Below are 562,997 nucleotides of genomic sequence, written 5' to 3' on the forward strand. Positions count from 1 at the left end.
ATGTTTAGATCTAAAGGTTTTTAACCACTTAGACTCAGTTGCTTACTTGTCTATTCCCTCTGCCCAGTCAGATTTGCAGAATCTGACAACTAGATTTGACCTTGTCTCTAAAAGTGCATCTCCAAATTAACCCTTAACTAGACGATGTTCTATTTCATTGATTTATAATGGTTAAATGCACAGAATATAATTGCAATTAGCTCAGACACAGTCCGGGATATACACACCCTTCAAATCCCGCACAATCCAGGCAGCATGAGTTGTCATGCAGGGGAGTTTTCAAACTGCAAGGGCGTGTGGAACAAAACCACATGAAACATCTATCCCAATGCAAACCCTGTGCAAGCCCAGAGCTCCAGGAGGGTTGTACTAGGTCTACATCAAGCAGAATTTGCCCCCATACAATTTTATCTCATCTTTGCTAAACAGCAAAAGGAAGATAGAAATTCGGTGGCCGCACAGGACTAGTGCTGGGGCTGCAGGCAGCGTGACAAATGACAGATCACTTTTCTGTAGGATGGCGACTACCAACAACAGGCCCCAAAATGCAGGGCAAGATGCTCAATGGGCATACCATGAAATTGCTTCTTTTGTGACGGTACTGCCTGGTACGCAGTACTGGCACCTCCAGACGCAGTACCAGCACCCCCAGTCAGAGTGCAACAACTTTTCCCCTGGAGTACCGGCACCTTTTTTTAAAATAACGAAAAAGAGCACTGAATGGAGGTATGTCATTGACACCAGCTGAAGAGCTGGCTTGGGGAGCTTTAACCATCACACAGCCAGCACTTACGTATGGACTTAAATATGGAGTGAGCAGCTGATCGATCCGCAGAAGTTCAGATTTGTGGAGTGGGTTGTGGCTCCCAATAGAGAGAGCTGCCAGTGCACTGCATTGAGGAATGGGTGCACTGCATTGAGGGTCTAGCAAAGTGCAGATGTCACATCATCTGCCTATCTCCTCTGAAAGGCAGCAGCTAGTATAGAGAGGTTGGGAGGAGGGGGCTTCAAATGAAGGACTGCACTAATGTAACCCTCTCATATCATTCTAACGGCTGCTGACATGGGGAGGTGCTTGCTGTGTGCAGCATCCATGCGCTAGCGCAGTTTATGAAAGTGAAGGGAAATGGCAGGGATGAGGCAGATCAGTGACTTCACTGGATTAATACTTAGTGCTATTGCTATTGGAAAGCAGCACAACCGAGGCTGAGAGAATGCTGCATGCTCCCAAGTGACTGTTCGTGCTAGCAGCCGCCTTTCAATGTATTTCTTCTTAAATGAGTACAGACTCAGGACAGTGAGTTATATACATGCATATGGAAAACGGAATCCCAGCTCTGGCTGCCTTGGCATTGATAACGAGGAGTTCTGTGGCACCCAAAAAACTAACAGATTTATTTGGGCATAAGCGTCCATGGGCAAAGACCCCCTTTGTCAGATGCAGCTATGTGGGGTTTTGCCCATGGAAGCTTATGCCCAAATAAATGTTAGTCTTTCAGGTGCCACAGGACTCCTTGGTTTTGGGGCTACAGACTAACACGGCTCCCCCTCTGAGACTTGGCATTGAAAATGGAGGCCAGATCTTAAGCGGATGATCTCAGCGTCGTGCCAGTGAAGTCAATGGGACGGTGCCAATTTATGCCCGCTGGGGAGTTGGTCTTGCAATTGCTGATTAATTCGTGACAGAGCCTATCAGGATCATGAAGGTTAGCCAGAAACCTGGAGACTAAGGGGTTAACTATACCTAACTCAGGTAGAGTTAGCCAATAGGAATGTAGGAAGGAATCTCAAACTAGGACAAAGGAATTTTTGGATTTTTCCCTCCTTGTCTCTGGGGCCATTTCTCTCCAGATATTGAAGGGGACAGGATGTCTCCCTCTAAGGCTATGTCTAGACTGCAGGCTTCTTTGGAAAGAGCCTCTTTCAAAGAAAGAGCCTCTTTCGAAAGATCGCGTCTAAACTGCGGGCGGATCTTTCGAAAGAGAAATCCGCTTTTTCGAAAGAGAGCACCCAGCGAGTCTGGATGCTCTCTTTCGAAGACGGCCTCTTTACATTGAAGAACGCCTTCTTTCGAAAGAGGAACTTTCGAAAGAAGGCGTTCTTCCTCGTAAATTGAGGTTTACCGCCATCGAAAGAAAAGCCGCGTTCTTTCGAAATAATTTCGAAAGAACGTGGCTTGAGTCTGGACGCAGGGGAAGTTTTTTCGGGAAAAGACTACTTTTCCCGAAAAAACCCCTGAGTCTGGACACGGCCTATGAAAATACTCTTCGCAGTCCGTGGGAACAAAAATGGAGGGGGTGGAATATCTAACCCTAACCTGGTCCTAATGAGGAAATTAGGTAGGAGCTAGCCCCCTGGTTCGCTTAGTCCCTACTCATGCACTTTGTGGTTTCCTGTGCCTTTCTGTGATGCATCTGGGACCAGTCCCAGTTCAAGACAGGCTATTGGAATGATCCGGCAAGGCAGTGCTGATGCTGGGGTATAGAAGTGTTAAGCAGAATCACAGCGTTTTCTCAAGCCTAGTGACTGATCCCACTCCCACAAAAGTCAATGAGAGGCGGTCTCGGCGCCAGTCTCCCTAGATCGCAAGCTCTATACCAGGGATGTTAAAATGTGTTTAACCGTGTAACCTCTGAAAATTTCAGTGGTTACACGCGAGGTGCAAGACTGTACTGGGGGTGGGGACAGTGCGTGAAGCCTCCCCCTGCCCCAAGCTCGCAACACTCACAGAAGCACATGGGCCTCACAGCTGGATCCTCTTAGCAGCGTGTGGGGGTGGGGCAAGCAGGCTCTGGCTAGGCAACGCGCCCCACGTGAGCGGGGAGGCAGGGTGGCCGGAAGTGACGTCGGAAGGCAGGGAGGAGTGACGTCAGACGCCCAGGGAAGGAGCGACGGGGGAGGTATAAACCCCCCCTTCCGGAGCGTGAGGGGGGGCGGTTAGGGAGAGAGGTGGAAGGAAAACTGGATAAGGGGTTTAGGGGAGGGAGGCAGGTAGGGTGGAAGTAGCCCAGGGCAGGGCACGGAGCCGGCGCACCGGGCGGTTAAGGGGATAAACCCCCTCCGGTGGGACAGGTCCGAGCGACCCTTTCCTTAGGGCCCTGGGCTGGGGTCTAGGAGTGAGGGTGGGCCCAGACCCCCCACCCTGCGCACCCTAGCTGCAACAAAACAGAAAAACGGCTATTGACTATAGTCCCACGATTGGGGGAAGACTATAAAAAGAAGGGGGGGGGGGACTCCCACACACAGTTTGCTGCTCCCTGTTAAGCCAGAGACCAAATCTTACAGTGACACTGTGGAAATCCTGGGGTCACATTATGCTCCAAAACCACTGGTAATTGCAGAAAGGTACAGGTTCCATAGCAGAGACCAAAAAGAAAGTGAAACCATTGTACAATTTGTAGCCAATTTGAAAGAGCTTGCTGAACACTGTGAATTTAAAGAGATGTTAAATGATGCCCTACGTGACAGGTTAGTGTGTGGCCTGCACTGGGAAGCTATACGGAGGCGTCTGTTGACAGAAGCTCAGCTCACCCTACAGAAGGCCATTGATATTGCATTCTCCATGGAACTGGCCTCACAGGAGGCACAATACCTTAGTGCACCCCCTGGGGTGCATAAAATGTCCCAAGAACCTACTCACAAAACAGTGGGGAGCCAGGAATGTTACCGCTGTGGTAAGACAGGTCACCATGCATCAGAATGCTGGTGTAAGAACCTAGTGTGTCGACAGTGTGGAAAAAAAAGGACACATTGAGCGTGCCTGCAAACAAAAGAAAAAGAGGCCTGTGGTCTGGCAGAACAAAAAGGAAAATCTGCATCCCATCGAGCAGATGCCTGATGATCAAAGTGACACCCTGTCTGAAGAAGAAGTGCCATGCTAAGTTTTGTCTTTGGAAGGGGGCTCCCATGAATACTGGGTAACCCCCAATTGGATGGCAAACCGGTACGCATGGAAGTGGACACTGGTGCAGCAGTTTCATTGGTCTCAGACATGGTGTATAAGGAAAAGTTGAAGCATCTTCCACTTAAGACAACAAAGATCATTCTGAAGACATATACGGGACAAGCAGTACCCCTATTGGGCACTACTGATGTTAAGGTGGAACTAAATGGACAGACTGCAGAATTACCACTGTTTGTGGTAATAGGCCATTACCCAGCCTTAATGGGGAGATCATGGCTTAGGAAGATCCCACTGGACTGGGCAGAAGTGCACCGGATGACTAAAGAAGAAACAGGTCTGACTGGTATATTAAAGAAACATGCTGCTGTTTTTGGAGAGGATCTGGGAAGTATGAGGGGAATCACCGTGAAACTGAACATTAAACCTGGTATCCAACCAAAATATCTGAAGGCCAGAACTGTGCCATATGCTATCAGGCCAAAAGTTGAAGCAGACCTGAAGTGCCTAGTCAAAAATGGAGTCCTAATACCAGTTACCCATAGTCCATGGGCAACTCCAATAGTTCCAATATTGAGAAAGATGGTTCTATTCGGATTTGTGGGGATTTTAAGGTCACTGTTAACCTGTTTTATGTGCAGAGCAATACCCCTTCCTTGCATCGATGACATCTTTGCGGGCCTGGCTGGGGGACAAAAGTTCAGCAAGATTGATCTGAGTCCAGCATATTTACAGATGCAAGTTGATGAGGAATTCCAAGAGCTGTTGACTATTGTGACTCATAAAGGGCTTTATCGTTACTGTTGCTTACCCTTAGAATAACTTCTGCCCCAGCCTTGTTCCAGAGAGCTATGGACCAGATCTTGTGTGGCTTGCGAGGAGTTCAGTGCTATCTTTTTGACATCCTGGTCACGGGCGGGAACGAGAAGGATCACCCTAAGAACTTAGAGGCTACCCTACAAAGACTGGAAGAGTATGGCTTATGAGTCCGTAAAGATGTGTGCATTCTTTCAGCCCTCTGTTGAATATTTGGGACACATCATTGATGCTACTGGTCTTCATAAGTCCCCTTCAAAAGTTAAGGCTATTGTGGAAGCTCCACCCCCTCAAAATGTTAGTCAACTTCTCTCATTTCTAGGACTATTGAACTATTATGGAAGGTTTATTTCACAGCTAGCCACACTATTAAAACCACTTCACGAGCTCCTTGGCCAGAACAAGGTCTGGAAGTGGACTGACGCCTGTGATGTTGCATTTAACAAGGCTAAATGTGCATTGCTAAATGCAGAGGTCCTGACGCATTTTGATCCATCCTTACCTTTACAGTTGGCTTGTGATGCCTCCCCATATGGAGTGGGAGTGGTCTTGTCACATGTTATGCCCTCGGGAGAGGAGAAACCAATTGCTTTTGCTTCACGCACCTTAAGCACAGCTTAAACTAACTATGAGCAAATTGAATGTGAAGCATTGGGAATCGTTTTTGGAATTCGGAAATTTCACCAGTACCTGTTTGGACGGAAGTTTACACTTCTCACTGACCATCGACCTCTGATGGCAATTTTTGGTCCACACTCAGGTATTCCACCAATGGCTGCTAGTCGTATGCAACAATGAGCATTGTGGCTTTCAGGACACACATATGAGATCAGATATCGGAAAGCCACTCTACATGGCAATGCAGATGGTCTCTCTAGGCTGCCTTTGCCAGTCAATCATCAAGATTGACTGATGCTGGTGCTGGTGCTGGCCACTGTTGGTAGACAGGATACTGGGCTAGATGGACCTTTGGTCTGACCCAGTATGGCCGTTCTTATGTTCTAAGATAGTGGCCAGAAGGAAATCTTTTACTTTGACCAGGTAGAGAACATTCCCATCACTGCTGCACAAGTTAAGAGAGTAACTCATGTTGACCCAGTACTCTCCCAAGTAATGGAACTAGTGATGCGTGGAACATCTCTACGGAACTCTCAGGTCTCATCTGACCTTGTCCCTTACATGCCCAGGAGAATGGAGGTATCAACCCAATCGGGGTGCTTGTTGTGGGGAATGCGTGTCATTATTCCAAAAATACTGAGACAACAGATGTTAGAGCAACTGCATTCAGGTCACTGTGGAATGGTGCGCATGAAAGAAATTGCACGAAGCTATTTTTGGTGGCCTGGTTTGGACAGTGACATTGAAGAGAAGGCAAGAGCTTGTATTTCTTGCCAGAGTGTGAGGAATGCTCCTCAATTGGCACCTCTACACCCATGGGACTGGCCTGAAAAACCATGGCAACGTATTCATGTTGATTTTGCTGGTCCATTTGAAGGTAGCATGTTATTGGTGGTGGTAGATGTTCATTCCAAATGGACAGAAGTCTGTATAATGCCTTCCACTACTGCAGAGAGTACTATCCAAAAATTAAGTGGAATCTTCTGTCATTTGGATATTCCTGAACAACTTGTGAGTGACAACGGTCTACAGTTTGTCTCTCGGGAGTTTGGAAATTTTATGAAAGCAAGATCCATCACATCACTTCAGCACCGTATCACCCAGCCACAAATGGATTGGCTGAAAGGTTTGTCCAAACAATGAAACAAGCTTTGAAATCGGTTAGAGGACATTCACTCGTACAGAAGAGTCTGGACACCTTCTTACTATCCTACAGAGACACTCCTCACGCTACAGCCAAAGTGTCCCCAGCTTTTCTAATGATGGGACGTCAGCTACGCACGTGCTTTGATTTGCTGAAACCTTCAGAACTGCGACAAATTGTGCAACATCAGCAGCAAGGTCAAGTCATCAGGTGTGCATCCAGAGCAAAAGACCAAACCTTTAGTCCTGGACAGATAGTTTTGGCACTATTATTGCTCAAACAGGACCTGTTTCCTATACTGTCCAGACTGCGAAGGATCTCATCTGGCAGCGGCATATAGATCAGTTATTGACAGGTTATTCCTGCCCCCAAGGCACATCTCCAGCTGAGTTGCCCGTCCTTCCCACTGCTGGTGAGCCACCGTGTCAAGAATCACCTGCTCCCGACTCTCCTCCTCCATCATCACCAGCGGCGAACAATAACCCCCTCCCTAAGCAGGCTGATCCAACAGCCTCACCAGTTCACACTTCAAGTTCCCAGCCCCTTGTCAGGACTGCACCCATAACATCTTCGGGTGCGAGAACGCTAGACGTCCGCCGTAATCCACCTAGAGAAAAGAGGCCTCCTCCTCAACAGCTGGACCTTTAGTTGAGATTAACTCACAGATGGGGAAAAATAATCCCCAGGGTTAGCTGGGAACTTGAGGCAGTCTACCGTCATTTCATAGTTAGTTTTTGTTTTCTTAAAGGGACATTTTATTAAGGGGGGAGGAATATGTTGTATATTGGGTTGTAGATCTAGATCTTGTTGTTATGGTAACTGGTTGGTCACTGGGGTCAGCCCAGCTAGTCTGGGCTTGTGCTAGTGAGTTCTGTGCTATGTAATAAAATGGACACTTGCACCCACTCAGGCTCTCTGCCTTTCCACTGAATTCTTCCTATGCTGTGAAACTCCCCACTACATAACAGCTGAGGCGTTTGGAGGCGGGGGGCACCGATCGCACATTTCGCCTGGGGCGCCAGTTGCTGGCAGCTCGTCTAGGGCCGCTCCTGGGTTCCCAGCCATTCAGTCCTGGACAAGCCCTGTAGCCCCCACCATCTTGACCAACATGCCCAGGAATTAACAAGAGACCTCCTGAGCTAACAGTATAAGCTGCTTGAGCTGACAGCCCAAGGGGACTGCAGCAACTCACATCTTTTGTGGCTTGGGCATAAAGGAAGACATGTAACTCACACTCACTGCGGGCTTAACATGATCAGATCTCCTGCAATCATTAGTCTGGGAACTAAGCCAGAGCATTAAACTGCACTGAGATTCTAGGATTTCTCCTTGGCTTTTATCTCCTTGCTAAGGAACTTGAGTAATTCATCAGAGGAGTCAGCGGTTTGACACACAAAAATAAGAGCATGCCGCGTCTGTCATTTTTTGTTTACATTACCTGGGGGCTGTAATGCTAAGAAGTCATTTAGCTTCCAAGCATATTACACCTAGTGGAGAAGATTAAGCGTCATCTCTTAGACTAAATTAGACATTAAACACAATCATATTTGCCATCACAAGTAAACATGTATCTTAGATAAAATACTGTCCCCTAGCTCATAGATTTAGGCAGCAAAATACTGTCCCCCAGCTCATAGATTTAGGCAGCAAAATTGGCGAGTGTTTTAGAAAGAAACAGCTGATCTTCCGTTACACAAATCTCTCCTCCCTGATAACAAAGGCTCAAGCAAACTGGCATATTGCCATGGGGGGAAAAAGAAGAGACTTTGCCACGCAGCTAGTTTGCATACACAGTTTTTCAGATCGAAACGCTACCGCCTTGTTTCACTGCACTCGTTGCTTTAGAGAATCTGTCACGCTTCATGGGACAGGCATTTCCAGCCAGACCAGGCTGGTCAGCAGCATCGGAGGGTGTAGAGTCATTTCTCTAACTCACTCCTCAGCAAAGTGTGGCTTTTTGCTTCATAAGAATAGGATCATCTTCAATAAAAGGATTGCAAAACAATTCGGGCTGAGGTTTGTCAATGCTGCAGAAGGGATCTGGATGACTAATTCCAACTAAAAAGAAATCTGAGCCTAAATGGGTAGATTAGACACAAATCTTTATAGAACGCCCAACACTTATTCATTTGGGGTATGTCTACACTACAGCGCTAGTTCGAACTAACTTAGTTCGAATTAGTTAATTCGAACTAAGCTAGTTCGAACTAACGCATCTAGAACTAAAAACTAGTTCGAACTAGCGTTTTGCTAGTTCGAACTAGCAAGTCCACATTGAGTGGACTCTGAACAGGGCTTAAGGATGGCCGGAAGCAGTGCCGGCAGGGCATAAAAGGAGGACTTAGAGCATGGAGATGCTGTCTCAGGCTAGCCGAGGGCTGCGCTTAAAGGGTCCCGACCCCCACCCCGGACATACAGTTCTAAGGGGTGCCCCACTTGCAACGAAGTTCTGGCTTGGAGTGCCCTGAGTGCCCACACTGGGCACATCACACCACTCGGCCATCAGCCCGGCTGCACTTGCCGCAGGCTGCCATCTGGGGAGAGGGAGTAATTGGGGGGCTGCAGGAGAGCTTCCACCCCCAGAAGCCCGCAGAGCCAGCCCAGTCCTCCCCATCGGGGGCTCGTACCCCATTCCTCCCTCACCTCCTTCCACTTACCCTTCCTTAGCCCCCCTTCTTATTGATGTACAAAATAAAGATAACGTTTCTTCCAACATTGACTGTCTTTATTGAAAAAAAACTGGGGGAGACTGGGAAAAGGAGGTGGGAGAGGGGAATAGAAAGGCTGGGAGAAGGGAGGGCAACTAACATGATCAGGGGTTGGGAACAGGTCCCAGATGAAGAAAGGCTACAGAGACTGGGACTGTTCAGCTTAGAAAAGAGGAGACGGAGGGGGGACAGGATAGAGGTCTCTAAAAGCAGGGGTTGGGTGGAGAGGGTGCATTCAGAAAAGTTCTTCCTGAGTTCCCATAAAGAAGGACTAGAGGACACCAAAGGAAAGGAATGGGTAGCAGGCTTGAAACTAGTAAGAGAAAGTTGTTCTTCTTGACAAAGCAAATAGTTAACCTGTGGAACTCCTTGCTGCAGGAGGCTGTGAAGGCTACAACTAGAACAGAGTTTAAAGGGAAGTGAGATCAAGTCATGGAGGTTGGGTCCATGGAGTCCTATTAGCCAGAGGGTAGGAGTGGTGTCCCTGCCCAAAGTTTGTGGAAGGCTGGAGAGGGATGGCACGAGACAAATGGCTTGGTCATTGTCTTCGGTCCATCCCCTCCAGGGTCCCTAGGGTTGGCCGCTGTTGGCAGACAGGCTACTGGGCTAGATGGACCTTTGGTCTGACCCAGGATGGCCATTGTAAGCTCAGGGCTCAGTGTCGGGGGTCTCAGTGGACCCCCTTGATTTTCATGCACACCTGGTCCTGGGTGGCCAGGCTGGCAGCTCTCCTGCCCTAGACGGCCACTTTCCTGTGCCTAGTGCGGAGATCGTGGACGAGGTCCACGATGTCCGCACTAGCCCAGGAAGGTGCCCGCCTCTTGCGGTCCAGGGCAAGCTCCCGGGAGCCGCCAGCCTGGTCCCGGCAAGAGGGGGTGGGCTGGGGGGCATCGGGTGGGTGGCTCTGTGCCATGCCAGGTGCAGGGTCTGCTAGCTGGGTGCTGACAGGCTTGCACCTGGCACGGGCACCGTAGCCAGCCCGTGCCCCTTTAAGGGGTCTGGGGCCGGGAGGGGGGCATAGAGTTTCCCTGGTGTTGGCCAGAGTGGCCACCAGGGAAACCTGGGGAGGGCTAGCCTCCCACTAGTTCGAACTAAAGGGCTACACAGCCCTTAGTTCGAACTAGCTAGTTCGAACTAGGCGTTAGTCCTCGTAAAATGAGGTTTACCTAGTTCGAACTAAGCGCTCCGCTAGTTCGATTCAAATTCGAACTAGCGGAGCGCTAGTGTAGCACCTATTAAAGTTAGTTCGAACTAACGTCCGTTAGTTCGAACTAACTTTGTAGTGTAGACATACCCTTAGTTAGTAATCACAGATGGGCCTGGCCCTGGAGCCACTGCTAGACAAGGTGGTGCCCTGGGGAAGTTCAGAGCTTTGCAGCTGGGCTTGCCAGGGAGCTGCTGAACCACAGAGCTGCTCTGCCCATGCTGTCAGCATCCTTCTGTGGCAATCAGATTCATATCACATAGAGGCAATGTGGAGAGCTGTGGACAGCCAAGAAGAAGATGAATCTCAGGAGCAGCTGCCACGTGTATCTGATGCGACTGCTGCTATCTCTGCCTGCAGCGATATCGTTTTGGCTGCGACTGGTCAGACAGCTGCAAATGCCACAGAAGTTTGTGTCACCACGAGGCTTCCGCACTTCTCTGTGCCGAGGGGTGCAGTACGGCCACGTGGTTCTTTGAGGGCACAGGCAGCCACTCAGGAGGAAAGATTGGCAGGGTGGCAGCTGGAGTAGGGGAACTGGCCAAATCGTTTCACCTTTTCTGTCTCCATGAGCCTATGCAGTGCTAACAAAATGCTGTCCCGGCTGTGGAAGCTGTTCGGCATATTTTGGGGAAAGGTGAAGGTGTTTTAGGGGAGCGGGGGCTTCCCTTCCCTTCTAAGCGGGCAGAGGGAGACCAGGGTTTCATCTCTGTATGTGAAATGATGGCCACCATCTCAGGAGCTATGTTGGTACCATACGTGGCCAGGCTAGATTCTCCATTACAAGATGGCTGCTTTACCTCAGGACCCTGACCTGTCATGACCAGGTCTCCTTTCCCAACAGCCTCAGGCGGGCATGGTGTGGGAACCACCACGACAACAGCCTTTGGGCTGCTTCGTGCAATTGTGCGGGGGTTCTCAAATGACTGGGTCATGGAATGTCGGACCCTGGGTCTCGTTGCTGCAGGGGGTCAGGTGACCAGCGGGGGTGCTAAGGCAGCTCCCTGCCTGTCCTGGTGCCACAGACTGTGCTGTACCCCAGAAACGGCTGGCACAAGGCCCAACTCCTAGTTGGGAGGCGGGGGGGAACAGCACACAGGGCTCTGCACATTGCCCCTGCCCCGAGCACTAGCTCCGCACTCCCATTGGCTGGGACTTGCTGCCGGCTGCTTCCAGGGCACATCCTGGTGTGTGGTACTAGGACGGGCAGGAAGCCTGCTTTTGCTGACCGGGACCCTCTCGAGGAAAGCAGGCCTAGTGTGAGCGGGCACATTGAGGCAAGACTGAAGGATCTTTTGCTTGGCCTCTGTCACTCTGCTCTCAGCCTTGCAGGCATCAGAAGCTGGGATGGCAAAATGCTGTTCCCAGCAAGGTAGCGGTGTGATGCAACCCACTCACTGTGCCAACACATCTCAGGTACAGACACAGTCAGGATCTGGAAGCATCATTCCTTCAGCTCTGGTTTTAAGCACCAAATTCAGGCCAGATGCTATTCCACCCAGCAAAACCCAACTCTGTCTCAAGCAGAGCATTTCACTTTGCCAGTGAATCATTTTCCTTCCCCTGCATTGAGATTCAGGGGCAGCAGGTCAGATGTGCTGACTGCAGACGGACAGCTGAGATACCCGCAGTATGAATCAATCCGTGCAAAGCAGCAGGTGGTAAAACTGGCTCCTATTGATGCAGAGAAAAGACTGAAGCCCTGCCAAACTCAGATTCCGTTTGACAGGACGGAGGTTTTTGTTTTGGGTCTGGTTTTGTTTTTTTACTTACATATCCTGACAAGAGCGTCCTGGCGGCTGCTCTCTCCTCGCAGCAGCAAAGCTTTATTCTCATCAAGCCAAAAAAAAAAAAACCCCAAAAAACCTTAAAATATATTTCTCATCTCTGGGCTGTTTCAGTGTGAGAAAAATGAACCTTCTGACAGCCTGACTCTGCAGGGAAAAGCGTCGCCCTGGGGACACAAAATTGAATCTGGAAGGAGCGATTTAGACTCACTGAGATTTTCTGTAACAGACTTTTTGTGCCTTTGCAGGGAGCTGGATGCTGACAGGTTTATCTTATGGGTAAAAATGGCTAGGGAGTGCCACAAATGAATGTTTGGCCCTCATAGAAGAGTCTGTTACACAACTTCCCTCTTAAAGTGAATGGCAATGTAAATGTATGTGAGGGCCAGGCAAATTAACTCTGTGCGCTGGGTGATTTTGACTGGTAGGGCCTCTCGTCATCCTCCTCCCCAGAATGGGTCCAGCGAGGTCTGCTTCTCAAGGCACCAGTCATGAGCAGCAGTGGATATAGGGCAGGGCGAGCGGAGCGGCTGCCCTGGGCCCCACACTTCAATAGGCCCAACGCTTCAATAGGCCCCACACGTACGCGCTACTACCTGTTGGCTGTGGCCATGGTGCATGCGGAAAATTGTGCTGCCCCGGGCCCCGCACTTCAATAGGCCCCGTGTCCTGGGCCCCGCAAAACTTTCATCCCCCCCGGTCATGAGAAAAGAGTCACAAGGGGCTGCAGAAGGAGAACTTCATTGCTATCTTCATTCACTTCTTCCTTCTACTGTACAGTTTGCAAATTCTATGGGAGTCGGGCCCCTAATTCCATTAGGCTCCTTTGGCAATCCCGGCTCATGTCTTTAGAAAGAGAAAAGAGGCCATGTCTACACTGCAGAGTTTTTCCGGGAGAGATATCCCAGATAAACTCTGCCACATCCAGGGAACGCGTCTGCTCTTCCAAAATTCTTTTCAGAAGAGCAGACACACTTTTTCAGCATCCCTGTAAACCTCGTTTTATGAGGAAAGAAGGGATGCTCCAAAAAAGAGGGTTTTTCCGACATTTGGCCCAGTGCAGATGGGCCAAATGTCAGAAAAGCCTCTTCCATAAAAATAAGTTGAAAAAGCTACGCAAATTGCAGTTCACAATTTGCATAGCTTTTTCCGGAAGAACGGTGCAATGTAGACGTAGTCTGAGTGGCACTGGACATAGGACCTGAGGCAATGACCCAGACAATCCTTCAGGAGGCTGGTTTGAATCCAGCACTGACCAACGCTTCTTTCAGTCCGGTTTTGTTACCTTCTGTCAAATGAGTAGTCTTGCTCCACATCACACAGCGAGCCCCGATTTTTGTAACACAAACAAACCCACAAACATCGTCCCGGGATGTATTAGCAGGAGTGCTGTGAGCAAGACTCAAATAGTAATTCTTTTACTCTGCTCCACGCTGATTAGGCCTCAACTGGAAAATTGTTGCCAGTTCTGGAAGCCACATTTCAGGAAAGTTGTGGACAAATTGCAGAAAGCCCCCCTTAACTGGTCAACCAGTTATACTTAAACGTGAAGTTTACTTCAACCAGTTAACCAATGACATCGGATTTTACATCCCTAGATATAAGTAACATAGGATTCTAAGATACGCAAGATATTACCGGAGTGGAGACATACTTGATGAGGTTGCTAAAGAAGTCTTTTGAGCAAGTCCATTACACCACTCCATCTGTAGTGATGAAATGAACAGCTCTGTCACTTTGGAAGTTCTCCTCAGCCTGACCTTAACGACTAATCTCACTACAGCAAAAGCTACAATTCGTCTTAACTTCCCTAGGAGTCTAGACAGCAAAACTCTTACATGACCAATTTGTTCGTTGACATTTATAAGCATAATAAAGGCCAGCACTGATGAATCCAGTTTGAATGACAGCGTAAGCCTGCAATGCAAAATGAGAATGCAGCAGAATTGATTTCAGTAAGTTAATAGACTTATTGTTTTCATGGTTCCGGACCAAAAATTAACTCGTTATTGATTTGCGTCGGTTATCCCAAGCAAGTGCTCAAGGATAGATCTCCCCTCTTTTCCAATAACATCCACTTTATTAGAGCAGCAAGACTCTAGCCACAACAGTTGAGGAGGCATTATTGCCCTTGTCAGCTGAAAAACACATTAATTTCTATCTTCACTCCTCATAACACATCCAGCTGTTGCAACAATTTTGCAGAAAACATTGCTAAGGTCTTTTGTTTAAATACCCAAACTGAGGATAGGTTTACACTGCCATTTCAGTTGATTCAGTTGGCTTGGGGTGTGAAAAAGACACCCCTCGAACGACACAAGTTACAGCCTTTAGCTGGCTCTCCACAGTGGCATGATGTCAATGGAAGGCGTTCTCCCACCGCCTTTCGTGGAGATAGAGTAAATGGAGAGCACACTCCCATCAGTCCAGAGCATCTTCACCAGACGTGCTTTCTAGTGTAGACCTGCCTGGAGATTCTGAAAGCGACTGGTGAGAGAGAGAGAGAGAGAGAGACAGAGAGAGAGAGAGAGAGAATTTTTTTTTTTAAGAGTCAATTTTTTTCCAGTCTCACAGAGATTGGGCCCAGCTAGTGGTTACTTTTCCTAATGTCTCCCTGTCACTAGCTGGGCTCTCAGGATGAGCCATGTTCCACTCGGACTTACCATACCAATACTTTTCACTTTGGCAGCCCCTTTAATGGGAGGCTCTCAGCGCACTTTGTCAACATACATTAAGCCCCTCAGCAGGCCTCTGAGGTAAGTGACGATCCATTTGCTCCTCGGTAAATGAAAGAAATAGGGTTTAAGTGGCTTTTCTCTGACTACTTATCAAGTCACACCTTGACTTTATTTCACCATAGAGAAGGAAAGAGGAGCCAGGTATCCTGAACACTTCACTCTAACCCAGGGGTGGCCTACCCATTAAAGGCAAAGAGCCATAGTAGTTGGGGATATAACACAAAGAGCCAGGGGAAAAAAAGTTGTCAGGCAAAAAAAAAAAAAAAAAAAAAAAAAAAAGGATGCTGCCCCTTTAAAAACAACTCTGGGTGGCTTTTTGGCCACATCAGGCTCCCTTCGGCCGGCACCATCTTGCCAGCACCATTTTGCTTTGCCGTACTGGACGGTGAGCACAGGGAAACGGGGGCAGGGAGCCGTTTTTAGGGGCGCAGGGGTGGCTTCGCGAGCCCCAGGGAGGCTTTGTGAGCTGCACTTGAAGGGGCAGGGGGAGAGCGGCATATGGCTCGCGAGCCACGGGTTGACCAGCCCTGCTCTAGCCACTAGACCATACTCCCTCCCACCTCCAGACTTGAATGCTGTAGAAATCACTCCCTTTTGGTTTTCCTGTGTAACTTTGTGAAAGGGGCAGGTGCCACCAGAAGCCAGCTGCCTAGACTACAAGGAGTGTAGCTGAGAGCAGGGGTTGGGGAGAGGGACCCAGGCAGGCCCTTTTAAAGGAAGCAGGAGGAAGCATGACAGAACCATGGCTCAGTGACATGCTCAGGGCAGCTGTCGTGCTATGTGCTAGTATAATGGCTCCGAGATATGGATCTTGCAAGTATCATGTCAGTCCCACCGCTCCCTCCTTTCCCTCCTGCCCTCCCATGTACCCTGGGAGAATTAGGGAAGCATTCATCTTTAAACACATCTCTGCAGCCAAAGGGGTCACCCTTGTTTCTGCAGTCGTGTTACTGGTATTGGTCTTGCAGTAACAGGGATGACCCCCCCGTCTCAGCTGAATACGTGTCACCACAGAGGGCCCCTGGCCCAAGGAGGTTAGAATCTAAGTTGGACTGTACAAAGGGGAAGGGAGAGCAGAAAACGAGGCACAGAGAGGTAAAGCAACAACCTAGTTCACATAGCAGTTCAGTGGCAGGCTACGTGTACACTGCAGCGCTATTTCAGGGTACTGGAGTATCCCAAAAGAGCAATCCCACGTCCTCACAGCAAGCCTGTTATTTCTAACTATAATGAGCTCGCTATTCCAATGTCTCTGAAAACCTCATCCCCCGAGTAAGGGACGTTTCAGAATAGTGGGTTATTTTGAAGGGACATATAAGCAGGTGGCACCAGCCCACCCATTTAAGGCTCGTTTAGCAATAGGTCTTCACTCACTCCGTAGTTTGCAACATGCAGTACAGGCAACTGGGTTCCCAGTCATAAGTGCAAATTAGTGAGGTTCTAACATGCTACAGGAGAGGCTACCTACAGAAGCCCTGAGACCCTATGCACTCCCAGTTTGCATGCCCAGCTTCCCGTCTGTTCCTTCCACCTCCCCCAGGTGTGTTTGTGAGCAACAACCTGTGAGGGTCTATTTTTGTGTGTGGTCGCGTAGGAACAATTAGTCTTAAATCACTGCAACGTAAAATGCTATGAATTATTCTCAGCCATCAAACAGCCAAGTCTGACACAAATCATTTTGCTAAAAGGCTTAATTTCACTGCACAGGGTCAACTCCCCTTGGGATTAAGAGGCAAGGCTCTTACCTTCGCACCCTTCCGCATGCTGGCCATGACAGGAGAGGGAAGCATTGCCAATGGGGGTTTCACACAGAACTCTGCCTACCATTTGTCCCACAGCGACTTCCAGGGAACGCACACCAGAGTCATAATGCCCCAACTTTTGCAGTGTGTGTAAACGTGTATTGTTTCTTTAAATCCACCCTCAGGAGGTAATTGACATTGGCCAGCTGAAAATCTTGGCCTTTTCTCTCACCGCAGAAGTCCCGTTTTCTCAAAGCAATTGGCTCTTCTACAATCCATCACCCCATGGGAAGATACAGGGGGTGCCGCTTCCCACTTCTCTCCAGAGAAACTGCATGAGATTCAGGGGAATCTGACCCCCAGGAACATTAGAGAGACTGGGCCAGATTCAGCTCTGATAGAGCCCGCCACACCGGTGCTTCCTCCTGCTAGCATGCCCCATGTGAGGGACACTACCACATGTGTCAGCTTTGCCTGGGGTGTTTGCTACTTGGATATCCGCAGAGCAACTCGAGAGAAAGGGAAGGGTGGTTGTGCTTTCAACCCTACCCAAATGACCCATACGTGTGTCTACTCACCACCACCACAGCGCCCCCTGGCATGACCACATGGCATTGCAGGACTTCTTCACTCTGGCCATCAATAGGTGCTGCTAATCTGGTTCTTCCACCATCCTCTTCCAGGTGACTCAGTCCCCTCACCTGCTTACTCTTAAGAGTTCAGTCCCCTTCCCATCTGGAATAAAGTCCAGTTTGAACAGTAAACCAAACCTCCTGCCAGCCAAATTTCTGCCCCTCACGGGGCTGACAAGTTTCCCACCGCCTCCCCAGTCCTGGGACTCAGGGGCTTTTCTCTTAGGGTGTGTCTAGACTACATGCCTCCTTCGACGGAGGCATGTAGATTAGCCAGATCGGAAGAGGGAAATGAAGCCGCGATTAAAATAATCGCGGCTTCATTTAAATTTAAATGGCTGCCCCGATCTGCCGATCAGCTGTTTGTCGGCAGATCGGGGGAGTCTGGACACGATGCCCCGACAAAGAAGCCTTTCTTCATCGACACAGGTAAGCCTCGTGAAACCAGGTTTACCTGTGTCGATGAAGAAAGGCTTCTTTGTCGGGGCATCGCGTCCAGACTCCCCCGATCTGCCGACAAACAGCTGATCGGCAGATCGGGGCTTCATTTCCCTCTTCCGATCTGGCTAATCTACATGCCTCCGTCGAAGGAGGCATGTAGTCTAGACACACCCTTAGGGCCCTCCCTGTTTCTCACAGGTCTTCCCACACTGTGACTCTTACCCCAGATTCCTCCTGACTGCATTCTTGTCAAGTGTTTATTATGTAGGTCCAGGTGTTCACCATACTATCACCGGCCCACCAACGCTCTGTCCCTTCCAGCCGGGCTGCAGTTAATTACAGCACAGGTGGGGCTGATGGATCAGGGCTGAGATAGCTACAGGCCAGCCTGGTATGGAACCCTGCTACTAAACAGCAGCAGGAGAGCAGGCAAGCTTGGATATCTTTTTTTACAGATACATTCAGCAGTTACAATTTACAGAGCGCGGTCTCCCAACACACTGAGGCTATATCTACATGGGTAGGTTCCTGCACAAGAACTCTTGCACAAGAACACGTCTACACGGCCATGTGCTTTTGCGCAAGGGTATCCATGGCAGCGTAGATGCTCTCTTGTGCAAGAAAGCTCTGATGGCCATTTTAGCCATAGGGCTTTCCTGCGCAAGAAACCCCGGCCACGCGTCCCCACTGGCCTTTTGCACAAGAGCTCTTGCACAAGAGGGCTTACACTTGTTAGGAAAGAGCGCGGCTTTTTCGCAAGAAGCCCTCTCTTCCCACGCTTCACTGTAAATCTTCTTGCACAAGAGCGGACGGGCTGTGCGGACGCTCTGAAGATTCTTGTGCAAGAATGGCCATTCTTTCACAAGAACCCGCCAGTGTAGACGTAGCTCTGAGTGTGGGCACTTTGCAACAGTCAGGTGAACAGACACCTTTGAACATTTCCTTTCAGATTCAGTAAAATAAATAGGAACAGGAAGGAATTCTTCAGACAAGGAATTGACTGTTCAGCCACCCTCACTGGGAAGGGAGAGCAAACGCATTGCACTGCTACAGACTGTGCTCTCTCATTTCTTGAGTCCCTCACCTATATAGAGAGCCTAGAAAACAACTAGCTACGTATTCATAGGTTCCAAGGTCAGGAGCCATTTTGAGTACCTAGTCTGAGCTCCTGTATCATGCAGGCTAGAGCACTCTCCAAAGTAATTCCTAGAGCAGATCTTTTAGGAGAAACCTCCACGCTTGTTTTCAAAATGGTCAGTGATGGAGAATCTTGTGATACATTGCACCAGTGGTTAGTTACTCTCACTGGTGAAAATTTGCAGCTTATTTCCCATCTAACTTTGCCTCACTTCAAGATCGAGCCATTGGATTGTGTTGGACCTTTCACTGCTGGATTGGAGAGCCCATTCGTAAAGCTTTGTTCTCCGTTTTAACAGGACGCGGGAGGTAACTGTTTCACTCTGCACAGCTCTGGGGAGGCCTCCGCTGTAGTGATGTGTTCAGTTCTGGGCACCACACATTAGGAACGGTATGGACAAATTGGAGCGAGTCCAGAGGACAGCAACCAAAATGGCAAAAGGCTTAGAAAACCTGACTTAGAAGGAAAGGTTTAAAAAGCTGGTCAAGTTTCGCCTTGAGAATAGAAGACTAAGGAGGGACTTGATAATCTCCCAATGCATGCGCACAGAGCCTACGTGGGTGCACACTCCAGCAGCATAGACCCAGCTGCGTGATTGTGGCCTCAGATAGTAAATCTTTGAAAACTATGCTTTATTGTCTCTATTTTCTATTTTACATTCTCTGTCCAGTGCCATTAGATTTTTAGAAGTCCGCTGTCTGTCAGAGACGGGTGCCGTTGTGTGTTTGGTTCAGCGGCAGCCTGTTGCCAAGTGGACAGCCACACTGGGCCTCTCTCCTGCCAACTTTCCTTTTTTATCCTCATTTATTCTCGAACAAAGATTCAGTCAGCTGGAAAGATAACGGGAAACAATGGAACCGTTGCCGGAGTTTTTTGTTTTCATCAACTGCAGAGGTCTGGAAAAATCCATGTTAGAAGTTCAGCAATCTTGTCTCTCCTTCTTCCTGCCCCCATGCTTTTATTATTTGTAAAACTTGCAAAAGCGGCGGGAGTCCTTCATGGAACAGAAGCTGAAGTCTGTGTCCTGAAGAGTTTGCAATCCAACTATAAATGCAACATAGCAAGAGGAACTGCAACAACACTGTCATATAGCAATACAGTACAGCTGGCCAGCACTGAAGGAGAATTGCTGCTCACCCCACCTCCTCCTCCCCCAGGCTGACATTTTTTTGTTTGTTTTATTGTTGCTGTTTTAAACAGTTTTGAAGAAGCTCAAAATCACTTACACTCACTCCCATAACACATGATCATTTCATCCACCCCAGAGATGAACTGTGGCAGCTGTTTAATGGGGCACAGCAGCACTGCATAACAATTTAAAATCCATGGCAGGAAGATAAATACTGTATCCACTTGAAAACTGCAGGGGAAATATATGTAAGCAGAAAGCAATTAACTGATATAGAAGCTGGCTAGGGCACTGGGGTTTAAATCCCTATTGCTAGAAGTACCCGGGAACCTGTAAAGCAATATTTTGAAGAAGAGAAGCCAAGTACGAACACATCTGTGAAACTGGTCATCTACATTTCTGTGTACAGTACTTCAGTTTCACACACAAATCAGATGACTGTGCATGCTCATAGATGGTTAGATGCGTACATAGATCTCTGCCCCTATAATAAGTTGATTTGACAATGCAGCTGGAAAAATTGCATACACAAATACAGGCAGTCCCCGGGTTATGTACAAGATAGGGACTGTAGGTTTGTTCTTAAGTTGAATTTCTATGTAAGTCGGAACTGGCATCCAGATTCAGCCGCTGCTGCTGAAACTGACCAGGGGCTGACTACAGGAAGCTGGAGGCAGAATTGCTCTGCCCCCAGCTTCCTGGAATCAGCCACAGATCAGTTTCAACAGCGGATGAATCTCGAGCCTGGGACAGAACAGCTGGGCTGCCAGGTAGGTCCCTGCAGGACCAACCGGGCAGCACCCCAGCTGTTCTACCCCAGGGTCCACAACAAAAGCCTGGTATGCTGGGGGGAGGGGCGCACTAGCTGCGCCCCCCCCCCCCCCAGCAGACCAGGGACACGGAGAGCAAAGCCGCAGCGGCAGCAAGGTGCCGCGCCTCCCCGGCTTTGCCACAGCAAAGCCTCAGAGGCGCGGGACCCCTCCGCCTCCCCGGCTTTGCTCCGGGTGTCCCTGGCCTGCTGGAGACGGTCCCCAGCAGACCAGGGGCACCCGGAGCAGCTTTTCTCGCCCCGGAGGTCGAGGTGGTGGGACCGCTGCGCTCTGGGCAGTCCCGCTGCCTGCGAGCTCCGGGGCGAGAAAGCCCCGTTCATAAGTGCGTAACTCGGCGACTGCCTGTAATGAATATGGAATTTCCCATAAATATTCTTTATAATAAAACTGGGCCTAATGACCAGACATTTAATGTTATGTCTGAAAAGTAGCAGAGGGCGGGGGTCTTACTTCAATACTGCCTTGAAAAGAAGAGTGCTACCTACCGAATCACCATTAATTCTTCTAAACAGTGGGATTTCCTATGGGTTTCCTGTACAAGTGTAGAGCCAGGCCCCATCCTGCTTAACATAAAATACAAAATCTCATACCTTTACCTCTCCTGCTTCCCATTGGAATTTGTATTTGGCCCCAATCCTGCAGTACGTGCTAATCACACCACAGCTGATGAATGGCCTTTTTTGAATCCTGTTAAAGTTTTGAGATGGGCTGGCGGCTTTCACAGCTGTTTTTAAGGTAAGCTTCTTTTAACTTGAACAGGGCTAGAGAGCGCATGTAGACTGCTCAAAGGGCATCAGTGTTAAAGGAACAAATTCAAAGAAGGTGCTACAAACAATAATATAACTCATCTTACCATAACTGGCCTCTGGAAGTCTCCAGCGTTCAGATGCCAAGAAGCATTTCTTTACCACCATCAGTTCCAGCAGACAGGACAGCAGTTTTCTGTTTCTTTAGTCAACGTTGCATTTGATCCCATTTCCTATTTAAACAAAACTCAAAAATATTCACAACTACGGGAAGTGATTCTGAGATTGTAACAGTAAACTGTGGTTTTCCTTTGAGGACTCTTTCCTGCTGATCCGTGGAAGCATGTTTCTTCAGAGATGTGGCTGAGACTGCAGCCTGCTTGTTTTATTCCCAAGAAGCTTTTGAGCTGCTTTAATTAGAAATCTGGACTAATGTTCACTCTGGCTTCCCCATTTCTGTTCCAGCGTATTGCTGCGGGCACTATGCCCTGCACGAGCGACAGAGAACAAAGTCACTAGGAATTAGGCCAAGAGCTTTCAGTGAAACAGTGTTAAAAAACAAACAAACCCTGCAGCTTGATGAGGACATGCAATAGATTTTGTTTAAGTAGAACCACATGGTTTAGTATCTGTACCTTCAACTGCAGCAGGTATCCCACACCCTCACATACATACCCTATAGACATACCAACTGTGATGCCAGTGCATCATGTCACGGGGTTGGCCAAGGCCGATTCAGGTCCTGTTGGAGTCACTGAAAACCTCTATTGACTGCACCAGTGAAGGATAAGGCAGGGCTGTTCTAAGAGGCATGGGGACCCAAGACAACTTGTTCCCTGCCCTAGGTCACACCCCCACCCGGCCTCATCCCACCTCTGCTCTGCTCCACCCCCTCCCTGCCCAGCCTACATCCCACACTCCACCTCCCTCTCAGAGTCTGCACTCCATGCTTCCTCTCACACCCCAACTCCTGGTGAAAGTGAATGAACATGGGGGAGAGCGAGCAACAGAGGTGGGGGGATGGAGTAGAGGCAGGGCCTCAGAGAAGGGGCAGGACATGGGCAAGGTGAGGACCTCTAGGTTTGCACGGTGAGATAGCTGGCAATCCTATCCTCAGCCCCGGTGTGGCAGCAACCCCATCCCCTTCCTGAACCCTGACCTCTTTTTCCAGTCCCGCTGGTCATACGCGTCGTTATCCCCATTTTACAGGTGGAGAGGCCAAGGCAGAGATTCCAAAGTGTGGGCTCTTTCCCTCCACCCAGGAAGGAGGAGTTACACCATGCCCAGAGCCTGAGACAACCCCTTTTCTCAGCGTTTTGGCTTTATATCTTCTCCATAAAACTAGCACAGCACGTCAAGAAGCCCTTCCCCTAGCCTCCAGTCTCCTGCAGGTCCCCTACAGGTTTCCACTGTAGAAGCCATTTGCCCAATTGTCACCCTACTCTGGGGCCTCCCATAGGAGTCAATTTCTGTGGTTAGTTTGCTTGCCTGACCCATTCCTCCTGGTCCAAGGGCTTCCTGCCTTTACCCTCCTAGTAGCATTCTCCCCATCTCCAACTATGCTATTTGATGGCTTTTATTCGATGATTCTGGGCATGGTATAACTCCTCCTTTCTGGGCGGAGCAGAAAGACTAGCAGCCCATACCTTTAAATCTCTGCCTTGGTTTCCCCACCTGTAAAATGGGGATAACAATTCCTAGCTGTTCAGTCCAGCAGAGGCTGGTTCCAACCCCCTTAAAGGGCCAACCACTCTGGAACAAAGAGACTTGAACAAAACCAAAAGGGGGAACTCAGAAATGCCTTGTTCCCAAGCCAGTAACAAAGACATGAGGATACCTATCAAAAAAGAGATTCAGAATTAGGGGGGAGGGGATTCTCACTGAAGTTTAGCAAAAGCTGGAAAAAAAACCTCTACACAATTTCATGTTTTCATCAGAACAAAAACCATGAGAATGGAAAACGTTTCAATTTTCTGCTTCTGAAAACTAAAAAATATTGGCAAGGTGGATCAAAAAAAATGGTTTTCCTGAAAAAAACTGAATTTTTTTGTTGACATGGACCATTCTAAGGAACTGGCTTTTTGCGGGGTGGTGGTGCAGAAACATCAGATGTAATTGTTAATAAAATCCTGCAGAGGGCCAATGTAGGTGCCACACAGTGATTTTTAGCCATTATAATTTAAGACTTTAAGCAATGTTGACCATTTTTGCATATGCAACTCATGGGATACACTCAGACATTAGGGTAGTTTACAAACAAAGACATATGTATACTCCAGCCTTTGACCTGCGCTTGCAATATTGCATGCCCAATAGCATACATGTTTGAAAAATATGGTCAACGTTTTTTACTTTAAAATGCTTTCCATTCCTCTATCATTTGCACAATGTGAAGTTTTAATCTAAGAACCATCTGCACACCTTTTTTTCTTTGTTTTCTTTATGAAATATTTGTAGAACCTATGTCTGGATCTTCTGGAAAACAGCACCAATATCACAATCCAGTCCCAGAGAGAATTCTGTAGGGGCCCCTAAAAGATGCAAACAAATCAGTCAAGAAAGAAGAGAAAAACTAGGACCTTAAAAACGATGTAACTATTAATGTGAACGCCAATGAAAGAGACAAACCATAAATCAAGGATGCAAGTCAAATAAAGTTAGTTATGATGGACAGCTTTTATTTTCTGATATTTTAATTTAACAAAGTGCTACATTCCATTGTTACAGTAAGAGTAGTAAGTCTTGTTCAGAATAGAAAACCACAATAAAACACCAGGGACTGCTGCTAGCATTTTATGGAAGCCGTGCAGTCCAAAAAAAAATATTCTAATAGAAGGTGAACATCCGGCATGAGAGACATTTTAAAATGAGCAGCTGTACAGTGAAGGTACATTTTGTCATGACAAAAACTGCACATCAAGCAGGCCTGTTCCTCCCCTTTGAGACAAAACATTAACCAGAGACACTCTTTTGTGATGCCGACAATATATTGTGGCTTGTGCTAGAATGAAATTCCTAACCAGGCATCCTCTGATTAACAGAGGCAAACTACGTGCCTTGTGCCAAGCAAAGGGATTATTATAGCTGCTGCACAGGAGCCATTGCACAGTAGTTACAAGTGGGCCAGTGGTTTTTCAGGATATACCAGTTTTCAGAAGCTGATGGTCCACTGCTGCAGACCAGAAACAAATGCAGTTGTTAAATTTGTTTTAAAGAAGTGGCTTGTTTTAATCCATAAGTACAAAAAAAAATCAAGAAAGCCTCAAGAGATGGGAGACCTCCGCTCTTCCAGAGAGTGGCCAGATGTCCTGATAGCCAAGGCTTTGTCTTATAGACAGGCCTGCCGACAGGGGGGAAAGAGGTCAGTTGCACTGGGGCCTCGTGGTTGAATGGGGCCAGGTGGTAGCGGTGGTACTTGGAGCCCCGAGCCCTTTCAGTCATCACAGGAGCACTGCGTGGCATGCTCTGGGTGGCTTTAGGAAGAGGAGACACCATGCAGCACACTACAGGCAGCATTGGGGGAAGGGGCCCCACGTTCCAGGCAGCATCAAGGGTCGGCTGCCCTCAGCCCTGGCTCATCCGTCTGAGGCCCCGCCCCTTCCAGGAGTGTGGAGCTGCCCCATCCCCCCGATCTTGCCCCTAGGCCTAGTAAGGCTGTCGACTCGCCTGTTAACCTGCAGCCCCTGCCTTGATTGTTCACACTTGCTATCTGGTCACCCTACTCTGGCAGGACATGATTCCCACTTAGCCTGCGTCTCCATTATTGCAAGTGGACTTGTTGCACTCTGGGAAGTAATTTTAAAGGGCCTGATGCAAAGTCCTCTGAAGTCTGTCTGCCTTTGGGTCAGGCCCCGAAGCAGGGGTCTCAAACTTGTGGCCCATGGGCCATCTATGGGCTGGAACATATTCTCAATCCAGCCAGGGAGACTCAGCAGCTGGGAGGGGTGGGGTGCGCCAATACCTGTCCCCCAAGCCTTTCCCCTTCCTGCCACCACCTTGCCCTCCCCCTGCATTGCACCCTATGCCCTGAGGCATGCAGCCGTGGGGATTCTTCCACTCCACAGGCAGCCTTTATTTTAATTTCTTGTGAACTAAGCTGCAATAGAGAAAGAAAAGACGTTGCTGAGTGTCCATCAGTAGCGTTTCCCAAACTATGGCTTTATTAGCATAGGGAAAGGCCGGGGTGGCTCACTCAGCTTTTCCAAACTGGCAAGCTTTCGCCCCATCCGAGGAGCCCGGACTGTGCTTCCAGCAGCGTTATTTACATGCCTAGCACCAGTCCCGCCCCTCACTTCCTCCTCTCCTGCCAAAAATCATTACAGGCTACAAAAGGGGGTGTGTGTGGAAATTGCATTTCTTTTTATCTCGGTCAGTTACTGCACAGAGCTCACACGGCCGTTTCCCCTCACAACCGGTCACTAGCAGCCGCACAGTGCAGAGACTGTCATTGCAGAAAGTCCTGCTGACTCCCTGCCTTTTGGGTCCCACCGAGCCATCCAGAATGTCATTACTCTCACCGCCCCCAGCAGCTCACATTCCCAATACCACCATCACTCTGGCAAAAAGACTGCAGCAGGAAAGGCACCTGAATCATAAGCCCTTGTAGCAAAGGCCTGGTACGAGGCAGGACCAGCTCACAGAATGTGACGAGAACAGGGCTGATATTGCAGAGACACACTTTCTTCAGGGCTAGTTATGGAGTATTTCCGCAAACACAGCCCACTATCAAGTGTATCCCGATATTAAGGATGGTACAAAACATTCCCCAAGGAGAACAGAAACACCTAAAAGATATGGTCAGAAAATGACAGTATATTAAGATGTTTTAATCAAACCCACAAGTACAAGGGATATGTCTACACTACAGGGCTCTGTCTAGACTGGCCAGTTTTTCCGGAAAATCAGCCGCTTTTCCGGAAAAACTTGCCAGCTGTCTAGACTGGCTCCTTGAATTTCCGCAAAAGCATTGACTTCCTACTGTAAGAAATCAGTGCTTTTTGCGGAAATACTATGCTGCTCCCATTCAGGCAAAAGTCCTTTTGCGCAAAACTTTTGTGCAAAAGGGCCAGTGTAGACAGCTCAGATTTGTTTTCCTCAAAAAAGCCCTGATGGCAAAAATGGCGATCGGGGCTTTTTTGCACAAAAGCGCGTCTAGATTGGAACGGACGCTTTTCTGCAAAAAGTGCTTTTGCAGAAAAGCGTCTGTGCCAATCTAGACGCTCTGTTCTGAAAATGCTTTTAACGGAAAACTTTTCCGTTAAAAACATTTCCGGAAAATCATGCCAATCTAGACGTAGCCCAGAGTTTTTTCAGAAAGCGTCCATTTTTCCGAAAAAAACTCATGGAGCATCCACACCTCAACCACTTTTTTGCACACAAAAATTGAAAGAACGGAGGGGTTTTCCCGGCATAGGTATACCTCATTCTACGACGAAGAATGCCTTTTTGCGAAAGAGCTTTTTTGCAAAAAGGTGTGTGTGGATGGGGAAGAGGGGTTTTTTGCGCAAAAAGAGGAAAGAGGAAAAAGCACAGCTGCCCCGGTGGCCATTCTGTCCATAGCAATCAGAGCTTACTTTCGAGAGAGCGTCCATGCAATCTGGATGCTCTCTTTCGCAAAAGCGCATCGCTTTTTCGATGCGCTTTTGCAGTGTGGACACACTCTTGTGCAAGACATTTTTGTGGAAGATCTCTTTCAATAAAAGCTTCTTGCACGAGAAGCCTTCAGTCTAGACATAGCCAAGGTGATGAGTGATAACTAATCATTTCAGAAAGCAGTAGCTATGTCAGAGGGACAGTACTGACTTGTTTGTCTCAGAACAGAAATGTGTCTCAAGCTACATCTAGACTGCAGGCTTCTTTCAAAAGAATCTTTTCCGGAAGAGATTTTCCGGAAAAACTTCTTCCGAAAGAGAAGAAGCGTATCGAAAAAGCGATCTGCTTTTTCAAAAGAGAGCATCCAATCAATATGGACACTATCTCACATTTAAGTTGTGATTACTGTGGACGGAGTGGCCACCAGGGCACCTGTGCTTTTTTCCATGAGGCTTCTTCTTTCGAAAGAACCCCTCTTCCCCGTCCACACACGCCTTATTCCGAAAGAGCTCTTTTGGAAAAAAGGCTTCTTCCTCACTGAAAAAGGTTTACCGCTGTCAGAAAAAAACCCTCATTCTTTTGACTTTCTGTTGAAAGAACGCAATTACAGTGTGGACATAAGTGTAGTTTTCCCGGAAAAACCGCCGTTTATCTGGAAAAACTCTGCAGTATAGACATACCCTCAGGGGAAATATCGGTATTTGTCTGGTCTAGGGGTGACAAATTTGAGCTGGTCCAGTGTTATGGACATACATCTATTAGTGATCTGATAGTCTTCAGAATATTGATGCCATGATCATCAACACTCAACATGGCCAGGTGCCTTCATCCCATCATGGATCTTGTGGTCATTGGCCGGTTTACTTACGGTCTGCCATGCCAGCTGTCTGTGCAGGGCTTGGGCAGAACACAGAGGGAACACACATACAGCCCAACAGCTATCAACCTCGAACTGAGCCTCGTTACTAACCTTGCTGCTCCTAAGTCAGTGACACTCACTCCTCCAGAATGGCTCATGCCCTGAGCCCACACATACTTCTTGCACCTCCCCCTTTAAGGCAGAAGAAGAGTTTCCACCAATATCTTGCCATTGCCTGTGTACTCTCTTGCTCCGAGCCTGCTAGAAGCTGATTCTGGAGAAGAAAACATTAAGTTGAGCTGGGGTGAAAGCCACTCTGCTGAAGGCTTTGCTTCCACCATAACTTGACCATCAGCCCTGGCATCTCCTCCAACGGCCCAAAGGAAGAGACCGCCACATAACCAGAAGCCCCCCAGGTTGAGGCAGGTAGCTATCCAGCAAAGCGCCTCATTTTGTTAATGGAGCCACAGCCCCCAAATCATCGCCCACCCTCCAAACCACTTCAGAGAGCGAAGAAAAGAGCAGCGCATTGCTGCCAGGGGAGATGCTTTTCCTAGCTAGGACTAATCCCTAGTTCTGAGGGAAAGAGGCTTTCCCCATGTGTTGTGAGGAGAGCCAACTTTGCATTTAAATCACTGTGATATGTTTCCAGGAGCAGGATCCTTGAGATCCAGATCGCAAGGACAGAGGCACCTGGGAGCAGCAGCCAGAGGCAGAGCAGGCAACATAAACAGCTGCCAGGGGATCTGAGACTGCCTTGTAAGGCAGGAGGACCAAAGACTCAGGGGTGGAAGACAAGAGTCCACCAGGAGGTGTGGGAAAGTCTGTCCCCGTAGGGTGCTGGGTGAAAGTCACTCTGCAGGGGGACACCAACATTTATCTGGAACTGACTCCGTTTTGCCGTCGTCCATCCCAATTTTCCATGTGATCACCGAGAATCCCTGACTGACCAGACGGAGTTGCCAGGTTGGACGACTCATCAACAGGCCCATTTCAAACACTGCTGGCCCCTTCTTGCACTCTCAAGAGACACCACCCTCATGGGAAGGCCATACTGCAATGTACCTCGGGTTAGGCGCGCAAACCCCACTGCTTCTTGTCACTAAACACCTCAGCTCTGCAGGACCCGACCTGTCTTTTCCAGGGGGAGCGCTGGCGCTGTCCCAGAGAACGAATCCCATGGGCGGTGGGTGACCCCCTGGCTTGGGGGGGCAAGCCCTCCCAGCCGCCCCAACAGAGACCATGCTCCCCCCACCCGGCCTGCTGTCCCTTGTCCAGACTCCTATTGCTCCCATGCTTCCCCCCCAGGCTGCTGACCCTTGCCCCCTCCCTGCCCCAGAGTCACACCCCCAACCTACCCCAGCCCTGAAGCTCCAGAGATACAGTGGGCAGCGTGGCCGTAGCCTCCCCCAGCCCCAGAGCTCCTGGGAGCCAGTGGGTGGCATGGCCCCAGCTTCGGTGCTCCAGCACCCGGTGTGGCCTCAGTCGGCCCCAGGGCATGGAGCTCCGGAGAGCTGGCCGGCAGGTATTGCACAGGGCTGAGCATGGACGGGGCCTGGTGAGGCAATTTGGGAAGGTGGTGCCTTCCCCTGCCTGGGATACCCACCGCCCATGTGGGTGAGCTGTTTCCTGCCGTCAGCAGCCAGTCAGATTCTCATGTGCCCAGGCAGAGTCTGATCAACGACAGAATCTACACTCAAATGCGACTGCCCACCCCCCAGCCTGGGGCGGAAGGTACAGGCAGGGGGATAGGGCAAGAGAGGGGGTTTCCCGCATCTCTGGCTGCTGCATCATCCACTCTAGCCACTGCAAGGCTATGTCTACACTGACGTGAGCTTGTGCCAGAAGTATGCAAATAAGGCTAAGCGTGGAATATTGCCGAGCCTCATTTGCATATTTAATGAGCCGCCATTTTGCGGAAGAGGATCTTGCGCTAGGAGCGTCTACATTGCCCCTTTTTGCACAAGAAAAACCCTCTTGCGCAATGCCGTTATTCCTGAAAATAATCAGCGTCGCGACATTGTGCAAGAGGGGTTTTTTAGCACAAGAAGGGGCAGTGTAGATGCTCCTTCTAGCGCAAGAGTCTCTTCTGCAAAAACGGCGGCTCTTTAGGTATGCAAATAAGGCTCGGCAATATTCCACGCTTAGCCTCATTTGCATACTTCTGGGGCAACAACCCACCGGTGAAGACATAGCCCAAGGCTGCAACTTACACTAGGGAATGCCCACAGCAAGCCTAGGAGCAAGAGAGTGGAAAGGCAGCTTAAGTCCCCTTAGCCGAGCCTTCTCCTGAGGCACACGACTAAGCAGAATCCCCGCTGTCCTGCCACAGCGCTTTGCTGTGTTGCATCTTGGCAAAGAGCCAGCCCTTGTCACCTTTACAAAGAATTCACTCCTGGCCTGTCCATTCCTCACACATGTCTCTGGTACTTCCTCCAGCAACTCAGAGGGACTGAGCTAGGGAAAAGCACAGTCTGACCTTACTTGACTCGTCTTGTCTCCTCCGCAGCTGTAGTCAAGGTTCCCTGTAATAGGAGCGGTTTCCAACTGGAGGACAAGGATTTTTGCATAAGTGTAAGATGGAGGCAGGATGGACCCAGCACTTCACAACATGCCAGAGCACGGGAAATAAGGAGCCTTAAACAAACAAACAAACAAACAAACAAACAAACAACAAAACATGCCCCATGTACTCCAGGATGAAATAACCAACCAATCAACCAACTCAGCAGTAAAGCTCCTTCTTTCCTGTTCTGTTCCAGACTCGGGCTTTGCTAATTCACTGTGTTTCTTTGAGATCAGCTGTATGTGTCCATGCTGCTCACACCTGCTGATGGAATAGCCAGTAATGGCCCTTTCCCGCTGCCTCTGACCACACGTACTACAGCCTCGATTGCCTTTCACTTATGGCCCAACACACCCGCCTCGCAATTCTCTAACCCCGCGTTTCTCAAAATGGTGGGTCCTGACCCCCGCGGGGGGTCGCGAGCAACTTAGAAGGGGGTCGCAGTATCACAAAGTTTGAGAACCCCAGCTCTAACCTATCTCTGCCTTCATTCCAGCCTCCGCTGCCTTCCAGCCTGTGACCACGTTCCCAAGCCAATCCCATCCCACTCACGACCACACACGCTGCCGCCCTGGCGGCCTTTCCTGTTTGGCCATATGTATCCCAGCCTCAACTTCCTTCCCGGGGCCTTTGCTCTCTATGACTACATGTACCCCAGCCATGGCTGCCTAACCACCGACAGTCGCATGCACGGTAGCCTCCTGCTCAGGGCTGGCCTTACCATGAGGCGAACTGAGGCAGCTGCCTCAGGTGCCAGACTGTGGGGAGGGGCGCCAGTAGGACCCAGAGTGTAGAAAATTGTCTGCTGCGGGTGCGTGTGTATTCTCTCTGCTCTAGATGCACAGAGATGGGGGAGTGCTGTGCTGGAGGAAGGAGGGCACAGGAGACATAACAGGCAGGCAGGAGAAAAGGTGGCATGGGGACATCATTTGAGCTCTCCACCTCAGGTGCCAAAATGTTGTGGGCCAGCCCTGCTCCTGCTGGCACAGCTTCTAGACCTGATCTGAATCAGGTCCAAAAACAAGCAGCCACAAGCGAGCTTCTCTTCAGCACTCAAGAGGAAGAGAGCTCTTTTTGCTCCCTGTCCTGCATCTCACACACACAGTCTGTTTTCCTGATCCATCAGGTGCCAGGACACAGCGACATTACACACCTTCCACGGGCCACAGATGTCTGCAACGTTACAACGGTTAGTTACCAATTGAGAAAAGAGAGAGACAAATTATTATTTCTCCAACTCCGCTAAGCAGGCAGAGCCCTGCACCCTAAGTATGTCACGCCAAGCAAACAAACAAACAAGGCCCTTATGGTGAAAACTCTCTAGCCTGTCTTTTCTCGTTCTTTTGCCTGCTTGATATTCAAATGGCACACTGAATAAAAGCTAAGAGATTCGTGCAAAGAGCACCTTAGCATTTGTCAGTGTGCATGTGGTGGCATTTGTTGTGCTGTTATAATGCTGGTGAAGACGGCTCTGAATATTTAGGCAGTGAATCATGCTTTGTTGCCATTTCCATATGTTTTCCCTAAACATGAAACACAGTTGAAGGGTGGGATTTTAAAGGACAAGGGAAATTGGGGCAAGCAATATACAAATGAGTCTATTATTATGTCTATAATTGGACTGTACTTTGGCATCTCCCTGTTGGCGAGGGAGGTGGTTCAAGGGTGTAGTTTGTTAATTAAGCAGAACAGCTAATTTTAGCACTGACAAACTAGCTCCAGTAATGTAACATTTACAGTTAACTACTTGGACAAAAGTCATTCTTGGTGAAGGTTTCCATCCTGAAATCAGGTGACAGCAATAATTATGATTAGTTACCATCAGCTGGAACAAAAATATTACACTGTGATAAAAACAAAGCAATCATCCGTAAGTATCAGCACCAGCTGTAACGATACGTATTCTGCATTTCAATGAGGTGCCCTGTGTGAATGTGCAATCTCACTACAGTATAAAAACAAACATCATTGCGCATTACATTTAGAATACAACATGCCTGTTTTGCCAGGGTGTCAAAACCACTACACAGTGGTGTGCGGTGGCTGATAGCAGAGATGCAGCACAAACGCCTCCTTTTTTGCTCCCCTCTTTTTCCCCTGCCCCCAAAAGTCACTGGATGTCACAACAGCTCTGAGGTCCGACTCAAAATTCATCTTCAGAGCTATCGGCTAAGAGCATTACTCGATCCTGCATGCTGTTAAATTCCCTCTGCTAAAGAAGAAAAAAAGAAACGTTACACAGATTCCGTTACATGGGCAAAAAGTTTGAATTCCTCCTTCACCTGCCCTTCCCCACTTTAATTAATATAATCTAAGTGCATCTTTTCCATTTCAACCCAAACACAAAGGTGCTCCATAATTTGCTTGTAGTCACTGACTGAACCAGACATGGGAATAGGAGGGTGGTCAGGAGAGCAGAGCTTGGTTTTCTTTACAGTGGCTGTACCTTTCTTTTATGCCTCTTGGAGCCGTTTCTCCTTCGGCGATTCATGATCTTAATGCTGTAGAGCGCTCCCAGGATAAACAGAGCTCCAGCTATACCGACCCCCACAGGAACCAGCATCCCAGACATGTATCCTGCCTACACAAAAAGGAGAGCATCACAGCCAGAGACAACCAGCGCAGGGTGGTTCCTTTCCCATTAACCTATGACTGCTGTGTATTTCTACACTGTATTATACGATATGTCCCAAAGCACAACAAAACACCCTTGAAAAAAGTGGGAAGGGATCATCGCTATTTATTACACCACCTCACTCTTGTATCAGTCCCCTCATCTGTAACTCTCCAAGGGTATGTCTACACCACAGCACTAATTCGAACTAACTTAATTTGAATTAGTTAATTCGAACTAAGCTAATTCGAACTAGTGCATCTAGACCTAAAAACTAGTTCAAACTAGCATTTTGCTAATTCGAACTAGCATGTCCACATTGAGTGGACCCTGAAGCGGGGTTAAGGATGGCCGGAAGCAGTGCCGGCAGGGCATCAGATTAGGACTTAGAGTGTGGAGCTGCTGTCTCAGGCTAGCCGAGGGCTGTGCATAAAGGGACCCAACCCCCACCCCGAACAGACAGTTCTCAGGGGTTCCCCACTTGTCAAACTCGATGAGGGACAGCAAAGCAGTCCTGGCTTGGAGTGCCCTGAATGCCCACACTCGGCACATCACAGCACTCGGCCATCAGCCCGGCTGCACTTGCCGCAGGCTGCCATCCGGGAGGGGGCCAATCAGGGGGCTGCAGGAGAGCTTCCACCCCGAGGAGCCCACAGAGCCACCCCAGTCCTCCCCATCGGGGGCTCGTACCCCATTCCTCCCTCACCTCCTTCCACTTACCTTTCCCTAGCCCCCCTTCCTGATGTACAAAATAAAGATAACGTGTGTTCAAAAATAGAAACTCTCTTTATTGAACAAAACTCGGGGAGACTGGGAAAAGGAGGTGGGAGAGGGGAAGAGAGAGGGTGAGAGAGGAGAGGGCAACTAAAATGATCAGGGGTTGGGAACAGGTCCCATATGAAGAGAGGCTAAAGAGACTAGGACTTTTCAGCTTAGAAAAGAGGAGACTGAGGGGGGGATATGATAGAGAACTATAAAAGCATGAGTGGTGTGGAGAGGGTGCATAAAGAAAAGTTCTTCATTAGTTCCCATAATAGAAGGACTAGAGGACACCAAATGAAATGAATGGGTAGCAGGCTTCAAACTAGTAACAGAAAGTTGTTCTTCACAAAGCAAATAGTCAACCTGTAGAACTCCTTGCTGCAGGAGGCTGTGAAGGCTAGAACTATAACAGAGTTTAAAGAGAAGTTAGATAAATTCATGGAGGTTGGGTCCATGGAGTGGTATTAGCCAGGGGGTAGAAATGGTGTCCCTGGCCTCTGTTTGTGGAAGGCTGGAGATGGATGGCACGAGACAAATGACTTGGTCATTGTCTTTGGTCCATCCCCTCCAGGGTACCTACTGGCCACTGTCGGCAGACAGGCTACTGGGCTAGATGGACCTTTGGTCTGACCCAGTATGGCCATTCTTATGTTTTTATGTTCTAAGCTCAGGGCTCAGGGTCGGGGTGTCACTCAACCACCTTGATTTTCATGCAAACCTGCTCCTGGGTGGCCAGGCTGGCGGCTATCCTGCCCTAGACGGCCACTTTCCTGTGCCTAGTGCGGAGGTCGTGGACGTTGAAGGCTTCGCCCGAAACCTCGATGAGGTCCACGATGTCCGCACTAGACCAGGCGGGTGCCCGCCTCTTGCAGCCCCAGGCAGGCTCCCGGGAGCTGCCAGCCTGGTCCCGGGAAGAGGGGGAGGGCTGGGTGGAAGCGGGTGGCTGGCTCGTGCCGTGCCAGGTGCAGGGTCTGCTGGCTGGGTGCTGGCAGGCTTGCACTTGACACGGGCACCGTAGCCAGACTGTGCCCCTTTAGGGGCTCCGGGGCCTGGAGGGGGGCAGACAAGTTTCCCTGGTGGTGCCCAGAGTGGCCACCAGGGCAAACTGGGGAGGACTAGCCTCCCACTAGTTCGAATTAAGTGGCTACACAGCCCTTAATTCGGACTACTTAATTTGAACTAGGCGTTAGTCCTCGTAGAATGAGGTTTACCTAGTTCGAATTAAGCGCTCCGCTAGTTCGAATTAAGTTCGAACTAGCGGTTTGTATGTGTAGCGCCTATTAAAGTTAATTCGAACTAACGTCTGTTAGTTCGAATTAACTTTGTAGTGTAGACATACCCCAAGTGCTTTATAGGAGAGGTATCAATAACCCTTTAAAAATGTATGGAAACACAGTGAAATAAATGGGCAGATCTGAAGGCTAGACAATTTATCAGCATCCATTTTTTGCATAAGAACATAAAAGCTTCCAGACAGGATCAGACCCAAGATTCATCTATTCAGTGTCCTGGCACCAGAGCTTCCGAGGAGGGTGTAAGAATGCTGCAGCTGAGACGCAATGTGTAACTCAGCCAAGAAGAAAACACCCACTGTGAGAAATGCAGCTAGGGTTCCCTGATTTAAATTCACTATTGATTATAAGCAAATTTGCACTGCCTGGGAATTTATAATGCAGGAAGTGGCCAGTAATGAAACAAAAAAAATGAATATTTTGGAAATAACTGCTAGATTAAAAAAATGCTTTTTACAAACTGCTTAAAATGCTGCTTGTTTTATATTTTACTGTTTTAAATGAAAATTAACCCACATTTTTAGTGCTCCTCAGGCTGAGTGCATGAAAAATTTGCATGTGCAAATTGTTCTGGCATTGCACATACAACTTAAGTCAGGGGCGGGCAAGCGTGACCCTTGACCACTGAAGAAAACCTAAGAGTGCCCCCCCCCCCAATCAAAAATGATCACCTACCCTTGACTTTGGTAATCAGGTCCTTACCCTTCCCAATATGTACACACAAATGCAAGGGCATGATTTTGACACATGCAGATGGATGCATGCACAATCCAGAGGTCTGCTGAGAATTGCACTTTTGTGCAATCATATACATTCCGCTGAGGGAGTCTCAAGGTAAAATATCCTTACGTGCTTCTTAACCATAATTGCTTTTCTGCCATAACCCACTCAGTGTAAAAGGCTTTTCGGCAAGCATTGCCTTTGTATTTTAATCTGGAGAAGGAAAATAAAATGCTTTCCCCTAAGAAAGAAGTTGTTAGTGAGAGTTGATTTGTACACTGCTCACATCATAAATTCCTCTTAATATCATGACTCTACATGAATCATGGGTGTTAGTCCCAGGATATCAGAGACAAAGTGGATGAGGGTTCAATAAAAGATACCGCCTCACCCACCTTCTCTGTCTGTTACAAGAATGGCTTTTCCCATAGGAACAACTCCGTCTCTACATCCTACAGCCTGAGGAATGTCTTTTCTGTTTGTTGGCACCCGCTGCTGTTTGTTTAATGACACATTACTATGTGCTGCACACACATTCTCTGAAAACAGCCCCACTCAAAAGGAAAGACAGCTGCCTGCCTTCAAGTTACTGCAAAAGGAGGTTTGGAAAAGCTCCGTTGAATGGCTAAATTTCAGTGGGCTAATTAAGGTGCCTTAATTGTGTGACCTAATTACAACAGAATGGGCATTTCTATTCCCGGAACATTGCTGTGAGTGCAAACAGTGAGGGGAGGTTAAAACGCTTGCTGTTAGCATTAGCCCAGGCGTGGCTTCCAGGTTCATTGTGTATCAGAATTCTGTGGCCTGCCAGGATCATAGCAAATCTGTGCTCTTTCTAGTGCTTTCTCGTGCAACTGCGTCAGGGCTCTCCAACCGCCTGCTGTATGGGCAAAATCTTAGCTCCATTCCCTCCTTGCTGTTGCATACCCAAGCCTGTGGAGCGCTGCATGTACACACAGTGAGAAAACGCCACTCCTGTGCTCCCAGCCCTGGGGAAGGCATCTGACTGCTCCCATGTTGGCTGCCAAGGGGGATGTTTGCCAAGTTCTGCACATGTGCCTCCCTGACTCCACAGGGCTTTGAAGGGTCAACAACACAGGAACTGAAAGAGGTTGTTGCATAAAAAAGCCTGCGCCTGAGCTTACTTGATTTTACACATGCATTTTCTGAAACGACGCTAAACTGTAAGGTCTAAGGTTTTAAACTGCAACTCACTGTGATCTTTGTCAAACCTTGCAAATTGCTGTCATCTTTGTAAAACTTTGTAACTCTCAAATTTACTGTAAGCTGCAACTTTGTAACCTTTGTAATTCTCAGTCACTTTGTAACTTGCTCTAAACTTCATTCTCCCCATATGTGTGTGTGTGTGTGCGTGTTTTGTTTGAAGTTGCAATGCTAATGTAACCCCCAAGGAGATTGCTTGGATTCCCGGGGCTTTGTCTGCTGGCAGCTCAGGGAGAGGCACTCTGAGTTTGCCTTGGCTCCCCCTCCCTACCAGGGCCAGAGTCTGCCCGGCAACCCACAGGGAGTGAGATGCCCCTCCCAGGGGGAAGGAGAGACCATTGTTGAGGGGAGTCTGGAGCCAGCCAGGAAAAGGGGAGGACTGAGTGTGTGGGAGCTAGTAAGCCCCAGGCCTGCATGCAGGGTTCCCCCTGAGAGCTAGCCTCTAGGGACCTGAAGGCAGGATCCCTCAGCTGGGTTTATGTCTCCACTGTTGATTCCCAGTTGTGGAGTTTGCTGGGAGGCTTCCCCAGCCAGGCGGAGTTGGCTCTCCAGCTCCCTGGGTGAGAGAGTCACTGCATGGTCAGCTGGGCTCTAGCAGCAAGTTCAGGGCTGCTGCCTGCTGTGTGGGTCTGGAGGCTGGCCTGGGAGGCTATAGTTTTGAATTTTGGTGCAGTTGTGTGGTCTGCATCTTGAGCCCTGCACCCCTTCACGGTAAGGGGAAATTCTGGGACTGAAGCAGCCTGGTTCCTGCTTGAAGAGGACCCCTGTGAGAAGAGAGCAGCCCTTTGCAGAGACTGAGTCATCTCTCAACCTGAGGCTCATTCATGGAGTGTGTGAGTGCACCAATTTTTAGTTAGTCAGGCAGGGAATTTGTTTGGGGATTTTATTACCTGCAGCGTATTAAACAGTGGAGGGATTTACTGCCTTCTCCCATTTGTGAGTCCCTTGGGCTGTACTGGACCTAGTCAGCTCCACTGCTAAACCACTGCAGAGAAGGATTGTGTGGTCAACAGTCATCAAGGGCCCCAACAAAGTACGCGTACCAACGGGACACTAACCTCACAGTTGCAGGGCACCGGTGACCCTAAAAATAATGTTTTACCCTGTTCTGTTATAATTGTCTCCTGTTTAATATAATTGTGTTTATTATAGTGTATGTGTTTGTGTTATTTTCTGGGAGTCTCCAACTATCTGGCGAATACGTGGGGATTATCCTGGGCTAGAATTTTCCTCCCAAGCTGCCCTGGCAACCCTGCTAGGAAGGAGTGAGGGGGGTGGAGGCACCGCCAAGTACATCAATCAGAAAGAATAAAATTGAGTAGGTGGCGGGATCCAGAAGAACCCAGACCTATCCATCCGAACCTGAAAGGAGATTGGCTCTAAAAGAAGGTAACCAGGTGGAGAGGGGGCGCTACATTGGAGACACCTACATAGTGGTTGATAAGCTACCAGACTTGCCTGTATATCGCCTTAGGATGGAAAATGGAAAAAATGTTTGTAAGACTATTCACCGAAACCACCTCTTGCCAGTGGGGCAGTTAATAGGTGAAGAGAAAAATAGTGAATGTGGTTCCTCCCGGCGACCCATTACTCGTTCAAGACTAAGGAAGAAAGTTCCTGCAGAAAGAACCCTTACTGCACAACTTGAATCTGCTGAGGAGGCAGACAGTGAGTCTTTAACCTCCTCTGGAGAAATTGATCCTCATTCACAGAGTAGCAGTGAAGAGGAATTCTTCCCCTATTATCCAATATCTCCTATGCTTCATGAGCAGCTATGTGAGGTAGAAACTGTTAGAGAGGGAGAATCTGAGCCTCCTCTAGCTCAAATACTTAACCCTGAAGCTGCACCCTTTGTACCCCCTCAGTCAACAATACAGCATGAAGAGGCAAGTGGTTTACCAGCTAGGATGGTTCCACCTGTAGAGGATGTGGGAGAAGCCATGCAACCTGCAGAGAGGGAAATCATTGATTGTCCTGCAGTCATTACTGCTGAGAACCCTGAGAATGAAGAAGCTCCTGTACTTCGACGTTCAGAACGAGAGCGAAAACCTGTACAGAAACTCACCTATGATGTCCCAGGGTCCTCCACCTCTGTCCCTCTGCATTTAGTAAATAGATGGGTGCGGGTGGCCTATTATTGTTTGTGTCTGATAGTTAACAATGGAGACTCCAAGGTTAAGTCATTTATTTAAATATAGTAAGAATGTTATTAATGTAAATTGAATAACAATTTAATGTTTAAATTAATATTGTATGTGGACACAGCAATACTTACTTATTGGCTAATGATATTTATTGTCAACTAAACAATGTATACTATTACCTGATGGAAAGGACTTTGCATGTTTGTGTTGTGGTTAAATGACCCTTGCCGAGGACGGCAAGAACTTTCGCACAGGGAGAGTGTAACCCCCAAGGAGATTGCTTGGATTCCCGGGGCTTTGTCTGCTGGCAGCTCAGGGAGAGGCACTCTGAGTTTGCCTTGGCTCCCCCTCCCTACCAGGGCCAGAGTCTGCCCGGCAACCCACAGGGAGTGAGATGCCCCTCCCAGGGGGAAGGAGAGACCATTGTTGAGGGGAGTCTGGAGCCAGCCAGGAAAAGGGGAGGACTGAGTGTGTGGGAGCTAGTAAGCCCCAGGCCTGCATGCAGGGTTCCCCCTGAGAGCTAGCCTCTAGGGACCTGAAGGCAGGATCCCTCAGCTGGGTTTATGTCTCCACTGTTGATTCCCAGTTGTGGAGTTTGCTGGGAGGCTTCCCCAGCCAGGCGGAGTTGGCTCTCCAGCTCCCTGGGTGAGAGAGTCACTGCATGGTCAGCTGGGCTCTAGCAGCAAGTTCAGGGCTGCTGCCTGCTGTGTGGGTCTGGAGGCTGGCCTGGGAGGCTATAGTTTTGAATTTTGGTGCAGTTGTGTGGTCTGCATCTTGAGCCCTGCACCCCTTCACGGTAAGGGGAAATTCTGGGACTGAAGCAGCCTGGTTCCTGCTTGAAGAGGACCCCTGTGAGAAGAGAGCAGCCCTTTGCAGAGACTGAGTCATCTCTCAACCTGAGGCTCATTCATGGAGTGTGTGAGTGCACCAATTTTTAGTTAGTCAGGCAGGGAATTTGTTTGGGGATTTTATTACCTGCAGCGTATTAAACAGTGGAGGGATTTACTGCCTTCTCCCATTTGTGAGTCCCTTGGGCTGTACTGGACCTAGTCAGCTCCACTGCTAAACCACTGCAGAGAAGGATTGTGTGGTCAACAGTCATCAAGGGCCCCAACAAAGTACGCGTACCAACGGGACACTAACCTCACAGTTGCAGGGCACCGGTGACCCTAAAAATAATGTTTTACCCTGTTCTGTTATAATTGTCTCCTGTTTAATATAATTGTGTTTATTATAGTGTATGTGTTTGTGTTATTTTCTGGGAGTCTCCAACTATCTGGCGAATACGTGGGGATTATCCTGGGCTAGAATTTTCCTCCCAAGCTGCCCTGGCAACCCTGCTAGGAAGGAGTGAGGGGGGTGGAGGCACCGCCAAGTACATCAATCAGAAAGAATAAAATTGAGTAGGTGGCGGGATCCAGAAGAACCCAGACCTATCCATCCGAACCTGAAAGGAGATTGGCTCTAAAAGAAGGTAACCAGGTGGAGAGGGGGCGCTACATTGGAGACACCTACATAGTGGTTGATAAGCTACCAGACTTGCCTGTATATCGCCTTAGGATGGAAAATGGAAAAAATGTTTGTAAGACTATTCACCGAAACCACCTCTTGCCAGTGGGGCAGTTAATAGGTGAAGAGAAAAATAGTGAATGTGGTTCCTCCCGGCGACCCATTACTCGTTCAAGACTAAGGAAGAAAGTTCCTGCAGAAAGAACCCTTACTGCACAACTTGAATCTGCTGAGGAGGCAGACAGTGAGTCTTTAACCTCCTCTGGAGAAATTGATCCTCATTCACAGAGTAGCAGTGAAGAGGAATTCTTCCCCTATTATCCAATATCTCCTATGCTTCATGAGCAGCTATGTGAGGTAGAAACTGTTAGAGAGGGAGAATCTGAGCCTCCTCTAGCTCAAATACTTAACCCTGAAGCTGCACCCTTTGTACCCCCTCAGTCAACAATACAGCATGAAGAGGCAAGTGGTTTACCAGCTAGGATGGTTCCACCTGTAGAGGATGTGGGAGAAGCCATGCAACCTGCAGAGAGGGAAATCATTGATTGTCCTGCAGTCATTACTGCTGAGAACCCTGAGAATGAAGAAGCTCCTGTACTTCGACGTTCAGAACGAGAGCGAAAACCTGTACAGAAACTCACCTATGATGTCCCAGGGTCCTCCACCTCTGTCCCTCTGCATTTAGTAAATAGATGGGTGCGGGTGGCCTATTATTGTTTGTGTCTGATAGTTAACAATGGAGACTCCAAGGTTAAGTCATTTATTTAAATATAGTAAGAATGTTATTAATGTAAATTGAATAACAATTTAATGTTTAAATTAATATTGTATGTGGACACAGCAATACTTACTTATTGGCTAATGATATTTATTGTCAACTAAACAATGTATACTATTACCTGATGGAAAGGACTTTGCATGTTTGTGTTGTGGTTAAATGACCCTTGCCGAGGACGGCAAGAACTTTCGCACAGGGAGAGTGTAACCCCCAAGGAGATTGCTTGGATTCCCGGGGCTTTGTCTGCTGGCAGCTCAGGGAGAGGCACTCTGAGTTTGCCTTGGCTCCCCCTCCCTACCAGGGCCAGAGTCTGCCCGGCAACCCACAGGGAGTGAGATGCCCCTCCCAGGGGGAAGGAGAGACCATTGTTGAGGGGAGTCTGGAGCCAGCCAGGAAAAGGGGAGGACTGAGTGTGTGGGAGCTAGTAAGCCCCAGGCCTGCATGCAGGGTTCCCCCTGAGAGCTAGCCTCTAGGGACCTGAAGGCAGGATCCCTCAGCTGGGTTTATGTCTCCACTGTTGATTCCCAGTTGTGGAGTTTGCTGGGAGGCTTCCCCAGCCAGGCGGAGTTGGCTCTCCAGCTCCCTGGGTGAGAGAGTCACTGCATGGTCAGCTGGGCTCTAGCAGCAAGTTCAGGGCTGCTGCCTGCTGTGTGGGTCTGGAGGCTGGCCTGGGAGGCTATAGTTTTGAATTTTGGTGCAGTTGTGTGGTCTGCATCTTGAGCCCTGCACCCCTTCACGGTAAGGGGAAATTCTGGGACTGAAGCAGCCTGGTTCCTGCTTGAAGAGGACCCCTGTGAGAAGAGAGCAGCCCTTTGCAGAGACTGAGTCATCTCTCAACCTGAGGCTCATTCATGGAGTGTGTGAGTGCACCAATTTTTAGTTAGTCAGGCAGGGAATTTGTTTGGGGATTTTATTACCTGCAGCGTATTAAACAGTGGAGGGATTTACTGCCTTCTCCCATTTGTGAGTCCCTTGGGCTGTACTGGACCTAGTCAGCTCCACTGCTAAACCACTGCAGAGAAGGATTGTGTGGTCAACAGTCATCAAGGGCCCCAACAAAGTACGCGTACCAACGGGACACTAACCTCACAGTTGCAGGGCACCGGTGACCCTAAAAATAATGTTTTACCCTGTTCTGTTATAATTGTCTCCTGTTTAATATAATTGTGTTTATTATAGTGTATGTGTTTGTGTTATTTTCTGGGAGTCTCCAACTATCTGGCGAATACGTGGGGATTATCCTGGGCTAGAATTTTCCTCCCAAGCTGCCCTGGCAACCCTGCTAGGAAGGAGTGAGGGGGGTGGAGGCACCGCCAAGTACATCAATCAGAAAGAATAAAATTGAGTAGGTGGCGGGATCCAGAAGAACCCAGACCTATCCATCCGAACCTGAAAGGAGATTGGCTCTAAAAGAAGGTAACCAGGTGGAGAGGGGGCGCTACATTGGAGACACCTACATAGTGGTTGATAAGCTACCAGACTTGCCTGTATATCGCCTTAGGATGGAAAATGGAAAAAATGTTTGTAAGACTATTCACCGAAACCACCTCTTGCCAGTGGGGCAGTTAATAGGTGAAGAGAAAAATAGTGAATGTGGTTCCTCCCGGCGACCCATTACTCGTTCAAGACTAAGGAAGAAAGTTCCTGCAGAAAGAACCCTTACTGCACAACTTGAATCTGCTGAGGAGGCAGACAGTGAGTCTTTAACCTCCTCTGGAGAAATTGATCCTCATTCACAGAGTAGCAGTGAAGAGGAATTCTTCCCCTATTATCCAATATCTCCTATGCTTCATGAGCAGCTATGTGAGGTAGAAACTGTTAGAGAGGGAGAATCTGAGCCTCCTCTAGCTCAAATACTTAACCCTGAAGCTGCACCCTTTGTACCCCCTCAGTCAACAATACAGCATGAAGAGGCAAGTGGTTTACCAGCTAGGATGGTTCCACCTGTAGAGGATGTGGGAGAAGCCATGCAACCTGCAGAGAGGGAAATCATTGATTGTCCTGCAGTCATTACTGCTGAGAACCCTGAGAATGAAGAAGCTCCTGTACTTCGACGTTCAGAACGAGAGCGAAAACCTGTACAGAAACTCACCTATGATGTCCCAGGGTCCTCCACCTCTGTCCCTCTGCATTTAGTAAATAGATGGGTGCGGGTGGCCTATTATTGTTTGTGTCTGATAGTTAACAATGGAGACTCCAAGGTTAAGTCATTTATTTAAATATAGTAAGAATGTTATTAATGTAAATTGAATAACAATTTAATGTTTAAATTAATATTGTATGTGGACACAGCAATACTTACTTATTGGCTAATGATATTTATTGTCAACTAAACAATGTATACTATTACCTGATGGAAAGGACTTTGCATGTTTGTGTTGTGGTTAAATGACCCTTGCCGAGGACGGCAAGAACTTTCGCACAGGGAGAGTGTAACCCCCAAGGAGATTGCTTGGATTCCCGGGGCTTTGTCTGCTGGCAGCTCAGGGAGAGGCACTCTGAGTTTGCCTTGGCTCCCCCTCCCTACCAGGGCCAGAGTCTGCCCGGCAACCCACAGGGAGTGAGATGCCCCTCCCAGGGGGAAGGAGAGACCATTGTTGAGGGGAGTCTGGAGCCAGCCAGGAAAAGGGGAGGACTGAGTGTGTGGGAGCTAGTAAGCCCCAGGCCTGCATGCAGGGTTCCCCCTGAGAGCTAGCCTCTAGGGACCTGAAGGCAGGATCCCTCAGCTGGGTTTATGTCTCCACTGTTGATTCCCAGTTGTGGAGTTTGCTGGGAGGCTTCCCCAGCCAGGCGGAGTTGGCTCTCCAGCTCCCTGGGTGAGAGAGTCACTGCATGGTCAGCTGGGCTCTAGCAGCAAGTTCAGGGCTGCTGCCTGCTGTGTGGGTCTGGAGGCTGGCCTGGGAGGCTATAGTTTTGAATTTTGGTGCAGTTGTGGGGTCTGCATCTTGAGCCCTGCACCCCTTCACGGTAAGGGGAAATTCTGGGACTGAAGCAGCCTGGTTCCTGCTTGAAGAGGACCCCTGTGAGAAGAGAGCAGCCCTTTGCAGAGACTGAGTCATCTCTCAACCTGAGGCTCATTCATGGAGTGTGTGAGTGCACCAATTTTTAGTTAGTCAGGCAGGGAATTTGTTTGGGGATTTTATTACCTGCAGCGTATTAAACAGTGGAGGGATTTACTGCCTTCTCCCATTTGTGAGTCCCTTGGGCTGTACTGGACCTAGTCAGCTCCACTGCTAAACCACTGCAGAGAAGGATTGTGTGGTCAACAGTCATCAAGGGCCCCAACAAAGTACGCGTACCAACGGGACACTAACCTCACAGTTGCAGGGCACCGGTGACCCTAAAAATAATGTTTTACCCTGTTCTGTTATAATTGTCTCCTGTTTAATATAATTGTGTTTATTATAGTGTATGTGTTTGTGTTATTTTCTGGGAGTCTCCAACTATCTGGCGAATACGTGGGGATTATCCTGGGCTAGAATTTTCCTCCCAAGCTGCCCTGGCAACCCTGCTAGGAAGGAGTGAGGGGGGTGGAGGCACCGCCAAGTACATCAATCAGAAAGAATAAAATTGAGTAGGTGGCGGGATCCAGAAGAACCCAGACCTATCCATCCGAACCTGAAAGGAGATTGGCTCTAAAAGAAGGTAACCAGGTGGAGAGGGGGCGCTACACTAAGACTGGAGCACATGGTGATGAGTCATCATAGACTGCTGCTTTTGCTGGATAAAGGGAAGTCTGGGCATGCTCCTTGATGACAACGCGGATGAGTCACAGGAGCCATTCAGACACTATATAACAGCCGTGGCCAAACAGTGAAAAGGGCTCATAGCTCTGGCGCCTCTAGAGCATTGCTAGGGAGCCGGAGACATGTGAGCCCTTTCAACTGCTTCTATTTAAAGGGCCCATGCCTTCCCAAGGCTGCTAGGCAAGGCACAGGGAAGATGTGAGCTCTTTAAACAGAAGCAGTTAAAAGGGCTCGGGTGTCTCCAGCTCCCAGGCAACATGCTAGGGGGTGGGACCTGGAACTGCCTTGTGGGCCAGATGCCCTTTGAGAGGCTTTTGCCCACCCCTGCCCTACACCAAGGCATTTCCCAGCTGGCTTTGCACTGCTGCAGTGGTATATCGTAGGCTGAATGGGGTCCAAGTACACTCAGAATAACTGGGTATAATGAGGTCCTGATATTGTGCGTGTGTGTGTGAGAGAGAGCAACATTAATAGACAATGACCTTAGATCAGGTTCTGCTCTCGGCTATACCAGCAGGTTTCTGTGAACCGACTCCAGATTTACACTAGTGTAAATAGCAGCAGAATCTGGTTGTGGTGTTTTAATGACTGAACATCAACCGGGACCAAAACACATCAATTCGCAATACAGTGTCAAGGGGTTAGTCTACAGCTTTGTGCTTCTTTGCCATGCTGTTCAATGACAACGTCGCTTTGTTGGGTTCAATGATACGGCGATAGACCCTTATTTGCACTTTCCATAGAAGAATTCTGCTTTCTTTTCCCATTGTTGACTATCTAGAGAAAGCCTTTCCTTAAATGTTCTTGACAAAGATAACGACCATCACTTCCTAGATACTGAAGCAACAAGGAACCACTGTGGTCACCTAATTTAGGCTAACCTCCTGCATAACAGAACTTCTCCTGCCATAGAACTTCTCCAAAATAACTTTGCCAGTCTAGACTTCTTTTTTTTACTGAAAATCCATATTTAATTGTCTTTAAAATAAATCAAGGAAATAAAGAGCTTCCTACCTTATCTTTTAGCTTTTCCATCCAGCTTCTTACTAAAAAAAGGAAAAGAAAAATGTAAGGATTGCAGCCATAATTTGTGTCTAATTAATATCATAGAAGTAACGAGGCTGTCTACAAATAGACACAATAAACTTGACAGATGGATAGCACTTTCATTAGGTTTCACATTGTCTCAGTTATTAAGTAGACAGAATGCAGCCAATCACCCAGAGAAGTTGCAAAATTCCGGTTGGTGGGAGATGAATTAACATTGTTCTGCATGATCCGGGCCTGGCTGGACTCCAGCGGGGAAAAGAAAAGATAAAGCTGAATGTTCCCTCTCCTCCCGGACTAATATGTATAGCGTTTGCAGTGGGGAAATCCAGATAATGAGAGTCAATTGTAGACCCTCCAGGGAGTGTGGCTGTCTGCATCTGTTGAACTCTCTGTAAAAGGATACGTTTAAGACCAAAACCTGAAAACTCCTTTTCCCATTGGGTTGACAGAGAGCTCTTATGCAGAGGGCGACATTCTGCACTAGGATGGGAAAGCATTCCAAAGCTTTTCTTACTCCAGCTCTATGTGATCAAGGCAGATTGGTGACCTACCACCCTTGAGCATCACAGTCCAGCTCTGCATCACTGCTGCACACCTGCTGGCCTCTGGTGCTGGAAGAGACATACGTTTGCACCTTTCAGCAGTATCCTCCATGAGCACAATTCAGCAGTCCCTGAGGTAGTCTGCCAGCATCAGCCCTCAAGGCAGCAGGCCTTGGAGAGATCTGCTCAGTCCCTTCAACTCTGCACAAATCCACAAAAGGAAAAGGGAACAATCTGTCCCTTAGAGTAGACAGGCTACAGAACAGGAAATGTGTCTTCCACTGGAACATTTTGAAAAGTGTCGTGTATGTTTGCAGTGCTACACAAGTCATAATAAATAACAAAGAGTCATTCTAAAACAGAGGCACGTCAGAGTCACATGGCCCTGTCTTTTGACAGAGGGGAATCCATGTTTGAAAGCATACACTGAAAACAACCTCTCTGAAAGATTTATTATTGCTGCTGTCCAATAACTTTATCCTTTAAGACGCTCAGATCTGCTAGTTTCTACTTCAGGTCCCCACTGCAACAAAAGAAATCCCCTTTTATAAAGGGACATCTGAGAAACTCATCGGCACAGCGTGATTGCTCTTAAAGGAAAGTGTGAAATGCACAAGGAGTGCTGCTCCTCACTAATTCTCTGACTACTGGTTTGTCTCTGTGACTGGCTTCATTCACGGCACGATAGCGAAGTCCCTTTAGATTTCTACTGGACTGAAATGGTGCTCCCAGCATGGAAATTGGTCACACGCGGAGGTTGCCATGCTTTCATGTGACAAGAAACCTGCATAGCAGAATGGGATGCAGTTGCCAGTGACATGAGTTAGTCGGCCTCCTTTGGCTGAAATGGCCGAGCTACTGATTTCAGATTCTTGTGCCTCCAATTCCAACTGCAGCCCCGGGAAAGTTGGATTCCCCAGAGATCCACCTGTCACACTAAAGGGACTTATGCCTGAAACTCTTTCCTGAGCCAGTCAGCTGCTCATCTTTACAGATGAAAACCCTGTGTAGAAGCACAAATAATTCCGTTTCTACATACAGTTACAGGAAGTGGGACTATCTGATGCACATAGTTCTTAAAAGGTGACCCATTAGGGATGGTGCCTTGTTTAGTATCCTTCCCCATCTCCAGCGTTTCCCTCTATTGTACCCACTAGTTCAATTCTATTGAGCACAGCAGAATAGGGACCAGCTACTTGTAAATTCACACCATCTATTTACCACTGCTCAGAGTGAGCCTAAAAGACATGGCAATTAAGACACTGGTGGCCACTGGTGAACAATCTATACTAGACAGTCGGCTATTGCTACCACTGAAGATACCATGACAAAGTTATAGAAGGAAGGCTGCACGCTGATAAAAGGACTCAAGGAACTTTGCAGGCTTAGGTTTTATCTACACCAGTGTATCTCGACCTTTTTTTATAACGTACCCCTTTTTCAAAAAAAATTATAAGTACCCCTAGTACCTACAGTTTTCAGACAAATTTTTTTCTACCATTGCACCACATTTGTTTAAACAACTTAATTGTAGCCAAGCAGGCAATGAAATTTTTGGGTGTAAAAAGCACCAAAATAATAAAATGCTATAAAACTTAGAACAAAAATTCAGTTTTCTCCAAATTTCAGTTGTGTTGACGTACCCCCCAGACTTCTCTCAACTACTCCTAAGGGTACTCGTACCACTAGTTGAGAAACACTGGTCTACGTTATGCAGCTTTTAGCAACACGGCAGTGTCGTAAAAACCGGGTAGTGTACCTGCTGTCTGTCGGCTCTTTCACAGAAAAAAAGTACTTCCCCCTCAACGAGGTGCACTAGCTTTGTAGACAAGAGAGAGCCCCTGCCAACAAAGAGTTGCTCACACCAGCATGTGTTGTTTCATGGGGGTGTCATGTGTAGGTTTTGTGATTCAGCAGTCAGTGGAGACATAGCTTTATTCAGATGTGTGGCAGAGGGAAATCTAAGGAGCTCTCCATGGTGCTGCAACAGAACTGGTCTGCGGACTCAAATGAGCTGTCCCCTTGCATGTTCATTGCTAGTGGCCAGAGTTGTGACTTTTGTGACCCTTTCCTTTGGGATGGAGCAATACACCAGTCTGAGGCTTCACTAGGTCAGTCAGGGACTTTACTGGAATTATGTTTCCTTGAGTTTTGATAACTCACGCCCATGCCAGCTGACAGGGGGTGCAAAGAGGACAAAAGCCCCCAGACCCGGCAATTCTAAAGGGCCTGGAATCTTGGGACCTTTAATCACCACTGGAGTGCCACAAAGAGTGGCATACTCCAAGTGGCACTAAAGGCTGGCTATGCTGGCCCCACCCATTCCAGAAGCACAGAGCCGCCTCCCCCCAACCTTGCCCAGGAACCCAGTGTGGCTGTCGGCTCCTCTGCTCATGCCAGATCAAAGAACTAAACCCTGTTTAATGCCAAGCACTATGGAGTTAAACATCAAGCAAATTGCAAAGAACTGAAAACAATCAACAGTGGGAGCACCATTTATTAACTCTACTGGCAGTGCTAGATTCATCTACAAGGCATGAAAGACAAAATGTTTCACCTTTGGGACATCTGCCATCATTTTAAATGACTGTCTCAAAGGAAAGAGGCAGTGGGTAGTGAAAAAAAACAATTGTTTTTATCAAAGTACAATGATAACGTTTTAAACAGCATTTGAGGGTCCACTTTTTCACTGAGGAAGAGATTAGACAAGTTCATCATTTTGGATGTCTGGGTGTTTTCAGGTAATGCTTTCCCCAAGCTACATTAAATCCTAAATGTCATCTGGCACATTCCCTGTATGGAGAGACACCTGATTTATAAAGGATACCTCACTACAGGTCTTCACTTAAAGATTTCCTTTGCAGTGTTAGAGTCTGCCTGTTGGCATATTAAAAGAGCACCAATGAAAGCACTTTTACAAGACACTCTAATGAGGTTTCGAGCATCAGAGTGTTACAGGTTATAGGTCTCGCATGACCAAAGAAAACAGAAGTAATGAAAGAGGTTAACAATGGATAAAGCATGAATTCACAAGTGACCTTGTAAATAAAGTGCAGGTAGTAGATAAAGAAATATTAAGAGTAACCTGTGATAACTTTGCAGCTGCAGCCTTGTTTGCTCACATTTACTAGCATACGAATTCATTCTTTGCCCAGTTTTAACATCTGATTTCTTTCACTGTTTGTGTCAAGGCCTATGCAGGTGAGAGGAGAGGGATATAGCAATGGGGCAGGAGTGAATGTCCTTTAAGTCTGTCAGATAAAAACAAGGATAGACAAACTGGAGGGAAGAAATGAAATCCAGCCCACACCTTACTATGGTTATTAAACTAAATTAAGCCATTTTTTAAAGTTTTGGATCAATTTTGATAGTGACCCTTTAATAATCAGTATCTTATGTTAACATAGCACCTTCTTTACCAAAACAACTGTGTAGAGTGTACAAAACACAACAAAGAGTCCTGTGGAATCCTAAAGACTAACATTTATTTGGGAATAAACTTTTATAGGCTGGAACCCACTTCGTCAGATGCATGAAATAGAAACTTCCATTTGGCTGACACATAAATACATACACAGATGGGTATGTTGCATTACTGTGAGAGGACCAGTGCTAACGAGGTTAATTCAATAAGGGTGGATGAGGCCCACTCCCAACAACTGATAAGATATGAATAAGAAAAGAGGGAAAACTATTTTGTTTTGGGAGCTAACCACTCCCAGTCTCTATTCAGAGCCATTCTGACAGGGCACGTCTAGACTACATGGCTCCATCGACGGAGCCATGTAGATTTGTTTACTTGGCAAAGGGAGATGAAGTGGTGATTTAAATAATCGCTGCTTCATTTAAATTAAAATGGCTGCCACGCTGTGCCAATCAGCTGTTTGGCGGCACAGCGCTGTAGTCTGGACACTCCACAGTCAACATCAAAGGCATTTGTCGACCTCCCCGGTAAGCCTCATCCCACAAGGCATAATGGGGAGGTCGACAAGTGCCTTTGATGTCGACCGCGGAGTGTCCAGACTACAGCGCTGTGCCGCCAAACAGCTGATCGGCACAGCGCAGCAGCCATTTTAATTTACATGAAGCGGCGATTATTTAAATCGCTGCTTCATTTCCCTTTGCCTACAACCCTAATCTACATGGCTCCGTCGACGGAGCCATGTAGTCTAGACGTGCCCACAGTGTCAAGTTTGCACAGGAGTTCCAGCTTTGCAGTTTCTTGCTGAAGGCTGTTTTGATGTTGATGAGCCAGAATGGAATTTAGTTCATTCACTTAGAGCATGGCAGAGCCAGTCCAGCAAACCTGGAGCTCCCTTTTAGTGGCACTGACCCTAGAGAGGGAACAGGACAGGTATAAAGTCTCTCTCTCTCTCTCTCTCTCTCTCTCTCTCTCTGAAATGTAGCCACATAAGCAATGTGGAAATTATCGGCAAGTACATAGATCTGGAAGAGGCAGATACCGTATCTGACTGAACTGTTTTAACTTATGCCAGTGGAATAGAGCAGATGCAGATACACCCTGTGACTGAGGAAACTGTAATTTACACCCACAGCTGCCTCCCTTCCCAGCCCCTTTTGTGGGTTTTAAAACCAGCATTTAAGAAGTGCTTGGGCAACCCATGTACCTCATAGGGAGCTATCTCTTTAAGAGACCCCAGGGGTGGGGAGGTAGGAGTGAGGTGTGTCTCGGTCATTGTTGCTAGGCTGATTTAGCACTGCATACCCAGAAGCTTCTGGATCTGGGTGTGGTAGTTTAAGGTCTGCTTCAATAGGTTCTGTCTCTGTTGCTGGGTTCAGACTCCATGAGCAAGAAGGCAGGCACAGCAATGTGCTCTGGATGAGCTGGGAGAAACTGAGCCAGGAGCAGAAATCAGGCTTGCTCTGAAGCACTTTGCAGCAGGCAGTATTGATGTTAACTCTCTACCTGGGAACATGGGCATGTTAATTATAGCAAGGGGAAACTAGGAGGGGAAAAAAACTTCTTCTGTGTTAACTGTATGCTTTGAATGCTGTTTTAATTTTAGCCAAACTGTTCTAATTAGCTCTCTCAGCAAGTGTGCTTCTTCAGCTCCTCTTTAAAAGCAGTAATCGGGAAAGAGTCATTTCTATTTTGTTATTCTCGGTTTTGTATTTTCTTGTAACAGGGTTTTCTGTAAGTCTGTTCACTTGTGAGTTAACTGACTGGTTAATTAATGAGCTGCCTGTCTAGCCGTGATCCACACCAGAGGAAGCGGCAACCTGGACTCCAACTGAGGATCCCTACAAGCAAGTGGAGAGATGGTTCAACCCTCAAACTGGGACAATTCCTCAGATTTGTCACCTAAAAAGAATGGTTCAGGTTTGGGAATCTCCCTGACATCCACAGCCGTGAAGACTGAAGCAAAGAATTAATTTAGTTTCTCTGCAATGAATGACCTTATCGTCTTTGAGTGCTCCTCTGGCATCTCACTCGTCCAGGGGGCCCACTGTTTGTTTAGCAGGCTTCCTGCTTCTGATGTACTTAAACATTTTGCTATTACTTTTTGAGTTTTTGGCTAGCTGTTCTTTTTGGCTTTTCTTATTGTATTTTTACACTTAGGCTATGTCTAGACTGCAAGCCTCTTTCGAAAGAGCCTCTTTCGAAAGAGAGCGTCTAGACTGCACGCGGAACTTTCGAAAGAGCAAGCCGCTTTTTCGAAAGAAAGCACCCAGTGAGTCTGGATGCTCTCTTTCGAAGAAGCCCTATTTACATTCAAGAACGGCTTCTTTCGAAAGAAGCACTTTCGAAAGAAGGCGTTCTTCCTCGTGAAATGAGGTTTACCGCCGTCGAAAGAAAAGCCGCGTTCTTTCGATTTAATTTCGAAAGAACGCGGCTGCAGTCTAGACGCAGGTGAAGTTTTTTCGGAAAAAGGCTACTTTTCCCGAAAAAACCCCTGAGTCTGGACACAGCCTTAATTTGACAGTATTTATGCTCCTTTCTATTATCCTCACTAGGATTTAACTTTTTTTAAATGATACCTTTTTATCTCTCACTGCTTCTTTTACTTGGTGGTTAAGCCACAGTTGCACTTTTTTCTCTGTGCCTTGATTTTCCATCTGTATAATGGGGATAATAGCACTGCCCTAAGGGTGGATGTGGCTCACAGGGATGCTGTGGATAAATACATTCTGAATTGCAACATGCTCAGACACTATGGAGATAGGGGCCAGATAAGAACTACAGATTAAAAGGCTTGTTCTGTTGATCTGAATAAAAATTTAACAAGCTTTGGGAAAGATCAGAACCATAGATAAATCCACTGAAACAGACTTCGCTCTGATAAAGCCTTCATTGATCTCACATCAAGGATATTTTGATTGCCACTCTTTATAGACAGGAAAGACTAGATGTGATTTGCAACACAGCAGAGAAAAGGAGCTTTGGAAGCTACCTCTGAGTTCATTTTTTAAAAGACTCTCACACATGAATTATTCAGTGGAAGATGCCAATACTGAAGGCTCTGTGCAAGAAAAATAAATGTTTAAACTACTGACCACATTTGCAGACAATCTAACCTACAGCTCTATCACCTTTCTTCCTAAGCTAGAGTACAAACTGCAGCGGGTACCCTACACCATTCAACCGTGCTAATGATCCAGGACTACTGATGTGATCCTACTCAATCAGGGTCAGCTTTAAACTTTGTTCTGTGACTGAAGAAATACAGTTAATTCTATACCAGGGAACTGAGGCCGTACTGTCTACTCTTTCATTCTAAAATGGATGTTTTAAAGATCATGGAGCATGTTCAGAAGTGATGTGTTAGGGGAGAGATGTTGGCTCCCCTCACACCCCTCCATGGATGTAACTGCAGTGGCTTGACTCCGTAGGTGCACTTGCAAACCAAGCAGCCTGAAGTTCTAAGTTCTAGTTCCATGCTATGCAAGTGTCACAGTTAGACATCAGTAGAGCCAAAGTCCGCATGGGTACGTCTACACTAGCTCGTTAGTTCGAGCTAGGTAGTAGGGTAATTAGGGCAAGCGGAGTTGCAAATGAAGTCTGGGATTTAAATATCCTGGGTTTCATTTGCATGTTCCCGGGCGCCGCCATTTTTAAATCCCCGTTAGTCCGAACTCCGTGCCCGCGACTACACGCGGCATGGGGTAGGTAGTTCGAATTAAAGATCCTAATTCGAACTACTGTTACTCCTCATTCCACGACACGAGGAGTAACAGTAGTTCGAATTAGAATCTTTAATTCGAACTACCTACTCCGTGCCGTGTGTAGCCGCGGGCACGGAGTTCGGACTAAGGGGGATTTTAAAATGGCAGCACCCGGGAACATGCAAATGAAGCCCAGGATATTTAAATCCCGGGTCTCATTTGCAACTCCGCTTGCCCTAATTACCGTACCTAGCTCAAACTAATGAGCGAGTGTAGACGTACGCTATGGCTTAGAGTATCTAATGGCCTGATCCAAAGCCCATTGAAATTAATGAAAGTTTTTCTATTGATCTCAATAAATTGTTTGGATCAGATTTAGTTAGGATTAGTCCTGCTTTTAGCAGGGGGTTGGACTTGATGACCTCCTGAGATCTCTTCCAACCTGAGATTCTATAACTAGAGTCCACGTTACCATACAGGGAGTTAACTGAGGCAAATGCTTTTGTACTGTATAAAAAGGAGGCAGAATTTACAAATCATTTCTCGATTCTTCCCCCAGGTCCCAATTTGCCTCTTTCGTTCACTGGAACTACCCTAGTGACTTCTGTGAAACTGCTCCTGGTTCACAGTGGGATAAGTGAAAGGAGCATCGAGCTCTGACTACTCCTTACATAAAGCAACAAATGGTGACCCGCTATTAAGCCTTTGTAATCCCTTCAAACGTTGTATGACAACACACTCTGGATCACACCATCTTCAGTCTCTGTGGGGCTCTTGATAATTTGGGGAAGCGAAATGTGGAACAGTTCTCCAATTTTAAGTACATGCATCTAAACTGGGCAGGTGGCGTGACTATAAATACCACCTGTAAGAATGAAAGCGGATAAATATCGTTCCTCACAAAGTGACCGAATACACTCCCGTATTCACACTCAACACTACTGTAATAACCTTTGTATCAATATGCCTGACGATGAGGTATCATTTAAAAATAACTCAATGGTCAATAATGATGACATGTGTAGCAATATTATATACAAGTTATCAATTCCTGCTAAATGATGATGGTAACATATGTTCAAACCCCCTAGCCCAGGGGTGAGCAATAATTTTTGATGGGGGGGGCACTCCCAAGATTTTGGAAAGTGGTCAACGGCCGCATGCTTCCATGGTATTAATGGAGGAGTGCAGTCTGGGATGGAGGTTGAGTGCAGAAGGGAGACTGGGGTAAAGGATTGGGGCGCAGCAGGGAGAATGGAGTCAGGGAGGGAGTTTGGGAGAAGGTAGTTGTGACCTAAGGAAGGGAACTGGGGTGCAGGGTTTTGGGATGTGACCTAGGGTAGGAGGGATTTGTGATCTCGTGTAGGAGAATGGGGTGCCAGATCTGGGAGGGGGTATGAGTGCATGTGGAGTAGTGGGGCAAGAGTGTGAGGCAGAGGGTTGGGGAAGGGAGGGGCTGAGGTGCCAGAGGCAGGTTCTCACCAGGAGACATATCAGCCTGCCCATCTGCAGAGCTAAAGGCTTGCAGAGCTTAAAATGTTTCTGCCTGCTTGGCCACATGCTTGAGTGTGTGAGCAGGAGGGTTGTGCCTTGTGACTGCCTGTTATTCAAATAAGCAGCTCCCATTGGCCAGTGTCTGTCCACAAACCGGCCAATGGGATTGTGCTGGGGGCAGGAGCAGCATCTAAATCTTCCCCCCTCCACTCTGGACTCAAAGAGAAAGCACTCTGCAACTGTGTGTCTGAGCAGTGTGTAGTGCCTTGGGCTCCCCACTGCCTCCACAGGCCAGATCTGGTGGCTTGGCGGGCCGGATCCAGCCCACAGGCCGTATTATGCCCAGGCCTGCCCTAGCCCCATTAGGCAGATCCGGTCAAGCAGATCTTAAACAAAGCAACATGTGTAATATAAATTGTAGACAAAATATTCAGAGAGAGGGGGAAAACAGGAGGCCAGAGAAATCTGCATTTCAGCAAATAGAAATAAGAAACATTATGGAACAACTTTTACCAACAGATGTCACGTTGCCTCCTTTATTGTTTGAAAAAACTTTGCTTTGAGGGGCAACCTTGAAGAAAATGCATCTCAAAGGGAGCCTGGATTATAAAAGTGAGACAAAAGCACCCCGACTTCTCTCTCCCTCTCCAACTCTCTTTTCCACTTAAGGCAAAAGAAACAGCATCTGGACTTTGGGAACAGGTCAGCCCTGGAATTTGGTCAGCCCTGTTTCTGGAAGTGTGTAGTTAGAACTGCTCCTTGAACCAAGTCTAACATGTTAAGTTCAGAAAATGTTTTTATGTTTATTTTTCTTGTAGCCATTTCTGACTTGAATGCTTCATCATTGATATGCATGTAAAAAATCTCTATGGTTAAATACGCGTGTTTATTCTTTACCCAAAACCAATCCAGTGTTCTGCACAGTGTGAGTAACTCCATTTTAAATGGCAAATTGTTATAGCTTCATCCTTTTGGAGGAACAAAAAAGATTTAATATATTTGGATTTGTCCAGGAGAGGGCTAGACAGTGCAGAACACATGTGGGGGGGGGAGGGGGAGAGAAACAAGAACTGAAACTATGTTGGGGTCACTCTGTGTGTAGTAACCAAGGCTGCTAGAAGCCAATGTGTGGCCAGTGTGTTTGCTGACAGGCTGCTGGGGTTAGAGTTGCTGGCCTGTGGCTGAATGTACACAGACACTCAGTGTGACCTACATGTTGTCTGGCTATTTGTGAAGCGCTCAAGTTGGGATCTACAGCAGCAAGGCACCGTGAGGCATCCCAGGTTGCAGGTCAAGTGGTGACAGAGCCCCATACTAGTCTGGACTGCACCCCCAAACTGTGGGTTAAACAGACAAAATGAAAGGATTGCTCATTCCAGGTCAAAACAGATGGATCTAAGGGCATGTCTACACATCAGGGCAAAAGATGAATTAAGCTACGTAACTTCAGCTGACGTTGCAATAGCTTAACTTGGCCTTTGGCGCTGTCTATGCAGCAGAAAGTCGAAGGAAGAACACTCTTCCTTTGACTTCCCTTACTCCTCCTGAAATGAGGGTTACAGGAGTCGGAGTCAGAAGTCCTCCAGCATGTCATTATTTTGAAATAACGGCTTGCTCTTTGTTATTCCAAAATAATGCTGCTGAGTAAACACAACCTAGGGCTACGTCTACACTGGCATGATTTTCCGGAAATGCTTTTAACAGAAAAGTTTTCTGTTAAAAGCACTTTCGGAAAAATCGCGTCTAGATTGGCAGGACGCTTTTCCGCAAAAGCACTTTTTGCGGAAAAGCGTCCGTGGCCAATCTAGACGCAGTTTTCCGCAAAAAAGCACCGATCGCCATTTTCACGATTGAGGCTTTTTTGCGGAAAACAGTACTGTGCTGTTTACACTGGCCTTCTTGCGCAAATGATTTGCGCAAGAGGGCTTTTGCCCGAACGGGAGCAGCACAGTATTTCCGCAAGAACACTGACGATCTTACATGAGATCGTCAGTGCTCTTGCGGAAATTCAAGCAGCCAGTGTAGACAGCTGGCAAGTTTTTCCGCAAAATCATTTGATTTTGCGGAAAAACTTGCCAGTCTAGACACAGCCTAAGTGTTTTCTTACTATTACTGTAAGTCACCTCTGCTGTAGCTTCAACTTCAATCAGAGTTACACCAGGGATAGATGTAACCCAGAAAGTCTACATTTCTGCCAAAGAATCAGTGTGATTTGCAGTCTGCTCCCACTGCCTTATCAGCATGTCTCTTCCCCTTCCTTTAAGTTTTCGCTGGTCAGATATAAACAAAACACTGAAAACAAGCACAGTCCTCCTCCTGCTCCTTTTCAGCAGCCTCCTGGGTTCCAATTTTTATGTTAATGATCCTCCTTCTGCACGGTATAGAGTGTCCCCTACTCCATTCACGCCGCAAGCCCTTTGTCTGCTGCACATTCTGAATAGGTTGCAATGCACACAAGCGCTGGGAAAAGGGCACTTTACATTAGGCAAAGTCTATCACCAATTGTGAAGAACAACAGTCTGAAAAGTCTAATCCAGCCTCATTTTGCCAGAAAAGACAATGACTACAGTATATAGTCTTCAGGGTAAGGGTTTACTGGGGGTAAAGTAAGGCTCACATAGGGATCCTCCCAAGAAAAAGAAAAATAACCTAAGCACATTCATTATAATTTCCTTCCCTGAATCCTCATAGGTGACCCTTAATCAAATTTCTCATTGTTCCCTATACTTTTCCACTCCAAGTGAACTCAGATTCCCTGGCCTAGTTTCTTGAGCCTGCCTCTGTTCTCCCAAATTTGAGCTGCAGTACAGGAGATACAACCCAGACTTCCAGTATTAATTCCATCCACAGTGAGCTGTCAAATCGCTTTGCCAAAGGCTTTTTCCAGCTTCCCTCGCTGCTCCCTTCAGTATTCTGGAACGTAATTCCTCTGAGCTGCCCGCTTTGTCAACTTTTCATAATTGTAAAAACCATAATTGCCTAATTACCCACTCCAATGCAGTGATAAAAAGACTAATCTTGCTGTTCACTTTCCCTTCCTTCTCTCCCCTCCTAAGCTAAGCAAATGTTTTTCCCATCCTAAGACGTTACCTTCGGGTGAAGATTAATAAGTAATTGATTCAGGCTCACAGCAGCCGACATCTTCTCCATCATTCACATTCCTCTGATGCTTTACATAGCGCAGTAACAATCCGCTGGTTTTATCGTTTAGTTTTTTACATCTGGCAGCACCAAACAGCTATATTTTCCAGTCCCAGGACAGACAAGTTATATCCTTGATTGTACATGGCCACAATTTCAAAACCAACATCTGAAAAGCGTCTCATGAGCTTTTCATTGACAATTCAAAGGGCATGCAACTCCCACACTTCAGTAACACTCGGCCATAATCTTAAAGGCCAGTTTTGAAAGTCTAGCCCCAAAACTTCAGGTATAGACCTCAAAGCCATAGTAGCAGATAGGGATGTAAAGTAGTGGTTAAACATTTAACCAGCTAAACGAAATGTTTAACCGGTTAATGGTGACACCGTGGAGAGGGCTGCCTGGCCTGGAGCCCACCTGTCCGTGCCTAGGGCGTGGGGCTGCGGCTACCGGTGCCATAGCTGGTGCTCCATGCAAGGAGGCTGGGTCCCACCCAGGGTGCGGGGAAGGGGAAGGGCAAGGCTACTGCTGCAGTGCAGCTGGCCAGGGTTCCACATGCCCCCACCTAGGGCCTGCCCCAACCCAAGGCATGGGGGGGGGGGGGGTGGAGCTGCCACACGGCCGGGCCAGGATCCAGCCTGCCCCCACTCAGAGCTGCCATCGGGGCCACTGCTGCCCTTCCTGCTTCCCTGTCTGGGTTCTTGCCACCCTGCCCGGTTAACCGGTACCTTTCTGTTTACATCCCTAGTAGCAGACAGTGTCAAAACCAAAAGTTCTGAGACTCCATACAGCGCATCAGTAAAGGTCATTTGGGGTTCGACCGTGGAGCCCTTACTCCACCATCACTCAAACGAATAAAGATTTCTGCCTGGCATAGGACTGCAGGACGAAGTCCTCTGTGGATTCCAGCATTAAATTACAGAAAACCCCTTTTTCTTCCTGAAGTAGATGAAACAAAGTGGAAAAGGCATCCCCTCAGGCACGGAGACAGTCACAGCTCATTCGTTTTCCCAGCTGAAGATCAGCACTCAAAAGAATCCAAAGATTTTGTTCAAGTATGACAGAGCTCCTGCATGTCCTGGCAGTTAGCACTTGCCTCAGCATGGCCCCTCTCCCTTTACTGGAGACAAGGGGTCACAGTTTCCTAAGCCACCTTCATCATAGGCCAGTCAATAGATTTGGGGTAAAACCCCTCCTTAGTCCCAACCTCCCCTTTCAGGGGTAGTCCCCAAGCCCACCCTCTACAGCAGTTTCCCGTCCAGGGACTGTAATGGCAGTGGCAACAGGTCTTGTTTCCTCCACCTCTAGATCTGCCACCCTTTCCTAAGCCACTCCTCAAATAACGCCTCCCAGGCTGTGTCTACACTACATGCCTCTGTCGGCAGAGGCATGTAGATTAGGATTGTAGGCAAAGGTAAATGAAGCCGCGATTTAAATGATCGCGGCTTCATTTACATTTACATGGCTGCCGCGCTGAGCCGACAAACAGCTGATCAGCTATTTGTCGGCTCGCTGCTAGTCTGGACGATCCCCCTGTCGACATCAAAGCCCTTTGTCGGCAGCCCCGTTATTCCTCGTGGAATGAGGTTTACCGGGGCTGCCGACAAAGGGCTTTGATGTCGACAGGGGGAACGTCCAGACTAGCGGCGAGCCGACAAACAGCTGATCAGCTGTTTGTCGGCTCAGCGCGGCAGCCATGTAAATTTAAATGAAGCCGCGATCATTTAAATCGCGGCTTCATTTACCTTTGCTGAATAAACAAATCTACATGCCTCTGCCGACAGAGGCATGTAGTGTAGATGTACCCCCAGTGTCTGACCATGTTCTTCCCGTTCTCCCACAGCACACCTTGTCCTTGGCCTCCTGCCCTTCCTGAAGGGAAGCCTTTTAAACTAGCCGCAGTAGGCCCTTCATGGGCTGCAGGTGTTCTGATTAGCCTGGCTCTCTCTTGCTTCTGGCAAGCTCTTTAGGATCCTCCTGATTGCTCTGCAGCAGCCCCAGCCCATGTCAGTCAGGGAACACAAAAACTATTCACCCAGTGGCCAGTATATTTCCTTTCTATCCAACTACTGTAGCCAGCTGGTCTGGGTCTGTCACACAAGTTAAAAACACCCGGGTTCTGGTGAATTAGAGCATCAGGCAAAAACCTAGAAATGGAGCTAAGGCAGGAAGTACAGAGGCTGCAGTATTACGAGCCTTACAATACAAAATACTGCCAGTGTCTCCTGGTGACAACTCTGAGCCGCAGCTAGTTATTTCACAGGCAGGCATGTCACACTTCACTTCCCTACTCACGCACTGACCAGTGGACTCCTAAGTGCTGAAGGCTGTCTCTGATACCAACTCCTTCTGCAGCCCTATGGAATTCCTTAACCCTGGCTCCTTGAGTCGAGGGGAAGCCTTGTAGCACATAGCAGGTAGAGGCAGTGTTAGGGTTTGAAGAGGAGTATTAGGGACCCACCCAGGGACTCTCCATGTTGCTTTTAAGCCTAGGAGCACTCCGCTAGCAACTCAGAAACTCAGTGGGAACCTACTGACCTAAGCTCTGGCTGATACTAGGCTGGCGTGTCTCCCCTCAGAAAGCTATAAAGCCCACAAGCTGGACCCTATGGTTTCATGGGGTCTGACCGAACCAGACTTTTGCCTTGAGCTTTTTTTCTATCATTCCTTTTTATGACCACTGATACTGCACCCCCTCTGCACAAGTCCCCAGAAGACTTTGACTAGGGAAATCCGCCAAGCTTCAGCCAGAACCTGGACTGATCTTAATATGGAATTAGAAAATATTTGTACAGAGCTGCAAGCCGCACTACACTTTCCTGAAGGGTGAAATTGCTCAGTGTATTCTGGGATAATCATCCGCCTCAAAGAAAACACTTGGCTGCCTGCAAATGCGGGAGCAGAAGGTTAGCATGCAATGCAGCGAGCCTTCTCCAGGAGTAGGGGTGAGAGACGCCTCCAAGCCCATCCTAGGGTTGCCAGTCCTCCAGGATTGCCCTGGAGTCTCCAGGAATTGAAGATTAATCTTTAATTAAAGGCGGTCGAGCAATGAAGCCTCCAGGAATACGTCCAACCAAAACTGGCAACCCTAGCCCATTCACACGATTGGCCTCTCTGCAGGGACTGCCAGCTAAGGTGCCAAATAGCAGCAGTCGTGATGCAGGAGGGGGTTCTTAGATGTAGACGTCCATCTGGTCGGAACTGAATTGAAACAAGACTCATTTCAAACCACAGCCATCAAAAAGCTATGAGATAATGGCTCTGGGATTTTACACAGGGCCTAGATGGGAAAGGCCTCATGCTACTTTGACAGTCCCCCCATCTATGAACACCGGCCCAAAGGAACTATCGCAATTCTTCATTTGTCCTCCCTTTAGGCAGACTTTCAGGCCTCTGGGCTGTACAACACTTTGCTCTCAAGCTGCATCGCTCTGATCTTTATCAGGTTCACTTTCCAGCCTGGCTCCTCCCAGGAAAAGGCTAGACCACACAAAGCTTGTCATTCAACCAGAGCTACGTAATCTTCTTGATGCCAATGAGCATAAACACAACGGCTTTGGGGATAGACGAGTGAAGCAATGGAATGGGACTCAGACAGCCTGATTGCCACAGACGCCCTATGGAATCAGGGCGAGTCGCTTACTCGCTGTGTGCCTCAGTCCCCTATCAGTAAAATACATCCTTTGTCTCTCATCTATTTAGCGCGGACATTCTTTTCGGGCAGTGACTGACTTGACTACAAGGTTGCTCTTTCTGGAAGGGTGCTGAATGCTGACAATGCACACCCAGCTAGTAGAGGTATAAAAAGTCGTGCCTGACTGTTACGGCGAATTGAGTGTCCTAAATGCCTGAATCTCCGAAGTACAGGCAGTCCCCGGGTTACGTACAAGATAGGGACTGTAGGTTTGTTCTTAAGTTGAATTTGTATGTAAGTCGGAACTGGTACATATTGTAGGGGAAACTCTAGCCAAACATTTCTCCAGAGCTCAGTTTTATTCTCCCACACCTCACTTCCCTCAGTCCTTTATTCTCAAGATGAGGTGTCTGCTGAGAAAAGCCGCTCTGCGTCTCCCTGGTCTGCTGGGGAGGGGCGCTAGCTTCGCGTCTCCCTGGTCTGCTGGGGGGAAGCAGCTAGTGCGGGGTTGCCTCACCCCATTTGTAAGTAGGGATCTGATGTAAGTCGGATCCATGTAACCCGGGTACTGCCTGTATATGCACTACATGGTTCTTTACACACCTCAGCAGCACCTCCCACCTCTACCCTGCTATTTTTAGCAATCATAGAATCCTAGAACTGAAAGGGACCTCAAGAGGTCATCAAGTCCAGTCCCCTGCCCTCATGGCAGGACCCAGTACCATCTAGAGATTCTAGACCATCCCTGATAGGTGTCTATCCAACTTGTTTTTAAATATCTCCAGTGATGGAGATTCCACAACCTCCGTAGGCAATTTATTCCAGTGTTTAACCATCCTGACAATTAGGAAGATTTTCCTAATGTCCAACCTAAACCTCCCTTGCTGCAATTTTAGCCCATTGCTTTTTGTCCTATCCTAGGAGGATACAGAGAACAATTCCCCCCCCCCCCCTCCTCCCTTTTAGATACTTGAAAACCACTATCATATCCCTTCTCAGTCTTCTCTTTTCTAACCTAAACAAGCAGAATTCTTTCAATCTTCCCTCATAGATCATTTTTCTAGACCTTTAATCATTTTTCTTGCTCTTCTCTGGACCTTCTCCAGTGTCTCCATATCTTTCTTGAAATGTGGTGCCCAGAACTGGATACAATACACCAATTGAGGCCTGTCACTGCTACGCATAGCTACACACTGCCGTGCCAAGAGTGGATGCAGCCTGCTTTTCATTACAGTGTGTAGTGCCTGTGTTCTACATGCCATCATAAGTGTAGACATCACCAGAGTGTGTACAAAGCACCTAGTACAGACACACACCCCTGTCTTGGGCTGGAACCTCTGGAAAGATTTTTTTTTTGTACCCAGAATATTTGCAACATGCAATGAAGCAATTGTACTAATAGTTGTAAGTTCATGACGTAGGGAAAAGTGCACCATTCAGTACATAGTTACTGTTCTCAGAATTCAGTAAACTGCTGGGTAAGAATATACTTTAAATATACTTATACTTTATATGCATCTGACAAAGTGGGTCTTTGCCCACGAAAGCTTATGCTCCTACACTTCAGTTAGTCTATAAGGTGCCACAAGACTCCTCGCCGAATATACTTTAAGGAGATCAGACCACTTTGTTCTAACAGTTATAATTCACTGCAATTCACATCAACATGACTTTGGGCGGGATACAACCCTACCACACAGAAATGAAGTTGCAACTCTGACAACCACTTAATTCATTTTTATTATTACTTGTATTACCATAGTGTCTAGGAGCCCTGTTTATGGTCCTGTACCGCATTGTGCTTGACACTGTACAGACAGAATAAGAAGATAGAGTGTAAGCTCTGTGGAGCAGGAATGAGACTGAGGCTTCATCTACACGGTGGCTTTTGCCACAAATTCATATGCAAATGAAGCATGGATTAGCATATCACCATGCTTTGTTTGCATAATTTATGCACGCCATTTTATGCACAAGGGGTTTTTGCGCAAAAACAAGCAGTGTGGACGAGGGGTTTTTGCGCAAAATTTGGGGCATGGAAGTGGACTCAACCAAGAAGGGATCGTGAGTAAATAAGGGGGAAAAATTTGTATTTAGTCATGATCAAGGTATTTTTCTTTGTTTTGGTTGTTTGGTTAAACTTCGCAGTGTGAATCTTTGTCTTCCCTCCCCCATTCACTAAGAGCTGTACCCAGAGGTGTTTTAATTTGTTTTACTCAGTTGCTCTGTATCACCTAGCAACCAAGCATGCTTTATCAAGTATATCTTTTGGTTTTGGTAATAAAATCACCTTTTTTAAGGCAAAGATTTGATTCTTGTGTCCTGGAAGAAAACAGGAAGTCTCTGTGTGTGTGCATATGTGTAACCCACATACCTAGGCTATGTCTATACTGCTTCCTTCTTGCGCAAAAGCCAATGCAAATGAAGCACAGATTAGCATATTGCTGTGCTTCCTTTGCATAATTAATTAGGGGCCATTTTTGTGCAAAAGGCTTTTGCCGAAAAACAGCTTCTCATTAATTATGCAGCTGAAGCCTGGTGATATTCCACGCCAAGCTTCATTTGCATAAGACTTTCTGCAAGAAGGCTACAGTGTAGACATAGCCCTGATGTGGTCCACTGTCCCATGTAGTGGCACTTAGACCACTTACAGCGAGAGATACCAACAAGGGAGTGCTACAGCCTCAGCTGAGAGCCAGCTGGCTTTATAGCTCAAGCTACAGAGGCTCCGTCCCTGAGGTCCCAGGTTCAAATCTTCCTGATGTTTAATTACATATACCAGAGACTGCAGTTTATTCTCTCTTGTTTTTCTCAATCTCTCTTGTGGTAAAGGAGCTTGGGGGTTACCCCTCTGGAAGAAGTCCAAGTGCTTTCTTTCTGGGTTCAAGAAGAAAGAGGTTTCTTGTGTTTCACTTGATGGTAGCAGCTACTCCCCAAAGTCCGTGAATCTCTGACTCTGGGGAGTTTTTGTAAGCAGAGCCTATACGTGCAAGGTTTTTAAGGTCTCTTGTGGGCCCCCATCTTTTGCACTCGGAGTTCCAGAGTGGGGACAAGGCCTGACTGTCTGCAGTTAGAGAACTAGTTGTTGAGGTTCTTTAAGGCGTCTCTTAAATCTCTGTTACAAACACAAAACTGTGTAATTTACTAGAGTTGTTTCTTTCACTGCCCCTCCTCCCCCCATGCACTTGTATACACAGAGCTATACACAACTCTCAAAGTATGTTATTTGCTTCCTCAAAAGAGGAATATTTAAAGGATGAAAACTAAAAAAAAAAAGATTATTTTAAACTAATCCAGAGACACAAAAGAGTCTGTCCTATTACATTACAGATATCACCACTGTCCCTGAGGCAAATGACTTGTTTTTATGAGACCACAGAGGACAATTTTATAAAAATGCTCCTCTCTTCATCTGCTCAGTTCTGACAAGTTAATGGCAAGATGCAGTGTCAAATCAATTTCCTTCAAAAATAAAAATGTATTTAATCACACAAATAAATATCAGAGAAAATGGTATTTTGCTAGGAGGCAGCATTTTTTAAAAAATCCACCCAGAAATATATTTTCATTTGATGATAATTATAATTTTATTTCCCTCCATATCCAATTAAACCAGAGCTGAATGGTTGGATGAACAAAACAATGTCAAGTTGATGGTTATTGTTTAAGTTTTCAAACAAATGTCTGTAGTGTGAGCTTCTGATTAACCAAACTAATATTTACAGACATCTGGATAATATTACTGTTACTAATTGGTAGAGAGGCAAACTTTCTTCTGACCACTCACTAGAATTCTTATCCAAGCCTATATCACCCATCAGGAGTACTACAACTCTCCAGAGACTGTGTGGTCCAATGGTTAGTGTGCACTAGCCAGAGACCTGGGATCTATTCCAGGACTGCTGACAGGGAACAATGGGGGGCCGGGTCCTTTAAATTGTCACCAGAGCCCCAAGTGATTTGAGGGCTGGTTGGTGAAGGTTCATCATGGTCTGGATGGCCAAGCCCTCCATTCCCCCCCCCCCACACACACACACACCGCTCAAGGCCCAGCAAAATCTGTTGCCAGCCCTGGTCTATTCCCTATTCCACCACAGGCTTCTTGAAGGACCTGGGCATGTCATCAAGTCTGTTTCTGCCTCACTGCCCAATGGGGCTAACAACACTGCCCTGCCGCACAAGGTCGTCAGAGGGATAAAGAAGACAGTGGCATGTTCACATTCTGTGGTGACGGGGGCCATATATTCTATAAGGACTCATCTTGACATACAGCACCGCAGCTGTGCCACCGTAGTGCATTAGTCAAGACCAATAGCGGGCACTCACAGTCCATGCTGTGTGCATTCAGCACGCACCTCACCTTGCTTTGCGTGTGTGTCACTTTAGAATACCGGTAGGAAAAAAACTACCCTAGGGAAACCAGTGGAATCTGGCAACCCCGTGCATGGGCAGCAGTAAATAAAATGTCTTGCGGCCCCCAATGGGCCGCAGATTGCCCACCACTGTTATAGGAGGAGGTATTATAATTAAGGTTGAAACAAGCTAATTGTTTAACATGCCATTTTTCTAAGTGCTCTAATGTAAGTCCAGATCTGCAGCTGGTATAATCAGGGGAGGACTTTGAGGGCAAGGACCAGGTCTTCTTTTGTGATTGTACAGTCCCTAAGTCTTTGTGGGAGTTACTGGAAACAAACTAAATAATAATCACAGTAATAAAGGCAGTTAGCAACTAACTTTGGTATTTAGGAATGCCACATGCTCTATTGCTGCCACACCGTGAACCTTTATGCTGCAAATACACTCAAATGTATTAGTAATATTATAGAAATCTGTTGCCATCGTGAAGCCAAACTCCAACTGACATCACTACAGGTTTTACCTTAGTAAAGTCTGAAGGATTTGGCCCTACTGTAGAAGAGAAGAGCATGCCACAGATACCAGTTTTCGAACCATCTTTAAATGCTCATGTTCCCAATAAGCTTGTTTTCTGCTCCGTAACCCAGCACCATCTCTCTTCACCTGGGGAAGGCAGATGAAAACGAACGTCACGGAGCTGCTTTGGGGGAGTGGAAAATGAGAGCAGCAGCAGCTGGAATGTACATGACGCATTTTCCCTCTGCTCTGACAGCATCTCATTTCTGCTGCAGGTTAGCCGCAGAGCAATGGCTCCTCTTATTTGACTAAATTAATATCGGCAAAATCTCCAGCTGAGACCATGTGATCCTATCTTCCACAGAGAGAAGAGGCAATTTCTCCATGCGCATGTTTTGATGTTTCTATACAGCTCCTGTACGCACTCATTTCAGCCTTTTTGACATGCAATCTGTTTAAGCTTCCAGCAATTTCTGAAAGTCAACACCTTTATGTGTTCTAAAGGATCTGCAGCCAAACTGTGAAATTCCTTCCTATAATTCAACTTACGTTATAATAAACCATGCTCTGAAAACATGTTCAGGGTTTTTCCTTACCGAAAGAGGAATTGCATTTGTCAAAATTATTTTTTTCTTGGGAACACTGTATAAATGTCCATGTGCAAATACAAAAGGTATACTTAATGAGGGTTTGTAACTGGGATGCTTTTCAGGCTGTTCTTTTAATGTAATTTCCTATTTGAAGTTCAACTTCTACTGCCTTTATTTTCATTGGGAAGATCAAATAGTTGTGAAATGCCATAAAGATCAAGAAAGTCCTAAACGCTTGGAAATAATGATGAAGGAGGTTAATTTTTAGAGGGAGAGAGATAGAGAGAGTGAACTGTTTTCAGCAAACACTTCTTCTAGTAATTAAATCCCCAAACCCTAAGCATCAATTAGGAAATAAAGTCTGATTATCCAGAGACTCGTTTCCATGCAAATACTTATGAGCATCAGCAAATCGAACCTAGTCTGGAATTAGCTGCACATGAAAATGTATTTGTTCATACTTGCTAACCAAACAAGAGCCTGCATTCCTTGAGCATCTAAAACTACACATGGATTTCACTGCAGAGAGAAGGAGGAATAGTCTTGTGATTAAAATAATGGACTGGGACACGGGAGATACAGCGTCAGTTCCCAGCTCTGCAACAGGCTAAGGGACTTGCCTATGGACACAATCTCTCTGCACTTGCTTAAGTGCACACTTAATGCTTAAATAGACAAAGGATGGGAGAAGCTTTTTGATACTGTCTCTTCCTCTGCATTTCCACAGCACTTAGCACAATGGTTGCTGCACTGAGGTGCCACTGTATTTCAAATAACTGAGTCCCATTATTAATCTGAAAACTTTTAGTAGATTTTTACACTGAAACAATGCTCAGACATCAGTGCCTATACTGCTTATGAAACAACATATGTAGTTTCCATAATTACACAAAGGCAGCCACATATCATCTATTTTCAGACAATGTGCAGAAAAACATGTGCCTAACGCTTGGAATAAAACTGTCAACATGAGACAGCAGGGAGGGAAATGGCTGCTATACAGTTCTCTTTGATCTGAACAGAGCTACTCAGAAATTCAGCCATGGCACTGACCAGTAGAGAAACTCGCTGGGAACCAATCTTGCTTCCACGGAAGTGAACTGGAGTAATAATTAAACACCAGTTCAATGGGCCAAATGCAAACTTCTTATAAGCAGATGAAGCTCCACCGATTTAATCAGGTTGCATCTGCCTCCACACAGTCTGAATATCTGGCCAAGGATCAGACTTGTTCTGACATGGGGAAATCTACTAGTCCCCATTGATATTTACAGTGAGCAAAACACACACAGGCAAATGGCTCTCTATGTCCAGAACAGCCGCCCAGCTTCGGGGAGAGAAGGGAAAGACATTTGATTTTCCATGTCAACCTGCCTGAATTCCACACATATGGCAGAAGATAGGTCTATAAAGAAGGATACATTTCCTTACTTCCCCAATGCCCAATAAAGTCAATGGAAATTCTTGCACTGATTTCAATGGGGCTCTGACTCAAACCCAAGTTTATACATTTCTCCACACATAGGAAAACACCCAGGGACACAGATTAATGGTCCCTTAAGCAGAGCCTCTTTCCCCAGGGAGGGGAGAAAAGCAAAAAAGCCCACTAGCAGTTTCCCTAGGCTGATTTAATTAGTCAGGGAAGCGAGGCCTTCCTCCAATGTCTGCTGAAGTCAATGGAAAGGCTGCTATTCACATCAGTAGAGATCAGAGCAGATTCCACAGTTACGGATACTCTGGGAAGCCGAAAGACAGACTAGGGATGTAAGTAACTAGTTGATTAGTGACTCTACTAGTCGCTTTCTCCCCCCCCTTGCTGCCTCTATCAGAGAGAGGCCGCAAGGGGGAGGGGGAACAGGAGTCCGTGCTGGGGGGAGCCGACTTAAAAGCCAGTTCTGCCCAGCACCATCTCCGTAGGGAGGGCAAGGGTGCAGCTGTGGACTGGTGGCCTTTCTGCCTTTGAAATGTAGGAAAGGCTCTTGCTACATTTCAAAAGCAGAAGCGCCACATGAGCACCGGGCGAGTGGGGGACTTGAGCAGTCCCCCGCTGGCCCCACGCTCCCTGCTTTTGAAATGTACAAAGCAGGGAGCGCAGGGCCAGCGGGGGACCGCATGAGTCCCCCGCTGGCCCCATGCTCCTTACGGTGCTTCCACCCTTGAAATGTAGCAAGAGCCAGGAGGGCTCTTGCTACATTTCAAAGGCAGAGATGTCCTTATCAACTAATTGAGTAGTCAATGCAAATTGCATTGACTGTTGATTAGTTGATTAATCTAAATTTAACGTCCCTAAGACAGCGTTGTGTGAAGTGAACAGCAGAAATAGATCACTCTTTAAAAGCACAAGATACAGACTAGGGTTCTGTAACATCTAGCTCTACTTCTCGTATATATATTAATCAGGTGAGTCTCCTACTTCCAGCAGGAGATAGATAAAGAAATGTTCTGTGTTACTGGGCTCAGGCCCCCTACAAACTAGCAAGGAAAGGAAAGGCTGCTGTTTACAACCTCTTTTTGGAATCAGGGGGTGGGAGGGGAGAAGTGAAGAAAATGCAAGTAATTTAGCACCGTAGAGCACATCTGTTTGGTAATAATTACAATGCTCCTAATCCAAATCACAAACCCATAAGAGAAACAAAATAAGGACTGAGCAATTTGTTATTTGTATGTTTCCTTTTCTGCCTAGGAGGTGTGGAATAGTTTTCCAGACTTCTTGATGTTCCCAATCAAGCACTCACATTAGTTGGCCACATGGTCCTAAATCTCTTTTCTGGATCCAAAGAACCCAATAATATCGATCCCTTGCCTCCTGCCACTGAGATGAAATCTCTAGCCATTCTGCATGTGAGTCATATGGATCAAACAGCTTCACCGAAGGATGACAGAGATACAAATGAAACTTTGACAGCAAAAATCACAGCCTAAGATGATAACGAATTATGTAAACTGTCCCTTCCCCAGTCAGGAAAGCAAATCACATTCCTACATAGCTTCAGGCACTCCAGAAGAGACCAGGCTAGAGAAGAGACCCTGCAGGGTTTGAGAGGTTAACTAGTAGTGTGACATCACCGTAATTCTGTGGCGCTGCTCTCCAGGGATGCAGCTGCAACAAAAAAGAGACAGCGCAGGCTGACTAGCCAGGGCCATACAGTGAATGCCCATTCAACACTCAAACAGCAGTGGCCGATTGCAGTTCTTGACCGTGATAAGCTCTGCTGGATACATGGAAGCTCAGAACTGTACTGCTGCCACCGGGGGAGGAAGCGGAAGGGGGCAGCAAGCAGCAGGAAGGGGCACTGCTTTGTATTAAAGCAAGACTGGAACCGTTTCCGTCCCGATGTGCTAACCCAAGAATTCCAATTCTGAGTATTTAGTCCACTGAGTATTTAGCCCATTCATGCCAATGCGGGAGTGAGCCTTACAATAGAGTGAAACAAAATGAGACACGCACGCACTGGATGAGAGCAAAGTCCTGGCCCAAAAGGCGTCATATTGCGGAACGCCACTGAACTCAGACCCAGGCCAAAGGCACAGACTGTTTTACAGGGGATCCAGCTCAGGGTTAGGACTCCCCTGAGAGGTTATTCGCTACCCTCATAGGTGGTGTGTTCTGCATCAGCACCCTTGGGTGCAGGTGTGTGGGTGGCTCTGCTGCCAGCCCCGGTGCTGTGTGCCCCGAAGGACCAGGCACGTGGGATAAGGAGCCCCCTCCACTGCTGCTGGAGGGCTGCTGGAGGGCTGGAGAAGGGCCCTCGGGACATGGGGACGATCCAAAGCCCAAGTCAATGTCAGACTTTCCAGTAACTGGCAGCGCTTTAGGCGGGAGCCTCAATACTGGATGAGTAATGGAGCCAAAGGTGTGATTGCCCCAGACCCACACTGGCCCCACCCGCCCGGCCAGCCCCGCTCTCTCCCCTTCTGCTGCAGCCCAGCAGACACAGTGCTGGCTCTCCTCTCTGGCCCCGCCCCCTCATGCCTGGCTGGCTGACCCAGGGCTTCTCCCCCCAACAATTTTGCTCCTTTCTCAGCTGGTGCCTGGCTGAAGGCTCCCCCACCCCCAACAGCATGCAAGCAGCCTGTGGGACAGAGGAGGGGGCCTGCAGGGGAGGAGGCCTCATCCACTGCCAATCCAGTCCCAAGGGAGAGTCCACAGCCGCTTCCTGCTCCCCGAGGCCTCCGAGCAGCCCACAGCAGAGAGATGGAGTCCCAGCTCGGAGGCAGCAGCAGGGTGGGGGACTGGGGCTACTCTCACTCTGTTGGCATCAGGTGTGAGTCCAGGAGGATGGGGGAGCACTGTTTTCAGGGTCCCCCCCACCAGGCCATGAGCTAGAAACGGGGATCCCTGGGCTGCCATCTGTGAGCTGGGAACAGGTAGCTGGTCCGTTGCCAAGCTACCCTCAGTGGGATGGGATCCGCTGACAGGGTCCCTTCCTGGGCAGCACAGCAGACATGGCTCTACCCACTAGCTCCTCTCCTCCACCTCCTGGCCTCCCTCCCATCTAGGGCTGCCAGATGGTTTCACCAAGAACACCGGGCACACTTGACATTCCATCACCATCTACAGTTCATCGTATTTAGAAAACACCCGACATTTCTATAGCCTCATTTATCTTCTCTCAATTTGTTTCCCGAACAGGAAGCTCAAATACTAGACTGTTCGGTTCAAAACCAGACACCCGGCAACCCTACTCCCATCACGTGTCCCTCCCCGCCCCCCCTTCCTTACGGCTTAGCCCTTAATGACTCCTTCCCCTGGCTTGTCTGGCCCCCCTGGGTTCAGTTTTCTTCAGTCATAAGCTCTTGCAGAAAAGTGGACCTGGTGGTATCTGGCCTAGTTTCCAGTCAGCATCGCCAACTCACCATCCAGTTACAGCAGTGGCTCCCAAACCTTTTGACATCACGCCCTCTTTTTGATTTTTGAGAAACCCTCCCGCCCCTCCCCCCCAAAATAGCAGCAAAACTTGGGGTGGGATTGATGGGGGGGTAGCTGGGTCGCCTCACGCCCCCCCTGGAATTTCTTCATGCCCCACAGTTTGGGAACCCATGAGTTACAGGAATAAACTGCAGTCAGCCCACCCTGCCTCTGAAGGCAGGAAGCTGCTGCTGGAGGAGGGGCGGCTCAGAGAGAGGCGAAGAACTGGCTAGGATGGGTGAGAAAGGTGGGTATCCGCTCCGGGTGGGTGGGGGGATCCCATCTGCCCTCTGCTCAGCCCTGCTGTGCTTACCCCCGGGGCCCTCCCTCACTCCAGAGACTGACCCTAGCCCCCACTTGCCTCCAGCCCCTGCCTCACTCCAGCTGGGGACCAATCCTCCTCCCGCACTAGCTTGCCCTTTTGTGTTGATTCCTGTTTTTTACAATCATTCCCCGGGGGGCCCACAAATACATTCAGCGCCAGGCCTGCAAACCGTTAATCTGGCCCTGAGGAGCCTTCCTTCGGGATGGTGGGGAAGGACGCGCTGAAGGAGGAGAAATCGAACGCTTCCCGAAGACCTGCAGCTAGTGAGACGGTTCTCCAGTGCCAGGATATTTAAACACCGAAGCCGGAAGGAGCAGACAGAGACGCTTGCTCGGCAGATATTGCAGCATTGGGGAGGGGGGCTCGGTACTGTGCAAAGGTGATCCTCCCCCCCCATTCATCAGCACTAGGGCCCATGCAAGACCCACTGTCTCCTGCCTGAGAGCTTGGGGGAAACATTCCAGGCAGGAACCAGCCCCAAGGGGCAAAGACACGCAGTAGCCTGGGCAAACTCTGCAGCTGGGACTGATGGACCCTGGTGTGGTTGCCAGAGTGTTTCTTGCTGGTGTGACTCTGCCTAGATCTCTGAGCCCAATGGGGCCCTTTTTTCAGTCAGTCCCCGAGTGCTGAGTGCCACTGCAAAAGTTAATCAGGAAATCGCTCGCTCGCCTCCAGGCTCCGCTGGCCACGGGGAGGCTTCCTTCTGCAATCAAGTCCACGCAGAGTTAACAAGCTGTGGTCTGATTCCAAAGCTAGATTAAGTGGACCTAAGGAGAGGTCAGCACACACAGTCATTACAAGGAGCCACAGATGAGAGACAGGCATCAGGAACAATGTTTGCTCTGGCATGTGGCGGTGCAAGGCAACTGTTAATCAGGCCTCTTCTGTGTGGGGGCTTCATGACTGCGAACCAATTAATGTTGACAGTTGTAATGCATGAGGCGGCAACAGACAAAGAAAACGGGGGGAGCTGTATGTATATAGATGTTTTCCTACAAGCACAATGGGTGAGAACTGGCTGTCTGTTCTATTGTTCTCTTCAATTCACCTTTGAAAGCTCAAGCCAAACAGTTTAGAGACCACTGAATAGTCAGCACGCTCCCCTTCACCACCTCTCTCTGCCCCATCATTCAACTGTCAAGGAACTAAGCCCCACAACATACCATGAAGCAGAGTGTTCCTGTCATCCTCGTTTTTCGGGTGAGAAAACTGACACGGCGTTAAATGACTAGCCCCAGGGCACAACACAAGACAGTGGCAGAGCTGGGCACAAACCCCGGTCTCCTTATGCCCAGTCGAGGAGTTTGCTTGCCGTGCCGTGCAATCTCTGCATCAATACCTCATTTGCAAAATGGAGGCTTTTGTCTTTGCTTCAGTGTGTTGTCCTGAGCCCTGGGTTCATATCCTGTGTGTCAATCCAACCCTAGAATTCTAGCTGTAAGGAAGTGTTTTTCTTGTCAGAATGGAAGGGCTGACTGGACTTTCCATTCAAAACAAAGAGCTTACGGATACATAGGTTTTGTAAGAGCTGAAGTGGACCTAAGTATCAATTTCAGGACCTGCTCAAATACTCCCTTCTATAGTATGCCATGGAAATCACACCGGGTCCATCTCCTTCGACTCCCTCTTTGCTGAAACACTCTGACCCCAAAAATCACAGAAGTTGGAGTTGCCAGTAATAGCACAGGCAGGATTTCAGTTTACTGCACATGCTGCACTGATGCCTGTCAGTCGGTTAGTGCTAAGGCCTTGCATAGGCGGCGAGTTATATGGGCTTGTGGTGTTCATGCTCCAGAAATATTCAGAGCCGGGGGCCCTGCTCCACCAGTATGGAGCGGGGTCTCTTCCCCGGCCCTGCCTGGAGTGGGCCCCGGCCCCCACTGCTCAGGAGGCTGTGACGAGTGGGGCCAGCTGGCCCCAGCGCTGCGAGGAGGCTCCTTTGCCTCCTGGGGGCGGGGGGTCGAGCCACCCTGCGTGTGAGCCGCTCGCAGCAGGTCCGCCCCGAGCCACGTACCTGCATACCTGCGGGGGAGCGTGGTGCTGGAGCAGACTGACCACTCGCCACTGCTGTGACCCCAACGATTTCCCAGCCGCTCCGGGTTATCTGTCGCCTCTCATCTCCTGAAGACTATCTGTTCCCAGTCCTTTCTCCCCGAGAGAGATTAGTCCCCCCGCCAGTGCTGCTTCCTTTCGCCCCCATCTGATCCCCCGCGCGGCTCCTCAGGGATTATCGTTCCTCCCTGCAGGATTATTCCCGAGCTGCCTCTGCTCAGCGTTCTTCCTTCCCCGTGGAATTATCTCCCCTCCCTGTTGCAATCCGCACTGAGATGGGAGGGGGGTGTTGGTGCAAGAGGGTGGGTTGTCATAGCCATAGGGCTGTCACCCCACTAGCTTTTGTATTCGTACTACAGGCAGAGGGAAATCTGGGCGTGGGGGGGAGTAGGGGAATATGTGGCAGAGGTAGGGCTGCAGTGTGTGTGCCAGGAGGAACTATCTAGCATCACCAAAACCTTAATGCTCTTGGTGCTGCTGATGAGAGAGAAGCCAGCTGTCAGGCATTATGCTCCATATATGCACACACATACCTTCTTTCTGGGGAGTCTCCTTTTTCATCCTTTATTTTTGGTCAGTGTCTCTAGAGAAAATACCTAGTCTTCAGTTCATAAAAATACCTATCAAACCGTAACATGAACAAGAAGCTACATCAACAATGACATTGCTCTCGTGCAGGGTGACATCTGAACAGAATACTTGTTTAAGGCAGTTGATGACTGGGGAAGGGGCTAAACTTCTTGCACTGACCCCAGTGTACGTGTATGGACGGATGCTGCAGTAACACGATTAAAACAAGTTTGTTTAATAATGTAGGAATAAGGGCAATCCTGTATGTGTGGCTTCCACTTGAGTCTGAGCACACCTCTCTATGCCCAGTGGCTGCTGTACATGGTGATCTTTGGACGGGAATTCCAGTTTCCTCTCAGTCGTGCAGTTTAGGGCCCAGGATTACATCTGTTAAACTTCCCTTGACTTTCCTCTGGGGGGGGGGGGATGGAATTGGAGAGGGGCTGATTGGCTATAAATAGATGTCTAGAGTAGGCTTTGAACAAATCTTGGTGGGTTAGTTATGAACACACAGTGTCAAACTGCTTGGTTGTCAGTAGTGTAATAACGTTTCTTTTTATTTCCACTGTAGTGATTGGCTTTTAACACTTGTCACCAAGCTCTGTTTAGGAATGCCATAGAGGAACTTGATAGTTTTTGGGTACCTTGTTTATGAATACTGTGTGTGTGCCTCAGTTTCCCCTATGCATTTCTTAAGTATCGGGGGCGGGGGGGGGGGATCAGGGTGTGTGATTGTTGAAGAGCCCTAGAGGGCCAGTGTGATGCTGTCTGCACAGAGAATGGCCGACACTCTGTCTCTTTGGCAACTGATGGCCGGAGCCCCTCTCCTGCAAGGTGCCAACTGAAGGTGTTGGAGAACAAAGAGTTCAGGTGGCCTCCTTGTCCAGAAAAGAGACAAAGGCCAGAGGAGGAGCGGGAGACAGTGCTAGTTTGGAGCTGGCTGGGGAAACAGGGAGAGGCCCAGAACTTGTGTCTGGGCTCCCCACCCCCAAAGATGGACCTGACTGCGGGGTCCTGTTTTCTGTACCTGCAACAAGCTCTGGTTTAGACCGTGTTCCTTCTGTTTTACCCGCCGGCTGAGAGTCACATCTGACTGCGGAGTTGGGGTGGAAGGCCCTCTGGCTTCCCCAGGAGCTCCCTCCCCCGGGGCGGTCTTACTGTGGGAAGCACACGGTGTGGCAGACAGCATCACAGTGGCCCTCTAGGGCTCTACAGCAATCACACACCCTTATCCCACCACCTGGATCCTTAAGAAATGCATATTAAAGAAACACTCCAGTGTTATGGAGCATGCATTTATTGTGGCTCTTATGTAATCTCCCTACAATAGTAGAATCAGCTGCATACACCCAGATGCTGGGTGGGAGCGTGTGCTTTATCCGGTGGGTGCCTCTGCCCAGAAGCCAGGGTAGCAAACGTACAGCTGTGTTTTGTCACATAGGTAGTTCTCAGATCAAATACTTCTTGCATCAGCCGGACAGTTTGGGCAAGCACATCACACTCATCGTTGCAGGGGAAAGGGGGGTGCCAATCATATTGCAATGCCTCTTTTTGAAACAGAAGGAAGCCCTGGGCCCATTTCCAGGAGCTGTCAACAGTGATGGGGGAGTCTAGCCTCTCACAGCTGACCTAACACACAACTTATTCCATCCAGACCTATCTGACTCCCATTCAATTGACGGAAGCCTCCCATTACCTTCAGTAGGATTTGAATCTGGCCATAAGCAATTTATCCTGAACCTCCCAACCTATAGTGCACATGGGAGATGAGCTCTTAGATTCTCTTGGACCACACATGGCCCTCTTGTCTTCCCATAGGCCATTGCAAATTGGGCAGGCCAGCACTGGCTACATTTGTAACCCAGCTAATAGGTTGGATGTTTCCACTGTTCCTTGTAAAATGAGCGCTTGGGCAGCTAACCAGGAGAGATTCAAATGCCACACAGCTGATCAGCTGAGCAACCACAGCTGGCAGCAGCCAGCAACATGCATTTCTGTTGGTGGTGCACATCCACACATGTTTCAGTGCATATGACAAAATTTATTCTGCGCATGGATGGAAAAAATTAGGAGGGAACATTGATTGTGACTCTGTTAGGGTATGTCTACACTACCCCCCTAGTTCCAACTAGGGGGGGGAATGTAGTCATACGGAGTTGCAAATGAAACCCGGGATTTGAATTTCCCGGGCTTCATTTGCACAAAGCCGGCCGGCGCCATTTTTAAATGCCAGCTAGTTCGGACCCCGTGCCGCGCGGCTACACGCGGCACGGACTAGCTAGTTCGGATTAGGCTTCCTAATCCGAACTAGCTGTACGCCTCGTGGAATGATAATGATACTGATGCCCTTTGTAAAGCATTTTGATATCCATGGATGAAAAGCTCTACAGCAGAGCTGGGTATTAGCTCTACTCTTTTACACTGCTGTGCGATAGTGCTCGTTATTCAGCTTTTATATTTATAGAAAGCCTGCACTTTGCAAACACTAGGAAATGCTAATGCGTCATTTTCCATCACTGCAGTAATTAGAACTAGACAGTTCATTAGCATTCAAATTACAAATAATGAACCAGAATTAAGTGTATACAATTAAACTAAAAAACAACATCAACTCATCATCTCTTGCAGGACTCCGTGCTTCAAGCTAGCTACTATGAACTGATGCTCATTACTTAAGACTCAGAACCTCCATTATTTTTCAGCACTGTAGAAACATTAATGGGCTTCACAATATTCATGCAAGTTAGGTAATCCATGCCATTTCCATGTTACAGATTAGGAAATAAACAAAAGGGGGCTAATTGATTTCCTCATGAGCAAACGGTATTAATCGGAGTCAGGTTTAGAAAGTTGAAGGTAGGACTTTAAAAGTTTTCGGCTGATTTCAAGGGGATCAGAGCTAGGCAAGTGCTGAGTGGGTTTGCAAGTCTCTCCCAGAGTTCCAGCCAAACTGTCCCAACCTGTGATAGAAATGTAGCCGTGTTAGTCTGGGGTAGCTGAAGCAAAATGCAGGACAATGTAGCACTTTAAAGACTAACAAGATGGTTTATTAGATGATGAGCTAATACCAACCCTGGTACCTTCCCTTGCAACAAACCCCGTTGCCAGCTTTGTCCACATATTCATTCTGCTGATACCATTATTGGACCTAACCAAGTGAGTTATAAGATCAAGAACACATATTCCTGCGCATCCAGAAATATAATTTATGCTATCATGTGCCAAAAGTGTCCGTCTGCTATGTACATTGGACAAACATCCCAGACACTTCGCCAAAGGATTAATGCCCACAAAACAGATATCAGACAAGATCACAAAGAAAAAACAGTTTCTTGCCATTTTGAACCATTTTAACTAGAAAGGACACTCTCTCAATGACTTAACCACCTGCATTCTGCTACAAAGACCTTTTACATCTGCACTTGAAAGGGAATCCTCTGAACTGTCATTCATGTTAAAATTCGACACTCTCCAAGAAGGAATGAACAAACACTCAAACTATCTTACCCATTACCAAGATAGCTTCCCCAATTATCACCTCTAATACCATTAGCTCACAAACATCCCACTCTCCCCACCTCTAACATCATCAATTCACAGACACTTACCTACCTTCCTTCCTTCCCCCCCCCCCCCCCCGCATGTCCCTCCTGTTCTGAAATGTGATTCGTCCTTTTCATATGTGTTCATTTTTTTTAATTGTATCCTTTGGTATATATGGTTGTGACTATTTTCTTCCACTATTTGATCTGAGGAAGTGGGTCTGGCCCACGAAAGCTCATCATCTAATAAACCATCTTGTTAGTCTTTAAAGTGCTCACAGGTAGGTTTATTTTTTCTCCTGATGCAGCACATTGGCATATGCCTAAGTGCACATAAAATGTATTCCGCACATAGATGGAAAAGATTAGAGGGAACACTAGCCAGAACTCAGACTTCCTGTACCTTTGAGATTTTAAGTTAGAGCCTCATTATAACAGTGGCCATATAGGAGTGACATCAGTTGCAACAACACCTGTGAGACTCTAGGGATAGACAGACAAGTTCTAAAACTCGCTGAAGTTCAAGACAGCAAACCCACACAATTCTCACTCTCTGCATCCACCCTGTGTGGGCCACACACTCACTGGCATTCCAGGGGTTAATTTATACCAGGATTATACCCATCACCTAAATTTTCTTGTTATTCCACAAAAGGCACAGAACGTGCTGCTCCCGGAGAAGTGAGACAACTGGATTAATGTCTGTGATTTCAACTCAATGGCTGTTGCAGATGCTCCCGACCAGCAGCAACGTCCCATGCCAGATTGTGCTACTGCATATATTAATGGGATTCCCTCAGCACCAAGGCAGGAAAGGAAAACTGAAGCTCCAGGAAGTGAGGGGATAAGATGTTCGGCTTGTGACCCAATGTGCTAGCAAAGCAGCTTCTACCTAGAGCATTCTTGTGAAGAATGCAGCTAACAGCATTATTTCTGGTCCGGATTAATGAGAAACCAATAGTGGTTACCATCCTGGTCTGCCTGATTTATAGCTTTAAATACTTTGCATTCTTAGGAGAGGCATTTTAAAGAGCAACTACATCTGTTCCTGAACTTGCCAACTTCCCTCTCCTCCCCTTATGACACAAGCAAGGGAAACTGAACAGGAGACAGAAATTTACCCTTCACCCACTTGTTTGAAAGATGCAGTGGAACAATGTCTTCAGTCTCCAAGTGCCCTGACAGAAACTCCAAACAAATCAAGCCATCCTGCCCTGCCATTTAACTCTTCACATACCAGTGCTGCAGCTGTTCAAGGTGCAGGAAGCAACTTTTGCACTGTTATCCACAACAGCAATTCCTCTGCTTGAAAGAATTCGTGGGGGAAGAGAGGTGTGTAGTTTTTTAAAACCTAAAGATTGATTAAATTAATCTTACAATATACTCAGACTGAAGGGCCATTAAAGTGAGTGGAACCAATCAAGGGCCACTCTCGGATTGGGATGGGGATTGGATGTTGCTCCGGTACACTGCTTTAGAGTAGAAGGGCATCCAGGGATGGACTAAGGAGTGGGCTAGCCAGGCAGCTGCCCAGGGTGCCAACCTACGTGGGGCGCCCGGCTCCTGGCGGGCTGCAACGGCTGCCCGGGCGGGATCGTGTTAACCCCCGCAGCACCAGCCAGTAGCGTCCTTCCCCCCGCAGCCGCATGGCCCTGCACAGCCAGGCACAGCCCGCCCTGGGCAATCCCGGCCTGTGCACCATCGGCAGTGGCCGAGCCGACTGGGCAGTGCATGCGCCATGCGTCCGCCCACGTGCCCCGGGGGCGGGCCTGCGCATGCACCATGCATCCCGGGGGCGGGCCCGCATATGTGTCGTGCGCCCGGAGGCGGGGCCGTGCGCCCTGGGGGTGAAGCCGCACACCTGGGGCTCGGGGCACCAAAGTGGCTCAGGCCAGCCCTGAGGGTGTCTGAATGGGTTCCTGGCTTCAAAATGTCTGTGCAAAACAGAAACAAACTACCACTGAGAAACGCGTCCAAAATACATTAACAAGCTTTGCTGTTTGATCTGTCTTCAAATCACCGTCTTTATTGCAGTGATCCAGGGAGACAACACCCGCACCCCCAGTCAGGGTGTTTAAGCAAACACACTAAGTTGTGCTCTTGTTTGACTGTTATGTTGTATTTGATCAAGAGTCTGGTAGACGTTTTAGTCCTGCCTGTGTGTTGGAATTCTCCACTGCAATGTCCCAATAGACCCTTGGATTTCTATAAGCAAATATTACACTATTGTTTGTCCAGGTCTGACAATCACAGTGTATTCAGTATGTCCCAGAAAGCACCCGAGCTAGTGCCCACGGAGGGAATGGAAGGACTCTCATGGATTCTACTGAGCCGTGGCTGCGAATAACATGAAGACAAACCCTTCCATGAAAAGCTTTCAGTGCACACAGGGCCATGCCAACTCTGGGTATGTTTGGCGACACATATTGACAGCGCTTTCAAAAGCCGCCAAAAGTGAAAACCAGTCAAACCAGTTTTTCTACCTCCCATTGTTGACACTGTGCCTACGTCTACACTACGAGTTTTTGCGGCAGAAACTCATTAGCATAAGTCGCAATCTCATTTGCATATTTTCTGCCTATTCATTTTTGCTATGAGTTTTGGCACAAAAGCAAACAGTATGGGAGTTTCCTTTTTGCGCAAAAGCCCCTTTTTGTGCAAGATTGGCATACCTCCTTTTTTTGAGGTCTAAGGAACTTGCGCAAAAAGGGGGTTTGCGCAAAAAGGAAACGTCCGCACTGCTTGTTTTTGCGCAGAAACCCCAGCGCAAAAACGGATTGGCAGAAAATATGCAAATGAGATCACAACTTATGCTAATGAGTCCCTCCTTAGCATATTTTCTGCCAGAAGAACTCTCTGTGAAGACGAAGCCTGCCTGGCCACATTGCTAACAATCTATTGACAGAGAGAGCAAGACAATGTGGGTGAGCATCCCACAGTGCAGTGTTGTGGGAAGGCAGAGCTGATCCCTGTGCTTCTTGGGATTTCCTCTGAGTTTTCCCACAGGGAGCAGTATCATGCGTAGCTCTGTGAGCTCTCCATGCTGAGGAATGTCAAAGCAGCACAGCATCTGTCCCCCTTCCCCTGCAGCAGCAGTCTGCCTGCTCCTGTGTTCCTAGTGCAGGGCAGAACAGGAGCATCCCAGCGATTTGTTCTTTGTTTGTTGCCTAAAGGGAGCAGCTCTCTCAGCTGTCAGACACTTCCTGCAGCTTTGAAAGGCGAGAAGCACACGCATGTAGGGCAGAAGAGATCAAAACAGAGCAGAGCCATCAGGGCAGACATTGTGGGATACTGACAGAAGCCAGCTCTGTGGAAAAAAACAAACAGCAGAGTCCACACTGGCTCTTTGTCGACAATAATGGGAAGAGAAAAGAAAAACAGTTTCTCCTGGGGTGGCAGTTTTTTATCTCCAAAACTGTGTTTTTCCTCAACAAAGGTCACATTATAGTGTAAACGTTTTCACTGTTTTGTTGACAAAAGGTGGCTTTTGGCGACAAAACTTGGTAGTGTAGACTAGTGGTGCTCAACCTTTTTTAATTCACGACACCCAGGTCTGGGAAAATTTCAGTTGAGCAAACAAACAAACAAAAAAGGCACTGGGAACATTTGGTTGCAGCCCCTTTAATTTAAAGCACCGCTCTGCTCCCCTGCCACTCCCCTGTCCCCACTGCACATACAATGGGCGCCGAACCAGGAAAACAAAATGGCAACCAGCCCAGCACTGCGACCCCCAGGAAGACAAAGGGTTGCACACCATTGGTGTAGACAAAGCTTACAGGGAACAATGGACACCACGACTTTAAAATTTCATAAGTATTAGCACCAAATGAAGATTGGTCTGAGAAATTGAATAAGATGAAGAAATGAAGTTCTTTCAGGATTTCCATTTTAAAAGTCAGATGGTTGAGAGCTGGCTGGGGTGTAACACAAAATAATCACCACTGCACAGAAAGGACTTGAGCCAGTGACAGAACATTGGGAAGGTCAGCTTACCGGCAAAATCTATAAGCAAGACAACAATCGGTTCAAAACTCCACTCTACCCATCCCTCACCACAGAGCCTAAGGCCATATCTTCACTAAACGGAAGATCAATGCTGCTACAATCCACCTTCCAGAGTTTGATTTAGTGGGTCTAGTTAAGACTCGCTAAATCAAACTCAGAGAGTGCCCCTGCCAGCTGCCAGAGCTCCTGCTTCTGAGAGAAGGGAAGCCGATGGGAGTGTTTGCTCCTGTCGGCCTCCCGCTGTGGGGACTGCGGGGAAACGCAAAACAAGGTACATTGACTCCAGCTACCTAATTAACATGTCTGGAGTTGTGTATCTTGATTCAACCTTCCTGTGACGGGGCGAAGCAGCCCCGTCCCTTATCAGCGCCGCAAGCCGCGGACGCCGGTGAAGCAACTGCCGCCACGGCTAGGGTTGCCCCGGCACGGCAGGGAGCCGGAGAACCGGCGCATCATCAGGGCGTGCCCGGGGGAAGCGATGATGTCATAGGCGCGCCCGGGCGGAATAGGGAGGGGCGCCCGGAAGTGAGGGGGGGAAAAAGGGAGCCGGCATGGGACCAGGAGATAAAAAGGACGAGCCAGGGGAAGAAAAGGGGATGGAGGAGGGGAAAGGAGAACAAGGTACGGAGGAGGGGGACCTGCTTGCGCGTGCGGGCTGGTAATTGACCGGCGGAGTGGAAGCGACCCAGGGCGGGCCACGGAACTCAAGAGCAGGTGTGTTTGGGGGTAGACACCCTGCCTGCTACCGTCAGGAGGCACGCTCCTGACGTTAGGGCCCTGGGTCGGGGTCCGGAGAGAGGGTGGGCCCGGACCCCCCACTCCGCCCCGGTGGGCGTTAATCACTGGAAAAACAACCACGAAGGGGAACAAGGGGGGGGGCGCATCATGACACTTCTCTTTTAGTGAAGACCTGGCCTCAGACTCTGATAGTTACCCCAGCACTATATAAAGTCCTGACCGGATTTTTAAACTGCCCAGCCTTAGGGTGAATCACTCAGTCCTGGCACATCTGCACTCCTTACCAATCCTGGAACGCAAACAACATGGAAGTGAACCTGGCCTCCCATGTGGAAGGCCTATTGGATGTGAGGTTACCATCAAGAGGAGGAGATGTAACAACAGTCAAGAGAGACAAGATGCAGCAGCAGCATCAGAGAGTGCTATGAAATACTGAGACAGCTATTGCAGTATTTTACAACACTCCAGGTGCAGATAAATCTGAAAGTTCTGCACAAAACAAGCGGGCAGGAGGCCTGTACAGAGACACTTATGTCAGACTGCAAGCAGAGCAGGCTGATTATTTTACTGCTGGATTTTGTGAGCACTCTTAACAATCAGCAAATGAGCTCTAATCTCAAAGTCAATTTTAATAGCTTCCCCAAGTAGGGAACAGTTTTCCAATAGCAGGTTCCAATAATAAACAAACAAACCACAAAGAACTAGAGGTCACCAAATGAAATGCATAGGTAGCAGGTTTAAAACAAACAAAAGGAAGTTTTTCTTCACACCGCGCAGTGGAACTCCTTGCCAGAGGATGTTGTGAAGACCAGGACTTTAACAGAGTTCAAAAAAGACCTAAATAAATTCATAGACATTAGGTCCATCAATACTTATTAGCCAGGATGGGTAGGATTGGTGCCCCTAGCCTCTGTTTGCAGAGGCTGGAAATGGGTGACAGGAAAGGGATCACTTGATGATTGCCTGTTCTCTTCACTCCCTCTGGGGGTCCCGGCATTGGCCACGGTTGGCAGACAGGATGCTGGGCTAGATGGACCTTTGCTCCTACCCAGTATGGCCATTCTTATCTTCTAAACAAATCTGGGAGTCACAAGTTTCTCTCTCCTGGTTCAAGTGAATCACATGCCTCAATTCAGGAAAGCAGCTCGTTTCAGGACAGCATTTAAGTATGTGCTTAATTTTAGGAATGTGCCATGTCCCAGGTACAGCCAGTGTGACTTACATATATTCCTAAAGTTAAGTTCATAACTAAGGGTATGTCTACACTTGCACCCTCTTTCGAGAGAGGGATGCAAATGCAGCTGAGCAAAATTGCAAATGAAGCGCAGGTTTGAATTTCCTGCGATTCATTTGCATAATCGCGGACCGCCACTATTTTGAAATACTCTATTTCAAAATAACAAACGCTGTGTAGACGCAGTTATTTCAGGAGAAAACCCTTCTTCCGAAATAACCCTTATTCCTCATACAACGAGGTTTACCGGTTATTTCGGAAGAAGGGTTTCCCCCCAAAATAACCGTGTCTACACAGCGTTTGTTATTTCGAAATAGAGTATTTCAAAATAGCGGCGGTCCGTGATTATGCAAATGAAATGCGGGAAATTCAAACCCGCCCTTCATTTGCAATTTCGCTCAGCTGCATTTGCATCCCTCTCTCGAAAGAGGGTGCAAGTGTAGACATACCCTTAGCTATGAACTTAACTTTAGGAATATATGTAAGTCACACTGGCTGTACCTGGGACATGGCACATTCCTAAAATTAAGCACATACTTAAACGCTGTCCTGAAACGAGCTGCTTTCCTGAATGGGGTTCTGAGAGATGGTGTCTAGTCGGTTAAGTCTCTAGAAACGCATTCTACCCAGAACCAAACCACCTGTTGACAAAAATCCATATGCCTAAAAAAGCATCATTTTCACTTTACGACAGCAATGACTCCCTCTACAGCAGGCATTCCTTAGGGCAACGTTCTCAATTTTTCACAGCATGGACCACATCTCGGTAGAGAGACTGTCTCAGTGACCACCTCCTGCTCCTCATATCCTGGTGGTTTCCACAGTGGTTGCTTACATGGAACAGTAACATTAGGAAAGTATTCCTTGCTTTATTCATGTAATGTAGCCACTGAAAGCCAGAAAACCAGCAACTGGCTGGTCACAAGTCCTCATGGACCACATGTGCACCAGGAATTAACAACCGGCTGGCAGTCACGGCTGCCAGCTGTGCCTTTAATGGCTGTCACCCACCAAATTCCTCCCACCTAGCCATTAACCCTTAGGAAATTACCTGTGCTCCCGTCATTCTTGGTTCGTTGTGAAGCCATGGTACTTCTCACTATGTACAGTGCCCTGATAGCTGTATGAGCTATTGTGACGCTGCATGTGCCAGCTTTTAAGCAGGCAGAAGGATTCATTAAAAGGGCTGTCTGGTTAATCTCCTTAATCTACAACAATCACAGTTACTGAGGTTTGGGGGAAGCATATTTCCAGCCTGGTCACACCAGAGGCTTAAACAAAACAATGGTTTGGTATAACGAAAGCTCACCAGTATGTCTCTGCCAAACCTCTTCCTCGGTCACGCATCTCAGGCTGGACACAGTCCTACTCGGGGGCATGGTGCTTCAGTGCCCCTGGCCAGAGCAACCCTAACCCGAAAGGATCCTCTTGTGGTGTGAGCAGCCAACTACAGCTGCGGGCAGAGTGGCCTGACCAAGGCATCTCTCTGTTCCAGCAGCTGGCTGCCTTTTAGCCAGCATACAATACTACAGCCAGGTTCCACACATTTATGCCGGGGACCAGGCTGGTGCTGTGATGGTCCCAGGATTGGGGTCTGCTGGGAGAGGGGGGCAAAGGGATCAACTGTGCCAGGACAGGAGATTGTAAAGAGTCCTTTAAACTGCCACTGAAGCACTGCACAGCACGCTCCAGGCAGCGCAAAGGGCTGGCGGGGGGGGTGGGGGTGGCAGCGTGGTGCACTCCAGCTGGTGCAGAGGGCTGGCTGCCCCCCCCCCCCGCCACCTTCTCCCTAAAGCCTCATTCCTTTTGGGAATGCAGATCCAGCTCCCGCCCCCCATGTTGCCCAGGGACCTACTGTGGCTGTTGGCTCCCCTGGGGATGCAAATGTCACTCACTAGCCAGTGATATGTGGCATCCCTTGCTGTGCCTGACCCACAGAGACTGTAACTAGCAACTACATGTAAGTCTGATTATAAGAGAGGTATGAAAAAAGATAGTAGCTGGGGGAGGAGGGGAAGGAAGGTAAGTGTCTGTGAGTTAATGGTATTAGAGGTCTATTCAAGTGCAAGATGATGGACATCATACCCAAAGGACTGAAAGTGAACACCTCTAATACCATTAGCTCACAGACACTTACCTTCCTTCTCCCCCCCCTCCCCCGGCATCCCCCTTCTGTTCTGAAATGTGATTTGTCCTTTTCATATGTGTTCATTTTTTTTAATTGTATCCTTTGGTATATATGGTTGTGACTATTTTCTTCCACTATTTGATCTGAGGAAGTGGGTCTGGCCCACGAAAGCTCATCATCTAATAAACCATCTTGGTAGTCTTTAAAGTGCTACATAGTCCTGTATTTTGCTTCAGCTACACCAGACTAACATGGCTACATTTCTATTACTATAAGAACAATTAGTACCTTCTCTATCAGCTTCATGTAGCATTGATACGCTAATGAACTATTTTTCACCCTTTTTTCCCCTCTCTCCCTTCCTCCCCACCCCATCCCTTATTTATTTAGAAACTGGATCTTTAATAATTCCATTCATCTGAAGAAGTGGGTTGTGCCCCTGAAAGTTCATGATACCATCTACATGTTTCGTTAGCCTCTAAGGTGCTGCAAGACTATTCACTGTTTTTTAAGTTTTTCCAGTTGCAGACTAACTTGGCTAGTCCTCAAGTACATTTAAACAGTGAGAAATAGAGAAGCAAATGGTAAATAAATTAGCGCCTGTGCAGGTGACTGAGAAACCATCGGGGGATTCCTTTGTTTGACTCCTGGTGTCTCCCCTCCCCGCTCGTGCTTGGCACATTGGATAGGTTATGTATTCCTCTATCACACCACAGTGTGAGGTCAAGGAGATTTTCTCTCTGGCTGCATTACCTAAGATACATCCAACAGAACACATTTCACAAGCAGTTCTTAGTTGGACTCTGAACCCAGACCAAAGTATCTAGATTCTCTTTTGTTCAGTATTTCCTTCAGCAGACGCACATAAGGCTGAAGTAATTTTTTTTAAAAAATGAAGTGCCATTATGCCCATTTAACAGAGAGAAAAACTGAGGCAGAGAGCCGTGCCATGACTTGCCCAAGGTCACACAACAAGCCAGTAGCAGAGCTAGGAATAGATCTGACTCAGCATAGTGCCTTCTCCAGTGAAGCATACTGTGTTACGGATAACTAATCATTTCTGAGGCACGTTGGGAGGCCTATGGAGGATCATGTCTTTTAAATCACTTCTTCTATGTGATCTTGAGGCAAGTCAGGTAGACTTGCTGTAAAAATGGGCATAACTGCAGTGCCCTGCTTCCTTCGGTATATATGGTTGTGACAGTTTTCTTCCACTATTCGATCTGAGGAAGTGGGTCTGGTCCATGAAAGCTCATCACCTATTAAACCATCTTGTTAGTCTTTAAAGTGCTACACAGTGCTGTTTTTTGTTTCAGCTGCACCACACTAACATGGCTACATTTCTACCACTGCTTCACAGGTGTGTTGAGGATAAATACAATAAAGATTGAGAAGTGCTTTGACATCTAATGAAAGGCACTGTATAAGCGTTAGGTATTATTTTCACTATCAGTGCTAAAAGTCCCTTCATAATACATAGACATGCAATAAGTGTTCTCAGGGGAATACTAATCACTATTTTAACTGTAGTAGATGCTTCTGAATAGACTCAAAATGTACATACTACTTTTATTCTGTCCCTTCAAAACTCACTGCTCCTTATCCTGTTATTGGGGTTTGTTTTCAGAGCCCTCCTATTAGGGTCGGATCATCACCAAAGAATGAACTGGTTCATTAGTACTTCGTAATACTTACGGTTGCACAATACATTTACACATTTCCTGTTGAAGATGAGCCCGATATGAGAATCCAAGTACCGTTTTTAAAGAGGTGGTACTGCAGTTGCAATTTTTCTAGCCTCTGTGTAAAACCTTCCCTAACAGTTCTAGTTGACAGTGGCGACACCTACTGTTGAGAATAAAATGGGATCATCTGCAGTTCCCCAGTAACTGAATTCAGTCTGCTTGTCACTCAGGCCTCCAGATGTTACTACACTTTGTGCCAAACCAGAGTTAAATTCTTAGTTTGTGTAAACAGATGCAACTCCAAATAGAGCCATGTCAGTTTACACCTGCTGATGATTTGGCTTCAGAACTTCATGTTCCTCCCTCCTTTCAGATGTAAAAGCCTTTTCTTTTTACTTAAAACAAAGGTACAGTATAGAAGAGGGATGCGGGCTAGTAAGAATATCACCTCTGCTCACAGATAGCCCAGGCAAGTTTCCCACAGCACAATCCAGCAACTCAAAACTTGGGCCAACTCTGCAAAAAAGTTTCACTAAATCTGAGCCAAGTTTTGCATGAGCTTGGGCAGGTTTGTGCCATCAGGCAGAAACTTGGTGGCTTTGCATAGCTGGGATAGTAAATCCAGCAAAAGGAGCCTGTTCTAACTGGGTTTTGCTTTGAAGTTTGTGAGTGTGACCCAGAGGTGGAGGGTGTTAAAACAGATACACACATCAAGACCCCAGACTAGATTCTGAGTGACTTCATCAACTGGAGGTATGCCAGTTTATACTAGCTGAGGATCTGGCTCCAGCTATTCAATTAACACAGCTTCATGCATCAAATCAAATCAAGTGAAAGTAAAGTAAAGTAAAATAAAAATTTCTGAAGCTGCCCCAGGGCTGAAGCAGGAGAGGAAACACCTCCCTGAGGTTGCCCCACCCCACCACCTTCCCTTGTGCACTTACACAGGAGCAGTTGTCTTAAGCTAATGTGGAAGTTATCAAGCCATAAGCTAACAGGAGATCATTCCAACACCATTGCAGCAGTCAGGAACTCTATTCCTATGAAGTTGCAATACCAGATACAGAACTGCGTCCCAAGAGTTGCCCTTGGGATGGTCTGGCAGTGGATAACTCCAACAGGCAAAACTGAACCTGTGACTTCTGGAGCTTCGTGCATGAGCCTCGACCCTGCTAAAAAGCCAGCTGGCGCTCAGCTCATGCTGCAGAGCAAATTCATTCCCTAAGTGGTCTAAATGCCACTACATGGGACAGTGAACCACACCCCGAGTGACATCCTTATGCCAACATACACGCAAACGTGCACAGTGCTATGTCAGCAGGAGAGCTCCTCCTGACAACATAGCTTCTTCCACTTGGAGGCGTACGGGGGTTTATGCCAATGGAAGAGCGCTTTCCCCTTGGCACAGAGTATCTTCACCACGTGTGCTGTACTGGTGCAGCCGTGCCAGGCTGTACTATAACTTTAGACATATCCACAAGAGAAAAAGCAGCAATTTGGCTGATAGGCCCCATGAAAGTCAGCCCACGAGTCACTGTCATGAGCCTCAGCTGCACGACAAGCACGGGGCAAGGCTTAATGTCCACTCTCGAGAAATGACCCTGGACGCAATGGTTTGTTAGCTGCTCCACTGACAGGTAGCAGGAGTCTGAGCCGAACCCCTCTGGCACAATGGAAGGACACTTGTTGACTTTGGATCAGGCCCTAGGTGCTTTAAAAAGAAACGGAAACTCACTGTACTTGGCCCAACCGTAAACATCAACCCAAAGGCAACATTATTTTGATCACATAAAAATCAGGGTTAAGATTCCAACAGGGATCATAGAACACTAGAACTGGAAGGGACCTTGAGAGATCATCAAGTCCAGTACCGGGCCCTCACAGCAGAACCAACCACCATGTAGATCATCCCTGAAAGATGTCTCTCCAACCAGCTCTTAAACACCATTCCCTCCATCACACAATACATTTGATACAAAATGGTACAATTGTACAAATGGTTGCAATATGCAACGCAACACACTGTGAGGTATTGGTTGCTGAACAGCATGACCGCTGTGTGAGCATGCAACAAAATTTGGTTCAATTCCTGCTCAGGCTGTTGTCAGCAGCTGTGAAATGAGCTGGTGGGTTCACTCAGATTTCCAAGTGTCCTTACAAACAAACATCACAGTTGGTACTAGATGGCATGTACCCCACCTGATTGATGGGGAAAATATTTCTCTTACAAGGACTGTTTCTCTTCTTCCAATAGGAGTGAATTAACTACATGTGTATTACCTCAAACTCGGTTCTCTCATATTTTCATCGACTATGCAATGTCAGCTCTGGCTAACATTTGGATGAGCCACCTCCAGGTGGAACCTAGGTTCAACCTAGTGGTGTTAGTGGTTCAATAGTGGGAGCCTGGAATTACTGGTTCCGTGCATTAGATCACACTGCATCTCAGATTTTTTTTAAACTAAAGAGAGGAATACCATATCCAATTGACTCTGCAAGTGAATAAGAGGAAGGGTCAATGGAATTATATAATTGGAATTTAGCCCGGGAAATGTACATTGGGACAGCATTGTTAACCCCAGCACTTGTAAAAAGTAGGGTGTTTTTCTTAACCACTGTAAAACAAATAGAATTAGAAAAAAATTGATAGAGTTGCAGGACTCACTTTAGATACAGGAAGCTTCAAGCACAGGTGGCACTGCCAATACATTAAAAGAAATAATGCTTTACTGAAATTCTTTATTTTCTTGCCAGGTTTATGGGAGGCTATTGGATTTCTTCAAAGACAAAGCAAAAGAAAAAAAATCAGAGAGATCTGGGGCAATATTCACCCTATCAGTCACTCTCCCTGACTAATGGGGATTCCAACATTGTTGTCAACAACATTTGCCTGAGGTTTGAAGGAATTATTTTATCATTGGTAACCCAAACTTATTTCCAATGGGTGTTCCTGTCTAGCCCTCAGAGAAGGTAGGGTTTGTATGTTTATCAAAAAGGAGTCATTCCAGAAGAGAGGGAGACAAAGGATGGGCGAGAAAGGGAGGCTATTTTTAATTTTAGTCAATTCTGGCTCTTATGTTCTGAGTGGGATACTCCTCATTCCACGAGGAGTAACAGTTAATTCGAACTAAGGGGTTTATCTTGGAATCCCGCTTCTCTGCTGCATGTAGACGCGGGCAGTTACTTCGGGCTAGTCAGTTTCCAAAATGGCAACCGGCCGGGAATATGCTAATCAAGCACAGGATATTTAAATCCCGCGCTTCATTAGCAATTTTGGTTGCCCTCATTAGCATCCTTAGTTCGAACTAGGGGGCTAGTGTAGACATAACCTATCAGTACATGGTTCTAGCCACAACTAATCTCTCTTCCCCCATTTTTCCTTTAATCACCATGCAATCGAAAACAACACTTTCAGGTTCCAGATTAGTATCAGAAGTGAACTCCCCTTTATAAGGAATCAAATCAAGGCTGATGCACACTTACATCCTACTTTTCTGGAGGGCTTACTTGGGATGTAAATGGTACCGAGGCAGGTCTTCTGCCCAGGAGCATATTTCATCCCCAGAATAAGTATTATCCTCTGATACAACAGCTCTACACTCACATCTATGCAGAAGACCTCATATCAAAGCAGAAGTCTAGGAGCCATGAGGATCTTCTAATCCTGGAAGAATCACTGGGACCTGGGGAAAGTTACTGGACCTCCTGGAAATTCCGAGGAGACCAGTTGTGGAAGCAGGATATCACTGACTACTAAATGTGACTTCTCAGAGAAGCTAAGCTGTCTGGGGGAATATATTACAGGATAGAAGGAGACATGAATATAGCTTGTACTATGAGACACAAGAAAAGGTCTTTAAATTGCTGAGTTTAAAAAAAGCACCATAATTATACTGCAGTAACACCCACAAACAGAACAGAGAGCTTCAGTCTACGTCTAATCCAAGCAAAAGCAGGTGTGTATACAGATGGGTGACAGAAGGAAACTGTCTCAAAAAGTAGAGACAGGCGGGGTTAAAGCAGAGTCAGGTTCTAACCTCTCAACACTACTCAGCAGTGCTGGATTAGTCTAGTGTGCCCAGATCACGATCTGGCATCTGCTCCCAGAGACATTGCACCTAGGGAGGCCATTCATTTGGTTTGAACAGCACAGTCCTGCTTTATTCTGGTTAATCACCATCCAGAACTGAAATAAAACCAGCCTGAGGTATCACGCACAGAAGACACCGCTTGGCCCTCACCTGGGGTGGGGCAGGTGTGTAACCCCCATAATCTAGGGCACGCTCTCTGAAATGAGGTGTGAGTTTGCAAAGTGACACGGACATGGGGCAGGCCTACGCCATTCTAAAAATACTCCAAGTTCTAGTATTTTGGGGATGTGTTAATGGACACTTGAACTGCCTGGCCTCAGGCACATCCCTCCATCAGCTACTGCTAATCCAACCACTCCCCACCAACAGCATGGACGGAGAGCTCACCAACTTGAATACCAGGGAGAGTATATTTGCATGGAGTTAGGGGTTTTCTCTTCCATAGCCCAAGCCTCTCTCGCATGAAATGGCTTACAAAGCAAAAATTTCCACATCAGGAACAGTTGAGAAGGACAGCAAACCTAGACAGCAAAATCCTTCCAGCACTAACCCCTTCGCATCCTACCCTACCCCCACACAAAAGGCTCTTATTGGCTTAAGCAAGATCCAGCTAAACCACCTTAGATTTTCAAATTTCTGCCCCCCCCGCCATCCCTCAGTAACCAGCGTCAGAAACCATGATGGGAATGGACAGGCTTCGAGGGCAACGTGAGACTCTGGAGTCCAACTAGGGTTGCCAGGTGTCCGGCTCTGAACTGGACAGTCCAATATTTGAGCTTTCTGTTCAGGAAACAAATTGAGAAAATAGAAATGTCCGGGGTTTTCTAAATAAGATGTAATGTAGATTGTGATGCAATGTCAAGTGTGTCCGGTATTCTTGTTGAAACCATCTGGCAACCCTAGGTCCAACATGGTGTTAGAACAAGAGCAAGGATAGAGCAGAACTGGAGCAGACAAACACTTACACAGTCTGCTATCACTACCAGAAAGAAGCTAATTCTAAGCCATGAGGCAGCACATCACAGCAGTCAGCTAGGAGTGCACTACTGGGAGACTTAAATACCACCCCTGTGAGTCACCAGACCAGCTCCTGGCTTCTGGATTGGCTGGAGCCTCCCACAGGCATGACTCATCAAGTCATGTGACCTAATCAGGCTCTGTTGGGGGCATGAGTCATTGACTTTGCAGCTGGAGAGAGACTGCAAATGCCTATATCAAACTGACCAAGAAGAAAGAGGGAGAGAAGGATTGTAGCAGGCATGTAGCTCCATTGATTTGCCTGGCTTTATCCTTGGATTCTTTACCAGCTGCCAGGCAGGGGAGCTACACAGAAAAGGAGCTTAGCTGTGAGCTGATACTGCTTTCTTCACAGCCTAGCAAGGAGTAACCCAGGCCTATCTGGAAACAAATTTGCAGTGCTGTGAGCCAAACTAGTTTTTAAACTGCAGGATGTTTGCAGGCTGGGTAGTTGGCATCGGCAGGCTGCCTTGCTTTGCCCCACCATCTGCAACAAACCCTGGCAGGCGGCAAGAGTCCCCTCAGCCGGGCTCTCACAAACTTTTACAGGTGGAAGCCACCCCAGGTACCTCTGGCCTGATGTTCAGGTATTCTATGCTTCAGCCTGTTCTGCTGCTGAGGCTGCTTTCTCACAGGAGGGCTACATAAAGTATGTTATGCTAATCTGAACACACAAGCCACTCTTATTATTTGGGGCCTTATTATTTACTGTGTGGACTAATGCAAAAGCCCTTGAGAGTTGAAGAAAAGGCATGCATTGACTCGAAAGAGCTTTGCATCAGGCCATACAGTAAATTCAAGAAAAATGTAAAGTAATAGTTGCAAACCTACATTTACATTTCTTGCTGAGGAATTACTTTCGTGAGTTAAAGATTCATGGACACCTCTCATCTGATGAAGTGGGATTTACCCACAAAAGCTCATGATATAATACATGTGTTAGTTTCTAAGCCCTAGTCTACACTAGGGAAGAATTTTGAAATAAGGGGCAGGTTATTTCAAAATAATAACTCCTGCTTTCCACGAGGAATAACGCTTATTTCGAAATAGCGGTAGCATGGATGCTCCACTGCTGCTATTTTGAAATAACGAGTCCCCAGAGTCATTCAAACTAATTACTCCCCAGTGCTTCCTGGGGTTCTAAGTCAAGGAAGCACGTCCACATAAAGGGAGCCTGACTTGGACTAATTTTGAGGCTTCCCTGTAGTGGGCACAGGCTATTTCAAAACAGTTGTTTTGGGAGTTATTTCAAAATAAGTTATTTTGAAATAATTTCCTTGTGCAGTCATGCCCTAAGGTGCTACAGGACTACTCATGGTTTCACGAGGCTTACCTGTGTCGATGAAGAAAGGCTTCTTTGTCGGGGCATCGCGTCCAGACTCCCCCGATCTGCCGACAAACAGCTGATCGGCAGATCGGGGCAGCCATTTAAATTTAAATGAAGCCGCGATTATTTTAATCGCGGCTTCATTTCCCTCTTCCGATCTGGCTAATCTACATGCCTCCGTCGAAGGAGGCATGTAGTCTAGACACACCCTACGTGAGTAATCTCATTGGTGGAACTGGGCTGGTCAAGCCAGCCCAAAAGGAGCAGAAGCACAATGCTGGATCTGGACTAGTCTCTTTTTCTCCCCAAACTTCATAAAACTAACACAACAAAGGAAAAGCTTCCTGAGGCTCTTCTATCACAGTCTTTCCCTTCCAAACCTTGCAGTTTATTCCTCTAAAATCCAGTGCTTTAAAATTAACTAGGAAGGAATTCACAAATCAGAATTATACACTTCACACTGCCTGGCCAGTTTAACGGGCTAATAAGATCCATGCAACAGATTTTATACGTGAAACATGAAACGTCCTTTCCCAGCAAGATTTAGTCTCCCAGGGCGATAGCAGATCAGATTCAAACTCCACCTGCCCTCATCAGGGAAACAGCAGGTTGGCAGTTGACTATCTCGAAAATGCTTCAAGGAAACGAACACCACCAGAATGGTTGGAAACATGGGATTACTGGGAAATGAACTGCCAGCAGAAGTGTGAGTTATCAGCACATAATACATGATAAAAGCTGAGGATAAAAGAACTTGAAAATCGTTTGCTTGAAAGACCCCATCAGGACGGTCACAAGCCAGGGTGTTCTGTCTCCCATCCATGACACTGGAAAGATTCCAACTGATTTTGATAGGAGTTGGTTTGGGCCCCACAACGTGCACAAGATGACACTGGTGCAATTGCTGCTTCTCCAAGCTCCGTCATTTCTCTTGTTCTGCAATCTTCCACTGGCCCACCTCAGGTCTGGCTCAACTCAGATGGCTGCCAGTACCCATTTCAATGCTTAAGATGTTGAGCGTAAGCATAGACAAATGGGAAATTCAAGTTTTATTGATAAGGCGGCAGACTACTGAAGCTGTACACAAGGCAGTTTGGAGAACATATTGGAACAGTACTCAAAGCTCCCTGCTTTGCCTTGTGCAACAGACGTTGCCAAGCAGCTGGTGACTTTGCAGACTGTGCAAGCTGCAAGGGTTAAGCCCTGGAGACTGATCTGTAGCATGGGGGTTTTCCCTGATGGGGATGTCTGGTCATGCAATCCAGGCTCGTAAACTTGGCGTAAACTGACTATAGCTTCATGTGGGCCTTGATTTGTAACCTTCATCAGTGCCACCATGAACTAATTGCCTCCAACGCTGACCCATGCACCAGTAGAACTTTTTCATAAAATGCCAGGAAACTGGCACTGAAAAGAATGCAGCAGCAGATGAAAGGAGCAGTAGCAAAATGCTAGATTAACCACCCATCGTACCTATCCTTGAAGGTCTTACGTTGCTGCACCTTACGTTGCCGCACCCCTAGCAGAGGGTGCCCAACTTTCCCTTTGAAGTTCATGACTTGTCTGCACTTACCAGGAGATAGATGCTACAGGGTCGATTTAACAGGTCTAGTAAGGACATGCTAAATCAAGCGCTGAGCTTGCTCCCATTGACGGTGGAACTCCAACGGGTCGTGAGGAGTAAGGGAAGTTGACGGGATAGTTTCTCCCACTGACTCTCCTCACCCCCACACAGGTAAGTCAAACTAAGGTAAATCGACTCCAGCTATACCAGTGTTTCTCAACTAGTGGTACAAGTACCCTTAGGGGTACCTGAGAGAAGTCTGGGGGGTACGTCAACACAACTGAAATTTGGAGAAAACTGAATTTTTGTTTTAAGTTTTACTGCGTTCTATTATTTTTGTACTTTTTACACCCAAAAATTTCATCGCCCACCCAGCTACAATTAAGTTGTTTAAACAAATGTGTTGGAATGGTAGAAATGGGGTACTTACAATTTTTGTAAAGGGGGTACTTTATAAAAAAAAGGTTGAGAAACACTGAGCTATACTATTGATACAGCTGGAGTTGTGTATCTTAGTTGGACTTTGTCCCTTAGTGTAGACCTGGCCTCAGTTTGCAGGGCTTACCATTAGCCAGCGAGGCTGTGTCTAGACTGGCCAGTTTTTCCAGAAAATCAGCCGCTTTTCCGGAAAAACGTGCCAGTTGTCTACACTGGCCACTTGAATTTCCGCAAAAGCATTGACTTCCTACTGTAAGACATCAGTGCTTCTTGCGGAAATACTATGCTGCTCCCATTCAGGCAAAAGTCCTTTTGCGCAAAACTTTTGCACAAAAGGGCCAGTGTAAACAGCTCAGATTTGTTTTCTGCAAAAAAGCCCCGATCGCGAAAATGGCAATCAGGGCTTTTTTGTGGAAAAGCGCGCCTAGATTGGCACGGACGCTTTTCCGCAAAAAGTGCTTTTGCAGAAAAGCGTCCGTGCCAATCTAGATGCTCTTTTCCGAAAATGCTTTTAACGGAAAACCTTAGTGTGTCAGCAGAGTAATCCATAGCTAAGCTCTGGAAACAAAGGGGTAGGACCAGTACAACGAGTGGGTTCTCCATTAAATGGGAGATTATTTGATTGGGCACCCAGAGCCAGATTCTGAAATACAGGTAGTCCTTAACTTTATGGTGTTTGACTTAGGACAATGTCACAGCTTTCTGAATGGACACCCTGCTTCAACTTACAAGGTTGTTTTCGACTTTACAACACTTGGTCCCGCAATGGAGTGGATTGTGGTTCTTAATTACACTGTTTGGACTTACGACACAATTTTCAGGAGCCAATTGTCTGAGGACTGCCTGTACTTATGTAACCCACACGTGCAGGCTATGTCTACACTGGCGGGTTGTTGTGCCAGAAGTATTCAAATGAGGCTAAGCGTGGAATATCGCTGAGCCTCATTTGCATACCGAATGAGACGCCATTTTTGCGGACGAGGCTCTTGCGCTAGAAGGAGTTGTTTACACTGCCCCTTCTTGCACAAGAAAAACCCTCTTGCGCATTGCCATTGTTCCTGAAAATAATCATCGTAGCGGCATTGCGCAAGAGGGCTTTTCTTGCATAAGAAGGAGCAGTGTCGACAGCTCCTTCTAGCGCAAGAGCCTCTTCCGCAAAAACGGTGGCTCATTAGGTATGCAAATGAGGCTCGGTGATATTCCACACTTAGCCTCATTTGCATACTTCTGGCGCAACAACCCGCCAGTGTAGACATAGCCCTAGTGTGGCTCACCATCCCATGTAGTGGCACCTAGACCACAGCAACAGTGAGGATCAAGAGACCTCTACAGCATGAATTGGGAGCTAGCTGGCTTTTAGCTCAGAGAGTAGAGGCTCCTATAACAGGCTTCAGAGGTCCTAGGTTCAAATCCACCTGGTGGCAGTTACGCTTGCATTAACTACAGTGAAGGATTTAGTGAATGAGGTTAAGTATACAGCCCAGCAGGGTTCTGAGCAAAACAAAGTGCACACGCTCTGAAAGAAAGAAGAGTTGCTCTTACCAAGGCCCTGGTTTTGCTGTTCCCATTCAATAGTGTCTGGAACTTGGTATGACACCCCGGCCAGCTGTGCTGCAGAGTCTCCTATGCCCGCTATGGGCTCCTGAGACGTTTCACCAGGGAGAGTGAAACCTGGCAGCTCCGTATCACCCTCCAGGCTTTCCTCCATTGAGTCTGTATCTCTGTCTTCCTCCTCTTCCTCTTCTTCCTCTTCCTCTTCCTCCTCCTCCTCCTCGCCCTCTGGTCAAACCGAAACCAAGATAAAAACAAACATGGAGAAAGATCCTGCAAAACTGAAGATTTACACTCTACTAACTAGGTTTGCTACCTGAACAGGTTTTATGTCTTTCATTCTGGTAGACAAATTATTTGAACGAGGTTGTATCAGCGTTATAGGGTATGTGACGCTGAGGAACGGGTTAATTTGGAAAAGCTCTCAGCTTTGTGAAGGTGCTAAATAACTATGTTCCATTTTTTTTCAGCCAATGAGATTTGTTCTAACAGCATCTGGTGTCAGTGGTGGAGTAGATTGTCATTCAGCGTCCTGAGTGTGTATGTGTGTATTTGCGTGAATGTGTGTATGTGTGCCCAATAAACATGGGCCTGTCCTGACCATTTTCTATTACAAAGAAAAAATATGTTGCCCGGTTTCTAAGCTTTAAAGCAGCAACAATTTGCTTCTGGTTTTTATTATTAATATGTTCACACCCCCAAATATATGGACGATTTACCTGGTATTACTCGGGTCCTTAACTAATTTTTGTTTTTCTTCATTTAAATCATTGTTCTGGGGTGAGGCTGGGGAGGAGGGGTTCAGTATGTAGGCTGCCTCATTGTAGGGGGACAAACCCAATCCACTCTCACCACAGCTGCTTGGGGCCAAGTTGGAAGTGCTTCTTCATACCCACTGCAGCTCCACACTGGGGCTGGTCCCCTACCTGGGGCAAGTCCAGTTTCATCTGCCCCCTGTGATCCCCAGCCAGATTAAGGAATGGAGCAAACTGTGCACTTTGCCCTCGCTCCCTGATGAAGGGGAACAGCCAGCAATGTTCTTGTTTGAATCGGGGGACGGGAGGGAACTGCAGTCCCCCCACCCTCTCTAAAGGGCACCTGGAGGTGGAAGGTTAATTTCCAGATGGGGGTTGGCGCACCTCCAGCCAGCCCTTTTCACCTGCCTGGTCTCTTTTCTGAATGGTTTTATGTGTCCCCATATCAATCGGAGTGTGGGGGGAGGAAGAGCTGAGGCATAACCAAACCCTGACCTTGCTTTAAGTTAGGATAAGAGGAACCTGCCTACCAAATTTGGTGGCCCTAGCTAGGGTTGCCAGGTGTCCGATATTCTGCCGGACAGTCCGGTTTTTGGGTTCTCTGTCCGGTAAAAAAATCCAGAAAATACCGGACATGTGCAATGTCTGGTGTTTCCTGGGTTTCTGGCTGGGTGCCGGACGGAAGCCTGGCAGGGCTCGGGGAGTGGCTGGGAGGTGGGACGCGATCAGTGCTGGGAGCCCTGGCGGCATCTGACGCCTTGGGGAGGAGGAGAAGCCCTGTCCCTGCTTCTGAGCGCGTGATGGAGCCGCAGCCGGACTCCCTCGCGCTTCTCTGGACCGTGCACGGGACTGACAGCACCCCGGGATCTGCACATGCCCGGGTCAGTCCCGCCTCCCCCTCCCACCTTCCCCCAACCAGCTCCGCTGCCCCCGACCCCCTCCCAGCCACCCCTGCTTCCTGCCGGCCGGTTCTTCTTCTCCCGATCTCCCCTGGCCAGCTGCACTGCCCCTGACCCCTCCCCCATCTCCCCAGGCCAGCTTCGTTGTCCCCGCCCCCCCCCCCAGCTGCCAGCCCCGCCCCCAGCCCCACCCATCTCCTGCAGCCAGCCGCACTGCCCCCGCCCCCTCTCCCGGCCAGCCCCACCCTCCTCCCGGCCGTTCCCCCTCCCCCATCAAGTGTTTCCAGTATTTTTTCCAAACCTAGCTCGTAACCCTAGCCCTAGCTCTTATCACTTAGGAAGAGTTCTTGAACAAACATACAGACGGACAGACAGACAGGCTTGCTCACAGACAGACAAACTCTCTCACGTCTATAGTAGATTTCCCAGCACACTCAGACACAGACCTGGCTCACAAGAGCTTAGGCTACGTCTACACTGTAGCATTTTGTTGGCAGAATTAGCATTAGCATTTCTCGTGCTCTCATTCGCATAGTCTCTTTCGATCCGTTTTGCGGAAGAGGTTTTTGCAGAAAAAAACGCAGTGTAGAAAAAAAATCTTTTTAGTGCAAAAAAAATCCTTTTGTGCAAGATCCCTTATCCTTCGAAAAAGGAGGCATACAGGATCTTGCACAAAAGGGTTTTTTGCATTAAATGGCCCCGTCTACACTGCGTTTTTTTCAAAACGGATCAGAAGAGACTATGCAAATGAGGGTGCAAGAAATGCTAATGAGAGCGTCATTTGCATTTCCTCTGCTGACAAAATGCTACGGTGTAGACGTAGCCTTACAGTCTGAAGCCTCGGTCCTGCGATCGGATCTGCTAAAGCCGATGCATGGGCCCGGGAGGAGCCCAATGGATTTGTGCTGGCACATCAATTTGCTGGATGGAAGTCCTCTTTTAGACACTGCAGATCAGAGCATGGGTAGGATGGGGGAAGGATGGGCAAGCAGTGTCACATGGTTACCCAGTTTAGGGAAGTGTGCTTCTAGGTGGCTCCCGTTAAAAAAAAAAAAAAGAAAAAAAGAAAAAAAAAAGGGAGACTACTGCAAAAATATCAGCCACATCCTCAGCTGATATAAATTGTCATAGCTCCGTCAGCTACACTGATTCATCCCTGCTGAAAATCTGACCCACTCTGTCTTCAGTTATCTGGTGAGACAAGGCAATGTGTAAGAGTAAGAGTGGCGCTTCTTACTTGGCCCCAACGCTGAGAGCCAGGCCTTATTTAACACAGCTTTGCGTTACCCTGCTACAGGATGCAATTAGACTTTTTTACCCTGTCAGATCCTGGAGTGAACTAGTAAACAAGCTGGAAAAACTTTCAAGAAAGGACGTTGCTCCGTGGGGGGGGGGGGGGGGGGGAACACCCAAGTTTTGAATTCATTGATTTATGAGTTCCTCCCTCAACTGCATGCTTCAGAAAAGAGAAGGACATTACAATTTACAAGCCTTCAGCCTGCTGTGCTGCATTGGTATCAAAGACCGGTGTGTGATCCAAAGATTGTGATCATCAGGGATTTGCTTTAAAAAGCTACATGGCTTTTTCAGATCTTCAGATGAGACAATTTCACTTTGGTGAGGTTTATTCAATTCCAGAATTTTATGCAAGTGAGATGCTATTTGGGTTTAGCGTAAAGCTCATTCCGAAGACCAATGATGCCACGCAGACTACTGAATAAAACTTCAGAGGCACCACCAGCCCTTTCAATTCTCTTTACCTTTGATAGGAGTATTCCATCCCCCAGGGGGTTGTCCTCCTGCTTTTCTTGTCTTTTCAAATCAACGACAAGACCTTTGGCTGCCATATTGAATGAGCTCACACGAAAACACTCAGTCTCAGAGCTGGAACTTATCCCTGGTGGGTCACTAGAATAGTTGCAAGAGAGTTGCAAAGACAAATTCATGTCGGTGTTTTGTTTTTTGCTGTGAGACAAATTCATGTCGGTGTTTTGTTTTTTGCTGTGAGAAACGCTGCCATAAAGAAGGTAGCAGCTTTGGATATCTAAGCTTTAATGATAAAACACAGAAGGGGGGTTGGAACCCAGCAGAAACTTGAACGTTAGCATAACTCCCCCCAGCTCTGAAGGAGGGTGGGGAGAGGTGGGCAGTAGGAGACAAGTTATGGGTCAGGGGTCAAGATTTAGGGCCAAGATTTTTCACACAGACTAGTGATGTTTGGGAGTATAACCTGAGACATCTTTCAAAAGGGCACGTAACCCAACACTTCTGAAAAATCACACCCTGGTAAGGCATCCAAAGTGGCCGGAATCACAAGTCACTTCTGAAAACCTTGGTTTAGACTTCTTACAAAGAGGGGTCTGGCTACAAAGTGGTGACCACCACATTGTGGTCTCACCACAAAGACCCAGGAGATACAATCCTTCTGGTAAAAATCCCCATTGGACAGATGGCGCTTGAACGCCACACCCTCTTTCTCTACCCTCTCCCACAATTTCACAGTCTGAAAGGCAGTCAAAATCTCCTCCTGTTCCTTAGTGAAACCATCAGCACCAGTGAGAGTAGTGAAGGGCGCCCTCTGCCAGTCACTATGAGGAAGCGCTTCCTGCAAACTCGCACATTTCACAAACGCTGGGATGGAAGAAGGCAAAAGGAAGCAGGAGGAGACCGACAGACAGACAATCCACACAGCAGCCCTAATGCTCCTGCATTCAGGGGCAAATGCCACACAGAGTAACCGGAGAATAGTCCCATGAGTGAACCCCGCCATGACAGCCTTCACAGAATGATGCTTCCCTGCGCTTATGTACATCATTGGTCAGCCCAGGGCTCTGACAGCAAAAGAAAAGAAACAAAAATCATGTGCCGAGGATGGAAGCCACAATGATCAATCCGTCACACAGGCTAACGGAGGATACTGGATTTGCCTGTATGGCAGTGGCTCATGATGAATTTTATTGTGCACGGATATATGTAAAAGCAGTGACTCTGGCCCCAGATTTGTTCAGATTCTGCCTGCAACACAGAAGAATTAGCTCTGAAGGGAAGGATTTCCCAATGGTTAGGACACTAGCTTAGCTCTTCAGAGATAGGGGTTCAAGTCCCTGCTCCACCACAAATGACATGTGTGACCCTGGCCAAGTTATTTTGCCTCTGTGTATCTCAGTTCCCTGTTTCTAACAGAGGATACTAGTCCTGCCTCACTGGCGTGTTGTGAGGATAAATGCATTAGAGACTGTGGGGTACCTAGGTATTATAGTAATGGGAGTCATATATAACCTCTTTCTTGCTAAGAGAGATGCCCAGACTACATTTTTGCTTATATCTACCCTTGACTGCTATATGTTCATGCCATTTATACACTAGATTTCAAAGTCAGTGCTATGTTTTTACACTCTGAGTCAAATCCTGCCTCTCAATTCATTGGTTTGTTATTATTTGCATTGTGGTGGCATCTACGAGCCCCAATCAAGGATCCCCTCCCACCCCATTTGCCTTGTCACTGTACACATACGTAATACAAAGATGATCTCTACCTCTAAGGCATTTACAATCCGAGTCTGCATTCCCAGCCTCCTCTGAAATAAAGAGAAGCAATGCATACGTGGCGGAGGACAGAAACTGCCCTTGTGTGCATTTATATCACGCTGGGAAAATAAAATCTCTTCCTTTCTCCAATGTCAGTAGAAGTTCTGCCTTTCAGGAGGTGCCTGGCTCGGGGAAGAACAGAAGGAGTTGATGCTAAAAGTGTGTTTATTTTTAGAAGAAGGTTTAAAATAGACAGAAAAAACACTATGGAGATCAATTGGCTGTTGAGAATTCCTAGTTGGAACAGCGACTCAGGAGTGTTGAGAGCAGGAGGATGTGATACATCATGGCTCATGGCCCAGTGGACTTTTAAGCACCCAGCTTCTAGAACGTTTTCAAAATTTGAGATTAGAATCAGTGATGGAAGAATGTCTGGACGTGGAGAGGTTTGAGCATCAAAACATTTGTCTGAGCACCAAGGATCCCCGGTTTCATTACCAACCGCAATAAATTTTAATTATCAGCTGCTTGCGGTAACTTTCAGAGGCACTTTTCTATTCCAAGTGGCAAGAAGGCTTTATGGTACAGTTCACAACACAACTTAAAGATAACTTAAAGATTACAACGGTACCCAACAGCTCACACCATTATGTAGCACAGAAAAAGGTGTGAGCACTTCTCCTCTCCTTCCTAAATAATTTTCTGTGGTACATGCAAAGGACGCAGCTCTGCAGTCAACCATTAGTGCAATAGCCACCACATATAGATAAAAAAATCTCAGTTGTGTTTGTGCCAGACAACCAAAAGAAGCATCACAGGTACAGTGCTGGGAATACACAGGGGCTATGGCCACTCCATCCATAGTAATCACAGCTGAAGTGTGAGATAGAGTGTCTACACTGCAAAAGCGCATCTGAATGGACGCTATCTTTCGAAAAAGCAGATCCCTTTTTCGTTGCGCTTTTGCAGTGTAGACACTCTCTTTCAGAAGTTTTTTCCGGAAGATCTCTTCTAGTAAAGCTTCTTCTGAAAGAAGCCTGCAGTCTGGACATAGCCTTTGTGAATAGCGTAGCTGGACTCCACCTATCAAGATCAAGTTATCGTGGCATCTCCACTGCGGGGGAGAAATTCTCCAGTCAACTCCCCTTACATTTCTCGATCCAGTGGAGTACCAGAGTAGACGAAAGCACAATCTGCGGTCAATTTAGCAGTTTTTTACTAGACCCCTGCATCGATCCTTGGGGGACTGATCCCCACAGTGCTGATCTCCCAGTAAGCATAGGCAAGGCCTTAAGGCCCAGAGCTGGAAAGGACTATGGCTGCTGGTGAGCACAGCATTTTCTCAGGTACCTTTCAGCACCTCACAGCTTCCAGCTCATAATAGTGAGCAACAGCATAAAATGGAAAATAGAGTGCAGGTCAGTGATTTGGGACAAAATTATGTGGTCATTATTTTAAATGTCCTCAGAGACACAATGTCAACAAACCTCATATGACTGAGAAGGGGGTTGAACTAGATGACCTCCTGAGATCTCTTCCAACCCTAAACTTCTGATTGGTATAAAGCAAGGGGGATTAGGCGACTGTGGAAAAGAACTCAGAAGCTCCTGGAGATAGAGGATTCGCTACCAGGATTTGTTACAATATAAACAGGAGTTGCTAGAGCACAAGGCTTTTCTACAGAAGAAAGTTCATCTATGGGGGAGTTTAACCTTCAAGATACACCACTCTAGAGTTCAACTTTAAGCAACTTCTAGAATCAAATAAAGGGGGGAAAAAATCAGCTGATGAGTTTTAGGAAGTCTTCAGACTGTGTTTACCAAGAACAAACTTCAATTCATATAGTATAGACCAGTGTGGGGAACCTGGATCTGGCCTGCGAGGCTCAAGGCTTCCCCCCCCCCCCATGAGTCTGCACTGGCATGCCAGCCTCTGCACCGCCCCACTGGAAGGCTGGAGCACACAAAATCTGGGCCCCCCCAAGGCTCTGGTGTGCAAGTGGCATGTGGGAAGTGTCTTTCTCCTTGTCAGTCGAGGATCACATTAGGGATGTTAAATCTCGAGTCACTGACTAATCGAATAGTTGAAGCGTTTTGCATTCACCTAGTCAATAGGGCGCCTCCACCTTTGAAGTGTAGCAACAGCTCCAGGAGTTTGCTACACTTCAATGGTGAAAGCACCGTGTGGAGCCCGGGGTCAGCAGGTGACTCCCCCGCTGACCCCGAGCTCCATGTGGCACTGCTACTTTGAAACTCCGCGGAGAGCCTGGTGTCAGGCTCCTCATGGCATTTCAGAGCAGCTGCACCCCATGAAGCCCAGGGTCAGCGGGGGAGTCCCCAGCTGAGCCCAGGCTCCACGCGGCGCTGCCGCTTTGAAGTACCACGTCCTCTTCCCCCCACCTTGCTGCCTCTTTGATAGAGGCAGCGGGGGGGGAAGGGGTGAAGCAACTAGTCGATTAGCCTGTCGACTATCTGATAAGCATTTGCTTATCGGATAGTCGACTAGTCATTCACATCCCTAGGCCACATCAGTTAGGGGTTTGGGTGTTTTTCTTTCTCACTTGTATGTGGCCCGTGACTGATTTTTCTGTGCGTCAGGGGCCTCCCAACCCAAAAAAGGTTCTCTGCCCCGACACAGAATTTTAAAGTTCATGACTATATAAAGGATGAACCTAGACATAACTCTCCAGCAGAGGGCTCTAACGGTTTGTCTACACAGCAGAGATATTTCGGGATACCTTGGCATCCCGAAATAGCTACCCCACCTCTTAGTAATGCGCCTGTTATTTTGAAATATTTTTCGAAATAACGAGCACGCTATTTCACCATCCCTGTAAACCTTGTTGCATGAGGGTTAAGGGATGGCTCAAAATAGCATGTCATTTTGAAATCTGGCGCTGTGTAGGCAGCGCCATATTTCAAAATAGCCTATTTCGAAATAGACTTGAAATAAGTTACGCAATCTGCCTAGCACAAATTGGGTGTCTTATTTCAAGTGTCAGGTTGACGCTGGCTAGATGCACCCTTAGGGTATGTCTACACTAGCCCCCTAGTTCGATCTAGGGAGGCTAATGAGGGCGACTGAAATTGCAAATGAAGTGTGGGATTTAAATATCCTGTATTTCATTAACATGTTCCCGGCCGGTTGCCATTTTAGAAATTGACTAGCCTGAAGTAACTGCCTGCGTCTACATGTGGCAGTGAAACGGGATTCCAAATTAAAGCCTTAAATCGAATTAGCTGTTAAACCTCATTCCAGGAGGAATAAGAAGCTAATTCGATTTAGGGCTTTAATTCGGAATCCCGTTTCACTGCCACGTGTAGACGCGGGCAGTTACTTCGGGCTAGTCAATTTCTAAAATGGCCACTGGTCGGGAACATGTTAATGAGGTACGGGATATTTAAATCCTGTGCTTCATTTGCAATTTCGGTAGCCCTCATTAGCCTCCCTAGATAGAACTAGGGGGCTAGTGCAGACATACCCTTAGAGATCAACAATACAGATATACTGAAAGTAGATACTTGGATTCTAATCCCAACCCACATCCCAAAAGTCTGAACGGATGCAGGCAGCAGTGTGTTTTGATTCTTGCTCATTTCCAGTCAGAAGAGACCTGATGCAATAAAGATCTTTTGAAACAGCTGCCACAACATGAGAGCGACACAAATTATTCAGGAAAGCAGGGGTTTGCTTTGTATTATGATCTGAAATGTAATCTCAGGAAGAGCTGTGTAAGCTCAAAAGTTTCTCTCTCTCTCCCGCCAACAGCAGCTGGTCCAATAAGCGAATATTACCTCACCACCTTGTCATTGAGCTGCATTTCCAGCAGCGTTATCCAAGCTGCTTGCATCTGGAGCAGGGCCAAGGAGAGACAGTGTGTGAAGGTAACAACTTCAATTGCCCCAGCTTTTGTTTGAGAGAGACAAGCTTTCTAGTTTACACAAAGCTCTTCTTCAGGTTTGGGCAGTGCCAGTGTATTGAGAGTGTCGCAGCTCAATACAAAGAGGAAGAGGAACAGATTGTTTAAGATAAGTAGTTAGAATATATTTCAAGGGGCCATTCAAGGTGGAAGAGTTTATAGAAAAGACGCTAACAGAACGTTAAATCCCCCCGCACGCCTAGACCAAGCTTTTGGCTGAGCCAAAAGAGAGATCTGGGAATGTGCGGGACACTCTGCAAAGAAAGAGAGAGCGCCTTTTTACTATTGCACAGCAAGGGCGCCATTTTGGGAGAGCGGGGAGTGGGGGGGCATAGTTGCTGGGAGTGGGGGAGCATAGCATACCCAGATGCTGCTTGCTTTTCTTCCTGTTCCCCTGACTATCAGGGAGCGAGGGGAAAGTGCACAGCTTATGTGAATGCCTCTCACTCCTGGCTGGTGAGGGGATGGCGCAGAGGAGTAATTCATAAAATCTGTGTCGTTTCCACTCGCTCCCTGATAGGGGACCAGGAAGAAAAGCAAGCAACATTCTGGTACACATGCCTGCTGCCCTTCATCCTTCCCCCCTGTTCTCCCAAAATGTCACCCTTTCTGCACAGAGTAAATGAAAAGGAAGGGGGAAGGGACATGAGAAATGTTTCCCGGAGGTGGAGGAAACAACCTCTGAGATGCAGGAACAGGTGAGAACAGGAAATCAATAAGTCACCGAAGTAGGTAAATGATGCGGTAACAGAAGAGTGACAAGATGCTGTCCTACCTGCTCCCCATGACTGAGGCTGGATGTCAAAACACCAGCTCTCAGACAGGAAAATAGACTAGGCAAAAGTGGAAACAGAGCAAGAACAGACAGCTGGATCATATGAGCTAAATCCAATGAGACAGTTGGACTTGTTAAAAAAATATGACCGGGAAGAAGCTATTTAAAAAAAAATAAAAAACAAACAAACAATGAAATGACTATTCTTTACTGCTGTAAGGAATTAGCTCTTTGTAACAGGGAGAGAATAAAAAGTTTAATTTTTCCCTTCTGAAAATAGGACATGTCTAAAATGAAGACTCATCACCCCAGAGGTCTTAACACTCAGTCTTAGTAAAAGGAAGTGTGAATTGGCCCAGTCAACTCTGGGATGTCATTTTGTAATATATTAGACCAAGGTATCTTGCTTTTCCTCTCCTAAGAGGAAAGGAGTGCGGACAGTTCTGATACTGATACAGAGTTAAAGCTGCACGTGCCAATGAGATTGTGGTCTTCATCACCTGAAGTGCCAATGTAAAGCAATCTGTGTTGGGATCCCTATTTCCCCATGTAAACCAAGTACCCATGGGCCTTCGAGGTTCATAGGAGGACCTCTTCCTTCTCCTAGCACACTGATTTTTATCTCTTGATAAGAGATTGGCAATACTGTGATTGGCAAGTTAACAAGGTCAGCCTGCTAGAATTGACCCTCTGAGACTGTGTCTAGACTACAAAGAAAAGTCGGAAAAAGATACGCAAATTGCAAACCACAATTTGTGTACCTTTTTCCACTTTTCTTCCAAAAGAAGCTTTTCTCACATTTGGCCTTCTACACTGTGCCAAATGTCAGGAGAAAAGCCTCTTTCAGATCATCCCTTCTTCCTCGTAGAATGAGGTTTACAGGGATGTCAAAAAAACGCATCTGCTTTTCCAATTTTTTTTTAAAAAGCAGACGCATTCCTTGGATGCGGCAGAGCTTTTCCAGGATTCCAGAAAAGCTCTGCAATCTAGGGCTGTGTCTAGACCTGCTTTTGCGGAAGAACTTGCCAGCTGTCTACACTGGCCACTTGAATTTCCGGAAAAGCACTGACGATCTCATGTAAAATCATCAGTGCTTTTCCGGAAAAACTATGCTGCTCCTGTTCGGGCAAAAATCTTTTTCCGAAAGACTTTTGCCCAAAAGGGCCAGTGTAGGTAGCATAGTACTGTTTTCCGCAAAAAAGCCCCGATCGTGAAAATGGCAATCGGGGCTTTTTTGCGGAAAAGCGCTTCTCGATTGGCCACGGACACTTTTCCACAAAAAGTGCTTTTCCGGAAAAGCATCCTGCCAATCTAGATGTGCTTTTCCGAAAATGCTTTTAACGGAAAACTTTTCCGTTAAAAGCATTTCCGGAAAATCATGCCAGTGTAGACGTAGCCTAGATGTATCCTTAGTCTTGGATAGCCACCCTGAGTAGAAGTTTCCTCTAAAAACTGGAAGTCAAATCCAACTGAGGAAAACAGAAAGAGCAAGTCAAGTGTGAAGGTGCTAATGGAGCACTCAAAGAAGAGTCTGAAAAATAACGAATAGTCTAGCAACACCTTAAAGACTAACAAAACATGTAGATGGTATCAAGAGCTTTCGTGGATACAACCCACTTCTTCAGATGAATATTTAATATGTCTGTTACAGATGAGATGGATAGACTGAGGTGTTAACAACGAATAGCTCAGTTAAGAGCCAGGTACTAACATTTTAAACACTTTGTGCTAGAGGTTCACCTAGAAAAGGCCAATCTTTAATTGCTAGATCATCTTCCAGATCTTTTGAGATATCTAGACAGGCTTATGTGCAATTCTGGGAAGGAGCTGATGATCATGGTACAGGTAGGTACTAATGACATAGGGAAAGGCAGGAGAGAGATCCTGAAGGCCAAATTTAGGCTGCAAGCTCAGAGACCCAAGTCCAGAATCTCCTTGATAACGTTCTGTGACATGATATGTAAGGAGGAAAGGTTTAGAAGGAACTGGGGGAACAATTTAGGAAAGGAGGTTCTTATACAGGAAAGACAGATTCCACAAAACTGAAACAGAACCAGATTGCTGGCATGTTAAATTAAAAATGTTGTAGAAGAGTTTTAAAACTAAGGGCTAAGGTGAAAGCCAACAGATAAGGAGGAGCACACAGTTCGCACAGAGACATCTTATAGCAGAGGCTCTATTAATAAGGATTGTCTATTGTCCTAGTCAAGAGAAGAGGATAGAAGTTGATAAAATACAGGCATACACTAAAGAGAAAGTCACATGAAAAAGTCCCATTGAATCACATCACATAATACAAAATACAGGACTATGTAGCACTTTAAAGACTAACAATATGGTTTATTAGTCTTGTTAGTCTTTAAAGTGCTACATAGTCCTGTATTTTGTTTCAGCTACACCAGACTAACACGGCTACATTTCTATCACTATAACACATAATACCAGAGAGCTAAAAAGTGACAGATTTCATAAGCAGTAGTATACAAATGCTAGAAATCTAAACACTAGGGCTACATCTAGTCTGGCATGATCTTCCGCAAATGCTTTTAACGGAAAAGTTTTTCCGTTAAAAGCATTTGTGGAAAAGAGCGTCTAGATTGGCACGGACGCTTTTGCACAAAAGCACTTTTTGTGGAAATGCGTCCGTGCCAATCTAGACGCGGTTTTGCGCAAGAAAGCCCCGATCGCCATTTTCGCCATTGGGGCTTTTTTGCGCAAAACGGTTCTCAGTTGTCTACACTGGCCTTCTTGTGCAAAAGCATTTGCGCAAGAGGGCTTTTTCCCGAATGGGAGTGTCATTGTATTTGCAGAAGAACACTGACAATCTTACATTAGATCATCAGTGTTCTTGCGCATATTCAAAGCGGCCAGTGTAGACAGCTGGTAAGTTTTTCCACAAAAGCAGCTGCTTTTGCGGAAGAACTTGCCAGTGTAGACGCATCCTAAGGGTGTGTCTAAACTACACCCCTGGGCCGACAGAAGGATGTAGATTAGGCACATCGCTATTGAAAATGAAGTGGGGATTTAAATATCCCGTGCTTCATTTGAATAGAAATGGCTGCCGCTTTTGGCTGATGTGGCACTTTGCCGGCAAAAAGCGGCAGTCTAGACAGGGATCGATCAACAAGGAAAGCCTTTTCTGACCGATTCTGTAAACCTCATTGCACGAGGCATAAGGGATCGGTTGGAAAAGGCTTTCCTTGTCGACTGATCTCTGCCTAGACTGCCGCTTTTTGCTGGCAAAGTGCCATGTTGGCAAAAAGCGGCGGCCATTTCTATTAAAATGAAGCGTGGGGTATTTAAATCCCTGTTTCATTTGCAATAGCGATGTGCCTAATCTACATCCCTCTGTCGGCAGAGGGGTGTAGTTTAGACACACCCTAAGGGTATGTCTACACAGCAAAGTTGTTTCGGAATAACGGCCATTATTCCAAAATAACTATGCAAGCGTTTATACAGCCATTCCGTTATTTCGAAATAATCTCAAAATAACAAGCGACATATTCCGAAATCTGTAAACCTTATTCTACGAAGAATAACGCCTGTTCCAAAATAGCTATTTTGAAATAAGGCATGTGTAGACACTCCACTTACAGGGGCCATTCTAAGTTATTCCTCCCCAGTGCCTCCTGGGGCTCAAAATCAAGGTAGCACATCCACATTAGGGAAGCCTGCATCGGACTAATTTTGAGGCTTCCCTGCAGTGTAGACATGCTATTTCAAAATAAGCTATTTTGGAATAACTATTCCAGAATAGCTTATTTCAAAATTGATGTGCAACGTAGACGTAAGATGGGTACATTTCAATGCCTGGTATTAAATGAAGATATTAATATAATAGGCATCACAGAAACTTGATGGAATGAGGATAATCAATTGGATATGGTGATACCAGGATACAAAATATGCAGGAATAACAAAGTAGATCCTTTTAAAATTGGAAGTCACAGCTTATTGAGGGAAACAAAAAGGAGCATAAACTCTGGCAAGTCAAGTGCAAATGTATAATTAAGCAGGCCAAAAAAGAATAAGTACATCAGAAGCAGGAAGCAAACTAGCAGTGGGGCCACTGAATGATCAAGATGCTAAAAGGAGCACTAGAGACACAAGGCCATTCCAGAGAAGCTACATGAATTCTTTGCATCTGTCTTCACCTCAGTGATTGTGAGGGAGATTCCCATGTCAGTGCCATTCTTCTTAGGTGAAGAATTTGAGTAACTCTCCCAGACTGAGGTGTCAGTAGAGGAGGTTGTGGAATAAATTAGTAAATTAAACAGTAATAAGTCACTGTGGCATGTAACCGATTATCTAAATCGGCTTTTGTACCAGATATCTGGAGGATAGCTAACATGATGCCAATTTTTTAAAAAGGCTCCAGAGGCAAACCTTGCATTTACAGGCTGGTAAGCCTTATTGATTGAAACTATAATAAAGAACAGAATTATCAGACATGTACATAAACAGGATTTGTTGGGAACGAGTCAATGCAGCTTTTGTAAAGGGAAGTCACACCTCACGAATCTATTAGAATTTTCTAAGGGGATCAATAAATATGTGAGTAAGGGTGATCCAGGAGTTAAAGTTTATTCTGACTTTCAGAAAGCCTTTGACAAGATCACTCACCAAAGGCCCATAAGCAAAGTAAGCTGCCATGGGATAAGAGGGTAAGTCCTCTCATGAATCAGTAACTCATTAAAAGTCAGGAAACAAGAGACAGGAATAAATTATCTATTTTCAGAACTGAGAGGCAAAAAGCAGTGTCCTCCAAGGACACTATACTTGAACCAGTGCTGTCCAACATTCATAAATGGTCTGGAAAAAGGGGTAAATGGTGAGGTGGCAAAGTTTGCAAAATAACTATCTTGAATAATTGTATGTAAGTCCAAAGCGGACTGTGAACAATTACAAAGGGATCTCACAAAACTGGATGATTGTGCAAGAAAATGACTGATGAAATTCAATGATAATAAATACAAAGTAATGCACAGTGGAAAACACAATCCCGACTGTACATACAAAATGTTGGCGTCAAAATTAACTGTTACCACTCTCAAGAAAGTTCTTGGAGTCATTGTGAACAGTTTTTTGAAAACCTCTGTTCAATGTGCAGAAGTGGTCAAAAAGGTTAACATAACATTAGGAACTATTAAGAAATGGATACATAATAAGGCAGAAAGTATTATAATGCCATTACAGAAATCCATGGTACACTCACACCTTGAATACTGTGTGCAGTTCTGGTTTCGCCACCTCAAAAAAGATATTTTATAATTGGAAAAGGTACAAATAAATGTAAAATGATTCAGGATATAGACCAATGGTCCCTGTAAGTGGTGCCTACAGCTAGGTTTTTTGTTTCTACTGGTGGTGCACATTTGCACATGCCTGGGTGCACATAGAAAAATTTATTCTGCAAACAGATGGGGAAAAATGCACACATGGATGGAAAATATTAGAGGGAACATTGCTATGGAATAGTATCCATTTGAGGAGAGATTTAAAAGGGTGGGACTTTTCAGCTTGGAAAAGAGATGACCAAAGGGAGAGGTGATATAGGTCTGTAAAATCATCAATGCTGTGGAGAAATGAATAAGGAAGTATTAGTTATGCCTTCACATGAATGCAAGAACCAAGGATCACTCAATTAAATTAATAGGCAGCTGTTTTAAAACAAACAAAGGAAATATTTCTTCACACAATGCATGGCCAACCTGAGGAACTCCTTGTCAGAGGATGTTGTGACAACCAAAGGTGTAATTGGGTTCAAAAAAGAATTAGGTAAGTTCACAAAGGACAGGTCCATCAATGGTTTCAACCCTATGCTCAGGGTCTTCCTAAGCCTCTGAATGGCAGCAGCTGAGAGTAGATGAAGAGAATGGATCACTCAATGATTGCCCTCTGTTCATTCCCTCTAAAGCACCTGGCATTGGCTACTGTCGGGAGACAGGATGCTAGGCTGAATGGATGATTGGTCTGATCCAGTATGGCCGTTCTTATGTTCTTAAGTAACTGAACACTGGGCATTCCCTCAAATTCTGCACAGCTTACTAAGAAAAATGAAGCATGGTTGGGTTTACCCCTGGCAGAGATATTGAAATAAGGAATTTAAAAAAAAAACCCAATACTCTGGTTTGGGGAAAAATACAAACTTTTGTTCTGATGCAACATTCTATTAAACCATTGTTCTCATTTTCAATTGCAAGATCTTGAAACGTGATACAGCAAGAGAGCAGAAAAATCTGAGAGGTATTGCCATCTGCTGATAAATGCTGAAAAGGGTCCAGAGGATCCAGAGGCTAAGCATGTACCAAAAAGACTGCAGTTCCCACTTCTAAGTAGCATTAATAAATAGGAAGCAATGAAAAATCCATAACTACAGCCTTTTAATAATGAATCCATTTGTCTGTTTTGATTTAAGTCATTTGGATCTTGCCAATTTTCTCTGACTTCTAAATAGCTCAGTGGCACTAGTTAGCCACACTGGGCCAAATTCCCTTCCTATTTACGTCCCTGGAACCTCATTTAAATGTATAATGAGCTTGCAGGGCTGTGAGGGAACAGATTTTAGTCCATGATAGCCAGGTCTGAGCCTCTGTTTTTTGTTAATTTATACTCTTCTCTCTCAAATTAAATGATCTTATGGGGAGAAATGTCTTGTGCTTAGTCACAGCTCAGAGACCAATTATTTGGGGGGAAATTTAAAGAAGGCTCAGCCATTTGAATTACCAGCATGTAAAATAAAAGGGGTTTGAAGAGGGGTTAAGGAAGGCTGGGATGGAGGTGGGGGGGTTTAAACAGAAATTTTAAGCAAATGGAGAATTAAATCAGACTAAATTTAAAACATCATACATGGCACGAGTGTAGTTTTCACTGACAAAGCCTCATTAGCACTTGTCCTAAAATTGACAGGTTTTGGGGGGGGGGGTTTACTGGTATATCTCTCTTGGTTTCTGTTATTTTCATGCCAGCTCATGAGATTAAATGGTTTTACCTGCAAAAGCTCATGATGGTATATATTTTTGGTAGTCTCTACGGTGCCACAGGACTCCTCATTGTTTTTAAATGTACACTTTGTTAGACCTGAAAAATACCAACTAAAGAACACAGACATTACAAACAAGTGAAACAGAACAGCATGCACTAATATACAGGTGTATTCCATTATCATCCTGCACTGTAGCGCATAACCCTGCATACTGCCCTGCTCCAGGGGGCACAGGTAGGAGTCTGGGATGAAATACTTGCCTTCTCTGTCTATAGACAGCCACTCTGCACACAAAAACAGTGAGGAGTCCTGTGTCATTTTAGAGACTAACAGATGTCTTAGGGTATAAGCTTTCATGGGTAAAACCCACTTCATCAGATGAATTGGAGTGGAAGTTATAGAACAGGGGTGTATATACAAGGAAGAAGTTGCTTGTGTGAATCAGGCTAATCAAGACGGACTGGAAGTGGCTCATTCACAGCCTTTGATGTGGAGATGTGAATATCCAAAGAGGGAAAATTGCTTTTGTAACACGTTAACCAGTTGACATCCTTATTCAAACCTAAATGGATAGTGTTGAATTTGCAAATGAATTCCTCTTCAGCTGTCTCCCTTTGTAATCTGGCTTTGAAGTTCTCTTGCAGAAGGAGGGCTACTTTAAAATCCATTACTGAATGTCCAGGGAGGTTAAAGTGTTCTCCTACAGCAGTTGTCCCCAACGCGGTGGCCACGGGCGCCATGGTGCCCACCAGGGCATTTACGTGCACCCACCAAGTGATCAGGGCCGGCTTTGCCCCTGGGCACACAGCACATGGGCAGCCCTGCCCCTGGGCGCATGGCACATGGGTGGTCCCGCCCCCGGGCACCCAGCAGCCCCAAAAGGTTGGGGACCACTGCCCTACAGGTTTATGTATGTTACCATTCCTGAGGTCTGATTTGTGTCCATTTATCCTTTGGCAGAGACTGTCCAGTTTAGCCAATATTCATGGCAGAGGGGCATTGCTGGCATCTGATGGGAAATATCATGTTAATATATGCCACCAAGTGCTAGCAATGCCCCTCTGGAAAAGATGAGGGAGCGGCTCTGCACTCCCAGAAGGAGCAGGGCCTTGGGTGGAAGCAGCAGGGCTGGGTTAGTCAGCCCTCAGAGACACTCAGGCTATGGCTACACTGCTGGTTTTTTCCCCGGAAGATATGCAAGTCGCACTCACATTTGCATATCTTCTTCCGATTCTTTTTGTGAAAGAGGTTTTGCTGATGTTTGGCCCAGTGTAGATGGGGCCAAATGTCGGGGAAAAAACCCTGTAAACCTCGATTTATGAGGAATACGGGGTCTTGCGAAAGAGGGGTTCTTTCCGACACTTGGTCCCGTCTACACGGGGCCAAATATCGACAAAACCTCTTCCGCAAAAAGAACCGGAAGAGGATATGCAAATGCAAGCGCGATTTGCATATCTTCTTCCGAAAAAAAAGCAGCGTGGCCGCAGTGTGCCACGCCACCCCCCCCACGTGCCACGCGGCACTCTAGCAGTGATTTAAAGGGTTTAGGGCTCCAACCACTCCTATAGCTGCAGTAACAGTGGCAGCAGCAGCTGGGAGACCCAAGTCCTTTTGAATCACCGGGCCTCTAGCCAACTGCCCCGTTTGCCCCCTCCCATCGGTAAGAGGGAAAACAAAAACGTAACTGAAATCTGGGGTCTGGGGGAGGAGGTCATGGGGACCCTGACAGCAGGGAACCTGGGAAGGAAAAAGGGCTGAAGCAGATGAAAGGAGGGAGATGTGGGAGACTAGAATGAAGGAAAACAGGCTGCTCGGTGGTTTCAGCCAAGTCTTTCAATTAACAAGGAAAGATCCTGGATTGGGAATGACACAAAGAGAAGGTTTCAGGTCCTGAGGCTTAATCAGAGCTGAAGGGACCCCAATGGTACAGTCACAATGTTTCACTGGGCAGCACAGCAGGTGCTGAGATAGCAAAGGGGAGGAGAGATGCAGGCCTGGGTTGTGTGAGGCAGTCCGAAGAGTGGGAGAGGGGAGCCAAGCGTGTGAGGGCAGCAGCAGGGCCAACAGCCACCGTGGCCATGGGGACAAGGTGTGGAGGGGCCCAGCTCCCCTGGAAAGGGTGGGACCTTGGGTGGAAGGGACAGGGCCAAGGGCAATCAGCCTTTTGCACCTGAGACGATGCTCCAGGGGCAATTCAAAAGGGCCCAAGGCTCCGGCTGCCATCACAGCCAGAGTAGCAGTGGCCAGGCGCTTTGGGCCTCTTTGAAACACCAGGCCCCAGAGCAAATGCCCCCTTTACTGCCCCCCCCCCCACCCCACCTATTAGTGGGCCTGAGAGGATGATCGAGGCAGAGATCAAGAAATCAAAAAGGGAGGACGGAGAGTAGCAGAGGAGCGGGAGTGGCTGGGAGAACGGGAGCCAGGGAAGGGGTTAGGAGTGAGCAATGCAGGCGGTGATCACAAACGGTAGACCCAGAGGAAGGGCAGCAGTGCTAGGGACTGTGAGGGGGGAAAGCCAGCACTTGTTGGCTTGGCAGTTCTCAGTCCCCACACCTCTGGCCTTGCTACGTCAGTTATGAAAGTAAAAACATGGTCTGAGCCCTGTCACCTCTTTCATTACAAATTAGACATCGCAGGGCAGCATTTGCTCTGCAAGATGTAACTACTTGCTCCTTGCACAAATATGGATCTTTAACCACCTCCCTCCCACCCCAAACAATGGTCTGTTCCGGAGCGTGAACCGTATCGCTTTGCGGCAGACACGGGCTTTCAATATGGAGGGGTTTCCAATTGCTTGGAAATAGCTTTAAATACATTTTTATGGCCATTGTGTTACTTGTGTGGGAGAGAGGCATCAAAATGGGCCTTTATACCAGGGCCACTCAACACGGGGCGTGCGGGGCCACCTGCGACCCCTTTGTGTGCGGCCCACGGCGCAGTTTGGGTTTACTCGGGGCTCAACACGCAGCTGGGAGCCAAAACAAAAAAGTAGTCTTTTGTTGATACATGTTTTAGGAGTTAAATTCCTGGACTGTCATTGCTCATTAGAAGTGCTGTCATCTGGGTGGACATCAGGTAAATATTGTATTTTATTAATATCTGCAGAACTGACTTAAATGGGGCCTGCATGTTGTATAGTCCTGCCTTCATTTTTTTATTCATGCCCGTCAGCGTGAAAGAAGCTATTTGCATATATCTGCATATATATTTGTAGGTCTATGCAATCACACTTAAGTTGTGGCCCTCGGCATGTGAGTATCACTGTGACCCCCAGAGCTTCTAAAGTTGAGTAGCTCTGCTTTATGCCATTGGCGCCCATTACCAATAGCAAGGACTTCCAAAGGGATGTTGTGGAATGTGCCTCCTCCTTCACACCTCACCTATTTCCAGCACGTGGTTCTATCAAAAATCAGTAATTATGCCCCAGGGCACGGTGCACAGTGTTAACTGTCCACTGTGTCCCTGTGAAAGGGGGTCACATGTTCCTGTTTCTCTTTATTCGCACCAGTAAAATTACAAATGTTAAGAAAAATCAAATAGCACATCCTAACCCATGCACATCCCCTCATACCACACCAGCCTGCCTGCTAGCCTTCACAGCATGTGTACCTTCCGACTCCAGCCGGTCCAACCCGTAGGTGACGGCCATGTTAATCCGCCTCACAGAGGGAACAACAGTTCTCCTAACGGAAGATGCCATCAAAGCTGGAGTTGCCAGGGTTGCAGCTTTGCTGCTCAGCTCCTCCACCTGCATTCTCATTCCAGCGAGGGTCTCTGAGGATTCGGGAAGAGCAGTGGCTGCTTCCTCATCTGAGACAGCGACCAGGTCCACTAAAATGACCGAAAACAGGAAGCATAAATACTCACCACAATAATTACTGCAGACCAACCTTACAGCATTAATACCAGTAATTATTCGAGAATTCATTTTTAAAGGGAGGCTTAACTTTAAACAAAAGGGAGTTTAAATTTTGTTATCATTTATGCACAAAGTGCTCTCTGTGAGAAGGTGCCATGAATGAAACTAGCCTTCTCTCCCTGTAGCCTTCTTGCAGAAAAGCTTATGCAAATGAATATCGCCACACTTCATTTGCATAATTAATGAGCAGACTTTTTGCGCAAGAGGCTTTTGTGCAAAAAGGAGCTGTGTAGACGGCTCCTTTTTGCACAAAGCCCCCATCTTGAGCAAGAGCCGTTCTTCCTGAAAAAAATATCGCCACGCTTCATTTGCATAAGCTTTTCCACAAGAAGGCTACAGTGTAGCCGTAGCCTAAGTGTAGGAAATCTACTATGGAAAGCTTTCTGTTAGCTTTAGTTTATGTTGTGTCTGGGTCACTACGCGGAAGCAGATCACAGCACTTCAGTGACATGAATCAAGAGACAGATATAATTGTGTACTGCACAGCTAAAATAGTAGGGATGATGAATTTATATTTAAACTCTAGCAGCAAATTCATGTCAGTGGGTTCTTAGAAAAACAGAGTCACTTTTTCCCCCATCAAACAACTTCATTCTAAAACAAAAAACAGGACTATGTAGCACTTTAAAGACTAACAAGATGGTTTATTAGTCTTGTTAGTCTTTAAAGTGCTACATAGTCCTGTTTTTTGTTTCAGCAACACCAGACTAACACGGCTACATTTCTATCACTAACCTCATTCTAAGTAATCCAATCCAAAGGGCAGTTTTCACACTGGAGCACACCAAAGCAAAAGGAAATTCCCTGGCTATATTTGCCATCGGTGGAGTTTCATTAGAAGTGGTTTCTGTAGCAATGCCTTAGCTGGATTGTTAGTTTTGCAACACTAGCTGGGTGTGAAGGGTGCCGGAGTTTCTGCTACAGTGGGTATGCGCTTCCTGAGTGAGGCCAGGAGGAATTCTGGCTAAGGTGACAAGAATTTCTGCAGCACTAACCCATTGCTGGGGTGTGCTTTGGGGGCAGAGGGGGGACCAGAACCCAGCCCTAAAGGCTTTTGAAGGTCTATCAGGAAGCCAAGTAGCTATAGTAAAGCAAATCCATCAACTACCTGACCGAGAAAATATTCTTCACAGCAAAGGGCCGGTAATTAATCTCACAGCACTTTGGGCTCAGTCGCCAGGAAGGAAAGATGTGTGGTACACTGCCCTCAGGAAGAGCTCCCAGCTGTGCAAGGGCAGGTAGGAGGAGCCTCCCTGCTCACTCTTCATCCTTCCTTACCCATTAGTTTGTGGGTGAGACTCTCAGGAGTATAGTCCTTACTCTTCCCCCTGCATGCAGAGCCACTACGGAGGCAGCACTACTACAGAAGGCATTGGCCGTTCTTACATCCCTCTGCGCCCCTGCCTGGCTGCATGAGAGGTAGGGATTATCTGCCACTTCAGACTCCAATGAACTCCAACATCGCTGCCTTTGATCTCCTTGCACTGATAAGAGGAATGATGGCTTAGAGACGCAAAGGCACAACCCAATTAGGAACTGAAGACAAAACTCTCATGCAGCCAGGCAGGGGCGCAGAGGGATGTAAGAACGGCCAATGCCTTCTGTAGTAGTGCTGCCTCCGTAGTGGCTCTGGATGCAGGGGGAAGAGCAAGGACTCTACTCCTGAGAGTCTCACCCACAAACTAATGGGTAAGGAACTGGCAACCAAGGCAAAACACAAGGATCGGATCAGGTGCGTCCTGAACTCTCACTCACTAAAGCCAGCAGCCACATTCTGCTCCAGCTGACGCTACTGGTGTCACTCTGCCTCTCCCAGATTACTGTGTTCAATCATGGCCATGGCTAAAGTATGTTACTCGATTGTCAGGGCTGGTCCACAACATTTTGGCACCTGAGGTGGGGAGCTCAAATGATGCCCCCATGCTTCCTCGCTTGGGCCAGAACTTTGAAAGGTCTCAATTCTGCCTTCTTTGGCTACGTCTACACTGGCCCCTTTTCCGAAAGGGGCATGCTAATTTTAAACTTCAGAATAGGGAAATCCGCGGGGGATTTAAATATCCCCCGCGGGATTTAAATAAAGATGTCCGCCGCTTTTTTCCGGCTTGTAGATAAGCCAGAAAAAAGCGTCTAGACTGGCCCTTTGAAGTAGGAATAAGAGATCCTCCGGAATAGGGCTTTATTCCGGAGGATCGGGCCAGTCTAGACGCTTTTTTCCGGCTTATCTACAAGCTGGAAAAAAGCGGCAGACATCTTTATTTAAATCCCGCGGGGGATATTTAAATCCCCCGCGGATTTCCCTATTCTGAAGTTTAAAATTAGCATGCCCCTTTCGGAAAAGGGGCCAGTGTAGACGTAGCCTCCCTGTTCTACTCCTCTCATGGTACTGCTCTGCTACCTACATATGCACCAGCAGCAGACACAATTTTCTACACTCTGGGTCCTAGTGGCACCCCCCCACCATGGTCTGCACCTGAGGCGGCCGCCTCAGTTTGCCTCATGATAAGGCCAGCCCTGTCGATGGTTGATTCTTGCTTGTGAGAAGAATCAAAAGTGATGTTAGAGAACTGAGTTTTATCTATCAAGATTGAAACCAAGTTCTCTAAGACAATTCGGAACAGATTTCTCTGCACCCCTTCACTCCCCCCCCCCCCCCCATCACCATGGGAAGACAACACAGTTTGGCCATAGCCAAGTTACACAGGGACTTTGGTTTTGTAATGTAAACTAGACCCCAGAAGAACAGAACCAATCCATAGAGAGGAGGACAATACGCTACAAATATTCAACACGGCAAGCATGTTTTGCAATGAAATTAATCAGCCGATAATGTGCATCAGGAGGCATCTCAATTAAAGTTGTTTCTGGCTCAGGGACAAGACCAGTAACATTGTATTTATCCTAAAGAAAAAAAGGAAAGTTTGTAGAGAAATGAAAGCACAAAATCCTACCTTCAGCATCTGGGGTTTTTGCAATAGACAAATAGGTAGCAGTAAAGGAGCTGGTAGCGTCAGAGTGTTCTGACTTTTTCAACAGCTGGGCCACACTAGAAACAGTCGGTATCAGGGTTCCTCCCTTTCTTTCTTCCTCGGTCACACTTGTTTCTCTTGTGGTTTCCTGTATAGCAAAGCATGGTGGGGTCATGACTGGCAAGGTGGCATCAGTTTCTTGACTGGCTGTCATCATCTCTTGAGGAACACCTGTGGCAGTAATGTTTTGCAGCTTTGATTAAGCAAATTACCAACATACTTCAATATGTTTATGAGCACTAGCATGCAAAAGTAGGGATGGATATTTGAAGCAATAGGATAACTCAGGATATTAGCATCTCTGAAGCCTGGATATCAAGTGTGGAGATTCTACTTAAAAAAAAAAAGTTATAAGAAATGTAAAGCCAAAAGAAAGATGAAAAGGAAATGGGAATGGGAACAGTTAAGGGTTTTTTTTTTTTTCTATCTGATAAGGATCCAATTCTGCTATCTTTACTCCAAGAACTCTCTTTAGATAAATGGGCTTTGAGCCTACAATGAACTCTGAGAAGAGATCAGAGCAGAACTGGAACCTAAAACTCTCTTCAGTGTGAATGAGGTCGGCAGAATCAGGACCTAAGTGATTAGTGAAAGATCAGTGATCAGCTGTCAAAAAGTTTGTTTATAGCCACCAGTCCTGGCTCTCAATGTTCTGTGCTGTTTAGCTCTAATTTATCTCCAAATGTCTTCTAAGAGCCTAGTAAGCAATGGAAATATTGGCAATGCTGCTACACAATATTGAACTTATGAGCTACGTCTAGACTGGCCACATAAGACGGAATAGGCATGCAAAGCAGGCAAGTCAGAATAGGGAATTCCTTGCAAGTAGGAATAAGAGATCCTCCGGAAAAGGGCTTTATTCCGGAGGATCGCGCCAGTCTAGACGCTCTTTTCCGGCTTTTCCCCAAGCCGGAAAAAAAGTGGTGGCCATGTTTATTTAAATCCCGCAGGGGATATTTAAATCCCCCGCGGTTTTCCCTATTCTGACTTGCCTGCTTTGCATGCCTCTTCCGTCTTATGTGGCCAGTCTAGACGTAGCCATGTGGTGCAGAAAATTCTCTGGTTCAGAACTGGTCAGGTCCCAAGGATTCTGGACTAGAGAGGTTCAACCTGTACCTTAAAACAAAACAAAACACACCACCCCAGGGACTAATTTTACCCATGACTTGCTCTAGTATTTGAGATCATTCACAGAGCAATAAGCAAAGGGAAGCAGTTGAGGATGCACAATCCGTGGTGGCTACAGAATTTAATTGATTAACAAACTTGTGTAAATGCAGAATCGAAACACAAGACTTTTCTGTCTTTTGTATTTCTAAGGGCAGAGGTGGGGTGTAGAGGTTTTTTTGTACATCTTAGGATAAGGAGGCTGAGTTTGTATGTGACTTAGAACAATGTGGTTCTGGCCCATGACTAGGGCTCCTAGATGCTACAGTAATACTAATAAATAACAGCAGATAATGAATAGCAGCACCATACACTGGTCACTGTGTGAAAAAGCATCATTGTGCTATCCCACGGAAGGAATCGGTTTTCTCTCTCATTTTTGTCCCATTGAATATTCTGTCTAGTTCAGGGGTGTGCAAATACCGGCCCACAGACTGGATCTAGACCACCAGGGGTAGTCCCTGGCGAGTCCCCACTGCTATAGTTACCATAGTTCCCATAGGTGACCGCAACTCCCATTGGCCACGGGTTGCCAGTCCCAGTCTGCACCACTTCCTGCCTCTCCCATTGGCCAGGAATACCGATCTGTGGCCAATGGGAGCTGCAATTACTGGTACTAGCTGAGGCGCAAGTAAACATAGCGGCAGCCCTCCAGGGATTAACCCTGACGAACTGCTGCCATTGTATTGCACACCCCAGGCTACTTCCTCTCGGCAGTGTCTAGACTGGCAAGTTTTCTGCAAAATCAGCTGCTTTGCAGAAAAACTTGCCAGCTGTCTACACTGGCTCCTTGAATTTCTGCAAGAACACTGACTTCCTACTGTCTGAAATCAGTGCTTCTTGCGGAAATACTATGCTGCTCCCGTTTGGGCAAAAGCCCTCTTGCGCAAATCATTTGCACAAAAGGGCCAGTGTAGACAGCACAGTATTGTTTTGCGCAAAAAAGCCCTGATGGCTAAAATGGAGATCGGGGCTTTTTTGCACAAAAACGCGTCTAGATTGGCACGGACGCTTTTCCGCAAAAAGTGCTTTTTGCCAGTCTAGACGTAGCCCTAAGTATAAATACTGGAGCTGTGAGGGACTGCTATGCACAAAGCCAGGGAAGGCAAGACTACCTCTGTGCAATCCTTGCTCATGCAGTTTTCCCAATGAGACCCAATACTAGCCTATAGCCAGAGCCTGGAGCGCTCTGCAATCTCACAAAAATTGCCAAAGAATCTGAGCCAGACCACAGAATTTTGAGTTGTCTGCAAACATCCTGAGCAGCAGCAATTGCTCCAGGATAAAGAGGTCAATAACCCTTCTGTTCCCACATCAACAAAGACAGCACAATGGTCTCTAGGCCATCGGTTACCTGCTCTTCTCCTCCAGTGGAATCACTGTCCTGATCCTTCAGATTCTCCAATGTCACTGGCTACTGAGAAAATTCACTCTAGAAACAGTTGTACCTGGCTTGATGATGGTTCACTGAGTTCACACGCACAGCACTTGAGTTTAAGTTTACAGCCATCTCACAATGTAAAGAAAACTACGACCCCAGAACCCAACTGGAATTCCACCTGCTTATGCCATGGCTGAATCTGGCCCATAGACGGACTTGCCTCTATAGGAGCTTTGAAGTTCCTACCTTTTGGAACAGTGAACGCAGGAATACACACACACATTTTTAATTAAAGAAACCCCCACGTTTGAGAATATATAAATGGCACTCTCTGACCAGAAAATTTTAAAAATCTCCTTAAAACAGGTTTTATATTTCTTCTTTCTTTCTCTTCCCCTGCTGATGGTCAAATTCATCAGGCATTTGTACACGACGCTCATCCCTATGTGCCCCTATTGACTATTGCCTTTTCAGTTTCAGCTTTGCTGCTTCTGTTACCGATAAACATTCTCTCTTTAGGGCATGAAGTAGAGCATACATATTAGCTCAGTGCATGAGTGTGATTTCACCTCATCACTCTCATCATCAACAAAAGAGTGAAACTGGTTAGACATTAGAAAAAACTTCCTAATTGTCAGCGTGGTTAAGCATTGGAATAAATTGCCTGGGGTGTTTGTGGAATCTCCGTCATTGGACACTTTTAAGAGCAGATCAGCCAAACACATGTCAGGGATGGTCTAGATACTTAGCCCTGCCATGACTGCAGGGGACTGGATTAGATGACCTCTCGAGGTCCCTTTCAAGTTCTAAAATTCTATGATACTAAGACTATGTATGAGGTGCTGTCAACAGCTCAAAATGCACAAAAATGTATATTTAGCCATTTCATTCATTTCTACTGTTACTCATAGCTATAGCATGTAGCAGCCTCTTTAAATATTTATACTGCAGAGGCAGATTAGCCTTGAGCTATAAATCAAAGCCATCTTTGTTCACTTTTGTTCTTCGATTTTAAGGAGACAAATCAATAACAAAGGTGGCTCTCTCAATACCATGTTGGAAAGGAAGCAGAGGTTTTATTTTTGATGTGGGTAGGCAAGTTACCTTGTAACGTATTTCCCGGGGTAAGGAAGACATTGGATTTTGTGTCCATCATAGTAACCGTCTCTGGCAATAACAAGGAGACACTTTTCCTATCCTCCATTGTGATTGGTTCTGTATTTTTCATGGTGTCTATAGCAGCCACTTCAGCTTCTGCCAAGGGACTTGTGAAATAAACAGAAGTTTGGACAGCGGAAAATGTTGGCATCACCTCTCCCTGCACCGGCACCTGTGCTGGCTCTGGGAACATGTTTTTTTCTAATTTCATGGTAGCTGCATCTGCAGAAGCTGTAAACGGCATGGCTCTTTTCACGTCATCCTCCTCATCTCCTCCTGTTGTCCATGGCGGTTCCGCTCCCACATAGTTCTGTTTTATCTCCTCATGCTTTGAGCCTCTTACCTGACTTATAGCTCCTAATTTTGTATCATCCCAATCATCACTCAGCACAGAGACAGCAGGAGCCACTGTGACAGCACTAGCTTCCACGCGCAAACTTCCTTGCCTGCTGTCGGTTTCTGCTTCCAAATTTAGGGAGGCATCAGTGGATACAAATGTCTGTTCCGCAGTGAGGGCATCTGCAGCTGTTAGCTGCAACAGGCTCCCTCCTTTGGGAGTTCCGTGCTCTGAATCAGCTGTTTGATCGGCCAAAATTACGGGGCTTGTGGGGTAGTCACTCACCACCTCTGAGTTTTGGGCTCTGGGGTGCAGAGTGGGTCGTTCTTCATAGCTCAGCTGGGGTGTAGCTGAGAGGTCGGAACCATCATCTGCCTTCTTCTTTCCTTCTATAGCATCCGTCCTAAAAAAGTAGTTATCCAGGTCACTAATAAAACTATGCCCTGCCTCTGTGCTACCTCCTACTGTTGTCTTGATCACCGTACTACTGAGCACATCAGCCTCAATGTCCGGGTTGAGAGTTGTCAATGCTGTTGTTAGCATGGCCTTCAATAGCCCGTTTTCACTCAGTTCTTTGTTTGGCCCAGTGGGACTCAACTCACTTTCGTCTGTTGCAACCATTGACTCCACAGGGGTATAAACATCAAGGCTCTTGCTGCCTATGAAAAGATTATCGCTAAGACTCGGGTGTTGCGTTTCTCCTTTAGCAGTGAAGATCTTGTTTAATGAAGTCCCAGATGGCTCTGCTGATACCCCAGATGGCTCTTCTGTGACAGCAACGTGGGCTGTTTGCTCAGAAGGGCGTAGGTTATTTTCCAGGCTTTGCATGCTCATGCTCTTGTCTTCCAGCCCATTCCCTGCCAATGCAGTTTGTTGGACCCACCCTGTGTCTTTCTTCAGTGTCTGAAAGCTTAGGCATTGCAGGCTGGTGGAGTAGAGCAGGATGCTGCATATGACCATGCAAATGTGAAATCCTATTGATCTGCTCATATTGGAAGAAAGATGTGCACGGAACCTTGCGGACTTGACAATTCCAGGAAGTGAGCCCTAGGAAAAGAAAAACACAGTGAACAAATTAGTCACTTGTAAACGCTTCAAATTAACACTTTAAGATAAATGCAGGTAAATGGGTCACCTTGACAATGGGACAGGTTAATAGTCTCTAAGGTAATTTGTGGTCAGGAATTGACACTATTCTTTTTCCATCCCTGCTATCTATTCTGGTCATTCCTGCTGCATTTTGGGTTTCATTTTATTTCTGTGTGTTCTAGTGCCTAGTAGAAACATATCCTCACTCCTGAGTTCTCAACCAGCTTTGACATTGACACGCTTAAGATACAAGAGATACCAATCTCATGGGGTGAAATGAAAATTAATCAGTTTGGCCCTGTTCCAGTAAAGGACGCAAATATGTGTGTAATATGACGCAAGTCAGTAGGCCTGCTAACTTCAGTGGAACTGTTCCCCTGCTTAAAATTATGCACATACTTGTGAGCTTTGCTTGATCAGGCCTTAATGTGTCCCAGCCACTTTCAAGATATAAAACGTTACCTTGGTGCTAAGTATCATTGTTCTCCCAGAAACAGGACACGGTGGTAAAATATACTCTGAATATCTGATTGCAAAAATTCCTGTAGACTATCTAGCTAGCTATCTACATATCTACATATATACACACACATACATGCTCACCAGGTTGCATGACAGCAGAAAAATCCTAACATGGGGGGGGACGGGACGCGGAGGTATAAAACTAGCCTCCCAGCTATTTTAATCTGGCCCTCGAGCTTCTGCTGGGGAGTGGGGTCTGGGATTCCCCCTGCTCCACGTGACTCCCAGAAGCAGCAGAATGTCCCCCTTTTGGCTGGCTCCTATGTGTAAGGGAAGGAGAGGGCTTCATGTGCTGCTCCCACCCCAAGCACCATGCCCACAGCTCTCATTGGCTGGGAACTGTGGCCAATGGGAGCTGCAGGGTCAGAGCCTGCAGACGTGGAAGCAGCGCACAGAGCTGCCTGGCTGCATGTCCATGTAAGAGCTGTGGGGATGTTTCACTGTTTCTGGGAGCCGCCTGAGGAGGAAAGTGCAGCCCAGAGCCTGCACCCCTGAATCCCCTTCCCCCATACCCGAAACTCCTGCCCCAGCTCTGATCCCCTTCTCAACGCCCGAACCCTCAGTCCCAACCCAGAGCACCCTCTTGTACCCCAAGCCCCTCATCCCCAATCTCACTCAGAGTCCACACCCCAGCCAGTGCCTTCACACCTTCTTGCACCCCAACTTCCTACCTAGCCCTTATTCCCCTTTTGTCCTCTGGACCCTTTGATACTAGCCTGGAATCTCCCCATCCAACCCCAAACTCCTCATTCCTGGCCCCACCCCACAGCCTGCAACCCTAGCAAGAGCCCTCACACATACACATACCCCAACCCCCTGCCCAAGCCCGCATCTCACTCCTGCCCACTGACCTCCTTGGTCCCAGCTCGAAACTCCTTCGTGGACCCCAAACTACTCATCCCTGGCCCAACCCTAGAACCTGCACCCCCCCCCCCCCTACAGCCCAACCTTAATTTCATGAGCATTCATCATGGCCCTCCATACAATTACCATACCCTCAGGCCAAAACGTTTGCCCACCCCTCTCCTAACATGACCTATTAAAATTAGGGATGTTAGATAGTGGGTAATAGAATAGTCAACTAACCGCATGAATTCTTAGCAGTTAATTGACTATTTTATAGTCCTCAGGGGCGGGGTCAGCAGCCAGTGCGCTCTGGTCTCACTTCTCAGGAGCCCCCGACACCCTGCGCTGCTACCTCTGTATCACCCTGTGGGGCTTCTGCTTTTCAAAAACCAGAAGCATGGTAGCAATGGCATGAGTGGGGACTGAAGCATTCCTCGCTCGCACCATTTCCCACTGAGCCTCTACTTCTTCTGCCCCCCAAGGAGATGGTGCTGGGGGGAACCGGCTTTTAAGAAGGCTCCCCCCAGCACTGGCTCCTGCTCCCCACACCTTGCTGCCTCTCTCTAATAGAGGCAGCATGGGGGAGGAAGCAATTAGTTGCATCAATAGTCGACTATCCAATGAGCTTATGCTTATAGGATAGTCAACTAGGGTACGTCTAGACTACATGGCTCCGCCGACGGAGCCATGTAGATTTTTTTTTTTTGGCAAAGGCAAATGAAGCCGCGATTTAAATGATCGCGGCTTCATTTACATTTACATGGCTGCCGCGCTGAGCCGACAAACAGCTGATCAGCTGTTTGTCGGCTCACGCGCTAGTCTGGACGTTCCCCCTGTCGACATCAAAGCCCTTTGTCGGCAGCCCCGGTAAACCTCATTCCACGAGGAATAACGGGGCTGCCGACAAAGGGCTTTGATGTTGGCAGGGGAGCGTCCAGACTATCGCGCGAGCCGACAAACAGCTGATCAGCTGTTTGTCGGCTCAGCGCGGTAGCCATGTAAATGTAAATGAAGCCGCGATCATTTAAATCGCGGCTTCATTTGCCTATGTGTCTAATCTACATGCCTCTGCCGACAGAGGCATATAGTCTAGACACAGCCCTAGTTACTAGTTGCTTACATCCCTATTCGGAATAATGTCAGCTACTCTGAAATAACAAAGTGCACCTCCACACTACAAGCCTTTATTTCAAAATAATGTCGAGCTGGAGGACTTCTTATCCGACTCCTATAACCCTAATTTCCCAAGGAGTAAGGGAAGTCAAAAGAATAGTGTTCTTCCTTTGACTTCCTGCTGTGTAGACAGCGCCAAACGCCGAAACAAGGTATTTCAACTTCAGCTATACAACTGACATAGCTGAAGTTGCGTAGCTTATTTCAACTTTAGCCCTGCTGTGTAGACGTACGTTTAGCGCTTTCCAATGACTAAATTATTATATTATATAATTTTTTTTAAAATCAATAATGCCCAATGGCAGGTGTCTGCCTTTCTGTATGAATACAAATTATTTTCACCTCATGATGGCTTGCCAGTTAAAGTTACTTGGAGATTGAAGAACAGTCTTAAATTCGACACTTGCCAACAAGGACTTAACAAGAATTTGAACTTTCTCACCCATTACCAAGACAGTTTCCCCAATTATCACCTGTAATACCATTAACTCACAAACATCCCACTCTCCCTACCTTTAATATCAGCAATTCACAGACACTTACCTTCCTTCCTCCCCCTTCCCACCCCCCCGCATCCCCCTTCTGTTCTGCAATGTGATTTGTCCTTTTCATATTTGTTCATTTTTTTTAATTGTATCCTTTGGTATATATGGTTGTGACTACTTTCTTCCACTATTTGATCTGAGGAAGTGGGTCTGGCCCACGAAAGCTCATCATCTTATAAACCATCTTGTTAGTCTTTAAAGTGCTACATTGTCCTGCATTTTGCTTCAGTCTTTTAAAGGATTTTTAATAGGAAATTTGACTCCAAATGTTTCTAAATAAACATATAATTAAGATATAGAAATATATCTACAGAATATAGAAGAGTTCTCAAAGGAAATAATTTTAGAAGAAAAAAAATCAAATCTACTTTTCCCTACAATGCTTGAAACTCAAGCATTGTAGCTTTTCATTAATGTAAGAGAACCCAGAGATAAAACTGACTAGAAAACAATGTGTTTTCAGTGTGTTCCCTGCAAGCAATTCAGAAAGCAAACATACTCCAGAAATAGCTGATACTAAGATTTGTAATTTTGTTTTCAAATTTAACACTCTAGCCCTATGTCTGCATTATGAGCTGGGGCGGGGGGTGGTTCTCTGCTGGGGTACACACACTCAGACTAGCTCTCATCACGTTAGTGTGAGTATAAATAGCAATGTAGCCATGGCAGCACCGGTAGCCAGGCGGAAACCAGCATGAGCTGTGCTGAGTACAAACCTGCAGAGAGTATGTAGTGGGCATGGCTCAGCTACGTCTCTGCTGCTGCTACCCATGCTTCCACAGCTACATTGCTATTTGTACTCATCCTAACTTCACAAATAAGTGTCTGTAAGCAGGAGAATCACACCTCTAGCTTGTAATGTAGATATAGCCTAAGGCACTGTTTGTAAAACAGGTAAGGGAAGGGGTTTTTTGGGTTTGGGGGGGGGTAGATATATGTCTTTTAATCTATGTCTGTCAAGTTAATTATATCATTTTACACTATTTTAAAAAATTCTTAAAGTGTTTATTTACTTAAGAACAGCTGTACTGGGTCACACCAATTGTCCATCTTAGCCCAGTATCCTGTCTTCCAACAGTGGCCAATGCCAGGCGCTTCAGAAGGAATTAAGGCAATGTCTACACTACCAGGTTATTTTGAAATAGTTATTTTGAGAATTGTTATTTTGAAATAACTTATTTCAAATCACACTTATTCCTCTTCACAAGCAGGAATTATTATTTCAAAATAACAGACTTGATCGTGTGGATGCTCACCTTGTTATTTTGAAATATGCCAGTGTAGATATGCCCTAACAGACCAGGCAATCATTGAGGGTACGTCTACACTATAGGACAAAGTCGAACTAAGATATGCAACTTCAGCTATGTTAATTGTGTGGCTGAAGTCAAAGTAGCTTAACTCAGCTTTTGGTGATGTCTACACTGTAGGAAGTCAAAGGAAGAACATTCTTCCTTCGACTTCCCTTACTTGTTGTGAAAGCAGGGTTACCGGCATCGACCGGAGTGCTTCACTAGACTGCTAATTCGAACCCTGGAAGAATGACAGTGACCCATCATCTGTCATACATTCCCAGCAAGTGGGAGTATTGAAGTGGGTTTTTTTCTGCTCTTCTTTTCCACCCCCACCACAACTAGAGTTCCCTATAAACTGAACACTTGTGCGGCAATTCAGGAGAGAGCCAAACGCTGCCCAGTTAATTAGCAGGTGCCCACAATTAATTTTTTTGTTTCTATTAGTGGTGCACATTCACACGTGCCTTGGCACACAAAAAAATTATTCTGCACATGGAATGGAAAAAAAAATCAGAGGGAACACTGACCACCATTAATAGCACATAACTGGTTGATATGCAGTGCTGGCCTAGTATTATCATAATTTGCATTACTGTAGTACATAGAGATACCAACTGAGATCAGAGGCTTGTTGTGCTAGATACTGTGCATACATAGTGAGGGTGTAGTTATACAGAAGGGCTGAACACAAAATAAGCTACACAAATTGAGCTACGTCAATTGTATAGCTTATTTCGAAATACCTTATTTCGAAAAAAGGAGCGTCTACACAGCACTTATTTCAAAATAGAGCCCTTTTCCTCCGCCTTCCCTTACTCCTCGTACAACGAGGATTATAGGAGTCAGAGTAAAAAGTCCTCCAGCTTGACAGTATTTCGACAATATTTCAAAATAATTGCCTGCTGTGTAGATGCAGACTATGTTATTTCAAAATAACACGTTATTTCGAAATACTGTTGCTGTGTAGACGTACCCTGACAGACAGTGCCCCTTGCCTGAAAAAAGCTTATCATCTCAACAGACAAGGCAGAAAAACAGTAGAAGACGAGAAGTATTATGATCACCATTTTACAAAAGGGAACAGAGACACAGAGGCTACGTCTACACTGGCATGATTTTCCGGAAATGCTTTTAACGGAAAAGATTTCCGTTAAAAGCATTTTCGGAAAAGAGCGTCTAGATTGGCAGGACGCTTTTCTGGAAAAGCACTTTTTGTGGAAAAGTGTCCGTGGCCAATCTAGATGCGCTTTTCCGCAAAAAAGCCCCGATCGCCATTTTTGCAATCGGGGCTTTTTTGCGGAAAAGAAATCTCTGCTGTCTACACTGGCCCTTTTGCGCAAAAGTCTTTTGGAAAAAGACTTTTGCCCGAACAGGAGCAGCATAGTTTTTCCGCAAAAGCACTGACAATCTTACATGAGATCGTCGGTGCTTTTCCGGAAATTCAAGTGGCCAGTGTAGACAGCTGGCAAGTTTTTCGGCAAAAGCAGATGATTTTGTGGAAAAACTTGCCAGTCTAGACACAGCCAGAGAGTTTAACTCACATTCCAAGTCTGTGTCAGGAATTCAACTTAGATCTCTTGACTTGAACAGGGCTCTGTTGCAGGCACAGAAGTCTTTGCAGGATTGGGGCCTAAGAATTTATTAATGACAGCAAGGACCCGTTTCAAAGAAGAGTTAGCAAAGCTTAAGGCCAGATTTAGCTTTAAAAAAAAAAGCTGGATTGGATTTTGCATCTAAGAAGCATCACAAGTATCCCCCCCATCCTCTTAAATAAAATAATATAGCATATTAAACAAATTAACAGTAGAAAGCTTAAAGCAAAGCCGATTTAGGTTTTAATTAGTAATCAACTAGCCAGGGGTCTATTTGCACATCTCTGTTCTCTTTTCTGGCTGTTGTAGGATTTGTCTATCCTACAAACATGAGTCAGGGGACCCATGTACAACTTAATTAAACTTTGCAATTGTGATTAGGACCTAACCATGTCCCCAGAACTGGGCTAAAGTCAAGGGTTTTTGTTCACAGGGTAGGATACATTAGATAGTTTTTTCCACGTATCAAACATTTTGAGCACCTCAGGTCTTGCCAAAAACATCCGCTTCAAGCTAACCCCTTCCAGGAGAAAGGAATTTAGAGGGGGAGTCAAAATCAGGCTGGTTGTGGGAAGCTAGTGACAGCTTTGACTCTGGAGTCACTGCTGCCATTTTCTGTGCCCTACAGGAATCTAGGGGTTAAAACAACCCCAACTCTTCTCCAGCATTGCTGAGCAATACAAGTAGACTGGAGGGAAAGCCCAGCTCTTCCCTCTGAAGAGGCACCGGTGGCCCATCATAACACTCTTGGGCTATGTCTACACTGGCGGCTTCTTGCGCAAGGGTTCTTGTGCAAGAAGTCTGGCACAAGAACACGTCCACACTGCCATGTGCGAGCTGTGCTTTTGCGCAAGCGCGCCCATGGCAGCATGGATGCTCTCTTGCGCAAGAAAGCTCTGATGCCCATTTTAGCCATAGGGCTTTCTTGCGCAAGAAACCCCTGCCGAGCGTCTACACTGTCCTCTTGCGCAAGAGCTCTTGTGCAAGAAGCACTCTCTTACCACGCCGTACTGTAAATTTCCTTGTACAAGAGCAGGCGGGCAGTGTGGATGCTCTGCAGGTTCTTGCGCAAGAACGGCTGTACTTGCGCAAGAAGCTGCGAGTGTGGACATAGCCTTGGAGTAAGCTGGACAGCTTTAAACTTTTACAGTGTAAAATTAAAGGTATAAATCCATTAGGTCAGAAGAGAGAGGTAAGGAGGCAGAAAGGCGGGGGGCTGATCATAACAAGGGATATGAGCTAACAGAGGGGTGCCCTCCAGTGGTCTGGGAATACAACTTCTGAGATCTGATCCTGACACTGACTTTATTTCCTGCCTTCGGTGAGTCAGTTGAACAAGCAGAAGTCCCGTGAGGAGCCTCAGTGTAAATAGGCCACCAGCTGAGGCACTGTTTTAAGAACAGTGTTGATTAGGTTTTCTCTGAGCCAAGTTACAGCCCCAATGCTGTGGTGTAACAGCAATTATCACAGCTGATAGAATGGTTTTTTTTTTCTGATAAAGGATTCTCAATCCATGAAAAGTCAATTGTTTGGTTTAAGAGTGACTGCAGGCTCGGAGTTGCCCTTCTTGGGAAAGTCTTATTTTATATTGAGAATCAGCTTTGAGAAAGTCCCATCTCTCAAATCCTATAATTGCTTTCACACAGCCAGGCATGGGATGGCAGATTGGGAGTGAAGATCACAAGTAAATTTCCCATTCAGGAAAGTCATCTGCTGCATAGCCAAGGAGCTGGTGGATGTGTGGGACAAAGAGCAAACAGCTAGCAGAGAATCACAAAAGCTAACAACAGAAAAATCAATTAGCAGATCAAATCTTATCCCCATGCTACTGCATAATTGTTCCCTACAATATACTTGATAGCACTTTCTTCAGTCCAATTTTAAACAGCTCAACCAATGGGGTTTCCATGGAAAATTAGCCTCTCCACTATTTTCTGGTTTTTGGTAAGTTCTAATCATATTTTCCAATTGCAAACCCTCTGACGGGATGAGCATCAAGCTTTAGACACACAAATAAATACAATTGCCCTGATGGTCCATCTTCCATGTCTCAAGCTTACGCTTGGGCTTTGAAGTTACTGAAATGACTGCATGTATCCTGTAGAAAAAGCATAGAGGATTTCACAGCGCCAGACAAATCACCAGATGACCTTTGTGGTAGCTGTCTCTCCACATCTTTGAGCGCAAGCTTGAGGATACCAGCTTTGCCCAGCTGAATGGTTCCAGGCGTGTTCAGCAAAGCGATTCATTTGCTGATTTATTAAAAACAATATGGTATGACAAACTCTGGAACTTTTCAAAATAAATATGAAAATATGTGCAAAACATACAATAGTAATTGCCAACAATCAAATTCCATAACACTGGCGTGCACTGCTAATGCATACCAATCCAAAGGCTTTATCCATTATGATGGACACAAAAGCCAGGGGATTGTACACAACAGTGGCCTGACATTGCAGAACTCTAATTATTTGTCATAATTTATGGACAAATGCCTGTATTTCTCCTCATGCTATACTATTGCCCATTCAGTCTTCCAATACAGCAGACATCTGAACACCATTCATTCCCAGTTAGTTCAAATAAACAAACCTCAATTCGCTAGAAGTATCTGGCCAGCTCTCCCAGCTAACAGCTTCCAGCCACAAGGAGTAAAATGACTTCATAAAAAGAAGCCAATAACAAACATGTCCGTCAGATTCAAGAAAAGGCTGACACAAGACTATTATTTTGCCACTCCATAAACAACCTATTGCTTCTTTGTTTGGACAAGTTCACTATAGTATATCACATGTATCACTATGAAGCCAAAAGATGCTTTATTTTCGAAGAAACAAACTATTGTATTCACCAGTTCTATGGAGGCATCTACCCTAAAAGGGATAAAAGACCAAACAAAACAAAACCTCTGGATCATTCACCTTTCTGCACTACTATGGTCCAGGCTGGAGACATTGCAACACTCTCTTCTGATCTTTCCTACAGTCATTTGTGATTTTAAAATGTATATTTTACTGCAGTTTTTGTCTTTCTTTCTTAAAAAATGGAAAAATAAAAGGAAAACCTCATAGTATGTCTCATGTGGTATTCTCAAACAGTATATTGTTTTGTCAGTGACTACATATGGTGTTTGGATATTTATCTAAATAAATCCCTAGTTATCCCTGTATATCTACAGATAGACAGATATGCAGTGTAACTTCCACAACTCTTCTTGAAGCTTCACTCGATAAGGGTTACTGTGTGTTCACTGCTTCAGTTCCATTGTTGCATTACTGGTAATGCAGGATCACATCTATGTTTGACCATGCTACTAAAAAGCTCAACATATCCATTTGCTTTCCACACCTTTCATGTTGATGTTCACACCACACCACAAGTGAACAGACTGGAGTGTTCTTGAATTGTCATGCTCTAATAATCCAACTGGGGAAAAGAGCATATGGGGAAAGCATGAGCATAGAGGTGTTAAATTACTGCTGAGTTAGAGGTGGACTGGCTGGCTTGCTGGACATGGCTGGCAAAATATCGGTTGTTTCATACTGAGGAAATCTGTCATTATAAAAGCCATCATAAGAACTCACCTGCCACATAAAACATAAATCCGTTTCCTTGGCACATTTTTTCATTGTTTTCCTTACTAATGAGCAGTAAAAACTGAAACCTTTTATCCAACAAAACCATCCTGGACCACTACAAATTCAAACAACATAGAATCTGGATCCAAATCACCTCTGGCTTTACAAAAACAAAGTCTTTTTTCCCCTCAACTCAGCACTGCAAATTACTGAAGCCATCTGTGTTGAAACAAATAGTTTCCTCATTGCAGTTTATATTATTATCTTTATCTCACTTGACCCTGTAGTGGTTTTAGAGACAAAGCAGATTCAGGAAGCAGTACCTGGTATCAGATTAGTAATACATATCACTTTCAGAGCATTTTGCATTTTCAATGTATTGTATAAATACTAGTTCATTTTCAGAACATGCTGTAAATTAGGTGAATATTATTATCCCATTTAACAGTCAGAGAAACTGCATAAACACAGAGGTTAAGTACCATCCCCAAGGACACACAGTGAGTTGGTCACTGAGCCAGAACTAATACTTTTGGTCCCTTTTAAAAATGATTTTGCAGCATTAATCTGTGCTCTTCATGGTTTTCTACCCAAACAATCAAGTTTCAAAACGTGTCCCATAATAATGCTTGGGTGACCCCCCAGTTATTTCCAGAGCATCAGACTGTGTTGCCATCCACAACGGGCTGTGATTTCGGTTTCCATCAGGCTAAAGAAGAATCATGGCTATGAGGGGAAAGCCTTTCCAGGCACACTAACACCTCCCGCCTCCTAGCCATGAAGGGAACAAAGGAAAAGACCAGCCATGTCCATTTCTTTTCCCAGCATTCTCTTCCCCCTAGGTCTGCTGCTGTGCAAAATCCCTCCTGTGCAGCATAACATCTCACTGAGATGGCCATGCCCTGTAACCCAACAGCTGCGTAAAAGGTGAGTGGCAGGCCTGGCATGCGGGGACAGGGGACAATCTGCACTGACAAGGGTAGCCCCAAGGTGGGCAAGAAGAAGGCAAAAATAAAAACTATCCTGACAGTCTCCAAGGGCCAACCCCTTTCCCCTCTCCTGCTCATCTCGGGCACAAGGCAGAACCCTTCAGCCCGCATCTACATCCACTCGGGAAGAAGCAGGACGGCTACCCGGCTCCCTCCCCAGGCCAGGTCACGACGCAAGTGAGCGCCCCGCACAATAGCCTTGTTTTCCTGGGCAGCGGCAGAGGGAAGGCGGCACCAGCAGCCAGCCACTCCGAGCAGCCTGGACTCCGAAAGTCGCACGCTCAGATCCCTGCCAGACGCCCATTCCGTGGGCAGAGGACGGCTCTCTCACGACATGCCACGGGCTCGGGGACCCAGCGGGGGAGGCAGCCAAGCCAGGCCGGGCTCGGAGAACTTGCTGGGCCCGGGAGAAGCAGCGGGGGGGGAGCGGCGCCCCGCACAAAAGGAGGCCAAAGGCAGCGGCATCCACGGAGCACAAAGGAGGTCCCGCCGCGGTGCCCAGCGCATCCCCCGGCCAGCCCGGCTTCCTTGCACGGGGCCACGCGGGGACCCCCCGCTCGGGAGCCGCGCCCGCATCGCCCCTCGGGGCAGAGCCCTCACCTGAGCCTCGCCGGTCCCCTCAGCCGGGCAGCAGAGCCAAGGCGCATCGGGAGCCAGCCGGGCCAGCGCTCAGCATCCCGCCGCCGGCTGCCTTCCCCGGCCAGTGGGGAGGGGAGAGCGAGCCCGGGCCGCTTTCTTATTCATGAGCCGCTCGTCCCCGCTCCGGGATTGGGCAGGAGGCAGCGGCCGGACACGCCCCCGTGCCGCCTGCTGGCTGAGCGGCCGCCCCCAGGAGACCTGCGGCATCAGCGCAGCGAGGGGGGCCCCGCAGAGCAGGGTCGCACTCGCCCGCGGGGTCTTGAGTCTGATGGGGGCGGTAGAGAGAGGGGGGGGGTGAACGTGGAGAAGGCGGGGGTTGCTTAGGGGTGCAGGTGTGGGGCAAGCTACCCAGAGAGCCCCTGGCCTGCTGTCCTGGGGCGCAGGCCCTCCTCAGCCTGCTGGCAAAGTCTGAAGCTCTTGGGAACCGAAGGGGTGGATTGTCCCTGTTGCTTCAGTCTCTTGCCCTGGGGAGGGTACAGGTACTTGGGGGTCACTGTGTTCATGAGGAAGTCAATTACTTTTTGGTCACGGTCCAGATTTCTCAGTCCTGGTAAAGTCAAAGTCCAGATGCCCGAGAAAATAATCATAGAATCCTAGGACTGGAAGGGACCTCGAGAGGTCATCAAGTCCAGTCCCCTGTCCTCATGGCAGGACCAAATACTGTCTAGACCATCCCTGATAGACATTTATCTAACCTACTCTTAAATATCTCCACAGATGGGGATTCCACAACCTCCCTGGGCAATTTATTCCAGTATTTGACTACCCTGACAGTTAGGAACTTTTTCCTAATGTCCAACCTAAACCTCCCCTGCTGCAGTTTAAGCCCATTGCTTCTTGTTCTATCCTCAGAGGCCAAGATGAACAAGTTTTCTCCCTCCTCTTTATGACACCCTTTTAGATACCTGAAAACTGCTATCATGTCCCCCCCCCCCCCCCATCTACTCTTTTCTAAACTAAACAAACCCAATTCTTTCATAGGTCATGTTCTCTAGACCTTTCATCATTCTTGTTGCTCTTCTCTGGACCCTCTCCAATTTCTCCACATCTTTCTTGAAATGCGGTGCCCAGAACTGGACACAATACTCCAACTGAGGCCTATAATAACAAATAGCAATGGTAATAAGTAAATAAAAAGATGTAAGGGGCCCTGCAAAAGCATCTGGCAGCCTGGATTTTCCTCATGAAGTAGGTTGTAGAAGGGAAGAGGGGCTCTCATGTCACAAGAGGAGAGCTGTGGGGAAGGGGAGAGCTTTAAACCCAAGCCAGGGAAAGGAGGAGTAGTGCTTCCCCCAATTTTAGAGCTTGTATTTTAACCCCATGCTTCTTCCTTTGTGACATCAAAGAATCATAGAAGATTTGGGCTGAAAGAAACCTCAGAAGATCATCTAGTCCAACCTCTACTCAAAGCAGGACCAACCCCAACTAAATCATCCCAGTCAAGGCTTTGTCAAGCCTAACCTTGAGACATTTAAGGATAAAGATTCCACCACCTCCCTAGGCAAAGTATTCCTCTTAGGATGCGTCTACACAGCACTAGCGACGAGCAGTCCTGTGGCACCTTATAGACTAACTGAAGTGTAGGAGCATAAGCTTTCGTGGGCAAAGACCCACTTCGTCAGATGCAGCCTTCTCCTCGTCGCTTTTGCAGATTCAGACTAACACGGCTACCCCTCTGATACTACACAGCACAGTATCTCAAAGTAAGATAAGCAATTTGAGCTACGCAAATTGCGTATCTTATTTCAATACTATTTCAAAATAGCTTATTTTGTCACCGCTCCAAATTTCAAAATAAAGTGCTATTCTAAAATGTCCCTTACTCCTCATAGAATAAGGTTTACAGGGATGTCAGAATAGTGAGCCCGAAATAACGGGCTTGCTGTGAAGATGCGGGATAGCTATTTTGGGATACTCCGGTATCCTGAAATAGCGTTACAGTGTATACATAGCCTTAGTGAAGTAGTTGTTCCTAATATCCAGTCTAGACCTCCCACACTGCTACTTGAGACCATTGCTTCTTGTCCTGTCATCTGCCACCAGTGAGAACAGCCTGGCTCCATCTTTAGAACCCCCTTCAGGTAGTTGAAGGCTGCTATCAAATCTCCCCACCCCCTACTCTTCTGCAGACTAAATAAGCCCAGTTCCCTCTGCCTTTCCTCAGAAGTCATATGTTCCAACCCCCTAATCATTTTCCTTACCCTCCACTGGACTGTCTCCAATTTGTCCATGTCCTTTCTGTAATGTGGGTCCCAAAACTGGACACATTACTCTAGATGTGGCTTTACCAGTGCCGAAGAGAGGGAAATAATAATTTCCTTCGATCTGCTGGCAGTGTTCCTAACAAATGCAGCCCAATATACCATTAACCTGTTTGGCTACAAGAGCATACTGTTGAATCATATCCAGCTTCTCTTACACTGTAACCCCCAGGTCTTTTTCTGCACAACTGCCTCTTAACCAGTCAGTCCCCATCCTGTAGCAGTGCAGGGATTCTTCCATCCTAAGTGCAGGACTCTGCACTTGTCCTTGTTGAATCTCATCAGATTTCTTTTGGCCCAATCTTCCAATTTGTCTGGCCACTCTGGACCCTATCCCTACCCTCAAGTGTATCAACCTCTCCCCTGCCCCCTCCGGATTAGTGTCATTGACGGGCTTTAGATCAGAACATTGCTAAACAATTCCTTAAGCATGTAATTCACTGACAGTCAGTTTCTTTTGGTCACAGTGCCGTTTCTTTACATTTTCATTAGCATTCAAGTCATTGTTAACAGGAAAATATTTTTGAATGTACTGCAGGCAAGTTAATATCACATAATAGGGTTGTGTCCTCAGCAATTGACAATGAGGGATCAAAGTGATGCTGGTGGTTTGAGGCAGCATCCAAAGAACTAGCCTGAGATGCTGAGGAAATGCTTTTCATAAGGAGAATTATGCTTATGTTCAAGCCTTGGAATATGACAGCTTTTGTTAGAGTGAAAAAGCATGGTGCAATTGTGAGCAATGAAAAATAATTTGACAGTGTAAATATTCTGGGCCCAAACCATAAAAATGAATCCAACATTAAATTTGTTTTGCTCAGCTAAATGTAAACTACAATTTAATACAGCTATTCCCTGTAATATAGCAATGCTAGTTGTAAACTGTACAGTCACCGCATTTTGAACTACTCCCATGCACAGTTGAATGGTAAACATCTTATTAGTCCTTTTCTGGTCATAAAATGAATAGTCATCCCTCTGAGTCCACACATGGCATGGTTTCCAGTTTTGTTATATTCTTGTTTTTAAGCCTTCTTAATCCTAGTATACAGGACAACTGAGTCATCTCACCATTTTCCACACAAAAATGTCCATGTGCATAGCCCATGAGCAGGACAGGTGGTTGTTTAATGCCCTTTTGTAGCTCCCAGAACTCTTGGAATAATTTTCCAGCTCACTCCCAGTTCAGGGACTAAAGGAAAAATATACAAGGCCCAATTCTCATTTCTAGCCACACAACTGGAGAAAGAAGCCCAGTAGAACTGCCACTAGTTGGGGTTCCTCAAGTGGTAAGTTTGTCCTATATCATATTATATGAATTTATTTCCCCATGATTTGGATATCCCCAAAGCAATCTCAGCTCATAGCCCTTTTGCTCATAACTCTTCTAAAAGATTGCCTTCCCCAAAGCTATCTGGGCTCATGGCCCTGTTGCTCAGAACTCTTGTAAGAGATTCTTGTAAGAGATTGCCTTTCTTGATGTAAAAAATGTAAAGATAGCCCACTATCAAAACATTAATTTATCCTGATTTATAGTCATACAATCACATGACAAAAGACAAAGCCTCGGCCTTTTAGCCTATTGGTGTATTTGCACAACCATGCCAGAAACATCTATTCAGTCTTGGAGTCACACACATTCAGCCAGCAAGAAATGGGAGTGCTGGAAAGACAGGCTATAGTGCCCAGTAAGAGGCTAATACATTTGAGTGGCTCAGTAGCCACTAATAGCAAAATTGTCAAGCTTTCATAGGGGTCCCATCCAATCCTCCTTGGCATAGTGAGGATGGCGAGTAAGAATGTGGCTATACTGCACTGTTATTTTGAGATAACTAGTGTTATTTCGAGATAACGTGAGCGTCTACACAGCCATTCTGTTATTTCAAAATAATTTTGAAATAATGAGCGGCTTATTCCGAAATCTGTAAACCTCATTCTACGAAGAATAATTCCCATTCCAAAATAGCTATTTTGAAATAAGGCGTGTGTAGACACTCCACTGCTGCTCTTTTGAAATAGCCCCTCACCAGGGCCATTCTAAGTTATTCCTCCCCAGTGTCGTCTGGGGCTCTAAATTGAGATAGCACGTCTACATTAGGGAAGCCTGCCTCGGACTAATTTTGCGGCTTCCCTGCAGTGTAGACGTGCTATTTTGAAATAAGCTATTTCAGAATAACTATTCCGGAATACCTTATTTCGAAATAAGCGTGCACTGTAGACGTACACGTCAGGTGTGTCTACACTGCAGGGCTTAACTGGAAATAAGCTACGCAAATTGAGCTACGTCAATTGAGTATCCTATTTCAAAATAGCTTATTTCGAAATAAGGTGCATCTACATATCACTTATTTAAAAATAGAGCACTCTTCCTCCGACTTCCCTTACTCCTCGTACAATGAGGGTTATAGGAGTTGGAGTAAGAAGTCCTCCAGCTTGACAGTATTTTGACACTATTTCGAAATAACTGCCTGCTGTGTAGATGCGAACTAAGTTATTTCAGAATAGCGCTAATTATTTCGAAATAGTGTTGCAGTGTAGACATACCCTTTTATGAGGCCCAAAGATGGGATGTGAAATACTCCCACCAAAAGGTTTTTAAATATTCTTTTTTTAATAAAGGCTAGTGGGAACCATGTACAGTACACTTTTTGGGCTGCTTTTATTTATGTTTCTATGGATTGAAGTATATTTAAGGCACTATGTTTTTAAATATTGGAGGTAAGATTTCAAGCTCTCTATGTGGGTTCAACAGTACAATTGCATTTAACATTAACTGGAGACCTACAGCTAAACCCTAAGGCACCCCTTATATGCCAATTAAGGTTAACTTGCTTTGGCATGGTGTGTCATTTTCCTTTTCATGCTGTATTGTTAGTCTTTTGAAGCTTGATATGTAGGATTGGGATAGGGGGAGATATCTAAGCACTACAGGGAATTGATAGGTGGCTTGTTTCCATCTGAGTTTAGTTTGGGGTTTTTTTTAGCACTTTATTTCTGAAAAAGTATCAATATGAAATGTGGGGGTGTTAGTATTCACTGCATTGATTTGTTGCCTTTTAATAGATATATGAAAGGGAGCGAGTATTACACAGAACTTAGAGTGAGGCCCTAGGATTCAGAATCCCTGAGCTCTGTTCCTGGCTCTGCAACTGATATGTGCAACCTTGGGCAAACCTGTTAAAGTGTAGTTCTGTTCTATAAAGTGACTATGTAAAAATGGCACCTTTTTACTCAGCAGATCTGCTCTCTGTGTATTCCAAAGTCATAGCTGCTGACTTTAGTGACAAAAATTGGTTTTTACTGCTTTCTCACTCCTGTGAGCATTGCAGAGACAAATGAACTGAGAAAGTGTAAGATGAAGTCTATTTCTGCTTGTGGGATTAATTACTAAATTGCAGTCATCAGCAGGGATACCCAAGCATAAACTAGCCTGGATGCCTTTTTAATTATTGGTGGCACTTTAAAAACTAACAAAACATGTAGATGGTATCATGAGCTTTCGCAGGCATCTGAAGAAGTGGGCTGTGCCCACAAAAGCTCATGATACCATCTACAACTACATGTTTTGTTAGTCTTTAACGTGCTCCCAGACTATTTGTTCGTTTTAAAGTTTATCCTGTACAGACTAACTTGGCTACCCCCTGAAGCTTTTAAATTATTGTTAGGGATGACAAACAAGAAAGAAAGAACCCCAGATAGACTTTCTTGACTGAGCTTGATAGCAGATTGAATTTACAGGGCTGGCTGTTAGACAAAACCTCCATATTTACTTGTAACATGAGCACGTATGAAATAGAGTATGAACTCCATGATACTGTGTGGGCCCGCTCTTTGAACTCTCTCTTCCTATCTGTAAAATGGGGAAAACACTCTCTTTTCCAGAGAACCAATGTAAACTTGGTGTTATTTAATAGCAATGACAGCCGCTTACTGGGAAGAATAATTCCACTTTGTGGAAATGTTTCCAGGTGATTTTAAGGTGAATTGCAAACCAAAAATCCAAATTGAGTTGTGCTGAACTTTCTATGTTTAATATCACCAGTAACTGATGTCAGTCATTCAGCACGGAAATAAACATTAACTATTTAAATGTTTTCTTTACCTTCTGTGAGCTCTTGTTGGTATTTCTGACTCACTTAAGATATCTGAGCTTATTACATCACGGATACCAGAAGCTTCATTGTAACATATATGTGATGTCAGATAATGGTGAATGTTTATTCAGTAGAACATTTTATTTCATTTTAACTATTTCCAGAATTTTCTTTAAGTGAACAGTTCTCTTTATCGGCATCAATTTTTAATCTATGCATCACTTTTTAATCTAGGCTGATAACTGTAGTGTTCCACTTAAATAATTCTACCTACATTATTGTGCTTATCATTTCATAGGCTATCATTAACCACTGTAACAAAAGACAGGACTATGCAGCACTGTAAAGACTAACATGCTGCATAGTCCTGTCTTTTGTTTCAGCAGGACCAGACTAACACGGCTACATCTCTATTACCGTTAACCACTGTGGAAGAGTGAAACAAGCCGTGTCCTTTTTGGGTTTGCTAGGGGGCTGTGGTAAACCTTGGAACTGTAAGATGTGCGGGGGAGGCTGAGAAGCTAAGAAAATGGAGATTTCTTATAAACTGCAGTAGGGTTGAATGGCAGATCTCTGATAGGAAGCTATAAGTACATAGCCCCAGGTGCTCTGTAGCAAGCTGAACCTAAATAATACAGTAGCTCAAATAAATTAAAAAACGGACATTTCATAATTAATTAATTATGAACATGAATAACAGTCTGCATTGTGGCCCCACTGAATTGAATTTGATTGACTTGACCTTATCTCCCCACTGTCAATTTTTACTAACTTGCAGATTTTGGTCTTGATAAGACAGAAGCAAAGGAATGTGACACTTTATCTTTTACACTCCCCCTCTCCTTCCCAGCTGGACTATCAAATGACAGACTAATCAAGTCCCTCCTTTTTAATGTTTCTAAAGGAATTGTGTTGCAACATCAGAAACGCTAATTCATGAATTGTTAATAGACTTTGTGATTCATAGATTTTTAAGGCCAGAAAGGAGCAGTCTGATTATCTAGTCTGACCTCTTCTCAATACAGCGCATCAATCTTAACTCTGAAGATATTTTTGGAGTCTGATATTGCAGTGACTATTTTTGTGCTGATATACACATTTTTTATGTATTTATTTTCAGGTTATGCAGGAGGTACCAGTATTACTTTGAACACACATGGGTATAGTTGAGTTTCAGTAGGAAATAATCCTTCCTGCATTTAGAGGACAGGTTTTTTATATACATATAATTTGTTGTACAAGTTCCATTTTCAATCTGCTACTATAATAAACAGTGAGGTGAAAATATAATGAAATTTTGCTTGATGAGATACGTCTCATTTGTTTTTAGGCTCTTCTATGGTTTTCATCACCGAAGGATTTGAGTGCCTCACATGAATTAAGCCTCATAATCTATGAGGGAAGGATGGGTTATCCTCATTTACAGATGATTATAACTGAAGGCATAGAGAGATTACGTGATTTGCCCAATGTGTTCAGAGTAAAACCATGGGAGAGGCAAGATTTTGGTATCCCACCCTCCCCAAATCACTGCTTCCTCTTAGTACCCCCCGATCTATCCTCTCAAAGATATATCTAGACTATAGAGTTTTATCGGAAAAACAGCCATTTTTCCAACAAAACTTGAGTTACATCCACACAGTAAATCGAAAGAACAGAGGGCTTTTTGTGCAATTGGTAATCCTCATTCTACGAGGAAGAAGCCTTTTTGTGAAAGAGCTCTTCCACAAAAAGTCGTGTGTGAATGGGGAAGAGGGAGCTTTTTCGGAAAAAGAGGAAAGAGGAAAAAGCACAGATGTCCTCGTGGCTATTCTGTCCATAGCAATCACTGCTTACATGCGAGATAGCGTCCATTCAGTGTGGACGCTATCTTTCGAAAAAGTGCATCACTTTTTTGATGCACTTTTGCAGTGTGGACACTCTCTTGCTCAAGAAGTTTTTTCAGAAGATCTCTTCCAGAAAAAACTTCTTGCACAAGAAACCTAGTCTAGACAGGTGTCATTTCCTTCCTTCAAAGAGAGTCTTTGTATCTGCTCATCTATGGTGTCCCCCCAACCCCTGGACTTATTCCAAAATGTACCCTAGAATCCTTTGTACCAGCTGTAGCAGTGATTCAAAAGAAAAACCACCAGAAAAATCATCAGCTGCACCCTAACAGTACCAAAGCTTCTGAGGTACAGCCAAGATCCAAAGATACCTGCTATGCATGGCTGAAAAGAATGGTAACATCTTTTTAGAATGGGATAAAGGATGGGTATCCAGTGCCAATTGTGGGGAAGGGGATTTTAATGATGATTGTTAGTCATTATGCCAAACTGGGCTGAAATATAACTCCTAGGCAAAAAGTTGTAAAATCCCATTACCAATCTCTTGAAATAGCTATTTTCCTACCAGAGCAAGGAGAGGCCTCACTGGAAAGACATAAGAGGGAAAAGAAAAGAAAATGAGGGTATGTCTAGACTGTGAGGTGGTGGGTTTGAGTTCTGTCCTTCCCCCCCCCCCTCAGGGAGACACTGTGGGGCCAACACCTGTTCCCGACAAATGGAGCAGGTTCTGGCATTATGAAGATAGGATAAGGGATGTCCTGGAAGTGGGGTGGATTCTGGAGTGGCCTACTGGATAGGGCCTTCACCTGGGGAGCATAGGATGGTGTTCTTTAGTCCTGCATGCCCCCTTCCCCTCTCTGCCACGTCCAGGGAATGTGTTCGCTCTTCCACTTTTTTTTTTTTTGCGGAAAAGCAAAAGCGCTCTTTCGGAAGCCCTGTCTTCCTCATTCTATGAGGAAGAAGGGATCTTCCGAAAGAGGGGGATTTTCTTAAATTTGGCCCAGTGTAGACGGGCCAAATTTCAGAAAAGCCTCTTCAGAAAAAAAATCCAAAAAACCTAGCCTGAGTGAGAGGAAGAAAACGGAAAGTCATGAAGACAGAGGAGGGAGAGGAATTTTTCCAAGTGAATGAGGAAAAAGCCCATGAAGAAAAAGGAGAGAGAAATGAAATGAAAGAGGAAAGATTCTAAAAATTAAAGTATTAAAAGCCTCAGGGAAAAATCAGTAATGGGGAAAACCAACCAGTAACAATTGCACTGCAGGCTGTGCATTCATCAAAGGATTTTACACTTAGAATCTACACATATGGCAACCTCACAAAGTATAAACTCAGCCACTAGTTATCTCCAGAAAACTTAGAATTAACCATTCGCCAAAGAACTTCTCTAAACACATCCTATATTTCATCCACATACCACAGCCTTTTCCATGAAGTATTCAAAGGCAGTGTCAAAGAGATACTAAACTGCTCAAGATAATTAAGACAAAGCAGACTGTGAAGAGCTTCAAAAGGATCTCACAAGAGTAGGTGACCGGGCAACAAAATGGCAAATGAATTTTAATGTTCATAAATGCAAAGTAATACACACTGGAAAAAAGTAATCCCAACTATATATACAAAATGATGGGGACTAATTTAGCAATAACCACTCAAGAAAGAGATCTTGGAGTCATTGAGGATAGTTTTCTGAAAACATCCACTGAGCGTGCAGCAGCAGTCAAAAAAGCAAACAGAATGTTTGGAATCATTACAAAAGGGATAGAGAATAAGACAAAGGATTATATAAATAAATCTATATAAATCCATGGTATGCCCACATCTTGAATACTGCATACAGATGTGGTTGCCTCATCTCAAAAAAGATATATTGGCATTGGAAAAGGTTCAGAAAAGGGCAACAAAAATGATTAGGATTTTGGAACAGGACTCATATGAAGAGAGATTAAAAAGACTGGAACTTTTCATCTCAGAAAAGAGGAGATGGGGGATATGATAGAGGTCTATAAAATCATGACAGGTATGGAGAAAGTGAATAACATAAGAACTACAACATAGTACTATGAGTCACCAAATTAAATTAATAGGTAGCATGTTTAAAACAAACAAAAGGACATTTTCTTCATGCAGCGCACAGTCAATCTGTGGAACTCCTTGCCAGAGGATGTCGTGAAGACCAAGACTTTAATGGGGTTCATAAAAGAACTAAATAAATTCATGGATGTTAGGTCCATCAATTATTAGCCAATATGGGTAGGAATGGTGTCCCTAGCCTCTGTTTGTCAAGAGAGGGATCACTTGATGATTACCTGTTCTGTTCCCGCCCTCTGGGGCATCTGCAATTGGCCACTGTTGGAAGACAAGATGCTGGGCTAAATGGACCCTTGGTCTGACCCAGGAGGGGTGTTCTTATGTTTCTATGAGATAACTGTTAGCAAGGAATGGCCCGTATTGCTAAGCCTCCGTAGAGTAGTACTGACATGTTTATCATGGGAAATTATTATAGCCAAGAGCTGGCAAGTTGAGGTCAAAGCAACGGTCAGAGTTCAGAGAGCATTCATTAGAGGAGTTAAACAGAGCAAGATTTTTAAATCTCTAAATTCTTGTTATCATCTAATTTCATAGTCCTCTCTTCTGAGACTGTGAATAATTATCTTCATATATATTGTCATCCTGAAGGTATTTATAGTCTGAATCTTATGGTTCAGCACAGCCATCTGTTTCTCGATCAGTTACATATCTGGGAAAACAGGACTACATTTCACATTTTAAGAGCAGATTCCTTGATTAAACCAGCATGCTCTAGATAGAATGTTATGAAACACTGGCACTGGTCTCTATTATCAATAATTCCTATAACCACTGAAGATCATCAATTACAAGCATACTTTTAGCTGTAGCTTGCATTTCAGATCTCACATTATTTGTGATTGATTAACATTGGGCAACCAGGGCAGTAATATGATCGCATATAAACCCAGATCTCTTGTAAACCCTAGTGTCAGAGACCATTTTTCAAAAGACACACAATATATTTCAAGTATGGCTTGTGATTTGTTTCAAAAAGCATATCTAGTAACCATTTTTCATTATTAATGATCTAAATCAAGCCAAGGAATCATAAATAAGAGGATTTTGGAAGAAGCAAGTAATAAGAATTCAGATTTAGACATTACAGTCTTTTAATTGCATATTAGCCGAGTAATTCCTAAGTCCAGGTTTTAAATGTCTAAATAATTATTTCAGCAGCCACGAAATCAAATATATCACCTCAAGTATTTATAAGGTATCTCTGTGGTTGCTAGGAATGCATTACACAAATTAGGATAAGATCAGACATCTTCAAACTATATAGGAAGCATATACTCCATAATCAGTAACATCAACCAACTGCCTTGAAATGACCAAAGATGGCAGATAGCAGCTAAAATCAGGTGATTTTAGAAATTACTATTGATAGAAAGCCTGGACAAAGAAAAGATCTTGGCTCTAGTTCCCAACATGGCCAGGCATGGGATTAGATATATTTCAAGATGGATCAAATCCAGACTTCAGAACTTGACAGCATAAACAACCATTTTTCAGACTTTGAGGTTCAAATCAGCACACAGGTTTCCATCAGCCATAAAAACCTCTCCAAACCAATGGAATACATTTTTCCTCTCCTTAAAGGGGTATGTCTACACAGCACCATTTTTTCAAAATAACTATCATTATTTTGAAATAATTTAGTCTGCATCTACACAGCAGACAGTTATTTCTAAATAATGTTGAAATAGTGACAAGCAGGAGGACTTCTTACTCCGACTCCTGTAACCCTCATCGTATGAGAACTAAGGGAAGCCAGAGGAAGAGTACTCTATTTCGAAATAAGTGCTGAGTAGGGCCGTGTCTAAACTACACCCTTCTTTCGGTAGAGGGATGTAAATTAGATGTTTTGAAAGTGCAAACGAAGCGGGGATTTAAACATCCCACGCTTCCTTTGCATAATCGTGTCATGGCGCTGTTTTGAATAAGCTCCATGTCGAAAGTGAAACTGCGGTTTAGACGCGTTTTTTTTGACAATGGGGCACTTTTTTTGACAACGCAGGTCTAAACCGCGGTTTCACTTTCGACATGGCGCTTGTTCAAAACAGCATCATGACACGATTATGCAAATGAAGCGTGGGATGTTTAAATCCCCGCTTCATTTTCACTTTTGAAACGTCTAATTTACATCCTTCTGCTGACAGAGGGGTGTAGTTTAGACATAGCCTAGATGCTCCCAGTTTCTAAATACAGGCAGTCCCTGAGTTACGCGGATCCGACTTACGTCGGATCCACAGTTACAAACGGGGCCGTTCCTCTCCCTGGTCTCCAGCAGACCAGGGAGAGGAAGCAAAGCGGCGGAACACGTGGGCAGCGGACAGGGCTGTCCGCTCCCCACGCGCTCCGAGGCTTGGCTCTGCTTGGCTCTGCTTTGCCCCCCCCCCCCCGTCCCCCTGGTCTGCAGACCAGGGGGACGCGGGGGAGGGGGCAAAGCAGAGCCAAGCAGAGCCAAGCCGCGGAGCGCCACTCTGGGCGCTACTGGACCAACCGGGCAGCACCCCAGCTGTTCTGCCCCAGGCATCCTGATTCAGCCACTGCTGGTCAGATTCAGCAGCGGCTGAATCAGGACGCCTGGGGCAGAGCAGCTTGGGTGCTGCTGGGTTGGTCCAGTAGCGCCGAGGAGCGGCGGCGCTACTGGACCAACCCAGCAGCACCCCAGCTGCTCTGCCCCAGGCGTCCCCAAGTCAGCCGCTGCTGAAACTGACCAGTGGCTGACTACAGGAAGCCCCTGCCCCGGGCTTCCTGGAATCAGCCGCTGATCAGTTTCAGCAGCAGCTGACTTGGGGATGCCTGGGGTTCTTAAGTTGAATCTATATGTAAGTCAGAACTGGCGTCCAGATTCAGCTGCTGTTGAAACTGATCAGTTTCAGCAGTGTCTGAATCTGGACGCCAGTTCCGACTTACATACAGATTCAACTTAAGAACAAACCTACAGTCCCTATCTTGTACGTAACCCGGGGACTGCCTGTAAGCTATTTTGAAATAAGCTATGCAATTGACGTAGCTCAATTTGCATAGCTTATTGCGAGTTAAGCCCTGTTGTGTAGATGTACCCCTTGTGAACAGAAATAACAAGAAAAATGCCCCTGAAATGTACTCCTTTAGGCAGAGGGTAACCATTAGGTGGACCATGGGCCGAATCTGGACTGCCAGATGGCAGATGCGAGATGCTGTAAGCGTAGAATCAGGAAACTCAGATTTAAGCTCCTCGGCAACTAAAATGTTAAAGCAAAACAACCTTAATTGTGCTAAGGTACATCTAGACAGTGGTGCTGTTTCGGGATACTATTCCGAAATAGCTATTCTGTGTTTTTAAGCAAGCCCGTTATTTCAAAATATAGCGGGCTCACTATTCCAATATCCCTGTGAACCTTGTTCCACAAGGATTAAGAAACATTTCAGAATATCGGTTTAGTTTTAAATTTAATTTTGAAATATGCTATTTCAAAATTAACTTGAAATAAGCAATGCAATTCGCGTAGCTCAAATAGCGTAGCTTATTTTGAGCTAAGGGTGCAGTATAGACACACCCCTACTGTGCATACACATTCTAATAGCAATTTTCACCACAAGTCAGCACTTCACTCAATATTGCAACCATTCTGTACATATTGCCCTATAGAAAAAAATTCCATTTTCTTCTATACGGCTTCTCCAGAGAGACTGATGACAAGTACTGTCTTTCATTTACATTGCACCATTTGTATCAACTTTCTAGTGGGCTTTGTTCAACCATATTGTGCCTATGCTTAGGAATGTATGTGCTTTATGCAAAGGATAATTTAGTAGGTACACACATGTAGAGAAGCCTGCCACACTCACTCCTCCTCCTTCTCCCCCATAGTTAATCAGTTTCTAGATCATCTTCTCTTTGTTCTCGGAGAGTGTCCGAGGGGAGGGTGAGCAGGTAGAGGGTCAAGGAACAGTTTTATCTAAAGGGTCACAGGTATGTGGTAAATAGGTTTATCTATGGGAATGTTAAACATGATCTGTTATGCTGAGTGTATAGAATGTGACGAGCCTGGACAAAGGTTCGTGTGGAGCAACTGCTCTATGCTATAAAATACTGAGGAAGGGACTTGCCTCTCCAAGAAAGCCTGGCTGGTTTTGTACCGGGGTGCTCTCCCTTTGTGCTCATCGAATAAAGCATTAAATTGAACAGGGTGTCGAAGACTCTTGATTCTGCCAAACACCTGACTCATATAGTTGCTATTGGGTATCACAAAAATCCCAACAAATCCACCAACTTCTTGCCATTTCAATACCTCTTAAATACACTGTTCTTTCAAGATACTTACAAGTAGCAAGTTAACAACAGTCAATTTTTAAAAGCAGCAAATTGTAGTTTTTCTGTTCTCTGGGCTGCTTGTTGGATCCTGTCTAATCTATATCAAACTTGTCTAGATTGTAAATTCTTTGGAGCTATAGCAATATCTGACTTTGTGTCTTGCATTTTGCCAAGCCTACTGTCAGTGCTTAAGCAAATAATACAAGTATTACTATATATATGTATAGTATGATAAAATACCTCACTTTAGTGCATATTAAAGCCCAAACTTTTCACATTAATTCGTCTGAAAAAGTTAAAAATAGCTCACGTTAGAGGTTGACCAAACAGCCTGGCAACTTGCTTTCTCTGATCACAATCAATCCATCATTCTGGAAACACAACTACATTATCCTGTATATCATCTTCCCCCTAATTTCTTTGACAAAACTTTTGAAGTAAAATCAGAGTCTACATGGAGCTTTTAAAACACTTTATTAAATCTTCCAAACCAGACATTTTGGAATTATGGAAAGCTTCCAAAAGGAATGCTGAAAAATGCAAAGAATATGCACATAGGGTTGACCAGATAGCAAGTGTGAAAAATCCGGATACTTTTTGGAGGGCAATGGGGGGGGGGGGGCATAGTTGCATATATAAGACTAATCTCTTAACACAGGGACGGTCCCAATAATATCCGGGTGTCTGGTCTGCCTATGTGCACAAGACACAATCTCAGAAAATTGCCATGAACTCTCAGTGCATGGGCACAGCTCAGGTGCAGTAGTCATTGGATGTCACTTTGAGCCACCCAGTTAGAGTAACAACAGCTTGCCTGGAAACCCTCTTCTTTGGAAGATGCCTAGTCTTTCTTCCTATGGATACCTGAGGGTATGTCTATACCTGCACCCTCTTTCAAGAGAGGGATGCAAATGAAGACATTCGAAATTGCAAATGAAGCCAGGATTTAAATATCCTGTGCTTCATTTGAATATTTGCCTTATGGCGCTATTTTGAAATAGCGCTATTCTGAAATAACAGACATTGCTAAGACACGGTTATTCCGAGAGAAAATCCTTCTCTTGAAATAACTGGTAAACCTCATTGTATGAGGAATAAGGGTTATTTCAAGAGAAGGGTTTTCTCTAGAAATAAACGTTCCTTAACAGCGTCTGTTATTTCAAAATAGCGCCATAACGTGAATATGCAAATGAAGCACAGGATATTTAAATCCCGGCTTCATTTGCAATTTCGAATGTCTTCATTTGCATCCCTCTCTCGAAAGAGGGTGCAAGTGTAGACATATCCTCAGTCTCTTTGGTGCCCATTGGGCATAAGCCAAACTTGAAGGTTAATATTGCTTCTCTAAACAGCCAGTGAATGCCATGTGTAACCAACACCAGACAGATTTGAAGCTGGGTCCTCTGGAACTTAGTGTAGGAGCCTCTACAGCTTGAGCTATAAAATCAGCTGGCTCTCAGCTCAGGCTGTAGAGCTCCCTTGGTCTTATCTCTCGCTGTAAATGGTCTAAGTGCCACTACATGAGACAGTGAACCACACGGGCACTACGTCTACACTGCCTCTTTTTTGCGGAAGAAGCAATGCAAATGAAGCGCTCATTAGCAACTTCTTGTGCTTCATTTGCATATTCTCTTCCGATGCTTTTTGCAGAAGAGGCTTTTGCACAAAAAAAAGCAGTGTAGATGGGTCCATTTTGCACAAAAAAATCCTTTTGCGCAAGAACCCTTATTCCTCAAAAAATGAGGTTTATAGGATCTTGTGCAAAAGGGGGTTTTGTGCAAAACGGACCCGTTTACACTGCTTTTTTTTGCGCAAAAAACTCTTCCGCAAAAAGCATCTGAAGAGAATATGCAAATGAAGTGCGAGAAGTTGCTAATGAGTGCTTCATTTGCATTGTCTCTTCCGCAAAAAAGAGGCAGTGTAGACGAGCCATAGATGTGTGGGTTACACATGCACAAGCTAAGATAAATGTCAAGTGACTCAGATCATTTGGGGAATGATCAGAGCCATAATTTGAGCTCTTGACATTCACAAAACCACTTAGAAGAATTAACTGATTCTTAACAATGCTGTTTTCACAGGGGCTGTATCTTGAGAACCTCTTGCTCAAATGTCTTCAAATATGGAAAATTAATATAACCCAGCAAACCCATAAGTCATAGCAAATGTCAAGACAATCTAAGAAAGCACGCAGATTTTAAAGCCCTTAATAGTCCACCTTTATAAAGAACGTAGTGCTCAACTTGGCACTCTGCTATCATGTGAAGGAGAACGAATGAAGGCTGCTGCAGGACACTGAACTCTGAATTTTCTTTTATGCAATTAAAATCTTAACCTCAAAGTCTTACAGTCTTTTTTATGCTGCATATACACACACACAGTTTTGTTTACCTTAACTGTTAAATAAGATTTCAATAGCTCCTGATTTCGCAAGGGTCTGACAATTCAGTCTATTTGTAAGCTCTGGGAGGGTTGATGGCTCCGTGATAAACCAATGTACTAGGAGGAATGTCTGGCCTCCAATGGAAAGTAAGTAACTCTGCTAAGAGATAAAACCAAATCTCAACAACTATTTCTGTGAAGATAGAACACAGCACTTGTACCACTGATCTTCCTAGCACTCATACTCTTCTACTACCAAATGCCAGGATACTTCACCTCCCAAACTTGACCCACCAAATACAAATCACAGCCTGTCCTACGTGGGCTGTTAGAAGATCTGAGAGTGCCTGTCTTTCTCTATCAATCTGCTTGAATTTTTTGAGAATAAGTGGAAGAAGAATGATTCTTTGGCTTGAGGAGATATATTATTTCTGTTCTGGTTGAGGGAATGAATTTGTCACCTAAAGAGAGTCCACATACATTTAGAGCAAAACTATTTTTGGTTCTTCCCAGAGTCACCTATACACAGAGAGATCTCTTGATTTGGGAAAAGTTATTTGTCTATCTGTGATAATTATCTGATCCTTTATACCATAGTGCCTGAGCACCTCATAATCTTTAATGTATGCATCCTCACAACTTTGTTGTGATGTAGGGCAGTGCTTTCAATGCCATTTAAACAAATCAGGAATAGTGGTCCAGAGACAGTCATAATCCCAAGAATATATGCAAAATTTTCAGCAGAACAGGAACTTGAATTCAAATATCCCATTTCCTCAACAAGGACTCTTCCCATTGTTCCATCTTCCTTTCTGTAGGACAGTCTACTATTTGTAAATATTGAGCAGGGCTGAATTACACTCAACGCCCATAAGACCTATGGTGCTATTACATGTGTGCCAAAAAGGGTCTAGTCACCAAACAGAATAAGGAGCTGTTTCTGAAGCTGCAATAACCAGAAAATTTGGGGCATTCCTTAGATTAGCTGCTACATTTTGTATTGCCAGCGTATTTTTCTATACAGTAATACTAAATTACATAATCAATGGAAAAATAATTTACTATAAAGGCTATCACACTGACAAATTCTAGCAAATGCATATAAATCTCTTCTCTAACATTGCTAGCATAATATATTGATGATATTAATCACAATAACATGAAACAATATTCTAGCATTGCCAAACCCAAACTTTCAAAAATTATTGTTAGAGCCTAAAAATTATGAGATTGCCCTGATAATCATGAGACCTTAAAAATAATATATATTTTTTCCATTTGTTTTCTGAGTTTTGAACATTTAAGGTTTACGTTTTAATGCTTTTCTCTGCAATTGTGAGGGATAGAAATCTTTTAAAAACACTTTTTAAAAAATGAAAGCTGAACGTTTCATATAATTACATGATCACAGGAGTTGGAAAATACCAAACAGCACAAGACTTGTGATAAAACTTTATGAGCAGGCAACGATATTTATATTTTCACTGCATAAGACTAAAATGGGAGTCATATTTGCAAATACACATTTATTTGTATGTATATAGGCTTATAGCACATTTCACTTGACATTTCAAAACATAGGCTGTGTCTAGACTGGTAAGTTTTTCCACAAAAGCAGCTGCTTTTGCGGAAAAACTTGCCAGCTGTCTACACTGGCTGCTTGAATTTCCACAAGAACACTGACAATCTCATGTAAGAAATCAGTGCTTCTTGTGGAAATACTATGCTGCTCACATTCGGGCAAAAGTCCTTTTGCACAAAAGGGCCAGCGTAGACAGCTCAGATTTGTTTTGCGCAAAAAAGCCCCGATCGCGAAAATGGCGATCGGGGCTTTTTTGTGCAAAAGCGCGTCTAGATTGGCATGGACGCTTTTCCGCAAAAAGTGCTTTTTCAGAAAAGCGTCCATGCCAATCTAGATGCTCTTTTCCACAAATGCTTTTAATGGAAAACTTTTCCATTAAAAGCATTTGCGGAAAATCATGCCAGTCTAGACGTAGCCATATAGCATAAACTCAACAACTCCTCTGAGTGCTCAGTAAGCATTGTTATTGTGGGAAAGTGAAACATCAGATCACAGACTGGGGCCAGAAATAACAGCTCTCAGGAGTCCTGAGTTCCAAACCTATGCTCTGACCACTAGTACACTGACTCCCCCACCCCTTTATTACTATCAAATTAAATCAAATCCTCTTCAACCTGGATCACCCTCTGTCTTCCCTCTACCCTACCTTGGGAGGGAAGGACAAAGGGGGCTAACAGTACCGTGTGGTCCACTCACCAAACACAAACGGTCCTGTGGCACCTTATAGAGTAAGGGTATGTCTACACTAGCCCCCTAGTTCGAACTAGGAAGGCTAATGTAGGCATTCGAAATTGCAAATGAAGCCCGGGATTTAAATGCTATTCAGGTCCCCCATCCAGTTAAAAAAGAAAAAAGAAAACACCGGACATTTGAAATGTCCGGTACTTCCTATTTCCCTCAGACAGAAGCCTGGTGGGGACAATTTTCCCCTGCCGCATCTGGCGGAGGAGAGAGGGGGAGTGAGGAGTGTGGGGCCATTTAAAGTCTCAGCACCCCCTTTTTTTTTCTTAACAACTTTGGTCAGCACCCCCCCCTTTTTTTTGGCTCAACAACATTGGTCTCCCCCTTTTTTTTTCTCAACAGAATTTTTTCACTTTTGGGGGGGAAGGGGTTGAGTATTTTTTGTTAAACCATCTTGCAACCCTAGCAAAGACCCACTTTGTCAGATGCATGTGAACTGGGTCTTTGCCCACGAAAGCTTATGCTCCAATAAATCTGTTAATTTATAAGGTACCACAGAACTTCTCGTTGTTTATGCAGATTCAGACTAACATGGCTACCCCTTTGATTCTTGTCACCAAACACAATCTCTCACCCCCATAAATCACCACTGCCACCACACCCACTCTTTCTCCTGCTTGGGCCACGGTGTGTAAAACAACAGCCCTCCATCACTTCCCCCAGGGCCCTCTCTCTCTCTTTTACCCCCAGTATCCTCCTTCCCTCCCACCCCCAAGAGCCTCTCCTGCTCTCCCTGTCTGCCTATCCCCAGCCCTAAACAGAGTCCCTCTTAAGGTGTCTACTGCGTGCCTGAAAACAGGTAGGGCCAGAGCCGAATAGTTTCTAGAGCAGGGAAGGAGGAAGGGGACGAGTACAATCTCCTCCGCTCCCGCTGAAAGTGTAACCCTCCGAGAGAGGACTTAAACAACCGAGGACAGGCACGATCAAGGACACCTTTGAACGGCGCCGGCTGTGTAGAAGGACCCTTCCCCTTGGCCGCGCGGGCCTGCGCCGTACGGCGAGGAAGGCCCCCGTTGTTGTGAGGGAAGCCGGGCGCTGGGCTCCGCAGCCGGTGGCGATGCCGCTGTACGAGGGCCTGGGGAGCGGCGGGGAGAAGACGGCGGTGGTGATGGACCTGGGGGAATCCTTCACCAAGTGAGTGGGCCGGCAGGCTCCGGCGACACCCCCCGGCCTCTCGCCACGCCCATGGGGAGGGGGCGGCGGGGGAGCGGCCGCTGCATCCGCGACAGCGCCGCCCTGTCGCGACATGCCGGGCCTTGGTGCGCGGCCAGGATGCCCGGCTGGTCTGTCGCTGTCGGGACGGCTCAGCGGCGCTGCCCCGCGGCATGAGGAGGCCTGGCCCTCGGTGGGCAGCCGGACTCTCGTGAGGGCTGGATGCCTCTGGGGGGCTGGATGCCGAGACTGACGGGAGGGGGTTGCTTGGCCTGTCGGCGTCAGACTAGATGCTCCTAATGGTTCTTTCAGGCCTTTACATGACTGAGTCAGGGAATGGGACCTGAAAGAGCTTTCTGCAGATTTGAAAGCTTGTCTTTTTTACCAACATAGCTCCGACCAACAAAAGATATTACCTGAGGGCTGCCAACCCTCCTGGACTGGCTGGAAGGCTCCCAGTATTGGCTTCAATCTCCTGTTTGCTAGGGAAAGTAGGGGTGTTAGATAGCGTGTAATTGAATAGTCGTGTAACTGTGTGAAATCTTAGTGGTTACAGGACGATTCGATAATCCCTAGAGGCAGGGCCAGCAGCCGGTGCACTCCTGGCCTCGCTCCTGGGGAGCTGGTGCTGGGGGGAACCAGCTTTTAAGCACTGGCTCCTGCCTGCCCCTCCATCCCATTGGAGGCAGTAAGGTGGAGTTGGAAGGTCATGGGGAGCTGATAAGCAAGGGGAGCCTACCCCCCTCACCGTCTGCACTACTGCCTCTATATCAGAGGTGGGGAGAGGAACAGATCCAATGTTCATGGGGAGCCAGATTTAAGCCAGCTCCTCACTAGCATTGGCTCCTGCTCTCCTCCCCCCTTGCTGCTTCTGATACAGCAAGGAGTAGGGTAATGTGTGTAATCAACTAGATAATCAATAAGCCCAAGCCTATCAGTTAATTATGTAGTCATAGAATCATGGGGCTGGAAGAGACCTTAGGAGGTCATTGAGTCCAGCCCACTGCCCAAAGCAGGACCAACCCCAACTAAATCACCCCAGCCAGGACTTTGTCAAGCTGGGTCTCAAAAAAAAACCTCTAGAAATGGAGATTCCACCATCTCCCTAGGTAACCATTCCAGTACTTCACTACCCTCCTAGTGAAATAGTTTTTCCTGATACAGTAATTCCTCATTTAACACGGAAGATACGTTTCAGAAAATGATCATGCTAAGTGAAAACGTGTTATGCGGGGTCAATTTTCCCATTGAAAAGATAGGGGAGGGGGCTTGCAGTCGGCGGCTGGGTTTCCCCAGCTGGCTGGTCACCGGCAGCTGCGCGGGGCTTCCTCTGCCTCCTTACAAAGCGGCGGAGGTTTGCCGCTCACCGCGCAGTTCCCTGGTGACCCCCTCTGGCTGGATGCAAGGCATCTGTCCAGAGAGGGTCACCGGGGAACGGTGTTGTGAGCAGCAAACCTCTGCTGCTTTGCAGGGAGGCAGGGGAAGCCTTGTGCAGCTGCCGGCCACCGGCCGGCCCTAAGGAAAATCATGTTATTGCGGGGACGGGGTTGTGTTTGAAAAATATTCCCTAAAAAAAAAATCGTGCCATCGCAAAAACATGTTAAGTGGGCATGTGTTAAGTGAGGAATTACTGTATCCAACCTAGACCTCTGCCTCTGTAACTTGAGACCATTGCTTCTTGTTCTGCCATCCCTTACTACTGAGAACAGCCTCTCTCCATCCTCTTTGGAACCTCCCTTCTGGAAATTGAAGGCTGCTGTCAAATCCCCCTTCACTCTTCTCTTCTGCAGACTAACTAAGCCCAAATCCCTCAGCCTTTCCTTGTAGGTCATGTACTCTAGCCCCCTAATCATTTTGGTTGCCCTCTCCTGGACCTTCTCCAGTGTGTCCACATGCTTTCTATGGGGGAGGGGGGGCCCAGAACTGGACACAATACTCCAGATGTGGCCTCATCAATGCCGAATAAAGGGGAATAATCACTTCTTTAGATCTGCTGGAAATGCTCCTTCCAATGCACCCTAATATGCCATTGGTTAACTGGTTACCTGTTTACATCCCTAGTTTTTATACAGCAGATCTCAAAGCACTTTACAAAGGAGACTAATATTATCACCATACTTTATCCTCTTCCTGCAGAAGTCAATGGCAAAATTTCCACTGGCTTCACAGGGAGCAAAGTTGTGTCTATAGTCAGTAGCTTGGACCCTAAAGTGGATTCAGTTGTTTCAACCACTGCTGTTCTAAATAGTGAATAGTTCAATAGAAAATGGTCATTATTCAATTAATTTAGCTTTCCAATATGTCTGATTTATTTTGGAATTAACATATTGACAAACTTCATAAATTTACAGTTTTGTATTTGACACCTATACTCTAGGTCAGTGATTCCCGACCTTTTCGATCGTGGGAACTGGCAAACCCAATCATAAACTTTTGGCTAAATGCAGGACAATGTAGCACTTTAAAGACTAACAAGATGGTTTATTAGATGATGAGCTTTCGTGGGCCAGACCCACTTCCTCAGATCAAATAGTGGAAGAAAGTAGTCACAACCATATATACCAAAGGATACAATTTAAAAAAATGAACAAATATGAAAAGGACAAATCACATTGCAGAACAGAAGGAGGATGCGGGGGGGTGGGAAGGGGGAGGAAGGAAGGTAAGTGTCTGTGAATTGCTGATATTAAAGGTAGGGAGAGTGGGATGTTTGTGAGTTAATGGTATTACAGGTGATAATTGGGGAAACTGTCTTGATAATGGGTGAGAAAGTTCAAAGACTTGTTAAGTCCTTGTCGGTAAGTGTCGAATTTTAACATGAATGACAGTTCAGAGGATTCCCTTTCAAGTGCAGATGTAAAAGGTCTTTGTAGCAGAATGCAGGTGGCTAAGTCATTTAGAGAGTGTCCTTTCTGGTTAAAGTGGCAAGAAACTGTTTTCTCTTTGTGATCTTGTCTAATATCTGTTTTGTGGGCATTAATCCTTTGGCGAAGTGTCTGAGATGTTTGTCCAATGTACATAGCAGACGGACACTTTCGGCACATGATAGCGTAGATTATATTTCTGGATGCGCAGGAATATGTGTTCTTGATCTTATAACTCACTTGGTTAGGTCCAATAATGGTATCAGCAGAATGAATATGTGGACAAAGCTGGCAACGGGGTTTGTTGCAAGGGAAGGTACCAGGGTTGGTATTAGTGTGGTATGTCCTGTGGTGGTTGGTAAGAATCATCTTGAGGTTAGGTGGTTGTCTATAGGAGACTATGGGTCTGTCTCCCAGAGCCTCTTTGAGTATGGTATCCTGTTCCAATATAGGCTGTAGTTTCTTGATAATGTGTTGGACAGGTTTAAGTTGGGGGTTGTAGGTGATGACAAGTGGTGTTCTATTGTTGGTTTTCTTGGGTCTGTCTTGAAGTAGATGGTTTCTAGGTATTCGTCTGGCTCTTTCAATTTGCTTTTTTGTTTCTCTGGGTGGGTAGTTGAGATTTATAAATGCTTGGTAGAGATCCTGAAGCTTCTGGTCTCTGTCAGTGGGGTTAGAGCAGATGCGGTTGTATCGAAGGGCTTGGCTATAGACGATGGATCGTGTGGTGTGTTCTGGATGGGAGCTGGATGCATGTAGGTAACTGTATGAGTCAGTGGGTTTTCTGTAGAGAGTGGTGTCTAATTTTCCATTGTTGATTTGTACGGTGGTGTCCAGGAAGTGGATCTCTCGTGTAGAATGGTCCAGGCTGAGGTTGATGGTGGGGTGTAGGTTGTTGAAATCTCTGTGGAATATCTCCAGTGTTTCTTGGCCATGTGTCCAGATCATAAAGATGTCATCGATGTACCGTAGGTAGAGGAGGGGTGAAAGGGGACGGGAGTTGAGGAAACGTTGTTCTAGGTCAGCCATAAAGATGTTAGCATACTGTGGGGCCATGCGTGTACCCATGGCTGTGCCGCTGATCTGGAGGTATAAGTTGTTCTCAAACCGGAAATAATTGTGGGTGAGAACAAAGTTACATAGGTCTGCTATCAGGTTGGCAGTAGTGTCCTCTGGGATAGTGTTTCTAATTGCTTGTAATCCGTCTTCATGTGGGATGTTGGTATATAGAGCTTCTACATCCATGGTGGCAAGGATGGTATTATTGGGGAGGTTATCGATGTTTTGTAATTTCCTTAGGAAGTCAGTAGTGTCTCGGAGATAGCTGGGGGTATTGGTTACGAAGGGTTTGAGAAGAGTGTCTACATAGCTGGATAGACCAGTAGTGAGCGTGCCAATACCAGAGATGATGGGACGTCCGGGGTGCCCAGGTTTATGGATCTTGGGAAGTAGATAGAACAATCCTGGTCGGGGGTCAGAAGGTGATTCTGTGAGGATTTGTTCCCGAGTAGCCAATACCCCCAGCTATCTCCGAGACACTACTGACTTCCTAAGGAAATTACAAAACATCGATAACCTCCCCAATAATACCATCCTTGCCACCATGGATGTAGAAGCTCTATATACCAACATCCCACATGAAGACGGATTACAAGCAATTAGAAACACTATCCCAGAGGACACTACTGCCAACCTGATAGCAGACCTATGTAACTTTGTTCTCACCCACAATTATTTCCGGTTTGAGAACAACTTATACCTCCAGATCAGCGGCACAGCCATGGGTACACGCATGGCCCCACAGTATGCTAACATCTTTATGGCTGACCTAGAACAACGTTTCCTCAACTCCCGTCCCCTTTCACCCCTCCTCTACCTACGGTACATCGATGACATCTTTATGATCTGGACACATGGCCAAGAAACACTGGAGATATTCCACAGAGATTTCAACAACCTACACCCCACCATCAACCTCAGCCTGGACCATTCTACACGAGAGATCCACTTCCTGGACACCACCGTACAAATCAACAATGGAAAATTAGACACCACTCTCTACAGAAAACCCACTGACTCATACAGTTACCTACATGCATCCAGCTCCCATCCAGAACACACCACACGATCCATCGTCTATAGCCAAGCCCTTCGATACAACCGCATCTGCTCTAACCCCACTGACAGAGACCAGAAGCTTCAGGATCTCTACCAAGCATTTATAAATCTCAACTACCCACCCAGAGAAACAAAAAAGCAAATTGAAAGAGCCAGACGAATACCTAGAAACCATCTACTTCAAGACAGACCCAAGAAAACCAACAATAGAACACCACTTGTCATCACCTACAACCCCCAACTTAAACCTGTCCAACACATTATCAAGAAACTACAGCCTATATTGGAACAGGATACCATACTCAAAGAGGCTCTGGGAGACAGACCCATAGTCTCCTATAGACAACCACCTAACCTCAAGATGATTCTTACCAACCACCACAGGACATACCACACTAATACCAACCCTGGTACCTTCCCTTGCAACAAACCCCGTTGCCAGCTTTGTCCACATATTCATTCTGCTGATACCATTATTGGACCTAACCAAGTGAGTTATAAGATCAAGAACACATATTCCTGCGCATCCAGAAATATAATCTACGCTATCATGTGCCGAAAGTGTCCGTCTGCTATGTACATTGGACAAACATCTCAGACACTTCGCCAAAGGATTAATGCCCACAAAACAGATATTAGACAAGATCACAAAGAGAAAACAGTTTCTTGCCACTTTAACCAGAAAGGACACTCTCTAAATGACTTAGCCACCTGCATTCTGCTACAAAGACCTTTTACATCTGCACTTGAAAGGGAATCCTCTGAACTGTCATTCATGTTAAAATTCGACACTTACCGACAAGGACTTAACAAGTCTTTGAACTTTCTCACCCATTATCAAGACAGTTTCCCCAATTATCACCTGTAATACCATTAACTCACAAACATCCCACTCTCCCTACCTTTAATATCAGCAATTCACAGACACTTACCTTCCTTCCTCCCCCTTCCCACCCCCCCGCATCCTCCTTCTGTTCTGCAATGTGATTTGTCCTTTTCATATTTGTTCATTTTTTTAAATTGTATCCTTTGGTATATATGGTTGTGACTACTTTCTTCCACTATTTGATCTGAGGAAGTGGGTCTGGCCCACGAAAGCTCATCATCTAATAAACCATCTTGTTAGTCTTTAAAGTGCTACATTGTCCTGCATTTTGCTTCAACTACCCCAGACTAACACGGCTACATTTCTATCACTAAACTTTTGGCTGACTGGTAACATGCTATTTGCATATGTCCATATTAATTATGCAAACAAAGAATGTGCAAATATGCAAATAAAACATTACTGGTTCGCCAGAAGACCAGCCCCCAGAGCTCTCAGTGCCAGCCATAACCCCTAGAATCCCCCACCCCTCCAGTGCCAGCCACTGACCCCAGAGTCCCCTGCACCCCCCCCAGTGTCAGCCTCCTGCCCTCAGACCCCCAGTGCCAGCCCTCAGACCCTCAGTGCCAGCCCCCAATATTAGCCTGCCCTCCCCAGTGCCAGCCCTGCCCCCATGTCCCCCCACTACTAGCTTACCTTCCAGAGGGGCCTCCCCAGCACTAGCCCTGCCCTGCCCCCCTCACCTAGCTCTGTGCTGCTGTCCATATCGCAGTGGTTCTGGGGATGGGGAACACCGCCCAGTGCTTCTCATTCCACCACAGTTGTAGGGACTGTCTAGTTTGACAAATATATATTGAAGTGTGGCATTGCTGACATTTGGTGGCATAGCTCACATTAATGGATGTGCAGTTAAATGAGCTTCTGATTTGGTGACTGATGTGGTTGGGTCCAGTGATGAAATCTCTGGATTTTGTAATTCCCATTCCAACTCATCTGATTAAATGGGTTTTACTCACAAAAACGTATAACCTAATATATTTGTCCCTGTGTTACAATAGGGCTGCTCATTGTTTATATATGTGATTAGTTAACTTGATTTTTTTTTCTTTAGATGTGGTTTTGCAGGAGAAACAGGACCAAGATGCATTATTCCTAGTGAAATAAAGAAACCTGACATTCCTAAGGTAACACTTTTAAAAATATACTATTGAGAAAGATTAACTGATTCAGGTTATTTGTGTTACATTTTTACTTGTAAGAAGTACTTTAAATATGTATGTTCAGGCATCACAGAAATTGTATAATTATTTCCTCTATCACAGCAGACCATGAATTATATCTTAGTTGTTCCTATTAAGAGGCCATAATCAGTTGCTATAAAAATTGACCTCATATTGAGGACAATTATGGTTCTGTTGTATAAAAAAACATAAAGTTAACTGGCTTGTTCAAATGAAAGGTAAAGTGGACACATCCCTTAATTGGAAACTTGGTGCCATATGGTAAGTTAGTAGGGCAATAATGATCTTGTTTTCTGGGTATTAATATTCTATCTGTTGTGCTTTGGACTATAAATTCCTCACAGTAAATTGTTAATCCTCAGAAACTTTCTTTCTCTCCATTAATATTACTTACAAATGAAAGCTGCTGAAAATTCCAGTGGTTACATGTTTACAAAAAAAAATCCTCCAGGTACTGTCCAGGGGAGATGCCGCACTGGCCACTAAAGAAGCCCTGGAAGCGGCAGGGATGGCGCCATTGCACGGCGCGGCTGGGAAGCATACAGAGGAGCCCAGAGGCCTTTTCCCCATGGGACCTGCCCATCCTGCCTTCTGCCTGCACTGCTGAGCGGCTGCATTTCTGAGGCAGGGAGGCTGCTCTGTAGGGCAGCTGTGGAGAGCAGGGCTCCTCTAGAAGCCAGGGAAGGGGGCTGCCTGTCTCCCCTGGAGGTCAGGGGGGTACAGCCAGAAGGAGTAGGATTACTAGGGGACTCTGTCCCCCACCTTCTCCCCTCACCAAAGAGCTGGTGTAAATTGAGAAATGTTTCTGTATTGCATTGTGCCCAATGCACCCCACCTCCTGGCTTGCTCTATACCACTGCAAAAAACTATCTGGAATCTCAGGATTTCCTATGCTGACAAGGTGCTATTGGGGTTGCCATAAACACAAAGTCAGTACAGAGGATAACAGAAGAGCCCCCCAGCACTGAAAACAGGTAGCAAGTCTAAATATTTGGTTTTCTGTTTAGAAACAAAAGACTATAGGATTATGCTACTTCTGGTAGCAATATATTATAGGAGCAGCTCCTGCTACCAGTAGTGCAGTCTTACAAGGGAGCAGCTCTCTACAAACCACCTGCCAATGGGAGCAACAGGGGCATGAAGCCAAATAAGCATCACGCCTCATGTACAGACCCCTGTATCCCAACCCCCCTCACTCACCCTCCTCCCCCGGTAAGACCTCAAGCTTGCTCCTACACCTTCCCTTGCTCCTACACCCTCCCTCCTGGCCACACTCTGCACCCTCCCTTTCTCCTGCACATTCCTTGCTGGCCAGACACCCTACCCGAAGCTCCCTCCTGCACCCTTCTTTGCTTCTGCACATCCCCCCTTGGCCAGACACCTACCCCCACCCTGCTCCTGCATCAACCATTGCTCCTGCACCTTCTTTCTTGGCCACACGCTGCACCCTCCCTTGCTCTTGCTCCTTCCCCCCTGACCAGACACCCTATTCCCAACCTGCTTCTGCACCCTACCTCCCACCAGACCTTGCAACCTCATCTCCTCCTGCATCCCACTTCCCACCCAGATCCTACACCCCCATCCCTATCCCACTTGCTGGTAGCCCTGCCCCGCACATTGAACCCCTCATTTTTGTCCCCACCCCAGAGTCTAAGGGAGGCCACAAAATCCACTAATTCCAGAACCCCAGAAAAGTAAATCTGGCCTATGGGAAGCCCTTAACCTCAGTCCTCCCTGTCCCTGTCCCTTTCCCTTGCCTCATGAGGCTGGAGCACCAGAGTAGTGATGTGTCTCAGTTTGGGGTGACGTCAGTGGGGATGGGGGTTTTTGGAGGAGTTTTTTTGCTTCTCACTTGTGTGGTCCCCAACTGATTTTTCCTGTGGGTCAGTGGCCCCCAACCCAGAAAAGGTTCCCCACCCCTACCATAAATATAGAAAACATGGGAACCTTTTGTGTTTGACATAAATTAATATTTTACTTTATTTAAAATGAAGTTTGATTAGCATGAGAAAGTTAATACGCTTAATCAGTTTAATAATTTAAATTAAACCGTTCTCCCTAGCTGTAGCATTAGCAAAATGGCTCAGCAAAAATGATGTAATTAACAGTGAGTTTCCATTAGCAACTAGTGGTCTGCAGAAAGATTTGCAGTGAACCAGGTGGTCCATGGGCCAAAAACTTTGAGAACCAGTGGGGTAGACAAATGGCATGAAGCCTGGCTCTGGGACTTTGCAAAGGGGAGTCCCTGAGCCTAAGCTCCAGCCTAAGTTCCAGCATGTTCACAGCAGTGTTATAGCCCAATGTTTCTCAACCTTTTTTTTTATATAAAGTACCCCTTAAAAAAAAAAAAGTACCCCCCATACCTACAGTTTTCAGATACACAATTTTTTTTTCTACCATTGCAACACATTTGTTTAAACAACTTAATCGTAGCTGGGTGGGTGACGAAATTTTTGGGTGTAAAAAGTACAAAAATAATAAAGCGTTGTAAAATTTAAAACAGAAATTCAGTTTTCTCCAAATTTTAGTTGTGTTGACGTACCCCCCAGACTTCTCTCGAAGAGTACTTGTACCGTTGGTTGAGAAACACTGTTAGAGCCCACAGCCCAAATCACATGACACTGCTTCATCTGACATGGATGAGCCTCAGCTGTTTAATTGGAGTATAGACATAACCACATGGTCAGCTTTGAGGCACATTGCCTCTGCCTGTGCTATGCTTTTTCTCTTAGTAGAGAATATAAGTTTCCAGAATTGTCAATTTGACACCTTTCCTTGGCATTAAAATTGAGACACGTTTTTAAAGAAAAAAAAATCAATATTGATTCACATTGAATAATTTGTGGGGTAATTTTGTGATGTACATTAATAAATAAAAAATTGGAAAAGTGTTTCTTAAAATCAATAAAAATATATTTTGAATTGTATACGGGCTGTGGATAATATTTTTTAATAGAAATTTTTACTTCTGCAGCCTATCAAAGTCGTTCAGTATAATATTAACACAGAAGAGCTGTATTCATATCTGAAGGAATTTATTCACATGCTGTATTTCAGGTAAGAAACACTCGGATATTTTTTTCTGGTGAACTGCTTTTGTCTGAGCACGCTTCAGAAGAAGTTTGTTTTGATACAGGGGTTTTGGAGAAGACTGAGGTTAGGTTTCCTAAATAGTAAAAGGTTGGGAAGGTGATAGCTAGGAGGCTGGGCTCTTACTAAAACAATTGTTTGATGCTACTGAAATGTAATTGTGTTGTTAATGTGTGATAAGCACTTAGAGCTTTGGGTATGCATTTTATTGTTTAAAAACACTTCAATAAACAAAACGACTGTTAACTGTGACATGGTGAAAAATAGCTTGAACCCATTAATTAATTGTTCTTGAGTGAAATTGCAGTGATTTCAGTTGGGCTTCTCATAGGACAGATCCAAAGTTGGTTGAAGTAAAAGGAAACAACAGGCCCGATATGAACAAGCATTTGGAAGCATGGATCCAAATGTTCAAAGTCTGAGATTTATAATGTGCCTGTTAGGATCCCTGAATTCTGTAGGTTTATCTTTTTTTTTTACTGGAATAAAACATACTGTCAGGTTAATATAAATAAACTTTAAATGTTTTTTTTTCTCTTGATGTAACTGTCTTCCTGAACTTAGATTTGGTACTTTTATGCCTCACTCATATCCACATGCAGAATTACTTGACACCTCTTGTGGACAAATGTTACTTTTGTTACTGGACTTCACTGCTTTACTCTCTCCAGCATCATTGAGTTTTCTTTCTGTCCTCTCCCAGGGTATGTCTACACAGCAGAGTTATTTTGGAGTAACGTCCGTTATTCCAAAATAACTATGCGAGTGTCTACACAGTTAGCCCGTTATTTTGAAATAAGGGGCAGCTTATTTTGGCGTTTGTTAACCTCATTCTATGAGGAATAACACCTCTTCTGAAGTAGCTATTTCAGAATAGCAGTAGTGTGGACACTCCACTGCAGCTATTTCAAAATAACTCCTTTCCCAGGCCATTCACAGTATTTACTCCCCACTGCTTCCTGGGGCTCTAAATTGAGGTAGTGCGTCCACATTAGGGGAGCCTGTCTTGGATTAATTTCCAGGCTTCCCTGTAGCGTAGATGCTCTATTTTGAAATAAGCAATTGCGGAGTATTTCTTCTGGAATAGCTTATTCCAAAATAATTATGCAGTGTAGACATAGCCCCAGTGCTGTTCTGTTTCAGACCCAAAGACTCTGACATGCTGGGGATACTTCCTAGAAGATGTTTTAGCATTGTTTTGAAAAAATGCAAATTATTCCCCTTTTACTTTTAATCTTGTCAGGGATGATGGGCTAGAGGTTAAAGCACAGGATTGTGGGATAGGAGATCTGGGTCATATTTTTAGGTCTTCCATGAATACACTGTGGCATTGGACAAGTCATCATGGGTTTGCCTGCACACAGACCAATATACTTAGATAAGACTGTACCGCCGTTCCTGATCTGTAAATCTGGGATAATGCCGTTCCTGATCTGTAAATCTGGGATAATCCCTATCTCCCTGAATGTTGTGAAGCTTCACTGTAAGATGCATTGAAATATGGGCTGGAAGAGGCTAAGTGCACGTTTTTTATTTATTATTATTTTATTTATTATGATTTTGACTGAATTAGATTTCAAAATAAGTACAGGTTGAAAGTCTCTTAACTGGGATTCTCTTGTCTGGCAAAACTCTGTGGTCCGGCAGGGCTGCGGATGTTCCAGGACCAGAGCGTCATGGTGGAGAGCAGTACCTGCGAGGCCTGCAGGCTGGCACAACAGCGGAAACCTGACGCACGCCAGCAGGGCTTCCCAGTATGGCAGTGGGAGCCCCAAGCATGATAGTGGGGCTGCCCAGTAGGGCAGCGGGAGCTGGGTGTGCAGAGGCTGCAGAGCTGCCCAGCACGACAGCAGGAGCCAGGCACTGCAGTGAGAGCCTGGTGTGGCAGCAAGAGCCTGGTGCGCATGGAGGCGGTGGGGCTGCTGGGTGCTGCAGCAAAAGCCTGGCGAGCAGAGGCAATGGGGCTGCCCAGTAGGCATGTTACATTTCAATTAATTGACTCATTGAATAGTCGATGCAGTTTGCATCGACTATTTGATTAGTTGATAAGGGCGGCTCCGCCTTTAAAGTTAGGAACCACCCCAGGGCTGTTGCTACACTTCAAAGGCGAAAGCACTGCAGGGAGCACAGGGCCAGTGGGGCTGTTCCCTACGATCCCCATGCTCCCCGTGGCATTTCAGAGCAGCAGCCCTTCATAGAGCCCAAGGTCAGCTGGGGACTCCCCCACTGGCCCCGGGCTTCATGCGGCACTGCTGCTTTGAAATGCCACGTGCAGCCTGGAGACTCCCCAGTTTGTACATGTTGTTTCAAACCGGCAGCACGGTCTGGCCCCGGGCTCCACATGGCACTACTGCTTTGAAGTTCCCACTTCTCTCCTCCCCTCCCCCACTGCCTCTTTCTGATAGACACAGCAAGGTGGGGGGGAACGACTAGTCAACTAGTATGTTGACTACTCGACTAGTTGTTTACATCTCTACTGCCCAGTAAGGCAGCAGGGACTGTCAGAGCAGCAGGGACCAGTGAGAGGGGGGGAGGTCAGGGCTGGAGGGAGCTGCTGGCAAGGGAGGTCAGAAATGACCTCCCCTGGTCCAGCAAAATCCCTCATCCGGGAACAGTCATATCCCAATGGTGCTGGACCAGGGAGGTCCAATCTGTAGTTACAAAACGCGAAAGACAGTATCAGGTCTATAAGAAACACTTACATTTATCATACTACAGGCTGATCCTCTCTGTTCTGGCAACATCCGTGGTCTAGCTTGATTTTGGTTAGCCACATGTGCACTTTCATGGGTATGGCCGAGTTTTCTGTGGTCCCATAAAGTTTGTTTACAGCCACCAGTCCTGGCTCTCAGTGTTCTTTGCTGTTATTTAGCTTTAATTTACCCCTAATCTTCTTCTATGAGCTGAGTAAGCAGTGGAAGTGTTGGTAATGTTGCTAGACAATATTGACCTCCCTTGGTTCAGCAAACTCTGCTTTGGCATCGGTCAGGTCCTGAGGGCACCAGACTAGAGAGGTTCAACCTGTAGTCTCCGTTTATGCTTCTTCATCAATATATGTGCTGTTTTCCAGACATCTACTGGTGAATCCCAGAGACCGCCGTGTTGTAATAGTGGAATCTGTACTATGCCCCTCACATTTCCGAGAGACACTCACTAGAGTTCTTTTCAAGTATTTTGAGGTATGTGTATTACATAACTATTAGCATTCATTTTCTTCATTGGGTGCATAGTAACGGGTATATGGTGTCAGACCAGTCGTTCATCTAGCCCAGGAGTCCATCCAGTCTTCTGACGGTGGCTGGTACCAGATCTTTGGGAATAAAGAGAATAGGCGAAGTTGTCAAATGATTGATCCCCAGTCATCCAAGCCCAGCTTCTGGCAGTCTGCGGTTTAAGGACACCATGAGCAGAATATGCAGTTGCATAATTTCATTGGGTGATCGCTGGTTCTTGTATTGTGTGAATAACATTTTCTTCTTCACCTTCTCCACACCATTCATGGTTTTATAGCTTTCTATCATATCTCCCCTTTGTCATCTCTTTCCAAACTGAACAACAGCAGTCTTTTTTCCTCAGAAAGAAGCTACTCTATGTCCCTAATTATTTTTGTTGCCTTTCTCTGTACTTTTTCAAGGTCTAATATATCTTTATATTAGATGGGGTGACCAAAACTGTACCAATATTTAGGTTTGAGCATACCACAGATTAATATAATGGCATTCTGATATGTTCTTTCTTATTATCTATCTCTTTCCTAATGATTCCAACATATTCTGTTTGATTTTGTGACTGCTACTGCAGTGAGTAGATGTTTTCAGAGAACTATCCAAAATTACTCTGAGATCTTTCTTGAGTGGTAACTGCTAATTTAGATCCCATTGCTTTTGAGTGGTAACAGCTAATTTAGATCCCATTGGGGTTATGCTGTCCAATGTGCATTACTTGGCATTTATCAGCATTAAATTTAATCTTCCATTTTGTTGCCCATTCTGTTTTGTGAGATACTTTTGTAACTCTTTGCAGTCTGCTTTGGAGTTAATTATCTTGAATATTCTTGTATCATCTGCAAACTTTGACACATCACTGTTTACTACCTTTTTCAGATCACTTATGAATATATTGAGCAACACTGGCCTCAGTACAAGCTTTAGGGGACCCCACTATTTACTTCTCTCAGCTGTAAAAATACTTATTCCTACCTTTTTGCTTCCTGTCTTTAAACCAGTTACTGGTTCAGGAGATAGGAGGGAAGGTCCTCCTAACTGCCTACTTTGCTTTAGAGCCTTTGGTGAGGGACCTTATCAATGCTTTCTGAAAGTGCAACTACAGGCAGTCCCCGGGTTACATACAATATAGGGACTGTAGGTTTGTTCTTAAGTTGAATTTGTATGTAAGTCGGAACTGGTACATATTGTAGGGTAAACTCTAGCCAAACATTTTTTTTAGTTTTGGATAGCATAGGGAAAGGTTAACTCCCCTCTAATGTTTGTTTTGCTGTCTGTTCCCCTGCTCAGAAGATTTCACATCTATTTCTGTCCCTGTGACAAACTCAGGACTAAAGGAGTAACTCATCAAATACCAAACAGCTCTGCACCATGCTTTGAGCTAATAGCTTTATTTCCACACACCACCCAGGGTTCTAGGAGGAGGGTCCTTTTTTTGCTAACACAATGAGGCCAGCACTTTGTTTGTTTTGGTGGAGTCTTTGTTTGCCCAGGGAGCCCAGCATGTATAGGGGGAGGAGGGGCGGAGAGGCTGCTTTTGTCTGCTGTTCGGCAGCCTGTTGCTGGCAGGGGGAAGGGGGGAGGGGTGCAGGATGCGAGGCCGCGGGGGGGGGGGGGGGGGGGGGGGGGGGGACAGCGGGCGTGGGGAGGCACTTCTCCTCTGCCCGGCAGCTCTGCGGGATCCCTGTCCCTGTGGCCAGCTGCTGCAGGCAGAGGCCAGTTGGAGCCGGCCGAAGAGGAGGAGGAGGTGGATTCTAGGACCCAGGTGAGCGAGCCCCGGGGACGCTGCTGCGCTCCGGGAGCCCGGCATGTATAGAGGGGAGGAGGGGCAGAGAGGCTGCTTTTGTCTGTTCGGCAGCCTGTTGCTCAGGGGAGGGGGCAGCCTGTTGCTGGCAGGGGGAGGCACTTTTCCTCTGCCCGGCAGCTCTCCGGGACCCCAGTCGGAGCCGGCCGGAGGAGGAGGAGGATCCTAGGACCCAGGTGAGCGAGCCCCGGGAATGCTGCTGCGCATGTGCGGGAGTTGCCTCACCCCGTTCGTATCTAGGGATCCGACGTAAGTCGGATCCACGTAAGTCGGGGACTGCCTGTACACTGTATCGACTGGATCATCCTTGTGCACATGTTTGTTGACCCCATCAACAAATTCTAATAGATTTGTGAGCCATGATTTCGCTGCACAAAAAGCTATGTTGACTCTTCCCCAACATATTGTGTTCATCTATGCATCTGATAATTCTGTTCTTTACTATGGTTTCAGCCAGTTTGCCTGATATGAAGTTAGGCTTACTGGCCTACATTTGCCAGGATCACTTCTGGAGCCTTTTTTTAAAAAAATCAGTGTTTATATCCTGCAGTCATCTGGTACAGAGGCTGATTTAAGTGGTAGGTTACATACCACCATTAGTAGTAGTGCAGTTTCATATTTGAGTTGCTTCAGAACTCCTGGGTGAATACCATCTGTCATGTATGATATGTAGAATAATCAAGTTGGCTCTTAGCAACAGTACTAGTGGCCATTGCTATAGTTCGCACATGTGAGAATGAACAATGGAGTGGGGATAAAGGGGAAAGGAATGAAAGTCAGAAGAAAATGACAGAGAAGTGTAGAGATCAATGGGATTTTTTTCTTGACTCCTTTAAATAGCAGTTATCTAAATACCATATATTAGCAAGAATTACATACAGGTTTTTTTTTTGCTCGTGCTTGGCAAAAAATAGCTCACATCTAATTTTTAATAGGACCAATAATCCCCACCAAGCACTGCCAGAAACTTGAATCTATATTTAAACATTTCTAAATGCGCGCTCTCAGCACAAATCTTAATTTTTCTTTTTACCATAAGCCAGTATCTTTGCCTGGCACGTGACCTCAGCTCTCTCTGTATTCACTTAGATAAGAACCTTATCTGATATGTATGCCCTTCACATGATCAGTCTTTTCATTAGATTGGACTTATCCTTAAAACTAATTCTTAGCCAAGTGTCAATGGAAAACACCTTGCAAGGTGATTCTATAAACTTTCAGTTCAGATAGATCTGATAGTTATGATTTTTTATTAAAGGCTATGCAAATAAGTAGTTTGCCTCCCCAGCCTAATTTTATAACTAATCTTAAACTGTCATAGATTAATTGTCTGTATAATTCCTTCCTGGTTATGCTTAATCTTTTTTCCACCTTAAATTTGATGAACAGTGTGAGTGGATTTTCTAATTTCTTTCCAGAAAGTTAAGAAAGAGGAGAGAGAAATGCCTTTTATTTTGATTACTTTGCAAGCTGAGGATGATAGATAATGAACTTAGCATAGAACTGCTTTAAACATTATCCAAAATGACTGGTGATGGGGAGTTGTTCATACTTCAGTTTTGAGGCCAGGTTCTATGCTAACAAACCTGTTGATAGCCAGCCAAAGTGAGTCTCACATTTAGAGCCACGGTTTTTGGTGTTCCAAATAATGTGATATTTGATACAAGGTCAACATTGTTATCTTTAATCTAATGACACCATAGTGTTGCCAGTAAGTACTGTAAAGGCTTTATGGAACTACTTTTAATTTCTCCCAAAGTTCAGAGGAGAGTATTTGCTAATGAGGCTTTCACCAGCCTAACTGTATGATTTCTAGAACAAGGCTAGGGCTGTTATCTAGCTATATGGCATGAACTGCTCCTTTTCATTTAGAGTTTCCTCTTCCTTACCTATATTGCAGTGTGATCCTTGTGGCCAAGAGAGTTGTTGATTTGCTCTGAGACTGTAACACTTCCTATATTGGCTTTTAATCATTGTACAGCAGAAAGTGTGATCCCACTGGCCATACATCTAAACTTGTTTTTCTCTCCTTTGTTCACCGCTTCATGTCTTTGCAGCATGTTCATAGAATCATAGAATACTAGGACTGGAAGGGACCTCGAGTGGTCATCGAGTCCAGTCCCCTGCCCTCATGGCAGGACCAAATACTGTCTAGACCATCCCTGATAGACATTTATCTAACCTACTTTTAAATATGTCCAGAGATGGGGATTCCGCAGCCTCCCTGGGCAATTTATTCCAGTGTTTGACTACCGTGACAGTTAGGAACTTTTTCCTAATGTCCAACCTAAACCTCCCTTGCTGTAGTTTAAGCCCATTGCTTCTTGTTCTATCCTCAGAGGCCAAGATGAACAAGTTCTGAAGGCCTAACATATCTCTTCAATAGTCAACTATGATGTGACCGAAGCTATATTCCATACATAATACTTGTTTTTCTTAACAACCCTCTGTTACTGTTCAGTGTTATTAAGCATATATGTGGACCTAGTGTCGTGATTAACATATTGGGAATGAATTTGAGTATGCTGCTTTATTTAGTTGGCCATCATCATATTAGATTAAATCCTGAATTAAAACTAGGCAACTAAGTACCTGATTGTTCAGTCTTCATTATGAAATTGGTAGGCAATTAACATTATAAACCTTCATATTTTCTTCCACAGAATTTATTTAATTGTTTTGGTCTCATTACAGGTTCCTTCCGTGTTGTTTGCCCCAAGTCACCTGATGTCTCTTTTGACACTTGGAATTAATTCTGCCATGGTTTTAGACTGTGGCTATGCAGAAAGTCTGGTGCTGCCTGTATCCTTGAATAATATCCAGAAATCAAATCTTTATCGACTTCTGGTTACAGTTTTTGGCTGATTTTATTATAGACTTGACATATAGTAGACAAGAATAGGGATAGACCAGCACTTCAGTTTTGATCATAGTATTTTTGTTTGCTATTTTAGAGTGGGGAATATTGCAATATCCTGGTTTGCTGCATGAGAATCCCTAAACCTATGCTCTTTGAAAAGGATGGGAGAGGAACAGATGTAATCTGTGCTCTAATGCTTGACAGTTCTGTGTTCCTCACTTTCTACACAGTAGTAAGAGTTCTGGACAGAATTAATTATTGGGAATATTTATAAGTGATGCTGGGAAAGGAAGAAGAATAATGCCTTCAGTCTCTGAGTCTTTAGATGGAAAATACTTTATCATATAGTGTGATTTCCTAAGATGCTTGTAGATATATGAGGGGATCCCAATTTTGAGTTGCTGGGGTGCTCTTCCCCTAGGAGGAAAGGCAATTCACAAGTAAGTTTACAATTATGCATCCAAGATGATTCAGTAAATTTATGATGTCATTTGATTGTGAAAATTAATTTTTAGTCAATATAGTTAAATTGGATTATAACCTCTGTTGTGTGACCACCCCAAAGTTGTAAATGTGTTGTGGCCATGGAGATTTTATGGGAATTGTGGAAATAAGTTTAGAAATTTGATTTATTTCAGTCTTTATCTAAGAGAAAGTGTGACTGAAGGAGGTAAAAACTAGTGCCAGCATGGTGCAAATACATAGGATTGGAACCTATTCCTTGTCATAAACTTTTTAAATTTACAACATTTCAGAGAGTTGGCGAATCAGTTGTTGGAGCAATGCGCTGTTGACACAGGAGTAGCTAAAGGACAAAGACTCCCATCAGTTATGGGTAAGATATAATTCTGATGTAACATAATTGTGTTCCGTCTTAGTAATTATACTGTGTAAGTTGGGTTAGTTAACCCCTCTTACTTTTGTGCTTCTAAACACCAGAAATAATAAATTAATTTTTCTCTCCCTGGTTTAACATGATCCTTCTTCCACATTTCCTCCCACCCACACATAAAATTAATTAGTATGTTACTGTCATGACACGCTACTCTTAACCATTAGCTAGTTTGAAATAAAGTTAGTGCTGTATTCATTGTCCATTACATTTTGGATGTGAGAGGAGCACGTTACGTTGTTTCCAAATATAAGACTAGCTCTCTTTTTCATGAGGATTTCTTACTTGAGAGTATAGTTGCTTATTTCTAGAAAATCTTCTGAAGTTATTGTTCAATTTCTGTACAGAATTCACATTTCTTCAATTATTGGTTGGATTCTGCAAGTTCTGTTTTTACATAATGAAGATCTGTACTAAACTATTAACTGTTTTTAGGTTCAGTTCCAGAAGACATTGTAGAGGATATAAAAGGTAAAACTTTTTACTTCAAGAAATCCTTTTTTTCTGCTTATGTACTGGACATATTGGAGGTGCTCTGCATTTCATATTGCATTCGTCTTTGGAAGTTTGACTTGAGACGTTGGTCCAGATATAGCTAAATGTTGTTGTGTTTTGCATATAAACACAACATAAAGGTTTTGGGTGGTTTTGTTTATCCATCCAGCAGCAGTTTAGGTTAATTTGGTGTTAAATTTTTAAATACTCCTGTTTTTTTTACTGATGACTATTTATAGAAACATGCAGTCTGTATCCTACCTGGGTTTAATAGATGTTTTCATTTCCACAGATTGTGGATGTTGCTTCTGGTCAAAAAGAAAACTGTTGCTGAGAAATTCTGACTTAAATCATTAGTTTGTTTTTGCTTAAATGATTTAACCAAACATGTTCTGTGTTTGCCACATAATATGGTATCGTCACCAAAATTGAAAATGGCATGTAAAAGGTATTTTGGATATTTCATCCAGTATGAAACATTACTCAACTTAATAAATTTATACTTCAAAAATTGGGCATTCTTCACTATACAGTTTTCTAACTCCTCTATAGTACTTCATATGCAGTTCATTCCCAAAGCACTTTACAACTCAATTAATAGAAAATAAAAATAGTTGATGAATTTAAGAAATGTTTTCCATTGCTTATTATCAACCAGTCTTAACAGAAATGGCATCTACCTGTTGGGTCAAACTAGGATGGAAGATCCACATGTCCAGGGCAAACCACCTTGTTAGCTTAAGATACCACATACCTTTTAAACACTGCTAATATTTTATCAAATGTAACCAATTTATGGAAATGGCTTTTTAAAATTATGGACACAAATGCAGCATACTGGTTGGATGCATTTTTTTCCCACCCAATTGTTTTTAACAAGAAATAAGATGTTATTTAGTGGAATGATGATTTTTGTTATATTAAATTTACAAATGGAATTTTGCTCATACATGCCTTCTGTAGTTTTGGAGGACAGGAGATAAAGGCCACCACGTAATGGCAGACCATTTACAAAACAGCAATATCCAATTTGAGATGGTGGGATGCAAGACTGGAATTGTAAATTCAAAGGCAGTACACTATTTCTTGCTACCTCCTGGTAACAAAAAGGCAGGTTGATAACACTCCATTGACTTTAGATCTATTTAGTTCCTGAAGAAGAAAATCCTCCCTATTGCAGCATAGTTGTGGTATGAATGCTACTTCTTTTAGAGTTCTGCATTCCAACCAGAATCTAAGCTCTGATCATGACCGTGTCAGAGCATTTCACAGCAAGTAGCAATATCAAGCACACACAAAAATTTAAAATCTGGTCCCAGGTATGTTAAGTAAATGGATAAAAGTCACAAGCTGTGTTGAGGCTTCTTATAGGCAATGGTAAGTTAAGACATCTAAAACGAAGCCCTTATATTTTTTTTCTTTTATAAAGTCCGCACTTGTTTTGTGAGTGATCTCCAACGTGGGCTGAAAATCCAGGCAGCAAAGTTCAACGTGGATGGCAGTGCCGAGGTAGGTAGAGAGTAAATGTTTCCCCTCTTCTTTGAAGTGGAAAGAAAGCTTTTTTGCCTTTTAGATGATATGTGTGTGATGTTTTGTTTTTTTTAGCGTCCTTCACCACCTCCAGATGTAGACTATCCTCTAGATGGAGAGAAGATTCTGCATGTGGTTGGATCCATCAGGTTAGAAATACTGTAACTAAAATGATTTATTATTTTATAGTTTTGTTAAAGTAATGTGTTAGGGGCATGAATGCACTTTGATTTTGTAATCTCAGGTCCCTAAAATGTTGCAATAGAATAATAGCCTGGGGTACCACCAGGAGGCCATAATCATTCACCAGGACCTCATTGTGCTAAGTGCTGAACTGACATGTAACCAAAGAAAATCCCTAGAAAACAAAATCCCCACACCTGTCCCTGGTCCAAAGAGTTTAAAGACTTTAGTGTAATATGAGAGACAATATGTGTAAACAAACAGTTGGGGGAACACAAGGAAACAGTGACCCCCATGCTGGTATATTGTTGTTTGTTACTAATGCTCTCTGTTTGTTTTGTCTCGTCAACAGAGATTCGGTTGTTGAAATACTGTTTGAGCAAGATAATGAAGAGAAATCAGTTGCCACTTTAATCCTGGATGCACTTATTCAGGTATCTCTACCATTATAAATAGTTGAGTGAATTGCTGCAGCCTTGCATAGTGTTTGGTTTTATAAACTGTCATTCCCTGAGGTAGTTCCACTGATTGTAAGTATGGACGAAACGTGTGGTAAGAGTTCTCGGAATCAGGCTCATGATTGGCTTAAAGAAGATGAGAAATAACAGTATATTGCGGCCTCTTGAAAATTATATGTTATTATTCAAGTGGTGTTTGCATTTTTATTGCTCCTCCTTGTTTAAGGTCTTTTATTTGGGCTTGGAAATTCTCTTGAGGTGTAATATCCAATCACAAGAATAAATGTCTTTGCTCAGATAGGGAAATATGAGTTTGACCAGTATAAATGTAAACTACATTTTATTTGATGTATACTTTAAAGATGCATTTCTGGAGTTACAAATACATTGTCTGAACCAAAGTTTGCAGATTAGGGATGTAAGCGATTAGTCGACTCTCCGATAAGAATAAGCAAGGGGGAAGGAGGCAGCAAGGCGGGGGGAGCAGGAGCCGGTGCTGGGAGGCATGGGAGGCAGAGGCACAGGAGGGAAATGGTGCGAGGGGGACTAAAACAATCCCTACTTGTGCTGGTTCCCACTGCGGTGCTTCAGCCTTTGAACCCTATGGGGCTCTTGCTACATTTCAAAGACTGAAGCACTGCAGTGGGAACACGGGGCAAGCAGGACTGCTCGAGTCCCCGCGTGCCCTGTGCTCTCTGTGGTGCCACCCCCCTTGCTGCCTCTGCTTCCCTCCCCTTGCCTCTTCTCCAACCCTTGCTTACGGCCAGCCCTGGCCACCGTGAACAGAGGCTGCTCCAGCACCAACCCAGGGTTGTCTGCTGCGAACAGGGGCTGCTGGACTCAGCATGAGCCAAGACCAAGCAGTCCTGGCTTGTGTGGATGCTGCGCCTCTGCATTTTAAATGTAGTAAGGCTCTTACTACATTGAAAATACAGAGCTGGAGTGTAGGTGGCTCTCAAAGCTATCCTTGCTTCGACTCTGCATAGTAATTCTATTGACTAATCTTATAGTCAGTACAAATTGTATCAACTATATGATACATTGCAGTTACTGAGCTAAACATCCCTATTGCAGAGGAGTAATTCTTTGCTAGGGCAATTAACTTAGATATTTTAAGATAATTATTTCAAGTTAGGGCTCACCTTGTTATAAAAACTGATCCCATTAAATAATTCCCAGTGGTTTGGGTTCTTTGTTTCTTGGTTTAGAGGGACAGAGAGAGATCAAATTACATTGTTCTGAAGTGATTCCCTCTAACCTAAGCAAGAAATGATTTTGGAAGGGTAAGTCATTCAGTTTTCTACTAGAGAAGAAAGTCACTACAGCGTGGGACACCTTGTGAGGGGTAGCAGCCCCATAAAAATAGTGTGCATTGTCCTATGCTTATGTTAACAGAAATATGTACCAGTGTTACTTGATAAAGGGAGAGGAGCTAAATTTCTGACATGTTTTGAATGCTGTGTATGTAATTTCATTTAAACATTTTCAATTTTCTTTTGTACCAGTGCCCCATAGACACCAGGAAGCAGCTGGCTGAAAACTTAGTAGTTATTGGCGGCACTGCTATGTTGCCAGGATTCCTACACAGATTAATGGCTGAAATTAGGTATCTGGTCGATAAACCAAAATACAAAGAAGTTCTTGCCACTAAGACCTTCAGGATTCACACTCCACCTGCCAAACCCAATTGTGTGGCTTGGCTGGGAGGTAAGAATGACTTGGACATTAGAGGTAGGAAATGAAAAGCAGATTCTGCAATGAGATTTGAAAGGAGCAAATAACAATAGTTCTCCCGACAGTTGCTAAATGTAAACTGCATCTGAGCTCTTTGTGCCTCTTGTCAAAGCCCATGGAGCAAAGCTGCCTCATGGATTTTTGGTAGGCAAGAGATTTGCCCCACTCATGACATAGAGTAGCAGATCATTGAAAAGCATCAGTATCAAATTTGAAGTGGTGTGTAAGACAGAAATTGTTGCTTCAGGTGGCAGTTCACCATTCCTGCCATGTGGTGGTAGCAGCAAAGTAACTAACATCCAAAGCACAGACTTGCTGAACAGGGCTGTCATTTGCTGTGGGTCAGACTCTTTCTGGCTCCTCTCCAGGTGGCAGTGAGGTGTCAACACTGGGCCTGTGGAACCACAGTGGGCTAGGGCTTCTAATTGCTATATTGGTAGCTCCGGCCACTTCTTCCCATCAGCCAGCCAGGAAGCGGTTATGCCCTTGGTCAGAGCTGAGTGCAAATGAAGAAGACTCTGATCCCCCTAAAAAGAAGTGGGGGACAGTTATTGACTGAGCAGCTGCCAATCATGAGCTGGGCAAGGACTGCTAACTCCATTGCACAACCCAGATATCTGCTGTAGACACAGAATATTCAGGCTCTGTGTTGGATTTTGGATGCGGTGTTGTGAATCTGGGAAAGAGAAGGGTTAAGAGAAGTGCTTCATGGTGATTCTGTGAGGCTAAAAGGATTTCTTCTGCCAATTTTTGAATGTATAATCTCTTTCAGATAATAAACAAAGCCTTGTGCATAACTAGAGTAGAATGTAAGAGAAATAAATTTTTAACACTGGTTGAAATAGAGTGCCATAGAACTGCCAATGTTTGATATTGTGTGTTTTATCAGCCCGTCTGCAGCTCCGTATCAGGAATGTAGACTTGCTTTTCCACACGCCTGCGCAAACATAACTCTTGTGCATGTTTTGCCATGCTAGCAGATTCCCATAGCTCTTAGTTTCTGGGGGAATTTCATTTAACAATGGAATTAGTGGCATCTGTTTGAAGCACTTGGAGTTATAGCTTCAGGGGAAGGCCTGTGCAAGTAACTATTGGCAATAAAGCCCATGAGAGTCTTTTATTCAGTCACTTATGAAGGGTGTGAAATGAAGCAATAAAATAAGAGGGAAAGTGCGTAGACCTAGTATCTTCAGTTTTTTGTTTCTGCCTTGGTTGAAAATTGGTAGGGAGAAAGAAATTTAGTGTGATGAGAACTAAGGTGCCATTTAATTTTGTTTTACAATGTAGGAGCCATTTTTGGAGCTCTTCAGGACATTCTTGGAAGCCGTTCAGTTTCCAAGGAATATTACAGTCAGACAGGTCGTATACCTGACTGGTGCTGTCTCAATAACCCTCCTTTGGAAATGATGTTTGATGTTGGCAAAGCACCACCGCCACTCATGAAGAGGGCTTTTTCCACCGAGAAATAAGTATCTCAATACATTGCAGCTACACAAGGATTGTCTTCACCTGCTTCAAGCACACCTGTACAAGTTGCTTCTTGTGTATTTAGTGAATCAGGTGTAGCGCTGTTTAAAATGAATGATATAGGTGTCGTTTGGGGGCATCTTGTTGGCTGGAACTATATTGCAGTTGGATACAATTCTACATTTAGATTAAACCCCTCTCTCCCAAAACACCAGTTTTGACAAATGTGATTATGTGCTTTTTTTTTTCTTTTTATGGAAATAATGTAATTGGCACAAGTTGTTACTGAGTTGTTTGCGCTTTCTATATATGTACAGTAGATACAAAATTAAGAGGCTTAGTTTTAGATGTTTTTGTTTTGTTTTTTGTTTTAACCTCTTAGAAGAATAAAGAAGGTTCCTTGTGAAACCTTGTGGGGAAGTTTCTCTGCCACACTCACCATAAAACATTGCACATATTAATATAACCTGTTGGTTCATACATTAAAATGTCTCCTGGAAACGCAAGTGTTTTGTTGTGTGTCCATAGAGGTTGTTATAGAGACCGAGATTCCTGTATTCAGAAGCTGAACAGGGACTTGCTCCAGGATGAAGTTGTCAAAGTGTCAATTTACCTTGCCTGCTAACAACTTTTACCCCCCAAAATCTGACCACTTAGGAATTATACATGGAAAAACTTAAAATAATTAGTATGTGCTTGTTATTAGCATTAACTTTCTTTGGAATGGAGATGGAAATTAGCAGCAAAGCAAGATAGGTATTAAAAAAAAATAATTCGAAAGCAATAAATATGAAATAAAAATACAAAATTGAACTATAAGGTAAATGAGGTACAAAAATTGATACACAAACCAAAAGTAATAAAATACTTCCAATTCCTATCAGAGAATCAAATGAAAAAGTTTTTAGTCCTGTTGATGCAAATACTGTTAGCAACTGCAGAGTATAGAATTCCACCCTCCACTTTAATTATTTCAAAGGTCGGTTGAGTCAACAATTCACCCTTTTAAAAAAAGAATAATCGATATTTGGATGCACACAGCATGCTATTATCACATTAATTAATAGGATTTTATAAATTTGTTACTGCATACTGCAAGATTCTCTTACTCAGGAAAGTATCTGTAAAGTTTGAGAGTCTCGTGCACACACGTTTTTGTCAATTCTTATTATTTCCACCAGTATTTATAATATTGTTTTCTGTAGTATTTTGTGCACTCATGGTATATTGCCTTCTATTTGAGAATTATGAACACAAAGTGCACTTTAGTGACAAAGATTTGACTTACTTTTGACATTCCTCACTTAAAATTAAGGATCAGACTGCCATTAATTTATACCAATATGCCTGCCTCATAGCTATCTCCTGCTAAATGGTGATTTTCACCTACACTGTACTAACTACTGAAATACATGGATTCTTGTGCTTTTAAATCCTTAATATGAATGTGTAGATCACTGTTTAGATTTTTGTTTTAAGAATCTTTCATTACCACTAATAGGATTTTCATGGTTGATTCCTCCCTTGGCCCTTGCAGACTATTGATCAGTTTCTGGAGGTTACTAAAATGTAGTTTTAGAAATAAAATGTGCTTATATAGAAACAAAAATTACTGATTTTGAAACTAAACATAGTGTGGCGTGCAGTGGTATTTTTTTAATAGGTGTGTCCAAGAATCACTGTGTGAAGTTTTCTGGCTTGTATTACACATGAACTCAGACTTAATGATTATAGTAGCCTCTTCTTGCCTTAAATTGTTTTCTTTGCCAGCGTTATTGAGGAATACGTTTGAGCTAAGCAGATCTAGGCAGAATATCTCTAACATTAGCTACACTAATTTTTGTGTCCACACCTGGCATCTAGGCAGAATTTATCTGCGATAGTTTGTAATAGAAATCTTTGAACAATCACTGATAATGGCAAGTATTTAGCGCACTCCCCTATTTTTTTCTTTCTTACTATATATTTTAGAAATGTGTGTCTGTCTATCCATCCGTCTGTGAGCCCATTTGTTGAAAAACTCCTCTATATGGTAAAAGTGAGGACCACTAAATTTGGCATGCAGCTTTCTATTGTCATAACTTAAAGCAGGGTCATTGTGTGTCCATGCCAGGACAATGGGATGTACATGGAATGTGACTGTTTCACATCAAATGGAAAGGGAGAACTGTGGGAGCAGGGACGGTTTTACTCATGAATGACCAAGGGGGGGACAGCAAGTGCCCCAGCCCCAGAGAACAGCTGTTGGCTGGCAGCACAGCCGCCTGCCACATCTGCCTGCCTTGGGGAGCAACTGCTGGTTACTATGCAGCTCCCACCACCCCCAAGGAGCAGCCACTGACAGTGCCATGCAGCCACCATTGCCCCTGGCTGGCCCTACTGAATGCCAGAGAATGACCTGCATGGCACCTCTGCCCTGGGCCAGTCTCAGGGAGGGCTGGTGGGCAGCCTGCACAGCCCCTTCCAACTCCTAGGCTGGCCCAGGGGAGAAGCCTTGAAGAAGACAGCCCTTTGAGTGAAGTTTGCATGAGGCATGATGCTGTTGTCCCTGCCCCCACCTCTCCACACACACACACACACTGGTGTGAGACAGTCTTGAACCTTGTTATATCTGTTCTGGAAAAGTAAAAATGATTATCATCTGACTTCTGCCTAGTGTTAATCTGGAACATAGTAAGGCAGAGTTTCCTAAAACACTTGCATTTGGCTTGCCTTAACATTATAGAATAGCAACAACTATGAAAGCAGCCTGGTTAAACAATCCCCTCAGATAACCTTTTTAAAAATAAAGAATTAGTTTTCTTGTGCCACAGGGCCCAAAACTATTCCAAAAGCTAAAGGCACCTGCCAGTTTGTAGGATTGGGCCCCTGAACAAATACACCCTCACATGGGGCTCTCAGATATCACTCCTGGAGAAATTACGCACCACTGCAGAATTTGCGTTCCCTGCAGAAAATACATTTTGCCAGCGATACACTGCAATTACTTCTGCCCACCAGGGAGCAGTATCATGCTGGAACAGAGGGCAGCTGGAGCATGTGCAGGAGCAGCCAGTTACAGAGGGGGAGGAGAGGCTTCTTTCTTTACCCTGGCCGCACTGAGGAGACAGTTATGGGAATATGGGGGGAAGGAGGAGAGAAATCAGGGCACACGGGGTCGTTGGGGGAGTCACTTAAGCTGGAGTTCAGAAGGGCTAGCAGAGAACCAGGCTGGAGTAGAAGCATTGCATGGGGGGTGCAGGCACACATGGAGGGGGAGGAGGTGGTGGAGTGGGGGTGCAGGCACAAGGAGGGGGGGCAGGCACAAGGAGGAGATAGTGGAGTGGGGGAGCAGCTGGTGGAGAGTGGGGGCAGGCATAAGGAGGAGATGGAGTGGGGGTACAGGCACATGGGGGGGAGGTGGTGGAGTGGGGGTACAGGCACACGGGAGGAGGTGGTGGAGTGGGGGTACAGGCACACGGGGGAGGAGGTGGTGGAGTGGGGGTACAGGCACACGGGGGGAGGAGGTGGTGGAGTGGGGGTACAGGCACACAGGGGGGGAGGAGGTGGTGGAGTGGGGGTACAGGCACATGGGGGGAGGAGGTGGTGGAGTGGGGGTGCAGACACATGGAGGGGAAGTGGTGGAGTGGAGGTGCAGGCACATGGAGGGGGAGGAGGTGGTGGAGTGGGGGTACAGGCACACGGGGAGGAGGTGGTGGAGTGGGGCTACAGGCACACGGAGGGGTCGGAGGTGGTGGAGTGGGGGTGCAGACATGGAGGGGAGGTGCAGGCACACGGAGGGGGAGGAGGTGGTGGAGTGGGGGTACAGGCACACGGGGGGAGGTGGTGGAGTGGGGGTGCAGACACATGGAGGGGTCGGAGGTGGTGGAGTGGGGGTGCAGGCGCACATGGAGGGGGAGGAGGTGGAGGAGTGGGGGTGCAGGCGCACATGGAGGGGTCGGAGGTGGTGGAGTGGGGGTGCAGGCGCACATGGAGGGGTCGGAGGTGGTGGAGTGGGGGTGCAGGCGCACATGGAGGGGGAGGAGGGGGGGTGCAGGCGCACATGGAGGGGGAGGAGGTGGAGGAGTGGGGGTGCAGGCGCACATGGAGGGGGAGGAGGGGGGGTGCAGGAGGGGGAAGAGGCGGGGTGCAGGGACATATGCTGATAGGAGGAAGGGGGCTGAATGGGGTGCAGGAACACAAGGGGATTGGTGAATGCAGGACCTTACGAAGACAGGGGAAGGCAGGGGCTGAGTGGGGGTTCCCCACCCTTGGAGAGGGGCCCGGCTAGAGAGGCCCCTGCAGCGCTGCACGGTACTTCCTCCACCCCCCAGGTTCACCCTGCGGGGTTGTGTCTCGCTTTGCAAAGCGTATGGCCGAACCTGGCTCCTTCGCACGCAAACTGAGCTGTTGCCATCGCTGTTGGGGTAAAATTACAAGAACCAAGACAAGCCATCCATACTCACTAACAGTCGAAGAACAAAATCATCGCCCAACGTGGGGCTCGAACCCACGACCCTGGGATTAAGAGTCCCATGCTCTACCGACTGAGCTAGCCGGGCGTTGCACAATAGCTTCCTCCAGGGGCTATTCGAAATGTAGCCTGGAGCATGCGTAGAACTGATTATCTCGAGGCGCACTTACGAGACTCCTCCCCTCTCGAGTCACAGTCTCTGGCCGGCCGCGCCCTCGCGTCAGTGCCCCGTTGACGTTCACAAAGGAACCTTCTGTGGAAGCTGATTGGCTGTTGTGCGGACCAATGGGAACGCGCGCTGGCGCGCGCACAGCCCCGTGAACTCAGCGCAGCGTGTTGTGGGTCTGTCCGGCGTTCGTTCTCCGCACGGCTCCGCCGCCATGAGCTCCATCGGCACCGGGGTGAGTGCGCGTGCTCGCCGGGCCCGCCGCTGACAGAGTTTGCGGGGAGGGGGAGTCTGCGCGCGAGCCTTCCTCCCCCCCGCCCCCGCCCCCGCGGGGCGCGAGGCAGAGCGGCCGTTGTGCGCCGGGCCGCTCTGCTGAGTCACCTGGGCCCGCGCGACTGGGAAAGCGAAAGTGTAAGCGCGAGGCGGGGGCGGGGCACTAGGGGCCAAGGAAAGAGGAGGGGGTTTGGGGGAGGGGCACTAGGGGCCAAGGGGGGAGGGGCACCGGGGCCATGGAGAAAGGGGGGCTGGGGGAAGGGGCACTAGGGGCCAAGGGGGGAGGGGCACCGGGGCCAAGGAGAAATGGGGGGCTGGGGGAAGGGGCACTAGGAGGAAAGGGGGGCTGGGGAAAGGGGCACTAGAGGGAAAGGGGGGCTGGGGGAAGGGGCACTAGAGGGAAAGGGGGGCTGGGGGAAGGGGCACTAGGGGCCAAGGGGAAAGGGGGGGTTGGGTGGGAGGTGCCCTAGGGGCCATGGGGAAAGGGGCACTAGGGGCCAAGGAGAAAGGAGGGGCTGGGGTAGGGTTGCCAGATGGTTTCAACAAAAATACTGGACACACTTGACATTACATCACAATCTACATTACATCTTATTTAGAAAATACCAGACACTTATATTTTCTCGTTTCTATTTTCTCAATTTGTTTCCTGAACGGAAAGCTCTAGGGGCACTAGACCAATAGGCTCTCAGTTTTTTGGTTGTTGTCTTTTAAGGTTCCCAAAATATGTTATACGACAATTCAACATTTCTCCTGGAGTTAGAGGGTGCTGGAGCTCAGGGCTTCAGCCCCACCAGGTTTGTGGATCTCCTGAAACGATTCATGGACCCCCCCCAGTTGAAAACTGAGGAGCTGGGGGGCTATAGGAAGTGAAGTGAATGGGTATGTGGGAAGGATTTGGGGCTCTAGGAAGAGGGAATGGGGTTCTCTGTCCAGCCGCAGACCACTGATGTACTCTTCTCAGCGTATGGATGTTCTCTGCCCCATGACACCTACTCCCCCAATCTCTGCTGTGTTTTTTAAAAGGGGCATCTCATCTGCAGGGAGAGATTCAGGATGCCCTTCTCTGAGTTCAGGTGCATGTTGTCAGTGACCTGGGGATGAATTCTCTGCAGTGGCTGGGCACTTGCCATTCAACTTAGGGATATGCATGGTTAACTAGTTACCTAGTAAACATTCACCTTACCGGTATACTTACTGGGGTAACCAGTTAACTGGGGCCCAATCAGAGCTGGCTGACCCCCAGTCTGAAGCACAGAGCAGCCTGGCTGGGTTCACTGTGCTACATGGCAAGTGAGGGCCTAGCCTGGCTTAGCTGAGCTGGTAACAACTGCGCCTTCTGCACCACTGGCTGATTAACCCATTAAACACAGTTTAACCAGTTAACATTTTAAATGGGAGTTTACATCCCTAATTTATAGAGCAAGGATGGGCAATAATTTTCGATGGGGGGCCACTCTGAGAATTTGGTAAGTGGTCAGGGGCTGCACTTTTCTATGATCTTAACAGGGAAGTGCAGGGTCTGGGATGGAGTTTGGCTACAGGAAGAAGTTCTGGGTAGTAGGAGATTGTGACCTGGGGCTAGGGTGCAGAGAGCTTGGGTGCAGGAGGGAGCTGTGACCTGGGGTTGGGGTACAGGAAGGGGTGTCAGGTGCAGGCTCTGTCCGGAAGATGCTCACCATAGGCGGCTCCCAGCTGGTGGCCCAGCTCAAGTGACTGGCTGCTGGGGCCAGTGGATGTGTCTCCGTAACCTGCCCCTGCCCCATCACCATCCTTGCAGCCTCCCATTTGTCAGAAACTCGCCAGTGGCAGTGCTTGTGGGCACATGTAGTACACAGATCTGCTGCTCTCTTTCCCCTGCTGGCTGCTTTTGCCCACAACTGTTATAAAGGATGCTATTTTCTATAGACATGCACACTGAGCAAGTGCTTGGCAAGGATCTCTGCCATTCTGACCTGGGATAATGCAGTACGTAAGACTATGGGGCTGCGTCTACACTGGCAAGATTTTGCGCAAGAACACTGACGTTGTAATGTACAAAATCAGTGCTTCTTGCGCAAATACTTTGAAACTCCTGCTCAGAGATAAGTCCTTTTGCGCAAGAGGCCGGTGTAGACAGGTAACATCAAGTTCTTGTGCAAGAAAGCCCGATGGCTAAAATGGCCATTGAAGCTTTCTTGCGCAAGAGAGCATCTATACTGGCATGTGCCTTTGCGCAAAAGATTTGCTTTTGCGCAAAAGCATCCAATCTTTTGCGAAAGGCACATGCCAGTATAGACGCTCTCTTGCGCAAATACTTTTAGCGGGAAAAACTTTTCCATTAAAAGTATTTGTGCAAAATCATGCCAGTGTAGACGCAGCCTGGTTGTGTCTGCACTACAGATGTTACAGTAGCACAACTATAACCAATATATGCTGAGACACATCATTTTTGCACTGGGATAATTAAACCACATGAGCAGAGGTAGCTATGTCAACTTAGCTTTGTCTGTGAACTTATGTTGGTCAAGATGTATTTTTAACACTCCTGATTGACAAAATTTTACTGACAAAAGTGCTAGTGTAGATATAGCCTTTGGCTCGGTAAGAAATAATAAAAAGATAATCTGATTAAGAATGAATCAGACCTGAAAACTGTTTTTTGGGAACATTGGATGGTCTGGATTAAACTTACATATTCATAATGGATGCTTTCATGAAATAGCCTCTCCAACATATTCATAAATGATCTGAAAAAAAGGAGCAAACAGGGAGGTGGCAAAATTTGCAGATGGTACAGACCAGGCCCATGGCTGGAAGGGAGGTGCTCCAGCCCATACATGTTAACTGCAACCAGTAAGCATCACTTGTTAAGGGTACTTATTGATTAACCTTTCATGTCCCTATCATCAAGTGATCCATCCTTTGTCATCCCATTACAGACAACAGGAACAGCCCCTGCCTATGATGTGCCTAGGCCTGCGGTAGACCAGTCTGCCTGTGGCCTTTTTGCCTGCCTCCTCACCCTCCCCCCATAATTGGCTAACTGGTTAAACATCACATCGAACCCGTCAAACATCATGTCAAACCGGTTAATCAGTTGAACAGGATTTTACATAACCTGTTCTGTTAATTTCCTCTGGGGCACCTGGCATTGGCCACTGTCAGAAGAGAATGCTGGGCTAGATGGACCTGGAGTCTGACCTAGTATGGCCGTTCTTGTACAGATTTTCTCCAGAGACTCACTTTAAGACTTTTCATAGAAAAATAGCTTGGTACTACCGCTGTGTGAGCTGTATTTGTAAATGTATGCTGAGCAATATGTTTGTTTTTCTTCCTTTACAGTATGACCTGTCAGCTTCCACATTCTCTCCAGATGGCAGAGTATTTCAGGTTGAATATGCTATGAAAGCTGTGGAGAATAGCAGGTAAGATGAATGTCTTTGTTTTTTGTTTCACTTGTTTATTTAAAAATGACAAGAGAAATGTGATTAGGGCAGACAGTTAAAATGATATTGCAAAAAAAAAAAAAAATTGCACTCCTGAAATAAGTGATAAGTAATTGTATGACTGTATTAATCTCAGGAAGTTCTTCAGATTAAATATAAAGGGAGTATAGTTGCCCTTATTTGTTCTTTAGTTTGGTCAAAAACCGATTGCATATGTTCTTAGTATATATGGTACATACATATTATAGTAATAGACTATATTAATAGCAAAAGTCCATATAAGTGATGGTGAACTGAGGCACTGAGAAATAAGGTAGCAGCTGTAGAAATGTAAATATTGTGCTGTAGCACAATCTGGATATGTTGACTATTAAATGCAGATAAAATGCTTTGAGGTATGGATCAAATCGTCCTATATTTGTACAGCATCCATGTCTCTGGATACAGTTGTAATAGAAAAAACATAGTTCAAAATACATCTGTGGTACACCAGCTAGTATGAATATCTAATATCTTTGGAGTATATCACCATTTTAATGACGTCATCAAAGGATAAAGATCTCTTACTTCTATAATACCTAAATCTCTGGAATATCCCATAAGTCTTAAATATGTGTCCAGAACTATTTTGCAGTAATTCTCACTATGGTATGGACCAATTGGTAAGAACTATTTAATTTCACTGTAGTGCTTGTTCTAGTAATTTTTCTTCTTTATTCACTTGGTCAGTGAGTTTTTTTATGTGTCTAGATACTTTCATGTTAGGCTCTAGGAGTGTGTGCTTTAGACCCATGGAAGGAGGAGGGAACGTCAGTGTCGCACCTAATGGCAGTGGTTCTCAAATTTATTAGATTGAGGCCTCTTTCCTCCCGGTGTCTGACAAGCTGGAGGTGTAAATTACTACAAACAAGTACATATATGGCTGCCCAATTCTGAAGGCAGAGTGGAGAGCGGCAGCTGCTGGTTGGGCACACAGCTTGGAAGAGAGCGCTTCCCCCAGCAGCAGTGGAGAATTAAGGGGATGGTATGGCATTGCTACCCTTATTTCTCCAATGCTGCTAATGGCCATGCTGCCTTCAGAGCCAGACACCTGGCACTCCAAAGCTGCTGCCCTCTGAAGGCGGAGAAGTTTCTCATACTACTCCAGAATTCATTTTGCTCTCCCCAGTTTGAGAACCTTTGCCTTATCGAGTAGGTAGTGGCCTTGGCCCTCCTAATTTACTGATGACACGAGATTTGTGAGATATTTGTGCCACTAGGAGCTGTGTTCCTATTTATGACTCTGTGCTTATTAGGAGAGAGGGATTGAAGTAAAATAACACATCCATATAAATGCTCCCACTTCAAAACTACAGAAAACATACAGGTTTAAAGGGAGATCTGCCCCCCATCCACCATGTCCCTCAAACTTTATTTAGTTCTAGATATACAGGCTGGAAAACTTCCTTGTGTAGGGAGGGAAATGCATCGCTTTCTTATATAAATACAGGGTAACTTCAGTGGGTCTTACTCTTTTCCTCCTTATCCTCAAAGTAGCAGTGAAATCATGGAGCAGATCTACCTCACTTTAAGCGGTTGTATACGTCAGTCCTGCACCCATTTTAATTTTGATAAAGGAATGCTAAAATAACTTTCCAACCCCACTTTTAATTTGTGTGTTTTGTTTTTATTTAAAAAAACTTTGCTTATTTGACTTGTCTTTCAGTACAGCAATTGGTATAAGATGTAAAGATGGAGTTGTCTTTGGAGTAGAAAAACTAGTCCTGTCCAAGCTGTATGAAGAAGGTTCCAATAAACGTCTGTTTAATGTTGATCGACATGTAGGAATGGTGAGGTGTTGCAACACTTTATGCTTTTCTCTTAAGAATTAGGAAAACTTACGTCAAGGGACATTCAAACAACTGATTCTCAATTCTGTGTATGCATTTCTAGTCCTGTTTGTGGGTATTTTGTATAAACTAGGGATGTAAATTTCTGGTTAATCAGTTAACTGGTTAAACATTAGGCTAACCTAATGTTTAACTGGTTAACAGACTAAGCGGGATGTGGGCTGAGGTTGGTACCAGCCTAATTGGAGCAGCCCCTAGGCCTAGGACTCCTGCCCCCAGCCTGGGGCTGCTGCTAGCTCCCAGACCCCACCAAAGCAACCCCTGTTTGTGGCAGGCCTGGGTTCCCCACGGACAGAGGCTGCTCTGGACACTGGAGCCAGAGCAGTGGCCAGAGCAGTGGCCCGTCATTCCAGAGTTACCCAGTTAAACCTAGCATTTAACTGGTTAACATTTTAAACCTGAATTGATGTCCCTATTTCACAGTCTAGGATTTTAAAAATTGTAAATTTAATTATTTCCAGAATCTAAATCTGAAATTTCATGGTGTTGTAACTCTACGAGTCCTGACCTAACTGAAGACAGCAGCACAGAAGTAAGAGTAGCATGATACAGTATTGCCACTTTTACTACTTCTGTGCTGCTGCTGGAGGAATGTTGTTTTTGGAGCTGGATGCCTTGCTAGCAGCCACTGCTCTCTGGCCACCCAGCTCTGAAGGCAGAACAGAAGTAAGGATGGCAAAACCACAACCCCACACAATAGCCTGATGAATCCCCTCCACCTCCAAACAACCTTTTTTGGATTGGAACCCTTCAGTTTAAGAAATGCTGGTCTCCCCCATGAATTCTGTATAACATAGGGTAAAAGTATACACAAGACCAGATTTTGTAGCTGTGAATTTATTAGTGCCCTATAAATCAGGTGGGAGCCATGCTAGTTAAACTGCTTGAAGCTGCACCATTCGTCATGGGGAGTCAGAATATTTCTCCTGTAACCATAATGCTGACTGCAAAAGGGTGGGTTGCTGCAGTTCAAGAAGTCTTAAAATCCAGGGGAATAAATATATATAGACACACACACACACACAAATACTGTTAGGGGTGCTTGTCTGTTTCTCCCTGTTTTCATGCTTCTTGTTTATATTACATTAATCTTGCAGCATATACATAGAAATTGAATCTTAAGATATATCTTTGTGTTTTACAATAATACATCAATTATGTGTTTATGAAATAATTAAAAAAGGTTTGATGCATCTTTGGTGTTTTTTCAGCTTGTTGACGGGTATAAAGTCTAGCTTTGTCAGTTTTGAAAGGGCATATGTATGGTGCGGTAGAAACCTGTTTAAGTCACAGTAACAGAAATAGACATTGTTTATGGTTTGTCTATTCAATTATTTATATTGCTTGTGAAGTATCTGAGTGACTTTAGCTGGTGATACTCTTCATTTCAGGCAGTAGCGGGACTCCTGGCAGATGCTCGTTCTTTGGCAGATATAGCTAGAGAAGAAGCTTCTAACTTTAGATCCAACTATGGATATAATATTCCACTGAAGGTAAGTAACTAACTAGTGCTTTTAGCACAAATTTAGTCTTCAGGTTTCATTAGATTCTGAGACACAGATAGTTCTGAATTTTTTTTTACTTGAGGCATGTTTATTTCATTCAATTAAATATTCTAAAACACCTCCTTTTTTTCCCCACAGCATCTTGCTGACAGAGTGGCCATGTATGTACATGCCTACACACTATACAGTGCTGTGAGACCTTTTGGCTGCAGGTATAAATGTTTTAAATACTTGTGCTTGATTGTGCACTGAATAAAGATTCTCACAATAGATGACTTATCTTGAGTGTTTACACAGTGATTTTTTTTCACCGGAGGGGGGGGGGGAGGGAGGACAGGCAATCTAAAATTAAGTGCAATTATATTGGTAATATTGAGGAGGACTTTAGGTAAGGCGCTCACATGTCCATGTAAAGATGATTACTAGCCAAAATTTTTGATTATTCCTAAACTTTAAAATTGAGGCACTTGTGCTGGTAACTTACACAGGAATGACAAAAACAAAGCTATCATTGAAAATTTGCTTTTCTGGTCCTTTAGCTAAGGGAGGCATTATACATTCAGTGATGCCTATTGTAAATGACAATTCAAAGGACCAGTAAATTAGACTTTACAAAGATGGTCTTTAACTATATGTTGAGCAAAATTGTACTGAGAGCTTTGGGGTGAGGATACCCAAAAGTTTAAGATAAGTTTCTTATTGGAAGGTGGTATGTAATGGAGGTTGCACTGCAAGAGCAGTGATATGAGCTTGTTGTCTATTGTGTGCCGAAAAACCAAGTCAGTATAATTAATCCTTGTAATTTTATATAGTGGGTTTTTTTAGCAACGTTCAACCTGTCTTCTAATACCTCATTTTCTGTATTCAGTTTCATGTTAGGGTCTTATGACGAGGATGATGGTGCTCAGCTTTACATGATTGACCCATCTGGTGTTTCATATGTGAGTATTTTGAAATAGACTCATTATCTTCTGATTTAATGTTCTTAATAGGGGTCATGAAAAATGGGATTTTCGCTTTGGATAGCGGTCACTACTGCTGGATGACAATTGAACTGGCAGTGTTGTATGACGTTGTGGCTTGTCTGTTTGCAAGCTATGTACTCTTGAGAGAGACTGCTTCAAAATTACTGTCAGTTATAATTGACAGTATTTCTCACACCTGGTTTCCTTTATTTGTTAAAGATGAGTGCCAATAACTTTTTTGGAAAAGTAACTTGTATGTGGAACCCCTCTATTAAATATGCAAGATTGATACCCAGCCCATTACTTTATTCTATCTTCTGAAGTCAGGTATAATTAGTGGATGGGACTCTGACACAAAGTGCATTCTACTGTAGAGTCCCAACTACTAATACCTACCTCCAAATAGACTCCTTTAAGTCGCTAAGCTTTAATAATGTCAGATCAAGGCAAATGTATCTCTTGTAAATCATAACACTTGACAGGGCTATCTCTGAATAGTCAGCTAAAGAAAAACCAAAACTGTACACACAAGCAGGAAATGTAGTACTGCTGTAACAGCAAAGCCCTGCGTACTTTATATTCCTAAGGACATGCTTAGTAAGATCATTGGTCAGGCAAGGAAGTCTTTCCAAGTGTGGATAGCTAAGGAAGCCTTGGTGTGGATTTCCTGACTTAGTTTTCAGTTGCCACCTAGATATATATTGTGTACAAACTATATTAAAAGAACAATAAGGTTGCAAAGACCCAAAAGTTAAATGTTACAATTAAAGTTGCATCTACTTTAAAAAGCTTATGGTTACCTGGGTCCTCCCATTTACCTTTTTAAAATGTTGACACCCTAATTTTTTTCAGTCTTGTGCAACTCTTCCAGTACACCAGGATTTCTTTAAATATCAGTGAATCAGAGGGGTTAAACCTCCTGAATGCAAGATACTATTTAACACTCTCTCACTGCAGTTTTCAGTTGAAAATATTTCACGATCAGTGTAAGATGTGCATACATCATCTAGCTTCCTCTCCAAATGCAGAACAGAAATATATGGACTGTCTGCCTTTTCTATATCAACACTTTTCCCATCCCTATGGAATAGTAGACCTATACCATTAAAAGGTTTTCTTTTGTCCCTGATAGTTAAAAAAATTACTACTTTTATTAACCCTCCTGGTGGTAGCTTTTTTTCATTGATAGCTTTAGCTTTTCCTATTAATTGTCTGTATTTAATAGCTGCTCACTTTGGATCTTTCCTTCCAAAGATTGACTTCCCCTATTTTTTTTTTAATTTTATTTTATTGCTGCTTCATTTCTCTTTCTTAATTAGGATTTTTAACCAAAGAATCATTGCTTATTTGACACTGGAATTGTAGAGTTGGGAGGTGGGTGTGGTATCTGGTAATGTTTTCTTAATCTACTCAATATAATTCATATTTGTATGGTTAAAAATTTTCCTCAACTCAACCATGACCATAATTGTGTTAAACTTTGAGAAATTGGCCCTAAATAGAATGTGCGTGTGTCCTGTGGTATATACATATTACTTGTCAGTGTTACATTACTTCATTGAACGATTACTGAAAAATTTAAACTTTGCAGCACAACAGTTTCACTTTGGAAATTTCAGCTAATATATTTTCATAGTCTTTTTTGAATATTTAAATACTTATGTTGGACATGACAGTTGGGCTTGTTGAATACAATATTCACACAGAATCTCACACTTTGAGCACATCTGAGTAAAGAGATTTTACTATAGAAAGTGTTTAATAGATTGTAATCATACTAAAGTTTAACCTGTACGTAGGGAGCAGCTCCCCCTGGTCCGCTGCAGGTGGAGGGGCTGCTTCAGCTCCGTAGAGCCCTGGTTCCCAGCTCATGTGGGCTGGGAGCTGGCAGCCCTGCGTGGAAGCAGCCCTAGAAGCACTACTGGAAGCTGGCAGCCCTGCACAGGCCCAGAAGCAGCCAGGCTGGAGCAGACACTGCCCCTGTTTAATCAGTTAACTGGTTAAACTTAAGTTTTAACTGATTAACTAATTAAACAGGGTTTTACATCCCTGTTATATAAATATTCTCAGTGCATAGATATCTAAGGATAACATCTTTTCTTTAATAAAATAACAAAAAAAGAGAGAGAGAAACCCTTTGTGTCAGGTCATAACCTCATTCATTTTAGGTATCAAGAAACTGCCTTTCTGGAGAGATTATTCCATAATTGTCCACTATACAACTTCTTCCTCTGAGGCATCTGGTACTAGCCACTGTCAAGAGACAGATTGGACTAGATGGACCCATAGGCATTTGAACCTTGTGTTCAGTAGTTTGTGCATTACATTGACTTCTATGCTGAGAGTTATATAAAGATGGGTCACTGTTGTATCTCTCCTTCATCAAATGGTATACATGGTTAAACTCCACTGTAATTACCACTGTGCTTGTAGTGCAAAAGTTGGGAGATTCATGCTGTGACTAAACAAATGTTTGATTACCATCTCTCTCACCTAAGCAAGAGGAATACAAAAATGTGAAGACATTCCAGAGTGTATGAAACTTTCAAAGCTGCAGTTTTGGGGGTCCAATAAAAAGCAATAAGAACAGCTAGGCTTTCATAAGATGCTTCAAGGCTAATCTCACATCAGTGAGTCCTGCAAAGGATAATGATGGGAAGGGACAGATGTTGGGAAAACACTAGTGAAAAGGGGAAGTGTAGAATAGTATGGTAATTGTACAACCAAAATGACTCTGTGTGTGTGGTGGAAGTGATGAGACCATTTAAATGGAATGCCTGTTGAGTTTTGCATATAGTGTTGTAGCTGTGTTGATCCTAGTATATTAGAGAGGATAAGGTATCTTTTAGGCCTTGTTTACACTACAGGGTTTTGTTGGCAGAAGTTATGCTGTTTTCATTAAAGCCACTGCTGCATGTCCACACAAGTTCCTTGTGTTGGCAGAGTGCATTCGCACTCACAGCTCTTCAGAGAGCAGTGCACTGTGATAGCTATCACATTGCAACTGATGGGAGGATGCTTTGGGAAAGGTTTCCAATGCCTCATGAAGCAGGTACAGTTGTCATATGATGCAGGTTTCCCATCATTCAAGGGGCATCCTGGTAGCTTGTCAACCACTTTTTCAACTAAAGTGTGTGTGATGGAAGGGAGATGAGTGGTGTGTCTAGGGCCAGGGAGACAGCAGGCTGACGGACCTATCCTGATGCAGGGGGAAGATGACATCCCAGCTTTGCAGTCTGGTCAGAAGCGGCCCGTGCTCTGCTTGCTTGTGGTTCTGAGAGTCCCTTCTCAGCTGCTAGGAAGCAGGCATCCTGAACAGCTCTGTGAGCTCTCCCTGCTGAAGAATGTCAGAGCAGCACAGCAGTATCCCTCCACCACCCTCCTGCAGCAGCCTGCCCGTTGCTGTGTTTCTAGCAGGGCAGAACAGGAGCATTCCATGTTAATGACTTGCTGTTTGTTCCTCAAAGGAGCATTACTGAGCTCTCAGGTACTTCCCTGAGCTTTGAAAGAGGAGGGGCATATGCCTGCAGGAGAGTAGAGATCAAAACAGTGAGCAGAGTGGTATTGTGGGATATTGGTGGAAGCCAGCTATGTTGACAAAAACCAACAGCATGTACATCAGTGTTTCTCAAAGTGGGCTCTGTGCCCAGCTTGAGAGCTGCTAACAAGCCACTCCAGTTTGTTTACTTAATGGCTCTGCTCATGGCTCTCTTTTCAGATAGTGAACCATAGCCAGCCAAGGAGAGTGGTGGGAAGCAGTGTGGCCTGGGGCCCGCTTTGGGAAACACTGTCTACACTGATGCTTTGTCACTTGAACTGTGCTGCAAAAGCCTCTTGTTGAAGTGCTTTTATTTTGTTGGAAAAACAGCAGAGTTTTACCATCAAAAGTAGCTTTGTTGTGTGTACACCTTGCCTGTTTGGTTGGCAACAGGCAGCTTTTGCTGACAACTTTATAGTGTATACAAGCCTTATTGGACCAACTTCTCTTGGTGAGAGAGATTGCTTTCTACAGTGATTGCTTTGTGAAAAGCGTTCATTCGCAGGTGATGGGGTATCTTTTTATTTTTGCCTTTTGTCATTCGAGAGTGTAGTGATTGGTTTCACTCTCATAGTTGCTATCAAGGCCTTTAGTACGCTGGATAAGGTACACCACATGTTGACGGGCATGTCAGACCCATTGATATTGGTGGGTATTGAGAGGTATATTGTGGGGAGCACTGATGATTGTAGCAGTGAAAGGGTGCTCTCCAGTAGAGAAATAGACTACATGGGCCATCCAAATACCGTGAGAGAACCTGCTCCAACACAGAATTTAAATCTCTTGCACACCTCCAGGTGACACCTGCTACTACACACTGGAATACATATAGGGTACCAACAAACAGCTAGAGCCCATAGTTGATGAGGACCCCATCCTGAAGGAAATCTTTCCTGAATTCCATTGTCTGGTCTTCACATAAGCCCCTGACTTTCTCAAGGTCATCTGAGGCAAACTCATCACAGATCAGGACACAGTTAGGGTCTGCCTAAGGTAGGGATATTGGATATCGCATAATTGAATAGTCACGTAATTGCATGACATCTTAGTGGTTACATGACTATTCAGTAGTCTTTGGGGGCAGGGCCAGCAGCCAATGCACTCCTGGCCCCACTTTCTGGAGCCCCCTCCCACTCTACATTGCTGCCTCTGTATCAGAGGCAATAGCAGGGGGAAGCCAGTTTAAAAACCAGCTCCCTGCTCAGACTGGCTGCCTGTTGCCCTGCGCTGCTGCCTCTGATGCAGAAGCAGCAGTGCAGGGTAGCAGTAGCCTCCATCTGAGGGGAGCTTTGCGGCAGCTTCCCCCTCCCCTATTCTGTTACCTTCTAAGCCATCTTCCCCCAGCACTAACTCCTGTTTGCCCTTCTTTCGCTGCCTCTTCCACAGGTCCGCGGAGTTGGCATGTGCAGGGAGCTGGTTCCCCATGTGTATTGGCTGCAGCCTGCCCCCATCAGCCTCAGTGCTGCTGCCTTTCTATCACAGACAGCAGTGTAGGTGTGAAAGGGGGCAGGCAGATCCAGTGCTTGTGGGGAGCATGCTTAAAGCCAGTTTCTCTTGGGCACTGGCTCCCACTTCCTCCTCCTACAGAGACAGCAAGGGTGGGGCGGAGGGGTGTAGTCAACAGGACTAACAGATAAGCCAAGGCAGTGTAGTGGATTACACATTGACATCTCTAGTCTAGGATCTGTGTTGACACAGTTCTGTCACTAAAAGTCAGCATGTGTATGTGCTATTTGTTGGCCTGCTGACAAAGCAGCAGTCACATGTGCACTTGTTGTGGCAAAACCTTTTTCACGAGTGAGAGGAGTTAAGCACACATGAATGACAAAAGTTTTGTCAAGCAAGTAGAAGTGTAGCCACAGCCTAACTCAGTGGCACCGGACTGTCAGATTCACAGATGCAAAACGTGCACATACCTCCATTGCTACAATGATGAACACTCCCCTCAATATACCTTTTAAGATCCATGGGTCTTACGCATACATGCCTGTTGCTACACATGGTGTACCTCATCCAGCACATTAAATTCCTCAGTGGCAACTATGTGGATGAAACCAAATCATGGTTGTCAAGTGAGTGTAGGAAAATGAAGAAATGCAAAAAGACCATATCATCCGTGGAACAGTTTTCACAGAGCGATCATTCTGTATCTTTCCTCAAAGGAAACCTGCTTTCAAAAGGCAAGCTAAAAATCATGGACTGAATACACACTCTATTTATGGCTTATTACAACTATCCGCAACCCACTTACGACCCCATACCCTGTTTCCACCTTAGTGGTTACTCCTACCCTGTTCCCTTCCTCCCTATGACTGCAGAGGTCACTTTGAATGGTCCCTTAAAATGTGTTAACTAACTACTTATGCTAAGCAGACTGTTCAAACCTTGGATTTAGCAGTGATACTTTAATTTTCCAGTCCTAAAGAAAAAAACCCTGTATTTAAAGCTTGAAAGCTCATCTCTTACCACCTGAGGCTGGTCCAATAAAAGACATTACCATATCCAATTTATCTATTTAGTTTTTGTGAGTTTTCACTTACTCTGTTAAAAAATTAGTATAAATAGGATTCTGCTCTGCGGAATTTACTGAAAAGATATTTGGAGGTTTCTGTAACATTACCTACAGGTATGCTCATAGTTCAGTATTGTAAACTACAACAGTTTACTGAGTTCTTACAACTAAAGAAACCTGCCCTGCAAGAAAGATTAATTAAACTTTAACTTCTCCTTTTGTTGCTTTTATAGGGTTATTGGGGATGTGCCATTGGTAAAGCCAGACAAGCTGCAAAGACAGAAATTGAAAAACTTCAGGTAGGATGGTATTTACAATATACAGTATATCCAGTTGTTCTGTACTAATTCATTTCAAGACAGGTATTCTGAGCTACCACTGTTGTGCTATAAGGGTTTTTTAAGGTAAGGTTTAGGGGGCACCAGGGAAGTTAGCAAGTAAAGGAAGCTACTTTCTCTGCACAGGAACATTTTCCTATAACCCACTGTGATAGTACCATCCCCATCTTTCCCATTATGGATAACCAAAGAAATACTCTGAATTGTAATAAAATATTCTCAGAGGGGTGATTGGGTTAGTAACTAAAAAAAAAAAAAAAAAGTGAGTTGTCCTGTAGCACCTTAGCGACTAACTGAAAATATAGATAGTAGCACAACCCACTTCAGATGAAAATATAGTGTCATGGAGAAGAATAGGATCAGTGATGTTTGTTCTCATCAAGGGAAGCACTAGCCAGTCATCTTGCCCCCTTTCATTGTACTTGTTGAATAGCAAGTTGATACCATTTTTCTAAGATTTTCTTAAAACAGTATAGAGAGATGTAGCAATAAAAACTTACTGACATGAGCTTGGATGGCTATATTAATGATAGGCAAAGTAACTTGTGAGTTTAACAGTACCAGTTAAACTTACATACCCACTTACACCATCAAATGCAGTATATGAAGAACATAAACCCACTTTTTGAACTGTTTTTGTTAAAACTTTTTCTGCTCTCTATGAAGTTTGGCTCACGTATTATGGTTGTCCTGGACTCCAAGGGAGAATTTTTAAATACTCTAAATTAGTGATGGGCAGCCTGTTTTTTCTACTGGTATTACAAAAGTTATACGCATGTCAACTGAGGTGCATGCCAATTGCCCGTAACATTGACTGTGAGAGTCATATGCTCCCTCTGCATCCGGTCAAAGTGCTGCTACAGTTCAGTTGGCACACCCTGCAAATACTAGTTACACAAGAGCAGTTAGTGAAACTACCTGACCCCGGAAAAACATCTTGGTTACAACAATCTTGTGGCCCATTGAGATGGCCCCACTTGCCTGGGTTGCGTATCACTGTTCTAAAAGCTGCCTAAAATAAATGTAAGTCCTGAGAAGTCAGATTTTTTAGATGCTCCAAGGCTAACAAAGGGCTCCATTGGAAAGCTGTGTAAAGCTCCCGTTTCTATACTTCAAGACACACAGATGATGGATTTGAAATGTTACTAATCAAATACTGGAACATTGCCCAACTTTCCCCACAAGCCTGTGTAATTGTGGGTGGGGGAGGGGCAGTAAAAGGTGATGTCTTCTAGAAAATCTCTTCTTTTGCAAGGAAAAGTGGGGAGGGGAGAGAGGAGAAGCAGCACTTTGAAGTTCCTCAAAGGTTTGAACAGTTCAAATTCAGCTCAGAATAAATGGTTTACTATACAGAGCATAGGGTGAAGTAATCAAAGCATCTGGTGTAAACTGAATTTATTAAATGGCTATTGAGTCACTTATGAAGGACTTGTTATAGCTACTTAAATTGCTTCAGGTTTGGAGAGACACTTGCAAAGCCGTATGTTAATTTATTACTGTTAAAAGGTGAGGCTCCCCATGGCACATCTACACTGCAGGCCAAAAGTCAAATTAAGATATGCAACTTCAGCTACGTCAGTTGCGTAGCTGAAGTCCAAATAGTTTAATTTGGCTTTTGGTGCTGTCTACACAGCAGGAAGTCGAAGGAAGAATACTCTTCCTTTGACTTCCCTTACTTCTTGTAAAATGAGGGTTATAGGAGTCGGAGTAAGAAGTCCTCCAGCTCAACATTATTTCAAAATAATGGCTTGCTGTGTAGATGTGCATTGTTGTTTCAGAATAACTAACGTTATTCCAAAATAACGCTGCTGTGTAGACATATCCCCAGAGAGTTCAGTTAACCTGCAATTATCAATCATTCACACCTTTCTTTGTAGAACTCCTGAAAATCAGTTAATTGTGTGTAACCCCCAAGGAGATTGCTTGGATTCCCGGGGCTTTGTCTGCTGGCAGCTCAGGGAGAGGCACTCTGAGTTTGCCTTGGCTCCCCCTCCCTACCAGGGCCAGAGTCTGCCTGGCAACCCACAGGGAGTGAGATGCCCCTCCCAGGGGGAAGGAGAGACCATTGTTGAGGGGAGTCTGGAGCCAGCCAGGAAAAGGGGAGGACTGAGTGTGTGGGAGCTAGTAAGCCCCAGGCCTGCATGCAGGGTTCCCCCTGAGAACTAGCCTCTAGGGACCTGAAGGCAGGATCCCTCAGCTGGGTTTATGTCTCCACTGTTGATTCCCAGTTGTGGAGTTTGCTGGGAGGCTTCCCCAGCCAGGCGGAGTTGGCTCTCCAGCTCCCTGGGTGAGAGAGTGCACTGCATGGTCAGCTGGGCTCTAGCAGCAAGTTCAGGGCTGCTGCCTGCTGTGTGGGTCTGGAGGCTGGCCTGGGAGGCTATAGTTTTGAATTTTGGTGCAGTTGTGTGGTCTGCATCTTGAGCCCTGCACCCCTTCACGGTGAGGGGAAATTCTGGGACCGAAGCAGCCTGGTTCCTGCTTGAAGAGGACCCCTGTGAGAAGAGAGCAGCCCCTTTGCAGAGACTGAGTCATCTCTCAACCTGAGGCTCATTCATGGAGTGTGTGAGTGCACCAATTTTTAGTTAGTAAGTCAGGGAATTTGTTTGGGGATTTTATTACCTGCAGCCTATTAAACTGTGGAGGGATTTGCTGCCTTCTCCCATTTGTGAGTCCTTTGGGCTGTACTGGACCTAGTCAGCCCCACTGCTAAACCACTGCAGAGAAGGTAACCAGGTGGAGAGGGGGCGCTACATTGGAGGCACCGCTGGGATCCCGTCTTTTAAACTCATACCTTATATACACTCCTGCTGTCTTCCTGGGATATTAAGTAAATTCCCAGTATGGATTATCAGAAAAGGCTTATAGCTTGGTGTGAGCTGGAGGGAGCTGACCCTGAACGCCACTTTCTGCTCACTAATGTACCCACTGAATGGGAAATTAGACAAATTGAAGATGAGATTGCTAATGTCAGAGAATGGGGAACCTGTGTGGTTCGGAGTCAGATGAAAGCACAAGGGGAAGCTACTTTATCTCTTCTTGTAGAGAGCAAGATTATACTGTCTACTGTAGTGACTCCCCATGTAATTCTGCCAGATGGAGAGAAGGACGGATGGAAGGTGACCATTCAAACACAATCACGTTTTCCCTCCCCATCTGCCCCACCATCTGAAACTAATGGTTTTCAGTCCAAATTGGGGAACTTCCTTATGCAGGAAGGGAAGACCATGACTGAATTAAGGACTCTTTTGGGAAGTAGTCCTGTGCCTCCTTCCAGTTCTACAGACCAAATAATTTTTGCTATGGGAAAAGCAATAGGGGAGTCCATAAAGACAGCATATGAATCAGGCCCTTACAGAAAACTGAAGTTCTTTTCAGGCATTAAACCTGTGCCTGTAGGGGAAGATGACTATGACACTTGGAGGCATCAACTAAATCAGGTGATGCAGGAATGGCAATGTAGTGAGGCTGAAAAGAGGAAACGTGTGGCAGAAAGCCTGCGAGGACCTGCAGGGAATGTAATCTGTGCATTAAAAGCCAGCAAGCCTGCTGCCACTGTTGATGACTATCTCTCGGCGATGGAGGATGCCTTTGGGAGCCTAGAGACTGGGGAAGACCTCTACTTTCAGTTTCGATCCTGTTACCAACATTCAGGTGAAAAACTATCTTCCTATCTTCACAGATTGGAACCATCCCTTCAACTGTGCATCCGCCATAAAGGCACTGAAAGGAGCAAGGAACACCGAGTACGACTAGAACAGGTCATACGAGGTGCCATTTATGATGATTTTCTAATTATGAAATTGAAACTTGCAGACCGATTGGACAGTCCTCCAGAATTCCACCAACTGCTGCGAGAAGTCCGGGAGGAGGAGGAAAAGAGAACGGTTAGAGAGAGGAATAAGATCTCAGTGAGCCAGACCGTTGGTCCTCAGAAACTGAAGGATGACCTTTGTCTGACTACCACTGAGGACCTCCATCAACAGCTCAAAACCCTGACAGCACAGCTCACTGAATTTATGACGAGTAAGATGCCTCAGGGGTCACCTAGCGATATTCTTCCACCAACTTTGACAGAAAGGAAGTACCCTCCTTTTCACCCAGGGAGAAGGGACCCCAACAGAGAACCTGTAAAGAAAACCTTGGTGACCCTCCCAAGGAACAAGAGATTCTGCTACCGATGTGGCGAGGATGGGCACATTTCCACCCAGTGTGACAACCCAAGGAATGAAGAGAAGGTAGCGCAACGAAAAAAGAAGCTACAGGGAAACTCCCAAGGATCCCAGTAATGGAGCATACTGGGAGCCATTACAGTCAGAGCTCCACTAAGTTGTGTTATGAACAGCCTTCCTGGAGCCCATTCCCAGAAGGATTGATAGGCCCAGCAGCGGTAGTTAATGTGATGGTAGAAGGGATTCCCTGTAGGGCCCTGCTGGACAGTGGATCTCAGGTCACCATCATTACTAGAGAATTCCATCGGCAATTCCTCCCTCAAGTGAAGATCCATCCTCTAGAAGGATTGGCAATATGGGGCCTTAGCAATGCTAGTTACCCATACGATGGATATGTACTAGTGACTTTACGTTTTCCTGCAGAACTGGCTGGATGTCTCCAGGATTGTGATACTCTGGCTTTGATTTGTCCTGAGACACAAAATTCTGATGGCATTCCCATATTGATTGGAACCAACAGCAACATGTTCCAATCTTTGGCCACACTTTGTGGTCGTTTGGGCCAGAAGACCCCAGATGTGGTTCGCCCTCCATGGAGAGAACTGACCCTGGGCTCATCCACAATGCCTTCTGACCATGATAGCTCTGACGATGAATCTCTAGGGAAAGTAGTAAGAGTATCCAAAGCTGTTCTGTCCATACCCCCACATGGTGAGATTGACTTGAGGGGAAAACTTGAGAAGCACAGTAGCAGCCTTCCTCATACAGTAATGATGGAGTCCTCTGATGGAGATAACCTCCCTAGTGGTCTGATGGTTCTGAGAGGTTTATTGTCCTTACCACAGCTGGAAGAAGCTGGCATTATGGTCAGAATACGAAATGAAACCAACCATCCCATAGCCATCAGGAGAGGAATGGTATTGGCACGATTGTATAGAGTAGAGAGTGTTATGAGCCCTGCAGCTGCAGCCAGAAAGCCCTGTAAGGCATTGGATCCTGATCTTTTTAATTTTGGTGATTCTCCTGTATCTCCCAGTTGGAAAGACCGGTTAAAAAAGCAGTTAAGCGAGAGACCTAATGTGTTCTCCACTGAAGAATGGGATGTGGGGTGTGCCCTTAACGTGGAACACACCATTCGTTTGGCAGATGACAGGCCTTTCAGGGAGAGGTCCCGAAGACTGGCACCTGCAGACATTGAGGATGTGAGAAAGCATATCCAAGAACTATTGGAAGCAGGAATAATTTCTGAATCCCGTAGCCCCTATGCATCCCCCATTGTGGTGGTGCGGAAGAAAAATGGGACTGTGCGCATGTGTGTGGACTATCGCACACTGAATAAAAGGACCATCCCAGATCAATACACTGTACCTAGGGTAGATGATGCCTTAGCTTGCCTAGCAGGAAGCAGATGGTTCTCTGTCTTAGATTTACGAAGCGGCTACTACCAGATCCCGATGAGCTCTGAAGACAAAGAGAAAACAGCTTTCATTTGTCCCTTGGGATTCTACCAGTTTGAGAGGATGCCCCAAGGTATCTCAGGAGCTCCTGCTACATTCCAGCGTTTGATGGAGAAGACAGTGGGGGATATGAATTTGTTAGAAGTGCTGGTGTATTTGGATGACTTAATTGTTTTTGGGAAAACTCTGGAAGAGCATGAAGCTCGACTAATGAAAGTGTTAGACCGCCTGGACGCTAGTGGGTTGAAACTGTCACTTGATAAATGTCAATTTTGTCAGACCCGAGTAAAATATGTAGGCCATATTGTGTCAGCAGAAGGTGTGGCGACTGATCCCGAGAAGATTGAGGCATTAACCACCTGGCCTGTACCCAAAGACCTGAAAGCTTTACAATCTTTCCTAGGCTTCTGTGGATATTACCGCCGATTTGTAAAAAATTACTCCTCCATTGTGAGACCGCTCACCAATTTGACAAGGGGATACCCCCCAACGTGGAAGAGATCACCCCAACATAAGCTTGCAAGTCCTAATGAGAGGTATTTCAAGGTGAATGAACCATTTGGAGACCGTTGGACAGAGGAATGCAACAGCGCTTTCCATGCCCTTATTGAGAAACTCACCACTGCACCAGTGTTAACCTTTGCAGACCCTACCAAGCCCTATGAACTACACGTAGATGCCAGTCTTGATGGATTAGGAGCAGTTCTCTATCAGAATTATGAGAATAAATGGAAACCTGTGGCGTTTGTCAGTCGAGGGTTGACTGCCTCTGAAAGACACTATCCCGTGCACAAACTTGAGTTTTTAGCTCTCAAATGGGCTGTTGTGGACAAACTTCATGATTATCTATACGGAGCGACCTTTGTAGTAAAAACAGATAATAACCCACTTACTTATGTGCAGACCACGGCTAAACTAGATGCTACTGGTCAGCGATGGATGGCTGCCTTGGCTGCTTATGACTTTAAGCTGCAGTACCGTTCGGGTCAAACCAATGCAGACGCAGATGCATTGTCCCGTCGCCCTCATAACCCACTCGAGGAAGAGTCTGAGTGGATGGAGATACCATCTCCTGCTATTCGTGCCACCTGCAAGGCTGTAATAGGAAAAGTGCAGTCCCCTTATGTAAATGAGGAAAGATATGCTGACACACTGGGGTTGTCTGAGAAGGCTATACCTACCATTTATGCAAACCTCGTTGGGCTAAAGACTTTTGAATTGCCCCAGTTAACTCCGACTGAATTGAGAAGAGCTCAGTGGAAAGATTCAAATATTGGACCTGTGCTGGAAGCTGTAGAAAAGGGTGAAAAACCCGTCTCTAAGGCTAACTTTTCCCCCGGCACAATTCTTCTCTTAAAAGAGTGGGATCGTTTAGTGATTAACAAAGGTTTGTTATTCCGGACCACCCAGACTGTAAGGGGCCATGTGCGGAAACAACTGGTCTTACCCCAAGAATACCAGGAGATGGTGTTGAAGTCTCTGCACGATGATCATGGTCACTTGGGGGTAGATAAGACTTTGGAACTGGTCAGAGATCGGTTTTATTGGCCCAAAATGACAGCATCTGTGGAAGACCACTGCAAATGGTGCTCTCGGTGTGTTAAGCGGAAGACTCTGCCAAAAAAGGCAGCGACTATGGTGAACATCGCTACAGATGCACCCATGCAATTGGTGTGCATTGACTTTTTGTCATTGGAGCCTGATAGAAAGAACCACTCCAGTATACTTGTAGTTACTGACCATTTTACAAGGTATTCCCAAGCATATCCCACAAAAGACCAAAAAGCCAGTACAGTGGCCAAAATTTTATGGGACAAATTCTTTGTACATTATGGTTTCCCGGCCCGAATCCATTCTGACCAGGGAAGAGATTTTGAAAGCAGACTAATTCGTGAACTTACAAAAACCCTGGGAATAAGGAAGTCCAGAACCACTCCTTACCATCCCCAGGGAGATCCACAACCGGAGAGATTCAACCGGACTTTGCTAAACATGTTGGGAACACTACATCCATCCCAAAAGACCAGATGGAGTGAGCATGTCAGTTACCTTGTGCATGCTTATAACTGCACTAAAAATGAGTCCACTGGGTTTTCGCCTTATTATTTAATGTTTGGCAGAGAAGCCAGGCTACCAATTGACTTATGTTTTGGGATATCCTCTGATGAAGCTAGCGAAACAACTTATCTCCAGTACATTCAGAGTCTCAGGCGTGACTTGCGGGAAGCTTACAGACTGGCCTCCCAAGCAGCCACAAAAAGCAACCTTGCTAACAAGCAGAGATATGATAGTCGGGTCCGTGAACAGGATCTGCAGGTAGGAGACAGAGTCTTAATCCGAAATCTAGGTCTCACTGGAAAACATAAATTAGCTGACCGGTGGAATGCAGACACCTACATAGTGGTTGATAAGCTACCAGACTTGCCTGTATATCGCCTTAGGATGGAAAATGGAAAAAATGTTTGTAAGACTATTCACCGAAACCACCTCTTGCCAGTGGGGCAGTTAATAGGTGAAGAGAAAAATAGTGAATGTGGTTCCTCCCGGCGACCCATTACTCGTTCAAGACTAAGGAAGAAAGTTCCTGCAGAAAGAACCCTTACTGCACAACTTGAATCTGCTGAGGAGGCAGACAGTGAGTCTTTAACCTCCTCTGGAGAAAATGATCCTCATTCACAGAGTAGCAGTGAAGAGGAATTCTTCCCCTATTATCCAATACCTCCTATGCTTCATGAGCAGCTATGTGAGGTAGAAACTGTTAGAGAGGGAGAATCTGAGCCTCCTCTAGCTCAAATACTTAACCCTGAAGCTGCACCCTTTGTACCCCCTCAGTCAACAATACAGCATGAAGAGGCAAGTGGTTTACCAGCTAGGATGGTTCCACCTGTAGAGGATGTGGGAGAAGCCATGCAACCTGCAGAGAGGGAAATCATTGATTGTCCTGCAGTCATTACTGCTGAGAACCCTGAGAATGAAGAAGCTCCTGTACTTCGACGTTCAGAACGAGAGCGAAAACCTGTACAGAAACTCACCTATGATGTCCCAGGGTCCTCCACCTCTGTCCCTCTGCATTTAGTAAATAGATGGGTGCGGGTGGCCTATTATTGTTTGTGTCTGATAGTTAACAATGGAGACTCCAAGGTTAAGTCATTTATTTAAATATAGTAAGAATGTTATTAATGTAAATTGAATAACAATTTAATGTTTAAATTAATATTGTATGTGGACACAGCAATACTTACTTATTGGCTAATGATATTTATTGTCAACTAAACAATGTATACTATTACCTGATGGAAAGGACCTTGCATGTTTGTGTTGTGGTTAAATGACCCTTGCCGAGGACGGCAAGAACTTTCGCACAGGGAGAGTGTAACCCCCAAGGAGATTGCTTGGATTCCCGGGGCTTTGTCTGCTGGCAGCTCAGGGAGAGGCACTCTGAGTTTGCCTTGGCTCCCCCTCCCTACCAGGGCCAGAGTCTGCCTGGCAACCCACAGGGAGTGAGATGCCCCTCCCAGGGGGAAGGAGAGACCATTGTTGAGGGGAGTCTGGAGCCAGCCAGGAAAAGGGGAGGACTGAGTGTGTGGGAGCTAGTAAGCCCCAGGCCTGCATGCAGGGTTCCCCCTGAGAGCTAGCCTCTAGGGACCTGAAGGCAGGATCCCTCAGCTGGGTTTATGTCTCCACTGTTGATTCCCAGTTGTGGAGTTTGCTGGGAGGCTTCCCCAGCCAGGCGGAGTTGGCTCTCCAGCTCCCTGGGTGAGAGAGTGCACTGCATGGTCAGCTGGGCTCTAGCAGCAAGTTCAGGGCTGCTGCCTGCTGTGTGGGTCTGGAGGCTGGCCTGGGAGGCTATAGTTTTGAATTTTGGTGCAGTTGTGTGGTCTGCATCTTGAGCCCTGCACCCCTTCACGGTGAGGGGAAATTCTGGGACCGAAGCAGCCTGGTTCCTGCTTGAAGAGGACCCCTGTGAGAAGAGAGCAGCCCCTTTGCAGAGACTGAGTCATCTCTCAACCTGAGGCTCATTCATGGAGTGTGTGAGTGCACCAATTTTTAGTTAGTAAGTCAGGGAATTTGTTTGGGGATTTTATTACCTGCAGCCTATTAAACTGTGGAGGGATTTGCTGCCTTCTCCCATTTGTGAGTCCTTTGGGCTGTACTGGACCTAGTCAGCCCCACTGCTAAACCACTGCAGAGAAGGTAACCAGGTGAAGAGGGGGCGCTACATGTGTAACATACAAATTATTCATCTAATAACTTGGAAGATATTACACAGCCTTTTAGTTCAGCAGTGCAAAAATATATTCCTTAACTTGTACTAGAGATTATGTAGGTAATCTGTGGTAAAGTGGTTTCTAGCAAATGGGGAAAAATCAAATTGCATTTAGGGACTACTTTCTTCGTTAGTGTGAAATGCTCTGATACCTGTAAGTTGTCATGAAAATATTTATTTAAACTGAAAGCCCGACACCTAAAGCATGATAGTGTTGCTATATGTGAGGCCTAATTTACACTATTGCATGCCATCAATCTAAGTTACGCAACTTCAGCTATGTGAATAAAGTAACTGAAGTGGACATACTTAGGTCTACTTATTGCAGTGAGTCAATGGCAGATGCTTTCCTGTTGATTCAGCCTACACTTTTCATTTTGGTGGAATACCTGAGTCAATGGGAGACCACTCTTCAATTGATTTATCACATCTAGTACTGGCAGTCCCCGAGTTACGCGGATCCGACTTATGTTGGATCCGCAGTTACGAATGGGGATTTTCTCGCCCCGGAGGACTGGAGCGGCGGGACGCCTGGTCCCGCCGCCCGCCTCCTCCGGGGCGAGAAAAGCTGCTCCCCGTCTCCCTGGTCTGCTGGGGGGGATGCAGCTAGTGCCCCTCCCCCCCCCCCAGTGGACCAGGGAGATGTGGAGCAAAGCCCGGGGCCTGTGGTAGAGCAGGTGGGGCGCTGCTGGTTGGTCCCGCAGCACCACTCCTTGGCGCTACTGGACCAACCCGGCAGCACCCCAGCTGCTCTGCCCCAGGCATCCCCAAGTCAGCCGCTGCTGAAACTGACCAGCGGCTGACTACAGGAAGCCCGAGGCAGAGTTGCTCTGCCCCGGGCTTCCTGGAATCAGCTGCAGTTTCAGCAGCAGCTGACTTGGGGACGCCTGGGGTTCTTAAGTTGAATCTGTATGTAAGTCGGAACTGGCATCCAGATTCAGCCGCTGTTGAAACTGATCAGTTTCAGCAGCGGCTGAATCTGGATGCCAGTTCCGACTTACATACAGATTCAACTTAAGAACAAACCTACAGTCCCTACCTTGTACGTAACCCGGGGACTGCCTGTATATATGATGGATTGATTCCTGCCCATTGATCCAGTAGTGTAGACATGCCCTGAATTACATCAAATGACTGGAGGAATATAATTGCACTCATTCTATTTTGGTGTAAAAAATTAGATTGAGGCTGTGATGGGATATTTGGGGTGCAGGCTGAGACTGTGGATCTGCTGTGCCCCCCTAACTCTCCAACCTGTGCTCTCAATGCTTTGCTAGTGACAAGCAGCAAACGCCTCCAAGTGCTGCGATCACTCCACACAGCAGCATATAGTACCCCTCCTCCCCCAAACACACAGCTAGACTGCATGAATGCTCCCAAAGCCACACATGAACCAGAGAAAGGCACCAGCCAAATAACCCCGGCTCCCAGCCTTGTACCTCAGGAATATATGGTCTTGTACTGATGATGAGCAGTGCAAAATTTATTAATTGGTTTACCACTTCATCTGTGGAAAATAGATACACCAGCCTTTGTGAAACCTGAGCAAATAAACAGACGCTTCAGACAAACTCACTGGTAAAGATAAACAGTAAAGCATGTTTGAGTACAACAGACAGATTTTAAGTGACTATAAGTGATTAGGAAAAAAGTCAGAGTTAGTTACCAAAAGAAATAAAATATAAACACTTCGTCTAAACTCTCAACCCTGTTAGACTGGGCAGCAACTAGATTAAGCAACTTAACCACTGGATATTGCAGTCCTTAATATATAGTTTTGTCTCTAAATCTGGGCTCTATTAGAGCCTTTAGTCTTCAGTGCCTTTGTTGTTTGCAGCGTAGGTGGGGTGAAGCATGGGGCTCCTGTGGTCTCTTATACTCACTCCGATGTGCCTGAAGAACACAAGTCCCTGTGTGTCAGGTGGGCATTGCTGAATTTTCAGGCAAGGTTGAGCAATTCTCCTGGTGTGGTCGCATGCAGGTGATTCACTGAGTTGTTGCTTCCTTGCTGGAGGATGGCTGTTGGATACGTGACCCTAGCATTGGTTAGTCTCCTTGCTGTTGTGTCTGGAGAGCTCATTCCTCAACTTACTGTGTTTTAGTGACCACCATACAAAGAATAGTGGCTTTTAGCAGTTCATAATCTTTCTCTGATACTTCACATGACATGCTTTATAGGCAATATCCTAATGATATACAAATGAGAAATATAGACGTTACAAGATACTCCCCAAAAGTAAATTGTCACACTAAAATACTGGTGGTAGTCAGCCATGCCTTTGTCCAGAAGGCACATGGGCCAAATCAAGGTGGTGGTACGAGACAATTGAGCACAAAGTTCTTATGTAGCTTTTTGTTGAATTCCTGAAACCTATCACGCCCTTAAATACTAATGAGACTGGAGAAACTATGGTATATCAGTTCAACATGTTTTCTTCAATAATACTGCAGTTTAATCTTTCTAAAATACTGTAAAGCATTTTGGTTTTAGGAGAAAACCACTTATAAGATAGGATTGTTGAGACTTCATAGAAGTCAAACTACAAATGCAACAATGATGATATGGGGAAAATAATCTGTCCTTGTCCTTCCTCTTAGTTCTGCCCTAATTAAACACTGTACAGTATTAGTCTTCTGTTAATGCAATAAATGTAAGTTCTTATACAAAAATGGCATCTGATTTTATGAAAGAGCTCCAAATTGTGGGACTTATAGTACTGCAAAATACAGATGGATTGCTTATCTTGAGACTTAAATCATATAGTTTCATATCAAAGCATTTATATTTATCAACTATGCATTCAGATGATTATGTAAAGTAATCCTTGTTTTGGGTGACTGCTGAAATGTATTTAAACATGCCTCCTAATAACTTCTGCAGTATTGTTTTAGGATCTTAAATTTAATTTGATTTTGCCATTTCTCTTATGTAACTTATGTTTTATTTAACTATAAAAAAAAAACCATATACACAAACACATAGTACATCTGAGAATATGAACCTTGTAAAACTAGTAAGTCCTTTAAAAGAGCAGGAAAAAACTGATTCATCACAATCTGATGAATTCACCTCCCCCCTGCATCTTTTTTTTTTTGACAATCTGAAAGTTTACCTAACAGCTGTTAAAATTTAGAGATTTGTAGTTTATTCTAGTCCTGGCTTGTACTAAATTTTTTGAATTGCCATTAAAATGTAGCCCGTTTTCTGTATCTTTTTGTATCTTAGATTTAAAAACATTTCTTAATTTTTTATTAAATTTAATCTACATATGTCAGGCTGGATTCCATCAGAGATCGGTCTTAAGTTCAGTGTACTGTTCATACATTGAGTTAAACAGAGACAATGGTGACACTAATCTTGGCATCTGAGAAACAATGCTGTGTCAATTTCGGTATACACAGATTGGCAGAATAGCACTTGCTGCATTTGAGTGACACAAACTCGTGAGGGTGTTTATTAATAATGCTTTTGCGGTATGCAGTGGTAGGAGTGCTGTTGTCTTCCTCATGTCTCCAAATATCTTCTCTAGGAAAGAGGAGTGATAAGGAAGTAGCTATGCCTCTACTAAAACAAGTCTTTTCCTCCTTTAGTAGTATTTGCTTTTCAGACAGCCATGCAGGATAGGGGAACAGCTAAGTATTCTGCAGTAAAAATATATAGAATCTGGGAGAGGAGATGGCTAGTGAAATACTTTCCATCGTAAGTGGTCTACAGTATGGAGAGCCACTGTATTAATCACTTCTAGTTGTAGCTGTAGACACTTAATACTTTAAAGTGAAAATCAGTATTTGCACAGGGGAAAGGGATTTTTTAGTATCTCTGAAATTCAGCTTCTTCTGTGACAATACATGCACCATCTAATGTTTAAATTTCCCTCGTATTACTTTGGATATGAACACTAAATTATATAGTAACCCATTCAGTGTCAAACTTTTGATTTTTTTGGGCTGCAGGATTAACATACCTGAAATGAAAAAGGAGGCCAGGCATAATATCTAGACAAACATGTCACCTGCAAAACTTTGTAAATTAATAGACTAATAGAGTTCATACTCTTTCACAGGTAACTTTTGTGCATAAATGCAAAAATCCATTTTGTGGTGCATGCATTAGTTATATAAAGATACTGGTGTGTGATAACTTAGGGTTTGTCAACACGAGCACTTAGTTCCTGGCAAGACAAGATGTAAATCTACTCCATACTTGCCTGCTGTACATGAGATGTCTGGGCCCTGCTGTTACCCATTTCAAGTTCCCTGGTGAGCTTTGATCTACGTTGCTTTGAAATGAGTACATTAATGAATGAGGGAATTTTTTGTGTACAGCAGCATGTAGCACAAGACATGCTAGACCACTGTAAACTTTATATTCCTCTTATCTAGACAAACACTTACCAGACATGATCCCATGTCTCCGTTAAGAATCAGTTATTGGGGAAAGGGAACAAGGATCAGCATTAAATCAGTGGCAGGTTGTATTATTTTTTCCATTATCCTAAAAGGCAGAAGGTGTACGAGATCTGGCACGTGTATGAATGTTATTACTTGAGTTTGTGCCATGTCATGAATACTGGAATTTAATTTTGTAAATGTTACCATTATCAAATATGAAACTTTAGGTTGGTCAGCTGCCAGTGGACTGCCTCAGGACTGGGCAGTAAGTAGATGCCCTCAAGACTCCAGAAGAATGATTGTTAGAACGTGCTAAAATAGAGATGCATTTGTTGGTATAGCAGTCTCATGAGTTACATTCTGTCAGAAGGTATCAAGAGCTAATCAACCAAATAAAGGTATGCGCGCTGAGATTTATAAAAAAATGTTCCACTATTAAGCTTTGTTGAAAGGAACACTTAAACTGAAAATGTGCGCTGAGAGTCTGTCATCTGTAACTGAACAAATACGGGGAAGAATAACTCTTGGAGCTCATACAAAAATTGCGGTCTGAACAAAAACTGAAAACAAATTATTACATGTTAACTTAATTTGGTTCTACTTGCGACTGACCCTCTGTTCGTTGGTATTGTTGAGCAGATGCTTGTTCCTGCATAAGTGATACACTTTGGTATATCAGCCACCAATATTGTGGTTTTCCCTTAATGGATAACTTATTTTTAGAAAACAATGTTAAATACTCAACTAAATTTCACATTCCTTACAAACAGATGAAAGAAATGACCTGCCGTGATGTTGTTAAAGAAGTTGCAAAAATGTAAGTTTCCTTTCTTCTGGCCTTTTATCCCCAGGGCTCTTCTTTCTCTCATCCCTCCTTATGAAAAACAAACATATCTTCGTAGACCCTAGTCAGTTTAAAAAAAAAAAACACACTGGAAACTTCATGTACTACTCCTATTCCTAGGGCTGTCACATTAACTTTGGTAGTTTTACAATCTTCTTTCCTTATTTTAAACTTGTGGTTTTTCCTCCCTCCATATGATATGAAAGCTCTACACAGCATGGGAAAACTGACTATACAGAGGAAACAGTGAAACAAGTGAACTCAGACTGCCAATACAAGTTTTCCCTTGGTTTTCTTTGTGTATCTTTATTTTTTCCATTAGTTGCTATGGGTGTTTCTTGTAACAGTATGTTAAGTGTAGATAAATGTTAACTTTTTAAATGGAAACACTTGAGAGAGAGGGAAGTTGGTGATGGGGTTCATAATTAGGTGGAAAGCAGTAAAAGATAAATGCAGAGGCATATGGAAATAGGTCTCAGTATGCAAACTGAACAATGAATTATGGTCTCAGGTACTTCCCATCTCCTCCTCTGACAGAGGCAGCAGTGCTTTGGGGGGTAGAGGGAGAGGTGCCTTGTGTGTAACTGTTTAAACATGTACACTATTACATCCCTACTATAAACCACACAGACACTGGCAGGGGAGAAAATACACTTGGGATGCAGAATTGAGAATACTGGAAAAATAGGAATGTTTGAGTGCAGCCTTGGGGTATAGCAGGCTTCAGTGCCATCCTGTCCATAGGGTAATTCTGGGGGGCTGCCTCAACTGTCCTATGGATAGGACCAGTGGGGGCCCAGGGTAGCCTGGGAGATTACCTTGGGCACCTGGTGCAGGGGGAAAGGGGTTGAGCATCTCGGTACCTACTCTGGCGGTAGCAGCCTGCTGTGCTCTGCTTCATGGTGGCAAGCCGAGTGACCTGGCCTGCTCTATTCCCCTGAGTGGTGTAAGGCTAGGAGAAGCAGAGGGGAGCAGGCTGAGGCCTGAGGCTCACTGCCATGGTGAAGCAGAGCACAGCAGGCTGGGAGATGGGTGGTGCAGTGGAGCAGGGTTGCTCCAGCTCCTCTGCTGTGATAAGTGCATGAGGGAGACCCTGCTGCTGCTTCACACCAGGTGCCCTAATAATCCCTTGGATCCTGTAGCTCAGGGAAGGCAGGCACAGAGCAGGGATGGGAAGGACTTGCAAGGGTGCTGTTTTAACTTTGTGGTGTTCTGCCTTCATTCCTCTGAGGCTGCTCTTGTCTAATTTTACAGTTGCTCACTCTTGTGTCTCCTCCCTTTGTATTTTCATGGTAGTTCATAGCAGTAGCTCTTTGACCTTTTTCTTTTCCAGACATTTTTCCTTAGCGATAAAGGCTTTAGTTTCCATTTCTGGCACTGAGCTGATCTAAACTGCTGACTACGTATTTATAAAATACCACCTTCACTAGGATTCTGTCCTTGATCCTTTGTATGAATTAAATGGTAGTTTGCAAATACTTTTGAGTTAGGGTTAGTGTTTTCCCCTTCAAACATTTGCAGTTGTAAGAATTACACTGCGTGTACATCTAGTGTACTTAAGTTGAGATTCCAGTATTTTTGAAGCAAAATGTTAAAGGCCCTGAAAAAATACTCTAGTACGAGTCCTTGTATTAGGGCATATGCATGCTCCATATGGCAGATTTCTCAGGTTGCCATGAGATAAGCTGAACCAGAGAACTTAGCTAGGATCTCTGACTGTGGTACTTATTTCAAGCCTTGTGAGAAGGGGGCTCAAACTCTTTCAAGCTGAATGAACTGGGGGCATGGTTGGCCTATGCAATTAGAATACAAAAAGTACTGGAGGCTTCAACATTTGCATAGTGACAGCTCTGTCCAGATATTAGAATAGGTTCAGAAAAGGGTAACAAACAGGAGTATGGAACAGCTTCTAGCTGAGAGAAATAAAATTTGGAATTTTCATCTTGGAAATGGATGATTAATGGGGATATAATCTCTATCACTAGAAGTTTTTAAGTCTTGTCTTGACAAAGCCCTGGCTGGGATGATTTAGTTGGGATTGGTCCCGCTTTGGGCAGGGGGCTGGCCTCTGACAATGTAAGGTCTCTTCCAGCCCTATGATAAAGGTCTTTAAAATCATGACTCCTGCAAGCAGTTGACAAAGCAGCTGGCAGCCAAACACTTAAGTGAATATTGCACAACTTTAAACAAGTGTGTTCTTAAGTAGTCAGTAATGTAACAAAACGTTAACCAGGATGACATTGAGATGTTGCTATAGATTAAGGATATAAAGGTGCTTATGTTCTTAATTCCTTAATCAGGCACACCCAGTTTCTCAGGGTTGTGAGATTAAGAGGTTCACATGTATATACAACAGTGTAAATGAACAACTTAACCCTTCTAGGTTCCATGCAAACCATGGCAACACATGACTGGTTCCATGTCAATAAGGACTTGTTCACAAGCTAATTACAGGTGTGCATGCACATGTGTACTGTTAATGTTGTTTAAGTTAAAGCTGTATGTCTTGCAGGAAACATTTTTGAAGACTTATTTGCTGGCTTTATTTCACCAATGGTTGTGGCAATAGGACAATGGCAATGCCATGGGGTCACTTAAGTGCTATACTGTCTGAATCTGAGCAGGATACTTTACTGGTTAGTGGTATTAGGCTGAAAATGTTACTATTAGTGAATGCTAGTGTAAGTGATTAAGGCAATGTTAATTTCAGCATTTACTTCAAACATTGATGGAAGAAAACTACATACAGGATTGTGTGCGGGTCATACAGGAGATTTTAAAATCAGGAAAATGGTGATATTGAAAACTAGCGGGAGTTTTGTAACATACTTGTTCATTTCACATTAATCCTTAGCTTTTGGAAAGGAAAATGTCTAACTTCAGAAACCTGTTTCTTTATTCTTTCTAGAATCTACATAGTTCATGATGAAGTGAAGGATAAAGCTTTTGAACTTGAACTCAGCTGGGTTGGAGAAAGTAATGTATTTTGTTTTCTTTGTTAGCTTTAGCTATTCCATCCTTGATTATAGAAGTGAATAAGTTATACTGATGTAAATTCTATGGGAGTACAGCAAACTAAAGAAATTCTAATTCCACCTATACTACAGGGAAAGTAAAATATCTTAGTCAGTGGAAACTACAAACAGGCTTAACTTACTTTGAGGCTTAAATGTTGTATTTATACCAGTAATTTCTGAAGTCTTTAAATGTATTATTCATTCACAGTAACAAAAGGAAAACACGAAATTGTTCCAAAAGACATCAGAGAAGAAGCAGAAAAATATGCCAAGGTAAGCAACAATTTTATTTAGCAGGTTCAAAACTCAAGTCCAGAATAGAATTAACTGCACAAAGTTCATCTTGTCCAATATTTTGGCAACTAGAACTGCATTAAGTTAAGCTTTTGGACATACTTCAGAGGGGTAGCTAAGTTAGTCTAACAGGAAAAACTTAGTCTTTAAGGTGCTACTAGTCTATTAACATGTAGATGGTATCATGGGCTTTCATGGGTGCAACCTACTTCTTCAGATGACAGTCAGTATTTTGTGAGGCAAAGCTCAGACAGTTTTTAAAGAGATTCAGAATCAGTTACCTGAAAGTTTAGAAAAAGTAATCCCATGGCATCTTCAGCTGATTAAATGTGCATTCAGCAATGTATGGTTCACATTTGGTACAGCAGTCATGCTTCTCCTTGCCTAAATAAGACAGTAAATCAAATGCTGATTAGTTTTTTTAATTGAACTGACATTAGTAATCACCTACACCCAGCACAGTAGCCCTTTAAAATAGGAATTGATCAGGAAAAACATAAGTATTGTGTGCATGTAGCAGTTCCACATTAGTATGCAAGAAATGTCATTGAAGTGCAGCCATCATTTTCAAAACCAGAGGATTTGACACTTTTCCCATGCAACCTTGTTAACTGCCACTGGGAGCTATGCAGGCTGCGTGGATACAGGGCTTTGTTTACTACTGTGGTATGGTAATTGTTGCATCCAATTTGTACAGGTAAGACTAAAATTTCTCACTTGCTTACAGTGAATTACTGTAAATAAGTCAAGTGTTAGCTTTAGAGAGTCAAATCCTTTGTAGGCGGATACTAGGACTTGTTCAGGAGCAACTGTACAAGACATAGTAGTTGATTATACTTTTTTTTTTAAAAACAGGAGTCTTTGAAAGAGGAGGATGAATCAGATGACGACAATATGTAACACATTGTTACTACAATACAAGTTTCGGTTTTCTTAACTTGGAGTAGGAGTTTAATGTATTAACCTTGCATTATGTACTGGAAAGATGTTAACTTGCACTAAAGTATGCCATTTACTGTCAGATCAAGGTTCATACTTCATTTGAAAGTTGGAGATAGCTTTGTTGACCTATTGAAAAAAAGATATTGCCTCTCAGATAAGAATGAATGTTAGTAAACTTGTGCCAAAGACCATAGTGTCAAGAATGGAAGATGACATTTGGCAACCTGGGGGCATTTCTGCTGAGTACACCAGCATATTTAAACACAACCTCTGTATAAACTAAGCTATCCCTTTTCATTTTTCAGTTGAGTAGACAACTAGTGCTATTAACTTCAAATTACAGATTCCATGTATAGCTTTACCAGTCAACTCAAGACTGCTTTCAGATTTTTTGTAGACACTGCAATTCTATCCTGAATTTAATAGTTTACAGGGGTGTGACTTTTACAGTACTCTATTGCACTCCTCTGCCTTATGTAAACCATACTGGCACAAAGTAATAACTAGTGCATGTTAACGTACATCAGTATGTTGTACCAACAGCATCTACTGCAGGGCATTTAGAACACTAGTATTGATAAGTCTTAAGATGTGTCTTAAGTGAGCTTCTAATATAGCTGCTCTATCCTAAAGCCATTTCAAATTGATTTTATACTCTCCCATTTATTCCTATAACCATTAAATTATGTAAGCAAGGGTAAAATAGTCTTAGTTATGGCAGTGGATCATACCTGGAGAGCTGGTTTGTGACTTAGGTAAACCACTTCAACTCTTTAAAACACTTGCCTCTCAGGGCTACTGAGGCTCCATTTATTTGTATTGCTCTGAGATCCTTCAGAGGGAAGGTGCATTGTCCGTCTTTGACTTGGTAAGCAAGCCCCTGTGACAGTTTGTACAATAGCCCTGTTATCAGAATTTAGCACATCACAGAAGATAATTAGGAATAAAGTCAGCCCTACCTGGATTACTGCTAGTTTGGTCTGCATCAAGGAGACAACTTATTCCCTGACAAGGCCCCCTCCACCTCAAATCAGGCTAGGCCTAATGGAGAACTTCCAATCTGTAATAACTTTGTCACTAATTGACCAAAGAGTTAAGTCTCCCTCTCTGAAGTGACATGATTTGAAGCAGCTAGTGCAAGTGCTAGTTACCAAAGATTGCTAAGCAATCCCCTTCTGGGGTGGGGGGGTATATGGTACCATACTTCATTATGCTGATACACAACAGTACTTAAATCTACAGCACTCAAGACTTGACAGTACCTAACATTAATGCTTGTAGTAGACCATATCAAAACACTGCAGGGCTGTGTTTTTGCTTGGATTGCATGGTCTGCATTTATTGAAAGATAAGTGTCCCTCATCTTTGCATTAGTTTTATAATGTAATATCTAGAAAATATAAATTCAAACTGAAACTATCAAGGATAGACATCCAACCTTAATGCAGTAACAGCTAAACTTGTGCATATCAGCACCATTCTAATACTACATAAGATTAACATCTAATGCATTTCCTTTGTCAGTACAACAGGAAATTTAGGAAAGAAATACTGCATATTGTGAAAGTGCTATATCTAAACTAACGTACACATTGGTCTGCTATGCTTGCAATAGGGGGAAGCTACCTGCGCATGAAATAAGCTTGGCTCTTGAAAACAGGGGCAAGAGTTAAATGAGGCTCTGGCCTTACCTCTACAGTGTGATTCAGGAGTTAAGTTACTAGGGCCTCAGCACCACAATTCAATTCCCATGTCTGCCAGAAGTTTCCATTTAAGAGGCATATCTATTCACCATTGTAAAATGGGGATAAGAATACCTCACCAGGAGTAGGTATGACAGACAGGTGCTCTCATTTGGGTAACAGGGGGACACAGCCTCATCTTAACTGAAATTCTTCTCTCTTCTACTTCATCCCATTTGGTTACTGGAAGGATACTGCCCTATTTTTTAAAAAACAAACATTTGAGGGAAGAAGTGGCTAAATTGGTTTTGCAAATTAAGATGAGTTCTTATGTCCTAATCTTAGCTATTGATTACACTTTTTCAGCTACATATGAAGAGACTGGCTCAAGGCAAGAATTAGGAACATACCAGAAAAGTGCAGTTAAGTGGCAGCGAAACTACCACTTTTAGATCCAGTATTAAAAACCACAGGTGCCAAGGCTACTTTACTAGTTGTCAGCAGAAAAGTAGGAATATTAGTAACTTAAATTTTAATACACCAGGAGAGGAGTCTTTTAAACTTCCTATTGTGCAAGGAAGTGGTACCAAACTATTGTCAGAGGAAGTTGAGACTTCATAGGATCCAAGGGTTCCTCCTAGCCTGTTTATTGCTCCAGATTGTCTTCCCCCCTTCCAATACAATATCATTTGATCTTAGATACCTTGAGGAAGATTACTTATTACCAGCCTTTGATAACCACCTTTAAAAGCTTTAACTGTTCATTTCAGTTAATGGTCCCAGCCTGACAGGCATTTTCATTAAGACAAGGTCTATGCTTACAGCCACAGTGAAAAAACAGTCATGTAGGCTTGTTATACCAAAGGCAGAGAGTTCTCCCCTCAAAATAAAACCAGCTCAACTAGCAGCAGTAGGCAAGAAAGGGATGGGAAGCTTTGAGCATTCATGGTATATTATTTATATACTGGCTGAATTTCTGGAATGGGCACCTACTGGAGGTTTTTAAAAGATTCAGATAAAATCAGATTCTCTCAGCTCAACTGGCAGGGGTTCAAAACCTGAATAAGTTTTAGTCCAGAACAGATGAGGAAGTTGACCATAAAACGTGTTAGACTTCAGTGTGGGAGGTCAGCAGAAACATAACTGACTACCTAGAGCTTAATTCTCATGCTAAAGTACAGTAAACTTCCAATAATCCAGCACCTTTAGGACCCGGGGGTGCCGGATTATCAGATATGCTGGACTATCAGAAGGGGGGGCTATGAGGGGTCTGGAGTGGGGTGGGAGGGGATGCCACCCCAGACCCCTCATAGCCCCCCCTTACAATAGTCTGGCTCTGCCCCAGGCATCCCTGATTCAGCCACTGCTGGTCAGTTTCAGCAACAGCTGAATCAGGGAAGCCTACAATAGAGCAGCTGGGGTGCTGCTGGGTTGGTCCCGCAGCGCCGTCCTTTGGCGCTGCGGGACCAACCTGGCAGCACTCGAGCTGCTCTGCCCTAGGCATCCCCAAGAGCAGCTGGGGTGCTGCTGGATTGGTCCCGCAACCCCGAGGGGCAGCGCTACGAGACCAACCTGGCAGCACCCCAGCTGCTCTGCTCCCGGCTTCCGATTCAGCTGCTGGTTTAGTTTCAGCAGCAGCTGAATGGGGGAAGCCTGTCCCGCTGCCCCAGCACTTCCGGGTTCCTGATGGTGCCGGACCATCAGGAATCCCGGAGCATTGGATGCCAGACTAATGGAGTTTTGCTGTACCAACTTCTAAGCTGCAGTAGTCCCTTGCTCTGCTCTACTAAAAATATTTGCAATCAAAAGTGTGTCCAAGTTATTTTCAGAAGGAATATTAGTTGCTAAAATCCTTGAACAGGAAGCCCAGCCTTTGCTTGATTGCATATATTCATAGAACACACTTCATATGAACCTTAGATAGCCTGAAGTATTGGTAGTTTACCCATTTAATCATGAAAAAATAATTTGAACTCATTTAAATAGCTTCCTAATTTAATACTGGGGAATGACTTGTCATGAAAATTCACATATACAGATAACTGAAGTTGGAAGACTCCATATTTCAGAAAGTAATCAGCTTGGATGGACATAAGGTGAAATGTCCCCTCTCCCCCTCCAAACTATACAAACAAGATGATCAGAAGATGCACAAGAACTGGGGGAAAAAACCTATGAATTAAGAAGTTTGCTGATTTGAGGCTTTAACATCTTCTGTGAGACAAAAGCAAGATTCCCATAGCTGCTTGTTATAGGTTGTTACATACTAGCAAGGGGATGCATTTCAGAAAAATTCAAAAGGTTCTGAGATCGCAGAGTTTGTGTAGCACTAAGTGACAATGAGGTTCAGCATTGCTATTTAAAGACTTAGTGATAAGTCTTAACAGTGAGAAGGAGTATGAAACTCTTGCAATGTCATTGTTTTCCTTCTCAGACTCATGGTTAAGTTACCAGAAGAATGTTTGGTCACATGCGCGATGTGCTGCTACATATTAGAAATGAAGATTGTTTAGGGTTCTGCTAAGGGAGAGTAGCCTCAGTTCTTTGGAAAAGCCTGTTTAACATTCATTCTAGTGCAGGAGTTCAACAGAAGTATTTTAAAAATTGCTGAGCTATTTAAGTGCAAAGATTTCCTCTAGATTTAAGTACTCAACTCCTTGCTTTCTATACAAGAAAATTGTGGAAGTACTGGCATTTAAGTAAATGACAATCTTAAAAATTAAGAGCTAGTGAAGAGTTTAGACATATGAAATGGGCACACAATGAATAATTTTCTGAATGCTTTCTAATTTTAACTGGGCACTTCTTGCCAAGATTAGGAGTTGGCTAACCATAATTCATTAACACATGCATTAAATATACCACACATCATATTACCACCTAATACTTCTGACAGTAAACGATCTGATCACTAATTCAAGACCAGTGCTTTGAATAGCAGGTTGCTCTGAATTCACTCATTGCACCAGTCATTTTAACAATATTTTCATGATTGACTAGTTAGAAATTAATGCCTTCCATGATCTGACAGTTTGCATTTTAAGCTTCAGTTATAAAACGGGGGGTTATCCTCCTCCCTCCCCCCAGTAGCTACGGAAGAAACAAAAGGGGGGAAAAAAAACGCAAAAATAGAGTTTTACAAGCCATGCCATTTGTTAGGAGAACTGCCGGGGATATAAACAATTGCTTTCAAACCACTGAAAGCCATAGCCACTTTGGGAATTTTAACAAACACTATAGATTTCTATCACCAGCAATAGCTGATGTTAGAGAACTCATTCCTCACTTTCAGTGGTTTGACATAGGGCCTAGGTAAGTACTTTTGTCAACGTGGAAGTCTTTGGTTTTATCCCTTAAAAATGCTGTTGCCAATTGTCCACCTCTCTCCTAGTGTAGTTCAGCAGCTTTGAAACAGTTGCTTTATCTTTTCTTCTTGTGGTCTACATAGTGCTAACAATTTCTCTGCATATACACTATTATAAGTTGCACAGTTAATGGAGTCTCAAATTAAACTACTTGCTTATTCAAATGTATAGCCCTAGAGAAATTGCATCATCAGTATCCAATGCTACCTGTACACCTATTAATGACAGCTATCTTAATTGTAGCTATCTGAAAGAAAATCTTCCCTATTCAGATAGTTTTAACTTAGCACACACCATGCTGGTTTGATCAGTTGTCCAGTCCAGTATTGCCTTGTGCATGTGGTCTTTGAGCTGTGAATGTCTACCAGAATCCCTTTAAGAGGTCTATAAATCTTTTGTAAACTAAATTAAAAGCAGGCAGAAAGTTTGATAAAATGCTGGTATAGGTTGGACTTCCCTGGTTCAGCTCCCTATGGGTCTGACTGGTCCTGGAAGAGGGAGTTTTCCAGACAGGGAAGGTTGAGGGAGGAGGATGGGATGAGACCAGCCTCTCCCCAGGACTCCACTATCTAGCCCTGCCAGCATTTGTGCCCCTCCCCCACCCCCTGCTTTTCAGGCCACAGATGTTGCCAGGCCAGAGTGTCCTGGACCAGAGGTTCAACTTGTACTGCATTCTGCTTGTAGCAGGGCTAGCACGTAATCCCCTATGATGATAGGACTCAGAGGCTACTAGTTTAAAGTTTCAGGGAAAAACAAACTATAAAAAGTAAATAGTAAAAATTAAGATAATCAAATCCTAAATCTGACACTTGTGCTAGAGTGAGAAGTTCACCTAATTCTCAGCAGCCTACTTGAGCAAGCAGGCAGTACTTTGTCTGGACTAGGGATGTAAAATCCTGTGCACTGGTTAACCAGTTAAATGAGGTTTCTCATGTTTAGCCAATTAAGGGGGGGCTGCTCCAGATGCCCAGAGCAATCCTTCCACAGCAGACCCCACAGGGCTGATTCAGCCCCCAACAGTTAATCAGAACTAGTAAGCATCACCCAGTAGGTTAACTGGTTAATGTTACACATCCCTAGTTTGGTCCATTTTATTCGGATAATCCCTACACAATACTAAAGTAGCATAATTAGGTTCACCAGGCAGCTTCATCTTTTTTCTTTAGGCATGATAATCCGGTTCTAGCTCTCTCTCTCTCTATATATATATAGTAATACTGACAGAGCAGCATCAAATGCTTAACTGTCCACTTGGAGCCCATGTAGTGGCTTTTGCTATTCCAAAATGCTTCAGGATTTCATAGGCAGTTTAACATTTCATGCACTGCTACTTCTGACTAAAAATAGAGGCCTTAGGAGAGCACCCAATGTGCTAGTGCTGTTTAGTCCAGATGCCAAGATTCTGACACTTTCATTTTGATGTTGCCAAGTCCTTCTCTATTAAATGGTTGAGACAGAACAGCCAACTACTGTTAAAACTGACAGTTCTTCCCATATGTTTCCTCTTGATCAGCAGGATAGTCTGGAACATTTTGACAACAGTTTTATGGCATAAACCTATCATCTTACTTGTCCCTTGGTACTCTCTCCACAGTCTGTGGCACAGTTATTCGAAGAGTTTAAAAAGATCCTTGTTCCTTTTACCTGTTAGTACTCCCCTTTACAACTTCTTGGAGGTAGAAACAGGCAGACTGGTATCATCCAGTGCTGTATCTAAACTACAAAAGGATTAGGTTTCAGGAAGCCATTTGCATTAGTTTCAGGTTTGTGCCCATGATGACGACTTGACTGTCAAGCTTATACCATGCAGACTGTTCCCAGACAGGTAAATATTTAAAATATGTAAAACTGTCAATGTTGAAATACCAGATCCTCCAGTGTTTACTGTTTATATAAAATACATACTTCCTGTGGGAAATTAAGCCTCTACAGACCAGCCACAATGTATATAAAACCAAAACAATAGCTACAGTTTGTGTGAAAAACAGACTTGGGGGAGGGCTGGAGCTTCCCATTTCGGTTTAGCAGTTTCATTATAGCCCATCTACCCTAAAAATCAGTTTCTTCTCACCCAAATCTACCCGCCACAGATTCAAAAACAGACACCACACACCCTGAGAGTGAAAGTCCATTGACTTGCTCGGGACAAAACCAAAACCGATTCCCACTTTTACCATAAAGAGCAGCTAGATCTGCATCCTCAGAGCCAATCTTGCACACACTGATTGGGCTGTATAAACATTTTCTGTCAATCTTACTGCACTCCTAAAGTATGCGTTCTTATTCTGTATTTGAGTCACTATTCTGGTATTTAGTGGAACTGGAATTGTCTCATTCCCAATTACAGTACTCATGTATGTTATGGAAGTGAGTCAATATGCAGAAGCCTTGTTTTGATAAGAGTATGAAGCAAACTATAGCCAGCATATTTTCTTGAGTCAGGTCAGAACAGCATTAGAGACCAGAAGAACTTGAAAAATTTACTAGACACCTACTAGCTAAACTCATAAGAGGAGAGGTCAGTAGCCTTCCCCCAATCAGCAGAGTCCACTAACAAGCTCGTAAGAATGCCACTCAACCGCTGAGAAGTGCCAGCATGATGTTACTAAAGCATTCGCGGTGTCTATCCATCTGTAACCAATGCGAAAGACAGGAAGCTTCTCTCCCACAAGTGCACCTCCATTCACGTAAGAATTTGTCACTCTGCAGATCCTCCCCTTAGGACTCTGAGCTGTTAATGTTTCCACTTCATCCTTTCTTGTTTTGGGGGTGTCTTCCATAGAGACCCTTTATTGCTCCTCAGCCTGAGCATTAGTAGGAAAAGATTTCACAGATACAAGATTCTCAACTGTAGTGAAACCTGTCCTGTTAATTTTGTTCAGCTTTACCAGGCAGCAGCAACTATGAGTCTCATTTGTTCCTTCCACACGAGTTCAAAATAGGAAGAACTTTGCAATCATAGCAAAATTATTAAACACATGTGTCTTGGTCCCACTTAGTCAGCAGGAAAAGCTTTCCATTCTCTGTAGCAAGCGTGGAGAACCTTTTTTCTATCAGAGGCCCGTAGCCCACAGAAAAAATCATGGGCCACACAAAACCCCATGGGGGGGTGGAAGCATGGTGCCTTCCTCCTATAGCAAAGTGAGCCAGCATGCAAGGCTCCAACCCAAAAGGGGAGATTTTCACAGAGAATCCAAAATGAGGGATCCAGGATGCAGACAGGGGTGAGGGCTCCAGTTTGGGATGCAGGAGTTCTGGAGAGGAGCTAGGGTATGGGAGGGCATTGTGATCTAGGCCTGGGGATTTGGGAGTACTGGCTCCAGGCAGGTAGTGCTCACCCTTGGCAGCTCCCAGGCAATGGTGCGTGGCTAATGCATGCTGCCTACTTGCCCTGGCTCCACACTGCTCCTGGAAGCAGCCACTGTGCCTAGTCCAGGGGCTCCACACTGCTCCTGGAAGCAGCCACTCTGCATAGGCCCTAGGCAGAGGTGGTTCTTCCTAGTGGATGCGGTCCGGACAGTGTCCACAATTCCTGCCTAAAGGGAGCTGGTGCTGGAGGCAACACATGGAGCTTCCCTTATTAACCCTGTGCCTAAAGGCTGCTGGGACATAACTCTTCTTGCCTGTAGCCCAGAAATTTTCCATAGGCCTGATGAAATTAAGCTGTGTGTTGGAGGTTCCCTGTCCCTAAGGCTATGGCATTTGGACTTTTCTGCTGAGATTTTTGAAGAAGTTTGATTTTCAATGGGATTTGGATACAGAAAACCCTTCCTTGGGCACCTCTGAAAATCCAAGCTTTAAACCATGGAGACCAAGAATAACATTAACATGCAAGTGATCTATGCCTTGGAGTTTTGACCTCGAGAGCTTCAACTGAAACACACACACTTACAAGCAAACTTGAGCTGAAATTGTCTGATGTAATTTTAACAGCCAGCTAAGAAAATGGGCTTGTTAAACAATTTACAAAACTAAAAAGTTCCTTTCCCTCTTAATGTTTACTACTGTCTCTTGTGATACTATTTCACTAGCTTCCCCAGGCTTTCATCCTCAGTAAGGCCTTATCCTTTAATGGATGAAAACAAGCAGAAAGCTATTGTAAGATTTCTTAAAATGACTATACATTTAAAAAAAAAAAAAAGTTTGTAGCCTTATTCTTTAATCCTGAACTAAAATACTTACAACTAATACATATCCGGAGCGTAAACAGACTTAGAAATATCAAGTGTCAAGTCTGATCTTCCCTGCTTTTGCTGGGAGGCTTGCTTTACCTCTAAGGGTACATCTACACAACAGCGTTATTTTGGAGTAACTGGCATTATTTCAAAATAACATAGTCCATGCCTACACAACAAGCAGTTATTTCAACACTGTTGAGCTGGAGGACTTCTTAGACTCCTGTAATGCTGCTGTGTAAACATACCCTTACTGAATACAGCATGCTAAACTAAATCAAGTGCAGAATATTTCCTCTTAGAAACAAACTGATCTTGAGTACAAATAGTAAGATTGTTTCACCGATTTTTGACACTGGTACAACCAGTGCTGGAATACTGTGTCCAGTCTTAGTGCCCACAACTCAAGAAGGATGTTGATAAATTGGGGGATGATCAGAGAAGAACCATGACACTGATTCAAGGATTAGAAAAACCTGATAGTGATAGACTCAAGAAGCTCATCTGTGTAGCTTAAAAAAAGAAAAGATTAAAAAGTTCCCTTTAGGGAATCAAGTCATAATAGATTCTTTAATAATGGGCTCTTCAATCTAAAAGAGAAAGGTATAACAATTCAGTGGCTGAAAGCTGAAGCTAGACAAATTTAGACTGGAAATAAGGCATATACTTTAAACAGTGGGAATAGTTAGCCATTGTAAGTTACAAAGATTCATGGTGGCTTCATCACTAGCAATTAAATCAAAATGAGATGTGCTCTAGGAATTTGGGGAAGTTCCATGGCCAAAGGTCAGACTACATGATCATAGTGGTCCTTTCTGGCCATGGAATCTATGAATTTTCATTAAGTTGCTTGTCAACATGAACAATCAGATCTAAAAACATTGTCTTTGGATGCTGTATTGTCACTTATACTACAATTAATGTGAAGTACAATTCTGAATTTAGTGGTTTGCACTGGTGTAAATAACTACACAAGGTGAATGGCAAAGAAGAATCAGCCCCAAGCATACACATGGGGAGGGGGATTGGGGAACTCTCCTGTAGACTTGCTCTCCCCCCCCCCCCAAAAAAAAGGGGTTAGGATCCAACATCTATAGTTTACATGCTCTCCCCCCTACCCCCTGAAGATGGCTGATGTTCTTATACCAAAGAGACTTTCAGTAGGAAGAGTTTAATTCTTTGCCTGCTCTAGATTACCTAGGCACTTCAGAACTTGAACCGTAACTTCCATGGATATACATATCTATCCTTACACAAATGCTCCCTTACTACAGAAGTTAGAAATTCAAAACATGAAGTTATGTTTTGGAGAGGGATGTAAAGGAGTAGCTTATGCTTATCCGGCGCTTGGGGGAGCCTGCTTAAAAGCCTGTTTCCCCAGCACCATCTCCACAGTGTTGCCCACCCCTCCTCACCCTTGCTGCTGTCTCTATTGGGGGGGGGGGGAGGGAAGATGCACAGGCACCACAGCAGGCTGCTGTGAAGCAGCCCCTCTACACAGGAGGTCCCAATTCCCTACTGCACACACGGGCTATTGCCAGTGAGCAGGCAGCACAGCTCAATCCCAGCTCATGCTGGGTGCAGGAACAAACCCCACTGGGGCTCTACAATTTAAAAAGGTAGGAGCTGGGCAGTTTTACCCCCTGGCTCCTATGAGCTGTGTCTACACTGGCCCACTTATTCCAGAAAAGCGGCTGATTTACTGGAATAAGCTGCGAGCTGTCTACACTGGCCCTTGAATTTCCGGAAAAGCAACGACGCTCTACTGTACAAAATCAGCCACTATTCCGGAAAAGCTACGCCGCTCCCGCACGGGCATAAGTCCTTATTCCGGAACACTGTTCCGGAAAAGGGCCAGTGTAGACAGCCCAGTAGTCTTTTCTGGAAAAAAGCTCGGATCACGAAAATGACGATCGGGGCTCTTTTCCGGAAAAGTGCTTCTACATTGGCCACAGATGCTTTTCCGGAAAAGCAGCCTGCCAATGTAGATGCTCCTTTTCCAGAAAAACTTAAAACGGAATAGTATTCCGTTTTAAGCAGTTCTGGAAATTCATGCCAGTGTAGACACAGCCATGATGTTTTGAATTGCAGAGCCACATTGGGAATTGGTCACACACCTGGCATGAGCCAGAACTAAGCCAGGCTGCCTATTAACTACTCAGTCAGTTAAATACTTACCTCTTAACATCCCTAGTGTCTTCCTTACACAGGGCTGACTACTGTTAACGCAAGTGAACTGAGAATTGGAAGATAATGCAATTTATCCATCTTAAAATGGCTCCAGAAATTAAATCCATTTTTACTTTGATAAAAAGCTCCAAATGTGACAAGTATACACAAAAACCTGAGTATGAGTCTTAAAACTCAGACTTCACCGCAGAATCTGAGAAAACTTAGGACCCATTTCAAAATAGTCTCTTGCAGATCTCTTATGAGCCAGCAGTTTTATTTCCTCCCCACAAATGGAAATAGCCTGATGGCTCAGGCTTTTTGACTAATGTGGCTGCAGAAATGGACTGTGTGTGATTTTTCTCTCTTCATATTCAAACTCTATAATGGAGATGATTTAGATTCCCACTGACTCTCATAAAAATATACCACCCTCCCCAGCAAAAGGAAGCACAAGACACTGAATTGAGTTCAATATTTTACATTTACCAGCTTGAAGGCAGTTCATGACTGTAATAAAATGTAGAACCTAAAACTTATTTGGAACAAAACAGGATGAAGCCTCCTGGTTGCCATAACTTGGAGACTAACAAATATAGTATGCAGATTGTTCTCCCCCCTTCAGTTAAATATTCCTGTCAGACAGGACTACCTGTCCCCATGCTGTATGTAGGTTTTCAAACATGCATCAAGAACAAGTGACTTACACTTTCTGGTTTTATCAAGGACAAATGGGAAACCTACAAATCTGAAGTCTTCTACCGTGGATTTCAGAGCCTACATTCTCAAGCCAGTTCTACACTAGGGGACAAGTTCAAATTAAGACACACAACTCCAGTTATGTTAATTTTATAGCTGGAGTCAAAGTACCTTAATTCGGACTTTGGCATCATCCCTACAGCAGGAGGTGGACAGAAATGCTCCAATCAACTTCCTTTACTTGTGCAAAGAAGTACCTGCAGAGGCATCCTCAGCCTTCAATTTAGGTGGTCCTTACCACACCTGCTGAACAGAATGCCAGGAGATTGACTTCTGCCGCATCAATCTGCAGGTAAGTACAGATGTGGCCTCAGAGGTAGTATGTGAATACACATGGGCACAAGGGCCATCACACAGCATGTTGAGTTTCTGAATCCTGAAAGTAAATTAACTAATCTGTTCCTTTCATCTTCACACTGCAATCTTGTGCTTTGAAGATTCTGATCTGATTTATTCAGGTGTCATTTTCTCATCTATTGCTGGGCTAGTTAAACAATGGGTGACTAGAAAGAAGCAGGCCAATCAGTACAGCTGCTCCCTGAGTTGTGAACGGTCGAATTACAACTGTTCGCACTTATGACCAAAGCTCCCATGGAGCGGTAGTAAAGGTGGTCCCAAGTTACGAACGTGACCCACACTTACGAACAGCACGGTCATTTGTAACTCAATGGGGTCCGAGTTACGAACAGATGGAGTTACGGCCAACTGTTTGGTCCGTAACTTGTTCATAACAGAGAGGCTGTAGTCTATACAAGGGCAGACTTTGGAAGTATCAGGAAAGGGACTGATTGTCAGTCCCTCAATCTCATTCAACATGGCAATAAAGGCAATTAGATATAGAGACTAACAATACACTGTATCCAGGAAGAACTTCACATTTAAAAAAAGCTTAGTGTCGAAGTTTTAGGTACTTGTTGAGGATGACTTGTCCACTCCTTTGAGAGGCAACCACAAGCAGATAATCATTCCAAACAATTGACACATTGCATCACCATATTTAATAATTCAAATAAAATACTCCAAGTTTAGGAATAAAATCACCCTATGTTTAAAAAACCCTAAGTTACCAAACTTACCCAACACTAGATCAAAAGATATGTTCCATTAACAAAAAAGGGTTACTTGTCTCTGAAGACCACTATAAAAAAACCCACCACAGAAGATCAAGCAATCATGTTCATAGGGTGTTTAGAAAAGCAGAAACCTTGAATGCCCTGAATTAGGACAGTGATAAAGATCAGTAAATCAGACTGCATTAGCTTTCAAAGGCTGCACATGAGAAGCATATGTCTAACAGAGGAAGTGCTAAATGATTCAACACACTAAATACATAATCTAAGTTTCAATATACAGATGGAAACCGTGCATAACAATTACGTCATGTTTTTGTGCAAAGTGAGATTTCTCAATATCCATTCTACTATGTCTTATGTGCTCTGGAAAAAAGTGTTGAAATACTGTGTAAAATAAGAGACAGGAGAGGATGTGTCTAACAGACAGTACCAAAATATTGGAAATTTCAGCATCACAGGTACAATTTATGCAGTTTGTCAGCCAAAGGCTACCCACGCAGCAGCTCCTTTTTAGTTTCACTGATTGCTTTGTTGGTAGATCATATTCTTCATATTTCCAGTTAAGCCTTTTAAACAAAACAGGTGTATTAGAGCAGCTTTTGCAAGCACTATAGTTCAACAGCAGGTGCAGTTGAGAAAAATTTCAGAAGCTGAATTGTCAGCCAACTATGGATTCTTAGTTCAAAGCAGCTGTTTAAGTGCTTATAAATTTTAATGCAAAAACAGAGCATTAATGTTTTTTCAAAGAAATCTGCAGTGACCACCAACTAAACACTAGAGATAAAACTGACAGCCAAGTAAGTGAAAATTGCAGTCTGTTTAGCTTGAGACAGGTACAGCACTGGGTAAGGAAGTCCTAAAAATGGAGAACAAAATGAAGCCATTTAGATAAAACTCATGACTTTGTTAATCATTCTACACATACAGAAATATAGGCTAAAAAGCCTGTAAGTAATCTAAATGAAGGATTTAAAGGAAAACATTACAAACTTGATGTTAGTACTTCTGAATAGGGATGTTAAAATGTGTGTAATTATGTAACTGTTTAACCCCTGAAAATTTCAGCAGTGGGAGCCAGCTTGTAAGACAACTCCCACCTGCTATTTCCCACATTGCTGCATCTGATACATAGGGAGTAGTGCAGAGTGGCAGGTGGCTCTCCAGGCTGATGTGTGTAGGGAGCCTGCTTTTAAAACTGGCTATCCATGCATACGGTCTCCTATCTGCTACCCTGCATTGTTACCTCTGTATCAGGGACAGCAGTGCAGGGCAGCAGGCGGCTCCCGAGGAGCTGGTTTTTTAAGTTAGCTCCCTATGCATACAGGGAGTCTGTGTATGTGTTGACATTAACCAATGGAGCTTGGGTTCATTGGTTAACTGTTTACATGGTTACACTTTAACATCCCAACTTCTGAAAGCATCTGGAGGAGAGAAATCTACAAAATGTTGAAAACAAGGTTGAATTTATGTGAATTCATAAGTAATGGCCATCAGACTCATTTTAGAAAGCTACAGTGATCTCTCTAGATCAGGGGTTCCCAACCTGGGGTATGTGTACCCCCAGGGGGTACAAGAAGCGTGTCAAGGGGATACGGGGAATATTTGGCAAATAACTAGATTATCCTAATTGAAATATTCCAAAAGTAGTAGTGTTACTGAAAAAAGTTGTGGACTCTAGAGTCTAGAATGTATTCCTTTTCATATTGAATAGGAGGTACGGGAAGGTTTACTAAAAGCCAAGGAGGTACAGGGACCAAAAACGGTTGGGAACCCCTGCTCTAGATACAGCGTGTACCACAAAGATTTATCTCTGCATATTTACTGTTTTCCTAATAAATACTTCATAGCAAAATCTCATCTATTTTTAATTTTAGCTCCATCTCAGTGGTAAATAAACAATCTGCTATCTACTGAATGGAGTTAAATCGTAAGTCTGAAAGAGATAATCCTTTTTAAAAGTACTAAGCATCAGTTATTCACAATTCATTAAATTGTATTATGGTAATGTTTAGTGATTACAATAGACACAACACCTAAGAAAGTGAGACACCAAAGAGCATCAGTTCTTGCCTTGGAGGTACAAGTACCAAATAGACAAAGTGAAGCCAGAAAGCAGGTAGAATCTAGACCTTAAATCTAGACCATAGACCTGCACTACTCAAGAAAGTAGTAGTTAGTTTTTACAATGTTCAGGAAAATAACTAATTTAACATAGCTGCTGAGTAAATTCTAGACCAACTCGGAAAATTCCTAACAGTTGCTCCAAAGGATTCACAGATCCAAAAGTTTAATGTGATTGTATATAACAAAGGGTCTCAACTCAGGTCTGATATTCTGGCCATTTCTCTTCCACAAACTCCCATTACATCCCAAGAATTATCTAAGCTGAGTCAGAGGCATATTTAGGACATTTATAAAAATGCTGAGCATCTACAGCTAACGTAAGTTTGAGCCAGCATGCTCAAGAGTCTGGTAACTGGTCTGAATCTGTCACTTTGATCAATACGATCAATTTTGATCTATAAAAGTTGATGAGCTTTGACATGAGATCTATGCTGAAATATGAACTCAAATCAATATACTCATCTTCAATATTTCAGCTATGTATGTTCTTATACCTCCCCCAAATCTAATTTGTGCCACATGATCACAAAGAATTTATTGAAAAATCCACATCAAACACACACATCAGTGTTTGTGCACATTTATTCAATCTCAGATTAAGTTACCTATGCAACTTTACCTCCTCTTGCATTCTTGCTGCAGCACAGACAAGATGAAGACATCTGTCAAAAAACTTAAGAACTGAAAAAAACTCAACTAATTGTCAGGTACAAGAAAAACTATGGAAGCACTTTACTTCCGATTGGTAGAGATAAATCACTTGTAAAAACTCAAGATAGGAGACGCTAACTCCTCTATTGCAACATTAAGGTAAAAGACTAACAGGATTTCTCTTCTGCCATCCCAGTGAAATAATTTTAGCTCTGAAATTGTGTGAAGCAGTTTTATAGTATTGGTTTGCTTCTTATCTAAGAAAAACTAGAAAATAAAGACAAACCATGTCCCTCAAAGGTGGATGCCAGAATTTAAGCCGCCAAGTAGGTGTGGCCTCTGTTTTAGATATTTTGAACACTAACAAATCCAACCCCGGGTAACAGGAAATGCAGTTGCTCAGCACCAGCTGTTACAATACACAAGTGAGTATGTTTACATCCAAATCAAGCAACAGAAGACTTCTGAAATTCATGGTATGTGCGGTACATATTTTAATTGAATCAAAAAATTTTCTTCATGAGGCACAAGTTCATTTCTACCAGATTAAACAATTTGTAGTAAGAATCAAGATTAGATGCAAAGACATTATAATTTTTAAAAGCTCAAGCTTTTAGAACACATCTTACAAGCACCAATATTGGCCCTCATCACTAGTTTACATAGCTTGCATACAGAATTATGTAGTAGACTGTTTTCCTCAATTCATGCAACATACCTCCATGCATTCAGAAGTGGCAAAGATTTGAAAGATCTGCAGTTATATAGCAAAGTGGGTTTTTTGCTTTAAAATAAAAACATACAGAAACAAATTGTAGAACCCACCAGAAAGTCTTTTAAGTAGGATGGCCTAAAATGTGTGTGTGGGGGGGGGGGGGAGGGGGGGGGGTTAGGCCTGAACACAAAAGTGGAAATCTAAAAAAATAATTTAAACAGTGGCATTGCTTATAGAAGTCTCTGCTAATATAGCTATAGAGTCCATAATCAGTTCAATAAAAAAGAAAGCATATTGTGTAATTGTCCAAGACAGCAAAGCTCCAAGGAGTAACTAAAGGAAAGCTTCAGAAATTTGTCCTAATTTGATTTCTCAGTTCTTTGCCTCATTTTTAGAAAGTGAGGAGGGGAACAAATTGTCCTGAGGTAAGTGAAAAGTGACAAAAACCAAAGTCCCTTATCCCAAATGGTCAGATTTTAAAACAATGACATTCAGCCTGCAGAACTGTTAGTAGATAAGGGGGAGGGTGCTCACTACTCCCACTGCAGTTCTGCAGTTTAAGTGTAGGAGAAGCCTGGCATCCCAGCTGGCACCACCCCCAGGAGTTAACACTGCTGTGCCAGGTGGCTCTTCCTACATTGAAAGGGCAGAGCCTCATTGCCTCCTGTTCCCCTCCATGACAGCGATGATGCTAGGGAAAACCAGCTTTTATCCCCTACTGAAGTACCTAAAGCATATCCAAACTATGCAACACTGCCTAACTAGGAAACTTTTCCTTTGTCAGGTCTTGCTAATGCTTCAGATCCAATACAAACCAAAATCTTTAGAACAGACTTGAAAGCTGGTTATTAGGTATCAAGCCCCTCTGGCAGCATTCAGCATATAATGGTCATCTCTGGAACTCTGATCTTTCTATAAACTCTGCATGGTGAACTCCTGCAACCAGAGCCCACTGCAAGATGGGAGTCTAAAGCACTAGACAGAAGGTTGAAGGAGTGTTCTCAAGTCAAGTTTATTATGCAAAACATTTAATAAAATTACATTTAGCTCTCAAGCAGGTTTAGTGATGACAGCACTTCACATTATAGCTTGACTTTCAGTTTAGTGCTTTATCTATTAAAGTTAATATATGAAGCCATAAAATGCTTTACACATTTAAAAGTAAAGTAAGTTTATTTTTAAAAAAATCTACTTTGTTGGAATTAAATATGAATTGATTCAGGTAGCTTAACAGGTATACACATGCACACAGCATTTTGCAAGTTCATTGACTACATGGACAGCAGCCAAAAACAAGTTACAGAACTACACTAGAATGTTACAAATGCCTCAGGAATGTATGTTGTTGCTAACTCTGAATAAAATGTTTGTGTTTTCAAAAGTTTACAACTGATTAATACAGCTTTGAAAGTGTAATATGCAGATGGAATGCTACTTTTAACTACCTTAATTTAAATGAAGAGTTCTCTTTGTATTTTTTTATTACACATTCCCTTTAGTAGTTTATGTTTAATACAGAGCATAGTACTGTATGGTGTTTTTTTGTTTTGGCTGCTGATTGTGTACTTTCAGTTCAAAATGAGGTGTGTGGATGACTACTGTCAAAGCAAAAGGTTCTCCCTTCAGCATAGGTAATCCACTTCAAGATGCAGTAGCTAGGCTGACAAGAGAATTCTCCCATGTCTATACAATGGGTCAAGTTGGTGTAACAACACTGCTCCAAGGATATGGATTTTCACACCCCTGAGCAACAGAGTTATATGGATCTAGTTTCCTGGTACACAATAAGTGTTAGTGACCCCTAATAAAACGAGTCAAAATAATTCTGGTGTTTCCAAGGAAATGAAAGTGTTCCAAATAACCAGTTTATGACAACATTCACTCCAAACTTGACTTAAGGGTGCAGAAAATACAACCTTTCATTTCATTGCCATCTAAAGAGTATTAGTACAACTAAGCTGTCTGCTCTGTGCTTCTCAGGATAACATGGCTGTGCCACTGCAGCAGAACCATGGTAAGCTGCACTGTACAGCTGCTTTTTATCATTTGAGAGCCCTCTCCTACTGACACAATAAAACCACTTCCAACAACGGGTGGTAGTTTTGTAGCAGAAAATGCTGCCACCACCAATGAAATGGTGCCCACATGAAGACGTTTTTCCATCATTAAAACTTTGTTCAGAGTGAAGTTTCACACTTCTAAGCAACAAGAGCTTTAACAATGAAAGTACCAGTGTAAAGGCAGCCTAAGATGTCAGTTCAGTTCCTTATCCCAGGAACAACCCCCACCCCAATACTCCTGGCAGCAACACCAAATTAGGGTAGCTTCCCTGTCCCTACCCTTTAACAACAGTCAATGACGTAAACATGAAAAGCCGCACCGCTTGCTATTTAGTGTAGAGGAAACTGAGCTGCCTTTGGACTGGTCAAAAGCTCTCAGCCCCAAGAAAAACGGCCTCGGAGGCAAAACACGCTTCCCCTCCCTACCATAAGTATGACTGAGACAGCGCACACGCAACCGCCCTGGTGCCCTGGTTCCAAGGGCAACACGTAGGAAACTGGCCGACAGCACGTGCAATAACGCGGCTGCGTCTGAAACCAGCAGCTGGCGAGCTCCCAAACCACCACTATGCCCGCGGGACAGGCAGCTCCTCCGAGCTCTACCCACCCTCTCGGAGCCGCGCGCCGGCTGCCGCTGGGGCGCTCCCGCCCCACGTCGAGGTGACGAGCTGCAGCTTTCAGCGTCCACGCGCTCCTGGAAGCGCAGCCGGGGGCTGCCCGCGCGCTCCAGCGGCGCCGCGGCCCGACAGGCCTCGCTCCCCGCCGGGGCGGCGAACCCCAAGCCCCACGGGGCAGCGCCGACCGGCTTACTCCGCCGCCTCCTGGGCCCAGCCAGCACCGCGGGCGGCTGCCACCTCCCCTCTCACCGAGCTCCTCCTCTGCTGCCGCCGCCAGCGGCTCCTCAGAGGTCCCTTCACTTCCGGGGTCGGCCTCGCCGAGCTTCCCCCTCCCCCAGCTGCTGCGCCATCACCGCGCTGAGGAAGGGAAGAGGCTCCCCCCTCGCTACTAGTCCAGCCACTTCGCCGGCCGAAGGGAGAGAAGACGGTCTGCAGCCGTAAGTCCCACGGAGCCCCGGCCGCCCCCTCGCCCTTGGGACGAGGGCAGGCCTCCCCCCCAGAGAGCGCAGAGACCACTCCCGCTCCCGTCCTCCCCGCCTAAAATGGGAAAGAACATCGTACAAAATGGCGCCCGAGAGGCCCACCGCGGCGCATGCGCGGTACGCAACTATGCAACCGTCGCTACTGCAGGCTTCTAGCTCCGCCTCGCCCCCGTTGCATTCCTATGAAGCAGTCCGCACCAATCACATCGCCCCGCCTCTCTTCCTGGCCCTCACGCTGGCCAATCGTGCAAGGCAGAGCTACATCCGGATCCAGTTTGCACCAATCAGCGTGAGGCAAACGATTACTTCACTTCGGAAATTTCCAATTGAGTCGAGTCCCCCGGATTCACCAATCAAAAGTCTCCGTGGCTTTACCTGCGTCGGCTTTTGACCAATCGGCTCTCGCCGTTACCCTGTGACCAATGGGAGGGGGCTGTGCGCGGCGCCCAATCCGGGCGGGGCAGAGCCCCTGGGCGTCACGAAGGGCCAATGGGAGTTCGAGCAAGGCAGCTACTGCTCAACAGCTTGTTATTTGGCTGATCGCTGGTGAGTCGGTGCGAGTCCGGGCTGGAAGGGGGGTGGAGCGGAGCGGAGCCGAGCGGCCGCTGCCTCTGCCCACCGCTGTCTCTGAGGCGCCTGGCGCGAGCGGGGCTGGGGGCCGGGCCGGGCTCGCGGCAGATCCCGACTTGGCTCCGAGTTTAAAGGTAGGGGGGGGGGGAAGGGGCAGCGAGCGGCTCCGCAGCCGCAACTCTGCTGCCGTCCCGGGGGAGGCAGAGCGGGGACCCCTCACCCGGCGGATCGACGCCCCCCTCACTCAGTCACGGAGGAGGCCCCCCCCCCGGGGGAGCGGGGACTCCCTTCCCCCGCCGAACTTCCACCCCCGCTCGCCCGGCGATTCCTCCCCTCTCTGGCCGAGGACCCCCCCTTCTCGGCCCGGAGCACGGGGGCGCCCCATCCCCCGAGGACGGGGAACGCCCCCCTCAGCCCCTCCGGGCGCGGGGTGGGCTCGGCAGGTTCCCCTCTCGGCTCTCCCCTGCTCGGCTCCCAGGGACCTCGCTTCCCCCCCGCCGGAACGCCCCCGCCCCTCGCTCCCGGGGAGCGGGTGCTCGGAGGGGGGCCCGGCAGCGGCGGGGTTTGGGTCGTGTCTTGGGTCGAAGGGTATTTGCGGGAGGCGGGGAGGGGGGCTCGAGCGGTAGCTGGGAGGCAGGGGCTGTGAGGAGGTGTGTGTGTGTGGGGGGGGGGTCTGGAGGGTAGTCGGGGAGGCAGCGGGTGTGTGTGGGGGGGTGTCTAACTCCTCGGTCCCCGTTTATAGCCGGAGGAGGCGGGGTGGAGAGGAGAGGGTCAGGTCCTTCCTGAGTAATCTCTCCTCTTGTGCTTGAGAAAGTTGAGAGGGGAAGAAGGCGGCCAAGGGCCTTGTCTCTGCTGCGCAGGAGCTGCCCTTGTCCCAGCAGCTGGGCTGCGAGCCGCTTACAGCTCCAGTGGAATAGTAGTAGTAATATTATTTTTGCCTGCGTTGCGTGTGTGTGGAGCCTCTTCTTGCCTGACATGGTGCAAAGGCGGAGGGAGCAATGGCGACTTGTCCTGACACACGGAGGGGCTGAGGAGCAGCAGGAGGCAGCCGAAGCGGGACGGAAAAGGAGGTAGTAGCGGCTCCTTGCCCAGACCTCCAAGGGCCCATTTGTTCCCAACAAGGACCCCTTTTCAGCACTTCTTGCTATCCCCTCCAGCTGCACATGCAGGGCAGCAAGTGGGGCTCAGAGGCTTCCTGTGGAGGGAATTCCTTTAGGGATGTAAGGGGTGGGTGTGCTCCTAGGGTGGAGGGAGGTGTGTGTATACAATGTGGAAGAGTGTGTTTAATAATCTACCATATGCTTGTAGCTGAATTGCAGCTTTCCTAAGATCAAGCTGTTTCCTTTTAATAATTTTGTAGGCTGGCAGACGTGTCTGATCATCTTCCTTCTCTTGTTTTCTAGGTTTTTTTCAGTATAATTAGGGTCAGAAGATATCTTTGAGCTGGAATCCCTCAAATAACCTTCAAAGATGAAGGTAAGTCTAGGTCCTTGGATGGAGGAGGAGGGGGAAGCATTTGTGCTCTGTCTCTTCTACTTGAACCAGCCACTGTATTTTTAATCACTGCATCTTCATTGAACAACAGCAAAGTAAAAGTTGGCTGTGGAAATCCACACATGTTGAATGGAATGAAATCCCATTTCTTCACTCTCAGTGCAGGGCACCTAATCCCAATCCCTCACCTCTGTGGTAACACTACTCTGGACACATAAGATGGCTTTGACTTGTCACTTGGAGTACTATTTTTAAATGCTTCCTGTGTTGGCTATAGCTTTTGTGAGTTTGCAAAACCACAGTTTTTATCCTTCCTTAGCAGTTTCAGTTTTTACAGTGCAAAGACAGCTTACCAGTTGCAAGATCAGTCACATGGAGGGAAGCACTTCTTGTATGCAGAGATGAGCAAAAATAATTTGAACACAAAATATGTCATTGCATTTCTTCATTTCTTGATTGTTTTTTACTGTGACTGTTTTTTTTTAAACATAGTAATGTAGAAATAAAATGTACAATAATAATGTTCAGGTACAGACAGATGTTCTTAAAATTGTAAGCTTGCATATCTTTTTTAGAAAAATAAATCTTAACAAAGACCTTGCAAGGAACAAAAATTACATTTGATACTTGTTTGAAAGGTTATAGCAAACTTTTCTGAGGATCTGTTGCTGCTGTTTTTCCCTTCAGAAAATCTGATGTGGAGCACACCATGAACTGCCTTTTTTTTTCTTTTTTTTCTTCCTCACAGAAAAACCAGAAATCTAAAGGTTTTGGTTATTGTATGTATTTTGAAATTGCAGCTGTCTGAGGTGCAGCTTCCATTCCAATTGAAATATTGCTTTTCTGTAAACAATACAATATGAATGTATTAAGTTGATATTCATCCTTATGTTAATGTTTCTTTCTCTATTTGTAAACATATGCTTCAGTTCTCTTTGAGGTTATTGAACAGATATTCCTGAGACAGTCGTCAGACTGATAAAATTGAGGGTCAGAATTCTTTGAGCAAAAAATTTACCCATAAACTCGGTGTGATGTAAGCTTTTTAGCCAGCCAAATACACTGACATTTACTGGCAAAACTGATGTATTTCTTTGGGCCATAGTGATCTGTGTATGCTGCAAAATAGTGCAACAAACCATAACTATTGTTTGTTCTTATTCACTTTTCATCATCAGTTATTTAAATTCTTTTTTTTAAAGTTGCTATTTTAAATAGCATTTCAGTATTTAATGACTATTAGTACATTCTTGCAAACTGGGGACATGAAAATAATTAAATGTGAAAAATCTTCACCACTCATTTTACTTGCACTGTCAAATCTTGTTGTAAAGAAAGATAAGGCTGTGTGCAATATTGGGAAGCAGCATAGAGCATTATTTATGACCTAATTAAGAAATGGTCAACAGGACTAAAGTTTGGGTGTATATTTGAATACATGATGCAACTATAAAGACAGTTATTTTACGAAATTTGCTTTCGTGACATATAAGCCTAAATGTTTTTCTAATTTATTCTCCTTTGTTAGGCAGCAGATGAACCTGCCTACCTGACAGTGGGAACTGATGTCAGTGCCAAGTACCGTGGTGCCTTTTGTGAGGCAAAGATTAAGACAGTGAAAAGACTGGTGAAAGTTAAGGTAGGTTTTATATATATAGTGCTATTGCTTTCCTTTAAAAAAATCTGTATTTTAAAAGGGTTGTTGAGGAAAATTGTACCCCTTAAAATTAATGAATGGATGGTTATACAGAAGGGGTGGAAATAACTTTTGATAGGGAACCAATCCAAGAATTTGGTAAGTGGTCACAAGCCCACTTTTCTAGGATATTAATGGAGAGGATTTGGGTCTGAGGTAGGGATGTTAAATTGCATTTCATCAGCTAATCTCATAGTCGATGGAATTTCCATCAACTACTTGATTAGTCGATAAGGGGGGAAATTGCAGAGCCGCAGTGGGGTTAGATTCCAGTCCTGGTCTTAATACATTTAAAAAACAGAGGCTCAGCGTCTGGTTCCCCTTTACCCTCCAGCCTTTGCCTGCTTGCCCCCCGGGAAAATGGTGATCTTAAGCTTTTAAGTGATAGAGGCAGCAAGGGGGCGGGAAACGACTAGTCAAGTCACTACCAGTGTTCCCTCTAAGATTTTCCAACCATGAGCAGAGTGAGTTTTTGGCATGTGCTCCAATATTGAGCTTATGTGCACTGGTTTGGATGTGTGCCATCATGGCACCTAATTTATTAATACACATTCCCAGATGTCGGAGCAGGCCTCCTCCTCCCTCCCCAATGACCTTTTAATTTAGTTAAGTCTGATCAGGTAGCTAGGTGTGTGTGGACACACCGTGTGCCTATGCCAAGTCCCACTGAGTTCAGTAGGGCTTATCTCAAGCACACGAGTCTGTCTGCATACAATTCTTTAAATAAGAAAATAAATAATACAATCTGTACAGTAGCTTCTGTGTCACTTTTAATTTTAACTGTAGATAATTTTGTGTCCTCATGTTCATTTTTAATGTGCCACAGAGTTTTATATCAACATTAGAATAACACATTGTAGAAGTGTTTGTGAGGAATTTGGAGATTTTGGTAGATGGAAAGGGAGCGGTATTGACCCTTGTAAAATGCAGAGCTGTAGGAAGCATTTTGGAATTGTAAAATAAATGCATTAGCTAGATTTATCTGTTAAGATGAACAACAGTAAAATAATAATGTTGACATCCTAAATTCATGTTATGTATCAAAGTTAACAGCCCATGAAAATGAATTACCCAGTTTACATCTCTTGAAGTTCTTGTTGGCAGTCTCTTTGAAGACCATGGCAAACACCATTGTGGTGGTTTACTTTCAGTCTGTATTTTTAGAGCCCTGCAAATTTTGTATCCAAGATGATTTGTTGGTTTTTAAGTTTTTCCAGTTGCAGACTAACTCAATTACCCCTATGAAACATATTATCAAGGTTGTCTTCACAGCCATGAGAACTGAAAGTATGGTTTTTATGGAAGGAAAATTAAGGCTTATGTACACAGTAATTAGAATTTAAAAAACTAAACTGGTTTAAATTTACAACTTTAGTATGCAAGTCTGTATGTGGGCACTTTAACGAATGTCCACATATTGACTAGTATCAAAATAACTAAAGGTGTGATTTACAAACTGATTTTAGTTATGTTGCTTCCTTTTACCATGTTGTCAGGTCCTTAAATTCTGTATAACAATTCTGCAGCAAAGAGTGTATTCTGTGGGAAATTTTCTGCCGTGGAAATACAGGGGATTTGTAAATAGTGAATATTACTGATGATGCAAAAAAGAAATACAACTCTGAAGCCTGTAGCCTCGTGGACCACTGCAGGCAAAGACAGGATTGGGGTGTTGTCCAACTTCATAATTGTATAAAAATTGTACATTTCTTCTTGGTATTAATGAACTTTGATATAGAGGAGATCTTCTCTTTACTTCTAACTGATTCATCAGGTTGGGTATTGAATGATTGGTATATACTTGGGAATTCAGATGGTGGCATCTGGGCTCCTTGTAAATTTGAGTACTGTCATATCATTTCTATTCAATAATGTTAGAGACTTTGATAGGTCATGGTCGTATTTTTAAAGTTTTTGGGATGTTTTTCATGAAGATTGTTGTGTATGCTTTTTGGTAGTATGAAAGTAAAATGTATATATCTCTGTATACAATATTTTTCAGGTGATCCTGAAACAGGATAATTCAACTCAGTTAGTGCAAGATGACCAAGTAAAAGGACCTTTAAGAGTATGTATGCAGCATGTTTTTCAATATAGACATTTAGGCATTGACCATCTAATCTACAGTCTGTTGAAGTCAATGGAAAAACTCCCATTGGCTTCCATGTGCTTTGTATTAGGCCCTGAATGAGTAGTTATACTTATCAGCTAACATTTTAGTTTTTAAAAGATAGTTTTGTATGGAATTGTTGCAGGCAAGACTGTGTTGGTAAATATGTTAGATCAAATATGTCAAACAAAATACAAACATTGGACAGGAGTAGACCTATTCCTAAACAAATGTATATTCAGGAGCTGCTAGACCAGGTGACTAATATAAAATATACTTTTTCAGAAGGAACCTTACATTGGATAGCCCTTATTTATTTGTGTGAGGGTTTTTCCTTTCTCTTGTCCTTACCTCCTCTGCAGCTACCTCAAAAGCACCAGGTATATGCTATTGTCAAAATCTAGACCAAGGTCAGAAACTTCTGTTGTATTGTCCAGTTGACATTAAAATATATCTGCTTTATGTCTGAGCTCAAGGAGTAACTGTATGTAATAATAAAGGCGTAATTTTCTTGCACTATAGACACATGCTGTTACTAATATTATTAGTGTTGGAATAGTGGTTTAGATTTTGAATTTAAATACAGTCTAGGACTAGTGCAGCAGCTGCATCTTTCCACTTTAGTAGTGCCCTGCATGAATACAGAATTTATATCTTTATCTGTATCTGCAAAAATGAACTGCATATAATCACATCTGCAGATACCTGTGGATATAAAGCAGACATCTGCAAATTTGTAGGGTTCTAGATACAAAATTAGTATACATGTCCCCACATTTTGTATCCATAAAAATTAGCTGCAGCTATCCACATCCATGGACCCGCAGATAATAATGCGGATATTTACAGGGCTCCACCTTTTGGGCGTTGCAAGTTGACCCAAGTGCTCTCAGTTTTGGAGCATCTATATGCAGTGCATTGAGACAGAAGGACAAATTTGATTGGCACTGTGGCCATGTGGGTCAGCTCACAACACTCAATACCCAGTGCTATAGAATAGGAACTGCTGCAGAGTGAGTTGGGGTGGGCTCCAAGCCCCCCATTCTTCTCCCTCTTTCATGATATAGCCTAGTTTTCCTGAACCGCTGCCATGATACTTATTAATTTTTATCATAAAAATTGTTATTTTACCTGTAGAATAGTGATAGAAATGTAGCCGTGTTAGTCTGGGGTAGTTGAAGCAAAATGCAGGACAATATAGCACTTTAAAGACTAACAAGATGGTTTATTAGATGATGAGCTTTCGTGGGCCAGACCCACTTCCTCAGATCAAATAGTGGAAGAAAGTAGTCACAACCATATATACCAAAGGATAGAATTTAAAAAAATGAACAAATATGAAAAGGACAAATCACATGTTTTTGTATGCAGAAGTAGCAGTAGGGATCCCATAAGCTAAATTTAAACAAAACAGAAAAATATTTCTGGAAGAACTGAAACATTTTACCTGCAGTGCATGAATCTGGGTCAGTAGTAATTTTGAAGTATTTTATATCACAGGTCGGTGCAATTGTTGAAACCAAGATGCCTGATGGATCCTTTCAAGAAGCTATTATCAACAAATTGACAGATGCCAGCTGGTATACTGTAGGTGAGTAACTATGTAACTTATGCTTTTAATGTTGATTCAGTACATTTTCCATTATTTTAATCAGATGGTTAACTTAAAGCTAGCTATCTACACTGCTGTTTTGTAATCAGGCACAGGACAGGGATTTAAGATATGGCTATGTTAGAGTTTTGGTGTGACCTTTGGCAAGTCACTTCTCTCTCTGCTTGTTTATCACCTCCCATTTACAGCTAATAAAACAAACATTGCATGCTTTAGAGAAGTATCCGAGAGACAAGGTGGGTGAGGTAACATTTTTGACTCGTGAGAAGGACAACTTTTCAAGTTTACATGGAGTGTTTCACAGGTGTTGTAAGGATAAATTCAATATTTGGTGTTCAGATAGTATAGTTATGAGCACCATACAAAAGACTATGCATTTTGATACCCTACTTTTATGATCAAGTTTCAGTCAGTCAAATAGATGCATTTTGATGCAATTTCACTTCTTGGAAGACAAAATTGCTTAATTGTTATTTTGAAAGGACATACTTAAATTTCACTGCTGTCTGAAAATGTTGTTACCTGCTGCTGTTACAAGTAACTACATAGATTAGTGGGAAAATATTCTGCATATTTCGAGTTTGTTTACATACAATTTTAAGACTTTCAATAGAGAGATTTTCAGTTGTTTCCCCTTTTTACGTGGTGAGTTGTGGGTGTTTTACACACTGCAAGTAGGGAGAAGAAAATATCTCTAAGGGTACATCTACACAGCAACTTTATTTCAAAATAACTAGCATTATTTCAGAATAACTTCATCTGCATCTACACATCAGACTGTTATTGCGACATAAAGGGTTACAAGAAGACTTTCTTTAAATATATTAGAAGCAAGAGGAAGACCAAGGACAGGGTAGGCCCATTGCTCAGTGAGGAGGGAGAAACAGTAACTGGAAATTTGGAAATGGCAGAGGTGCTTAATGACTTCTTTGTTTCGGTCTTAACAAATCACTGAAAACTAATACCATACTGAACATACATGGTATGATCCTTTCCTTTTTATGTATGTATGAAAATGCAGTGCTTCAATAGACATATGGAATCATGTATATAAAGTATGCAAGTGGTTTCATTTATATAATTGTACTACCTGGTGCTGTAAATAAACACTGAGAAGGATGGATTTACCAGGAAGAGTACAGCAAATGAATATATTGCAGGGGTGGCCAACCCATTAAATGAAGAAAGCCGAAACAGCAGTGGAAAAATGCGAAGAGATGCACCAGAAATTTTTTTGAGCTATTTTTGTTCAGAGGAAAAAAAAAGGATGCTGTCCCTTTAAAAGAAAAGACAAGGCTTTTTGGCCACTTCAAGTTCTTGGTGGCGCCATTTTGAATCACCGCACCAGACGGCTCCCCTACCCCGCTGAGCACACAGGCCAGGGACCATTTCTAGGGACGCAGGGGTGGCTTCGCGATCCACGGGGGAGGCTTTGCAGGCTGCACTTTAAAAGGGGAAGAGCCGCATGTGGCTCTCAAGCCAAGGGTTGGCCACCTCTGATATATTGCCTGCAGAGTAGGCACTCTTTAGTTTTCCTGTAGTAAAAATTTTACTCTCTCTTATATTTAAAGTAATAAGTTGAAGATTTATGTCTATACCAAAATGGTGACTTTTTTATTATTTAGAATGCTGCCCTTTTTAGTACTAAATTGCATGTTATACTTACATTTAGAATTCTAGAATACTGTATCTAAGACTATAAAAGAAGGCTGGAGCTTTAAACATACTGCATTTCCAGTTTGTTTAGCTGTGTGCCTTTAACTTAAGACCTTCTAAGTGCACCTTTGAGAGAGAACAATAATATATTACAGGGGAGGTATGCATTTGTCAGTTTGCAAACCAGAGGTAAAATTGACCAAAGTGCCTACGTTGCGAAATAGAGAGATCTAATAAAATAGTTAGTTTACATTTAAAATTAGGGCAAATTTGTAACTCAGGCAAATAATAATGACATACAGCCTTTCATCTCTAGATCACCAGTTCCAATTTACCATGGGTTAGTAGTGATTAAAGACGTCTGTATAATAACTTCTGTGCACTAAGTTGGAATCAGTTTTCTAGTGAATAGTATTAAGCTATAATGTTTATCACTCTTAGCTGTTTAAACAGAGAAACCAAGACCAGAATAGACTTGGGGACTGACCAACTTTTTCATGTATGGAGTCCCTACCAGATCCAGGTCAAGTTTCAGTGGTAGGATGGTGTAGGAGGCTTGTGTTGAAATTGTCTGGGCATTTCCATTTCTGATTTATTTTCCTCTTACATGGCATCAATTTTTCTAGTGACCTGACAAAGATAGGTAAGTACTAACCCCTTTTGAAAGAACAGGACAGCCAATAAGACACATAGATTAAAGCAAAAGTGGTCACCACTAACTCGATGTGTCTATTTTTGTGTGTATGTTTTGTGATATCTAGTGCCTGTCTTTAAGGGTTGTTAGTTGTTCTCAGCACACTTGAAAAGCTGGACCTGTGTTCAAATGAACGTAAACAAAAAATTAGTGGACAGTTGAAACAATTTTGGTCTTAATTACTTATCCAGCATCCTAAAGTGAGCCAGTCCATTCTGAAAGTGCTCACTGTGTTCCAGCCTTAGTCTCTAGAATAGGCTACATTGTTGCCCCCATCTCTGATTTGGGCCCTTGATATTTTGATAACAGTAACAATTAAGATAAAACACTTTGTTTTCAGAAATATTCTCTTAGCTATTAGGATAGTATTATTCTGCTTTACATAGATCAAAAGACTACTTAAAAATTATCAAAGGGAGTTTTATTTCAATTGTTTGTCACAGAGCAACTTCTGCATCAGAAATCCTGCTCTGGTAATGGTGGCACAGGAGAGATACAGTGCTGCTAGTATTTTAACCTGGGTCTTGGAAATGCTTTTGGAATTGGTCTGCTTACCTAACAGTAAACAGAAGAGATCTGGAGTAAAAGTTTAACAAGCTGTTTGAAAAGCTCTTTGGTGCACATCTGTTTATCACTCCTCGGTCTCATCAAAAAAAAGTTGCAGCAGTTCCAGTACCTTTGGGGGGGAGGGGGGAGACACAGCAAACTTATTTTTTTTAAAACTCATTTTGAATAATTACAGATTTGATGGCATGTTGTTGCTCTGTTTTTGAAGAGAATGTATAGGCTCAGTATACGCTGTATATTTTCACTAGGAGATAATTATGTAGATTTAAAGAGTCTGCAGCCTATCAGATCTGTTTCTATCCAAGTCATTTTGGAACTAAAGCTTAATCTTATAGAGGTTGCACCTCCCTTAACCAGGACTCTCTCATCTGGTAACATCTGTGGTCTGGCATGACCATGGGTGCTCTGGGATAAGAGAACTCCAGAGCAGGAAGGCCAGCAGCTAGGACCCCCGTGAGTCTGGTGGTGGTGGGATCGCAGCAGCCAGGACAGTGGTGGTCCTGGGGCAGCCCGGGTAGCGGTGGCATGCTATCTGGGCTGCCTGGCTGGGGCCATGGCAATCCAGGCAGCGATGGAGTCCTAATATCCTGGATGGCGGCAGCAGGTCTACAGCTGTCCGGACTGGGGCTGCCTGCCTCTCAGCAGCAGAGCTGGGGCAGCACCCTGGGAGGGAAAGCGAGTCCAGCTCTGTGGCAGCCTTGTAGAAGCACCACAGCTGGGGCCATGTGCCACCTGGCAGTGGGGCTGGGAAACCTGGCCGTGGCCATGCCAGCCCAGCAGAAGCAGCATGGCCGGCCGCATGCTACCCGGCAGTTAGTGAAGCCAGGGCTGGGGCTGGCCAGCAGGCAGCCTGGCCAGACCGAAAGAACCAGCAGCAGGCAGTGGATAGGGGTGGTAGCAGACTAAAGGGTTGGTGTCAGGACCTCCCATTGTCTCGCAAATTCCCTCATCTGGAACCGGTCAGGTCCCGAGGGCACTGGACCAGGGAGGTCCAACCTGTAATGTGTTTCATTCACAGTATTCTCTATATCACAATAAGGTTCTATATGCAACAGCTGCCACGGGCAATATTGACATGATTATGACGAATTTTTGACTTTGCCTTGAACATTAAAAAATTACATTAAAAACATACTGTAAGAAGAACCTTGTTTTTGTAAATTTGGAATAGTAACAGAAGTTAAAAGCAGTGTCTTAGTATGAAATACAGTTTATTTCTTGTTTATAGAATTCAGTAAAATGCTTTTGTATTCACTTTGCCTTGTGGTGTTGGCTTACCTTCAGGGTATGCTCTTGATGCTCAGTTAAGAGTTATTCATGTCTACACTTTTGCTCTCTTTCAAGGAATACTTACTGGACTCTGTGGGTGTGTCTAGACCTGTGTAAATTAGGCACTTCGAAATTGCAAATGAAGCTGGGATTTAAATTTCCCGTGCTTCATTTGCATAATGGTGGTCACGGTTTTTTTTCTTGTGGCTTTTCGATAGAAAAACGGCAGTTTAGATGGAGATCTTTCGAAAATAAAACCCTTTTTTGAAAGATCCTGTACTCCTCAAAAAGTGAGGTTTACAGGATCTTTCGAAAGATCCCGTCTAAACTGCCGTTTTTCTATCAAAAAGCCCCGTGTCAAAAAGAACTGTCTGCCATTATGCAAATGAAGCATAGGAAATTTAAATCCTGGCTTCATTTGCCATTTCAAAGTGTATAATTTACATCCCTTTTTTGAGAAAAGGGATGGGGGGGGTTATAAAAAAAAATATTCATATAGGCTAGAAGTTGGAAAATCCAGAATGAGTTGTTCATGAGTTCCTAATGGTTTCTTCTCCTTTCTCTGTTTCCTGGTGCCCAGATACATTGCCTGAGTTCCAGCAGGTCAGGAAGTGAAAAAAATCTACATGTTATTTATCCTGGGTGTCTTGTGCTGCTGTTTACTTCTGTAAAGTACTGAAGTGTTTTGAGTCACCAGATAAAGCCCTCTAGTGGGAAACAATAATTGCAGCCATTAGACAAGCAACTTAAACTACTGCTGTTATAGTTGCCTTTTTGTAATAGGGAGTGAGGACAGTGTGTTCTTAGTGGCCCATTTATTTTCTGACACTATATATACCTTTCAGGTGACAGAATCCTCAGGAAAATTTAACACACTCTGTAGGCCTATATTTTGAGCTTAAAAGGGTAAAATTTAGGTTGGACATTAGGAAAAAAATTTTTGTCAGGTTGGGTGAGCACTGGAATAAATTGTCTAGGTAGATTGTGGAATCTGTCAGTGGAGATTTTTTAAAAGTAAGTTAGACAAACACCTCTCAGGGATGGTCAGGATAGTACTTTAGCCCTGCCATGAGTACAGGGGACTGAACTAGGTCACTTCTCGAGGTCCCTTTCAGTCCTACGATTCTGTGATTACTTTAGAAGGCTTTTTTTTTTAAATGTATAACTTCTCCTTATCTGCAATTTTAAAACAAAAACAGCAACGGCACACTTCTTACCTAGGCAACATGTTGGTTTTTTTATTTTTCAATAATCTCAAATGTTACTGCTAATTTTAACTTTATTTTTCTGTCTTTCATCTCCAGTGAGAGAGAGTTGCATTTATAGCAACTTTCAGCAGGAGTTGCCCTCCACTCTTAGGCTCCTTTATAAAGTCCGAAATAGAAGGAAAAATATAAATCATTAGGATGTGGCTACTGTGGGCTTCAGGCACTTCACATAAGAGCAGTCATGTATTTCTCCTTTTTTTTTTTTTTTTTTAAATTTGTCTTAATCCGTTAAACTATTTCATTAATAATTATTACATTCTTCTCTCTCCTTTCCAACTGTGTGTAACACATTTAAATCAAGCACAGGCAGACGTCTTTCTGTCTTGCCTGTGATAGGCTGGGAGTGCAGATATACAGACACTTTTTTCTTAACCTGTGTATTATATATTTTGATGTTCGCTTTAATAAAAAATATTAAATCTGATTAAGGGTACATTACCAAAAATATGATACTAATGATTTAGTTCACATCTTTTCCATATTACAGGAACATAGTGAACTTGAAATTTAGTCATTCTCAAAAAGAGTTCAAAATTGTTTTAGGTGCAGAACAGGTCCTGTCTCCCTGCTAACTTTTGATTTATATTCACATTTACCTATCTTTAAGATAGTTTTTTCTTTTAATGTTGTACGAAGGATGCATAATAGCAAAGCAGACTGATTTAGGTATGGTCTCCCCACCAGTGCTTTGAGACAAGTTTGCAAGCTGTCAATAGCAATATATAGTTCCAACCACACCTTTATTAAAACTATTAATATAGTCACCCAAGTGTTTTCATGCCAAAGGTCTGCACTGTCTGTCTTATAATCTGGTTTGACCAGTCCTCCTTCCTCACAGCATCCTGTATAGCAAGACATCCCAGATGCATTATGCTGTGTGCTGCTATGAGTGTTTGTCATCCAGGAATTGTAAGCCTTACTAAGATATTATGGGAAAACTTCCCAGATTTGCTCAGGTTGCACTAATATAAACGGTTAGACAGCATGTATCTGGACAAACATAGATGTGACGTTAGAAACATTTCTTTATGGACATAAAGTGAACAGTCATAAACTCATAAGTTGTTGGTGGGGAATATAGATTTTTTTTTTCCCCAGCTAATCTTTGTAAAGTTACAGTTACCTTATTATTGTTATGAGTATCATCCAACTAGCTTCTATCTGAAATTGTTTTTATCTTTTTGTTTAAGTTGACTGTGTCCTTACAAACAGTCTCAGAGAAGTTCAGTTTTTTTCACTTTCACAGTTCCACAGCTCTATAGAATAATCTGTTCCTCTTTTTAACGTAGTACTGTCTATAGACCAGTGTAGTACAGACTTTCATCTTGCTATTGATAAGAACTCCTGTGTAGAGTTGCCTTGATACTGAATGAAGCGCAGTTTTGCATTCAACAAGTATACTTTGAGCAATCACTGTTGTGAGGTGAAGAAATGAGAATACACATTTTGTAACACAAAATAGATTTTAAATCTTAAAATGCATTTCCGTATTGATACTGGTACCAATTTTTGTTGCATCGTCTTAAGTTTTATTGCTATTCCTATTAACATGGTATCAAAATGCTGCTGTGCTCACAGGGCTATTGTACACTGTCTAATTGTTTGATGTTCAGGAGGCCCTTAATTTATGGATGCTTTACTCTGGAAAAGCTATTTTTTAAACCTTCAAGAGTTCTATTAAAAGTAGGGATATGAACAGTTATCTGGTATGCGTCCCCTTTACTGGGTTATGCTACCTGGGAGCAGCCCCCTGCCTATGGCTCGCCGCAGGTAGAGGGCTACTCCAGCCATGTGCAGAGGGGTCAGGAGCAGGAAACAGCAATCCCTGCGCAGCCGGGGGGAAGGGGTGCGGCAGCGGCAAGCCCCCACTGGGATCCCAGCTTAATCAGTTAAATCACAATAAATATTTGGTTTAGAAAAAATGAGGGAGACATGGTAGAAGTAGATGCTTGGGGGGGTTTGTTCGTAACGTATTAAGATGGTCAGGTATGTGCTTCTGTTTACTGTTTTCTATAATACGTTAGACTGCACTTGCAATCAAAAGGCAGTTAATTTAGAATTGATAACGTTGAAGCCTCTTGTACAGTGCAATTAACTCACGGAATTTGTTACTGCAGGATATTATTCTAGCCCATAATTTAGTAAGATTCAGTGGAGGATTGACTATTGTTCGTAAGTGAGAATAACTTCAGCAATACAGGGGAAAATTAGGGATGTGAACGACTAGTTGACTATCCAATAAGCAAATGCTTATCGGAATTGTCAACAGGCTAGTCGACTAGTTGCTACCTGTCCTTGCTGCCTCTATCAGAAAGAGACAGCAGGGAAGGGAAAGAAGAGGGCTGCTTCAAAGTGGCAGCACCATGTGAAGTCTGGGGCCATGTGGTGTTTCAAAGCAGCAGTGCCACGTGGAGCCTGGGGTCAGCGGGAGAGCTGCTGCTTTGAAACGCTGTGTGGAGCCCGATGCTGAGCTCCCCGCGGCATTTCAAAGTGGCAGCGCCACATGGTGCCCAAGATCAGCTGGTCCCCTGGCGCTGCTGCAGGGAGCACAGGACCAGCGAGAGACTCAAGCCTTGAGGCTGTTGCTACACTTCAAAGGCAGAAGCACCTTTATCGACTGATCAAAATTTTACATCCCTAGGGAAAATGTATCCTCATTATTTTGTATTGCTCACTTTGATGCATTAATGGAAGTTTTATGCTTTCCTCTGAATTGTTCATCTATGGTCTCCGTTATAGGGGCCATTGGTCTCATCCACAGAAAATTCCTTCTGTGAAGTGCCAGTCCTTGTGGGCTAACATCCTTTGTTTATTCTTACGTTTTTTAAATGATCTGTAAATTACGATATTTACAGAAACTTTAGTTTACAGATATTAAATTAGGTATTTCAAAATATAGTCTTGTAATTTCTGTGTAAAAACATCCTTTGTATTGTGTAGCAGACGTGTGTAGGGATGCCACAGATTAGAGACAGACCGCATAAATCTTTGCGTAGTTTGTTTATATATGTCTCTGGTCACATTACTTGCACATTCTTTTAGTTTTGAAAAATCTTCAGTCCTAGGTATGCAGAAATGGAATAAAAATGGAACATGTAACTTGGGGCTTTAATTAAAATGAAGGGATCATACACCCTTAAGACTGCCATGTATTTCCTCTGTCACAGGCATACACAGTCTTCCTTAACTTTTAAACCAGTTGCTTGGCCTGCTTAGAGTTCAGGTGGCAGGGCATGACATTCATCTTTGTCTTTCCTTCCTGAAGTGCAGAGCTAGCTGTTCCAGTTGGCCTGTGTATGGAAAGGGGATGAGGAAAGAAGAGCTATCCAAATAATTTTATCCCTTCAGAGGTAGTTGCTCTTCTTCCTACCCTTTTCTTCACTGTGGTGATGGGAGGAATGGGTGGAATCTTGACTTTCTTTGCTACACTATATTTCAGCTGTGGATGTTATTGAAAATCCTAGTGCTTGCTCAGTCTTTCTCTTCTGGCAGCTTGCACAGTGTGACTTGCTTGCTGTTGCAAGAGACAAATAGCTGTGCTGGAAAGAGCCATTTTTGTAGCTGGCAATAGGGATTTTGTAGAGGTAGCAAATACTAGTTCTATCAGTGAGAGTTCATTATAGCAGAGAGTCCAGGTGTGTGGTAAAAAGGGGTGACTGGCTGGGAGGCTTATAGGGGCTATAGAAAAGGTCTCAGAGGGCATGTCTACACTGCAGGGCAAAAGCTGAATTAAGATATGTAACTTCAGGTATGTGAATTGCGTATCTGAAGTCGAAATAGCTTAATTCGGCTTTTGCTGCTGTCTACGCAGCCGGAGGTCGAAGGAAAAACAATCTTGCTTCGACTTCCCTTACTGCTTGTGAAATGAGGGCTACTGGAGTCAGAGTAAGAAGTCCTCCATCTCAACATTATATCAAAATAACAGCTTGCTGTGTAGACATGCGCTGTGTTATTTTGAAATAACGTCAGTTATTCCGAAATAATGCTGCTGTGTAGATGTACCCTAAGATGGAGAGGGACATTCAGATCTCTCTCAACATATTAATTCGCCTCCATTATTATGCTTATAAGAGTATGGGAGGAGATTTGCTTCTCTGCCCATGTAAGAGACATTTTAAGTTCTGAGGACAAAGATAAATTAGTTCTGATAACTTTTCACTGTCTTACTAGAAGGGAATATGGATGGATTATTTGAGTTCCTGAGCCACATATTAAATGAGGTGTTTGATTCTAGCTGAGGAAAGATTTCTTTCTCGCATTATTTCCTTTTTTTGTCAAGCTGCCTAAGAGGTCTTATTTTTTATTTTTTAAATTAAATACACTATATTTTATGTACTTGGTTATAATTTTCTCAGTATTTAACTTTTGGGATTTTTTTGTTCTTGATGGATGTTGAGATGATGTTGGTCTTCACAGTCAAATGAAAGCTGAATAGTTAATTGGAGGATTAATGTGACATGTTTGGGAAGGAAATAGGATTTCTTTTGTACGGCTGCAGAACATTAGACTATTGAGCATCCTCTACTAGCTCCTAAAATGTAATATGAAAGCTCTCTCAGGCATCTGGCTCTAGTGTAGCAGTGTTAAAAATCGACAAATAGCAGTATGCTTCACATGATGTGTATTATATGTATGTGTGTGTGTGTACTATGTAAAACTTGGAGTTTCTTTTTCCCCCCACATCAGACTGGTTTGACAGAGATTTTCTTTCTAAAAATCTAGCTTCCAAAATATCAGGTAAATTAGACATGCTTTCTCTCTTGCAGTCCACTGCCATGTCCTACTTTGATGCTGTGGTGAAGTTATCTTATGCTGAACATCACACTTTTGCCCTAGAAATGGCCACTTTGATAAATTCAGCATTTTGAATTTACACGTAGAATCTGGTGGGAGGAGAAGAGGGACCAAGGCCTTACTTTCTTTATGCAAACAATACTGATTGCTGGTGCACTCCCAAGCCCCTCCCCTGTCCCTCCAAAACAAAACACCTGATAAGAAATAATGTGAAAGTCAAAGAGCAAAATGTGTACTGTGGCTTTTCAGGGAAACTAGGTAATAGAGCTTAAACTTTTAAAATAGATTACATGAATAAAAGGAGGAGGAGGAACTAGCCATATTAGTCTGTAACTTTAAAAACAATGAGTAGTCCAGTAGCACCTAATAAACTAACAAAAATGTATAGTTTCATGAGAAAAACCCACTTCCTCAGATGAGCAGACGATTAGTGTGATATGTTTGGGAAGGAAATAGGAAATCCTATTTTGTAGCTACTGTCTGGAGACTTTGTATCTTAATAGTTTTGAGAGAGATTATTCTTAAAGATAGTTCGGGAGCAGAATTGCCTACTGTTTTAAAACTGATAGTAGTTTATAAGAACAAATATAACAAGCTGAACCAATTGTCTAGCTTCTATCAAACTAGCTCAGTTGGGAGACTACAGATAGGCGAATTATCAAGCTTAGTAGGCCTGCTATGAGAGTGCTTACATAGCCTGCTCTTTATTTCTAGTTTTTCAGTTTCTAGTCTTAAATTAGGCCGTTAGAACATGGTGGTTTCTTTCTTTTTGGTTAGCACACTAGAATCACATGGGAATAATTTAAATTACAAATTTTGCTTTATATCTTGCTTCTGAATTTCTAGTGATGTAGAATAATGTGAATACAATATATCTAAGATGAACACATATGAAAAGGACGTATGTCCTTTTCATATGTGTTCATTTTTTTTAAAATTGTATCCTTTGGTATATATGGTTGTGACTGTTTTCTTCCATTATTTGATCTGAGGAAGTGGGTCTGGCCCACGAAAGCTCATCATCTAATAAACCATCTTGTTAGTCTTTAAAGTGCTACATAGTCCTGCATTTTGCTTCAGCTACACCAGACTAACACGGCTACATTTCTATTACTATATATCTAAGAGACTTTTCTTGTAAAAGGAATGCCACAGTTACTACACTAATAAAAGAAACCTATCTAGAGTGTATGGTAACTATTGGCTATGAGGTAGACAACCTCTTCTTAATATTGTAAAAACAGAATACATATCCTGCAACTGAATCCAGGTCATGAGCTTCTTAGATTAGTGTAAAGTCTCTTGGAAGTCACTTGAACTATGCATTTGCATAGTGGTTTGATCAGATGGTTTGCTTCTTAGGATCAGACTTTCTGAATGTAAATTACTAAAATATATACATTCCACTTCAATCGATAGTCTGTGATTTTACAAATTTTAATTAAAGCGAAGTGTACAGTGACTCTCATAGATATCGAGCTGTTTACAACCTTAAGAGCTATCTTAGAGGTAAAATTCCCTCCTGGAAGAAGTTGTTAATTTAATTTTAATAGGGTTGGACTAACAGGACTGTATGAGATTAGGAATAGCATACATATCTACCAGCGTACCCGAGTACTTGTTTGTAACAGCCTCATTATTTCCTGGCCAGATATTACAAATATAAATTTATTTTTTTCTGACTTGTGAGATTAACAAAATATCAAGTAGGGAGTAGAACAGAGATGGCCAGACTATCACTTCCAGTTCTCCTGTATGTTGCACAGTATTTTATATTGTAGCAAAAACTTCCATATATATTTGTCTGTCCACTAGCAACATTTCCCCGCACATTATACAAGTGGACAGTTGCCTGCTTGAAGTTTCCCATGGTAACAGAAGCAGAATTGGGAGACTGGCTCAGCATAAATCAGAAATAATTGGGTGTTTTAGCCCAGCTGGTGATGTTGGTTGAGAATGATAATTGGCAGCCAGCCAGCCAGTATCTCTGGTCTTTAGAGTGCAGTGTATTGATAAGAGAGATGACAAACCCTGAGATTGTTGCAGCTGACAGCCTGTTCTTTGCAGTGACTCTGAATCCATGTGCTGGAATGTTTGGCTGCTCTCTTGGCCCAGATTTTGACCACTAGACTTCTTCCCACTTGTAACCAAAGAATTTAATTTAAGTCCTTCAGAGACATATTCTACGGGATTATTTAATTTGTGGTTTTTGAATAGCAAACTGGCCATTTAGTTACATTTGCAAATCTTGTGCCACTATCTTTGTTTCCGGTTTCATTCTAGTTTTTGATGATGGAGACGAGAGGACATTGAGACGAACTTCATTGTGCTTGAAGGGGGAGAGACACTTTGCAGAAAGCGAGGTAAGGAAATGTTAACTTTTTTTCAAGCTGGAAAGTAAATGTCTTTACAGGGTGGAAGAATTGCAAGCTGATTTATATTCCCATCTTCTCCTAGACACTTGACCAACTGCCACTAACAAACCCAGAGCACTTTGGAACTCCAGTAATTGGGAAGAAATCCAACAGAGGAAGAAGATCTTCTCTTCCTGTGTGAGTTTTTTATAATTCAGTATGTGCTATTTTGTTACCTTAGTGTCCTTTGCTAATAGTCAAAGGGACTATTCATGTGTGCATAGCAGACAGGATTTTTCTTTAAATGACTAAAAAGAGTAATGTAGGAGAGATAAAAGTCATTATTTTGTCATGTAATATAGTCACAGTATACATTTGAAAAAGGGTAATTTTGTCAGCCAGTAGCTTTAAAATGTAGTCATTTTAAACTTTATGAAAAAAAGTTTGGTTTATAAGTAAACCTAGAATTTTTAACATGCTTAGACATTTAAACTTGGAAAGACTGTACATATGGAAGTGTCAGGTTTGTAAGCTCTTTAGGGCAGGAATGCTCTTTGTTCTGTGTTTGTACAGAACATAGTACAGTGGAATCCTTTTCCATGCTTGGTACTCCTGGGGCTACTGTAATACAAATCATGGTTACTGTGAGCACAGAGGAACTTCAGCAAATCAAACTTCTTTTATTTAATTTATGCTCTTGTATTATTTCAGTTTTTTTCTGGTTCAACTTTTTGCTTTTAAAAGTTAATTTTAGAGACCCTTTACTGCTGCTCTTATGAGTTATATTGCCTCAATTCTTATCTTCAGATTAAGACTGTTTAAAATATTGTATGCATAATCCTCTAGCACTGAAGATGAAAAAGAGGAAGAAAGCAGTGAAGAGGAAGAAGAAGATAAGAGACGTCTTAATGATGAACTGCTTGGCAAAGTTGTGAGTGTAATTTTTTGTTCAGAGAAGACTGACTGGTATCCAGCTTTGGTAAGTAACAGATGATTGCGATATTCCCAGTATAATGTCTTGAGAATATTATATTTTGGGGGATTTATTTGTGTTTTATGGGTAGTAAAAGTGTGTTTTGAGTCTGTGTCCAAGCGCTACTCTTGTGACTTTGCACTATTGCTCCTTCCTCCCTCTATTCTAGAACAGCACTACTTGCAGATATTGCAACTCCTGGAGCAAGACTTGGGGTTAGCTATCAAACTCAGGACTCCCTATCTCATCTCAAAGGATATATTGGCAATGGAAAAAGTTTAGAAAAGGACAACAAATTATTTGGGGTTTGGAATAGGGATGTTAAATATTGGTTAAATGAATGGTCGATTAACCTTGTGAGTTCTTATCGGTTACTTGACTATTCTATAATCCCCAGGGTTGGCAGCCAGTGTGCTCTGGCCTCACTCCCAAGGAACACCCTGCGCTGCTGCCTCTGTATCAGAGGCAGCAGAGTGGGGTATCAGGCGGGAGCTGGTCCGCAAGAGGAGCGAGTTTAAAAAAAAAAAAAAGCAACTCCACTCGCTCACCAACTGCCCCGTGCTGCTCCCTCTTAGACAATATTCTGAGAAGTGTTAAAACTTGCTCTTCTTCGAGGAGTGTCCTTGTGGGTGCTCCATTGTAGGGGTATGTCTAGACTGCACCCCTCTGCTTGCAGAGGGATGCAGAGTAGGCAGGTCAAAATCGCTAATGAAGCGGGGATTTAAATATCCCGTGCTTCATTAGCATAAAAATGGCCACCACTCTTTTCGGCACGGAGCTTTGTCGGAGAAAAGCGGCAGTCTAGAGGGGGATCTTTCGCTAAAGAAAGCCTTTTCCGATAGATCCTGTATACTTCGTTTTACGAGGCCGAAGGGATCTATCGGAAAAGGATTTCTTTAGCGAAAGATCCCCGTCTAGACTGACGCTTTTCGCCAACAAAGCTCCGTGCCGAAAAACGTGGTGGCCATTTTTATGCTAATGAAGCACGGGATATTTAAATCCCCACTTCATTAGAAATTTCGACCTGCCTAATCTGCATCCCTCTGCCGGCAGAGGGGTGTAGTCTAGACATACCCTAGGTGTCTAGGCACCTCTGTGCTTTATAATCAGAACTTTTTAGCAACAGTATTTCCTACCTGGTGCCGGTGCACATGCACAGCACCACTTACAATGTAGTGAACGTGCCAATGTGCATGCACCATCAACTATCCCTTCCGTTCCTTCTTAGCCACTCCAGACTTGGTTGGAACACAGTTGTGCTCCGTGCTAGAATTTAGTTAGAGTAGTTTTTAGTAGTTGTTCCCAGTAATTTAGAGTTTAGCATTTTAGGTAGTTTATTCACAGTTCTCCTAACTGTAGTGTTAGGAGAGGCATGCCAGGATTTAAAAGGTGCCTCATATGCAGAATGTCTGTACCCATTTCAGATGAGCTTACCCCAGTGCATTAGGTGCCTGGACTAGGACCACTCTCCAAAAAATTGCCATCACTGCAAAAAACTGTTGGCCAGGTCGTTAAATGTGAGGAAACTCCAGCTGAAGCTCCTCACTATGGAGAAGGTGGAGATACCTGCCTCGGAACCTCTTAACCATACCACTACCCCATACATCTCCAACAACAGTCTGGAGGGAGCTGCACTGAGAGACGAGCCAGCAAAGACAGCACAGAGAAAGCACTCCTCACCGTCGGGTGAGAGACCACTAAAGAAAACATCCCCTGAGTACAAGCCCCCTTCACCTAGGGCAAGGGCTTCAGGGGAAGTGTACCAGGGAAGTCTGGTATGGACAAACCCCGAGAGGCAGTGTCATCCAAAGATACGCACCCTGCAGTTTCAGTGCCAAAGATGAAGAAGACCACCTCTGTACTGTCGATACCAAAGGCTTCGGTACCGATAAAATCAGTACCCAAAACACCATCACAGGTTCTGGCAAAAGGGCAATCGGAACTAGCTATACAGACATCCACCAGATCGATGCAGACTGTAATCCTTGAAGGTTCCCCAGTGCCAATGACATCCAAGGCACATGACGAAGCAGTGTCACAGCAATCACAGCCCTCTGCATGGCCTTCCTTCCTCCTTGACGACTCATCACGCAGCAGGAGTTAGCAGTCGCATCGGTACTGGACATGCTGCTCTTCAGCACCAATGCTGCCCCATCATGAGCAGGCCCAAGTAGATTGGCCTGCAAGCTCCATACCTCACTTTTCCAGCAACAGTGAGGATGACCAGGAGGTCCCTTTTTCACCATGTCACTTACTCCAAAATCAACCTCACAGTTGCAGCAACAGCTAGTACAGACCCAGATGTGGCAGCCCTTCCAATGGCTCCCTCCCATCACACTCCCACAACCCTGGCAGGCATGGGATCTCTGGAACACCATGAAGGAACAGGTGCCACCATGGGTGATACCAAGACCACAACCAGTGACACCCAACCCACCTTTGCCTGCAGCATCAGAAGTGATGCAGGACGACATTGAAAACATGGCTGAAACCCTAGAGGATTCACTACCTCCATTCCCTATTTCTTCATGATATATGATTGGAGATTGTCTATCTCTTAGAGCTGGAAGGGATCTTAAAAGATCATCAAGTTCAGTCCCCTGCCTTCACAGCAGGACCAAGTACCATCCCTGACAGATTTTTGCCCCAAATCCCTAAATGGCCTCCTCAAGGATTGAACTCACAACTATGGGTTTAGCAGGCCAATGCTCAAGCCACTGAGCTATTCCTTCCCCTTATCCCTGGACAGATCCATTATGCCTCTGCCCCCTACTGTGGGTGAAGGTTTAAGTCTTTTAAAGACTTGTACATAAGGGTGGCTGACTCCCTCAACATAAGTCTGGTCGGGGTGCCCGATTCTCAACGCAAACTGGCTGGTATATTACAAGCCTAGCCTTTGGCAAAAATAGCCTTGCCGATCAACAAGGCCATACTCGACCCGGCAAAGATTTTGTGGCAGACTCCAGCTTCCATTCTATCCACCTCGAGAAGGGCAGATGAAAATATTATGTCCCGGCTGACGGGGCTGAGTTCCTGTTTACACATCCCACCCTGAATTCACTGGTCATCGATGCTGCCAACAACAGGGTTAACAGACCCAGTTTAAATCTACCCTGTATGACAAAAACTGGAAAACACTTGGTCTCCTAGGGAGAAAATCTTACTCATCAGCATCCCTCCTTATCAGGGATACTATTGCATACTATTCGGCATTATTGGCCAAATACACTTATAACCAGTGCTTTTTTTTGTGACTGTACTGCACAGTACGCACTACCAGCACCTCCAGATGCAGTACTGGCACCTCCAGTCAGAGCTCAACAACTTTTCCCCTGGAGTACTGGCACTTCTTTTTTTTGTTTAAAAAAAAAAAAAAAAAAAAAAAAGACTTCTTATAACCATTTTGAAAAAATGAAACCTTTTATTGAAAAATTAGATGATGAAAGCAAGGTCACATTTAAATTAAACATATAGGAGGGTATCCTTATAGCGAAGATGGTGCTGCAGTCATCCCTCGATATGGCTGACACAGCTTCTAGATCTCTCACCACATCTGTAGTGATGTCGCGTCTCCTGGCTGCACCTCTCTGGGTTCCCTAGGGAAGTAAAGAACACAGTTGAGGACTGTCCCTTCGAGGGTCAGAAGTTATTTTTCTCCACCACGGACTCATTCCTGCATTCCCTTAAAGACTCAAGGGCCACTTTAAAAACACTGGGGATGTACATCCCTCAACAAAAGAAGAAAATCACATGTACACACCCTGTGGCAGAGCGACATCCTCCTCCTATCCAACTGAGGGGGGTTGTGATTTAAGATGATATCAGAGGCAGCAAAATGCTGGCAGCCTCAAGACCAATAGGCAACACCTCAGTCCTCCAAAGGCAAAGAAACTTTTTGAATTGTTGGTCGAGGGTTTGACGTTGTTCAACCAGTACAAATTCAGTCTGCAACCATTCTACTATGCGCATGGTCCAATATAACAACCAACAATTGAGCTCTAGAGGGCATAGCAGAAGGTCTAGCAATACCATTCCTCCCATTTTTCCCAGTCCAACTCCCTTCCCCATCCCTCTTCAGGGACTTCTCTTGCGAGTCCCTGTTACAACAGGAGATAAACTGTTACAGCTGGGGGCAATAGAGAGCGTCCCAGCAAATCCCAGGGAAAAGTGGTTGTACTTCAGATATTTCCTCACACCAAAAAAGTCTGGGGGATGAAGACCCATCCTGGACCTCTGCAGACCGAACAAATACCTAAAAAAACAAGGATTCACCATGGTAATGCTGGCAAAGATAATTCCTGTGTTGGGAAGAGGAAACTGGATGTCGTCCCTTGACCTGCAGGATGCATACTTTCACATAGCAATACGACCATCTCTCAGAAAGTTCTTCAGGTTCACGCTAAAGGTTCAGCATTATAAGTATACCGAGTCTTACCATTTGGTCTGTCAGCAGCACCCAGAGTCTTTTACAAGGTTCTGGCAGTAGCAGCGGCCCATCTAAGAAAATCAGGCTTTGTAATCTTCCCTTACTTGGACAATTGCCTGATAGTAGCTTCAACGGACCATCAGGCCAAGCAGTTCACTGAAGACACAATCAGAGTCTTTGCAAAGCTGAGGCTCCAAGTAAACATGCAAAAATCAAATCTCTCACCATCTCAAGAGCTGGAGTTCATAGGCGCCACACTGGACTGCATACACGCACAGGCTCGGCTACCTCTGCCAAGATTCCATGTCCTAGCTTCACCAGCAAAAACAATCCTAAACAGCCTCACTGTATCCGCCAGGCAATGCCTGCAATTACTCGGCTACATGTCAGCAATGACATATGTAGTCCTTCACACAAGGTTACACATGTGAACTCTCCAAGTGTGGCTACACACATGCTTCTGCCCTCACAGCACCCATTACAGAGGATGCTCAGCCCTACAAACAAGGTCAAGGAATCCCTCACGTGGTGGCTACACAACAGCAATCTCTGCTTGGGGGTTCCTTTCCATCAGCCAACCCTATCTAGTCACATAAAGAATGGGAGAGACACCCCCAAGCCCTGCATAACAGTCTTTGGGGCTTTGCGGAAATAGACTTATTCGCCACATCACTCAGCACCAAGTGCCCCAGGTTTTATTCCAGGGCGGATCTGGGCAAAGACTCCATGGGGGATGCCATGTTGAGCAACTGGTCTTTCAACCTATTATATGCCTTTCTGTCTCTTCCCTCCTCAGAAAAGTCCTACACAAGATAAAACACGACAGGGCCATGGTGATCATGATAGCACCCGTGTGGCCCAGACAGACCTGGTTCCCTTACCTGTCACAAAGGTGAGTTGCTCTTCCATGATGGCCGGACATAGTATATCAGGACCAGGGATGAGCTCTCTATCCAGAAGCGCGCACACTTCATCTCATGGCATGGCTTCTTCAGGGTCAATAACACAGCCACTCACCTGCTCGTAGGAAGTACAAAGGATAATCTTTAAGTTTTGCAAACAGAGCACAAGAAAGACTTACCTTTACGAATAGTGACACTTCTCCGAGTGGGCCAACCATAGAGCACTTTAGCCTCAGTCAACTCAGCTGGCAATGGTCCTGGAATATCTTATTGCACTGAAAACACAAATATCCATTAAAGTTCACTTGACGGCTCTATCAAGTGAACATGACATGGTGGACGACCAAACTTTTTTCTCTCATCTGACCACCAAGAAATTCCTGAAAGATCTTAATAAAGCCTTCCCTCCAATAAAACTGGTGGTCCCGTCTTGGCATCTCAACCTAATCCTACATGCGTTGACGTGTCCTCCATTTGAACTCAAGGCAACATGTTCCCTGGCACACCTTTCCATGAAGGTGGCATTCTTGATAGCAATCACAACAACCAGAAGGGTCAGTGGGCTAGACGCCCTTATGGCTGATCCACCATTTACGATATTCCACAAAGATAAAGTCGTACTAAGACCACATCCAATGTTCTGTCCAAAAGTGGTATCATGTTTTTACCTCAATTAACCTGTATACTTAACAGTGTTTCACCAGAAGCCTCTCCCAGATGCCAGCACAGCAAGACTCCACTCCTTGGACATTAGGTGTTGTATTGCCTCTTACCTAGATAGAACAAAACAATTTAGGCAATCTTTACAGACTGTTTGTTTCAATAGCAGACCATTCTAATGCAGTTTCCAAACAAAAACTGTCCAAATGGATGACAACTGCATCCGAGAGTGCTATGATATTAATAAATTGGCTCTCTGTACTTACCTTCGGGCACATTCCACTAGAGTGATGGCCACATCTATGGCCTTCCTACACAATGTGCCTATCAGGGATATTTGCAGGGCTATAACATGGGCTTCCACACATACTTTTACAAAACATCATGTGATAGATACTTACCGTTCACAATGCATCACATTGGAACAGCAGTCCTCTCGGCAGTCTGCCGATGAGGTCCGAAGTCCCTCCTTCCAAAAATCTCAGACTACTGCTCCAGTCACCTACAGTGGAGTGCCCACAAGGACACACCTTGAAGAAGAAAAGAGAGATTACTCACCTTGTGCTGTAACTGGTGTTCTTCAAGATGGGTGTCCCTGTGGATACTCCACGACCTGCCCTCCTCCCCTCTGCTTTGGAGCTTTAACATTTCTCTGAGGTAGAGATGGAATTGGGGATGGTTGATGGCACGTCTGCATCAGCACATTATCTGCATTGCAAGCAAGTCAACACATGCGCACCAGCACCCGGGGGAATGCTCCTGATAAAAAATTCTGATTATAAGTGCATGGGGGTCTGGACACCTGCAGTGGCGCACCCATCTCAAAGAACACCAGTTGACACACAAGGTGAGTAACCTCTCTTTTTCAAGCTTATGGTTGTGACTTCTGTAAAAACCTATACTTCACAAAAATATAACTTTTTAAAATATTGATCTTTCAACAAAATCAAATCTATTTGAACTACTTACCTTATAGTAATTTAAAACTAAATTTCTAATCCTTTTTATTTGTTCAGAGTTCATAAACACCAGATAAAATGCACGTGTGCATTGCACATTATTTTTGTTAAAATTTGAACAAATTAAACTTTGCTCAGTGACATGAATAATAGGGCTTGGCTACCAGGGTTTTCATTTGTAAATTGACTTGGAATAGTTCTGGTTACAAATAAAACACGAGAGAAATCTAAAATAATCCTAGTGTTTTATTGCTCTTTTATTTTTAATTTAAAAATGAAGATGTTTCACAGGACTAAAAAAAATTGCTGATATGCATCAAAGGAAGTTTTAGTAATACATTTTTATAGTTGCTGACTGACCAATTTAAGTATATGCATGTTGTTGCCTTACATCAAGAACACCACACATTATTATAAATCACTTTCATTTGAGTGTTCAATTGGGACATTTTATACACTGACTCAAGTGTTACCTTGTTAGACTTACTGTAGGTAAATTAATCTGCATATACCTGGCTACTTGGTGCTCCTTTTCAGGAACTAACTAGAAAGAGATCACCCGTCACAATAGGTTAACTGAATTTTAACACTACAATTTTTGGATGCAACTAGGAAGAAAAATTAATTGTGTACACATTTTTTTTCCTGCTGCAAATCAGTATTGGTATATTGAACCATAATAAGTAGATGTTGACAGTTTCTATGGTGCAGGTCAAGATTTATTAAAAGCCTGTCAGTATGTATTATGTTAAATTTAGATTAAACTGGCTAATCGAATAGTCGATACAATTTGCATCGATTAGTCAATAAGCGCAGCTCCGCCTTTGAAATGTAGCAACAGCCCGAGGGCTGAAAAATTAATGCCATTTTTTAGAATAGCTTTTCAGAGTGTATCTAGGGAACAAATGATCAAAACTTGCTGGGTTGTCACATGAATGTTTATGATGTTGGATGTAGTGCTAGTCTGACAGCTTCTTCATGTCGGTCAAGTATTTATAAAGATGTTTGTCCATTAACAGACTTTACAGTGTCAATAGACGTATACAAAAACCTAACTGCTGCTGTTTTTTTTTCTGAAATTGGAAATATCAATAAACAAAAGTAGAAAACATTTACAGTCTTACTTTTTAGCAAGAAGAATAGTAACTCTTGAAAGCAGTGTATTTTATTTGAAACTTCAGGTAATATCTCCCAGCTGTAATGATGACATCACGGTGAAAAAGGACCAGTGTTTAGTTCGATCTTTTGCAGATTCCAAATTGTGAGTAATAGGATGCTCTTAATAATAGTGTTGTATTGAAAAATGTTTAGAATTTGTGGGAAAAATGTCTTTATGTGGATATTATACAATTATACATTAAGAAGTTTTGTATAGAAAGATAAGTCCAGGATTCTATTTAGTTGAAATTTATAACCAATGAGTCATTATTTTCTTGCAATTTATAATGAAAAAAGAGCAAGCAACTTATAACCCTCCTTCTCCCAAAAAATCAACAGAATTTTATAACTGTTCCATGTTTAGGAGATGCAATTGAGTTAACATTTGGTGGAGGACGTTGAGGGGCATACCATATTATTAAGTATTCTTAGATAATAAAAATAATTGTTTAAAACAAAATGTATTTCTTTTGTTAGTCAAGCCTTTTATTTCTTTCCCTTCCCTCCCCCCTCACTTTGTAGTCTATATACAGTTTCCAATTAATTTCTCCATTGGGGTTTTTCATATATTAGCATGGGCCTTCATATCTATGTTGCAATATTGGGTTTGAATGTTTGGTGGGAGGTATGTTTGTAAATTTTTCACTGTATTTAAAAAAACAAAAAATAATTTTAGAGGCCTTAAGTTTTTATAAAAACTTGTGTATTATGTAACTTGGGTCCTGATGTTCCTCACTTAAGGTCTGCCAATCTGGTACATTTTTTAGCATGTTTGTTGAAACAATGTTTTACCAGCTGTTCTTTGTAGCAATTTGTAGCCTTTAACAAACAAAGTCTGTACTTATAAGCATAGGTGAATTGAAAGTATCTATTGGTTACAAACTGCTACTGAAGGAGCATGTGAGCTTCTAATATAATCGGATCAGAGAGAAAGGTCCAGTTACTCCAGGGAATCTTAAAAAATAAGAGCAGGACCTTATTAAACAATAAATATATTCAAAACAATAATATTTTAACTATTTCCTGCTATTTTTTCTTATTCAATCTAGTAACTGCTTCTTATAGTGCATGAATGTCAACATTATGTCACAAGGAGGAAGGAGAAAATTTGTTCCTCTTGGTTTCTGAGGACAGGACAAGGAGTAATGGGCTTAAAGTGCAGCAGGGGAGGTTTAGATTGGACATTAGGAAAAAATTCCTAACTGTCAGGGTGGTCAAATATTGGAATAAATTGCCAAGGGAGGTGGTGGAATCTCCCTCTCTGGAGATATTTAAGAACAGGTTAGATAGACTTCTGTCAGGGATGGTGTAGACAGAGCTTGGGGGCGTGGGGCTGGACTCGATGACCTCTCGAGGTCCCTTCCAGTCCTATGATTCTATGATTATATTCCTACAAAACATGCCTGTTTTTAAAAATTAATTAACTATTGTAATAGCAGAAATAGTTCTTAACAGGGTGTGAATGAGTAGGCTATTAATGTACTGTTCTTTTTGGCCGTATGATGTGGCCAACACATGCACCAATAGCCTACTAAAGCATTCTATTGTGAACGAGCAATATAAATAATATAGAATGTCTTATTACCAAAACATACTGATCCATTTTTTCTATTTACTTTCTCTTAAAAAGGACTATCTTCCCTCCTACCACTGCATAAATTAAATTATGGCTTTAACTTTACACTGTGGTAATCACCAAATCCTTGCACTCTTTTGGGATTTTGCTACAGTTTTTGTTAGTGAACTGAAACAAGAAATATATTAGAATAACTCACATGAAATGCTGTAATTATAGGTTGGCCTGCATTCCTATTATAGCAACCAAATTTAACTCAGAATGTGGAATATATCTTGTTTCAGACTTAAAAGCATCTATATGTGTTAGCATGAGAGTACTTTCCTTTAAAAAAAGGAGAGACTTGGATAATATAATAACACACAAACTTGCATTTAGTTCACACATCTTGTTCTGTGTTGGGAAAAATAGTTTAAAAATGGAGCACGTGTTTACTTATGAATATATAGGTGTTCTTGTAAACAGTCATTGATTTGGGATGTACAGTAAACTTCTGATAATCTGGCACCGTTAGGACCCAGGGGGTGCCGGATTATCAAATATGCCAGACTATCGGAAGGGGGGGCTGTGAGGGGTCTGGGGTGGGCTGTGGGGGATGCCACTCCAGACCCCTCATATCCCCCCCCCCTTCTGATAGTCCAGCTCTTCCCCAGGCGTCCCCAAGTCAGCTGCCGCTGGTCAGTTTCAGCAGCGGCTGAATCGGGGATGCCTGGGGCAGAGCAGCTGGAGTGCTGCCGGGTTGGTCCAGTAGCGCCGCCCCTCGTCAGCATCCCCAAGTCAGCCGCTGCTGAAACTGATCAGCGGCATCCCCAAGAGCAGCTGGGGTGCTGCCGGGTTGGTCCCATAGCCCCGAGGGGCAGTGCTACGGGACCAACCTGGCAGCACCCCAGCTGCTCTGCCCCCGGCTTCCCCAATTCAGCTGCTGGTCAGTTTCAGCAGCGGCTGAATTGGGGAAGCCGGGTGCAGAGCATCTCCAATTGTCCAGCAGCCGGAGCACTTCCGGGTTCCTGATGGTGCCGGACCATCAGGAGTGCCGGAGCATTGGATACTGGACCAATGGAGTTTTACTGTATTACTTTATACATGCAGAGTCTCCTTTCTAACAAGTAACTTCCCTCTTCTTTTACCCCATTGGTTTTCTGCTGGTTACCTATTATCAAATCAAGGATTCATTACCATTGATCTAGCTAGAAGGACTATTTTTATATTGGGTTTTCTGTAAACTTGATCAGATCTCTGTAGCATGCCCTAAAATTTGTATTTAAAAAAGTAAAGGTGCAACTTTTCCCTTATTACATTATGAAATATAATAAAAGGTTACATTATAACCTGCATTAATTCCATCAAATGAGGTCTGCTCTAAGTCCTTTTCATCCAAAATGCTCAGTTCAGTGCCATACCCTCTTTTATACCACTTGCTAATGTGTCTTCTTTTGACATCCCACCTCTTGTTAACATGACATCTAACTAAAATGGACAAAAGCAATGAAATGTAGAGATAAAACTGTGTTTCTACTGTATGTTGGCGCTACAGACATTCACTTATTGCATGATTGAGAATAATGGCAAAATATCTTGGTGGAGTTTTATTTTGCTTGATAGCATGATGTGGATTTAAAAAAAATTAAAAATATTTTAAATATTTTTAGCTTTAAAAAAAGAATGGGCACTTTTATTATTTTGGAAATGAGGACTGGCAGTTTGTTTTTAGCTAGTATAAATTGTGTTAGTGCATATATCAGCTGATGGTTTATATATAATTCTAAAGGACCTTATTTTTGAAAGTGAATAAAGGGTCTTGAATTTTGAGAAGTCACTTTTTTCATAAATGGAGCACTAGATTTATTCCTATTTTATTTTATTAAATACTTTCCTCTCTTCCAGTTATTCAATAGCAAGAAAGGACATCAAAGAACTAGATGAAAACCTATCAAAATATGATCTGCCTGCTAAAAAAGGTATATTAGAAGAAGTCTTCTCTGGTTTGAAAAACAAATCAGCGTGTAATACAATATTGAACCTTTTGTTGGTATGTGATCACAGATTAGTCTGGTCAGTTTACCATTGGAGGGTTACAGTCGACACCAATAATACTGCTGTATAATATAGTAGTGTTACTTAGCATTTTAGCAGCTCTTCGCTAAGAAGCAACAAAAGCTATTGCTCTATACTTAAAATGGCGACCAAACTTCCAAGATGGTGAATGGAGGGAGGAGTAGGAGAAAGAGTTCCCTATCTAAAATCCACACAAATTGTATTGGCCTCCAAATTCGCAGGATATGTCTGAACTTGAGGTAGAACTATTCTACTAAATTTGCACTGTCTTTATGCAAGGAATTCCTGAATGATGGCACTCTAGAAATAGAGCTGATCACTAAAATTCAAAATGTTTCCTTTTGTTGTTGCTGCTGCTTGTTTTTTCCCCTTATCGAGACTTCTTAATGGAAAAAGATAATTTTACTTACAAAGTAGGGGGCTACGCTCGCCAGCCTCTCTATCTGAAAGGGTAGGCAACCCCAGCTCTCCTTCCAGCTACCGGGGAGGGCTGGGCCACGGTCACTCTGGCCCCAGTCGTTTCTCCCTCCCACCCCAGGCCACACCAGCCCCAGCCCTTTTCTCCAAGCCGTGGCCTAACCTTAATCCCCTGCTTCCAAGCTGAAGTTGTGCCAGGTCCAGCTCTGCCCCTGGCATTTGGGAAAGGCTGGGCCAAGGCCGTGGCATGCTGGGCCTGACTGTCCCTCCTCCTCCCCCACCTCCTCTCCCACCCCTCCCCCGGCCGCCAGGCTGAGGCCATGCCGGGTCCGGCTCTGCCCTTGGCCACCACACGCAGCCACAGCTCTTCACGTGAGCCCTGGGGAGGGCCTTACTGAGGGTGGGTGCATGCATGCATACATACATACATACAGAAAGAGAGACAGACACACACCCGTGAAAGGGTGTGACTTGCATGTCACAGGTGGGTTTGTCCGCAAGGAGTCTTATGCAAACCACAGAGGATCCATCAGTTACAGAAGTAAGAGATGTAATAGGTCTTCTACAGCATCACTGAGCTGGTCATTGGTATTCCTGCCTGTCTACTTTAGGTATTTGTATGGCTCCCACTACAATAATATCTGAGTACTGTAGTATCTGATACAATAGTATCACAATCTTTAATGTATTTATCCTTGTAAACGCCTTTATTTTTACTGTCAGGGAACTAAGACACAGAGAGATTAAGTGACATGCCCAGGATTACACGTGAAGTCTGCGGTGGAGTTGGAAGCAAGTTGGCACTTCCTGCCAAATTCCTAGGTCTCATAGGTGCTCACAAAAATTAAGTCCAGAAAGACTTACTGGGCCACTGATGTGGGTTACCAGATGAAATCCTCCTCCCAAAGATCTGCAGGAGGCTGGCTGCATTAGGAAAGCATTAGTGAGTGTGGAGAAGGCATATGTTAGTGAGTCTCAGGAAGTCTGGGGGGCATGGGTGAATCTCCACTTCAGTACGTTCTCAAAGCCTCCTTGGGAGGGGGGGAAGGAATATGTATAAATCAAACCCTAAAATGATAGCATGGATATCTATCAGCGGGTGTAGATATGCATTGCTTTAATAACTTGAAGAGTTTGAAACAAAAAATCTAAATACTAGAAACCAAATGAGAAATACAGCCTCTCTCCAAGTTACGGACCAAACACTTGGCCGTAACTTGATCTGTTCGTAACTCGGACCCCATTGAGTTACACGCGACCGCGCTGTTCGTAAGCGTGGGTCGCGTTCGTAACTCGGGGACTGCCTTTACAACCGCTCCATGGGAGCTTTGGTCGAAAGTGCGAACGGTCGTAAGTCGACCGTTCGCAACTCGGGGAGCGGCTGTACAATCATATTGCCTTAACTCAACCCCTTAAGGATGCTCTGAGGGGAATAAGGAAACTTCTACTTTATTATCACTAAGGATGTGATTCAGTGATGCAAGTCATGGAATCCATGGCTTTCAAAGACCTTCATGATTTCAGCAAGCACCAGATGAGAGCTGCAAGAATCCCTCTTGCCCATGAAAGTAGAGGTTGGTAGGAGTTCCCTGCAGCTTACCACCTCTGCTGGCAGCAAGAAGGGAGTTCTCTGCTGCTCCCATCTTCTCTAAGTGGGAGAAGACACCCCCAGAGCTCCCATTTGATATATGCTGCAGGAGAGACCCTGGAGCTCCCAGCCATTGTGGGTGGCAGGGGGAACCACTAGAGCTGTTCACCTCCATGGGTGGCAGGAAGGACTCTGGAGCTTTGAGTTCCCACACGTGGTGCGGGGGCGGGGGGGGAAGGGGGGGGTTGGATCTCTCAACCCAATCTCACAGCTGTCCTGGTTCCCCTTCTGTCATGGATATGTGGCAATAATGAAAAATTGTCAAAACAGTACCTAAATTAACTCTAAATGATGGATTTTCAATATTGAGATTTATAATCTAGCATTCCTGAAAGCTAAAATGTGCTCATACTATGAAGACGTGCTTGCAACCGTAACTTCATCCTAAGTTTTTGTGTGGGGGTTAAATGAGCGTTTAAAATGAAGCATGAACTTTTCACAACCTATTAACATTCAAAATCGAATTGTTCTCCTCCCCTCTTCATTATCATTTGAAAAAAGAAGAAAAATTAAGAATATTTTGTAATTTACATATGTTTGAATCTTAGTAACTTGAATCAGTGAATACGGGGCATTTTCCTCTGTAGGGTTAAAGGAAGCAAGCATTTTCTTAAACACAAAAGCTGTTCCTGATAACTGGAAAATGGACATGAGTGAAATCTTGGAGTCCTCCAGCAGCGATGAGGAAGATGGAGCTGCTGCAGAAAGTGATGATGAAGAAGAAGAGGAAGAAGAAGACGACAAAGTGGAAGAAAAAGAGGAAGAAGTAGTGGTAAGTCTATTTTTATATTAGAAACAATTATACAATTAGAACATAAGAATGGCCTTACTGGGTCAGACCAAAGATCCATGTAGTCCAGTCTGCAGACAATGGTCAATGCCAAATGCCCCAGAGGGAGTGAACACAACAGGTAATCATCATGTGATTCCTCTCCTGTCATCCATTTCCAGACAAACGGAGGTAAGGAAACCATTCCTACCCCTCCTGGCTAATAGCCATGGATGGACCTAACCTCCATGAATTTATCTAGTTCTTTTTTGAGCGCTATTAACGCCTCAGTCTTCACAACATCCTTTGACAGAAGAGTTCCCCAGGTTGACTGTGTGCTGAGTGAAGAAAAACTTCCTTTTGTTTGTTTTTAGCCTGCTACCTATTAATTTCATTTGGTGAGCTCTAGTTCTTTTATATTAGGGGAACAAGTAAATAACTTTTCCTTATTCACTTTTTCCACACCAGTCATGATTTTATAGACCTCTATCATAGTTGCCCCCCTTAGTTTCCTCTTTTCTAAGCTGAAAAATCCAAGTCTTTTTAATCTCTTTTCATCTGGGACCTGTTCCAAACCCCTAATCATTTTTGTTGTCCTTCTCTGAATCTTTTAAATGCCAATATATATTTTTTTGAGACACAGCAACCACATCTGTATGTAGTATTCAAGATGTGGGCGTACCATGATTTTATATAGAGGCAATAAGATGATTTCTGTCTTCTTCTCTATCCCTTTTTTAATGATTCCTAACATTCTGTTTGCTTTTTTGATTGCCGCTCAACATTGAGTGGATGTTTTCAGAGAACTATTCACAATGACTCCAAGATCTTTCTCTTTAGTAGTTGTAGTTAAATTAGTCCCCATCATATTGTATGTATAGTTGGGATTATTTTTTACAGTGTGCATTACTTTACATTTATCAACATTAAATTTCATTTGCCATTTTGTTGCCCAGTTACTTAGTTGGTGAGATCTTTTTGAAGCTCTTCACGGTCTGCTTTGGTCTTAACTATCTTGAGCCATTTAGTGTCATCTGCAAAGTTTGCCACCTCACTGTTTACCCCTTTCTCCAGATCATTTATAAATAAGTTGAATAGGATTGGTTCCAGGTCAGACTCTTGGGGGCCATCACTAGTTACCTCTCTCATTCTGTAAACTTACCATTTATTCCTACCCTTTGTTTCCTGTCTTTTAACCAGTTCTCAATCTATGAAAGGGCCTTCTCTCTCATCTCATGACAGCTTCCTTTATTTAAGAGCCTTTGGTGAGGGACCTTGTCAAAGGCTTTCTGGAAATCTAAGTATTCTGTATCCACTGGATTGCCCCTTGTCCACATGTTTGCTGACCTCCCTCAGAGAACTCTAGTAAAGCATGATTTCCCATGACAGAATCCATGTTGGCTTTCCCCCAAACAAGTTATGTTCATCTATGTGTCTGATAATTCTATTCTTACTATAGTTTCAACTAATTTCCCTGATATTGACATTAGACATACCAGTCTTTAATTGCCAGGATGACTGACCTCTAAAGCCCTTCTTAAATATTAGCATCACATTAGCTATCTTCAGGTATGTCTACACTGCAAGGTTTTTCAAATTAAGATATTCTAGAATAGGGGAATGAAATGAAAATTTGATGCATGTCTGAATAATAATGCTGATTTAAAATGTAACATGCTTCTAAAATCCAAGATCCTCTTAAATAATTAATACTTTCAGTCAGAGAAGGTATTAAAATGTCAAAATAAAAATATCTGGCCCAGTAGAACCAAGCTATAGGTAGATGAATGGTGCCTTTTTATAATTATTTGCTAATAATCTAAGAACCTTGGAAAATTATGCTAATTATCTTTGTAGATAATATTTCAGTAAAACTTTCTTTAGATGATATTTTTAAATTATGGAATGGTAATGTTATCTGTTTTAATACACCTTAAATTCATTTCATCATACAAATTGTCTTTGTCATAGAAGTATTGATAAAATGATGCAGTTACCTCAGTTTCTATAAAGAATCATCAGTCCTTATGTCATCAAAAATGAATTTATGGAATTTCCTTTAATTTTTTATATGGTTTTAAATCTTACAGAATCAGATTAACTTCCAAAGAAAATATTTCTTTGTAAGTTTGTGTTATCATACATAGAAACCTGCGATTCATTATACAGAAAAAGAAAGTAAACTTTCTGTTTTTAAAGAAGGTCAAATATCGTTTCCCTTTCACTTCCCCTGTAGTATGTGGTTTTGTCACACTGAAAACAGAATGGCTGTTCATACTTAGAGGCAGGCTGCCTACAGTGTTGCCATAGTAACATACTGTTGGTTTCAAGTGAGCATGCTCAGGAAAGAGAGGAAGATTTAGCAGAGGCTTGGCAGCCTGCCAGTGAGGCTTGCCAGATGCTTTGAAAAGGGCTGTCTCTTTCTTTTCCTTTCATGTAATGTCTGATTTTTATATGGAAGAGAATGTAAGTAATGCTGTATAACTGCGGATGTCGTGCAGTAAGAGAGAAAGAAAGCAAATATTTGGAAGTCAGAATGAAATATGTCCAGGCACTGGGCAGATTAGGTAGAAGGGATATATAACCATTTTTCATTTGAGAGAAAATGCAGCTCATAGGTAAGGCGTTTGTGTTTTAATCTGCAATACTAACATTTTTCCTTACAAAGAATGTGGATTTGATCTAGAGTTCTAGGTTTCTGATCTGTGAATTTGGTGTAGCATGGAGCCAAGGGTAAATGTTTCCTCGTTTTAAAAAAAACAATAAAAACCTATTTTTAGATAGTAATGTTATGCCTTACTAATAGTATTCTTAAGATGGAGTAATTATCCATATGAAAATATTGATAAGAGTAGATAAATGTAAGGATGAATGTGCATAGAATATGAAATCCCACTGGCTTTTTCCTCTGTATGCAGTGATAAGAATTGAATAGGCCACATTTTGCAGGGTGTGAACTGTTGCAGTCTGCATTGATCTGTATTAATGTTTGTTAAAATTGCATTCTCCCAGTGAGTTTTTTTTTTTTTTTAAGATGGCTTTATCAGCTTCTAGTATAATTTTTGGTGTCATTTTACAATGGATATTGCCTAAAAGTGCAGTATGTTTCAAACAAAGAAGGGGGAGGGGGAGCTTTGTTTAAAAACAAAACAGCACTCCTATAAAACAAATGGGGTTTTTATTTCTGATTCTAAGAAAATAATCTGTTGGTCAAGGAAAGGGGGGTAAAGCATTCTAGAGATGTAGATATCTCACCAGGAAAAGCTGCAGGATCCATATTGTTTCCAGCTGACAAGCAGGGATGTAAAAATAAAGGATTCCTAAAGCTATCTAGTAGAGCATATATATATTATTTTTTTAGATTTTTGTGAGAGCAGTCTTGACTATGAAGTCAAAATCTTGATTATTCTGTTTTAATAGTCTAGTCTTCTTTATTTAATTGTAGGCAAAGATCAGTATTCTGCCAAAGAGAGAGAATTTAGGAATGTGTGATTTTATTTTTTCTTTAAGGGTTTGCTTCAGAACATCACAAATCTGGAATGCAGACCTAAGGGAGACAATGAATTAAAGACTGTGGTATTTGCTGTGTGTGATTTATAAATGTTGAATCACTCAAATTTTAATCAAGGTCAAAATAACCTCATTGCCTTTTCTGTCAGAATAGCCTCAATGCATCTTCTGTTTTGGGATCCTGAATAATTCTGTTGCATTTTTTAAAAAATTTACAATGGTGGTGCAGTAATGGCCTAGCTTCCAACAGGCATGGAAGGCCTTTCTCAGATAAATGACATGGAGTCCCTTAACCCTTAACTCTACAAATATATATGTAATACATATCCATCAGATTCTTAGTCCAATCCAAAGGATAGACTTATTATGGAGTCAAAATAGACAGGCCTAATGTAGTTGTTTGTGATTATAGAACCTAGTATTTTCACAGATGGATTTCGATCTATACCTTACTTTGACATACTGAGGTGTTTTGTTTTGTTTGTTTTTTGATGCCTTCAGTGATTTGGTAGTGCTACAGTACAAGTAATTTAGGATAAGCACATAGAAATTGTGTTGTCACTGCATAGGATCTGAAAATATGGGCTCAACGTGGGGGTGTCCAGATGTCTGTCTGTCTCCTATTGGAGATGACTTATGTGGGTTGCATACTTTACAGTTGCCAGAGTGGGAGGAAAATCTGGAGATAGCCTTGGCATTGTCACCTATACTTATTTTTTTAGAAGAACATTGACATATATCATGTTGCATAATGAATTCCTCCAAAAGTTAAATTTGCTACTTTTTTGCAATAATTTTAAAATGCCACATAGCAGCCCTAAATTATTGTATTGCTTTCAACTTATGCTTGGTGAATGCTTGCTTAAATAATGATTTTTTGTTACTATCATTTGTACTGTTCCTTTTGGTTCAGTAAAGTAACTTTTCCCATTTGGAAATGAGTAGTTGGTTTGAATTTAGCCACAGTTTTGTTGGCTATAAACTTTTGTATTCAATTTTGTAAATTTCAAAAGTTTCAGTAAGCGTGTTCTAGATACATATTAGGATGTATCAGCCATTCTGAGGTTAAATTGGTATAAACCAATGCAGTGGTTGCATTGGAAAATATCCAAAAGTGCAAGGTCTGTCTCTGATAAGCATGTTTTAATTAAAAATCAAAAATATGTACACCCATATTACTTTCCATTTTTACTCTTCTAAGGAAGATGGCAGTTACTACTTGTTTACTAAGAAATAAAAATGTCCAATGATTAACTTTTTCCTAGCCCCGGGTTTAAAGGGGAGAGTGTCTGCAGCTTGCAGTTTGATCTTTTAGTCTCTTTGGACATTACTCCTGTGGACAAATCAAGCCCTCCTCATGTATTTTGTTAAAATATAAAAATTCCTTCTGAGTTAGGAGCAACCAAAGGAACGCCTTGCATGTGTAGCATAAACATTCGATTTTATGTGTGGGATTTCAAAGAGTTACAGAAAGACAATTAAATTTAATGAAATGATGATTGGCTCAAAGAGCAAGAGCTTTGTAGAGTAGGGCATTGTGAAAAGGGAGGAAAGGTGGATTTGACCCTCATAGTTCAGGTTTGGACAGTGTACCATGACTGACTTTTACTGTTATTGCCCAATGGAAAGCAGCATGGGGTTTTGGGGTTTTTGTTTTTTTTTAAATCCCTTTGGATTTTTATAAGCATGAAGAATTAAGAATGTCAACACAATTCTAGCTTGATTGCTACCTCTGTCTCCCACTCAGGAGGAATTGGCTAGCAGACCTGCATCTTTTTCATAGAGGGTATGTCTAAACTACATCCCTTTTTCGATAAAAGGATGTAAATTAGACATATCGAAATTGTAAATGAAACTGGGATTTGAATTTCCCGCACTTCATTTGCATAATGGCGGCCATGAGGTTTACAGGATCTTTCAAAACAGGGCATTTCTGTTGAAAGATCCCAGTCTTAAGTGTGAGTGTGAGTGGAGTGATGTGTTTGGTGTTTTGTTTTGTTTTGTTTTTTTGAAAGTGGCTTTTTGAAAAACAGCTGCAGCTGCCATTATGCAAATGAAGTGCGGGAAATTCAAATCCTGTCTTCATTTACAATTTCGATACATCTAATTTACATCTCTTTATCGAAAAAGGGATGTAGTTTAGACATAGCCAGAGAGTCTTCCTAATGGGAAATATTGCAGAAGCTGGCTAGTTCATCTCATGGGAGATATGATGGGGTGCAGGAAGGAAATAGGTTGCCATGCTGGCCATTCTTTAATGGTGTCTCATGAGATCAGAAGTAAGTTGTTTCCCATTTGAAAATAGAACTTTGGTGCCTAACTCACTTCCTTCTGTATGAAAAGAAAAACTGCAAGTTCTGGGAGATGGGATGGCAGAAGGTAGAATCTGTTCTCAGGACAGTGGCAAACAGTTGGTCAAATTCCTTGTAGCAGGGGCATGTATTTTTAAGGGCAAATTGTAGATTTCTTGTCACATAATTTATCCTTTGGGGGGAAGGGGAGGAGGAGAAGCTGTACCATTAAACGGTGACTCTGAGGAAGGGTTCCCCCCCCATTCCATGTACCTTTCACCAGCATTAAATTTATATTGGGGGTTGGAGGGTTAGGGGAGGCCGTATTTGAAATTCATGTATTACATTTTAGAAGTAGAAATTTAGGATTCTTACACAGGTTGGAGTTCCCTGAGCTGTCCCGAACGGGGGAGTTAGCTGTACTGGGGACGCAGGAGGGTTGTTAATGCTCCCCTGCTGGCTGCACCGCTCCCAGGCTCTGGCACGGGTTCTCCACCTTGCTGCCCCAGTCTCCTGGGGTTCCTGGTGTGACTCTTGGCTGCTGCTTGCCCCGCTGCCAGTGTTCCTGGGTTCCCAGCTGGGACCACCCAGCCACTGGCAACCCTGCTGCATCCGGAGTTCCCCAACTGGGGCCGCCGGGGCCACTCTTCCCCGCTGGTAGGGCCAGCCTGCTGCCACTGGGAATTCCAGCCTCTGTCAGCCTCGCTTCAGCTGGGGGGAGTTCCCTGGCAGAGGCTACGTGGTCACCCTGACCCTGCTGCCACTGCGGGGTTCCTGTTTGGAGCTGCCTAGCTGCCAACAGCCCCACTGCAACCAAGGATTCCTCATCTGTGGCTGAGATTCCCTAGTCACATGGCTCAGCTGACCCTGAGGGTTCTCCTGCCCTACTAAGGCAAGGAGGTTCCCAGGTGCCATCTGTCTCAGCCAGGGCTCTCCTGCCCATGAGTTGCTCCTGCCTCTGGGGCTCTTTCATCCAGCAACATCCATGGCCTTGCTGGACCACAGATGTTGCCAGACCAGAGAGTACCAGATTTAGGAGGTTCCATCTGTACATGCTTAACAATTTTTAATGCTGTTTCCCAACTGCCACTATTCTCAGACCCTTCTAATGTATAAATGGCATTAAGAGGCAAGATAAAAATGTGATTGAAAGCAGTCCATCTCTGGTGTTAAGTGTATGTGTTTTAAGGTAGCATATAAAATCTGAGTCTAAAAATTGCGTATAAGAATAACACAATTTCAAAGCTTTTCAGCAAGAAACAACATCCGTGAGATACGTGGATTTATATAAAAGGTAAGTAGCCACAATAAATGTAGTACCAGACAATATATATTTACAAGTGACAAATTAATCTAAAGTAATCAAAGATCATTTCATCTGAAGAAGTTGATTTTGTCCACAAATGTTCATGATTATCTCTCTATCTATCCATCCATCCTTTAGTCTCTAAGGTGCCACAGCACTGCTCATCTTTTTTAAAGTTACAGACTAACACAGCTACATTTCTGAGACTTCTAAAGTAATCCATTTTCCCAAGATTTCTGGTTACTGTTTGAATTTGTGGTTTATATTGCACCCTGTAATAAAACTAGACATTATGTAGAGTTTTCATCTGCAAAGTTGTATATGAACATCGTATTCTGACAATACCCTTCTGAGTTACCTATATTAACCCCATTATATGGATAAGATGAGGCAGAGAGGTGAAAAGATTGATCTGAAGATATGTAACGTTGTTAAAGCCTGCAGGGTTCTTGGTTCCCATTCTGTTTAGACTACCAGATCATGCTTCTCTCTACCTTCTCTACCTTTTCTTCTGCAATGAGTTTTTAAAAGCAGATCCCCTCTTAATAAAGGAACTTTGCAATATGGGTGGAATTAAAAGCTTAAAGCAACTGTAGTCTTCAGTTGGTGTCGCACTGCAAGTTATTGCACTTGATTTTTTTCTTAACTTCATCAAATTCAATAGCAGAAAGCAAATCTGTGGCTGATAAATGTATGTAACAACTCTGGAATAATTCAGTTAGAGTAACTTGTGCACTTGTTTTGGTCTTCTAGGTATTCATAGAATACTAGGACTGGAAGGGACTTCGAGAGGTCGAGTCCAGTACTTCGTCCTGCCATGAGGACAGGGGACTATCTAGACCATCCCTGATAGACATCCATCTAACCTACTCTTAAATATCCCTACAGATGGAGATTCTACAACCTCCCTGGGCAATTTATTCCGGTGTTTAACTACCCTGACAGTTAGGAACTTTTTCCTAATGTCCAACCTAAACCTCCTTTGCTGCAGTTTAAGCCCACTGCTTCTTATTCTATCCTCAGAGGCCAAGATGAACAAGTTTTCTCCCTCCTCCTTATGACACCCTTTTAGATACCTGAAAACTGCTATCATGTCCCCCCTCAATCTTCTCTTTTCTAAACTAAACAAACCCAATTCTTTCAGCCTTCCTTCATAGGTCATGTTCTCTAGACCTTTAATCATTCTTGTTGCTCTTCTCTGGACCCTTTCCAATTTCTCCACATCTTTCTTGAAATGCGGTGCCCAGAACTGGACACAATACTCCAACTGAGGCCTAACCAGCGCAGAATAGAGCAGAAGAATGACTCTCATGTCTTGCTCACAACACACCTGTTAATGCATCCCAGACTCATATTTGCGCCTTTTTTTTTTTTTTTTTTTTTTGCAACAGTATCACACTGTTGAATCATATTTAGCTTGTGGTCCACTATAACCCCTAGATCCCTTTCTGCCGTACTCCTTCCTAGACAGTTGCTTCCCATTCTGTATGTGTGAAACTGATTGTTCCTTCCTAAGTGGAGCACTTTGCATTTGTCTTAATTAAACTTCATCCTGTTTACCTCAGACCATTTCTCCAATTTGTCCAGATCATTTTTAATTATGACCCTATCTTCCAAAGCAGTTGCAACTCCTCCCAGCTTGGTATCATCTGCAAACTTAATAAGCGTACTTTCTATGCCAGTATCTAAACCGTTGATGAAGATATTGAACCGATCCAGTCCCAAAACAGATTCATGCTCTTCTGAGCTTTGGTTGCCATATATCATATTTTTCTTCCTCCTAGATTGGTTCTGTTTTCCTTTTAGGAAGTTCATAGCATGATTAGTCAAGCAATAACTCTAAAGAAAAATATATTTTTAATACCTTAGTTTACAATACTCTAATGCGGGTTGTATTTGAAGGATTTGAGTATCAAACTTGAACCAATGATTATGTATCCTGAGAACTACTATTTTCTTTTATATTATACGCTTTATGCTGTCACTGGTATTAGTGTCTGACATTTTTTCTTGTTCATTTTGGACAGCAAATTAGTGGGCTTTTTTATTTTTCATTTTGTTTTTTGGTCTGTCCACTGTTCAGATTAGGACCAACAAGAGCTATAATTTCTGTTTGAAGAGCAGGCAAGAGGCCAGGATGTTAGAGCTGTATTTTCTTTCTCATTTGAATCCATAGAAATGCTCAAGGCTGAGGCAACTATTGTGAACACATGGGTCATAAAGCATGGTACACTGATATATGTGAGTGTTTTTGTAGACTTCTTTAAACATTGAGTCAGGCCCATAGTGATTGGTTGCTCTGCTAGTTCCTACACGATCAGTTTAAATAAAACATACATGTGTTTATAAAGTATTTAGCAATACAGGGATTAAGAAAAGTACTCTGAGACATAGGGGGGAGGGTGTTTATTTTGCAAAGTAATAATGTAAGTATTGGTGGTTTTGGATAACTAGCTATCATGATGGAAGAAAAATTTAGTAATTTCAGCATGTAGCTGTTTTTTTTTTTTTTAAACTTAACCCATCAACGTTTTATGAGCTTTTCTTGTTACAGCTAAGAGCCCTCTGACCAAGCAGCATACCAGTATTTTAAATTAAACTAACTTTACTAAAAGAAATATTCAATTAAAATTAAAAATGCCTGGTGTTTCATTTGATCATATGTAATGAGTGAGCAATAGATATTTCACTTCTGAATTCTCTATAAATGTAATACAGGCAGTCCCCGGGTTACGTACAAGATAGGGACTGTAGGTTTGTTCTTAAGTTGAATCTGTATGTAAGTCGGAACTGGCGTCCAGATTCAGCCACTGCTGAAACTGACCAGCGGCTGACTACAGGAAGCCCGAGGCAGAGTTGCTCTGCCCCGGGCTTCCTGGAATCAGCTGCTGATCAGTTTCAACAGGCTGAATCTGGATGCCAGTTCTTACATACAGATTCAACTTAAGAACCCCAGGCGTCCCCAAGTCAGCTGCTGCTGAAACTGATCAGCGGCTGATTCCAGGAAGCCTGGGGCAGAGCAACTCTGCCTCGGGCTTCCTGTAGTCAGTGCTGGTCAGTTTCAGCAGCGGCTGAATCAGGACACCTGGGGCAGAGCAGCTAGGGTGCTGCTGGGTTGGTCCAGTAGCGCCCAGACCGGCGCTGCGGGACCAACCGGCAGCGCCCCATCTGCTCTACCACAGGCGTCCGGAGAAAAGCCTGGTCTGCTGGGGGGGGGCACACTAGCTGCGCTCCCCCCCCCCCCCCCCCAGCAGACCAGGGAGACGCGGGTGGCGGACCGAGACACACCGCAGTCCCGCCGCCCGGGTCCTCTGCGGCTTTGCTCCGGGTCCTCTGCGGCTTTGCTCCGCGTCTGGGCTGTCCCGCTGCCCACATGCTCCGCGGCTTTGCTCAGCGTCTCCCTGGTCTGCTGGGGGGAACCCCCCCCCCCAGCAGACCAGGGAGACGTGGAGCAGCTTTTCTCGCCCCTGAGGACACGGGCGGCGGGACCGCGGCGCATCTGGGCGTCCCGCCGCTCCCGTCCTCCGGGGCGAGAAAAACCCCGTTTGTAACTGCGGATCCGACATAAGTCAAATCCGCGTAACTCGGGGACTGCCTGTATGTTAAATGGCTTTTCTACTTGTGAACAGGTTTGGCCTCTTTGAGCTAAATCATTGGCACTCACTTACCATTTATCAGAGCCACTTTGTGGGAAAGAATGTAAATAAGAGACAAAATTACTAGAGAACTGGAAATGTTCACAGAAAATTATTTGCATAGATTTAGCTATGAAATTCTGAAGACTTCTAGTGAAAATATCTGGACTTCAGAAGCAGTGAAGCTGTTGGTTGGAACAGCAGCATTCCTGCTATCTGGGGATTCCATGGATAGAAGTGCAGTGTGTGCAGGCTGCCTACTAAAAGAAACATTGCTCTCTTCAGTGGTGGCAAGTAGCAGCAGTGGCATTTCTGAGATGCTGCAATACTTATTCGGATTCCTTTAGTTCTTTTTAATATTCCCCCTTCTGGAGGCTGCATTAGGAGGAATAGAGGGAGAGAAGCCAAAGGGCATGCTGTGCTGCTCCACACCATTCAGAAGAAAGGAGTTGGCTGTAACAGTTAATTCTGGAGAAGGGTGACCTGGTTAAGGCACTCGAGTAAGACATGAGGTCTGGGTTCAGTTCTTGGCTCCGCCAGAGGCTTGTTTAGAACTTGGGCCAAGTCACATTGACTTCTGTGACATGCATCCTTAAAGGGACCTAGGTGCCAGGAATATCGCAGGAATAACAGCGTGATCCACAAAGCCTGACTTAGGCACCTAAATCCCCAACGCTATGAGTGGGGAGAGAGAAGCATTTTAGAACACGATTCACAAAATCCAGCATTTGATGTGGGGAGAGCTGCCTAAGCTAGCCTATGGAAGACGCCAACTAGAGAAGTGTGTCTTGCCTTCTGCCCCTCTAAAGGAGGCAGACACCTCACACTAGATGACTGGGAGGTGTCTCTCTCTGCTTGTGATCCACAGTCAGGAACCTTTCTCCGGGAGTCAGGCAACATAAGTGCCCAAGTTGTTTCTTGTGAGACTGAGTTAGGTGCCTGCTTAATTCCACACAACATAGCAGGAGGATTTGGTGATGGTGGTGCCCACCTTATAACCTTTAGTTCAGTGGTTACAGGACTCATGATTTGAACAGGGTCTCCCATATCCCATCTCTCAGGAGAGTACCCTAACCAGTGGGCTACAGGATATTCTGAAGAGGGGCTCCCTCAATCTCTCCTCTTGAAGCTTTCATACTCCATTTAAGTAATTAGTGGAGCAGGGATACTGAGTCTTAAGTCTCCCACATGGGTGCTCTGATCACCGAAGTATAGAGCAGGGATGTAATCAAGTAGTTGATAGAATTTTTATCAACTGCTCGATTACTCGATAGGGGAAGGCAGCCCCGATCAGTCCTGGTTTGCACCAGGACTAAACCCTATTGTGTCTCTGCAATTTAAAAGGCAGTAGGAGCCAGTCATCCTGGCTCCTACTGCCTTTTAAATTGCAGAGACACTGGGATTTGGTCCCTTACCCGGCGTGAGCAGGGATTGAGTGGGGCTGCCTGCCCAGCGAGTAGCACCCTCCAATTTGCCGCTGGGACCCCCCTGCAGCCAGGGGCGACTGCTGTAACAGCCTCTGCAGCAGCAGGGCAGGGGAAGCAGAGGCCGTGTTGTAGGGACAGGGGTCTGGCTTTTAAGCACCAACAGTGTTCGGTGGGAGTTCTGTGGATTGTACTGGAGCCTGAAACTGGGACTTGTGCACTTCTATACCTTTGTAGATCTGTGCATATATTCATCGCTAAAATAGGATTAAAACTTTCTTTGGTTTCTCTCTGGTCAGACTCTCTCTGGTCAGACTGTAGGCTTTTGAAGGAGGGACTCTCTCTCTCTCTCTCTCTCTCTCTTGATGTGTAATGTCTACCAAAATTGGGTCCCAGTTGATTGAGGCAATCATGACAGAAATATTCATTCATCCCTCCTTATTACTCAGGCGCAAAAATGTTCCCATAGGGACACTGAGTCTATGAAGCCTGCAGGGCATTTGATAATTGAAATGAAACCTTTCTAGAGAGCCAGAACAGTGGGTGGAGTTCTAGGAACTACAGGCATGCAAGACACACCCAGGTCGGGGGGAATGGTAGCATATAGATAGCCCAATGTGAAATATTCTCCAGCATCAACTCATGAGTCATTTCACCTGGTCTGCAGTCCACTGAATGGCCAGTTCATATCACTTCTGTCACCATTAGATGTATTAACTGTCCTAACCTTTCCTTCTGTTTTCCAAGTTCCTCAAGTATAGTCACTTGGGCTACGTCTACACTGGCCCCTTTTCCGGAAGGGGCATGTAAATTTCACTAGTCGTCGTAGGGAAATCCGCGGGGGATTTAAATATCCCCCGCGGCATTTAAATAAAAATGTCCGCCGCTTTTTTCCGGCTTTTAAAAAAGCCGGAAAATAGCGTCTAGACTGGCCCCGATCCTCCGGAAAAAGTGCCCTTTTCCGGAGGCTCTTATTCCTACTTCAAAGTAAGAATAAGAGCCTCCGGAAAAGGGCACTTTTTCCGGAGGATCGGGGCCAGGCTAGACGCTCTTTTCCGGCTTTTTTAAAAGCCGGAAAAAAGCGGCGGACATTTTTATTTAAATGCCGCGGGGGATATTTAAATCCCCCGCGGATTTCCCTACGACGACTAGTGAAATTTACATGCCTCTTCCGGAAAAGGGGCCAGTGTAGACGTAGCCTTGGTCTTCCTGCTCCTGTTTTCTTTTGCTATAGGATTTTTCATCTTTGCCTTTTGTTTAACTTCAGTTAAAGATACAGAGAGACTGTAAATATTTAAAAAACAACAGTTTAGTAGCACCTTCAGGACTAACAAAACATGTAGATGGTATCATGAGCTTTCATGGGCAGAGCCCACTTCAGTCTGAAGAAGTGGGTTGTGCCCATGAAAGCTCATGATACCATCTACATGTTTTGTTAGTCCTTAAGGTGCTACTAGACTATTAGTCTGTAACACAAAAAACTTATAAAACCAACAAACTCAGCTACCCCTCTGAAGCTTGTAAATATTTAAATGTTTGCACATGGAAAAGCTGTTTCTAAGCTGCAGCCTCACTGTGTTTGTTTTGGGGATACGTCCACACAAATAAATAGTTCAAGGTGGAAGTGCTTCTGAATTGTGAATATCTGTAGATTATCCATAAATAGAAAAGCATTGCACAGGAAACAGTGAGATCTATTAATTGTAATGTTAAGATTGCACAGTTAAATTTTTTAAAAGTAGGAAATACAAAAACTGGTTCCTATTGCAATAATATAAATATGCAGCATTGTCTGTGTTCTGTTTTCCGTTTTGTATCTTACTGTATTCCTGTTTAAATGTATACCATGGAATATACATGGAAAAGCAAAATGGCCACTATAATATTATATAATTTTGTGGGTCAGAATTTAATTTCCATGTTTTATTTTTAAAAAATCAGAAAACAAGAAACACAACACAAAGTATCTCTGCAGAATAATGTCAGTATTTAAATGACCCCCATTGGGCTCTGGAGATTACATTCATTGAAACAAGCAGGATGTGAAAAGGGGTGAACTAATACTGTTGCTTCACAGGAAGGCTGTTCTTTAGTTAACAAGACAGCGGTGTGTCATTTTAAATGCCAATGACCCTGTTTTCACCAGAGAAAATTAGGAATATATAATTTTATTAAAATCAAAGCTTAGAATTTGCTGAATGTAGCCTAAACAGAAATCAGTACCCTTTCTTTTGCTTCCTACTTCCTTTCAAAACTGCATGTGATTTTTCTACTAAAGATAAAGTAGTGGAGTTTTCTTTTTGACTTAGTCTTCGAGGAAAGACATACAGAAAGTTGTAGTCACTTTCGTACAGACAGTCTCACTAGCAATCCTTATGCCTACCAGGTTGGGGAGGAAGAATGTGACACATATAGGATTTTGCAGGGAAAAAGTCCTCATTAGGCTCTACTAAAATCTGGAATCCCACTAAACATGGTCAAAAATAATTTTTTTCTTAATAACCTTTCTTTACTTTACCATTTCCCTTTGAACATAGCAAAGGCGTTAGTTCATATTGTGGACTGTCACAATAGTTTAGCTGTATTTATCTGCAGTGGCAGTGTAAGAATAGTACAGGCAGTCCCCGGGTTACATGGATCCGACTTGCATCGGATCCCTACTTACAAACGGGGTGAGGCAACCCCGCACTAGCTGCTTCCCCCCAACAGACCAGGGAGACACGAAGCTAGTGCCCCCCCCAGCAGACCAGGGAGACGCGCGGTGGCTTTTCTCAGCAGACACCTCAGCTTGAGAATAAAGGACTGAGGGAAGTGAGGTGTGGGAGAATAAAACTGAGCTCTGGAGAAATGTTTGGCTAGAGTTTCCCCTACAATATGTACCAGTTCCAACTTGCATACAAATTCAACTTAAGAACAAACCTACAGTCCCTATATTGTACGTAACCCGGGGACTGCCTGTAGAGGTAATGTGTTTTAGTAAAAGGAAAACAGGATGGATAGCTTTGTTCAGTATTGGATTTACTGTATAATATTAATCATTATATTAGTGCAGGCCACACATATCCTTATATCTAAGTCTTTCTTTCCCTAATGCCGTGGTCCCCAACACGGTGCCCGCGGGCGCCATGGCGCCCGCGGGGGCATTCGTGTGCGCCCGCCACGTGCTCGGGGCTGGCCTGGCCCCGGGCGCTTGGAGGAGGGGGAGGGGCGCCGGCCCCGGGCGCACGGAGCTTGGGGGGGGGGGCGCCGACCCTGGCCCCCGGCGCTTGGAGGAGGGGGGGGGCGCTGGTCCCGGGCGTGCGGAGCTTGGGGGGGAGGGGGCGCCGGCCCCGGGCGCTTGGAGGAGGGGGGGGCGCCGGCCCCGGGCGCAGCTATGGGGGGGGGGCGCGCGACTATGGGGGGTCCCCGCCCCTGGCGCCCGGCGGGCGAACGGCCATGCCCCCTGGCGCCCGGCCACCACCACAGGTTGGGGACCACTGCCCTAATGGATTGAGGGATCCCTATGCTTTGCATTTTCTTTTTCCGCAGTTGAGATTTCAGTGCATAGGGTTCAAACCAACTAAGTTAGTCTCTCTCATCTTATTTAACTTTGCCCATTTGTGTGGCTAGCCCTTTTTCTTGATAGAATACATCTTTATATGGATGAACAATAATAGCCTGGCTTCTCTGTGTAAAATGAATTGTTTTGGATCGGGCTATAAATAAATGTGGCCATGTGCATTTAATATTTTCAATATGTCTCCCCTTGTTTTGACAGCCGGAGGAAGAGCTTGATCCTGAAGAGAGGGACAACTTCCTCCAACAGCTTTACAAGTTTATGGAAGACAGAGGTAATAAATTGCTTACTTATTATCTCTTGTGTACCAACTCATTTAAAAATAATTCTTTTAAAATGTAATGTGTTGTATTATGGTACAGCTCTTGCATCAGGGAAACATGTATATTACAATAACTAACCTGGCACGTGAGAGAACTTTTTTAACCTTTTTCAAAATGGGGCAAGTCTGGTTATATCAAAGGTGTATAGGCATAACACATAGAGTAAAAGTGAACCGTGCCTAAGTGATTTTGATGGTTTGGGTTTTTGGGTGGGTGGGTTTTTTTTTTTTTTTTTTTTTTAAGATTGTTCTTCATGGGCAAGAACCAAAATATCTCTAAAATATACTCTTAGCTGGTGTCCCTGTATGGCAGCTATAGCTGGCACTTGTGTTGCTGATCTGTAGGATAAAACCTCTTGAAGACTTGGCCTTGGGTTGTGGAACTCTTTAAGCACCAGAAATCCAGAAATGTGCATTTTTAAATCCTGTTGCAAGGCTATTCTAATCACACACAGACACTTCCCTCCCAAGTAGGGGAATAACAGTAACATTCACCTGGAAAACAACCTAAGTGATCCAGCTTGGTTTTAGAATAAAGAAGGCACAAATGTGGTGCTTTTCTCAACAGAATTGGTCCTGTCCGTTATATGCATGACACCTAAGTGCTATATAGCAAAGAATATATTGGAAGTGCTGCAGTTACTTTTATACATAGTACGGTACTTTGCTTTCTTTTCAGTGTCATCCTCCTTACAATTTCACATTTCAGTGGCTTATGCAGTGCTAATTTTCCAATGCCTGGGTGGCTGGAGCTTTTCTAAAGGCATTGATGTCAGAAAATGGGTTATCCTTTCAGCAAATAACATAGTGCACCCACATATGTTATGCACAGAAATGGCAATCGTTTTGAATATAGAAAGTTTCACTCCTGTATTTGCAAATTTGTTTTGATCAATAGCAAAGATGGAAAACATTGTACAAACAAGACTAGACTATCTTTAGATACTTCTGTAAAAAACTAGCAAGTGTTTTCCACAGGGTAAAAAATAGCTTCTAAAATTTTTAAGCACTATTATATTAAAAAAATACTTGAATATAAGTTATGTACTTGAATACCTTCTCTGCTCATTGGTGAACAAGGGAAGAGTGGGTAAAAATTCATAAAACATTGCAGTCTTCTATAATAATACATGTTGATAGAAAAACATATAATAAGAAGACAGACAACTGTCTTAGTCAAGCAAAGTAGTGCACAATCTTTTAGTATAATTAAAAGAAATACGGCAGATCACCATTTTAAGTAGGCTGGTCTTCTCTGTAACTAAGTATTTTCCAATCCGCAAAGGCTTAATGGAGTAGTTCCTAGCCTGTTCAGTCTTGCCACTTGCCTATCACAAATATATCACTGGGTCATATATTTGTTATGGCAAGCTTTTCTGGAATTCATCCAGGATCACTTTGAAGGCCATACCATGTGGAATTAGCACTCCCTTGGGACAAAGGTGTGGGTGGCGGGGGAGAGAAATAAGGAACGGTTTAAGAGGGAAGTGTATCATGTGTAAATAATACTATCTTCTTTATAGCCTGGTTCTTCTACTTCTGTTACTGTCCTTTCTCTTGTTCCCTCATAGAGTAATGTCTCTCTGAAGCAGTGTTAGTCCAGGAACTAGGGAGAGACTTCATAGGTGGCTGTAGGAAATGGGTAAATAAAGAAGGTAATAGAGCAGTATAAGTAAAGGCCTAGTCCTCAGATGAACTGATATTGTTTAAAGCAGTGTATCTCAAACTGTGGGTTGCGACCCCCCGGGGGGGGGTCACCAGCAACTTAAAGGGGGGGGGGGTCACAGTTGGATTCAGTTTTTCACTTGCGACCCCTCTCTCCCGGGCCATGAAGAGCAGCAGGGAAGCAGAAGGCAGCCGCTGGCAAGCTGCGCAGCATGGCCGGGGCCGCGGGACTCCAGGAGCATGGCTCAGCTGCAGCAGGAGGCAAGGTGGCGGGAGAGTGAGGCCAGCACAGGAGCGGATGCGCGAGGGGCTGGCTGGGGCATGGTTGCCGGGCGACCGAATGCTTCTCCAGCTGGGAGAGGGTGGGGTCCCTCAGGCAGCAGGCTGAGGGATTGGGTCGGGGCAGAGGACCCGGAGGTAAATAAGGGCACATGGGGGTCAGAGGAGGAGACACGGGAGAGGAGTGGAGGACGGAGAAGAGGAGAGAGAGAAGGAATCAAAGGGACGTGGAGTGGAAAAGAGGCACAGAGGAGAAAGACGGGGGGAAGGGCATCGAGGACCGCAAATGCCTTGAAGGAACCCCAGGAGGGCAAGGAATCTGGTGAGAAGGGGGGAGGAAGTGACCCAGGGCAGTCAGGGTGAGGGGGGTCACACACATTAGCATTTTAGGAGGTCGTAGTATCACAAAGTTTGAGAACCCCTGGTTTAAAGATAGTATTTTGATCAAGCAGTACAGGCTTCTTTCACAGCTGGGTCTTGTGTTCCCATATATTTTTCTTTCTCTTCCTTGCAACACAACCTCTCCCGTCCTGTTGCTCTTCTTTGTCTTTTTTTCTGTGTGAGTACCACTGCATGCTGCCAATACTTCTGTAGCAATGTCCAATATAGTCTAACTTCCATAATTTTGCATTTCCTGGAAAAAAGGGACCTCCTTTGCTACTTTAGCAGAGAGGAGTAGCAAATTCATTAATTTCAGTCCTTATCTCAGTAAATTTCTGACCTCCCCTTTTATAATTAATAGAATCTCATTTCCTAACCAGTTTTCAATTCACTTAGTTTAGTTTCATATTCACTCTGCCCCCCGCCCCGAAAATTCTTTCTCTTGCCACCTTTTTCACCATTTCATATTCTGACCCTTTAATTTTTATTCTATGTCCCCCGCATCCAAACATTTTATATTCTTCTCTTTATCTGTCCCACACCCTATCATTTCCCAGGCTTTTCCTTAACGATTCTGATTGGCTGCCCTTCCACATTTTCCTTCTTCTTTGGATAAGCTTTGTGCTTGGGGAGCCACACAGGAGAGATTCAAATACCACCCAGCTGATTCACCACAGCCATGTAAAGCCAGCAGCATGTGTTTCTATTAGTGGTGCACATCTGCACAGGCCTTGGTGCACATAAAATTATTCTGCACATGAACTTGTAAAAAACTAGAAGGAACATTGCTTGAGATACCATTTTTATAGGTAAAATATTACAGACGCTAAATTGCAAAATGTACCAACAATCAAGTGTGTGCTGTGGGATGAAAGACAAGTTTGCTCATCTGCATGGTAACTTTATATATTTGTATTCTTATATAATTAGGTACTCCTATCAATAAACCACCTGTTCTGGGCTACAAGGATCTTAACCTCTTCAAACTTTTTAGACTGGTGTATCAACAGGGTGGGTGTGACAATGTAAGTGTTAAATTTTTCTTAAGCAAAACCTCTATTAGTGTTCTTGAAGGCCTTGGTTACAGTTCTAGTGTCACAATAAATTTCATTCTTAATTTTCCTGGTTAATAAATAAAATTTCCTTTTCCAGATTGACAGTGGTGCTGTATGGAAGCAAATTTATATGGACCTTGGCATTCCTATTTTGAACTCAGCTGCTTCCTACAATGTAAAAACTGCTTATAGAAAGTAAGTTATATCTTACTAGATGATTGATTGAATGATTTTTATAAATATGGAAAATCTTAAAAGTGGAATGAACACTTTCAAACAATTTTGTTGACTCAGTAGTTGATATTAGTAAACAAGTGTTCAACATTCTCTTGTTATGTTTCTATATTAACTTTACCAGATTTTAAGAAGTTCTTGCAAACAAGGGCTAGAGTTCTGCACCACTTCCATTAACTATAAAGAGGAGTAGAAGACTTCTGGACACCGTGTAGGATCTTGCAGTTGAAGTTTCTTAGAACACTGCTTGTTTTAGAGCAGCCAGTTGCCATTGCTGGCATTTGGTGTTACTGTTTTGGAATATAGCAATGAAACTGCTATGCAGCCAATTTGAAATGTGCGCTTATTAACATGGACAGACTCTGTCTTCAGATATGCACATGTTCTACTGCCATTGAGATCTGTGATAGTTGCATGTTATGGGCAGAGCTTTGCATTTATTTACTCCAAACTTTTAAACTTTCTGAACAAAGTAGCTTGAAATAAGTGTGTTTCAGAATTAATCTTTGAAATACCAGTGCAGAAATTTCGATTATCTTTATAGATCTGTGAATGATGGCTCTTGGACACATTTACTTTATTAGATATAAGAGTAGAAGGAGTGGTGGTGACCATTTGAGTTAAGGTTACATAAGCATTTGCTTAACTCCTGTTGTTCAATTGTATTTTCATTTATAATGCACCTGAGATTTTTCTAAGTAAAATTAACTTTTTTCCTGAAAGGTTGAGTAGAAATAGTTCAATGTTTTGAGTAAAAATGAGAGCTGGAGCTCTGCATGTGGGAGATCAGGGGAATGTTTTGTCCATTAGATACATGGGCAAATATTTCCCCACCCTGAAGAACTTTGTTTTATTATACAAAAAAAGAAAATATCAGAACAGTTGAGCACCATGATTCCATGGTTGGCACCAGTATCAGGAATTGCTACAGTAAAGGTTATACATGCAAATCTAACTCTCAATGTAGGGTAGTTGCAGTACAAAAGTCTTTAATGACATGGCTGTATTTTGTTTCTCGAATAAAATATAATATGTTTTCTAACCCTTAGATGAATGTGTATTGTCTCTTTTACAGTTGTGTATGCCAGACAGCTCATTAATGTAATTAATTTGAAAAGTATACCGCAAACTAAGCTTTCAGATTAAATAAAAAGTGAAAACTTGCTGGCATATATAGGCCATCTAAATTTGCAGCTTAGTATAAATTAGCTTAGTGGTTAATTACCTCATTGAATCTAATGAAAGTTGTGCTTGTTGAATAGCAGCTGACTATGTGTCTGATCCTATTCATTAAAGTAAATGAAAATATTCAGGGAGTTGAGCTTTAAAACACTGTAACAATACATGAATGGGGAAAAAAATGCAAGGTAATTCTAAGATTGTAGAAGCAATTGTGTGCTTGAGAAACTCTTGTATAGTATGATGTACTGTTGACTGTTGTGAATGCTTAAGCAAATGGGACAGAGTTAAAGCTGTGTATGCGTAATGTTAACTGAGTCACTCAGATATGATTGCTTAATCATGCTACCTCAAACTCTCTTAACATAGAGTTGGGTTGTTTGGTTTTTTGCCACCAAGAGTTAATACTCTTCTCTTGAACTTATGTGAGCAAGAAAATAATATGTTTGCAGTTCTGTGACATGAAAATCAGATATGCAATGATAAAAATGTATCAAACTTTGTTTTTTATTTATGTATATATATATAGGTATCTTTATGGTTTTGAAGAATACTGCCGCTCTGCAAACATTCAGTTTAGGACCATCCATCATAATGAACCAAAAGTGGTAGAAAACATTCAGAAACACGAAGAACCAATGGAGGAAAGTGTAAAAGAGGAACAAGAAATGCTTCCAGCAGAAGTAAAAAATGAAGTGGAAGAAAATGATTCTAGCAGTGAAAGTGAAAAAGAAGAAATAGAATTAAGATCCCCAAGAGTAAGTAGTCTGACTTCAGTTTTTTTATTTATGTGCTAAATAGAACTGGGCATCCTTAATAGTTCACTGATACGAGATTTCCCTAGAGAATTGGCTGTACGTAGGAATTGCCATATTTGTATGAAACACAGCAGCGCACAAACTAAACACAGGCTTCCATTCACATATCCAGACAATGCTCTATTGTTTATTCAATCGGAAGCCAGGGTGTATAAGTCCATTTCAAGTTCTTTCCTGATGTTCAAAACCCTTCAGGAGATTGACCAAGCTACCTGAGATCATCTTTAGACAGAGAAAATTCAGTAGGAATTCAATAGAATTAATCTATGTAGGTTTCAGTAAGGCATTTGAGTCAGTTCCATGTGGGAAATTATATTTTAAATTTGAGAAAATGGGAATTAATAGGAGAATTGAAGGGTGGATAAGGAACTGGCTAAAGGGAAGACAGCAGTGGGTCATACTGAAAGGTGAACTGTCAGGCTGGAGGGAAGTAACTAATGGAGTTCCTCGGGGATTGGTTTTGGGAGTAATCTTACTTAACATTTACATTACTGACCATAGCACAAAAAAGTGGGAGTGTGCTAATAAAATTAGCAGATGTTGCAAAGTTGGGAGGTGTTGCCAATACAAATTAGGACCAGTATATCCTGCAGAATGGTCTGGATGATTGTCAAAACTGACGAGTAATAGAAATGGGCTGAAATTTAATAGTGCAAATGCAAGATCATGCACTTAGAGACTAACATCAAGAATATTTGCTACAAACAGACTACGTATCAGTTGGAAATGACGGGGGAAGAAAGATCTGGGTGTATTGGCTAGGGATATTCAAGATTAACCGGCTAACCAGTAAGCATCACTGTAACCAACACCAGAGCATCCCCTGCTGCCCCTCCTTTCCCCCTGCCAGAGGTTACACGTTGGATCCCTGGGAGCAGGGCTGGCAGCTCTTGCTGACTGTACTCCTGAGGAAGCAGCTTCGCTGCAGTAGCAAACCACACCCTGCTGGCCCCTCTCCCACAGAGGTGGCTTCACTGCCATGGAGAAGCTGCCTCCCTGAGAGCGGGCCAGCAGAGGCTGGTGGCCCTGGTCACAGGAAGGCTTTGCTTTGGGCTCTTCCGTATAAAGTTTAAATAAACTTCATACTGCAGAGCCAGTAACCGCTAAGATTTTCAGCAGTTGCACTGGTACCTTTTTAACTAGCTTTTTACATCCCAAGTACTGGCTGATCAGAGGCCAGTGAATAGGCCACCAATGTGATGTGGCTGTGAAAAAATCTAATGCAGTTAGAGGGTGCATCAGGCGAGGTATTTCCAGTAGAGATGGGAAATGTTAGTACCATGATACAAGGCACAGATGAGACCACATCTGGAATATTATGTGCAGTCCTGGTCTCCCATCTTTAAGGAAGATTGAATTAATCTGGAACAGGTGCAGACAGGGGACTTCAGCTTTGTTTCCTACTGAAGATTTTGGTGATTAGATCCTGTCCAGCTATTAAATGATAGAAAAGGGTCTTATTAAATTTAAAAAAAATGCGAGAGTATGCTTACTGGAAATACTACTTAAAATGCTGTAAATGTAATGAATTAATAGTTTTAAAAGAGGTGGTTTCTACAATAATGTAAACATACAGGCTATGTCTACGCTGCCCCCTCTTGTGCAAGAAAATATGCAAATGAGGCAAAGTGTGGAATATTGCTGTGCCTCATTTGCATAATTATTTAAGCTCTGTTTTTGTGCAAGAAGGGGTTTTTGCACAGAAAGGAACCATGTAGACAGCTCCTTTTTGCGCAAAAGCCTCTTGTGGAAAAACAGAGCTACAGTGTTTAGCTCAAACAAGCACTGAACATTAAGAAAGATAATAATACGTGATCGGTTTGTGTTTCTTTAGCTTGATCACCTTACAATATGCTGCAAAAACTGTTTGTATTTGACAGGAGTTTTGGGGGAAGGTTTTGGGTCAGGAGAGAAGAGGAGAGGGAAAAGGGTTGCTTTTTAAGTTGCTTTGACTTGTTAGATGGCAAAGTTAACCTGTTAACGCAGCCAACCAGCTGCATTAAATAATTAATATGTAGATAATGTCACCTGTATGTGACAGTGGCAACCACCAAGTATTACATAATGTTTCTACAAGCTTAATTATTAGAGTACCTAATGGGTTGGTTTGTTAAGTTTGAATAATAAATAAATTCTAATATTGCAAACGCAACAGAAGGGTGTATATTCTGAGTACAAAAATTAGAGTACTTGGGCTGCTTAATATTAAAAGCCCATAAGAGGGAAGGGCCCCTTCCCCAACTCAACAGCTATTCCAGTGCTTTTCTTTCAACATATGGAAAATCTAGGGGTCTTGCAGCTTTTGGATGCTACTGGACTCATTTTAACAATATATGTTTTCACTTCAGAGCATCTGTCCCTTTTAAATCATAAGACTGTTAAATAGTTGTGCTTACCACAACTGCCATAGTCTGCTAGGGAGGGTGTTATTTCATGTGTTTAGGGACTACAGGCTAGGGATGTAAGTGACTAATCAAATTGTCGACTACCTGATCAGCATAGGCTTATTGGGTAGTCCAGTGAGTACTCAACTAGTTGCTTCCCCTCCGCCCCCCACACCCGCCTCTGTATCAGAGGCGGCATGGTTGGGGAAGCAGGAGCTGGTGCTGGGAAGATCCAGCTTAAAAGCAGCAGGAGTACCCTCCTCTTATCGACTAATCGAATAGTCGATGGAAATTCCATCAACTGACTCTTAACATCCGTACTACGGGCCTTGTACAGTTAAACAATTTCCTTTAAAATGCACCCAAAAGGTAATTAAAAGCTAGAACTCTGATACTGGAATCCTATAATTGTGATCAGAGTCGTGATTCTGTTGATAGCAAACAGTTTAAAATTTATAAATACATGATAACTCTCAAATGCAAAACTTCACATTGGGCTCCAGTCTTTCTTCTGTACAGGAAAAATAAGTATACTTCAGTACACAGTATGCACTGCATAACCTCCCCTGCTCTGAACATGAAAAAACTTGTTTAACAGAATGTGTTTCTATGTTAGGGGCGGAGGAGACTTGCTCGTGATGCAATAACTATTAAAAAAGAAACTGAAGAAGATAAAATGCAGGACAAATTAAAAGATAGCAACAAAGAAAATAAAGATGTAGAGGAAACACTTGAGAATGCAGAGAAGAAAGAAAATGAGACTTCACTGGGGAGAAAGAACACAACAAAGCAAAAAGAGAAGAAAATGAAAAAACAAGAGGAATCTGATAAAGAATCTGATGAAGAGGAAGAGAGGAGGCAAGAGAGGTACATATTAACTTACATCTTCTCTTTAAGAGAATGCCTGTGTGGTGGCACAGCGACACTCCATATTGCTTAGTTTAAGGAAGATTTAGGACTCCATTTCCAGAGATCAGACGTGTGACTCAAGCCCATGATTTTCACCCCAATCATAATTTGCCCCTCCTTGTGCATATCAAAAACAGCAGAGGCCTGCTGTGTACCTCAGAGGTTTTTCCCCTGAGAGATGGCTGTATTTCTACTCTCCTCTTCCTCCAAGGATCTGGTCAGGCAAGGCAGTATTTGGGGGCCATACAGGTGTTTCTCTTGAGGATGCTTCCTAGGAGATGTACTGAATCAGCGCTTCCATGGATGCGGTAGCTCCTTTCTCATTGCAGACCCACTTCTGGGTTGCTTTAGCCTGCAGGTGCATGCAATAGTCACTGCTTTACCACTTCTCTGGATGGACTTCCTAACACTGTGAGCTTGGATTATATTGGTATCTGTGCACCATAGTGCACATAAGTGCCAGATAAAATCGGTTGGTAGGTGTTGTACAAACATGTAGTCTTGTCTATTTATATTGTATCTTTTGGAGTAAGAAGTGGATGTAACATAAAAGCAAGGTGGCTAATAATTATTGGAAAATGTCCAGCTTGTTTGTTTCTTTTTTTATTTAAATGTATTTGAGGGCAGGAGGGGTTGAATTAATAAGAGCTAAGGAGAAAGAAAGGGACTTGAGGATTAAAAATGAAGGGGGAAATGGATTGAAGAGGCAGAAGAACATTGAAGAGAAGAAGAGAGCAGAACGCAACATGAAGGATGAGAGAGTGGTGGGTTACAGACCAATATGGAAGAATGTGGGAATGTTGGACTAAAGAGCCATCTAATAGACAGAAAATAACATCCATAGTACAAACTGAGGCAGAATTGGTTTAAATTGCTGCAGTCCAGGGGTTGTGAAAACAGGCTAGGCCGCTCTCTTCGCACCCTATTAGTCTTGGCTACCTCCGTTCAGGGATTGGTTCTGCACCTTATGACATCATTTCTCCTCTTTTTCTAGACAGTGTGCCTGGGGAAGAGGGATGCACTTGAGGCACAAGTTGAGTGTGAATTAAGCCTAATGTTTTTTTTTTATTTGTTTGTTTCAAGCAACTGGAGAATGTGTTGACTGCATCATCTCCTTACCTTTTCCATATGAGGAGAGATTAATAAGACTTGGACTTTTCAGCTTGGAAAAGAGATGACTAAGGGTGGATATGATAGAGGTCTATAAATCATGATTGAAGTAGACAATAAATAGGGAAGTGTTATTTACTCCTTCTCATAATACAAGTACTAGGAGTCACCCAATGAAATACATAGTCAGCAGGTTAAAAAAAAAGGAAGAATTTCTCTGTGGAACTCTGGTAAAAGAGTTGTGAAGGCCAAGACTATATAACAGTGTTCAAAAAAGAATTAGATAAGTTCATGGAAAATAGGTCCATTAGTGGCTATTAACCAGGATGGGCAGCGATGGTGTCAGTAGCGTCTGTTTGCCAGAAACTGGGAGTGGATCACTTGTTGATTGCCTATTTGGTTCCTTCCCTCTGAAGCACCTGGCATTGGCTGCTGCTGGAAGGCAGGATACTGGGCTAGATGGACCTTTAGGTTTGACCCAGTATGGCCATTCTTATGTTCTCATTTTGATGCGCTTCTGGAAAAAACATTGATTTCAAAGAAGGCTACACCTTCAGTCAAAAGAAAGATCATGTAAAATGACACAACAAACAAATTCATTCAAACATAAGTAAAATTAGAGTGTATCATAGGTTGCATGGGTATATTACATATATCTATTGTCTCTTAGTCATCTTTCTTTTAAGCACTAGATGTCTTGGCCATCATCTTTCCTTTTAATGTAAACTGTTATTGCTGCAAGATAGTTCATCTCTGATTGTAACATATCACTTAGCTTTTATTAAAAGCAAGCTGTGCTTTTTCTATTTTGTCTACTTGTAGTTCTAGGTTTGCTTCTATTCAAATAATTTGTTTAAAAAGTAATGTAAATATGTAGATCAGATGAGGCATTGGCTATTGCAAAAACACCTTGGCTTTATTATGGATCTTTTCTTAAGTTAAATGGTAGAAATAATTTTAAATAGAAGCTGTTAAGAATTGTTGTCACTTTTAAAGGCATTTATTGTAACCCTGTGTTTACTGCTATTTGCTTCTGTGGAACTGATTAGAGAACCACAAAAGGACAATTACCCTGACAATGCAAATATTTCATAAAACTTCAGAGCAAATTGCAGAAGGTTGAAAACTTTAAAATAGCACATCAGAAGCAAATATTAAGAATTGAAGTTAGTGTCTCCTTCCTCAGTACCTTCTGTTTCACTTGAGCCTCACTGTCAACTAAATATGTTTAAAACGATAAACATTAAAGCTTTGAGATAGTTATGCACATATAAATCATGTTAAGATATGATTTATGAATAAATACGATGTTTAACACTTCTAACTTATGCAAAAGAGAGTGGAGGTGTCTGATTTGAAGAAACTATGTCCAAGCTCATTTTTTATACATTGTGCTTCATGAAGCAAGGGACTCCCTACTGCAATTTTTTCTCTTCTCTTTCCTCTGACTAGACAGGGAATATTTAACTATGCTCTGGAAATTTTTGGGCTGACTGTAATTAAATAATCAATGGGTATTATAAATATATCTTTCTATAGGGAGGAAATTGATAACAAAGGAGAATCAGAAGGGGAGGAGGATGAGGAGGACACAGAGCCCTGTCTAACGGGAACCAAAGTGAAAGTAAAATATGGACGTGGAAAAACTCAGAAAATTTATGAAGCCAGTATTAAAAGCACAGAAATTGATGATGGAGAGGTTTTATATTTAGTACATTACTATGGCTGGAATGTAAGGTAAGGAGAAATTAGCATTTAACTTCATTTTAATTGACTAAAATTTACTGTATTCAAGAGAATTTTTTCTATAAGAGAAAAATGTCATGAAAAGGGGAAGAGTCTCTTGGCCTTATAGTGAATTAGCACTGCACAATAGGATCAGATCCTACTAAAACTTTTTCATGTGAGTACTTTCACTCACGGAAGAGTAATCCCATTGAAGCCAATGGAATTATGCATGTGTGTAAGTGTTTGCAGGATTTTGGTCCATCTCTTCATAAAATTCAGAGTAATACTTTAAACTTAAACTCGAGTTTTTGCAAGAATAAATCCTGTGCCTGGTAATAATTGTCAGCAGGATCAGACCTTTGGTGAAAATAGTGAGCTACGATAATTACTTTTAAATTACTGCTACCTTTTAAGTCCATGGTGTCGTGCTTCCTGATGACACCCTTACTATAAGAAACTATATGACATTTAATAGTAGGGCAGCTTATGCGTTATTAGTTTAATAAATGCTGAAATTTCAGCAACAAAATATGTGCTGACCGTTGAACACTGGCTATAATTAAAGAAGATACATGCTTTAAGAAATTCATGGTGGGCACGGCAGTGGGGTAGAAGCTAAATTGTATGGAAGTGCAGAAAAATCCACTGAACACTTGCATTGTATTCCAAATGAGTGCTGTATAATGGCATTTCTTTATTCTTATAAATAGTGTGACAGTGCTAATGCCACAAGAGTTAGAGATATTTTAAAATGTTTTCCCAGTACATTAAAGTTTGAGATTTGCCACCTTCTTGAATTCCTGAGAAATCTAAGCAGACTTCCTTGAATGACATGATGATATCACGTAGGTTTGAAAGAAACCTTTTCCTCAAGCTGCTATTCATGGCCCCCTTCTGTATTAATAATAAAGAATAATGATGCAGGAGAGTTTCAAAGGCACAAATGGCAGATAAGCACCTAACTCCATTTATTACTTTGACAGTCTCCCTTAATGCTTAGCGTCTTTTGCCAGATGATTTGAAAGCTCTTTAAAAACCACAGGTAAGTATGATAATTTTATAAGTGTTATAGGTGGGGAAACTAAGGCATGGAGAGATTAAAACTGAATTTCCTAAGGTCACATGAAGTTGATGGAAGAGTCTGTAATTGACCCCAGGTCACCTGACTTCCAGTGCTTTGCTGGCAGGAGACCAGGAAGGTCTGCACCTTCAGATATCCTCAGGATCTTAGGAAGGTAATTGCAATAAAACATAGCACTAAATAAGTTTTAAAACATCAGATATGTTTCTAAAAGGGGGATGGGGCTCTATTTTGAATTTTTATTAAGGTCCTTGCAATTCAGATGTGAATCATCAAATTACAATAAATCAGTTTTTAACTGCAGTAGTAACAGTGTGCTGTGTTTTGCCTTTAGATATGATGAATGGGTGAAAGCTGATCGGATTATCTGGCCTTTGGACAAAGGAGGACCAAAGAGAAAACAAAAGAAAAAAGCAAAAGTAATATTTATAGATCAGTAAACTTTTTCTAATAGTTTGTAAGAGCTTAATAGTTCTCTCTGCTCCTAAGAATAAGAGATTATTTAGCTGCTTACTCTCTAGCCCCTGTCCTTAATGTGTAGGCCAAAAAGGGTAATGTTTTGAATATATGCCATGATGTATATTCTAAGAATGCCCAATTTTGTGTCTTCAGAATAAAGAAGACCAGGAAAAAGATGAAAAGAAGGATGAGGAGAAACAGAAATCAAAACGTGGCCGCCCACCTCTAAAATCTACTCTTCTGTCAAACATGTCTTGCAGTTTATCCAAAACACCTAATAGTGAAGGTAAAGCAAGAGCCAGAAGTATACAGAGCAATTTGTCAGATTGCTCATCATTACCAAATGGAACAGAAGGTATACCTGATACAGTCATATGTGACACTTAGCTGCTCGTACACAGGAGAAAAGTAAATACTAATAATGTAACCCCACACATTAGTATGAAACCTTTAATAAACATATGGCTGTGCTGTATGGCTGTGCTGTAAGTCAACAGTTTTGAAGTTCTGTGCAGTTTACTATCTATACAATACATTTTATATTCTATAAACTAAAGAGTTTTGATTTTGAATTTTTTTAGGAACACCTCGCAGGCAGACGAGACGTAGCTCAGGAATGTTTGATTCTGATAGAGGCTCAAATGGTGAGTGATATCTGTTCTACGTTTTGATTTTTCATACATTTTGAAAAAGTGATTTAAAAAAACCATTTTTTTTCCCTCTCTCCTGTGAATGTTAATGCTGTTAAAACAACTAAATAGACACTAGTGGAGAAGAAAAAATACATCTCTTTTTAGTTAGGGAAAGGGCAGTTACCCCTTGTACTTACATCAGTGTGCTTCACTCCTAAACCAGAAATAAAATTGTTCCCAAAACTATGGTCACTCAGTCTTTAGCCTCACAGTTTATGCATCAAGCAGGGAGGGTAATTAAGTACAAATAGTAGCAGAGTTGTTTGATACAAACCCTTGTCTAGATGGAACTGAATTGAAGCCACTAACTCATTTAATATAAGTCTCTGCATAACTCTTAGGCACCATAGTATTACTTGCTAAATATACGGCTTCTGATTGAAATCAATGAGTTAGCAGTGAAATGGCTGTAGCCTCATTACCAGTCTTCTGAGACATCCATTCATTTTTGAGGAGAGGTGATTGGGAAGTAGATCTTTAGATAAAGATTCAAACTATAAGGAAACCTGTAAAATTATCCTGTCCTGAACTGCAATTTATATGTGGTTTTTTTTATTTCTACCTCCACCTCTCCCCCCCCCCAATGAACACAAAAAAGGAGAGTTTTTATACCAGTGCTATCATACTTCCATAGAGAGCCAAAGTAATGCTCCAAAAAACTATAGCAAAAATAGGTTGAAATAATGCAACACACTTGCATTTGTTGAAAAACTAGAACTCTTGATTATTTTTTCATAAAGTGATTTTTGATACTATCCTGTGTGGGTTACTGAATAGTATCTGCATAGCCAATACTGAAAATCGTGTTTTAACAATGACCTAATATGTTGCTTTTTTAATCTTATTTTTGGCAGATTCTGATTCATCTGACAGTGAAACTGATGAGACTTCTGAAAAGAATATGAATGAAGAATTTTCTGCAGACATTTCGGATATGGAAAAGAATGAAAAAGGAATTGATGAGAAATCTGTGGAAGAAAACCCAAAGATCCCACATGCATTGATGAAAGAAAATGACAGGACTCAAGGGCAGCTTCTAGAAACTTTGAAACTGGAAGTTGAAGAAAGTGAACAAATAGTTCAGATTTTTGGAAACAAAGCTGAACAAGTAGAAGAAATTAAAAAAGAGACTGAAAAATCACCTAAAGGGAAGGGAAGAAGGAGCAAGACAAGAGACCCCTCTTTAGAGAGTGTAAAAATTTTACCAGAAAGCCATGAAGAGGGAACAAATGAAACCCTCATAGAATCTGAAAGATCAGAAATTTCTTCCTTAGATAGTAAAGAGTTTTCCACTACTACTGAAAACGAAACAGACCCTTGTACAAAAGATAAGAAGTTTTTAAAAAGGAAAACATTGGAACAGACATCACCTGAGAAAAAGATACGACGAGAGTGTGAGATGGAAGTGCCAAATATTGTATCTGATGAGAGGACCAGTGAATGTATTGGGATGGAGGAATGTAAAGATTTTAATGAAGAGTCGCATAGAACTGAAAATGAAGAAATGCCATCTTTAGTAGCAGAGTCAAATCAACATGTTCAAGAGCTGACGAATGAAAACTTTGCATGCACATCTGAAGAAAATGAGCATATGCCATTAAAAGATGAGGATGACACTATGCCTCAGATTGGACCTGAAACTCTCCTTTGCCATGAAGTGGACTTGGATGACTTTGATGAAAAGGAAAAGAGCAGTAGTGAGGATGCAGTAACAGAAAAGCCAGATCCTAACACTTTGACCTCAAATCTGTCTGCCTTACCCCCTACAGTCCAGCCTAATTTTTCTGTGGCCTCACCCCTTGCTCTTAGTCAGGATGAATCTCGCAGTATAAAAAGTGAAAGTGATGTAACTATTGAAGTGGACAGTGTGGCAGAAGAATCTCAAGAAGGTCTCTGTGAAAGCGAGTCTGCTAACGGATTTGAAGCCAGTACCACTTCAAGCAATTGTAGTATAGCAGTACAAGACCGAGATATTGGAGAGAAGGGTAAGTTGTTTGCCAGGTGAAAAGCCATTCCCTATTTTAACAGTTCCTGAAACCATTGTATATTTTGTATTGCTTTTCTAAGAACTGTTGACTCAAAAGTAGCATTTGCCTTCATCTAATACTAGTTTTCAGTTGAATCAATTTGTTTTTAAAAGGGTATACTGAAGGCAGAAATATTTAAGAGGGCACAATTTTTCTTTTCTTTTAGGTCAAAAAAGGCCAAGTGATGGCAATAGTGGGACACTGGCAAAGAAACAAAAGCGTACTCCAAAGCGATCAAGTGCTGTAGCCAAAACTGAAAAGAATGGAACAGGTATATTTGGAAGTAAATGTGTGTGTTGTATGATAGCCAGTGTATAGTAATCCATGCTTTTGATATTTACAGTCAGTGTATATGTGTAGGGGTTGCCTTTATTGTTGACTGGAACACTGACTATATATTTAGTAGGATATACCAGTTATTCAGTAACCATAATATTTTGCAGTCTCATTATTGTTATCTTCATAATTGTCACAGCAACTATCTTTATAAGCAGGGCTTGCAAAGTGGCGGCGAGCCCCACTCGCCAGCCGCGTGGTTCTGTGAGCTGCGCATGTGCAGATCGCGCTGCGCATGCGCCGATCACGCAGCGCCAGCTGTGCCAGCTTGTAATCTACTTGCCACGGGTGAGTAGATTACATGATTTGTCAAGCCCTTTTTATAAGACAGCTTAATGAGAGAATATAACAAATATTTGGACTTTTAATACTCCAGTCATCTGAAGAAGTGGGATTTGCCCATGAAAACTCATGATACCATCTACATGTTTTGTTAGTCTTTAAGGTGCTACTAGACTATTTGTTGTTTTTTAAGTTTTTCCAGTTACAGACTAACTCAGCTACCTCTCTGAAGCTTTTAAATTTTTTTACAATAATTCTAGTTATATGTGTTCAGCTCAGTTATAATTTTTGTCCCTGTACTTGCTGAATAGAAGCACTTTCTTGAAAAATCATGTCTAAGTGCTTCTGAGGCTAAAAAGATACATTAATTCTAACATAGAAGAAAAATACATAGAGTGAAATGAGGGAAGCACAACACCTTTAGAGACAGGACTTTTATGAATGGTTGACATTGTGATCAGATATAGGACCTTTTAAAATCAGCTGCAGAAAATCTGGATTTAATCTTATATTTCCCCCCATAAGTAATGATGACTTTAGATAGTTAAAGGAGTCACATCAAATAGGTCCATAGAGTCAGTGTCAACTATATCATTGCTGAGATTTATGTTAAATAAATATTTTGCGTTCCCACAGTAATTGCAACAAATATTGTTCATATGCTGTTAAATTATGCCTAATATGTGCAGAGTGACAAGGTGAAGTTTTCTGTGGGAACTGTAACTTAAAATTTCCTGAGACTTGCACATTAGAGATGTACACCTTTATTTTGGCGCTATTGTAAGAAGTCCTACATAGTTTATTTTTGTTTTCACAAAGTAAATCAAATTACTATGCACTGAAATATTTGTAGCTGAACAAATGTTATGGTTCTTTCAAAACATTTATAATTGAATATTGATTTAATACAGGTTTGAAACTTTAATGAGCAAAAGAAAAACACTGCTTTTAACCATCGTAATTTAAATGAAACAAGTACAGAACCAGTATCTCAACCTTGTCAAATCTTATTTGTAAATGTTTCCTTTTATTGTTTTAGTAGTTGACATTTAACACAATAGTGTTCTGTATTTGCTTTTATTGTCTCTGCTGCTACCTGATTGTGTACTTCCAGTTCCAAATGAAGTGTGACACTAACTGGTCAGTTCATAACCGTGATGTTTATAACTCTGAGGCTCTTCTCTATCAAGATGCATGTTCTTTATTTAAATGATCATACATTGTACACATCTATAAGTAATTAGTGCATTTGCACTCTGAAAAGTAACTCTAAAGGTCCTTGCCTACACTGAAATGTGTTCTGAGTCCTTCCTCATATCGATTCCAGTTATACATATGCATGCAGCGTGCACAGTCTCAGGAAAGTTTTTCCCCTAGCAACACCCATCAGATCAGCTGAGGAGCCCCCTGAAGTGGTGCCTCCATGGTGTTCAATATATGACCTTGCTGACCCAGCACCTCCTCACTTCATCCTTTTTGCCAGAGGCGGTTGTCCAAACTGTGTTGGCTTGCTCTTGCAAGTACTTGCCTCTGAGCTATGTAGATAGTTGTTAATGGTGGTAGTTAGTGTTTTTGTAGTTTTTGCTTATTTAGTAGTGGGAGTTCTGCCCCCTCCCCCTCCATTGGGTCTCAGGCCATGCCTCAATCCCAAGGCTTCAAACTCTGCAAATCTTGCCACAAGGCCATGCCAACTAGCAACCCCCACAATTTTTGTCTCAAATGTCTGGGGGATGTACGCCAGTTTGAACCGTGCAAGATTTGCAAAGATTCCATCTCAGAACAAAGAAGGAGCGGGACTTTCATTTGAAGCAGCTCCTCATGGAGGCAGTGCTGAGACCACAGCCTGCCTTGGGATAGCAGGTACTGAGCTGTCAGTACAGAGCACTCTGGCCTCTGTTAGGTAATCTGGGTCAAGGAAGGACTCTGAGCATAGAGACCCTTAGTGCTGCTGCTCACTGCCACCGAAACCAGTAGAGTCCACCCAGCACCAGTTCCACACCCTGGCACCATGGAAGAAGCACCAGAAGCAGGGCAGTAGTCAGTCTCCAGGAGTGAGACCTGCTGCACTTTACACTGTATCTGAAGTTCATCCTGCAGAGGAGCATCTGGCAGGAAGTTTCAGGGGCTGGCATTGTCTGCTTTGGCCCCACAAAAAGAGCCATCATGCCTGTTCTGTTGGACATCCTGAGCCAGGTGATTGAGGAGGTGGAGCTGCCATCCACCCTGGACACTTTTTGAGACCATGAGGGACTTAATTACCATGATGGTGCCGTTTTCCCTAGTCTTCGGAAGACATATCTTGAGTGCCACAACAAGGAGTAAGTCAGGCTTCACATGTCTTTCCTTCCAAATATTGTTGTGTCCCAATTTCACTCCAACCAGGGCATTTTCCTTCCTGTGTTTTACCCCAGTCCTCATGCAAGCAGCCATGAACAGAAGCTCCTCTCTTGATGTTCAACAGGTGTTTGCCTTTTACACTGAATACGCAAAACCATTCAGAAAGTCGAACCAGCTATTTGTGGTGGTAGCAGAATATATGAAAGGTCTCTGGGTCTTGCCTCAGAGAATCTCATCATGGATTACCACCTCCATCTGTACCTAGAGACAGAGTAGGTTGGAGCTCCAGTCCCACATCGCAGGTAGGGCTTGGGAGTCACCTAACTGGAATTGACATGATCAATCACTTGGAGAAGAAAAATGGTTACTCACCATCTCATTACAGTTCTTTGAGATGTGTTGCTTATATCCATTCCAGACCCACCCACCTTCCCCTGTCAGAGTAGCTGACAAGGAACTGATGAAGCAATGCAGCCAAGGGTCTCCACAGCTGACATGGCAGGTACTGCTAGGGGAAAAACTTTCTGACAACCATGCATATGATCCGCACACACGTCTAACTGGAATGCACATGAGCAGCACAACTAGAAACAGAATAGCTGAGATGGTGAGGAACCATTTTGGTGAGTGGGTTAAATCAAACGTGGGGTTTTTTTTAGCAACTAACACATGTATTTTGGAATAAATGTTGGAATAAATTCCCCTGCCTGCTTCTACCATACACTGGCACGCCTGAAGATTTAGCTAACAAAATTAGAAAATATTAAAGTTGGGTTTGTCAATAATCTGAAACCATTTGGAACCCATAAAGGGAGCATGGCCTTTTGAGTAAGGAAAAACAGTTTTATCTTCCACTTTTCTGACCATAATCACAGTTTATGTAACATAGATTACGGGTTTAGAAGAACATCAAAATACAGGTCTTCTAATCAAAATTATTTTGTCTTATTCTAGGACAAAGCAGTGATAGTGAAGATCTTCCTGTACTGGACAGTTCAAGTAAATGTACTCCAGGAAAACACATAAATGTGTCCAAACCACAGAAACTTGCACGATCACCTGCAAGAGTAATTTCCCCTCACATCAAAGATGGAGAAAAGGATAAACATAGAGAGAAACATCACCACAATCCTTCCCCTAGAGTGTATAAATGGAGTTTCCAACTCAGTAAGAATGTTTTTTAAAATGTGTTTAAATATTTAAGTAACAGTTCAAAATTACATTCGTACTAGGGATGTTAAGAAGCGGGTATTTCACTAATCGTGTAGTTGATAAAATTAGTTGACTGAGGGAAGGTGCTCGGTCCAGGCTTGTACCGGGTCCGGGAGCTGCCCCCGCTGCAGCTCTGCAGTTGAAAAGTAGTAAGAGATGGGCTGCCAACCTGCCTAGCTCTTTACTACGTTTAAACTGCAGGGCCACAGGGAGGGTAAGTCCCGGACCCAGCGCAAGCTGGGACTGAGCCAGCCTTGCTCAGGTCCCAGCTTGCATCAGGTCCAGCAGCCCCTATCCGCGGGGGGTCCCAGCCTGGGCTGTGGTGGATGCGGGCTGCTCCACAGAATATGGAACAGCCTTTGCCCGCGATGAGCCTGGGCCCACCATGGGCAGAGGCTGCTTCATGCCCCACCCTCACCTCACACTTGCCTCTGATAGAGGCAGTAGCACCAGGTTGAGGGGGGGTAGGCGGCACTGCGGAAACCGTGCTGGGGGAAACTTGCTTTTAAGACAGCGCTCCCCCCCCCTCCCCACCCCCAGCACTGGCTCCTGTTCCCCCCGCGCACACCTGGTTGCCTCAAGTAGCCTAGGCTTATCATGTAGTCGACTACTTGCTTACATCCCTAATTGGTACAATATCCAGAACTTGATGTATTCACTTCAAAAAAGACATATGGCATGAATGCTCATCACCATTGTAAAGCCAGCTTTATTGGTATAATATATTTATTTCTGTGCTCCACATTTACACTATGAAAGTCCTTTTAAAACTTGTTTGATTTTGATTTTCTTTTTCTTACTTACTTACTTACCCCCCCCCCTTATAATTTCCAGCATGCATTTAGCAGATATTAGTTCAAGAGTACCTAGGCTGTGAAACTAACACAATTTTAAAATAGTCTGGAATCCTAGTTTTCAGGTGGCCAATCCAGGTATTCCTCTCTAATTCTGGATTATTGGCTGCAAAAATTCAAGTTGGGATTGAAACATTGAGTAGGAACAGCAAAAGGACTAACAAATATTTTATGTGGGCAGAGCACAGAACATTTCTGTTTATGTTCCGAGATATTGTAACCTAAAATGCTGGGGGTCTGAGACAAGTATTTTAGAACCAATCATATTTTTCCCACAAACATTAGTGCAGGACTAAAGATCAGTCAAGGGGGGAAATTATTGATCCTTGTAAATATAGTATAATAAGTAATAAGTTTCACAGCTGTCTGTTTACAAGGAGCACAGTTCTTTAATCTCTAACATAATTTAAACGCCTTGGATTAAATGGCAGTTAGTAAGAAACTGTACTTTGAAGGGAAAAAAAGTTGGCTCTGAATATCTCTATTGGATATAGCCTTACTTAGTATAGTATAATGGAAATGCGTTATTGGTTTCATGTGATGTTGTATTCACCAGCCTTACAGATTTCGTTTTTTAAATCTCCATTTAATTTTTATTTTTTTTTTACTGTTAAGATGAACTAGATAATATGAATAGCACTGAGAGAATCTCCTTTCTACAAGAAAAACTACAGGAAATCAGAAAATATTACATGTCCCTGAAGTCAGAAGTAGCAACAATAGACAGAAGAAGAAAGCGATTAAAAAAGAAAGACCGAGAAGGTAACTTTCCAGTTTGCTTTATGCTCAGATTTCCCTCTTGTGGGGAGTCTGTTTTAAACATCTAACCCCCAAAACTTAAAAATTAATTGACATTTAATTAAATGATTATTTAGTTGGGATTGGTTCTGCTTTGGGCAGGGGGCTGGACTTGATGACCTCCTGAGGTCTCTTCTAGCCCTATGATTCTATTTTCTGTAGCCATATTTAAACTTTTGGAAAAAACAGTTTAACTTGTCTCTTGTCCGTAAAGGATAAGATTAGAATCCATAGCATGGTTTGATTTTTCAAAATGCATATATATATAGATATAAAATTACACCTTAAAAAGACAAAGATCCAGACTTTGTGTAGTGTACTCTGGATCTGGGTTTTCACAAATAGCATGTTTTCTAGAACCTTTATGATTTAAGGCACAGAAATGATAAGGTAAATTATCCATTTTATGTGAATATAAGAGAAAAATAATAGGCAAAATAATCTGGACCAGTTTCATGAAGCTTTGTTGTAAAAGTAAATTTTATTTTTAATCCACTATTATTTGCTCAGATACCATGGAATAGAGTCCAGAATAGAAATACAGAAAATAGTCATTCTCTAAAAAATTAAGGCTTTGAACTTAGTAATCAATACATGAAGAATCCATCTATATTTCTCTGTAACAGAACTTTGAGAGCTCTTCCTATACTGCTATTTCTCCTCTATGCCTATTTTAAATAAAATAAAATAAAATAAAGATAATGCTCATTAAAATGAGCAACTAAAGACACTATGCTGAGCCAAAGGCTGTAGATATGATGTTGGTTTCGACACACAACTCTTCAAACCTGACAGGTCTTACGTGGGGTCTATTAATTTGTTTTGTGTGTGTAAAGACACTAAATCTTATACCTAAGTGAGCCTCAGTATGAAGGATAATTTGACAGTCTGGTGCTGATGTCCTGCTTTTTCTTTTTACAGTGTCTCATACAGGAGCATCCATGTCGTCTGCTTCATCAGACACTGGAATGAGTCCATCTTCATCTTCTCCTCCCCAGAATGTGCTTGCTGTAGAATGCAGGTGATACACATTATCTGCTTTGCCAGCAGTTTGCTGCCATGGACATAAATCCTGAAATATAACCACAAAAAGCACTCAACTGGTTTGATATTGCCAAGTACATTCTGAACACTCTTCCACTGCTGGACTATATCTGTTTCCTCCCCTCTGTGTTTTTTATTTTATTTTATTTTTACTATTGAGAAATTAAGCTCATTAGTAACTGAAGGTTTGCAGGCACCATCTGACACATTTGTCATCGTGTTTATTTTTTGTTAATACAGAGAAAGGGCACTTATCAGATTTGAAAAGTTTTATGTCCAGTGAAGCATTCAGGTGTTCTAAGAGATTTACAGAAAAGCAAGTGCATCAAACAGACATCAGAATATTATCAAACAGAATCAAGTTACTGCTGCACTTTCACCCACCTTGTATGCGAACCCTTGGTGAGTAGTTCCTCTTTGTGGAAGCACTTGCTATACAGAACTGCCAAAGTATGTGTTCAGCAATGTGCCCAGTTTTAAAGATGTAAATGGGACAAAATAAATTGTGAAAGGAAGTGTAGTTGACTGAAAACTACAGTTGTAATAAGTCTTCCACTTTTTATAGGATTTTTGAGCACACAATTATGCAAATATTTTAATGTTTATTAATGTTTACAGTGGAATTGTGAATAGGTTTTCAGTGGACTATCTTATCCCTTGACAAAAATATTTTGTCTTTTTTCTATGTAATTTCAGAGTTTTTATTTTGTTACAAAAAGACGAAAAATGAAATATATAACAACAATGAAGTTATTTAACAAGATTTCTAAAGCTGAAATTTTTTGTGTAAAATAAGGTATCTTGCGACTTGTTAAATATATTTATTCAGACATTGGATGTTGTATTTTTATGTATTTTTTAAAATATTAATAAAATTGGAAAAAAAATTCTAGGTTAGTTCGCTCTTTTGAAAAAAACATACCGATCAGTTGTAGCTCTTACAGGAGGTTTTATCCAGTAGCCATGCCTGTATGTGCAGCGGGTTTATCTATTCTTCCACAATGTATAACTGTAATTGGGCATCTGGATTAAACTATGACCTTGTTTGAAAACTTTGGCAGTCCTAGTACTTACATTGTTTTGAGGAACAAATTTTATTGGGTTGCCCTTAAGATGCTTTGTCTCAGTTTTTATGTTTGCTATACTGCCGAATGAATTTATATCTCCCAAAGTTGAGATGCAACAATAAAGTAAGCAACTGTGTATACTTTGTCTGTGGATTGTCCCACAGACTGATGCAGTTTGTAAATAACTCTTCCAAAACCATGTATTTAAAACAGTTTGCATATACATTATGTATAAAAGTGATTTTTTTATCAATTTTTTATTCATGTTTGTACATTGAAAGGGGTTTTAACCTCTCTGTGTTTAAAATGCTGTAGAATAATAACATAGATGCTCTAGACTGTATATCAGGATATTATGGTTCACAAAGCAGAAAGTCAGAGCGAAACACTAGTGATGGGGGTAGCATTACTAAAATTGATGTTTCTTGAAACTTCATTTTACCACATTTGTCAACTTGTGATTCCAATTCCTTCCATTTTCGCAGAGAATTAAAGAAAAAGTACTCTTGTAAAATGCACTTTTCCGTCTTTTCTTAAGCAAAGCAGATTCAAGATAAAAGATAAAATGTAAGATAAAATGGAGTTCACTAGAGAGCATTAATAAAAGCCGTGTTTAAAACATAGGCTTTATATTTTTTATTTAAATGATCTTGTAAATTTACTGATATCTAAACAATAAGAAAATCAAACTTCATAAAGTGTTGTAAAAATGTGCAGAGCTGTTACTGTTAATTTGATATTAACTATAAATAATAAATAAAAATAATATTCATTTTATAAGGAAAATAACATGGGTCACATTTTCTAAAATTTGGCTTCCGTGCTTAATATTTGCAGAAGTAAATCTTAACTGTTGGGAATAAATAATTTCATGTATTGCTCTTGGATAAGTTTACATCTTGTGCAAATATTTAGCTTATGTCTAAATACTACCACTACTTCCCTAAAACAGCTAAAAAGTAAATCACCATTTCAAATGTTGTTATGGATGAGCATTCTGTACTATAAGGGAATGAACAACTTTGACTGCTTGTATTTCACCTTTGGTTAATATACATCTAGGAAACTGAAAAGATGGGTAAAGCAGCCATTCAATACTTGAATATTAATTAGGAACCTGTTTCTTGCAGACTGAAAAAAGATAAAAGAAAAGATGGCTTTTCTTGTTTTCCTTCTGTTTACCACTCATACTATATCTAGCTTTTTTTTTTTTTTTTTTTTTTTTTTTTAGTCTGCTTCCAAAGAAAGGGGTCTATCATTTGGTAGACTCCTGAAACACCTATTTCAGTAGATGTTTAAAGTTTTCAGTCCTAAATATTTTTGTCATTTTTAGAACAAGGCTATTAAATGTTTAATAGGGAACAACCCAATAAGAGTAAGGAGATGGACAAGATACTCTAGTACGCATTTCATTTCCAGCTTCAATTACAATTTCTTTCTTCTCCTAAAAAAAATTCTAAAGTACATTTAATTGCCTTAAATTAATAGGGTAAAGATGATACAGTGATTGACTGTTATTAAAATAACTGTATAATCAGTTATGATGCAACTAATAATGTTTTACTTTTTAGTTGTGCTAGAGGGTTTTTCGTGGGATTATTTTTTCTTATCCTCCAAATGAAATATTTAGTTTTTGTATGATAGTGGGAGATATGTCAACAGAGAAGACTGGATCAAAGTCTGCATTTTTTTTACATCAATTGCAACTCCATTCCAGTTAGCCAAAATTGCACTACTTTTAATAGAAGAATTTGGGTCCCTCATGTAGCTGAGCTACCAACAAGAACCACTAAAGAACAAATAGGTACATTAGAAAATTGCTGTTGTGATGCAGGGCAACTCTAGGAACTGAAGATTGAATTGATGTAAATCTGAAAAAATGAAAATGTTATAGAAATGTGAATTTGAACTAGCATTCAAAGCAGCAGGTTTCTGTCTTTCAATAGGTGTATCCTTTCTTTTTCTGACAGTTTAAGATTTTATTTCATTAATGTAATTAAAAATGCTTAATTTCTCCAGACCCTGATACTTAAAGGGATTTATTGCAGGGAAAGACTCCATGCTTCTATTTTTGTTTCCACACAAATGTTATAGCAGTTATTTCATGTTCTAGCATTAATGGGGGGTTTTAAGTTAAAAATATGTTTATCAATACCCTGTCAAACCTACTTCCTGTATTTCTCTTCCCATGACCAGTTTGTCCAAGGTATCTGACGGTAGCTGTCGCTTGCCTAACTAATTTGAATAGAGCAGTGAAATGAGAATAGTAAAAAATTTCATTTTCACAAGTACTGAATTGAGTACATACTGTGAAGAGGTGGCCTACACCAAACAGACACTTACTTAGTAATTAACACAATTTTCTTTCATTATTAAGGGAAATTAAGAGCACATATTTCAGGAAAATATAGTAACTTTAAAATTTCTCCTTTAAATTAAAGAACTGCAGAGCAGCAAAGCTGGTAGTGCCTCTTCTTTATAGTAGTGACATTTGTACTTAGAATTAGGACATGTTCCATTCCAGGATCTTTACAGATGTTTTAGACAGATTGAGGAATTAAATCATCCAATAGCACTTTGAAGTAGGCAATATCTTTATGTGGTATATAAGGAAAATTGAAGAACATCTATATTCTCGAGCGGAGAACAGTTTGTTACACTTGCCAGTGATTCCTCTGTGACATTCATGGCCAGAGTAATTCTAGACAGTAGTCCATTTCTTCAGCCGCCAAGATGGAGACAAGATCCCAATCCTTAATCTGCAGAGTCACTAGAGTCTGGAACTGGCATATTTCCCTTCCAATCAACATAGCAGCAGTCTTGCCAGAATTTCAGAATATAAGTGCAGGACTGTCTGAGCAGACATTTCTGGCACATCCGTGAATGGGAGTGCAAAGACTATCTTTTTGCAACATCCAAGAGTCTACTATAAGTAGATTTTTTTGCCAACCCAAATAACTCCAAAGGCCTCCTGTTTTGCTCCAGAGGAAGTTAAGGTCTCAGTTCTCTGGGAGAATGCTGATAGCTCCATGGCTTCATGCCCGGCTTTAGGAATATCTATAGATTCCATTAATACTCCAGGTTCTTCTCGGGCTACACTGGGAGACGGTGAAAGCTATTCTAGTGCCAGTTAGGCCAAGATGGGTGCACTATTCAAACTTAAGGGGTGCAGCTTTCTGATCTTCCTATTGACACAGGTCTCATCCACACCAATTCTTTCTCTCTGAACCTTAGGGTGTGGCTTCCCAATGTGCATCCTCCTCCTCCTTCTCCCTCCATCCTTCCCCCATGGAATTAACCCATTAAGTTGCAATTCAATCAGTGTTTTTGTCTGGGAGAAAGCCCAGGAACTATTTTCATGCTTGGTGCTCTTTTGCCTTCTAAGATACTGGACTACCAACTGGAATTAAAAGTGAAAGGTCAGGTCTATCAATGAGCTGTTAGGATACAATTGGCTATCACAGCTTTCCGGTCACCCATCCATTGGTTTTTGTTTTCCTACCCTGTCACAAGTTCCTCAAAAGTCTATACATTTTGTATTTTCCTGTTTAGAACTCAGCTCCAGTGCGGGGCCGCCTCCTGGTTATTGATGCCCCTTATGCACAGATGGCCACCTGTCCTTTCCACCTCTCCTTTAAAACATTCCTGGTCACCATTACATCAGCAACAATCGGAGAGCTAGAGGCTTTCATAACCAACTCACCACATAGGGACAAGGCATATCACGTTAGCCAAAAGGTTGACCTTCCTGTATTCTATCCAAACTTCTTGTCTCTAAAGAAGAATCAAGCCACCATTCAGTGATATGAAGTATTCCCTCAGCACTAATCACCATGTCCCAGGAGACAGATTTCTTAGGGAGACTTGTGTAATCTTAGGGAGCAGTGCTCCTCCACAGACATTTGCAGTGACACTGACAGTGTTATCAAAGAGTAAGGTTTATTAGTTGATTAGAACACAACACAAAGAAGTGCAAGTCCATTACAGGTAGCCAAAGGACTCCCTGCAACCTTGTTGGGCCATTTTTCAAGTTCTGTCTTCCCATCTGATCTCCTTTGTCAGGCCTTGTCTACACTAAACAGCTCCATTGAACTACTTCCATTTTACAAATAGCATAGCTGAAGTCAACATACTCACCACAGCATCTTGTGTGCAGTAAGGTTGGCAGGGGCTGCTCTTTTCATCTTGGTGGAGTACCAGCATCACTAGGCACACACTTGGAGTTTGATTTATCATGTCTAAGCAGACACAATAAATCAACAGCCAGTGGACTGATCATTGCCTCAATCCACTCTGTAGTGTAAGGCCTCAGAGTCTCAACATACCTGACTGCTTTCCACAGCTAGCACTTAACTTCCACCTCACATAGTCTTTTGAGCTTGAGCTATGGAGCTGCAGCTGTTGCCTTGATGAGAAATAAAGAAGTCCATGTCACTCTGGGTCTGTGGTTGCTCTGTGGGTCATTGGTCCATACCTGTCTCTAGAGAACTGGATTGGCCATATTCTTCCAAAGAGCTTCATTGATATGGGACCTCAGCCCCGACAGAGAGGCACCATTTCTATGTGTCTTAATCTGCCCTGACAGCAGACTCTTTTCATCAGTATATACAATGCAGCATATAGAAGAAACTGAAGCACAGACAGGCTTCATAAAAATATTGCAAAAAATGCCCACTTTGTCACCCCCAACCAGCCACATCAATTTCTGTGCTGTTCCAAACTACTTTATTTTTAATCCTTTAACTGGGTACAGCCTGACCTAATTTGCCATGATCCTACCAACTAAGCTAGTTTATAGAACAAGGATAAAATGTTATGGAATTTATATTAATATCTTGTTACATCATAATTTTTTTCCTTAAGCCAAGAGCTTTTTTATCAACAAAATTAAACTTATAAAATTTCACAGGATGTATTTGAAAACAGCAAGACAAATATTTAAGTTAGTTATGGAAAATGTATTACTAATGATCTAGTTCCTCTTTCTATCAAGGCTATATTAATTACTATGCTATAAGTGTATGTAGATATACACCACCTCGGTGAATGTTTCTACATTTCCTAGGAATAACTAATCTTACAGGGCTAGTAAGGTTAAAAAAAAAAACTTAAGGCTTTTGGACTTACACATTGCTCCCTCCCTTGCTAATGGTATCTGCTGTTCTTGTGATCATATTGTATGCAAGTGCCTATCCAAGGGGACTAGGGCGGATGTGAATGATGAGCATGTGTCTTTACAATAGCTCTATTGCTGTTTGCAGTCCAATTTTAAATGTAGCTTCTGTCACTTACTGTGAAGTGTTCAGTTGCTTTTAAATTTGCTGTTATACATCTTTTTGTTAGCTGTTTTGTTTCTCCTTAGATAGCTCACACCGAAGATATAGTGATTAGCTATCTTTCTAAGTTGTTGAAATACTTTGCAAGTACATAATGCCTTCCACTTAATGATTTCATATGGCTTTACACTTATTTCTATAGCTGTGTATCTCACCATTGTATGGGGAGGGAAGAACAAGGCTCAGATACTGAAGGTTTTGCAAAGTTTGTATCAGAACTAGAATTAGAGTCTAGATTCCCTGACTATAATCAGGGCCAGCCTTAGGCCGATTCGCTCGATTCCCCTGAATCAGACCCCGCGCCTAAAGGGGCCCTGTGCCCTGAACCTGGAAGTGGGCTGGGAGCGCTACGGGAGGGGGCATCAGCCCTGGAGGAGGAGTGCGGCGGAGGCCTGTGCCGTAGGAGGTGTGAGTTTAGCGCTGCAGGAGGGTGTCTGTGGGTGTTGGGGGGGGGGACTTGTGTGCTGTTCCCTGCCCCCAACAAAAAAATTCCTGGCCTCCCCTGTTGAAACTTTCATGTGCCCCCCCCCTTTTTTTTCTCTCAACCAAAATTGCTGCAATTTCGTCAAAATTGTTCGAATTGGGCTTCCTAAAGCCGGCCCTGACTGCAATGATCACTTTATTTCCTTGAACTGTCATCCCTTTCAGCATTCCTGGGACCGCTCAGGACTTTTCTCCATAAACCGGGGGGGGGTTATTGTTATACACCCACTGCCCGCTCCGTGTGCCAAGGACAGTATTTCCTTGCTGCTGCAACGAGTGTAACCCGAGGGAGGGAAGGGCGGGCCCCAGCCAATGTACATCTACCACTGAGCACCGCACCCCGGTCCAGAACACAGGGCCGCCTTCCCTCGTGTGTAACGGGGGATTCGACTGGCCGCACCAGCCCTGCCGCAGGGGCGGGAGGCGGGAAGCCTGTAGAAGCTGTGAGGGCACCGGGGAGACCGACCCTGAGCGGGGGACACGCGTCCCGCCTGCAGCCGCGCCCGCCTCCAAGCCTCTGGCGAGCCCGGGGCCTGGAGGGCGGGAGCGACCCCCCCCCCCCACGGGGGCTCCCCGCCAATGACCGGCCCAGAGCGCGGGCGGGCCCAGGTTCTGGCGGCTCCGTTGCGGCCGTTGGCCATGAGCGGCTGGGCTCGGCCCCTCCTCTTCCTGCTGGCTGGGGCCTGCGGCCTCGCCCTGCTCGGCTACGGCCTCTACTTCGACCGGCGGCGGAGAAGCGCCCCCGGCTTCCAGCGGAAGCTGCGGCAGAGTGAGCGTCCCCCGGCGGGCCGGCCGGTAGCTGGGGTCGGGCCGCCCTGCCCCCCACCCCTCATAGGCTCTGAGTGGTAGAGGGGGCTGCTAGCACCTCAACACCCCCCCCCCATCTTCCGTGGGCTCCCAGGCCCTGTGGGGGTTGGAAAAACTGCCCCTAGCACCGATGAGAGTGAGGGGATTTTTTTTTTCAAAAAGCACCCCCCCCCCTCCAAAAAAAACCTCCCTCTTGGCGATGCAAGAGCTTTCCCCTGGGTCTCAGAGCAGGGGAAACTGGGCTCAATTGACGCCCTCACGCTAGGTGGCTACGTCTAGACCGGCCTGATTATCCGGAAATGCTTTTCACGGAAAAGTTTTCCGTTAAACGCATTTTCGGAAAAGAGCGTCTAGATTGGCACCGACACTTTTCTGAAAAAGCAGTTTTTGCGGAAAAGCGTCCGTGCCAATCTAGACGCGCTTTTCTGCAAAAAAGCCCCCATCGCCATTTTCGCCAGCAGGGCTTTTTTGCGGAAAACAAATCCGAGCTGTCGACTCTGGCCCTTTTGCGCAAAAGGACTTTTGCCTGAACGGGAGCAGCATAGTATTTCCGCAAGAAGCACTGATGTCTTACGGTAGGAAGTCACTGCTTTTGCGGAAATTCAAGCGGCCAGTGTAGACAGCTGGCAAGTTTTTCCAGAAAAGTGGCTGATTTTCTGGAAAAACTGGCCAGTCTAGACACAGCCGTTGAGTCTAAAGAACGCGTCTGCACGGCACCGTTACTCCGGAATAGCAGCCGTTATCCTGGAAAAGGCGTACTAGCGTCCACGCGGTGACTGCGAAAGAAAATGGGAATAATGGAGGGCTTTTTCTGACATCAGTACACCTGATTCCACGAGGACTAACACCTCTTCCAAAAAAGCTCTTTCGAAAGAGGGTGTGATTGGACGTTCCACTGCTGCTATGTCAAAAAAGAATGGTCCTGGTGAGGAGCTAAGTCAGTGGTCCCCAACCTTTTGGGGCGCCCAGGGGTTGGGGTTGCACATGCGCCAGGCGCCCAGAGCACAAGAATGGCTTGGGCTGGCTGATCACTCGGCAGGCGCACGTAAATGCCTCGGTGGGCGCCCTAGCGCCTGCGGGCACCACGTTGGGGACCACTGAGCTAAGTTATTCCTCCCCAGGGCTCTAACTCGACATAGGGCATCCACATTAGGGGAGCCTGCCTCCGCCTGGCGGTGCCTTATAGTGTGGAAGCTCTATTTCAAAATAAGCTATTCCAGAAGATATCTTCCAGAATAGCTTTTTCCAAAATAAGCTTGCAGTGTAGACATACCCTAAGACCAGTTCAGGGTTGCCAGCTTTCCTGACCAGATGTCATTGGTGCAAATGGTGCCTGGTCCATCAGGCACCCTCCCCATAAATAAATAATTCCTGCCCACATAAATCCCACTTCACCATTGATGAGATTTTCAAACCTGCTTAAATCACCTCTAACCGAAATCCTATTTTCAACAGTGCTTTAAGCACTGACCACTGCAGTGTCTACAGCAGCATCACTAGGGCTGGGCAGCTGTACTCCAGCAGCATAGACACCCAGGGCTACTCAACTTTGGAAGCCCCAGGGGCCACAGTGATACTCAAAGCACATGCTGAGGGCCACAACTTAAGTGTGGTTGCATATACATGCAAATATTTGCAAATATCTTCTTTCACACTGACTGGGCATGAATACAAAAGATTAAGGCAAGACCACACAACATTGTCAGTTCTGCTGATATTAATAAAATGCAACCCAATTTCCACCTATATGACAGCACTTTTAATGAGCAATGACAGTCCAGGAATTTAACTATTAAAACACATATCAACCCAAACCACACTGTAAAAACTGCACGGCGGGCCACAAACCAATATGCCGTGGCCCACGGGCTGCGTGTTGAATAGCCCTGCACTACAGCAATTGAAGCAGTTTCCCCCACTGCTGTCGTTAATCCACCTTACTGAGAAGCAGTAGTTAGGTTGACAGAAAAATTCTGCTGTTGACTGAGTGACATTTAAACTGGGGGAGGAAAAGAAGGGGGGAGAGAAGATTGATTTAACTACCTATTTTTCACAACCCTGAGTACTGTAACTAAATCACTCCATTTTTTGTAGACCAGGCCTCAGGCACTTACCAAGAGTTTGACTCATTTCCAAAGAGACTTTACACTTACTTGAGAATGGATCCTAAGCTTCTAAAACACTTTGAGCCAGATTTCTATGGGTATTTATGTGAACATCAAAATGGCCATATTGAGTCAGACCAAAGGTCCAGCTAGCTCAATATCCTGTCTTCCGACAGTGGCCAATTCCAGGTGCCCCAGAGAAAATGAACAGAACCAAATAATCATCAAGTAATCCATCCTATCTTCCGTTTTTTCAGCCCTGACAAACAAAGGCTAGTAGCCATTGATGGACTTACTCTCCATGCATTTTCCTACTTTTTTGAACCCTGTTAAAATGTTGTCCTTTATAACATCCTCTAGCAGGGAATTCCACAGATTGACTGCATTGTCTAAAGAAATACTTCCTTTTGTTTGTTTTAAACATACTGCCTATTAATTTCATTTGGTGATCCCTAGTTCTTGTATTATGGGAAAGAGTAAATAACTTTCCTTATTTACTTTCTCCACACCAATCATGATTTTATAGACTTGTATCATATCACCCCTTAGTCATCTCTTTTCCAAGATGAAATGTCCAAGTCTTATTAATCTCTCTACATATGGCAGCCCTTCCATACGCCCCTAATAATTTTTGTTGTCCTTTTCTGAACATTTTCCAATTGCAATATATCTTATTTGAGATGAGGTGACGACATCTGCATGCAGTATTCAAGATGTGCGCATACCATGAATTTATATAGAGGCAATAGGATATTTTCTGACTTATTTTATGTATCCCCTTTTTGATGATTGTCAACATTCTGTTCCTTTGTTTGACTGCCACTGTACACGTGGGCTACGTCTAGACTGGCATGATTTTCTGCAAATGCTTTTAACGGAAAAGTTTTTCCGTTAAAAGCATTTGCAGAAAAGAGCGTCTAGATTGTCACGGACGCTTTTCCGCAAAAGCACTTTTTGCGGAAAAGCGTCCATGCCAATCTAGACGCGGTTTTGCGCCAGAAAGCCCCGATCGCCATTTTTGCCATCGAGGCTTTTTTGCGCAAAACAGTTTTTTAGCTGTCTACACTGGCCCTCTTGCGCAAAAACATTTCCAGAAAAGGGCTTTTGCCCGAACGGGAACGTCAAAGCATTTGCGCAAGAAGCACTGATTTCGGACAGTAGAACATCAGTGCTTTTGCGCAAAATCAAGCGGCCAGTGTAGACGGCAAGTTTTTGCGCAAAAGCAGCCACTTTTGCAGAAAAATTTGCCAGTCTAGATGCAGCCTAGGACTATATCTACACTGCCCCCTCTTGCGCAAAAAATATGCAAATGAGCAGGGCTCGACAAATAAGGTAATCTACTCGCCCGTGGCGAGTAGATTACAACCGGGAAGAGCCGGCGCAGAGTGATCTGCGCATGCACAGAATTCAGAACCGCGCAAAACCGCGCGGCTGGTGAGTGGGGCTCGCCGCCACTTGGCAAGCCCTGCAAATGAGGCTAAGTGTGGAATATCCCCATGCCTCATTTGCATAATTAATGAGGCTCCGTTTTTGCTCAAGAGCCATTTTTCCTCTTTTTTTCAGGAAGAACATCTCTTGTGCAAAAGGGGGTTTTTGCACAAAAAGGAGCCATATAGACAGCTCCTTTTTGCACAAAAGCCTTTTGCACAAACATGGAGCCTCATTAATTATGCAAATGAGGCACTGCCATATTCCACCCTTTGCCTCATTTGCATATCTTTTTGCACAAGAGTGGACAGTGTACACATAGCCTAGGTGGATGTTTTCAGATGCCTAAAATGAAAAGCCCATTAGAGGACTAGCTACCACACTGTTTATACACCACAGGAGTTAGGCACCTTAGCGGTTTGAAAAATCCCACCAGCACCTAAATACCATTACAAAGCTTGTCCTTAGGGTAACATTTTCAATAGTGCCAAAGTGACTTAGAAGCAGTAGGCCATGTTTTTTTGAAATTCTCATTCCAGATGCCTACTTGACTAAATTCTGTGTTGAGCAATAATTCATAAGAATGGCCATACTTGATCAGACCAAAGGTCCATCCAGCCCAGTACTCTGTCTGCCAACAGTGGCCAATGCCAGGTGTCCCAGAGGGAGTGAATTGAACAGGTAATGATCAAGCAATCTCTCTCTTGCCATCCATCTCTACCCGCTGACAAACAGAAGCTAGGGACACCATTCCTTACCCATACTGGCTAATAGCCATTAATGGACTTGACCTCCATGAATTTATCTAGTTCTCTTTTAAACCCTGTTATAGTCCTAGCCTTCACAATCTCCTCAGGCAAGGAGTTCCACAGATTGACTATGTGCTGTGTGAAGAACTTCTCTGAACCTTTTCTAATGGCAGTATATCTTTTTTGAGATGAGCCAACCACACCTATACGCAGTATTCAAGATGTGGGCGTATTATGGATTTATATTTAGGCAATACGATATTATCCGTCTTATTCTCTATCCCTTTTTAAATGATTCCTAACATCCTGTTTGCTTTTTTGACTGCCTCTGCACACTGCGTGGATGGCTTCAGAGAACTATCCACGATGACTCCAAGATCTCTTTCCCGATTAGTTGTAGCTAAATTAGCCTCCATCATATTATATGTATAGTTGGGGTTATTTTTTCCAATGTGCATTACTTTACATTTATCCACGTTAAATTTCATTTGCCATTTTGTTGCCCAATCACTTATTTTCGTGAGATCTTTTTTAAATTCTTCACAGTCTGCTTTGGTCTTAACTACCTTGAGCAGTTTAATATCATCTGCAAACGTTGCCACCTCACTGTTTTACCCCTTTCTCCAGATCATTTATGAATAAGTTGAATAGGATTGGTTTTAGGATTGACCCTTGGGGAACACCACTAGTTACCCTTCTCCATTCTGAAAATTTACCATTTATTGCTACCCTTTGTTTCCTGTTTTTTAACCAGTTCTCAGTCCATGAAAGGATCTTCCCTCTTATCCCATGACAACTTAATTTACGTAAGAGCCTTTGGTGAGGGACTCCTTCCTGCAGTGTTTCTAGTAAAATTTGAACTCCAAAACATAAAACTGAAATATAGTTAGCCTTTCTTTCCATCATTTTTTTAAAATTTGAAAACATTTTGATGCACTTAATAAAGAATTAACAGATAGCTTATATGGCAAATTCAACTCCCTGGGCATCTCTCATTTTAGAGAATGTGAGACATGTTATAGAAAATTTAACAATCAGTTCGAAATAGTTTAAAATATTCATAAATAAAAAATAAATACAATGTATTTTGTAGTTTCTCTCATATCTCTGTCTTCCAATTGTATCTGTTTCCATGTCAGAAGCCACAGCTTATTGTGGATGAGATAACACCACTGTGAAAATAAAACTTCGGAGAAGCAGACTTGAGAATCTTTTTGAAGGTCTGAACTATTAACCTTAGATGTTAAATGCATCATATTACATTTACAGAAAGAAGAAAAGAACGTGAAAAGGCTAGAGAGCATGATGCGGAGGTACAACATTTTTTAAAAATCTTTTAAACTTCGTAGAAAAAGTATTAACTCAAAATTTGAATGTCTTTTTGGTTGCACTGATCTGAGCCAAAGCACAAAGGGGAATTAGGAATCCTACTCATATTTGTGCCCTTGAAAATCTCCCCCTACACTGGTGGGAGAAATGGTATTTATGGTCAGGTCTGCTACCTGAAATTAGTTAATTAGTTTTGTCCTTTTAACTCTAATACATTTGAATCTAAAGTTATTAGTCAATTTATAGCACCTTTGCACCTCATTTTTATATTCATAAATTTTGGCTAATCTTAATTTGTTAGACAAAGTAGGTATAGTCTAAGGGTACAATTTTCTGCCATTGGTACTTCCTCTCCTTCCCTGCTTCATAAGATGAGTGGATATGAGGAGACTCTTCTACCATGTTTTTGTGGGCATTCCCCTTCTTCACTACAGTCACATTGTTATTATTTAGCTATTTTAACTCTGTCATGAAGACAAAGCATCATATGTATTCCAGAATTCCATGCAGGGAGCAATTTTGCCTTGCAACACTATAATTTCCATCAAGACCCACTGCAGCCCTTCACCAATACATGTACAGGCAGTCCCCGACTTATGTCGGATCCGCACTTACGAATGGGGCTTTCTCGCCCCGGAGGTCAAGGTGGCGGATTGCTACCTGCGAGCTCCAGGGCGAGAAAGCCCCGTTCGTAAGCTGCTCCGGTGCCCCTGGTCTGCTGGAGACAGTCTCCAGCAGACCAGGGGCACCGGGCGGGGTCCCGCGCTTCTGAGGCTTTGCCAGAGCAAAGCCTCAGAAGCGCAGGAACCCACCGCTGCTGCGGCTTCAGTCCGGGTGCCTGTGGTCTGCTGGGGACAGTCCCCAGCAGACCACGGGCACCGGGACGGAAGCCGCAGCAGCAGCGGGTTCCCGCGCCTCTGAGACTTTGCCAGAGCAAAGCCTCAGAGGCGCGGCACCCCGCTGCCGCTGCGGCTCTGCTCCTCGTGTCCCTGGTCTGCTGGGGGGGGGGGGGCGCAGCTAGTGTGCCCCCCCCAGCAGACCAGGCTTTTGTTTTGGACCCTGGGGCAGAGCAGCTGGGGCGCTGCCGATTGGTCCTGCAGCGCCGCTCTGGGCCCTACTGGACCAACCCGGCAGCACCCCAGCTGCTCTGCCCCAGGCGTCCCCAAGTCAGCCGCTGCTGAAACTGACCAGCACTGACTACAGGAAGCCCTAGGCAGAGTTGCTCTGCCCCAGGCTTCCTGGAATCAGCCGCTGATCAGTTTCAGCAGCAGCTGACTTGGGGATGCTTGGGGTTCTTAAGTTGAATCTGTATGTAAGTCAGAACTGGCGGTCAGTTTCAGCAGCGGCTGAATCTGGACGCCAGTTCCGACTTACATACAGATTCAACTTAAGAACAAACCTACAGTCCCTATCTTGTACGTAACCCGGGGACTGCCTGTATTATTGAAATGAGAATATAAGAACAGCCATACTGGGTCAAACCAAAGGTCCAGCTAGCCCAGTATTCTGTCTGCTGACAGTGGTCAATGTCTGCCAATAGACATAATTTTCACTAATATAATCAATTAATATAATTCCAAATCCTGGATTATTGAACCCTATGAACAAACCTCTGTAGACTTTTTTTTAAAATATTGTTTAGGCCAACAATCTGGGAAAAGCAAAATGACCCAAGGAGTGAAAGAGGGAATTCAAAGATGTGCCAAGAAAAACAATGATTTCCAGAGGTTTGACAAATATAAGTCTGGCAATTTACACAACAGGGACTGCCAATTAATCTTTAGAGAAATTTTTCACTAGCACCAAGGTTCACAGTAACTAGACTTATTTTAGTTGCACAGATGCATTTTATTTCTAAGCTAAAAATATTTTCTCTTTTTAAATAAGATTAAAAATATTGAAAGGGTACAGGAATTCTTTCTGCAAGAGGTGCAGCTGGGAGAACACTGGTTATCTAAAGGTAAGCACATAAATATGGGCTCTTGTCAACAGCTGTGTGGGATGCATATTGCAGTTGACTTGTTTTTCACATGACTTGCCTTGAAATGCTCAGCTGAAGTCCATGTGCAGTGTCAATTTAGGAGACTAAAATATGTTGTTAGCACTGAAGCATGCTCTTCATGCAAAAGTCAGACACTGTCTGCTCCTGCTCATTTCATGATGGTGGATAGCACCAGGATTAATGCTGCTAAGAATTCTTACACTTGGAAATGTTTGAAAGGAGGTAGGGGAAGAGGGATGCAAAGGGAAGTAAAATGTGTTAGATTTGGAGAATTAAAAATTATTACTGGATTACTAACTGTTTTTAAAGCAATATTGAAAGGGTTATAGAATGCCTGAAAGTGAGTAATTTATTAACCAACCCCTTCTGGGAACTGAATTTTTTACTCAGTAAAAATTGTCTTTTTAAAAAGCCACTGAAATATGCTACATAGTACATCCCAACCATTTTCTACTTCACCTTTCTCAATGCACCCTCCACTTCCAGGAGCTTTTCCAAAAAGACACAAATCCTGACATGCCCAGTTTTTTAAAGTTACTCCACCTTTATCCTGCCTAATTCAGATAGCCACTCCAACATTTTTGGAAAATTGGATTTATGAGTAAATGAACACTGGTGCAAAAAGGGCTCTACTTTCCTCAACTACTTTTCTTGGAAAAAGCTGAGGAAAGAAAAGGAGGAGGAAGTTTCAGGAGGGGGGGTGAGTAGTATGAAAAGTAAAATTTTTCCTGGGAAGGGGAAAAATGTTTTTCAGTCAACTCTAACATTGTTTCAAAATATGAATTTGCTGCAGGAGAACATAAAAAGAGTGTGGAGCACCTCACTAATGCTATTTCAGTGTGTGCACAACCAGATCAACTACTGCAGGTCTTGCACCGTACTCTACCACCACAAGTCTTTGAGATGCTTATGCAGAGAATACCATATGTAAAACAAGTACGTATACTTTTACAAGTAAGGGGAAACTACTGGTTTTACCTGTACTTGACACAGTGGATCTAGTCAGCAATATACATTGAACTAGACTGGGTGCTTGCAGTTTGTTTTGCTTGTACAGTAAACAATTGTACACCTATATTTCAATTTCTAGAAATTGTCATTGGTTTTCTGCACTTTGGAACTTTGGCTCTTGAGGTAAATTGTTAGGAAAGGGCAATAGCTAATAAAAGAGAAATCAATACAAAAGGCTCAAGGTGGACTGATTATGAAAAGAGACTGAGCAGCATTTCTCTTTGCTTTTATATCTTCTAGACAGTACTGGATTAAATACTAATAGTTATTAGAATTTCAATTCAGTTCTTTAAGAGGACATGTCTGGAACTACTGTAACATGTACACCAAATGGAATTTAGCAGCCGGATTGCTTTGTACTGTGTCTCTCACCTAAGGGTGTGTATCCCTGGGCATACTTAATGGTCTTCCTGGGGGTACAACAATTTTTAGATTTTCCCCTAATTTTACAACAGGCTACATAAAAAGCACTAGCAAAATTCATACAAATTAAAATGTCATATACAATTGTTTATACTGCTCTTTGTACTACAAACTGAAATAAGTACAATATTTCTATTTCAATATAGATTTTATAATTATATGGTAAATCAGAAAGCAATTTTTCACTAACAGCATGCTGTGGCACTTTTGTATTTGCATGTCTGAATTCGCAAGTTTAAGAGGTGAAACTTGAGGGTACAAAAATCAGACTCATGAAAAAGGTACCGTTGTCTGAAAAGGTTGATAGCCACTGGTTTAGTACACACCCTTTTATTTATCAGTTAAAAGGGAAATAAAATTGAGTTTGTCAATCTTAGTCACAGTAATATTTCATATTGGTTGTATATAACTGAACAAAGCATAGATCATGTCTGAGCATAGATCATCTCTGTTCCAAACAAGGTTATTTGACATTGAAATAGCAATAAACTGCCATAGTACTGCATTAACAGACTCAAGAATTACAATCACCATAATAAAATGTCAAAGAACCATTGCCATTCCCTCAAAGAGAATGCTGGATAGCCTAGTAGCATTGAAGGAATGTCATATACTATGTAATAACCATGAGCTCAGGAGTAACTTTTGGATTCCTACTTTCCAGTGGGGGAAGTATGCAAAAGTAGTTCTGGAAGCAAATGCTGTTAGTTAACATGCTCCTGGGCCATTCATGTGGGGGAGAGGGGGAAATGTAAGCCAAATTCAACATTGGGATACAATGATAGAACTTCTTTGAAATCAATGGAGTTGTGCCAACTTGTGCAAGTCTTTTATAGCAAATGTCTGTCCTCATACTGTAAAGGCAAATGCTACAGATTCCTAAAAGCATAGGGCTGGAATCACCTGACAGGTGTTTGTCCAACTTGTTTTTCAAAACCTTTAATGCTGGGAATTCAAGCACCTCTCTAGGAAGCCTGGTACGAATTAGTCACTAACTCTTATCTATTTGTCAGCGACTTCAAGCAGCACTGAATGAGTAGGACTGTGCAGAAGATGAGATGGAATGAGAGATGGCAGCAATAGAGAGGCAGGTCTCTAGTGGTATAGCCTATAAATCCTTGTTTGACAAGAAAAAAACAAAACCACCACAAAAACTGGAACAGTTCCCATTTATTGTACTTTGATTAAATAAAACACCTTGAAGATATTTTTGTATATATTTCTGTACAATGCTTTTTGCATTAAAATTAACAGTCATAGTGAAAGAAACAAATAAATGGTCCTCTCCTTTCCCTGTCCCCCAATCTAGGGACCAGCATAACCAGTCTGCAGAAATGGCTGTAGCAACATTATTTCATTGCACAGTAAAAAAAAAAAAAAAAAAAAAAAAAAAAAAAAAAAGAGATCTCAGAAATAGGCTCTGTTCACCAGTTGGCCATTACCAACTCCTGATATAGCCCATAATTGTTTCCCTAATGATTTCCACTTGCCAAACAGTCTCTGAAACTCTGTTGTAAGCTGGTGGACACATCCCCAACAGCAGTAAGACCAGAACACCTCCACTTGCAGTCCAACAAATATTGGTATTGCTTTAAAGCAAGGTTGGAATAGAATTCTCTTTTGTTTAACGAGGTTGCCCAAGAAGTCCTGCTTTGGCTGCTAGAGCTTCATTCTGTTGAATATGATACTCCTGAAATCTCATAGATATCCTCTGCGTCATTTTTAAGTACTTCTGTAGGCAGTGTTCTGAGCATGTCATCTACAGGAAAAAAGGAGACACAGAAGGACCACAACAATAATTACAGAGAAGACTGACCGAAGACTGTTTATGATGGCATATGACTAGGTGAATACTCTTGTGTCCTAGGCTTATGTTGTCTTGAGCCCCAAGCTCATTGCCCAGTCTTTCTGACAGGGGGGAAAAAAAGTCAAGTGTAGTCTTCAAGGAAAGTATAAAAAGCTGAATTTTCTTTTGGCATTCGTTCATGTCAATGGAAAAGTACCATAGAGGATCTTTTAAAATGAAATGTTATGTTTCCCTCTATCACTACAATCTTCTGAAATAAAATCTATAGTCTCCTATCACATGGCAAAGGCTAACATTACATCAGTCACTGTTTCTTTAAATTATATTTGAACCTTCTATTGCCCAGGGCAACCAAATATAGCCTAATATATACCTATTCATTCTAGGCTTCTGCTGGGATCCTTCCAACTATCTACCTACCACTTGTGGTGTCTACTCAAAGAACTGCTGTAATAATTCGTGTTATTCTATGGCTCAGTTGGCTGAGGGGACAGTAAAAGTACTATGCCATTCCATGTTCTGCATTTGCAAAATTGGTTTTACCCCTCTACAGCAAGTTTCCAAAGTTATGTGCAACAGTGGCTCAGGAATTTTAGACATTTTATGATGCTCCCAATCTAGCTGTCATTATAAAAAAATGAACTGATAGTTATAGCGAAAGCATACAAGACTCAGACACAAAGGGAACAGAACCAATTTGTGTCATTACCAATAAGACTAAGCATTGTTTTGATCATGCTTAGAATTAAGAAGTGGGGAAAGAGGTCTAAACTGTTGTCTGAAAATCAGCTACCTTGTAAAACCTATTGAGCAGGAGTGAACTCTAGCTAAACAACTATTATGTGGGAGCCTGGAATAGTTACAAACCATTGCTCCCAGAGGAATTGTATTCAGGGGACCATGCCTTGGGAATGCTAGTGACCGAAGATGATTTAAAAAGTTGTTGCATTGCTCACAGGAGATTCCTGGAAACTTTTGGGTTTTACTTATTTGAAACTAAAACTTGAATAGGAGAATAGGAATTGCCATACCAGATCAGACCAGTGGTCCATCTAGTCCAGTATCCTGTTTCCAATAGTGGCCAGTGCCAGATGCTTCATAAGAAGGTGCAAGAAACCCTGTAATGGACAATTATGTAATAAATTGCCCATAAAGTAAGTTTCTCCCTAATTCCCATCTGTTAATGATTGTCTCATGTTTTGCAACACCGTGGTCCCTTTACAAAGTACAAAAGAAAACTGGCTAGCCACAGGTTGTTTAAATCCAAAAATCTAAAAAGTTTCCATGGCCAGACTCCATCAGGATTCTCTCTCTTGGCTGTTTTGGCACCCAACCAGAAAAACTCTCATGAAGAAGTTTTATATCTGAGTGTTAGCAGGATAAAGTACAAGTCTGACCATCTACTGGATGTCACATTACCCCTGCAGGCTATAAATATTGCCTCCAAAACATTTCAGTTGGTTCCTTTAATTTCACAGGAGATGGACCTCCAATATGGCTAAAAATTCAAAATTCAGGATTTAAAAGTGCCTTCAAAAAATACACACACCATGCAAGAAGGAAAACACCCTCCAAGGAGGATGAGGCTAAACTCTGGAGCAAAGTGAGTGAGCTTTCCAGGATTCTCTCTTCAGAAAAGTAGATTACAGGTGAGTAATATTCTCTTCTCAGAAGAATTCTCATTCTTAGAGGAAGAGGCTCTAGGAATGCACCAGAACAAAATACTGCTGCTTGTGACGGCCTCACAAGGCCAGTGCCAACACCAAAAATAGGGAGGTTTTCTGCACATGTCTGAAAAAAATAAGCAGGAAGATACTATACTGTACATCAGACCCTGGAGGGCAATCCTGTAAAGTGCTTGGCATGCATTTAGTCCTGCAACTACTGGCCTCAGGGGTTCAGCATTTTTCAAAAGTGCTCATTCATGTGGGAGTGCTGCTGTTTACATTAAATGTTGCTAAGATGAAAGAGCAAGAAGAAGTCTATTAGTATGCCATTGGCAAAGAAACAGAACCACAAATACGTCACTGTTAACTGAACTAAGAGATATTTCTCACCTGCAGGCTGCATACATACTGAAGAGCTATAATCTCTTGTATGTTAGCTTAACTAGTTTTCGATCAGATCAAAACTTTCAAGGCTGCTTGAAATTCAGACATCATCATACCGCATTTTCACAAAAAGAAAAACCTACCACACACAACAGGGACATACCTCTTCTGATTTAACCTCCCTGCTAGTGAAATCTTTCACACAATCCAGGAAACAGGTTTCTGTAAGTTTATTGTATGTCCCAAGAAATTCCTTGAACTGTAACAAATTGAACAGACATTCAATATTAAAAGAAAAGATGACATTTTCAAACTTTTCCTATGTACAGCTTGCAATAGCTACATGTAGACATTAACAAAAACCACTCAATTGAAGTGACAAGTAATTTAGTATCACTGCAATAACATCATTTGATGCTGACAGATTCTGTTTACTTAGATCAGATACTATTCCATGCCTGCTGATGATCAAAATAATTAAATCTTGCTTACCTAAATTCTGTTTCCAATTAAAGGAAGTGAAATTACAACAGACAAAATTTTACTTGCTAAGTAATTGAGGGAAAACAATGCATTTCATATATGCATGTTAATAAGTTCCCCACCTTTGAAAAAAATGCTGAAGCCTCTTAACACCAATTTCCAGAAAACTCCATTGTCAAGCTTCAGTGTGCTGAGGTAATGCCAGCTTCTCAAAACCATCATTTATTAATAGAGTATAGTATCCTACCTGCTTGATCTGATCAGATTCTGATATCTGCCCAGCCATATTCTGTTGGTTTGCAGACACCTAATTTTAAAATAAAACTTGTGTCATCATTCAAACACATACAAAAAATATAATATTTGAAGGCTGAATAAAACTTTGCCCTTTTATAAGAGCAGCCACACAACTGTGGTTTCAAAGAAACAAGAATAAGTGGCTACTGTTTCTTAAGTCCCCAGCATGATCTGAATCTAACAAAATGCTACAAGGACGGGCCTACATTTGATTTAAGGAACATCTTATTAAATCTGGTTCAAATTTTACATCTTGTAAAAATAAAATTTTATAAAATCTAAAGCCAATAGAAATGATGCTATAACTTGTAAAGTTCCACTAGAAACAGTGTTTTGGGTTTATTTGTTTTTTCACAAGCCCCCTGTCCAAGATTAAATACATTCAGAGGACTGAAAATACTACCCAACTAGCGAAAGTATATTAGATTTTAGGAACGAAGTCAAATTTTCTCATTTCTTGCCTTTTGCAAATAAACCCAGTGACATGATTCTCCAGTTGAAATTTAGTAAAAAAGTCCAACACAGGGTCTGATACCACACCTTTTCAAGTCCACCTGGCAGTTTTTGTAATCACATTTTTCTATTTCTTTAATGTTGTTCTCCTCTATTGCAGTTAGAAAACTCCGAACAGGTGAAACACATTATACAGAGAAAACAAAATGATCTTTAAGTACACTGCTGTCAGATACACAAAGTAAAGCTGAGGGGCAGGGATTGAGGAAGGGTAGAGAGAGAGAGAGAGAGAGAGAGAGAGCGAGCGCCCTTTAGTTACCTTTCAGTTACAGCAGCCTAGAGTGTTGAGATGACACTCAGGTAAAACAAACACTGTGTAGTATTCTAAATTGATTAATTTAACTACCTCTTGGAAACCAGTTTGTCTTTTTAAAATATCTACTGTTTTAATCATTAGAAAAAAGTAAAACTACAAATGTGTGACTATAGTGAGGTAAAATGTAAGGATTTAAGAAGAAATAAAATATAATTAAAAAGGAAATGAATAACAGATGAGGAAAAGTGAAAGTATGGACACTAATGCAGAGGGAAGAATTTAAGAAGGCATCTTCAGAGATATTCCTTGTACAGTGTGGTAAACAAGTTAAGGCTTGGCAATATCCCTTAAGACTTTTTAGGGGGGAGTTCGGGAACTGCAATTCAAGAACGATGTTGGTAAACTGGACAGGGTTTACAGAAGAGCTCTGAGAATCATTAAAGGATTAGTAAACATGCCTCACAGTGGATTCAAGAAGTTCAACCTGTTTAACTTAATCTTCTCTTTAAGGGGTAACTTGACCATTCTCTGAATGCCTATTTGGGGGACAAGTATTGACAATGGATTCTTCAATCCAGCTCAGAAAGGTGTAACATGATCCACTGGCTGCAAGCTGAAACCTGGCAAATTGAGTCTGGAAAACAGTGTATATGTTCAACAGTGAGGGTAATTAACAATTTGAATAGTTTACTAAGGGACATGGAGTCTCCACTACTGGCAATTTTTAAATCAAGATTGGCCGTTTTTCTAGATATGCTCTAGGATTTATTTTGGGGAAGTTCTAGGGCCTGTGATAATCTAGTCCAGGGGTCTCAAACTCAATTTACTTTTGGCCCAGTGCCAGCTGTCAAACCCTCCCAGCGGGCGAGGGGTCATTCCCCACTGGCAGCAGTTCTGGGGCGCAGTGGTCTCCATGCAAGCCTCCCTGACATGTCCGCTGGCCCCTCCTGCTGCCCTGGACGATTTATAATGTCTTGGGAGCACCCCCTGCCACCACCACAGCTTGGTAGAATAGCCTCTGGCAGCTAGCTCCATGCTACTGCTGGCATATCCCTGTGACCTGGGGAAGGTGTGTGTAGAGCCATCCTGTCCCTAAGGATGTTAAGTACAATTGGTATCAAGTACACGATTAGTTGATAATGAGCCAGTACAACTCTGTAGCAGGAGTGGGGCATGCAGGAAGCCTGGCTCCTAATACATTTAAACTGTAAAGCTGCAGCGAGAGGAGATCCAGTTCCAGTTCACGCAGGTCCCGACTGCTGTGTGTCTGCCTTTCAAATGTAGGAAGAGTGGTCCACTCTTACTCCATATAAAAGGCAGAGCCACAGCACCACTGCCTTCCCTTTCTCCTGCTCCACACCACAGAGCCGGTGCTGGGGGGAGCCAACTTAAAAGCCAGCTTCCCGCCCGCCCCCCAGCACCGGTTCCTGCTCGCCCCCCCTTGCTGCCTTAGATATAGAGGGCGGGAGGGGGACATGCAAGTAGTTGACTCCACTACTCTTACACATTGCCAATTCCTAGGATGGTTTGGGGTAACCACCCCAACCGTCCTATGGATGGGTCAGCCCCACATACTCAGTTAGCTCGTAAGGCCTGGGTGAAGCAGAGTGGAACAAGCTACTTAGCTGCTCTGCTTCCCTGCAGCTCTTGCTGTGGTGAGTTGGGGGGGATGACCACTGCTGCCATCCCATGCCAGGCCCCCTGTAATCCCTGAGTTTGAGTCCATCTTGGGGTAAGGGGTACAATATGGGGAGGGTGGAGTTGGAGAGGGAAGAGACCACCACCCCCACAGGGACTCATTGGCCAGTAGCTGTGCTGGCTGGTTTGTGGAACTGCTCAGGCCATAGATGGCCTGCAGGCTGAGATTTTGAAACTCCTGCTGTAGTCCGACTTTGGGTTTAATACAATGGTCCCTTCTGGCCTGGGAATCAAATCTACGTACATTGAAAGCCATTCCCTTCCTTCCCTCAATGTACACATTGCCTGAGGCTCCCTACAATCCCTATGTGAAATTAACATTAATTTCAGCCTGCCCCTGTTCAGTCAGATAAGCATAACGTTTAGCCAGTTAACTAATTAAAGGGGATTTTACATCCCTATTAAAGACCCAAACAGGGCTCTTAAAAACTAAAAATCTGGAGATATCACCTGCATAGCTAGTTACCTGGTGACATCTGTATCAGATAGGAATGAATGCTACCTCCTAGCCAGGCACAATTTTAAAGAGTGTAGATCTTAAAATCAAACATGACATATCACTTAAAAGCTAGCTGCTTAACAATGAGCAACACTAAACTGAGCTTTTTATATATATCACACTCCTATGCTTAGGGTGGAGAGTAAAGGGTATGGATTTGGAGCCAGCTTCAGTAAGGTAAAGTCAGAACAAAGGTGGGTCATTATTCGTGAGTGTTAAAACCTTATCGTTAAGCCCCATAATCCCCATTAGGGCACAAAAAGCTAATGGCCTCAACTGCAATCACTGCCACTTCCTACATTTTGTATTCTTTTCATCAGATCTGATGTCCTGCCATTTTGTCACTAACTTGACAACTGTGACTGTAAATGTCTTTGAAACACAGACCTGTTGTCCTTAATTGTTATGCATTCCACACTGTGGGTAGTACATTTATATGGCTCTATTGCACACTTCCAGTGGTTGGCACTCCTAATTGGTCTTGTACTTGAAAATATGCTGGTATATTCTTAAGATAAGTTACATTGTACAGCTGAACCTCGCTGTTTCAGGACTCTCTGGTCCAACAACATCCACAGTCTGGCAGGACCACAGATGCTGCTGGACCAGAGAGCCCTGATGGCTGAGAGTGAGAGTTTGGAAGCAGAGAGGCTGGAGGCCAGGGCCAGGAGCGGAGCCAGGCTGGAACTGGGAGTCTGGCTGGGGCCACAGCTAGGCTGGGAAGCTGACAGCCTGGCCAGGGCCAGGAGCAGAGCCAGGTGCTGACAGTTGGATTGGCAGCCAGGAGGGGAGCCCAGCTAGAAGGCTGGTGGCTCCACAGGCAAGACTGGAGGTCAGCTGCAGAGAGGCCAGCACTGACCTCGCTGTTCTGGTGAACTCCCTTGTTCGGGAATCCTTGTTGGTCAGGCGCCAAGGGTGTTGGGCCAGGGAGGTCCAACTCTGTATCATATCTGGTTCTAGTTGTTGTTCACCCCAATCTGCAAGACTAACAGGGAAAAGATTCTAGAATTCAAGGAGAATTATCCATCTGGAATGTTAGTTATGGTGGCAATGGCTAAACTTAAGTGGTTGCTCAAAGCACTCAGTGTGTGTCAGTTGTAAGGCTTGTACTAGCTCAGCCTCAAAATGGTAGAGGACTGCTATGAGCTAAACATGACTGCAAATGTAGGTGCTGCATTTAACATGAGTCACCTTAGGGGAGGAACATAGCATATCGTTGGACTATACAGCAGCATGCCACGAATGTCCTGCACCAAAGAAATACAAATGCGTAAGATAACATCATTTCTTAATATGTTAGCATTACTACTAACATTTTCAATATATCAAAGCCATTTTTCAGTGTTTTTAAAATGCTGAAACAAGAATAGTTAAGAATTAAGGTTTTTTTACTGTTAAGCGTAAGAGCTTTTCTCCCACCATGATCCTCCTTCCAAAGGGAGTAACAGACCTTGAGCCAGTTAGACCCTAATGCCTGTACACATGGCATTTCCAGCCTCTCCAGCTTTGCTTTAGACACTGAAATATGTTTTAAAATGCCCTTTTACTGGCTGCCACTCCCATTGCCATGGAAACTTTTGAGCTCCAGGTAATCATAGCTCTAAGAAACCTGCTTTTCTTTTTATAAAAACAATGATTAGATTAATGCTTCCCACCCAGAGATGAGCTAATCATTCCTCTGTTTCCCTGGCAGTGGGAGCAGCAGCAAGCACCGCAGTTGTCAGAACTTCTCTAAAATTTCAGAAGCCTGGAAATGCCATTTCCCCAGCGGTAGCTACAGCCTGTAGGAGGCCACAGGCTCCTGAGCACAATGGTTCTGTGCCATTTACTAGGCTAGAATATTTGATTCTCACTGCCATCAGACTGGGTCTATGTGGCTAAAATCCCAGCAGTGATGATGAGCATGAAAGGTGCAGACATTTACAGTGTCTGAAGAGGCTAGTAGATTGAGATAATCAGCACCACATGTGTCTATTACCTAATTTAGAGATTTGAAGCCACTGGGAGCATTTCCCTTGGAAACTGGATAGGCATCTCTCCCCCCCGTTTCTTCTATATGAAGCCAATTAACAGCTTTATTGACAAACTATACAATCATGGCTTGTTATAAAGGTTCAGCCATGTCATGCTGAATTATAATCCGTTGAGGTAGAGCTTCAGAAATGCATTTACTGACCCTAATCAAAGTACAACTACACAGAAAACTGAGACTGGGAGCAATTAACACTAAAATTAAATGAAGGCTGTGACAACGTAAGACCTGGGAAATTCTGTGTTAAGCATTAGTGTAACTTTAGGTCATCCAACAATAGTTATAACCACCATATTTAAAAAGGAGGGCTTTGGAGCTCCCTCTTGTGCTTGAAAGTCAGGGCACATGTCATCTGTACCTTTCAATTACAGTAAAACTCCATTAGTCCAGCATCCAATGCTCCGGGACTCCTGATGGTCCGGCACCATCAGGAACCCGGAGGTGCTGGGGCAGCCGGACAGGCTTCCCTCATTCAGCTGCTGTTGAAACTGACCAGCAGCTGAATCGGGGAAGCCGGGAGCAGAGCAGCTGGGGTGCTGCCAGGTTGGTCTGGTAGCGCTGACCCTCGAAGCGCCAAAGGACGGCGATGCGGGACCAACCCAGCAGGACCCCAGCTGCTCTGCCCCAGGGGTCCCCAATTCAGCCACTGCTGAAACAGATCAGCAGCTGATTCCAAGAAGCCCAGGGCAGAGCTGCTCTGCCCCGGGCTTCCTGGAATCAGCCACTGATCTGTTTCAGCAGCGGCTGAATTTGGGACCCCTGGGGCAGAGCAGCTGGGGTGCTGCCGGGTTGGTCCCGCAGCACCGAGGGGCGGCGCTACAGGACCAACCCGGCAGCACCCCAGCTGCTTTGCCCCAGGCGTCGGGATTCAGCCGCTGCTGAAACTGACCAGCAACAGCTGAATCAGGGACTCCTGGGACAGAGCCTGACTATCATAAGGGGGGGGCTATGAAGGGTATGGGGTGGCATCCCCTCCCACGCCACTACAGACCCCTCATTGCCCCCCCCTTCTGATAGTCCGGCATATCTGATAATCCGGCACCCCCTGGGTCCTAAAGGTGCCGGATTATCAGAAGTTTACTGTACTTTGTTATTGTTTTATTTCAACCTTGTGTGATGCTCTTCATATAATTATGCATAAAATATTTTTATTCTAAGTAATACAGAAATTATACTCAAATACTGCATGCATTATACCCCAGGGCACAAGGTCAGCAGGACAGATTCATCCCTGAAACAAGCAAGTTCCAGTCTATGTAAGTGGACAATAAAATGCCAACGAAGTCTGTGCAGACAGGAAAAAGGAGTCTGAATTTGTCCTTTTCTCTCCCCATTCTATTCACAATTAGTTATTACTTACATTTATTATCTTGTGTGTAACAGGGAATTCCAGGCAGAATAACTATTTATTCCTAATTTTGAAATTATATCGTTTAATTTCTGAATCTCTAACGAAGATAAGATCAAATATATTAGCGCCTTTAATGAATTTTGAAAGCCTGTCTCAGGTCATGATGAAGTCTCTTCTCTTGCATCAAGAATAAGTGCAATAGATTAACTTTTCTCCAAAACTTACATTCTTCAGACTATTTCAGGGCTACTCAACTTCAGAAGCCCTGGAGGCCACAATGATATAACGCATGCTGAGGGCCACAACTTAAGTGTTGTTGCATATACATGGAAACATATCTGCAAATAGCTTCTTTCACACCGACAGGCATGAATACAACGATTAAGGCAAGACTACAGAATATGCAGGCCCCATTTAAGTCAGCTCTACTGATATTAATAAAATGCAATATTTACCTTATTTCCACCTACATGAAGCACTTTTAATGAGCAATGACAGTCCAGGAAGTTAACTACTAAAACACATATCAGCAGAAGACCATTATATTGACTTGCCATTGTGGAGCACGTTCCCAGTGGAGGTCATATTCAAAGGATCCCACCTGCAGGCCACGTGTTGAGTCCTGTGTGAACCCAAACCGCACCATGGGCTGCATGTTGAGTAGCCCTGGACTATTTCATACTATTGAATCCTGCATCTCTTTCAAATGTTGCACAATAACCAGCATCAAACAATGCACACACTACTTTTTTACTTCCTACCTGGAGCAGATTATATTAATAGTATCTTTTCTAGGCCTCCAGATACCCTGGTTTACTATACGGCCAGATTTCTTCAGAAGGTATAAACAGTTATGTAATGTGGTGCCTACATAAAAACTATATTCATACATGACTGCATTGGGGAAAAAAGCTTCTGAGTGGATGCATCTCAACCATATTTGTTGCATATAAGTCTCATGAAAGTAGGTTACAACCGCAGTTGTAATTGTGTAGAGCCTAAACAATAACTGCAAATAAGTGTTGTGAAGTATCATTGTGGTCCCTGGAGCTTTCAAAGTTGAGTAGCCCTGGCCTGGTGGATAACGCACAGGACCTGTACTATGGAGACATGGGTTCCATTTTTAGGTCTGCCATTACATTGGTGGATGATACTGATAAATGATTTTACCTCCCAATGCCTCATTTTCCCTGTCTGTAAAATAGGGACAAAAATACTCTGACTTTCTCTCTGCTTTGAAATCTATGGATGAAAATCACAAAGTATGAGCTAAATATTAGTGAAAACTGCTGTATGAAGCCATAGCAATGCCTGGTCAAATAGAGACTTAATATCAGAGACAGATTTTTTTGCTATAGATACTTAAGGATTGAAATCTTCCTATTTTAAGAGCTCTTTGAATTAAAGTCTGCAGGCAACAGAACCTCACCCACATACTCCTGACATATAAAATATATGAACTTCTTTAGGAAATTATTAAAGTATCATAAAATAAATAACCATGAGATACAATACTGTACTTTGGACAAATACTCTGGGCTGTTATGAGAAAGGTCAAATTACATGATCACAGTGATTTCTTCTGGCTTTAGAATATATTAAAAACAATGCTGCTACTATCCTATTTATATAGGGTGAATGACCTTCACAGTAGGTTATCACAAAGCTCTTACAGTTCTTCAGCTATCTTGTGCTTATCTCATGATATCTCACGCTACTGTGGGGGTCTTTAGCCTATGGAATGTAACAGTCTAATCTTCAACGGGCTGTAGTATTTTGGTCAAGTTTAGTGTGTGGGTGTTATAGGTGGCCTATGACATACAGGAGGTCATGTTAAGTGATGGAGTGGTCTTACTCTACGACAATGGATATATTTACAGCAATTCTTCAAAATGCTAAATCTATTTCAGGGAATCAGGTCGCTCCGTGGCACCTGAGCATCTGCCACATAAAATTGCTAGCAACGGCAAAGTCTTTTTAGGTCTCCATGTTGCGTCTTCTTTTTCAGGCAGAAAAGTCTAATCTGTACAAGATCCCCTGGCGTGCCACTCCGTTCCCTCGACAGCCTGAGTAGCCCTGAACCGTGCACCTGGGCTGCAACCACGAGGCGACGGGCCCCGGGAGTCTCGGCAGAGCTAGAAACACGCGAGGAGGCGGCAGGGAACGGGTCTAACAGCGTCCTGCTCCCCACAGCCTCTCCTGACAGTTAGCCCCCAGCCAGGGAGCAGCAGCACCGCCCCACCACACAGGGGAAACTGAGGCACCCCCACCCCGGTCACACAGGCCCAGGGAGGGAACCCAGGCGGATTCGCTTGACCTTGGCGTCCCGAGGCTGCCCGGGTGCAGGGCCCCACCCAGGGCGCTCACGGCCCGCCCCCGCCTAGGGAATCGGGGCTCGCTCCGCTACTCACCCGCTCTACACTCAGCGCCTGTCCACCACCCCGAACACGTGGGGAACCGGCAGCTTCAGCTCCTCCTTCCGCCCCGTAAATTCGCTACGTTTTGCCCCGCCCTTCGCGTGGACACGAATCGGCACATAGGGGTCCGCCGATAGATTTACCTCGTCCCGTGGAGCAAGGGGGTGTCGCTCTGTAAAGTGTCCCCCTTGCTCCGGAAGTGCCTCGGGGGGCCACAATAAGGAGGCGCGGCCTTTCCGGAACAAGCTGCGCCCGGAGTACAGAGCTGAGACATAGGCGGCTTTTACAGCATTAACGCGGAGGGCGGTTGATTGTATCGCGGACAATAAGGAAGGGGGACCACGTAGCGCTAGAGAACAGTCTTCCCGTGAGAGGCGGCTTTACGCATGCGCAGTGGACATGCGTCTCGCGCGAGCGGATCCCACCGCGCATGCGTTTGGATGGGCGGGGTGGGGAGCGGTGCCTGGCAGCCTGCAGTCGCGCATGGGCGCGCGGTGCGGCCTGGGAAAGGATCGGGCGGGGTGGTGCCGCTGAGGTGGAAGCGGCGGGCGTTGTCGATGTAGCTGGTGTTGTTACCTTGGTAACCAGCATTTCCGGGGGCTGCGGGAAAGGGTTTGAATGAGGGTGTGCTGCAGCTTCCGGGGGAAAAGAGCGGTGGGTGTGAGGGGCAGAAAGGGAGTGAGCCTGTGCCCTGCTGGTGGGGGGAGCCGTGGGGGGTTGTGCACTCTGTGCCCGGGGGGGGGGGTTAGGAGAGGGAGGGGGCGTGACCCTGTGCCCTGGCAGGAGATAGTGGGGGTGGGAGGGGAGCCTGCGGGGGGGGGGGAGCAGTTGGGGGGGGACATGCGCGGGAATTTGCGCCCTGGCGTGGGGAGAAGGGCGTCCCAATTCTCAACATGTAAGTTGCATCCTGTTCTCACTTTATCGCTATTGCTGCAGGTTGGCGCTGCACCAAATGACGGTGGCTTTAGGCATATCGGAGCCAGTTGGGATAGATAGTCCCTGCTCCCTCCCGTAGTAAAACGGCGAGGGCTGAGACGCAGGAGGTAACTAGTTGCATATATTGGCTTAGATCGCGTGGTAATTTGTCAGAGCCTGACAGCCTGGTAAATATCTCTCACACTGCTCTCCTCCACCTCAGTTCTTATTTCTTTAATCCTAGTTATTGTGATGTGGGTGCCCCATCCATAATACTGTAAATGCATGGTCATGAATAAACTGCCACTTTTAATTTGATAATCATGTTATTAAATTCCATTAATAGGTTGATTGAGGGTTGAAAGCTGCATTGTGGGCTCTTCATGGAGGGGGAAAGTAATTCCAGTATCAGCCTGGACTCTATGGCTAGTGTCACAGCTGGCGACGTACTTATCCGCTCCACTAGTCTCCACACAAAAGAAAAACACACTGGCACTTGGACAGCAGCTACTGACTGCAGTAAAAAAAGAGTTAAAATTTCAGTAAAGAAGCTTCGTGAAGTGTCTTCTCCCTACCAGGCAGATGGTGCAGCTTTGATAAAAGACAAAACATCATATATTCCTCCAGCATTGTCAGCAAACAAATTTCAGCTGAATAGATCAACTGTCACTGCTTCCAACAGCATTACACAAAGTATGTGGTCAAACTCCTTTTCTCTGGGGTAATTTGTCTAATCAAATTATTTTCCTAGCATGTCATTTATGGACATATTTATATTAGGAATGTTCTTTGTAAAGATGTATATCAATTCACTATACTGTTTTTAGGGGATGTTAAAATGCGGCCATTTGTATAAATGTGTAACTGCTGTACTTCTGCAAGTCTGTTGCAAGTCCTTCTGTAGCACTGTATTGGAGGAAAGATCTCAAGCGTTAGCTTTCTCTGTCTCTTTAAAAATGATAGATTAATTTGTTCTGAGACAGAATTAATAGATTTCCCAGTGTATGACAACCAAACCCTACTGAGATTAGAAAGAATATTTACTGTCAGTTTAGAGAGTAATAGAAAGGTGCTAGATATTAAATGCTTGATGTGGATACAGGCAGTACTCGGGTTACGTACAAGATAGGGGCTACGTCTACACTGGCCACAATTTCCAGAAAAGGGATGCAAATCTACTTCGAAGTAGGAATAAGAGATCCTCTGGAAAAGGGCTTTATTCCGGAGGATCGCGCCAGTCTAGATGCTTTTTTTCCGGCTTTTCCCCAAGCCGGAAAAAAAGCGGCGGACATGTTTATTTAAATCCGCGGGGGATATTTAAATCCCCCGCGGATTTCCCTATCCTGACTTACCTGATTTGCATCCCTTTTCCGGAAATTGTGGCCAGTGTAGACGTAGCCAGGGACTGTAGGTTTGTTCTTAAGTTGAATTTGTATGTAAGTCGGAACTGGCACATATTTTGGGGGGGGGGGGACGGGGAGCTAGAGTTAGGTGGAAAAGACCCTGATTCTCATCCAACTTCCTTATTCTAATCAAAACAGTATGTGTTTTTCTATGAAGGTTTTTTTGGTTGATATTTTAATTAAAAATTGATCATAAGTTTCAGTGTTTCATGCTATATCCAAATCTTCCTTTTGGGGTACCTGAAAGATCCCAGTTATTCATTTAATAGTCAGAAATTTTGTTTTTTATAACTAAAAAAAGTTTATTCAATGCATATTACTGTTCCAAATAGAATTTGCTACAGATGGTTCAGTAAAATGGGCATTAAGTGTAATCGATAGTCATTGGAGAGCACAGTGAAATATTGATACAATCAAAGCTGTTGTTGTATTCTGCTGAGCAGAAAATGGAAATCCCTTCCTGTGAAGTGTGTGTGTGTGTGTGTGTGTGTGTGAATTTATCCACAGGATTAATTTTAAAGAAAAATTCTGTGTTGGGAACAGTTTAGCCACAGGTGGGTCTTCATTGTCCACTCACCCACTTTGCAACCAGACCCATCGCCTCGGGGCTTACCCTGCTCCGCTCCAGCCAGGGTGTGGGGTTGGGGCTTATCCCCTCTTCCCTTCTGTCCTGCTCCTCCCCATTCTTGCCCACCCACACCATTGGGTAATTTTTCAGCTTCACCTCTGCCAGGCTGGAAGGGACTTGTTAATTTCACGTGACGCTAACAAGATACTTGCAGCTCTAGTGCTGAAGAGGGAAAGAGCTGTTGCTCCCAAGGTGGGGACTGTAACACAATGGGTCTCTCTGCCTGCTGCTCCTGCTGTTCCTTAGGAAATTAATTTTTTGGTCTGGGGTGCCCCCTTTTGCTGGTGTCTTGTTCCCCCCAGCAGACCCGCATCCTCCGCGGCGAGAAAAGCCGCTCCGCGTCTCCCTGGTCTGCTGGGGGGAAGTGCCCCCTGCGCCGCCGGAGGCGGCGACAGTGGGGGAGGCACCCTGCACTAAGTGCGTCCCCCCTCCCCCCGTTTGTAACTAGGGTTCTGACGTAAGTCGGATTGATGTAACCCGGGGACTGCCCGTATTTCAAAAAAGTCATTCTAGTGACACACAGTTTTAGTTTCATAATATTTTCATGTTAAAAGGAATACCTTTAACTTGAAAGGTAGTCAGGTTTTTTTTAATGTGTTTGAAATGAGTTTCAGATATTACAGTTTCCCCATATTCTTCCAGGTAATTATTGTGATTATTAAAATTAGAATTTTACACTTGTTTTTTTCCTGGTTGTTGCTTTGTGAAAGTCCTACAAAAACAGTTGAACTTTATTAACTACTTACACAGATGAAACAGTGAAACTGACAAATATACAAAGTAAACTAAAAACAAATAGTACATAATTTCGTCTAATTAAGTTCTAGTAAGTTTTGGTACTTATTACAATAGTAAGTAAAGCATTTTCAGTTAATTTTTTTTAAGTTGATGACATGCCTTTAACAGTGTTTCTTCTTTTTTAAATGTATCTTAGATGTCTGTCAGGTAATATAATACGTAGCTTTAGCTAGCACCTAGAAACTAAAGTTCATTTAAAATGGCTAAATATGAGTAATACACAACACTTTTTTTATTTTAGCTGGCCAGAGTAGGTTGGCTGAAAGAAATTCAGAACATCTTCTTTCATTAGACAGTGATATGGAACCCACACTACTGTCACAGAAGGTCAGAAAAGTTACTGTTCTATTCCTGATTCGTCTGTCCTTAATTGTATACCATACTTGCATCTCAAAAGATTTTTATATAAGATTTTAATTAAGCCTGCCGCTCCTTATACATTTAAAAAGCTAGTGCCAATGGGGGGGACCCGGCCTGGCCTAGGAATTAGCTGTCCGTGCTCGTGCTGGGGCCCCCACACTGCACTTCTGCTATTTAAATGTAGTAAGAGCCTGCCGGCTGTTAATACATTTAAAAGGCAGAGCCACAGCGGAGTTAGCTCCTAAGGCCGGGAGCTAACCCTGCTGTGGCTCCCCTACTTATCGACTAGTCGATGGATTGATTAAACTAAATTTAACGTCCATAATGCCCATGCATAATCTTTGTAGGATCTGAGCCTTTGTATTTTTAACCTATCTAGTGTATAGTGAGTATGCATGCCTCTTTTTCTTATGTTACTCCTACAGTAATTGGTTTTTCAAATTATGGTATAATTAGTCTTATAAAATTTTTGCTCCTTCAGTTGCACAAATCAGTACGATTTCCTGAAGACCTTTAATATGGCTATTTATTTATTTATTTATTTATTTATTGCTTCCTGACCTCATTCATTTAAATAGATATTACAGTAGACTTCCGATAATCCGGCACCTTTGGGATCTAGGTGGTGCCGGATTATCAAATATGCCAGAGTATCGGGAGGTACTCCGGCGGGAGGCTGTGACTGGTCCGGGACCTGCACTGTGTCCAGGGGGTGGGCAGGGAACGGCGCGGCGAGGGGCAAACCCTCCGCCATTTTGCAGGAAGGTGGAGGAAGCCCCACGCCACTGCCGAGAGTTTCCAGGTGGGAAGCAGGCTCCCCACCCGTCAGACTGCAATAGTTATCGCCAAGTGGGGGGTGAGGGGTGGCACTGCGGGACCAACCCGGCAGCACCCCAGCTGTTCTGCTCTGCTGCTTGTCCACCACTAGTCAGTTTCGGCAGCGGCGGACTTGGGGAACCGGTGGAGTAGAGCAGCTGGGGTGCTGCCGGGTTGGTCCCGCAGCGCCGCCCCTCACCCCCCTGCTTGGCGCCCAGCAGCCCCCCAGCTGCTCTTCTCCACCCCGCCACTTCTCCAAGTTCGCTGCTGCTGAAACTGACTAGAATGGTATTCTATGATTCTGTATCAATCTATTTAGTTTTTTTTAATATTTAAGTCTGACCCTTTTTAGCTCAGTTTCTCCTTTTGTATTTGCTCTGTTTACTAGTCTGTATTTTTTGAGGTCTGTTTTTAGTGAATCCATTGTACATGGTCATGTGTAAAAATAAAATTCTCCTGTGGTGTGATGGGACTGCAAATGAATTTCTCCGTAACTCAGACTAGATCCAGTGACAATTAGTAGTGACAAATAGGACTTGTAGCTATTAGCCCTATTCATAGGCTGAAACAGTGACTGCAGGGCACTGTGTTCTACAGACCATGTGTGAGGGGTCTGCAAAAGATGACTCTGAAAAGAAAGTTTCAGATCCCAAAAAAGTATTCTGTTTTTGTTTGTTTTTATTCAAAAGTATGTGAATGCTCCCACCTACAGGTCAAAACCCAGAAGTGTTGTCGTTACCATAGAAGCCCACAGTTTAATATCCTTTCTCATATTGCATCAAATGCTGTGCTGTGCACATGCAACGTTTATAGTTCAATTCAGTTCAGTCTAAGACTTCTGCGTATCAGAGTTTGAATTTCTAAAGGGACCCGTGCCTCTATTTGACATTTTTTAGGGATTTGAAAATGAAGAAATGTTAAAAAGCACTGCTGTAGAGTACTGTTTTTCGGCTCCACATTATGGTTCAGGGTACGATCCTGGATTTTTATCTTTCCAACCCAGCTAGTAGAGCATGATTATTCAAAGTCTGTCTCTGAAATGAATTCCATTATATGGCTCCAGTCCTGCAGTCGCTATCTGTATGAAGTCCTTTTGCCACCAGTATGCAAAATAAACTCCTTAATAGAGATTACATCTTAGTTTTAGAATATGTGCATTACTGTCAAGAAAAGTATCATATATCATAGTACCCTAGGTTAGAGGGTGCACAAGTAAACAATTCAAATATATATTCTTCTTGATATATATTGTTGTTTGTTTTTCTCTCACTCCTGTCCCTAAGGAAGCTGCTGTAAAAGGAGTTCCTTTGCAAGTAATGGAAGATGGAAATAGACCAGAAGGTAAGACAAAATATTAGACATCTATAAATATTGTTTTCTTATGAAAATAACTATTATGAAAAATACCTATCAAATAATTTGTAAGCACGAGGCATAATTTTCACAAGGCATAAAGGATCTGCCGACGAAGGGTTCTGGGTTCGGCAGAGCCCCGTCTAGACTGCTGCGCTGACCTGACAATCAACTGATCGGCACAGTGCGATAGCCATTTTCATTTAAATGAAGCCGCGATTATTTAAATCGCGGCTTCATTTCCCTTTGCCGTCAACGGAGCCATGTAGTTTAGACACACCCTTATTGAGAATCTCCTTATCTGTAGGAGAGAATGCAGGCAGAAGCCCAGCAGCAGAGTGGGGGCTATCCTGTTTATTGCACCCAATATAACATGTATGATTACCTACCTGCCCTATGGACAGGTGGTATACATACGCTTTCGGTACAAGTTGCTCCTGGCCCTCAGAGACTGCGTAAAGGCTTTGGAGGCCACGGTGGATAAATTGGGAGAGCTAAGGGAGGTAGAGAGATATGCAGATGAGGCTTTCCAGGACATTGTAGACTTGTCCCACTTCTAGTCAGACAACCACTGTGCTGTTAAGGAGGATGAAAAGCTCAGGAAAGGACAACAGTCAACTGAAGCAGAGGGAAAAGATCCCATAGTTGGGACCCTCCTTCCAAATGATGTTATGGTATCCTCTTGCACTGAGGATACATCTCCGGGGCAGGGAACTCCAGTCATTAGGAAAAGGCAGGTGTTAGTAATGGGGGATTTGATCATTAGAAACACAGATAACTGGGTTTATGATGACCAGGAGAAGCATATGGTGACTTTCCTGCCTGGTGCGAAGGTTGCAGATCTCTTGAGACATCTAAATGCACTTATGTGTAGTGCTGGGGAGGAGCCAGTGGTCATGCTACATGTAGGTACCAATGACATAGGAAAGAGTAGGAGAGAGCTTCTGGAGGCCAAATTTAGGCTGCTAGGAAAGAGATTGAAAACCAGGACCTCTATGGTAGCATTCTTTGAAATGGTTTCAGTACCACTTGCAGGGCCAGGTAGGTAGGCAGGCAGGGCAATGCATGGATGAGACAGTGGTGTAGAGAGGAGGAGTTTAGATTGATTAGGAACTGGGGAAGCTTTTGGGATAGGGGGAGCCTATACAGGAAGGATGGGCTCCACCTAAAACAAAATGGAACCAGACTGTTGACACTTAACATTAAAAAGGTTGTAGAGCAGCTTTTAAACTAAGGGCTGGAGGAAAGCCGACGGGTGCGAGGGGCACATGGATTGAACAGAGACATCTGTTAGGGGAGGTTAATAGAGATTATCTGTGCTCTAGTCAGGAGGAGAGGATGGATGTATGGGTCAGATCAGATGAGACACAAATGAAAAAGAGTCATCAGGAAATGGCAGATGGATAAATAGTGACACATTTTTAAGTGCTTATACACAAACACTAGAAGTTTAAATAATAAGATGTGTGAACTAGAGTGCTTCATTTTAAAGGAGGATATTGATATAATAGTCATCACGGAAACTTGGTGGAATGAGGACAATCAATGGGACACACTCATACCAGGGTACAAAATATATCAGAAGGACAGAACCGGTTGTGCTGGTGGGGGAATAGCACTATATGTGAAATAAAATGTAGAATCAAATGAAATAAAAATCTTAAATGAGCCAAATGTTCCATAGAATCTCTATGGATAGTAATTCGATGCTCCAATAATATGAATATAGCAGTAAGGATTCATTATCGACCACCTGATCAGTGCTGTGATAGTGACTTTGAAATGTTAAGGGAGATGAGAGAGACTATCAAAATGAAAAACTAAATAATAGTCTGGAATTTCCATTATCCTGATATTGACTGGGTACATGTCACCTCAGGACAGGATGCAGAGATAAAATGTATTAATACCTTAAATGACTGTTTCTTGGAGCAGCTGATTCAGGAACCCACAAGGGGAGAGGCAATTCTCGATCTGGTCCAAGAGGTAAATATAACTGGACCACTTGGAAATAGTGACCATAATGTAATAAAATATAACATCCCTGTGGTGGGAAAAACACCTCAGCAGCTTAACACTGTGGCATTTAATTTTAGAAAGGGGAACTACACAAAATGAGGATGTTAGTTAAACACAAAATAAAAGGTACGGTGACAAAAGTAAAATCTCTGCAAGCTACATGGAAACTTCAAAGGCACCATAATAGAGGCCCAACTTAGATGTATACGCAAAATTAAAAAACACAGTAAGAGAACCACTAATGGTTATTTAACAGCCAAGTCCAAGAAGCAGTGAGAAATAAAAAGACATCTTTTAAAAAGTGGAAGTCACATCCTAGTGAGGAAAATAGAAAGGAGCATAATCGTTGTCAAATTAAGTGCAAACAGATAATAACAAAAGCCAAAAAGGCGTTTGAAGAACAGCTAGCCAAAAACTCAAAAAGTAATAGTAAAATGTTTTTAAATATAGCAGAAGCAAGAAGCCTGCTAAATAACAAATGGGGCCCTTGGACAATCGAGATGCTAAAGGAGCACTCAAAGATGATAAAGTCATTGCAGAGAAGCTAAATGAATACTTTGCTTCAGTCTTCACAGATGAGGATATTAGGGAGATTCCCAAACCTGAGCCATTCTTTTTTTCTGAGAATAGTGATAGCAATGTAGCGGTGTTAGTCTGGTGTAGCTGAAACAAAATACAGGAATATGTAGCACTTTAAAGACTAACAAGATGGAAAGCTCATCATCTAATAAACCATCTTGTTAGTCTTTAAAGTGCTACATTGTCCTGTATTTTTTTCCTGAGGAAATTGTTCCAGATGAAAGTGTCATTAGAGGAGGTTTTGGAACAAATTGATAAACTTAACAGTAACAAGTCACCGGGACCAGATGGCATTCACCCAAGAGTTCTGAAAGAACTCAAATGGGAAATTGTGGAACTATTAACTGTGGTTTGTAACCTATCCTTTAAATCAGCTTCTGTACCTAATGACTAGAAGATAGCTAATGTAACACCAATATTTAAAAAGGGCTCTAGAGGTGATCCTGGAAATTACAGCCCAGTAAGTCCAACATCAGTACCAGGCAAATTAGTTGAAACTATAGTACAGGCAGTCCCCGAGTTACGCGGATCCGACTTATGTCGGATCCGCAGTTACGAACGGGGCACTTCCTCTCCCTGGTCTCGAGCAGACCAGGGAGAGGAAGCAAAGCGGCGGCGGAACGCGTGGCCAGCTGACAGCCCAGACGCGTCTGGGCTGTCAGCTGGCCGCGCGCTCTGCTCTGCTCCCCCCCCCCCCTGCAGACCAGGGGGAGGGGGAGCAGAGCGGAGCAGAGCAGAGCGGCGGAACGCGCAGCCAGCTGACAGCCCAGACGCTTCTGGGCTGTCAGCTGGCTGCGCGTTCTGCAGCTCTGCTCTGCTCTGCTCCGCTCTGCTCCGCTCTGCTCTGCTCCCCCTCCCCCTGGTCTGCAGACCAGGGGGAGGGGGAGCAGAGCGGAGCACGCGGCCAGCTGACAGCCCAGACGCGTCTGGGCTGTCAGCTGGCCGCGCGTTCCGCCGCTCTGCTGTGCTCCGCTCTGCTCCCCCTCCCGCTGATCTGCAGGGTGGGGGGGGGGGGAGCAGAGCGGAGCACGAGGCCAGCTGACAGCCCAGATGCGTCTGGGCTGTCAGCTGGCCGCGCGTTCTGCCGCTCTGCTCTGCTCCGCTCTGCTCCCCCTCCCCCTGGTCTGCAAACCATGGGGGGGGGGGGAAGCAGAGCGGAGCACGCGACCAGCTGACAGCCCAGACGCGTCTGGGCTGTTAGCTGGCCGCGGGTTCCGCCGCTCTGCTCTACTCTGCTCCCCCTCCCCCTGGTCTGCAGACCTGGGGGACGGGGAGCAGAGCAGAGCAAAGCCGCGGAGCCCGAGGGCAGCAGGATAGCCACGGCGCGTCTGGGCTGTCCCGCTGCCCCCGTGCTCCGTGGCTTTGCTCCGGATGCCTGTGGTACAGCAGCTGGGGCGCTGCCGGTTGGTCCCGTAGTGCCGCTCTGGGTGCCACTGGACCAACCCAGCAGCACCCCAGCTGCTCTGCCCCAGGTGTCCCCTAGTCAGCAGCTGCTGAAAATGACCAGTGGCTGACTACAGGAAGCCCCTGCCCCGGGCTTCCTGGAATCAGCCGCTGATCAGTTTCAGCAGCAGCTGACTTGGGGATGCCTGGGGTTCTTAAGTTGAATCTGTATGTAAGTCAGAACTGGCGTCCAGATTCAGCCACTGTTGAAACTGATCAGTTTCAGCAGCGGCTGAATCTGGACGCCAGTTCCGACTTACATACAGATTCAACTTAAGAACAAACCTACAGTCCCTATCTTGTACGTAACCCGGGGACTGCCTGTAAAGAATAAAATGAACATAATTTGTTGGGCAAGTCCACATGGTTTCTGTAAAGAGAAATAATGCCTTCTTAATCTATAAAAGTTCTTTGAGGGGGTCAACAAACATGTGGACAAGGGGGATCCAGTAGATATAGTATACTTAGATTTCCAGAAAGCCTTTGACAAGGTCCCTCACCAAAGGCTCTTATGTAAATTAAGTTGTCATGGGATAAGAAGGAAGGTCCTTTCATGAATTGATAACTGGTTAAAGTAACTAGTCGTGTCCCCCAAGGCTCTGTCCTGGGACCAATTGTATACAACTTATTTATAAATGATCTGGAGAAGGGGGTATACAGGAAGATGGCAAAATTTGCAGGTGATACCAAACTGCTCAAGATAGTTAAGACCAAAGCAGACTGTGAAGAACTTCAAAAAGATCTCACTAAAGGGTGATATGAGAGAGGTCTATAAAATCATGAGTGGTGGGGAGAAAGTGAATAAGGAAAAGTTATTTACTTATTCCCACAATATAAGAACTAGGGGTCACCATATGAAATTAATAGGAAGGAGGTTTAAAACAAACAAAAGGAATTTTTTTTCACTCAGCGCACAGTCAACCTGTGGAACTCCTTGCCAGAGGATGTTGTGAAGACTGGGACTTTAACAGGGCTCAAAGAAGAGCTAGATAGATTCATGGAGGTTAGGTCTATCAATGGCTATTAGCCAGGATGGGTAGGAATGGTGTCCCTAGTGGTCTCTGTCTGGAAATGGATGACAGGAGAGGGATCATGTGATGATTACTTATTGTGTTCCCTTCCTCTGGGGCATCTGGTATTGACCATTATCAGCAGACAGGATACTGGGCTGGATGGACCTTTGGTCTGACCCAGTATGGCCGTTCTTATGTAGATCTTACATTTCTAGTAGTTTTTGAAGCAGTGTTTTATTCTGTAAAACAACTGTAAAAAAAAGTGTAGTTGTAGCCGTGTTTGTCCCAGGACATTAGAGGCAAGGTGGGTGAGGTAATATCTTTTTTTGGACCAACTTCTATAGGTGATATAAACTTTTGATGTTTTGAGCCACAAAAAGTTCTACTTCAGGTCTGGGAAAGGTACTCCAAGCATCATAGCTTTTCATAAAGCTGTCATTCTGTCTGACCTATCAATCCTCATCCTGTACAATGCTTTCAAAAGACAAACCTGGGAGCTTAAATTCAATTCTCTGCTAGAAACTAAGACTTACAGACTGAATAGAGACTGGATTTATGGCTTCTTACAACAATCTGTAATCCACTAATCCATTCTTTTTGTCCTATGATTGCAGAAGTGTTTAATGGGCTGCTCTACCTTGAACATCCCTTAGAATACATTCTGACAACTTACACTTAACAGTCTGTTCCACAGTGCATTTAGCTGTGAAGAGCTTCGTGTGGCTCAAACCTTCTCTTTCTTACCAACAGAAGTTGGTCAAACAAAAGATACTACCTTACCGGCCTTGTCTCTGTAAAAAGGGGATCCATGACTTAAATGACTTTGTGCCGAGCTTGCATGTATAAAAATCCTTTTCTAACTGCCAGCCTTGCAAACTCAATCTGGAATCTGAAAGTCAGTGATTCTTGCTGGATTGTTCATTGTCATTGTGTGTCAAATTCTGAGCTCAGTTAACCTTTGCAACCCCATTGCCCTCAATGGAATTGCACGGATTCACTATTCTTTGTGGACAAGAGTAAGAAGGAATGTACACACACAAACCTCGCCCTGTTTCAAACTCTGAGTTTAGCAGATACAACAACACATGAGGATTGGACTTGTAGAGTAAGAAAGAGCATCTTTAAGCATAGTCACCATTCAGTCATCTTTAAGCCTAATCAGTGATTCCATTGTGAATTACTGAATTTCACAAATTCATAAATGAGCAAAGTTAATGCAATGCAGGTTTTACTTTGTCCATTGATTGTCAAGTGCAGTTTAACCTTATCTGATACTACTAAGAAGAGATCCACCCTCTGTGCAGCTCTCAGCAGTCTTAATAACGATATCTTACTACAACTTCTGTTAAATTCTTTCTGAGAGAGAGGTAAAAGGCTGCTGTGTTGTTTGTGCATTAACAACAAGATTGTATAGTAACCTAATTTATCTACAACAAGCAGTGCTGCTTTATCTGAATTTTCAAGTTCCTGTACTAAGTAAACTTAGTGTAGCTTGCTTATGACTATTGGATTTTGGGGTTCTCTGTGATGCACAGTGGGAAAGAGTCCTGATTAGTGAACCTTCTAGAGCATTTGATGGTGTGTGAAAGCTTTTGTTGCAAAGCTTTTGTAGTTCAAGAAAAACAAATACGAATACCATGCAGTTCTAGTTCATTTATGCTTATTATAAAGTTTCTGTTAGAGTTTGCACAGTTTAAATGTCTGTCACATGGTGTAGATATTCAAAACTGTGAATTTTATTTTGACAGCATAGTCAAATTATTCTGTGCTTTAATGTGACAGAAAATCAATTTGTAGTTATTTCCGAAGTGCATTGGGTTGTCTTATCACTGACTAACTTTAAAATGCAGTAGTGAATGTCACTCAGATTTTAGCCCTGTGTTAAATGATAACAAATGTTTGTCTTTTCATAATTTGGAGCTTTTACCTGTGAAGAGGACCTTTATACCCTGAAATAGATATTGTGGTCTGTGTATTCAACTGTGACCTACTTTATACTAAGTGTCTACATGCTACTGAAATAATGTTTTTACCTTTATAAAATGAGGCCTGAACCTAAATGGACAAAGTGTATATTCTTGTATCATAGATCGTGATATATTTATTTCTCAATACACTACTGGTGAGAAAGAGGCTTTACGAGCTGTATTAAAGCAGAGGTAAGTCCAAGCTATGAATAATGTCTAAGCTGTTTTGTTTCTTTAAGATATGTGTTTCCTGGTTTTCCTGATCCCTTCTAATAGCACTGTTTTTAAAAAGTATAGTCCTTTATTATCCTCCATTAATAGTCTGTTTAAACTTGCAGAACTATTTTTTAAGAGCTCATTTTCTGGTTTGAAGACTTATTTGCCTTGGAGTCTTACTACTTTGAAAGCATTACAGAAAAAAAATGCACAAAAGCCTTTTGAAGTAATGCTTTAGCAATACAAAAAAATGGGGCAGAAATTGTTCTGATTTATATAGTGACCAAAGCATGCTCAGCATTTTACAGACAAATAAAGAGATAAGATGTCTGCCCTTAGCAGCCTGCACCTTGGAGTGTAGCCTGGTTACAGACTCCTTCAATAAGGTCAAGTGTATACCACAGTTTAGAACTGCATATATAATTGAACTAAGTGATAGCCAGCATCGAACCCCTTTATGTGTGGATGCAGTCATACCATAGATAGACAAACTTTAACAAACTCTGTAATAAATATTTATTCTCTTATTGCAGTAAAGGTTTAAATAGAATTCTTTAGTGTCAGCTGTTTAGTGTTGCTTTAAAGGAAGCTTATCATTGGAGAAGCCATAAATGTCTTTATAGGTCTGACCCAAAGACCTCTTGGTGTCAACTGGTCCATCAAAGAATGTCGTGTAAGATCTACAGGCAGTCCCCGAGTTACGCGGATCCGACTTACGTCGGATCCGCAGTTACGAACGGGGCCGTTCCTCTCCCTGGTCTCCAGCAGACCAGGGAGAGGAAGCAAAGCGGCGGAACACGTGGGCAGCAGACAGGGCTGGCAGCTGGCAGCGCGCTCCGTGGCTTGGCTCTGCTTTGCCCCACCCCCCATCCTCCTGTTCTGCAGACAAGGCGGACGGGGGGGGGGGACAAGCAGAGCCAAGCCGCGGAGCGCGCGATCAGCTGACAGCCCAGATGCGTCTGGGCTGTCAGCTGGCCGGGCGCTCCGCGGCTTGGCTCTGCTTTGCCCCCCCGCCCCCGTCCCCCTGGTCTGCAGGCGTGTTCCGCCGCTTTGCTCCCCGTCCCCCTGGTCTGCAGACCAGGGGGACGGGGAGCAAAGCAGAGCAAAGCCACGGAGCCCGAAGGCAGCAGGACAGCCACGGCGCGTCTGGGCTGTCCCGCTGCCCCCGTGCTCCATGGCTTTGCTCCGGACACCTGTGGTACAGCAGCTGTTCTGCCCCAGGCGTCCTGATTCAGCCACTGCTGGTCAGATTCAGCAGTAGCTGAATCAGGACACCTGGGGCAGAGCAGCTTGGGTGCTGCTGGGTTGGTCCAGTAGCGCCGAGGAGCGACGGCGCTACTGGACCAACCCAGCAGCACCCCAGCTACTCTGCCCCAGGCGTCCCCAAGTCAGCCGCTGCTGAAACTGACCAGTGGCTGACTACAGGAAGCCCCTGCCCCGGGCTTCCTGGAATCAGCCGCTGATCAGTTTCAGCAGCAGCTGACTTGGGGATGCCTGGGGTTCTTAAGTTGAATCTGTATGTAAGTCTGAACTGGCGTCCAGATTCAGCCGCTGTTGAAACTGATCAGTTTCAGCAGCGGCTGAATCTGGACGCCAGTTCCGACTTACATACAGATTCAACTTAAGAACAAACCTACAGTCCCTATCTTGTACGTAACCCGGGGACTGCCTGTATAATGAAAGCCTGTATCATGCTGGTAATCATAATAATTGTGAGATGTACATGCAGAAAATATGTGAAGTTATGTCTGTATGGTACTAAATATTATATACTTTAAGTCTGTGAGTTAAGATATGTCATCAAAGATAATTCAGATACTTCTGGCAGGGAGATGGGAAGAGATGCTTATCTCACTGTGGCTGGTCATGTGCAAATAACATATTGTGGTTCTCAGTGCATGCCCATTTACAGACTGAGAAAAATACCAATGAATAAGTTGTGGAGGTTTCAGGAAAAAACAAAACCAGCAAGAGTTAATCCTGTTTAGGAGTATGACAATGAACTTTTGAAATTGTATCTGGGTGCAGATGAACTGCTGAAGTTATTCCTTCATTCTTTGAGGGCAAGTTGCCATTGGGGTGTATCTTATGAGAAGGGATTTTAGCCTACCTGACTGAAAATGGTGCGGAAAAGACTTTCTGTGCACTATCTTGTAGGAGTTAGGAATACCTTGTGTATTAAGATTAGGCTGTAGGAAGCACATTATGATTCTGTTTTACACATCACCATTTGTTTACAGTGTTCTCACTCTTTCAGTTGCATCTCTCGTCTGTGATAAACATATTTTTGTTTTCACTACAATTATATCTGAGTGGTGTTTATTGAATCTTACAACATGATGTTTACTATTCCTTTAGAGGAAAGAAATCTGGGAATTCTGGGAGTGTCCAGTTAAACAGGGCTGAGCACTTCAAAAGGACATTTAGAAGGCATATGGGTTGTGTTGCTAACCTATACAGAGAGAGTAAGGCCTGCAGAGGCCTGGAGGGCAGTGCTTCTGTTGCCAGAGGCAGGTGATTTCAGGGAGTTGATCCACAGTAGGCACAGACTAGGCATTCTCATGCCAGAGGCAAGTGGGGGTGAAATGCATCATAACCCTGGGTATCCCAGAAAGCCTCACAATAGCTAACAGTGCTGAGGAAAGGCTGGTTTATGGGGAAAAGGGGAGGAAACAGGAACATTGTTTCATGAGCAATTAAACAAATGCCATTGACAGGAAATTGTTCTGGTTTTTTTTATAGAACCCAAAACCCTCCTGTATTTAAGGAAGTGAAGGTGCAGCTTTTAGAAGATATATCTACGGAAAAGAAAGAGAGTGCTCAAGATACCAGGTCAGCACACAGTGATTTAGATCCAGCTACAACTATTGCAGCAGCCACAGCAGCTGCCATTGCTACAACAGCTCCACTTCTCAAAGTAAGACATGTTTTGTTAAAACTTGTGCTCTGTCAAATTAAATAGTAGAAATAATAAACAAGTCTGATGTGGCTAGTAGTGGAGCTCCCATTTGTATCCTCTTATTGTGCTCACTGTAATCTCGATTAACAGTATACCTCACTCGCTGAGTAGGAAGGTATGACAAAAGGATACAAACACTATGGCTATGTCTAGACTGGCATGATTTTCTGCAAATGCTTTTAACGGAAAAGTTTTCCGTTAAAAGCATTTGCGGAAAAGAGCATCTAGATTGGCACGGACACTTTTCTGCAAAAGCACTTTTTGCGGAAAAGCGTCCATGCCAATCTAGACGTGCTTTTGTGCAAAAAAGCCCTGATTGCAAAAATGGCAATCGGGGCTTTTTTGGACACAACAAATCTGAGTTGTCTACACTGGCCCTTTTGCGCAAAAGCTTTTGGGCAAAAGGACTTTTGCCTGAACGGGAGCAGCATAGTATTTCCGCAAGAAGAACTGATTTCTTACATGAGATCGTCAGTGTTCTTGCGGAAATTCAAGCGGCCAGTGTAGACAGCTGGCAAGTTTTTCCACAAAAGCAGCTGCTTTTGCGGAAAAACTTGCCAGTCTAGACACAGCCTATGTGTGTTCAGTGAGGTCTTTTCTGTGTATTTGTAGGTGTCACCCCAGAGCCTCTTGAAGCTAGTTGGCAGAAGATACTAGGTACATTGGGATTACAGGGGTCTTCTGGGTTTACCAGAAGAAGCCATTTAAGGTCTCTATTGAAAGTGTGTCTCCCTTTGGGAATTTTAATCATTGTGAGATGAAACGTGTATATACAGAAACTATGTGATAAGTTATTTATCCATCATAAGAACATAAGAATGGCCATACTGGGTCAGACCAAAGGTCCATCCAGCCCAATACCCTGTCTGCCGACAGTGGCCAATGCCAGGTGTCCCAGAGGGAGTGAACTGAACAGGTAATGATCAAGCGATCTCTCTCCTGCCATCCATCTCCACAAACAGAAGCCAGGGACACCATTCCTTACCCATCCTGGCTAATAGCCATTAATGGACTTAACCTCTATGAATTTATCTAGTTCTCTTTTAAACCCTGTTATAGTCCTAGCCTTCACAACCTCCTCAGGCAAGGAGTGCCAGAGAATTGATTGTGCTGTGTGAAGAAGAACTTCCTGTTATTTGTTTTAAACGTGCTGCTCATTAGTTTCATTTGGTGGCCCCTAGTTCTTGTATTATGGGAACAAGTAAATAACTTTTCCTTATTCACTTTCTCCACACCACTCATGATTTTATAGACCTCTATCATATCCCCCCTTAGTCTCCTCTTTTCCAAGCTGAAAAGTCCCAGTCTCTTTAATCTCTCCTCATATGGGACCTGTTCCAAACTCCTAATAATTTTAATTGCCCTTCTCTTAACCTTTTCTAATGCCAGTATATCTTTTTTGAGATGAGGAGACCACATCTGTGCTTAGCATTCAAGATGTGGGCGTACCATGGATTTATATAAGGGCAATAAGATATTCTCCATCTTATTCTCTATCCCTTTTTAAATGATTTCTATCATCCTGTTTTCTTATTTGACTGCCACTGCACACTGCGTGGACGTCTTCAGAGAACTATCCATGATGACTCCAAGATCTCTTTCCTGATTAGTTGTACCTAAATTAGCCCCCAACATATTATATGTATAGTTGGGGTTATTTTTTCCAATGTGCATTACTTTACATTCATCCACGTTAAATTTCATTTGCCATTTTGTTGCCCAATCACTTAGTTTGGTGAGATCTTTTTGAAGTTCTTCACGGTCTGCTTTGGTCTTAACTACCTTGAGCAGTTTAGTATCATCTGCAAACTTTGCCACTTCCCTCTTTACCCCTTTCTCCAGATCATTTATGAATAAGTTGAATAGGATTCATCCTAGGATTGGTCCTAGGACTGACCCGTGGGGAACACTACTAGTTACCCTCTAACTAAATTCTGAAAATTTACCATTTATTCCTATCCTTTGTTTCCTGTCTTTTAACCAGTTCTCAGTCCATGAATGGATCTTCCCTTTTATCCCATGACAACTTAATTTACGTAAGAGCTTTTGGTGAGGGACCTTGTCAAAGGCTTTTGGTGAGGGACCTTGTCAAAGGCTGCTGAGGTGTTCTTCCCACCACAGGAATGTTAAATGTTATTATATTATGGTCACTATTTCCAAGCGGTCCTGTTATAGTTACCTCTTGGACGAGATCCTGCGCGCCACTCAGGACTTAATCGAGAATTGCCTCTCGCCTTGTGGGTTCCTGTACCAGTTGCTCCAAGAAGCGTTCATGTGCGCCCGCCACGTGCTCGGGGCTGGCCTGGCCCCGGGCGTGTGGCGCTTGGGGCGGGGGGCGCCGGCCCCGGCTGCTTGGAGGAGGGGGGGGCGCCGGCCCCGGGCGCACGGAGCTTGGGGGGAAAGGGGCGCAGGCCCTGGGCGCGCGGCGCTTGGGGGGGGCGCCGGCGCCGACCCCGGCCCCCAGTGCTTGGAGGAGGGGGGGGTGCCGGCGCATGGAGCTTGGGGGGGAGGGGGCGCCGGCCCCGGGCGTGCGGAGCTTGGGGGGGAGGGGGCGCTGGCCCCGGGCGCTTGGGGGAGGGGGAGGCGCCGGCCCCGGGAGCAGCTATGGGGGGGGGCACGCGGCTATGGGGGGGCCCGCTGGCGCCCGGCCACCACCACAGGTTGGGGACCACTGGTTTAAGGTATCAAGAAATGTTGTCTCTGCATCTCATCCTGAGGTGACATGTACCCAGTCAATATGGGGATAGTTGAAATCCCCCACTATTCTTGAGTTCTTTATTTTGATAGCCTCTCTAATCTCCCTTAGGATTTCATAGTCACTATTACTGTCCTGGTCAGGTGGTCAATAATAGATCCCTACTGTTATATTCTTATTAGAGCAGGGAATTACTATCCATAGAGACTCTGTGGAACATGTTGATTCATTTAAGATTTTTACTTCATTTGATTCTAAATTTTCTTTCACATATAGTGCCACTCCCTCAGCCACATGACCTTTTCTGTCCTTCTGATATGTTTTGTACCCTGGAATGATTGTGTCCCATTGATTGTCCTCACTCCGCCAGGTTTCTGTGATGCCTGTTATATCAGTATCCTCCTTTAACACGAGGCATTCTAGTTCACCCATCTTATTTTTTCAACTTCTAGCATTTGTGTACAAGCACTTTAAAAGCTTGTCTCTGTTTATTTGTCTGCCCTTTTCTGATGTGTCAGATTTGTTATGTTAATGTTTTTTGTTTTATCTGGCCCTTTCTTTATCCTCTTCCATCCTCTCCTCCTGACTAAAAGCTAGAGAATCCCTATCAATAGACTCTCCTCTCAGAGACGTCTCTGTCTGATCCACATGTTCCTCTGCACCAATTGGCTTTCCCTCATCTCTTAGTTTCAGAACTGCTCTGCAACCTTTTTAAGTGCCAGCAGTCTAGTTCCACTTTGGTTTAGGTGGGGCCCATCCTTCCTGTATAGGCTCCCCCTTTCCCAAAAGCTTCCCCAGTTCCTTATAAATCTAAAACCCTCCTGCCTACACCATCGTCTCATCCATGCATTGAGACTCTGAAGCTCTGCCTGCCTACCTGGCCCTGTGCGTGGAACTGGAAGCATTTCTGAGAATGCCACCGTAGAGGTCCTGGTTTTCAATCTCTTTCTTAGCAGCCTAAATTTGGCCTCCAGGATGTCTCTGCTACCCTTTCTTATGTCATTGGTACCTACATGTACCACGACAACCGGCTCTTCCCCAGCACTATACATAAGTCTATCTAGATGCCTCGAGAGATCCGCAACCTTCGCACCAGACAGGCAAGTCACCATATGGTTCTCCTGGTCATCGCAAACTCAGCTATCTACATTTCTAATGATCAAATCTCCCATTACTAACACCTGCCTTTTCCTAATGACTGGAGTTCCCTCCCCCAGCGAGGTAACCTCAGTGCAAGAAGATACCCCAACATCTGGAAGGAGGGTCCCAACTATGGGAAGGTTTCCTTCTGCTCCCGTTGACTGCTTTCCTTCCCTGAGCCTTTCATCCTCCTTAACAGTGCAGGGGTTGTCTGACTGGAGGTGGGGCAATTCTACAGTGTCCTGGAAAGCCTCATCAACATACCTCTTTGCCTCCCTCAGCTCCTCCAGTTCAGCCACCCTGGCCTCCAAAGCTCGTACACAGTCTCTGAGGGCCAGGAGCTCCTTCCACTGAAAGCACGCATACACCACCCACCCGCAGGGCAGGTAATCATACATGCTACACTGAGTGCAATAAATAGGAGAACCCCCACTCTGCTGCTGGGCTTCTGTCTGCATTCTCTCCTACAGCTGCCTAGGTTATTGATAGGTTTTTTTTTTAGTTAAATCAGGAAGTTTTGATTAAAATCTTTAAACTAAACTATAAAGAATGGCAAGTGTACCTCGGCCCCTTCCCACTCCCTTTCCAAACTCCTTCTCATCTAGATAGATGGCTATAGAAATATAATATGCTGAAAATTATGTTCTCTAAGCCTTGTAGTTAAAGGTAGGCCTCTCAAAAATAGTGTGCCTGGAGACAAACATAAAAGGGGATCTCAGACATGCTGGTCAACAATGCTGGGGAAGAACTTGGGATAAGCTATTCTAAGGGAATGTCATTTGTGTAGGGCTGTCAAGTGACACAAAAAAATCATAATTGTGCTATTAAAAATTAATTATGATTACTGTAATTGCACTGATAAATAAATGGTATTCTATTATTGTTTAAGTTTTTTTGATGTTTTCTGTATTTTCAAATGTGTTGATTTAAGTTACAACACAGAATACAAAGTTTACAATGCTCACGTTATATGTAATTTTGAGTACAAATATTTGCACTGTAAAAACAGTTTGCCTAATATAAGTATTGTATGTCATGAAAATTGAATTTACAAATGTAGAATTATGTGCAAAAAATAACTGCATTTAAAAATAAAACAATGTAAAATATTAGAGCCTAGAAGTCCACTAAGTCCACCTACTTGTTCAGCCAATTGCTTAAACAAGTTTGTTTACATTTACAGGAGATAATGCTTCCTGTTTCTTGTTTATAATGTCAGCTGGAAGTGAGAATAGGCTAGATGTGCTTAAAATTCATATGTTGTCTGTAGTAGGGTCACTGCCCCTCTGTGAATGGAAGGAGTTAAAGCAGTTTGGAGAGCGCCTGCACAGGGCTCCACCCAATCAGGGAAGGGCTTATAAAAAGCCAATCAAAAGGCAGCAGGTTGGGGCAGCCCTGTTTATAAGGAGCTGCTCAGCAGACCAGTGAGCAGTTGGGTCCTGACCAGGGAAGATGCAGTGTTGGGCAGGCTTGGGGAAGCAGAGCAAAAGAGGCTCTGTCCTGATACCTGTCAGGCTTTCAGCCTTAACACAAGGGTCAAGAAGGTGCAAGGGTGATGGGGGAAGTGGTCCAGGGAACAAGAAGCAGTACAGGGAAGAGAAGGAGGGTAGGACAAGATTGCTGCCAGAAGGTTCCTGGGTCAGGACCCAGAGGTATTGGGCTGGGCCTGAGTCCGCGTTTTTGCCCTTGCATCGCACCACACCACACTGAAGTGACACCATTATAGACTGTGGCTTGCCCTTGAGGTGAGGGGCTAGACGTTGGCTGCAGCTGGTCACGGTGGCAGGCATGAGACTGAGGACTGCTGTTATCCCTGGAAGGGAGAAGAAAGACCAGAGTAGTAGGCGCTGTCCGAGAGCAGTGTCCTGAAGAGGACACCATGGTCCTGGGAGTGACACAGCTTATGGGGTGGCGAGAGTGCAGAGTGACAGTGGATGAGGCCCTGGCCAAAAGAGGGTCTGAGAGGGTCAGAGCTAATTCCCAGAGTGACCAGCAGGAGGTGCCATGTCAGTGAGTCTGAACCGCACTTATACCGTACTGTTATGCTTCAGCCACCATTCCACAGGACATGTATCCATGTGATAGTGGGTTCTGCTCATCAGCAATCCAAAGCAGTGTGGACCAATGCATGTTCATTTTAATCTGAGTCAGATATCACCAACAGAAGGTTGCTTTTATTTTATATTGGTGTTTTGGGTTCTGTAGTTCCTACACCAGAGTATTGCTTTTTTAAGACTTCTGAAAACATGTGCCACATCTCATCCCTTTCAGATTTTGGAAGGAACTTGAGGTTCTTAAACCTGGGGTTAAATGCTATAGCTATCTTTAGAAATCTCACATTGCTAGTGCTACCTTATTTTTGTTTTGTGACATCTCAATTCTTAAATTGAACAACATATGCTGGATCATCATTTGAGAACGGTATAACATGAAATATATGGCAGAATGTGGGTAACACAGAAGAAGAGATGTAAAATTCTTCCACAAAGAGTTCATTGACAAATGTCATTAATATATGACTTTTTTCATGAGCCTCATCAGTGTGAAAGTATGTGGAATGGTGATTGAATCATGAAGGGACGTATGAATGTTTAGCCTATCTGCCACCTAAACACCTTGCAATTCCTGCAACAAAAATGCCATGTGAACACTTATTCTTGCTTTCAGGTGACATAGTAAATAAGAAGCCTGCAGCATTATCTCCCATAAATGTACACAAACTTGTTTGTCTTAGCGATTGGCTGCCTAAGAAATAGGACTGAGTAGACTTGTAGGCACTAAAGTTTTACATTGTTTTGGTTTTTTTGAGCGCAGTTATGAAAGAATTTTTTTTTCTAGATTTATAAGTTGCACTTTCAGAATAAAGATATTGCACGACAGTACTGGTATGAGGTGAACTGAAAAATACTATTTCTTTTATCACTTTTACAGTGCAAATATTTGGAATATAAAATAATAAAAAGAGAGTACTGAACACTTCATATTCTATTGTAACTGAAATCAGTATATTTGAAAATTGTAAAAAAAAAATTCAAAATATGTAATACTTTTTATTTAGTATTCTATTGTTTAGCAGTGCAATTACAGCTGTGACTAATCGCGATTACTTTTTTTATTGCAATCAATTATTTTGAGTTAATTGCATGTGTTAACTACATTGAATTGACAGCCTTACTTGTGAGTGAAGTTTAGGTTCTAGAAAGTATATTTTGATTTTGTATTCTATGTAACCATTTGTTTCCAATATTCTTACTCGTTTGAATATGAATCATTTGAATCTCTCTACTTTTATAATGAACTTATTCTTGCTTTCAGTGTAAATATAATTGTTTATGATAAGCTGATTGATGATTGAGTTGAACCTTTTCAGGAGGTGTGAGGTCTGCCGTTGCGAGTAGAGGATCTGAGAGTTCTGTGACTATTCAGTGGATCAGAGACTGGGCACTTCAGAGGGATGCTTTGAGGACTCATGGGTTGGTGTGTGCATGTTGCTAACCTGTACAGAGAACATGAAGCTTGCAGAAACTTGGAAGACAATTTGTGTTGCTGGTGGAGTCAGGGAGTTGAGCCATAGCAAGCGCAGACAAGACGGCCTCATGCTAAGGGCAGATGATAGCGAGGTGCCTCACATCCTTGGTTTACCCTGGAAGATGCCTCAGTAGATAGTGATGCTGTGCAGTACATAGTGAATTGGATGGATTAAAAGCCCTCATTTGATAAATCACATTGGTGTTTATTGTAGGGATGTAAGCAAGTAGTCGAGTATTCAAGTACTCACTCCCCTCTGCTGCTGCCTCTATAGGAGAGGCAGTGCAGGGCGGAAGGGGAGAAACAGGAGCTGGTGCTGGGGGGAGCCAGCTTAAAAGCCGGTTCTTCCCAGTACTGTCTCTGTGGTGCTGCCTGCTTCTACTACCGCACTGCTGCCTCTATCAGCATGCTTCTTCTCCCACAGCAGCCCCTGTCGGCAACGGCCTGGTGTGGTTGTGGGCAGAGGCTGCTCCAGCAGTAGCCTGTGTCCATGGCCAGCCTGGGCTACCGCGAACAGGCTGCTGGACCCAGCACGAGTCGGGACCAAGCAATCCCAGTTCATGCTGGTCCCCGGGATCACTGTGCCTCTGCATTTTAAATGTGGTAAGGGCCACTGGGGTTAGCTCCTGAACCAGCACGAGCTGGAACAGAACACTTTCCCTTGTTGACTAATCGTGTAGTCAATACAAACTGTATCGACTACATGGTTAGTCAGTTACCCACCTCTTAACATCCTTAGTTTATAGATCCCCTTTGGTATAGCTTTAACTTTTTGTCTGGAGTATAAATCTCCTTAATAAAAGCTGGATGGCCAAAACTTTAGACAATACACCGAACCTGTAATTTAAACTTGGCTGTCCCTGGTTGGTCAGTGTACCAATGTTCAAGCCAGAAGGAAGGAACTTGCCCTAACTTCTTATTGAGACATAACTGTTTGCAGACTCAAAAAAAAAAAAAAAAAGTCAGATTTGTGTTAACTGGAGAGTAAAAAGATAAATGAGATTTGAGTCTTGTGAATTTCTGTCTGTGAAGAGGCGGTTTTCAGCTGGTATTTCAAAAAGAAACAGATTATTAGTCTTTTACTGATTGTTTAAAAACCTACAGTATGCAGTCAGCATAACATGTATAACAGTTTCCTTAAGATCACAGTTCACACACACACACACACACACACACGCACACACACGCGCGCGCGCTCTAGATAGCATAGGAAAGAAATGAGATCATCTTGGGGTTAAGATACTGGATTGGGACTCGAGATTTAGGATAAATTCCCACCTCTGCCACAGACTTCTTGTGTGTCCTTGGGAGTTACTAACATTCTCTGTGCCTCAGGGTGTGTCTACACTACCCTCCTAATTCGAAATAGGAGGGTAATGTAGGCATACTGAAATTGCAAATGAAGCCCGGGATTTGAATTTCCCGGGCTTCATTTGCATAAGCGGGGCGCCGCCATTTTTAAATCCCCGCTAGTTCGAACTAGGAAGCCTAGTTCGAACTACCGTTAATCCTCGTGAAATGAGGATTAACGGTAGTTCGAACTAGGCTTCCTAGTTCGAACTACTTAGTTCGAGCCCCGTGTAGCCGCACGGCACGGGGTTCGAACTAGCGGGGATTTAAAAATGGCGGCGCCCCGCTTATGCAAATGAAGCCCGGGAAATTCAAATCCCGGGCTTCATTTGCAATTTCGGTATGCCTACATTACCCTCCTATTTCGAATTAGGAGGGTAGTGTAGACATACCCTTAGTTCCTTATCTGTGAAAACAGGTATAATACCTGTAGTGGGGTTCACTTAGGGGTCAACAGGCCTAATAGGCAGGCCACGACTCAGTCTTGAGCCCTGTAGGCTGTTGGTTGGGGGAGGTAGGTTTGTCAGCAATATGAAGCGCTGGCAGCCAAATTAGTCTGTTCTTCTCTTGGTTGCCCCACTCAGTCTATGGGTAGAAGGGAGGGGAACCCGAGCCTGCTGTCTCCAGTGGGTCATGACCCAGGGCCTAAGTGAGGAAGAGTGGGAATTGTTTCTGTCTCTTGTAAGTGATACCCAGGCCAGCCACCCCTAGGCCACGTCCTACCATTTCCTGGTGTTCTCTTCAATTTGAGGCATGAGCACTGCCCTCTGTTTCATTCTTCTTGGAGCATTGTTCAAGCAGTCTCAGTGATTCAAATAGTTCTTTGGGGCTTCCCAGTCCTCCCTGTTGCAGTATCCTATAACTTTTCCCTTGCTGTGCAGAAGAGGAGAGAAATAGGAGCCACGACCTCAGCTGCCCACTTGGATCTTACCCATTGTCTAGGCCCACAAATGACCTCAGATATGTCTCATTATGCTGGAGGATGCGAGCAAGCTGCTCACAAAGCTTCAATAATGATGCTTTCTTCATGCAAAAGATCTGCACCCATTGTTGGTCATCCCAAGTCTTCATGATGTCGTGGTCCCACCAGGCTGTGCTTGTAACCCTGCGCCAGAAGCAGTGGTCTACATAAGGGCCATCAGCAGCCATGTGAATTATACTGAGCAGCAGGGATTGTTTCCAGTCTCTCAAAGATCCCCCATCCAGGGTAGGGCCCTTTCTCATCTCTGCTCATGCTCCAAGCAGCAAATCCTGGTCTCCGCTCCTTTGCCTGTTGGGCACTGCTGTAAGGTGGGGCAGAGCTCCTAATTGCTGTGCATTGTCTGTGCCACCTCTCCTTGCCATTGTACAGGAAGAAACTGCAGCAGCTTTGATCTGGAGCTGAGTGTAGAGTGAGTCAACCCAATCCCTGTCCAAGCATGGGCAAGACTGGACAGACTGCAAAAGATAATGAGTCAGTCTGCATCCCAATCCCGCAATAACCCTATGAGCATATGTGGTTTCAGCAGGGGATGAAAATAGTAATGCCTGCTTCTGCTTCCTGCTGTTGGAAAAATGGCAACTTTTGGAGGGAAAGCATACATTCAAATGCTCATGACATGGCTGTGAATCTTTAAAAAACCCCAATCCTGCAGTTTTCTCAGACTGATAATGTGTTATATATTTGGGGCAGGCAATGAGATTTAATGTAAAGATTAGTAATCTGATAACACTGGGTATTAACTATTATGAGGCTTGTTTTCATTCATTTTGTTTGGATAAAAGGTGGTTTGTCACTAGTGACTATTACCTGTTTAATGTTGTATTTATCTTGAAGCAAAATGCAGGACAATGTAGCACTTTAAAGACTAACAAGATGGTTTCTTAGATGATGAGCTTTCGTGGGCCAGACCCACTTCCTCAGATTAAATAGTGGAAGAAAATAGTCACAACCATATATACCAAAGGATACAATTAAAAAAATGAACACATATGAAAAGGACAAATCACATTTCAGAACAGGAGGGGAATGCAGGGGCGGGGGGAAGGAAGGAAGGTAAGTGTCTGTGAATTGATGATATTAGAGGTGGGGAGAGTGGGATGTCTGTGAGCTAATGGTATTAGAGGTGATAATTGGGGAAGCTATCTTGGTAATGGGTAAGATAGTTTGAGCATTTATTCATTCCTTCCCGGAGAGTGTCGAATTTTAACATGAATGGCAGTTCAGAGGATTCCCTTTCAAGTGCAGATGTAAAAGGTCTTTGTAGCAGAATGCAGGTGGTTAAGTCATTGAGAGAGTGTCCTTTCTGCTTAAAATGGCAAGAAACTGTTTTTTCTTTGTTATCTTGTCTGATATCTGTTTTGTGGGCATTAATCCTTTGGCGAAGTGTCTGAGATGTTTGTCCAATGTACATAGCAGACGGACACTTTCGGCACATGATAGCATAGATTATATTTCTGGATGCGCAGGAATATGTGTTCTTGATCTTATAACTCACTTGGTTAGGTCCAATAATGGTATCAGCAGAATGAATATGTGGACAAAGCTGGCAACGGGGTTTTTTGCAAGGGAGGGTACCAGGGTTGGTATTAGTGTGGTATGTCCTGTGGTTGTTGGTAAGAATCATCTTGAGGTTAGGTGGTTGTCTATAGGAGACTATGGGTCTGTCTCCCAGAGCCTCTTGGAGTATGGTATCCTGTTCCAGTATAGGCTGTAGTTTATTGATAATGTGTTGGACAGGTTTAAGTTGGGGGCTGTAGGTGATGACAAGTGGTGTTCTATTGTTGGTTTTCTTGGGTCTGTCTTGAAGTAGATGGTTTCTAGGTATTCATCTGGCTCTTTCAATTTGCTTTTTTATTTCTCCGGGTGGGTAGTTGAGGTTTATAAATGCTTGGTAGAGATCCTGAAGCTTCTGGTCTCTGTCAGTGGGATTAGAGCAGATGCGGTTGTATCGAAGGGCTTGGCTATAGACGATGGATCGTGTGGTGTGTTCTGGATGGGAGCTGGAAGCATGTAGGTAACTGTATGAGTCGGTGGGTTTTCTGTAGAGAGTGGTGTCTAATTTTCCATTGTTGATTTGTATTGTGGTGTCCAGGAAGTGGATCTCTCGTGTAGAATGGTCCAGGCTGAGGTTGATGGTTCAAGACAGACCCCAGACTAACACGGCTACATTTCTATCAGTATTTATCTTGGGCATTGTTCTTCTGTATTATTAACTCACTTCAAATCAGGACTGTTTATATTTTTTGAAGAATGTTTGGATGTCAAAAAGTGGTGTCAATGTAATAGTGAGGGAGAGATGTTGGGAACAAATAGGAATGGCTTTAAATACCTGCTTTCTCTTGCCTTGGGTTTCAAACTCAAGAATTTTAAAATGTATAACTAGACTTCCCTTGAAGCTATACCTGAGCTATAGATTCTAATTTTTTTCCTCAGGTTCAAAGTGATTTGGAAGCAAAAGTTAGCTCTGTTTCAGCATTGCTCAGTAAACTACAGGAAACAGATAAGCAACTGCAACACATCACAGAACAGCAAACAAATATAAAGACTCAACAAGATGAGAGATCACGTCATGACCGAGTCAGTGAACTTGAAAAACAGATGAATGTGTTCATGGAACAGCGGATTCAACATCTGGAAAAGTTACAGCAGCAACAAATACATATTCAGGTATCTTTATAGAACTATAGACCCTCTTGCTGTTTCTCTGTCCATATGTCTTGGTGATGGCTGCTGTTAAATTTCTTTAACTGAATAAAGCTGCAACAGTACTTTCACATGTATGAGATTGTTATTATGCCCATATGTCTGTGCCAGGGGAATTAGTTTGGTGGCTTCTTCCTTGGCTAAGCAGTTGAATTACAGAGGAGAATGTGTAGTACGGGACATAGAAGTTTTATGATTTAATTCCAGAGAGGGAGGATGGTCCAGTGATTAGGGAGCTAGCCTAGACCTGGAGAGCCTGCTCTGCCACAGACTTCCTCTTTGACCTTGAGCAAGTCACTTGGCTTCTGTGTCCCTTAGTACTTCATCTGAAAAAATGGGGATAACACTTCTCTATTTCATAGGGCTGTTGGGAAGATAAATGCGTTAAAGATTGTGAGATAGTTGAATACCAGTCATGGGAACCAAGTACCTTAGGTTGTTTGGGAAGCTTTCAACTCAATAACAGTGCTATCAGGCATGTTGTAGGTGATTGTAGCATAGGTAGACATACGCAAGCTAGCTTTAATCTATTTAGCTTATGTATCAGATCAGTGAATCAGCATCAATGCATATTTCAGTGCAGACTAACTCCATCAGTAATTGTTCACAGTTATGGATGGATTTGAACAGCCTGCGCTGAAGCTCACGTGCTGCCATAGTTTCACTGTTCCACTACCTGAGCTGCAATTACACTCTGTGAATGCCAATAGACATACCCTAAGAATTTGGGGTGGGGATGGGGAGCGAATTTTCCCCTTATCCTTCTGTCTGTTTTTGAGAATCAGCCAGAATGAGAGGGCATGATTTTTTTCCTCTGTTGTGGGTTTGTGGTTTTGGGAGGTTTTTTGAGATTCCTTTTTGTCAGTTTTGTTTTATTCTACCTTTCAAAACAATGAGCACATATTAGTTTCCTTAGCCTGCTGCCTATCATTTGTCCCCCTCCTCTGAATTCCAATTAGTACAATTATATCATGTATTTGCTTGTTCAGAGCACTTGTTAAGTAGCTATAGTTTCCTTTTCTAAAATTAACTTTGTAACTTTTGTCTCAGTCTCATCTCATTAGCTCTGCAATCAACACAGGTGGATTCCAACCAGTTAACATACCATCTTCCAATTCAATGGCAAAGCATTCTACAAAACCAGAGCTACAACAACCACTTACCAGCCAAGTTTCTTCATGTCATAGGAATTTATTCTCAGTCAATGCTTTGCCCACCCAAGGTGAATAATTTAGTTAATATAGATAATTAATTTGTCTTAATCTTGCTTTCATAAATTTAAGACCATATACTACTAAGGAATAACAAATATTTTTTCACAACTAATTTTATCTTCATTAATACAGTGAATACTTCTTAAATTAACTACTAAGTTTATATCAAATTAAAGTCAGATTTTGGTATTTAGTGGAGACTTGTGCTCAGCCCAACTGATTATATTTGAGAGGCCCAAGATTGTTCTATAAAAGAGAGAGAATATAGAAATTTGTACGCAGTCTGACCATGCTGAACTTTGCCTTGGACTCTTTTGTTAGGGTATGTCTGCACTGGGTATGACATCTCCCAGGATACAATCTGGGCTGTGGAATCACTGTGCTCCCTTATCTCTTCAGCATAGATCTTCTCTTAGGCTGTGTCCAGACTCAGGGGTTTTTTCGAAAAAAGTAGCCTTTTTTCGAAAAAACTTCCCCTGCGTCCAGACTCAAGCCGCGTTCTTTCGAAATTAATTCGAAAGAACGCGGCTTTTCTTTCGACGGCGGTAAACCTCATTTCACGAGGAAGAACGCCTTCTTTCGAAAGTTCCTCTTTCGAAAGAAGGCGTTCTTCAATGTAAATAGGGCTTCTTCAAAAGAGAGCATCCAGACTCACTGGATGCTTTCTTTCGAAAAAGCAAGCCGCTTTTTCGAAATTTCTCCGTGCAGTCTAGACGCTCTCTTTCGAAAGAGGCTCTTTTGAAAGAAGCCTGCAGTCTAGACATAGCCTTACACTGCTATGCCAGTGAAAAAAGTAGCCCCTCCAGGTTTTGCCTACATACAGCCATCAGCATGTTACACCCAGCTAAATTACATGAATGTTCTTTTAGCCAATCATGAACTATAAACATGAAAACACCTGCAAATCCCTCCAGCTTTGTACCCCAGAAATGTATATCTTACACTTCCCAAGATTCCCCAAACACTTCAGTTAGGTCACACTACTTTAGGTAAAATATAAAAATAAGTTAAGTATGGAAAAACAGATTTTACATGATTATAAGGGATACGGACATAAAAAGTCAAAATCGGTTACCAAAATAAATAAAATAAGAAAATCACAATATAATTCATAAACTTTGTGAACCTAAGGAAAATGTGAAGCAAACAGCATTTCTCACCTCTCTAGATGTTGCTAGCAGTTTACTGTTCATAGTACACTGGGTGGATTTCCTCCCTACCTGGGACCATCTTCCCAGTTCAAAGTCTTTCATGCATTCTTGCTTCAGTAGAGGTAGGAGAAGAATGCAAAATACCTCTTATTTTTATACCCTTCTCTTCCCCTTGAGGAATAATCCTGCTGGCGTATAGATACAAAGTTTCCCGTGTATGTGAGACTCAAGTGTGTCTCAGATGAACTGTACATTTTTTGCTTTCACTATCTGTGTACATCACGTTTTGGATGATATGCAAGTCCTCCGTTATTTCTAAGGAGCTGATCTGTGGGCATTCCCCAGACTCACAAAATGATGTGTAACGAAGTAAACACAGCAAAAGGCCATAACTCCATATACAGTGTTAATGCAGCCATAATGTTCAGTAGCTCATGAGTTTTCAAATAATACGTTACAAGGCATACTTTGTACAAAATAGATCACAGCCATATAAAAGTGGTGAATAAGTTGGCCTACGGGAGTTTATTTTGAGGTAAAGCGTGTCACATTGAAGTTGGAAGGTGTAATTTTCATCTTGCATATCATCCCAACACTGGCTCTGGTGGAGATTAGCATGTTAATAATACAAGTGTAGTTGAGGCTGCATGAGTAGAGGAGGGAACTAACTGACCAGAGTAAGATCCTGTCCAAGAGCTAGGTACGGACTTGTGTGCCTACTCCCTCCTACTGCTCATGCTGTGGCAGCTACACTTCTATTTTTAGCATGCTAGCTGGATCAGAGCCAGCATGGTGTGTCTTTCTGAGCTGGAAACACCTTCCACCTCCACTATAGACATATTTCACTTACTCTCCTCAGTACCAAAATTACTATCTGTTTTTAATTTTTTTTGTCTAGCAAATGGAAATGGTTTGTGTTAATTTCATGGGGATATTTTAAACTTCTGTTTGGTTTCTTTTTCAAAAACAATCTTTTAACTTTGGATTTTAAAAAAGCATGTTTGTAATTTTTTTTTCTGAATGTAAGCATATTCAGGTCAATTTGGAAATTATGGCGTTCATACACAGAAATCACCTCTGAAGACACCAGCTCCTCGGAAATATGCTCCTGTACCTGTATCAAAAGACATGAAAATCTCTCAGAAAATTTCAAAGAAAGAGAGACCTATAGCAGAAAAGGAAAATCTGCCCAAATCAGCATATGGAAGTGTTGAGGGTAAGAGCCAGAGTAAGGTTCAGAAATAGCCTTTTTCCCTTCAGTGATATGTGCATGCATGGCCAGTGGCTATTACTGTCTGCATCTTCACTTTTTCTGAAGGCAGTCTCATAGACTCATAGACTTTAAGGTCAGAAGGGACCATTATGATCTAGTCTGACCCCCTGCACAATGCAGGCCACAAAATCTCACCCACCCCTCCTAGAATAATCCTCTCACCTATATCTCAGATATTGAAGCCTTCAAATACTTTGAAGACCCCAAGATGCAGAGAATCCTCTAGCTGTGATCTGTACCCCGTGCTACAGAGGAAGGCGAAAAACCTCCAGGGCCTCTGCCAATCTACCCTGGAGGAAAATTCCTTCCCGACCCCAAATATGGCGATCAGCTAAACCCTGAGCATGTGGGCAAGACTCATCAGCCAGACACCCAGAAAGTTCTCTATAGTAACTAGAAAGTTCATATTGGATTAAATGAATCTAGGTTATATACATCTTCAAATGTTCTAAAAATGTGTATGGTGAAGGCTTAGTGCTGGAAGTAAATGAATGACTCCCAGAGTTCAAGGCAGTACTGTTAACATGCTAGGGCTATGTCTACACAGCAGCGTTATTTCGGAATAAGCTATAAAATAAGCTCAGAATAGCACGTCTGCACACATAATGTGTTTCGAAATAGTGCTTTGCTATTTTGAAATAGTGCATCCACTTATTGGATGCTTAATCACATTTAAGGCCACCCAGAACCAGTTCAGGCAGGGTATCAGGTCAGTAGTTACTTCGTGTAGTTGCTGCTTGAGGCTGAGGCTCGTGCTTAAAGGGACCCCCCTGGACAGCCGTTTCTCAGGTTTCCCTGCTTGCTTGCTGTTCCTCAGAGAGGTAGGCAAAGCATTTTCTCTTCTTGCTCTGGTTGCCCTGATTCAGGACACCACGGCACTCTCTGCTATGCAGCAGGAGCTGCCTCTGGGCCATCTTTAGCTCTTGCAGCTTTTGCTGTAATGACTCCCACACATTGACGGGACACACATACCTATCCAAGCCCCAAACCTATCCAAGCTTTTGCTGCAAGTCACGCAGCAGTTTCTGCAGGCTGCCTCCCAGGCTCTGCAGGAACCCAACACCCAGCTCTTGTGGCAGACCCTCCTCTAGTATGTGGGGGAACAGCTCCAGCAGCTGGAGGCCAGCCACCGTTGCCTGGATGCTGTGCCCCACCGCATCTGGTGTCTGGACAACAGTGAAGACTAGTGGGACCACTTTGTTCTGGGGGGACCAACAGTGGCTCCAGAAATTTGGAATGAAGAAAGGCACCTTCCTCGAGCTCTGTGAGGGGCTCGCCCTTGCCCTGAGGTGACAGGACACGCACATGAAGCCCTCCATCCCCCTCTAGAAGTGTGTCGCCATCACCCTCTGGAAGCTCTCCACGCCGGATAGCAACTGATCTGTGGGAAACCAGTTCTGTGTGGGGAGATTGACCATCGGGGCCCTGGTCATGCAGGTATGGCATTCACAAGCTATTGACTCAGGACAGGGGAGGAAGGAAGGAATGAGCTTCCCCAGGTGAAAGGGGGGTTGGGGTGCGGGTGGTGCAAGCCCCCCCCAATGGGTTTGATCTGTCGCACCCTCACAAAGCCCTGCCAGGGGGTGGGATCATTGGAGAGGGTTGCTCTTGGTAAGTGAGGGGGAGGTGAACTCTCAGGTGCCTTGCTACCCCTGTGATTCTCGATTTGTTTTGTCACCTTCTGCAGGTGGTTCGAGTGATCAGCACCATCCTGCTGCGCAGTCATATGCCTTGCAGATGTGGATACCATCGTCAACAGATTTGGCGCCCTGAGCTTCCCATGCTGTAACGGGGCCATTGACGGGGGACACATACTTATCCAAGCCCCAAACCATCATACATCAAGCTACATCAACTGGAAGGGATACTTTTCGGAGGTCCTGCAGGCTGTGATTGACCACCAGGGTGGTCAGGGAAGGTGCACGACGCACATGTCTTTAGGAACTCGAGCATGTTCCAGAAGCTGCACGCCAGAACTTTCTTCCTCAACCATAACATCAGGTTTGGGGATGTGCACATGCCCATCTGCCTGGTGAGGGATGCAGCCTGTCCCCTGCAGCCATTGCTCATGAAGCCACGAGCCACCTCAACCCCTCCTGAGAGGCATTTAATACCAGGCTGAGCAGAGCCTGCATGATGGTCGAGGGTACCTTCAGCCACTTGAAGGCGCAGTTTAGATACCTCCTCAGCTGCCTGGAACTTGGAGAGCACAACATCCCACATGTGGTTCGGTTCGTGCTGTGTTCTGCACAGCATGTGTGAATGGAAGGGGGAGGGCCTTCCTGCCAGGGTGGAGGGAAGAGGCTGGTCGAAAAGGCAGAGCCTACGAGCAGCCGCGCACAATTGCTATCTTGCAGGCCCATCAGGGGGCTGTGCACATCCGGGAGGCCCTGAGGGAGAGCTTCTCCCCTGGGGCACTCTTCCCTGGTCTGCTCCACTGGGGACTTCTGCTTCACCCCTCACTGCTGTCCCTCCACTTACCCTTCCTTTCCCCCCCCCTTCCTGATGAAAAAATAAAGACACCTCATTTTCTGGAAAAACTAATCAGTCTGTATTTTACATAACTGTGGGGTCAAAGAAACTGAGGAGAGATGGGAAAGAATCTGGGACAGGGGAGGAGAAAGGGGGTGTTGAAAACCTTGGAGGAGGGAGCTGGAAGGTGGAGGAGAGGCTCGGGGCTGGGAGTGGTGCTAGGCTCTGTGGATTCCATCGCCACAGTTTGTAGAAGCAGTCAATGTAGAAGTCAAGACTCTCGTCACGACCGTTAGTAGGGATCCACATAGAAGCCTTCCTTTTGTGGGATTGGCTGGGGGGAGCAGCAAGGTCAGTGTGTTGTACAACGGTGTATTGGAAATATTCCTTTAGGCAGAGGCAGCCAAAATACGCTTCCAGATCGCCATAGAACTAAATCATATTCGTAGGAGTGGTGGGGCAGAATTAGAGTCCTCAGGACAGATTCTTCTGCTGGGCTAAGAGAGTGGCTGGATAGGTTGACAGTGTTGCTTATATGCACTCAGTGCTCCACCAGTTAATTCCACTTTCTGTATTTTCCATTCCCTATCCTGGTGTGCTAGGCATCTGTCTTTCTCCAAGTCTATCAGGTCACTTCTGGAGAGCATCAGAAAGTAACTCACATCAGTAAAAATGTACCCAGTTTAAGCTGAAATCCCCACATGGTCTAAAACAAAATGTTTTTCTGAACCTGGTTGTTGTGACAGTGGTGGTTGTCTTACTGTTGAGATCGGGGTGGGGAACCTTTTTTGGATCGGGGCCACTGACCCACAGAAGAATCAGTCTAGGGCCACACACAAGTGAGAAGTGCTCCCCCCAAAAACCCCTCACTGGTGTGGACCCAATTGAGAAGAGAGACACTCCCCACATTTCCATCCCATACCAGAGCCTAGGGCAGTGGTCTCCAACCTTTTTAAGTACAAGATCACTTTTTAAATTCAAGTGCAATCCAAGATCTACCTCAAACCCAAATACCCTGGCCCCGCCTCCTTTGTGCCCCCTTCTCTGAGGCTCTGCCCCTGCTCACTCCATCCTTTCTCTCCCGCCACCCCCATCCCCCTTCACTTTCATCAGGCTGGGGCAGGCAGTTGAGGTGTCCGAGGGGATTATAGGTGCAGGCTCTGGAAGGGTGTTTGGATGCAGGGGTGCTTGGGGCTTCAGTTGCAGAAGGGGGTTCATAACGGGTAGGTTTTCGGGATGTGAGTACCAGCTGGGCACTGCTTATCTCAGGTGGCTCCTGGGTGGTGGTGCTGTGGGGCTAAGGCAGGTTCACCCATGCCCTGACCTTGCACCACTCCCAAAAGCAGCCAGCAAACTCCATCCCAAGCCCTGTTGTGCCCCTTCTCTGCTCTGTGGAGGTAGGATACAGGGTAGAAGAGGGGGCATCTTGACATGAGCACCCTCCTCTCCCTCCCCTGCACAGCAAGCAGGAGGCTCCTGGGGCTGGGGGAGGAGAGGGGGAGGCAGCTCTAAAGCAAAGGGCAGGAGATGTGCAGCAGGCTGGGGTGGGGTGGCTGAAGTGCTGTGCTTGATAACCTCTTGGCCAAACCAGTCAGGATCACCTGTCAGAAGCTCCAAGATCTACCAGTAGATCTCAATCTACTGGTTGGTGACCACTGGCCTAGATTTTTTTTTTTTTTTTGCGCTCCTTCCCTGAGTTGGGGAAGTGGGAGCGGGGGGCAGCCTGGACTACCAGCATGGGCTCCCCAATGCTGGGGGAGGGACTGAGCCTCGGGGGGTCGGATCCAGGCAAGCAGGGGGCCACATCCAGCCCCCGGGCCTGAGGTTCCCCACTCCTGGTTTAGACTGTAAGATTCTCATGTATTAGGGTCTGGAGACATTCTGTGGGCTAGTTTACACTACAAAGGCTTTGCTGAAATAGCAAACTAATCTAGTGTTAACCAGACTATCGAAATTGAACTCTAGAAGATCTATCACTGCAGTGTCGAGTGAAGATGTGGCCTTAAGAAAAGAAGACTGACTGGGGACCTGAAAACAGTGTCCACATGTGTTAAGGGCTGTTATAAAGAGGATGGTAGTCTTTTGTTTTCAGTGTCTACTGAAGGTAGGACAAGAAATAATGGTCTTAATGTGCAGGAAAGATGGCTTAGGTTAGCTATTAGAAAAATACTGTCAGCATTGTTAATGACTAGAATAGGTTACCATGGCAGGTTGTAGAATTCTCATAACTGGGGGGTTGGGAACACAATTTGGGAAGACACCTATCAGGGATGGTCTCGTATACTTGGCTCTGCCTCATTGCAAAGTTCTGGACTAGATAACTTCTTGAGGTCCCTTTCAGTGCTAGTGAGTCTGATTTTTTTTAAAACCAAATTTATAATTAGTTCCTGTTGTGATATTCTCATCAATCTAGATAAATATTGAATAGTGGTTATTTTTTAAAATGAATGAAATATTTATTTCTTGAAATGAAAAGAAGCCACTTAAATGTATTAAATATGCTTAATAATAATATTGTTTATGTTTTTTCCTACTGTAGGTGGCGGAAGACTTCTGGAGCAGATTCTGAATTCTCAAGAAACTCCATTGAGACAAACTGAATCTTCCGAGAAGACATCATTAAACCGTACCAAAATAGCCTGGCATTCTGACAAAGAGCAGTAAGTAAACGTGACTGAATAAGTTCATACAGACTTTTTATTGTTAATATGACTTAGGTATGTGCTAGACCAGGGCTACTTAACTTTGGAAGCCCAGGGGCCTCAATGATACTCTCAGCACATGCCGAGGGCCACAACTTAAGTGTGATTGCATATACACGCAAATATATATATGCAAATAGCTTAACACAATGCCCTGGCACTCCCTGGAATGGGGTTTAACTGTTAATTCAAACTAAGGGGTTTATCTCGGAATCGCGCTTCTGTGCCACGTGTAGATGCGGGCAGTTATTCTGGGCTAGTCAGTTTCCAAAATGGCAACTGCCCGGGAACATTAAATCCCGCGCTTCATTTGCAATTTCGGTCACCCTCATTAGCTTCCCTAGTTCGAACCAGGGGGCTAGTGTAGACGTCCCCTTAAGGTTTAATACTTGTGCAGAGTTCAAATTCGTATTCAAATTCTCAAATTAGAAATCAGTTGTTTCTGAAATCAGTCAAGAAGCTGTGACATTTTAGTAACATGTAATTTTTCTAGCAGGCCTGCTACCCTGCAAACTGACTCAATCCCTACTTTTGAAGGCCCCCACCAAGATTTCAGTTCAGTTAATAAAACAGTAAAAAAAGCAGAAGATATACTTCTAGATCTTGGACAGCTGAAAAAAGAAATGCATGGCGTGCTACAGGTAAAGTGGGTAACCGTGTGGTTGGAATGACTAACCATTTCAATAAGAAATGTAAGCAGAATTATGTTTGGCACCAACAAAGATTGCTGTTGCTTCTAACTCTCCAAACAGAATTATGTTTACAAATTGATTTGTCTGAAAGGTGTAACCTGCTTGGCTGAACAGGGTTTTGGGATATAATCATCTTCCAATAAATATATATTTATATCTAGGTTATAAAACCTCTATGTTACTTTATCCAACCAGTAACTTTAAAAATCCAGTCTAAAGAGTAATAGTATTAGTAAATACCTTCTTCAAAGCTTTTTTTTTTAAGTGCTGCTTTCTGTTGTCCTCTCTTCTGTCCCCCAATACTCTAGCTGTTCTCAACCTTTCCAGAATACTGTGTCCCTTTAACGGTTTCATCTTTTTCACGTGCTATATTGCTTTTATATATTTTCAAGTTAGTGCCTCAGACATGACTATGTTCGACAAGTTTCAGATCTCTTTCCATTGGTTTAAGTATTGTGCCTAACTTTGCAAGACACTGATCTTTCCCTGACACTGATCTGGCCGGTTGAGTATCGTTAGTTCACTATAGCAGTAGCCACTATAGTGACTACTGCTTCAGAACTAGTTGGACGCAATGGCTTTAAGTCAATGGCAGTTGCTCTCCACCTTACTGGAATGGGTCTTAGAACTGGTGCTAGATTAACTGTAAATCAGATTAATGTATTCAAGTTTAGAAAAATTATTTAGTATGTTAAAATAATCATTTTTCTTAAATTTTAGCCAACAAACCCTGTTGTTGCACCTAGTCTTGCTGAATATCATCAGGTCTCCAAGCCATCTATACTTCAAACAGTTAAAGCACCAAAATCCATATTAAAGGATGCTGAAAGGATTTTAAGGGATGTACAAAACAATAAAAAAGTCCTTGAAGAAAATTTGGAAGCCATTATCCGTGCAAAAGATGGAGATGCCATGTATGCCTTTATTAATGCTTTGACTACAAACAGGTGGGAATCTTATTTGCTCTTCTATGTTGCTATCCACTCTATTCTACACGTATTGCTAGTTAAAAATATTGATCTCGTTTAGAGCAGAGGTGGAGACAGTTACACATCATTTAAAATCAACATACAGAAAAAATAATTTCTCACCCTAGTTCTTATTTCAGGTAAAGTCCTTCTCAGGCCAGAGATGTCCTTTCTGACCTGTGTCTAGCAGTTCTCTCCCATCCTGTCATTACAGTCCTTTTGCTTCCAGGTGTTTTATGGTATAGTTGTCAAGATATGAACCTGCGCAGGGAAACCCCAGTGGATTTCCAATATCATGTGACATAGTTGTGGGTGTTTGTAGCACCTGAGAGACCATAAGTCAGTAGCAGTATAGCACAACTATATTCTTCCTGGACATCCAACACTCCGGTCATCTTAAGAAGAGGGCTGTGCTCACAAAATCTCATGATACCATCTAGATGTTTTGTTAGTCTTTTAAGTGTTTCCAAACTGTGTGTTGTTTTTTTAAGTTTTTCCTTAACAGACTAACTTGGCTACCCCTCTGAAGCTTTTCTTCATTGTTGTTCCTGATGGGCTGATAATAGGCTTTTGCCGACATTGATAATAAATATGCAGTTAGTATTCCTTATTTCAGACACAAAAATGATACATTCATGCAAATGGAAAAATCATATTCAGTAAGTTATAACTTTTCCAATGACCCCCTAATCCTAAACTCGCAAGAATCATTTTGAATAAAACGTATCCCACTTGTCATTCATATTCATAAGCATATTTCCATAAAGAATATGGAGTGCAATGTCACAGGCCTGTTTAATCTTGAGGTATCTTGAATGGGCAAGGGGAGGGGTGATGATTCCCATGCTGTGATTCACAAATTCAGAACAAATATTTTCAAAGTTACAAGTAAAAATTACACATTTCCATGTAGAATGGAAAACTGATATTACAAGTGAGACTAATGTATTCAAGCAACTTACTAACAATCATGTTGTAGAGGCTAAATTCAGAATACATTCTTATCTGACTAATACCTGTATTGAACATAATTAACATATTAGTGAGCTGGTTTAGTTTTCAGCTATGTTTGTCAGTTCTTAGCTAACACCTACAGCATTGGTCAGAGCTGGCACTTGTTTTACCAATGTTACACTAAAATCCAAATGTCATAAGCTCAGCATGAAAAGCTTTTTAGGGAGTTGTTTTGTAGAGCATACTTAAAGGCTTAAATGCTCATTTAATTTCTTGTTTTATATGATACCCAGCATTGCTCAGGTCCTTACCTCAATTCATATTTGTTTTTCTTCATTTAAATCATTGCTCTGGGGTGAGGCTGGGGATGAGGGATGACTACTCCAGCCCTCTCTCACTGCAGCAGCTTGGAGCCAGGTGAGACACACTTCTCCATGGCCACTACTGCTCCAGAGGGCACAGCCAGAGGAGGGGTGCATGCCCTCCAGTTGGGGCAGGTCCAGGTTCATCTGCCTTCTGCTCTCCCCAGCCAGAGTGAAGAATGATGATGGGGAACAGCCAGCAGAGTTCTCCCACAAATTGCGGAGAGGGGGTTCAGCCCCCACCCTTCCTAAAGAGCTGGAGCTAGAGCAGTCCTGTACTTGTGTGTGTGGCGAGGGTGCTCTCCTCTGCCGCTACCTTTCACCTACCTGGTGACTGTCTCTTTTCTGTATGGTTTTATGCGTCCCCCATATGCTTTTGTTGGGGTAAGGGAAGTTTCAGTCCTCCTCCTCCCCACCCCGCACAACTAATCCCTGACCTTGCTTCAAGTTATAAGAAGAGGAAGCTGCATACCAAATTTGGTGGTCCTAGCTCTTACTGTTTAGGAGGAGTTCTTAGACAGACAAGCTCTCTCGTTCACAGACTGACTCTCTCAAATATATAGTAACTAGTAAAATAGATCACACTATCTCCAGGACAGGCATGGTTTAAACATTTGCCTGATTTGCTTTTGTTACTGCTACTCCCTGTAGCAGGCTCACAATTTCAAGGTCACATTGGGGCTCATTCAGTCAATGTACAGTATATTTAAAACTATATCCAGTCTGTCTGCAGAGAATACAGTGACTTGCACCAACAATAACAAACTAAGTATATTTATTTTCTGTTCAGATTAGCAAAGCTCGCACAGAGAATACTCTGTGTGCTTTCTCAATTCACTATTGCTTGTTCCCTGCCTCATGACATGACTCTGATTTTGACCATTGGTGTTGCAGAACCTGCTTCCATGTTATGGGCACCCAATCTTTCTCTCACTCTTGTTTTTAAGACGCCTTTATAGTTTCTGTTTCAGATAATTCGTCAGTTGCCTACATACAATTATATACACAAAATGTTCTTTGGTGGTAACACTTTGCTATCTTGAATGAAACAAGTCTCCTTTGTGTAAAAATTTTCTGGGAATGGGGATCCATAATAATTCCTTTTTGGAGAAAATTACTTGCCTTCTTTAAATACTCATTTGCTCTCTATCCCCCACCAAATTGGGAATATATTTTTCATTCGCTCTTGCTTTTCACCTTTTGTTACAAAAAGGAGCTGATGAGGCAATAGGGGCTGCTATACCATCTCATAGAGTAAGTATATGGCACCTACTTTTGAGGCATATTAGTGGTGCCAGTTTGTGGAAATATGGAAGCTTCCAACAATGATGTGTTAAAAACACAGGTACAGGCATGGGAAAGTAGTAAAAAAATACATCCAGTGTTGTCAGATGTCCACGATTGTAGATAAGTAATAGTCTATTTTCAAATGCTTCAGAGGGGTAGCTGAGTTAGTCTGTAACAGGAAAAACTATTTTCACTGTGCCTTTTAAAGCCTCCCTCAGAACAGTCACTACCTTTTCCAGTCCTAAATCATCACAGTTTGAGAAACAATCACCTAACATAGCTCTTTCTTCTTTCCATTTCAGTGATGTATTGGAGGAGATTCGCATCAGAAAGACAGTAGATGAGTGGATTAAAGCAATTAGTTTGGAAATTCAGGTATGTCTATCTGACAGGGCACATTAAAGGGCTTCATGGAAGAGAAGAGAGGCAGCTCTGAAAAACAGCACGGGCCCTGGTTGATGGGGTAGCTGAAACAGGGCTGCTATAAATCAGTTAAGGGCCAGGTGAGCTGACTTCAGGCTGCCACAGGACTTTTTAAAAAAACCTTCCCTGTAGGGGAGGATGGGGAAGAGAGTGTAAGAGGAGTTTGGAGGAAGTGGAGGAACGTGGGAGCTGAAAAGGAAAGAGATAGAGAAGCTGAAAAACAGAACAGCAGCACTGCCAGAATAGACGGGAAGGTATGGGGCTCTTAATTTTTGGGCTCCCTTCCCCAAGCGGCCTGAGAACCCAGCCGGTGACTGAAGGGGACTGGTTACTCAGCCCAGGCTGATCAGGGCATCTGCTTCAGTACCTGTTTAGCCAAGGGGCAGAACCCCAAAATGCTGGAAAGGGGTTGTGGGCAGAGCAGAGACCTGGGACCCAGGAGTGGGTCTAACCCTGCCACAGCTGGAAGAAAATATTTGAGTTCAAATTTCTCAAATTGTAAGACATTTGTGAGGGTTTTTTAAATGTCTTTTAAGAAGTATTATGTACTTTCCATATGAAAACATCTGGAAACTATTAGGGCAGTTTTTAGCTTAACAAAATATTCAGACCTATTTTTAAACTTGTTTTGCTTAATGAAAATCACTATATCACAGTTACTCTTTAACGTGAAAATGAACCATTTGTCAGACCTTCAGAGTTGTCCCTAGCCTCTAAAATCATAGAGCTGGAAGACATCAGGAGATCATCTAGTCCAGCCCCCTGTCCAAGACAGGACCAATCCCAGCTAAATCAACCCAGCCAGGGCTTTGTCAAGCAGAGACTTAAAAAGCTCTAGGAATGGAGATTCCACCACCTCCCTGGGTAACCCATTCTAATGCTTCACCACCCTCCTAGTAAAATAGGTTTTCCTAATATCCAACCTAGACCTCTCCCACTGTAACTTGAGACCATTGCTCCCTGTTCTGCCATCTGCCACTACTGTGAACAGCCTTTCTCCATCCTCTTTGGATAGACTATATTTCCATTTTATTTTTAGGCAGAAATGGCGAAAAGTGACAATGATCAAACACAGCATAATCAAAAAGATCAAAAAAATCTCTGGATCAAGAGAACACAGAACACCAGGGATATGAAGACAAAGAAAGAAATTAAAGCAAAAACTCAAAAAACCCAAGAATCTGTAACAAAAAAGTATTTGCATGCTGTTAAGCCTTCCCAGAAGCAGTCGAACTTGAGAAGTTACTCAGTTTCTGAAGCTTTGCTGGAGAAAGAAGGAAGGAGAGAGGTACTGGGTTTTCTTTATTATTTGGCATTTCTACTGATAATGACTGCCTTACTTCAGTTTCTAAGAGAGAACTGAATTGGAACTCTCAGAGGGGTAGCCGTGTTAATCTGTAATTTTAAAAACAAGTAATCCTGTGGCACTTTAGGGTACATGTACACTGCGGAACTATTTCAGGATGTCAGAACTGTCCTGAAATAGCTATTCCACATCATTTAAAGCAGCCCATAATTTCGAAATAGATTTCAAGATAATGGGCATCTTATTCCAACATCCCGGTGACCCTCGTTTCACGAGTATTAAGGGGAGTTTTGGAATAGTGCATTTTTCCAAAATTTGGTGCTGTGTAGACATCACTAAATTATGAAATAAAATATTTCAAAATAGCATCAAAATAAGCTACGCAATTTGCATAGTGCAAATTGTGTAGCTTATTTTGAATTAAGGGTGCTATGTAGATGCACCCTTAGAGACTAACAAAATATATATATATAGTATGAGCTTTCGTGGGCAAAACCCACTTCTTCAGATGAGGTTGAGTGGAGAAAAAAATGCGCTTTTGTTAATCTCTGAGGTACATAGGACTACTCATTGTTTTGAATTGGAACTGTCAATGTCCTGGTTTTGATTTTACAGTAATTAAAATGTTTGCATGCACATATAGTACTAGTTGGGTAGTAACTGGAATACTACATATTTAATTCTGCACAATCTACTGTATATTTGAGAGAGTTTGTGCATCTGTCCATTCATCTGTCTGTGAGTCTATTTGTTCAAGAACTCCTCCTAAACCGTAAGAGCTAGGACCACCAAATTTGGTCTGCAGTTTCCTTTCATCATAACTTAAAGCAAGGTCAGGCGTTGGTAGTCCCAGGACAATGGGATGTGCCTGAAATATGATTGTTTCTCATGAAACGGAAAGGGAGGGCTGTGATAGCAGGGACAGTTACACTCCAGAATGACCACGGGGAGTAGTAAGTAAGCAAGCATGCTCCTGACAGCCCCAAATAGCAGCAGAGCAGCTGCTGGCCAGGCAGCAAAGCCACATGGCTAATCCAGGAGAGAGGTCCTGCCACCTTGACAGCCCTGGAGAGCTGTGGAGCAGCTGCTGGCCAGGCAGTGTAGTCCCACCTCCCCTAGGCGTATCTGTTGGCTTCCCTGCCCTGAGCCACCACACACCACCCAACCTCTTGCCCTGACTCCTGCACCCTCCATCCTCTCCCCTGAGCCCTTCCTCATTCCCCAACCCTGACTCCTGCACCCCCCCCCACACACACCTTCAGCCCCCTGCCTTAAGCCTTCCACATCCTCAAGCCCCTGCCCTGAAGGACCTGAGCAAAGCCAGGTAAATCTTCTAGTTATGCTATAAGGCATAGGATTTGTAGGGTTGGTTAAAAGGGTTGTTTGTCCATTACTTCATATAGAATTAATGCTGGCATATTTACCTGGTGTTCCTGTGGTCCTTATCTCAATTTTTTTTAAATAAAAAGACTGCTTGCTCTTTGTACCCGGGCTACTTGTTCTTCCCCTTCTTGCCCCTGTCAGGGAGCGAGAGCAAAGTGCACAGCTCATCTGCCTCCTGCATTCCTGAGCCAGAGTGAGGAATGCAGCAACTTGTGCACTTCCCCTCACTCCCTGACGAAGGGAAACAGCCAGCAATGTCCCCAGCAGGGGTTAGCTTCAGTCCCATTCCCCTTCCCTGCTATCCCTAAAGGATGCCTGGGAGGTGGGAGGCTCTGGGTTGGGGCAGTTCCAGGTGGCGGGGAGGCACCCTCAGCCAGCCGCTTTTACCTGCCTGTTGATTCTGTCTCTTTTCTGTATGGTTTTATCAGAAGCAATTCCATTCTGGGCACATCCATTTTCCTGGCACAAACAAACCCTCACCTTGCTTTAAGTTATGGTAAAAGGAAACTATACCAAATTTGGTGATCTTACCATTCAGGAGGAGTTCTTGATCAGACAGACAGACAGACAAACTAAACTCTCTGAAATACATATGTAGTAGATTCTAAGCATAAGTGCAAACTTAAAATGACTGCCTCTCTTGAGTTTCCATTGTAAGGACTGGCTGTGTTTTTGTGTTTGTAGTTTACAGTGATTATTAGTACTTAATAAATAATATGTAATGGTATCAAAAGGTAAAATTGTTTGTATACTTGATATTGATTGATGCAAAATTTGTTATGCATAATGACAACTAAAAAAAACCACACGTTTTACAGTTTGTCCAACACAGTTTTCTTACTATATCTTGTATGTCTATAGTGCTTCATAAAATGTAGAACTGCTGGAAAAAAAAATTAGCAATAGTTACATATGTAGTCCTTCACATATGGAAAACTTAGAGAAGGCTTTTCTTTTGTGCAGGGACCTCTGAAAGCAAGTGCAGTGGTACAGAATGAAGAGTATTTGTCCCAGGTATATGGAAAACCAATTTACCAGGGCCACCGCAGCACTCTTAAAAAAGCACCATATCTCAGGTTTAATTCTCCATCTCCCAAATCCAAACCTCAAAGACCAAAAGTTATAGAGTGTGTTAGAGGTAAGTAATCCTTTGACATAAATACTTAAATTATAAACAGGTGTGTCTTCCCAATGTATATCTTCATGGATTAAGTCCTGTATCCACGAGTGATACAGACCAGTGGGTCTTCCTGCATCTCCAACCATAGCACATTCTGCTAGGGCACAGGCTTCTTCCACTACTTTTCTGACTCAAGTTCCTATTCACAAAATATGTAGGGCAGCTACACAGTCCTCCATATATACATTGACCTTGCACTATGCAATTACTCAACAAGTCATCAATGATGCCTCATTTAGCCAAGTCATCCTACACAATCAGTGGTTGGCTCCGACCCCACCTCCTAAATTTCTGCTTGTGAATCACCTAATTGGAATACACATGAAATGAACAAGCACTGAACAAAATAACTTTTACGTAGATTCTCGTAACTGTTCTTCAATATGTGTTGCTTATGTCTGTTCCAATACCCACCCTCCTTCCCCTCTGTTGGGAGTAGCCAGCAAAAAGGAACTGAAGAGGGGTGGGTCAGTAGGGCACTGTATTGGACGCCATGGACGTGCGACTCCAGGGAGCTCCCAGACCAATCCTATAGGCGCTGCTATGGGAAAATCTTCCAGCTACCGTGTACGTGTGCACACACCCCTAATGGGAATAGACATGAACAACACATCTCAAAGAACAACAATTATGAGAAGGTATGTAACCATTTTTTCTTCTGATATTCCACAATGTTTAGTCTAGTGTTGACAGGCTTTCTTTTGTTGGGCAAAAGATAACCTCTGTTGGGAACTAGTATTTTACACTTCTTAATGCTTCTCTCCTGTTGGGTGACCTACAGTTGGAGAACAAGCATTTAAATGTTGCTGAATTACATGGGATGCGGGTATGATAAGTGGGATTAATGCATGCAGCAACTTAAAAGCATTTCATAAAGCCTAAACACTAAACACATTTGTATAGCACTAATACCTACTTGTAACAGTACAAACACAGAGAGGAATCAGACTGCTTCCAACTATGTATTCGTATGTCATTGTTCAGTGAGATCTAGAGGCCTTGGCATGTGCTGCCAGCATCTGTCTGTAGTGCATTGGATTATAAAGCCAGCAGTGCATAGTATACACCTGTTATTTCTTGTTCTAATTGATGTTGGGCATTTTATGTTAGTGATTTATTTTCAGTCCTGTCAGACATTACCTAAGCTTATACTAGAACAGGGATGGGCAATAATTTTTGAAGGGGGCCACAAATTTCTGAAGTGGCCCAGGCTGTCCCTTCCCATGCTCCCCTTTCTAATGTTCCCCCTCCCACAGAGCCTGATTGGCCTGGGGGGGAGCGCTATATCTACACAGCAACATTATTTCAAAATAATATAGGCCATGTCTACGCAGCCGGCAGTTATTTCGACACAATGTCGAAATATTGTTAAGCTGGAGGACTTCTCACTCTGACTCCTGTAACCCTCATTGTACGAGGAGTAAGGGAAGTCGGAGAAAGAGTGCTCCTAAGTTCTGTGTATACAGCACCAAAACTCAAAATAAGCTATTTCAAAATAAGCTATGCAATTGACTATTTCAAGTTAAGCCCTGCTGTTTAGACCTGCCCGGGGTGCAGGAGCATGTGAAGTCTTTGCCCCTCACCCTCTTGGCATCTAGAGAGAACAACCAGCTGTTCAGGGCCTAGGGATGTGGGAGCACACAAAATCTCTTGCTCCCTGCCCCTGCCCTGCAAGGGGCGCACAGTTCTAGAGTCAACCACCAGCTGTTAAAAAGAGCTGGTGGTTCCCTCTGGGACCGCATATCTCTGGTGCGGTGAGGAGACTTTGCACACTCCCCTGCCCCCAGATCTTGATTGGCCTGAGAGTGGAGGGAGTGGCACCATGGCCGCAGGCCAGATCAACCAGCTTGGTGGGTCATAACCAGCCTGCAGAGGCTCTCTTGCCCACTCCTGTACTAAAATATGCAGCATGTGAGAGATGCATTAAGTAGTTGATTCTCATTTCAGGTACAAAGGTAAAGTCAGCAAGAACACAAACCAGCTCTTGCACACAGAAAGTAATAACAAGTCCTAAGAGGAAGCAGCTTCTTTCTGCACAACTTAATGAAAACCAATATCTGTTCAGCCCAAGCAGAGAGGTGCCTGATGTCTCAGGGCCACTTGAAGGCCATCTAATTCCTATGGCTATTCCGTTAGGTAAGAACAACCAAAAACATAATGAGTTGTATGGGCCACATTCATTCCTGCTGCTGCTGAAAGATGCACCTCTTACTTTTCCATATCAATGATAGCTTCTGTGCCCAAGGAGATTTATTTCTGATGTTATTCCATAGAAGCTAAACCAGCAGAGGCTGCAGCAGTGGGAATCTGTATTTTCTGAGATTCTTCTATCTAGGCCCACTCCTAACCAGCATCACCCACATCTTGTGCTGTCTTTTTTATGACATCCTGGCGGAGGAGAGATTGCTGGCATTTTGCACTGTGGCAGCCTCTTTCACGGTACTCATCCCATCATTGTGAAGCCATTATTGATCAGAGAATGAATTCTGGGCTCTTGAATTTAGTCTGCATGGCAGAGAGTATATAAATTGATCATTTCTGCCCAACAGTTTTAGTAATATTGTCCCAAGTTGTATTATAGCATATTGATCACCACTGAGATACTCTTCTCTGGAGAGCAGATATAATCTGAGTATTGTTGGCTTGTACACAGAGGTTGATATTAAATTGACAGCCAAATATAATAAATGTACACGAGGGGCTTCAGGAAAAGCTCTGAGGATATTATAACTTCAGTCATATTTTGACTACCTGGCTTATTAGTTGCCTAAAGGAGCAGGCAGGGAGACACTGTGATATGTATGTATTGATTGCATATAGCCCATATTCTGTGAGCCAAAAAAAGAAACACATCTGTAAGATACAATGACCCAAGATTTTCAGTAGCACTGCTAACTACAGTTATTGTTTCATAGCACTAGGTGGCACTATAGCCAATTAAATTACTACAAAACAATTAGAAAAATGATCAGGCATCTAGGTGAAAAAAATACCAAAAAATGCATACACATTTAAATTTAAATGATAAGCCACCAGATTTTGACAAGTGAGGAAGAATGTAAATCTAAACTTTATAAAACTGACAAAGACATTCAGAATTAAAGTAAGAATTATTCTGATTAATTGATAAATTAAAGGTTTTTATGTTTCTTGATCAACTTTCTTTAGGTCAAACACAAATTAATGGCATCTCACCACAGCCTGCTGGAGTCGTCTTAGGTAAACCACACTCTGTTACAGTGACTACCTCTGTTCTTCCAAAACTACAACCTAAGGTTAAGAAACCCAACATAGCAGTAATAGAGATGAGATCGGAAAAAAAGGATCCTCCTAAACTCACTGTACAGGTATAAAGCAAAAACAACTATTGCTGTTTTTATTAATACTCACTAAAGCGTATAAATTATTGCAGATCACTGAGCTACTTACTAGACAAGATCATTCATGTTAAAGGACAATAGGCCCATTACTTAATGGGGGGGGGAATGAGGGGACAATAGGCCCATTACTTAATGAGGGGGGGAAGACAATAACAGAAAATGTGGAAAGTACTAAATGCCTTTTTTGCTTCAGTTTTCACCAAAAAGATCAGTAGTGATCAGACAACTAACATAGTGAAAACCAGTGTAAATGAAGTAGGGAAAAAACAAGTTAGAGGTCTTGAAATCATCAGGGCTTGATGAACTACATCCTAGAAACTCAAGGAGCTGACTGAGGAGCTAGCTATCTGATTTGCAATTATCTTCAAAAACTCATGGAAGATTGGGGAGATATTCCAGAGCGTGGGAAGAGAGCACAGAGAATGCCCATCTAAAAAAAGGGAATTAGGACAGTGTGGGTAATTATCGATTGTGGGGGGAGGGAGGGAGACAGCCACAACCAGCTTCAAGACTGAGTTGGATACTTTTATGGAGGGAATGGTATAATGAGACTGCCTACAGGGCTGCTGGCAGCAAATGTCTTCAAAGACCAACAATGGGAACTAGATGAGGGCTCTGAATTACTACAGAGAATTCTTTCCCAGGTGTCTTGTTCCAGGGTCTTGCCCACATGCTCAGAGTCTATCTGATCACGATATTTGGGATAGGGAAGGAATTTTCCCCTGAGTCAGATTGACAGAAGCCCTGGTGGGTTTTCGCTTTCCTCTACTGCATAGGGAATGGATCACTTGCAAGATTAAACCAGTATAAATGGTGGATTCTCTGTAACTTGAAGTCTAAATTATAGTTTGAGGTCTTCAATAAGGCTATGTCTAGACTGCATCCCTCTGTCGACAGAGCCACGGCTGCCCTTTACTTTCACTTTCGACACTGAGTCTGATCGGCACAGCGTCGGAACGTGAGTATGCAAATGAAGCCCGGGATATTTAAATCCCAGGCTCATTTGCACTCCCGAAGTGGTTGATTTGCACCCCTCTGTTGACAGAGGGATGCAGTCTAGACCCAGCCTAACTCAGAAATAAGGGGTCTATTACAGGAATGTGTGAGGAAGTTCTGTGGCTTATAATGTGCAGAAGGACAAACTACGTGATCATGATGGTCCCTTGTGACAAGTCTATAAATCTGAGACCAGTTGACTTAACTTGAGTATTCAGAAAGATACTGGAGAAATAATCAAGCAGTCAGTTTGCAAACATAGTGAAGATAATGTGATAAATAACAGTCAATATGGATTTGTTAAGAACAAATCATGTTAAATCAACCTAATAGCTTTCTTTTACAGGGTAACAAGACTTGTGGATAGGTAGGAAGCAGTTTATGTGGTTCACAGACAAACTGAAATGGCTTATTGAACTGTGTCCTGCAGGGTTGGGTTCTGGATCCAGTTTTGTTCAATACTTTTATAAGTGGTTTTAGATAATGGCATAAAGAGTATAGTTAGGTTGAAGATTAGGAGAAACTTCCTAACTGTCAAGATACTTAAGCACTGGAACAAATTTCCCAGGGGTGGTATAGAATTTGGAGGATATTTAAGAACAAGTTAGCCAAACTCTAATCAGAAATGGCCTGTTTCAGAGGTTATCAAACTGTGGTCCACAGTAGGGATGTAAGCTAGTTGCTTCTCCCCTGCACCCCCCGCTGCCTGTATCAGAGAAAGGCAGCAAGGTGGGGGGAACAGGTGCCAGTGTTGGGGGGAGTCGGCTTAAAAGGCTGATTAAATGCAATTTAACATCCCTAGTCCACAGTTCTCAGATAGTTCCCTCTAAGGTGCATGCCTGGATGGTCTCACACACGCAAATGAAGGGCAGCCCACCTAATTAGTGGATCTGTGCACATGTAGCTCCACTGATTAGGTGCCTGGACCCTGGAGAAGACACACATGTAAGGTGAGGTGGTGGCCTGGGGTGGGGGGAATTGAAGGTAAGTGGGAGGAGGGTAATGGGGTGAAGTGGAGGAAATAGAAGGTAGATGGTAAACAGTGGGGTGAGAAGAGGAGGTGGGAGGAATTTGCGATGCACAGGATTAGTGGCTGGAGAGAGAGGCTACCTTCACCAGCTACAGAGACGGCCCTTCTTCCCAGCCTCAACTCTGTGGCTGCTCTGGCAGGGGAGAGACCCCTCTCCCCCCATACACACAGCAGGGAAGACCCCTATTGATATTAAAATATGTGTTGCATGCTTTTATTTGTGGAACAAAAAATATTTGTTTATATAGCGCTTTAATTCAAAGTGCTTTACACAAGTTAGCTAACCTTGCAAACAACATTTGGAAAGATTGTTAAGTGGTTTGCCAACACCTTCAACAATTTTCAAGTCATCCACAAAAAAAGGTTAAGAATCATTGGTCTAGTTTATACTTAGTCCTGCCTTGAGTGCAGGGGACTAAACAAGATGACCTATTGCAGTCTATTCAAGCTCTATATTCCTGTGAGTCCATGCTAATGATTTGGCATTAGTAGATGTTTTTCTTAACGTGGTATAGTGTAAACCAAAAATCAGTCATCCTGTGCTAATTATTGTGATTTTTTTACAATAATTTTTATTATTTAACCAGAAAAGAATTGTTTGGAAAAAGAAGGTATGTGCAAATATATTCCTTGTGTTGAGGAGAAAACAACCCTGTGCGGGGTTTTAACAGGGAGACTATATGCTGAAGCAAACTTTAAAAAGAGATTTTTAAAGGTAGCAATTTACTTGGCTGAATGCTTTGCCATATACGATTTTTATATAAATGTGATTTTCCTTGCAACGCAGTTTCCCTTCAGACCAGTCAGCAACTGAAGAGCTAATCTTATATTTGTGACATGAGTCTGTTGACATGGAAATTAATGTGTTGTCAAAAATTCAGTATTTTGTGTTCATTGGAGGATCAAGCTGAAGCAGAAGATATGCTGTCAGTACAGGTTGAACCTCTCTAGTACGGCACCCTGGGGACTTGACCAGTGCCAAACCACAGGAAGTCCAAATTGTCTAGCAGCATTATCAACACTTTCACTGCTTACTTGGCTCTTAGAAGACATTTAGGGGATAATTAGAGCTAAATAACATCACAGAACATTGAGAGCCAGGACTGGTGGCTGTAAACAAACTTTATAGGACTGCAGGAAACTTGGCCACATGCATGTTAAGTGGACATTTGGCTAACTAAAATCATGCAGGACCACGGATGTTGCTGCACCAGAGTGTGCTGGATTAGAGGTTCAGCCCTTTCTTCCCTCCCTCTTTAAACACAATTACTTGCTAATTATAGCAGTCAGCAATTTTTTTTTTAATCCCTAATAGAGCATGTAGTCCATCCTTCTGCCAGTGCACTACTTTTCTCAACATCACACTTTTTGTAATGCTTTGTCCAGGTTAGTTTTAAATGTTCTAAGTGATGAGGCTTTTGCCAAAGATTTAAACTAGAATTTACATTTCCTTTTGATGCATTTGTGTATCTGTTGAAAAATCGGTCACTGCAAAGAACATAGTCACAGATTGTAGATCTATTACAGTGTGTCTATTACAAAATTAATAGTTGCTGCTTATACGTAAAAGCACACACTACACGGCTCTCTTAACAACATAAATGGCCTATGAGTCAGCCAATCATGGAATTCTGAATAATTGATGTGAATTGGGGTAGTGTATTTATTATGTAAAATTGCCATATATGTGTTTGGCAATTAAAACATGCAAGATAACAAGATCCCAGAGAGTTAATAATCTGACAGAGATAACAAAAATAAAAAACTCAAATGAAGTAGAGAGCAGGAAAAGTAAGATAACAGAAAAGGAGAAGAAAATACTCTCAAGAGAATGTTTTTAGCTTGTTTATTAGGTTAAATCTGTCTTTAAAATGCAGTTCTGATCAGACTGTGCTCTGATGAAGAGGTTTAATAAAGGAAAATGTAATTATTACAGACTCAGATTTTGGATTTATTTTCCATTTTAGGTGTTACCGAATGTAGATATTGATAGTATTTCAAATGACAGCATGAGCATAAACCAGACTTCTACAAGCTCGGAAGCAATACTTCCTCCTGTCAGCAGTCTGATTCAGGTATTGATCTAAATGCCTTTGAATTCATGTTAGTTTGATAAGTAAATATTAATCCATTAATGTTCAATTACTATGAAATTATCTGTTGTATTTCTTCTTAAAGAAAGTAGATCCACTGATAAACAGAAAAGAGACCTAAATTGTAACTTCTGAGCTGTGTGGCTGGCTGTCTTATTTAGTTATTAGAAGATTTACATTGCTTTGCTCGGGTTCTTAACTCGATTACTTTTTGTTTTTCTTCATTTAAATAAATTGCTCTGGGGTGTAGCAGGGGATTAGGAGTTTAGTATGGTGGCTTCTCCTCCCACTGCAGTAGCTTGAGGCAAGGTGAGAAGTGGCCTCTCCATGGCTGCAGCAGCTCCAGGGGGCACAGCTGGGGGACGAATACATATCCTCTGGCGGGGGAGGAGGGGGTCCAAGTTCATCTGCCTCCTGTGTTCCTCAGTCAGAGTGAAGAATGCATACAACTGTGCACTTTCCCCTCACTCTCTGATCAAGGGGAACAGCCAGCAATGTTCCCATACGAATGGGGGGAGAGCTGCAGCTCCCACCGCCCACCGCGTGGGAGACTCAGGACTGGGGTGTGCCCTCCAATCATCTCTTTTCACTTTCCTAGTGATTCTGTCTCGTTTCAATATGATTTTGTGTGACATGGCACTCATGCAGGGGCGTTGATGAGGGAGGAAGAGTTTGGGCCCATCCCCAGTCCCCACACAACCAAACCCTGACCTTGCTTTAAGTTATAAAAGGAAGCTGTACACAAAGTGTGGTGGTCCTGCTTCTTACCGTTTCGGCAGAGTTCTTGAACAAACAGACAGACCTACTTGCTCACAGAGGCAGCAGTGGGGGATGCGGGAGATGGCGACTCTGCGGGAGCTGAAATGCTTTTGTCCCACGTGGGCTGCTGCCTCTGTGTGATTACAAGATCTCATACTGTTTCTTCCACAGGATCTCAGCCTCATTCAGTGTATAGGCTGGACAAGGTGAACTGAATGAGGCAACTGTTCCATATTTCTTTTTTACTTAACTGTTCTGCATGTGTGTGCCTGTTTCATTCACTGCATATCAGCCAGCCTCCTCACTGCATGAGGTCATGTTCCTTCCAACCCCTGTCTCTCTCACTACACAACTTGTTCATCATTGGGCCTCTGTCCACTTCATGAGGCAGGGTTCTGCCCCCTGCTCCTCCCCCAAAATCCTCCAAAATGCCTTGTGATCATGTAATTAAAAATGAATTTGTAATGATTATACAAAAGAAAGTGGAGTTAAGGTTGCTATGGGGAACTTTGGGTTTGAGTCATTCACTTAACGGAATTTGTCCCTCTCTTGTGTATTGCAAAAAAAAAAAAAAAAGTTAGTTATAAAAATAACATTAAGAACCACCATACTGGGTCAGACCAAGGGTCAATCTAGCCCAGTATCCTGGGATACTGTGATATTTGTTCTGAGATTCTGAAGTTGAGATACTCTATTAAATCCTACAGCCAAGTCCAAGGAATGCTAGTACTGTATTCATTTTATTGAATTGCTTAATGGATACTATCAAGTCCTGTTCCTTGTCTATAGAGTCCCTCCTCCCCCAATTGTTAGGGTAAAACATTTGTGCATTAATTAGTATACAAGATGGTCACTGTAACTGAATCATATTCTCAATATAAAGCACTTCTATGGTTAAACCTTTTAAATTATGTAATTTTCTGTCTTTTATGAGGGCCCAGAACAAACTCAATATGAGGAGGAAGATATCAAGTTTCCAGGAACTAATTTTGTTGATGTCATCGATATCATTCGGGTAACTACATCCCAGAAGACATCCTTGCCTTTGGCTTTTATATTCAACTAGCTGAAGTTACCCGGCATTGCTTGGCCCTGCTCCCCACCGGCCGATTTGCTTCTCCCCACCCTCCCCCACCAGCCCTGCTTCCTGCTGACTGATTCTCTTCCTCCTGATCTACCCCGGCCAGCCCCGCTCCTGTCGGCCACCTCTGCACCCTGATCTCCCCTGACCAGTTCTGCTTCCCGCCGGCCGCCTCCTCCCTCCCGCCCCCAATCTCCCCGAGCCAGCATCGCTGCCCCCCGGCCAGCTCTGCTTCCTGCTGGCTGCTCCCCCGATCTCCCCCGGCCAGCCCCGGTGCCCCCAACCCTTCGCCCCACGACCAGCTCTGCTTCCCACTGGCTGCCCCTCCCCCGATCTCCCCAGCAAGCCCCTCTGCCCCTGGCCCTCCCCCCACCAGCTCTGCTTCCCGGCCCCAGCCCCCTCCTCCCGGCCAGGCCCGCTCCCCTCCCAGCCGGTTCCTCCCTCCCCCCCGCCCAGCCCCCAATCAAGTGTGTCCATTTTTTAAGACCACCTGGTAACCATAGCTGCGGGGGGCAGGGTGGGTGCCCGAGCTGTTGTGCGCATGGGGGTGGAGCGAGTCCTGGATGGTGCTGGGGGCCGCAGGCGGTGGGTACGTGACCTATGGTAGATGGGGTTGCCCCTGCAGTGCAGCACGGTGGGTTATTTTTTATTTTTACAGGTTAAGATCGGGCCCGATCAAGTCCAAAAGTACCTTAAAACCTTCTCCTGGAGGAAAGTTTATCCCATGGAAAGTTTGGTTGCAGTAGCTCTTACAGTGTCCAAGTTATTAGAGCACAAACATTCTCCCTTATATATTAGATTCTTTTCTATTTCTCAAATGTGAAATGCAACATTAAGAATTGTACTTTATTTAAAAAAATGTATCTTGTTCAGTTAAGCTTTATACTAGATTGAAAGGGGTAGATTTAAATTGTTGAATGCCAAAATGACCAAAAACATTTGGTTAAAGAAACAAGAAATGGTAGGCCAGCTCTTATTGTTTCTCTTGCTACTAACTTGGGATGTGGCTCTTATCATTTAGTATTTTTCTCTGATTTTTAGTGGTAGAAAATAGGTCCAGGAGATCCTTAAGATGTTAAAATGTTAATTTTAAGTAGCTGCTCTGTCATTAGATAAGGCAGCATTATCCTCACCTACAGATCTGTCAAACGCTGTTTCTTGTTTGCTATCGACTTCAGGATGAGTCTTGAAGTTGGCTGCTTTATTCATGCATAAATCTAGTTGAGTTGTCCATAATGACAAAGTGATGTGAAGTACCTCGTAATCTTTCCCTTATCAAAGATGAACTCATCTTCCTGTGCCACATAAAGGATGAGTCTCCTTCATTCCATCCGACACCACAGCATTCTGCAGAAAAACTGTGGCATAATCTACATGCTTTTGAAATACTAACGATATATATTGAGTGCACTGGTTTAACAAGAAGATTGACTTCCTTGTTCATCTTCTTTAATTCGAAGTGCCATGGGCTCCAGCTATCCAAATTATATCTGGCTAGCTCAATCTGATTCTGCATTGTTGAGGTGTACAAGGTGTCAGGTTGAACCTGTTTTGATAGAATCAAAATATGCTTCACAAAATCTATGGTGACTTCAGGTTCTTTCTGCACATTTTCTTCCGCTAGGGAGATCTGCAGGGTAGCAACATGGTCCTTTAGTTTCTCTTTTATTAGACATTATAAGGTGGACTTCTGCAGAAGTATTCTTCAATGGGAAGGTACTGCATGCATTGATCCAGAAGGCTCTTTCCATTTTGGTACTGGGAAAATTCCTCCCTTCACTTATTATTTTAGTTTTTTATCCCTCCCCCCTAGTTCTTTTTTCTGCTTGCTACTTCCCACATGTAACAGTGTAGTGAGAGGCAAAAGGCAATAGAATGGGAATTTTTTTACCTGCTAATACCCTTTTCAGTAATAGCAGCGTCAGAAGTTCTGCCTTCCCTGAATGGCTGCTTATCCAAAGGACAAAATATGTGGGCTGTTAATCTACTGTACGTAGTTTACTAGTTGGTACTGAAATTATTCTTACTAATCATATTCTAAGAGTTTTTATGTCAACTTTGAAACGATCAGTCTGGTAGCAAGTTGGAGAAAAGGATATAACCAGCAGAAATGTTGAAACAGGACTGCACCATTGTCAGAACATTTCCCTCCTTTTTTCTGCAAAGGAAATTTTGGCAAAATCAACAAGATTTTACAGAGCATTTTGGTTTAGATGGAAGGAACTATGTTTTCCTGTGGAAATCTAATGTTCCAACTAATGTTTTCTGACTAGCTGTGTTCACCAAGATGAATTTCAAACAAGAAGTCTAATGTAGCCAAGTCCTACTCCATGAAAGCCTTTGAAAAAATAAGTAGTGCCAAAAATCAATTTGTGATTAAGTTACCGGATAATTTTGGTAAGAGACTATCAATATATTTTTTCAATGATAAAACAAAATTATCATAATCTACCTGATCATTTCTGCCATTTTTTACTTCTATGACATTGTGCGAATATACTTTTCAGATCTAAAGAGAGAGGACCTCAATCTGATACTTTGAAAAATAGGATGGTTAATATTCCAACCAGATCTAAAATTATTTGTAATTTGTCATTTTTTAAAATTTGTCGTCATGATAGATAATTTCAAAGGTCCCTTAGAAGGTAAAATGCAGAAAATTAACTACACATCATTCATGACAGGACTGGGAGGTGAAATATGAAAACAAGATTTAGTCGGTATAATTAAATACTGAACATTAAATTTAATTTTCAGTGAAGATTATGTACTACCCCAAAATAAGTATAATATATAATTTCCTGTTTAGATTAGTATATTATTAACATATTTTTAAAAAAATCTTAGGTATATGATTTGGAAATATAGCAAAACTGCTGAAGTTTTAGCCAGAAGCTATTATTTACATGCTATATTTATTGCATATACTTAGTTTATTTTATCTAGATGTCTGCATTTTAAACACTTTAGAAAAGATTATATAAAATTAGAGACGTAAAAGAAAAATTATATGAGAAATGAAGTAAGTAGAAAAAACATGCATAATATTACATTGGACAGAGGAATTTGTACATGCACTATGGGAATGAATTATAGCTAGGGATGCATGTATTTCAATAGAATGAATTGCTTATCAACTCACAAGTCATGCAGAATAATTTTAAGGTGATATGGCACCCATATTTGAATTACTATGTAATACATTTTTAAAATGTTATAGAATTTTTTGGGTACAATTTCTATTTGGGGCAATCTGGTGTTCCCTGTAAGCAGCACTTTTATGCAGCCACTCAGGAGACATTCAGATGCCATCCAGGTGATTAGCGGAGGACCCGCAGCTAGGTTTTCTATTTCTATTGGTGGTGCATATTTACATATGCCTCAGTGCATATAAAATTATTCCACACTTGGATGGAAGAAATCCACACATGAGTAGAAAAGATTAGATGGAACATTGCCAATCCAAATGTGAGTATCATGTTTATATATTTTTTTTAAAATGTGCATTATTTAAAAAAATGTTTTTTTTTAAACATGGGTTTTTTTGTTGTTTTGGGGTTTTTTGCTCCCCTAAGTCTACAGCAAAAATGTTTTTCACTCTATTACTCTGTATGGAATTTTTTTACTTTTTCAGTTGTAAAATACTTGAAGACTGTGAGAGAAACTTTAATATCAGGGGAGAAGTGTTTGCTCCCTCTTAGCCTGAGGTCTGGGACCTTCTACTCCAGAATCCTAGAGCTGAGTCACAGCCCAAGCGTGGAAGTGTACACTGCAGGGAAACAGCCCTTCAGCTCAAACCCACAAGCCCAAGTTTCTAATTTGAACTACCGTTACACCTCGTGGATGTTAACCTCGTGGAATGAGGTGTAACGGTAGTTCGAATTAGCCTAATTCGAACTACCTACTCCCTGCCACGTGTAGCTGCGGGCATGGAGTCCGAACTACCGGGGATTTAAAAATGGCGGCGCCCGGCAAGATGCAAATGAAGCCCGGGATATTTAAATCCCGGGCTTCATTTGCAACTTCGATTGACTACATTAACCACCCTAGCTCGAAGTAGGGTGGTAGTGTAGACATACCCATATTGTGAAAGAATAAATAGGTATTTAAGTTACCATTAAGCTTTAAAAGTAATGACACATCTGTTAGAGCTAACATCTATCTTCTGGCATGCTCAGTGAATTCACATTCTGACCCATATCTTCACAGCCAAATAGTGCTAAAACTTATTTTAAAATAATATATAAATTCTGCAGAAAACAGATATTCATAGAATGATTGAAAATTTGTGCTGTGGAATAGCATTTCCGAGATGCATGTTATGTGTAACTTCAGTTATCATTGCAGTGTTGCTGACGCCATACTGGTCCCACAGTATTAGAGAGATAAGATCCCTAAGACCAACTTCCACTGCTGTAAGAGACACACTTTTAAGCTTACACAGAGCTCTTTTTCAGGTCTGGAAAAGGTTATTGAGTGTCAAGCTAAATACAAGGTAGAACAGATAAGGAGTTAACACATGTTGTAAGAGGCTGTACAAGATGAAGTGGGACAGTTAATATCTTTATAATCATAGGACAGAAGCATGCTAGTGTGTTACAGATTGCTGCAATGAGTCAAGTGAAGACAGTTTGAGTGAAGACAGTTTGTATCCTGGTCTTTCTTATTAGAGCATTTTCTGTGTTGTCTAAGTGCCTCGCTGTATATAAAAGATTTCTTGGTGTGTTTGGGGTGGATAGTAGATCTGTGAAGGTAGGTGTGGTGATCCATGATTTCTGTTACATAGTTGCCTATATGGTTTCATTGTTGAAGATGATGATGGTGTTTAGGAAGTTGGTGCTGATATCGGAGTGTTTCTAGAGCGAGGTTGATAGATAAGTGGTGGAGCCATAACAATAGATGCAAGACCTGCCGGCATATCTCCATATGATCAATGCTCCCAAAAACATGTCTTTCAAGATACATGAGTCCAACACATGCATAGTAAATACCCCATGTCATGCTGATTAGAGTGGCTCACAGCCGTGAGTGCTAACCCCCAGGAAGACTTTTAAGGAACAGGGAACAAACCTCAAACTGTTTGTGTTCTGTCCTTAAATTTCACTAACCAAAGTATCAACTGTGAATCCTCAAGCACTACAGTAGTCCTAATATGGAACCACAGACATTTTCATCGGGTACGACAGTCTATCTTGCTACCTAGGCAAGCCTGTCTTTATAATAGAGGGTCCCTTTACACCAAAAGTCACAGCAATATTCTGGTTACTCAGCCCCAGAGGATCAGTCACTTATCTCAGGTCAGTTTTACCCTAGGTCTTGCACCAAATACAACACTTGTAGCCAGTCCTATATTAAGGTAACTACAGGTGTACTAACTAGAGAAAATAAATGAGTTATTTACAAATTTAAAGCAGGTAACATACACACACAGGGGAGTTACATTCTTAGGTTTCAAAAAGTTCTAGAAGCTACAGTAATATGTAACCTCTGTATGTCCTTTAAGGATAACCCAGGCTAAGCAGCTTGGCAATGCCTTGTTTATTTAAAAATGTTGCCCTCTCCATATTTCAAGCAGCACACTGATGAAGATCTTTCTGGCCTGGGAGCATGGGCAGTAGGTGAACCAGCAATTAGGGGTGGCTAACCCCCTCTCCATTGTCTTGGCCTCTCCCCTTCCACCTAAGGCCTCATGCCTCCCTTTCCCCTACTTTCTCCCATTGCTGGAGCCCAGAGCTTCCCCCCCAGCTGCTGGTACTCCCCAGCCCCATGGTGTCAGGTGGGTGGTGTAGCATTAACAATACTAACACACGGGTGAACCAGATTGGTTCCCAACTATGCTTTTGTCAGTGCTCAGTGATGCTTAGTGGCGTTGGCGTGAGCCAGCACCTGGTCTGCCAGTGTCACACCCTCATAACAAGTATGTTCTCTATTCTCTCAAGTGAACTCACACAGAAAAATGATTAAAAAAAAAATACCACATCAACCGTGAGTGGAGTCTTTTCACAAAATGATCATTTCATTTCTGACCTCAGTCCTACGCCACACCTTCCGAAGATGAACATAAGACATAAAATGAATAATGCTTCTAGACACTATCATGGACTTAATAAAGATGTTGGATTTATGGTTCATTACAACAATTTGTAACCCATTAATCCTCTTTTTGTCCTATGACTGTAGAGCTTAGGGATGTAATAGTATAGTCGATTAACCTATTAACCGATAAGCAAAAGCTTATAGGTTAATGCTGTAGACTACATGCATTCCTCCCCTTCTCCCGCTTGCCAGTACATTTTTTAGCAAGCTGGCCAGCAGCCCAGCTCAGTCCCAGCTTGCACTGGGTCCTGGTCCTACCCTTGCTGTGGCTCTGCATTTAAAGTGTATTAGGAGCCAGGCGGGCAGGCAGCCCAGCTCAGTTCCAGCTTGTGTCTGGGAGCTCAGACCCCTCTCCCCGGACAGGGGCTGCCCAGGGACTATAGAATAGTTGACTAACTGATAAGAATTCATGAGGTTAATCGACTATTCAGTTAACATCCCTAATAGAGCTGTTTACTGCCTGCTTCATCTTGAATAGCCTCTTGCAACTTGTGTTAACTCCTTGTCTGTTTCACCCTGTGTTTGGTATTGGGTACTTTCCCCAGACCCAACCAAGAGCATGTCTCGCTCACCAACAGATGTTAGTCAAATAAAAGGTATTACCTCCCCACCTTGTCTGTTAATTAAAATATTGCAAGAACATTTCCTGTATATTGCAATTACCTTTTACCTTCCTGCCTCATTCGCCACAGACAGGAAACCCAAATCCTATTTTATATAATAACTTCTGTACCACTAACCGCACAGCTTTATGGATTGGCAGACTTGAAATATTTTATAACTGCAAAATGGTAAAAGGAACATATATGAATAACAACACAACTATAACTATTTTCTAAAGCAAAAATACTGAAGGTTTGTCTTTGTTTTTATTGTAACTAGGATCAGGAGGAAGAGGAGGATGGAATCCCAGAATTGGCAGAACCAATCCTGGAGTTCAATAGACGAACAGAATTTGTTTCTCCAAAATATAATGGCCCTCCATTTCCCCCAACTGCTCCTGCTTCTCAACCTCCAGTTGATATTCTGGATGAAATCATTGAAAGGAGGGAAACTTTAGAAAATAGGCTGATTAGCTGGTGAGTTTCCTGTCAGGCTGAAGGTAATAAAGAGCAGGTGTAAGCATATTAGGAAAAAATACATCCACTATACAAGTGGATTAAATATTTTTTCAACTACCAGTAATTCCCTTTGTCTTATTAAGTTTTCCCCATATATCGAGAATACTGTGTTACATAAATTTGGCTGTCTCCGAGCCTGCTGGTAGAAATATAAAAGCTCTGTTTTGTCAGGGTGGAACAAGAAGTAATGGCACGAATTATTAGTAGGATGTACCCCGTCCAGAAGGAAAGAGTGCCCAATGTAAGTGCATCAGACAGTGAAGAGAGTGAGGCTGTAACCTCTGACATTGGTAAGTAGGAATTGTACTTCTTCTCAGTCACTTTCCAGCCTGAAGCAGATGAAACCAAAGGCTATACATCTCAATTTTGGGTAAAAGATATTTAAACTGGCTAAGCCTTATTGTAAGAGGTGTTAAACTTACAAAGCTGTTAAAAAGCTTTAGAGGGGTAGCCAAGTTAGTCTGTAACAGGAAAAAATTAAAAAACAACGAATAGTCTAGTAGCACCTTAAAGACTACCTGTAGATGGTATCATGAGCGCACAGACAACATGTGTGTTTGGGGATATGTGCTGATGCAGAAAGCGGTAACCAGTTGTCAGGTCAATAAATGCAAATTACCCTGGGTAATTGATGAAGAACATTCCACAACTGGGCCAGCTTTGCGAACCAAATTTTGGTAATCCTACTGCCATGCAAATGAAAGTGCAACTGTACATTGTACTTTTGCTGGAATGCAGTGGTGACTATCTTTATCACTCTTGTGAAGAATGGTATGTCAGATCAATGTCTACCTTATAAACATACATAAGGGAGAGTCATGGGGACTCTGATACTCTTTGGAGCCTTGGAGAAGTCACCTGCCTCTGTTTCCCCATCTGTAAAATGGGAATAATTCTTCCTTACAGGTGGGCTTGAGAGTTCATTAATGCATGTAAAGTTCTTTGAAGATGTAAATTGCTAAGCATGTTGTTATATCTCTGCAGTATAATGCATTCAGTATCAAGAAGTAGAATTTGAATTTGGGTTTTGTGTCTTCTTTTTTAGTCGAGGCAGCAGGCGGTGGAGGATTTCAGCTCTTTGTTAGCGCTGGTGTGCCAGTAAATTCAGAAATGATTAGTCACTTTGTGAATGAAGCTCTGGCTGAGACTGTTTCTGTCATGCTGGGTGACAGGGAAGCTCAGAAAGCAGTTCCAGCTGAAAATGTTCTTCGAAGCACAACAATCTTGCCAGTAAGAGTAAAATTTATAATTGTTTCCAGTTGTAGTTATGAGGATTTTAGGATTTATTTTTGTAATCCTTGGATTTTGGTTATGTGCAATCTGAAGACCTTGAAAAGTGATCCTGAAACAGAACAAGCATTTACAGGTTGAACCTCTCTAGTCCAGCAATGTTGTGACCTGACCAGTGCTGAACCAGAGAAATTGCCAAACCATGGGAGGTCAATATTGTCTAGCAGCATTACTAACATTTCCACTGCTTACTGGGCTCTTAGAAGACATTTAGAGGTAAATTAGAGCTAAATAACAGCACAGAACACTGAGAGCCAGGACTGGTGACTGTAAACAAACTTTATAGGGCCACAGGTAACTTGGCCATACCCATGATAAGTGGACATCCGGCTAACTAAAATCATGCCTGACCATGGATGTTGCTGGACCAGAGAGTGGCACGTTAGAGAGGTTCAACCTGTAGTAGCTTCTTGGTTACAGTATGTCCCAGTAAGTGACTAAATTCAAACCAATTTCAAATTTGAGTTTTTGCTATATTTATTTTTAAAATGCTATGCACAAAGAATTGGTTTCTGAAAGAGGGGAATAGTAATATTGGATTTCATGTTGTTGGATAATAGTTATGCTGTTTCCAGTGCAAGGCTGCAAGACTGATAGACATTTCAACTCAAGTCTCTTGCTGTATTCGATCCTGTCACCAAAAGGCATCATATATATAGTAACCCAATGTCTGAGACTCTGTAACGCTGAAACGCTGGCTGTTCCCTCTGGGCGGCGCTGTTGCCTCCCGCCGTGGTGCTCGGCTGACTTCTGCGCTGTTCAGCTGGGCTGCCATGCGGGAGCAAACGGCCACTTGCGCCGCTTGCTCCCGTGTGGCAGCCCAGCTGAGCGGCACAGAAGTCAGCTGAGCACCATGGCGGGAGGCAACAGCGCCGCCCAGAGGGAACAGCCAGGGGGCGGGGCCTGGACAAGCGTGCGTCTCTGACTTCAGGAAAGGGTGCCGGATTCAAGCTGGGGAAAGCGGAGTGGACATGGAGGAGACAGAGAAGAATGGAGGAGGTGGAGAACAGCGAGAGAGAGAGATGCAGCAGGAGGTGAAGAGAAACACAGAGTGAGAGGCGGGAGGGGAAAGAGAGAGAGAAAGAGAGAGGCAGGAGGCAGACGAGAGCTGAGAGAGAGAGAGAGAGGGCGAGGCAGTAGGAGGAGAAGGGAGAGAGAAGCCGTTTGCGCCGCTTGCTCCCAAGCGGCGGCCCAGCTGAGCGGCGCAGAAGTCAGCCAAGCACCATGGCAGGAAGCGAAGGGGACGGGGCGGTGACATACACGCCCAGGGGGCGTGGCCTGGACGAGCGTGCATCCCCGACGGAGACAGAGGAGAGCGGAGAGAGAGTGAGAGGCAGGAGGGGGAGAAGAGAAAGAGAGAGACGGAGCAGAGAGAGAGTAAGAGGCAGGAGGAGGAAGAGAAGAGAAGAGAAGAGAAAGGGAGAGAGAGAGAGGCATGAGGGGGAGAAGAGAGAGAGAGAGAGAGAGAGGCAGTAGGAGGAAGAGAGAGAAACAAACGGACAGACAGAGCGAGAGACTGGAGACTCAGGAGAGAAGAATGACGTGGAGGAGAGACCTGAAAATCCCATCTTATGACGGGCTAATTGGCTAGTTCTTTAATATCTGTATAAATAATTAGTCTTCATGCATCGTCAGTCTTGGGTTTTATTCTGAAGCATGCGATTCAGAGTCTGACTACAGAGCCAAAAGAATTTAGATAATGTATTTGTTCTTTTTCCCTCATTGTTAAGTTGATTCTCCTTAACTATGTTTTGAATTACAGCAGTCTTCTGCAAATGTTCAAACAGTTAAATTTATCCTTAACACAGATTAATTTTCTCCTTCCTTTGATAATCAAATTACACTGACTGTTATCAACCTAGGGCAGAATATTTAAAATATTTTTGTTAATGAGATGATTATAATCCAGAGTTCAGGGTTGGGTCAAATTTGTTTTGGAAGGACCCTGCTTGGAGAATCTAATTAAACAAAGGTTTAATGAAAATGGGCCAGATTTTAGGATCCACTATGGCCTCTTTGTCCCTCTCAGGTATCCCAAGTGGCCATATTCTTGCTGTAACTAGCCGGCAGAGTATTCCCTTTGCATAGGTGAGGTCTCTGGTGGCATGAAGCTAGTAGAGGGGGCAGAGCTGTCTCCTTTACCAGTGAGCAATTCACTCCAGTATAGATGGAGGGAGAAGTTAGAATATAACAAAGTAGAGCAGAGCTCTGCTGTGTTAGATAATCCATTGGTTTAAGGGAGTTTATGGAGCGTACCTTACAGCTGTTGTGTAAGTTAGAACTTGCTCCTCAACAATTCTTGACTTGTATTCAGGGTAGGCAGTGGCGGATTGAGTAGGTGTAACCAGCTCCCTAAAGTTTTCTTCTGTGTGATAAAGATTTCTGTCCCAGTATGTAACATAATATCTGATCCAGTTGTGTAAAAAGAGAATTATAGAGACAAGGTGGGTGAGAACTTTTATTGGACCAACTTCTGCTGGTGAGAGAGACAAACAATCAAACTACACAGAGCTCTTCCTCTGATCTAAAGAAAAGTTCTGTCTAAGCCCAAAATCTTCTCACCCACAGCAGTTGGTCCAGTATAAAAAACATTACGTCACCCGCCTTGTCTCTCTAATATGCTGGTACGAGCAACACTGCATAAAAAGGAAATAGTATAAGAAGCAAGTAGCTGTGGAATTATCTGCACTGATGTGCCAAAGATATCAGGGCATTGATCCACTAATGTGGGGGTAAATCTAAATGCACAATTTCCATTAACTCAAATTGTGCAAACACTGAGTGACTATCTTTCAGGGAAGGAAAACATAATTTAGGATAGGCTTATCCTGCAGTCATCCACCTTCATGATGTTCTCTGGATGAGGGGATGGAGTACCAAACTTTCCTTGTTTAGGATGTGTAGAACTTCAGCTGTGCTCTTCCGAGACTTCCTCCGGTGCCAGCAATTCTGAACAAACTAAGAAGAGACAAGGTAGCATGGAGAGCATAGTTATTCCTTGGTTCCTCCTTTGGTGGAGAAGGGAACAACTAATCGCAACATATTGCAGAATGAAACATTTAATCACACTGAATGAAGCATCTTGTATCTTGATCCAGGGTTAATCAAGTTATCTTTGGATAAGATTTTTCAAGTGCCCTTGTTTTTTTGGAACAGTTCCAGGAGGTTGTATTTAAAGGCAAAAACATTCATTCTTCTTCGAGTGATTGCTCATGTGCATTCCAATCAGGTGTGCGCGCGCAGCATGCACGCGTTGGTGGGGATTTTTTCCCTCAGCAGTACCCATCGGGCCAGCAGGGAGCCACCTGGAGTGACGCTGGTATACCAGCCGATATATACCCCTGCTGGCCCTCTGCCCACTCAGTTCCTTCTTACCACCGTGACGGTTGTTGGAACAGCCCTCAGCTCCTGCTAAAGCAATCACTGCTTAAGTAGTTCTTTGTTGCCTGTTATCAGTTAATCACCGTTAAGTAGTGTAAATGGAGTTAGAGACTGTTGGTTCTGTTGTTTGTTTGCTACTGCGGTGCGCTGTGCGCCCACGGCGGGCCATGCCCAGACTGCAAGGGTTCAATCCCCACAAAAAGTGTTACCGGCCTATGCCCTGTGATGATCCTCGTTCGTCCTGACCTAAAGTGCCTGGGAGAGGCCCACCTTTCAGAGGCCTGCAAAATTTGCAAAGCTTTTAAGCCCCGCATCAAGCACAAGAGAGAATTGCGCCTCAAGATGATCCTTATGGAGGCAGCCCTAAGACCAGCACCGGTGTCGGACCCAGCACCAGTCTCCCAGAGCGCACCGGCATTGGTGCAGGACACTTTGATGCACTCCTGCACCTCCCCGGCGCCGCACAGGCCTCGGCACCAGTCACAGTCCCCGGTGCCGCAGAAGAAGAGGCCCAACAGGGGTAGATCCCCTCGGAGGCACGTGCCCTCTGTGAGCCCTTCAGTGGGGCACGTGGCACCGTCAAGCGCCGAACCCGGGCCATCTCAGTCGGGTGGACGTTTATCCTCACATAGGAAATCCAGCCCTCCTGAGGGTTTCCAGAACCCTCCACTCCGGTGGCCTTTGAGGTGACCAGGGACCTGATTGAGTCGGCCCCCTTACCCTCTCCGACATCGACCCCTACCAGAGGCCATGGGAACGGCCGGCACTGGCCTCCATTAAGGACACACGAGGAAGCGGTGCTGGACACCAGGAAACGCCATCCGGTGCAGCCCGCATCCTCGGCACCACTCCCGGTACTGACCACGGCACTGCCTTCGGAGCCGTCCCTAGCACCGGATGCTGCACAAGAGACGGCACCAGCATGGTACCACTGTGCGGCACCATCCACAGCATCCAGCTCCATGATGCCTACTTCTGCACAGGCCCCGATCCTGGCCATGCCACTGCTTCCTCCCCAGCACCATGGCAAACCTGAAATAATGGCCAGACACGCCCTGGCACAAGCAGTTTCATTGGAACCCGTGACAACACCACCCTGGTTGGCTTCTGAGTACTAGCAATAGAATCCGGGGACCTCCAAATTTTCTGGTGACCACGGCCAGGACATGTGTGTGTCTCCTGGGCCTAATTGCCACATGCACGTACATCGTGTAACATGCCAGACTTCACATGCATCCCCTATAAATGTGGCTGGCACGAGTCCACAACCTGGCTTTCCATCCGTGGGACAGAGTAGTGATGGTCCCTGACTCTATCTTTCACTCGTTGGACTGGTGGACTCATCATGGGTAGGTCAGTGCGGGGGTCCCCTTCTCCAGACCAGTACCAACCATCCGACTCGTCATGGACGCATTGGACACCTGTTGGGGAGTGTACCTGGGGGACATGCAGACACAAGGTATGTGGTCCAGGGACGATCTCTCCCTGTGTATCAAAGTCAGGGAACTCTGGGCAGTCAGACTGGCCTTTGCGGCTTTCCTTCCCCACCTCAGGGGCAGGTCAGTCCTTATCCTGTCAGACAATACGACGGTGGTGTCGTATATAAACAAACAGGGCAGGGCATGGTCTCCCCACGTGTGTCAGGAAGCGATCTGCCTGTGGGACCTCTGCATCGGGGTGGATATCCACCCGATAGCCTTGTATCTCCCAGGTTCTCAGAATGTCCTAGCAGACAGGCTAAGCAGGGCTTTTTCTGGGCACAAGTGGTCCCTCAGGAAGGACGTGGCCCGCTCTTTTTTCCATGAGTGGGGGTTTCCCCAACTGGATTTATTCACCACGAGGCAGAACAAGAAGTGCCCGAGGTTCTGCTCTCTCATAGGTCTGGGAAGGGACTCCCTAGGGGACACACTCCTCCACCCCTGGCCCGAGGACCTGCTGTGTGCCTTCCCACCTTTCCCGCTAGTTCACAAGGTCCTTCTGAGAGTGCGGGAGTTCAGGGCTTCCGTCATTCTCATCTCCCCCAGGTTGGCCCAGACAGCATTGGTTCTCAACCCTTCTCAGCCTGTCATGCGAGAGACCCATAACCCTCCTGCTGCTCCCGGACTTGATCTCCCAAGACTTCGGCAGACTCCGTCACCCGGACCTGCACTCGTTGAACCTGACAGCATGGAAGCTCCGTGGCTGACAGCGGTGGAGCTCCAGTGTTTGGTTCGGGTCCAGGAAGTTCTGGGTAGTAGGAAACCCAGTTCTGGGTAGTAGGAAACCTTCCAGTAGAGCGACATACCTGGCCAAGTGGAAGCGGTTCCATATCTGAGCTTCCCACTGGGGTTCTCCTGATCCTGGACTACCTATTGGATTACAGACTTCAGGGACTCTCCTCTTCCTCCATTAAGGTCCATTTGGCGGTCCTCTCCGCCTTCCATCCCGGAGATAGGGGAAAGATTCTGTTTGCGAATCCCATGATAAACAGATTCCTCAAGGGGATGGATAGACTTTACCCACACGTACGACAGCCCGTCCCTCAGTGGGACCTTAACCTGGTCCCCTCTAAGCTTATGGGGGCCTTGTTGGAACCCCTGGCAACGTGTTCCCTCCTACACCTGTCCTAGTGGTAGCAATCACATCTGCCAGACGGGTGTCTGAACTCAGAACGCTCACCTGGGATCCCCCCTATACGGTTTTCTTCAAGGATAAAGTCAGACTCTGCTCCAATCCCGCCTTTTTGCCTAAGGTGGTGTTGTCTTTCCATGTCTCTCAAGACATATTCCTATCAGTGTTTTACCCCAAGCCTCATGTGTCAGGGAAAGAGCAGGCTTTGCACACCTTGGATGTCAGGAGGACTTTAGCCTTTTATTTAGATAGGACAAAACCCTTCCGTAAATCGCCACAATTTTTCATGGCCATTGCGGAACGTGCAAGATGTCAGCCGATCTCCACACAGAGGATCTCTTCTTGGATCACTGCTTGCATTAGGGAGTGCTACGTTCTAGCAGGGATTCTGTCCGTCCCCCGTACCCCTCCAGCGCACTCTACGAGGGCCATGGCCTCCTCCACAGCCTTCACAGCGCAGGTCCAGATCCTGGACATCTGCAGGGCTGCCACTTGGTCTTCAGTTCACTCCTTCGTCAACCATTATGCGTTGTCACATCAGGCCAGAGAGGATGCTGCCCTGGGCAGGGCGGTCCTCCATTCCACAGTAGTTTGAAACTCTGACCCTCCTCCTCAGGTCCTGCTTTGGAGTCACCTAATTGGAATGCACATGAGCAATCACTCGAAGAAGAAAGAACAGTTACTTACCTCGCAACTGTTCTTCGAGATGTGTTGCTTATGTCCATTCCAAATACTACCTGCCTCCCCTTCTTTGGAGTATTCTGGTAGGAAGGAACTGAGTGGGCGGAGGGCCAGCAGAGGTATATATTGCTCCTCTCCGGGGCCTCCCTGCTGGCCCGACGGGTACTTCTTAGGGAAAAATCTCCGCCAACATGTGCATGCTGTGCGCGCACTTCTGATTGGAATGGACATGAGCAACACATCTTGAAGAACAACAGTTACGAGGTAAGTAACCATTCTTTTTTATTGGACTTTCAGGACTTTTTCTTCTTTAATTTTTAGGAATCTGTGCTGTCTACTCCGTTGGCCACACCGCCTAATACACCACCTCCAGAAAAAGAACTTCCTTCAGTAAAAACTCCAGTTTCTTCTCCATCTGTGACACAAATCGGTGGAGATATCGGTGAACAAGAACAAATGACAGAAACAGGTAATCTAAATGGTCTTCAAACTTGAGATGGAACAAGTGTACTAACATCTTTTGCCATTAATTTCTGGCATGGAATATTTTCTCCACTAAAGCTACTGTCTCTCACTCTTTGTTTCCACTGAAAGAGCACTGACAGTTTAAAAAGAGACCTGGGAACTGACATAGTTTTAAAAGGTTTGAGATCATTTGTTTCAAAATATGTACCTTTTTGGTTTTCCATCATTGGCATTGTCTCTGGGATTCATCCCCTTTCCTCTCACCATGTCAGAGAAATAGCTGACCTTTGCTTTTCATCAGTGCCTAATAAGTCCATGTTTAAGCACTCAGAATAAATGGTAAGTGCCCTCAAATCCCACCAAAGTCAATGGGAGCTACTAGCAATTGTCTAATCCTGCTAAACGTTAATAATTTATTTAAATCAGTTTAGTTCCCGCAACTATCTGAATGTTTTCAGGTAACCATGAAAGTTTCACGAAACAAAATAATTTGACCTTGCCTGAGGATTATTTATGGCTTTCTTTACTTGATAGTCTGAATTTTGTGATTGATTTCTTATGTCTAGGTTTTGAGATTCCAGCTGCCACTAGTCCTATTAGCACACCTGCTGCTACCCCAACTGATACACCTCCTAGAGTAAATACTCCAAGCCCTCCTATATCAGAACATGACTCTGATGCAACGAGAATGGGAAGCCCAAAGCCCCTAAATCCATGGGGTGATGCAGAACTTCCTCTGGATGAGGAAAAGCTCAGTCCTTTGAATGAAGAAAGTCTCCATCCAAGAGCTATGTGAGTTATGACCATCATTATCTAATTTATTTTCCCAGTAATTTTACCTTTTTTCCTGTACAATATGTAACTTGGGGGAAATACTTAATGTATATATCATGAAATGTTGAAATAAACAATTTAGTAAATAGAATTCATAGGCTGATTTATGTAACAGGTGTAAGACTTATATGGAGGAGGTCCTAATTTATGTATCAATACAGATTGAACCTTTGCAGTCTGGGACTGTGTGGTCCAGCAACGTCCGTGGTCTAGCAGGACCGCAGATGTTGTGGGGCTAGAGAGCCCCAGCAACAGAGATTGCCGGCGGCTTGGAGCAGAGCCCGCCGGTGGAGCCAACAGGACAGTGGGGCAGGGAAGTGGGAGGCAGGAGGCAGAGCTCATGGGGCAGCATAGCCCACTGCTGGTGGGGCTCATGGGAGTTCTGGTGGCATGGCAGGACTGCCACAAGGCCAGTGGCGCTGCTGGGAGCTTAGGTGGGGCTGGGAGCTCTGGAAGGGCTGCTACAGCTTACAGGACAAAGAGGCTGGAGAGAGGAACCCAGGTGGCTGAGGGAGAGGAGTCCAGTGGGGAGGGCTGGGCCCACTCCCTCCCCTCGAGGAGGCCATTTGGGGCAAAAATTGTCAGGGATGGTACTTGGTCCTGCTGTGAAGGCAGGGGACTGGACTCGACCTTTCAAGGTCCCTTCCAGTTCTAGGAGATAGGCAATCTCCATTAATTATTAAGGCTATGTTTATCAGTTTTTATTCAAATCAGTCCATAGAATACTATGCTGCTTCTTTTAATAAAAGCTTTGTAAATTAGAATGCCTTTACAGTATTGAAACGAAAAACAGGACTATGTAGCACTTTAAAGACTAACAAGATGGTTTATTAGGTGATGAGCTTTCGTGGGCCAGACCCACTTCCTCAGATCAAAAAGTGGGTCTGGCCCACGAAAGCTCATCACCTAATAAACAATCGTGTTAGTCTTTAAAGTGTTACATAGTCCTGTTTTTTGTTTCAGCTACACCAGACTAACACGGCTACATTTCTATCACTGTTTTACAGTATTGAGTTTAGGATAAAGTACAACTCATTGTGGTGCCTGAACAATATATTTTTTTACATTTTTAGTATAATGTCGGTGGCTAAAGATGAAGAACCAGATATGCTTATTTTACCAATTTCTCCTGAACCAATTAGACCCACGGAATCACTTCCTTGTGAACCAAGGGTTCCATCTCCTGTGCGTACTCCCAGTTCTGGCCCCTCAACACAGGAAAGCAGCCTAACTGTCTCAGAAACAACAACTGCAGACAGGCCTATCTCAGAAGGAGAGGTCTTATTTAGCTATGGTCAGTTGGTGGCTGCAAGAGGTAATTTTACTTCCAATAATCTGGTTAATTTAGGTGTGGCTTAAACATGTTTTTCTTTGCTATTCATGTGAGAGTTACTCTCACAATTTAATAGGAAAACATTCAATTTCATATTTTTCTGGTAAGCCTACAGTGAAAGCATATTGTGTCTATATTTCTTAACATTCTCCTAGAGTTTCTGGGCACTTTTAAGATACTTCATCATTTTTTCTTGTCTCAGAATGAAATACATGTTTTGTACTTGAATTGTAAATAAATGAGAGAAAATAATTAAACTAATTAAATTAATCTTACTGGCATAAGAACTTGTTTAGTTTATTCTAGGGGATCTCAGAAGAAATCTTTTGGCAGCCTCATAATGTGGTCATCAACTCTAGGTGGTGGCTGCTTCGGCAATTTTTCCTAAAATACTTAATTAACTTTAGGAAATAAATAAATAAATAAATAAATATGCATGTGTACATGTCCCAATCATTGTAATTTATTTATACAGATTTAAAAAAAAAACCTTTGCTAGCTTGTAAGTCTGTTTCTGTGAAAAGTGGTATTTGTATATTGTTAACACTGCTGTGTCCCCCTAATTGCCACACAAGAAGCCCTGGTCATACAAAAAGCTCCTAGTGGCTCTATGGCTGCATTTTTTACTTGCTAGTGTGTTCTGTCTTGCATAAATACCAGGAACAAATTGTAATGAAGGCATATTTTTTACATTTCCAAAGTGTCAGAATTGTTTTTGTTGTTGACTAAAAATCTGTCCTTGTAAGAGAGAGGCATTTGATAGATAGAAATTTGTAATCTTATTAAAGCATTCTGCTGCAAACAAGGAAACTATATCAATGTGCTGTCATAAAAATTGATATTTTCTGTATTTAACTTTAAAAAAAACCCAATTTTCATTTTCAGCATTAGCGAAAGGAGGACTGTCTCTTCCAAACCTCAGTGGAAGTTTTACTAGCACGCTACATGATACAAATGAAATGGTAAGGAAAGAGTTGAGTAGAAAATTAAATTTAGCATAGTATTTTAGCTGTAGGCGTTTATTAGATGTTTTGTAATAAACTTATCCACTTCTTGAACTTCATGTACACAAAGAAATAGACTGAGCTATAACATATAACTGAGCTGGAACAGGTACAAAGAAGGGCCACTAGGATGATCCGAGGAATGGAAAACCTGTCTTATGAAAGGAGACTTGAGGAGCTTGGCTTGTTTACCTTAACCAAAAGAAGTCTGAGGGGGGACATGATTTCACTCTTTAAATATATTAGAGGGATAAATACCAGGGAGGGAGAGGAATTATTTAAGCTTAATACCAATGTGGACACAAGAACAAATGGCTATAAGCTGGCTAGTAGGAAGTTTAGACCTCAGATTATACGAAGGTTTCTAACCATTAGAGGAGTGAAGTTTTGGAACGGTCTTCCAAGGGAAGTAGTGGGGGCAAAAGTTCTATCTGGTTTTAAGATTAAACTACATGGGTTTATGAACGGGATGGTTTGATGAGATAACATGATCTTGGTAACTAATTGACCATTCATTATCAGTGGGAAATAGGTCAATGGAGGGATGATAGGAGTTACTTTAGAGAAGTTTCTGGGTGTCTGGCTGGTGAGTCTTGCCCATATGCTCAGGGTTTAGCTGATCGCCATATTTGGGGTCGGGAAGGAATTTTCCTCCAGGGTAGATTGGCAGAGACCCTGGAGGTTTTTTGTCTTCCTCTGTAGCGTGGGGTACAGATCACAGCTGGAGGATTCTCTGCATCTTGGGGTCTTCAAAGTATTTGAAGGCTTCAATATCTGAGATATAGGTGAGAGGATTATTCTAGGAGGGGATGGGTGAGATTCTGTGGCCTGCACTGTGCAGGGGGTCAGACTAGATGATCATAATGGTCCCTTCTGACCTTAAAGTCTATGAGTCTATATTAAAGATAATTCTAACTTTCAAAGAGATAATTTGCAGTTAATATAAATTAATTCATAAGGTAGTTATTCACAAGTAGCATTCACTATAGTTTAGAGCAGTGTTTCTCAACCAGTGGTACAAGTACCTGAGGTACTTGAGATAAATTTGTGGGGTATATCAACACAACTGAAATTTGGAGAAAACTGAATTTTTGTTTTAAGTTTTACATCCAAAACTTTCATCGCCCAGCTAAAATTAAGTTGTTTAAACAAATGTGTTTCAATGGTAGAAAAAAATTGTGTGTGTCTGAAAACAGTAGGTACTGGGGGTACTTATATATTTTAAAGGGGAACTTTCTAAAAAAAGGTTGAGAAACACTGGTTTAGAGCAGGGGTGGGGAACCTCAGGCCCGGGGGTCAGATGCAGCCCTTGGCTTGCCTGGATCCAGCCCCCGAGGCTCAGAGTTTCCCCTGTATTGGAGAGCCCACGCTGGCACTCCAGCCCCCCTGCTACCCTACCACAGAGCTGGAGCACATAAAATCTACTAGGCTGGGGCCCCCTAGGCTCTGGTGTGCATGGGGAATGTGGGGAGTGTCTGTCTGTCTGTCTTCTCACTCAGGGTGCCACATTTTGTGGGGGGTTTTTTCTTCTCACTTCTTGTGTGGCCCCCAACTGATTTTTCTATGGGTCAGTGGCCCCCAACCCAAAAAAGTTCTCCCACCCCTGCTGTTTAGAGAGTCCTTTACAAGATACCTCTTTTCCTACCACTTTGCTCGGGAGATTATATTTATTATATATTTTTTAATTGATTGCGTGTTTTGGATGGGAGAAGAAAGGGGAAAGAGGTGCATGAGTGAGCGAGTGTCTAATTGTTTAATCTGATAGTGAAGACCAGGTACAATTTTTCACCTGCAGGATTGAAGTCTTCCCATCCTAGACAGCTTGCCTGACCAGTGGAAAAAAGTTAAAGCTATTATGACAGTGCATTAAAGTTGTTTGAAGTTTTCCGTGTTGACTATATGTTCCTATATATAAGGGAACATATGCAAGCCCCTGGAATCGCTGTTCACTGGATATTTCTAGGATTTGCATCAGCAAGTGGTGCACTCCCAAGACTGGTTGTACGGAAGTAATTTTCAAGTCCTTCTTTTTAAGCACATGCTTCAGTAAAAAAATGTACACCTCTGAATCTAGAAACTTCAGAATTGTTTTGTGCTGTGACATAAGTCTCTTTCAGGTGTAAAAAGCAAATCAAGTTTGAATAAAATATATCTAGTAGATCTTGAGGTTTGACCGACCAAAGGCTGCATTTCACTGCATGTTTGTATTTTGGAGGTTAAGCCATCTTAAATCTAAACTGTCTAGAACACTGGGTGCATGCTAAGCTGTTTCAACTTTGAGGCACCTTTTAATTTCTTGTAGGCATTTATTTTTACATGTACTAGTGGAGTTTAAAGCTGTTTTAGCTGACTCCTCCCTCAGCTACACCTCTTTGGATGCTCCTTGCCTTAGTCCATTGGCTTGTAAGTTCTCCAAGCCCAAAAGCTGGTAATTTTTTAAAAAAAAATTTCTCCAGAAAACCCTAGGATTTTCACTTTGACTGTAATGGCTTTTAGAAGGAAGATGTTGAAATATAGAGTAGTAATGTGTGCTATTACATTCAAGCCAAAAAAAATCTTTATGGGAGTGGAAGCAAGTACGTCTTGGTGAACAGCCTATGTGTGAGGCCATATTCCTCCAACAGCAAATGCTATCCTGAGCAAAAAATAAGTGGCAGGTTAGCTATTTTGGCGAAAAGGGGTATCTGTTTCTGGCTGTTCCTGTTTGATATTCCACCATCTGAGGTTCTCTGTCATAACGGCAACATAAGCTTATTTAGCCCTGCTGTTTTCATGCAGCTGGCTAAATACACAGTCACCTGTCTGCAAGCAGTGATTAATAAACATTCACTGAAAATTTTATTACCCATTTCTACTCTGCTGGGAATGAAGAATTTGTATGGAGACCATCTTCCTCTTAAGTTCGGTAAACAAGCAAACAAAAAAGCAGAAGTATGAAATGACTTACGATTAATCTGAACATATATTCTTACATTCTTAGCCTTTTGGCTAGGAACAAGTGTAGTCAGATTTTGGATGCTAATATCTAAGTTGTATAACTAAACATCTTAATCTTATTTGGGCTATAGCTGATTGTGTCCTCTATGTATTGTATGACTTTTAAACCAATGTGTGTACTTTTTCAATAGTTTAAGCACTATACCCAGATGTACAGACACTTTTTTCTTAACCTATGTATTATATCATTTTCACATATAATAGTTTCAATACCAGATTCTGGAAGTCGGCTATCTTTTGCATTTGCTGGGGGATAGGACTTTATGGTCTAAGTAGTCTTTTCTGTCTTAGATTGTTATGGTCCTCTGTGCCCTTCTTTTGTTAAAGAGAAGGAGCTGTGCTGTCAGTCTTCCTGTTAAGAAATGTTTGTACTTTTGTAATAAACGTTTTTTCATATGGAGCTGCTTTATAAAATGTAACGCTAACTCTACACTAAGGATGATCTGACTACTAAAAAGTTTTTTTTGTTTTGTTTTAGGATTATGATCCTCCCAGTGAAGGGCAGGTCTCGAGAAAACCTCATAGGGGATACCACAGAGATCCCGTTCTGTCTCTTTTTGCTAATCTAAATCAGGCACCAGTTGTTTCACAAGAAGTAATTTACCATTCTGAGGTATCTGCTTTCTTTTCATTACAATTTGGAATGAAAGCAAATATACTGGGCATTCTGAAATGATACTTTGATACAAAGAAGGTAAAAAAGGTGAAGTTTCTTTTCCTTATGGAAAGCAATCTTTTGCCTCTATAAGGAAATTCTTTTGTGGAGCATTCTGATTCTTTTGTTCTACTTCAGGCTTCTCAGTACTTAAAAGTTATTTTCTGTTTATAATTTTTTTTTCTGTACATAATATCATATATATCTAGTCTCCACTACATGAATGTTTAGAAGTATTCCAGCAATGTCTGACCACACTTTATTTGGACATTTTAAAAGGGCAAGAAGTTATAGCAGACACAAATGGATTATTTGAGGGCGATCTAGGGAATACACTTAATTCTCACCTTTTGTATTGACGTGAAGAACAACAAAATTTTTCCATTAAAGCCTGTGTGAAAAACATAATTATTGGCCTGTATTAAAAGAGTTTAGACCAGTAATATTTCTGTAATGCAGATAGATATTTTTCAATACAAAACTTCGCAGTCAGTAGATAACTTTAGGTGTGTAAAAAGATAAATGAATTGACTCTATTAGTCCTGTCTGGGGCTGAAGGGATATTCAGGTCGACAGAACTGGGGAGGACATTGCTACCTAACTCATGGAATATGTGTATTTAGGTCAGTTTCTTGCTTTTTGTGATTTTCCTGGACCATATCCCATTTCTTCCTTCTGTCTTACTTAGCCTGAACAACATTTTTAATTTGTTTGCTTAATGAGATCAGAAAATGAACTATTTGAAGAGTTTTCTGTAATCTTAATGACACTTTCTTGTCAGCATTGGTAATTACAAATGCAGCTCTAATATGCCTTTTTTTTGGTTTTGGTTTTGGTTTTGGTTTTTTTGGTTTTTGTACCATACTCTCTCCTAAGCTTGTTCATAATGCCTCTATAGATTCCACCCCCTAGCAACAAAATATTCCTCAGACTGCTTGAGCGCAAGATCGTAATTATTTTCCTGCTTCTTCATACACAAAAACTTCATCAGGCCATTGCTTGTTTGCCATTGGGTAGAGGAGAATTAACCAGTTTCATCATCCAGCTTAGTTGAAACTTGGAACCTGGAGAAATATTCAGGTCACATCATAATTTTGCTGAAGGTGAATTTATTAATTTGGCGTACTACAGCAGCACAGACTTGCCATCTTTTAAATACTCCAAATGTCACATTGTTTGTCAGTGCCGGGTGGTTATAGAGATTAGGAATGTAATGGGTTAACTGGTTACCCAATAAGCATAACCCTTACCAGGTGTTGATTACCTGGTATCCCATTAACCAGGGGCCTGGCCAGGCTGAAGCAGCTCCCTGCCAGTAGGGAGGCAGGGCAGCGGGACCTGAGCTGGCCAGAGCAGCCCAGAGAATATAATCAAATAACACAAGTAGCTTTCTTTGACACGGTAACAAGCCTTGCAGATAGGGGAAAGTTGTAGACGTGGTATATCTTGACTTTAATAATGCTTCTGATATGGTCTTGCATGACCTTCTCTCAAACTAGTTAGGGAAATACAACCCAGATGGAGATAAGGTGGGTGCATAACTGGTTGAAAGACTATTCCCAGAGACTAGTTATCAGTGGTTTACAGTCGAGCTGGAAAGGAATATCAAGAGGGATCCCACAAGAATCAGTTCTGTTTAGTATCTTCATCAGTGATTTTTTTTTAGATGATGGTATGGAGAGTACACTTATAAAGTTTGCAGATGATCCTAACCTTGAAGGGGGGGGGGGGAGTTGCAAGACCTTTAGAGGATAGGATTAAAATTCAGAATGATCTGGATGAAATGGTTTGACGAAATAGGATGAAATTCAATAAAATCAAATGCAAAATAATACTCCACTTAGGAAGGAACAGTCAGTTGCACACATACAAAATGGGAAATGACTGCACAGGAAGGAATACTGTGGAAAGGGATTAGGGTCATAAAGGATCACAAGCTAAATATGAATGAACAGTGTAACACTGTTGCAAAAAAAAAGGCAAACAGTATTCTGGGATGTATTAGCACGAGTGTTGTAAGCAGACAAGAGAAGTAATTTTATTTTACTTTTGCTTTACTGTACAATGAGTAGGCCTCATCGGGAGTATTGTGTCCAGTTCTTGGTAGCACATTTCAGAAATGATGTGGATAAATTAGAACCCAGAGAAGGGCAACAAACATTTTTAAATGTCTAGAAAACATGACCATTGCAGGAAGATGGGGGGGGGGGATTGGATTTGTTTAGTCTGGAGGCAAGAAGAATGAGGGAGGACATAACAGTTTTCAAGTGCATAAAAGGTGGATACAAAGAGGAGGTCTCCTTAACCTGTGAGGATAGAACTCAAAACAGCGTGCTTAAATTACAGCAAGGGAAAGTTAGGTTAGACATTAGGACAAACCTCCTGTCAGAGTGGTTAAGCACGGAAATAAATTGTTCAGGAAGGCCATGGAATCTCCATCGTTGGAGATTTTTAACAGCATGTTAGACAGTAGCCTATCGGAGATGGCCTAGATAATACTTTGTCCTTCCATGAGTACAGGGGACTGGACAAGATGACTGCTTTGGTCCCTTTCAGTCCTACAATTCCACGATAGTAACTTTTTGAAGATTCTCTTCTTTAAAACTACATCTCAGCTCCTTTGGCAAACTAGCAACAAAGGAAATAGCCTCTCCATGGCTCAGTTCAATCCAGTGATAAAGGTAGATCTTACATTCCAGCCATATAAGTCTTTGACGTTGCAATCTTTTTTATACAGCACAGGTAGTATAAAGTTATGTATGTGTATGTTAAAGAATATTATATTTAAACAGTATTACATAATTTGAACAATATCTATTGTGATTCGTTGAATGTCTTTCTCTGATTTCTCTAGGACTCTGATAATAGTGTTGGAGAACTTAGTGAAGGTCAAAGACCTAGACTGACTATAGGAGCAGAAAGTATTTTAATGGGACATTCAGTTTATATGGACCAGCCTGCTAGCCTGGTTACTGAACAGAGACCTCGCCATGTATCATCACCAGGAGAGTGTGACAGGGTTGCAGGTATGGCCTAGAACATTATCTTTCCTCTGTGTTATCTAATAGAGACCATGATGGGATAGCAAATGTGTCAGAATGTAGTGTGGACAGACAGCAACTGTGTTGAGCACATTTTTGGTAAATAGTGTTGACCACTACCTAGTGGAATGAAGGGTCTTGCATTTTGTTTCTGATGGGTGTTGAAAAAGACCTTTTCTCACATTAGTGACTACAACATTTTTAAACCTTTGAGAGGGAGAAGGGTTCTTAATATTTGTGGCCAATAATCGGTTATTTTTTTCTAATTAAGTTGCTCTTTCTGTTTCCTCACCTTTCCTACTGGGAGAAAATAAGCCCATATCTTCCTCTCTGACACCTTTCATAGGATGAGAGGTTAGATGGATGCGGAGTGCTCTAGTAGTTCTATATGAATTGCCATAAGCCTGTTTTCCATTTATGCTGGCAAATGGCCTTAACTGAATCCATTGGACTTACAGTTTTTCCATCTCCAGGAACTAAAAATCAAGGCAAATATCTTTTATCTCAGCCTGGTTTGTGTCTTTCCCAGCTTAACAGGATGAAGTTTGAGTGCTTTGATATGTCTCAAGTAGGGATGTAAAATCCTGTTTAAAATGTTAACTGGTTAAACTATATGATTGCTGGAACAGCCCCCCACCTGTGGCATGCCATGCGTGGGGGGTGCTTCTCCGACTAGGCAGGGTGCCGGTTAACCAATTACTCATTTACATCCCTAGTCTCAAGCAGCATCTTCAATCTTGTTGGTGACCTGCAGCATTCACAGAAGGATTATACATTATTAAACAGAATAGTGCCAAATAGCCCTTTACTTACACAAAACCTAGTTGTGATGTGCCTTCTGTTCTTTAAGGGAGAGTTTACTTATAAATGATAGATAAGTTCTTGAAGCTAAAGTCTATAAAATGATATAGTACTGGCGGTCAGTGTTCCTTGTCAGCTGTGCACCTGTGCAGACACTCATAAGAGATTCACATGCTACCCCACTGATTAGTAGAACACCCACAGCTAGGATTTTTGTTTCTACTGATGGTGTAAATTTGCACATGCCTCAGTGAAAATAAAAAATTATTCTGCATATGGAATTTGTGGAAAAGGCTATAGTGAATATTGCTGGCAGTGCAAGCTTTTATATGCTGCTTGGCATCTCTGTCTTTTTGGTACTTGTGTAGTTCACCTCATCTTCAGTATCTGAGCACCTCACAGTCTTTAATGTATTGCATCCTCAAATGTTCATGTGAGACAGGGCTGTTCTGCCGTTCCCGTATGTTTTGCTGATGTGGATCTGAGGATCAGACAAAGTGGCTTGCCCAAGTTCATGAAGGAAGTGTGGCAGAGTTTGGAATTGAGCTTAATTCTCTCTAGTCCCAAACTAGCATCTAGCCATTAGCCCATCCTTCACCTTGTCTCTACTTACACTTGCATAGGTTTCCTAAAGTTGTATTTGTTAAACAGATTTAAACTGGTGCAAGTTTGCATATAGACATTCTTATTTCCGCCAAGTCTGGTTTATTGAAATGATGACTTTGTATTGCAGACACTTGTCCTGTAGAAAATGGACAGAGATGCCAACTCACACATTTCTTTTATTCATTCTTAGCTAAGAGCCTTTGGTCACTATCAAATTGGACCAGATTAGAATTGGTTCTTGCTGGGAGAAATCAATCCTTTAAAACAGCCATTTTGTTGTCTGTCTCTGAATCCCTACTGTTTCTGCTGTGCCATTTTTTATTAAAATGGACACCATTCCAGAAGGGGATGTACTATTTTTATAGATATTTCCAGTATTATTTTTATATTATTTTCTTTAATATATTGTAACTTTCTTTTTGCATTTTGACAGACACTGAACATTGAACAATGCTATTCACAGAGCATTGCTAAGAAAACCTTGTAGGAAAGCTGGGGCCTACTTCTGACTTAAACAGTATTTTAGTACTAAAGAAAAGAAATGGATCTTGTTTCCTAGTAGCTTTGGCAGTGTAACCAAACACAGGGCAGAAACTGTACAAAGTAAACTAATCTCTTCCAGGAAAAAAGTGAAACTATTTATAATCACCTTTGAATTGTTTCCACTTTTCAGATAATTCCTCACTATACCTAATGTGTGTGTGAGTGGACCCATCCGTCAATCTACAACAGCTAGAGCTACGTGCCATTTTTCTTTGTCTCAATGCCAACAGTGTAGAGTCTACAAGAATTGTATTTAACAGTAAAACTAAATAACTGTTATATCACCTGCTATGTGTAGGTCATATATTTCCATGCGTATCTCTACTTATACATAATGAAAGACATGGATTGTCAATCATATTCTCTTAAAATATGTATTCAACTTGTACATCAAAATGATTCACTCACTTGTCATTGTTATCTTAGGTCATAGATCTCTATCTTCAGTATTGTAACCTGATTTTATTTATATAATAGAAACTTGATGTCTGTTCTAAGAGCTTAAAAATTAAGGTGTTGTCTACTTGACTCCCATAATACAGTTAATGGAAATGTTGATAGACCTTTATCTACCTCTTCTTATTCAGTACCTAATAATTTTGCTGTAAAAATTAGTCTCAGGCTGAAATATAGCATCTTAGCCCACAGGATTCAAGCTAGTGTTTTAGTTTTCGCAGTCTACAAAGCTAGTTCATAAACTAAGCATTTTTTCTCCTTCAAGTGGTCCCCGTGGGTGCTCCACTGTGGGTGCTGGTGCATCCTCGCACCGGTGACTGGAGACTTTTCTGGCCGTTTCTGCCACGCTGCGCAGGCACCGTGACGCCCTCTAGTGTCGTTGGAATTGAAGGGCGCACGCGCGGCTCAGCTCCTCAGTTCCTTCTCTACCATCCTCGGCAGCTGACGGAGCCCTCCATTCTCCTTACTTCTGTCTAAAAATAGTAAAATACCTCATTTTATTCCCTAGTTACCTCATCATCCAAGTTTTTTAGCCCTATTCGCCTCTCTAGTCTAGTTTAAAAAAAAAAAATTCTCGTTGCGGCTTGCCGCTTTTCCCCAACCCCTCGTGCCCGGCTTGCCGGGCTTCAAACGCTGTGAGTCATGTCGAGATGCCTTGCCTGCTTCCGATGGGCACTCCAACTGTATTAAGTGCCTTGGGGAGGCACACCAGACTCAAAAGTGCCTGCAGTGCTCCAAACTAATGGCGAGGGCATGCCGAGACCGAGCCAATAGACTAAAGACTCTGTTATACGAGAAGTCCCTCTATTCTTCCTCAGAGGACTCTCCTATGCTGTCTAGACCACCTCAACTAAGTAAGGGTATGGAGAAAAATCAACCCTCTGTCCACTCTTCTTCCACGACCTCTAAAACCGGTCTCTCTGATTCTATCCCTACCCTCGACACCATCAGCGTTATGGGTCAGTACCGAGGATAGGCCAGGAACCTCCAGCACGTCACAGCTTAAGATGTCAGCACCGCACAAAAGAGCTCATTCAGAGCCAAGGCAAAAAGTCAGCTGCCTCGACCGCTACAGCACCTAAGCCGTCCTCGGCACCAATGGCACCATCGAAAGAGTGCACGGCACCGAAGCATGCCAAGATGGCACCAAGCTCGGCACCAAAAAAGGTGCCGACAAACCACCTTCAAGCGCTCCGCTGCCAGAAGAAGCCTCGACACTGTCAACATCCCCGCTGGCGGTGCCGCCACCACCAAAACTGCATCGCCCTGCACCGTCTAAGAGGTGTGAGCGGTACCGATCCCCGGTGCGAAGCCATACCTCCTCGGCACCACCGTCCCCAGGTTCCTCTATCCATTCAGTGAGATCTCGACGCTCCTCTGTCGCTTCTCGCTCAATCAGTGACATCGGTACTGAACCAAGGAGCATGTTCTCATCTCAACACTCTAGCCCAGCACATAGACCTCCACCCTGGCAGCCGGCTCCAGTTCAATATGCATACCCTACCCCTCTGCATCCATGGTATGCGCAACAGTATGGCTACCCAGCCCCGCCATATGCCACTTTATGGCAACCCTGGGAGCCATGTCCAAAGAAGAGTCACCACCGACCCTCTTCTACTATTTCCAGGCCACCTCCTCCCTCACCTCCTACCCACTGACTAAATGCTTCTTTAAGGGACTGCAGAATACCTTTCCTCCTGTCCGTCCACCAGTCCCCATTTGGGAATTAAACCACATTCTAAAGAGCCTGTCAAAACCGCCATCAAACCTATAGCCACTTGCTCCTTGTCTCATTTGTCTATGAAAGTAGCCTTGCTCGTCGCCAAAACTTCTAGCAGGAGGGTGAGTGAGCTTGCGGCCTTGTTGGCCGACCCTCCATACACTGTATTTACAAAGGACAGGGTGATACTCTGACCCCACCCTAAGTTCCTCCCTAAAGTACCCTCCCCCTTCCACGTGAATGAACCCATACACTTACCTGCCTTCTTTCCGAAGCCTCACGCTGACCCAATCCAGACTGCATGGCACACTCTTGACATCCAGCGAGCTCTGGCGTTCTACATTGATCGCATGAAGCCGTGGCGAGCCTCGCTTAGACTCTTTATCTCTTATGCTGAAAGATCTAAGGGACAAGCAAGCAGTTTCATCTCAAAGAATTTCTAAATGGATTACATCCTGCATTCGAACTTGTTACACCCTATATGACAAGCACTTACCTGGAACCATCACAGCTCATTCCACCAGGGCGGTAGCTGCCACGACCACCTTCCTTCGTAACGTTCCACTACAAGACATTTGCAACGCTGCTACCTGATCATCTGACCACTCTTTTGCGCAACATTATGCTCTTTCCTCTTCCATAGCATCCTCCTTGGCAGTGGGACAGGCTGTTTTATCCACTGTTACTACTACACGGCTCCAAACCCCCCTCTGAGAGCTGACAACTGCTGTGTAGTCACCCACAGTGCAGCACCCATGGGGACCACTCGAAGAAGAAGAAGAAGAAGAAGGAGTTACTCACCTTGTGCAGTAACGGTAGTTCTTCGAGATGTGTCCCTGTGGGTGCTCCACAACCCTCCCTCCTTCCCCTGCTTGGAGCCTTATACTCTAGCGGGTAGAGAAGGAATGGAGGAGCCGCGCCGCGCACATGCCCTTCAATTCCAACGAAACTAGAGGGCGCCACAGGGCGCAGCAGAAATGGCTAGAAAAGTCTGCGGTCGCCGGCACGAAGACGAACCAGCACCCACAGTGGAGCACCCACGGGGACACATCTCGAAGAACTACCATTACTGTACAAGGTGAGTAACTCCTTCTTATAAAGATGTTGTATGTACATACAGGCTTAACAAGTGTGATAAACTGAATGGATTATATAGAAAATTACTTTTTTATCAATTCCTGTTCCTACGTTTCTGCTCATTCACACAATAAAATAGAGCACTTTAACGAAGAACACTTTCCAATCTCCATTAGGAAGAATAAATCTCATTAAGCATATCATGACATGATAAACTGTAACCACTCAGTAGCCACCGTTAAGATTACCCATGTTAGAAATCTATAGATCATAAAACTGTTTCCCTCACTTCCATTGTGAATTTTTTTCCTCTTTCAGCAAAGAAATTAAAAAAATATTGGCAAATAGCATCTGTCTAAAATTTTACCAGCTTAAAAAATATTATATACTGATGGAAAGCCTGTGGGGTCTACACACCAATTTAAAAACCTCTATTTGAAAAACATAAAAAAAAACCCCCAAAACCTTGCTACCCAATAACACCATACAGAAAGCACTGATGTTAGTACATTCTCAAAGAAATAAAAAGAGCCACCACCTTGTTTAATCTGAACTTTATTGGAAAACATGAGTGAGGAGGGAATCACCATTCACTTCATTATGGGAATGCCCCAATTGATGAGCCTAGATATAAATATGGGGTAGTTGGGAGACTGTTTGATTTATCAGGGATTCTTCATCCTCATTAATGTTTGTGTATGTTTTATAATCTCAGCAAAACTTCTTGGAGATGCTGCAGATGTTAGTCATGGTCCAATGAGCATGGCTGAATTGGAGTCTCAGCCACTCTCAAATGCTGCTCCGCAGTCAGCACAGGCAAATGACAGACTGACGTTTCTATCCAAAGACCTTCCAGAGGTAACATGCATAACATTTGTGCATTGCTTGTAAATGGTTTGGCACTCTTTTCCTGTTCAAAGCAGTTAGATAAAAGAGTACACACAGGTGGAAAACTTACCTTTTTAATTGGTGTGGCAGGCATGATACAATGCAGAAAAATCTTCTAGACCACAAGTTGGCCAAGGAAATCTCATCCTTCTTGCAGTGGCCTACCTTGTGTTAAACCTGTTTTAGCCTAGCACTCAGATCGGTAAATAGCATCTTAGAGCTTGTACTAAATAGTTGGCTCAGAACCACCAATAAGTGTTTCTTCTCTGAGCTGGTCATTGCAAATATGTTTCTTAAGGTACAGGGGCTAACTTTTTGCCTTATACGACATTGAGTACTTAGTAAACAATACCTGTAAGGGAGTCCACCTGAAGTGGCTGTCTTAGCTCTAAGCAGTAAAGCAGGGATTTTATAAGGACAGGTTGCTCCTTACCTTTTCTTCTTTTAGCCTAAGAGAAAAGATACCGCTACTACTTTTCCCCTGTGTCCTCTGGATAGACTCTCTGCTGACTAAAGTGAATGAACCTGAGTTGCAGCCACAGGCCAGATGTGGAGATTCTATTATTATTTTTAAAAGTTATATTAAGGTAGCATCTGAAGACGCCAAGCAGAACTAGTCCCCAAATATATATGCTGAACAAATACATATGAAAGCATGGCCCCTCTAGTATTCCCAAAGAAACAGGATGTCTCAGTTAGTTATTCAACTATTACACAGTGTAATTGATAAACTGGATTTAGCATTTTATTCAGCTAACCCTTAAACTCTGTATCTCTTCATGTCTCTTTGCAATCTTTTCCCCCTGTGCTCTGCATGTCTTATGGACAGTCTGTATATCTAACAGGATGGCTTTTTGCCACAAAGAGCTTTCAATAAAAGAAGAGAAGCAACATACAGAGGGCTTAGTAGAGGTGATATAGCAAAATGCCAATGTACATACAAAGTTATAAGAGTGAATTATCCTGATCTGTCTGTCCTTCCACCTAGCATTAACTGATTTCTTATAAGTGTTATGGGAGAGATTGGGACCGGAAGTGGCCTTAAAGACTACTTCACTGTATGCAGGATTTCTAATTTAAAGGAAGCAGCTAAATGTTTTTCTCCAAGACACTTCAATTCCTGTAAACAGGAGAAAGAGGAAGTTCTTGGATGCAGAGGGATAAGACAAGGGATCCCCTGACAAGTTATTCCTATCACATCCTTTGATTAAAAATCTTTTGACACATCCATGTCTTCATCTATAAATGGTGCTTGCTTATCTCAACTGATTACATGAGAATCGAATCAGAGAACAGCTTGCCATGCTGTCAGAAAAAATTACATAGTTACAAAATACAATTTAGGATTGAATTCTTTTAAAATTAAAATGGAGACCAAGAACTTATGAATCTTTTAGCAATTCTGAGTGCTAAGTAAATATCTCTTAAAACTGCATTTGTTTGTATGTAATTTAATACAAATCAGAATTATAACATGGTTTTAATAACTGATATACAGAAGCAGAGCCAAAAGATTGTGCAGGTGGAACCAGTGCGATCCCGAGTCATTTATGTGAGAAATAAATCTGAAGTAATACCGCATCAAGGTAAATCCATCTCTTTGAGCATCTATTCTGATAGTAAAGTACAGGCATTGAAACCTACCATTCTGTTTTGCTCTTCATGCACTTTTACTGTAAACTTCTATATTTGGTATCTATTTTTATCACAGCTGGATCCATTGTCCAGGTGTCTGTATACATATATAGGTCTCTATATACACAGTATTGATCCAGATTGGATGAGCAAGGTATTCTTGGAATCACCTAGTTCTATAGATAAACAATCAGAACTCTTTGGATCAAATATTTATTTCTTACTTTAATGTTTCTTAACTAATAGTGTTACAATATACAAATAATTTCAGTTTCTTGAACTGTTAGTATCAGTCTCCACCAGAAATGTTCATATTATAGCAGTAGAGCATATGTTGTTGCTCAAAAGAGGATGAAGCAAACTTAGTCAGGGGAAGATGAAAAGAAGAGAGCAGGACCAGTTATGCTTGTTCAGAGAGAGGGTTCCAGCTAGTCTATAATATAGAATGATTCTTTCCCAATATAAAGTGCTATAACATCTATGGATATATGTGCTATATAAGAGCTCATTTGATTATGATTGATAAAAGTATTATGTGGAATGTATTTCCGATATACTGTGTGTCAAGATGATATTTAGCTAACATCATCTGGGCAGATTGTTGCTATATTTTTACTGACACAAAGAATTAAATGTGTTTTACAAATGGGCTAGATTAAAAAACAAGGCAAAACAAAAAATTAAATGCAAACACTTTTGAACATGCAGTCTTATGGATTAAATTTGGCATTGATTTTTTTTTTAGTTTAACTTTTCTGTAGCACTATTAATTAAGATACGTAGCAATAATAATAATTAATAACAGTAAGAATAATAATTGAAAATTCTCTTAGGTGTAATATGTCCAGTTAACATTGCTGTAGGTGCCTAGTTTGAAACTGCCTCTGTAATCATCTTTATAGAAAAGCTGTATGCACGCAATTAACCTCATCAAACTCATCAAGACTTGGTGGTTGAATCCATAACAATGTGCTAAAAAATTGTTATGAATTATCACAAACATTACACTACTGTACATACGCGAGAGGAAAGCTCGTTACATTTGAATGGGCTTTTCAGAAATGTGCTGTGTATGTGAACATTCTGCCAAGTGCACATTTAGCAAAGTATGCATTGGAGGTCTGAGCACACAGTCTACTTTAAAGCAGCTTAAATAGGGACTTTTTTATCCCTTTCCATTTAAAAAGTGCAGAAAAACTAAAGGACTTAAGCCCCATTTTGAATCTAGGGAAGGAAGGTATAAAGAGTATATTTTTCCCAAATGTTCACTAAATTCAAAATGTCTTAAGGATTTTGCTTACACTTAAAAAGATCACCTTTTGAACAGAGACCAAATGGAAAGTCTCAATGTGAACGTTTCAGAATGTGAATTTTGCAATGTTATGGATGAGCACATAAAAATGGAAGAAGGGAGTTGTCTGGCATCCTTTCTTTTCTAAGCCCCTTCCTGCAACCACAGCCCTTGGTTTCTTCTGCTCTCATGTCCCCTAATCAGACAACAGGCCCGTTGGTCCTCTAGCAGTAGAAGGAGTCTCGTCACATAAGTCCTTAGGAGAGTGAGTAGAAGGAAGGGACACAGTGTCACGGATGTTTTCTTTTACATTTCTGCTTCTACTCCAAATATTAGTGAAGTAGTATCCTCAACCCTTGTTCCTCCCTATCTCCTCCTCCCCGCCCATCAAGGAAGTTGATGAAGGCTGGAAACAGGAGCTACTATGTTTAAAAATCCTAATGTTTTGCTTTTAAAATTCAAAATAAATGATTTTCCTCTGTGGATTTTTTTTAACTGTAGGTGGACTGAACAAAGAGCATGCCCCCACACCAAGTATATCTGTGTGCTTATGTGTATATTTGACCACAAGATGGCAGAAGTCAGTTTTCTTTAAGAAGAAAAAAAGTTTAATTTTGCAGCAATATTATTTAAATATTAGTTTGCATATGCATATTTTGTAATCCAATAAAAATCAAAAGTGATTACAGACTTAAAATGTTTGTCCTCTTAAACCAAAGCTTTGGCTAGATCAGCTTAATGGTACCGAACTATCATATTCAATGTAGAGTTTAAGTACAAAGGATCCAAATTGGCACAAGTCTTTGGAAAGGGGAAATGAAGAGTTGGAAAGCTATAAACATATATGGCTTTAAATAAATACAGCATTTTAAAACTAAGCACAGCTGTTACTTTATAGGTGAACACATCCTGCTTATTTAATGTCAATGTTAAACGAATCCCTTTGCCAAAATTAGGAGGAACAATGATTTTTTGCATAAACATGTAGGAACATTGCAATTGCAGTTATTTTTGTTTACCTTATAGGAAAAGTGGGTGAGTTTTTAGCAAGATTCAGGACAATCATAGCCCTAACATAGCCTGGAGAGAAGAAAGAAAATAATTTGGTTTTAAATTTGTTTATGAATATTTTGTTTGTTTTATTTAATAGGTAGACAGAGATTTGATTCTTTGAATTTTATAATAAATGTATTTCTAATAGAGCTTTCTTTTGTTGTTTAAGAATCTTTTATAGTCTAAAAGTTGATAGACTTCTTCTAATAGAAATTGAAGTTCAGTAGGGCCATTACAAAGCTACAAAGTCAAGTCTGAAAGAATAATGCCTCCTGGAATTTATAACTAAAAATAAAGATGGGATATATCATTAATTTGAGAAATGTATGTTCTCTAGACATGATGGAGACAGTGGTTGAAAAAATATACACACTTTATATGTATCTGGTAATCTTTCTACCATTATCTACAGATGTTTCCATAAATTTAATATGTTAATATATATTTTCACAAGCCACAACAATTATTTCTATAATACAAGCATTTTTTAGACTTTCTTGAATAGAACTCTGAATTATTAAATTGAATTAAATACAGGAGCAGGTGTCATGCGTGGATGTCAATCTTTGAATTGTAAAAGGGATGTAAAAGGTTACCCGGTAAGCATTAGGTTTACTAGCATTTTTATCCAGTAGCCGATAATCTGGAGCTGTGCAAACCTTGGCAGAGGGCTGGGCCCAGCCGGAGCAGCCCCCACTGCCCACCCAATCCAGGGAGGGATCCCTGCCCCACAGAGGCAGCCGGACCACAGCACTAGCAACTCCAGACCCAGCTGTTCTGCCCCAGTCCTCCAGTGGTTCACCGGTTAAATTATACAATTTTAATTGTTTAATCAGTTAACTGTTTTAGTGGGTATTTACATCCCTACTTTTAATGTGTATCACTTATATCTTACGAACAAGAGTTAGATGCATCAGCATTTTAAATATTTTCAGTAACAGCAGTCCTCAAAATGCTGCGCACAAAACACATATTAGTGGTTAGTGGAGGATTTTCTGCCTAGTGATCACTCTTCCTCCTTCCTATTTCCAGCTAGTAAATTGTATTCATAGCTATAAATACAAGGAAAATAATATTGAGAAAGTACGTTGTTGGTGTCTGGATGTTGTGCATTTACAGATGGGAGTAGGTCATCTATGCAGTGGTGAATGGGGGGTACAGGTAACCCTCAAGACAGTCTATTATTTGCTTCCAGAACCTCTGTTCTACAATGAGCATGGGATCTTTCTTTCCTCATTTGGATTTCATAACATTTCATAAAATGTATTTCTGTACCCACTATCATGAATATAACATGGTTTTGATATTTTACTGTCATCTGTTCATTAGCCAGAAATTCCTCTGAGTTAGTTTTTCTAAGAACTATTGGGGTATGTGGCAAATCCCTACCATAAGTTAATAGGATGGAAGATTAGAATAAATGCTATAATTTTTCCTTTTCTTTTCTTGATTTTGGATCTGCTTTAACCAAATTCTGTACATCTATTTCTCTGAAAGATTGCTGCAGCTTTTTTGGGCTGAATTTCACTGTAGACTTTCACTAAGATTTCTTTAGTCACTCTGAAAAAGAGTGGCTAGTGAAATAGGACAGAGCTGTAGAAATAAGACCAAGAACATTTTTGTTTCTACCTGAGAACGTGGGCTGTCAGAATAGTTCAGTAACCCACATCACATTTTCAGTTTCTTCTTCTTTGGTGACTGTTTGCTGAGACACAACTCTAGAAGTTGAAGTCATGAAATTGACTAACTGTAATTAAGGCAATTTGTAGCCAAACTTATTTCCAATAGAATGTCAAGTTTTTTCTTGTTATACCTCCTCTATTCTGTTCTATTTAAGTTCTTATTCTACACCCATCACAGTGATATCAGGATGCTTATCAGCAATATTCAGCTAATATTTCTCCAGCTTCTGTTCTTCAGAGATCACATATTAGGCTGAGATTTTAAATGTAGATAAATCAGGAAATGCAAAGCTGATTCCTAAAGCAACTGTAATATAACTTTGTCCCTTTTCCCACCAATATTTATTTGTTTGATATTAGGTAGTGTAAAAGCGTAAAAGTTCCTGTGTGGTTAAGTTACAATTGCTTTGGGAACAATAACTTTGAATTTCCTTAAAAAACAACAAATGGTCTGGTAGCGATTTATAGACTAACAAAATATGTACAGGCAATCCCCGGGTTACGTACAAGATAGGGACTGTAGGTTTGTTCTTAAGTTGAATCTGTATGTAAGTCGGAACTGGCGTCCAGATTCAGCCGCTGCTGAAACTGACCGCCAGTTCTGACTTACATACAGAATCAACTTAAGAACCCCAGGCGTCCCCAAGTCAGCTGCTGCTGAAACTGATCAGCAGCTGATTCCAGGAAGCCCGGGGCAGAGCAACTCTGCCTCGGGCTTCCTGTAGTCAGCGCTGGTCAGTTTCAGCAGAAGCTGACTTGGGGACACCTGGGGCAGAGCAGCTGGGTGCTGCTGGGTTGCTCCAGTAGCGCCGCTCCTCGGTGCCACTGGACCAACCCAGCAGCACCCCATCTGCTCTGCCCCAGGGTCCAAAACAAAAGCCTGGTCTGCTGGGGGGGGCACACTAGCTGCGCCGCCCCCCCCAGCAGACCAGGGACACGGGGAGCAGAGCCGCAGCGGCAGCGGAGAGCCGCAGCGGCAGCGGGGTGCCGCGCCTCTGAGGCTTTGCTTGTCAGTTAGTTGACTAGTCCTTAATATCCTTAAGAGATACTCCTATATGAACAGATTATTGGGATGGTTAAAGAATGCACAGCTGCAATATGAGAACACTTCTTTTGGACAGTCTTCCACTTTTGTTGTAGCCTATGTCCCTAAATACCCTAAATATGCATGAATCAGGGAACTTGCAAGCAGAAATCTAATTATGTGACTAGTTGTCTACTTCTCACTGCACTTATGTGCTTTGATGTATTTAGTTGGAAGGTTCTGGATAAGAACAAAGCATTATTATTGCTCCTTCTGGCACTCCTTGTCCCTACCAGGCACTGTGCACATGAGGCAACAGAGCAAGCAAATCCCTAATTCCCTATCCCTGGTAACAACACTTGGCTACTTGGAGTTAGTTCCAAATGTGCAGATAAGATGACCATTGTACTCATAAGAGAATTTTTATTTATTTTGGGAGGGGCCATTTATAAGAGGCATAGTTTGTTCAGTGATAACTGACTTTTATCTTCCCCCTCCACCTATCTCCTCTTCACCCGCAGAGTTGAGTGGTCCAGAAGGAATTTTACTCCACTTCTTTTTGGACCTCAGCTCACATCTCCTTGAGAGTTTGAGCACCCCAAGTGGCTACCTGCAGAACTTTTGAGAGAAGTAGACAACTATTCACTTGTAGTTTGAGTAAGTGTTGGGTGACCCACAAGACATTTGTGCCCCACAGGTGGGACTTGATCTGCAGCTCCTTGACCTCATAGTGAATGCCAGATAGACTCTTAGGTCTTCAGGAAACTGACTTCTCTTCCCTCCAGTCTGTCCAAAATGTGTCTGCCAAAATCATCTTTCTCACAGTGTATGTGGGATTCTTAAATATGCTAGAATCTAACTAAAGAAGCTTTGTGTTGTTGTTGTGATTTGTATGCAGTTTCAGGAACTTACAGTAATTGCTGTTGCCTTCATTGTAAAGAGAAGGGAAAAACAAAACAAAAACCCTAGATGGGCACTCATCCCACTGGCACTGATCCTGAGTAATTCTGAATAAAAGCAGATGGTAGAAGGCTGGAGCAACTGACCTGCTTTCCCCTTTCATGCATACATCGCTTACATAAATGGGGGACACAAAAATTAATGGGCTTGGGCAGCCACTTAAAGGACAGAGACTCCCCACGTGTATGATGCTCACATCAGCCTGAGAGTTGTTTTCAGTTACTTTTCCCTGCAGAGGAGAACTTTCTCACAATATCCTTCCAGCTCCGTGCCCATGACTTTGTAAGAGAGACTCGACATGCATAAAATAAAATAAAACTGTCCTTAACTGTTGTTTGGCTTGTGTTACTCAAAAGGTCAGACTAGAGGATCGTGATGGTCCCTTCTGAGCTTACTTCTCATTTATACTGAGGCTTCTTTACACCATTCTGGCCAATACATTAGTTTCAGGGGCATTAGACTCACAGGGCTGAATTCTATATAACCATGTCGCTATTCCTTTGGGTTACCAAAAAAGTAGAAGGAAAAGTAAATTGAGACTCTTGATTGGTATACCAGTTATCTACAAGAGGGTGTGCGTTAATAGGTTCTTGGCACATGCTGTGGATGTGTTGTGAGGCACAAAGATGTCCAAATGAGATGTTAGCATTCTACAGAGTGCATGTCCTCGCATGACTTTTTGCTGTGGGAGAATTTTGAACTAGTTTTAAATCAAGTTTTAGAGAAGATTCTTTATTAACAAACATTTATATTGGGATATAACCAGATACCCTGATGTGTACATTGTACACACTCATATACAGCCCTTAAGCGCTTGCAAACCTCTTTCAGATCTGAAGAGATGGTTCATGGTAGAGTAATAAGAGAAAATGTTGAGGAAAATCCTATTTTTACCATTTTGCATTTTTGTTCTGGGCGGGGGCAGCGGTGAGGGGAGCAGAGCTCGCTCTTTATACTACAGCTTCTAGAGAAACTCCAGTGCAATTAATTACTACTTCTTTCCCCTCTGTGTATTTGTGGTTGTCCAGACAGAGAGAAAGCTGGGTATCTTTTAGCTTTACTCTAGTTAAGACTAGGGATGTAATAGTGTAGTCGATTAAGCCCGTCGACGCTGGTCTCCTTGCTACACTGCGGCTTTGAAATGCACAAGAGCCCCGCTAGGTATTCTTGTACGTTTCAAAGCTGGCACCTGCGTGCAGCCCAGAGTCAGCAGGACTTCCTGCTGGCCCCGGGCTGCATGCGGAGTTCCACATTCCTCCTTTGAAATGTACAAGAGTCCCAGCAGGGGCTCTTGTACATTTCAAAGGCGGAATGCGGAAGCACCTATCGAATACTCAATGGAAATGCCCATCCTTAGACTACATTCTTAGACTACATGCATTTTCCTCCCCTCCCCCCCACCAGTAAATTTTTTAGTAGGCTGGCCAGTAGCCCGGCTCAATCCTGGCTCACACTGGGTCCGAGACCTACCCTAAGTGAAGCTCTTTGGAACCGGTATTAGGATCCTAGTGGGCAGGCAGCTCGGCTCAGTTCCAGCACACACTGGGTCTGGGAGTTCAGACCCCACCCTAGACAGGGGCTACTGCCACTTTGTGCTGCTGCCTCTTTATAAGAGGTAGCAGCGCAATGTGACTGACAGCCAGTCTGTGAGGGGAGCTGGTTTTTAAACTGGCTCCCCTTGTGGACCAGCTCCCACCTGGCATCCCATGCTCCTGCCTCTGATACAGAGCGGCAGGGAGCTCCTCAGGAGTAAGGTCGGAGCACACTGGCTGCTGGGCCCACCCGTGGGGACTATAGAATAGTCGACTGACGGATATGTGTGAGGTTACTCGACTATTCAGTGAACCGATATTTAACATCCTTAATTAAGGCTGCCCCTAGACAGCTCCCAGATCAAATTGAAAACTTGAAAGAAGTCAGCCAGCTGTAAGTGAGATGGCTTGGTGGGAAAGAAGTGGGGTGACCAGGTTGGTAGAAGTAGCATAACCTGGGTGATATGGCAGTTGTCTTTGTAACTAAAACCTATAACACGTATAGGGGAAGTATATTTATAAATTATGCTTCCTAAACCCATTGAACGTAATTGGCTTTTTAAAAAAGTTTTTGGTGAGAAGGTTTATCCCTGCGCACTTGGGAGTTGATGCGCAGCTATGACGTGATTAGAAAGACTTAACTAGCCAATCTGGACATGTATTTGCACAGTTGGTTTCTCAGACACATTTGAACATACCTGAGTCAGCCTATTCCAGCGATTTTTTCACACTAAGGGTCACAACCCAGGACTGAGTCGTGGAATATGAGACACTGGGTCTCATTGCTGCAGGGTGATCAGGTGACCCTTGGGTGTGCTAAGGCAGGATTTCTGCCAGTCCTGGCACCACAGACTGCACTGCTCCCCAGAAGTGGCTGAGAATAGGCCCAGCTCTGCGTGGGGGGAGGGGAGCACACCCTACCGCTGCCCCTGCCCCAAGCGCTAGCTCTGCACTCCCATTGCCTGGGAACCTGCTGCTGGCTGCTTTTGGGGTGCATCATGGTCTATGGTGCCAGGAGAGGCAGGAAGCCTGACTTCGCACCCCCACTGCACTGCTGACTGGGGGCTGCTCAAGGTAAGCACCTCCTGCCACAGCCCCGAGACTCCCAAAGCTGGAGCTTCCTCATACACCCAGAGCTCTTGTCCTCAGCCCCACTCTGGCACCCACATGCTAGTCAAATTATTTGGGTCGAGGGTATCAACAATTTTCTTCAACTGGGTCATGAGAAAAAAGTATGAAAACCTCTGGCCTATTCTGTTGTAAAATAGCTAAACTTAAAGGTGTCTGTGCTGTGACCATGAACTGCAATTAGTGCATTATTTACGGTGGGAGCGGGGGTTGGCTTCACTTCCCTGAGATTAGTCAGCATTTCCATTTCATGCTATGTTCAGAGTTTAGGTTTTCTGTAGCAGATTTGACATTTGAATGTTGAATGCATCAGACCATTGCAACATATTGTTAGAAGACTATCCAGTATACAAAAATACTTATCTTTCTTCCCATCTCTCATTTGTTACATTTCTCAAAACTCTCTGCTCCTGGTAAATTTTCATGTAAGGTAACAATGTAAAGTGAATGTTATCTACGATGCCTTTCAGGTTAAAGGAGCTGTATAATTCAGACTGTAGCTCTGTCTACTGGCAATCTGTATTGTCAATAAAATAGTCTGCATGCTCTGCCTTCTCCCTGAAAATTTTGTAAGAAGTGATAGCTAAAGAGCACAGCAAGTATGTGAACAGTGCCTCATTTCCCAATGTACAATTGGGAATACATTTTGTGGCAATGTCTGATCGTGCATGCGAGTGTTGAAACTGATTATGCATTTTTTCTCAAGCAAAAGTGGAATTTTGAAAGCACAATATAAAGCAATTTTAATCTCAAACACATATTAGGTCAAAACTGCCTTTTGCTGTATTCATTAACAAGTAGAAAATATCGTGTCCGCTACTATGTTCAGTTACTTATGAATTCTGACATTTAGAAGAAAATAATTAGGAGTTCATATGGAAAAGCTAGTAGATTTAGAGCCTTTATATCTGTCACTTAGGGTACTGTTCTGTTTTTGTTTTTTAATCTTTAATCCTGGTGTATTACTTTCAAGCAGCAGCAACTCATCTGCTCAGTCCAGATAGCTACTGAGGATGTTGCAAAATAGTTTTCCTCTTCTGTAAAATGCAGATTTTCCAGACTTTGGCTAGAGAAAGGTTCTGGTCCTTCTGTGTGTATGGCATAGCTTTGACACCCTATCAGTTTTTATTCTTTGACATCAGGCAGTCTCGTGGACTAAGGACAAAATAATAAATCACAAACTGTATATGAAAATAAAATGAATATTGCACAGGTCACGCAGATTCTATTAGATTTCTGACTCGAGACCACAAAATCATGGCAATTCAAACTTCCTGTTAATGTGACTGGCCTGCTGACTTCCATCTTAACTCACGTTGTTATAGACAAGTAATAATATTGGGGTCTAATACTGTTATCTGATATTATGTACTGTACATATTACTGGACAGAGTGGTGTTACATTGCTGCAAGAGCTGCATGACAGCTGCAGTTTCTGTTTCTAACTCAGGATGGCCATGGTGCATTATGTTTAAGTAAAAACTTTGGTGTTTTTTGGGCAGATGTTTCATTTCCACTATTTTAAGTTGAGCTTTTATACTCACAACACCATAACTGTAGGTCTCTCTGAGTTTGTGCTGTTTACTTGATAGGTCATAAAGGCCACTGTGGTGGAAATGATAATTATGGATTTTTAAATGGGATATATTTATTAGTTTAACTGTTGTGTAATACCCAATTAACTTCATAAAGGATATGTTGTTTATTCCTGTACGAGGAGCTGGACCTAGAGATGTACAAACAACAAGGTGACACATTGCACCTTTGCTTCTGCAGATGAGGCTTCTTGGGTGTCAAGTACATGGATGACAGGAGAGGGATTACGTGATGATTATCTGTTGTGATCCCTCCCTCTGGGGCATCTGGTATTGGCCACTCTCAGCAGACAGGATACTGGGCTGGATGGACCTTTGGTCTGACCCAGTATGGCCGTTCTTATGAAGGAGTTTCCTGTGAATGGGGCCTTTGACACCAGAGAGTCAGTCTCTTCCATCCTCTTCACCAGCTGGGCCTGAGGAGGCTGTCATTCCCAGAAATGTTTTCTGCACCAAGAATGTCTGAAGACATTTTTTTGGAGCCGGTACTTTGCAGCCCATGGATCTGCAGGTGCAATCGGGCATGCATTTTGAGGAATTTCAGCTCCTCTTTCCTGCTTGCCTAAACATAAGGCTGGAAAGAGGAACAGTTCTGAAGTGCTCCATTCAGCTTACACACAAAAAACCGGTTCTGACTGCCAGGTCTACAGGCTCATCCTAGGAACTGAGAGTCAATAATTCTACAAGCCAAATTCTGATGGCTGCTACACCTGTGACAGCTCCACTTCTTCATCTGGGTTTGTAGAATTTGGCCCTGCTTTTGGACATTAGTTAATTATTGTGCTGATAAGATGCATGAGCCAGAATGGATTCCGCTCATTACTCCTTTGTGGTGTTGGCTCTACAATGCTAATAGGAGTACAAAGTTATTTTTGTCACTCAAGTGAGCAGATATGAATGTGAATATGCACATTGCGAAGATCAAATAAATCAGAAGGTGCCATTTTTAATCACTTTCTTGTAAAGTGCAATTGCAATTACAATTGAAGACTAAACTATCTAATAGTTAAAAATGAGAATTAATTGACAAGATCATTCAATATTGCATCCTTCATTAACCCAATAGACAGTGCAGTCGTCTGTGTTGGGACTCAATTTTTCACATGAAATTTAACAAAGAAAAACAAACTGAACCCCAAGCTACCCAGTGGCCTAGCTGTGGCATTTTCTGCTGTCACATGGGGACTATAAATTCAACTTTTAAACCTGGCTTTTTTATTACAACAGTCTGTGTGAAATGCACACTTGTGGAGCAGAGAAGACTTCTTCTCATCTCTCATCAGTGATCCTTAAGGTAGACATGCAGCGTTGATTTGTTCCTATGGGTATACCATTTTGGACTCAAAGCATAGCTGCTGTGCAGAGCCTTCAGGGTCCATGCTTTAAAATGTGCAGTTGGGAAAGATAGTGGGGACTTTTTTAATGAGAGTCTAGTTTTTCAGGAGACCCTTACAGGTCTGACTTATTATGCATTCTCAATAAGTCCCTTGTAATCAAAATACCTTTACATATGTCACTTTTATATTTCCTGTAATAAAACTGCAAAAGCAATTACGATTTTGGACTATAATCTTTTGCAAGCTTGTTGCTAAAAATGAAGTTTTATGTATTATGACACACAGAAATTGCCAGTTTATTTTTAGTTTGGAATTATAACTTACTCCAAAACCAATTTTTTATAATAGATATGACTGTCACACTGAACCGTAATGAAGCTGGGTTCACTTTAAAGTCAATAATCCACACAAAACTGGACAGCATTTTGATGAGAGAGTATGCAGTTCCCTGGCATGTGTTTAGTGCATTTTGTCCATTTTTAAAAGAAATGTTATTTAAGATTGTCACAATAATATTATATATTTCAGAGTTAGTCATCCTGGATCTGCTGTGGTTTTCTGAAATTTACAAAACAGTCTGTGGTCTTAACATTCTTCAGGAAACATTAAACTAATGTATTTCTTCATTGTCATATAACTTTTCCCTGTTTAAGTAGGTGTTGGAAAGCAGAAGTTCTGTAAATGAATTTTATGGAAGATTTTGGAGGAAGAGGGGCCTCTATACTAGACTGAAATTATGAATATGTGAATTAGAAATCAAAACTTTATGTTTAGTCTGAGGAGAAACAATTCCTTAAGCCATAACCACATGGCTGTTTCTTGTTTGTATCAACTCTGGTTGATGGTTATTGTCTTCTGTTAATTCTCTGGGGCAGTGGCCTGACTTTGTTGAATGAGCCAATTGTTTTCCTTTGTGTTGCCCATCAAGTAAGTCCCCATCTGGTTTGTATCAGACTGTTTTCACAGCCAACAACTGCTGCCTTTTCTATATCCTGACACTTAAGGGCCTCATGCTATCAAAGCATTGCTGTGATAGCCTGTCTGGCTTGGCCTATACAGCTGTGCCTTGCAGCTTGAAACTATTACTCAAGTAATGGTAACTTAGAACTTGAACTGGCTCTTATTCCCATTGGTGTCGTGTGTACAGTGAACAGAATACATTTTGTTGAACACTATATTCAGCAAAAATGCTTTAAAGCTTTTCTTTAGTTTTTGTCATGGTCTAGTTTTTATTTTGTACAGTTTCTTGTATCTGAGCAATCACAGTGTATTCTTTTTAAAAGCTAATAATGAAATAAGTAATGTTTGGTGATATCATAGCTGTCCTCACTTAAGTTTGTTTAAATTCATTTGCTGTGGTATACCTTTCATTAAAGCTTGATAAGTGGAAATGAAACAAGCATATGTTTCTTAAGTATGCTTTTTCTTATCAGATTTAGAATAGATTTCCTGATGAGACAAGGGGCTTTTTTACTCAATAAACACAGGTTATGTGAACAATGTCATCAACTCTAGCTAGCACTTCTACCTCACTTTTATTTAAAAATACTGTCATCAAAAACAACAGAACAGTATTGAATATTATATTCTTCAGTAGCATATTAATGCTGTGTCTTTACTAAAAGAGGAAAGGTTCAGACCCCTTGTACTGCAATTTGTGCAATAAAACTATTATTTTTATCACAGAAGCACTGTGCTGCACAAACACTATCCCCGCCCATGAAGAGTTGGCAAACATGGTGAAAGGAACTTAACTTTCTTATGGTACTGTCCTATCACAGCCCAGTTCCCTGCCAGCTCCTTAAATAGCTCCCTGCCAGTTCTTGCCAGAGCTGCACTCCAGGGCGCACCCACTTATTTTCACCTCTGGTCCACAGTATAAATAGACAAGACAGACAGAGGGTATGAAAAAGAGAATAATATTATTCTTCTATTATAGATTCAGAACTGAGGAATGCAGAGATTAATTAACTTGCCCAAGGTCGCAGAGTGAGTCTTTGTCAGTCAGGAACTCACAGTTTCTCAATCCCAGTTCATTACCTTAAATAAATTTTCTCTTGCTCACACCCATATTCATGCCCCTGGATTGAAAACAATTTCTGGAATCAGTTCTCTGACCTGGACATACATATATATGTTAATATATGGGATGGGATTGATATCATCAAAGGGTAGTGTCCTCTCCACTTCCACAAAATCCTTACTTTCTCTCTGTTCAGACACCTGTTTAGATTTTGTACATTCATTGTGAATTGGTTCACTTTGTGCTTTGCTTTCAAGTTTATTCCTCATAATACTGGCATCAAGAAGTTTAATACTGTTATTGGAACATGATCCACCAACTACTTCGAAGCATTACTGGGAATCTGTGTAAGTAGTTCTGACCAGAAGATACATAGCATCTGTAAACTGAAAAACTATCCAGGAAAAAGAAAATATTTTAAAATGGTTTTTCTCAATTAATATAACACGTCTAGCGTGTTAAACACCAACCTTCAGAAAAACAGTGGATGAAATCCTGGTCCCATTTAAGTCAGTGAGAGTTTTGCCATTGAGCTCAGTGAGACCACAATTTCACCCATTGTCTTTAAATACTGTGAGGAAGCTAGTTTATGCTCAGCTACACTTGCTCCCTGAATCTTTCCCTCTTAAATTCATAGGGAAATTTTTGATTCCTAATGAAAGCGAGGGATTGATAGTGATGGATGACACATGACATTTTGTAAGCAGATGAGTGCATGCTTCCCACAAAGTTCTACAAATACATGCTCAGTCTTGACCTGCAACACACGAAACCTGTTTCATAAGCAGGCACTATCAGTCACAGTGCATTGTGTGGTGGCTTAATAATATGAACAGTGGAGGAGCCACCAAACTACAGGTAATTTTCACTACATAAGCTAGGCTAGATGCAAGAAAAAAATGTAGGAAGCAAAGGACAACACGTTAACCCACTGCACCAAATAGCCTTTATTGAGAGAATTCCTTTATTTCTTCATTGTTGCCAGTTTTTATGTGAAATGTGAACTGCAAGAGTCTGAATGAATTTGAAACACTTGGGTTTTAATTGTTCTCCTGCTACATTCAGAAATGAAAAAAACAAAAGCAAGCAACTGTTGAAGCTTAAAAATATGTTTATGGGATTCTCCCTGCTAGCTCATTATTAAAATACTAGTGCTCTAATCGCTTGCATTGTGGCAGGATTTGGAAACACTGGAGGGGGAATATTATCACAATTAATACAGAAAGGCAGGAAGCCCCTCTGGTACCAGTGCTACTGCTGTGTAGTGGATGTGCATGTTTGCATCAATAGGGTTGTGCTGGCCAATTTCTAAAATACTAGTGTTGAGTGATAATTCCCATAACTAATAAACTGGATACATGCACATTTAATGCTTGTTCCTTTCTCTCTAAATTCTGACATTAAGACCCCCAAACAGTATCAGAACTAGCCATTGGAATTAAGCATTGCAGATATTTTTATAACCTACTTTAATATGAGTTTCCCTTTAACCAAACTGTCAGAAAATGAGAAAAAAATCTAGCTAAGGGAAATAGTTTAAAAAAAATAATTCTGCTGAATTTAAAAAAAAATTTGGAAGGTGACTAATAGTAAGCATTCCTCAAAATTCATTGTAGTAAAATGTTGTCATTTCTCAACCAATACCTTTTTTATTTTTAACATGCCAGAAGCTGTTTATCCAAATTCTCTGTAGTGGATCCAGACGGCTACTGTCCAGCTGGCCGTGCTCCTTCTGGTTGACAGCTGCCTCCTTTAGTAGAATCAAGCACCATAACTAGTAAATTCACCTGCTATTTTTCATATATCCTAAGTAACTAATATTTATAATAGCTTTTTACAGATATTCATGGCCTGATTCCCTCCCACCCTCCTCTTCCCCCCCCCCCCCCCGCCCCCAAAGGTGAGAGTCAAGTCTCCTTTTTTTCCTGTTTCTTTTGCTTCCTATTTTGTACTTTGAGGCAGTAGCACCTGGTGAGTGAAGTTTCATTGGGACATTTCTGGCTCCCTCTTTTGCTTCCTAGGAAAACAGCAGAGACAGGAAAGAAAAACCACTCAAAATGAAGGGATGCGCTGTTTGTGAAACCTCATTCGTTTCTAGACACTTCTTCAGGGGGCAAATTACACGTTTCCTATTGTATGTGGGGAAAGTTCAAGGTGAACTGTACTAATTTTATTATTTGATAAGTTCTTTATGAATTATGGGAAATACTTTTTTTAGACCAACAGAAGGGGGTGAGGGCAGACCTGTTGATGGGGCAACTGCTCCATGGCCAGACAATTCAAAAGGACCCAGGGTTCCCAGCCACTGCTACTATAGCAGCAGTAGTGACTGGAGGTCAGTGCCCTTTAAATCCAGTTGGGAACCCTGGGGGATCCAGGAGGTGCTAGGGCTGGCAGGGGAGGAATGGCACAGTCCAGGTGGCACTGGGAGGAATGGCACAGTCCAGGTGGCACTGAGGGCTGGCTGGGAACATGGAGCGGTCCCCACTCCCATGTTGCCTGGGAACTTGGCAGTTCTGACAACTTCCCAGGTGAGACCAGGGCAGTGAGCAAGACTACAGAGCAAGACAACCCAGATATAAAGTAGGGATGTCAGTGGTTTACCAGTAAGCATCAGTCTTATTGGGCAATGCTTACTGGTGATCATTTAACCGATGGCCTGTCTGGGCTGGAGTAGCCCTCCCTGCCCAACATGGGCAGGGGGCTGCTCCAGCATGGTGGGCCCACCATGCCGTACTACAGGCAGGGGCCACTCCAGCCAGGCCTGAGCAGCACACCACGGGCAGCGTCACTCCAGCCCAGTGGCCTGCTGCGCCATGCCCACCCTCATTTAAGCTGTTAACCGGTTAAACACAATGTTTAACCTGGTTAGCTGATTAAACAGGATTTGACATCCCTAATTTAAAGGACTAGTAGAGATGTTAGTCACAGAAATGAACTATTTGTGTAATACCTTCTCCATTATTATTTCTAGGTGCTAAAAGTAATTATTTGTATTTAGATCTGCTTTCTAATTGGCCCTTGCCTCCCCTCCCCCCAGATCTTTTATTCCATATTATTTCTGATTTTGAAGTATGTTACTTTTTCTTTCTTTCTTGTTATTCTCAGCAATGTTTGTCATTAGTGGGAACGGCAGCTGTTTGGGAAAAACAACTGAAGCTTGAACTCACACTTGTATTTGAATTTGTTTGCTTGCAAACCATTGCCTCTGTCTCTGTTACCTGCTTGGGATCTGAAATTTTTTTGTTCTTACAAATATTAATAGTTTGCATTCAAACTACAGTTTACACCAAAATATGAAAGAAAAATTAAAGGCAAACAAAGAATAGGTCACACCAGTGGTTCTCAAACTGTGCTTGTGGTCCGCAACCGCCTTTCGGGTGGGCTACAGCTCAAAGCTCAGCCCTCCTCCCACCCCCGTTGCAGCTGGGTGCGCCAGCCCCTCCCCCCTGTGAGGTTGGAGCAATGGTGCCGGTTTCTCACTGTTGGAGGAGCCCCCAGCCTCATGGGCCAGATCCAGCTTGTGGGTGGAACACGCTGCTGCCTCCACTCCTCTTCTGCCTGGCAGGGGGAGCAGCAGCAAGGAAACCATTTGCCTCGAGGCTTTCCCCACTGCTCCCATTGGCCGGAATCGAAGCTAATGGGAGCAGCAGGGGCCATGGAGCCAAGTAAGCATCCCCCATCCCTCTCTCTCACACACATACCCTTTCACCAAGACCCCCCCTCACCCGTAGCCAGCTCCTGCACCCTCCCTCATGATTAGACCCCTCACCACCAGCTTGCTCCTTCACCCTTCCTACCGCTCAGACCCCTTTCCCTCAGTCCCCTCCTGCACCCTCCCTCCCAGAGACCCAACACCCAGCCCACTCCTTCATCCTCCCTCCCACCCAGACCCCCACCTGCTCCTTTACCCTTCCTTCCTTCCTTCCGTCTAGACAGTCCCCTCCCCCAACTGCTCCTACACCCAAACTCCCACACAGACTCCCCACACACACCCTCACTTCCTCCTGCACACCCATCACACTCCTTGGCAGCCCTTCCTCACACACTGAACCCCTATTTTTGGTCCCACCCCAGAGCCTAAGAGGACTCACAAAATCTTCTAAACCCAGGACCACTGAAGAGTTAATCTGGCCTGTGGAAAGCCCTGAACCTCGGTCTTTCCTGTCCCCTTCCCTGCCCCCTGTGGGGCTGGAGCACCAGGGGAGTGAGGTGTCTCATTGGGGGCCACATCACTGAGGGTTGGAGTTTGGGGTTTTGTTTGTTTGTTTTTGCTTCTCATTTTCGTGTGGCCCCGACTGATTCTTTTCTGTGGATCAGTGGCCCTCAATCCAAAAAGGGTTCCTAACCATTGCCATAAAGACAATGTTAAACCCTTTTCTTTTGGATAATATTTTACTTTAAACTTAATTTGTTTGTTTGTTTTGAATAATATATTTCCTTCCTTTCTAGTTATTAATGCCCCCTTATGTTACAGGTGCGCATTTAAGTTTTTATGCTCTAGTAGTCTAATAGTATAATATAATAGTATAGTATAAAAGGCATTTTGTCATCATATGTGGTTGGCTAGTGGTCCGTGGAAAGGTTTGCATAGAATGGGGTGGGCACCCAGAGGCCAGAATGTTTGAAAACCACTGGGTTTACACCAAGGGAGGACTGAAGTTTTGAAGTTTGCGTCAAGACAACTTGTAACTAATGCTTACAAAGAGTATCTTCCACCCTTCTAGTCCACATGTGGAGGTTTATTAGTCGCTATAGCCTTTCAATTATGGGGTGTGGGTTCTTTGCTCAACCAGTAGGACTCATGCACAAGCATTTCAGTAATGAAAACAGAAGCGTGAGCAGTCACAGAGCAATATGCCTAGGTGTGGTGGTTTTATTACTTTATTCCAATAGGAGCTAGAAGTCACAGTCAAGAGTAGAGCTTCTCTCAGATGTTCACACATACAATGAAAGGACAGTCCCTGCCCCAAACAGTATAAGTCTATGGAAGTACTGGCCTCCTATCTGGCTCTGTGAAATAAGCAGGAAGGGAGACTAGTAACCATTCGGTCCCCTTGGCTTAGATTCTCTATTGTATCACAGATGTCTAATAAATTGATATATTTTGAATTGTCAGTTCCAAAGCTTTTACATATTCTAGGTTCCTCTCCTGTTGTAATTCAGAAGAATTTCCATTTAAATCAGCAGGAATTTCATCCTGAATAAAAACTGCAAAATTAGGCCGATAGCTAGCTAGCTTTTTTTTTTCTCAGCCAAATGCATTTCTTTACATGTGATATTTACTAAAAGATACTCTTCTTAAACAATGGAGAGTAACTTCATTTGATATGACGGAATCATTTGAGAAACTGTTTCAAACCACTCTGTTCGTGCATTTCATTGTCATTATTTGTTTTGGGGATTAGAATGTTGTATTCTGTATCCTAAACTATGTAAATATAGCATCATGAGACCATATGATTTATTCTTTTCTTCTATATCTAGGTCCAGTTTTGTAAGTCAAAGGTGGGGAACCTCTGGCTCACTGGCCAGATGCAATTAGTTGGGGTTAGCTATTGGTGGGCCACCAGATGGTTTGTGTACCTAAGCGTCTGCAGGCATGGCCACTTGAAGCTCTCCATGACCACAGGAGCTGTGGCAAGCAGTGGCCCAGCCTGCGCCCCTTTCTGTAGCTCCTACTGGCTGGGAACAGCGAACCATGGTCATTGGGGTGATCCAAGTAGCCATGATTGTGGACACTCAAGTAAATAAACCACGTTGGAGCCAGCTCACCAGAAGTTCCCCTATCCTGCTATAAGTGATTAAATTCCAGAAGCATTGAATTATGTAGCCAATGTATGAAAGTACAGATAGACATTCAGCTCAATTGAAAATATTGCTACTTATAATTAGCAACATAAGTAACTAACCTCTGCAGAGTATGTTCTCTTTTCAGTTTTGCATGCAAACTGCTTGGATCAAGATGAGACTGTTTTTTATTTTATGTTTTTAGTCCAGCAAATCTGGGATAAGTTTGAATTTTATGAAACAGAATCCTTGTGTTTCCATACTTGGTATCTCTCCACTTCTATCAGATATTAAAATGTGTGTTTTTACAACACAGATTCCCAAGGAGACATGGATCGAACACACATTGAGCCCAATATATACCTCACATCATTACTTAAAGGTAAGAGCTGCAGATGAAGTGTTCTGCTAACTACAAATAAATCATCATTTCAGTTCATTTGGCTTTCTTTTTAAGAGTTACTATCCTAAAAGAACCTGACAACATACCTGCTCTCTCCCTTCTTGTTAAAGGCCCTTGTAAATGTAATCCAGATGTAAAGCTTCTTTGTGCAAAAAAAAAAAAAAAAAAAAAAGGCAAGCAAGCAAAAGGGAGGGGAAAAAGCAAAAGATTTTAAAAGTCACTTCCCTTTAAGAGGTTTGTAACATGTTGCATTGAAGGGCTACAGGTGTTATATTCAGAGCACTGGAGATAGCACTTGATAATGCCATGTGAGGCCACTTATTTGTTGAGACAGGACAGTGTTTAAACTTTGAAGTCAATAGAGAAGCAGCTGGAATCTGGCATATGAAGAAACAAGTCGTTCATATCGACCATTGCTATTAAGGGAACAAGAGGTACTGTATTACAGTTGTTTTTATAGATGCCTGAAAGTTTACTGTAGGAATTAACTGTTTTACTTGTGCATTAAATTACACATTTGTGAAGCAAGCATCCAAGCTTGAGTGGATGAGCAAGTGGTTTGCTTGAAGATTTTGTTTGTTGGAAATTTCCAACAAACATGAAGGGAGAGATCAAAATTGTTTCTGTATGGTAGTAATTTGTACCCTGGTCCTTCAAACTGTGCCATGGGTGAACCACTATGTATTGCAGGGTTCCATAGGGGTCCAGCTTGAGAAATTCAGTTGCAGGATTGAGGCCATGGTTAGGTTTCACATTTAAGAGAATTCTTGATTGGAAATACCAGTCTGGGAGAACAACACTGGAGTAAAAGGATAAAGCATATGTTTTTACTTGACTTAAAAATCAGATTTGTTTAGTTTTTTCTTTTGCCAAATAGAAAAAAATATTTAAATATTTTTTCTTTGTTCCTAATGTTGACATATGGTGTTAGTAACCAAACCTCTCTTCAGTCTGTTTGATTCCTGTTCGAATTGGCACAAGTTCCTAAATCACAGTAAGCTGTATATAAAAATGTGTGTGTGCAAATACATCACTCATAGAAATTTTTTTATAACAGGTCATGGATTGAAACAGATAAATTTTTATTAGGCTGCTGAATGTAGGGGGAAAAAAATCCAAAATCTGAAAACTGACTTTTCCATCACAGGGTCACCAAAATGTTGCCAATCATTCTTATTAAATTTCAACCAATAAAATTTCAACATGATTTTAACAGTATCAGTTTTCAAAAATTATGTAAATGTGTTCTATGAGCTAGTGATGATGACTTTGGAGAAACGAAGAACATCTGAGGTCACTGGTTCTGTTTGTTGGCTTTTAACAAGGAAAATCTCTATGCATATGTTTTAGTAAGCATTTATAAAGCTAGATAGCATAGTTCCAGAACTTCTAAACAGACAAATGTAATGATAAGAATAATGCTTAGTTACCTGATTTATTGTGGGTTTATGGAATAATGAAATTCTCCATTCAATTTTTATATACTATGGCAGGTTTCAGAGGTAGCCATGTTGGTCTATTTCAACAAAAACAACAAAGCGTCTGGTGGTACCTTAAAGGCTAACAGTTTTATTATGGTATAAACTTTCATAAGTTGAAAATCACTTCATCAGATACATGAAGTGAAATAAAAAAGAAACAGATAGTAGGGATATAGAGATGGGAGTGTTGCATCAGAGCTAATTCAGTCATGACAGGTGGACGAAGAAGGTGAGACTACCTAAAGTAGAAATTTTTTATTTGGCTTAAAAATAAAATGAGTTGTAACTCATGAAAGCTTATGCCATAATAAAATTGTTAATCTTTTAAGGTGTCACTGGACTCCTTGCTGTTTATACTGTACTGTAATATACTCTACACCACTACTAGTTGCATATTTATGAATGAATAATGTATTTTCATCTTAATCTGTTATCTTCTGATAAAATAGTAAAACGAAATACCCTGCCATTAAAATAGGAGCTTGCCAGACATTTTATGCAGACACAAATACTGATCCTGCTAAAAGGCAGATACAGCTGCTAGCAAGTGCATATGTTTGTTTGTGTTTGCAGATAAATAAACATACAAACATATGTGCTGTCTGTATATTTATATATGGGTGTGTGTGCAGATGCACACACATGAGTTGTTTATGCAATGTACGTACCCTATATATCAGAGGTCAGATTTGGAAAGAATTGACAATAATAAAACACGTACAAAGGTAACTTCATAGTTGTGCCATTAGGGCTACATAGACTTACAATACTAACAGCCTTGGAAACTTGCAGTCATGAAGCAAGATCTCAAACTTTCCTGAAATAGGATATCCATAAACCTTCATGTTTAAAATATTGAAAGCATAGCTAACACATTTTCTGCACATGTCTAATGTATACTGTAGAAAACATTTGAAAATTATGTTCTGAAAATAAATCATTGTTCTTTACACATGGCACATTTTAAATGGATCTTTAAAAAATAAATGGAAGATAATGAAATAGCTTAAAAAAAATCTGTTGACCAAGTGGAATGTATTATTCTATTGGTTTCTGTATGTACTTTTGGCATTTTATATCAAACATAAAATTGGACTCTGGTAAGTCTGCAAAACATATTACAGCATATGTAAAGAAGAACTTAGACTGGTATAGTCTTTCAGCACCCCAGCTTCAAACACTTGGCAGGTTAGATGAAGTTACTGCAGACCCTTGGAATCAGAGAATATTCTTTTTTTAACAAACCTGAAAACAGCTGTTGAAACAATGACATCATGGAATAGTGGCACGACTGTGGAAATTATTAACAAAGTCAAGCTTTGAAAGCATCAAACTACATATAATATGGGTAGAATATACAAAGGTTTGCTTTAGTGTTTATTGATGATTTACAAAGTTTCCTTAGGCATCCCACATTCACGTTAACTCCATACTAGCTTAGTTTCTGACCAACTTGAACAGTCACACTTTTTTCTGTTTGCATTTTTCATAACCAGTTTCTTTTTTTAAGCGGCCCCTCCCTAGCTGCACAGAGAGCCTTTGTGAGCCCTTTCTGAAAAATAACTTCATATATAATACATGTGATGTGTGTGACTTTTTAATATTTCTAAAACAGTTTGCAAAGATATACAGTATCTTGCATGTGTTCATTTTGGGTTAGGTTTGCTCCAGACTTAGGCCAGTACAAACCTTGGCAGATGTACTTTGCAGAGGAAAATGGGGGGAATGGGGCTCTTTGTGCAAAATCTCAGGGTGGAAGAGGGTACAAAGGGGCATCAGCACCTGAAGAGTGAATTGAATTGGAAAGGGGGTGTCACTATTGCAACCAGGTAACTCACTCACTTAATGGGAACCCTGTCAAAGGAATAGCAATGGTCTCTTTACCTTCCTTCTACAAAGGCCAGCCTTCTGGAGGTACAGAAAGTTTGCTGGCAAAGGTTGCTCCCTGTATTGGATTTACCAAGTTTGGCCATAAATGTGTTTGACCTTGGAAGTTGGCAGCTGCTCTAGACTGAAAAACACTAGATGAAATTTTATATTAGTTGTGGTTTTTATTCCATCACTGATTAGTTTAATTAGTAATTTAAGTATGTTTTGGCACATTCAAGTGAAAGCAGGGTGTTGCTGAGTTGTCATAATAGATAAGCCAGATAAGCCTGACAAATATTTTATGTGTGGAATTGGGACAATGGAGTTTTAATTGTGCTGAGGCTGTCAGAGAACAAGGGAAGATTGCTAATGTATTGTGTCATGTTAGTAGAAAAACAAACACCGCCAGGGATTTCAGTGTCACATCCCAAGCCAAGTATACTTTTTGCTCTCCTCTAGGATGTTTGGGCTATGTTGCTGAACCCTTTATTTTAGAAAGTGACATTAAGTTCACAAAATGCTATTTACATAATGTAATTTATGGTAGCTTGACAGTCTTGATTGGCTGCAGGAGGGTGGTTCCTTCCTTCCCTGGATTTTAACTTTCGACTAAGGACCTGAGGTACTTATGCATCCACACATTTAAAACTGTGCTGGGGTTGCTGTAAAGCAATAGATGTAAATTGAATTTACTCAGTAACTGGTTTCTTCATATACAGGCAGTCCCTGAGTTACGCGGATCCGACTTATGTCGGATCCGTACTTACAAACGGGGCTTTCTCGCCCCGGAGCTCGCAGGCAGTGGGACCGCCCAGAGCGCAGCGGTCCCGCCACCTCGACCTCGGGGGCGAGAAAAGCTGCTCCGGGTGCCCCTGGTCTGCTGGGGACTGTCCCCAGCAGACCAGGGACACCCGGAGCAAAGCCGGGGAGGCGGAAGGGTCCCGCTCCTCTGAGGCTTTGCCACAGCAAAGCCTCAGAGGCGCAGGACCCTTCCACCTCCCCGGCTTTGCTCCGGGTGTCCCTGGTCTGCTGGGGACCGTCTCAGCAGACCAGGGACACGGGGAGCAAAGCCGCAGCGGCAGCGGGGTCCCGCGCCTCTGAGGCTTTGGGGGAGCAAAGCCTCAGAGGCGCGGCACCCCGCCGCCGCTGCAGCTTTGCTCCCCGTGTCCCTGGTCTGCTTGGGGGGGGGGCGCAGCTAGTGCTCCCCCCCCCCTGCAGCAGACCAGGCTTTTGTTGTGGACCCTGGGGTAGAGCAGCTGGGGTGCTGCCGGGTTGGTCCTGCAGGGACCTACCTGGCAGCCCAGCTGTTCTGTCCCAGGCTCCAGATTCAGCCGCTGTTGAAACTGATCAGTGGCTGATTCCAGGAAGCTGGGGGCAGAGCAATTCTGCCTCCAGCTTCCTGTAGTCAGCCCCTGGTCAGTTTCAGCAGCAGCGGCTGAATCTGGAGCCAGTTCCGACTTACATACAAATTCAACTTAAGAACAAACCTATAGTCCCTATCTTGTACGTAACCCGGGGACTGCCTGTACTCCAAACACTAAATATGCATTAAAAGAATTTACTTTGGAGGCTCATTCCATAGTATGTTCATCAGATGTATATGCCACTGGTTTTATTGTTTCCACAATGGTGAGATAATGATCTTGAACTTCCCATCTCCCTTATTTCTCTTTCTGCTTATTTTTAATTTTAAACTATCAGAAAAATAGAATTCAAAAATAACTTTTAAAAATTATTCCTGAGGGGATATTATTTTTCAGAAGTCCTATTTATTTGTGATAGCTGTGATATGGGCAACAGTTAAATCTGTAATACTGTGTTTTTCTCACAGATACTGAAAGAGATTAATTTGATGTCCTGAATCGTGTGCTATTAATTGCCACCTTCTCTCATCCTGCAGAAATTAACAAACAATTAGTGTTATGGTACCAAGGAACTGAGAGACCTAGAAGATACAGAGTAGAGAGGAGTGAGAGTGTGTGTGTTTTTGCTTCCTCTCCTGGAAGCCTGGATTCTAATTACCATTTTGAATCCAGATCCTCCTTTCCCTCAGACAGCTACTTAGACATTGTCTACACTGCCAAATTCTGTTGACCAAAGTGGTGGTGTTACCCAAAAGTCAATATAATGAAAATGGGAATACAATGTTCACACTTGCTTGCTTTGTCAAGAGATCACGTCCACATTGGGGACGCTATCACCTAGATGTTGTGGAAAGGCAAAGCAGCTCACAGCGCGACTTGGGGCTGTGCTAGATGTGTGCATTACTTTCTGTCCCAGCTTTCATGCCATTTTTTCAGTGGCCCTTCTTTTGCTGGGCATCCGAGCTCACTCTGCAGCACTATTAAGAGCTTGATCGTATCTGTTTGCTTCTCTGTTACTTTAATCATCCGCTCATTTGCAACGCTGACAAACACTTTTTGCATCATTGCAATCACTTTTTCTCTAACAATATCAAACACACACCTCTGCGAACACCCAAAGTATAGGGTGTTGCCTGGGGAGTCCGCCTGGGGTGTCTGGAGAGTGTTGCCTGGGGAGTCTGTCACATGGAGAAAAGAGAACAGTCTTTGCGAGGGTTGTGGCGCAGCATTCTAGGGAACAAATTCTAAATTTATCCTACGGCAAACATCTCCCTGCTGATGGTAAGCAGGGAATGGAGGGTACATCTGCTGTGCATGCCTTGTGGCTTCTGCCCTGCTCTCTGTGCTACTTACCTATGTGCCATTTTGGTCCTTGGGGAGAGAAGGCTGTGATCATGACAGAGGAAAACTCAAGCTGTTGAATCTCACCTTTCCAGGTAGACATAGATGGTGGAGGCGCACAGCTGAGAGTTCCCCAGGTTTCCTTTTACTGAAGCCACTTCCTGTCAGACTGCTTGTTGTAGCCACATGTTGGCTAGAATAATCCACTGGACAGAAATAAAGAGGAATGAACAACAAGAGGCTAACGTCGGGGTTGTTCATCCACTCAGGGAACGGATGCTGGATGGATGGTTTCCATACAGGGGCAAAGTGTATCTATAGTCAGTTTACCTTAACATTTTGTTTCCTTTCTTTTTTTAAATTGCATCAGATATGCTGGGCATCACAACTTTAATTGTTTCATAAGGTGTTTGGTTTGTGAATATATACAGAGTTACAGATTTTTATATTCTCTACATGGAGATACTTATATCTGTATGTGTGTGCAATGCCTTATCAAACCGCACTGGAAAATATGAGACAAAGACATAGCTGATATCAAGCATGTGTTTTGCCATGTGTCTGTCTTTGACGTAAGAATATATATCCTTATATCCGTAAGATGATGGTTTTAGTTCTTTTGAAATTGCTATTTTTGGGCTGTAAAATAACGCAGTTGTTCTGCTTTTTATTTTAGGAGAGGAAACTGTACCACATTTAAGTTCACTGACTTCTTCAGCAAAGATGTCAGTGATGCTGCCTTCCATGAATATAGATGACCAAAGTATCAGTACTGTGCATGGGAATTCGGACTCTTCAGGAACAGACACCTTTTAAAACATGGTTGTTTTATTAACAGTCCCATATCTGGAAATTTTCTAGAGAAGTGTTTTGTCTAGCTAGTGTTAAAACCCATATATTTTTGGCATGAACTCTGTGCTGTTTATTTTCTACTTACTGTTTTTTGTAATTTTGTATTAATCAGAATGTAAATCTAGAAATTTATTTTGTGAATATATAAAATAAACACATTAAAACATAATTTTAACATTACTGGGATTAAATGGCCCTCACCCAGATTTGTTTGCAAATGTATTTCTGTGATGTACATTTGAATATAGGGGATTTGTCTTATAGACATTTTAAATCCCTGGCAAAATTCCCATTGACTTCAGTGGGTGAAGGATTGGGGCCTATCGTGTGTCTCAAAGGCCTGTGAAATTATTTTGATCTCTGTGAAGAATTGTACAAATCAGTGGGATTTCTTGACAGATCTTTTGAATGAAATAGGCTAAACCACGACAAAGCAAAAAAAGGAAACACAGCTTTGGAGAGGGAGATCGCATAAATGACTCTGCCAAAAGCTAAATATGCTAATTAGTTGATATCTGGAGGCCATTCTAACAGAATGGATTTCCAGTTATTGAAAAGGGGAGTTTGGAAGCAAAATATGTTTGATAACCAAATATTGCAAGAAGATTATGTTCTTAAATATGTTGAACAGTTTTGATTCATTTCTAAAACTCCCCTAACAACAAAGCAACTGCCTTCTTTGTAGTTTCACAGTATGTATTTCTTCTTGCACAAGTAGTTATATTTTTTTTCTTTAGAGTTGTTTTTCATTCTTGAACTGTGACTGTAGGAAAGAGGATTTGGAAACCTTAGATTAAAGAATACAAATAAATCAAATGCAAATTATATGACAAGAAAGACCTTAACTAGACACAATCCTAAAAAAAATCCAGTGTTTTCCCTTTAGAAATAACAGCAAACATTAAGAGCAATATATGCAAACATATCACCACCACCTCCTCCCAGAGAGATTATTCAGTATTTTTATTGAGCAACAACAGTGTGGTCAGTGCTATATAAAATATATAGAGGAAAATATGATCCTTGCCCAGGGAGCTTCTAATCTAACAAAAATAATTTGGTCACAAAATGCTCCAGATATAGACATTGGAAGATGGATTTGTTTTTCACCAAGCAGGGCGAACTCTTTATGCCTTTGCTCCATTCTCTATCCTATCAGTGCCTGCAGTGTGATATCTCTGGAAAGTCTGTAATATCAGAGCTCTTGGCACTGGGGTATCAGGCAGCCTCTCAAGTGGAAAGGAAACAATCCTTACCTGTTTTGGTGGTTTATATGTACCTCACTTTGATTTTGAGGCATATAACTTTATCAACTGCAGCTTCACTCCATCGTTTAATCACCTGCAGATACTCTGCTGCTGTGAAACGTTTCTGTAGCCATCTGGTTACAGTCATGTCAGTCCCAATATATTAAAGAGACAAGGTAATATCTTTCATTGGGCCAATTTCTGTTGGTGAGAGAGAAGCTTTGGGGCCCTGTAAAGCTTTTCTTCAGGATTCCCAGCATCACAACAACACTCAAAGCGGAACAATTTCTGTCAATCACATCTTAGACCTAGCTATGCTATATCCCTACTATTTCTGGTTTGATACTCTTGACCATGAGGTTCTGTTGACATGGCTACGCTCTGAGGCTCCAGCCTCACTTGTGTCGTCTCCTGAGTCACTGTCGCTGTTTGCTTCTCTCTGCCTCCTAATCGTGTAGGAGCAGCTTGAGGGCCTCAGAGGGTAGAGACTGAGCAGGAGCAGGGCCTGAAGGGGACGAGCTTGGTTGTGGGGGGTGTCAGGGCCGGCCCACAACATTTCGGCACCTGAGGCAGAGAGCTCAAATGATGCCCCCATGTCCCCTCGCTTGGGCCAAAACTTTGAAAGGTCTCAATTCTCTGGGTCCTAGTGGCACCTTCCCCACAGTCTGGCACTGGAGGCGGCTGTCTTAGTTCGCCTCATGGTAAGCCGAGCCCTGGGGGCTAGGACCATAATCTTGGCACCACGGCCACAAAAGATTAATTCAGCTGTGACTTCAGAGCGCTGTTCTTTATTCCCTCTGTCATACCTGCAGGGGTGGATGCTGGTGAAGGCAATGAAGCATTCTGAGTATTTTTCTGAGTCTTGCAGACTAACCACTGATGAAAAAGTAAGTATTCTACTGTGAGCCTGAATACTGGGATTTGGTTCTCAGTGTTCTGAGGAGCACCTAGGCCAGGAGTGCTGCTCAGAGAGGGAGTGGAGGGGGTTGGTTAGGGTCTGTGCCTTAGGGATGTGCTGAATCAGTGGAATCAGCACATCCCCCCAACAGCCTCCACAGACCCTGTGCTGTCCTAAATGGAATTTGTGAAGTAGAATGTGTGTGTGTGTGTGGGGGGGGGGGTGCCTCTCCTCTCCTCTCTCCAAGGAAAATCTTCCACTCATTCACTGTGCAGCAAGCCCAAGCAAATGCGATTGGCATGTCTCCCATGCCAGTGAGGGAGAAGCTGGTATACCCAGTGTAGATCATTTTCTGAATGAGCCTTTAGGAAGGTCTTTATAAGAATTCGGAAACTAGTTGGTAGCTGCTTTTTTTTTTTTTTTTCATTCCGACCTTTGAAAAGGAAAAAATATCGACCTACCTTCTCTCTTGAATTTAGTCTTGTGTTTGATTAAACTGTCTGTATATTGTTATATACCTATCTGATTTAACATGGAAAGCACATGTTCTGTGAGCACAGCCAAGCTGTGATAAGGAAATAATTTTTCTGTGCATCGAAGTTCCATCTTCTTTCTGTGGTTTTTATGACAGTAAATGCAAGTTTTTCCTAGTTATTTGCAAAACTGAAAGAGCATGATTCGCAAGACTGCTATATGGACTTCTTCCAAGCAAGTCCTTGGAGTATGTCATCAAAGACTTAACATCATCAAATAGCATTTCATGCAGCATAAGTATAAAAGTGCCAGTGCAGTGTAGTTGTATTTTTCAGTTAATTCTGAAAACGCTGGTTTGTTTCTTGGTTTAGATCAGGGGTCTCCAAACTACGGCCCGCGGGCCAGATGCGGCCCGCGAGGCCCTCTCATCCGGCCCGTGGAGACCTTTTTGTCTACGGAAAAAAAATTACGGAAATTTACGTGTATCCTGCCAAGATCAGCTGCCAGAAATGTCTGCTATTTTGGCATCCAGGAAACAATTTCACCATTCACACTAATACAGGTGTTCATGTGTAGTGTATCAATGTGTTATTAAATAATAACTGAATAAAATAATATTAAATAAATAATTAAAAACAACATCCATGTTTTGATTGTTTTTTATTTGGACCTCAAGTGTGTAGTCGGCCCCCGAACTGCTGTTTGATAGTTAATGCGGCCCTCGGGCTGAAAAGTTTGGAGACCCCTGGTTTAGATTAACGTTTGGTGGAAGATGCTTGATTTTTTTGTGACTGTACTTCCTGTTTTAAAGAGAGAGATTCATGTACTCAGGTTGCAGCCTCCTACCGTAGAAAGTGGAAGTGTCTAAAGTATCTGTTTTAACAAGTCATCCTGTTCTGTGACTTTGATAAGTACAAAGGCGTAACTTCATTTAGAATCTGGCAATTGTAATCCAATTTTCTTAAAAGTCATGCTCCGAAAACTGTGCCAAATACATAGAATGGGAAATTGAGGCTATCTCCACAAAAAGATCCTGCAATAGCTTACAAGCTTCCTGACCCCAAGATGGGAACCAAACTCCCAATCCTGTAATTGACTCTGTTTGGGCAGAACCCTTCAGCCTCACTTAAGCGCCACTGAAGTCAGTGGCATATAGCCACTCTCAGGATTAGATCTTAAAATGGCTGTTGCTAAGCTTAAACAAATACAAAGAACTGTTTTTCATCATCCTATTCCCAGTCACCAAGTATCCATGTCCCTCATCTTCTGTTTTTCAGTACGTAAAATGCTGAGAAGGTCACATCTAATCACGGGCAGCCGGTGTTGTAAGCATGAGAAGGCTCCACGCCCAGGCACCCTCCTTCCTGCTTCTCCTGTTCCTTTGTCAGGGGCTGAGGCCACACTGTGCCATAAATACCACCTGTCCTGGTGCTGTGACCATACTGTCTGCCCAGCACTCCAGGCACCCACCTGCTCGGGGCTGGAACTGGGGTTGATCCAGTTCTGTTACTTGCCCACCTTGCTGGGAATTGGAGGAAGGAAGGAGAGGGGGCTGGGCCGGCACCCATGGGTGTGCTCTGGCAGTTGAGGAAGGGCAGAAGGGGTGGGGCTTCAGGCAGAATGGTGTGGGCGGGGACTAGTCTCCCTCAACGGCATGTTCACCTACTACCCATGACTCTACTGCCCTGTTCCTATTTAGTATTTGAGAAATGGGGCTATTTTGCAGCTCATGTTGTGCATCTTTTTAGGTAGCTGGGGAAAAGCGATTGAAATGCATTAATAATGTACAACTTTCTAGAGTTTTGAAACCCTTTACCAACTTTATAGAGGTATAATTTAGGCCCTGATCCGGCAAAGACTTAAGCACATGCTTAATCTTAACCTCTTAAGATAAATGGGACCGTTTCATCTGTTTAAGATTAAATATGCATGTAATACTTTGTAGGATCAGAGTCTTACTCTGCTGCAGAAATGCAGATACTCGAGTGAAATGGCATCTGTTACACTGCAGTGCTAATGCAACACTTGAAGACCAAAGATGAACAATATTGCAGCCAACTGAATTGGTGGGACATGCGATCTCAGATCCTACCTCTGAGTTCATCCTTTTATATAAGTCTAATTATATTCTCTCTTGGCTGTAAATATAAAAAACTACCCTGCGTAGATGAAGTTCTGCGTAATACCATATGATATTTGTGATGACAATCATGGAATATCTATTTGCAGTGTGTGCTCTGGTTCAATGTGTCTTCCACTTAATTCTGTTTTTAATTGAATTAAATTTAATTAAATTCTGTCATTGTGCATTTTGTCTCACTGGTAATTTGCTATGCTTCCATACTAGCATCTTCCCATTTAAGCCTTTGATGTGTTATGGTTCTTTTGATCTCCTGAATAGCTCTACAAATGTAATGAACTTGTTTTCTGGACCAATGGCATAATTTGGTTTTTGCTGATCTTTTACTATTGCATATTTATTTGAATGTTGTCCATTTATAACTATATTGGTTGTCCAAAGTAGAATGCATTGTTTTTACAAAACGATGAAGGAAAAAGTCTAAATTAACGGGAATTTTGGCTGTTATTTAATACAGGGGAAGGTATCACGAGTCCAAAAAAGTGTGGTGCTGGTGAAAGAGGGTAGGTTCTTTATGACTGCTGTGCAAGGAAAATGTTGGTCCCACGATACATTTTTCCTGGAACACTCATTAGTGATGAAAGTAAGGGAATTACAATAGAAGCTATTCTCTAAATCCTTGCCTAAAAAGTGTTAAAAATGTGATCCTGCCTCTGCCCAAGGAGCTAATAATGTAGAAATAATGCCATATGGTCCAGTCCTGCAATGAGAACATTGTAGACACACATTTTTGTGTCCACATGTAACCCCTGAAAATTTGTTTTGTACGTTGATTAGAAAGTGCTAATCAGGGTAGTATTTGAGCTCCTTCCGGTAGTACATTGTTACATGACTACAGATCTGTCATGTGGTCATTCATCTCTCCTGGGGCAGTGTTTTGCAGTGCAGTGTTCTGTTTGGGAATTTTTATACAGCTCTATGTGTGTGTTAGGGCTGCCAGGCATTGAAAAGTGACACTGGCAGGTCTAGTCAGCACCACTGTCCAGGCTGTTAGAAGTCTGGTTGGCAGCACAGCAGGGCTGGCGGGCTAGCTGCCCAGCTCTGCATGGCTCTCCGAAGTGGCCGGCATATCCCTTTGGCTCTCAGGTGGATGGACCATCACGAGGACTCTACATGCTGCTCTGACACCACCCGCCCCCCGAGCGCCGTCTCTATGGGAACCGTGGCCAGTGGGAGCTGCAGGGATGGCATCGGCAGGCGACGACAGCAAGCAGAGCTGTGCAGCTCCCCTTTGCCTAGGAGGTAGATGCTTCCTGGAGTCACTTGAAGTAAATGTTGCTTGGAGTCTGCACCACAACCCTCTCTTGTGCCCGAACACCCTGCCTCAGTCCTGAGCCCCCTCTTGCACTCTGAACCCCTCATTTCTGGCACCACACTGGAGTCTTCATCCTCAGCTGAAAGCCCCCACTCTCACTCCAGATCCCTTGGCCCCACTCCTGGCTTGGAAACCCCCTCCTGCAGCCCAAAGCGCTCATCCCTGGCCTCACACCAGAGTCCACACCCCCAGCCAGAGCCTTCACTTCCTCCCACACTCTATCCCCAGTGCCAGCCCAGAGCCCCCTCCCACACTCAGAACCCCTCAGCCCTAGCTCCCTCCTGCACCCCGGAGCCCTTATCCTCTGCACCCTAATCCCCCACCCCAACCTGGTGAAAATGAGCAAGTGAGCGAAGATGTGGGAAAGCAAGCAACAGCAGGGGGAGGAGGGAGTGAGCAGGGGTGGGTAAGGGTGTTGGGTTTTCTTCTATTAGAGAAAGTGGGCAACGTGTGTGTGTGTGTGTGTGTGTGTGTGTGTGTGTTTGTGTAAGAAGGCAAAGAAATGCACAATGCAGTTGAAGAGGAAGGTTCGGGGACCAGTTTCTGTGGGGCCTTATTCCTGAGAGAGTTCATTCCACAGTCGTGGGCCAGTCCCCAGGAAGGCCCTGTTTCTGGTACAGGTGAGCTTTACCCTTAATGTAGAAAATGCCATTGTGCCAGGGGAGCAAAGTTGTCAACCACTGCCTGTATCTTGGAGTTATGGCTGATCTTTTAGATACCGTAGGCCCACGCCACTGAGCACTTTGAAGAGAAGGTCCAAGACCTAGAACGTGTTTCAGTTGAATGGGGTTCTGCCTGTGCAGTTCTCTCTGTAAGATTAGGGCCCTTGTTGGGGGGGAAAAATGAGATGCAAAGGTCAAAACTGTCTGAAGAGTCAAAAGGGATGTATTCAGACTCAGACTAAATCACTGGCGTTGCTATAGCTCTCGCTGAAACAAATGGAGCAAATCTCACTCTTGGAGATAAGTAAGTTGTGCTGCTTTCTGTGTCAGGGTTGGGATTTGTTTTCCTGATCTAGCATGTCTCTCTCAGCAGGCTGACGTCTCTCTCTAATCTGATTATTTCTCCCAATTTAGTAGCTACATTTTTTTGTTGTTTTTAATTTTTTTTTTACTGACTTGCAGCATTTTATCCCCTGGATGGCTGATTCCTCAAATGCTGTGAGCCAGCCTGATGAGTTGGCGTATGAGGAATACTTCTTTCAGGGCCAGGAAGTCTGAAGCAATGTGGGAATGTATTGGGGGCCTAGAATCCTTTCGTGGTTTTCATTCTTTTGGCAGTCTTGAAAATAGTCTTCATTGCTCCTGAGTGACTTGCTCCTGGGGAAGGTCATTCAGTGCCCTGAATCTGTCACATCAATATAGTCTTGACTTATGCAGGCGAGCGGTTACTCCACCCCAGAAGTCTGCTTTGTGTCATTATTCAGAACCTGTAGCAAAATAACGGGCACGAGGTAGCTGCTCAAACACACAGCATTTTAAATATAACCCAGCCACTGGCTACGTTTGTTCAGGCTAACTGTTGATTGTAGTTTTTTCATGGAAGATGTGAGATAAATACCATATTTTTATTGCTGAATTATCATAGCACTCAGGAATCCCTGTCATCAGCCAGGGTCCCATACTGCCAGGGGTTGCACAAACACATAAGAACAGTAATAATCAAATGATCCCTTTCATCTAATAAACCATCTTGTTAGTCTTTAAAGTGCTACATAGTCCTGTATTTTGATCCCTTTCTTGTTATCCATTTCTAGCCTTTGACAAATAGAGGCTGGGAACACCATTCCTACCCATCCTAGTTAATAAGTATTGATGGACCTAACCTCCAAGAATTTATCCAGTTCTTTTTTGAACCCTGTTAAAGTCCTGGTCTTCACAACATCCTCTGGCAAGGAATTCCACAGGTTGACACTGTGCTACATAAAGAAAAACTTCCTTTTGTTTGTTTTAAACCTGCTATCTATTAATTTCATTAGTGACCCCTAGTTCTTATGTTATGGGAACAAGTAAATAACTTTTCCTTTATTCACTTTCTCCATACCTGTCATGATTTTATAGACCTCGATCATATCCCCTCTGTCTCCTCTTTTCTAAGCTGAAAAGTCCCAGTCTTTTTAATCATAACAAAGAGCTGATCCCTGCCCCAATGAGTATATAATCTCAGTAAATAAGACTGAGTTTTGAGGTTCGGGCTTCAATCCTGTGCTCAGACCACTAGGCCTTGCCTCTCCACATGAAACCCTTCTTTGCCTAACAATTGATTGTGGACTGGAATAATAATCAAAGAAATCTCTTCCCTTTTGAGAGAGCTTCCCTATTCCTATTCCAAATTAGATTGTCAGCTTTTGAGTCCCATCTTGTCCGAAGTATGAGTACAGCACCCAGTCCAATGGCATTCTTGTCCTGCAAGGCTGATTTCACTGCTCTACAGCCAAAATGCTTCTGAAATAAATGTAGTCAAACTTTACTAATTCTGGATCACTGAGAACGAAAATGATGCTTAAAATTGTTGATTGGCTCTAGTTTTCAAGATATGCTATTGGGTCAGTATATACGTCCCTTGACTTGCGAATGGCGGAGAATAAGTGAGTTATAAAGGGAAGGGATCTCAATTTAAACCAGAAATGACTAAAATACATCTTTGACTGGATCTGTGAATAAATCTATGACTGGGTTTGGACAGTACTTGCTTTTTAGGCAAAACAATGAATGATGCAATCTGAAGCTGGTATTGCATCATACATGATATGAATCATGTATCATGTTATTTGCATCATGTTATTCCTAGAAGTCATGGATGTTTTGCTGCATAATGGCAATATTTTGTAATCAATTCCAGTTGGTCATGCAGTCCATATGAAGGAAACCTGACAACATGAAACAACTTTTGAGGTGCATAAACTATGACCAACATCAGTGGCAGCTTTGTGGCGATTTGAAGGTTGTTGCTCTCTTGCTTGGTCTGCAGACTGGATACACAAAGTACTGCTGTTTTCTCTGCGAATGGGATAGTCGTGCAAGAGATTCCCACTACATCAAGATAGATTGGCCACTCCGATAGTCATTGGAGCCTGGGAGGAAAAGTGTTCAGCATCCACCACTTGTTGAATCAAGGAAGATTTTGTTACCACCCTTACACATCAAGCTGGGTCTGATGAAGAACTTTGTCAAGGCCATGGACAAAACACAAGCAGCTTTCAAGTACCTCTGTGGAAAATTTCCAAGATTAAGCGAAGCTAAGCTAAAGGAAGGTGTCTTTGTCGGTCCTCAGATTCGTGAACTTCTTCGAGATGATGCATTTGACCATGCACTGCGTGGCAAGGAAAAGAATATATGGAAAGCCTTCCAGTTAGTGGCAATAAATTTTCTCAGAAACAACAAGGCAGACAACTACAGGTTGTTGGTGGAAAACCTCCTCAAGGCATACAAAAGCCTTGGTTGCAACATGTCACTAAAGATACATTTTTTGCACTCTCATCTAGATTTTTTTCCACCGAACTGCGGAGCAGTGAACAACGAACATGGCGAGCGATTTCACCAAGACATTGCAACAATGGAGAAACGCTTTCAGGGCAAATGGAGCCCATCAATGCTTGCAGACTATTGCTGGAAAGTGACAAGAGATGCTCCATTTAATGAATACAAGAGACAAGCCAAGAAGTGCCGAGTAGACACCGAATAGGACTAAACTATGTACATAATAGTTTTTTGCCTTTTGTTTCATAATAAATTTTATTTATATAACCCTTTTGCTGATTTTTAAAGTGTTACATAAACAGGACAAGTGAAATATTATCATGTAAAGCAACCATAAACACATGAAAAGACCTAGGCTTACAATTTATGATTAAAACTCTACTATCTACACAATATACATAGACGTAAAATGTACAAACCTAAATATCTTGGAAACAGTAGCCAATCAGTTGTTTTAATTGTCATATTTGAATTCAGCACATCAAAATACATAATAAATAGCACGTTTTATCTCTGAAGCAGACAACTTCTAAAAAATTGTAGACCAGTGTTTCCTACCTTCACTAGATAGAAAAATGCAGGCTGTCAGGTAAGGGCTTGGTAGTCAAGGTGGATCAAGGGTAACTGCAGTGCAAAGCCACAAGAGGAAAAGCATGGACAAAAGAAAGAACCTTTGAGTCTGGTAGCTTATGCATTATACCTACTGCTCTCTCACTGTGTACATTTTAGGAACAGACTTGCGTGTATTTGCTGCATTATTTGTCCAATTTAGATAAAGATTTTTGGAGACAGGATTATGTTTTCCTTTGTCCGCACATGGCCAGCTATGTAGATAGTGTCCAAAAAATAATAGGAAATGGCCATTCAGCCCAGACCATTTTTGTTAGCTTATTCATGCCTCCCTGTTTTCTCCCCATCACTCTGACCCAGTCTTCTTGAAATCCCATCAGACTAGGCCTTGACCCCCATTTCAAGAATTTTAGGAACTCTCACTCCGGTCTTTCTCATCTAGAAGAACAACCCCCACATTGATGCATTCTGAATTTTCCCGAGGATTGTCTAAACAGTGTCACATGATCCATTTCTGTCTGCCACTTACAAATGAGAGAGCATAAATCATACATCACTACAAATAAACACAACTGGCAGATGTTATTTCTTTCTGTCTAGGACAACACGAGTTCTTTAATCTACCGCCTCCTGAAAGAACGTCTGCTCGAGAGAGAATGAAACTATTATAAATATATACACAATGGTGTTCTGCTGCCTTTTGGTGCTAACTATAATAGGAACTATATGCCAGAGATATTTAATGTAACGTGACTACATGAATACCTCTTACTGATTTAGCTTCTCTTAGCCAACTTGGCTATAAAACCAGAAAGCATTCCTGCTTCTAAGGAAATGAAAAGCCAGCCAAGAAGAGGAAAATTTGAACCGTGAAATCCTGGCTCAGCTTAATGCCAAGAACTTGTGACTTTCTTTCAAGCATAATGTTTTATAGTTTAGGAGATGTGAGACATTAGTCTGTTATGAAAATATTCTTTGTAAATTAGAGGAAAGGTAACAGCTTGCCTTTAAAGAAAATAACACCCAGAGTAAATACCTTTCTGAAGCAACAAAATTCTCCAAAGATTTGAAATGGTCTCAGTTAGATGCTATCTGGGTTGATTTAAAATGATCATGTTTACTTGAAGGTAAATTGGTACTCAGCCTTTCCAACATCTTGTTGTAGTTAAAAGCTCATGACTGTTGTTTAGCTTAGAAATAAATCAAGAAATTTAATTGCCAGAATTAATTCTCTGAGACTATTATGCTCCAGAATGTGTATGAGAACCCCAAAAGAGGAAATCTCCTATCTTGGAGGGGAAAAGCCAAATATAAGCCTTGATCAGTATCAAACATCATTAGGAATATCACAGGGAAAGTCTGATTGATGTTAATCAACAGATCTGGGCCAGCACAGTGCATTAACAAGGCTGCAAGAATGAAAGCATAGATAATGGATCCCATTGCTTTGCTTTTCCAAGGAAGCTGATACAGAATTTGTATGACGGTATCACTTGCTCTAGAGCATTTTAGTCAACTGGCTTCATGTATATGCTTTGATTTGGAGCAATGGGGGGGAATTAGAGCAGTGAAATCCTGGCGCCACTGAAATCAATGGAAAACTCGCTGATTGGGCTGTGTCTGCACTGAATATGTTCTGATCTCAATTATACCAGTGTAAACCCACAGTAATACTGCTAAAGCCAATGAAGGTTCTCCAGATTCATTCTAGTGTAACAGAACATCAGTCTTTGTGAAAGAATGTAAGGGGGTGGCGGTAGCTAACATAGGGAATCTCAGTGTGGCGGTTACCTTGTATTACTATTAATTACTTACATTACTACTAGAAGATTTACCCAGCGTTGCTCAGGTACCCTCAGGGCAGGGGGCTGCAGATGTAAGGGATGCAAGAATCACGGTAGGGGGTCAGGGCATTGGGTTGAGGATGGGGGGACGCAGGAGTCAAGGCGGGGGTTTGAGGCTCAGGGCAGGGGCCTGGGAGCTGTGGTGATTGGGGGCAGGGGAGTACAGGCAGTCCCCGAGTTACGCGGCTCCGACTTATGTCGGATCCACACTTACGAACGGGGCTTTCTTGCCCCGGAGCTCGCAGGCTGCAGGACCGTCCAGAGCGCAGCGGTCCTGCCACCTCGACCTCCGGGACGAGAAAAGCTGCTCCGGGTGCCCCATGTCTGCTGGGGACCGTCTCCAGCAGCCCAGGGACACCTGTAGCAAAGCCTCAGAGGCGCGGGACCCCGCCGCCGCTGCCGCTTTGCTCCCGGTGCCTCTGGTCTGCTGGGGACCGTCTCCAGTAGACCAGGGACACCCGGAGCAAAGCCGCAGAGGCGCGGCACCCTGCCGCCGCTGCAGCTTTGTTCCCCATGTCCCTGGTCTGCTGGGGGGGAGAGGGCGCAGCTAGTGCGCCTCCCCCCCCCCCCCAGCAGACCAGGCTTTTGTTGTGGACCCTGGGGTAGAGCAGCTGGGGTGCTGCCGGGTTGGTCCTGCAGGGACCTACCTGGCAGCCCAGCTGTTCTGTCCCAGGCTCCAGATTCAGCCGCTATTGAAACTGATCAGTGGCTGATTCCAGGAAGCTGGGGGCAGAGCAATTCTGCCTCCAGCTTCCTGTAGTCAGCCCCTGGTCAGTTTCAGCAGCAGGGGCTGAATCTGGAGCCAGTTCCGACTTACATACAAATTCAACTTAAGAACAAACCTACAGTCCCTATCTTGTACGTAACCCGGGGACTGCCTGTACAGGAGTCAGGGCGGAGATGGAGTGGAAAGTCTCAGGGCTAAGGGGGGTTTCAGGCCTGGGGGCTCAGGACAGGGGGCTGAGAGGTTGGGGGACTTACTGGGGCTGTCCATGGCTGCTCCTCATGAAAGGGGTGGACTGCCCAGCTCCAGAGGCTGGCGACTCCTTGTGGGGGCAGGGGGTGAAACTGGGCTGCACAGCAGCTCCTTGTGGGGGAGGTGGCAGGACTGCTGGTGGCTAGCAATATGGAGAGCTGGCTACTCTCTTCCTAGTGTGGCTCCCCCGCCGCCCTGTGGTCACTCTATAGTGTAACTGTCCCCCACACTCGCTGCCCACCGTTGGCACTGCAGAATATAACTCCCTCCTGCTACTCTCCCCCCCCCCCTTGCATGGCCCTCCACAGTGGTGGCCTGAGATCCAGGACCAGTGCAGCTTCCTGGTCCTATAGAGTCCTCTGGGGCAGCCTTGTGGAGGGTGAGGGTCTGGGGCAGCTGCCTGGCCCCATAGGTTCTAGGTTCAGGGCTCTTGGCCAGCTCTGTGGGCTCCAAGGTCTGGGGCAGCTGGCCAGCCCCTCAGGGTCCAGGATCCAGAGCAGCCACAGTGTATGTCTGACAGGTCTCTGCTAACATGACTCTTACCATAGAATCACAGAGATGGGGAGCTGGAAGGGACCTCGGAAGGCTTTCAAGTCCAGTCCCTTGTGCTGAGGCGGGACCAAGTAAAACTGGGCCACCCCTGATGGGAGAGTTTTAAAAACGTTGGACAAACATCTGTGGGAGGAGGGGGCCAACAGCCACTCTTGGAAGCCTATTTCAGAGCTTAAACTCCTCTTAGAGCGGGAAAGTTTTTCCTAACGTCTAACCTGAATTTCCCTGTTGTAGATTAAGCCCTTTACTTCTTGTCCTACCTTCAGTGAACATGGAGAACAATTGATCACTGTTCTATTTATAACAGCCCTTTACACATTCAATGACTTACCCAGTCTGCCTTTCTTCTTTTTTCAAGACTAAACAGGCCCTTTTTTTAAGCCTTTCCTCATTCGGTCAGGTTTTCTAAACCTGTTACTATTTTTGTTGCTCTCCTCTGGACTCTCTCCAGTTAATCCACATCTTTCCTTCTGCATAGTACCTAGCATTGCTGTATCCTTAAAAACCATCTTTCTCACTGCGATGCTCTGGCAGTTGTGATCAGCTGTGTAAGTGGGAGATCTGATTTCACTAGTGCAACTGTGTGGAAACAAGTTACGTGTGTTGGGGAGGGGAGAGGACAAAGGAAGAAGAGCATTAGTTTTGTAGCCGCATGCAGGGAGACGCAAAGACAGTGAAAACTTAAAGTCAAGGAAATGTGTCCTCCCAGCTGGGTGGTCAGAGATTTGCTTCCCACTCCCAACCAGATACCCCTTTTCTTTGTGTCTCTCTTGAGTTGACCATCAGGGCTTGCTTTAAGGTCTGGTTTTCCTAATGGGAAGTGCAGAAAAGGGCGCCTGTCAAATCGAAGGGAGAGAATTTTCATACAGAGCGCTGCAAGGTACTTTTTTTTTATATATATTGTCCCAACTGAATCTTTTGAGTCAGTTTCTCAGCAAGTGTAAATCTGTGTAACTCCGTAACTCTGATGGTACTACACACTCAAGTACACCAGCTGATAATCTGTCCTGTTGTTTTTCAAGTGCTCTCAGAGCTTTGCCATACCTAAGTCACTTCTAATCAATTTATTTACAGATCACATTATTCAGCTCATTGTTTCTTAAAATATGTAAATAGCAGAAAATATTTTCTCAATGGTTCTTATTCTAGCAGATGTATCAAACTCCATTGGGTGCGTTAGATAACTGGGTGACTTGAGTTGAACCAAAACATGTGGCCATTTAAAGTAATTTCACAGCATCTTATTAACTATTATTTTAGAAATATTTGGTGATTTGTAATGTTTTGTTTTGAGAGTTCACAAATAGGCATTCCAAGGTCGTGTGCCAGCTTTTGGAGTCAGGGGTCTTTTGAGTGTGACAGGACGATCAGTTCAAAATGGGGACATTATTGCTGGGGAATGGTGCTATTTGGGGTCAGGTAGAACATCTGTTTCTAAAACATGCTGTGTAGAAAAATTAGCTCTAAACAAAGATAATCCAGTTTGGGCAGGATGTGAAGGGGGTTTTCAAAGAGAAAATTACTCTCATGACAGCTGTCAAACCAAAATAAGTTGGAATTGCATTATGGCTATATTGTTCTTAAATGAAAGCAGTGAAGATTAGAACTGCATTTCTGTAATGCTCAGGAAGCAATTGGGGAAACTTTACTATTAGGCATTATTTAGTTGTATTAAAAACATTTGGCCCATGTTCTTGTAGGAACGTGCTTTTGATAAACTATGAACCAGTGTTTAAAAACCAAAACAACAAATTCCCCAATGAGTTTATTTTTGTGATTTTTTTTAAAATTAATTTTCATAAAGAGATAAATATAAAAAAGTTTAACTTAGGTTTAACAATTTATAGCTTGCATATGATATTAAATATTGGATAGCCTGTGAAATGTGCAGTAAGACAAAATATAGATGATGCAAAGGTTTATTCAACAGATCAGGCCCGGGGCATGGACCGAGACGGCAGTTTGTGGGACAGCTGAGGCGGCTCACTGGACAACAGGGGGAGTGTGGTGGAGTGACTCACATTGACGGCTGCAGCAGACCCCTATGGCGAGGCGGAGCCATCGGCGGACTACGTAAGGTGTATCAATCCCCGCCCCCTCCAGGTTGGGATGCTAAAACCCTGCTGGGTGGACTTTTGAACCCTGGGGCGGCACTGACCTGGGGCAGAGACTTTTGGGGTGTTGGACTTTGGGACTTTGGGTGATTCGTGGCTGGGGGGTGGGTCTTTGCTCTTGTTTGGTCTATGAATTCGAGTTGTGGTGTTTTCCCAAGTTAATGCTGATGTCGGTTACCTCATGTTATTAAAGGTTTGCTGCTATACTGAGGCTCTGTGCTTGCAGGAGGGGAAGAATTGCCTCTTTGAGGCACCCAGAGGTGCATGTAAGATTTCCCAGGTCACTGGGTGGGGGCTCGAGCCGGTGTTGTATTACCTTGTTGGGAGGAGACCCCTAGATACTGAACCCGGCCCTTGCTGCTATTAACTCGGCCTGGCAGAAGGGTTACACTAACATCAAGAAATTGAACTGTGCACCAGCATTGGGTGTGGGCCAATATAAGCATTACACTAGGCGACAACCTGGGCGTGTCAACCCTCGTCCTTTCAGGTGCTTTTCTTGCCTTTGCCCTCGCAAACGGAAGGACAGCCTCAGAGAGACCCAAAGACTGCCCAGTGGCATTTCCAAGCAATACAATACCAAGTGATGTCACTCTCTCGTTGGCCATCATCAGTTGAAGATGATTTAATGAGCACGAGCTTTGCGAAACTGCTCCCACCACTCATGTATGACTGGCAACATGAGCAGACTCCTCAAAGCTATCTGCAGATTAGGAAAAGTGTCCTTTTAGGTCTCTGTGTCATGAATGAACTGGAGAACTTGGAGTGGAGAGTACTCCTCATGTTGCAAAACGTGATGGATATTGTTCAGTTAGACAAAGAGGTCCTTATCCTTTGATGGACACTCACTCAATGTCATTGTGTGAGCAAAAAAAAAAAAAAAAATCCCTCTTCAGTTTTTCTTCTCAACTTCTCATCACTGCCCTTGTAACCAAAGTGTGTCTTCTTCCAATGAATATGGATTCAACTCCTAAGTTTTGTGCCATTTCTCAGACAGCATGGAGGGTCTCTTCAAATCCATTGGCTCTGCAGGCCATAATACAATCAAGGCCGCTTCTCATCAAAGTAGTAGCAGTTATGATGTACATCGGCTGAGTTTGTAATGCCTTGCTTACAATGTTTACTTGGAACAGGATTTCATGCCAAACCACAATCGAGACCAGAAATTTGAAGTCAGAGATCACAAAAAACAGATTTTTCTTTGTCATTACTCTTCTTTTCATGGAAGCCATATACTTCTTTACCATCAGTAATGCTAATAAGAAAAGCACATTGAAAAATAACTTCAACTATACATATAAAATGATAGCATCTAAATCAGCTGTTACCACTGAAGAGGAAGACCTTGAAGTTATTGTGGATAGTTCTCTGAAAACAACCATTCACTGAGCAGTGGCAGTCAAAAAAGGGAATGGAATGTTGGGAATCATTAAGAAAGGGGTAAAGAATAAGAGAGAAAAAAAATATTGCCTCTCTATAAATCCATTGTACACCCGCATCTTGAATACTGACTGCAGTTTGGGTTGCTCAATCTCAAAAAAGATACATTGGAATTGGAAAAGGTTCAGAAAAGGTCAACAAAATGATCATTATGGGCATGGAACAGCTTCCATGTGAAGAGAGATTAAAAAGACGGACTCCTCGATTTGATGGGAGGCGTTGCCCCACACTGGAAGGAAAAGGGTGAAAAGAGACTTGGGAGAGGGCTGTGGCTAGGAGCCATTTGGGAGAGGGCTTGTGGTAGCCAATCAGAGCCCAGGAGGGCTGTATAAAAAAAGGATGGCTGGCCAGGTTGGGCTCACTCTTGCTCTAGCGCTGGAGGGAGAGGGACCTAGCTGCCTGCTGGCAGGTGACCTCAGACAGAGCAGTGCCGGGAGAAGGCAGGATGAGCCAGGGGAGCTCAGACATGAATAAACCCCAGGCTGAGGCCCAGCGACAGGGGCCGAAGGAGGTATTAGGGCTACAGAGAGGCAGCCAGGGCAGCAGGTCCACACCCCTTTGCTATTGGAGTGGCCATGTCAAACTGAAGTTTGCCCGGAGGCAGGGGATAGATGACAACTGAGGCAAAGTGTATATAGGTGGTTGGGTTTCCCTGGGGCAGGAGGACTCCAGACTGTGAGGGCACTGATGGAAGGGTGCTGAGGGAAGGGTGCTGTGGTGTGGGAGGGCGCAGATCCAGACAGGTGGTGGAAAACAAAGATAAAGGTAGCAGCAGGTGAGACATCACCAGGAGAGAGCACGCTGAGACTGGACCGAGCTAATTCCCAGAGTGACCAGCAGGAGGCACCACAGCAGGGAGTCACGAATTTGCTAGAGTGATATGATAGAAATTTATAAAATCATGACTGGGGTAGAGAAAGTACATAAGGAAGTGTTATTTACTCCTCCTAACACAAGAAGTAGGAGTCACCAAATGAAATAAATAGGCAGCAGATTTAACAAACAAAGGAAGTACATCACACAACCCACAGTCAACCTGTGGAACTCCTTGACGGGATATTGTGAAGGCTAAAACTATATAACAGGGATCAAAAAAGAACTAGATAAATGCATGGAGGATAAGTCCGTCAGTGGCTATTGAGCTGAGTTTGATTGGGTTAGTGTCCCTAACCTCTGTTTGTCAGAAGCTAGGAATGGGCATCGGGATGAATCACTTGATGATTCCCTGTTCTGGCATTGGCCACTGTCAGAAGACAGGATACTGGGCTAGAAGGAGGTTTGATCTGATTCAATGTGGCCGTTATGTTCTTTTCACTCATTACATAGCCAGGAAAACTGGATGATTCTTTACCACTTCCCTTATATTTCCATTCCTTATCCTCAGGTAAATCTGCTGATTCCTTAGTGATAGGACTTCCATCATTGATACTTCACTTCTCAAAATTTTCTGCACTGGGACAATTGCTATTTTGCCTAAAGGCCTAAATTGTTCTGTTTCGGATATTTTCCCGTCAGATTTGCCCCTTGCTGCAAACTCGATTGCAGTTGAGCCTTTTGCTTCCTATACTGATCCCCTGGAGGCTTCTTCGGGGCATCTTTTATCTCTACACAGGCAAACAGACAGTATGAGGGAGAGCAAAAGTCTATGTTCCTCATGGCACATTAAGCATGACAAAAGAAGTAGCAGTATTTCATTTCTATTGTTGAGTACAGGGGGTGGTAGATATCTCTGGCATCTCATTGAAAATGTTCTTTATTAGTCGCTACTTACACTCTTCAAGTGTGAAAACCTAAGTGCACTGTCAGTTTCACAATAAAACAAGGTTCACCATCCTGCAGCTGGGCTCTCACTCAGTTCCTATAAGCTCATTAAGAGGCAGCAGGCAACGCCCCACCCCTTAAATACCCGCAATGGCGTGGCTGACAACATTCTAGAAGGTTCGAGGAAAATGTAGCTCTCAGAAAGTCTGGAAGGTTCCGTGAGATTCTTCACAAGTCCAGAACGTTATAGGAGGTTAGTGAAAAATTCATCCACATATGGAATACCTGAAACATTTTTCTTCAAACGTTCTCTTTTCCCGTTTGCCGCTAACAGCAAAACCAGTGCCCTGAACTTAGTGCCTCCTAAACCTGGCACCTGCTCCCAAATCCAGGCCTGGGCTGAGCATCAGAATCACAAGTGAGAGGCCCAAAAGTTGATTCCAGCCGCTTGTGTCTTGATTTGTGAGCAGTGCTGAGTGCGGAGAGACAGCCCAGGAGACAGCTTGTAAAATCAAGTCTAGAATACAACAAAAACTGAAGCACCTCTGGCTTAAAGTGTTGGAGACCAAGTGGGTCCGTCACTGTGCGCATCTGTATGTGCAAGATACTGCTTACAAATGCTAGTGGTCCTAATCCTTTTCACAATAAAGTCAAAAACTCTCTCAAGCCGTGTGATCCATCAACTTCTGTGGACTTTGGAAATAGCCCATAAGTTTCAATGAACCTGAAGCCGGCGTGAGAGATCGTTTTCCCCCCATGTACTTACAGACTTGCAGTCAACAAAATCCCATTGTTTGAACAGCTAAGGCACAGCTCTCCTAATAAACACAAGCATGAAATCCTGCTACGTTTAATATTGAGGGCTACATGAAAAATAGCAGCAATTGTACTCTGAAGTAGAAGTGCCGTTTTTATGAAGTATATTTTTAAGCCCATTTTCCAGTGATTTGATTAATATTTCTCAACAGCAAATTGCAAAAGTGAAAGATACTTCACTGCCATTATCAAATGTCACCTCGTTACCTATGTGCTATGCTGGTTATTAAATACTAGAAGGTTTTCCTCGTGTGGCTCGGGTCTTAATTAATTTTTGTGTTTTGGAAAATAGAATGAAAATGCCCATGCTTCATTTAAATCATTGCTCTGGGAGGGGAGGGGGGTCTGGGGAGGAGGGGTTCGGTAAGCAGGCTGCCCCAGGGTGAGAGAACAACCCTCTTTCACTGTAGCAGCTTGGGCTAGGTGAGAATTACCTCTCCGTGGCTGCCGTAAGTCCAGTGGACACAGTGGGAGGAGGGGTGCGTGCCCTCTGGCTGGGCAGGTCCAGGTTCATCTGTCTCCTGGGCTCCCCAGCCAGAGTGAGGAATGCAGCAACCTGTGTACTTTCCCCTCAATCCCAGACAAAGGGAAATAGTCAGCAATGTTCCCATATGAATGGGGGGGGGGGAACTAAAGCTCCCCCCCCCCCCCGGGCACCAGTGTGTGTGTGAGGTTTATGGCTGGAGCAGTCCCAGATGGGGAGGGCATCCCCAGCCAGCCCTTTTCGCCTGCCTGGTGATTCTGTCTCTTTTCTGAGACGCAATCACAATCCCAAAAGGGTGTCACAAGGAGGAAGAAGAAAAATTGTTCTCCTGGGCCTCTGAGGACAGGACAAGACGCAACGGGCTTAAACTGCAGCAAGGGAGGTTTAGGTTGGACATTAGGAAAAATTTCCTAACTGTCAGGGTGGTTAAACACTGAAATAAGTTGCCTAGGGAGGTTGTGGAATCTCCATCACTGGAGATATTTAACTGCAGGTTAGATAGACATCTATCAGGGATGGTCTAGGGGTACTGGGTCCTGCCATGGGGGCAGGGGACTGGACTCAATGACCTCTCGAGGTTCCTTCCAGTTCTAGTGTTCTATGATTCCAGGCACATCACATTTTCCTGGCACAACCAAACATTTATGATAAGGAGTAGTATGATAAAAAGCTGAATACCAAATTTGGTGGTCCTAGCTCTTACTGTTTAGGAGGAGTTCCTGAACAGACAGGCAAGCTCTCTCAAATATACAGTAGATGCAGAGACTCAGAAATTGATTGCCATGGTCTTCTTAATAATTTTTAGAGGCCAGCACCAAGTTTTTGATTAATGCTTCCTCTTAATGTTAATGGCATGTTACGCTAATAAATCACCAGACTACATTCCATTTGCTCATGTCCTACAGTTGTACACTGCAGAGAGCCGTGTTTCTGATGATTTATGGCTCAAGCAAATGTCACCAACCTAAAGGAAATGCTAAGCATGGTCAGGCCAAATTCGCACACCAGTTTTGGTACGCCTGGGGTGGTTTTCAGCCGATTCCAACTTGTTGGGTTGGTGCTGTCCAGATTTATATTTTTAATCTATTCTGTTTTCTTGCATGTGATTATTCTGTTGAGGACTGATGTTACATGCAACTTCAAGGCCACATTTTCAGCTAATCTAAATTGACTTTGAAGTCACCGGAATTTTGCTGCTTTGCACTAACTGTGGGATAGGCCCTGGATGTTAATTTCTAGGTGAAATCTCTTCCATTTTCTGTATTCTGGCCACTGTTCTGCAATCTTCCCGCATCTATGGCTGCAGCCTGCTTACTCCATGTCCGCATGCTGCACGCTGCCTTCCAGGATCGCTCCTTTCTAGGGTTTGTTTTTATCAGCTGCACATGGATCATTCTTATGGTCAGAGGACCTCTGAGGCCAGTGATGCCTTTGTGTAAACAGGCAGCACTGTTAAGCACTGACCTGGATCTTAAACGCAACTTTTGGGGACGTCTGAACTGGGGAGTAGCTTTGTCTTCTCAGAGCAATGCCACTTAGGAGTTGACTTCAATGCAGTGTTCCCAGATGCTATTCTAATTAAGACCTAGTCAATGCTATGACAGAAGGGTGGGTTTCCCTCCTCACTGATGATCAAACAACATTCCCGTAGCAACTGCTGCAGCAGCTTCTATGGGGAAGGATTAATATTATTAGCTGCCTTGCACGCAAATTCGCAGAGGAGGAGAAGCAGGCACCCACCATGTGATCAGCCAGCATCACCCAGACCACTGCTGAGCCAAACCACAGTTTGAGAACTGCTAGTTTGATGCATCAGCAAGGCTCGTTGCCAGTGCATTGTCTTTGTCATGGGATTACCAAAAGACAAGTGCATCCCCGTAGCCAAATAGCACTGATGTGCAAACATCATGCAAAGCCTGTTTTAATCATGTTACAATTTAACTTAATAGAATCAAGGCCAAGTGCTTGCTTGTGACCTCAGCTTCACTGGCTGGAAACGCAGGCGTTCTAACGTAAGGGAGGAGAAAAACGTGTCTGCTGTGAGGAAGTCTGTGTAGGTCCTAGCTCTCTTGCTCATGTAAAGGTTCTTGTTTAAATCTTTTTTCCCCCCCATTCCCGTTAGAATGTTGTGATGCCCTTTTTTTCTTGCCTCCCTGCATGCAGCCTTACCAGACCACATTAAATAAGTGCTTTGATTCTTTCTTGGATGTAATTCCATCAAGCACATAATTTCAGTCTTGGTTCTTTTATATTGCTTGCTCAGTACTATGTGGTTTGTTCCATTTTATAAGTGCTTCTCTTGACCTACAAATTTCATTAGCGTCTTACCAGTAGCTCTAAGAAGCTGTCTTACAGTTCTGACCAGCAACTGCCTGTGCACTAGCTAAAGTCACGTGGCACTGGTCTAGCTGTCTCATCAATACCTAAATGTTTCTGCCTTTAGGGCTCTTCTTCCAGCCCCTTAGCACCTTCACTTTGGCTTTCTTCAGGTGGGTGGAGGGGAACATATTTTAGTCTCTTTGTAAAGCACTAGGTACATTTACAGCATTATATAAATGATTATCTATCCAGGAGATGTCAGAGATGTTGCTGAAAGCCAAGGTCTGAATTGTTTTCTCTTGTTCCAGTTGTTATCTTGGCATTGCAGCTTGATTTTACTGCGGCAGTGCCAATCCTCTGTTCCTGCCTCTATTATCATGTTATACTCTCCTCTTGAAATATTGGTACATCCCAGTGCTTCCAAGCTATCCACTGTACTTGTTACATTCAGCAGCAATGAAGCAGCTGGATTACTGCATATCTTTTGTTCAATACACTAAGTTGGCTTAGCATGTGAGGAGCTGTATAAGTTGCAATCCGTGCTGCTGTTTCGCCATCTGTGAAAGCCAGCCCCCCCAAAAAATTATCTTGATGTTCATCTGGATTTTCCAGGCCACTAACAGTTGACCTTGGCTAATATTAGTTACTGACTATGTAAGTTAGTTCACTCTTCACCCCTGTGGAATAATGAAGCAGGACCTCATTAAAGAAATCCAGTGGAATAACCTAAGGGAAGCCAATCTCTCTAGCCTTTCATCGGGGAAAATGGGAAGGCTGGGAGTAATTTTGCAGAACACTCAGTAATGCATCTGCTGTCAGTGATTAAAAAAAAAATATTTGTGGTGGGCTCTTCCAAAGTGGTCAGCATTGGCGTATCTCAGCTCCTACTAAAGGCAAAGCTAGCCATTGCTCATGGACTTCAGTGGGAGCCAAGTCAAGCCATCCCTGAGCCCTTTTAAAAATCTCACACTAGAGCAGTTGTAGTCGGGGCAAAACGTTTCCCAGTTTTTAATTGTTCACTTTGCTTAACACTATTCAGTAAACATGTGGCTGAAAGAGACACACACAGAACACTTGTTGCATGATTGAAACCACATTGATTTTGCTGGAACAAAAATGTTTATGGCCATACTATACTGGAAGCCAGTGGATGATAGGAGCCTTGCAAGACATGGATATTAACAGTGGAGATGTGTAGCTAGGATGGCCACTTAGGAATCTGAATAATATTGTGTATTCTGGAGCATTTAACAAGAGACTTTAAAATGCAAACTTCCTCCAGTCGGACACAGCTGAACCAGCAAAGTGCCAAAGCAAAAGCTCTGCTTTTGCTCAAGTGTCCATGGGTCTGAATGTGTTTTTCAGGAGACATTACATGAAATTATCACTTTCAAACCCAGCCTGATATCTCCTCCTATTTTAAGTAGAACTCTTTTCTCCATGGTACATTTGCAACAAGTATAGTTTAATTTTATATCATTTTATGCAGTCACAACGTTTTAATTTAGAAACAGCTCTAAGAAAACCAAACTCTGCAAAGATCAATTTTCCAATGAGCCTTCCAGGTGGTGGAAAATGTTGAGGGAAGTTGTTTTAAGGTGGTGCAGATCCTAGAAATTAAATGTTATAGAGTTTAGCAACATAGATGCTGAAAAACGTGGCTAGCACTTTGCATAGTAGGTTTATGAAATGAATGAACTATCATGCCTTTAATTCAGGGACTCCATGTGATATCAATAAAGGATGTTTGCATGGGAAAGTGAAAGCTCAGAGGTGAAAGTTGTTTGTTCAGTTCAATTGTCCTTGTGGTTTAAGTTTACCATTTCAGCAAGCCAATGTTTTCAGGATGCACTGTGCTTTTAGGCTCCTGGCCCCATGATAGACATCTTTCTAACCTGCAGTTAAATATCTCCAGTGATGGAGATTCCACAACCTCCCTAGGCAACTTATTTCAGTGTTTAACCATCCTGACAGTTAGGAAGTTTTTCCTAATGTCCAACATAAACCTCCCTTGCTGCAGTTTAAGCCCGTTGCGTCTTGTCCTGTCCTCAGAGGCCCAGGAGAACAATTTTTCTTCTTCCTCCTTGTGACACCCTTTTGGGATTGTGATTGCGTCTCAGAAAAGAGACAGAATCACCAGGCAGGCGAAAAGGGCTGGCTGGGGATGCCCTCCCCATCTGGGACTGCTCCAGCCACAAACCTCACACACACACTGGTGCCCTGGGGGGGATGCATGAAGCTGTGTGAAATGCATTCTGCTGTTAGCTTTCATCAGTCATTACACAAATTAAAGAAATGGGCTATCCCCTAACCTTCAGCAGTCCAAAATCATCAGGCCCCCAAAATCATGAGATTAGTTTAGAAATCTTAAGATTTTTTTAAAATTTGGGGTTCTTTTTATTTGTCATCTTGTGCATCATGGGGTTCACGCACTGCTAGGGGTGCCTTCCCTTAAGCCCCCAAATTAAGTATTGTAAAAATGAGGTTTTACAAAAATTAAATCCAACATTCCCAGGTATTTCACGATTGGTGTAAAAATGCCATGAGGTTTTAAAACAGTTTTCAGCTGAAATAATTGCAGGTTGAAGCAGCAACTGTGGAAAATTAGTTGAATATTATTTTAAACTGGCTTGTGTGCGCCTTTAAGCATTTATGCTGATGACTCAGCTCTCCTCTCATTGATGTCAACAGCAAAACCTCCTCTAACTCCAGTGAGAGCCTTGTTGGGCTCTAATCGCAGAACTATGTAGTATTAGTCATATCAAAACACCCAGCAAGTCTCTCTTTCTACCTCTTTCCAAGCTCCAGTCTTTTGTGCCTGGGCTGCTACGTTCCTTGCTGTAAAATGCCTCTAGCAATCCCTGCATTATGCCAACTGCTTAGTGGCTGGGAAAATGTCCTAACTCTGATTCCAAAGCACGGATCAAGGTTTGTAGAAGTAACGACAGAAGGGAAATTTTTCAAATGAACGGAGGTAATTGCAGGCCTCAATTCCATTTTCAGAAGTGCCTTAGACATCTTAAAAGCCCACGTCTCTTTGACTGTCAATGGACTTGGGATCCTCATGCATGCGTAAGTCACTTTCACTTTTGCAAATTTTATATAAGCCCCTAAATCACTGACTTGGGTAACGTTTCCGAAAGCACTTCTATGACTAGAGATCTATGCCCCATTTTCAAAAGTGCTTCAGGACCTAGGACTTCAAATCAGAGTTGAGCTTCCGAGTCACTTTTGAAAATGGCACAGAGGAGGTGTTTTTGAAAATGTTACTCGCAGACTGCCACAAAGGAGGATAATAAACACAAACAGTGAGAAATAAAAGTTGTGAATCCTGATTTGGTGGCAAGATTGTCTCTCTTACACAGCATTTGAAGTGGAGGGTTTCAGGAAAGTTGTTATAAATAAAACCTGAAAACGCTGCATGCTCTCCCCTCCCCTCTGTACTCTAGGACCAATATCTACTTGTCCCCGTATTGCTTTATAAAAATCCGTTTGTGGCCAGGTCTCCTGGGCAGCGGGGTGACCTAGTGGTTAGGTCCCGGTGTTAGCAGGGGGCCCAGGGTGTAGGACTTCTAGCCGCTTATCAGAGTCTGTTCCTTCGGTTTGTAGCATGGCCCCAAGAGTCCAATTTCCCCCTCCTCAGTGCAGTTTTCCTGCTGGTTCTCCCCCTTTGTGCCAGGGGGAGGGGTTGGAGGCTTGTGTCCTCCTGCAGCCAACCCAGCAGACAGCTGTGGCTCAGGTCCTGTGGACGGCAGAACCAGCTCCTCCTTCTTCGCTGGTCATCCCCTAACTGAGCTAGGTTCCCTCCTTTTATTCTCCCTCCCAGCCTGGCATTGGCTGCAGGTAAAACGGGGCAGGGCTAATTGGGCAAAAAGGCCTTGTTTAGCCCCTGCGCTGCCAGGCTCTCCTCTCACTCCTTCACACAATTCTTTCTGTGCTCTTTAGAGACAAATAACGTGGCAAGGGCCTGATTCTGATCGAACCTGTGTAACCCTGTTCACTGCAAAGGAGTTACTCCTGATTTATAGCTCAGCATAGGCGACTGGTGCCTGCGGGGGAAGGGGTGCAGGGAGGGCCTCCCAGAGGAGCAGGGAGGGGCATGAGGGAGCACCCCATTCAGTGATTCAATTTTTGGTGGGGGGTGCAATGGCGCAGCGCAGCGCACCTCCCAAGTGCTACCGCGAGTTGTCCACATGCTCCACCTTCCCAAAGATGCTGGTTTCCCATAAGCTGAGAGGTGAGTGAGGTAAATATGCACGTTGTAGGTGAGAGAATGACTTAATAGCTGAATGAGCCTGTTCTGCGGCTCCCCTCTTGCCATCCAAATCCCCCACTCACCCCTTGAAGTCTCACGATAGTGACCTGACCCTGTCTCTGGGACAGTATGCAGCTCTTTCTGCAGATAGCACTCACTGCTCCTTGTCCTGGCCGGGTGGGGGGTGTCGTTATCAGGAGTGCTGACTAGCACCTGGTGACTAAGGGGATAACGGTACCTAGCCAGGTATCAGGTGATCAGCCAATAACAATGCAGGTAGGAATTTCAAACTAGAAGAGAGGGGGTTTCTCTCCTGTGCTTTGTTTGAGATTCAGAGCAGTTTCTCTCATGTATTGAGGGAGATGGGAGACACTTCTCTCTCCAAGAATGGATTTCTTACAATGTGTAAGTAGGGAAAAGTTTAGATAGTCCATCGGGATTTGTTGTTTTCCTTGTTTGGGGATTTGGAAATAATATCTGAGTTGTTAATTGTGATTTTTTTCCTTTTGAAACTAAGGCTTTTAGCCCAGGGACTTTCCCTGAGTATCTATATCAATTGGTGGCTCTTTCCATCTAGCCACTTTACTATGCTTGCAAGTGTAATATAATATAATATATGGAGATATACCATCTCCTAGAACTGGAAGGGACCTTGAGAAGTCATCAAGTCCAGTCCCCTGCCCTCACAGCAGGACCAAGTACCATCCTTGCAACTGTAGCTTTGGTTTGATAATTAGAAAAAGGAACAAACTTTTATTAACTGGTATTGGTTGATTATTTTTTTTTGTGGCCTGGAAAGTCTGTGGGTATCTGCATGCCTGACTGAGGGGGGCAGCTACCACAGACTGCAGCTTGTTTTTGTTTTTGTTGTTGTTGTTTTTCAAGCTCTTTTGGGGAAAAAGAGCTTGGGGTACCTTTGGGGTTGGTTTGAAGTGTTCACCATCAAGGGTTTGGAGCCCTTGATGGTGGCAGTGGATTCCCTAAAATCTGGGTATTAGGATTTTGGGGGGAAGTTTTGTACCAGAGCCTGTAGAAGCTCGGTTTTGGAGTGCTCTTGCACGTCCCCAACTCCTGCATTCGTCGTGCCAGAGTGGGGAACAGCCTTGACAGTGGGTCACTCAAACAGTGCAAGTGGCATGGTCTTTCCCCAGCTTTGAGCTGTTCCTTCACAAAGCTCTCCGCCCCTGCAGGCTCTGGGGGGCTTTGTTCAGGACTTCAGCTTGGATTTTCAGGCTTGCAGCAAGGTCTCCTTTTCCAGCTGTAAGTAGCTCACTGGGTGCAAGCTCAGTACAGTTTGCAAAGATAGCTCCATTGTATGCAAGCAGTGAGGAGGATATGGGCAGCAAGAGCCCTGTTGATCTGCGGAGTGAGAGTCGATGCGGGTTGAAGCCATCTGGGGGCATCTTTGTACCCCAGTTTCTCCAAGCCTTTGGAGTGATTAATACTTATCCTGTGCAGTGGTTCATGCAGCAACATCACTGAATTGAGATTTTGCACCGAAAGGAGGGCCTCCAAGCCCATTGGTTCATCCAGATCCTCAGCTGGTCTAAATTAGTGTAACTGATTTCAGGGAAGGTACCCTGATTTACACCAGGGTTGGGACCTGAAACAATATGGCTTTTCTGTAGTCATGTTGCTAGGCCTGAACCAAAGCTGCCTTCTGCAGCCAGACTGAAGAGTAGCAGCCATTACTGTAAGACCTGGAGTCACATACTCACAGTTCCATCTAAATTGCATTACGAAGTGTCACACCAGGTTGTGAGGAGGGCCGTTACCCTGATAGCTCCCCCACTGTCACCAGATAAAGAAACAGATCTCAAGATGGGTAAAGAAATTTGTGCGTCACACCATCCTGTCTGGCAAGAAACTGCTTATCAATAGAGGATGTTGTGGAATCCTCTTCCTATGATCATTGTCACTACACTTTCCTATTGTTTGTGTGATCTCTGTCTGGTTTGTAACTGTTTCTGTCTGCTGTATCATTAATTTTGCCAGGTGTAAATCAATTAAGGTGGTGGGGTATGATTGGTTGGGTAATTTTGTTAGGATTGGTTAGTAAAATTATACTAAAATAATTGGTTATGGTCTAGCTAAGAAAGACTCAGGTTTCATTATATAAACTGGGGTTCAAGAAGGAAAAGGAGAGGGAAGATCATCAGGAGTAACAGAAGGAAGAAAAGGATAGAAGAGGACCAGGAGGAGGGAGAAGACCTGGAAAAGAAGAACTCACCTCCGAGACACAGAATAAGACCAGAGAGACTGATATTGCTTGGCCAACAGGGGAAGTCTGCCTGTCTTTATCAGGATTGGTGAGCATGACCCTGTGTGCTTAGCATGTGCATTCTGCTTGTTTGGGAATTGTCAATAAATAGAGGATAAGGACATTACCATGTGAGGCTCTTTCAAGTGGCTAAAGATCCTGCCAATCTGTGGGTTGTTACACCCTGAGCACTAGGAATTGGGTAAGGGTGGGTGTGTAAATTCACAGGGTTGCACCTTGAGCCCTAGGAACTGGTTAAAGGTGTGTGTCCCTACAGTGTGGAAGGGATAAAGAAATTTGTGCGGGTAACAGGCCTTGGCCCAATAATCTTTCAGAGAACACTCAAATTGTCCTTTGAAAACAAATTCCTTGCGAGTCAAACTTTTTGGGCCTCTATATCTAGAGAACCACAGCCCCCCTCAGCTCCACGCTCCTCTGTCGCACACAAACTCTGCTACAGATGCCTCGTCTGCCTTCCTGAATCCTCAGTTGTCCTCCAGATGTCAAGATGCATGGGGAAGTAGGGATGTACCGGGACCAAGAGAGATTTCAGCTGGGAAAGTCACAATACAAGAAGCAGGGCTGGAGAGGAACAATGCTCTGTATTTCCCAGCGGTCATCTCAGTACAGGCTTCGTGCTTTCAGATAAAACTATAGGGAGTTCTTCGAAGACAGCTGGGCCTCTCTGCCCTTGCTTCTCCCGTCCCAGGGAGATGGTGGAGCAAGGTTTCTTCTGGTGTGGGGGTGGAACAACGTTCCCTGTCATATGGTGCCCAGCTGATTAGCAGAGAGCCCACAGCCAGGTTTTTGGTTTCTACTGGTCGTGCACATTCGCACATGCCTTGGTGCAACTAAAATATTTATTCTACACACGGAAGGAAAAAAATCTGCACATGGATGGGAAAGAGTAGCGGGAACATTGAGGAGGGGATGGTGTCGAGGTTTGGGGTGAGAGGCTGGCTTGTCGGAGAGCTGCACTTTGATTCTCCAACGTGGTTCATTACAGTACAGCTGCACTCTGACTAACCACAGCTGTCATTGGAGCACTGATCCCTTCCAGGCCAGCTTCTCAAGTCAGCAAGCAGCTGGATGGTAGTAAGAGAATATTTAGGGGTTTGGGGGTAGGGATGTCAACGAGTTGTCGACTGGACGATTAACGATAAGCCTACACTATCAGTTAATCTAGTCAACTACTCACATTTCCCTCCCCCCCCCGCTGCCTCTGTATCTTCACAGCAGCCTCCCCCCACCTGCAGCAGCCTCTGTCCATGGGGAGCTCAGACCCCTGCAGAGAGGGGCTGCTGCCACCTTGTACTGCTGCCTCTGATACAGAGGCAGCAGCACGGGGGGGCAGGCAGCCAGTCTGCACACGGAGCTGGTTTTTAAACTGGGTCCTCTCAGGGACCAGCTCTCACCTGGCACTCCACGCTGCTGCCTCTGATACAGAGGCAGCAGCGCGGGGTGGCAGGAGGCTCCCTGTAGCGCATTGGCTGCTGGCCCTGCCACCAGAGACTACAGAATAGTCAAATAACCACTAAGAATTCATGTGGTTACTATTCATGTGGTCAACTATTCCATTACCCTATATCTAATATCCCTAGTTGGCGGGGGGGGGGGGGGATTAGAAGAAACAGGACCAGAGAGGAGATACACTCCTGGGGTCTAGTGTAGAATCACATCCAGCCATAATGAAAAGCAAAATCATAACCTCAACCTCTTGCTTCCCTATGTACAAATAAGCACACCCTTGGCTTTGCCACTATAGGTATGTCACTATGGAATGTATCTTACAGTAGCTGAGGTCACATGGGGCATCTGTCTGGGGCTACAAAGAGCTGGATGAGGGTTTTTTGAGTGTCTCTGTGATGGAAGAGCAGGAGAGGGTGTTGTTGAGCTGAAATGAGTGATGTTTGGCTGCTGTGAGGGTGTTTAGATGAAGTGAGCTTTGGTTGGTGTCAGATATGCGTTGAGGTTGGTGTAGTAATGTTGGCTCACCCTTATATTTATTTAGCTTGTCTTTGTAAGTTTACAGGCACCAGCTAAACTGATACAACCAAATGGAAGAGAATCCACACAGACAAATTGCACAGGTTTAACTAAAAAATAACAGATAGTCTGGTAGCACTTTAAAGACTAACAAAATATGTAGATGGTATCATGGCACAGCCCATGAAAGCTCACAATACCATCTACATATTTTGTTAGTCTTTAAAGTGCTACCAGACTCTTTGTTGTTTAAGTTTTTCCTGTTATAGACTAACTCGGTTACCCCTCTGAAGGGTTAACTAAACCAGTTTAAGATAAGATGCTGCACCTTCTGTATCTGGACAAGCCTCAGCTAAACTTGTTTTCCATTTCCAAAGTGGGGAAATGGTGATGAATGATTCCACTAAGCAGAGAAGATGAAAAGTTCTCTTCCTGCTGAGTATTAGTGTTCAGAAGAGAAATGGATCATACTGTTTTGAGAAGTTGAAATGGCTCTGACATCCAAGCCATGGTCTTACATATGAATCTGCTAGAAATTGTCTTCTGCCGAAGAGCTTATTTCTGCATTCAAGACAGACAACACAGTGGACAAAATATAGCTTTTGTGCTGCCGAATCCGTGTGTGTTTAAAAGCTCAATTGCTATAAATGCAGGCAGTCAAATCTAGTTAATCCATGCTTGGGTTATCTGCATGTCCCGGCATCTGAAATATGCACATGGTTATGCCAGCCTTGGAGCATAGGATGTATGTGTCTGTCTTAGACTGGTTTAATTTTAGATGCTTTGGATACAAACAAAACCAGAGTGTGCAAACTGATTTGGATGATATTTGACTACAAACTTTTTTTTTGCAGATCCTCTTCAAATGTCTTCCGGACTCTGGAATGCCTGCCAAAGGATTTACGTGTTAAACCAAACTATATTTTGGTCTTTAAAGACCTTGAATAAAAGATTTGAAACTCTAAGCATGTTTCTGAAAAGAATGAGTCACTAAAACTGTCCAAGAGAAACTAATGAATGTCATTTACCGTGCTTCACGGCTCAGCTAAAATCTAGCCTCTGTCTTTCTTCTATGGTGTTCATTGCTAGCAAGGGGCTGGATCACTAAATGGAAATGTCAGGTTTGAGGAAAGCTCATGGTAGCTTTGAAATTGCTTTTTTTGTTATTTGCTTGATTTGTCCTAGTTCAGAAGTTTTATTTTCCGAGTTATTTGAAAAAAATGTGGTGGATGCCGCTAGCATTTATTTATAGTCTATTTAGGAGACTGAGCTCAGTGAACGAGATACTGATCTTGGTCTCCCCACCCATGTTATAACGCTTAGGTAGAGGTACTTCTGATTTACTCTGGTGTGAGTAAGATCAGAACCAGACCCAGTATCTTTATTTCTGTTTGTGTTGCTCAGCGTAGCCGTTAAAACGGAAATCTGACTTGAAAAGAAACTACTTTTGATTAGAGGTTCTGAAACATATGAAGGAATGAGCTGCTGATTTTTAATTCCATGTCTGAAAGGGAAACTCTCACCGCCTTATCGCGTCTGTCACCTAGTAGAGTAACAGTGTTGCACTGTGACTCTTGCAGCCCCCTGGCAATCAACATACATTGTGACCTATTACCTAACCTATGGATAGTTTGGTGTGCTCCCGTCAGTCTTACAATGCTCCATGGAAACTCACACTGTACACAAGCAGAGCTGCAGTACAGGTTTCTGGAGACAACTTAGTTTGTTTTAAATGTGTTCACATTAAGCACCGTGGGGCACTATCAAGAGCAGGCATTGCTCAAAGGCCTACAGAAATACCATCCCTGTTCCCAAGCACTTACAGTCTCCCTAGAACAGGCAGTCAAAGAGTGGGCGAGGAAACAAAGGGGAAGTGACTTGCCCAAGGTCACCCTACACCAGAGGTGAGTGTAAAATGCATGTTTCTTTGAGTCCTAGGCTGCTGCAGTATTCCCCAAGCCCTATTGTCTGTAGCTAAATTAACCCCCAGCTCAGCCCAAGGCTTGGATCTTCAGAGATGACAAATGCATGCAGGGGAATGGAATGGGAGAGTACAGGCAGTCCCCGGATTACGTACAAGATAGGACTGTAGGTTTGTTCATAAGTTGAATTGGTATGTAAGTCGGAACTGGTACATATTGTAGGGGAAACTCGAGCCAAACATTTCTCCAGAGCTCAGTTTTATTCTCCCACACCTCACTTCCCTCAGTCCTTTATTCTCAAGCTGAGGTGTCTGCTGAGAAAAGCCGCTCCGCGTCTCCCTGGTCTGCTGGGAGAGGCACTAGCTTCGCGTCTCCCTGGTCTGCTGGAGGGAAGCAGCTAGTGCGGGGTTGCCTCACCCCGTTTGTAAGTAGGGATCCGATGTAAGTCGGATCCATGTAACCCGGGGACTGCCTGTACCGCCGTCCTTTACCATGTCTAGGATGGCTTTATACGCTGGCATGTTTGGGTGAAGCAAATACAATCAGAATGGGTTCATTTTGCGCAATGGCCTGCGGAGAATGCGTTTGTGTGACAGCTAGCTCCCAGCCTTCCCTTGTTAAATTAGTCTCCAAAAAGTCTTCACTCCAGGCTTTTTTGGCTGCCCTGTATGAGGACAGGGATTCAGAGTACACTGATGACACTATCTTCTTTCTTCAAGCCTTTTTTTATCTTCAAGCCAGAGGGTTTTCCGTTATAACTTTCAAAAGGACCCTGAAGCAGCCCAGAGCCGGTCAGGAACAGTAGAGATGGAGAAGGCCTTTGTGGACACTGGTATGAAAATCACATTCTTTGCCTTCAGGCATTGGTCCACGTGGATTCCACTTCTGGGCCACGTGTTGACCCCATTTATGCAGATCATGAGTCCCAGGAGTAAGATCAACATGAACAAAACCTCTTGAGGAACTGTGCTCCTTGGAAGAGGAATACTTATTCTTTGCTTTCCAGAAGGGGCCAACCCTACAAAATGCGCAGCTCCTCCTTTCAAGGGATTGAGTGATGGTGCCCTCAATGCCCACAGAAGCCAAGGCAGCCACTGAGTTGGCCAAATTCACATACTAACGTATTCATTTTTTGGAAAATTACTCTTAATGTGCTGTTAATTATTTACGAGCCCGAAGACTTCAGGCAACAAGTCCCTGAGGCTAAAAGGAAGTTAAAATTCCATTTGCTGCTTGCCAGGCCTGACTAATAAAATAACGTCCAACAAACACGTCAATTAGCTGCCTATTCGCTACCGCTTTTGCTGGGCTAATGACGGCTGGAATGAAGAATTTGAAGCCGGAGCTGTTCCTCCAGGCTGCACCGGGGTGCCAGGCATGAAAGGTTAGTCATGTGTACCAAATGCAGCGTGAGCGTCTCCATTATTCACGTGTGTCAAACAGACAAGGAGCATTTCAATGCCTGCAGTCACTCTATGGTAATTTGTATTATATAAGCAGATATAATCTGGTCATTAATACACATAATTCCGAGTGAGCTGACAGTAATGAATCTGGAGTGTATTATTCCACTGACTTGCTTCCTTGCTAAATAAGGGGCTCTGTTAATAAGTACCAGTATACTGTAACCAATGGCACCCAGGAGAATTGTAGGGTTCATGGTGGAATTAAGGTTCTTAGCTTTGTTCTTCGCCTTTTGCCCTAACATTTGGGACAAGATGAAAAACCACCCAATTTGGACTCTCATTCCTTCAGGCCAGACTTTTCTTCTTTACTGTGAACTCTGGCGAAAAACCTCTAATGATGCATCAATCACTGGTTAGAACAGAAAGCTCCAGATGTCTTTGCAGGACTGATTGCCTGCTCTGCTCTGGGTTGGTCTCATGCGCTTTTCCTTTCCCCTCTTCTCTCCCTGTGGTGAAAATGGCTTCTTTAATAACTGAGCTTTCTTTTCTAGTATGACAGCCTCCCCCCCCGAAAGTGTGCGACTGTTTGTGAACAGATATGATGCACGTAGATGGTTAGCAAGTTTGAGGTGTAAGTTAGCTGCACTCGTTGGAGCCTTATCTGATTTTCAAGGCCATTGGAGTCCAAGCTACTAAGTGCTTGATGCTGTCAAAATAGTAATTAGGTAATTAGGCAATCCAGCCAAGGTACAGGTGGGGTTTATTATTTATTTACTAACAGACTTGCTGGCATTGCCTGTGCCCTTCAGGGCAGGGGGCTGGTGGTGTGGAGAGCGCACGAGTCAGGGCACGGCCTTGGGGATGTGTAGGGAGTGCGAGCGTGAGGGTTGGGGGGTGAGGAGGGGCTCAGGGGAGGGGATCCCATCCAGCATGGGCTTTTTCTCTCTTTCCAGCACCTCTCCAACCATCAGGGGCATTTTCCCTCCCCCCAGTCCTTCCCCACCAGCCGCCAAGGATGTTTTTTCTCCCCACCATCCAGCATTGTGGCCAAGGGCTGGGAGGGGGGAAAAGTATTTGGGGCAGCAGGGACCTACTTCCCGGTGTGCTGGCAGCCAAGATGATGGAACCACAGCCCTGCTGGCCACCCCCTTGGTGGAACGGCTGCCCCCAGTGGACGCTGTGCAATACAGCTCTCCCCTGCAGCCTTCCTGCCGCCAATGGCCACTCTCCCATTATGTCCCTCCAAACAACAGCCCCTCCCTTTCCCCATGTAATGGAAAACAGTCCTTTTCCAGGGGCCTCCAGTTGTCTTGGCATAACCAAACCATGACCTTGCTTTAAGTCAGGAGAAGAGGAAGCTGCGTACCGAATTTGGTGGGTCTCGCGCTTACTGTTTAGGAGAAGTTTTTGAACAAATGAATTCATAGACAGACAGACTCTAATGTATATTACAGTACTACCTAGAGGCCCAACCAATACTGAAACCCTATTGTGCTGGATGCTCTACATCTACCTTGTAGGGCAGTTCCAAAGAGCTTACAGCATAAACAGAGGAAGCAGACAAAAGGTGGGAGGAGAAATGGAGACAAAGAGCAGGCAGCGACCTGCCCCAAGTTTGCTCAGCAACAATGAGAGGAAACATGAACAAGAAACTAGCCAGCATAACCTGGGGCGCATCAGCATCAGTGTTGAGAACATCTGCAATGGCACTTGTATATCCAATAGTTGAATATTGTTCATCCGCATGGAGCAGATGCAGCCACACACAGCTTGTGGGTACCAAGTTGAATACAGTGATGTGATGCATCACAGAAAACCTGTAACTTGACTGCAAAGCCATGGCTACTTGTCCTGTTTAACGTCACTTTCCCCTCTCCCCCCAATATGCTGAGCTTCTGCAACATTCTGCAAAGCTCAGCGATTTGAGGAAGATAGATATCTTCCTCCCCACCGAGACCTTGACAACGTCCCCCCTCCACTCAAAGTCTTGAGTCCTGCAAGTCTTCCTGGGAATATTCATTTAGCCTCATGCAATCAGGCTATGATCAGAAGGAGGCTTGGAAAGCAGATTGGGCTAACCCAGGCTTAAAAAGCAAACACCTTTTGCCAGATCCCACATAGAAGGTTCCTGGGTTTGACCTTCCAGGGGTGTCTTGGTCAACTCTGAGCCAAATTCAAACCAACCATAGCGAATGTGGCTATCTAATGCACACATGGAAAAATCAAGGACTCCCCAGTGTGTGTGTGTGGTTCCCCACGAAAAGCTGTTGAACATATCACTACCTACTGCCCAACTTGTAACTATGAAAGAGGTATTTACTGCTGTAAAGTCTAATACTCCTGATGGAGCCCTTTGGCTCGATCGACTTCAGATGAAGTTGTTTGAATGCTCTACGCTAGCCCTGTCGACTAGACCTCACGATCTCTTCTAGGCGGGTGGTGCAGATGGCAGGATATTGGAACCAAAATGGGTACTGATTTCTGCTGCTGACTTATGTTGTCTTCAGCTTCTCCCCACCCCTAGGCACATGTCTCAATTTACCCAGCAGTGCAGTGAGTTTGGCTAAGAATAACCTACCTCCCTGGGCTATCTGGCTAGGAAGCACCCTGAGATCTCTGGGGGATAATGCGCCCCTACAAGGGCAAAGTATGAGGCTTGTTTTTTGTTGTTTCTAAGCAGAGGTTGCAATAAAGGAAGAGTTACAAAAACAGATTGTCATCGAACTTGAGATTGTCAGGCTAAGCACTGGAGCGTTCGGTTCAGGGATGCTGCAAAGCTGACAGAATGCCTATCTTTTTACTCCATGCTCCTTCGTGTGGGTGCTACTCAGCCAAGCCTCGGGGGTCTGTCTGAGACGTGGCTTTCTCACACACTTCCTGGTCTTACCCAGGCTGCAAAGGTTAAATTGCACATCCAGCAACACCAGCAAGCTTCAACTCCTAGAATCCAGTAGGTGAGCTCCGTTGTGCCTTCTGATGATTATGATTATAGATCGATCGATCTTTACTGGTTCGTTAATTCTGCAGCTGCTGGTTGCTAATGACATGGGTAGCGGTAGCGGTGCCTGTGCACCCTTGAACACGAACAGCAGATTTCATGCTGTCAGGATGCTGTGTACAGACATGTTGAGGAACTCCAAAAACTGCCCACGTTGCCGTTTTAGCCATATAGGGCCTCTAAGCATGTGTTACAGCTTCCCCTCCATGCCCAGTCCACAGAGCATTAGTGGGCACATCTGATTCTTTAGCTCAAACTATAGTAGCTCATACCTTAGCACTGGAGGTTCTCAGTTCAGTCCCTAGGGTGGCAGCCAAGATGGCAGTCGTCATATATACAGCACTATCAGGTGACAAGGAGTCTACATTGGCTTCAACCTGCCCACAGAGCTCCCCAGTATTGTTTCTACCAGTGGCAACAGTAGTAAAACAAAGATAGGCCAGCTGCCAGGATTTTAACCATCGTGTGGCCGTCTCCCTCCTTCCTCCCCCAATCTGGTGGGGCTTTTTTCCCCGAACACACACCTCCCCCAACTGGTGAAAATTTTTCTTCTCTCCTCATCCACCTCCTCCCCCTGTCCAGTTGGGGCTTTCTCTTGCCCTCATCCATCAGGGCCTTTTCTCTCCCCTTCCATTTGGCAGAGGCCTTCTCCCCCTTTCTCTCCCTTGCCCCTCCCCGGTCTGGTGAAGCTTTCTCCCTCCCTTCCACTCTGGCGCTGTGTCTAGGAGCCGGAGGCGGGGGAGGTGGGATAAGAGGGAGCTTATCCGATCCAGTGGCTGACAAGATGGCAAGCCCCAGCCCCACTGGCCACTCTCTTGGCGGTGTGGCTGCTCCCAGTGGTCACTCTGCAGTATAGCTCTCCACCACGCTCACTGCCCCCAGTGGTCACTCTGCAGTATAGCTCTCCACCACGCTCACTGCCCCCAGTGGTCACTGCAGTATAGCTCTCCACCACGCTCACTGCTCCCAGTGGTCACTCTGCAGTATAGCTCTCCACCACGCTCACTGCCCCCAGTGGTCACTCTGCAGTATCGCTCTCCACCACGCTCACTGCCCCCAGTGGTCACTCTGCAGTATCGCTCTCCACCACGCTCACTGCCCCCAGTGGTCACTCTGCAGTATAGCTCTCCACCACGCTCACTGCCCCCAGTGGTCACTCTGCAGTATAGCTCTCCACCACGCTCACTGCCCCCAGTGGTCACTCTGCAGTATAGCTCTCCACCACGCTCACTGCCCCCAGTGGTCACTCTGCAGTATAGCTCTCCACCACGCTCACTGCCCCCAGTGGTCACTCTGCAGTATAGCTCTCCACCACGCTCACTGCCCCCAGTGGTCACTGCAGTATAGCTCTCCACCACGCTCACTGCTCCCAGTGGTCACTCTGCAGTATAGCTCTCCACCACGCTCACTGCCCCCAGTGGTCACTCTGCAGTATCGCTCTCCACCACGCTCACTGCCCCCAGTGGTCACTCTGCAGTATAGCTCTCCACCACGCTCACTGCCCCCAGTGGTCACTCTGCAGTATAGCTCTCCACCACGCTCACTGCCCCCAGTGGTCACTCTGCAGTATAGCTCTCCACCACGCTCACTGCCCCCAGTGGTCACTCTGCAGTATAGCTCTCCACCACGCTCACTGCCCCCAGTGGTCACTCTGCAGTATAGCTCTCCACCACGCTCACTGCCCCCAGTGGTCACTCTGCAGTATAGCTCTCCACCACGCTCACTGCCCCCAGTGGTCACTCTGCAGGATAGCTCTCCACCACGCTCACTGCCCCCAGTGGTCACTCTGCAGTATAGCTCTCCACCACGCTCACTGCCCCCAGTGGTCACTCTGCAGTATCGTTATCCCTCCAATTAGTCCCCTCCCTTTCCCTGTTGTGGACAACAGTCCCATTCCAGGCAGATCCCATTTTCCTGGCACAACCGAACCCTGTCCTTGCTTTGTTAGGAGAAGAGGGAGCTATACCAAATGTGAAGGTTCTAGCTCTTACCGTTTAGGAGGAGTTCTTGAATAAACAGACATACATACAGATAAACTCTCTCAAATATATAGCAGATATTGCTGGATTGCACATAAATATAATCAAATCTTGATCACTGATACCTAAGTTACCACTCATTTTTAATTCTATGATCAGTTCCTCTTCATCTGTGAAAATGAGGTCTAATGTAGAATTCTCCCATGGGAATTATTTTTGAGTTAAAATATTGTCACTTACAAGAGTCTGAGACTGTTTTATAAGTGGCATCTTGAAACCCCCAGCCTATGTCACGCAAATTGAAATAACCTGTGATCACTCACTTCCCCTCCCCACACACACGTTATAAACAGGTGTTCTGATCGTGCAAGTAATCCCTTTGAAAGCAATGTCAAAGATAAAAACATGCTTAGGTGCTTTGATGAATTGGGGCCTCTAAAAACAAGGAGTGGCCATTCATTTTGGATTATCCATTTCCTTTTAGACTGCATTGTACCAAGCTGACTATTGAATTACTCTTTAAACTGAGCCAGTATAAATGAGTCACCCTTGTGGCTGTGGATTGAAATAAGTCCAATTAATTTTCATGTCTTTAGTGTTAATATATGCATTAGCCATGATGGCTTGCTCCATGTGGTCTTATTCTCTCATGGAAAAAGCTCATCTTAGAGTTTTCTTTTTAATTAAAATGGGGATTTTGCTGCTTTTTAGATATGTTCCTCCAGGAAACCACCTACTGATCTGTAGCATCTCAGTTCCAGCGGGTGGTGTTACTGTTTTAAAAAAATTGCAGATAACAATTAGTGTCATAACAAATTCATATTTATCCTGCTAATTTAAGGGCCAAGAAAAAATCCAGTTTGTTCTCAGAGGAGGCAGATAAACAAACAGAGCAGTAGCCAAACACACAGCTGCACTTCTCTCCAATCTGCATAGTAATTACTATTTACAGTCAATTCCCTCGTTGACTACGCCTATATAAAGGATTCTGCAAACAGGCTACATAGGATTCCTGGCCAGATTCATTAGCAGAATCAAGTAACCCTGTAAGGCACAATTCTTATTCTGGTTGCTTAAAATTAGATAAAAGGAGAGAAAAACAACTATGGATCATAATTTCATACCTGTGTCTTCTAGAAAGCATGATAATCATTGCATCTGAGCTGAGGTTGGTATTTCATTCTGCCAGGCGCTGTTAGACACATAAGAAAGAACCCTTGTTCTGAAGAGTTGCTAGTCTATGAGCTGGTCTACAATGGGTTGACATATTTGGTGTTAGGTCGAATTTGCAACAAGTGTAGCTACACTGCTTGCCCTGTTCCTCTGGTCCACCTAAAGACCTGTAATCGATGGCTGTAACCCACTGCTGTGGGACCTCTGCCAATCAACCGGGTGGCATTTGAATCTCTCCTGGGTGGCTCCAAAGCGTTTGGCTTACAGGGAACACTGTCCTTGTCTGGGAAGAATCAGTGCCAAGCTACTGAAGCAAGTACGGTGAAGACACCTGGTTTTATAGTTCAGCCACCAGACAGACCCAGAAGAGTACCTGGGTTTCATTTCTAGTTCTTCTAAAGTTTTCCTGTGTCATCTTGGGAAATCAGTGGGGCAAGTGCAGGACTGCTTAATTGTAGGGTAGACTTCTGGGCTTGGGGCTGCAGTCAGAACTCTGGGATCTTCCCACTTCGCAGTGCTTCCCGGAGCCAAGGCCCCAGTCTGAGCCTGAATATCTATACCCCAATTAAGTAACCCCACATCTGCGAGCCCGAGTCAGCTGGCTGTGAGGACGTGCCCTGCCGCAGTTTCCCAGCAGTAACAAGAAGATATCATTTTTCCTTTCTCCCACCTATTTATTTTGTGATGGGAGCTTCTTCGTGTAGAGCAGTGCAAATGCAAATCAACGGAAGCTGGTTAATCCTCCTGGAAGCTGTGTGGATGGAGGTTTATCCTGCAGGGGTTATCCATGGAGAACAAAGGGTACACGTTGCCCTGCACAATTTCAAGAGCTTTCTGGCTTTGTGCACGGGAGTTTGTCAGCCTATTTATTTTAGCTTTCCTGTTTTCCTGGAATGAGTCATAGAATCATAGGACACCAGAACGATAAGGGACCTCGAGAGGTCATGGAGTTCAGTTCCCTGGAGTCTTCCTGGAGCGGCTTTGCCACAGCAAGTACTAGAGAATAGCGCTCAGCCCCAGATGCGTATAGGGATATCTGGGGGGGGGGGGGGGGGGTGAGAGAAATTCAGGGCTTGTATTTGACCAAGTATCCAAGTTCTTTTTTTTTTAAAGACCACAAGTTTGTTCTCCAGAATTTCAGCCTTCTTTAGAGAATATCTCAAGCCCTTGTTGCTGTGCAAAAAAATTCAAATCTGAAATGAGCGCACGCAATGAAATATGTGTTTGCCTGAGTTTGCAGAGAGTCTGAAACCAGAGCTTTGAAAGATCATACAATCATAGAATACTAGAACTGGAAGGGTCCTTGAGAGGTCATTGAGTCCTGTTCCGTGCCCTCACAGCAGAATCAAGCACTGTATAGATCATCCCTGATAGATGTCTATCCAATTTGCTCTTAAATATCTCCAGTGATATTTGGTCTGTAGGCAATTTATTCCAGTGTTTAAGCACCCTGACAGAAAGCTTTTCCTATGTCCAACCTAAACCTCCCTTGCTGTAATTTAAGCCCATTGCTTCTTGACCTATCATCAGAGGCCAAGAAGAACAATTTTTCTCCCTCCTCCTTGTAACACTCTTTTAGATACTTGAAAACCGCTATTATGTTCCCTCTCAGTCTTCTCTTTTCTAAAATAAACAAGCTCAATTCCCTAATAGGTCGTGTTTTCTAGATGTTTAATCACTTTTGTTGCTCTTCTCTGGATCTTCTCTAATTTCTCCACATCTTTCTTAAAATGTGATGCCCAGAACTGGACACAATACTCCAAGTGAGGCCTAATCAGTGTAGAGTAGAGAGGAAGAATGACTTCTTGTGTCTTGCTCACAACACTCCTGTTAATGCATCCCAGAATCATGTTTGTTTTTTTGCAACAGCATCACACTGTTGACACATATTTAACTTGTGGTCCACTGTGACCCCAAGGGTGTGTCTAGTCTACAGGGTTTTATCGACAAAAGTGGACTTTTGTCGACAAAACTATACCTGCGTCTACACTGCCGCTGAGTTCTGTCGACATAACGTCAACAGAACTCAGCAGTTTTGTCGACAGATGTAAACCTCATTCTACGAGGAATACTGCCTTTTGTCGACAGAGTTCTCTTGACAGAAGGCGTTATTGCATCTACACTGTCCTTTCCATCTACACTGTCATGTCGACAAAGCGGCTTGCTTTGTCGACAGAACTGGATGTAGTCTAGACGCTGTCGACAAAACTTCTGTCGACAAAACTTCTGTCGACAAAAGCCTGTAGTCTAGACGTACCCCTAGATCCCTTTCAGCAATACTCCTTCCTAGACAATCACTTCCCATTCGGTATGTGTGAAACAGATTGTTCCTTCCTAAGTGGAGTACTTTGTATTTGTCCTTGTTGAACTTCATCCTATTTACCTCAGGCCATTTCTCTAGTTTCTCCAGATCATTTTGAATGTTGACTCTATTCCCCAAAGCAGTTGCAACCCCTCCCAGCGTGGTATCACCTGCAAACTTAATAAGAATACTCTCTATGCCATCATCTAAACAGTTGAAGATGTTGAACAGAACCAGTCCCAAAACAGACCCCTGAAGAACCTTGTTATACCTTTCCAGCATGATTGTGAGCCATTAATAATGGATCTCTGAGAACAGTTGTCCAGTCAGTTATGCACCCACCTTATAGTAGCCCAATCTAGGTTGTATTTCCCTAGATTATTGATGAGAAGGTCATGAGAGACTGTGGTTGTGTCTAAACTACACCCCTCTGTCCGCAGAGGAATATAAATTAGACACATTGAAAGTGCAAATGAAGCTGGGATTTAAATATCCTGTACTTCATTTGCATAATGGCAGCTGCCACTTTTTTTTTCAAAACAGGGCTTTTTGAAAAAAACAGCAGTTTAGACAGGGCATTTTTTGAGGAGTACAGGATCTTTTGAAATGGGGGCATTTCTGTTGAAAATGCCCCATCTAAACTGCCAGTTTTTTCGAAAAGCCCCCTTTCAAGAAAAAGCGGCGGCTGCCATTATGCAAATGAAATGCGGGATATTTAAATCCCAGCTTCATTTGCACTTTCAATGTGTCTAATTTACATCCCTCTGCTGACAGAGGGGTGTAGTTTAGATGTATCCTGTGACAAATGCCTTACAAAATCTAGGTATATCACATCCACCGCTTCTCCCTTATCCACAAGACTTGATATCCTATCAAGATGTGACTTCCTTCATCTCAATCAACCAGCTCTCTCCACCCTCAGACCAGTGGGAGCCAGCCAGCTTTATCATTGACTCCATGACCTCTCTCTCTCTCTCTCTGCTGGTAGCAAACTAGTTACACCATGGTTGTGTCTACACTGGGCCACTTATTCCGGAAAATCAGCCGCTTTTTCGGAATAAGCTGCGAGCTGTCTACACTGGCCCTTGAATTTCCGGAATAGCAACGATGCTCTTCTGTACAAAATCAGCCGCTATTCCGGAAAAACTATTCTGCTCCCGCTCGGGCATAAGTCCTTATTCCGGAACACTGTCCTGGAAAAGGGCCAGTGTAGACAGCCAAGTAGTCTTTTCCGGAAAAAAGCCCCGATTGCGAAAATGGTGATCGGGGCTCTTTTCTGGAAAAGCGCGGCTACATTGGCCATGGACGCTTTTCCAGAAAAAGGGCTTTTCCGGAAAAGCAGCCTGCCAATGTAGACGCTCCTTTTCCGGAAAAACTGAAAACAGAATAGTATTCCGTTTTAAGCATTTCCGGAAATTCATGCCAGTGTAGACACAGCCCATCAGTTCACATTTTCAAGATGATTCGCCCATAGGTTTGCAAACATTTCAGTATATTAATAAGAGCTGAGGTTCATAGCTCAGGCTTTGGCGGTACTGAACACAACAGGGGGCGTACAAGCTTGTGGACCTGGCAAAGACTGTGAAATACATTGAGAGGGGTGTCTCCTATTAGCATCTCTAGTGAGTGGAGAATGGGAGGGAACCACCAATGTGACTGCAGGACAGAAACATCGTGTCTCACTTCCCCATTTGCAGTGTGGCTTATCTAATGACCATGTGAATGGATTAGGGAGAGGCTGAAGCTACAGAATTCAGATCCATTTTCAATGCCCTGATACTTGGGCATGTTTGGATCTGGTGCTTTGGTGTGGCTCGCTGGCAAATAGGCTACTTGCAAAATTGGGATCTGAGTTCAGATTCCAACTCCCACCCATTTCCAAGCAGAAAAGAAGTTCAGGAGGTGAGAACTTGGTAGTTTGGATCCAGCCCATCTCATGTGGATTAAACACGTGGTTAAATGCTTTGCTTGAGCCTGCCTTTCATGTTAATAAGTGCTGAGCTGTTTCATCAGGGCTTTTGGCCAAGTCAGTTCCAACACATTCGTCTCTGACCGGCTGGCGCAGATCATGGTGAGACACGGTGCTGACACAGCTGGCTGCTGCGTTCCGTACCTGTTTTAACTCGTGAATGAAGTGTTTAAAAAAAAAAACCCAACACAAAAAATGACGAGTGTCTGATTCAGTCCCTGGCCATTGCACTGCCATAGGGACAACCTGCTCTTCTCAACCCAATCTGAATGATGCGCCAAATGCCTACTGGTGTCCACCCTGGGCTTAGCATGGAGAAGAGAGATGTGTGGCTGTTTGCTGGGGGAGTTTATTAATGGTGCACATGAGTGAATGGTTCCTGGGATAGAGGCATAGAAATGCAGGGCCAGAAGAGAGTCCAAGAAGTCATTTAGTGCAGTCAGTCTCCCCCCGAGGCGGGACCAAGTAAATATAGATTATCCCTGACAAGTGCTTAAGAATGGTCAAGGACAGGAATTCCACAATCTCCCTGGGTAACCCCAAGCCCCCACAATTTCCTGAGAGATGTGGGCATCCCACAATACACCGGGGTTACCCCACTATCAATAAATCAGTATGCCTACTCCTACTGAGTGTGAACCCATTCTGAGTTTGGTCAGTAGCACTTTGCTGACCAAATGTTTTCTTGAAGCACAAATCCAAGAGCTGCAACAAGCCAAAGAAAAACGATCCCATGGGAAGGAACCTCCCTTTGATTGCAAATGAAAATACAAGAAAGCCTGAAAGTCACCTTTGGGTGGGACTCGGTTGATGGTAATTTTCATCCAGTAATGAGCATCAATAACGCCAGAAAGATCCACCCTCAAATTGATTTCAATGGAAATGAGATTCATTGACTTCAGTGAAGTAACTCTGGATTTAGTCAGGGCGGAAGGAAAATGCAGCATCTTTTACTGATGAAGTGTCTGTTCAAGGAAGCCCTTGGTGGAAATAAATGGAAAACTAATCAAAGACTAAATGAAATGTATTATGCTTAGTGTTTGGAATGTGAAAGCCACTTAGAAATAATCATGTAAATACCAGTAGTATCTGAGAGTCATTTCTGCCAATTGCAGCTGCTCCAAAATTGTTACTAGACAGAATATTTTCCTTTTAAAGAAAATTATGTTTTCAGATAGGGGAAGACGGGGAGACAAAAGGAAACTGAAAATCAGCCGTGTCACCCGCTAAGCTGCTGTGGGAAGAGAATGAACATGACAGACTGAATTTGTGTGGGTCAGTAAGGGGTGAAAGTCATTTAAAACTCTTACTGGTACAGGGGCCTGGATCCAGGGGGCAGAGCTTCAGCTGGAAGGGGCAGGGCTGGGGACCAGCTGTCCCCAGCAAACTCTTCCTTTCTGCATGATGTGCACCACCCGGGACTTCAGTGGCGATCTACAGAGCCCAGTCTTGGCTCTGCTGCCGTGGTAGTGACAGTGGAGGCCAAGAGCCCACAAGGTCACTGTGTTCTGGGGCATCTGTCCTTTTTCCTCTCCCATTGGTGGCCCTGTCATCCCCGCAGAAGTCCTGCTGGCAGGGTCCAATTTAATGGGACTGCCCCTTTTGCCCTCCCCACCCCCTATCAGCAGCCCTGGGGACAAAGGGATAGTAGAGTTAAAGCACAGTTGTAGCAGCACTGCTGGACAATAATGGCAGGGCTGCTGATGGAGGGGGGATAGGAGAGCGCTTTAATGTTGGCTGTGTATGAGCCCTTATTGGTGGCCACTTCTTACCAGTACATAGTACTGGCCTGTACCAGCCCACTGTTACCTCTGGGATTAGTAGAGGTGCCATAAAGAAACTGAACCTAGAGATTAATGGGGTGAGATTAAACCGTCTTGATCCAATCAACTACCTTGCCAGCTGAGTCACAGAAGATGGTGAGTTGCAATGTGGGAGACTCTCCAGGCTGGGGAGGCTAAAAGAGAGTGGAACAACCTACCGGGGGTGGTGTCTGACAAGCATCAGCTGCTGAGACGAAAAGCCCCCTTGCATAGAACAACAGTGCACCCCGCAATGCTGTTGGGTGCAGAAGCGTGGGCGATAAAAAGATGGCAGGTTCATGCCTACCGGTGCTTTGCAACGAGACAGCTGTGTGCTGTAAGAGGAGCTGCGTTGAGAGAGAAATTTCAGCGTGGAAGTATTAGGATGGACATTCACATCCGTGATGTGGCTGACAAAATCTGGGGAAATGTGACTTTGCTGGTGTGGACACATATGGAAGATGAATGAAGAGGACCTGGCACAGACAGCGTGGCAGGAGGGGGTAGGAGGAAAGAAAAGCCGAAGAAAGGCTGGATGGATTGCTTCAAAGAAGGTGGTAAATAGGTGGATCTTAATGCTCCATCAGACCAATGGAGATGGTGGATGGTTGCATGACAACCTGACTGTAGCTGATGGGATAAGGGAAAGGAGGAGGAGACTGGAAGGAGGGAAACTGCAGTTCTACAATGTGAAGGTTGGAATCCCATTCTTTCAACAAGGCAGCTACAACATTTCCTCTGCCACATCCTGTCCTGCTTTGCATTCAGTCAATCCAGGTGGATGAACCTGGATTGGCTACAGGGCCACCTGCTGTCATTTTGAATCAGCTGACAGCAATGTTCCCAGATCCGGCTGCCAACTCCTGCTGCTTCTGCCACGAGGGAGGGGTTTGTATTTGCAGTTCCTGCCCCCCTTTGAAATGAAGTAAACTCCCCTGCTCTGGGTGGCCACTGGAGGCTATTATTGTAAAGATTCTCCTGTATCCACATCTGGTCTTAATAAAACAATACAAAGAAACTTTCTGGTGTCTATTTCCTGAATCAACAGCACAGTCATAAGATCCAGATAAGCTTGGGCCTGATAATTTTCTACAATTTAAATGCTGTTCCTTTTCCAAGCAAGAAACTCTGTGTCTGTTTGGAAAGATCTGGTTTAATAGTACATCAATTCTTAGTGCTAGGGTGCTAGGCAGAATCTTCATTAACATAGTTAAAATTATATTAGCTTTAAAGCAATGCTAATAAAATGTTACAAGTTTAAAAAAAAAGTCCTAAATAGTAGGACCTCAGTGAATTCAATTTGTATTGCAAGCCAGTTTGCAGTTGGGTTTCAAAATCAGCCTTTACTCTGCCCAAGTATCTCAGCTCAGTTTCCACTTATGTGTAGGGGACTCTAACCAACTGCCTATGTCAAAGGTTATACTCAAGTAGCTGGGTATTCTAAAGAAAATGTATAACCATCTATGACCCCCCCCACATCACCCGTCCTTAAGCCACTTCCTGTGCTCCTTACTTCTCACGTGGCTTGTCTTGCTACCAGTGCCATGGGCGAAGGATGAGTGATGGGAGTTGGACTTGGACTACTTTGTATTAATAGTGTATGGTTATTGTACCACAGTAACAAGTAAAGCTTCAACTATAAACATGGACCCATTTTCTAGACACAGTGCAAAACTCTACGTCTACACTGGCAGCTTCTTGAAGAAGAACAGCCGTTCCGCAAAAACTTGCCAGCTTTCTACACTGCACGAGCGTTCTTCCAGAAGTAAATGTACAGTACAGAATTGTAAAACAGGGCTTCTTCCGGAAGAATTATTCCTCTCCCCATGAGGAATAAGCCCTCTTGTGCAAGAGCTCTTCCAGAAGAGGGCAGTGTAGACAGGCAACACGAATATCTTGCGCAAGAAGCCCCTATAGTTAAAATGGCCATCAGAGCTTTCTTGCGGAAAAAAGCGTCTACACTGCCATGGATGTTCCTCCGCAAAAGCACATGGCAGTGCAGACGCTCTCTTGTAGAAGAATTTTTGCACAAGAAGCTGCCAGTGTAGAGGTAGCCTATATAGTGTGAGAGAGCCCCTGCCTGGGAGAGCTTTGCAAGCTACACAGACAAACAGGCAAAGAACAAGAGGGAAAACAAACAGGTGAATGGACAGGCCTAAGTTCACACTGATACAGCCAAGCAGGCTGCCAACAGAATTGCTGGGCAAGGAGCTGGCTCCAGGTGCCCAGAAGGGACAGAGCTGGGGGTTAGCCTCCCCCAGCCAGCTAGAGTTGCCTGGCCCACACTACACAGGCCTCCAGCAGCATTTTAAAGGGCTTTGAGATCCAGCTGCTGCTGCTTGTAATATCAGCCACTAGGAATCCTGGACCCTTTTAAGTCACCAGATTCTGGGGCAGCTGCTCCTTTTGCCTCCCTGGAACTAAGATTAGAACCCAGCTCTCTTGACTCCTAAACACTAGGGCTCTATCCACTAGACCACATTGCCCCAAGACAGCAACATGCTGGAGAGGTACAAGCCTTGGGACTGAGAGATGGGAATTCCTGGGCCTTGAGTAAGTCAATAAAACTCAGATCCACAAAGGTATTTAGGTGCCAAATTCCCATTGATTTCAATAGGAGTGAGGTTTGAGGATGTGGGTGGTCATCTCAGCCTCAGTTTACCCATCTCTAGGACAGGGATAACAACACCTGTGGTTTAAATTAGGTATGAGCACATGGGTCTTGAGTCTTATTTACACAAAAGCTCTTTTACACAATGCTATAGCAATGTAAAGGAGCCTTAGAATGAATGGGAATCGGCCTCTATACCTAAGGTTGGCAGGTGTCCGGTTTTCGCCCGGACAGTCCATCTCATTGAGGTCCAGTGTAAAGACGCATCTTCCGTGAAGTCCGTACATGACAAATATCTGATCAGGGTTCTGTTTTCTTTTTTAACGTATAGCTATTGAGAAGAAAAATAGTCTTCTGGTTAAGGGGTTGGGCTGGGCCTCAGACATAGGAACTGCCTTTGGGCTGGAACACCAACGAGAAAAAACTTGTGCGTGCTCCAGCAGAGTTCCCTGGTTGCGTGTCTTCCATTCTCCTCCTCCACCTCCTTCTCCGCCTCTAGGCCGTCCAGAGCAGCTGGGAGGTATCCACGCTGGTGGTGGGTCTCCGCTGAGGTTGACATGCAGCTCTTTGTCAAAGCGGCAGGTCTGTGGTTCGGCACTGGATTGACTGTTTGCCAGCCTGGCCTTGTGGGTGTGCCTACCACAGTCTCTTTACTTTCATGTGGCACCGTTGCTTGTTTCTGTTGTACTCCTCCTCCTGCATCTCCTGTCGAATCTTTTTCTACAGCTGATCCATAGTGGTGCCTGCACAGAGCCCCATCTCCCTGCAGGCCAATGCCTCCTATTGCTCCTCCTGTCGCTCTGCATGTATACAGACAGCATGCTCAGCTGGGAAGTTACACACGGCAGTGGAGACCTGCTCAGTGGGCTGGTCATGCTAGACAATCAGGAAAAGGTGTTTCAAAAATTAGCGGGGCTTTAAAGTGGAGTTCACAACTGTGACCAGAGCAGTCACTGTTGGGCATTGTGGGACAGCTGCCAGAGGAGAGCTGGGATCAATGTAAGTAATACAGCATGTATGCTTGCGCTCCTTCGACCCCGGTACATTGATGATGACGCAGTGCCTCTTGGGAAGGTGGTGTTACTGCGATGTTGTAATAGAGTGATTGCATCAGTGGCAGACAAATTTAAGGCTCGACACATACATGCCTAGATCTATGTAAGGCAGCTTACATTGACCAAACTTGGCAGTGTCTATCAGGCCTAAACTCTCTGTGCCTTTGTTCCCTAAGGGTATGTCTGCACAGCTATTTTGAAATAAGCTATTCCGGAATAGCTTATCTACACTGCAGGAAAGCCTCAAAATTAGTCCGAGGCAGACTTCCCTAATGTAGATGTGCTATCTCGATTTAGAGCCCCAGGAGGCACTGATGAGGGGCTATTTTGAAATAGCAGCAGTGGAGCATCTCCAGACACCTGATTTTGAAATAGCAATTTTGGACTGTGTGTTATTCCTCGCAGAATGAGGTTTACAGATTTCAGAATAAGCTGTCTGTTATTTTGAAATTATTTTGAAATAATGGAATGGTTGTGTAGACACTCGCATTGTTATTTTGAAATAATTCTAGGCAGTGTAGACACACCCTAACTGTCCCATGACAATGATACTTTTTATCTATTTAGTCTCTTCGGTCTTTGGGGCAGGAACCTTCTCTTACTGTGTGTATGTAGAGTATCCTGCATAATGGGACCTTCATCTCAGTAGGCTCTTCTAGTAATAATAATGGGAGCTATTGTCATTTAAACAATTGACTCTTTCCTCTAGATCTTGGTGTTTCTTGACTCTCTCTCTAAGGGTATGTCTACACTACCCTGCTAGTTCGAACTAGCGGGGTAATGTAGGCATACCGCACTTGCAAATGAAGCCCAGGATTTGAATTTCCCGGGCTTCATTTGCATAAGCCGGCCGGCGCCATTTTTAAATGCCGGCTTGTTCGAACCCCGTGCCGCGCGACTACACATGGCACGGGCTAGATAGTTCGAACTAGCAAGCCATTCCGCACTATCTAGCCCGTGCCGCGTGTAGTCGCGCGGCACGGGGTTCGAACAAGCCGGCATTTAAAAATGGCGCCGGCCGGCTTATGCAAATGAAGCCCGGGAAATTCAAATCCCGGGCTTCATTTGCAAGTGCGGTATGCCTACATTAACCACCCTAGTTCGAACTAGCGGGGTAGTGTAGACATACCCTAATAGACTAGGCTCTGAAGAGTAGGGGCTGCTCTGATAGCATGTAACAGAATTAATTACCATTATTGTATGTTTTGTAACCACTTCATATTTATATGAGGATGGGTTGCTGCAAGAAAACTGCAAGTGGGGAAGGAATGACATGGGTTATTGAGTAGATCTCCTTAACTACCCGAGTGTGACTAGCATCCCTTCTTTAGGGACCTGTGATTCTGGATGTCTACTCCAGAGCTAACTATTTAGCTGGGTCTATGCTGACTCAGCTGAGCTTTTGAAACTCCTGGAGATCTTATAGCAGGAAAGAAGGGATTTTTTTTTTTTTTTTGGCCAAACACAGGACATGATATTTTAGGAGATTTCCAAGTGGTGCACAGTGGGAAACTGGAGTCTCGAAGCCAAAGAGAATGGTAAAGCAATCAGGAGAGAGGGAAGGGAAGGAAAATAGAGACAATGTCAAGATTATGGCAGGCTGAGGTATAGTAATTGTGCTTTTGGGATGGATTTGCTTTACTCAGCCACTGATGTGCAGCAAAAACAATCGTGGGACCTCAAGTACACGCCTGTGAATGGCACAACCATAGGCGTGGGAACTAGGCGTGCAGGGAATGCTGCCACTCCCTCAGGTATTGGGCATCCCAGCTTCATAGCCCTGCTGCCTAGTGTGCTGGCCCTGTGGCCTGGGGGGCTCTGCTACCAGCTTCCCACTCAGCTCCACCGCCAGCCCCGACTTGGCCCCACAGTTGGCCGCTGATTCCCCTCCCCCCCCCCTGCCAGCCTTATCCCGCTGGGCCCCAATCCTCCACGCACGCCCTGTTCAGGTCTGGAGTCCTACTTGGCTGCCCATCCCATGGCATGCTTCCCTGCATGTGGGGTCCCAGCTGCTGGCCCCAGCTCGAGGGGTGGTGAGTGGTGCAGACAGAGATAAGGGGCATGGGTGCTGTTCAGCACCCTCACTCCAGAAACTGTTCCAGGGCTACTGGGCACAACCAAGGTACCTCAGGCCTGTGGAAAACTGAATTTCCCCGAGCTAGAAAGAAGCGAGGGCAAATAGACTGCCTTTCTTTGTAGATTCTTTAGTCAACCCATTTCTAACCCAGGCATGGAAGAAAGCCATTCTTGGGGATTTCCCAGCAATGACGTAGGGACTGTCTGTAGTGCAGCATGGGTGACCAAGACTTGGTCGTGGCCTTCCACTTGCTAGGGCCAGGAGGAGCTAAGACCTGGCAGGGGGAAGTAGCTCTCTAATGGCCCTTTTTTTACAGCATCTACAAAGTTTCGCTGGGAGTCCTGTGAAACCAGGCCCAGCCTGACACTCTGAGGTGCAGGGTGGTGGCTTTCATGAGGTGGATGCCCCGTACCGCTGGAAATCTGTTATCTTCATGGGTCTCTGCATAAAACCCGAGACATGAGAGGGAGAAGTCGAATCTGTGTGAAGCTTCAAATGAGATTCTGTTACAATATAACTCAATGAAGAGTAATTCACTTGGGGGGGTGTCATTAAAATGATCCTACTCTGGCTTCATTTGAATATGCTGTTCACAGGCCACTGGGGTGGAATACAATGCCCTCCGGGTAGAACTGCAACATGCGGTTTTAGATCCTTAACTGAGAAGTCCATGCCATTGTTTTATACTGAACAATTAATTGATGAGCCTGCTCTTTCCTCCTTGTCAGCTTCACATACCCTGGACAACTTATGGTTAACCCCTTATGCTATCCTCTTTATCAGACCCTATTCTTTATCTTTTAAAAAATGGAGCTGATTTTGTTTGTCTATCTCTTTTCACTGGGTTTGCTTGCTCGTTTTGGTGTGAGTGAGAGAGAGCGTTTTTTCAGAGCCCACTCTAGGGGGACTGTGGCGGGTTTACGGGTGCGAGCGCCTCGCGCCCCCTCTTCTTGGCTTCGAACAGAGCCAGGGGCGGGGCTCCGCGGACCCACCACCTTCGTTGCTCTCCTCGTCCCTAACCCCAAGGTTTGTTGGCAGGGTCTATTGTGGGGGGGGGTGCGATCACCTCCCGACCAGGGGTGGCCGAGAGGGCTCAGCGAACCCCGAGTTCAGACCCCCTCCTCTGGCCGGAGAGGGGGGTTTTGGTCGTGGCGTGTCTGGGGAAAAGGGGTTGGGGTCCTGGCCCTTGGAAGGTTCTGCGGCTGGTGCAGTTCACCCAGCTTCCAGTTCTTGAGGGTTGCAGGGAGGGTGGGGGAGTGGGGGACCCGGGCCCTCCCTCACCACCGGGTCCCAGCCCGAGGCCCTAAGTGGAGTTGGTGTCTAAACGTCGCCCTCCACGGCGGATGGGGCGGCAGCCCTCAACTCCTCCGCCCACGGGCGCCAAAAGGGCCCTGCCTCGGGCTCCTTCCACTCCCTGCTTGTCTGCCCCGGCGGTGGGGCTGATCGGGGTGCACTCACCACGTCGAAGTCTCCGGGTGCGTCCCAGTGCGAGCCGCCAGCTGCCGACTCCGTCCTTCCTGGTCGCCCCGGGGGCCGAGCCCTTGGTGCCCCTGGAAGCCAGGGTCGCCGCCTCCTCGCTCCTGCCCCCCCCTCCGTCTGCCCGGCCGCCACCTTTATGGGCGCCGGGGAGTGACGTCTGGGCGTTCCGCCACGTCCGTGCGCCGCCGCCGCCCCCGCCCTTGCCCCAGCATGGGCCCGTGCCCCGTTCAGAGCCGCAAGCTGGGGCGGGCGGGCTGGCTGCTTCCGCGCGGTCCGCACCCTCCCCCGCTCCCGGCGGGGTGCCCCGGGTTGGGCTTGCCGGTTTCTCCCGAGGGAGGGGGAGTCCCGCTCCCTCCTCTAGTGCGGACCCCGCCGGGTCCGTCACAGGGACCACATGCAATTTTTGCATATTCATCAAAGAAATTGTTGGTAAATTCTGAATATGAATCAACTGGGCTATCATGGCCAATATGTCTGCAGGGGGCAGACAGATAGCACTGAAGTGATGTTGCAGTACATTTGCTAGGACTAGTGCTAGGCACCAAAAATCCTGTGGGCTCCTTTGCTAAGCCATAGGAGATGTACAGTGCCAAACAGGCCAGTTTTACCATTAGGAGCATAGGCGTGTGCAGCACATTTCATTAGGGTGTACACCCAAAGAATATTTTTAAAATGCACATTAGCCACACCCCTGGCCCCGTTAACCACGCCCTTGGTCCCCATTAGCCACGTCTCTGGAGGTAACCCTCTCCGGGCAAGATGGGCACATGACCAAAAGTAAAAAGTGTTATGTGACCCCCGAGCCAAGGACTTTTCCCACCATCCTCCTACCAATAGGGATTAGTTTGGCCCCCACCAATCCCCCCACTGCCATGCAACTATCCTGCAATTGCATTAATCCAATGTGTGTGACATTAGTGCGGGGCTGGAGAGGCTGGGGGAGGGGGGAAGTGTTCCCTCTAAGAGTTTCCTCCCATGAGCAGAATGAATTTTGTGTTGTGCACCAGTACTGAGTTCATGTGGCTTGTTTGGATGTGCCATTGTGGCACTCAAGTTATTAATAACTATCTACCTTTCCCCTCTGCTGCCATGTCTCCTCCCCTTGCTCCATCAACTCCCCTGGTGCCTGCTGCCCCCCAAACCCTCACCCTCCTCTGCTGTCCTGACTCCTGCCCTTCTCACTGCCCTCAGCCTTCCTGAGACCTGCCCCTCCTCCACTAGCCCTTCTCTCCCCGCTGTGCCCACTCCTCCAGTAGCCCCACTCTGATCATGTGAGCTACCCCTCCTCATCCCTTCGTCTAACACCTCCCTCGCCTCTCTCCTCTGGTGCTGGTCCCTCCCCTCCAGGTGTCTGCCCTTCTGCTTCACCCCCAGAATCCCCGGCACCTGCACCTTCCCTTACCCCTGCACCCTCCTGGTGCCCCCCCTTCCCTCACTGCCCCTGCCCCCTTTGCCCTTTTTCCCCTGATGCCCACCCCCTCACCACCCTCTGCCCCCATTCCCCTCATGCCCCTCTGCCCTCTCACATGACTTGCTCCAACCCCACCTTCCTCAGGCCTACTCCTTCTGTCAAGCCTTCTCCCAGCACCTCCCCCTCCAATCTTCAATGCCCTTACCCTCTCCTCTTCCAGCATCACCCTGTCCCCCCTTCCACTGACACCTCCCCTCCTGCCCTTTTCCTCATTGTCTCCACTTCACCCCTAGCATTTGTGTCTCCTCTACCCTGTCCCTTTGGTGCCTTCCCCTTTCTTCCCCTTTCTTCCCCCCCGTACAAGCCCCTTCCACCTCTTCCCCTTTCTTCCTCCTCCCCCCTCCCCCACCACAAAAACCCCTTCCTCTCCCACCTCTTCCTCTTATCCCCCCCCCTTACCTTCAGCTTCTGCCTTACGGCTCTGGAGTCAGAGCCAGCCCAAACTGCAGGGCCGGGGAGGGGCACCCCAGGGGCGCCGTATGGTGCTGCAGGGCCGGGCAGGGGTGCCCCTGGGGCACCGCACGATGTTGCAGGGTGGGGCACTGCGCGGTGCTGCCGTGCTGGGCGGGGGCGCTCCTGGGTGCCTCAGGGGCCCCGCGCAGTGCTTCTGGGTCGCGCGGTGCTGCCAGGCTGGGTGGAGCTCAGGGCACAAAAATGGGTGGGGCTTTCTGCCTGAGACATTAGGGTGTGCCTGGGTACACTCGGCACACCCCGTGCACATACCTATGATTAGGAGCAGGTATTTTCTTAGTCTTAGGATGCGCCTACACTGCACCCATAGCTCAAAATAAGATATGCAATTTGCACTATGCAAATTGTGTATCTTCTTTCGATTCTATTTTGAAATAGGCTATTTTGAAATGTGGAATGGCTACACAGTGCCACATTTTTAAATAACACACTATTTGGGGACATCCCTTATCCCTCGTGGAACAAGGTTTACAGGGATGCCGAAATAGTGGGTCCGCTATATTTCACAATAGTGGACACGTTCAAAAGAGGCAGGTTAGCTATTTCGGGATACCTCTGGTATCTAAAAAAATAGCCTGGCAGTGTAGACATACCCTTAGTGTGATTTCTTTATTTACAAAATGTACACAGGTTCGGTAACAAATGGCAACACAAGGATCCACTTCTTGCAGACCCCGTCCCCTGAAACAATCGCCTCCCTCTCTCTCTCTCTTCTTCTCCTTCCCTCTTCCCCTTCCCCCCTGAGGCCTCCCATAAATCTCCCTGCTTTACACAAAACTCATTCTTCCTACCACAGTTCCTGAGTTTTATACCTGGAAAACCTTTAGTTCAAGGATGTTCACCGAGAGCACAAGGCCTAGGAAAATGAGCCTGCTATGCAACTCTAGGGAATTTCAGAGTTTCCTCTACCAGTCAAAAGGGAGTATTTCCTCCAATATTATTAGAATTATTTGTATTGTGCCCCCCGTGTGAGGCCCACTCAGAGACCCCTATTCTGCTTAGCATTGTGCAACAGAGAGCTCAAAGATGGTCCCTCACTACTCCCAAAGAATGTACAATCTCAGCAATATTCCTCATGACTATGGGTGCAGTTAATGCCTGACCTCTTTGGGTACAACTGTAGTGTGCGGCAACTAAGCTGCTGGAGTGAAGCTGCTTACAGCAGTGACAGCATGGGTTTTCCTGTCATCACAGTAAGTCCACCCCCTGGAGAGGCAGTAGCTAGATTGTTGGAAGAATTTGTCTGTTGACTTAGTCCATGTCTTCACTAAATTGAAGATCGATGCTTTTGCAGTCAATCTTCCAGAGTTCAATTTAACGAGTCTAGTTAAAACTCACTAAATCAAACTCTAAGGGGACTCCCCTTGGCAGCTGGTAGTCCTGCTTCTATGAGGATTAAGGAAAGCTGACTGGAGCATTTGCTCCCATCAGCCTTCCACTGTGGGGATGGCTGGGAAACTTGAAAGAAGTTATGTCGACTCCACCTATGTAATTAATGTAGCTGGAGTTGCACATCTTGATTCGAAGTTCTCTTTTAGTGTAGACCTGGCCTTATTGGTGTCTACATTGGGACATAGGTTGGCTTCACTACATCTTGCAGGGGCTGTGAATTTTTCATATTCCTGAGCCACATAGGTAGGTCCACCTAAGTTTTAGGTGTGGAGCAGGCCTGAAGGTCTATTTGGAGTTTTGTCATGACTGCTTATAGATCAATAACCCTTAAGGTCTAAGTTGGTAGCAACTTTCACTTTAGCAATACAAATGTGACAATATTTAAAAAGAAATCCATATACATTGCTCTAGATCTGACTGTTGCAACCAGGCCTTATGTAGAGGTGCTCTATGCCTCTCAGTACAGGGGTGGGCAATAATTTTTGATGAGGGGCCACTCCAAGATTTTAGAAAGTGGTTGAGGGCCCCATTCTTCCAGGATATAAATGGAAGGTTGGGTGCAGAAGGGAACTTTGGGAAAGGGATTGGAGTGCAGGAGGGAGAATGGGGTCTGGGCAGGAGTTTGGGTGAAGGAGGCAGTTCTCTGTCAGTACTGTATCGCCACATTTCTCAGGAGTGTGAAAAATCCACACCTCTGCGCGATGTCGTTATACCAACCGTAAACCTCCCCATCCCCATGGAGACAGCGCTACGTCCATGGGACAGCTTCTCCTGTCAATATGGCCACTGGAGGTGGATTAGCTAGGAGCGTCTTCACTGAAGTGCTACAATGCTGCAGCTACACGGCTGTGGCTGTGCTGAGGATGTGTACGAAGTGCAGACCAGCTCTGAGTTTGGGAAAGCTGTGCTGTAAATCCTCAGCACTCCAGCGGGCTGTGCACTAACCCTCCATGTGGCTCCTATGCACGCAAAGTGCACGTCCCTCATCTCTGCTTTGAAATTAATAGATGCGAGTGCATGAAGCAACTTTCAACAACAGGGTCCCTGTGCACTTAGCGTGCAGCAGGCTTGCGCAGGGTCGACTTACAGCTAGCTTCCCGTAAGCTAAGAGTTCGCATAGACAAGCAGCTTCTGTGCCTTTTATAGAGCTGAACACATGGCTGTTGCTAAAAATATTATTTATAGGGAGGCGGCATGGGCTGATGGAGAGGGCACGGGGTTGGGTCTTTGGAAACATGGTTTGTTTCCAGCTCTGCTCAGCAGCTTCCAGCAAGTCCCTTCCTTGCTCTGGGTCTCTTTTCCCTTTCTTGCCCTTTGTCTTTTCTGTTGAGGTTGTAAGCTGTCTGCCACTTAATAAGGGCAGATATAACACTTACCACAACGAGGCCCTGAGTGCCCTTGAGGCTGCGCAGAGCTACTGTAATACCCACAATCATGATCATCTTTCTCAAGAACAAAAAAACCAGCCTCCTTCCACCCCAGTCTGAGAGCGCTAATGCATCAGGAGACTCCCATCCTTCCAAACAAGGCCCAGATTGTGAAGGGCTCCTTGAATGCTTTCCTCTTTCCTTCACTACTTCTCCTCAGTTCTCCCACAGCTCGCTAAAATGGCCAGAACTCAATTTTGTCCCCTTTGGCTTCTAACATGTCTTTTCATTTTTTTCCACTTCAGCGTCAGCTTTTTTCCCCCTCCACGTGCCCACTGAACCCTAATTGTCAATCCCAAAGTGTAATTAGTTTACATAGTGTACAAAGTTTGCTTCATTACAGCAGGCTTGGCACGCTGAATGGACTTTAATGCAATGCCTTGCTGGAGCTTTGATCCCAGCTCCTAGGCAGTGGTCAGTGCCCTGTACAAAGGACTTCCATTTTCCCTCCCTCTCCTCCAGCGCTCCACACTTGGCAAAGGCTTCCTTTAGTGCATCGTTTGTGTTCTTAGTTTAGAAGTGTTGGCTTTAAAAGCCACTAAGTACCCAAATACACTATCGATGGGCCATAATAAGTCACTCTGCATAGCTTAAAAGAGCGTGACTGTGAAGGGCTGCTAGAGAATGATTTTAAGATAAGAGAGGGCAGAAAGCAAGGGGCAGTGCTACAGAAATTCAGGGATCAGTCAAGGCCCTTTACCTTGAAGGGGAGGTGGTTAGAAGTAAGAAAACCTTCTCACTCTCTCTTCCTACAATCCTAGGCCATGGTCTGTGAGCCAGTGAAGGTGGGTGAGGCAATATCTTTCAGTGGACCAACTCCAGCTGGTGAAAGAGACAAACTTTCGAGCTCCACCGAGCAGAGCTCTTAGTCTCCTGTCCCGGAACCAACAGGCTACAACAATCCCGCAAACCCCAGACCCTGCTCTGTTGTCCAGAGCTACAAGTGGCACTGAACTCCCTAAAAGAGGAGAGAGCAGGGCTGTGGAGAGGGGCATCGTAGGGCTTATCTGCAAGGGCGACTTCCCCAACTTTACTGATACGGTTTTAAAGCCATTTAACCCCCAGTGTGGACGTGCTTATTCCAGTGTAAGTGCCTGGCAAGACATTCTTATATCGGGATAAGAGTCTCCATGCAAATGGGTATATCTCTAGGGTTAAATACACACCTTAGTGCAGGGGTGGGCAAAAGGGCCTCTGGGGGCTGGATCTGGCCCACAAACGTCCTGCGGCTCCCCCAGGCCGATAAGGGCCTAGGGACTGGGGAGTGTGTGGCACTTAGAGTCAACCCTGGAAGGCAGGGAGCAAGAGATTTTGTGCTCCCCCGCCCCCAGGACCTGGTTGGCCTGGGAGTGTGGGGAAGCACGCAAGATCTTCTCCCACTGCCAGAAGCCCCATCTACACTGCATCATTTTTGCAGAAGAGGAAATGCAAATGAAGCACTCATTAGCATTTCTCGCACTCATTTGCATATTCTCTTCCGATCCTTTTTGCGGAAGAGGATTTTGCTGAAAAAAACACAGCATAGACGAGGCCAATTTGCTCAAAAAAACCCTTTTGCACAACAACCCTTATTTCTCAAAAAACACAAACGATGCACAAAGGGGGTTTTTGAACAAAATGGCCCTGTCTACACTGCGTTTTTTTCCACAAAAACCTCTTCTGCAAAAAAGGTTAGGAAGAGAATATGCAAATGAGAGCGCGAGACATGCTAACAAGTGCTTCATTTGTATTTCCTCTTCCACAAAAATAATGCAGTGTAGATGGATCCCTAGAGCGATTTGTTTATTTTTTATTGATTTACATATTTTTACCCCCCCTTTCTATTTAAAATATGTGAGGTGGCTTACAAATATATATTCAAATTTAAAATATGAGACCCCAGAGGGCCTGAATAGAATCATAGAATTATAGGACTGGAAGGGACCTCAAGAGCTCATCAAGTCCAGCCCCCTGCCCTCAAGGCAGGACCAAGCTCCGTCTACACCATCCCTGACAGATGGTGGTTTTCTACACCATCCCTGGTAGCTGGTGGTTTTCTCTGGAAGGAGGGGTTAAGATTTCCTACAGGGTCTGTAGGTGGGAAAGCAGGGATGTATCCTCACCCTGCCCCTTCTGGGTGGCCCCAAGGGCAAGAATGATTGTGCACCCCTGCCTTGGTGTGGACTGGCATACAGTATCTTTCCTATGCAGACAACATTTGGGGTTCTCAGCCTTTTTTCTTTCGGAGACCTCTCCTAGCTCCAGCCTGCTATAAAAACTCCCCTGCCCACCTGTACCACAACTGGTTTTCTGCTCCCAAGAGCCCAGGCCCATGCCAAGTAGAGCAACTGCCAGGAACCCCACCCACTGGGGGCGCTGTGAAGTGTTGCTCCAGCCTGGGGACAGGGCTCAGGGCCTTGGCCTTCAGTCCCCTGCAGCTTTCTGCTCTGGGCCCAGAGAAGCTCACACTGCCCCTGCCTGGCCTTCCCCCTGAGACCAGCTTGTGGCCCCTAGCGGGCCCCTCCCCCTAGGCTGCCACGCACTGCCCTGCTAGGGGAAGCAAAATGCAGGACAATGTAGCACTTTAAAGACTAACAAGATGGTTTATTAGATGATGAGCTTTCGTGGGCCAGACCCACTTCCTCAGATCAAATAGTGGAAGAAAATAGTCACAACCATATATACCAAAGGATACAATTAAAAAAATGAACAAATATGAAAAGGACAAATCACATTTCAGAACAGGAGGGGGATGCGGGGGGGGGGGGGGGGCGAGGGGGGAGGAAGGTAAGTGTCTGTGAATTGATGATATTAGAGGTAGGGAGAGTGGGATGTTTGTGAGTTAATGGTATTACAGGTGATAATTGGGAAAACTATCTTGGTAATGGGTGAGATAGTTCAAATGTATCCTTTGGTATATATGGTTGTGACTACTTTCTTCCACTATTTGATCTGAGGAAGTGGGTCTGGCCCACGAAAGCTCATCATCTAATAAACCATCTTGTTAGTCTTTAAAGTGCTACATTGTCCTGCATTTTGCTTCAACTACCCCAGACTAACACGGCTACATTTCTATCTAGGGGGACAGCGCCCCGTGGGGGATGGCTGAGCCGAAGGGAAGGGGGCGAGTGCCACGGGGCAGGGGCTGGCGGGGGAGGGAGCAGGCAGGGCGAAGCTGAGAGCGCGGGAGGGAGGCGCCGGCCGCCGAGGATGCTGCAGCGGGGCTGAGGCGCAGGGGGCGTGGGAGGGGCGGCGGCAGCGGGGCTGGAGGAGGGGCTCCGCGCCCCTGGCCCATTGCAGCGGCGGCGCCAGTGGCAGCCGCAGGAGCGGGGCGCTCCGGGACTCCTGCTCCGCAGCCTCCCCGCGCCCCATGCGCTGAAGGAGGCGGCCGCGCCCGGGATGAAGCCGAGTCCGGCGGCCGCCGCCGCGGCCAAGGAGCCGGAGCCGGAGCCGGGGCAGGCGGCGGTGGCGCCGCGGGAGCCCGATGCCCGCTGGAGGGAGAAGGGCGAGGCGGAGGCGGAGCGGCAGCGCACCCGCGAGCGGCTGGAGGCCACGCTGGCCGGGCTGGGCGAGCTGGACTACCTGCGCCAGCGGCAGGAGCTGCTGGTGAAGAGCCTGCTGCTGAGCCAGCGCCCGGGGGCCGGCGCCGCGGGGGGCCGCGGGGAGCCGGCCGGGGATGGGGACGCCCCGCGCAGCCTGGAGGAGAAGTTCCTGGAGGAGAACATCCTCCTGCTGAGGAAGCAGCTGGTGAGCGGGGCAGGGAGCTGGGCGGGGGGGGGGGCGCCCCAGAGCCCGGATCCCCCTTGCGCGCCCTTGAGTCTGACCCTTCCCGTGGCCCCGAGCGGGGTCGCTGTGTAATGGGCAGATGCGGCTTGGGGCGGGGGGGGAGCCGGCACCCGTGTGGCTCCGGCCCCCCTGCCTCTCCCGCTGGGGCTCTGCGGGCTCAGAGAGCCGGGGCCGGTGTGTGGCTGGGAGGCGCGGGGCCACAGCGCTCCAGACCCCTGGGTGCGCGGGTCCCCCCGCGGCTAACAAAAGCAGCCCCGTGCGGCTCGCAGCCAGACGAATGGCCCGGCTCCTCCCCAGCCTGGCTTGCCATCCCGTGGGGAACGGCCTCCCTGATCCAGGGGCGTCCCGACCTCCCCTCCGCCCGTCCACACTGCGTCTGGCCCGCTTCCTCCTGGGAAGTGGGCAGGAGTTCGTGGGAAAAAAATGAGAAGGCACCGACCTCTCGGCATGGACCAGGCGAGCTTTTCTGCAGATCCCCTCACGGCCTGTGCTTTCCACGCGCGGAATGAGCGTGTAGGAAAGACTCCGGACTGTGCTGCAGAAAGCATGTCTCTTATTGACTTGCTGTCAGAGCTGTGGCCATTGTATGCTGCTTTCTTTAACGTTCAAATGGGAAAGGCAGACGAATTAAAATCATGCATCAGCGTGATCTTCCTGTTGGCTTTGAGGAATGGTCTAGGAAGTGACTATATTTGCATTAGCCATATCGAATAACTAGATATGAAAGAGCATACCATGGTCAGGCAATGTACTGACTGTGTGAGCATCTTAGTATAAACTCATGAGCATTGGTCAACAGAGCAGCTCATAGGCATGAGGTGAGAAGGAGTTTATACTTGGCTTGCTACAAAGGAAATACATTTATGTTCACTTATTTTAAAAAGCCCCCGATGCAACCAATTGATGCTCTGGTACTGCTTGATCCATATGTGCTGAAGTCAAGGGGAGTGTTTCTATTGACTTGAATGAGAGCTGGATCGGGCCCAGTAGTGAGCACTGTGCAGTTTTCTGGACCAGGCCCTTTAAAATAGGGATGCATTTGCTGAAAATGTGCTTTGTTGCTTGTGAGGGGGGAGAGAACTGGATGTGAAAGGGTGGATCGTTTTTCAGTGAAAATAACTCACAGCTGTGCATGGCATTCTTTGTGCCACAGTCTTGGCTCAGCGTTTGTGCATATTGGCTCTGACTAAGGGAGAGGTTTGATTTGATGTTCTCTTGCAAATCTTAATTGCTTTTCTAGGTTTTTGGGGGTTTTTTTTTTTTACCGTTTGGTTCAATAAATGTATAAAGTGTTATTTCCTTCTAAAAAGGCGATGCGACTGTTGAGGAATTATTAGCTGCCTAGTGGCCACAGTGAAATAACAGGAATTATTACTCAGAGTTGGGGGTATGTGCTAACACTTAGATTTGTGCACTTGCTATTCCAAATTTGAACCAGATGCAGTATTCCCAATACATTTTTAGAGGGGGGCTGGGACAGTAGATGGCACAGTGAGTTCCTACTCTAAACCTGTCACCTCTACAGATCCAAATCCTGGCTCATGTCAGACATGGAAAAAGAATTTGCTTGACCTTTGGGTCCTCTATGTCTAGGGCATAGTGCTAGTTTGTCTAGCTCAGTGGTTCTCAACCTATTTACCACTCACTGAGCCACCTAATGCAGCTTTATACATGTTATGTGGCCCCATCTGCAATATATGTACCATGGCCTTGAAGATGTCACATGGACTGCAGCTGTGCACTGATTGGGCCATAGATTGAAAGCCACTGGTCTAGCCAGTGATGTTAACCTTTCCTTCTTGGGCCTGGTCCAACACCTATTGAATCCAATGGAAAGGCTCCCCTTGACTTAATGGTTTTGGGATCGGCCCTTTCATGAACACCAACACTTAGAAACCCATCACAGCACTGCCTAGTGCAGGGGTGTCCAAACTTTTTTCAAAGAGGGCCAGATTTGATGAAGTGAACATGCGTGAGGGCCGACCATTTTGCCTGACATTCTTTGAACCATTAAAATTAAACGCAAATTAACTATTTTATGCAAAGTTTATTGCAAACGGCATACTTTTCATTTTGTCACATGGATGACAAATCTAAACAGGTGTTAAACCACTCTGCCTTTCATATCTGAAGGCCAGATGAAAAAAAAATCCAGGAAGCTGAAATATATGTCAGGAACATTGTAAAGTACATTACATATTATTGGTAATAAAGGTTGTCTGTCAACTTTTAAGTTAAAAAAATATGAACAGGAACATAACACCAAGTATACATGTTGTGTCCAAATATATTTATAACTGATTTAGACCAACTGACATTAACTGAGATTTTACAATGTATTCATCTCAATACATATGGATTCGTTGGGGGCCATAAAAGATAGATATTGCCAAATTACCTGGGGGGCCATATTAAACCGGAACACGGGCCGCAATTGGCCCCCGGGCCGGACTTTGGACATGCCTGGCCTAGTGCAATGCCGAGGTGTATGCACCTGTATGTATAAAAATTGATGCTCTGGACAGATGATGGATAAATATGGTTGTAGTGTATGTGGAGAAACTGATTACACTGACCTTGGGTTAATGAGCTTTTTGCAAAATCATTCTTTACTACACATTGTATATCATCAAAATTACCTTGATCAATGGCTTAAACAGTCTTATTACAATATTGTAATACAATTGTAATGGGGAAAAGAAGGGAATACTCTATTTATTGCATTGTAAAATTAATGGAAAGATCCTGGTCTTGGCTCCTGTAGTCTTACCCCTAAGTTTTAAGAATGTAATTATATAATGTGCAACAGAATCAGAGAAATTGGAATTAAATGTCTGCATTATGTAGCTCAGTTGAATTTTTATCTTGAACTTCCAGTGCAAGATTTTTGTTTTTTTAAGAACTGCCATGGAATTTACAAGCAATTCTTCAAATGCTACTTGTAGCCCATTTGTTTCTGTGCAACAATCATGGATCAGTATTTGTGAAGGTGGGATTTGATGTTCTCTTGCAAATCTTGATTGCTTTTCTAGGTTTTGGGATTTTTTTTTTTTAACATTTGGTGCAGTAAATGTATGCAGTAGGGTTATTTCCTTCTAAAAAAAGTGATGTTTTGCTTGTTTTCCAGAACTGCTTGAGAAGGCGAGATGCTGGTCTATTAAGTCAGCTGCAAGAACTAGACAAACAGATAAGTGACCTAAGACTGGATGTAGAAAAGACAACAGATGAGCACCTTGAGACAGACAGTCGTCCTAGTTCAGGTAAGGGATATGCTGTAGGGACGTTAGAGTTTAACCAATTAACCAATACGCTGATGCTTATCAGGTAACTGGTTATCCATTAAAATCTGCCCCATTCCCCAAGAGCAGAACCCGCAGCCACTGCCTTCCCCTCTCCCAGGGAGGTAACTTCACTACAGGGGCTGCCAGCTCCTGGGGAGGCTTCACTGTGGGCCTTGCAGTATGAAGCATCTTTAAACTTTCTACTGCAGAGTCCACAGTGCGTGTAACCATGTAACCGCTAAGATTTTTAGCGGTTACACAGTTAGCTTATTAAATGACTTTTAACATTCCTAATATGCTGCAAAATAGATCTACCCTGCAATTAGCTATAAAATTATCCCAAACCTGTAGGAATTTAACAGTGGAAAATGATAAAGGGTCCACATTATGTCAGTCACTGATGATACAGTGGGACCGAGAAAAGTTCAGCTGCCACTGGAAACATTAGCTGGAGTACTGTGTCCAGTTCTGGGTGCCACATTTCAAGAAAGATGTGGAGAAATTGGAAAGGGTACAGAGAAGAGCGACAAGAATGATTAAAGGTCTAGAGAACATGACCTATGAAGCCAGGCTTCATGAACTGGGCTTGTTTAGTTTGGAAAAAAGAAGATTAAGGGGGGACATGATAGCGGTTTTCAAATATCTAAAAGGGTGTCACAAGGAGGAAGGAGAAAATTTGTTCCTCTTGGTTACTGAGGACAGGACAAGGAGTAATGGGCTTAAAGTGCAGCAGGGGAGGTTTAGATTGGACATTAGGAAAAAATTCCTAACTGTCAGGGTGGTCAAATATTGGAATAAATTGCCAAGGGAGGTGGTGGAATCTCCCTCTCTGGAGATATTTAAGAACAGGTTAGATAGACATCTGTGAGGGATGGTGTAGACGGAGCTTGGTCCTGCCTTGAGGGCGGGGGGCTGGACTCGATGACCTCTCGAGGTCCCTTCCAGTCCTATTATTCTATGATTCTATGATTATTGACTTCATATAATATATTCAGAGGCAAATTTCAGGACTATTGAGAACATGCTACACTATCACATGTCTGATTTTCAGAAAGTGGGTTTTCTTTTTAAAAAAAATATTGCCATAAATGGAAGCTTTTCAGAAAGCGTAATTTCTTTGATTTAAGGGAATTAGGTTGCAAGAAAAGGGACAGGAAGGAGACTTGTAGACAGTCTCATAGCCAAGTAATACTCAGACTGGTTGTCAAGAGACATACTATCCTGCTAAATGAGATGTGAAGGCAAGTGCAGCCAAATTTCTCTTAGCAAGATCTGTATGGCTTTTAGTTTTAAATTGGCTTTTAATCATTGTTAAGGATATTAATATTTCAAAAGCTAAATGGCAACCCACTGCCTTCTTTTCAATAAACAGAAATTGTCCCCGTATTATATTACTACCATATAGTATGAATTATCTGGATGATTGAATGGTATGATATAAATTGTTTGAGATCCAGTGAGGAAAAATACAAGTACACAGAAACTCAGTTACATTTCTAGGGCAGATGGCAATTTTTTTGCATAATAAATAGAACTAAAATAAACCCAAGTTTTTATTTTTCTAGGGTTTTATGAGCTGAGTGATGGGGCCTCTGGATCACTTTCCAATTCCTCTAACTCAGTCTTCAGTGAATGTTTATCTAGTTGCCATTCTAGCAACTGTTTTTGCAGCCCTTTGGAGACATCTTTGAATATCTCGGATGGACGCCCAAACTCTGCAGGTAAAGTAACAGCTGGTATAATACATCATACTCCAGCAAGTGGCTTTGTTTTATCCGTAGGCATGCTGTACTGGGGCTAGCAGAGTCCAATTAAATCTTCCTTTTTTTCATGTGCTTTGCTACATATTAATATAAAATAATCCAAATAAGCTCTAGTAACTGACATTTATTTGACGCATCTGTGTTGCGTAGTTTAAATTTCACCCTCCTCTTTTTCACTCATTGGTGTGAATCTGAGCACCTATAAACACATGATCAGCTCTGATATTTTCTACCCAGTAGAGGGCAGTGATACATATTCACATAAGCAAATTCACTGGATGACTTCCTATGGCTTCCCTTTAGAAAACAATTTTGACCAAAGTGGTTAAAAAACAAACAAACAAAAAAAACCCAACACACACACCAACCTGAATCAAAATACATTATAGATAATGCCTCTTTGTGCTTATCAAATTGAGGAGCTAATATTTTCCAGCTCTAATTGCCTTCCTCCGTACGTGGACAATTGTGATGAAGTGTGTACTGAGTTGGCATGAGCAAATAAATAACCAGGGCTCGACAAATACAACCTGGAAGAGCTGGCACAGAGCGATCTGCGCATGCGCAGAATGGCGCGAAACCGCGCGTCTGGCGAGCGGGGCTTGCCGCCGCTTGGCATGCCCTGTAAATAACTATTATGAAACATGGAAAAGGTTCCTTTCTTTTTGATGAGAAGATAGATGTTTAAATTTCTAGTTACACTGAGGTTTACATCTGTAGTCTAGAGTATGTGTGTGTAGAGTATATACTAAGGCGGTTCCTACAAAATTTCTGCTTCACGAATCCTCTTATTTGTTGTGTAGGTCTAGAAAGAGGAGTTAAATGTAGGCTCTTGATTCAGTTTGGAGGATGCTTATGAGCAGACGTGTAATGCTTGCTGTTCAGAACTTCAATTCTGCAGTGTGAGGTTAAATGCTAGTGAACTCAAGAGTGTAGTTTGGCTACAGAAGTCAAACTAGACCTGTAAGCGAACTTCTGTTTTTAGGAATCCAGAACAAAATCATTCCAAGTTTGTCTGTCCTAGAAATGTGACTTAGTAGTAATTCTGAGATGTTAAGAGCTTTCAAATGACCCTCTGACCTGCTTGGTGAAATGTAATGTTCCCTAGCACTGATCTAACTGTGTTCTTTATCGAGCATGTTTTTTTTAAAAGTCCTGCCCAAAGCTTTCCAGCAGGTCACATTGTTAGGTATTTCTTTCACCATACAGAATGAAAATATGGAAGTCTCAAACAGATATGACGGCCTATCCCACTGTCCAGAGTGGCGTGTTCCAGTAAAATCTCCTTGATGTTTCTCTGTGGATATTAAACTGTAACAGACAATTTAAGCACTACCGAGATAGGACCTGCAGTAACTCACCATTCTTCTCTTAAGATCCCGACAGCCCCGTTCTTGCTCTCTGAGCAACAGTGCTTCTCACATATAGTACCACTGAAGTTTATGGGAACTGTGGGGGCTGAGCGTGTTTGAAAACAATCAGCCCTCTTAAGTGTCTAAATATGGTCTTAAGTGGCAGACATCAGACATTCACTTTGCTCATTTTGATCCAAGTAACTAGCCTTTGAGGAGGTCTCTTGCAGGGCAGGGAATACAACCTCCTGACTCTCAACTCCCACTCCTGTGCTTTCTGTCAAAAGAGTCTCTGATGTTCCCTTCCCCCCCAGGAGCTTCTATTATTAGTGTTCTTTGAATCTTGATAATTATTTTCCTAAAGAGAACTGGAAAATTTTGAAACCCTGTAAAAGCAGTTCTATGTAAACACTGTCACAGTCCATGATCAGCCTGAAGAAAAAGGCTTGTTAATATTGTACTTCCGCCAACTGTTAACAGCTTTACTGGCCTAATAATTTGTTTGTTCCCTCTTGGTTAGTTTTGGGTTAGCATATAATATATCGTGTAGCACATGCATCCTCAGGTTTCTCCAGTTCTGCATCTACCAATTCATGTGGAGGCTGTAAAAGTCAATTGGAACATTCTAGAGGTTTCTCATACAAAGTGGAAAGCTCTTTAAGTCCAGCTCTTATGTAACACCCACAAGCGGAACAAATCTTGGACCTCTGGAGCTTAGTGCATGAGCCTGTGCAGTTTGAGCTAAAAACTAGCTGGCTCTCAGCTAAGGCTGTAGAGCAGAAATGGGGAACCTAAGGCCCGGGAGCTGGATGCAGCTCCTGAGGCTCAGAGCTCCCTCTCCCCAGCATTGGGGGGGCTGACTCTGGTTCTTCCATCCCTCCGTTGGCTGGAACACACACAATCCACTAGCCTGGTCCCCCCCGCCCCCCCCTCCCAGCTTCTGGTGTGCAAGGGGAATGTGGGGAGTGTCTTTCTCTTTCTCACAAGTGAGGATTTTTTTTCATTCTCACTTGTGTGTAGCCCCTGACTGATTTTTTCTGTGGGTCAGCAGCCCACCACTCAAAACAGGTTCCCCACCCCGGCTGTAGAGCCAAGCCACACATTGTCTCTAAGTGGTATAAGTGTCACTCCATGGGACAGTGAATCACACCCATTAGGTGTGTGGGTTACATCTACACACAGCTCTTTTTTTTTTTTTTTAAAGCCAGTGTAACCGTGTAGGTCAGGGGCATGAATTTCGTTTTCTTTTTTAACCAATGTAGTTATATAGTTACTCTTTCTGGTGTGGATTCAGTTTTGCTGGTATAAAGGCACCTGATACCACTAGAGCTTATTCTCCTTCTTGTACAGAAATATAAGAACTAGTCTACACTATACAGGCTTTATTAATATTGCTATATCAGCATAGCTGTACTAGCAGAACCGCCTAGGGTAGACACACTAAGGCCTTGTCTACACTAGGAAACTATTTTGAAATGAATAAATTTGACTTAACTTCCGATTTAACAAAATGGAACTGGTGTGTCCACACTACAGGGAAGCCCCAAAATTAGTCCAAGGCAGGCTCCATTAATATAGATGCTCTACCTTGGACTTAGAGCCCCACGAAGCACTGGGGAGTAATTAGTTCAAATTACTCTGGGGAGTACTTATTTTAAAATAGTGGCGCCGGTGCGTCCACACTACTGTTATTTCAAAATAAGTATTTCGTAATTCGCGTTACTCCTGATGAAAAGCAGGTGTACAGATTGTGAATTCTATGGCCTTGAATTTGACCTTTCTGGGGTTATTTCATAATAAAAACCTTGTGTAGACCAGGGCTATGAGAAGCTTTTCGGTGTGTATAGTAACACCATCTCCCCTAATGACGTTAGCCAAGTTGTCCGCAGCATTGTTGTAGCCATGTCTGTCCCAGGATATTAGAGACACAAGGTGGATGAGGTTCTTTTATTGTATCACTTTTCTGTCAGCATGGCTGCGTTTCCACTGGGGATTTTGTTGGCATAGCTGTGTTGCTAAGAGTTGTGGTTTTTTTACACACTGACTGACATAGCTAAGTTTGAAAGCTCTGTCTTACCAACAGAAATTGGTTCAATTCAAAACATTGCCTCACCCACCTTGACTCTCTAATAGTGTTTCCAACAAAACATTTTCATGTGGACCTGAAAATAAGCATCTTTATACCGGTATAACTGAATCCACAGGGTTACAGAGTTGCCACAGTTAAAGCAGTACAACTTGTGGGTGTAGGCAAGGCCAAATGCTTCAGAAATATCTTTGAAAAGACTAAATAAAAGCAGAATTGCACAATGGCAGAATCTTTAAACTTTTTCAAAATGCATTTCAGATCTCATAGGCTGGATGGATTATAATAAAGAAGGCCAGCACGAGGACCCAGCATCAGGGGCTGTCTGCCGTTCTCTCGCCTCACCGCACTCAAATTCCCTCGATGTGGTTGCAGTTGTACATCCAAAGTATCAGTGTGACTTAGTATCTAAAAATGGGAATGACGTGTACCGTTACCCCAGTCCCCTACATGCAGTAGCCGTACAGAGTCCGATGTTTCTCCTACCGGTGACTGGTAATCCCCTGAGAGAAGAAGAGAGACGTGGTTGCAATGTTAATGATGTTTGCATTGGAGCAGAACTAGATTCAGTAAAAACAGGCAATTCTTTTCTGCCACCGAGCTCGTGGTCTGTATCCTGTCCTTCAGCCAACAAAAAAATAGATGGATACATCTTGAGCCTTGTTCAGAAAAAGACACATTGTGTAAGGACTAACAAGCCGAGAACAAGTCTCAATGCTGACCCCACGAAAGGCATTCTGAGACATGGGAGCATGTGTGTGCGACAGACTGCTGCTGTCTCACATACGAACGTTGCAAATCTGAAGAATTCTAAACAAGTATGTTTGCATTCCGGGGGGAAGAATGCCTTGGATAATGGAAGCTTCTCACCATTAAGTCAGCAGTCAAAAGAATCCAGTGGTGAGCAGTTGGAAAGTAGGAAGATGCCTACAGCTGCAGTCTACCCACCAAGCAATGTCAATGAACTTCAAAGCAAACACTTGCCAAGGAATGTCAAATCAGCATCTCAAGAACCAAACTGGTGTCCAGTAGCTACGACAGGGGATATCCCGAAGGAAAATGGCCAACTCTTTGCTACCTCGCCTAAGGAAAGTCCTGGCAGGCATACAGCACTGCAGAAGGAGAATAAAGTGGCCCAGCCACCCAAAAAGACACTGCTAAAAAACAGTTTGCAAGCAGCTCACCCTACTTTACCACCTCTCGAGGAGAGACCCACATTGGATTTCAAGAGCGAGGGCTCTTCCTCTCAGAGCCTGGATGAAGGCTTACTGGTGAGTGCGCACTACATACCAGCTCAACAGCAAAGCCTGAAGCTTCATAAAAGCACCAGAAGTGTCAAAATTCTGAAGAGTTCTACTCTGAAACACAGGTCCCACCTGGCCAGCCTGCTGGAAAGCAACACGCCAGCCACACGGGAGAAAACCAAGCCCATTGGCAAAAAGTGTCGGTTCCCCGATGACTTGGATACAAATAAGAAGCTTAAAAAGCCCTCTGTGAGAGGGAAGAAAAGCAGCAGTTCACTGCTGGAGCCAAGCCACCCACGCAGGCAGACTGGCCTCCATAAATCTGTGGTCAGATCTCATGGACACGGCAGAGACGTAGTTGTGGCCAAACCGAAACACAAGCGAGGAGATTATCGCCGGTGGAAGTCATCGGCAGAGATTTCCTACGAGGAAGCCCTGAGAAGGGCAAGAAGAAACAGGAGAGACGCTGTCGGTGTCTATCCGCAAGTTCCCTTGCCGTACGTCAGCCCTTATGCTTACGTTGCTAGTGACTCTGAGTATTCAGCAGAGTGCGAATCCCTGTTCCATTCCACCGTAGTGGACACCAGTGAAGATGAACAGAGTAACTACACCACAAACTGCTTTGGGGACAGCGAGTCCAGCTTGAGCGAGGTGGAGTTTGTTGGGGAGAGCACAAGTACTAGTGACTCCGATGAAAGCGGAGGGCTTATTTGGTCTCAGTTTGTCCAGACTCTTCCTATCCAAACGGTGGCCGCTCCGGAGCTGCACGAAAATGCAGCCAAGGCCTTTGTCAAAATCAAAGCCTCACATAACCTCAAGAAGAAAATCCTTCGCTTCCGCTCTGGCTCTCTCAAGCTGATGACCACTGTGTAATGAAATGACTTGTCCACTTGGAACACCTCTGTTTCTACTTAGCGAAACAAGGTGCTTTCGTGTAAATATTTTCATAGATTGTTTTAAAAATACAAATATTTAAAACATAAGGTAAATTATGACACGGCTTCAAAACTTGGGTGGATACTAGTGCCTTTTCATGGAAATAAAGACCATTATAAACCCCTGCCATTTCAGTGGTGACCGTTTCAAGTGCATAGTATCAGAAGGCTTTGAAAATAATGTTCCCAAGAATGGATCTGCCTTGCCTAGTCTTTCCGACTCTGGGTCTTGTAATATCAGGAGATCAATAGCTTAAAATCATAAGTGGAGAATCCTAATGTTTGTTCTTATCCCTTAATTTTTTCTGCTCTGGTTCCTGCATGTGGATCATGTCCTTCCTTTAGTCTGGCTGGATTTCCTCTTGTAAACACTTTTTCTAGTGGCCTCTTTCCTCTCCACCTGTGGGTTTGTACAGTGCCTAGCGCAGTGGGGTCTGGGTCTACAAGTAGGGCCCTGAGGTGCTATGGTAATACAAATAATAGAAAGGGCTCTTGCTTAATCTCCTTCTTGAGTTGCCTTCTCCAAAAGGCACTCTGCTGCAGATGACCCCATTGTGCCTATCCCATGTGTGGGACTCCCACTGGAGTTAATACACTGCTCTCCAGAGCAACCATTGGAGCAGCTGGGAAAGGCTCAGTAACTCTTCCGTATATTGTGTAAAAGCGCTTTTTAAAAAACATATGCATGTCATGTGCATGAATATCAATCGTTTTAATATTCCTGTCACTGTCAAGTTTCTGTACATCACAAACGGCTGTTTTTATATATCCGTGTGTAAATTAATAACACATCATATGCTGTAATAAACAGTCTGTTTTAATACTTTTAATAAGTCTTTTACATTGCTCTAGAACCTGCATTTGGCTGTGTGACACTTGTTGCCTCTGAACTACACAATAGCCGAGGCGAGTTTGAGGCATTCCTGTGTGTGGGACTTGTACTTTGAGGGTACGTCTACACTACAACGTTAATTCGAACTAACTTAGTTCGAATTAGTTAATTCAAACTAAGCTAATTCGAACTAATGGATCCAGACTAAAAAACTAGTTCGAATTAGCGTTTTGCTAATTCGAACTAGCATGTCCACATTAAGTGGACCCTGAACCAGGCTTAAGGATGGCCGTAAGCAGTGCCGGCAGGGCATCAGAGGAGGACTTAGAGCGTGGAGATGCTGTCTCAGGCTAGCCGAGGGCTGTGCTTAAAGGGTCCCGACCCCCACCCCGGATAGACAGTTCTCAGGGGTGCCCCGCTTGCAAAGCAGTCCTGGCTTGGATTGCCCGAAGTACCCACACTGGGCACATCACAGCACTCGGCCATCAGCCCGGCTGCACTTGCCGCAGGCTCCCATCTGGGGAGAGGGAGCAATCGGGGGGCTGCAGGAGAGCTTCCACCCCCAGAAGCCCGCAGAGCCAGCCCAGTCCTCCCCATCAGGAGCGCGTACCCCATTCCTCCCTCACCTCCTTCCACTTACCCTTCCCTAGCCCCTTTTCTTGATGTACAAAATAAAGGACAAGTGTGTTCAAAAATGGAATCTGTCTTTATTGAACAAAACTGGGGGAGACTGGGAAAAGGAGGTGGGAGAGGGGAAGAGAGAGGCTGGGAGAGGGGAGGGCAACTAAAATGATCAGGGGTTGGGAACAGGTCCCATATGAATAGAGGCTAAAGAGACTGGGACTTTTCAGCTTAGAAAAGAGGAGACGGGGGGGGGACAGGATAGAGGTCTCTCAAAGCAGGAGTTGGGTGGAGAGGGTGCATACATAAAAGTTCTTCATTAGTTCCCATAAAGAAGAACTAGAGGACACCAAAGGAAAGGAATGGGTAGCAGGCTTCAAACTAGTAACAGAAAGTTGTTCTTCACAAAGCAAGGAGTCAACCTGTGGAACTCCTTGCTGCAGGAGGCGGTGAAGGCTAGAACTAGAACAGAGTTTAAAGGGATGTGAGATCAAGTCATGGAGGTTGGGTCCATGGAGAGCTATTAGCCAGGGGGTAGGAGTGGTGTCCCTGCCCAAGGTTTGTGGAAGGCCGGAGAGGGATGGCACGAGACAAATGGCTTGGTCATTGTCTTCGGTCCATCCTCTCCGGGGTTCCTAGGGTTGGCCGCTGTCAGCAGACAGGCTACTGGGCTAGATGGACCTTTGGTCTGACCCAGTACTGCCATTGTAAGCTCAGGGCTCAGGGTCGGGGGTCTCAGTGGACCACCTTGATTTTCATGCACACCTGCTCCTGGGTGGCCAGGCTGGCAGCTCTCCTGCCCTAGACGGCCGCTTTCCTGTGCCTAGTGCGGAGGTCGTGGACGAGGTCCACGATGTCCACACTAGCCCAGGTGGGTGCCCGCCTCTTGCAGTCCAGGGCAAGCTCCCAGGAGCCGCCAGCCTGGTCCCGGGAAGAGGGGGAGGGCTGGGGGGCATCGGGTGGGTGGCTCGATCTGTGCCAGGTGCAGGGTCTGCTGGCTGGGTGCTGGCAGGCTTGCACCTGGCACAGGCACCGTAGCTAGCCCATGCCCCTTTAAGGGGTCCGGGGCCGGGAGGGGGGCAGACGAGTTTCCCTGGTGTTGGCCAGAGTGACCACCAGGGAAACCTGGGGAGGGCTAGCCTCCCACTAGTTCGAATTAAGGGGCTACACACCCCTTAATTTGAACTAGCTAGTTCAAACTAGGCTTAATCCTTGTAAAATGAGGTTTTCCTAGTTCAAACTAAGCGCTCCACTAGTTCGAATTAAATTCGAACTAGCGGAGCGCTAGTGTAGCGCCTATGAAAGTTAGTTCGAACTAACGTCCGTTAGTTCGAACTAGCTTTGTAGTGTAGACATACCCTGAGGCAGGAAAGGAGAGAAATGGGTCCGTTACAGCTCAGCGTGGCTCAATTCTTTCTTTTAATAGCTAGGATTTGTGCGGATCAGGGTGGGATGGAGAGGGTCGGGGGTAAACCTTGCGCGTACACCTGCGAGTTTCTATCTGTCCTGCAACTTTTGCAATATAATTTTACCACTGCCCATAGTGGCCTTGCCATACTAGTTTTGTGTAGCCAACTGGCAGAAAGGCAGCAGCTCCCCTGATACACAGCAGGGACTCCTCCCTGAAAGGATAGGCAAAGTCACACCAAAAGAGCCATGCCCGCTGGGAGATGGGTTTGCAGGAAGCATGAGGAGCAGCTGTTGGTTTTGCTATATGTGTAAACTGGGCCCCTAATCTCCCCACTTCAGGCATGGCAAGCACTGGCTTCTCTCTGTCAGGGTGATGCCACATCATAGAGAGGAACAGAGATAGGAGCTATCTTGCCAACCTCTTGCTCTCCCATATCAGCTTCATTCTCCCTTTGGAGGGAGCTGAGTCTCTGGATGGCTGCTGAGAAACAGTGACTCCAAAAAAGATTTGGAGGTCGTGGTGCATAATCAGTGGAACATGAGCTGTCGGTGCAACATCATGGCCAAAGGGGGTAATGAGATCCTGGAAGGTTATTTTACCTCTGTGCTTGGCCCCGGTGTGACTGCTGCTGGAATCCCATGTCTGGCTCTCATGCCCACTATTCAAGAAGGATGTTGATACTTAGCGGGGGGCTGAGGGCTTGGAGAAGAGCCACGAGAATGGATCAAGGATTAGAAAGCCTGCCTGAGAGTGGCAGACTCAAAGAGCTCCGTCTATTTAGCGTAACAAAGAGGTTAATGAGTGACTCAACCCCAATCTAAAAGTATCAACACAGGGAACAAATATTTAAAAATGGGCTCTTCCATCTCGCAGGGAAAGGTGTAACACGAGCCAATGGCTGGACATTGAAGCTAGACAAATGTAGAGAGGAAGCAGGGCGTACCTTTGTAACAAGTAAGGATAATTAAGCCACTGGAGCAATTTACCAAGGGACATGGTGGTGGTTCTTCTTCACTGACAACTTTTAACTCAAGACTGGATGTTTTTCCAACAGCTGCTGTAGGAATTTCCTGGGGCGGAGAAGTTGTATGGTCTGTGGTATGCAGAAGGGCAGACTAGGGATCACAGTGGCCACTTCTGGACTGGGAATATGACTTGGAGGACGCACCACTTCTCCGTCGCACGACGTGGACAGGCTGTCCCAGGAGGCAGGGACGCCCTGCCTTCCTTGTGAGGACACAGGCCTTTGTCCCAAATGCTTGTAGGGGAAAAGCATTTGCTGCTCTGGTAGTGGTGAGGTTTTGGGCACCTCTCCCGTCAGCCCATGCAGGAGAGCTGCTTGATCCTGTTCTGACTGTGGGCAGGTAGAGGGGAGGTACCTGGTTCATCCTCCCCAGTAGCTACCAAAGAGCAGCTAGCAGCTTTCCTGCAGTGGAACTCTCTCCTCTTCCACCCCCGCACCCCCGCAGTCATGAGGGCTAAGGGGTTCCTCTGGGAGGCCACGGCAGGGGTGTGGTGTCTGGCTTCTGAGACGGGAGGTGGGGCTCCCAGGGAACCCTGCATTTCCTTGACATCCCCTCCCACTTTTAAAAAATTAAAACAGTGCTATCATGGCTCCTCCCTATTTAAACCACACATTTGGGCTGCGTCTAGAGTGGCATGAACAGAGCGTCTAGATTGGCACGGACGCTTTTCCGCAAAAGCACTTTTGCGGAAAAGCGTCCATGCCAATCTAGACGCGCTTTTCCGCAAAAAAGCCCCAATCGCTGTTTTTGTGATTGAGGCTTTTTTGTGGAAAACAAATCTGAGCTGTCTACACTGGCCCTTTTGCGCAAAAGCTTTGCGCAAAAGGGACTTTTGCCTGAACGGGAGCAGCATAGTATTTCCACAAGAAGCACTGATTTCTTACAGTAGGAAGTCAGTGCTTTTGCGGAAATTCAAGTGGCCAGTGTAGACAGCTGGCAAGTTTTTCCGGAAAAGCGGCTGATTTTCCGGAAAAACTGGCCAGTCTAGAGACAGCCTTGGGGTGGAGTGACTGAAGGCAGCTACACTTGGGTATTGCACTGTCAGACCTGTCCTCAGAGGGGCAGCGTTCTCTGTGGGTTATCCATGGCTCTTTCCCGCTCTCTTCCCAAACACTTCTCTTGAGGGGTTTTTTTTTTTTTTTTTTTGAGACTTGCCCTAGAAGAAAAGAGCATCTCCCTATAATTAACTGTGTTCTGTGGTGCTGCGTCCAACCATGCAGTCACATTGCTGGAATCTGCATTGTTATCAATCCCTAACTGTAAAATCACTCTCTTCCAGTTGTTATTGGGGAGGATGACTTATAATAGCAAAAGGTTGATGAAAAATGTCCCTCCGTACCTTGGTATTTCCTTCCCTTCCCTGTTCACCATTCATTTTGCTCATAAATGAGTAAGTTGTGCTAACACAGTGAAGTGCAACCTAGGTTAGTGAGTGGGCCACATGAGTGTCATCTCAATGGGCCGCAAGATTGTCGTAACCAAGACAGTTTCCCAGGATGGGGTAGTTTTGTTCCCTGCGCTTGTGTACCTGGAATTTGCAGGGTGTGTGGATTGAATGGTAGCAGCACTTTGATTGGATGTAGAGAGAGCGCACGGCTCTCGCAATGTTCTCTGCAATCAGCACGCACCTCGCGTCACGTGCCTTTGCTTGAAGTGCACGTCGCTTTTGTGATACCAGTAGGGAAAAAACCCTATGCAAACAAAACCAGCAGAATCTGGAGGCCCTGTGCACGGGCAACTGTAAACACAATGTCTCATGGGCCACACACAGAACCCCAGTGGGCCCCACCTGGCCCTGGGGCTGTAGCTTGCTCACCACTGGACTAGCCCCTTTATACTTCAAGGTGAGTAATTCTTATTGTAATATTGGGAATTGGCTGCAGCAAGGGGAGAATTTACGACGTGCTGATCAATAGCTTGATACATCCCTCTTCATAGTTTGGGGAAACTTTCTTAAGCCCTGAGTGCTTGGTGAAGCTTGCCAAATCCAAGCTCTCCCAGAATGTCTCTAATCATGCCACAAAATCTCTCGCAGATGTGAAAATCCCAATAAATCTTCCAAAAGGTGTGGCAGGCAGTCAACTGAATCTTCCGAGTACTCTCTGTCCATATGGCTGTAAAGAACAGCAGTGAGACTAAGTGATGGGGAGAGCTTTTAAATGCTCGCTCCTGTTAAATGCATTGTGATTGTTCACGTGATCCCTGGTCAAATGAACGAGGCCACTTTCTAAATCGGAGCGGATAAAGAATCTAAACAAAATGCCACCACCCAAACAATGCTGAGAATGCTGGTAAGCAGCTGCCAGAGCATCCTGTGTTGTGCTTCGGGAATAGCTTGTTACTAGACTTGGGGAGATTTGCTGATGTTATCTCTGTCTTAATTGCATCTGAGTCATTGCAATTTGGTGGAGGAATTTTTCTGTCCTTAAAGGGTTTGAATAAGAAGGGCTCAAGCTCCTACTATCTTTAGTTTGTTCTTAGTTAAGATAAGACTCTTGAAATGAAAACTTATTGAACTGAACCAACTGCTCGTTATGTAACCTTCCCCTTTCTGGGCCTGAATTTAATCATGGAGACACAATTGAGAGTAAATGTTAGAAGGCCTGGACCAGAAGAACCCTGCTCATTCTGGCAATACGTAAATTAACCATCTCCACCCTCCTGTGTCCCTACCGATGTATCTTTCATAATGTCCATGGTTTAATTATCTGTCTGGTTTGCAGTATCCTTTGGATGTTTACAGTTGACATTTTTTTTTCTCTTTTTACACCCTTTGTTGTAGGGTGGCTCGCGGTATTTGCCTCTCAGTGCCAATCAAATAAAGCGCTATGGCTTTGATTTTAAGAGCATGAAGAGTTCTCTTGCCTTCAATAGAACCATTTGTGCTTCAAGTTAAGCTCTTGCTCACATGGTTTGCTGGACTTGGGCTATGGAGTTTGGGCTTGGGGGGGTGAAGAGAAAATCCTACAAACAAAGAATGGTGTGAGCTAGTTTGTTAGAAGGGGCTGAAATGGGCATAGCCACGCTTTCCTGTCTGCCAGCAGTTCTCTGAAATCTTCCTCTTACTTAGGTCATCTATGGGAGCCTCTCTGCTCGTTATAGCCCTTCTCTTTGCTCCTGGCCTGGGTGTGGTCCTGCCCCAGACCTAACCTCAGCAGTCCAACCTGCCTTCTGCCATTTCCCTCACTCTAAATGGGGCTTTAAAAAGGGCCACTTGCTCCTCAGAAGTCTGGCACCGGTAACAGGTGGGGGTGTGGGTTCATTTGTTCCACATAGGGCCAGTCGCTCTGTGACACATACTGCAGGATGGTCCCAGAGGAGTAGCCATGTTAGTTTGCAACTTTGAAAACAAGTTGACCTGTGGCACCTTAGAGACTAAATCATGAGCTTTTGTGGGCACTTTTTCAGATCAGCTTGAGTGGAGTGGAGTGGAGCAGGGCAGGACCATACTGTGTTTAAAACCCTGCCACAAAATAATGGTTTGGCCCACAAAGCTGGGTTTTCTTTCCTTGTGTTTCTTTAAACGTTCAAGGAAGCGGGGGAAGGAACTGCAGATGTGTCACCTAGATTAGTGTTTTGTACAACATACTGTGTGTAGCTTGAGCTGCCCTGGAAGAAAGTACAGGAAGCCCCCGACTTGCGACTGCCCGAGTTCCGACCCCCCACATTTACAACCGCGGAAGGGCCCAAACCCCATGACTTACGTCCTTGGCCCGCATTTACAACGGCGCGCGGCGCCTATTGTAAATGACGGTTCAAGTTACGACGCCCCCAACTTGCAATTCTTCTCCCGGAACCAATCGCATCGCAAGTCAGGGGCCTCCTGTATTGCTTCTCTCTGGCTAGCACTTGATGGACGTAGTATCTGTGGAGTTTTATTGTCTTTCGTGTTGTCCCCTTTTCTGTCTTAAGTTCTGTAGAGGAAATATAGCAAAGAGGCATGTTGCACTGGTTTTTAATGAAGCTTTGGATTTGCTGATTTGGTTTCTGCATTGCATGTGTGGTTCTCAGAAAACAGCTGTGTGGGTTTGCATGCTGTGGCCAGCCCTGCTGATCTAACAATCACAGCACACATGATGAGCATGAGTTAGTTATATCCACCATTTCATGATGGAGCTCAGCAGAAAGGCCTTGATTCCCTTTAGGCTCCTGGCTGCCTGAGTGCATCCGACTTGCGTATGAGTGCAGCAGACACCAAGCCTGGTCTGAGTTTGAGTGTTGTTTAAGGGGTAGCAATTTCCATTCTTCCACCCCAAAAGTTTCATATGAAACCTCCCTACCTCTGTCCAAGACTACTGACAGCTCTGAAAGCCATTCACTGATCCTGGTGAGCACTTGTGTGCACGCTCTCTCTTTCTCTCTCTCTGCTTCCTTCTTTCTGTGATTTATTTCTATAATCTCAGCAAACTATATTCATGTTCATTCATGTTCACACTATATTCAGATATCGAAAAGAGTGTCACAAGGAGGAGGGAGAAAAATTGTTCTCCTTGGCCTCGGAGGATAGGACAAGAAGCAATGGGCTTAAACTGCAGCAAGGGAAGTCGAGGTTGGATATTAGGAAAAAATTCCTAAATGTCAGGGTGGTTAAACACTGGAATAAGTTGCCTAGGGAGGTTGTGGAATCTCCATCACTGGAGATATTTAAGAGCAGGTTAGACAGACACCTGTCAGGGATGGTCTAGATGGTATTGGGTCCTGCCATGAGGGCAGGGGACTGGACTTTATGACCTTTTGAGGTCCCTTCCAGTTCTATGATTCTATGTTAATAACTCCAATTGCAGGGATCCTGAATTCTGGCTTTTGGATTTTAAAAGGAGTCGGAATTTCAAGATCCTTGGAATCAAGTTTTCAGGACACGAATGAAAATACATCTGTGACTTGGACTGTGAGACTTAATTGCGTAGTGCCTTTTGAAGGCTAGTCTTTCCCCAGCAGTCTAATTTCTTAGCTGGTTTAGAATTGGAGGTGAGAAATTAAGATAAAGCCACATGCCACGCCATGCATAAAACAAAACTTGCTGAACTCTGTGTGCTCAGAAACCGAGGGAGAAAAGGCCTAATCAACTTTAATCTCTAAGGCCCTCATTTAACAAAACTGTTTAAACATAGGATTAAGCCCGTTCCTGTTCAGCAAAGCACTTAAGCACGTACTTAGGTACTTTGCTGAACAGGGATAATTTAAACAACGCTTAAGTGCTTTGCTGAATCAGGATCCAAGAGCCCAGCCAAGCAACCCTTACACTGACAAGTATCATTCGTGTAAGCAGTCCCACTGACTTCACTGCGAGTAGAAGAGCTGCCCCACATGTGTGCGGGTGGCAGAATCATTCTAAATATTGAAACTTGCTTCAAAACTGCAATCTACAGCTGGGACGAAAAGTAGGGATGCAAAAACCTTCTAAGTGGTTAACCGGTTAAGTTATAAGGGAGGCCTTTATATCTCCTCCTGGATGCTGAATGGGACCCAGCCTGGGAAATCGGCAGAGGAGCGATTAGCTCCCCCCAGTCTGTGTTTCACGCTGGGGCACAGGCATGAGCAAGGCACCCAGGTTGCAAGGAGGCAGCAGTGTTCATGGCCACAGGCAAATAATTTAGGCACCGAGGGAACTTTCCCCTTGACAATTCAGGTGCCAAGGGAGTTTAGGCACCTACAGAGTTAGGGGTCAGCAATGTGGGAGTATTATGGATCATCATGGTGCTAAAATCTGGCATGTAGATGCCTAATTATTGTGGATCTGGGCTGAAGAGCTAATTGACCTGTTTTCATTCCTTCCCTCTCAATGCATCTGTGTCATGTCAAATGTCTCCTCAGCTGATGAGCCGGTCAGTGCTTGAACAGGTCTAATGGTGCTATAGCTTAATGGGAGGCATTGCCACTCTCTACTGGGCCAGGTGAGGAACACTGTTTGCGCTGTGGCAAACCAATAGGACCAATTTCTGAGAGCTCGCTACGTCTGGGGACTCCGCTGTTCTTTTTGTCCCCATGTTTTCAGCGTGTGATTAATTGCTAGTCAACACGCTCCTTAGGAACCCATGTCTAGAGCAAGGGCTGAGATGGGAGGGGGGGGACAGATTCCCTCAGTCCCAGGCTTATTAAACTTGGCAAGAGCAGAAGGTGAGAGAACTGTTTTCCCCTCAGGACTATGATTCACGGGGTGCTTAGTTTTCTTCTTTAAGGGATTTTTTTAAAGGAGAAACTCCCAACAGCATTAGAGAATATGCTCTGTGTCTCTTGAAGAAAAATGTCCTTTCTGTATTCTCTGCAGAAGCTATTTCCTGAGGTTACACTTCTCTTGAGGGGATAAAAATCAGGAAAGGTTAGGAGGCTACTGAGAGGCAAAGAGACTCTATTTCTGAGGGTGGAAGGTAGGCTCAGCATCTATCTCCAGACTTGACGTCAATATTAATGATTTGTGGTGCACTCTTTTTGCCAAATTTGGGGAAAGGCTAAAGACGATTGGGAATAGGGGAGAGGAACTTCCACCGGGTTTGATAAGCGGCGTGCTGTAGACTAGTGTAAACCCTGTTATAGCAGCACTGTGAAGGCCATCAGTGTGAACTACAGCAAAGCGCAGCATCTTACTAATTTAATAAGAACCTAAGAGTGGCCAGACCTGTGGGCCATGTAACCCAGCAGCCTGACTTCCAGCAGTGGCCGGTGCCAGATGCTTCAGAGGGAATGAACAGAACAGGGCATTTTATCACGTGATCCATCCCCTGTTATCCACCAGATCCAGCTTCAGAAACTCAGAGGTTTATGCAAAGAAGCCAGGTGCCCACTGAAGTCAATAGGAGTCTTGCCATTGACTCAAATGGGCACTGGGTCAAGCCCTTAGTTTTCAATTCACTGCTCCTGCTTATGTTGCCTGCATGCCGCCCGGTTGCTGCAGAGACTAGTTTCAGTCTAGGAAATGTCATCTGTGTTGACTTTTGAAATGACACACAAGAATCAACAGAGGCAAGCAACAAAAGCTCGAGCATTTCATTAAACCAGACCTTGGTTTGCGCCCATCACCCTCCTCGGCCCCCTGCTCCTCCCCCCAGTGGTCTTGTGTTCCTCTCACGTGCCCATATGGATTTGCCTTTAGCTGAGAGAGAAAAAATTATCCTCAGAGCACATTACAGTCTTCCCGTTTTTTTCCATCCATCTTCCAAGATGGCCGTGTGGAGCTCTCTCTGCTGTATGAAAGTACCACTTTTTAAGAAAGGCAGCAAAGGAGCTTCCCTCCCTTCTAAGCATCAGGATCTCCTCACGCTGAGGGCTGCTGTAAAACAAAGACTCAAAGAAATCAGGTAGCAGCTATGGTTCTGACACGCATGACAGAACAGTTCAGTGATATTTGTAACGGCAGTGTACGCAGAACCACGGAGGTGCATGATAACAAAGGGGAATGTTAAAAACGTTCCTGTCCAGGCTAGGAGCAGGCAAAAGTTTTTGGATGGGTAGGAAAGGGAAATAACACATTCCCACTGCGCCTTGTTCTTATTCTTTTTAGAAATGGGGAGTGGGAGCTGTGGTTTGGATAGGGTACGTCTACACAGCAACATTATTTCGAAATAACTTAGTCCACATCTACACAGCAGGCAGCTATTTTGAAATAATGTCAAAATATTGTTAAGCTAGAGGACTTCTTACTCCAACTCCTGTATCCCTCATTGTACGAGGAGTAGGGGAACTTGGAGGAAGAGTGTTCTATTTTGAGAGAAGTGCTGTGTAGCTGCTCCCAATTTTGAAATAAGCTATGCAATTGACGTAGCTCAATTTGCGTAGCTTATTTCCAGTTAAGCTCTGCTGTGTAGACACACCCCTAAAGTAGAACTGGGAGGCTGGGTATGAAAGTCTCATTGCCTAAGATACCTTGGTAAGAGATGAGCATGTAATAAAAGCCTTTGACCATTCTGCTCTGCTAAGATTATATGTTCCCCCTAGAAGCCTGATCCCAGAAACGGGAGTGTTTTCCACTGGGGGCAGGATTGCAGGGGTGTCTAATCAATGGGCAAATCTAGAATGCAAGGGATAAAATGGTGCTGCGTGAGCTTTCCCCTTATTGCCTGCCTTCCATCCGCTTTCCTATTTCCCTTTTGGTCCTGCAGTGCAGGGTGACAGATGGCTTCAGTATTGTGTTTCGGGTCGAAAGCGCAGCCGGAGTTTGTGTTTAGAGGAGCGGTATAAGATTGACGTTTGCCTCTTTCCCCAGCTGCTGAGGAGCCTACTGTGCACCAACATGCTGGCCTCTCACAGGGCTGCACTGCTGTGGTTTTGTACCTGTGTAGTTAAAAGGTTCGGGATCCATTAGGCAGAAACATGCCCCAAGATGTTGATTATTGTGAAATGTTTAACTGTCTTTTCATTTTCTCCCTCATTCTTTTTTAAAGCTAACACAGTGAGCTCTGTTAGTGTTTTCCCATTTTGACAGCCTGTGCCATGCTTTGCTTTCAGAGGATCTGTGTTAACATTTAGATGGTCTTGTGGTTACAGCACTGGATTTGGACGCAAGATCTGTGGTCACTTCCTGGCTCTGCTACAAATTCTCTAAGAGTATGTCTACATTTGCCCCCTAGTTCGAACTAGGGAGGCAAATGAAGCATACCGAAGTTGCAAATCAAGCACGGGATTTAAATATCCCGCGCTTGATTAGCATATTCGTGGCCACTCGCCATTTTAAAATGCCGGTCGCCCGATTTAACTTGCCGCGTGTAGACATGGTAGTTCGATTGGGAACCCTTCCCTCGAATTAACTGTTACTCCTCATGTAAGTTAAATCTACACGCGGCAAGTTAAATCGGGCGACCGGCATTTTAAAATGGCGAGCAGCTGCGAATATGCTAATCAAGGGCGGGATATTTAAATCCTGCGCTTGATTTGCAACTTCGGTATGCTACATTTGCTTCCCTAGTTCGAACTAGGGGGCAAGTGTAGACATGTCCTAAGTGATTCTGGGCAAATCACTAAATCTCTGTGGTCCTCTGTAAAATGGGGCTAATAAGCCTTCCTTTCTCTGGGCTAGTTCACCAGTGCATTACACTACTGCACTGTAGTGTGTCTGGTGAAGATGCCCTGTGTTGCCTTTCCCATCGATGTAATCACTCCACCTGAATGAGAGGTAGTGAGAGAACGTCTCCCACTGACAGTGTGTGTGGATATTGCTTTAAGTCAATATAACTTATGTTTCCAAGGGACGGAGGATGGTGGCTTTTTCATACCTGTAAGCGACATAACTTACATCAACGTAAGTAGCAGTGTAGTCAAGGCCCCTGTCTTGTTTGTCTTTGGTAAGAAGTTAGGATTCTAGAGTATCTCTACTTAAATCAACAGTTTATAGCCACTGTGGTGGGAAAAGGGGAAGAACAATACAGACAGGGCAGAAAGGGGACGTGTGAAAGCAAGGAGAAAGCGTCATGGGGGGAGGAGGTCTGGGCTAGCAACTGGGTCCTTGTATGTCCCTTAATCAAGTGTTTCTAAAAGCGAAGGCAGGTTTCTTCAAAATCCTCCTGTCGTTGATCCATGCTGCAGAAAGTGACCCTTTCTATGGCTGAGCGGTCAGAATCTCATTGTTCCAGTTTGTGTATGGATTTTCTTTTCCATTGCTATGAAATCATTTGTTGCTTGATCATGGCTGCGCTCAGAAACCAAGAATAAGTGTGCCGATAACAGGCCCAAATTAGTGGGAAGATACAGTGCTGGACCCAAATTTGATTGCTAAAGCTCAAATCATTGCAATTCAAGTGTCAATTTCTTTCCGCAGATGTTTAACTGGAGGACATCTCCACAACATATACAGGAGCGGGCTTTTATCCTCCCCATAGTGCCAACATCTGTCAGAAGGAAGAGTTTTAAGCGTAGGTTGTCTTTGTGGTGTGCTATATTTTCTAACTTTTTTTTTTTTGAAGTAAACTTAAGTGTAAAACTATAGAAGGAAGTTTTGTATTGCGTAATACAACTGACTAGTGTGGAGCTTTTTAGAGGGTCCTCCAGTTCTTTATCCCAGGTCTTAGTAATAGTTTCAAGACTCTTAGGGTACATCTAGACTACAGGCTTTTGTCGACAGAGGCTTTGTCAACAAATATTGTTGACAAAGCTTCTGTCAACAAAGAGCTTCTAGACTACATCCAGTTCTGTCGACAAAGCAAGTCACTTTGTTGACATGAGAGTGTAGACGCAAAGGACAGTGTAGATGCAATAACGCCTTCTGTCAACAGAACTCTGTTGACAGAAGGCGTTATTCCTCGTAGAATGAGGTTTACCGCTGTTGACAAAACTGCCGAGTTCTGTCGACATTATGTCGACAGAACTCGGCGGTAGTGTAGACGCAGGAATAGTTTTGTCGACAAAAGTCAACTTTTGTCGACAAAACCCTGTAGTCTAGACATACCCTAAGAGTTCTTTTTCATCAAAAAGGCACAAGTGGATGACGTAGGCCTAGGGAGTTTGTGGTGCATCTCTACTACACCCCGCACTTCAGGGGTATCAGGCAGCACCAAGGTGTTCAGGCCAAAGTGATAGGTCAAGAAATGTTTCAGCAGTATATGTTCCAGATCACTTTGTCTGGGAGGTTATGTTGATGATGTAGATCCTGGAATAGAACTCTCCCCTCCATTGTCAACCAATAGAGAGAGACATATCATGCCCTTTCTCTCCATATGACCGAGCGCTAATCTGTAACTGGGAACTACCCTAGATAGCGACTTTTGTATGGCATCCCATTAAAATAGAAGCTTGTGGCCAAAACAGTTCATATTCTTCCGGAAATATGAACACAGGGTACTCAGTGTTTCTCTGGAAGGCTGGATGATGATCCCAAGATGCATGATAGGGGCAATGATTTCATTAATTATATTTCAGTCTCCACTCAGAAGGGTTATTGTACATGAGTTGGAACCAAGGCATGGGACATGGTAGAAGGTCAGGAAATCTGAAACCACTCCTATCAACGGAGAGCTGAAATCTCTTCTGAGTTAGCCCAGGGCATTGTACTGCTCCCCAGATAAAGGCCTTTCTTGATGATATTATTCAATGTTTTAAAATAGGATGAAAAGATGATGGTGAGTAGTCCACGCAAAATGTACACATCTCTAGGCAAGATGTTTGTCTTAGTTTTGCTAATTTTCCTCCCGTGTCTCAGAGAAAACAACTGCTCCCGATGGGTGTCTCTTGCTAGAGGGATGGGATTCATTTTTGTAAGCTTTTACAGATTTCAGTGTATTTTTTATTTTGTAATTGCCTTAGCTGGGAAAGGGTCATAGGGAGAGAGCCCCCTTGAAATTCAGCTGGGAAATTTCAAGTAATTCTGATGTTTCCCAGCTATTTCTGTAGCTTGAAGATGAGCAGAGATCTTGGATTAATTCTAGAGGAGCACAGAGTGCGGTTTTGGGGTTAGTTATGAACAAAAGCCTACTGGTACTCCAGTGGACCAGCCTTGATACCCCCAAACATTTGGGTGAGAGGGTATGGCTCTCATCATCAGCTCCAGGGCCAATCAGAATGGAGAGGGGCCAATAGACAGCTGCTGAGGAGGTTTAAATGAGTCTGAAATTACACTACAAGTTGGACCTCCTTGGTCCGGCACCCTCGGGACCTGAGCTGACCCGGACCAGGGTAGTTTGCCAGATCAGGGGAGGTCAGTGCACCCCTGCTAGCTGCCTGCTCCTGGGTTCCTCTCTGTGGGGCTCCCTGTCCTGCTACAGCTCCACACCTTGCTGCCCACCCACTGCCCAGGGATCTCCTGGGGTCCCCGGCAAGGACCGCTTGGCCACTGCCAGTCCTGTTGCCACAGGGTATTCTCTGGAGTTCCTGGCTGGGGTCACCCAGTTGCCACCAGCCCTGCTGCCACTGGGGATTCCACAGCTGGGGCCACCCAGCCTCCCCGCCCCACTGCTAGGGCCACGCTACTGCGGCTGTGGATTCTCCACCAGCCCCGCTTCAGCCAGGGGGTTCCCCAGCAGAGGCTGCCTGGTCACCCCAGTTCCGCTGCCACTGGGGGTTTCCTGCCGTTCCTGGCCGAGGCTGCCTGGCTGCAGCCGGGGATTCCCAGAACTGGACACAACACTCCAACTGAGGCTTAATCAGCGCAGAGCAGAGCGGAAGAAGGACGTCTCGTGTCTTGCTCACCACACTCCTGTTAATGCATCCTAGAATCATGTTTGCTTTTTTTTGCAACAGAGTCACACTGTTGACCCATATTTAGCTTGTGGTCCATTATGACCCCTAGATCCCTTTCTGCAGCACTCCTTCCTAGACAGTCACTACCCATTCTATATGTGTGAAACAGATTGTTCCTTCCTAAGTGGAGAACTTTGCATTTGTCCTTATTAAACTTCATCCTATTTACCTCAGACCATTCTCTAGTTTGTCCAGATCATTTTGAATTATGTCCCTATCCTCCAAAGTAGTTGCAACCCCACCCAGCTTGGTATCATCTGCAAACTTAATAATCATACTCTCTGTGCCATCTTCTAAATCATCCCAAAACAGACCCCTGCAGAACCCCACTTGTTATGTCCTTCCAGCAGGATTGAGATACATTAATAACTACTCTGTGAAAATGTCAAGTATCAGTGGGGTAGCCGTGTTAGTCTGAATCTGCAAAAGCGGCAAGGAGTCCTGTGGCACCTGACGAAGTGGGTCTTTGCCCACGAAAGCTTATGCTCCAACACTTCAGTTAGTCTATAAGGTGCCACAGGACTCCTCGCCACTTTCTCTGTGAAAATGGTTATCCAAACAGTTATGCACCCACCTGATAGTAGCCCTGTCTAGGTTGTATTTCCCTAGATTATTGATAAGAAGGTCATGCAAGATCGTGTCAAATATCTTACTAAAGTCTAGCTATACTACGTCCTTCATTTCTCCCTTATCCACAAGACTTGTTATCTTATCAAAGAAAGCTATCAAATTGGTTTGACATTTGTTCTTTACAAATCCATGCTAGCTTTTACCTGTCACCTTATTTTCTCCCAGATATTTGCAGATGGATTCCTTAATTACTTGCTCTATTATCTTTCCTGACACAGAAGTTAAATTGACTGGTCTGTAGTTTCCTGGGTTATTCTTATTTCGCTTTTTATAGATGGACACTATGTTTGCCTTTTTCCAGTCTTCTGGAATCTCTCCTGTCTTCCACGATTTTTCAAAGATGATAGCTAAAAACTCAGATACCTCCTCTATCAGCTCCTTGAGTATTCTAGGATGTATTTCATCAGGCCCTGGTGATTTGAAGACATCTAACTTTTCTAAGTAATTTTAACTTGTTCTTTTTTTATTTTATCTTCTAAACCTATCCCATTCCCACTAGTATTCACTATGTTAGGCATTCCTTCATCATCAGACTTCTGGGTGAGGACCAAAACAAAGAAATCATTAAGCACCTCTGCCATTTCCAAATTTCCGGTTACTGTTTCTCCCTCCTCACTGAGCAACAGGCCTACCCTGTCCTTGGTCTTCCTCTTGCTTCCAATATATTTGTAGAACGTCTTCTTGTTGCCCTTTATGTCGCTAGCTAGATTTAGCTTGTTTTGTGCCTTTGACTTTCTAATCTTGCCCCTGCATACCTGTGTTGTTTGCTTATATTCATCCTTTGTAATTTGACCTCCCACTTTATACGACTCCTTTTTTATTTTTAAATCGTGTAAGATCTCCTGGTTGATTCAAGGTGGTCTCCTAGCATACTTTCTATCTTTCCTTATATCTGACTTACACAGTGGAATAAAAATGCAGGACTATGTAGCACTTTAAAGACTAACAAGATGGTTTATTAGATGATGAGCTTTCGTGGGCCAGACCCACTTCCTTAGATCAAATAGTGGAAGAAAATAGTCACAACCATATATACCAAAGGATACAATTAAAAAAATGAACACATATGAAAAGGACAAATCACATTTCAGAACCGAAAGGGGATGCGGGGGGGAGGGGGGCGGAGGAAGGAAGGTAAGTGTCTGTGAGTTAATGATATTAGAAGTGGGGAAAGTTAGATGTCTGTAAGCTAATGGTATTAGAGGTGATAATTGGAGAAGCTATCTTGGTAATGGGTAAGGTAGTTGGGGTCTTTGTTCAATCCCCCCCGGAGAGTGTCGAATTTTAACATGAATGACAGTTCAGAGGATTCCCTTTCAAGTGCAGATTACAAAGTGCATTACAAAGATAGCTTCCCCAATTATCACCTCTAATACCATTAACTCACAGACATCTACCCTTCCCCACCTCTAATATCATTAACTCACAGACATTTACCTTCCTTCCCCCCCCCCCCCGGATCCCCCTTCGGTTCTGAAATGTGATTTGTCCTTTTCATATGTGTTCATTTTTTAAAATTGTATCCTTTGGTATACAGGCAGTCCACGAGTTACGCGGATCTGACTTATGTCGGATCCACAGTTACGAACGGGGTTTTTCTCGGCCTGGAGGACGGGAGCGGCGGGACGCACAGATGCGCCGCGGTCCCGCCGCCCGCGTCCTCTGGGGCGAGAAAAGCTGCTGCGGGGCGAGAAAAGCTGCTCCGCGTATCCCTGGTCTGCTGGCGTGGGGGGGGGAGTCCCCCCCAGCAGACCAGGGAGACGCTGAGCAAAGCCACGAAGCATGCAGGCAGCGGAACAGCCCAGACGCGCCGCGGCTGTCCCGATGCCAGCGTCCTCCGAGGCTTTGCTCCCCGTCTCCCTGGTCTGCTGGTCTCCAGCAGACCAGCAGACCAGGGAGACGCGGAGCAAAGCCGCGGAGGACCCGGGCGGCGGGACTGCGGTGCGTCTCGGTCCGCCGCCCGCGTCTCCCTGGTCTGCTGGGGGGGGGGGGGGGGAGGCGCAGCTAGTGCGCCCCCCCCCGCCCCAGCAGACCAGGCTTTTCTCTGGACGCCTGTGGTAGAACATCTGGGGTGCTGCCGGTTGGTCCCGCAGTGCCGCTCTGGGCGCTACTGGACCAACCCAGCAGCACCCCAGCTGCTCTGCCCCAGGCGTCCTGATTCCGCCGCTGCTGGTCAGTTTCAGCAGCGGCGGAATCAGGACGCCTGGGGCAGAGCAGCTGGGGTGCTGCTAGGTTGGTCCAGTAGCGCCGAGGAGCCGCGCTACTGGGGCAACCCAGCAGCACCCCAGCTGCTCTGCCCCAGGCGTCCCCAAGTCAGCCGCTGCTGAAACTGACCAGCGCTGACTACAGGAAGCCCGAGGCAGAGTTGCTCTGCCCCGGACTTCCTGGAATCAGCCGCTGATCAGTTTCAGCAGCAGCTGACTTGGGGACGCCTAGGGTTCTTAAGTTGAATCTGTATGTAAGTCAGAACTGGCGTCGAGATTCAGCCACTGTTGAAACTGATCAGCGGCTGATTCCAGGAAGCTGGGGGCAGAGCAACTCTGCCTCGGGCTTCCTGTAGTCAGCCGCTGGTCAGTTTCAGCAGTGGCTGAATCTGGACGCCAGTTCCGACTTACATACAGATTCAACTTAAGAACAAACCTACAGTCCCTATCTTGTACGTAACCTGGGGACTGCCTGTATATGGTTGTGACTATTTTCTTCCACTATTTGATCTGAGGAAGTGGGTCTGGCCCACGAAAGCTCATCATCTAATAAACCATCTTGTTAGTCTTTAAAGTGCTACATAGTCCTGTATTTTGTTTCAGCTCACCAGACTAACACGGCTACATTTCTATCACTTCTCTGCACAGTGAAGCACTCTTGCACATCCGGGAAGAGATCCCGCTCCTGCCTGGTTCTGGTTGGCTGAGAGGCGGGGCAGGACATGCTTCTCCCAAAAGCCATGGCTGTAGGGAAGGCACTAGGTGGTGTATCCCAGCCCCAACCCCCAGAGTTACCGCGGCCCGGCAGTGGGCCGCTGACCAGCGGTTTGGAATCGCTGCTCCAGATCATGCAGGAGCTCCCTGTGCCGTGTTACTGCTCCTTGCTTCTATTTTCCTATTACACTCTTCATTGTGTTACTTTAGCCTCGTCCACTTTGTCTGTTTTGTCCATTAGCCTGTAAGCTCTCTGCAGTAGGGGCTTGCTCCTTTGTTATTTGTGTGGACAGTGCCTAGGTTTACTGCCCCGGGGGCTAGATTTGATGACTTCTAGCCCAGCATTTCTAGGATTCTGCAATGGGCCTCTGATTCTTGACTGGAGTTCCTGGCCTTTGCCATAATACAAATACATAGATAATAATAAAAATTACTCAGCCCAGCTGTGAAACTTGCTTGAAATGAATTCGAGAGAGGTTTCCCTGAACATCCTCCCATTCTCAGCTTTGTAGCTTTAAAAGGCATAACATTTAAAAGGCACTGGAGGGTTACTTCTTGCAAGTAGTGTGAATCCAGTGTGTGTGTGGGGGGGGGGGCGTGTCAAGAAGGTGAACACTGAAAAGACCACAGATGGGAGTGAGCAGAAGGTCATAGGAAAAGGCTGGAGATGTGCTTGCCCCGAAGCTGGATGAATGAACTTAATACCTGGACAACTGGCAAAGAGCCTGGCTAGACGACTCTGCTGTGTTCCCCAAGGGGGCTCCTGCTGCCAGGAAGGTTTGTACATCAAAGGCCTAATAACAAAATAGTAGCAGAGATCAGTATCTTGCTGCCTGTGGCACCCACAGGAAAATGAGTGGCTGACAAGTGAGAGGCCCTTTCTGGTCTGATGGCTGGATAGGAGTCATCTGCGGCTTACAAAAACTCTGGAATGTACCTTCAAGCTGTGTGTGAGACTGTGTGTTAGTGAACGTAGATGCTATCTCATGGTCAGTGGGCTAATCTGATATAAAACCACTTGCTAAGTTGCTCCCCTGCCTGTTCTGCAAACCAACTTGATTCTTCCCCACATCTTTCGGACCAGCTGGAGGCTGTCGTCTCTATTATTTTCACTGGGGAATATTTCTGTGACAAACAGGGATGAGCCATCTTTTCGCTGTGTGTGCATTTTAATTCCTGTGCTAGGCATGCAGAGCACAGGTTGGGGCCTGAACGAGGCTTTTTATGCTCTTAAACAAATATGTGACACATCCCATTAAAAATAACATCATAAAATGCCAGGCTTTCCCAAGTACATTGTTTCCTACTTTGCTGTGTGAAAGGCCAGCAGGAACAAGCAATCGTCACAGTACGTTTATTAGGAGAAGTATGTATCATGGTGGCCCTAACTGACATGGGGGCTCTTTGTACTAAGGGCTGTACATCCAATGAGACACACTTCTTGCCCTGAACCTGCGGCCCAAAGACTACACACGGCCCATCAGGGAATCCCCCTGGCCGGTCACGGGACATTTTGCTGACATTTGTGATCTGCAGGCATGGCGCTCCATAGCTCCCACTGGACACAAATTTGCCATTCCTGGCTAATGGGAGCTGCAGGGACGTACAAGCCATCGCTTCCCACAGCTCTCGGTGGCTGGGAATGGCACCGTCACCAGTGGGCACTGTAGAGGGCTGTGTCTTATGGATGGCCAATGTCAGAAAAATGTCTTGCGGCCTGCCAGTGGATTATACTGGTGGATTGCAGGTTGGCCACCATTGGTCTAAATCACAGAATCATAGAACACTAGAACTCGAAGGGACCTCGAAAGGTCATCAAGTCCAGTCCCCTGCCCTCACGGCAGGACCCAGAACTGTCTAGACCATCCCTGATGAATGTCTATCTCTTAAATACTCTTAGATACTCTTAAATATCTCCAGAGATGGAGATTCCAGAACCTCCCTGGGCAATTTATTCCACTGTTTAACCACCCTGACAGTTAGGAAGTTTTTCCTAATGTCCATCCTAAACCTCCCTTGCTGCAATTTAAGCCCATTGCTTCTTGTTCTATCCCCAGAGGCCAAGGAGAACAATTTTTCTCCCTCCTCCTTGTGACACCCTTTTAGATACCTGAAAATCACTCTCATGTCCCCTCTCAGTCTTCTCCTTCCAAACCAAACAAGCCCAATTCTTTCAGTCTTCCTTCATAGATCATATTCTCTAGACCTTTAATCATTCTTGTTGCTCTTCTCTGGACCTTCTCCAATTTCTCGACATTGCTCTTGAAATGTGGTGCCCAAAACTGGACCCAATACTCCAATTGAGGCCTAATAAGCAGAGTAGAGTGGAAGAATGATGCCTTGTGTCTAAATAGACAGTATAGACAAAGAAAGTATTGTCCTCTCTACTTTATAGCTGGAGGACCAAGCAAATGAATGATTCATCCAAATTTACACTTCGGAACTGCTGTGCCTGTGCTAAAAACTAAATTCATCTCTCCTCATTCCTACGCCTGTGCCTTAAGCTCATGACCATCCTTTCTCTGTCCAAAGCAGCTATGTGCACACATTTCTTTAGCCATCCACAGTGAAGATCCAAACTCCGCCCTTTACACTGGAAGACAGAATTTCCACTTACCTGTGCTGCAAGTCTTTGGACGGCACTTTGCTAGGTGGAGCAGGCTCACCCACAGTCCAATTAAGATACCACCACTCTGAGATCATAGTAAAAGGGAAATATTGAAACCACAGCTCAGACTTGCAGCGTATGATGAGTAAAACCTTTACCGGCTATATTTAGTAAAGCAACTTGTTGTCCTGTAGCACCTTAGCCCTGGTTAACACTAGGGAGTGATTTCGAAATAACAAGCGGAGCATCCATACTACCAAGTTCCTTATTTCAAAATAAGGAGCTGATTATTTTGAAATAATAACTCCTGCTTTCCATGAGGAATACTGCTTATTTTGAAAAAGTTATTTCAAGATAACGGTCATATGGACACTCTACTGCTGCTATTTCAAAATAATTACTCCCCAGAGTCATTCAAAGTCATTACTCCCCGGTGCTTCTTGGGGTGCTAAGTCGAGGTAGTGTGTCCACATTAAGGGAGCCTGCCTTGGGCTAATTTTGAGGCTTCCCCGTAGTATGGATACACTACTTTGAAATATCAGAGGGGTAGCCGTGTTAGTCTGAATCTGCAAAAGCGACGAGGAGTCCTGTGGCACCTTATAGACTAACTGAAGTGTAGGAGCATAAGCTTTCGTGGGCAAAGACCCACTTCGTCAGATGCATGTAGTGGAAATTTCCAGAGGCAGGTATAAACATGCAGGCCAGGATCAGGCTGGAGATGACGAGGTGGATCCAATCAGGGAGGATGAGGCCCACTTCTAGCAGCTGATCTGGAGGTGTGAATTCCAAGAGAGCAGAAGCTGCTTTTGTAGTTAGCAAGCCATTCACAGTCTTTGTTTAATCCAGAGTTGATTGTGTCAAACTTGAAGATGAACTGTAGCTCAGCAGTTTCTCTTTGAATTCTGGTCCTGAAGTTTTTTGCTGCAGGATGGCTACTTTTAGATCTGCAATTGTGTGTCCAGGAAGATTGAAGTGTTCCCCTACAGGTTTTTGTATGTTGCCATTCCTAATATCAGATTTGTGTCCATTGATTCTTTTACGTGGGGACTGTCCAGTTATACTTTGAAATAGTTATTTTGGGAGTTATTTCAAAATAAGTTATTTTGAAACAATTTCCTAGTCTAGACATGCCCTTAGACTAGGAACTAACAAATATATAGTATCATGAGCTTTCCTGGGCAAAACCCACTTCCCCGGATGAGATGCTATATTTAATCTTATCTTTTTTCTAACATCTTTTCAGTCTAAAGCTTTTTTTAAAAGCCCAGATGAAGGAATCACAAGAGAGGATAATTGGGAACATTTTTTTCCCACAGTGATATAATGATAGTTATTTATAGCTACTAGAAAGCAAGTGTAAACCACACACCTTCTGAGTGAACTGTCCTATGTAATGGCATTTTGACAGCTTACAGAGAAAGAGTTTGCTCTACCTTGGCTATGAACTAGCTGTCCTTAGCTCATGCAGTAGCTGTTTATACGCTCAGCTCTAGCAGTTCTAGGTTCTGTTCCAGCTGTTGGCCTAACACAAAGATAACACTATTTCAGCAGTGAACTATCTGTTTCTGAAATCGGCCAAGTTTGTCATCTGAGCTTAAATAACTGAAATATTGGACCTTGTACCAAGGCTTACTTGTTTATAGTAAAAGCTAATACATTTCAATAATGGACTGCACAATCTCAGACTATGTCTACACTGCACTGCTCTTCAGGAAAAAGCTACGCAAAAAATTGCGTAGCTTTTGCCATTTTTTTTAAGAGGCTTTTCCGATATTTGGCCCATCTATACTGGGACAAATGTCAGAAAAAAACCCTTTTTCAGAACAGCCCTTCTTCCTTGTAAAACAAGGTTTACAGGGATGCCGAAAAAGTGCGTCTGCTCTTCCAAAAAAAATGTTTGGAAGGGCAGATGTGTTCCCTGGATGTGGCAGAATTTTTCCAGGATATGTCTGGTATCCCGGAAAAACTCTGCAGTGTAGACATAGCCTCAGATTCCCTAAAACTGTGGTCACCAACTGGTCAATTGTGAGGCCTCGACCAGTTGATCACGAGGCGTTTGAGCCCTCCCATTTCTCCCCCACCCCTGAAAAGCCCCACTGCTTATCTTCAGTGAAAATGGAGGTAGTGCTGGCTTCCTGCGGGGTGGACGGAAGTCCTGCAGCTTCACGCCACGTCTGTGTGTTCCGGAAGTGCGCTGACTGCTCCCCCCCTAAGTTCTTTGGTGTGCCGGGAACTTGCCTGGGGGGAGTCCCCAGAGGAGGTGCGTGCCGGGGATTCCCTCCTCTGCAGGAAGGGGAATCGGCCCCGGAGGAGGCACGCGGGGGCTTCCCTGCACCGTGGGAGGGGGTGTTGGCCCTGGAGGAGGCGCACGCAGGGGCATCCCTGTGCCACGAGAGGGGGAAGTCGATCCCGGAGGAGGCATGCATGGGGGCTTCCCTCCTGGGCGGGGGGGGGGTTAGGGTCCTGGGAGGAGGCTGGTGCAGGGGACTCGCTGTCCCCACTGGCACCCTGTCCCCTCCCACTAGCACCCTGTCCCCTCTCTCCTGTTCCCCACTGGCACCCTGTGACCTGCAGCAGAACCCTGCCCCGTCCCCCCGGCACCCTGTCCCCTACTGCAGAACCCTGCTCCCACCCCAGCATTCTGTCCCCTGCCCCAGCACCCCCTAGCATCCTTCCCCAGTACCATGTCCCCTGCTCCCACCAGCACAGTTGGGATCACCTTAGTGAGGCTTGGGGTTTTTTTGCATTTCCCTTGTGTGGCTCCAGCTGACTTTTCTGTGGGTCAGTGACCCCCTGCCTCAAAAGAGGTTCCCCGCCCTTCTCACAAATAAAGACAATGCAGAAACTTTTTGTGTTGAACATAGTATTTTATTTAAAAATGAAGCCTGGCCAAAAAAAAAAAAAAAAAAAAAAAAAACCAGTTGGGGTCAAGCCCCAATCTGGCCACAGCATTATAATACTCCTGCCCCACACCCCAGACCCTAGATCTGAGCCTATACACTGAAACCGCCTGCCCAGAGCCCCTCACATACCCCAACCCACATTTCTGCATCCTCACAGCCACGAGCCTGTGGCTTGCTTAGTACAGCAACCCTGCATCTGACCCCAACACTCCCCAGCCAGCATTCCCTTCTTCACCTCCTCCTGCATCCAGATTTCCTCTCAGAGCTTGTACCTCTCACCCCTTCCCACACTCAAATTCCTCATTTCCACCCCAGAGCCCACACATCCAATGTCAACCCAGTGAGGGTAAGGCTAGATTGTAGGAGTTTTTCCAGGATTCCAGAGATATCCTGGAAAAACTCTTCCACATCCAGGGATGCATTTGTTCTTCCACTTTTTTTAGTGGAAGAGCAAACGTGCTCTTTTGGTAAACCCTGTATTCCTTGTTCCACGAGGAATAAGGGGGATTCCAAAAGAAGGGTTTTTCTAACATTTGGTCCAGTCTAGACAGGCCCAATGTTGGAAAACCTCTTCCTACATAAGAGTTGGGGAAAAAAGTGGCAGTGTAGAGTGTATAAGGGCTGGAGATAGCAAGTGATGGAGAGGAGAAGACTAGAGAGGACGGGGCTTTGGGGAAGGGGTGGGATCTTGGGGGAAGGGTGGGGCAGTAGATCTTCGCTTGTTCTGAGATTTAAAAAATGATCTTGGGTGTAAAAAGGTTGGAGACCACTACCTTAAAATGATCCATAACTTTTTGCAGCTTGTAATGATGTTTGGCCATTAAAAGGAGCGCTTTTACCACAGGGAACTACATCTGATTATGTATCCTGCTGCACAAAAATAAATACATCCAGTCTAAAGAGGAAATGATCTTGGGGCTCATTGAATTAAGGGTTTTAAATTTTCTGCTCTCACATAAGAAATGCTTATGCTCGTGAGCCACTTAGTATTGTGTTTGTCTTTCATGGCTAATTAGATCTAATGCTGCTGTGAGAAGAAAATACCTGTTGAGGGCTTTTGCAGACACAGTAGATTATTCTATTTACATAATGGGCCTGGAGAAATAAAGTGATTGACTGAACATGGAGAAATAAGGTGAACTTCCTTAGAATCTCATTATATTGAAGAGGAAAAAAATGAAGGCTCAAAGGAGCTGGGCTATTCAACAGCTGTACAGTCTATTCAATTCTCAGAAAACAGGAGGCTCAATGTGATGAAAAATGCTTTGATTTTAATTGATGTAGCAAATTGAAGTAGAATTGATGTCCTAAATGACATTTTAGTCTCTCTTCCATTTGTTTAGGCATAACACTCTGATGCCTCACTGGCTAATTATCCACCTGCCTCTTCTGAATATCAGATGTTACTGTTTAGCTAATGAACTGGAATAGTGTCAGAGAAGCTTTTACTCCAGAGAGTCTCTGTTTTTGTAGCTGTTTGGAATTATTCAAGCATCCACTTTGAATGCGAGATGATTGCTGACATTGTACCTGCAGCGCATAGGGTAGGTGTGATTCTACAGTGCTTATGCTAATACAATTCCATAGTTCATTCAAAGGGGTGAACAATAAGAGCTTGTTGAATTTTAATTCACAGCTTCTTTAGAGTCCTTATTTGGTAAGTGCTGAAAGGCTCTACATGGACCTGGTAAAATGATATAGTCCCAAACACAATGAGTTTAATCCAGGCAGACACACACACAGCAGTCCACATTGTCTCAAACAAAAAACAGGACTATGTAGCACTTTAAAGACTAACAAAATGGTTTATTAGGTGATAAGCTTTCCTGGGCCAGACCCACTTCCTCAGATCAAATAAAGTGGCTGGGAGTCCTGTGGCACCTTATAGACTAACTGAAGTGTAGGAGCATAAGCTTTCGTGGGCAAAGACCCACTTGGTCAGATGCATGTAGTGGAAATTTCCGAGGCAGGTATAAATATGCAGGCCAGAATCAGGCTGGAGATGACGAGGTGGATCCAATCAGGGAGGATGAGGCCCACTTCTAGTAGCTGATCTGGAGGTGTGAATTCCAAGAGTGGAGAAGCTGCTTTTGTAGTTAGCAAGCCATTCACAGTCTTTGTTTAATCCAGAGTTGATTGTGTCA

The 562,997-nt window shown here is 44.2% G+C and overlaps 8 protein-coding genes, 1 long non-coding RNA gene and 1 other non-coding gene across 35 annotated transcripts; 6 read left to right on the top strand and 4 right to left on the bottom strand.

The window, feature by feature from the left end:
* Positions 1–30,148: 30,148 nt before the first annotated feature.
* On the bottom strand, positions 30,149–188,929 carry ARMH4 (armadillo like helical domain containing 4). 2 transcript variants are annotated; one of them, XM_075926317.1, is made up of 8 exons: positions 188,767–188,929; positions 126,463–127,900; positions 122,733–122,981; positions 119,475–119,696; positions 98,996–99,232; positions 46,395–46,426; positions 33,038–33,172; positions 30,149–32,803 (listed from the first exon to the last, which is right to left on the bottom strand). In XM_075926317.1, the coding sequence occupies exons 2-8, from the start codon at positions 127,841–127,843 to the stop codon at positions 32,735–32,737; spliced, it is 2,325 nt and encodes a 774-aa protein (XP_075782432.1). In that variant the 5' UTR covers positions 127,844–127,900; positions 188,767–188,929; the 3' UTR covers positions 30,149–32,734. The 2 variants fall into 2 exon arrangements, with proteins under 2 accessions (XP_075782432.1, XP_075782429.1); XM_075926314.1 differs by lacking the exon at positions 188,767–188,929 and adding an exon at positions 139,086–139,224 and having other exon boundaries at positions 30,150–32,803.
* ACTR10 (actin related protein 10) lies at positions 159,352–184,729 on the top strand. The gene is made up of 13 exons (XM_006135243.4): positions 159,352–159,517; positions 166,455–166,527; positions 169,559–169,641; positions 172,745–172,853; positions 177,397–177,504; positions 177,935–178,002; positions 178,318–178,397; positions 178,890–178,925; positions 180,379–180,458; positions 180,555–180,628; positions 181,015–181,096; positions 182,626–182,827; positions 184,142–184,729. The coding sequence occupies exons 1-13, from the start codon at positions 159,441–159,443 to the stop codon at positions 184,321–184,323; spliced, it is 1,254 nt and encodes a 417-aa protein (XP_006135305.1). The 5' UTR covers positions 159,352–159,440; the 3' UTR covers positions 184,324–184,729.
* On the bottom strand, positions 188,790–188,862 carry TRNAK-CUU (transfer RNA lysine (anticodon CUU)). The gene has a single exon. It is a non-coding gene; the product is annotated as a tRNA-Lys (tRNA).
* Positions 188,930–189,019: 90 nt separating the features above from the next.
* On the top strand, positions 189,020–222,849 carry PSMA3 (proteasome 20S subunit alpha 3). Its single transcript, XM_006135244.4, has 11 exons — positions 189,020–189,175; positions 192,538–192,620; positions 194,347–194,470; positions 195,922–196,023; positions 196,174–196,247; positions 196,904–196,976; positions 203,284–203,349; positions 218,444–218,490; positions 221,426–221,493; positions 221,743–221,807; positions 222,684–222,849. Exons 1-11 carry the CDS (start codon positions 189,155–189,157, stop codon positions 222,726–222,728), a joined length of 768 nt encoding a protein of 255 aa, XP_006135306.1. The 5' UTR covers positions 189,020–189,154; the 3' UTR covers positions 222,729–222,849.
* LOC102459352 (uncharacterized) lies at positions 214,744–242,735 on the bottom strand. Its single transcript, XR_012903261.1, has 3 exons — positions 242,410–242,735; positions 222,110–222,212; positions 214,744–215,467 (listed from the first exon to the last, which is right to left on the bottom strand). It is a non-coding gene; the product is annotated as an uncharacterized LOC102459352 (long non-coding RNA).
* Positions 242,736–243,049: 314 nt separating this feature from the next.
* On the top strand, positions 243,050–324,832 carry ARID4A (AT-rich interaction domain 4A). Of its 9 annotated transcripts, XM_075926312.1 has the most exons (28): positions 243,195–243,346; positions 244,172–244,282; positions 244,616–244,688; positions 246,235–246,345; positions 248,405–248,470; positions 250,013–250,103; positions 262,656–262,735; positions 262,830–262,924; positions 263,573–263,705; positions 268,922–269,017; positions 271,828–271,907; positions 275,265–275,338; positions 278,088–278,272; positions 294,193–294,265; positions 297,569–297,663; positions 297,791–297,888; positions 299,636–299,864; positions 302,925–303,175; positions 305,867–306,064; positions 307,213–307,290; positions 307,471–307,555; positions 307,749–307,881; positions 308,177–308,239; positions 309,142–310,272; positions 310,481–310,585; positions 314,224–314,436; positions 315,951–316,097; positions 317,055–324,832. In XM_075926312.1, exons 3-28 carry the CDS (start codon positions 244,683–244,685, stop codon positions 317,156–317,158), a joined length of 4,020 nt encoding a protein of 1,339 aa, XP_075782427.1. In that variant the 5' UTR covers positions 243,195–243,346; positions 244,172–244,282; positions 244,616–244,682; the 3' UTR covers positions 317,159–324,832. The 9 variants fall into 9 exon arrangements, 7 of the variants coding, with proteins under 7 accessions (XP_075782428.1, XP_075782427.1, XP_075782426.1 ...); XM_075926313.1 differs by lacking the exons at positions 243,195–243,346; positions 244,172–244,282 and adding an exon at positions 243,050–243,188; XM_075926311.1 differs by lacking the exon at positions 244,172–244,282.
* Positions 324,643–337,945, top strand: TOMM20L (translocase of outer mitochondrial membrane 20 like). Of its 3 annotated transcripts, XM_075926318.1 has the most exons (6): positions 324,643–324,832; positions 330,422–330,465; positions 332,369–332,441; positions 333,277–333,419; positions 335,683–335,763; positions 336,111–337,180. In XM_075926318.1, the coding sequence occupies exons 1-5, from the start codon at positions 324,643–324,645 to the stop codon at positions 335,761–335,763; spliced, it is 531 nt and encodes a 176-aa protein (XP_075782433.1). In that variant the 3' UTR covers positions 336,111–337,180. The 3 variants fall into 3 exon arrangements, with proteins under 3 accessions (XP_075782433.1, XP_075782435.1, XP_075782434.1); XM_075926320.1 differs by lacking the exons at positions 335,683–335,763; positions 336,111–337,180 and adding an exon at positions 337,203–337,945; XM_075926319.1 differs by lacking the exons at positions 335,683–335,763; positions 336,111–337,180 and adding an exon at positions 334,931–335,124.
* Positions 335,073–347,395, bottom strand: TIMM9 (translocase of inner mitochondrial membrane 9). The gene is made up of 5 exons (XM_006135249.4): positions 347,316–347,395; positions 342,713–342,768; positions 338,506–338,565; positions 337,939–338,034; positions 335,073–335,676 (listed from the first exon to the last, which is right to left on the bottom strand). Exons 2-5 carry the CDS (start codon positions 342,731–342,733, stop codon positions 335,542–335,544), a joined length of 312 nt encoding a protein of 103 aa, XP_006135311.2. The 5' UTR covers positions 342,734–342,768; positions 347,316–347,395; the 3' UTR covers positions 335,073–335,541.
* A 45-nt stretch (positions 347,396–347,440) lies between these two features.
* Positions 347,441–463,033, top strand: KIAA0586 (KIAA0586 ortholog). 15 transcript variants are annotated; one of them, XM_075926295.1, is made up of 33 exons: positions 347,441–347,975; positions 348,258–348,364; positions 348,583–348,929; positions 351,307–351,392; positions 353,525–353,582; positions 360,738–360,807; positions 363,574–363,748; positions 375,919–376,152; positions 377,239–377,410; positions 379,581–379,769; positions 384,838–384,958; positions 385,494–385,641; positions 386,413–386,639; positions 389,566–389,638; positions 390,726–390,974; positions 393,339–393,513; positions 395,503–395,691; positions 396,724–396,902; positions 400,929–401,036; positions 402,748–402,828; positions 409,873–410,069; positions 410,283–410,401; positions 411,157–411,341; positions 418,395–418,542; positions 419,105–419,330; positions 420,446–420,687; positions 421,591–421,667; positions 425,185–425,319; positions 428,216–428,387; positions 434,321–434,463; positions 435,992–436,079; positions 455,860–455,925; positions 462,678–463,033. In XM_075926295.1, exons 3-33 carry the CDS (start codon positions 348,620–348,622, stop codon positions 462,815–462,817), a joined length of 4,782 nt encoding a protein of 1,593 aa, XP_075782410.1. In that variant the 5' UTR covers positions 347,441–347,975; positions 348,258–348,364; positions 348,583–348,619; the 3' UTR covers positions 462,818–463,033. The 15 variants fall into 15 exon arrangements, with proteins under 15 accessions (XP_075782410.1, XP_075782418.1, XP_075782411.1 ...); XM_075926303.1 differs by having other exon boundaries at positions 385,497–385,641; XM_075926296.1 differs by having other exon boundaries at positions 347,441–347,901.
* Positions 463,034–524,568: 61,535 nt separating this feature from the next.
* Positions 524,569–536,576, top strand: DACT1 (dishevelled binding antagonist of beta catenin 1). The gene is made up of 4 exons (XM_075926321.1): positions 524,569–525,043; positions 528,210–528,342; positions 529,929–530,084; positions 533,826–536,576. Exons 1-4 carry the CDS (start codon positions 524,696–524,698, stop codon positions 535,679–535,681), a joined length of 2,493 nt encoding a protein of 830 aa, XP_075782436.1. The 5' UTR covers positions 524,569–524,695; the 3' UTR covers positions 535,682–536,576.
* Positions 536,577–562,997: the final 26,421 nt, after the last annotated feature.

The sequence above is a fragment of the Pelodiscus sinensis genome, chromosome 4 (genome assembly GCF_049634645.1).
Source record: "Pelodiscus sinensis isolate JC-2024 chromosome 4, ASM4963464v1, whole genome shotgun sequence".
NCBI classification, from domain to species: Eukaryota; Metazoa; Chordata; order Testudines; family Trionychidae; genus Pelodiscus; species Pelodiscus sinensis.

Bases quoted from the DNA above. Each gene is read 5' to 3' on its own strand.
- ARMH4 (XM_075926317.1), bottom strand. From the start codon at position 127,843: ATGAGCAGATCAATAGGATTTCACATTTGCATGGTCATATGCAGCATC. The intron at 122,982-126,462 runs GTAACTTGCCTA...TTACTGCCACAG, and splicing joins CCCGGGAAATACGTTACAAG to GTGTTCCTCAAGAGATGATG. The intron at 119,697-122,732 runs GTAGGATTTTGT...CGGTCATTTTAG, and splicing joins AAAAACCCCAGATGCTGAAG to TGGACCTGGTCGCTGTCTCA.
- ACTR10 (XM_006135243.4), top strand. From the start codon at position 159,441: ATGCCGCTGTACGAGGGCCTGGGGAGCGGCGGGGAGAAGACGGCGGTG. The intron at 159,518-166,454 runs GTGAGTGGGCCG...TTTTTTCTTTAG, and splicing joins CTGGGGGAATCCTTCACCAA to ATGTGGTTTTGCAGGAGAAA. The intron at 177,505-177,934 runs GTATCCTTGAAT...AGATGCTTGTAG, and splicing joins CAGAAAGTCTGGTGCTGCCT to ATATATGAGGGGATCCCAAT.
- PSMA3 (XM_006135244.4), top strand. From the start codon at position 189,155: ATGAGCTCCATCGGCACCGGG. The intron at 196,248-196,903 runs GTATAAATGTTT...TTCTGTATTCAG, and splicing joins GTGAGACCTTTTGGCTGCAG to TTTCATGTTAGGGTCTTATG. The intron at 218,491-221,425 runs GTAAGTTTCCTT...TATTCTTTCTAG, and splicing joins GTTAAAGAAGTTGCAAAAAT to AATCTACATAGTTCATGATG.
- ARID4A (XM_075926313.1), top strand. The intron at 271,908-275,264 runs GTGAGTAATAGG...CCTCTCTTCCAG, and splicing joins TCTTTTGCAGATTCCAAATT to TTATTCAATAGCAAGAAAGG. The intron at 307,291-307,470 runs GTAATTGCAATA...TTTTGCCTTTAG, and splicing joins ATCCTCAGGATCTTAGGAAG to ATATGATGAATGGGTGAAAG.
- TOMM20L (XM_075926318.1), top strand. From the start codon at position 324,643: ATGACCGGCCCAGAGCGCGGGCGGGCCCAGGTTCTGGCGGCTCCGTTG. The intron at 324,833-330,421 runs GTGAGCGTCCCC...TTACATTTACAG, and splicing joins CCAGCGGAAGCTGCGGCAGA to AAAGAAGAAAAGAACGTGAA. The intron at 330,466-332,368 runs GTACAACATTTT...TTTTTAAATAAG, and splicing joins CTAGAGAGCATGATGCGGAG to ATTAAAAATATTGAAAGGGT.
- TIMM9 (XM_006135249.4), bottom strand. From the start codon at position 342,733: ATGCTATGTTCCTCCCCTAAG. The intron at 338,566-342,712 runs GTGACTCATGTT...TTTTAAAATTAG, and splicing joins TGCTATGTTCCTCCCCTAAG to GTGTCTGCAAACCAACAGAA. The intron at 335,677-337,938 runs GTATGTCCCTGT...TTTTTCCTGTAG, and splicing joins GGGAGGTTAAATCAGAAGAG to ATGACATGCTCAGAACACTG.
- KIAA0586 (XM_075926295.1), top strand. From the start codon at position 348,620: ATGGAGGGGGAAAGTAATTCCAGTATCAGCCTGGACTCTATGGCTAGT. The intron at 395,692-396,723 runs GTAAGAACAACC...AACTTTCTTTAG, and splicing joins TCCTATGGCTATTCCGTTAG to GTCAAACACAAATTAATGGC. The intron at 436,080-455,859 runs GTAAATCCATCT...TTTACAACACAG, and splicing joins TGAAGTAATACCGCATCAAG to ATTCCCAAGGAGACATGGAT.
- DACT1 (XM_075926321.1), top strand. From the start codon at position 524,696: ATGAAGCCGAGTCCGGCGGCCGCCGCCGCGGCCAAGGAGCCGGAGCCG. The intron at 525,044-528,209 runs GTGAGCGGGGCA...CTTGTTTTCCAG, and splicing joins TCCTGCTGAGGAAGCAGCTG to AACTGCTTGAGAAGGCGAGA. The intron at 528,343-529,928 runs GTAAGGGATATG...TTATTTTTCTAG, and splicing joins AGACAGTCGTCCTAGTTCAG to GGTTTTATGAGCTGAGTGAT.